We start from the raw sequence: 487,587 nt of genomic DNA on the forward strand, positions 1-487,587 counted from the left end.
AAAAATCAGCACTAATTACATAATGTCTCTCACTGTTACTTTATTATTTAGGTAATATATTTTAAGTGTTATCTAAAGCATTTTGGAGACATATTAATGAACAGCATGGTTGATGGAGATAGTAGAATATCTCTTAATGTGTCTCATCCTTACCAAATAATTTTCCTAATTTTAGCCTTTTCATTGTAAGTTGCATTTCTCTGAACTTTTCTTCATTCAATAAATTTAAAGCCATGGCTATGTGCCAAGCACTTTCTGATATAACATTGAAAAATGTTTAATCCCACCTTTGTGAAACTTACATTCTGGAGATGATGGTTTAGTTGCTAAATCACGTCAGACTCTTGTAACTGCATGGACTGCAGTCTGCCAAATTCCTCTGTTCATGGGATTCTCCAGGCCAAAACACTGGAGTGGGTTGCCATTCCCTCCTCCAGGGGATCTTTCCCACCCAGGGATGGATCCTGGGTCTCCTGTATCGCAGGTGGATTCTTTACTGAATGAGCTACAAGGGAAGATACATTCAAAAAGAGGAAGAGCTCAATAAACAAGGTAATTAAGTAAAAAGCAAGTACAGTAAACAATGAAAGGTGCTAGGAATCAAAATTAAGCAGAGAAGAGGGAGAAGTAGGGTCATGCTTACATTTTGGGTAAAGTAACCAAGGTAAGCCTCTCTGTGAATAGGATATTTAAGTAAAGACCAAGAAAAAAGTGAGTTCTGCAAAATGCAGAGTTCCAGGGACGAGCATTCCCAACAGAGAGAAAAGCAAGTGCAATGGACCTGGGAACGAATATACCTGGGGTATTATAGGAAACACAAGGAAGCCAAGGAAACTGGAGCTCGGGAAGTCAGGTTGCAGACAATGACTGTGTGGGTGTGCACGTGTGGGTGTGAGAGGAACAGAAAAGTGAAAGTGAAGTCACTCAGTCGTGTCCGACTCTTTGTGACCCCATGGACTATTGCCCACCAGGCTCCTCCATTCACCGGATTCTCCAGCAAAGAATACTGGAGTGGGTTGCCATTTCCTTCTGCAGGGGATCTTCCTGACCCAGGGATCGAACCTGGGTCTCCTACACTGCAGGCAGACGCTTTACGGTCTGAGCCAGAGGGGGAGGCAGATTGGATAATCTCTTGCAGATCGTGTGAGCACTATGGCTTCGTTGTGAGAGGTGGAAAGCTATTGAAAGACATCAGCAAGCAGTGAGTCTCATCATTATACTTAACAGGATAATTTGGGGTGCTGCATTGAGACTCGACTACGGAATGCTAACGGTAGAAGCAGGAACACCAGACCATATGGGGTAATCCAGGCGGAGGAGGGCGGCAGCTTGGGCTCGCTAGAGCAGCAGAGGAGGAAGTGATGAGTAGCAGGGAGATTCTGGATATTCCTGGAGAGTGAAGGCAGAAGTTCTTCCCCCCGATTGGATGGAGTAGATAATGAAGCAGATATATGATACCAGTTCCCCACTCCTTGGGCCTACAAAAACTTCCTCAAAGGTAAGCAACATTGTTGAATTTTTCCTAAACTTTTCACCCATTTCCACATCCAGGCAGCCAGAGAATTTCCAGTTCTAAAACCTGTTTGAATACCTTCCCCCTTTCCTTCCCACACCTACTGCTCTAGCCGCTGACCCACATTATTTCTTCCCTGAGGATTGTGATAACCTTTGAATGGGCCTTTTTGTTTCTAGTTTATTTCATCCCTAATCCGTCCTCTTCGAGGACACCATAATCACATTTCCTGAGTGTGGAGCCAAGCTTTGCTCCTCTGTGTCCAAATCCTCAGCAGAGCCACACGCCTCCACAACAGCTCACAAAGGCCATCCTCTTCCCAGCCTTACCCAGGAATCCAGCCGCACAGAACCTCTTGCCATTCCCTCCATCCTGTCCTGTCCTGTCCTGTGTATACGCCTTCCTTTTCTCTCAGCTTGAAATTCGCTTTGCTTTAATAACCAACTTCTCTCTGGCCCACCTGCACAGGCTGGAATAAGACTCCATCAACTCCAGCTTTGCTCTCGTTCGTGAGCACGCAGGACACCTGTGATTGCGTGATGGCTGGTGGCCTGACCGTCTCCCATGCTGCCTATTTCATCTAATGCTTCGTATACAAGGGCCTTCCCTGAGAGCTCAGCTGGTAAAGAATCCACCTGTAGGAGACCCCGGTTGGATTCCTGGGTCAAGAACGTCCGCTGGAGAAGGGATAGGCTACCCACTCCAGTGTTCTTGGAATTCCCTTGTGGCTCAACTGGTAGCCAATCCACCTGTAATGCAGGAGACCTGGGTTCAACTCCTGGGTCCGGAAGATTCCCTGGAGAAGGAAAAGGCTACCCACTCCAGTATTCTGGCCTGGAGAATCCCATGGACTGTTTAGTCCTTGGGGTGGGAAAGAGTTGGACATGACTGAGCGACTTTCACTTTCACTTTAGTATATAAAAGATGCTTAACAAATATCTGACAGATGTTGAAACATATGCTAAATCCAAAAATGCGTATCATGCCTTTCCACGTTTCCTTCCCCCTGAGCTTATACCCCTTTAAAATTACCTGATGGGAATATACACGCGTATAAAGCTACCACAGTCATTCAGAGGGCTGCCCCCAGGGGGAACCCTGAAAAAGTCACAGCGAACAGCCCTTTCTCAGCGCTTGTCCTTTTTCATTCCCTGAAACATTTGTCAGTGTTAAAACATTCCTTACTAAGCGCTCTCTCTGGCACAGCCTTGCTCTTCCCTTTGTCCGGGGCTTATTTTCCTGCCTTCTTTGCTGGCTCCTGTTTCTGTAGTAACAGTAGTGTCCTCATCCGCTTCCCATCCACCGCTCCCCTCGGTTTCTCTGCAGACGTTAATGACTTGTAGGTCTGCGGCTGCCGCCTGACTTCTTCCCTAGTATCCCATCCCGTATTTCCATTTCCTCTTATTACTCACGTGTCAGCGCTCACGGCACCTACTTCCTCATCATTATCTGCATTTCACCTCTCTCATCCAGTTATTCCTTTGTGTCTATTTCTAACTTCTAAAATATTGTTTATTGACTCTTTTAATTCATCCTGTACATCCAGTAAAAATAAACGTTCCTTCAGAATTCTCTGTTCTTTCTTGTTTCAGTTCTAGAATCAGTCAATACACTTTATCTGTGCAAGACCTGCCCACCTAATTCTGTTTACTCCGTCTTCCCCTCCCCATGCCTTCTGCCTGTGGCTGAAAGGCTAAACTTAGAGCAGTAATTTAGTAAATCCTAAATACATTCCGAAATCTCACTGACTTCATACACCCACACTCACTCATGAAGGAAATAATTAAGTGAATACATTTTTTCCTTATTACTACCAGTGACATCAGCTCAGTTAAGTTGCTCAGCTGTGTCTGGTGCTTTGTGACCCCATGGTCACAAAGCAAGGCCTCCCTGTCCATCGCCAACTCCCAGAGTCTACTCAAACTCATGTCCATTGAGTCCGTGATGCCATCCAACCATCTCATCTTCTGTTGTCCCCTTCTCCTCCCACCTTCAATCTACCCCAGCATCAGGATCTTTGCCAATGAGTGAGTTCTTCGCATCAGGTGGCCAAAGTATTGGCGTTTCAGCTTCAGCATCAGTCCTTCCAATGAATATTCAGACTGATTTCCTTTAGGAGGGACTGGTTGGATCTCCCTGCAAATGAAACTGCAAGCGTACCCAGTAAGGCCCTCTCCATTCAGGAATTCGAGATCATTCTCTCTCACCCCTCCACTCACATCTAGATCCTCCGAGTGCCTCCATTCCGCCGGAAGACAGAGAAGCCACACCACCTCTTCACCACTTTGATAGAAGAAGTGACAGGCATCACTTCCACCCAAATGTCATTGGCCAAAACTGTACCATGTAGCTTCACATAATGTAAGAAAGACAGGGGAATAAGTCTAGCTGCGTCCCTATGAAGAACAGAAGATGAATGCTGATCTCTGTACAGCAGTCTCTGATACATTTATCTTTCTGAAATAGAACTCAGAACCTTGCCCAGGGACAAAGTCTTCCCGGAAAGAGTGAAGCCCCAGTCCTCAGCCCAAGTGTCAAGGCTTTCATGATACGATACCACTCTTGTTTAGATAAAGGCTAAATTGCCTGAGCCCTAGCCCAGTTTCATCTGCAGGGAGATCCAAGCAGTCCCTCCTAAAGGAGATCAGTCCTGAGTGTTCTTTGGAAGGACTGATGCTGAAGCTGAAACTCCAATACTTTGGCCACCTGATGCAAAGAACCGACTCATTAGAAAAGACCCTGATGCTGGGAAGGATTGAAGGCGGGAGGAGAAGGGGACGACAGAGGATGAGATGATTGGATGGCGTCACCAACTGGACAGGCATGAGTCTGAGTAAACTCTGGGAATTGGTGATGGACAGGGAGGCCTGGCGTGCTGCGATTCATGGGGTCACAGAGAGTCGGACACGACTGAGCAACTGAACTGAACTGTAGCCTGGTTATGCCATAGAGATGCTCTTCTGCCTATTTTAAGATCTGACCCTGAAGAATAAGCCTTTCCAATTTTTAGGAGACAGTTGAACTATTCAAAGCCACTATATTACTGTGTGGGTCAGTGGCATTGTAGATGTTTTCATCTAACACCACAGGGCACTTCAGAACAAACTGCCTTGGTAAACGCCACTAGGTAAAACACCAGTCCATTGACTATGACCTGTGACAGGGTAACTGGACCACTTCGTTTCCAAGCTCATCACCGAGGCTGTCTTGACACAGCAGCATCGTATGAGAAAGCTGCAGCCAGATCAGCCACGCAGTCACGTCCACTCTAAGGAAGGTGACAGACATACTGAGGTTCACACAGCCATCATTTTATCATTTCCATTCAACTAAGTTTGTAAGAATGTTGTTGAGGAATTAGATCCAGATAAATCTTACCCTTACAAACTGCATGAATCTGCTTCTCTTTTTACAGAAGAACAAAAGCACAAATCCCAACTATCTGTCACTTTAAAAATAAAAGAATTATATCACTGTTGGTCAAGGATATAAACGTTGCAGCAGGAGACACACCCTGGCTTGCAGATGCTGCAAACTGTCAGTGTTCTCTGCTTTACACCAGCGTTTCTTTGCAACATCCACTCTGGAATGTAGTTGAAACAATGGAAGTTGAGAGGAGATATTCTGAAGGCCAAGTGACATTCAGCCACACAATGACTCAATTGAATGAACAGAATTACAGTTTTTGCAACTGGAAGGCTGTCGCTCAAAGTGACACCTGGCCTTTTGCTCATTGGACAGTCCATGCGTGTAATGTAATAGCCCCTCCAATTGTTGGCAAGAGGAGCGCAGGTGGTGGAGGCAGCTTTTGCCTGAATTCCAAAGAGCAGGAAAATTTCAGTGTCGGCTTCTGTGATTTGCATTACCAGTGGTGCCACAGGTGACAATGAAATCTCATAATCACTAAAGAGGAGATAAACAGATACATTCTTATGATTTTTAGCTCTGCAGAGGCAGTCTCTGTTATTTTTTGGTAGGAAGTGGGGAATAAGAACTAAGATGATTTCTCTAACTACACATCTAGAAGGAAATGTTATCCTAAATATTTAGACATTTATACCTCATTAGACATGACAGAGGCCAAGATCTGTGTGTGTGTGTGTGTGTGCACAAAATATTTGAAATCAGCCTTGCAAATAGATTTAAGTTCACTCTTAGCATGCAGTCACACCTGTTGACTACCACTAGCCTGGCAGGAAGGACATCAGAAACCAAGTAGAAAACTTTTAAAATGGAGAGTTATCAATATGTGCAATACTATTGATAGCTATTAGGGATGACAGCACTAGGTTGCTATAGTCAAATCTGGTCCGTCTAATTTGAGGTGTTCTGCAATTCAGTCTAAAACTGATATTAGCAATCAGGAAATAGAAGTGCTGGTAACAACAACAGTAATCCATTACGTTGCGTTCTTCCTATGTGCCGGAGATTCTAACAAGCATATTACAATCACGGTCATTTAATACTCTCAAAAACTCTATTAAATAAACATCACTTCTCCTCTTTTACAGAAAGTATCTTAATCCTCAGAGAGTTGTGATTTTCCTGAGGTCGCATAACTCTTAAAAGGAGGAACTGGGACACAAAACAGGATAACATCACATGCTGTACTTGTAACTCCTCTGCCAGGGATGCCACCCCACACTGAAGTCTTTATTATTCTGTTTCCAACTTTTAGAGCTTCAATAACTTTGAGAATGGACCTGTACGTAAAAGACCAGGAAAACCAGCAACTGCATGACCAGTGATAAATTTTCTTCAAAATTATACCAACTATTGCAACCTGAATGCAGCTGGTCATCCTCATGGACCTTTATACATAGTGCTGCCTTCAAAGATAGAAAATTCAATTCCAGAAATCTGGAGGAACGATAGAGATTTTAAAATGTAACATTTCTTAACACTGAAGTATGAGGGGGAGACTTCTCTGGCTATCTGGAGGTTAGGACTGTGCTTCCGATGCAGGAGACAAGGGTTCGTTCAGTCCCTGGCTGGAGGACTGGGATCCCACATGCCACAAAGTACAGGATATCAGGGATAGAATATACACAGCATTCAACAAAAGATGCTTTCTAAATATCTTATTTAATATGTTTCTTTCTCCTCAAATGTTGCTACTATTAATCAACTCTGACACTCTGCCCCTGCACCTGATGGATAAAAATTGTCCGCAGACAAAAGCAGGACAGCACAGTTTAAAAGCTCAAGCTGAGTTGCTGAATCTTACTATGGGATCTTAACCTCTCTGCGCCTCAGTTTCTTCCCCTGTGAAATGCAGTAGCAATAGTATTATTGTTGTATAGATTTGACAACTTAGTATGTGCAAAATTTATAACAATGTCTGACACACGGCAGCTGCAAAATGCAGTTAGCTAGTATGTATTGTTACAGCATCTCTCTGCTTATATTCTGGCCATAGAATTCCAATAAAATTAGTGTAATCTCTATGAGATCTCCATATAGGAGACTCTTCCTATTCACATTATGGAATCTCACACTTCGCTTCCTGTACTGAGATAACCGTGAGTCTTCATGAGCACCACAACCTTTCAACATACCTCCCAGAAAGTCTAGGAACGAAACTTGTCACCCTCCTGAGGTAATAGTGGTTTGTCACAGTCTTTGTCACTGGTTGGATCATCCAAAAAGTGAGAGAGTTCCAGAAAAACATCTACTTCTGCTTATTGACTACGCCAAAGCCTTTGACTGTGTGGATGACCACAAACTATGGAAAATTCTTAAAGAGATGGGAATACCAGACCATCTGACCTGTCTCTTGAGAAACCTGTATGCAGGTCAGGAAGCAACAGTTAGAACTGGACATGGAACAACAGACTGCTTCCAAATAGGAAAAGGAGTACGTCAAGGCTGTATATTGTCACCCTGCTTATTTAACTTATATGCAGAGTACATCATGAGAAACACTGGGCTGGATGAAGCACAAGCTGGAATCAAGATTGCCAGGAGAAATATCAATAACCTCAGATAACACCACCCTTATGGCAGAAAGTGAGGAAGAACTAAAGACCCTCTTGATGAAAGTGAAAGAGGAGAGTGAAAAAGTTGGCTTAAAGCTCAACATTCAGAAAACTAAGATCATGGCATTCACTCCCATCACTTCATGGAAAATAGATGGGGAAACTGTGGAAACAGTGGCTGACTTTATTTTGGGGGGCTCCAAAATCATTGCAGATGTTGACTGCAGCCATGAAATTAAAAGACACTTGCTCCTTGGAAGAAAAGCTATGACCAGCCTAGACAACATATTAAAAAGCAGAAACATTACTTTACCAACAAAGGTCCATCTAGTGAAGGCTATGGTTTTTCCAGTGGTCATGTATGGATGTGAGAGTTGGACTATAAAGAAAGCTGAATGCTGAAGAATTGATGCTTTTGAACTGTGTTGTGACAGAAGACTCCTGAAAGTCCTATGGACTGCAAGGAGATCCAACCAGTCCATCCTAAAGGAAATCAGTCTGAATATTCATTGGAAGGACTGATGCTGAAGCTGAAAGGCCAATACTTTGGCCACCTGGTGCGAAGAACTCACTCATTGGCAAAGATCCTGATGCTGGGAAAGATTGAAGGTGGGAGGAGAAGGGGACAACAGAGGATGAGATGGTTGGATGTCATCACGGACTCAATGGACATGAGTTTGAGTAGACTCTGGGAGTTGGCGATGGACAGGGAGGCCTTGCTTTGTGACCGTGGGGTCACAAAGAGTCAGACACAGCTGAGCAACTTAACTGAGCTGATGTCACTGGTAATAATAAGGAAAAAGATGTATTCACTTAATTATTTCCTTCATGGGGCTGACAGATACTGGAAGTTCTTGCTAAAGCAACAAGAGCAAAAATGAGGTCGTCTCTTTATTGTTCTTCAGTTGCTAAGTTGTGTCCAGCTGTTTGCAACCCCATGGACTGCAGCACACCAGGTTTCCCTGTCCTTCACTATCTCAAACTCATGTCCATTGAGTCGGTGATGCCATCCAACCATCTCATCCTCTATCACCCCCGTCTCCTCCTGCCCTCAATCTTTCCCAGCATCAGGGTCTTTTCAAATGAGTCAGCTCTTTGCATCAAGTGGCCAAAGTATTGGAGCTTCAGCTTCAGCATCAGTCCTTCCAACGAATATTCAGGGTTGATTTCCTTTAGGATTGACTGGTTTGATTTTCTGGCAGTCTGAGCTACTCTCAAGAATCTTCTCCAACACCACAGTTTGAAAGCATCACTTCTTCAGCACTCACCCTTATTTATGGTCCAACTCTCACATCTGTACATGACTACTGGAAAAACCATAGCTTTGACTATACAGACCTTTGTTGGTGAAGTGATATCTCTGCTTTTTAACACACTGTCTAGGTTTGTCATAGCTTTTTTCCAAAGAGTAAGGGTCTTTAAATTTCATGGCTGCAGTCACCATTTGCAATGATTTTGGAGCCCAAGAAAATAAAGTCTGTCATTGTTTCCATTGTTTCCCCATCTATTTGCCATGAAGTGATGGGACCAGATGCCATGACCTTTGTTTTCTGAAACTTGAGTGAAAAAAGTCAGTGTTTTCACTCCTCTTTCGTCTTCATCAATTGGCTCTTTCGTTCCTCTTCACTTTTTGTCATTAGGGTAGGATCATCTGAGTGTCGTAGGCTGCTGATACTTCTCCTGACAATCTTGATTCCAGCTTGTGCTTCATCCAGCCAGGCATTTCTCATGATGTACTATGCATATAGTGAAAAAAGCAGGGTGACAATATGTAGACTTGACATACTCCTTTCCCAGTTTGGAACCAGTCTGTTGTTCCATGACCAGTTCTAACTGTTGCTTCCTGACCTGCATACAGGTTTCTCAGGAGGCAGGTCAAGTGGTCTGGTATTCTCATCTCTTGAAGAATTTTCCACAGTTTATTGTGATCCACACAGTCAAAGGCTTTAACATAGTCAATGAAGCAGAAGTAGATGTTTTTCTGGATTTCTCTTCCTTTTCTATGATCCAACAGATGTTGGCAATTTGATCTCTGGTCCCTCTGCCTTTTCTAAATCCAGCTTGTACAATTGGAAGTTCTCAGTTCATGTACCGTTGAAGCCTAGTGTGAAGGATTTTGAGCATTACTTTGTTAGCATGTGAAATGAGCTCAACTGTATTGTTTTCCTCTATTTCTTTGCATTGTTCACTTAAAAAGAGTTTCTTATCTCTTCTTCCTATTCTTTTGAACTCTGCATTCAGATGGGTATATCTTTCCCTTTTCCTTTGCCTTTCACTTTTCATCTTTTCTGAGCTGTTTGTAATGCCTCCTCAGATAGCCATTTTGCCTTCTTGCATTTCATTTGCTTGGGGATGGTTTTGATCACTGTCTCCTGTACAATGTTACGAACTTCTCTCCATAGTTCTTCACGCACTCTATCAGATCTAATCCCTTGAATCTATTTGTCATTTCCACTGTATAATCATAAGAGATTTCATTTAGGTCATACATGAATGGCTAGTGGTTTTCCTTACTTTCTTCAACTTAAGCCTGAATTTTGCAATAAGGAGCTGATGATCTGAGCCACAGTCAGCTCTTGGTCTTGTTTCTGCTGACTGTATAGAATTCTCCATCTTCGGCTACAAAGAATATAATCAGTCTGATTTTGGTATTGACCGTCTGGTAATGTCCATGTGTAGAGTCTTCTCTTGTGTTCTTGAAAGAGGGTGTTTGTTATGACCAGTGCATTCTCTTGGCAAAACTCTATTAGCCTCTGACCTGCTTCATTCTGTACTCCAAGGCCAAACTTGCCTATTACTCCAGGTGTTTCTTGACTTTCTGCTTTTGCATTCCAGTCCCCTATGGTGAAAAGGACATCTTTTTTTGGTGTTAGTTCGAGAAGGTCTTGTATTTTCCATAGGACTGTTCAGCTTCAGCTTCTTCAACATTACTGGTTGGGGCATAGACTTGGATTACTGCGATATTGAACGGTTTGCCTTGAAAATTAACTGAGATCATTCCTTTGTTTTTGAGATTGCATCCAAGTACTGCATTTTGGATCTCTTTTGTTGACTGGGATGTCTTCTTCAGACTACTGCCAATAAACCAAATGCTTCCAAAGTTTTATTTCTGTCTCCCTCCCCTCCCCCTCCGCAAGAGTGTATTGCAACTACCTATTGAATTAATGCATCAAAGAAAAGTTAACATGCTTTCATATTTTGTTACCTTTAAGAGAAATGTTAACAATATATTTTATTTAAAAAAAAAAAATATATATATATACTACCTTAGGACATCTAACATTTTTCCTAAGAAAAAAATCTAGTCTCTCTAAAAAAATGAAACTGATTAACATAGCAAGTCTAAATTAAAATTAAGAAATTGGAATTAATTTAGTCCAGTCTGTTGCATGCTTTTTAATAGGACAAGTCATTTTATTGTCTATACACTTAATGATCACAATAGGAATATTGTTCTTACTTGCCAACTTCAAAGCAGTTCATAGAACCATTTGACTTCATTCTTTGGCATTGGTGATTGGGGCATAGACTTGGATTGCTGAGATCATTCTGTTTTTGAGGCTACACCCTAGTACTGCATTTCAGATTCTTTTGTTAACTATGATGGCTACTCCATTTCTTCTAAGGGATTCTTGCCCACAGTAGTAGATACAATGGTCACCTGAATTAAATTCACCCATTTTATGTAGTTCACTCATTCCTAGAATGTCAGTGTTCACTCTTGTCATCTCCTATTTAACCGCTTCCAATTTACCTTGATTCATGGACCTAACGTTTCTGGTTCCTGTGCAACTGTTCTTTACAGCACTGGACTTTCCTTTTACCACCAGACACGTCCACAACAGAATGTCATTTCTGCTTTAGCTCAACATCTTCATTGTTTCTGGAGCTACTTCTCTACCCTTCCCCGGTAGCATATCTCTTGCCTCCCCAAATTTCTGAGCAGTATTTGTGTGCTGAGGTCTGCAAAACTCTGAGAAATGAGTAGCTAGAGAACCAAAGCATCTCTTCCTATGATCACCATGGCACTCCTGAAACAGACACGGGGCAAGCCTCTAAACTAATCGTAAGCAGCTTCTTCAGGGCTTTGTTGTTGTTACTTTGCAATCTGCTCGTCCCTTGCCTGGAAGACCTTATTTTCTGGGAGCTTAGTCTCCGTGAAATCGGAGCATGACTATATCATTTGAGCTGCCCGGATCCTGCCAGCATCTCAGATCAAAACTTAGTTTTTTGGGTTCCTGGAGGTTTGCTAGAGTTGCTTCTTTTTCCTCCAGAAGGGATCGTAATGTCTCCTTGGTTTAGTTACAGACTCCAAAAGGTATTAAGTTGGCTTTAAATCCCAGCTTGGCTGTGCTTTGATTTACTGCCCCCTGGTGGATGGCCCCCAGTCCCAGTTGCTTCAGTCTCTCTTTTTTAATTTAATCACTAAGTCCTGTCCAGCTCTTTTGTGACCCCATAGACTATATAGCCCGCCAGGATTCTCTGTCCATGGAATTTCCCAAGTAAGAATACTGGAGTAGATTGCCATTTCCTCCTCCAGGAGATCTTCCCGACCCAGGGATTGAACTCTCACCTCTTGCTTTGGCAGGCGGATTCTTTACCACTGAGCCACCTGGGAAACCTCAACGCTGAGGTCTAAATATTTTCCTCTTGCTGATTCATAGCTGTCAGTTCAAAATGTGCAACTCAGCTCTTCTCTATGGCAGCTCCTGGTGAGTGTGAGTCTATGGATCACCTAAATGCCTGGAGACTCTCAGTTAGCTTCCCTGCTCTGAGCCTGTTCATCTTTGTTCCATTTCAGTGGCACTTCTAACCACATTTAGAGACCTTTACTCCAGTCCCTGGCACAGCACCTCCCATGAATTTCACAAGTTTCTAGGAGAGCTGGCTTCTACCCCTGGGCTCAAAGCTTGCTTAATCCCAGTCCCACAGTTGCAGCCAAGTCCTCAGAGATTTGTTCTTGTCCAGTGAGATAATGCAAACGCTTTGAATGAGCCCCAGCAGGCCGTCGCTGACATGGTCTCCCTTTCCAAGAATAACTCCAATTTCCTCATCAAGGGCGTCCATCAAGTCAAAGTTAAAAATTGATTTTGAAGCTGTTTTTTCACAAGGGAATTTGGGGGCACTTCCTTTGTTGATGCCCAACCATTAATCTCAAACCAGCCAACGTGAGGCTACAGAACAAAGACTGATAGCGCCAGATCCATGCCTTCCAGAAGACTGTATTATTATACATAATACAAGGAAACTGTGGTCTCCTGTACCCTCCTCTGTCTTACCTCCTGTTTCTCCCCCAGCAGCTCACCCCTCTGTGATCACTGCCTTCAGCTCTAGCTGCTGGCTACTGCTCCTTAGCTTCCTGTTCTCTTATTGATGTTTACTGTCATCTTTCTCATGACCTTCTCAAGACCTTCCAGAGGCTTTATGTTCTAGAAGATAAAAGACTGAGTCCTTTCAGTTAGCCCGTCTTCTCCTGATCCTCCTGGCTACTCCGCTAGCATACCTTTGAATCTAAGTTCTTCCAGGGCATTATGTGTGTTGAGACATGTCAGTTCTTGTTTTTGATCTAGTTCTATTACAACATCTCTCCCAAACCTCTGCGTTTATCTTTCCCTATGTTGGCTGTGTTCATAAGACAAATATATACACAATAGGAGCAGCAGCATTCCATATGTCTGTGTTTTGTGAAGTCGCGTTTCAATTGAAATAACCCTGCAATCCAAGTTTCTTAGGACTCATTTCCATGTATTTCCAAAACATGGATAGTCATAGTGGAAAGTGCACTTTTAACTTAAGTACAGGGTAATGATTTGGATGCAAAATCCCATATATAGTCCAAATATAGCCGACTCCCACTTGGATCAGTCTCTGTAGAGCTTTGTATTCAGTGAAACAACAATCTGGCCACAGTTTTGACCTGCAGTATTATGTAGATCTGGACTGTGAATTGCTTTAATGGGTAATGTGGACAATTTACACAAAATTTCTCAGAAATTCATCTTAATTATTATTTTTTGACATGTCTTTTTCTCCCCAATTCTCCCTTTCATGGAAATCGCCTCTTAACTATCTTCCCGTGCTCAGTTCCTGCCTGTATCTCTCCTTCCTACCCTGCCCACTGTGGCTTACCTATCTATAGCTCCCAACCTGTGAATCTCCAAACCATCTGCAATCCCCTTGGGACAGAATTTGTCTCTGCTCAGATTGCTTCTCTCATTAAAACAGCTCTCACAGGAATTACGTTGCACAAAAACACAAATTCTCCACCTTGTTAAACTTGCCATTTATGAACCGTAAAAATTCACCTAACCCCCAACCACTGAAATTATTCTACAAATAGAAATTATTTTCAATCACTTCCTCTGGATGACGCGTTCTTATTTTAAGCTACGAAATCAATTTAAGATGGCCCTAGATGAGGAAAATATCATAACAAACAGTTGGCAACAAGCCTACTCTATCTTTGGGGGAGAAAAAAAATGAATGAATGCAAAAGCTATACTTAGATGAATAGACAATTTTGGAGCATACAAATTACCTTACTTAGACTATGTATCTGGGGATATGTGTGTGTAGTTTACTAATACAGAGACTCTCTTGAAGTATTGATATCCACATTTCTTTTTTTTTTTTCTTGATATCCACATTTCTGTTTTTTCACTGACACATTTGGGAATACCTGTGCCTCGTGCTGTATTCTTGACTCTCCACAGCATTTCATGGCCCTAAGGACCAATTTTCAGAGACCCATGCATCTTGTCGGACTGGGTCTGAGGCTAGAATCTGAGAAGAATACTAAAGACTTTGATGGATTATCACTAAAATTGAACTGTGCTGAAAAGTTATAAATCTTCAACTTCTCTCAGGCTTAGATGGGACTGATTACCAGAAGGATCATCAAAGTCACCAAGCTGTCCTGAGTCCTAAAAAGTACATTAAAAAGGGCATCATCTACCAAAAATGTAAACAAGTATAATACACATTCCAGGCATATGAAGTTCAGGCACTAATCATCTTAGATAAATGATAAACAAATGATGAGTTACGTGTAAATCAACAGTGTTGTCAAAACATTGCCCTTTTAATCCTAGATAAATGATGAAGTTTATAAAAAGAGATTTTTGAGGGTTGTGGAAGATTGTTTAAACATACGTGGAAAGTGGTTTAAGTGCTAATCCATTGCCATTTATGTAAACTGCACATTTCTATCATCAGTCTTTGCTGCATAAAATTGCCTCATCATTTTGTAAATCCATAGACCTAGTTGAAACTAGTCCCTGCTGGAAACAGATTTTTCACATTAAGCTTGAACATTTTAAACTCCCCTCTGCATACACATAGTGACACAGTCTTGAAAACCTCGGCTCAAGACACGACAAACTTTAAAGCACTTCCCGATTTTTATAGGGTGTCACTCTCCATCCAACTCTAAAAGATCTAACGACACAGACATGCTTGCACACCAAGATGTTTCACAAGATACTTTATAAATGAATCTGGATTCCACTGAAGCCGTGACGCATCTGCTCTGTTTTACCAGTGAAGAACACAAACATCTTGATGGTTTCAGTCCAAACCCCTTTTTGCAAACAAGAAGGAAATGCAGAATGTTCAGCTAATTGCTAAGAGGAAATCCATATGTGTTATTTGCTTTCAATGAGAGGACAGGTCCTCTTGCTATTTAATTGATGAAATGTTGTACACAAAACTGACAGTGATTAATACCACTCTGAGATGCCATTTAAGAGCTGTAAGTGTAACGCTCTGGAATATGTTCTTTGACATTTACATTGCTATTTGCTAGGTATAAAATCTAGTTCTTGCCTTAAGCATTTATACTGGGGGAAAAAATGTTAAGTAATTTCAAATGGCAATGTCTTCCTGGGGAGCCAATCTTGAAACAGCCAGGAGCCAATCACTTTTCATCCCAGATTCCCTTGCTACAAACAAATAAGCAAACATTGTACTACGAATTATCTAAAAGTTATTATCCAGCACCCAGAAGAGAGTTTGTGTGATTTCCCTTTGATTTGCCTTTTCCCATAAAGAGGCCAGATGGGCATAAAAGGCCCCAAATCTAAGAGGCCTGGAGTAGAGTGACTGAATTCTTAGCAGGCTCTTCTGTCCGTAGGCCTGTCCCCACACAGGCACATGGAACCCAGTTGGGAAGTCTGAACTCCAGTGAGCCTCCAAACAATACTCAATGGCTCTGGTATTTCCTTATTTAGTGTCCGCTCGAAAGGAGGTAGGTAGGGCTAAAGCCTGGGTTTTCTTTTATAATCTCCAGCACCAAGAAGGATATGAAGGGCTTGATTTGTCTTCAAAGGATTCACAGTTCATTATACTTAAGCTTTCCACAGTCCTGTGACCTCTCAGAGTCCCCCTACCCCACACCTCACCCCTGTGCATTACTACCATCCTGAATCACTTATAACTAACAGACAGCAAAGTCTCTCTTCTGCCTCTGCTTTAGACGTTATTCCCCATCCCACAAGTATTCAGACCCCAGAATCTTACAAAAACAAACCGTACAAAATAAATCCAGCAGACCCTAGTGACTGAGAGTCTTGACGAGTGCCCAAGGGTCTTGATAAAGCCATTGTTTGCTGCTCTGTACTTCCCATGCCTCAGAGAGGGATGAAGGCAAGCGCCACCAAGGTAAATACTCTTAGGAGTCAAGCAGGTAAATACAATGAAGAAAGCAAGGTGACGTGAGCATAACATTAAAGGCTTCAGATGCTGCCTTTAAAAAGGCAGAAGTGCAAATAGGTTGAGTTGGCAATTAACACTGGTCTCAGTTACAGGGTCGGGCATGACTTGGCGACTGAACGACAGCTACAGGGAAGTCAGAGGGATTCACAGAGCCTGTGGCAAGCCTGTCCATCTGAAAGTGTCAGCAGTGATTAAGCTCTGACCAGTTGTTCTGTAAGCCAAAATAGAAGCCCAGTATTGCCAGGCCTTGCAGTTTCCCATTGAGCGGGAAATCAAGATTTTTATGTTAATTCGCCCAAGCTTTAAGTTTTTTGAAGTGATGACAACGAAGTCAACTGAAAGAGAGGAAAAAAAGTCACTTGGTGAATTTATAAATGTTCAGGCTAAAATCTCATTTGTGACCAAATCAGGTCCAAATACTGAGAGTTTTCACCCCTTGTCTTGGCAGTACTCAGACTTGAAAAAAAAAAAAAAATCTGATTTTAATTCAAGCACAAGATCCATTACTACTTAAACTAAGGTTTTGATCCTGAGAAACTTCCAAAAGTTGAATCTGGAGTTCTGCTATCCACGTCGGCCCCGACATCTCCTGTCAGAACCAGACTCTTTAAAAACCTAAAGGAAGTGAATTCTCAGGTTGCCTACCATTCATCTTGAGCTCTGGAGGGTGGACTCCATGATCTCCAAGATAAATACCCATAACCAATTTCTCTCTACTCATGTCTTCAGCTCTCCAGAAGTTCTTTAAGGCAGAGAGCAACAAATCACAAGGAAAGATGAAAGACAGTTGGGTTGTGCTGACAATAAAAATCAGAAATGGCAGGGATGGCCCCATAAGCATTTAGAAAACTGGAGAAACAGAAGGATTAGCTTAGCAGCAAGGAAAGCAGCGACACGGTGGGAATAGAAGCCCTTGAACAGCCACATAGCATTGACGGAATTCCAGTGCTTTCACGGGCCACCAACCAACTGAAACCTCCTCCTCCTCTTGATGCCTCCACATATAGGACTGTTTATAAACCACAGTGTACTTTTGTTTCCTACCCTAGCCTGCGGCATGCTGATACATGCACACACCCTCTCACCCCGACCACCTTCTGAGTTCAAGGACGGAGCAGTCCACCTTCCAAAAGCCGACAGAAGTCTTCCGGGCCAGTTTCAGCTCTGCTCTGAAGATGCTGACCAGGGGAAAAAGTGAAATGCTTCCTCCAAAACCTCCTTGCTACTGGGAGGGCCGTAGACGGCCAGTTGTCTTGTGCCAGCCCCTTTATGATCTGTCTTTGACAGGTCAGTATCAAACCAAATAGCTATAGGCCAACCAATTAAAAACAAAAACACAAAAACAGAGACCAAGACTCATGCCTGCTGGTGAAAACTTCAGCAGGCCTGTGGGTAATGTGAGTATGACAAGCTGGCAGCCCACAGTCTTTTTGAAGTGAAGAGCAAACAAGCTGAGGAATTTTATAATACGGACTTTGTCCAGTAATTCAACCAGGAGCTTCACCAGTGCAGCTGCTTCCAAAAGCTAAAACACATGGGACTGAAAGCATTGCAACTTAAAGCAAACAAGATTCGCAGCCAGGACCAGCCTTCCCAGCAGCTGAAGGGTAGACACGCTCTGCCACTAAAAATAAAGCAGTGGCTAGATTTTGAATGTCTACCAGACAGACCAGAGTAAATGATGATGGACAATTATAAACTGTAAAATGAACAGCTTCAAGAACTGATAATCAGTGTTGGAAATAATAGCTACAAAAAACTCTCTTGGGATGGAGTGGAAGGGTCAGGAGGGACATCTGGGAAAGAGGAATGTCAGATATGAAAATAATGCTTAAAGGAAAAAAACAATAAAGATGCCACAGTTTCTTTTCTTGTGAAATGAGTAGCTTCCTCTACTCTTCTTCTCAGGCTTCCCAGGTGGCGCTAGTGGTAAAGAACCTGCTAGCCAGCGCAGGAGGCATAAGAGACGCAGGTTCGATCCCTGGGTCGGGAAGATTCCCTGGAGGAGGGCCTAGCAACCCACTCCAGTATTCTCGCCTGGAGAACCCCACAGACAGAGGAGCCTGGAGGGCCACCGTCCATGGAGTTGCACAGAGTCAGACACGACTGAAACGCCTTAGCACAGCACTGCCCTTACTCAGAAAATATATATATCTCAAGTTCAGCAAAGGTAAATGGACTGGCATAGTGTAAAAATACACAGTTCTCAAGTCTGCATTCAAAGCAAAGGTTACCGTCTCCATTCTTTATACCGCTCCTCACAACTTTGTTTATCCCCACAACCCCTTTTCAAGGGTCCACATCCCCTAATGGCATATCAGCCTTCAGCCCAGTTGAATTTGAGCCTTCGGTGGAACAAGAGACCAAAGAGTCCCTATCCTTTCTGTTGAAGAGAAGTTGCTCCTGTCATAACAGGAGATCATAAATATCACAAATCAATCAATAAATCCCCAAATATGATGCTGTCATTGCCCAGAGGCCAAATACTAGGCTAAGAAAATGGGCTGAAGAAAATGCTTGAATGTCTCTTGCAAAATGGCTCAGGGATCTCTCTCATCAAAAGGAGAAACTCATAAGCTTTCAACATGCGGCCCCGAAAAGCTTTCAGCCTACTGGGCAACTCAGTGGGGTACACTAAAGAGTAGGTAGATTAGGAGGGCATCAAGGGCGATTTCGGCCAGAAGAGCGCTCTTCTGGGGGTGTCATTTCTGTTCGTACATCTATCTATACGATAGATTCCCCATTACAGTAATTATTATGAATTATAGATAAGCACTCTGTGTGTAATGTTCTGCTCTCCATTTCCTACAAATCAAATTACCCAGGGTTATATTGGATTGTGGACATATTTAGAAAATCCTTTTATGGTTGTTTGTTAAGCTTCCTTCTGCCTAGAGGCTCCAATCTTTCCTATGACCAGATGCCCCTAAAGAGCTGGCAGAGAGGGGCTGGTTGTATGGTGGGGTGGACAGGGCCACCTAGTCACCACCCAGGCCAGCATGGGGGCTCATAAGCCATCTTGCTAGGAAATAGCTGACCCTTCAATCTGGGCACATGGTGTGCATTCAAGGATTACTCGTCAAATGTCGTCATGGGTTACTTTTCACAAGGAGGCCGCCAAGAAAAATAGCTTCTACCGAAAAGGGTTTCAAAACTAGACTCCCCAGATGATGACAGCTCTTCTCCTCAGGTGCTTGACAAGAGGTCAGATGAGCCATACCTGCCATTGTGGTTCGGGGAGGGGAAGGTACCCACAAATTAGGTTATATCTGCACATGGTTCTTGCTATGAAAAATTAATCCCCAAGTATTTACACCCCTCGATCAACTTATCAAAGCTGGTTGAGGGTAACTTCTCAGCCTTTTAGATCTTAATGATGGGTTGTGTGTATGTGTGAAGCTCAGAAGTCTGCCAGTAACTTGTAAAATCTTTATAGTTTTAAGGAGTTGCAAGGTCTGGAGCTACAGAGTAGGAAAAACCCTAAGCTAAAGTACCTACTATTTCCTGCCCTTTCTATAAGTAGCTCCAGTTATAAGATGCTCTCATCAAAATTTATATCCCTTCCCCCAGGACTATTTTATAGCTGACGGCTGATTGTCACTTGGAATAAATCTTGCTATGGTGTTAATGACTGGCTGAGATATCCTATAATGAAAATAACTAACATTTATTCAGTGCTTACAGTGTGCTATGGACTGCACTTCATGCTGTATATGTGTGGTTTCACTTAATCTTCTCAACAACCTAATGAACTTAGTATTCAGTCAGTTCAGTTCAGTCATTCAGTCGTGTCCAACTCTGCAACCCCATGGACTGTAGCACGCCAGGCTTCCCTGTCCATCACCAACTCCTGGAGCTTGCTCAAACTCATGTCCAACGAGTCAGTTATGGATACAACCATCTCATCCTCTGTCGTCCCCTTCTCCTCCCACCTTCAATCTTTCCTAGCATCAGGATCTTTTCCAATGAGTCAGTTCTTCCCATCAGGTGGCCAAAATATTGGAGTTTCAGCTTCAGCATCAATCCTTCCAATGAATATTCAGGACTGATCTCCTTTAGGATGGACTGGTTGGATCTCCTTGCAGTCCAAGGGACTCTCAAGAGTCTTCTCCAACACCACAGTTCAAAAGCATCAATTCTTCAGTGCTCAGCTTTCTTTATAGTCCAATTCTCACATCCATACATGACTACTGGAAAAGCCAGCCTTGACTAGACGGACCTTTGTTGGCAAAGTAATGTCTCTGCTTTTTAATATGCTATCTAGGTTGGTCATAACTTTTCTTCCAAGGAGCAAGCATCTTTTCATTTCATGGCTGCAGTCACCATCTGCAGTGATTTTGGAGGTTAGTAGCAGTACCTATCATTCCCATGGGATAGGGAACTAAATACCACTTTCTTAAATTTGCTCTTAAGAAGTGAGCTGAAATCGAGACCGGTGGCTCTAGAATATTTCATCTTCTTTGTAACAGGTTACACTCCATAGTGATAAACTGGGCATCATCTACATAATTAAGTGTAAGTACAGTTATCTTGGGCCATTAATTGTGGTATCTTCCCTGTCCCTCATCTGTAAACCTGAGGAATTTAACCACCTCAGTGGTTTTCAAGATTGGTCAAGCTCCCTTTGGCCTGATTGGGCAGAAGTGGAGAATGAGGATAGGAGGATAGCAGGGTTCTCTAGTCCCTCACCCAGTTTCAACCTCAATACCTCTGCCTTTTTACATGCTAGATTTAGGCATAAAATTTATTTTGAAAGAAGGTTCTGAATGTTTAAACCTTTTGAAACTCATGAGTCTAGAACAGAGATCATAAACTGCTCACTTGTGACCTAAATGCAGCCTGTAGATTTTTTCTTTTGTCACTCCAAAGGCTGTTGTTTTCCTCTATCTTGATGTATTCTTGCCACCTCTTCTTAATCTCTTCTGCTTCTCTTATTTACCATTTCTGTCTTTTATTGTGCCCATCCTTACATGAAATGTTCCCTTGATGTCTCCAATTTTCTTAAAGTGATTTCTAGTCTTTTCCATTTCAGTGTTTCCTCTATTTCTTTACATTGTCCACTTGCTATTCTCTGGAACTCTGCATTCACTTGGGTATATATTTCCTTTCATCCCCTGCCTTCTGCTCCTCTTCTCTGATCTTTGTAAAGCCTCCTTAGACAACGCTTTCCTTTCTTGTATTTCTTCTTCTTGGGGATGGTTTTGGTCACTGCCTCCTGTACACTGTTGCAAACCTCTGTCCATAGTTCTTCAGGCCCTCTGCCTATCACATCTAATCCCTTGAATCTATTCATCACCTACACTGTATAATCACAAGGGATTTGATTTAGGTCATACCTGAATGGTCTAGTGGTTTTCCCTACTTTGTTTAATTTAAGCCTGATTTTTACAATTAGGAGCTAATGATCTGAGCCACAGTCAGCTCCCAGTCTGGTTTTTGCTGACTGTATAAAACTTCTCCCTTTTTGGCTATAAAGAATATCATCAGTATGATTTCAGTATTGACCATCTGGTGATGTCCATGTGTAGAACTGTCTCTTGTGTTGTTGGAAGAGAGTGTTTGCTATGACCAGTGCATTCTCTTGACAAAACTCTGTTAGCCTTTGCCCTGCTTCATTCTGTACTCCAAGGCCAAATTTGCCTGTTACTCCAGGTGTTTCTTGACTTTCTACTTTTGCATTCTAGTCCCCTATGATGACAAGGACATCTTTTTTGGGTGTTAGTTCTAGAAAGTCTTATAGATCTTCATAGAACTGTTCAACTTCAGCTTCTTCAGCATCAGAGGTTGGGGCATAGACTTAGATTGCTGTGATATTGAATGGTTTGCTTTGGAAATGAACTGAGATCATTCCTTTGCTTATGAGATTGCACCCAAGTACTGCATTTTGGACTCTCATTGACTATGATGGCTACTCCATTTCTTCCAAAGGATTCTTGCCCACAGTAGTAGATACAATGGTCATCTGAATTAATACAGCAACACTTAAAATTTGGATTTTTTTAAACATAAAAATCGAGCCTTTCTTGAAAAATTAGATGTGCAAGCATGAGACAGACCTGCCCAAAGACCACCCTGGATGGGATGCGCTTTCCACAGTGCCACACTGCTCCCACTCAGCCCGCTTCACTCACAATATCCTTAACCAAACCCTGTAGACATTTGCGTTTACAAACCTAGTCTAGATAATCTCCAAGTCCTTCCTAGTCCTAAATATATTTCTAACTGAATTGTAAGCTTCTAAACGAAAATACTTTTTCTTATGCATGCTCAGTATTCCTCACACTTCTTACCACCATTTCCTTCATCCCCACCTCCATCTCCGCACACACACACACACACACACACAAATGCGTGTGCGCACATACACATTCACAATGTTCAATATGTACCAGAGGTTCAATAATTGTTCTTTGTGTTGAAAAATAGCTTTCTATAGCATACCACTCCATAATATTTACATTTTCCTAAAGAATCATGAGCCCCCAGTTTCTTAGCTCAAAGAAATGCATTTCTAATGGTATATTCCATCATGCTGTGTGTCAGGCAAGCCTGCAAAGAAATTCTGAGGTTGAAGGATTCTGTTTGTAAAGCAATTTGTTTCCTATAAATAAAGACATATTCTGGTGCCTTAATTAATTGGAGCTTACTATAAGAGTATTCAACAACACAAAAGGGTTTTGTGAAACACCCTCAGAGTTGAGGATATTTAGGAATAAGAAAAATCCAACATGGCCACAGTGGCCACCAACCTTACCGGCCCTTTAATAGGAAGACCCGGTCTCTGGCCTCTATGGCGGTGACTCAGCTCCTTCCTGCCTGAATCTATTCCTCTCCCTGCTATTAATTAGCCACCTCACCCTCTTCTCTCTGTCATTTCTGTTTCAGTTTCTGCTTGCTCATAAATTCTGTTTACTTTTACCAGCGGTTTACTCATCTCTCTTGCTGCCACAAGGCCTCTTCTTGTGGTTCTTCTTAGCTTATACTCCCTCCCCAAACTGACTACTTGATTCCCTCCCCAGATGCCCCAGTTCAAATTCCTGAGCTAGAACATCTGACCCAACTCATCACCATTTTGCCTGTTCAGGCAGTTCTTCCTGCCAAACCATCTCATAGGATACTGGCCAGCTTGGGCACTGGTTGGGGATAGGACCACCCTGGTCCAATCAGATAGGTCTGTAGGAAGGGGCTGCATGCCCACCCGGGGCCACCCACAGCCCACTTGTGGGTGAGGCACGTTCCCTTAAAAGGAAACTCTTGATATAGCAGCAGTATAATGGACCTGTCTGGTAGGATCTTTAGATTTCAGTTCAAATCACACTAGTTTCTCCATCTTTGAGAACGAGTTCCCTCTGAAGCATAAACCAAAGCTCAGACTCTGTTTCCATCACATTCTTATTTTTTTGGACCTTTGCAGGAGTCGTCAGAGGATCTCTATGGCTCTTGCACGCTCTTTGATGACAACTTACTCTACTCAGTAAGGCACGGTCTCTCAAAGCAGGGACTTCAGTTGTTCTGTAGGCATCTGAACCAACTCTTTTACACGTTATCATCCAGGCTTAAACTCCAATGAATTCTACTGGCACCCCAAATTCTTTATCCAGTCTGCTCCCATGGCTTCAAATAAAAATCTATATGTTCAGGAATCCTAGTAGTATAAATCCAGCCCAGATCTCTCTCCTGAACTCCATGTCTACCTAACCCATCTCCACCTAAATACCCTAGAGTTATTTTATGTTTCTTTAGTGTTACTGAAATTCACCATGTCCAAATTCATTTTGCCTGCTTTTTCCCCAATTTACCTACTCTTCAACTATCCAATTGCCCAAATAATACATCAGGGTGTCACCCTTGATTTTCACCTTTCTGAAACCCATATTCAATCAATAATTACCATTTCTGTTCAATATCACTTCCTAAATACCTCTTAACTCTGTCTTTAAAGCTCTACTTCCCCTAAAATTAGTGTAGACTGATTTTAATTTTCAGAGTCTGATACTCTCTGTCTCCTCTGGTCTTTCGCATAACAAAGCTGTTCCCTCTGACTGGAACACTATCCTCCCATCCACTGTTATTTGTTGTTGTTTAATTACTAAGTAGCATTCTACTTTTCACCACTGTTTGTGACCCCATGGACTCTAGCCTGCCAGATCCCATGTCCCTGAGATTTCCCAGGCAAGAATACTGGAGTGGGTTGCCATTTCCTTTCCAAGGGATCTGCCCAATGCAGAGGTCAAACCTGGATCTCCTGCATTGGCAGGCAGATTCTTTAGCACTGAGCCACCAGGGAAGATCCATGAGACAAATTACTAAGCTTGAATTTCCTCATCTGTAAGATGGAGTGATGCTATTGATGTCTCTCATGTTTCTGTGAAGTGTCTTACATCAGAAACTGCAAACCAAGTTCCTTGTGCTTCAGAAGTCTGCAGAGATAGCCCGTGAACCCTTCCCCACCATGAGAAACTTATTTTCTCCCATAAGATTTTAAACCCCATGAGAACACAGAATGTGCACAAAAATCCTTTTGTAGCCTCAGTGTATCTTGAGTGGGGTGATACATTTAATACATCACCTACATTTCCAGATCATTCCCTCTAGTACTTAACCTTACACTTACACACTGCTGTTCACAGTCCTCCTTCACATACTGATTCTTGAAAAATCATGATAAGCCCTCTCTTTCTGTTTCCCCTTTCTTTCTCTCTTACTCTTTCTTGTTTTGTAGGTCTCTCCTGGAAAAAAAACCCCAGACCTATAAATAATCCATCAGCCCCATCCAAACACTAAACTCTTTTTGTCTAACTAATTCCTATGCATCCTTCAAGTATCAAGTTGGAGTTACTTCCTCCTGGAAGCCCTCCCCTTAGCACGCATGCTACTAAAATATTTGCTCACTGAGACAGAACCATATCTGCCTCATTTAAGTCTGTGTTTCTTGTGCCCAGTAGAGTAACTGACAGACAGCAGTGGTTTGATAAACATTTGTTAAAGGAATAAATGCTCTACTCTGCAAGACTTACATGCCTTTAACCTATTTTTCTTGAAAATGCATCCAGAGAATAAGTTGCGATTTTGATAAAAGTTTCAAAGGCATTTGGAAACAGCCAAAGACATGGACAATCTCAGACACAAAACAAAATGAGTAACATACAAATAAAAAAGATGTAAAAATCAAATGAAGATGCAAGTCACACAGAGTCATATAAATCACTAAGATAGGCAGAATACAAATTTGGTACCTAACTGTGTTTCCCAGCCCATATTTCTAAGGATGGTAGAGAATTCTCAAACCCCTGAGAATTACAGAATACCTTTTTTTCTTTTTCATTGTTCGTACACTAATTCATACTTCTGAAAGTCAGATATTCAGATAACAAATAACCAAGTGTTGGAAGGAAAGTTACAAATTATAGTCATATGTCACAGTCCAAGCAAATGGCAGCCAAATTTCCCTATATAAATTGCAGAACTCTCTTATGATTTCACAAGATGTATTGAAAAGAAAAACAGTAAAAAGGAAATTCATTTTTTACTCAGCTAATATAGTATATGGGTAAAGGGTTCATGTTTAAACTGTTACAGATGAGTGAGTTTTTTTTTCAGAAATGCAATTTTAACAAAGCATAATACCACTGAGATATTAAAGCTGAATTTAAAATTTTTAAAAATTAGGTTAACACCCTCAGAGCAAATCATGCTAATATCATATGCTTTAAATATTGTCACATTTTAAATGAATTCCTTAGCTAGCAACACAAAAACAGATTCATAAGAGGCATGGGGAAAACAGAGTCAGCCAAGGAATTTTTAGGAACAAAATGACTTTCAACTGATTACAATCTATAAACTAACAACAAAAGTTTCTATGTGGGTGACCCTTTTATATTTTTTATGATTTTTTACTGTGGTTATAGCTGTTAATTGTTAGTAAACCCAAAGTTACCACTTTGAGAGTAAGACAAATGTGATCAAGTCATATTTTTCAGGTTAAACATGCATGATTTATTGCTAAGAATGAGTACAGTATTCAAGGCAAAAATATTTGCTTTAAAAGCACCAGTTAATTATTGCTAGTTCTCATTATTCATCCAACATATTTACATGGCAGAACCCAGAATAAAATACTGGTGACAGATCACCTCAGAGACTTATGTGCAAAGTCAAAATCTGCAGCCTGACACCTCTCTGAAGATACGAGTGAACACAACAGTTTTGTGTTGGGCCTATTAAAGGGTCTTTAGTTGTCGGTGGGAGATGTTGAAGTCTTTCACCTCTGAAGGTCAAATATAGCCGCTGGCCCTGACAGAGCATGAGAACCCCAATTCTCACCCACTATAAGAACAAATCGTCCAGTAGCTTCCACTTAAATGTCCCGGGTATTCTGATCATTCAAGGATGTGGGTTTTGTTATTTGCATATGGTTTTGCCCTGATCTCCAGTTTAAAAAAGTAAAATATATTTTGCTGCCTTCTAATGTAGAATTTTGAAATGTTCCCAGGAGAAAAATAAAACTTGCTCTGGCAAAGCCACTTGGGTATTATTAGTTGGAATCTTTTGACTGTAGTAAGAAATAAGTGAGCATCCATTCGTAGCAATCCTTATAACATTATCTCTGTTTGCCTTTCTATTATGCTTATAAGTGCTTTTGGAATCCATGTTAGTCTTTAAAAAAAAGAAGATCTAAGACTTTTTTACTTTTTTTTTTCCCCCTAAGTCAAGGAAACCAAAGTTCCAAAAGTAACACATATTCGTAGAATATATGAGGGACATGAAAAAAAAAAAATCAAGTATAAGTCCTTGTGAAATGTATTTGTGATCACTGGAATTAGACCTCTTCCTAGGGTCACAGTGACTATCAAAACAGATGTGTGATATCTGTGTCTCTCAGGTGTCTCTTTAAAGCCTCCCATGGTTGACTTGTCCTTGTTCAGCTCAGAGTCATTTAAAAAAATACTTTGAGAGCTAGCCATGAGAATTACAAATCATTTTTCAAAGGTATGTACAGCTCTGCAAATTACAATGAGTTTACAGGTGCAGTCTTATTCTGTGTAACCTAGAGATGAAAGAGCTATCAAGGACACTGATGCTCATTGCTGCATCGATGAAACCCTCATGAATTCAAAAGTCGTGGCAATCATCTCTTTAATGGAAATAGAGTCTATGAAGTTGTCAAGCAGATGGCTTCTGATTTTCTCCTAAATGAAGAGGCCTTGGGAAATAGTGTGAGGGCTCCAACAGCAGCGGGCGGCAAGTTCAGAAACAGGCAATCGATGGTCCTCACTCCCTTGATGACCTGCCGGAACCTGGAGGGGCAGAATGGGGTAGCCAATCTGATGGTCAGTTTCCTGCACCTCGGTTCACTTCAGGTTCATGGCCACCTGACAGAATAGCCGTCTCTTCTCTAATTTAAAGTCGAGGACGCTTAAGTACAAAAAGGTGTAGTGACTTGTCTAAGATCACTGCACTAACAAATACCATATCCAGATTCTCACTCAAAACGGAACCGAGGGTATTACCTGGCCGTCCAGTGGTTAGGGCTCCAAGCTCCCACTGCAGGGAGCAGGGGTACCATCTCCGGTCAGGAAACTATTTTACTGCATGCCTCACAGCCAGAAAAAAAAGGAAGAAGCACTTCCCCTAATGCTTCAAACACACAGACACATACATTCACACACACAAATCCACGCATGCAAACGCCAGCTCATTCTTCCCATCTCTATGTACTTTCAGCTCCTATTCTGATACTGCCTTCTTCCTTTTACAGTTCAAGTCTTTCCTAAGTGTTGACGGCAGCACAGTTTTCTGTGTGTGTGTGTGTGTGTGTGTGTGTGTGTGTGTGTGTGTGTGTGTATGTTGGCTCAGTTGGGTCTGACTCCTGCGATTCCATAGTCTGTAACCCGTCAGGCTCCTCTGTCCATAGGATTCTCCAGGTGAGAACCCTGGACTGGGTAGCCATGCCCTTCTTCAGGGGATCTTCCCAACCCAGGGGTGGAACCCACGTCTCCCGAGTGTCCTGCATTGGCAGGTGGATTCTTTACCACTGCGCCAGCTGGGAAACCACACGATTTTCTCTGTAGGTATTCCCTGACACTGGCCCTGGCATTGACTACTAGGCCTGACTCTGTTTCCCATTCTCTCTGTCACCGCTTCTGTCCACTTTCCCTTCTTTGCAGGCACCACCATCCCTCCCTCTGCCCCACGCTGATGCAGATAAGCACTGGTGGTGAGAACCCATGAACCCAGCTGACCTGGTCTCATAAATCCGATGTTGTCACTTGGCTTGCCCACTGCAGAGCCACGTAACTACTCCACGTTGAGCACAGACAGCTCTCAGATCACTATCTCAGGTCTTGACCCCTAATCCTGCTTCTAATGACGTGTTTTGTGTTGTCTACAAAATAACTCTTCTTGGTGATCTGCCAAGATCTGAAACTAGTTATGACAAAGCTGAGCCCCACGTCCTCTGCCTCAAGCTCTTGCCCAATGAAGCTTGTCTCCTGTGGCCAGGGGGCACCATTACCCACCTGGGCACCCCGCAGTGTCAATGCGGGGTCTTCTTCAGCCGGTCTCCAAGGTTCTGCATGGATTTTATCAATTCAGTCTTCCTAAAATTTGGGGTTCATGTGTTCAAACCTCCGCCTCCTCGTTCCCACAACCACACTACAACTACCAGCTTTAGTCCTGAAAGCCAGCAAACGCACATCCCTGCTTCCAGATTCTCTAGACCCCTCTTCTCATCCCACAGAGCAGCTACTGTGTCCTCACACTGAAAGCCTCAACGTTGATCAGGGATCATGGATCTTCCAACCCCCTCCTGCTTCTCCAGCCTCCACTCTGGCACTAATTTTTTCATTCTGTATCCCCTCACTTAGCATCCTCTTTCTACTTCTGACACTTTGAACATTCTATCAATTTTCCTGGAATGTTCTTTACCCCACTCTAGCCAATAGCTACTCAGAAGATTCTTCCAGGCTCCATTCTAATTAGATTTTCTTATCACACCCTGTACTTTTCTTCCATTGCTCTTATCACAGCCTTTAATTATCTATTTCTGAGCAAATGGATCTTCCCAACTGCTTGTTGAAGTACAGCGAAGAGCATTCGCGAATTACCAGAGAAGAGAAAGATGGCGGCCCATTTGTGACACTGGAACAAATCCAGTTTCACTGGACATGACCTTAAATGAAGGTTGAAGAGGCAGATGAGCTGATACTGTAGAGCAAATGTCTAAGTTCCTGGTGAGAAGTTTGGTTACTAACCTACAAGTAATGGAAAAACAATGAACAGTTCTAAGCAGAGGAGTAGTATGATCAGACTTTTATCTGTAAATCACTCTAGATGAAAGGTAAAAAATGAACTGGAGGGGACAAGAGTGATGACCAGAGACAAATTTGGAGGTTCTTGCAAGTGGTTTGAACTGGGAACTTGTTGTGAGGGTGGAGAAGATAGATAGCTAATAGAAGTACTTCTGCATTAAAATGGATAAGCTTTATCAAGGCAGTTGGAGAAGGAAATGGCAACCCACTCCGGTCCTCTTGCCTGGAGCACCCCATGGACAGAGGAGCCTGGCTGGCTGCAGTCCTTGGGGTCCCAAAGAGTTGGACATGACTAAACATGCATACATCAAGGCAGTATGGAACAGTAGGGGTGGATGGGGGTGGGAGATGAATATTGATGAGTTTTGTTTAAATAGGTTGCATTAGGAATCTTCCAGAGAAGACAAGTAAATATACAGGTAGACAAATGGATCTACTCATGTGCACATGAAAACTTGAAAACATTCAACAAAAAAGAAATGTTTAAAGTTGTGATGTAGCCTAGAGATGTAGACTCGATGTAAATGCAAAATGAGAAGACGGGATTGCCTAGGACATTCTCATTGCCTGTGTTGCCCCAAAACAATCTTTCTGCCAAGCCTTATTCTTTCAAAACATTATAAACCTTATTCAAAACTCACATTTTCCATGAAGCCTTCCCAGATTCACATTGCCTTTATCCTATCATTCTAATAACACTCATTACCCTTGAAAAAGTTATCGTTGGCTGCATATATGTTTATGAGACTCTCCTCATGCCAATATTATGTTGCAAGCTCCCAGAGGACAGGCATCTTATTTCTTGTTTCATTAATTATATACATCACTCATTCAACTGCTATTTTTGACAAGCCAACTCTAAACCTGCAAGTAATATATACCTATTTAGATTTTATAAACTTTGACTTTCCTCTTGTTCCAGTTTCAGTCATTTATGTAAATATTTTTGTTTTGACCATTATTATGTGTGTAACTAAAGAAGATGTAATCATGTGATTTAGTCAAAATAGAGGGTTGGAATTATAGCTAGCCAACACATTGACCAGAAGAACATTAAGGCAAAAATTCTATCAGAGCATAAAGCCAGCCAATGTCTTCCATTGCCATTTCCAATTCCATCCCATTGGTGTGGTTAGGTGCTTTGAAGTGTCATTTATAGCCCCGTCTCTGATCCTACATAATTTGGCCTACACAGACAGTTCCCATCCACTTATCCTTCCCTAAGAACTGACGGCAGTCAAAAAGCATTACTGACAAAGTGATGTTGAGGACCCAGGTCAGCTGGTCCCTGCAGCCCACTGGTGGCTTGTCAGAGAGAAGGTTCTGAGACTGCGGGTGGCATTCCATTAAGTCAGTCTCTCACTGGAGCCACTGAGTTCATTTTCTCAGATTTTGCCTGAACTGGGTGGTTGATGATAGCAAAAGGAAAGATGACTACCTCTAAAAATTTTCAATCAGATTTTTGTATCACCTGACATCAAGTCAATTAGTGATCCTTTCTTTCTGACTGGAACATAGCAAGTTTTCAAAAAACACTGCCTGAATGATTCAAAGACTGAAATTAACATGGACTGAATACATAAATAGGTAATGCATTATGTGTTTGGGCCTTTTTTTTTTTTTTTTTTTCATTTGTTTTAACAACACCAGGATATTTGTTTCATCAGTATGCTAAAGATGAAACCAAAATGCAAAGAAGTTGGTTAATCTGCTCAAAGTTAGATGGCTAGTAAGTAACAGAGTGAGAATCTGAACACAAATCAAAAATTTTTCTCCAGGTAAGAGTCTCCATATTGGTAAGGTGAGGTTACTGGTCCAACCACTAGAAAAGCACAGTGATTAGAGAATGTCAGGGGCTGGAAAGGTAGAAGGCTCTCACATGCCTACCTTTGAGCTCTTCAGCCTTATCAGGGCAGACTCAGCATCATGTGAGGCTCTTTAGCAGCCCACATTGTATTACTGGCCCAATTTCTCTGAGCTCCACCCTCTGCACCGAACAGATGATGTTCTGAACAAATATATAAAGCTAATCAGTTGAATAAAACTGTAAAATGAGCCCAGACCACTAAATCGGATTCAAGTGTTCCTCTGTTTCAAGTGAGTCACATCCAAGTTCAGAGTCCACCGTATATGCATACACAGCAAGCAGTTTTATCTCCTAGGCTGGCTTTAATTCAAGAGAAAGGTCCTAAAATTTTTCTTCTATTGGAAATTCTGTAAGTGCTTTATGCTTAGGTATTCTTACAAAACAAAATATCTCCTATTACATTGTTTCTAGCCAGTTAAAAAGAATGGCTATCACTTCTGATTAGTTATATAAGGAACATAGCATACCCATCACCTAGTTTATTGTGTCTTGGTTAAGAATACAGAATAAATAGGCCTATATCCAAGTGACACCCTCTGTTGCCTACTAGTTCTGTGGATTTGCAAGTTACTTAATCTTCATTTTCTCACTTGTACAATTAGTAAAAATACTAACCTTACATTCTTATAAGTGTTAAATACTGATAATTATTGTTTCATTACAACTTATAGCTAAATATGTTTAAAATTCCCCTTATGCACAGTGAAAAGTGAAACCCATTTCATAATGATTTGTGGTGCATTTATTTTAAGGGGGAAAACCTGTAAAAGTATGAATCACTGATATAAAAAGATTTTTAAAATGCAAACATCCATTCATTTCAGCAAATACATTGTGAATTGTGTGTATGTGTGGTGATAACAATGAGTATTACAATGCAGTGGTATGTATTCTAGATTAGTAATGTCAGAATTTTACAGAGATCACACTTCTAATGGTTTTAATGATATGAACATTCTTATACTAAAAGATTGCTGAAAACTTCAAAATGCTAGTCTTCCAGAATGCAGAAACCTTTGAAGTCTTCAATACTAGACACTTCACTACTATATTCATTTCCTGGGGCTGTTGTAACAAATCACCACAAACTGTATGGCTTAAAACAGCTGAAATGTATTTTCTTACAGTTCTGCGGGCCAGTCCAGAATCAGGTGTCAGCAGGTCCACACCCTCTCTTGACACCCTGGGAGGCTTCCTTGACTTTTTCAGCTTCTGGTGGTTTTCAGCAATCTCTGTGGATGTATCGTTTCAATCTCTGCCTCCATTTTCACATAGACTTATCTCTGTGCCTAGGTTTTCTCTTCTGTCTCTTATAAAGACATTTGTCATTGGATTTGGGGCCTACCTCAGTAGCCCAAGATGATCTCATCTCTAGCCTCTTAACTTGATTACATTGCAAAGACCCTTTTCACAGAGTCTGGGAATTAGGACATGGACGTACCTCTTTAGGGCCACCCTTCAATCCACTTGTGTTGTTCAGTTGCTAAGTCATGTCTGACTCTTTGCAGCCCCACAGACTGCAGCATGCCAGGCTTCCCTGTCCTTCAGGATCTCTCAGAGTTTGCTCAAACTCCTGTCTATTGAGTCGGTGATGCCATCCAACCACCTCATCCTTTGTCATCCCCTTCTCCTCTTGCCCTCAATCTTTCCCAGCATCAGGGTCTTTTTCAGTGAGTTGGCTTTTTGCATCAGGAGGGCAAAGTGCTGGAGCTTCAGCTTCAGCATCAGTCCTTCCAATGAATATTTAGCATTGATTTCCTTTAGGATTGACTGGTTTGACCTGCTTGCAGTCCAAGAGTTTCCCAAGAGTCTTCTCCAGCCCCACAAATAGAAAGCATCAATTTTTCAGCACTCAGACTTCCTCCTGGTCCAACTCTCACATCCATACATGACTACTGGAAAAAACCATAGCCTTACTATATAGACGTTTTTTGGCAAAGTGGTATCTCTGCTTTTTAATAGACTGTCCAGGTTTGTCATAACTTTCCTTCCAAGGAGTAAGCACCTTTTAATTTCATGGTTTCAGTCACTGTCCGCAACCCACTTTAACTAATAAAAAAATTATTACAATCTTGTAATTTTAATCATAATAATTTATAAGAAGTAGCAGCTCTTACAAATTGAGTAAACTGTATTCATTCTTTCATCTATGTAATACTGACCAAATGCCTTCTTCATGCAGGCAGCATTTTAGACAATGGATGTTCCATGGTGTATTAAGTAACCATGGTCCATACTGCCTTCATGGAAGTTACAGAGTAGTCCAAGAGATGCCCAATTATTAATAACAACTAAATATATACTTACAATATATTGTGTCCACTCACATGGGGAAAGGAACAAGGTCCTATACAAAGAATAACTCTAGGGAGAGTATTCAGGGAAGACTGCTTCTATGGAAAATTTAAACTAAGAAGACTTTGGAATATGAAGGCCTCAGGCACACAAAGAATTAGGGAAGAAGGGAATTTGCAGAAGAAACAACTTATGCAAAGGTCACAAAGCCCAGGAACTAAACGCACAGCAGTGTTGGAGTGAGTAGACGGAAAAGCGCAGGGACTGTGTTCAGAGGGGCGGACAGGGACCCAGAGCAGACATCGCCTCTTAGGTCGGTAACGGTAAGGAGTCCAGTTGTATTCCTAGAGACACAGGAAATGTGTAAAGTAGAAATTTGGATTTTTAGACATGACTCTGCTTGCCAGGTTGAGAATAGACAGGGAAAAGAGTGGAAACAGTACAATGGCCCAGACTAGAGTCAGGGGTGGCTTGGACAAGGGGGAGTAGAGGGAGATAAGACAAGACGGTGGATCAGGGCAACATTTACAAAGTGGAATAAATCTGCAAAATAAAACATCATGATGGATTTATATGATGCTAAGAGAGAAGACTATCAATTGCAGGTATCTGGCTTATACAACTAGATAAATTGTGAAAGCATATAATGAGATAGGGAAAGCTGCAAAAAGCATCACATTATGCAGTGTTGTTTAGTCTCTAAGTTCTGTCCGACTCCTTTGCAACCCCATGGACTGCAACCCACCAGGCTCCTCTGTCCATGAGATTTCCCAGGCAAGAACGCTGGAGTGAGGTGCCATTTTTCTCCTCCAGGGGATCTTCCTGACCCTTTGATCCTTCCCAAGGATCAAACCTGCCTCTCATGCTTTGCAGGCGGACTCTTTACCACTGAGCTACCAGGGAAGCCCTGGAAGATTATTTAGTTCAGTTCAGTTCAGTTCAGTTGCTCAGTCGTGTCCAACTCTTTGCTTCTCCATGAACCACAGCACGCCAGGCCTCCCTGTCCATCACCAACTCCCAGAGTTTACCCAAACTCATGTCCATTGAGTCGATGATGCCATCCAGCCATCTCATCCTCTGTCGTCCCCTTCTCCTGCCCCCAATCCTTCCCAGCATCAGGGTCTTTTCAAATGAGTCAGCTCTTCACATTGGAGCTTCAGCTTCAGCATCAGTCCTTCCAATGAACACCCAGGACTGATCTCCTTCAGGATGGACTGGTTGGATCTCCTTGCAGTCCAAGGGACTCTCAAGAGTCTTCCCAACACCACAGTTCAAAAGCATCAATTCTTCAGTGCTCAGGTTTCTTTAGAGTCCAACTCTCACATCCATATATGACCACTGGAAAAACCATAGCCTTGACTCGACAGACCAGAAGATTATTTAAGGAGTCATTTAATATTTATTTAGTGAGACATTTTTAGTGAGACATTTAATTTTATATGTCAACTTGCCTAGGTCATAGTATCCAGATATTTGATCAACACTAGTTTAGATATTGCCTGGAAAGTATTTTTTTAGGTAAGAATAACGTTTAAATCAGTAGACTTTGGAAAAAGCAAATGGCTCTCCACAGTGTAAGTGAGCCTCATCCAATCAGCTGAAAGCCTTAAGAAAAAGAGACTGAGATCTCTGAGGAAGAGAGAATTCTGCCCTCAGATTCCTCCTGCAACATTAATGCTTCCCTGAGTCTCCAGTCTGCCAAAAGTGAAGTGAAATGAAGTCGCTCAGTCGTGTCCGACTCTTTGCGACCCTGTGGACTGTAGCCCGCCAGATCCTCTGTCCATGGGATTCTCCGGGCAAGAATACTGGAGTGGGTTGCCATTCTCTTCTCCAGGAGATCTTCCCAACCCAGGCATCGAACCCGAGTCTCCCACATTGCAGGCAGACGCTTTATCCTCTGAGCCACTCAAACTGCCCCTCAAATAGCGGACTAGCGAAGCCCCCACAATCAAATGGACCAACTTTTTAAAAAATCCCCTTTTCTCTTTTTCTCTAGATATAGACATATAGGTTTGTCTGTTTCTCTGGAGAACTTTGAAAAATACATATAATAATGATATAATTTTGTAAGACAAAATACATGTGCATGTAAACAAAACTTGCAGAAATTATACCAAATATTACCGTTTGAGGAGCTCTATGACTGGGGCGCCTGTGACACCTCTAAATGAAAATATCAAGTAAAGAGCTGAATATACAAGTCAGGAATATACATGTCAGAAAACAGGGCTATATTGTGACTTGTCAGCATCTGAATACCTATTAAAGCATGGAAATGGATGAGACATTTAACCACTGAGAAATTTCCAGAAGTTGTTCTGATTATTTTATATATCTCATTTCTCTTAAAGCTTACAACTTGCAACTTAAAACTTTAAGTTTAAATCTTAAAATTCTATAAGTTTACAGATGTGGAATTGAGACTCAGAAAATTTTTGCTCTAGAGTCACATAGGTAAAATTCAAACCTAGAATGACTAACCCCAAAGCTGATGCTCTTAATTATTATGATGCTATTTTCTTTTTCTTTTTTTAGTTTCAGTTTATTTTATTGGAGGTTTTAAACCCAGTTTTAACTTTGTAGATAAAAGACTGAACAAATAGTTTAGTAAAACAATAATATCTTTTGGAAACTAATTTCTAAACACATGTATTAATAGATAACTGAAGTTTTTTAATGCCATTTATCACAGTGACTCCACTTTCAAAATCTATCCTAAGGAAATAAACTAAGGGGAAGATAAAGATGCTTTCCACAGAAGTGGTCATTACAGATTACATAATCTTGGAGCTCTGGAATAACCTAGATACCCAAAAATATCTATCTTAAGGAAATAAACAGAGAAGATAAAGATACTTTGCATAGAAACGATCATTACAGATTACATAATCTTGGAGATCTGGAATAACCTAAATATCCAAAAAGATCCTAAATATCCAAAATAACCTAGTGTTTATTGTGTAATCACTGAAAAATAATTATTTTCAAAAATCTTTTAAAATATTAGAAAATGTTTTAAATGTAATATTAGCTGGAAAAAACATATACTTAGTAATAATCAAATACACTTGTGTATAAGCATGTAAAGATGTATAGAAAATATGTCAAATATTGCATGCTTACGTCTATACTGTAGGATTGTGACCAATTTTTATATTCTTCATATTTTTAACTATTTTCCAGACTTTTCTACAATGAGTATATATTACCTTGAAATCAGAAAAAAAAAAAAAAAAAAAAAAAACCTTTGTTTTACTTTTAATAAACACTGAATTTCAAAATCCAGGAGCAAAAGTTGTAAAGTGTCTATTCTCTAGCTAAGCAAGCCATTTAATATGTTAGCTTCAGCCATAGCATGCATTTATATTTTTATTAAAAATTTTAATGAGTTTAAAAATACTGATCTTCCAGAGTTTTAAGGATTAAAGTTTATATTGTGCTTGGGTTCATTGGATAAAAGGTGCTACATAAATACAATGTATTATTATTAAGTGTTATTAAAGTAAATTGAAGACAAAGCATGTAATAAAAATTTCCCTGTGGCAAAAAATCTGAGGTCCATATATGGTACCATAGTGTTTAAATCACATTTAATTGTGAACGTACCAACATTAACATCAAAATGTTTTTGCTGTGGTCTGGAATCAGCGATGAATATATACTATGTAGCATGCCGGTTTTAATTATATATCATATTTCATAGTAGATATTGAAATTGTAGACCACAAGATTTTATATCACGTACTAGGTGCCAAAATTACAAAAATGAAAATATTTTTTATGTCATGGAACTCGCACAGCTGAAGTTTCACTTGGTAACAATAATATTCAGAGCATATTGATTGAAATGGGATTTTAAAATCTGAAACCACCACCAGAGCTTCCAGGTGTGCAATCATATTTTCAGTCAGTTCCTAATTATTCCCATTAGAAGTGAGTAATAGAGAGCATCTGTCAATCCCGTTCTCAGAGCTTCTGACTTACAGTAATCAAGAGATTAGTGAGTGAGATACAAGTGAAGAGAAAAAGAAGGGCATGCACAGAGACAGTGTCTGTCTAAACAATAGGGAGAGAGAGGGGAAGGCTAGCTAGTTTGGAGATGGAATTTCCAGTTTATGGTATGGAATGTTCACCATCTCTTCAGGGTAACCAAAGGACTAGAGAATGTAGGAAGAATTGTTTTGAAACTTAATCAGAGGGTCCCTTTTATGTGATATGAAGGAGGTAGGTAGACATTGGAATCATTTTGAGGTTTTTCGTTTGCTCCTTTTTGTTCTTTGGGCTTTTTGTTCGTTTGTTTTGCTTGGTTTTGTTTGGGCTGCACCGTGCGGCGTGCGTGGCGTGCATGCCCTTCGTTCCCTGACCGGGGTCAAATCTGTGCTGCAGTGGAGACCCTGAGTCTCAACCACTGGACCGCTAGGGAAGTCCTCGGAAGTAATTTTTAATTATATTTGTTGGCTGTACACTTTTCTTTGAATATAATTCTCTGTGTAAATTGTGCTACCTGGGTCTCCCAGATTTATTTGGGTTACAAAGGAATGTAATTGACTAAAAACAGATGAGTTATAACCTTAATCACTGCAGTTAAATGTATACAGTAAAGATCCTTTCCCTTTTTATTATACAAGTCAAGGGAAAATAGTGCTACGTTTTTAAACCTTAATTCCACTATTAGTTTACAAAACCATATTTGCCAAATCGAACTATTAGAATTAATCAGCCTTGGGAAAAGGTTAGGCAGCCATTTTTCACATCATGTGAACTATCCTTCAGGATGTAAAGGAACCTTCAATAGTGTGTATTTTCTTTGGTGTTTTTCCATTAATGAATTTAACATTTTTAAAATTAATAAGACAATGTTAATTATATAAGCCAGAAGACAGTTTTTAAAAGCAGCTGATTGTCTTCAGACATCATAAGGTTAAGACAGGAGGTCTAAATTTTAGTATGTATTACAATCATCTGCACAATTTATTTCAAATGTAAAGCCTGGGATTCAGTACTGCTGTGAAGAGTGTGAGTCAGAAGGCCTGATATTGAACCTAGTAACATGATCAAGTGATCCTCAAACAGAAGACTAAAAAAAAAAAAAAAAAAAATTAAAGCTTAATTTTAAATATTTGGAGGAAGTTTGGGATGCCAAAGCCATATATTTTGCATAAATTTATGCATAAATAATATCCTACAGTATTATTAATTGCCAGTCAGTTTTGAATTCACATACACAATTTCAGAACCACAAAAATTTTCATGCAAACTTTGGTCAGCTCATTCTTAAACCTGGCTGTGCATTTTTTAACTTCAGAAGCCAATTTCCATGTGAACTGTTTTTATAGCACATTTTTATTATGGTAAATTATTGGCAAAGTGTTGAATAATAAAACAGGTTATGAAAAAAAGCAGTTATTTTACATTAGAAAAGTTGAAACTCATTTTCCTTTTCAACATTTTCTCATTGGTTTTGTCCATACGCATAAGGCAACTGGAATTCAAAAATTTAGATCTCAAAGGACTGGATAAACTTTTCTTTTTTTGGAAAAGTATTGCATAGGTTGCTATTTTACTAGTGGATCCAAATGTTTGGTCATGTTTCAACTGGAAAAACATGAATACCAAAGTCTGAGCACCTCCCAGTCTGGAATCTGGTCCTATTCACTGTTGTATCTCAGCACCTAGAATAATTTTGACAAGTGGAATGATCTCTAAATGTATTTGTAAGAAAGTAAACTATATTTCCTACAGTCCAGGGGTCGCAGAGTCAGACGCAGCTGAGTGACTGAGCACACACACACACAAACTATATTTATACAGTTTTGTAGATCAAGGTCAGAGGTTGTGTAGTTTGAGAGAGTCAGGTAGATTCACTCTCCTGTGTGCAAGCGAATGCCTATCAGTGGTTTGTGACCAGAAGACGTCAAACCATGTCAAAGGTTGTGTAATGTTTATAGTCACCAGAGTAGTTCAGTGTATGATTTTATTCACTTGCCTTTTTGTTTTCATTGCTCAGGTAAACTGGAGCAGGTTGATAATAATGTGAAGTCTTTGTCAAAAGCATCATAGTAAACTCTCAGCAATATAAAAGTCAAATCTATGAATGAATTTGCCCCTTTGTGGATTATTCACAGAGGATATATGAGCTCTCACTTCTGTTGAGTTAGTCTACATATAACTGCTGCAGGATTTTAGAACATTTCTTTCTCTCCCTCCTAGGGTCAGACATTGCATAAAACCATGGAAGGCAAAACACATCATTACCTGCCAATATGCTCCTTAAGGGAGATGTGAGTCAGTCCATGGATGAGCTTAGGAAGAGATAAGGTGAGCTCCAGATGTGAATCAGTCAGAACCATCCAGCATCTCTCTCGAGCATGGAATCAGTAATAGGAAAGACTTTGGCAAGGGATAAAACAAGATGGGGAGCTGGGGAATTTTCCAAATCAGATATTCAGAATGTGTTTTTATCATTTGAATGGAAATAGTGTAAACTCCCAGCACATCAAACACCTGGGTTAAATTAGAGTACAGAAATATAGGGCCAAAGAAAATATAAATTATTTGTAATTTGCCATTCTTGCATTACCTTGTCAATGCCTCCTCTATTAGCATAAATAATTTAAACTTTCAAAAATTATTTGTACCCAGTTAATCAGATTGTGAAATAACTGACTACATCATGCAATGTTTAAAAGCTGGGCTATGATTGAAAATTTTTACTTTGTATTACTATGTATTTAGACAAGCTGGATGTATATTTGAAAGAACATTGTTGGATTCCATTTAATTAACCTACCATATTTATTAGTAATCATGTTAGTTTGGTGAAATGTCTGATATAATTCTAATCACAGACTTGATCAAATGATCACATGTGTACTTCCTGTGAAGGTTTGATATTTACAAAAAATTTATTTTTCTCTTTAAAAAATATTTTTTGGAACTTCATTATAATTGTGCTATTAAATATACATTAATAACTCTCGGCTGCAATCCAAACATACGAAAATGATAAGATGTAACAAGAGAAAGATGAAAATTACGGCTATGCTCAAAACAAGGCAGTCATCTCTATGGAGAAGTCATCTCTATGGAGAAGTCATCTCTATGCACAGAGAAGTCAGTGGGGCAGAGACAGTTGTTCTGGGTTGTATGTCTAGAAACAGGTAGGAACAACCAGGAACTCGGTACCTGCAGGATAACGGGACTGAGTCTATATGTATGTGGGGACTAAAGCTTGTCTCTCTTCTTGAAAACAGAGCCAATGTAGGATTTTCATGCTGAAGAAAGGAAGCTAAAAAGAGCTGCAGTTGAATATTTTCTGAAGTTATTGCTTATATAAAATGCCCTGCCTATTATGTGCTAACATGTATTCTCCCAGAATTTATATGTTGATGACCTAACCCCCAGGACCTCAGAATATGTTTGGAGATAGAATTTTTTTAAGAGGTAATTAAAGTTAGAGATAATTGGTGACTGCCCTATCCAACATGATTGTTGTCTTTATAAGAAGAGATTAGGAGACAGACAATCACAGAGAGAAGAGAATCATGTGAAGACACTTGGAGATGATGACCATCTACAAGTCAAGAAGAGAGGTCTTCAGAAAACGAGTTCTGCTGACACCTTGGTCTTGCACTGTCGGCCTCCAAAACTCTAAGGACATGAAATTTCTGTTGTTTAAGTCACCTTGTTCTCTGTTCTGGCAGCCCTAGCAAGTTAATGGAATGCCAACACAGCTTCAGAGGCTCCAAGTCAAGCTGCCCATTAGTCAGCCACTGAGTGTGTCCTAGCCCCAGTACTATATCGCTGGGGGAAGTGGGTTCCTAGGAACCTGGTTGGATTCAATCACAAAATCACTATACAGGGATAGGTATAACCAGAGAGAAGTGGGGGAGATGAACCTCTCTTTCAAGATGAGCCTGAACACCAAAACTGCAAACACAGAGCAAAAAATAGTATCAAAAAAGTCAGCCAATCAAATCACCAGTTGGAAGATGGATTTACTCAATGCCAAATTAAAATAATAATCTGAAAATAATTTTAAATAGAGATATTTTGGGAATCCCAAAGAGATAAAGGAACATGCTCCATAAAAATTAAAAAAAAATTAAAAACCAAAAAATTATGAAAAAGAACAAAAGGACACAAAGAAAACAAAAACTCCTTGAAATAAATATTATAGTTATTAAAAGGATAAATTCAATAGATTTGTTGTAATCTAGACTAGAAAGCTAAAAAAAAAAAAAAAAAGTACTGAATTAGAAAATAATGGTGAGGAATTCACCCTAAATGTGACAAATTAAGAGAAAGGGTAGTCAATCTCTATGGAGCATAAATTGAGAACCTAAACAATCCTCTGATGGAAATTCCATAAGGGAGGTCATGGTAGAGAAGTAGCATTCAAAGATAGAATAACTGAACATTTTCTTTAATTAAATGGGAGTCCATTAAAAGCATTAGTTTTAAAAAGTAGAAATTATGAAATTTTCTTCCCAAGGACAAAATGCAAGATGTCATGCTCTATCACTGTGGACTTAATAAGGAAGTTAAAATCTGTGAAAAAATACAGAACTTGGGAAGGATGCGTGCGTCTCTGCTCAGTCGCTTCAGCTGTGTCCAACTCTTTGAGAGCCTATGAACCATAGTCCACAAGGCTTCCTCTGTCCATGCGATTCTCCAGGCAAGAATACTGGAGTGGGTTGCCATGCCCTCCTCCAGGAGATCTCCCCAACCCAGGGATCGAACCTGCATCTCCTGCAACGCAGGCAGATTCTTTACCTACTGAACCACCTGGAAACCCTTGCAAAGTATACCAACATCAAACAATTGTACCTCAGTAGGTGGGAGATTCCTTTTAAGAAAATGGATACAGTCACCCCGTCAGTCGTCATGAGTAATGGTAAATCCTAGGGCAGAAAATAAGGCAGGCCTCAGTGCTGGTGGAGAACTTCCTGTGTTAGGATCTAGATTCCGAGGAAAAGAGACTCCGTAGTACTAGTGATGGCCGCTGCAAGGAGCTGTTTTGTGAATTAAACCTTCATCTTCAACCTACATCTAAGTTTTAGCCCCACTGGTATCTTGAACACAAGTGGTTCTGTGTTCTCACGCTAAGAACCAACAGCACGTCAGGAACAGGCACAACAGATGTCTGATGCTAAAAGCTCTCGAGTGCCTTATAAAATTCATTTACCTGAACTGAAGTGGCTGGTTGGTAGAACTGTAACCCTCGAGTCCTGGCATTTTCTGCCTAAGAGGAGCACGGTACACATCTTTAATCCTGAAGGCACCATCTAAGTCTTAGTAAGTTGGTAAAGATGGGCCTTCATGACCATGGAGGCCCAGAAACACCGGATGCATTCATTTGCTAAGGCTACCATAACGAAGAACCACAGACAGGTGGCTTAAACAGCAGAAATCTATTTCCTCACTGTTCTTATAGTTAGAAGTCCAAGATCAACGTGTTAGCTGGTTTGGTTTCCCCTGAGGCCTCTCTCCTCGATTTTTAGATATCCATCTTCACCCTTTGTCTTCACGTGGGCTTCCGCTGTGTACATCTGTGTCTATGTCCCTTTCTTATGTGGATATAAGTCATGTTGGCTTAGAACCCACACGTATGACATCATTTTACCTTAATTACCTCTTCACTGGCCCTTTCTCCAAACACAAGCACTTTCTGAGCTGCTGGGGTTAGGGCTTCCGTGTATGGGTTTGGTGGGGGTTGGCACCCCGTCTGGCCCGCAACATGAGGTTTACATGCAAATGTCAGAAAAACCCAAGAACAGGTTCTTGCAATGTCGACAGAATTTTCTAGTAGTGACAGCAGCAAGGAGGTGAGAGGGGAAAGGGGCTGTCTAAAATGTAGCAGCTACAGATGCCGGGCCCGAGAGTACATCAGAGCTCCTTCGGAGGAGCCCTGGCTCGGAAGCTTGCTTAAGCTGCTCCTCAGAAAAATCTGGAAAGAGAGTTACTAAGGAACATTTGAATTTTTGATTTGAATAAATAGAGGCTCAAATTGAACACCAAAGAAAACTTGACTTTTTTTTTTAACCCCAGAGTGGGGCATTGAGGCATGCCAACCATAATCTCAGAATAAGACTGAAACTTTTATTGCTAAAGGCGAAGAAAGGTGGGAGGTAGAGAAGCTGAGAGGGTAGCTGAGAAGAATGGGTTTCCAGAGACGCAGCCTTCATACTTACTGAACAGGGCTTAGCAGACCTGCGCCGCAGACTCTGCTTGGGTCTGAGGGTAACCTACTGAATTAGGTATGTGAGAGGAATGTTAAAAACAAGTATGTGTTTCAGCACAATTCCTATATTGTATTTTCAAAATTCCATACAACTTTTAAGACTCTGAAAATAAACATAAGCAAAAGGAACACGGAAAAGTTCTATGTAGGGCCTTAATTCTTAGATAAACTTAACCACAAGGAGATTGCCTCTGCAGACAAAGCTGCTCCCCTGATAACTAATCAGTACCTTTAAGGCAAATGCACAGATGCAGCCAATGAAAAAGAGGCTCAAATATTTATTCATTTGTTCGGTCAGGAAATACCAATGAATACACACTAGCAAATGAGGGAGATAAGGGCCCTTCTCTCACTGTATTTCTATTTGTGCCAAATCAGAATAATGCAAGGAGGGTAAAACCCTTTGTAAACAGAGGACTCTCCACAAAATCACAGACAGAGTAAAAGAAACTATAAGCCACTGCCTAGGACCCTGGGTCCCATAACGCACGACTTTTACTATCATAAATTTAAAGAGAATTAGAATAGAACCAAGAAGGGAAGAGCCCTTCAGAGAAGGCCACCCTAAGAGAAGCTGTGACTTTTAGTCAAGGTGTGAAGTCAGCCCAAGGGAACAATCAGGGGACTAGAGGAATCAAAACTTCCATTCTGTCTCCCCTCTCCCTGGGTCTTCTGCAGGGGCACCCCATTGACCAGATCCAAGCCCCCAGCAGAAGATGAGGGGAGCAACCCAGGGATCCCAGGCAGCTCAGCCTCCAGGGCTGCAAATGGGGTGAAGTCAAGTGGAGACTTGATCTGGATGGGGTAATAGGAGGCGTCTGGTCTGGCGCCCCTATCTTTACATTCCATCTGCTTGAGGCCAGAGCACAGAGGGGCTCACTCCCTTTTATACACACCACTTTGGACCCCGCCTCAATAAACGGCCTTTCCAAATATTTGATGTTTTACAGTCATGGCAAGGAACACACTCAAGGAATTTGGACACTCGTAAATGAGATCAACACTTACAAATCGAAAAGCATTTGCTTAACACACTCCCAAAAGGTTGCTATGAAAGGCTGGGGGTTCTTTCTGGCAAGGCTTGGTGATAGTAACAGCTTCGTCAGAGGTCGCTGCCACAGCCTGTGCCTGGGGCAGAAGCCTTCGAAAACCTCGATACTGAGTTGAAATGTTAGGCTCCCACTAGAAAAGAAATCCTTTAGAAAATCTCGAGGCCAGGAAAATGAATCAACATATGTCCCGTGTCATTTCTGCAGACTTCTAAAGAAAGCATGCCAGGGTCAACATCCCCCTCACCACCACTTTTCTCTCTATTGTCCCAACACTATCTGTCCTTGTTTTGAACCTTTAACTGAACATTTTTAGAGTATCCATCCTTTCCGCCATATATTTTAAGTATATCGAATATCCTGTTATCCATGAGTCTCAAAGTATTTTACAGACATTAATTCTCTAACTAACTATGTGAAGTTAAAGCATAATTACCTCTTTCCTTCCGATTGTTTAAATACAGGAAACACAGAAACAATAAGAAACCACACCTCTAGTCTTGCAGCAAGTGTGTTGCAAAATGAGATGGAACTTGCCTCATCGATAGCAGTTTTACAGTTCTTATACCATTGGACAGAATATATTAGTCTGTCCTCTATTTTCCATTACCCTACCCCAATAATTGAGGTGTCTCCTAAGGAAACTAATGTTTGTAGGGCATGTGACACATTTCAGGTACTGTGCTTTAAAATCACTGATTCTTCAAATTTCACATTCAGGGCCCTTCACATTCATAGTTCATCTCAGTCGCTCAGTTGTGTCCGAGTCTTTGCGACCCCATGAACCACAGCATGCCAGGCCTCCCTGTCCATCACCAACTCCTGGAGTCCACCCAAACTCATGGCCATTGAGTCAGTGATGCCATCCAACCATCTCATCCTCTGTCGTCCCCTTCTCCTCCTGCCCTCAATCCCTCCCAGCATCAGGGTCTTTTCCAATGAGTCAACTCTTCGCATGAGGTGGCCAAAGTATTGGAGTTTCAACTTCAGCATCAGTCCTTCCAATGAACACCCAGGACTGATCTCCTTCAAGATGGACTGGTTGGACCTCCGTGCAGCCTAAGGGACTCTCAAGAGTCTTCTCCAACACCACAGTTCAAAACCATCAATTCATCGGCACTCAGCTTTCTTCACAGCCCAACTCTCACATCCATACATGACCACCGGGAAAACCATAGCTTTGACTAGATGGACATTTGTTGGCCAAGTAGTGCCTCTGCTTTTTAATATGCTGTCCAGGTTGGTCATAACTTTCCTTCCAAGAAGCAAGGGTCTTTTAATTTCATGACTGCATCTGGTCACATTCCTATGGGGGCTTTATAAACAACCCTGATTCCCAGGCTGTTGTTCCGTCGCTGAGCTGTGTCCCGCTCTTCGTGTCCTCATGGACTGCAGCACGCCAGGATCCCCTACCCTTCACCATCTCCCAGAGTTTGCTTACATTCCAGGTGTCCATTGAGTCGATGATGCCATCCAACCATCTCATCCTCTGTTGCTCTCTTCTCCTCCTACCCTCAGTCTTTCCCAGCATCAGGGTCTTCTCCAATAAGTTGGCTCTTTGCATCAGGTGGCTAAAGTATTGGAGCTTCACCTTGAGCATCAGTCCTTCTAATGAATGTTCAGGGTTATTTCCTTTAGGATGAACTGGTTGGATCTCCTTAACGGACTCTCCAGAGTATTCTCTAGCACTGCAATTTGAAAGCATCAATTCTTCAGCACTCAGACTTCTCTACGGTCCAGCTCTCACATTCATATGTGACTACTGGAAAAACCATAGCTTTGACTATACTGACCTTTGTACTGAATGCTACTTAAGTCAGGAACTTTGGGGCGGGGCCCAGATATCAGTATATTTTTTAACTTCCCAGGTGATTCCAATGGGCAGTCAAATTTAAGAACCAGTGCTTGAAAACCCTTACCACTTAAAATGGGTTATGCAGCCAACAGCTTCAACATTACCTGGGAGCTTCCCAGACATGCAGAATTTCACATGCTACCCCAGGCCTATGCAGTGTTCATTTTGGCAAGCTACCAAGTGGCTAACAGGCACACTGAAGTTGGGAAAAATTTCTGCTTTAAATAGCTATATAGTCTAATGATGTCAGTGTCACTGTCCTCATTTTATAAATGAAGAAACATATTCAGAAAAGTCAGAAAATATGCAGATTCTAACACAGGGCTGATTGACTTTTACCATTGATAATGTGTTTTTGGACCACTCCAGTTTAACCCTAGAGGAGAGTATTTTTTTCTTTTTTTTTTAGAAAAGCTGATGAAAGCTTTGAAATCTCACTCAAGAATAATGCCAAAGAAAAGAAACGATGTGCACTTTGAAAAGTTTATTGCCCTCTGTGCAAGCGTGCAGGTCCAGGGACCACAGGTTGTGAGTACTACCACCCCCTTCCATCCCCCACCATGCCATGATCTATATGATGTGAACATGTAATTTCTTTTCAATATAAAAGTTGATCTATAAAGAAAATAAACTTTATCTTCAATGAATACACATACACACCCCACCAAGCATTTCCCCTAAATAGCCCAAAGGCTCTGGGAATTTTACAACCAAAAGACCTCTCCGAAGGCACATTGACAACAGATAACATTGTACATGAGCACTTCTGCACACCTCTTAGCAGTTGAACCTGGTTGTTCAGCAGCTGATACTGATTTGGAATTCTTTCACTATATTTCACTATTCCTTTTCTGTGGTTTTTTTCTAGCTGGAGCTGCTGCTGTTGTTTACTAGGTATATGCTTTTAAAACTAAAAAGGACATACTTTGAGAGAACTCTGGAGAGAGACATAAAAGTTACTTCTTTATATATCGTTTTGCAGCTGAATTTATTTAAACTGATGGTGGTGATTATTAGGTGTGGAAAAATCTAAGATTAAAAAAAGATTTAACTTGTTGGCGGCTATCCTTGAGTTTCTTACGTCTCTTTCTAATCTTTAGGTATCTTGGCTAAATTCGTAAACATCTGATTTGCAGGTATTTGTGAATTAGAATGCCAAGGGATATTGTTGTAAGTGGAGAAAGATGCCTTTCCTGGGTCAGAAACCCTCTTAAAAAGAAGTACATGTGCACACAGTATTAGTTGATTTCATCATTGAAGCAAGATACCCTTGATGGAACATTTGATAGAATAACCCATTTTCAGAAAAAACATGAGGGAAATGTTAAGGCAAGAGATTTTAAATGTATAAAATAGCAAGAAAGTAATGGTTGCATACAGAAAAACCACCAACATATATATGAAATAATCACGTATCAAGTGAATCCTTGAGAGTGTTAATTTGCAAGTCTGCAAGTCCAATGTGGCTTTTCTTAAATGTGATCACACAGCATCAGGACCAGTGGCTACCTTTGAAACACAAACGCCATCTGATGTTGGGCTCTTAGGGGCAAAACACAGACAAAAGCTTTAGACAGTCATGAATTACATCATAAAAAATAAACATAGGGATCTTCCATTATATGCAAAATAATATAGAGAAAAGAAAAAGAAGCTGCCCAATAATTTTATCCCTGTAAAAAAATGCTATTCTTAAAAGCATGTCATTAATGAACTTGCTTCTTTAGTAAGCCTGGAAAATACAGTGCATCCTGGCTTGGCAAGTTTATATTAACTCTTTGAGGCCACAAAGAGCAACGGAACAAGTATGTGAAATTTACTCATGTTTATTTCATATACAACATCAATACCTGAATGTGGCACTGGAAATAAGTAAAAATCAGGCTTGTGTTCATCTTCATCTAAGTGAATTTTCATATTTAAGGACCACAGAGACCTAATAATGAGGCAATATTATCAAGCAGGACTTCCAAGGAGAACTATAAAGTAAGGCTTTCATAAAAATTATATATCTATAAAATTCAGTATATATATTTTATATATATATACAATTCTCTCTCTATATATATATATAGAGAGAGAGAGAGAAATGATAGGTTTTTTAACTCATCCAGTGGCAAAGTTCACTAAAATATTCAGTGCTATGGCCACATACTTTTATAACATGGATTCATATTTACTTCTACCTACCTAGAATTACCCTGGAGAAGGAAATGGCAACTCACTCCAGTATTCTTGCCTGGGAAATCCCATGGACAGAGGAGCCTGGTGGGCCACAGTCCACGGGGTCGCAAGAGTTGGACACGACTGAGAGACGAAACAGTGACGGTGACGACCTAGAGTTCTCTCTTCATACATCTACTGAGCCTTAATTCATCACACTGCTCTGATATATTTTTCCAGTTTCTCCATGCCCAAGCTGTTCTTCAGTGTCATTTTCTAATCTCATTTACTCTTTGCCAAATGCCAGTGCTTCTCTGAGCCCAGCAGATGGTCTTACAAGTCCTGCTCAGGTTGATGACAAAGAATGAGGGTCAGTGTCATTGAGAGTTGTTGGAAAATATTTTCACCATCTGTCCTAAAGTCTGTAGTTAGTACACATTTCTTCTTTAATAATGAGAGCAGATGTGTCATGAGAGGTCGTATGTGTAACTGAGACCACACCATTCACTCCATAGATGATAGTTTCCTTTTGTCATGGTGTCAACGAATGCATCGTGTTCTTTTGCACACATATTTAAAGCATACAGAGTCTGTGTTCAGTATAACAGACAATTTGCATCAATATTTGCAACCCCAAGTAAGATAGTTAGAATTGAATTAATTCGCATCACTATTGATAGAGTGGGGCTTAGATCTACCTATTAGTGTTCTTATAAATCTCATTAATGGTGTAATAGAGGTCGCTTTAGCCATGTGCCCTCACGTAATTCTGCCACCACTGCAAGTAGAAAGCAGTAACATGTCTTGAGACCATTTTCCCCTAAAATAGTGTCTCTGTGACTTACCAGATATTTATTACAACACTGTTTTATGTCTTTATCTTTCTTAATGCAGAATTGGCAGCGTTATTGACTTCAGAAGAGAATTATTATGTAGAAGGAATTCCTGAATGGTGAAGAAAGAACATATTTACTCGCTCTTATTAAGGTGAGTAGCATATTTGTAAAGACTTAACAGAATAAATACATGCTGACTTGAAGATTATGATATTCAGTAGAATTAGATAAACATTAACATCAAGCTTATAGTTACAGTTGTATTTTTGGATGACTCTCTGAGCTGTTGCTACTTTGGAGGAGCATATGTTTTGAAAGAATGAATGGAAACAGAAGGTTGAAGACATAAACTATAAATCTGAACCCATACTTAAATCCTAAGTTGTACCACACTGTCCTCTCAAATCAAATATTTGAGTGACGATAAACCTGATCTCAACACATAGGGAGCAAAGTGAAGTGGAAAAAGTCTGAGTAGGACTAGATTCTTGCCCTGCCTCTGCCACTGTCTGGCTGTATGACCTTTCCAGGAACCCTGGTGTTTGGGCAATTTCCTTTAGTGTAAAGCCACACTGAGGGGACAGCACAGTCTCTTCAGTCCCTCCAACTTTGTCCTTCAAACATTAGTTCAGTTCAGTTCAGTCGCTCAGTTGTGTCCGACTCTTTGCGACCCCATGAATCACAGCATGCCAGGCCTCCCTGTCCATCACCAACTCCTGGAGTTACTCAAACTCATGTCCATGGAGTCGGTGATGCCATCCAACCATCTCATCCTCTGTCGTCCCCTTCTCTTCCCGCCTTCAATCTTTCCCAGCATCAGGGTCTTTGCAAATGAGTCAGCTCTTCGCATCAGGTGGCCAAAGTATTGGAGCTTCACTTTCAACATCAGTCCTTCCAGTGAATATTCAGGACTGACCTCCGTTAGGATGGACTGGTTGGATCTTCTTGCAGTCCAAGGGACTCTCAAGAGTCTTCTCCAACACCACAGTTCAAAACCGTCAATTCTTCAGCACTCAGCTTTCTTTATAGTCCAAATATCACATCTATACATGACTACTGGAAAAACCATGGCCTTGACTAGACAGACCTTTGTTGGCAAAGTAATGTGTCTGCTTTTTAATATGCTGTCTAGGTTGGTCATAACTTTCCTTTCAAGAAGTAAGCGTCTTTTAACTTCATGGTTGCAATCACCATCTACCATGATTTTGGAGCCCCCAAAAATAAAGTCAGCCACTCTTTCCACTGTTTCCCCATCTACTTGCCATGAACTGATGGAACCAGATGCCATGATCTTTTTTGAGTGTTGAGCTTTAAACCAACTTTTTCACTCTCCTCTTTCACTTTCATCAAGAGGCTCTTTAATTTCTCTTCACTTTCTGCCATAAGGGTGGTGTCATCTGCCTATCTGAGGTTTATTGATATTTCTCCCAGAAGTCTTGATTCCAGCTTGTGCTTCATCCAGCCCAGCATTTTTCATGATGTACTCTGCATATAAGTTAAATAAGCATGGTGACAATATATAGTCTTGACATCAGCAGCTCTATAACAGAATAGAATCAGGCATCAGCCATTCTGTCACCCTTCTCATGTGGTTATTCATGTGTTATTTTAAAACTCACATGAGGCTAGATTTATGAGAATTTTTAGAAATGTAGAAAGTATTAAATCAAAACAGTGGGTGATGAAGGTAGAGGTGACATTCCATAGTTCATCATCTCTAACCCATCAGCTTTAAGTTTTTGTATCTTGTCCCTGCTAATCTGAGTCTTTTTTACTATTTATCCATCATTTTTTTGACTCATACTCAGAGTCACAACCTCAAACCAAAGGAGGGCACCTTTTAAATATTACAAAATTCCAAGGGAGAGCAAGGACTTTTGTAATTTCTCAACCTGTTGGTTGAGGAAATATACTTAATCAATATTTAACAAACATTCTTTAAGTACTCAGGGACTTAATGGAGTGTGAAAACAGACAGTAGAACCTACAGTCTAGTGGGAAGAGACATAAAATAATCACACACCCAAAAAGAAAATACATAATGGTAAAGGGATGCAGTGAATTTAGTAACTTTTAAGGGGATATATATTTTGTTAATCAGGACAGCACCTCCTCCATGCACTTTTAAAATAGTGGCATTTATGTGTACAAGCATATCATTTATTGAGACTATACTTGGCATAATATTACAGGCAGTTAAACTTCTGCCCCAGGTCAGAAATCTCCACCTTGTCTGAAGATTGTGTCCCTATATAGAATATGGTGGTTGAGGACAAAGATCTTGCTTATTAATTAAATGCTTTTGCCATATAAATACATTAAGAGAAGTAACTTCTTGCTGTTACCTCAGACAAGCCCCAAATTTATTTCCCACTTCTGTTATCATCACACTGCTGAATTTCGACCAGAGGAAGCATAGAATGGGGGTGGAAATTTGTTCTCCCAGAGACCAAGTTATCGGAATCTCCACTGTCTTGCAGCTGTACCCTCTGGGTCTTATATCCTCTGATGCTGCCAGGTTTAGGCACGCAGATTTGGAGGAAGTATTCCAGCTTTACCTCAGCCTGAAACTGTATCACCATGTGAGGTAATTTTTCCACGGCACCTGTCTTCCCAACAACACTGGCCTATATCTCTAGGGCCCAACATGATGCCCACTCAATACATTCTTATGGAATGAACCAGTGGAATGTGAAAAAGCATGTTCTTTGCAATTCAGCATGACAAAGGGATTTTCAGTCCTTTCTACCAGGACACAACAGACTCCATAGCACTGGCAAAAGAAAAAAAACAAAGGTATAGTTACCACCGAGACACATTGTAAACATGGCTTGGACACTTCCAGCAGTCATCTGTGAAGTGTCCCCAGGACTCCATGGGAATGGGAGCTGACTGGTGGCTGTCCATGGGTCCATCAGACTGAGCCTCTCTAATAAAATTCCCTCCTGTTCTTCATCCTCCGAAGGAGTGACAGAGGCCTGCTATTTCACACCAGCATTGAGTGAGCCTATCTCCTGCCAGTTCCAGAGGAAGAGCGACAGAAAGTTTACAAAGTGAAGTATGAACACAGACTCCAAACACACATGCAAAAGAAGGAGATATTAATTTTTGCCAAGTAAACACTTCTGTTACTGGTCAAAATCAGGAGTTTTAGAGTAAAACTGCCTTATGTTTCCAAAAGGTCGTTGGGCTTTCAGAGCACTTTTGTATTAGTGATCATTTGAGCCTCAGAACAACACTGTGTCTCAGAGGGGCAGGAGACCTTACCCATATTTGAGAGGTGAGGAGCGTATCCACAGGGATGGGCAGTTGCCCAAGGTCACACGGTGAAAAAGTGCTGGAATGAGGAAGAGCATCCAGAATCCTCAACATCTTGATTCTTATCTTCAAATGGATGCAGACCCTTTTGACCCTGGGCTGTGAGTCAGACAGTGGCTCCCACGTTTGCAAGTACTGTCACGCCTGGTCCTCCAAAGCCTGCTACTTAAAATGACCACAGACAGCTAAATCTGAAGGGAAGCAGTTAATAAAGAAGCTGCTAAAAAAAATGACCTCGGTTTTTCTATATGAAAATGAAGTCAAGTGCAATTTCAGATAGAGCTCAGCTATCCAATCCACTCCTTTCGAATTACGATACCAACCTACCTGTGAAATAAACAATCAACCAACCTGATCACAGTTTTCAGGGATGATTAACATTATAATAATTTCCTTCTAAATCTCAATATTCCCAAACTCTTATCAAACATGTAGCTGTTCTGAGAATGGCCTTAATTCCCAATATTTTTTTTCACAAACACTAAAAGTTAATGTCTTTTTGTACCAAAACATTTACATAAAATTTTAAAAATCCATAAATCAGCACAACGAATAGATGGCATTCTCCCTGTCCTTCCTAAAATGACACTCTGTACATTATGGAACTATAAACTACAGTGAGAACTACAAAAATTTTTACTTCTTCAGTTCTCAGGAAAAGGGCTTAAAATGTATAAGTGGTTAACAGAAATTAAAATCATATTTGGTTTGCATTTAAAGCAGGCTGTTTATGCCTATTAGCTATGCACCAGCATACTGCATGCTTATATAGGTGTTCAATAAATATTTGGTAAATGATTGATGGATGAGTGACCCAATGCCCTGTAGATATACACTTGTCTTTGTCCTGCTATATCACTTTCAGGAGAGAATGAAAGAGAATTATAAAGCATAGAGTAGAGAATTAGGCCTTTAAAGACAAAAATTTGAGTCATTAGTTCTAAATAATGAAATGACTTAGGCCTAACTTCTTGACTCACCAGGCCTTCAGATTTCTCAACAATAGATTAAAAACATGGATAAAATTTCAGGTCTTCTCTAAGGTTACTTCTAGTATTTTCTAACTCTAGATTGAAAAGCTATCAGCCAAAGAAATGTCTCACTCCCACCAGAAAATAAGTATGGAATGAAGGGTGATTGCAGACAGAGGTCTTAGCTTTCTAAGGTTAAATGTGCTTAGGGGATGGGAGGTGGGGGGATGACGAGCTGTAAAGACAATAAGGACTTCCCAAAGTCTATAGACATTGTTTTAAGCACATTATCATCTATTACAGAGCCCTATAAAAGAATTGTGGTGGAGACAGAAGTAGGCTCGAAGGGGCGAGAAAGGGTTTTGAGGATGTCTGAAGTTTCTTCTCCATTTTTTTTTTTTTTTCATTCTTTAAAAAAGTAGATGAAGGAAAGGGAAAATGCATTATGAACTCTTCTGAAGTCCCAGAACTTGGGGAATGATTAATGTAAGCCTGGAGGAGTACAAAAGAGACCTCTAGAAAAAAAATGGAATTCATAGAGACAGAACCCACATAGGGCTCCTAATTTCTGAAGAGCTGGCAGCTCAAAGAAGGGTTTCAGCCAGACCCCCAAAGAGCTAGAACTGGGATCCAAGTAAGAAAGGATTGTGCTCTGCTGAAGGCCACGAGAGAGCTGAAGAGGATACCTGGGTCCTGGAGGAGAGAATGGGAGCACTGTCACCAGACTGCTAACAGGAAGACCCCACTTCGAGGGGAGCACCTCCAAGTTCAGAGAATATCTAATAACTGCCTGGAAGGAACTGAACCTTTAACCCAGCGCCAGACAAGGGGACTTCATCTGCCTCAGCTACTATCCTGACCACCCAGAATTCTCTCCCACTGCTTTGTACAACACTTGAAAGAACCAGACAACCGTGTGCATGGGAGAATTCCATGAGTGGGCTTAGAAGGGAGAAAAGGAAGCCAGGAAGGATGTGACTCCAAAATAGGATCTTTAAAGGGTAAATTCTCTGCCTTTCTCCTCCCACAGCTCATCCCCTGTGTTTGTGGCCTCGGAATGGGCAGAGAAAATTTAGCTGGTATACAGAGGCACTCAGGCCAGCCAAAGAGCTTCTTGGTTCTGTCTCTGGGGTGGGCGTCACTCCCACACATAAAACTGCCCATGGAGAAACTGTAGATTCCACCCGAACATGCACGATGCACCTCTTAGATAGGTGTAAGGCTAGGTTTTTCAAAGGATGAAAATGTGAGCCAGACATTAGAATTACTTACAACAGAGTGGGAGACAAAACCGTGACTAACCCAAACAAAGTAGAGGAAGTGATAAGCCACATGTGAGGCTGAAACAGAGATCAAGGGTCCAGCTCGCTCCCAGGGTAACTGGGAGTTTGCTTCCCTCCATCCTCTGCTTTCACCCTCTTCTAAGCTACACTCTACTCCTGCCTGGACATCCTAGAGATGCTCTCATTTTCTTTTCCTACTGCCTCCTGTCAATTCTCTTCTCACTGGGTCAGAGTGACCTTTCCAGAATCAAGTCTCAATCCCCTCCACTGCTCCCAAGCTCTCTCGTTGTACTCAGCATGTAGTTCAGGGTCTTCGTTTCCGAGGCTTCACCAATCTGACCTGTCCCGCTGTAGCTTCATCTTGAATACCTCTTTTTGGTGTGGTCTCTCTCTCTCCACCTTGCTGGTCTGCATTCGTTTCTTCCCAAATACCTCGCTCCCATCTGCCTGGGGGCATTTACGTCTGCCATCTTCTCTACCTGAAATCCTCACCCCTCTCTTCCTTCTTGCTAGTTAACTCTGCACCATCTCCCTTGCCTCTCCTCGGAGTCCTCTCCTGGTATATCTCCTTTCTCTGATCCCACTGGGTCAATACCTCTTGTTGACAATGCCCGTGGCACTCTGCCCTCCCTTCATAGCACTAAATGTCTGTTGTGATTCATTCGTTGACAGCCGATACCCACACACCTAAGCTTCAGGAGGGCACAAACGATGTCTCTCTTCTCGCCACTGTCTCCACAGCACTTGTCTCAGGCATAAGGGAGGCACTCACTGGCTACTTCTTGAATGAATTTTAGCCATCAGAGAGCAATCATTCAACCCTTCTTCAGAAGAGGGAACCGAGGCTCAGAAAGGCAAACAGACTTGCTCAAAGTCCCAACTTGCTGAACCAGAAAAAGTCCTCTTGCCCGCAGGCTCGTAATCCATAGTTCTTCTCCAATTCTACCACATGACCCTGAAGCTTGTTCAAGGGCCAAATAACAGCCTCCGGTTTTCTTGCTGGGACAAAAGGTGATTGAGAAGAGAAACAAAAGGAATTGTTCACTGGGTCATGTGAGTGGCTGAGCATAAGTGAGGAACTGAGAAATGGAAGACTGAAACCTGAAAGAAAGACTGACGAGTGGGTGGTGTGGTTACTGTGTTCACACAGAAGAGAGACTGATCGGTGGAGGAGCCTCAGACGCTCACAGGTACGGGCGTGGGGCGTGAGGCTCCGTAAAGACACCACGTGGCCCCGGCCAGCATCTGATGAAGCGAATTTTCCAGGGAACAAAGGGGTGCACTGGAAAGTATAACAGAGTCAAAGTTTGTTCAACTTATTTTGAATCTTCTTGAGCGGTGGAGAGTGGCAGCGAAAGGATGAAGTTGCCAGGTGGAAGGCAGGCAATCTGTTGATGGTTTTATATTTGAGGAACTGTATTAAATAATGAGGATGCTGTTGCATTTGTATTTAAGCCTCTTTTAACAAAAAAAAAAAAATGGAAACATTGGAAGCGAAAGAAATAGCTTTGTCTGATGAAATGCCGGGGGCTGGACATGACAGAGGGGCTCCGGGCGCCACTCCCTCCTGTTCACCCAGATCGCATCTTTGCCATCATCCTCCCTTTCAACCGGTGCCAGCCCCCAGGCACAGGGGTGAATCCAGGCCAAGGCTGCAGCACACGGTGGATGAGCCACAAAGGGAGGGTCGCCTCGGCCGAGGCAGAGAGGGCGAGCGCTCTTTTCCCTTTCTGCTGAGAGAAGCACCATGTTTTAACTCAAAACCAGAGGGTTATTCATGTCCTTTATGACCAACCTAGACAGCATATTAAAAAGCAGACACATTACTTTGCCAACAGAGGTTTGTCTGGTCAAGGCTATGGTTTTTCCAGTGGTCATGTATGGATGTGAGAGTTGGACCATAAAGAAAGCAGAGTACTGAAGAATTGATGCTTTTGAACTGTGGTGTTGGAGAAGACTCTTGAGAGTCCCTTGGACTGCAAGGAGATCCAACCAGTCCATCCTAAAAGAGATCAGTCCTGGGTGTTAATTGGAAGAACTGATGCTGAAGCTGAAACTCCAGTACTTTGGCCACCTCATGGGAAGAGTTGACTCATTGGAAAAGACCCTGATGCTGGGAGGGATTGGGGGCAGGAGGAGAAGGGGATGACAGAGGATGAGATGGTTGGATGGCATCACCGACTCAATGGACATGGGTTTGAGTAAACTCCGGGAGTTGGTGATGGACAGGGAGGCCTGGCCTGCTGCAGTCCATGGGGTCGCAAAGAGTTGGACACAACTGGGCAACTGAACTGAACTGAACTGATTTGCTTCCTGAGCAAAAGAGAAAGAGTCTCAAATGTGGGCTCCCACATAGCAGGGCGGCTTTTGAATCCCTCATCCCTCAACCTCTGTAGCCTTTCCCCATCTTCAAACATTGCCAACTTCTGCTTGAGGACTGATGTCTGCAGGGACACGTGGGTGCAGGTATCAGTCCTTAACGCAGAAGGGCCACAGGACTCTGGGTGCCTGGTTCTGCACCTTCCCCCAGAGCACAGCTTCAGACTCAAGAATAGAGTGTGCAGGCTGTGCGTGCATTTAGCCTCTCTTGTGAAAATGTCTCCAGACTTACACACGTATAGTTAAATATCAAAACAACAACAACAGCAACAACCCAAAAGCACAAATTGGATTCAGGGTACTCTGGGTAATATTACTTTGAGATTTTAGTAGATTAATAGTATGTTTTTAAGTTAATGTTTAAACAGAGACGAATCAGGGTAGCATAGTGGAAAAAATACAGACCGGACCTCCACCTAGTTTGGAATCCTGGTTGCTAAACCTCTCTGAGGCTGTTTCCTACTTTTCCTATGTAAGAGAAGAATCACAACATTGGTCTTGGAGATTTGGGGGAGTATTGGACATAACATCTGAGAACACATATGTCAAGCCTGAAATGTAACAGGCATCTGTTCATTGAATGGCAGCCACCTTTACATGGAACTATGAAACGAAACAAAACAAAAGGCAACGTTTTTCTTTGTCAGTGGCTTTTAATACTTGCTAATTAGACTGAAAAACCTCAGTTTATAGAAATCATCTCACAACAGTCAAACGAGGTGAGTCACTGACCAGTCCTCCTTTATTCTGGTTCTAGATTCCAGTTATCAGCTATTTCCCTAATATCCCTTCATTCAGCAAGGACATTGAGGAGAGGTTCTACATGTTTAAAAATGTAGGAGCTAGTCTATGGTGTGATTTTTGTCACAGCAATCTTAAGGACTCCTTAAAGTTCTTACATCACCTACCTGGACTTTGCCTTGCTCACCTGCTTATACTGACAATTGCTTAAAGATCTATCATAGAAGGTGGTTGTATTTAGCTTTAGCCTATTTAAGTACCAACTCTTACATATTATTTGCTTTGGCTAACAGGAGTCCCCAAAACTACCTCTCCCCACTAAGTACCAGCCACCCAGCTTCAGTTTCTCAAAAGACTATTGTTCCAGCTCACGTTGTAGGTTTTTAATCTTGAGCAAATAGTGGAAAATTACATAGTACTTAGAAACGATATAGTTCCATGGACAGTCTACAAATTGCAGTGAGTTTTTAGTAAAGAGTTGCAGGCCCTCTGCTCTCATCAGAGATTTAACTCATTTTTCATGAACACAAGGTGGTCACCCCTCCTTATAACTCTCCCCACAATCCTCCAGTTTGAATTCCTTTTTCTCCCAGCTTTACTGAGATATAATTGACAAATAAAACTGCATATTTTAAGGGGTACAATATGATGATTTGACATACATATACATGGTAGAATGATTACCACAGTCAAATTAATTAACATACCCACCACCTCACATGCTTACCGTGTGTGGAAGAAGTGGTAAAAACACTTAAGACTGACTCCTTTTTAAGATCTACTCTGTTAGCAGATTTCAAGTATACAATGTAGTATTATTAACTGTAGTCACCATGATGTACAGGAGACCTCCAGAAATTCATTCATCTTCTCAGTGAAAGTTTAGAAAGCTTCTTCTTCTTTTTTTTTTTTTTAAAGATTCTCACTCCACATCAATCCCTAAGCCCAAACCAAGAGTGAGCTCAGCTATTACATCTGCCTCCAAGACCTTGCATCCACTCCAACCCTCAGTGACATCTGCTTCCTGTGGACGCATTCTAAAGCATCTCAGGCCCACAGCATCCACCATCTGCCACTCTTGTTTGACATTAAATCATCTACTGCTTTGGGGAACTTTTCCTCTCATTACTTAATTCCAGTCATCTAAATGGTCGTGGTATCTCTTATTTATTTGTTAGATGAAAAAGTGAAAGTCGTTCAGTCATGCCCAATTCTTTGTGACACCATGGACTATACAGTCTAGTCCCCGTAATTCCAGCATAGTTCAGAGTGATTAAAAAAAAAAAAAAAACCTATCTTTATTGATGTCTTGAAGAAGAGTCCGTAAACTTCCCACCAGATATTACTTTGGTAAATCATTGCTTACTCTTTTGTACAAACAAACTTTACACTTATGCAGTACGGTATTCACTAGGCAGGGTGAAAGACCCAGAATTAAGGTGCTTGGAGCCAAGTATTTAGCTTTGCCAATTCTCACTCCGACTACTCTGGCTAAAGCCAAAGCTGGCTCCATACCGTCCCATCCCCTCAGCCAGGTGAGGCTTACTTTTGTCAGAGATATGCCAAGTTCCTTTCACTTGAGATGTCTGCTCTCCCTTCTCAACCCTTGCAAATTCTTAAGTATTTTAAAGTTAAGTATATATGCCCTCCACTTATTATTCTGACTTAACAGAGGTTTTGTGTTAAAACTAGAGATATAATCTGAGACTGTACATATATATTTATACATGTATATGTATTTGTGAATACATAAATAAAATTTTAAAATTTGTAAATACACTAAATAAAATAATGTATAAGTAAGAGTGGAGTCTCTCCATGTAAAAGTAAAAGTCTCCCAGTCATGTCTGACCCTTTGCAATCCCATGCGCTATAGTCCACCAGGCTCCTCTATCCTTGGAATTCTCCAGGCAAGAACACTGGAGTAGGTTGCCATTCCCTTCTCTCCTTTTTATTCTCTCCATGTAGACAGAGTGAAACTTGCTTAACCGTGTCTGGAATGAACATAGACCTGCAAGCAAGGAGGTTTTGGTCTCACAAAGAGGAACAGAATCTGTGAAGGAGTCTCATAAAGAGATTTTCATGGTCCCAGGAACCAGAGCCTCCTCTTCTTGAAAAAAAAAAAAAAGAGTTTATGAAAAAGGGAGTTCTTTCTAGTCGTTCAAAACTCCATATCCATAAAGCATGTGAAGGAATGTCTCAACACTGTAGATAAAAGTTATTTGGAGAAAGAACACTCCCCTTAAACCAAGGAATGTATGCTGATTAGATGAGGAAGGTGAAAGGGAGAGGTACACCACCTATTATTAATTATCATAAAATGACTTTGGATTTCTCCAGCCCCTTTCATCTAGGAATTTCAATTTGCTTATATGAACTAATGAAACCTCACTTTTACTTTATCACACCTTGTAAGAGAATAAGACTGTAACACTGGAATGTCTACCATCTCCTGTAGTTTTCAGCACCTTGCAATCCTTCATTTGGTGTTCAAGGCTAAAACGTACTGAGTAAGCTAATGTAATTAATCATTTTTTACAGTTAGGGAAACTGAGACAAAAACATAATATCTTGCCAAGACCACACAGTGAGGCCGTTGCAGAGCCAGAATCAAAGCCAAGGAATATTTGAATCCAGGGCTTCTGGTGGAAAAACTAAATCAGTTTTCTCCATCTTCCTTCTATATAACTGTCTTCACACACAGGTAGTTTTAGAAGGAATTTCAGAAGTTTTAAAAATCAACTTGGAAATAGTAGAATAATGTTGAATTTTCCAAATATCTCAGTTCAGAACGACTCAACAAAGTCTAACTGATAACCCACAATAGGAAGATGATCAGGGTAGTGTTTATTATTTTTCCAAAGATTCACCCCTGAGTTTCGTAGTAGAGAATTGGAGAAGACAAACAGCAGTACCTAGCCTGTGTTTTGTGTATATGTTGATATTATTTGGTAAGTGTTCAAATTGCCTTTTCTCCCCACCCACATGTAGTCTGGGGAAGGGGATGGTAATACCCTAAATGTCTTGTTTCAGATCCTCCCTGAAGTCTCAAGGACAGAGCCAGTGACAATTCTTGCAGAGCACTGAGTATTTTTAGCCCTTTAGGACCTACTCATCTGAAGTTAGTGGATTTCTGAAGAATAATTGCTTTAAATATCATATTTTAAAATTCAAATATTATATGCAAAAAAAGCAAACACTTTATCAGGCATTTGTGGTCACTTGACCTTTTCCAAACCTAGAATGTTAGCCTTATTAAATCCACAGCTTTTCTGCCTCTCTCTATTGGGACAGGGAGGAGAGAAAGGCCTAACCCACAGATAAGTATTTTATTTAACTTTAGAGGCAACTGGAGTATTTTGTTTCCTTTGTTAACTTTCCAAGTACCTTCTGCCCCAGGCAACAAGCAAAGTGCAAATTTAAGAAGTGGTGAAACCAAAAGTGGCTTGGCTGCTCCTGTCAAAAAATAAAAACCAACATGTCTGACAGTTGAGATAAATACACTCCAAAACTTGCATCTTGTACATGAAGCGGGGTCAGATCAGGCCAGGCCAGGTCGTCATTCCCAGTGATAGTTATTGCTGGGCAAGAGTAATGTCACAGGCAAAGCACAGTGGAACAAGTAGGGTCCCCCTTGCCTCCATGTCCCCATATTCTGAAGCCAAATGGTGCACTCTGGCATAGTCTTAATGCTGTCTACAGAGGCACAAAAATAAATAAACCATCTCCTGATGACCAATCTCAGACTTCAGGCAATGTATGAATGGGCGGCCAGAAGCATACACTAAACTGCACATTCCTTGGCAGAAACTTCTGTTAATTTGACACATTAATAGATACAATAAGATTAAAAGAAAGGAGCCTCTGATCTTCCACGGAGTGGTGTATGTCCACCTTTCCGTTTTTTTTTTTTTTTCCCATTAGCCCACACTCTGCAAAACACCAACAATAAGACATTCTTCCCCAGATTTTTGATTTCTGCAAATATTGTCAACTTTGTCAATGAGAAAGCCATGATTTCCCCTTTTCAAGAAAGAAAGAAAAGCAGTACTTCCAGACAGCCTGGACAAGTTCATTACAAGAAAAGTCAGAGAGTTGTGGAAATAGAGAATTATTTTAATTAATTAGTAGTTAATTACCCTTGATTTAAAAACACACTCACATCCAAGTCAAAGGGTACATGAAAAGTTCTCTTAAGGAAATATAATTTGGCAAGTGACTGCCTGGTACAAATTTGCTCCACTGATAAAAGTTATTCATTGGACAAAGAATGGCTAAGTGACTAAATTCAGGGGAGAAACCAGCTCTTTAAATTTCAATAGAAGGTTAGAAGGCCATTGCCTATTTGGCTTAGCTTTAAATCTGCCAAACTTGCTCGGGAGGGTGGGCAGCTCATTTTTTTAAATACAACTCTGCATTCAAAAACAAAACTGGACCCAACTGTCCCTTGCAATTACATTTCAGTGGCTCCAGCTGGATGTTTGTGTTTTTTCTAGGTGATTAATAGCGCTCACATTTAAATGGTCACAGTCAGCCTCCACAGTCATTAACACCCCATTAAGATGGATGAGAAGAACTTCTCACCTTTTGTTTCAGTCCACTGGGCCATAGAGGCCAGGCACTGATTTAGTAAGGGAAGATTATCTGTACAACCAAACAAGCTAATACTTCCTTTAAAAACAAATTTTTTAAAGCCTTATTTTCAAAAATACTCCTTAGACATCCTTTTAAGAACACTTAACCCAGAGTTTCCCATATCTTATGCATGTACTTGGCATGGTTCTTCCATAATGTTTACAAAGTTCTGTGTTTCTCCCCTACTGTTTGCTCTAAGCCTATAATTATGACAGGGAGACTTCTTTTTCTAAGGGGAAGTGGTAGTAACATGAATATCGAGTTACCTTTGAGAAAAAAATACATTCGTAGAAGTTCATGCATGACAGTCTAAACACTGGCTCCATTTCTCCCAAATGGTAGTGGAAATGCCATGATTTGCAAAATTCAACGAGATAATTGTTCCTATTTAAAGGAACATGAAGAATCCAAAATTTGAGAGCAGGATGATACCTTAAAGTATTTAAGCATGGATGTGTCCAATGACACTGGTATTTTTAATCTCTCATCAAAAAGCCTTCCTTCAAGAGGCTTCTGTGTGATGACAGTGGTGAATTTTGTAGAAAAACTATTTTGTTTACAAACTTGCAAAACACTGTACTTCATCCTTTGAGCTGAAGTTCTCACAGGCAGAGCAAGGCACACTCTCCAGATAGAACCAGCCCATCCAACGCTGAATTGCCAGGGTGGTTCTTATGTGAATAGGACGGGGTCAGTCAACATATCACCATTTTTATCATTTGGCTTCGGAGTTAAGAAAGTGACTTTATTGAATCAAGTTATTTATTACTATCATCTTTTTTGTCATTATCTTCCAATGAAAATAGGTGCCTTTCAAATCATACAGCAAAATTTTTAAAATAATGACAACGTGCATATCTTAACTAAGTCATAGTGCAAAATCTACAGGCATCTCACACCACATTCACACACACACACACACACCAATATTCTTTATTATACTTTTGTATAACGTACAGAAAGTCTTTCCCTCGCAGCAACCACTTACAGCATTCCAACAAGGTATCTACACACAATTTTTATAAAGGATGATTTCTTCCTTTTAACTCTTTGAAGCTCCCAATCATTTTAAAAATTATTAGATCCTTACTCATCTCAGCTCTAAAATTGCAAAGTTAGCCATTTTCTTTCTTCACTCCTATTACATTGGAAGGACGGCCCTGTCGCTTTCAGGGAGCAATCCTTCTCCTAGTACAAAATCCAACCCCTTCGTCCTATCTAGGATTCGGTGCTCTTTCTACTCCACCGCCAGCTTCTTCTCCTGGACTGGCTCCTTCTCATCAACCTACAAGCATGCTCCAGTCTTGTTTATGCGTTGTTTTTTGCTTTTTGTTTTCCCTTAGTCTTCTTTGGTCCTATAGTGCCTTCCAACTGTCACTCCATTGCTTTGCTCCAAAGCATAGGAAAATTTTTCAGAAGAAGTTTTCACATTCTTAACTCCCATTCATTTAACCAGCCATTTGCCTTCTGTACCCACCACTGCACTGATATCGTTGTCACGACCACCTCCGACAAGCTCCACGTTGTCAATTCTGTGACCACTGGTTGACTTCATCTTCATCAGGTTCTCAGTAGCATTCACTATGGTTGTCTGCTTCCCTGGTCCTGAAACGTGCTTCCTGCTCTCTGCTCTGATGACTTGCCTCCTACCTCCATGGCCAGTCCTGCTCAGACTCCTTTCTTGGTTCCTTGGCATCCAGCTGATCTTGGTATTTGGAACACACAAGAGCTTGGTCCTGTGATTTATTATCTTCTGATGGGAGCAATAGATACTAATATATGAGGTAATCCAGGGAAGTCATCCAAGGGAAATGGTCCATTCTGCTAGTTCTCTTTCTCTTCTTTGCCTGAAGGGCCAGCCAAGGAGGTCAGGACTTGGCTTAGGGAGGCAAGAGGAAAACCTGTACCATGCGGTATTTAGAGAATGGAAGTGATCGGCAGTGCTAAATGGAGCCAAAAGTGAAGTGCCATGAGGAATAAAATATGTCCACTGGATTTTTTGACATGAAGGTTTGTAATGACCTTAGAACCAGTTCATTAGATATGGAGACAGAAGCCAGCCGAGCGTGCATTGAGCTGTGAGTAGTGAAAACGAAGAAATAGGAAGAAAGATGCCCATTGGACAACTAGATACTAATATACTTAAAAGTTTTTCAAAATAAGTAGTGTGATTTATGTGTGTCAGTTAGCTTTAATCAGACCCCAATGCGAGGTTAGTGAGCACTTGGAGAATTTAGCCAGGAATCTAGAGTACAGAGGGATCTAGGCAAGCATTTCAGATATTATATCTATCTATCCTAGATAGTTCACTAGCATAATGGATGTTAGAAATAAATTTTTATGTTTTCAATGAGTAGTGCTCATGATATTTGGGAAACAAGAGATTATGTGGGTTCTGCCACCCACACCACAAAGAAATGAAAGAATCCAGCCAACCTAATAAATAGCCTAATATCTTTTAACTAGAGCCTGGATCTATAACTCAATTTGCTCCTTTGCCCCCACCCCCATATGTATGGCACTCTAATGCCTAATCCAGCTAGAAGTTCTGCAGTTAATCTCAGTGTCTGCTTTAGGGTAAATCTTTGCCAAAGGACAGCAATTAAGGACTTAGTTGATTTTATGAGAACTGGTTCTATGAATTTTGTACCTAATTTCTAATAAATATTTGTTTAAGTAACAGATTTCAAACTAAGACTGCATTCATTGTATCTCACCACCTGGAAGGGGGGTTATAAAGAGGAGCCAAGAAGCCTTATTTATCTCTAAGGATCAGAGCTGACATGATTTGGTTTAGCCGCTAAGTTGTACTCAACTCTTCGCAACCCCAGGGACTGTAACCCTCCAGGCTCCTCTGTCCCTGGGATTTCCCAGGCAAGAATATTGGAGTGGGTTGCCATTTTCCTTCTCCAGGGGATCTTCCCAACTCAGGGATCAAACCTGGGTCTCCTGCATTGTAGGCAGATTTTTTTTTTTTTTTTTAACCAGTGAGCCAGTAGGGAAGCCTGCAAGGCATACAGGTGTCTACCAAACAACCTGACCATTGTTGAAATGCAGATTTGACTTGAGGTCACTGAGGAAGAACAACTTTCTAGAGAAGTGTAACTATGAAAGGAAGGAGAAAAGCAAGGACTGTGAACTATAATCAAGAAAAAATAATTTGTGTAATGTTTGTTTACTTATGTTTTGAGATATCAACATGTAAACACTGATGAAAGGATCCTGGACAAGGTGAAAGATTTAAGATAAGGAATAAAAAGAGAACAGTAGCCAAGAAGCAGAGGAAAAAGAGACCCTGCATAACTCAGTTGGTAAAGCGTCTGCCTGCAATGCAGGAGACCAGGGTTCGATTCTTGGGTTGGGAAGATCCCCGGGAGAAGGAAATGGCAACCCACTCCAGTATTCTTGCCTGGAGAATCCCATGGACAGAGGAGCCTGGCAAGCTATAGTCCATGGGGTCACAAACAGTCAGACACGACTGAGCAACTAAACCAATCAACCAAAACAAAGACAAGGGAAGCTTTAGAAATAACAGTCTCCTTATCCTCGTGATTCAGTAGTCAAGAGTCTGCCTGCCAATGCAGGAGACCTGAGAGATGGGGGTTGGATCCCTGGGTTTGGAGATCCCGTGGAAAAGGGAATGGAAACCCACTCCAGTATTCTTGCCTGAAGAATTCCAAGGGCAGAGGAGCCTGGCAGGTTACAGTCCATGGGGTCCCAAAAGTGTCAGACACAGCTTACCGACTAAAAAAAATATTCTGCACAGAGGGAAAGTGAGGGGTGGGCAGTATTGAATGGCTTTGTAGGTTTTGCAGCAAAGATTTGAAAGAGACCTTACATAGTTCCCCTAGAGATGAAATGCAAGGTGAAGTCATTCTTTGCAGATGAGTGGGGTGGTAGATAATTCACAGATTTTTAACTTGTCCAAAGGGAGAATTGATCAATGGGATCTCAGTTTAATGTTTAGAGTTTCTGATGTTGGCTATTCTGAAGATAACAGTCCTGTGCTTGTATAAGAAAATAAAGAGGGTACATCTGTGAATTCACAGTGAAAACTTGTTTTAGTTTTTCATAGTTTCCTTGTTTCCAGTGCTCAAAATAGAGACTGTCATTTAATCAGTTTATCTGGGAATTAGATCACTGCCTTGTAAAAGAGAGTGATGTCCATTACCTCATAAATGCATTAACAAAAGGGCAAAGTCACTCCTGCCACACCCTAACTTCCAGGGGGAGGGGTGGGAAAAAAGAAGGTGAATATGAAGAGTAGAAATTAGTTTATTTTTGTTTTTATTTTCCTATCTTACTTCTCAAGTAATTTGGGAACAGGGGCTTCCTTGCACTTTACCTGGCTTTGAATTTGTTTCAGTCTAGCTTTGGGGTTATGGTTTGTTTTGAAGCTGTCAGTCTAGCTTCTATTATATTCCATTTCAAAACCAACATTTTCAGTCATTATCTTTTAGATGTCAGTCATATGGCAAAGTATCTGCTATAAAATGCTGGAGAGCAAAACTTTTAGTTTCTATACCCACTGCTATTCTTTTCACACTAAATGGAAAGAGTGCCTCACTTCAGTTTTCTTCTTAATTTTTTATTACCCTATATGAAGCACCAGATAGGCAGTGTTTGACAGGGAGGTTACATGCAAAATGCAAAGGTTAGGGAGTACATGAATTATCCATACATATAGTCTGGGGTTTGGGTATCATGGAGACTTAGCAATCTGGAGTATTTCATCTTGATTATCAAGCCCTCTGGAATGCTGCGGGTGTCTCTCCACATGGTGGAAGAGATGGGAGAAAGCTGGCAGGAACTCTCCTTTCCCACCCAGTTTAACTGGTTGAGACGGGGCAATTTTGCTGGAAAAGTCTGCTGGCAAATCTGTAGGTCTCAGCTTGCTCCTCTCTGCCTTGCTGTGAGAGAGAGCTGTTGGAAGAGAATCAAGGCATGAAACTTTCGCCGCCCAAGTTTAAAGCTTGTGAAAGCAAATGATCTCCCGGGCACTAATCCTTTCACCTTGGTAAACATGCAACAAATCTCCACGAAAGGAGAGCCATGTGTTTCTCCTCCTGCAGCAATTCAGATACCTGGAGGCCCCAGACTGACTAATAGGTGTCTCCTGAGTCTCCATGGGAGGAAGAAACATCCTAAGAAAACAAAAAAGACCGAAGTTTGAGGGTAAAAAAAAATCATGCATTCCCATAAAGCCCAAAGTTACTCTGACAAGAAGTCCTGCGTTATTTCTCTGTCCTTACCGCACAGATAAAGATAGTTTGACAGAAATCAACACGCATTGCTAATAGTCATTTTGCTTTATTTTTAAACTCACAACAGGATGTCAGCTTTTGTGCGGTTTTACTTTTTAATCAACCCCATCCTTCCCTACTTACTGGCAGACTCCCTCAGTAACTTGCTGTGGCAGGGAGGGGCTGGGACAGGCAATATATTAAGCTCGAACTGAAGGATTTTTTTTCCCCTGTAGACCTGTTTACCACTTTTAATTATTGATTAAAAATTGTTTGCAATGAATACATTGCAATGAATACATGCTGAAGGGAGGGGATGAAAACACACACACCCAAACCTAAAGATATTTCCCCCCCACCCCGAGTCCCACATTTCTTTTAAAATATTGGTATGGATTGCCAGTGTATTTGAGGACATTTGGCAGTCTATACCAGTGCTTTCATCTCTGGAAACCTAATATCAGGTCAAACTAGTGGTTTTATCAAACCCTTATCAGCAAACAGGAGCATGAAAAATAGCATTTGATATGTAGTCCCTAGAGAACATGGTGAGGCAGCTTGGCACCAAGTTACAGGAAAGCTCCAATTATGGATGTTATACCAAGATAGTAATCAATAAAGCTGAGACTTTTCCCCACTAGGGACGCATCACTTGGTGAAATACCTGAGCTTGTTTTAAAAAACCAGACTTCTGGGCAGTACAGGAAGGGAAGGGGAGAGGAGGTGCGGGGGGTCACTCTCCATCTGATCCTAACATCTTTAAAGAGAATGAAAGAAATTCACGGCAGGAACCAAGCGAGGCAACCATCAGCATGCAAGAGCCTTCCCTGCGCAACAGAATGAAAAGCCCACCCCTCCCAGGGTGAAGGCTTCATCAAAGAGCAAAGCGAGTTTTATATTCTCCCTTTCACCCGCTTTCCTCCAGTGTCATGTTGAAAAATCCTTTGAAAACTTCCGCTGTCGCCCACTAAAAACCCTTAGCAGAGGTTTGGGAATGACCAGGGATTTTCCACCATCTACAAATGAGATAAACATGGCTGGAGAACTGATTTTTTTTTCCCCCCTGGGTCCGCCAGAGACACCCCGGGACACCGAGGACCCCAGATTAAGAAGTATCAAGACGTCCTGACAGGCGGTCACTTCAAAGTCTTGGAAATGAATCTCTGTATTACAGAAGGAAGGGAAGGGGGTAAGGACCCGAGGAGGACGCGATCGGAGAGCAGACCAATCCTCTCACATAAGGAGCAGGTCCTCTGAAGGCTGATGATGTGTCCCAGGGAAAGGAAATAAAGCACCTAGTTTTCCCGAGAGGCCTGAAGAGAGGTAAGACCACGTTGTGACCTGAGACGATCTCCTTGACAGGCTCGGGGCTGGCCGTCTCCTGCTGCAGTTATCCGCTCGGTCTTCCCCTCGTGTGGCCGTGCCATGAAGGATGAAGGAACCAGGGGGCAGAGGCACGTGTGGCCCGTCCACAACCAGGCTCTCTGGGCAAAGAGTCAGAGGGCCTCAAGCCACCGTGGGGCCTGATTCCAGGGAGGCAGTGTTGGCCGGAGGAAAGGGCAGTGACAGAGAAAGGCTCCTGGTGGAGGAGGCTGAGAAGCCTAAGGATAAAGCCACTGTCTTCCCACTCCAGGCAAAAATGTGACTCCTGACAGGCCAAGCGAGAGGTGGATGCTTGGCTTACCCACCCTGCACCTTCTCTAATCTGGTTACCTAAAAACCAGAGCTTTCTTTGCTTCAATGTTTAACAGAATCTTCCAGCTTACTCCGTTTCTAGCCGAGAGGTTTTCACAAACAGAGATCATCAACCAGTGGCAGAAGGACCACCAAGTAAAACCCGAAAGAAAGTCTAGAGTTGAAAAATACTTCCCCAGCCAAAACCTTGATATCCTTTTTCCACTTCCTCTCAACTCACTACACATCCGCTGCTCATTCATGTCACAGGTATTTGTTTATAGTGAGACTGGCATGCGGCAAGATAATGTTGGGGAATATTTGTGTTTTTCTTCTGAACTCGGTGACTTTCCCCCCAGTCAGCCAGAGGCAAGCACATAGCCTTGAGGAGAAGTCAATTTGGGGTATTTGTTTTTAATTTCTAAAACAGTCTCTGGAGACTCAAAAGAGCGGGCCTGAGGGAAGCAAATAATCAAGTTCCGGCCATAAAAATAGAACTTGTGATAGCAAAGTTTGAGGCAGGACAGGCCTAGAGGCTTCAGAAAAGCGGGGTCACAGTGCAGGGCAGAGAGCAGCTTTGCCCAGTGCCGGGGCTCGTGGAAAACTGCAAGCCACCTCTGAGGATTCCGGGAGCACCAGCCCAAAGGCTGGGGTGAAGACCCGCACAGGATATTCATGGCCGGGCAGCGGAGTGAGGACCGCAGTTCAAGGGCTGCTGGCGCATCTCCGTGAATCCACTGCAGAAGGACCCCTCAGCGTGCCTGGGACTCTCCAAGCTCGTCTGAGCTGACTTGCAAGAACTACTACCTTCCCCTTTTGCCCAAGCTCCAAACCAGCATACGTCTTCAAAACAGAAAACAAGGTCGGCTCCACCTGGACATCAGTGGTGGCTTTGAATTGTAGAGGGAAACCTCGGGGTGAGAAGACAGTAGCATAAGAGGTGCTGCAACTTGAGGGAGCCTCTGTGCCAGGCATTTTGCTAGCTGAGACCAAAAGGACATAGCACACAGTTGTGGCTCTCCAGCAGGTGTAAGAGGTTTAAAAGAAAAAAAGGTGGGAGAGCAAATAGAGAACCATAAATGTAGAAAGACTATTGCAGTTGCTGTCGGAACATAGACAGGAATCTCGACATCAGAATCGTTGCTTCAGCTGAGTCTTCAACAGTTAATAGACTTTAACCACAAGGGAGGTGTACTAGTTTCCTCTTCCATTCAGTATGGATCTTAAAAGCCATACTAGCTTTTCAGCTACTGCTGAAGTCTCTCCTGCTACTGAGTCAGTTTAACGTCTCTCTCTGCCCAACCCTACTTTCCACACCTCCTTGGAGGTCATCTATCACCATTCCACCAGTGTCTCCTTCTCATCTCACACCTATGACTGTGTGGGAGTGGGATGTCCTTTTATGCACAGCTGCTGGAGAAAGAAGTCATGGATGGTTTAACCTAGCATGCAGATGCAAACCAAAAATGGTCTGCCATTGCACTTTCAATAGGCTTCCCTTGTAGCTAAGTCAGTAAATCTGCCTGCAGTGCAGGAGACCTGGGTTCAATTCCTGGGTCAGGAAGGGCCCCTGGAGAAGGAAATGGTAACCCACTCCAGTATTCTTGCCTGGAGAATCCCATGGACAGAGGAGCCTGGCGGGCTACAGCCCATGGGGTCACAAGAGTCAGACACAACTTAGCAACTAAACCACCGTTGCACTTTCAAGGTAGACCTAAAAGACATCAGTGAGGAGAGTCTCCCACTGGAGCTTCAGGTGATGCTACTGGTCATCTATTTTGTGTGGAAAAGGAAGTGGCCTGGGGCAAGTAAATTACCCCAGAGTGGCAAATGATAGTTGGTCAGGAGCCTGGAAGGAGGAAGGTTGAAAAATCAGGGACAGTGAGGCAAAGAGGCATGTAGACAGCCTGTGTTGATGCCCACCAGAGATCAGGCACCCCAGAACAGGCTCTGGTCAACACAGTGACAAGACAACTTGGCCAGGGGACATTATACAGTCTATATCATCAGCCACCCCCATGCTGAAACAATATTTGTATGAACAGAGCAGCCGTATTCGCAGGAATAGAGGATATGATGGTCCAAGCAGCATAGACTTCCCACTCACTATGGGTTATCTAATTACTCTGCTCCTGAATGGACCATCCGCCAGCAACAAAGACTAAAACTGAGCCCCAACAGTGTTATCATCTCTTGGAGAATTAAAACATCATGTGGTGGCAATCGATGGCATTGGACCTCTTCCATTCTGCAACAGGTAGTAAAATAGAGTTGACTCCAGAATAGAAGAAAAGAAGTCCAGTATAATAGACTTGTCACCAAAGAGTGTTTCATCTCCTCAAGAGATAGTGCCATTCCAGGAATTCAGTGTTGATCTCTGTTGACGGCAACAATTCTTCTTGCCTGTCATTGATTAAGACAGAATGCTTTCATGAGAGGGAGAGAGAAAGAGTCTTACCATATTTTAAACTGCTTCTTAGTCACTTTGGGCTCCTTGAGCCAAGTGGCTAGCAGGTCAGGAAATGCTTTCCCCGAGGAGTCATTCATTTGAAAATCAGTGGGCCCGTACACCAGCTATGACCTGAGCAGGGCAGGGTGACCTTTCAGAGCTAACATGTGAGTCAAAGTTAAGGTCTGGGTAAACCACCTAGACAAACAGAGGGCAGGCTGAAGCTGAGGAATCCAGACGGCATAGTAGCGGAAGGAGGTGGTATCAGTTCCAGTCCTGAGACTACAGGCTCTGGTCGGGGGTATAGTTCATCTCGGAATCCTAAGGGAGTCATTCTCAGGTAGGGAATACAAGGCAGGCAGATCTGAGTAGCACACCGGCTGTACCCTAGCACCCCCTTTCAGGACCGAGACACACATTCCCCCGCTGCTGGTTGTATTATTCGCTGCTTGTGCCCACACAGCGTGCAGGATTTTAGTTCCCAAGCCAGGGTTTGAACCCGCGCCCACTGCAGTGGAGTCTTCACCACGGGACCACCAGGGAGGTCCCTGACGGCCCACAGATGAGTCCCTCCTCGGAGATTACCCTCAATTGCGGGAAGCTGCTTCCCACCCAGTCACCAGTCAGTAGGCAGTTACCAAAGCTCGGGCCCCTCACCTCAGTCCAAGACATCTCAAAACAGTCACCCCACCCGGGAGCTCCATGTGAGTGTGGCTGAGGGCTCTGTTGCAGCTGCATTGGCATTCAGCCTCTCTCTGCACAGTCCTGTATCCCCCGTCCCATTAGAAGTGTCTTTCCCAAGACCACTCCCAGTAGACCAACTGCACACAAATCTCCATTGCAGTTGGCTCCCCACGGAACCCAAATTATAACAATTGGCTTCTTGCATCTTTGGTTTTGGCACCATCGACCTCTTAGAAAGTCTCTGTACCTGCATCACACTATATAAATAAAAGCTCTGGTGTCCTCACTTGCTTAAGTTTGACTGCCTCATATTTTTGGTATTGTAAACAGGCCCATGTTACTGAGCCTTGTGGTTCATTATTCCTAAGTCAGTCTAAAGTTATTTATATATTAACAAAATATGATACACCTGTAAGAACTCCAAGGAATGTGGTATTTTCTGTCTGGATCATATTTTAGAAAGAACTTATTGTGCACCCTGCCATCTTGCAAACATTTACCAGAAAACAATCTGTTAAGTTTTGATCTCTCATTCTTTCACTATCTTGGATTTAGCGCTAGGAATACCCATTGGCCTATAGGTAGTAGCTCATATGCCATTATTACAGAAATAAATCTTTGATTACATGGGTTTATTTAATGCAATAAAGCTTTTTCTACTCCTGATATTAAAATGATGGCACATCGTATCACCAGTTTTATCTTAAAGTTGAGGGAATAATAGTAATAAGAGTTTATGTAATATTTCCTGGGGGCTTCCCAGGTGGTGCTATTGGTAATGAATCCACTTGCCAGAGCAGAAGACATAAGAGATCTGGGTTCGATCCCTGGGTCAGGAAGATCCCCTGGAAAAGGGAGTGGCAACTCACACCGGTATTCTTGCCTGTAAAATCCCATGGACAATGGAGCCTGTCTGGCTACAGTCCACGGAGTCTCAAAGAGTCGGACATGATTGAGTGACTAAGCTTGCACACACACATAGTATTTCCTACCGCTTGGCTCAGAAGATAAACAATCTTCCTCCAGTGTGGGTGACCTGGGTTTGATCCCTAGGTCAGGAAGATCTCATGGAGAAGGAAATGGCTACTCACTCCATTACTCTTGCCTGGAAAATTCCATGGACAGAGGAGCCTGGTGGGCTACAGTCCATGGGATCACAAAGAGTAGGAAATGACTGAGCAGCTAGCATTTTCATGTTATAAACATTTCTTAAAATGTATCTTTCAAATGTGTCTTACCACATAGTGCCCTATCAACAAATGATATTCCTTATCGAACTTTTATTAAAGACAAGAATTCAGGAATCAGAATGGTGGTTTTCCAAAATTAACTTTTTAAATAATTTTTCTTCTCAGTAACAATATCTCACGTTTTCAACAGCCAACATAAAACATTAAAATCTTCACGTTACCAGTTTGTTTTATGTGATTTCTAGACCCATTGTGATTTCTACTGAAATGTGTCATAGGTGTTCCTCAAAACTATCCTCAAAATGTGTCACAGGCTGATCAAAGTAGAAGTCATGACTTCTCCTCCCCTCCGCCAAAAAAGCCGTTCTTCTCCAATCTCAGAAAGTAGCAGCACCACCCACCTTGTTGCCAGGTCAAAATTCTGTTTGATTCCTCTTTCCCCACTCAGACAACAGTCCATCAGCAGGTTGTGTCCCCATAACGTGTCCTGAACCTGTCCCACCATCTCCACGCTCCCTGCGGCCAAGCCACCATCACCTCTGTCCTGTAGTATCGCCCAAACCGGGCTTTCCACCTCCATTCTTTCCCCCTTCAGGACACACAGAACTATCCAAAAAACACTTCTTTAGTGCAAAGCAAAATAGATCGTCATTCTGTTCTGCTCCCCAATTACTCCTCATTGATTATAGAATAAAACAAAGCCTCCTCGCCAGAGCCTTCAAGCCCCTCTGCCATTTGTCTCTTCCCTACCCTCCTGAGCTCAGGTCGCGTTAGCGCCTCACTCTCCGGCTCCAGACCCTTTGGCTTCCGTGGTTACTGTGGTTGTTTTCAGATATGAGTTTCCTTTCTGCCTGGCACATCTCACTCTGTTCCCTCTGCCTGGGACACGTGGCCCTGTGGCTTCCACTCGAGACGGTTCTTCATCAGGGTCTTAGCTCACCTCCTCAGAGGTTTCCCAGGCCAACTCCAAAGTGGATTGCTTGTCTTGTTAGGTGCTCATGAGCAGATTACCTTGTTTCTGTTTTGTAGACTCATCACTATCATATATTTTAATTTTATATTTACTGTTTCTCCCTCACCGGTACATGAAAAGGGGATATCTATATGAATAATAATATAAATATATGTATGGGTATTTATATTTATGCATTTATTTATAGAATATAGAATATGTATATTGAAAAATGCAGGGGGTTAGTAGTGCCAACCCTCCAGACAGTCAAAAATCCAATTATACAGCCCTCTATTACCCTCAATTCCTCCTTATCCCTGGTTCCAATCAACCGTTGATCATGAAGTACTGTAGTAGACATTTAGTGGGGAAAAAATACATATAATTGGACCCATGCTGTTCAAACCCATATTGTTCAAAGGGCAACTATATTTATATGCAACTATATGTTTATAAAGTGTATCACCTATAAATACAACATATTATATATTTAAAATAATATAAATATATAAATGAATGAATACTATCTCAGTATAGGGGGCAAGGAGTTTAGTCTCATATAAACAGTGAGCTTTAGATCTAATAAAATATGTATTAAATTAAAGGTGTCTCCATCAAAAGTACAAAGTATACACTTCTGTGTTATTTCCTCGTAATGATAAAGGGTTATGCTCCAAGCCATATTTTTCAAATTCCAAGACAAATATATTTTCTCACATTTTACGTTTCTATACATTGTAATCCATGGTTTTACTTAATGCAATAAGGTTTCTTTTACTCCAAATACTAAAGTGATGGTGCATCTTATCATCAGTAATGTCTGGAGTTGAGGGAATAACAAATTTAATAAATGCTGAGAGCAAGAAGGAAGCTTCTGCCTTATCAACACCTGACCGTGTGGCACAGGACACAGAACTACAGCAGGATCAGAGGTTGTGGGACAGCCTTCTCTGTGTTTCTCTGACTGACTCAGACGGAGGGAAGGGAACTGAACCCCTGACTGAGTTCATCAATGCCACGCTCCAGCCAACCAATGTAGATGATACCTGAGTCAGAAAGGAAAAAATAAGTGTGAATGCAGCTTCAGCAACACAAATAAAACCCTAATAAACTGTGAAGAAAATTAAGATTTTTTTAATAATAGTAGCTTTCTCCTATGACTGTTTTTGATAACCTTACTAGTATCTCAAATTTTCCATATTAACTTTTTTTTCTATTTTATTTTTTAAAAAGTGAGAGAAACCAGTAGTACTTAATTTTCATGTTGAGGCAGTGTTAACACTTAAGAAGGGCAGAGAGAATTCAGGCTTCCACCTCTCCTGCTGCTGTTAGTCAGGTGGAGAATGTTTAATTAAAGAAGTGAAATCTAATAATTTCCCATTGTCTTGTTATCTGTGATCTGAGCATAAACTACCACCACCTAAAAGATAAGACAAAACCCCATGGTGTCATGGGAAGAAATCAAAAATAGTGTTCCTTCTCTCCCCCTCACTTCTGAATGACCAGTAGAATGCAAGGACAGGTAAGTTTTTCAGACGACCGCAGAATAGCAACCAACTCCATGTATATCGGGCCTAGAACCAACGCATTCCCTAGACCTTAGCGTAGTAAAGGGGCTTTACCTGGCGTCACTATCCTGCAGTTCTGGTTTGAGAAGAATCTCTAAGCCAGACTTAGAAAGAAAGAGTATTATCAATTAACAAGTTGAAGCAATTTACGTAGACCATACTGTCCAGAACTGGGATATTCCAGGCATTAGTAAACCTGATATTTAACCAGGGTGTGACGTTCTTTATAATATGGGGAGGCGAGGGAATGATACAGGAAATTAGAAAAATTTACTCTCTGATCCTACAGCTAACAGAAATATAGTTTTAAAAAAGGATACTTTTGACAAAATGTTCTTAATATTAGCTTTTAAGTGCCAACAAGCCACATACTCTAGGGACTGAAGATTGGTCAGTAACCAAAACGATAACATCCTGCCCTCATGGAGTTTATATTCTAATGAAAAAAAAATTTTTAACGTCAAATAAGTATACAGTGCTCATCATGTGCCAGATTTTGTTCTAAATGAAATTTTAATGTATTAGCTCGCTTAATTTTTCACAAGACCCCTACAACATGGGTGCTGTTGCTTCGTAAAGTCACCCGGCAATATGGAGGTAGGAGTGAGTTTCTAACACAAGCTTTCTAGTTCCAGAGCCCGCGTATTAACCCCTGTTTTATATGGCTTCTCTGTTGCACCGCTTCTCATTCTTTTAGGTACTGGGCTGTGATGGTGAACAAGACAGAAAAAGTCCCTGCCCTCACAATAACTCACATTCTGGAGGAGGGAGGCAGACTATTTTATTCAAATTATCTCAAGTAGTGATTAGAGGTTGGGGTAAACCAAAGGAGAGTGATATCATAAAAAGCAATCAGGAAATGGTTCTCTAAGATTAGCACTCAATGATAGATGGGATCACACGGAAGAGTGGGAACAGGGGAAGCAACGAGGGAGAGGCTCTGAAACAAGGAGTCAGCTGAGCAGGTCTTGGGAAGGGGGTGTGTGAGACGCGGGGTGAGGAAGGGCAGGAACTTTGTGAGATCAGAGTGGAGAGAGGCCACAGCCAGACCGCAGAGAACTCTGCAGATCGTGAGGGACGAGAGTTTTGTTCCCAGAGCAATGAGAAGCCCCTGGAGGGTTTTAAACCCATAGGGATACAATATAATTTAGGTTTTTAAAAGGAAAGGAAAAGGGTAAAAAAGGAAATATAGAAGTCTCTGATACATGCTATTTGGCATTTGTCTTCACTTGCTCATTAATTAATTTTCATTTTCTGATGTTTGTATCTTCTAAAATAAGCTTAAAGGTGGGTGGGTTGTTATCATCCTACCCACACTTTTCCGGCATATGCTCATTAGCAGAAATGCTCTACCGTGGAACTTTGGAGCAATTGCTATAAGCCCCAAGAAGAATTATAAACAGAACCAATTCCAAAAGTGGAGGCAGGACTGTCCTTAGAGAGACGCAGGGACCTGAAGGCCCCCTGGTTCTTGTTTGGATTATGGTTGTCGTCCTGAGATTTGGGGGTGGGGTTTGGTCTTCGACTGATAACGCTGAAGTGGTATTTCACTAGCTCTTTGTCAGGGTGACATTCGACAGACTCCAAAACCAGAAGCACACGGGCTCTGGCCAATCTGGGCAGATGCCGCCGTTAGCCCTGGGACGCGGGGCCTCCGCTCCGACGGGAGTTACACCTCGAGTTGCTGAATCCTGGAGAGGCCTCAGGGGTCCAGGGTCTGAGGGAAGACGGCCAAGGGCTGTGGGTAAGGGAGTAGACTCAAGACAGTGGCTATTTACCAACTAGTTCAGACGTCATTGAGTGTTTTAACAACTCTTAACGGCCACACTGATAGCACTGTCTACGTTGCACCGTCTCCCAGAGCCTGGGCGATTTAACAAAGAACATTCCCAGCTGGGCGTGTCCAGCAGAAGCAGGCAGGAGCTGGTTTCTCATAAAGTTAGGTCAAGTCTTTGCTTCAAATACTTGGGCTGTTTACACAAGCACAATCAAATGTATTGGCTGGGAATTTCCCTCGCTATGAGCGAACAGACTGATTCCCATGGTATATTTTTGCTGGACTAGCTAGCTGTGTTTCAAACCAGCCCTGTTAGGAAAACACCACCCCGCTCAGTCCGGTCAGCCTTGAACCAGACTATTGTCCTCACGCAGACAGCGGGTCAGAGTACAATAGAGGGGAGTTTGCCAGTGAACATTCGCTCGGTAGCCAACACTTTGGTAATAAAGGCATTGTAGTAGACACACTCACAGTTATTATTCTCGAATGCCAAGCAACACAGCATCTACCTTGGACAGCTTGTCAGAATCTTTCCCTCAAAGGGTTTTTATAAATACCCACACCCCAATTTGAAATAATCAGTTACAAAATTTCTGATACAAGTGAAAGACGTCGCTCCATCTTTGTAATCCTTAAACCAGATGATTTTTCAAGTGTCTTTAGGTGATCATAATTTGTATAAATAAACATATCAAAATATAATGAAACATTCAGGTCCATGAGATACAAAGTAAATTGTTTTATTAATAGATAATTCTCATGGTGTTTTGGGACCTCTTTTTGCTGGCAGTGCACCATACATCAATACAATGTCTAATGCTGTAATTTCTTCAAAGACTTTTTTGCTTCTGGTGTATTGCTGGTATTTTTCTTTTGCAGGGAAGAACTGGGAAAACCATTTACATAAGCCTAATTTTAAGATCTTTGTAACATTTTTCTGGCTAGCTGATATTTTTACAATAAGGCTATTTTTTCTCTATAAAGAATAATAATATAATAAAATACTTTTTTTCTGGAATAGTGTGGAAAATTTGGCACCATATGTTCTTTCTTTTTACTCATGATATTTTATGTAAATGCCATTGTAGTCTCTTTTTAAAATGATAGTTTATTAAGTCCATAGTCATTAAAGTGAGTTTCTATAAAATTGTAGTCACAAAAGTACATGTCTACAGTTTTTGTTTTCATTTAAATCATAATTATTCCTTTTTAGCTGTCAAGCCCAGTTTTTATTCTGTTTCCTATTACATTAGCAGTATAACACAAATTTAAGAATGAAAGCATGTTAAAAGATCAAAGCCAATTTTAATGTCTAAATCACTTGAAAAATTGATTTTAAACATTTCAACCTATCACACTTAAATGAAAAGAACAATTAAAAGACATTAGTAGCTTTTTAGACAAGAAGCATTCATAGAGGTTCATCTAAATTAGCCTTTCAATTCTGTCACTAACTTGAATCCACATTTTGCAATGCAAAAAAATAAAGATGGGTCATATCCTCAATCATTACCTCATCCAAACAAACATAAGGAACTCACTAACCTAGATGCCTGAAATTAACAGAGTTATAATAACTCAAAGCACATCATCTCCTAGTACTTGCCCATAATAAAATCTGTGCTTCCATACTATTCAATTTTCTTGTAATTAGTTCAACACATTAATTATGTCAAGGGTATTTTAGGCAATTGCCCAAGGTGCATTGGCTTTTGATGGGTACTTGGTACTTGCTTTGCCCACATCCAGCCTCCCTTCTTCACCAGCCCTAACTTTCATTTTAGCCTGTGACCGTCCTTCAATCTCTGTCTCTAAACCACTTTAAGGCAGCCATCCACCCCTGGCCATAGGGGTTGGCTCAAGGATAGGATGTGACCAAATCAGTGAAATTCAGATCTGTTGTGGGAAATGCCTTTATACAGCTTATTTGTTTTCTGCTAAAAATGATGAAACCTCTGAAATCAGTGTAGCTTTTGGGCCACTGCTAGAACTGAGAAAATAGGGAGCAGAGGAGAGGCAGGGTTGGGGGTGGAGAGGAACTTTTGACGTTATTTGGGCACTGATGTCAGTCATTTCCCCTTGCTTAAGCTGGTTTCAGCTGGGTTGACTAATAGCCTGTGTCTCTGGAACCAATTTCATTATCTTCTAAAAGTGTATGTTCTAAACATTCACTAGGGAGACCTGGATGCCAGAGAGTATGGTAATGATCCTCCTCAGCTTACGTTTATTGGGTTTTTGCCATGTACCAGGCACTGTCCTAGTTGCTTCACATTTATTAACTTATACAATCCTCTTAACAACCTAGAAGGCGAATAGTGTTATCCTGACATTACAGATAACAAACAGAGGCACAGACATCAAGATCACACCTCTGTAGATGATGGAGTTGAGGTTCTATAATCAGTCCTATTCAGAACCAGTGCTCAAGAATGCTGTGACGTAGTGCCTCTTGAAGGCTACTTGGAGACATTGTCCAGAAATAAATTCTTAAATTTGTGTGTATAACTGTATAGCATATAAATGACTCTTATATTAAAATGCCCTGTTAAATTAATGGTTAAGCTCCTGTTATTCCTGTTTTATAAATGCTGAAAAAAATTCAAAGATTAATGAGTTTATTTACCCAAGGTCATTAAACTAATGAATGGTGAATTCACATCTCCTTCCATGCAAAGGAAATTTGGATCAGAAAATAGTTTCCCGTTGGCTCTTTTCTACAGAGATAAATGTTTGAAACTTGAATGAAAATAACTGGCTAAAATCACCCTCTGTAACTTAACAGTGTAAAAGATACCCTCTGGGCTATCTAAGAGACATCCACATTAATGATCACTTAAGATTATAATTTTATTTTATTTTCACTCTTCAAATTGATACCTAGCTCTCCTGAAATTATTTCCTTCTTCCTTAAACATACTTTAATTTTCAACATCATTATTCCTGAGTCTGACTCCAGAATTGGATGAATGAGAATATGTAGCAATTATAGCACAGTGAAGAAATCAGGATAGAAAGTATATCTCACCAAGTCTTCAAGTAACTTCCCCCTTCCCTTTTCACATCATAGGAAGTCAAGAAGTAATCCCTGTGTTGTCTGTTTACCTGGGAAAACAAAGGTATGGCTTTACAGATTCTTAATTCTAGAAGGATCGATAGGTCTTCCCTTGGCCAAAGAAACAAAGCAAAACATGCCCTTGTTTTGAGTCGACTTACGTCCCCCGAAAGACATATGGAAGTCCTAGCCAGCCGTATCTCAAATGTGGTTTTACCTGCCTACGGCTGTGCAATTAATTAGGACAAGGGGAGGTCATACTTATGTGGGGTCGGTCCTTAATCTAACATAACCCGTGTCTTTATAAGAAGCGGAGGAGACACATTGAAGGAAAATGACCCTGTGAAGACCAAAGCAGAGGTTGGAGGTTGGCTGCCACAAGCTGAGGAAGGCCTGGGGCTCCAAGAAGCTGGAAGACGCAAGGAAGGATATTCTGCTAGATATTTGTGAAGAATGTGGCCCTGCCAACACTTTGATTTCAGACGGTAGCCTCCAGAAATAAGAAAAGAATAAGTCTCTGTGGTTTAAAGACACTCATCTGTGGGATTTTATTATGGCACCCCTAGGAAACGAACACACTCCTCTTCCACTATCAAAAACTTGTCAGAATTTATAAATATATAGCAAATATATAAGATGTGTTATATACATACAAAAAATAAGGGATGCATTTTATAAAGCATATAAGATTTCAGTGAGAAGCTTTAAATTTTGAGCATAGGGAAAGCAATGAAGATATGGAGAAATGGTTATTTATCATTTGACTTTCGAGAGACAATTGATAGAAGCATACATCTCCATTTAAATTCACATGACTGTCTCCATATTTTAGGTAGTTGATGGAAGACAATAACAGTTTTCAAGACAAAGTACTAGTTAAACCACTTCAGTGACTTTAAAAGATTCCATTCGCCCCCCAGATTATTTCCAATCCATTCTTACCTCATCCTTATCTCAGGAAAATTACAGATCAAAGCCCTTCAGGAGAGGACTTTTACAAATGGATAGTCTTGGTGTTCCTAATTTCAACCGCCTGATCTGTTGGACGTGTCCTTTAAACTCTAAGCCACAAACTGATTTCTGGCACCATTATCCAACTTCCAGTGTATTAACCCTGCCTCCTCTTAGCTCATCCATCTTTCTTCAGTCCGTAGGACAAAAGCCCAAACTTGATATGACCATTAGGCTATGAGTATGTGAGTGGACACAGGGGCATTTTAGCAAGCACTTGTCTAATCTTGAATTGGTCTCTAAGAGTGCTGCATTCTAGCCTCACCGCTTCTATTTTTTCAAATACACGGTATTGTCGAGCTATTCCATGTATAAACCGCATTCCCTCTTGCGATAGCAAGCAAGATGCCAAACATCCTTCTTTATGTTGGTCAAACGGTTAAATTTTCTCTGACAGTAAAACAAACAAAGGCCTTAAGCAGTGGACTCATCAGTTTGTAAAAATCTAAAGGGGTCCCTCAGTCTCATTTCCATCAAAATTGGTAACATCTGGTAAGCATCCTCTAACATTTAACAAGACATTTTCAAATAATACCATTCCACAGATTTAGGTATGTTGTGTGTATTTTGCAGATTACTCTTCCTGGCAGGGTTATCAAAATATAGTTCTTCTTAGAAACTGGACTTTCTGCAAGTAGGATAAACATTTTTCTGGCTAATTCAAATCCATCATGCTCTATACTTACAACAGCTAGGCAAATAGGAAGAACTGGGAAACACTGGCTCAGTCTTCAAACTCTACAGTTGCCCATGACTGTGCTGAGGCTCAGAATGCCTTTTGAGTGGGTGAAATGCAGGTTGGGCTTTCATAATAGAACAATTGTACCTCACCCCTACCTATGAGTTTCTGGTTCAGTACTGTATCCTGAAATTGCCTGTGATCCAGGACTTACTATAGGCCTGCTTAAAGCATCTGAAATTTGAGACAGATCTCACAGGAGAGTGGAAGGTACTTTATTCTTCTGGATTCTGTCCTATATTAAACCAGCTCTTCCACAAGTGGAAAACTTATCCTTTACTATCTGAGCCTCCGGAGGAATGCCTTGACTGCATAATGGTTTAATATTTATCCTCAACCTTCAAAGAGCACTGATTCAAGAAGTGTCATCTTGAACAATATTTCTCTGTGATGAGGCTGGAGTCGAAGACATTGTTTACCATATTATTAAAAGTCCCTTGTACAAAGATACACATAAAAAACTCTTCTTGAATTTACATTCTGAAATAAGTTTTTCTCCACAGACTAATACGTATGCTTGCTTTGGGATTAGAGAAAGAAGGTTATATAGTCAACTTACTTTCCTCTTGCCTTGGATGCCAAAAATTTCAAATCATTTCAGTTCAATGATCAAGTAAATATTCATTCCTCTACTGGACCCAGTGACACAGTACTCCTGTTCCTTCCTACATGCATTTTATATAGCTGCTCACTTATATTTGTCTCATCACATGTTATGATTCCTTTTTACAAAAGACTTCAAAGCATTTCTGATGTTAAGTATGGTAATTAATCCTGAAAACTAGAATGCTTCTCTATAATTTTTCTTTATTTATTTTCTTAAAAAGGGATTTCTAAAGACCCTTCAGGGAACTAATAGGTATAGTCTTCCTAGGGAGTACAGCGACAATGGAAGAACAATGGTGTTACACTAGCAAGGTAGCAAAGATATAGCAGTCAGTATTCTGACTTACCATCTATGCTTCTGGACTTGGCGATCCCCGGAAGTATATAAAATTCAAAAAGAAACTGAAGATAAACTCATGATTTTTGCTCTCTTCCACAGAGCATCAATAGCTTTTAGAACTGAAATTGTTTTGTTAATTTGATTAGGTTGGAGGAAAATCCAAGGCTTTTATGAATAATTCAAGTTACTGTCAGATCCTAGAAAGCCTTATGGAAAGTAGTGTTATACCTCAGAAATGCCCCCACAAAAGACCATACATTTAATTTTCAATAACATTGATTTATAGTTTTATAAGGAAAATAATAAATATAATGAATTACCTCCATATTTCCTGATCTCAGTCACTATAAAATAACTGCTGTAGTTTTACATTTCCAGTGTGAAATATTAAATGCATAAATCAAAACAAAATTATTTTTCATCTTAGAGAGACTGGTTCCTGAGACTGACAAATTCATTTTATTTTAAAATTAATGTTTTAAGGAAAAAAAATCTCCATTGAATCTCTACCAACTTTAAAAAGAATAAAAGAGCTTTCATCTTACTATTTTGCCTATTGATGTCTTCCACAACAGGTAATGTGTGTGAAAAATTGTTATGGTTTCTACAATGCCAAACTTATCAGAAGCCAAATTACACTTCCTTCCATGAATCATTCTCCTTTCTCACTTCCTCTCTCATGGCATTTCCTTTTTCCACAATTGTTTTACCCTCAGTTGCCACCCAGAGATAAGCGTCACCCACAATATGTTTCTCGAATGCCACCAAATTGGCACTTTTGTAATTCAAATATTTCCTTACAGGTACAACTAAGTAACCACATAATGAGAAGAACATTATCAAATAAGAACAATTCAAGAGAAATTCAGATTTTCAAATAGGTAGAAACAGGTGCATTCACTTTTGCGTTTTCTAAACTTCATCCTCTAAATTTCATTGAGAACAAGAAACAGTGGTTTGCATCCTTGATTAAATAGAGTAAATCTAATTATAAGAATTCATTTTCACATTTAAATACCTATCAGCTTTTGTAAGTGTTCAACATTCAACCATAAGAAGCTTTCAGAAGGAGTAATGAAGGCTGAATACTAAAAAGTGCCAAATCCTTGAACAAATGGATAACTCTGAGCTAATAGGCCAAGAAGAAAAATTAAATCCACCTAAGGACCATGATATCAGAAGCTTGGAAATAAGCATAAGTGAAATACTGTCTTTAAGGCTCACTTTACATCCTAGAAACAGAAGAACTAAAATCAACTTTTTAAAAAAGTTTGTGTAAGTGTTTACAAGACTCCTTAAGCTATCATATGTTTTTGGTCAAATATGAATGCAGTTCACTCACTGATTATAAAACCAAATAAGCTTATAGGCAAATCTTCTAATTTAAAAATACCTGCTTGTCATGTGGCTAATTCCAATGTAAAGGAGTACAGACTAACTCCTACGTGAAGAAGGTTAATGTGAATAAGACAAGGACTCAATACTTTCATTTTAATCTTTACAATAACTCAGTTTTGTTTTAAGGTGGTGTGCTTTCTGGAGGAGTTTCATAAAGAATCTCTGGAGTCCTGAAATAACCGTCTGGCAAAGATCTGAACAAGCCTCTCTAAAAATAACAATGGGCTGTGGACTTCATAAACATTTTTAGAAATTAAATAGCTGCTAACTTGTTCCATATGGAAACAAATTCACAGAGTCCAACATGTTGTTCATTGAGATCACCAGAACACATACTCCAAAGGAAGAAGCGAAGTTGTCCACAGTCGTTCCAAAGAAGCCAGAGGAAACAGATGATCCCGAAACCTCTTCAAAAAATAGAAAAATGAAACGCAAACGGCTCTAAAAACCACATGAGACTCTTGACCTAAGACTTCTTAGACTTTCTTAGGCAGGCAAGCTTTGAAGCTCCCCAAATAGTAATTATTGCTCATTAAATAAGGGCAATAAAAACTGACTAAAATTTTGGACAGTAGTTATAAATGCTGAACCATAAACAAATTTAAATTTTAAAATTCAGACCGAAAGGATAGTGTCTCACAAATCTACTTCCCTAATATACGTAAGACATGAAGAAACAGAGAGAGTCAGAGATGTCAGCTAATTGATCCTATGCTTACAGAGACGTATCAGTTATTCAAAGTGCCCCATCTGTCCTTTCACTCAGAATTCTAAGTAGTCCCAAGTACTTCCCAAACCTTGTTTCTGTTTTTATTTGTTGTTGTTGTTGTTTTTTGTAATGTCCTTATGTAATAAAAGAAAATGAAAAGGCAGAAAACTCTCAGCACCCTCTCCCATCTGTTAGCCTGTTTACCAGTGTTTCAGCCATCAGCTCATGAACACCAAGGGTTTATTCATTCCAGTGTTATGTGAGTAAATTGGGAAAATTGGTTTCCTCTGGTAAAAAACACTTATACTTCAAAGTATTTTCCCCTGCATTCGTACTCTTGATTTTCCCTTTTTGATCTTTACATCTGTTGTTGTATAGATCCAAAAGCCCTGCGATCCCTACCTCCCCTCCAACCTTCCCAAACACATGGTTAGTATTTAACATCCAGAACTGCCTTTTCATTTTTTACTACTTATAATTTTGGGTGCAACTGTCACAAGACATGAAATTCAAAGAAAAGATAATATCAAAAAGACATTAAGACTAAATTTATTCAGGGTTTTATATTCAAATAAAATTGGTTTTTCTAAATAAAAGGTGGGGGGTAACATTTCTGGGGCTGTTGCCATAGAGAAAAGTAATAGGAAAAATCTATAGGAAAACATCTTCGAAGTCTGGTATGGCTGATTGCATTTGCACTGGCAGAACTGGCAGCCTGGGCTATGATACTGGTACCTATATGATCACTGTAGCATGTCTGTACTTGAATACCCACAGAAAGATAGGAAATATGTCTGCGGAGAAGGGATAAGATACATATGTAAGCCTTTGTTACAAAGATTAAAGTTGCTCAGAATTAAAATTTGCTCTGAGTTAATGAGATGGTTGGATGGCATCACCAGCTCAATGGACTGAGTTTGAGTAAACTCCAGGAGTTGGTGATGGACAGGGAGGCCTGGCATGCTGCAGTCCATGGGGTCCAAAGAGTTGGACACAACTGAGTGACTGAACTGAACTGAATGTTTAGGTGCTTATTTCAGCAACCAAGTGCTTAAATTAAGCTATGTTAATCTGAAGGTATGGGAATCAAACGGTTGGTAGGGTGCAGGGTCGATTGAAATAATTGCTCAGTGTTTATTCTCAATTTCAGGACCATTTTGCAATAGTTGAAATAGATGGTCAAAGCACTATGAAACTGTATAATTTGAGGAGCATGTTCCCTGTCTTAAAATATTTCCCCATCAGCTATTGGCACCTGAAATTTTGTCATTAAAGATTGATTTTATATAAAAGCCTAGTTAAAGTGTTTAGTTGTAGAGGGTAGAGTAGGTAATACAGAATGGGCACAAGTGTTTTGTGTGGTGTATTGTTTTATTTTGAACCACGTCAGTGTATTACTATTTGGTGGTGGTGGCTTAGTCACCACTTTGTGACTGACTCTTGTGACCCCATGGACTGTAGCCCACCAGACTCCTCTGTCCATGGGATTTTTCAGGCAAGAATACTGGAGTGAGTTGCCATTTCTTTTTCCAGCATTATCATAAATCACCTATTAAAAATTATTTTTAATTAAAAAAAAGATTATCTTAAAACCGTAGAAATCCTCTGGAAGTTCCAGTTGACATGTAAATGCTTCTGGAAAAAGAGGCATCTTTTTGCAGGAATTAGCTGATAGCCAGCTGGGATTGAGAGCAGCCCTTAACTCAGAGTGAGCATTCCCGATCTGCGAATTCTTTCCTTCCTGGCAGAGCTTCCCCAGCCACCCTGATTTGTCAGAGCCCCTCTGGCAATCTGTCCTTGGGACTGTGATATTATACAGGGCACAATACTGAATGTGAAACAAGAATAGTTTGGTAGTGGACAAAATAGAAGAAGTTGAAGGAGTCAGTGCAAGACGTAGGGAGGAGGCTCCTTGCTCTGCTGTACTAACCATGGCGGCCTCACCTCTGTCCTCCTCGTGTGTGTGGATTCAGGATGGACACACGCACACAGTCAAATACTAGTGCTGTAGTATCCAGTGGAGAACCAAGAGTAATTTCCAGGCCGAAATGTACAAACTACTTTTGGGATCTTCTGGTTTCTTTCTGAAGCACTCCCTCTCTTGCTAAATGTTCACTGATCCCATCATCACCTCACTTCCTTCTCCATCCTCAAAGCATGTTCGACGTATGCCAAAGGACATGAGAAGGATAAACGCACTAATATGTACGTCTCTAGGAGTCTTCTTGAGTTGTGCTTGCTGCTGTAACAAACAATCCCAACGTCTCAGTGGCTCAACGAAACGCAGCTTTATTTGTGGCTCACATCACAGTCCTTAAAGCTTGGGGAATGTCCCTGGGCATGTCTTCTTCAAGGAGTGGCTAAGGGATGAAAGTGCCTTCCGTTTTTATTATGCCACCATCTCCCACAGGTAGCCTAGATTTTTACCAAGGAAAGAGTTAAGACAGGGCATGGACAGTGATACAGGAGACTTTATGACCAGGGCTGCAAGTTGTAGACGTCATATTCGCCCACATGCCTTGGGGTCTAAATAACTTTGAAAGAATGCATTTGTCTTTTGTGCTCAGGAGACTAGAACAGGATTGACGAACACCTAATCAGTCTGTTACGCAAATCCCCTTCCTTTCTGGTCATCAAATATCTATTTCAATACTTCTCCCACAGTGTCTTCTGGTCATGTCATCTAGTGCAAAATCCTGTTTCTCTGGGCAAAGCGTAGTCCTCTCACGAAAGCTGGGTATAACTAATCTTGTTGCTACCACATATGAACAAAAAGACAAGTTATCATTTGCACAAAGTTATCTTCATTTGCACATTGCTAGACAGTGGGGGAAGAGAGGCAGGATAACTGCAAGAAAGACTTCTATTTAAAAACAAGAAGGAGAATTAGAGAGTAGTCTAGTAGTTCTGCTAGACTGGTGGGACCGTTCCTTAATTTGGCTTTGATTCTGTTCACTGGGAGAAACTCCTCGGTTAGCTGTTCTCCATTACCCCTTTGTCCATCTTCTGGGCAGCCTGTTCTTGCCCTTTGTCCTCCATGCTGACGTCTGATAGGCGTGTTTCAGAGGATGGCCTCTTTGGAGGCTGTAGAGCGTCTGAAGCCCTGCCTGCTCTTCATGGAAGCTTGAGACCAGTCCTAGTGGGCACTGCCTAAAAATGAGGCCCTTGACCAAGGATTTTGGTGCAAGCTCTTGCACTGGGAGGTGATCTCGAAAAGCACTGTGAGTAGTGGAGAGGAAGACATGGAAGGAAGGCAAGTCAGTAAAGGGAGCCCATCAGTAGATTCAGTTCAGCTCAGTTCAGTCGCTCAGTCGTGTCCAACTCTGTGACCCCATGAAACGCAACACGCCAGACCTCCCTGTCCATCACCAACTCCCGGAGTTTACTCAAACTCATGTCCATCGAGTCGGTGATGCCATCCACCCATCTCATCCTCTGTCGTCCCCTTCTCCTCCCACCTTCAATCTTTCCCAGCATCAGGGTCTTCTCAAATGAGTCAGCTCTTCGCATCAGGTGACCAAATTATTGGAGTTTCAGCTTCAACATCAGTCCCACAATGAACACCCAGGACTAATCTCCTCTAGGATGGACTGGCTGGATCTCCTTGCAGTCCAAAGGACTCTCAAGAGTCTTCTCCAACACCACAGTTTAAAAGCATCAATTCTTCGGCGCTCAGCTTGCTTTATAGTCCAACTCTCACATCTATACATGACCACTGGAAAAACCACAGCCTTGACTAGATGGACCTTTGTTGACAAAGTAATGTCTCTGCTTTTTAATATGCTATCTAGGTTGGTCATAACTTTCCCTCCAAAGAGTAAGCGTCTTTTAATTTCATGAGTAGGTTACCACGAGAGAGATTTTAGTAGTGAAGCTGGAGCTCAAAACCTCTGGGGATGCTCTGAAAGGCTATGTGGAATGCAGTTTCCAAGAGGGATATAGAAACTCCAGTCTCTCCTTGATGTAAGGTCACTCCTGGGGCGCAAATTCCAAGCAGTCCTGCAGGTGACTGAGTTCCCCAGGGCAGAGAGATACAGGCCTGTGATGTGTCAGCTGTGTCCCGAAACAGGCTGAGGAAATAATAATAGTGAAATGATAGCATTTGCTAAAGGGCTTGAGAGTTACTTAAAATTTAGTCAAGGAATTTTCTAGTCTGGATTCACTGTTTCTTTGGCATTACAATTCCCTCAAGAATTTAATAGGCTTCCAACACATTCGCCTGGAGCAGGAAACACTCCCAAGTTTCTGAGACACAATTTGTAAATGAGATTTGCTACTTCGCTTTCTCACCCTCAAGCCTGTCTCCCCCAGTTTAATGATGCTAACTTGAGGCTATCTGCAACCTGGAGGATGAGGTAATCTTCCTCATCAGTAAATCATAAGCAAGAATCAGTTGATAATCAGCTAAGGAAACACACGTCCGTAATCTGACCTTTGCCCTGAGTTACTTGATTCAACAATTTTTTAAACCTCACTTTTCCTATTGAGGATTTAGAAACAGCTTTTTCACCCACACATTTCTGGATTCCATCTAGTCCCCTCTCATTTATGTTTGTAAACCAGCCAATTCTTTCCTGAGCCCACCTTTTTTTGTGTAATACCTTAGAAAATACAGCCTGTAATTGCTGGTCGGTACTAAGAGTCTGACTCATGTCAGCCATTACCCCCAAAGCTGCAGGCTGAGCGGGACTTGTCCTGACCTCTGATTTACTGCAGGTGGCGGTTGTACTAAATATTTTGCCACCACATCACATGGACAGCTGTCTTTACACACTTCGATATCAATTTTCTCACTGCTTACTTCTCAACAGTTAAGTCAACGCTAATACTACAGATATTTAATGGAAGTGCTTCACTTCTGATGTAAACGTCTCTATTTGGATAAATAACCTTAGCTGCTGTAACAAGCAACCTCAAAAATTCCAAAGGCTTAACAATGTAAAGGTACATTTGTCGTTTGTACATAGACTGATGTGAGTGTAAAGCTCTCCTAGGAGACTTTCCTACAAATGAGGCTGCTTCCATTTTCAATGGCGCCATCTCCAATATAGCTTTCTCAATAACCAAGGTAGGAAAGAGATGTTGGAAAATTAAGCAGGGGATTTTAAGTCCAGAGCTAGAAATGCTAGACCTCCCTTCCACGGACATTCCTTTAGCCCAGACCTAACACAGACAACAAGTCTCCTGAGGGCAGGAACAAGAGAGGTTGGAGATGGCAGGCACATGTGACCGGAAAGAAGGAAGGGAGGCTTCTGCTGCTTGGTGCTGGCACCAGGACTGTCAAGTCTAACATGTTTCGACTCCAAAACGGGACTAACCTTGAAACAAAGGAAATTTATCTCTCACAATAAGATTCTGTATCATAGACCAGCTTTGGGGGTAAGGGATCCCCTGACATCCTCTCCGCCACACCACAAGCATTTGGTTTCTCATTCAATATTTAAGGCTGTCCCTGTATATATGATTTCTGTTTTCACTGGGAAGTAAACAAGCAAGAAGAATTGAGCAGAAATGCTCAGTTATTTGGTGGCTTGTCTTAAAGTGATGGCACATGTGGTTTCTTCCTGCTGATCTACTAAAGTGTAGAAGTCCTGCCAATCCCTCCTAGAAACAGACATGGATACATGGATGTCTGCTTTTACTTTCCTAGAGACACCTTTGTCACAGCTGATCTCCAATTGCCTATAATATTTAAAACGTTGGAGAACAAAGTATCCACATGTTAAATTACCTCTTATCAACTACTTTTCTTCTGAATAAGTACATTAGCCTTTAGGTATCAGAATGCATGAAAAGATATGCAGGCTAAGAAAACCTGGTAGAACACACAGCGCGTAGAGAATAGAAATCAGCCCAGGGCCCAACCACAGTTTTAAGAATCCCATAATAGGTGCATTTAACTTAAATGAATTCAAGTATCCATGCTCAAAATACAGTTTTAAATATTATAAATTTCTATAAAAGGCAATATTGCATTTGTACTATTTTTCATGTATTAGACATACACCATGTAGGGTTGTATGTACAAAACCATCTATGAATCATTCATGAAGTAAAAATCATTCTTGAAGTAAAAGGGATTTTTAAGGATAATTTTCTATGATTTTTACAAATGTGAGCTTTTGAATCATTTAATGCCCTGGTAAGAAGCAATTCCTGATGCTAGGAAAGATTAAAAGCAGAAGGAGAAGAAGGCAACGGAGGATGAGATGGTTGGATGGCATCACAGATTCCATGGACCTGAACTTGGGCAAACTCCAGGAGATGGCGAGGGACACGGAAGCCGGGCGTGCTGCCGTCCCTGGGGTCTCGAGGAGTCGGACGTGACTTGGCAGCTGAACAGCAGCCACAAGGTGCAATTCCACAGCAATCTCGTTTCTGCACGTCAGGCCTCCCGATTCAGCCTCACTGCACTCTGCCCTTATTTCCTCTTTGCTGGTTCGTCTTTTCTCCTGATCCTGGGCCAGTCTCCAGCTCAGTAATAAACATCACTTTATGGATAATCCCTTTGCTTAATGCCTGACATCACTTTGCCAACAAAGGTACGTGTAGTCAAAGCTATGGTTTTTCCAGTAGTCAGGTACAGATGTGAGAGTGGGATCATGAAGAAGACTGAGCACCGAAGAATCGATGCCTTTATACTGTGGTGCAGAAGAAGACTCTTGAGGGTCTCCTGGACAGCAAAGAGGTCAATCCAGTCCATCCTCAAGGAAACAAACCTGAGTGTTCATTGGAAGGACTGATGCTGAAGCTGAAACTCCAACACTTTGGCCAGCTGATGCTATGTGCCAACTCACTGGAAAAGACCTGATGCTGGGAAAGATTGAGGGCAGGAGGAGAAGGGGGTGACAGAGGATAAGATGATTGGATGGCATCACCGACTCAATGGACATGAGTCTGAGCAAATTCCGGGAGCTGATGAAAGACAGGGAAACCTGGCCTGCTGCGGTCTATGGGGTTGCAAAGTCAGACACAACTTATTGACTAAACAACAGCAACAAAACAAAATATTAGCAAAGACTTGAACTTTATCCCATGTTTCTAAGCCAGTCGTTTCCTACACAATGACAAGACCTTGTCTAAAGCAGGGATCTTGAAGGTGCTGTATGTATATCAGATGTAATCCAAGACTAAGAAGCAACTGGAGATCACGCAGGCCATTACTGACTGAAGAGAAGCAACTCCTCTGCTCTAGCTGTATACTCCTCATCCACCATTCAGCTTAGCCCATTTTGATCTCTGCCACAGTTTCCTGTGACCTCAAGATGCCGTATCATAAACCCTCCTTTGCTGGAAGCAGCCTTCATTTTCAGTAGCAAGAATGCACTTGACCAAAGTTTTTCAGCTCCTGGTTCCAGCTTCACCTAGGAATCTGACGGGCTAGTCCCTTTTAAATCATGAAATACTCAAAATATTAATTAAAAAAAAAAAAACAGCTACCATTTATTGAGTACTTAAGTTTCTCTGGTGGTTCAGATGGTAAAGAATCTGCCTACAATGCAAGAGACCTGGGCTCTATCCCTGGGTCAGGAAGATCCCCTGGAGAAGGGCATGGCAACCCACTCCAGTATTCTGGCCTGGAGAATCCCACGGACAGAGGAGCCTGGCGGGCCACAGTCCACGGGGTTGGAAAGAGTCGGACACGACTGAGCGACTAATACTTTCACTTTTCACTCACTATGTGCCAGACACTCTGCTGAGAACTTCATACATATTAAGTCATTTAATCATCACAACGAACATTTGCGATAAGTACTATTATTATCTTCATTTTACGAATAAAGACATCAAGGGAAAAGAAGTTCAGTCATTTGCCCAAGGACACAGTGCCTGCCATAGCAGAGCTACAATTTGAACTCAAACATTCCCACTCCAGGGTCTGGGCTGTAACACATTTCCAGCCCTAGAGAAGACTCTAGTTTCATCTGCCAACAAACAACGGCTTGTTTGTGGGAGCCCTAGGACTGCTGTCGGCAATGACAAAAATAGAAGGAAATTAGCATTTTACCTGAAAAAAACCTTCCTTTCAAGATTGATACCTTCTGGATTTTTAGACCTGAGTAAGTTCTAGGATGTTTTCACATTGATTAACTGAGGATGATCACTTAGTCCAGTGTTATTATTTCAGAAAGTACTTACAGCTATTTACCCTGGCAGAAAATCGGTAGGAGTTGTCATTATTTAAATCTTATTGCTGAGGCGCTACACTCATGGAGCTATTTCCTGAGTGGGTGCTCAATGAGAGAAGACAGATAGTCAATCACCTGGACCCCAGAAAACAGAAGTGAGAAATGCAAAGTTGTGTAAGACCAGGTCACAATAGATATGCAATTAGCTTTGGGCATCTATCCTTTGAATTGGGCTATGTCTATACAACGGCAGAAAAAAATCTTAATTGCTTATTCCTGTCAGTCAGAAATTCAGTCAAAAGCATCAAATTACAGGCAAATGATTTATTTAATAGCACATAAGTATCATAATATATGTATAGATGTGTGTGTGTGTGTGTATACATATGCACCCCAAAACTGTTTACTGCCAAGACTTGCTAACTATTTGGGCGTTTGATTAATGAAAGAAGCCTAGACTAACAGCAGCAGGAGCCTTCGTGGGTCACTGTTACATGGATGGGTGCTTTAATTCACATCATTTGGTGGTGGAGGGAAGCGCCTCACAGAGGAGGAATTTTATGTTTAAAACAAAAATTATGGAGAAAGTAAAATAAAAACAGCCCCAGGAGCGTGAACAGACTTTGAGCTCTTACTACTGGGGTGGCAATTACCTGCGCGTGCTCTGTTCAGGCTTCTGGGAGCTCTTCCTGCAGCCTGCCCTCGGGACGATACTTGAACTCCCGCAGGAGCGTTCAAAGCCCAGGACGGTAGGCGGTTGGCTGTGTGATAAAACCCAGAGGATATGACAGGTGTGTGTGCCCCCAAGACATCTGCCCTTCCTATCACCCACACCCTCCCCATCATGAAATTCACCCTTCTTGCCTTATTTTTTCTGCCAAAATCACACCTGAAGACGAACCCTGTTAAAACAAACACACTGCTTGTGAGACATTACATCTTGACTCGGCAATGGTCACTTATATAGTGACCCAGTATTTACTCAGCAGACCAGATAACATGCTTCCTGGCAGGGCTCAAGGTTCTGAGAAAATGTAACACTCAGCCAGATGGTTTAATAAGGCAAGCAGGAGGAAGGAAGTCACAGGACACATCCTGAATAGGCAAGGCTGACCTTGGCCATCCATGGCCAAGGGAGAGGGTGGTCGGAACTTAGAAAACGGCTCCTAAACGGTCGCTGGGAGGTGCCAAGAAACCCAGCGAGCTGGGGGTTGCAGGGAGGACCATTTTGTTCCTGTGTGCCAGGTAATAGAGGAAGAAAGCGGAAGGCATGAAAAAACACATGGTTTGTGAAACTCATTCAGAAGTTTCTTTCTTTGGGAAAGAGATCAGGATATGATGATTAAAACAGTTAAAATTCATTTTCTCCAGGTCATCCATGTTTTATCTTCTTGAATATAGTCATTTCTGCAAGCTGCTGTAGCCACAACCTAGAGGGCTTACAACAATAGAAATTTATTCTCTCACAGTTCTGGAGGCCAGAAGTCCAAAATCAAGAGGTTGGTAGGGGCGTGCTCTCTCTAGTGGAGAATCTGTGCCACGCCTTCCTCTCATCTTTTGGTGTTGCCCGAAACCCTTGGCGTTCCTTGGCTTGTAAACAGATCTCTCCAGTCTTCTGTCATCATGTGATGCTCTCCCTGTATGTCTGTCTCTATGTCTCTTGTCTTCGTCTAAGGACACCAGTCACTGGTTTAGGACCCACCCTCATGGAGCATGACTTCCTTTTAACCTAATTACATCTTCAAAGACCCCTGTTTACATATTAGGGTCACATTCCTGGGTACTCGGGGTTAGGACTTCGGCACATCTTTTAGGCGGGGAACACAATTCAACCCACAAACTGTGGTCTTTTTTTTCACAAAAGCATCAATACTTCAGTGTTGTCCATCATTCTTCCCAAAGCCTTCTCACAGTTCCAATGGGATCATTGACAGAGAAGCAGTGGCCGTTCCAGTAAAGGAAGCAATTGAGGAAAAGACTTGTCAGTGTCATTATGAAACTGAACAGCTCCTAGAAATGTAAGATCACATTCTTATTATGTTCTTCCATGGAGCTTTCCTGGCGTCAGCACTTCCATAAAGTTTTCAGTTTCACCCTTGGCAATCTTCCAATAGGTGAGCACAGCAAGGCGTTGGCACAAAGGCATAAAGGACCATTGTTAGGACAAGGAGTGGCGGCCCAGGAACAGGGAAGAAAGAGAGGAGCTAATCTCAGGGGCAAAGAAAATTGCCCACTAAATCAGTGCTATCCATAATGCCAAACAAAGGGAGGCTTAAGAGACAGGTTCTTATTTTAAAAGGGGGCGGGGTGGGGGGGGAGACGGGGAGAGATAGGAGAGACAGGTTTTGAACAGGATGAAAACTTGGAATAGCATCTGGATATAATTAGCCTACAAATGGAGTTTTGATTCTATAACTTTCCCCGTCTTTAGTTTTTACAACACACACACACCCAGATTCCAAGTAATGCCAAGAAACGAATTAATAGATCAGTCATTAAATAAATGAAACTCAGGTTATCCGTGGCATCCATTAATGGGCCAGCATTAATACACCTACACATCCACGGCAGCCACCGTCAGCTGAGACAAATCAGAGTCTGCTTGTGCCTCCGTGTTTAGGAAGCAAGTCATTAATATCAGTGGTTGAGGTTTCAGAATAACACTCTCAAGTGAAATGGAGGCTTTATAAAAATCGAGATCAGCCATTCACAAAGCAGTTTCCTCACACCCAAATTAAAAAACATGAAAAACTTAAAGAGACGTTAGATGTAAGAATGGTCTCTCAACTGTTTAAAATTGGATAGGAAATGACTTTAAGATGTGAATCTACACATCAAAAGATAATACTGTAAGAACTTTGACCCCCCCAACTTCCAATAAAGCTGGCCTTTATTTATGAATTCCACCTAAGCTAAGGCCATTAGGAATTAAGTCCTGTGCTACTTTCTCTGGCTTTATTGCCAAAACAAACAGCAGAAACTTATCGAATATCTACCATGTGCCACATACTGTTCTAGAAGCTGGTGATTCAAAAATAAACAAGGCAGAAAGGCCCTTCCTCCATGGAGATGACATATAGCAGGTGAGGCAGACCAGCATGGCCCTCCTCAGAAACACATGTCCAGCTGTCTCTTTTACAGTTGTTAAAGAGATTCAGGAGGGGTGGCTTTTTTCCTACTACATAAATATTTTAATATCAGCTACCTCTAGTAACTAGAAGTTCATTCTGGATTTTAATGTCCTTTTACAGACATTAAGGACATAAATGTAAAGATTTTATAGCATATTTCCTAAACTACAATATGTTAGAAAACCTGAAAAATAATCCCGGAAGGTCAAACATCTTGATATACTTCATTTATTTGGTACTAAGAAAAAAGCAGTTTGCAAAGTCACAAGTCATGAGCCAAGCAGACCTGTGTTCTTAGCCTAGACCTCTCACTCTCCCAGTTCCCTCACTGGGCTTTAATTTCATAATTTGTGATACTTGAGGGTTAAGTTGATTCATCATTTTTAAAGAATTGTTCAAGTACTTGGGATTCATCAGAGAAAGTTTACATCTTGCAAAATTTTGATTTAAATACTTAATTTTTCAGATAATTTAAAAACTATTTAAAAAATATAGTAAAGCAAATAGCACAAGTAGTGTTTTACATCAAATTTTAACCCATTGGATTGTAATATATGCATGTCGGTTGTTTGCACAGACCTCATAATGATCTCTGGGCATACATTTGAACTTCTTGAAATTGGATTATTGATAAAGTAGGTTGTAGCTCTGACCTGGCCTATCAGCAAAGTTGCTCTTTCCAGAAAATGATTCTAAGAAGTACCTACATCAGCCCAAACTCAGCCAGATTCACTGGGTGTATATTCCAGTGGCATGTAACAGCCAGCTCTGCAGTAACAAACATAACATTTGTCATACCTAATGTGAGAAGTTTTAACATTTTATTTTTTGTGTGTAAGTTTATTGCCCCCGTTTTAAGGTCACTGTAAAGGATGCAAATATGTTAGATATTGATAAAATCCAAATATTTAAAGGAAATTAACCATTGTTGAATTTTCTAGGTCAGTTTATTTAAAGAAAATCCTGAGATTTCAAGGTGAGCTATTAAAATTGCTTATCATTTGCATCTGTTTATTGGTGCAAATCAGAATTTTTTCAATATTGTGTAAGCATTACAAAATACAAAAGTAAAAAATACAAAAATAAAATTGAAGATTGAGACTGCATTTATCACCCATGACCTAGAGTTCACATTTTTGTGTTCACCGAAACTGTCATTTTTCTCATTAATTTGGTTTTAGAGTAGCAAATGTTACAAATGTGAGCTTTTAAAATAATTTTCAGCAATAGCACTGTTCTCATCTCTTTTATATGTAAAAGTTTTACATGATATTGAATTAGAAAAAAGTGATTCTTATGAAAAATATTTTATAACTATTCTAATCAGGGGTTTGTTTTCAAGAAACAGAAAACTACTGAAGCTAGCTCTAAGTAAATAGTCACAGTTACTGAACTGTAAGGTCCGTCTAGTCAAGGCTATGGTTTTTCCAGTGGTCATGTATGGATGTGAGAGTTGGACTATAAAGAAAGCTGAGCACTGAAGAATTGATGCCTTTGAACTGTGCTGTTGGAGAAGACTCTTGAGAGTCCCTTGGACTGCAAGGAGATCCAACCAGTCCATCCTAAAGGAGATCAGTCCTGAATATTCACTGGAAGGAGGGATGCTGAAGCTGAAATGCCAATACTTTGGCCACCTGACTCAAAGAACTGACTCATTGGAAAAGACCCTGATGCTGGGAAAGATTGAAGGTGGGAGGAGAAGGGGATAACAGAGGATGAGATGGTTTGATGGCATCACCAACTCGATGGACATGAGTTTCAGTAAACTCTGGGAGTTGGTGATGGACAGGGAGGCCTGATGTGCTGCAGTCCATGGGGTCACAAAGAATTGGACACGACTGAGTGACTGAAATAAACTGAACCAATTGAACTATTACTATTGGAAAACACAAGCAATTCCAACTCACCTGTTCAAAATGGCCTTCAAGGCTCTACAGATTCTCCCACTGCCCCACCTCTCTGATCTCAAGTTCTTCCAACCTCCTTCTGGCTTACATGGCCCAGCCACACTGACCTTCTTGCTGTTCCCCAGGACTGCCCTTGTTCCTATCTTGGCATATTCTGCTGTCTCCATGGAACCCTCCTTTTTCAACTATCAGAGTAACCTACTTTCTCAAAGCCTGCAATTATCAGTTGTCACCTTAGAGCTTCAAACCTTGGTCAACCCATAAAAATACTGTCACCCTTACATGCATTTCCGGACCACTCTCTGTCTTTTGACACTTCTACATTTTTCTTCAAAGCACTTCGGATTCTCTCTCTTTCTCTTCGTATATAGGTGGGGTTTCTTTCTTTCTTTCCTTACTTCTTCCCCTCCTCCTTTTCTCCCTCCTCCCCAGCCCAGCCCTGTCCCTTTCTCTTTCTTTCGGGTTTCTCTCCAAATTATAAGCTCCATGACAAAGGCAGGAGCTTTACCTGTCTAGTTTATTACTCTATCTGCAGAACCTAGATAGTACAACACAAAGCCCCAAAAGAAGAGACTCAATGTTATTTGTTAAGTGAATATAAACAAGTGAATGAATGAACAATCCACTCAGTTAGGTTACAGAAGGAGTGAAACCGGGAAGTCGGAAATGACTTAGATGATTCTGTCATCTATTGTACAACCCCGTGTCTTCTCACCTCTCTCTCTTATTATTATTATTATTTTTTTGCTTGTCAATTAAAGTCAACTGTTCCTTTTTTCAAATTTACTTTCTGCTTACTAGTCAATTTGTACAAACCTGAAAATTACGTCCAGACTCAACCCTACCTGTAATTCAAGTGCTCATCATTCTCTGGTTCTGATCTAGTCTTGTAGTATAAATACTCAAATGAGATAAAACGTTCAACTCAGTTTAACCTCTAGATGGACCCAATCTTTTTCAGGTCCCAAAGAGGTGGCAGGAGCTCAGTATCACATGGAACCAACATGTTCTAGGATCACCACCTCCGCAGGTACCGTCAGCTATATGGGTGCAACTTAAAAGGGGGGATTTTGCTAGACTCAAACAGTGTCTGTTAAGAAATGGCAATGCCAACAGCAAAAAATGCTGAGGAAGATGGCTTAGAATTGTCCCACTTAACTTTAACATCTTAATATCACAATAAGGAAGTTGAATATATTTTAAGAAGTGTTTTGCTTTGTTACTTTTTTCACTTCTTTTCACTTTTATATTTAGGATTCTTTCCATTGCAAATCATTGAAGCTGCATTTCAAAGTTGCTTAAGCACAGAGATAAACTCTGCTGGCTCTCATAATTGAACAAGACAAGATATTCTAGATTCAAGCAAGGAATGATCCAGAGCTTAGATGGTTTTATCTGTAATTTTTTGTTGTCGGATTTTTTTCTCATTGTTTCTTAATTTGATATCCTCAACGTTGGCTCCATTCCCATGGCTTCAAACAGACTGCCAGAAGCTCCCGTGGCTACATCCTCCTAAATTCAAGTGCTTCCCAAGTGTCCTAATAGACTGATTAGAACACTTTTGAATTAATCACAAGTGTTAAGGGGATGTGATATGTTAATTGGCTTGGGCTCATGCTCTATCCCTAGAATCGGGAATGAGCTAAGGTTGGGAGAGTGGAGGTTCTACCAACATATACCTGGATGCCCAGCAGCAAAACAACAAATTTTCATCACAGTTGACATAATACTTAACTAGTGATGCCTGAAGTAATTTTGTACAAAACAATAACATCTCATCTTCTAATTTTGCTCTGTTAACTTCACATGAACAGATATGGACTATAGAAACTTCTGGGGGCTTCCCTAGTGGCTCAGATGGTAAAGAATCTGCCTGCAATACAGGAGACCTGGATTCAGTCCCTGAGTCAGGAAGATCCCCTGGAGAAGGAAATGGCAACCCACTCCAGTATTCTTGCCTGCAGAATCCCATGGAGAGAGAAGCCTGGTGGGCTACGGTGACTAGGCACAGCGTACAGCTCAACCTCACATGAACAGATATCAACTATTAAGACTAAATCATTTTCCAGTGGTCTGTAGATAAAGCCTGGCACACTTCATATTCACATTTTACCCTTTGCTTTTGGCTGAATGACTAATTCTACTGATCTTCCCTCAGTAGAGTACCCACAAGAGTCTACTCTCTCGACATGTACATCGGGGGGTGAGGGGGAGTGAATGTTTCATTAATTAATATTTGCTGGCTAATGCTTTGACATTTACAAAGGCTGGGCCCATCTGCATGAAACTCTAAAATAAAATTAGGAAAGTGATCAAGAGTAAGACTTGAGGAAAAGAAGCCAACTGAACCCAAAGAGTATATGCATTTCTTAACCATTACGAGATTTCAAATGACACTTATTGTCGCCCCATTGTGTGAAAACGACTTGTCAGTTCATTCCCCTACCACCAGTCAAACAAACAGCTTCATTTCATGGACTCACAATCAAATGACTGGCGAACTATTTCTGTGTTCAATAAATTGCATAAGTATCTTATGAGTCTATGCCTGTGTTGGGCTGTGCTTAGTCATTCAGTTGTGCCCGACTCTTTGCAGCCCCATGGACTGCAACCCGCCAGGCTCCTCTGTCCATGGGGATTCTCCAGGCAAGAATACTGGAGTGAGTTGTCATGCCTCCTCTAGGGGATCTTCCCGACCCAGGGATCGAACCCTGCATTACAGGCGGATTCTTTACCATCTGAGCCACCAGGGAAGTAAACAGAAAATTCAAATCCAAGTTTATTTTGTGTTATAACTATTTGCAAAATAACAGCCAGCAATTTTTATGTAGAGAAGAAATATGCCATAGAGGTTTAAAGACTCTGCTCTGTGTCAGACTGCTCAGTTCAAGTCCTGAATCTACATTTACTCACTGTGATTTAATTTCCTCACCAGAAAAAATGTAAATAATAACAATAGCCATCTTCTGGGGTAGTTACAAGGATTGCATGAGTCAATCTATATGAAGTTTGTAGAAGCTCCTGGTATTGCCTAAGGAGTGTTACCTACAACCTCCTTTTCTTTCTTTTTCTCTTTCTCTATTCCACTCTCTCTCTGTCTCTCTCATCCCTCTCTCAATTTTCATTTTTCCTTCACATTAAGAAATGCTATCAATTGTTTTATGGACACCTCACTTCTGTAGGTGGCTCAGTGGGTAAAGAACCTCCCTCAGTGCAGGAGACGCCAGAGATATGGGTTCGATTCTCGGGTCAGGAAGATCCCCTGGAGGAGGGCATGGGAACCCACTCCAGTATTCTTGCCTGGAGAATCCCATGGACAGAGAAGCCTGGCAGGCTACAGTCCATGGGGTCACAAAGAGTCAGACACAAGTGCAGTGAGTGAGCGCGGCACAGCACTTCTATATAACTCATATTGCAAACTGGTCTGGCTGTGGTTGAGATATAATCACCAAAGAGATGCCTTTGACAAAGATGAAGTAGCTGACAAGTTGCTAAACACAATGTTAAATTGTTTGTTATTGTTGAGGAGTGGGAAGCTTCTCTTTTAAAAGACTCTCATGTTTAAAGCCAACATGATTAATATTCACTGCAGACAGACTAGTTTATACAGCCAGAGACACTGAGGTCAGCCTGGATAATGGAAGAGCATGCTCATTCCTGAACCTATGGTGTCACACACTTACATCTTTCCTGCGCCCAGGCACCTCAGGCTTGTCAAGAAGAGGTGTGTCCATCGGGCTGTAAAGATGTGAACCTTACAAGTGAGCATCATGTAGTCATAAGCATTGGGAATGAGTCATGGCCTATTTTATGAGTGTAGCTCGTCTTCAAAGAAAGATTGAACTGACCATAAACATCAGATCATGGAACATAAGCTTTTTGAAAGGCTCCTCATAAAAAATACAATAAAAATAAATACAGCTATTGCCTAAAATTCAAAGTCTCACGTAGATTTATTGTGAATCTGATGCATCATTGCTCATCTTCTCTTTTTGGGTGATATCTTTAGCACTGGACTGAGTTTCTAAATGTTGATGAAGCTATTTGCGTTAATGTACAGAATCAGTTATAGGAGATAACCTCAATAAAGCACAGGACATGAGAGAATTTGAAAACATTTGCATTTTCACTATATTTTCCAATTTTGTGTGACTATCAGAAATCTTGTTGACATACATCGCTTTTAGGCCTCTCAGTGTGGAATGTGATGTGACCTCAATAATCTCTATACTTGAAGTGGCCAAAATGCCAAATACTTCATGATAAAAACACAATCATATTTGTATAACCCTCTGAGGGTTCTCAGATATCATAGAATTGAGAAATTTCTATTTTTTCACCAAACTTTCCTTAGTCCCATACACTTGTCTCATTAGGTGTTGTCTTTAGCTTGCAGCAAAGAATTACAGGAACATGGGAAAAATAGCCAAATTTCAAACATACATATATATATATGTAATATACGTAACTCACCCTTAATTTTCTGAAACTAGACATGAAGATCATTTTTATGAAAATATAAGTGATGTTTTTGATAGCTCTGAGTAAATAGATAATCAATTAACACATACTGTTTTAGCACACCTATTACTTCCATCATACCAGCCAGGTTCTGTAGGAAATTTAGAATGACTGTTAGAGGCAATCTCTGCACCCTAGGAGCTTGTATTTCAGTGGGAAGGTTATACTATGTGCAAACAACATCAAACATCTTGAAGCAGACAATAATTTAGTGGGAGGAGTAGTATAAATTAACTTATTGTTTGGGTTTAGAGGAGAAAAAAGAAGAGCAAGGGCATAAGTTTGGTAAAATTCAGCAAAATTCCATGGAGAAAAACAAGTCTTGCACTGAATCCTAATAAATTCACAAAGTCCAGAGGAAAGATGAGCAACGAATGAAGTCTCTTGATCGGTTATTTACTAGATTAGCCAGGATAACAGTAATATCTCTAAAAGATGAGTAGAGAATTGAGTTGATTCTTGAAAAAAATCAAGTTTCCTTGATAAAACAGCGATAACTCAGGAGTTACTTCAGGATTTCAAATTTGGGTAACCTAGAGAAGAGCTTTATTAGAGACATGTTGAGTTAGAAAACAGTGCTCAAGAGCAAAAGAAGTTCCATTTGAAAGATATTACAGCTGAGGTGACAGCAGGTTATCTCACTGTTGATGTCTGGCACATGAAGGGAAGTGATACTGGGGAAGTGAGAATTTTTAAGAGAGATCTGTGAGTCAATAGAGTGAAAAATCATATCACTTACATTCTCTTTATGCAGCTTATTCATTAGCATTCAATATCTCCCCTCCCGCCCACTGTCCCAGGAACAATAGTGCAATATTAGAATGTTTTTTTTTTCCTTTTGTCATGAGCTAATCCTACCATTCTGTAATTCTTACTACCATTTTACCTCATCAAAAATTATTCAACTTTAATAGATCATAGCCAATTGAACCATATTGTCTAAATTTCCCTTCCTCCCTCCCAGTACTTGTGGAGTTTTTGATCAGTATCATACATTAGATAGACCAGATTTTATTTTTTCTATGAAGTCAGGCATGCTACGATAGGCTGACTTAATGTAATTCTGAAGCATTAATATTTTATATACACTATTATTCCATGTAAGTGTATTGAAGCATAAGAAATTTTCAATGTTTTTCATTTTTCTTATTCCCTTTGAGTCTTAGCAGTTTCGCTGAAGCAATTGTACAACAGCCTTATTTTTAAGATCTAGAATGTGTACCAACATAATGTACAGACAGTTATTTTAAACTATATTTTTTAATCCAGACCAAATTATTTGTGCTTTCATTAGATACGCAAAAGAATCAGAGATTGATGCCCTGGGTAGTTATAGGCAAGATTAGATTTAGTGGATGAGGGGCAAGGATTGAGAGGGGGAGAAGTTTATATACTTGAAATATAAGTAAAGCCTTTTGGCAAATCACGTTTCTCCACATGGAATCTTAGGTCTCTGGGTTGAAGGGTACTTTAGAGACCTTTTAGCATCACATTTCTTAGGGAGGATCAGGGCTGGGGCAAATGTAGAGGGGTTCTCTCAGAGGAATTTCCTCCTCATACTGTTCTCCTCCCACTTGGGGTATAAATTTAGGCTTTGTGTCTGAGTGCTTATAAAAGACAGCATTCAAAAGTTAGGCCTGGTGCACTGGGAAGACCCAGAGCAATCGGGTGGAGAGGGAGGTGGGAGGGGGCATCAGGATGGGGAATACATGTAAATCCATGGCTGATTCATGTCAATGTATGACAAAACCACTACAATATTGTAAAGTAATTAGCCTCCAACTAATAAAAATAAATGAAAAGAAAAGAAAAAAAAAGTTAGCACAAAACCCTTAGTAAAGCTTGAGCACTCTTTTCCCTAAAAAACGGTAAATGATTATTTTAAAAGTTCACAGAAATAACAGTAGAATCTCTAAAATAAGTGTTAATTACCTTTTATAAACTGGCACTCCTAGATGTCCTTTGAAGGCACTCCAGCTACAAATGGATATCTGACTTCTAGCTCCATCTATAATCAGCTACCTGCTTAACCTCACTAGACCTGAGTCTCCTCAGTTAAGCCAGATGCTCCTATGTTCATATCCAGCCACAACATTCTATCAGTATAGTCCCATGCATATTCTCAGAGAATCTCATGAAGCTTGTTGAAAGGGTTCATGAAGGCAGATTCCTGAGTTTACATCTGTGATTCCAATTTGGCAGTTTTAAGGGTGTGTAAATTACTGTTGATGTTTTTCGATGATGACACCTTAAACATAGAGAGGCCTGGTATCCAAAGCATTTATTTAACATTTGATTGATTCATGAGTGTAATGTAACAATCCATGAAAACAATGGGAATACTAATTTTTCAGAGTGAAAAAAAACAAACATAAGAAATTCAGTGTACCTATCAGCCCACAAATGACAATTTTGATCAATAGTCTAGTTCTGGATAGACCGACAGAAATTTATCGCCTTATATTTTAATTTCACCACAGGTGAGGCTATTTGCTTCGTATTTAAAACTAGGTCAGTAACTATTTTTCCCAGGTTTCCAGGCTATTTGTTTGCATCTGGGAAACAAAACAAAAATTGAGACATATATGCAAATACTCAATTTGTAGATTTTTTTTTTCAGAACCAGAAACATTTTGTAATTTTTAAATAAACCCCTTCCCTCACCCCATATCTACTTATATACTGTTGAAAAGTTAAAGAAATGGGGGTGGGGAAAGCCGGTGATCCTTGAGAGAGGTTTTGTTTGTTCATCTTGTGACCTAGAAAACCAGATTGCCAAATTAGACCACCGAAACATTTTTCCATGGGTCAGACCAAATTAACGTTTGAAAATGAAAGTGTATTTCCTTGCCCTCAATGGTCCCCACTGGCAAGGGACCACCTGTTTCCAGCTCGTGAACCTTTCTCACCTCGGAGGAACCTGCCGCGTGGCAGCGAAGCCCGTGGGGACGGCAGTGAGTCGGGAGAATACGGGAAGCCCCGGGTCAGCACGCGCGGAAAGCAGCAGCTGAAGCCCTGTTCGCACTGGTAGCAACAGGGTCTGTGCTGGGGAACGTTGAACCACGCCTTGGTACTTGGCTCTGCTCACTACAAGTCAGCATCTGCCTGCCCAAGGCACGCTGCGGCCGACTTGCAGTTTCTTTCTGGTGAGCGTCCCTGGGTTCTGGAATGTTCTGTGGCCCCTCTTCCCCAGGAGGGGTGGAAAGGCTGTAAGCATCATTCTTCCGCTTCCGTTCTGAGCTCGGGGAGCCTCTTTCCTCCTCAACACGCTTTCCACAATTTCCTGGCGGTTTCTTCTCTCTTCATGGAGTTTTGCAAAACCACTGCGACCCTTCATCCGTCTACACCTACCTAAGTCCAGGAGGGGCAGTTTAAACGCCCGATAGCTCTCTGACAAAATCATCATTCTGCAACACTGAACAAGCACCAATAGTGCAGCGAGCCCGTTCAGGCCCGGAACCACCCTCCGACCAGGACAAGCTTGCTGCAACTCAGCCCCGATGATGACAAACATGGGCTGCAGCGTTTCCGACTCTCGAACCTGGAAAACAACTGGGCTGAAATTTATATACAGCATGTAATGTGAAGCCTGGCTAAAAGGAAAGCTTGCCCTTGGAAAAAGATAGACGGTTTGAAACAAGGCGAATTTGAAACCCGGATGAAAGATAAATCAGCGCTCTGAACTTAGAGGGGCCTTCTCCCAGCACAGGTCCACACACACAGCCCACCAGCGGAGGGGTCTCCGCCCGTCCCCACCGAGAACAGAGTCCCCCGCAGCTGGGAGGATGCCTCTGCGAGCGCTCCCTGGATGTCCCGGGAAGGAGACTCTGGCCCTTGAAAAGGGCATTAATCACCTTTGGTTCCTTGTACCTGAGAAAAAATAGCTATCTCTGGGATCTGATTTTTGTGTGTGTTTCAGACTGGAGAAAGCTTTTATGATGTCTCTTGGTGAAATATAACCACTCTCTCACTCTAAGCAGCCTCTAAATTCTTAAATGTGTGTAAATGGAAAACATGCTGTGGGTCTTTATTCCACCGAGCAGCAAGAAATAAATCAGAACACCCCCCACCCCCAGTCTCTCCCCTGATACCTCACAGATGTGCAGCGTTAGAGGGAAGAGCAGAAATGCTTTATAAAATTAATATGTGGAAACTGCTTTATTTACCATAAATGCCTAGCCTGGGGCTTTCTCTACCATGCCCCATCAAGATATTAAGCTGAATTCTTGCCTTCTGCCTACCAAAAACATCTTCCTCCATTCCTGTCAGAGACCAGGGTCTCCATTTTCCACAGGGTGGTGACGTGGGTTCAAGCATCAAAGGTGAGCTGGCTGCAAGTCCGTGGTAAACAAGACAGGTCCTCTATGAAATGTGTAAATCATCTTAGGATCCTGCTGGCTTCCATGTCCTCAATAAATATCTGTCATTACTATAATTGACATTAAACCGAATGCGGGAGACCCCACAGACGCATGCAAATGGTGGAACTTGCCTCTGTGGTTCATTCACATCTAAAAATATGTAGAAGATATACCACCGAGCTTGTGAAAGGCATTTAACTGATTTTAATAGCAGTCATTACATTAGAAAATGAGACTTTCCCTTGTAACAGAGATGAACTGGGAAGAGACAGAGGAGGAGAGGTAACTAGTGCAGCGCCCCAGTGCCCCGCCAGAATTACGGCTCATCATTCTTGCTTTCAGCAGTCAGCCAGCTCCTTTTGTCAAAGACTACCACCATCTAATGAAACAATTAGGACTTGACAGTTTAAATATGCTATTTTGTTCTTTTCAAGCCTAAGTGCCAGCCACTAAGACAAACTATACCCACCACCTTCCTATCAGCAGAGCCATTGTTATCCCAGATAGAATGCCCTAAAAATAAAATCCATTTTGCATGTGAAGCTTCATCAAGTCAGGTCATGTCTGCTCCTCAGGGCAGACTGCAGTGTACTAATTTCATGATGCTATTTTTAAATGTGGCCTCCTTGGATCTTTCCGTATGTCCTACATAGCTCAACAGGCACTGACTTAATGTTCAGGGCGCTCATGCTAGTCACCTCTGCCCACGCTGCCCTCAACTCGAACCTCCGCAACCTCTCTAGGCCCGGGTGGCTTACACGATGTAGACCCACTAGTGATAGGTGTGTTCACGCCGTGATCAACAGCACTTGCTGGGCCTTGTCCAACACACGAGCTATTAGAAGATCAAGTTGGCATCCGTTTCTTGAATTCATTATTCAAGTTGTTGCAGTTTTAAAACAAATTCACAAAAAGAGAAAATGGCTTATCATCCTAAGCTAATTTTATGTCTCTGGGTATCTATTTTTGCCTCTTGTATAGAGATGTTTTTTATTTTTATTTTTTTTCAGTTATAAAATTAACATAGTCACAGGTATGTGAAAAGTATAGAAGAGTGTATCATTATTCATGACTCTTTTGATTTTGACCACTAGAAACCCAACTCAAACTTGATATGCAAATTATATTGTTCATATAATCAGAGATCAAAGTTGGCTTCTGTCACAACTGGATTCATTATGGCTCAATATAATGCCACGAGGACAAGGTTTCTGTCTCCCAGCTTCTCAGTTCTACCTTTCCTCATGTCAGCCTGATCTCCAGGAGGCCTTCTCCACTTGGTGGCCCATGACAGCCCCAGGCTTCCATCCTACCAGCTGAGCAACACAAATGAAATGGCATCTCTTTCTGCCCAGCTGCTCTGACTAGAGTCTCCAAATTGAGTTTCATTAGCATGACTTGGGTATGTGCCTGGCCCTGAACCATATGCCCTCCATAAAGCCAGGATTTTAGATCAACCTTACATTAAACCATATGGACTCAGAAGGAAGGAGGTATGGTCCCCGGAAAGAATATCAGGTGTATCATCATAAGAAGGAATAGATGTAGAGCCAACAACAGCAGATGTCTGTGACGAAGACCTCTGTCCTCACAGTCTGAAATAAGAGCCGAAGATGTATGCTTAATCCTGGAGGAGGTGGAAGCTCTAGGGCTATCTTTGCGACCTTTGATAAATTTGTACTAAGTGAAATAATGAAATACTTCCCACACAAGGATCCAGAAAGCATCCGGAGATAATGCAGGGAATAATGAGGAGCTCACACAGGATAGAGAGAAAAAGACAGGTGCAGAATGAGAAGTCCTTGTGGAATGATGTTCACACAATCCTGCCTCCCATTACACACTCCCATTTTGAGCATGCTTTCCCACTGCCTTGCAGCCTCCATTGTTTCTGCTGAGAAGTTCGTTATTAATCTTCTTGGAGTTCTCTTGTACATGGTGATTCATTTTTCTCTTGCTGCTTTCAAGATTTTCTCTTTGTCTTTGGCTTTTGACACTGTGATTATGATGTATCTAGGTATGGATCTCTCTGTGTTATCCTACTTGGAGTCTGAAAAAAAATAATGGCTGAAAACTTCCAAATTTGATGAAAACTACTACATGACCAGAAAGCTCAACAAATGCATTTTCTTCCCATTTCTCTCTCTCCTCTTCACTTAGATATTGCCTTTATGCATGTTAGTATGTTAATGATGTCTCACATTTCTCCAAGACTGTTAGGTTTTTTTTGTTGTTCTTTTTTCTCTCTGTTCTTCAGATTATGTACTCACTATTGATCTAACTTCAAGTTTACGGATTCTTTCTTCTGTCATTTCAAATCTACTTTTGAGCCCTTCCTAGTGAATTTTTCATTTTGGTTATAGTTTTTCTCCACTTCAGAATTTTCATTTGATTCTCTTTAAACTTTCAGTTGTTTCATTGATATTTTCTATTGGGTAGGACACTGTCACTATACTTTCCCGAAAGTTTTTAGACATGGCTTCCTTCAGTTCTTTGAACATATTTTTAATGCATGCTTTGAAGTCTGTGTCTGCTAAGTCCAATATCTTGGCCCCTCAAAGGCAGTTGCTATTACCTGCCATTTTTTTTCTGTGTGTGTGTCACAGCTTCCTGTTTTTGAATATGTAATTTTTAATTGAGAACTGGATATTTTTGATAATTTATTGTAGCAGTTGTGGATACTGATATCCCTTGAAGGACTGTCATTTGCTTCCTTTATTTATTTGTTCAATGACCTGGTTGAACAGGCTCTGTGAAATCTCTTTCCCCTGCAATATACAGTCTCTGATGTCACTGCTAAGATTACTTTTCCCTTGTTTTTATCTTTTGCCCTGCCTTCCCAGAGGTTGTCACTGAATCTACTTATGTATCAAAGGTTGTTTTAAGCCTCCACAGTCAGCTAGACTTGACTTTTTACCACTGATGTCTGTGTGACTTGGAGACGATCACAATTCAGAGGGTTTATATTTTTGCCCCACAGTCAACCAGGAGCTAGTAGGTCCTGAGAGGGTAGCGCTCGGGGCCAAACACAGTCTTCCAATTAGGGATGCACATAGCTTTATCTTTAAGCCTGGCTTCCTAGGAGGTGCCCCTCAGCCAGAGTAGGTTATTGTTCAGCCAGAGGTTATGCTTAAACCTCTTTTGCCAGTAAGGCTTCTACCCCGTGTCAAGGGATCTGTGTGCAGCTTTGGAAAGGATCTCAAACCAGCCTAGCTCCTGGAGTCCTTCCGAGTAGGTACCAAGTCTGAGTAGGTGGTAGTGGTGGTGGTTCAGTCACTCGGTTGTGTTCAATTCTTGCACCCTGTGGACTGTAGCCCACCAGGCTCCTCTGTCCATGGGATTCTCCAGGCAAGAACACTGGTCCACGGGCCCAGCCGTTTCCACCCACAGAGTAGACTGTGGTTCCAGGCGGATTATTCTTGGCTGCCTCTTCCTATGGTTCTCTCTGTTCAGCTCCTGGCTGGTATGCAGTTTCACTTGTTGCTACCAGTTCTATGCAGCTACCAAACCCTCTTAATTGCTCTCCACCAAGATCTCCATTGTTTAAAAAAAAAAAAAAAAAAAAACACCCTTAGGCCTGGAATTCTCCAAGCTCTGCTCCAAATAGAGTCAGTTCCTTCCAAAAGAGTTGTTTACAACTTTCCTCTCTCCTTGAGCAGAACCTGGAGGCTGCCTTACAGGAGCTGGGAGCAGGGACAGTGGGCTGCCTCTCCAGAGTGAACCCCTCCTCTACAAGTGGGTGCTGGGGTGGGGGCTGGTAGCCCCTCGTCTTCTCAGCTGGCCCTCCTCTCCCCAGGGGCGGCGTATCCACCCTTCTGGGATATAGGCAGTTGTTGCTGTTGTTTAGTCGCTCAGTTGTGTCTGACTCTTTGCAACCCCGCGGACTCTAACCCGCCAGGCTCCTCTCTCCATGGGATTCTCTAGGCAAGAATACTGGAGTGGGTTGCCATGCCCTTCTTGGGCCCAGTATTCTCAGACTGCCACACCTGGGGTAATATATGCTCCCTGAGGGACTGGTGGGGAATGGGGAGCCTCTGTCCTTTCAGTCACACTTGCACTAGAGTTTCTGCAACGTGAGTGGGGGAGGGAATTGATAAGCTCCATGCAGCCTGGCCCCTGCAGAGTGAGAACAGAGCCCAAAACTGGAGCTGGGGAAGGAACGAGGCCCCTTCCACACCCACCCCTCCTAGTCTTCTGGGCTGCATCGCCCAGAGTAGAATTCCCAGAAAAATCTTTTCCAAACATCCAGCAGACGGGGAGGAGGAGGGGCCAGGACTCAAACCGCAGGAGGTCTGACTGTTGCTGCTGGGTTGAGTCAATTTTCTTGAATGAATGTTCCTCCATTTGCTGTGTACCCTTAGGACAATTTCCAGAGTTATAACTATCTATCTATATACATATATGTATGGGCTTCTCTTGTAGCTCAGTCGGTAAAGAATCTGCCTGTAGTGCAGGAGTCTTTGGTTTAATTCCTGGGTCGGGAAGATCCCCTGGAGAAGGAAATGGCAACCCACTCTAATATCCTTGTCTGGAGAATCCCATGGACAGAGGAGCCTGGTGGGCTGCAGTCCATGGGGTCGCGAAGAGTTGGACACGACTGAGCGACTAACCCTTACTTACATATATATACACACACACACACACACATATATATATATATATAATTTTCATCAGACAAAATGTCTTGCTGGGAAGAGGGCCTGCCAGGCTTCTGACCCTGCCCCTGCCCGTCTGGAAGTCCCTCCATACTCACATTTAGCTGTTGCTGTTCATACAGATCCTTGTCATAGCCTTTCAAGAACTTAAAAAGTCATTCAGTCTGTTCCCTCTGCCTTTGAGCAAGATCATACCTTCGTCAGCCCAGACAGATGAGAATCTATACTGGTTTCGAAAACATCCAGAGGAAAAAAAATCGCACAGCCTTCCTTAATAACCTAAATCAGTGCTTAACAACGCTTAGCGCCAGGAATTCCTTTCTTGCGTATAAGTTAAAGCGCACATGCTACAGTTTAAAGGCGTTTGCTCGTCATCTGTCCTGGAGGAGATAAAGAACAGCTGGTCACCACACAAAACATTTCCCCTCCAGGAGGAACAATCTCTGGCCTTTTTTCTTAAAAAGTCTTTTTTTTGGCCCTGTCATCAGAATAAATGATCTTAATATTTCCTCATACTTTTCTTCAATTAATGAACAACCTTTGGGCTCTGTTCTGAAATCTCTTTCACTCTTGCCATTACCCTCTTAAGACTTGGAGATGTTTCTCAAAGTGAAGTCCAAGCGTGCTGCACATGGTTCTCTGGGAGCGCTTACTAACTACCCAGATTCCTGTGCTTCATCCGAGACGCTGTGAATCATGATCCCACCCATCCATCTGGGAATCAGCGTGCCTGAAAAAAATCCCCTGGGTGATGCTGACGCACTAAAATTTAAGATCCTTTAGGCCATATTGAAGCCTGCATTGTATCACAGATCGAAACGGAAGAATCACGTGGGAGCTTCTAAAATCCTAATGCCCAGGATGTACCCAGGTCCAATCAAATCAGAATCTCAAGGGGTGGCACCTGGGGACGTTTGACAGCTCCCCGGGTGAATTCTGAGTGCAGCCAATAGAGAGTCAGCTTCTTCAAAGCAAGGACGGGGTAACGTTTGTATTCCAGCACCTGCTGACACAAAGGCTAACACAGGAACGTTAGTTCTCAGCGTTGACTGAGTAAGTGAGACTTAAAATTTGTCCCTAGATTCATGCTCATCGTGTGTCCCAGTTTCTTTATCTCTGTCTCAGCCATTTAATTGTAAGCGTTACTTTGCTAACAAAGGTCCATCTAGTCAAGGCTATGGTTTTTCCGGTGGTCATATATGGATGTGAGAGTGGACCTTAAAGAAAGCTGAGCGCCGAAGAATTGATGCTTTTGAACTGTGGTGTTGGAGAAGACTCTTGAGAGTCCCTTGGACTGCAAGGAGATCCAACCAGTCCATCCTAAAGGAGATCAGTCCTGGGTGTTCATTGGAAGGACTGATGCTGAAGCTGAAACTCCAATACTTTGGCCACCTCATGCGAAGAGTTGACTCATTTGAAAAGACCCTGATGCTGGGAAAGATTGAGGGCAGGAGGAGAAGGGGACGATGGAGGACGAGATGGTTGGATGGCATCACCAACTTGATAGACATGAGTTTGAATAAACTCCAGAAGTTGGTGATGGACAGGGAGGCCTGGCGTGCTGCAATCCATGGGGTCGCAAAGAGTCGGACAGGACTAAGCGACTGAACTGAACTGAATTGTGAAGGTAAATCTTTTTCCAATTTGTTTTGGAAGGAGGGTTGACTTTGAAGAGGGAGAGCCAAGACTTCTGGCTTGGAAACCTACAAGATGAGAGATGCTGAGAGACGCTGGTGTGGAGATTCCTGCTAGCCACCATGAGGCCTGGAAACGTGGATGTTGAGTGTTGAAATCTTCACTTTGAATTATGTCAAGATTCCTTACATGCACTACCTCACTGACCTGTCCTGATTCCATTCCATCCTCCCACAGGGGGAAACTGAATGTTTCACCCGGCATGCATTGCCTTGCACGGACACCATAGTCCCTTCTCCTCCCTCCTGAGACTTCAGCGATTACACAGGCTTAAGGCAGAGCCCCCAGTAGATGTTCACATTTGGGCAACATCCAGTGTAAAAAAGTTAATACCCCAAGAAGCAAACCTTCAAACTCTGCCTAAGATCTGGTAGATAAATTTGTCCCCCTTTCTCTAACTTTCTAACCATAGAATATCCTGAAACGAAGGTTATAATGCTTGCAGAGGATGGGTCTGAGGGGTCATTTGCGCTTCGTGTTGGTGAACTCCGTAATTCTTCACGTTTCTCTGCCTCCTTCCCTGCCTGACTGCCCTGTCTCTCACCCCAACTCCAGGGATCACACTCCCTCATAAGAGTGACATACGAGGCCCTAACGCTGTATCTAAGGACCCCAAATGAAGTAGACAGTATACCATTCATTTCACATCCTTTCCCATCAGTGTCCAGCACAAATTAGGTGCCCAATGAATATAAACTGACTTGAACACAGACCAGAAAACTAGACAGAGGAAGGAACGCACACAAACTATCTGTGATGGGAGACAGTTTTGGTGAGAAAGTAATCCAACAGTTATAATTTTCCATTTATTAGCCATGGGGACAGGGGCAAATCAGCCACTTTGGGTATCAAATTATTCACTTTCTAAAATGGGATGCTGAGTTCTATCTGATTATCATGAGGTTCAATTGAGAAAATATATATTGCTGTGTTCTGTAAAATGTAAACCCAAAAAGTTAAGCTATTGCTTTGGTATCAGAGTCTTAACTAGATAGCTTTTTACCCCCTTCAGGTTTTGAGAGTATTTCCATATATTAGCGATTAACACACATCAAAAGGAGTACATCAAGGCTGTATATTGTCACCCTGATTATTTAACTTATATGCAGAGTACATCATGAGAAACACTGGGCTGGAAGAAGCACAAGCTGGAATCAAGATTGACGAGAGAAATATCAATAACCTCAGATATACAGACAACATCACCCTTATGGCAGAAAGTAAAGGGAAACTAAAAAGCCTCTTGATGAAAGTGAAGGAGGAGAGTGAAAAAATTGGCTTAAAGCTTAACATTCAGAAAACTAAGATCATGGCATCTGGTCCCTTCACTTTGTCACTCCAAATTTTTGTTGTGATGAGACAAAGAGCTGAAGAACATACACTTGCGTGACATCTACATGGGAAATAGATGGGGAAACAGTGAAAGCAGTGTTAGACTTTATTTTTTTTGGCTCCAAAAATCACTGCAGATGGTGATCTCAGCCATGAAATTAAAAGACGCTTACTCCTTGGAAGGAAAGTTATGACCAACCTAGCCAGTATACTAACAAGCAGAGACATTACTTTGCCAACAAAGGTCCGTCTAGTCAAGGCTATGGTTTTTCCAGTGGTCATGTATGGATGTGAGAGCTGGACTGTGAAGAAAGCTGAGCACTGAAGAATTGATGCTTTTGAACTGTGGTGTTGGAGAAGACTCTTGAGAGTCCCTTGGACTGCAAGGAGATCCAACCAGTCCATCCTAAAGGAGATCAGTCCTGGGTGTTCATTGGAAGGACTGATGCTGAAGCTGAAACTCCAATACTTTGGCCACCTCATGGGAAGAGCTGACTCATTGGAAAAGACCCTGATGCTGGGAGGGATTGGGGGCAGGAGGAGGAGGGGACGACAGAGGATGAGATGGCTGGGTGGCATCACCAACTCGATGGACATGGGTTTGAGTAAACTCCGGGAGTTGGCGATGGACAGGAAGCCCTGGCGTGCTGTGGTTCACGGGGTCGCCAAGAGTCGGACACGACTGAGCGACTGAACTGACTGAACACACGTCAGTAAGAATTTGGAAAAGCTGTGTGAGAGTGAGATTATACTAAGCTTTAATTAATTAATTCTATAAATAAGAATTGAGGTATTAGAGATAAACATTTTCATTTTTGCTTCATGCTGCATATCTTTTCTTCTCAAGTGTACACCTCAGCGTCACCCCGTGCTGTATGCTCCATCCCCAGGGCTTGTTTCACACCTGCTCTGCACTGTGCTTAGTCGTCAGTCATGCCCACTCTTTGTGACCCCCTGGGCTGTAGCCCACAGGCTCCTCTGTCCATAGGAATTCTCCAGGCAAGAACACTGGAGTGGGTTGCCATTTCCTTCTCCAGTTATTTTATACCTAGAAGTTTGAAAACACCTTTTGACTACCTTTATCCATTTCCCCACCTTTACCCCTTCCCACTCCACCTCTCAGTTCAGTTCCGTTCAGTCGCTCAGTCGTGTCCGACTCTTTGCAACCCCATGAACCGCAGCACGCCAGGCCTCCCTGTCCATCACCAACTCCCGGAGTTTACTCAAACTCATGCCCATCGAGTCGGCGATGCCATCCAACCATCTCATCCTCTGTCGTCCCCTTCTCCTCCTGCCCCCAACCCCTCCCAGCATCAGGGTCTTTTCCAGTGAGTCAGCTCTTCGCATCAGGTGGCCACCTCTAGCAATATAGCAAATCTATCCTCTGTATCTATGAGCTTGCTTTCTTTAGATTACATATCTAAGTGAGATAATACAGTGTTTATCTTTTTCTGTCTTATTTCACTAAGCAGAATGCCTTCAAGGTCCATCCATGTTATCACAAATGACAAGATTTTTCTTTTTTGTGGCTGAGTAGTATTCTGCTGTGTGTGTGTGTGTGTGTGTGTGTGTGTGTGTGTGTGTATACACACCATCTCTACTTTATTCTTCTTCCAGTTTTATTGAGATGTAATTGACCCACTGCACTGTATAGCACAGCATAATTCTTTTGACTTATGTAATGTTTGTAATGTTCATCACCATGAGCTTAGTGAATATCCATCCATATACATAAAAATTTTTTTAAATTAAAGGGAAATATTTTTCCTTGATGAGCTCTTAGGATTTACTCTTAACAGCTTGCATGTATAACATACAGCTGTGTTAATTATTATCATGTTGTAAATTATATCCCTAGTGCTTATTTATAATTAGAAGCTTATGCCTTTTACCTGCCTTCATCTAATTTTCCCCTAACCCTCACCTCTGTTCATCACAGATCTGATCTCTTTTTCTGGGAGATGGTTTGTTTTTGAAGTATAATTGACCTATAACACTATGTTAGTTCCAGTTACACAACATAGTGACCCTGTATTTCCATACATTTCAGACTGATCAGTAGGACAACTCAAGTTACAGGATGTCACCACACAGAGATTACACAGGTATTGACTATATTTCCTCCTTACATTTCTTAACCCTGACTCATTTATTTTGCGTCTGGAAGTCTGTATCTCTTAATGCTTCTCACATATTTTCTTCTTCCCTGCACCCCTCTCCCCTCATCTTTGGCACCCACCCGTTTATTCTCTTTATCTATAACCCTGTGTCTATTTTGCTATGGTTATTCATTTACTTTTTGGACTTCACACTTAAGTGAAATCGTGTTGTATCTGTCTTCCTCTGTCTAACTTATCTCAGTATAATATCCTCTGGATCCATCCATGCTGGCACTGATGGCAAGATTTCATTATTTTCATGACTAAGTAATACTCCACCACATGCACACCCATAGTTTGTTGATGGACACGTAAATTATTTCTATACTCCAGTTGTAGTAAATAATGCTGCTGTGAGCATTGGGGTACATTTAAGTTTTCAAATTAGTATTTTGTTTTCTTCAGATATACACCCAGAAATAGAAATACTGGATTATATGCTAGTTTTATTTTAGTTATTTAAGGGAACTCCATATAGTTTTCCACAGTGGCTGGACCAATTTACATTCCCATGATCAGTGTACAAGAATTTACTTTTGTTACATTCTCTTCGCCAAAATTTGTTATTTGTAGACTTCTTGATACTAGCCAAGCAGGAGGTGATAATCTAATTGAGATTTTGATTTGTGTTTCCCCGTTGATTAGTGATATTGAGCATCTTTTCATATGCATATTGGCCATCTATATGTCTTCTTTGGGAAAAGGTCATTCAAGTCTTCTGCCTATTTTTTTACCTGGGTTGTATTTTTTTATGTTGAGTTGTATAAGCTGTTTATACATTTTAGATATTAACCCCATATCAGTCTTATCATTTACAGATAATTCTCCCATCAATAGATATTCTTTTTGTTTTGTCATTTGTTTCCTTTGCTGTGCAAAAAAAAGGTTTTAAGTTAAAATTGGTCCCATTTGTTTATTGGAGAAGGCAAACCCACTCCAGTACTCTTGCCTGGAAAATCCCATGGACAGAGGAGCCTGGTAGCCTGCAGTCCATGGGGTCACTGAGTCAGACATGAATGAGCAATTTCACTTTCACTTTTCACTTTCATGCATTGGAGAAGGAAATGGAAACCCACTCCAGTGTTCTTGCCTGGAGAATCCCAAGGACAGGGGAGCCTGGTGGGCTGCCGTCTATGGGGTTGCACAGAGTCAGACACAACTGAAGCGACTCAGCAGCAGCAGCAGCATTTGTTTATTTTTGCTTTTATTTTCTTTGCTTTAAGAAATACATTCCCCCAAAAATGCTATGATTTATATCAAAGAGGGCTCTGTATATGTTTATTTCTGGAGTTTTATGGTTTTCAGTCTTATATTTAGGGATTTAATGCATTTTGAGTTTCTTTTTGTAAGTGATAAGAAAATTTTTTCTAATTTCATTCCTTTACATATAGCCTTGCAGTTTTCCCAGAGCTGTTTATTGAGATGTTTATTTCCCCATTGTATAAACTTACCTCTTTTGTCGTAGATTAATTTCCCATTTAAATGTGCATTCATTTCTGGGATTTTTTTATTTTGTTCCAATGATCTGTCTGTTTTTGTGCCATTATCATATGATTTGATGATTGTAGCTTTGTAATAAAACTTGAAATTAAGGAGCATGATATCCCAAATATGTTGTTCTCAAGATTGTTTTGGTTATTTGGAGTCTTTTGTGTTTCCACATGAATTATAGACATCTGTTTTCTTTCTGTAAAAAATGCCATTAATTTTTTTGATAGAGCTTGCATTGAATCTGTAGATCACCTTGGATAGCATGATCATTTTAACAACATTAATTCTTCCAATCCATGAACATGATTTATTTTTCCATCTGTTTTATTGGCCTCTATTTCTTTCAGCAGTATCTTAAAGTTTTCTGAGTATAATTCTTTTGCCCCCTTAGTTAGACTTATATCTAGGCATTTTATTCTTTTTATCAATGGTAAATGGAATTTACCATTTTCTTAATCCCTCTTTCTGATAGTCTGTTGTTAGTGTATAGAAATGCAAAATATTTCTGTATGTTAATTTTGGATTTTCCAACTTTACCAAATTTATTGATCTCTAGTAGTTTTTGGTGGTGTCTTTAGGATTTTCCGTGCATAGTATTAGGGTCATGAGCAAACAGTGAAAGTTATATGTCTCCCTTTCCAATATGGATGACTTTTATTTCTTTTTCTTGTCTGATTGCTGTGGCTAGGACTTCCAAAACTATGTTGAATAGAAGTGGCAAGAGTGGGCCTCCTTTCCTTATTTCTGATCTTGGAGGGAACACTTTCAGATCTGTGCCACAGAGTGTGGCGGTAGCTGTGGCTTGTCACGTGCTTGTGCTCAGTCATGTCTGACTCTCTGCAGCCCCATGGGCTGTAACTCACCAGGCTCCTCTGTCCATGGGATTTTCCAGTCAAGAATACTGGAGTGGGTTGCTGTTACCCACTCCAGAGGGGTTTGGCATACATGACTCTTATTATGTTGATGTATGTCCCCTCTGTACCCTTTCTCTGGAGAGTTTTTTAAAATTATAAATAGATGTTGAATTTTGTCACAAACTTTGTCTGCATCTGCTAATGTGACATATCATATTGATTTACAAATATTGATCCATCTTTGCATCCATGGGATAAATACCACTTGATTGTGGTGTATAATCCCTTTACTATATTGCTGAATTCAGCTTGCTAGTATTTTATTAAGGATTTTTGCATCTATGTTCATCAGTGATCCTGCCTGTAATTTTGCATGTGTATGTATGTGGCAATTTGTCTGATTTTGGTGTCAGGGTTTTGCTGGCCTTGTGGAGTGAGTTCAGAAGTGTTCCTTCCTCAAAATATAGATAGATAGATAGATAGATAGATAGATAGATAGATAGATAGATAGATATAGATATAGGTATATTCTATCCTTTGCAATTTTTTTGAATAATTTGAGAAGAATAGGTGTTATTTCTTCTCTGTTTGGTAGAATTCACATATGAAGCCATCTGGTCTTGGACTTTTGTTTTTAGGGAGTTTTCTTTAAATTTATGATTCAATTTAATTGCTGGTAATTGATCAGTTGATATTTGCTATTTATTCCTAGTTCAGGCATTGGAGATTGTATTTTCCCAGTAAATAGTTTATTTCTTCTACACTGTCCACTTTATTGGTATACAATTATTCAAAGTAATCTCTTATGATGCTTTATATTTCTATGGTGTTGGTTGTAAATTCTTTATTTTTGTTTCTGATTTTATTGATGGGCCTTCTCACTTTTTTTCCTGATGAGACTTACTAAGTTTTATTAATTTTGGTTATCTTCTTAAAATATCAGCTCATATTCATTGATCTTTTCTGTTACTTTTTTCAGTGTTTACTTCATTTATTTCTGCTCTTTTTTTTTTTTTATTCTACTAACTTTGAGGGTTTGTTGTTAGTTTTCTTATTCCTTTAGATGTGAGTTTAGGTTGTTTATTTGAGATTTGATTTTATTGTTTCCTAAGGTAGCTTTGTATCTCTATAAACTTCTCTCTAAGAACTACTTTTACTGCATCCCAAGACTTTTGATTATTGTGTTTTCACTTTCATTTGGCTCCAGGTATTTGATTGCTTCTTCAATTTCTTCAGTTTCCCATTGGCTCTTTAGTAACATATTGTTTAATGACTAAATATGTGTTTTGCAAATTTGTTTTCCTTACAGTTGTTTGCTAGGTTCTTAGCATTGTGGTCAGAAAAGAATGCTTGATAAAATTTCAGTTTTTAAAGTTACTCATACTTTTTGGTGGCCTAGCCTGTGATCCATTCTGGAGAATATACCATGGACACTGGAAAAAATAGTGTATTGTGCTGTTTTTGAATAGAATATATTTAAGATCAACTGGTCTGTGTGTCATTTAAGGCCAGTGTTTCATTATTGATTTTCTGCCTGTTTGATCTATCCCTTGACATAAGTGGGTCTTTAAGTCCCCCTGCTGTTACTGTGTCACTGTCAGCTTCTCCCTCTATGTCCGCTGGTGTATTCCAGGAGTGCACTCCCCTCTAGTCCCTAGAGCTGTACAGTCCAGGAGAGCCCTCTCTGTGTAGGTCCTCATATTCTACTGAGCTGATTAAGCATGGTGGCCAGGTAAGCACTGCTTACCAGAATGATAGTCTGGTTGACTGACAGGCCTTGCCTTGTGTGGAGGCTACCCCATGCTGCTGTTTCGAGATAGCTGGCTGCAGGACCCTGGGGGATCCTGAAGCTAGTGCTGGCCCCTGGTGGGAAGAGCAATGTCCTCAGCTGCCAGGTTTTCACTTCTACTGTGGGCCTACTTATGGGCAGGGCTTTTTCCTGGTATGGCTGGCTGCATGGTCTGGCATGTCCTGAAGCTGGTGTCAGCTTGCTGGGGGGTGAAGCCACATCCTCGGCCAGTTGACTGACAGGCCCAGGCTGAGTGGGTGGAGCTGGGTCTCTACATGGCAGGCTGCAGGGTCGCGGGGGCCCTGCATCTGGTGTCTGCCTACTACTAATCAAGGTCAGATCCCAGGGCTAGGACTGGCCCAGTGGAGGGCAAAGTTGGGTCCCAGAGTCTCCGACTGCAAGGCCGTGGGGGGATCCCAGAGCTGGTGATGACCCACTGGTAGGCAGGTCTGGGTCCTGGGTCCTGCTGTCGAGTGGGGCTGTGTCCCTGCCCAGCTAGCTTCTTGCCGTGAGCCATCCCAGAACTGCTCCTGACAAGCTGGTGGTGGTGGTAGACAGGACCAGGTCCTACAGGTAAGACGCAAGAGGGAGGATTCCAAAATGACCCTCACCAGCCCTAGTGGCTTCATTGTAGATGGACTCCAGAAAAAAAAAAAAAAACACGCTGCTTCCAGTGCCTATGTCCCCAGGATGAGCTCCACTTGCCCCCCGCCTCTTTGGGAGAATCTCTGAGATCAGCAGGCGGGTCTGGCCCAGGCTCCTTTCAAATTACTGTGCCTGTCTTCGCTCACGGAGTATGTGAGACTTTGTGTGCATCCTGCTAGCACAGAGCCTATCACAGACTGTCTGGGTCTCCTGAGAGAACGCCTTCCTGTCCTTCAAAGCCAAACATTCTGGGCTCTTCTTCCTGCTGCAGGAACTCCAGCACTGGAGAGTCTGATACGGGGCTTCGACCCTTCACTCCTTGGGGACAGATGCTAGTGCTGCGATTGTAGTTATTCTCCCTTTGGTTGGTAGTCCTCCTAGAGCTATGGATCTCTCCTCTGTTGCCTTTCTGCTCTTCCTACCCTACGACCACTTCACTCTGAATTCTTCGTTATATCTTAAGTTGTAGAAGATCTTTACCATTAGCAGGCCAGTCTTTATCATCAGTAGTTGTTCTGTAAATGGTTGTAATTTCCGCGTGCCCTGTGGGAGGAGGTGAGCTCAGGGTCTTCCTACTCCACTTTCTTGGCTATTTCTCCACACTATACCACATGTGCTATATCCATTCGTCCACTGGACGTTTAGTTGACTTCCATGTCTTGGCTATTGTAAATAACGTTGCAAGGAACATGGGATTGCAGATATCTTTTTGAGTGAGTGTTTTCATTTTCTTTAGCTAAGCACCCAGGACTGTAATTCCTGGGTCATATGGCAGTTCTATTTTGTATTTTTTGAGAACCTTCCATACGCTTCTCCATAGTGGCTGCACCAGTTTACATTCACACCAACAGTGCACAGTGTTGCATTTTCCCCCACATCTTCACCAACACTAGTGTTTCTTCTCATTTTGATAATAACCATTCTAACAGGAGGGCTTCCCTGCTAGCTCAGCAGATAAAGAATCCGCCTGCAATGTAGGAGACCACAGTCCAATCCCTGGGTTGGGCAGATCCACTGGAGGGATAGGCCACTCACTCCAGTATTCTTGGGCTTCCCTCATGGCTCAGCTGGTAAAGAATCCGCCTGCAATGTCAGAGACCTGGATTCAATCCCTGGGTTGGGAAGATCCCCTAGAGAAGAGAACGGCCACTCACTCCAGTATTCTGGACTGAATAATTCCATGGAGTGGATAGTCCATGGGGTCACAAAGAGTTGGACATGACTGAGCAACTTTCACTTTCATTCTAACAGGTGCAAAGTTATATTTCATCATAGTTTTTGATTTGTGTTTCCCTGATGATCAAATGATGCTGAGCAACTTTTTATGTATCCGTTGGCTATCTGTAGGAAAAATACCTACTTAGACCTTCTTCCCATTTCTTAATTGAATTGTTTAATCTTTTGTTAGAAAGTTGTACAAGTTCTTCATATAATTTGGATATTAACCCCTTATCAGGTAAAGGATTTGGAAACATTTTCTCCTATTTGGTAGGTTCCTTTCCATTTTACTGATGGTGTCCCTGCTATGCAGAATTTTAGTTTGATGTAGTCTACTTGTTTATTTTTGTTTTTATTGAAGAGACTGTCCTTTCCCTATTATATACCCTGAGCTACTTTGTCCATAAATTCATTGTCCGTGTATAGATGTGTTAATTTCTGAGCTCTCTATTTTGTTCCATTGATGCATGTGTCTGTTTTATGACATCATACTATTTTGATTACTATAGCTTTGTATTGAATTCAGAACTTGTGATGCTTCCAGATTTTTTCTCAGTATTGCTTTGGCCATTGAGGCTCTTCTGTAGTTCTATAAAATTTATGGGTTAGTCAAGTTCTGTGAAAAATGCCATTGGAATTTTGACAGTGATTGAACTGAATCTGTACTTCTTTGGGGTAGCATGGGCATTGTAACAATATTGTTGTAACACAAAATAATCTATTTATTTGTGTATCCTTCAATTTCTTTCATCAGTGTCACAGTTTTCACTATACACAGGTCTTTCTTTTACCTTCACAGTTAAATTTATTCCTAGATATTTTATTCTTTTTTATGCAATGGTACATGAGATTTTTTAATTTTATTTTTACAATTGATATATTAGTTTCAGATTTACACCATCGTGCTTCTTTATTTGTATATATTGCAGCATAGTTACCACAATAAGCCTAAGTAACATCCGCCACCTTATATATAGTTTACAATTTTAATTTTCTTGTAATGAGAGCTTTTATGATATACTCTCTTAGCAACTTTCAAAAATACAAGACAGTATTATTAACTGTAGTCAACATGCTATATGTTACATTTCCATGGCATTTATTTTTTCTCTGAGGTAACGTTGGTGTCTAACATTAGATTAGATTGTGTTTGTACATGATGCTTCCATTTCTGTGTGCGCTTCTGTAGCTCACCACCAAAAATATGGTTTCCATCTGTGACCATACAGTTGAGGCCCTTTTTAAGTTTCACCTCCCCCGAAACCCTTTCCCTTCTGATAATCACTATGCTGTTCTCTGCATCTACGTGTTTTTGTTTGTTTTGATTTGCTCATTTATTTTCTATTATTTGTTTTTAACTTTCCACATGTGAGTGAAATCATATGGTTATTGACATAACATTTATGTTGTAAAAGGAAGTTTACATCTTTTTAACCCGCAGTCACTGCGCATGTTAGCTTTCATTTATGTCTTCCTCATTCTCTTTCATCACTGTCAGTTTTCTGGGTGCAGTTTTCACCGTCTTGTTAAACTTTCCCTAAAGTGTTTTATTATTTTTGATACAACTGTAAATGGGATTATTTTCTTTCATTTCTCTTTCAAAAGTTCATTATTAGTAGATAGAAATGCAAGATATCTTCATATTTTTTAATCCTGCAACATTACTGAGTTCATTTTTTAGGTCTAGCAGCTTTAGTGTGGAGTCTCTAAGGTTTTCTATATAGAATATCTTGTCATTGGCAAATAGTGACAGTCTTTCCAATTTGGATGTCTTTAATCTCTTGTCTGATTGCTGTGCCTAGGACATCTGGTACTACATTGAATGAAAGTGATCATTGTGGGTATTGTTGTCTTTCTCCTGATCATTAAGGAAAAGCTTTCAGCTTTTCATAGCTTTTCATTGTGTGTGAGGTTGACTGTGGCCCTCATTGTGTTGAGGTATATCCCCTCTTTCCTCACTTTGTGGAAAGTTTTTATCATAAGAGGATGTTGAATTTTATCAAAGCTTTTTCTGCATCTACTGAAATAATTGTATAATGTTATGATTTATTTTGTTAATATGGTGTATCATATTGGTTAATTTGTGTATATTAAACCATCCCTGCATCCTTGGAATAAATCTCACTTGTCCATGATGTATGATTATTTTAATGTACTATTAGATTTGGTTTGCTAATATTTGTAGAGCATTTTTGCATCTTTGTTCATCAGGAATATTGGCTGTTTTTCTGTAATCTCTTAACTTGTTTTCATATCAAGGTTATATTTGCCTCACAAAATTAGTTAGGGAATATTCTTTACTCTTTAACTTTTGCAATAGTTTCAAAAAGAATTAATAACTCTTCTTGAATATTTGGTAGAATTCACCTGTGAAGCCATCTGGTCCTGGACTTTTGTTCACTGGTAACTTTTTCTTTATTGCTAATTCAGTTTCATTACTGGTGACTGATCTATTCAGATTCCCTATTTCTTTCTGATTCAGTCTTGAAAATAGTACGTCTCTATAAATTTGTGCATTTCTTTTAGGTTGTTCAATTTGTGGCATATAATTGTTCATAAAAATCTCTTGTGATTCTTTTTATTCTATGGTGTTTTAACTTTTTCCTCTTTCACTTCTGATTTTATTTATTTGCACACTCTGTCTTATCCTTTGCTGATGGGTCTGGCTAAAGACGTGTCAACTTCATCTTTTCCAAGAACCAGCTCTTGGTTTTAGTTGATCCTCTCTGTTGTTTCTTTTAGTCTCTGTTCCATTTATTTCCACTCTGTTTGTTATTGTTTCCATTCTCCTGACTTTGGGTTTTGTATGCTCTTCTTTCCCTAGTTCCTCTAGCTGTAAGCTTAGATTGTTGTATGTTTGTCTTGTTCCCTGAGGTAGGCCTTTATTGCTATAAACTTCCCTGCTACTACTTTGGCTCCATCTCATAGCTTTTTGGAACAATTTGTTTCCATTTTCGTTTTGTCTTATTGCATCATTTTTTAAAATTTTTTTCTCTTTGTGGACTCAGGTTGTTCGGTAGCATGTTGTCTACCTTCAAATGGTCTTGTTTGTTTTTTCCAGTTTTCTTGTAATTGATTTCTTGTTTCAATGTCATAGTTGGAATGGATGCTTGATATGATTTCAGTCTTCTTAAATTTTTTGAGCCTATTTTTGTAGCCTAACCATGTGATCTGTACTGGGACATGTTCCGAGTGCACTTGAACAGAATGTACATTCTGCTGTTTTGGTTTGCAGCATTCTGTATGCATATCTATTAAGTCCATCTGGACTAACCTGTCATTTAAGGCCACTGTTTCCTTATTCATTTACTGTCTGTATGACGTAGTCATTGAGGTAACTGTGGTGTTAAGTTCCTCACTATTATCACGATGTTGTTGTCAACATCTCCCTTTAAGTCTGTAAATACCCACTGTATTATTTAGGTGTTCTTATGTTGGATATATAAATAATTGTAAATGTTACATACTCTTGTTAGAGTGCTCCCTTTATCATTATGTAATGGGCATTATGTAATGCCCTTTTTTGTCTCTTGTTATTGTCTTTATTTTAATCTCCTCCATATGCTTGACTTTCACATTCACAGACTGAACCTGCTACGGAATTTGTAGTGCTGTAGTATGTATTTAGTCAAAGAAACTCATATATAATTGGAGCCATGCATTTTAAACCCACCTTGTTCAAGGGTCCACTATAGTTATTTATATATATAAAGGAAAACAATAGAATGGGAAAGAATAGAGATCTCTTCAAGAAAATTAGAGATACCAAGGGAACATTTCATGCAAAGATGAGCACAATAAAGAACAAAAATGGTATGGACCTAACAGAAGCAGAAGATATTAAGAAGAGGTGGCAAGAATACACAGAAGAACTATATAGAAAAGATCTTCACAACCCAGATAATCATGATGGTGTGATCACTCACCTAGAGCCAGATATCCTGGAATGTGAAGTCAAGTGGGCCTTAGGAAGCATCACTATGAAGAAAGCTAGTGGAGGTGATGGAATTCCAGTTGAGCTATTTCAAATCTTGAAAGATGATGCTGTGGAAGTGCTGCACTCAATATGCCAGCAAATCTGGAAAACTCAGCAGTGGCCACAGGACTGGAAAAGGTCAGTTCTTCTTCCAATCCCAAAGAAAGGCAGTACCAAAGAATGCTCAAACTACTACACAATTGCACTCATCTCACACGTTAGCAAAGTAATGCTCAAAATTCTCCAAACTAGGCTTCAACAGTATGTGAACTGTGAACTTCCAAATGTTCAAGCTGAATTTAGAAAAGGCAGAGGAACCAAATATCAAATCGCCAACATCTGGTGGATCATCAAAAAAGCAAGAGAGTTCTAGAAAAACATCTACTTCTGCTTCATTGACTATGCCAAAGCCTTTGACTGTGTGGATCACAACAAACTGTGGAAAATTCTTCAAGAGATACCAGACCACCTGACCTTCCTCCTGAGAAATCTGTATGCAGGTCAAGAAGCAACAGTTAGAACTGGACATGGAACAACAGACTGGTTCTAAGTCAGGAAAGGAGTATGTCAAGGCTGTGTACTGTCACCCTGCTTATTTAACTTATATGCAGAGCACATCATGTGAAATGCTGGGCTGGATGAGGCACAAGCTGGAATCAAGATTGCCAGGAGAATATCAATAACTCAGATATGCAGATGACACCACCCTTATGGCAGAAAGTGAAGAAGAACTAAAGAGTCTTTTGATGAAAGTGAAAGAGGTGAGTGAAAAAGTTGGCTTAAAACTCAACATTCAGAAAACTAAGATGACGGCATCTGGTCCCATCACTTCATGGCAAATAGATGGGGAAACAATAGGAACAGTGACAGACTTAATTTTTCAGGGCTCCAAAATCACCTAGATGGTGACTGCAGCCATGAAATTAAAAGACGCTTGCTCCTTGGAAGAAAAATTTTGACCAACCTAGAGAGTATATTAAAAAGTAGAGACATTACTTTACCAACAAAGATCTGTCTAGTCAAAGCCATGGTTTTTCCAGTAGTCATGTATAGGTGTGAGCGTTGGACTCTAAAGAAAGCTGAGCACCGAAGAACTGATGCTTTTTTTTTTTTTTACTTTACAGCATTTTATTCTTTTTGCCATACATTGACTTGAATCCACCATGGGTGTACATGTGTTCCCCTTCCTGAACCCCCCTTCCACCTCCCTCCCCATCCGATCCCTCTGGGTCATCCCAGTGCACCAGCCCCGAGCACCCTGTATCATTCATCAAACCTGGACTGGCGATTCATTTCACATATGATAATTTACATGTTTCAATGCCATTCTCCCAAATCATCCCGCCCTTGCCCTTTCCCAGAGTCCAAAACACTGTTCAATACATCTGTGTCTCTCATGCTGTCTTGCATGCAGGGTTATCATTACCATCTTTCTAAATTCCATATATATGTGTTAGTATACTGTATTGGTGTTTTTCTTTCTGGCTTACTTCGCTCTGTATAATAGGCTCCAGTTTCATCCACCTAACTAGAACTGATTCAAATGTATTCTTTTTAATGGCTGAGTAATATTCCATGGTGTGTATGTACCACAGCTTCCTTATCCATTCGCCTGCTGATGGGCATCTAGGTTGCTTCCATGTCCTGACTATTATAAACAGTGCTGTGATGAACATTGGGGTGCACGTGTTTCTTTCAGATCTGGTTTCCTCAGTGTGTATGCCCAGCAGCTCTATCACAGAACTGATGCTTTTGAACTGTGATGTTGGAGAAGACTCTTGAGAGTCCCTTGGACTGCAAGGAGATCCAACCAGTCCATCCTAAAGGAAGTCAGTCCTGTATACTCATTGGAAGGACTGATGTTGACACTAAAACTCCAATACTTTGGCCACCTGATGTGAAGAACCGACTCATTGGGAAAGACCGTGATGCTGGGAAAGATTGATGATGGGAGGAGAAGGGGATGGCAGAGGATGAGATGGTTGGATGGCATCAGCAACTCTATGGTCATGAGTTTGAGTAAGCTCCAGGAGTTGGTGATAGACCAGGATGCCTGACATGCTGCAGTCCATGGGGTTGCAAAGAAATGGACAAAACTGTGTGACTGAAATGAGCTGATAGTTATTTTAAATATAAATTATCTTACTACTTATGTCTTTAACATTCATAGCGACCATACAAGGTTAACACACTACCTTTGCTACAGGCATACTGCTCTGTGCTTAGTCACTCAGTCGTGTCTGACTCTTTGTGGCCCCATGGACTATAGATCACCAGGCTCCTCTGTCCATGGGGATTCTCTAGGCAAGAACACTGGAGTGGGTTGCCATGTCCTCCTCCAGGGGATCTTCTCAACCCAGGGATTGAACCCAGGACTCCCACATTGCAGGAGGATTCTTTATCATCTGAGCCACCAGGGAAGCCCCTGAATACTGGAGTGGGTAGCCTGCCCCTTCTCCATGGGATCTTCCCGACCCAGCAATTGAACTGGGGTCTCCTGTGTTGTAGGCAGATTCTTTACCAGCTGAGCTACCAGGGAAGCCCTATTGATGTACTTTAAAGATATCACAGATTTAGCTCCAGATCATGAAATACAGCAAATACAGCAATGAAATCAGTCACACAAATTTTTGATTTCATAGTGCATATAAGTTAAGTTTATATTCCATCATAGTCTGTTAAATGTGTCATAGAATTTTGTCTAAAAACTAATGTATATATCTTAATTTTAAAATACTTTATTTCTAATAAAATAACAATTATCTGAACCTTCTGTAAGTCACATCTTTTTGTTTATGGGGAGGGTATTACCTCAATATTGATGGCTGCTCACTGATTAGGTGGTAGTTCCTGAGGTTGGGGTGGTTGTGGCAATTTCTTAAAGGAAGACTAATAAAATTTGCTGCATCAACTGACCCTTCATTTCATAAACAATTTCCCTGTGGCATGCAGTACCATTGGACAGCATTCTACCCACACTAGAACTTATTTCAAAATTGAAGTCAGTCCTCTCAGACCTGCCTGGCTGTTGCTTTATCAACTTAGTTCATGTAAAATTATGTAATGTTCTAAATCCCTTGTCATTTTTACGATCTTCACAGCATCTCCACATGGAGTAGATTTTATCTCAAGAAACCGCTTTCTTTGCTCATCTGCAAGAAACAGCTCTTTATCCATTCCAGCTTTATCATGAGATTGCAGTAGTTCAATCACATTTTCAGGCTTCCATCCTAATTCTAGTTTTCTTTCTATTTCTACCACATCTGTAGGGATTTCCTGTATTGTAAATCTTGAACCCCTTGAACTATCCGTAAGGGTTGGAATAAACTTCTTTCAGATTTCTGTTAATGTTGATATTTTGACCTTTCCTCATGAATCATGAATGTTCTTACTGACACTGAAAACAGTAAATCCTTTTGAGAATGTTTTCAATCGACTTTGCCCTGATCCATCAAAGGAATCACTATATATGGCAGCTGTAATCTTGTGAAATATATTTCTTAATTCTTGAAAGTTGAAATTACTCCTTAATCCACATGTTACAAAATAGATGTTATGTTAACAGGCATGAAAACATGAATTTCATTGTACATTTCCATCAGAACTCTGGGTGACCAGGTGCATTGTCAATGAGAAGTAGTATTTTGAAAGAAACCTTTTTTCCTAGACAGTATGGCTCAACAGTGGGGCAAAAACATCCTGCAAACCATATTGTAAACAGTTGTGCTATCATCCAGGCTTTGTTGTTTCATTTATAGAACACAAGAAAAGTAGGTTTAGCATAATTCTTAAGGGGTTCTGCTCTGGAGTTTATGGAATGTTAAAATGAAAGTGAAGTCAAATCAGTCATGTCTGACTCTTTGTGACCCCATGGACCGTAGCCTACCAGATTCTTTCATTCATGGCATTTTCCAGGCAAGAATTCTGGAGTGGGTTGCCATTTCCTTCTCCAGGAAAGTGAACATGGGCTAAAACTTAAAGTCAACAGCTGCATTAGCCCTTGACAAGGCAGTCCTTTGAAGCTTGAAAGCCATACGTTGACTTCTCTCTAGCAATGAAAGTCCTAGATGGCACCTTCTTCCAATAGAAGTTTGTGTTTCTCTCCATTGAAAACCTGTTATTTCCTGTAGCCACTTTGTTAGTGATCTTAGCTAGATCTTCTGGGGTACTTGCTTCAGCCTCTACATCAACACTCTCTTCTTCACTTTGCACTTTGATGTTACGGAGATGGTTTCTTTGTTCACCTAGTGAATCAACCTTTTTTAGCTTAAGACTTCTGCAGCATCCTCACCTCTCTTGCCCATCATTAAATTAAAGAGAGTTATGCCCTTGCTCCAAGTTAGGCTTTGGCTTAAGGGAATGTTGTGGCTGGTTTGATATTCTGTCAGACCACTAACACTTTCTCCATATCAACAGTAAGGCTGTTTCACTTTCTTATCATGCATGTGTTCAGTGGAATAGCATTTTAAATTCCTTTCAAGAACTTTTCCCTTGCATTTACAGCTTTAACTGGAGCAAGATGCCCAGCTTCAGCCTCTCTTGACTTTTGACATGCTTTCCTCACCAAGCTTAATCATTTCTAATTTTTGATTTGAAGTGTGATGCGTGTACAGCCCTTCTTTTCAACTGAACTCTTAGAAGCCGTTGTAGGGCTATTAATTGGCCTGATTTCAGTTGTGTCTCAGGGAACTGGGAGGCCTGAGGTGAAAGGGAGAGAGATGAGGGGGTGGGTGGCTGGTGGAGCAGTCAGAACACACACAGCATTTGTCAGTTCAAGTTTCCTGTCTTCTGTGGGTGCACATCAAGGAGCCCCAAAGCAACTAGAATAGTACTCAAAGATGACTGATCACAGATCAGCATAACAAATAAGATAAGCATAAACATGTCTGACATATCGCCAGAACTACCAAAGTGTGGCCCAGAGACATGGAACAAGCAAATGCTGTTGGAAAAAATGGTGCCAGTGAACTTGCTTCATGCAAGGTTGCCACCAAACTTCCAAAGCTTAATAAAGTCAAGTCCCATAAAATGATGCATGCCTGTATATGTTTGCCAATGATGTTTTTTCCTTTCTTAATTTTCTGTTGTTTTCTGGTCTTTTCTTTCTCATTTAAAGAAACTTCTTACCGTTTCTTTTAAGACCAGATTAGTGGTATTGAATTCCTTTAGCTTTTGCTTGTAAGGAAGCTCTTTATCTCTCCTACAATTCTAAATTATAACCTTGGAGGGGAGAGCACCCTATGTTGTATGATTTTTCCCTTTCTTTTTTTTTTTTTTTTTTTATTTTTCCCTTTCAATACTGTAAATATATTGTGTCAATCCGTTTTGGCCTGTAACATTTCTGCTGAAAAATCAGCTGATAGTCTTATGGGAGTTTCCTTGTATATAACCAGTTGTTTTTTTCTCTTGCTTTACAAAATTCTCACTTTACAATTAAAATGGTGAAAATTAAAAATAATGTATCTTGGTGTAAGCCTCTTTGGGTTCATCTTTTTTGGGTCTCTCTGCTTCCCGGACTTTGATGTCTATTTTCCCAGGTTAGGGACATTCTCAGTTATTATTTCTTCAAATAGATTTTCTGCCCCTTTCTCTCTGTCTTCTTCTCAGACCCCTATAATGCACATGTTAGTAGGTTTGATATTGGGTCAGAGGTTCCTTAAATTATCATAGGTTTTTTTTTTTTTTTTTAATCTTGTGTAACAAATCTTTATCCATTCCTCTATCCATGATCATTTAAGTTGCTTCCCTGTCCTGGCTATTGTAAATAGCACTACAATGAACATTGGGGTCCATGTCTTGATCTCTTTGAATTATGATTTTCTCCAGGTATATGCCCAGGAGTGGGATTTCTGTATCAGATGATAGTTCCGGGGCCTCCCAGGTGGTGTTTAGTGGTTAAAAATCCACCTGCCAATGGAGGAGACACAAGAAATGCAGGTTCGATCCCTGAATCGGGAAGATCCCCTGGAGGAGGGCATGGCAACCAGCTCCAATATCCTTGCCTGGAGAATCCCACGGACAGAGGAAGCTGGCAAAGCTACAGGCCACAGGGTCACAAAGAGTTGGACATGACTAAAGTGACTTAACACGCATAATAGCTCTATTTTTACCTTTTTAAGGAGCTTCCATACTGTCCTCCATAGTGGCTGCTGCAATGTACATTCCCACCGACAGTATAAGAGGATTCTCTTTTCTCTACACCCTCTTGAGCATTTGTTGTTTGTGAATTTAAAAATACATATATTTTTTGGCTGCCCTGGGTCTCTGTTGCCACGTGGGCTTCGCTCCAGCTGTGGCGAGCAGGAGCCCCGCTCTAGTTGCAGTGTCCAGGCACTCACCGCCGTGGCTTCTCTCGCCGTGGAACACAGGCTCCAGGGCACGCTGGCTAGTGGTCACAGCACGCGGGCTTCAGTAGTCGTGGTTCCTGGGCTCTAGAGCACATGCTCAATGGTTATGGCACACGGGCATGGTTGCAGCGTGTGGGACCTTCCAAGATCAGGGACCAGACCTGTGTCTCCTGCAATGACAGAATTCTTTACCACTGAGGCACCAGGGAAGCTCTATAGATTTTTTTGATGCTGGCCATTCTTAACGCTGTGAGGTGATACTTCATTGTAGTTCTGATTTGCATTTCTCTAACAGTTTTGTTGGAGAAGGCAATGGCACCCCACTCCAGTACTCTTGCCTGGAAAATCCCATGGACGGAGGAGCCTGGTGGGCTGCAGTCTGTGGGGTCGCTAAGAGTCTGACACGACTGAATGACTTCACTTTCACTTTTCACTTTCATGCATTGGAGAAGGAAATGGCAACCCACTCCAGTGTTCTTGCCTGGAGAATCCCAGGGACGGGGGAGCCTGGTGGGCTGCCGTCTGTGGGGTCGCACAGAGTCGGACACGGCTGAAGCGACTTAGCAGCAGCAGCAGCAACAGTTTTGTTATGGCAGAAAGTAAAGAAGAACTAGAGTCTCTTGATGAAAGTGAAAGAGGAGTGAAAAAGTTGGCTTAAAGCTCAACATTCAGAAAACAAAGATCATAGCATCTGGTTCCATTGCTTCATGACAAATAGATGAAGACACAGTGGGAACAGTGGCATATTTAATTTTCTTGGGCTCCAAAATCACTGCAGATGGTGACTGCGGCCATGAAATAAAACGACGCTTACTCCTAGGAAGAAAAGTTATGACCAACCTAAACAGCATATTAAAAAGCAGACACGTTACTTTGCCAACAAAGGTCCATCTAGTCAAGGCTATGGTTTTTCCAGGAGTCGTATATGGATGCAAGAGTTGGACTATAAAGAAAGCTGAGCACTAAAGAATTGATGCTTTTGAACCGTGGTGTTGGAGAAGACTCTTGAGAGTCCCTTGGACTGCAAGGAGATCCCACCAGTCCATCCTAAAGGAGATCAGTCCTGGGTGTTCATTGGAAGGACTGATGCTGAAGCTGAAACTCCAATACTTTGGCCACCTCATGTGAAGAGCTGACTCATTGGAAAAGACCCTGGTGCTGGGAGGGATTGGGGTCAGGAGGAGAAGAGGACAACAGAGGATGAGATGGTTGAATGGCATCACCAACTCAATGGACAGGAGTCTGAGTAAACTCCGGGAGTTGGTGATGGACAGGGAGGCCTGGCGTGCTGCAGTCCATGGGGTTGCAAAGAGTCAGACACGACTGAGTGGCTGAACTGAACTGAACAGTTACGTTGAGCCTTTTCATGCTCTTTTTGGCCACCTCTCTGTCTTCTTTGAAGAAATGTCTGTTTAGGTCTTCTGCCCATTTCTTGTTCAAATGGTTTATATTTTTGTTATTGAGCCACATGATCTGTTTGTACATTGTGGAGATCAGTCCCTTGTCAGCTGCATCATTTGTAAATATATTCTCCCATTCTGTGGGTTGTGTCTTCATTTTCCTTGTGGTTTCCTTTGCTGTGCAAAAACATTGACGTTTAATTAGGATCCCATTTGTTTATTTTTACTTTTATTTTTATTACTCCAGGAGGTAGACCAAAAAACATCTTCCTTCAATTTATGTCAGAAAGAGTTCTACCTGTTTTCCTCTAAGTGTTTTATGGCATCTGGCCTTACATTTAGGTCTTTAACCTATTTTGTACTTCCTTTTGCACATGGTGTTAGAGAGTGCTCTAGTTTCACTCTTTCACTTGTAGCTGTTCCAATTTCCCCAGCACCACTTATTAGAGAGGCTGTCCTTCTAATGCGTATGCTTGCCTCATTTGTCTTATATTTTAGATGACCATAGATGCGTGGATTTATCTCTGGATTTTCTATCCTGTTCAACTGATCTACATCTCTCTTTTTGTGACAGTACCATAGTGTTTAAATTAATGTAGACGGGTAGCATAGTCTGAAATCAGGAAACCTAATTCCTCCAGATTTGTTTTTCTTTCTCATGATTACTTTAGCTATTTAGGGTATGTGTTTCCATAAAATTGTAAAAGGTTTTGTTCTAATTATGTGAAAAATGTCATTGGTAATTTTATAGGAATTGCATGGAAACTGTAGACTTCTTTGGGTAGTATAGTCATTTTGATGATATTTATTCTTCCAATCCAAGATGTCACCTTTAATCTCTTCCATCAATATCTTAGTTTTCTGAGTACAAGTATTTTACTTGCATAGGTAGCTTTATTGCTAGGTATTTTATTATTTTTGAAATGATGATAAATAGGATTTTTTTTTTATTTATATTTCTTTTGAGGGTTTATGCATCTGTGTTCACCAGTAATATGGGCCTGTTCTTTTCTTTTTTGTGTAGTATGTTTGTCTGGTTTTGGTATCAGGGTGATGATGGCCTCAGAGAATGAGCTTGTGAATATTCCTTCCTCTGCAAAATTTTGGGAGCTTTTCAGAAAAGTAGATGTTAACTCTTTTCTAAACATTTCATAGAATTCACCCATGAAACCATTTGGTCCTGGGCTTTTTTTCTTGGGAGTTTTAAAATCACAGTTTCAATTTCAGTACTCAGGACTGGTCTGTTCACATTTTTTATTTCTTCCTGGTTCACTCTTAGAAGACTACCTTTCTAAGAATTTGTCCACTTCTTCTAGGTTGTCCATTTTAATTGGCATATTGTTGCCTGTAGTAGTCTTGTGTAATCCCTTATATTTCTCTGGTGTTAGTTTCAACTTTTTTTTTCACTTCTAATTTACTGATTTGATCCCTCTCTCTTTCTTCCTTGATGTGTCTGACTAAAGGTTTATCAATTTTGTTTATTTTTTCAGGGAACCAGCTTTTATTTTCATTTACCTTTTCTATTGTTTTCTTTGTCTCTATTTCATTAACTTCCGCTCTGATCTTTATGATTTCTTTCTTTCGAGTAACTTTGGGTTTGTTCTTCTTCATCTAGTTGCTCTAAGGGGTAAGGCTAGGTTGTTTGAGATTTTTCTTGTTTCCTGAAGTGATTGCATTGCTGTCAACTTCTCTCTTATAGCTGCTTTTGGTTGCCCCCATAGGTTTTGGATCATTGTGCTTTCTTTCCCATTTGTCTCTAGGTATTTGTTTTAATTTCCTCTCTGATTTCTGCAGTGATCCATTGGCTGTTAGTAACATATTCTTTAGTCTCCTTGTGTTTGTTGTTGCTTTTGTTTTTTTCCTTGTAGGTGATTTCTAATCTCATAGCCATGTGATCAGAAAATACACTTGACATGATTTTTAATTTTCTTAAGTTGACCAGGGTTTTCTTTGTGGCCTAGAATGTGATCTGTCCTGGAAAATGTCCCATGTGCACTTGAGAAGAATGTGTATTCTGCTGTTTTCAGATGACATATTCTATAAACATAAATTAAATTCATCTGATTTAATGTGTCATTTAAGACCTGTATTTCCTTTTTGATTTTCTTTCCAAATGATCTGTTGACTAATGAATATGAGTGTTAACTTCCTCCACTATTTTTGTGTTACTGTCAATTTCTTCTTTTATTTCTGTTAACCTTTGCCTTATATATTGAGGTGCTCCTCTGTTGGGGTCATGTATATTTACAATAGCTTTATCTTCTACTTGGACTTATATTTTGATCATTACATAATATCCTTTTCAGTCTCTTAGAATTTATTTTAAAGTTTATTTTGTCTGATATAAGTGTTGCTACTCCAACTTTCTTTTGGTTTCTCTTTGCATGAAATACCTTTTTCCATCTCCCACTTTCAGTCAGTATGTGTCCCTAGATCTGAACTGGGTTTCTTGTAGGCAGCTCATATATGGATCCAGTTTCTGTATCCATTTAGTCAGTGTATGTGCTTTGGTTGGAGTATTTAATCCAGTTAGATTTAAGATCATTATTGATAGGTATGTTCTTATTGCCATTTTGGTAATTGCTTTGCAATTATTTTTGTAAGTCTTTTTTTCTTCCCTTCCTCTTTTGTTTTCTTCTCTTGTGATCTGATGACTATATTTTTCTGTTTGGATTCCTTTTTTAGTCTGAGTATTTTTGTAAATTTTTGGTTTGCTGTAACCATGAGGTTTTTGTTTTGTTTACAAAATTTTAATCTGTTTTATTTGCCACTGCTTAGAGCATTACCCATGATACAGTCAATTTTTAAAACAAAATATTAGTTGAAAGAATCCTACTAAATTCATAATGACCATCAAAATAGTAAATATAGAATGTATATAATCAATCCATAAGAAATATATAATTGAAATCAGGGAAATGAGAAACATAAAATAAATTGCAGTAGGTAGAAAATAAAATAAGTGGACACAAAGATAGTAATAAAATTAGTTTATAGTAAAACTCAGTAAACAATACAGGTAAAGCTTAACAATCAGAAAGCAGTGATTCTCAGATTATATACATATTTTTTAAAAAGCCAGCTATGTTGTCTAAAAGATACTCATTTTAAACACACATATACAGTAAGATGCAGAAAAATTTATTTCTCCCAATCATAGAAAATATCTTTGGAAAATTATCAACTAGAAATTTCATATCAGAAAAATAATAGAGGTTGAAGTTAGAACTATCATCAGAGAGGAACATTATATATATTTGAAAATAAAGGTAAAACAGGGAAATGTAATCATTAATATGCAACTGAGAATATAGCTTCAAAGTATGTAAGCAATAACTGATGTCATAGGGAGAGACATGGTAAACAAATACAGTTTTATAAAAATGTGGTACATGGTGAACAATAAAGGTCAAGATAATGTCAATACCATGAGGGTTGTTTTTGTTGTTGTTGTTTGCAAATTCTTCCCTTTTTTTTTTTCCAGGTTGTTGAAATATAGCTGACATATAATATTGTGTAACTTTAAGGTACACAACTTATTCATTTGGTATTTATATACTGCAACATGATTACCACCATATTAGCTAACATCACCACCATATCATATAATTACCATTTTCTTTGGCGAGAACATTTAAGATCTAATTCTTAGTGATTTTCAAGTATTCAGTGTGTAGTACAGTATTGTTCTCTGTAACTACAATATGTGCATTAAATTTTCAGAACTTATTCATCTTACAGTTAGAAGTTTGTACCCTTGATGGGCCACAGTCTATGGGGTAGCAAAACAGTAGGACGTGACTCCGCAACGAGATAACAAAAACAAAGTCTTTGAAGCTCTCCCCATTTTCCCCGAACCACAGCCCATAGTAACCACCATTCTACCATGTGTGTCTGAGTCTGGCTTTTTTGCATTTCTTGTGTTAGTGATATCATACAGTATCTGTACTTTTCTCTCTGACTTAATTTCATTTAGCATAATATCTGCAAGACCTATGCTTGTTCCAAATGGCAGAATTTCGTTCTTTCTCATAGCTGAATAATATTCTATCTTCTTTATCATATCTTGATCATATCTTCTTTATCCATTCATCTAATGATTGACACTTAGGTTGCTTCCATATCCTGACTATCATGAATAAAGCTGCAATAAACAGGGATGTGCAGATACCTCTTTGATAACATGTTTTCATTTCCTGTGGACATATACCAGAAGTGGAATTGCTGGATCATATGGTAGTTCTACTCTTAATTTTTCAACAAACCTTCACACTGTTTTCCATAGTACTAATTTAGATTCCCACCAATGGTGCATAAGGGTTCCTTTTTCTCCATATCCTCCCAAATAATTTTTATCTCTTGTGTTTTTGATGACAATCATTCTAACAGGTGTTAGGTAATTTCTCATCATGGTTTTGATTTACATTTTCCTGATGATTAGTAGTATTGAGCACCTTTTCATCTGTCTATTGAACATTTTTATGTCTTTGGGTTTTCCCAAAGATTGCCTTTGTGCCCATTAAAAATCAGATTTTTTTGTTTTACTGAATTGTATAAGTTCCTTATATATTTTGGATATTCAACCCTTATTTGATATATAGTTTGTAAATATCTTCTCCCATTCTTTAAGCTGCATTTTCATTTTGCTGATTGTTTCTTCTGCTGTGGAGAAACTTTTTAGTTAATGTCATCACACTTATTTATTGTCACCTTTGTTCCTTGTGATTCATATGCAAAATCTCATTGCCAAGACCTGTATCAAAGAGATCTTTTATTCTAAGAGTCTTACAGTTTCAGGCCTTACATTTAAATCTGTAATCCATTTCAAGTTAATTTTTATGAGTGATATAAAATAGGAGTCCAATTTCATTTTTCTGCCTGCAGTCACACACTTTTCCCAGTACTATTTATTGAAGAGATTATCCTTTCCCCATTGAGCATTCTTGGTTTTCTTGTCAATAATTAGTTGGCTGTAGAGGTGGAACTATTTCTGAACTCTTGATTATGTCCCATTGACATACATGTCTATTTTTATGCCTTTATAACACTGTTTTGATTACAATAGGTTTATAATATGATTTGAAATCAGGTAGTGAGATGCTTTTTTCTTTCTTTTCCAGGATTGCTTTAGCTATTCAGGGTCTTTCGTGGTTCCATACAAATTTTAGGGATTTGTGTGCCTGTGACAAATGTCATTGGAATTTTGATAGTGATTGCCTTGAATCTATAGATAGCTTTGAGTAATATGGGGATTCTAACAATATTCATTCTTCTGCTTCGTGAACATGGGATATCTATTGTTCATGTCTACAGTTTCTTTCATCAGAGCCTTAGAGTTTTCTATGTACAAATCTTTCATCTTGATTAAATGTATTCCTAACAATTTTATTGATTTTGTTGTTATTGCAAGTGTTATTATTTTCCTTATTTCATTTTTGATATTTCATTGCTAGTATATAAAAATGCAACTGATTTCTTTACTTTTTTTAATATCCTATAACTTTTCTAAATTCATTGGTCAGTTCTAACAGGTTTCTGATTGTCTTTAAATTTTTATCCATATAATACCATACTAAATCACCTCAGTCATGTCCAACTCTTTGCCACCCTATGGACTGTAGCCCGCCAGGCTCCTCTGCCCATAGGATTCTCCAGGCAAGAATACTGGAGTGGGTTGCCATGCCCTCCTCCAGATGTAATACTATATCATCTACAAATGAAGACTGAAGAAAATTTTACCTCTTCCTTTCCAATATGGATGTTTATTTCCCTTATCTGATTGCTCTAGCTGGGATATTTAGTACTGTGTTGAATAAGAGAGGTAGGAGTGAGAACTCTTGTCCCTGATAATGAAGGAAAAGCTTTCAACCTTTCACCATTGAGTGTGATGTTAGCAGTGGGCTTGTCACATATGACCTTCATTTTGTTAAGATGTATTCCATCTATACTCAATTTGTTGAGAGTTTTTATCATAAAAAGGTGTATTTTAGCAAATACTGCTTCTGCAGCTATTAAGATGATCATGTGATTTTTATCTTTCATTCTATTAATCTGGTTAATCATATTTTTTTATAGTCATATGTCGAACCATGCTTGCATCTCAAAGATAAATCCCAATTGATTGTATGTATGATCCTTTCAATGTGCTGCTGAATTTTGCTTGATAGTATTTTGAGAATTTTGCATCTGTATTTATCAGGGATATTGGTCTATAGTTTTCTTGTATCTTCCTGTTTTGTTTTTTTAACCTATTAAAGATTATTTTAATATATTGAACATTTTCCTTTTCTTTCTTTTGATATTTTATTTTATTTTTAATTGGAAGATAATTGCTTACAATGTTTTGTTGGTTTCACAATTGGGCACATTTAAGTCCGCTGCCTCTGCACTGTGCCTTAGGACAGGAATTTGGGGGGTAGCCAATTAAGAACTATTTTTTCTGTTTGTTACAAGTCTATTGAATCTGCAAAACTAAGTCCCACTGGCCAACAGATGCAGGCAATCAGGGGGAATATCCTAAGTGGTACTCACAAAAACTGATGCTAGATAGGTGCACAGTCTTCCTTCTGGGAGACATTGGTAATCTGGAACAGAATAGATAGAGATTAAAAAGGCAGTACCTGCTGGCCTCTGCGGTTTTAAGACAGTATTTCAGTAGGACCCTGTGTACTGATTAGACACCTGACCTAAAGTTGAACCTTTTACAATAAGCAAATAGACCTTTTTCATAAAAAGACTTGATTGATTTCAGTCAGCCCTGGGGTATTAGCCACAGTGAGTCCACGCTAGCTCTTTAGAAACTTTTCCTTGGTTTGCTGCAGCCGTGAAGGTCTCATGGATTCAAGCCCCACTGGCTTTCAAAGCTAGGTGTTTTGGTGACCATCTCACAGGTGCGGGTCTTAAAAGCTGGGGCTCCAGATAAGTGCTTCAAACCCTTCACTTCTTAGAAACTGGGATTTGTGAGTTCCCTTCCAATTTTGGGTCACCATGCTGGGGATGGTCTTTATGGAAGATATATCGGTTTTGATGTGGGGTTATTCCTCATCTGAGGTGCAGGAATTGCTCAGTAGTTTATTTCTTCAGAGGAGAGATTTGCTGTATATGTTGTTGTGTGTGCACGCATGCTAAGTCACTTCAGTCATGTCTGACTCTATGATCCCAGGGACTGTAGCTCTCCAGGCCCCTCTGTCCATGGGAACCTCCAGATAAGAATACTGGAGTGGGTTGCCATGCCCTCTTCCAGGGGATCTTTTTGACCCAGGGATTCAACCTGCAGCTCCTGCATTGCAGGCAGATTCTTACCCCTGCGCCAGCAAGGAAGCCTTGTATGTTACTATAGATTCAGTGTATCCATGGGAGGTGGTGAGTTTAGGATTCATCTACATTGCTGTCTTAAGCTGGAACTTTTTGTTTCCTGGAAGATGGAAGAAACGCCTAACAAAAATATCCAGAAATCAAGACATTTTTCTTTTTTTTCAAAATCACAGTTCTAAAATTTGGGGCAATCAATAGTCCTCTGTTGGGTTACGTTTGTAAATGACTGTTACTGAATTGTTGTAGTCACACCAGCGAGCACAATGTTTGCCTAATTTTGTACCTATTATTCTACTGAGTATATAATTAAATAGGTTGAGTAATTACACTATGATATTTGTTGGCTGTTCTCAAAAGCTATTCACGGTCAGGTCCCGTTTAAGTGACAAAGGAATGGAAATCATCGTGTTGAGTCAGAAATGTGCAGAAGGGCCTCCCAGTGATGGGGCAAACCTCTGTTTATTGGTCCCAAAGGTTTAGGACCCGCCCCCTCACTACCAGTAAAGATGAGTGACTCTAGGTGGTGACATTAAGGAACTTTAAATGTCACATGAAGAAACGTATTTCCCTTTCAAGAATCTTTCAAGCTTTTAGAAAAACTCAGGTGGTACTAAAATGGCTCTCCCAAACTTTCCAGTCTCTCTCTTTCCCCCTCCCTGCCTCTCTCTCTTGCTTAAACAAACAGCAAGGCTAGAACTCAGAGCACTTGACTGCGAAACGGCCCAGTGAAGTTTACTCTAACTGGTTTACTGTCTTTATTTTTACAGTTATCTCAAGTGGTATTGACTTCTTCCTTTTATATAAGTGGCATAAACTTTTCTTTTAAAAAAGTTGCATATAGGTTTTTTCCTTAAAGTAAGCCATTTAAGAAAAATATAAGTGAATAAAACAGGTGACATGCAGGTCTCTAAAATACCAAAGTTGTCCAGAAATGAAGTTTTAGAATCATTACTGGAGACTGCAGAGTATATGAGATCTCTTGTTCTCTGGCCTAGAAAATAAATGAATGAAGTCTTTTGTTTCATATGTTTGCTTCAAATTTTAATATGACTAGTATTTGTGTTTTGTTTTGTTTTTTGCATTCACTGATAAAGTTATATTTTCTCCTTAAATCGGCCCTACCGGGGTTTCAGCTAGAGCTTCATGGATTGTGGCTTTTAAGGGTAGCTCCTGATCAATACTCATCAGAGTTCAGAATAGGAATTCAACTGGCATTCTAGGCTTAATTGAAGAGGGACATCGGTCATAGTCTTTTACATAACAGATTGTGTTTATAATACATACACCTACATTCGTATTATTTTTGTTCTTTCTGTATAGTATGACTTAGTTGCACTCTGACGATTTTTGTATGGAGACCTAGAGAGGCTAATATAAAGTAATCTTCAAGGAAAAGTTTCACAAACTACAAAACTGATTACAGAAAAAAACATGTTAGAGAGGGGGGATTAATTCAAATAGCTTTTTCAGCCTACTAATGAAATAGCTATGTGCAAGACACATACATAAAAATTTATGCTCTTAACCATACATGCATTTTTTAAATTGCCTTATCCTTTTTTTTCTCTCCTGATTGAAAATGTACATTATTTCTTTTTTTGTGATGTGTGTTGTCTGGACATTTAAATACATTGTATGTCTTTAAATAGACCAGAATATATGGCAAAGCTATTCACATAGCAAGTAATTGCATAGATTTTTATAAACTACAAAATGTCTCAGAACCAAACTTTTTTTCTCATCAATCACTCTTCTAGATATCTGTGTGAATGAACAAGCAGTTTGGTCAATGTTATGAACTGCCTCAGAGATGGCAAGACTGAAAGACAGATAGGTTGATTATTTGAAAAACCAAAGTGAATAGTTGAAGTATTTATACAAGGTTTAGACTAAGAGAAATATAGGTCATTTAGAAGAAGATAGAAGTGGAATATAGGATGGGATTTTCACCTGAGTATTGTGATTCAGCATCCAAATGATCTAATTCACTAAGTAAATGTTGATATCGTTTGTCTTATACAGATATAATCACAAGTTCCAGTGAAACTGTGGGAAGACATAAATACCCATTCAACCTGGGCTGACTTGGATATTACTACAGGGATTGCTCTTTGTTACAATTATTGTGGGATTAGAATTTTGAGTTAAACAATTCCAGTTTATATCCCATTGGGGCTTTATTCAAAATTGTGAAATTGGGAGAAGGAGAGACCATAGAAAATAAGTCTTTTATTAGGCCAACCTACATTTATGCAACACGGAGAGTCAGACTAAGAGCTGCCATGAGCTCACAGAGCATCCTTGCACAAACCAGAAGAGTTGCTCCTTCTTTTGGGCTTACATAGCCCCACTTCAGCATAGCAGATGGAGGGTAGGCTGGATTTCAGCCCTCACTTTGTCCCTCCCTTAGGCAGTAACCTGCACAAGTAAGCTGTACAACTACATGGAGCAGCTCTGAACAGCATGAAGGATTTCTAAAACATCAAGAGTATATCTTTTTGCATCTCTTTTTGACAACTCATTAAAATGTTTAACAACCAGTCTCATCAAGAAAGTCTTTTTACTAGTTTACTATCTTGACAAACTAGGTCACTAAAGTCTATATACTAGTAATCCTTTAGATTTTTTTTTATGAGAAACCTACTGCTGTTCTCATTTGTGAAAAAGGAAGGCCTATGTTAGCCACATTGAAATTTCCCTCAAGGAAAGCATTGATTCAGGACTTGCAATGATTTCATCATTGACCCAGTGGCCCTGGGAACACAAAGCCTCAGATAAGAGCAGAGCTTACATGGCAATTCAATTTCTATCAGGTGGAATTACACTGAAATCCAAAAGACAATAATGATTAGAGCCATTAAATTAACATCTGTGACAATAAGTATAATAAAAACATTTTTTAACGTAATTTGCTCTGCCAGCCCAAGGTTTAAATGCAATTGATTTCAAACTTTAAAATATCTTAAAGTTAGATTTTGTGATTAAATTGTACAGTTCCTTGAAAGTAAAATTTAGGAAAATATACTTAAAATATTTGAAGCTCTTTTAGATGTCACTGAGTGTATAATGGGTATTTTTTTTAATTATTCCAGATCATTAGGAGTCTTGAAAGCTTTGTATTTTTCTCCCTGCTTAAGGAAAAAATCAGGAAAGGAGTGACCTTTAATTTAAGAAGGCTAGAATTATCATGTGAAATATTAAACTTGCAAAATGCAATGTCCTCATCTGACTTGCTTTGGGGAACCTAGTAATCTATAAATTCGCCATTATTTGTATAAAATACATTAAAACAAAAAAATGCAAGCTGAATTCTTATTAAATTTGTGCAAATGCAGTCACCAAATTATAACAGTAAAGCATTATTATGCAAATTGGAGCTAATTTTACAATATCCCTATCTAATTGTTTACAGTACAGTAGAATTATGGCGCTGTGAAGCAGGACAGGATATTGTATGGAAGAGTATGTTTTTAATTTGAACCATTTTTACTCTGCAGTTTTCTTTTAGCATGGAAAAGGGATTTAACATGGAGAAAACAAGGGCAGATGCCTCCTGCATTGTGTACCCAAGGACTTAGCTAATTAGTATTTTCCATGTGCTTTAGATACAGAGATGGAGATGGGCTCTCTTCAGAGACGCACAAGCTTCCTCTCCTGAGTTTTTATGAGATGTCAGATAGAACTGTCTACAAAAACTTGCTCCAAGGAATATTTTTAAGAGATTTGTTTTGAAATGAAGGGCTCCTTGAGTGTGAGGCATCCTAAGTGGTCCTCGGCCTCCAGCTGTGTTCCTTAGCAGAAGGGGTTAGACAAGGCTGCTCCGACATGACAGTACCCAATTACGTCTGAAACAGCACTTAAGGAAGGTTTGGGGAAGGAGACAAACCCACTCTCCATACAGTGGAGAAATCACACAGAATAAACAGTTTTAGCAGGAGGTCAGTGAACGCCGCTTCAAAGGAAAGTCCCTTCATCTTTTCAGATAAGCAAAAATCAGTGTCTGGAATTCGTTTGTGGGCATTCTGCTTCCTGTTCCCTGAAAATCCTTGTTTTATCCTTCCTATTACTCAGCAATTTCATATAAGCTAAACTGTCAGCATATGAGAAGCCTCTCTGCCAATGAGATGATTTTTTTTTTTTTTTTTTTTGGCCCAAAAGCCTTGCCAAGTTTATGAGCCAAGAAATAGCTGAATTATAATGACTGGAACTTCAAAGAGAAAGAAGAGCGAACGTTATTCAAATATTTCTGTAAAAATCCCTGACTCTTGATATCAGCAGGAGCGGATCGATCTGAGAATAACACAGTAAATTTTTACGGGTGGAACAAGGAGGGGCCTGAATGTCTGGTGACGGGGAAGTGCCCGCAGGTGGCCCCTCCTTGCCTAGTTAGTCTCCATCTCTGGGTGGGGGATGCAACTCTAAAATTCAGGGGAGAAACAGATGAACAGAACTGCACTGGTTTTTCTTTTGGCTTAGCACAAGTCATCCTACTGATGTGGTTCACTTATTTTTTCTTTGTTTTGGAATCTTCCAAAAATCTCAGTGCAAAGTATCTTGATCACTCCTCTATTTAGACTAAAGTGAAGTGATTTATTACCTTGATTTGCGTAACTGCTTTTTTTGTATGCCGTCCATGACAACGGCAAACACCTTTTTTTGTTCGCCCTAAAGCCTTCTATCCCTGCTTTCTCTGTCTTTGAAAAAAAACCTGCTGGGCAGAAGTGACCATAAATTCAATGAGGGGACCTCTTCCAGGGGACTTTGCATTTCTACAGAGATCAAAGCTTAAGACTAACAAGACCACTTGCCTTCTAAACTTAGACAGTGGTGACTATTTTACTCCATATACCTGTTAGGAATTATATCTGACTGCTACCGACAGAGACCAGAAATAACAATGACCTAAATATATAATAAGTGGGCTTCTCTCAGATAAAGTCCAGTGACAGGCAGTTCAGGAGTATCGGTATTCCATGGTCATCACGGATGCAGTTCCTTACAATTTCCTGAGTTTTTATTCTGAAAGCATAGTTTTCATCCTCAAGTTCACCTTGTTGTCTAAGATGGGTGCTGGAATTACGTCCACATCCGGCAGGAAAGAGAATAGGGGAGGGTTTGTGTTGGTCTGAATGTCCCCTTTTATGGTATTTCCTCAGAAGTTCTCCAAATAACTTTGACTTATATCTTCTTGACCATAACTTTTGCTTGGAAATGTCTTTGCCCAAAGTAAAATCAGTGAGCTTGATATTAAGAAAAAAGAATAATTACTGGATAGATGACTAGAAGTTTCTGTTGAACCTCTTAAAATGCAAACTCCCTGAGAGTTAGCTACCTGCTTCAGTTATATCCAAGCCCAGTCCTTACTTTTTAAAGGACCTAAATTGTAGTTAATATAAGGAAAGAAACATGGTCCCATAATCAAGAGAGTAGTTCATTTCTTATTCTCATCTTTACTGAGACTAGCCAATTGAGCATATTCATTCCCCATTAGTCTTTCATGATTAGGCAACCTGAATTTTTCACAGTAATGGGACTAGATTATCATGGATAACAACAAACAAAGAAACTGGTGAAATCCCCCAAATTAAATACCCATTTCCAGAGTTTAAGAAAGAGTCCCCACTTAGATTGTCAATAGAATTTCACACATATGAAAGCAAATGAAGAAACCAAGTACTTTTCTAAAGAATCTCAAATTCCGTGCCTAGTAGACAAAGCCACACACAGAAGAAAATTATAGTTTGCTTAAGTGAAAGAGACAGAAGGAATTCTTCTTGTTGTTTAAAGGAAGTTGTCAAGAGAAGTGTCTTAATATTTTAGTGTGTTGGTGTGAATTATATGTCATGTAGGGATAAACAGCTAAGGTAATACCTTTCTAGTTTCGCCCTTGCGCCTGTCGCTGTTTACCCTAACAGAGTGGGGTTAATGAGGAGTCAAACGGTAACAGTGAAGACATCCAGAGTCAGGGCTGCCAGAAAGAGTGCGGTTAACGCTACCTGAAGGAACAAGGGACATGACGGAACCCACAAAGGCTGTCATAACAGCCGTGAGACTCTTGGGCTGCTTAGACAACCCTGTGGCCTCTGCCCCTGTTCAGTTAAGATCTTGACGGAGGTCCGCTGATGGCGTTTACTGCATCCAACTTGAGTCACGGGGGCTTCTTGCTGAGTGCTGGACTTGTGTTCACACGAGACTGGTTTCAAGTCCTTGGTTCGCTCCTTAGGAGATACGAATCTTTGGCAAAGGACCCAGATTCTCTGCAACTCACTTTTTTTACCTGTGAAGTGTTATGAAGAGGAGAGAGAGAACGTGAGGAATAGACTGGTAAATAGAAGTGCTCGAACACTGCTTAGGTGCTGCAGGGACAAGGAGGACACAGAGCTCATTGGAGACTTTTAGACAAAATCAGGTGTTCTATTTTTTTTTAATTATCTTATATCATGGTATAGTTGATTAAAACTGCTGCATTAGTTTCAGTTATATAGCAAAGTGCTTTACTCATGCACATATCAACTCTATTTCAGATTCTTTTTCAATACAAGTTATTACAGAGTATCAAGTAGATGTTCCGGTGTTATACATTAGTCCCTTCCAAGTTATCTCCTTTATAAATAGTAATACATATATTTTCATACCAGCCTCCTAATTTATCCCTTACCACCATCATTCTCTTTGGTAATGTAAGTCTGTTTTCTGAGTCTGTGACTCTATTTCTGTTTTGTAAATAGGTTCATTTCTAACATATTTTAGATTCCACAGAGAAGTGATATCATATGACATTTGTCTTTGTCTGACCTACTTCACTTACTAAGATTATCTTTAGGTCCATTCAGGTTGCTGCACTTGAAATTATTTCATTCCTTTTTATAGTTGAGTAATGCTCTACTGTATGTATGTGTGTATGTTTGTGTCAGTTCAATTCAGTCGCTCATTCGAGTCCAACACTTTGCAACCCCATGAATCGAAGCACACCAGGCCTCCCTGTCCATCACCAGCTCCCGGAGTTTACTCAAACTCATGTCCATCAAGTCGGTGATGCCATCCAACCATCTCATCCTCTCTCGTCCCCTTCTCCTCCTGCCCCCAATCCCTCCCAGCATCAGGATCTTTTCCAATGAGTCAGCTCTTCGCATCAGGTGGCCAAAGTATTGGAGTTTCAGCTTCAACATCAGTCCTTCCAATGAACACCCAGGACTGATCTTCAGGATGGACTGGTTGGATCTCCTTGCAGTCCAAGGGACTCTCAAGAGTCTTCTCCAACACCATAGTTCAAAAGCATCAATTTTTCGGTGCTCAGCTTTCTTCACAGTCCAGCTCTCACATCCATACATGACCACTGGAAAAACCATAGCCTTGACTAGACGGACCTTTGTTGGCAAAATAATGTCTCTGCTTTTTAATATGCTGTCTAGGTTGTTCATAACTTTTCTTCCAAGGAGTAAGCATCTTTTAATTTTATGTCTGCAGTCACCATCTCCAGTGATTTGGGAGCCCAAAAAAATAGTCTAACACTGTTTCCACTGTTTCCGCATCTATTTCCCATGAAGTGATGGGACCAGATGCCATGATCTTAGTTTTCTGACTGTTGAGCTTTAAGCCAACTTTTTCACTCTCCTCTTTCACTTTCACCAAGAAGCTTCTTAGTTCCTCTTCACTTTCTGCCATGACGGTAGTGTCATCTGCATATCTGAGGTTATTGATATTTCTCCCTGCAATCTTGATTCCAGCTTGTGCTTCTTCCAGCCCAGCGTTTCTCATGATGTACTCTGCATATAAGTTAAATAAGCAGGGTGACAACATACAGCCTTGACGTACTCCTTTTCCTATTTGGAACCAGTCTGTTGTTCCGTGTCCAGTTCTCACTGCTGCTTCCTGACCTGCATACAGGTTTCTCAAGAGGTGGGTCAGGTTGTCTGGTATTCCCATCCCTTTCAGAATTTTCCACAGTTTATTGTGATCCACACAGTCAAAGGCTTTGGCGTAGTCAATAAAGCAGTAATAGATGTTTTCCTGGAACTCTCTTGCTTTTTTGATGATCCAGCAGATGTTGGCAATTTGATCTCTGGTTCCTCTGCCTTTTCTAAAACCAGCTTGAACATCTGGAAGTTCTCGGTTCACGTATTGCTGAAGCCTGGCTTGGATAACTTTGAGCATTACATTACTAGTGTGTGAGAAGAGTGCAATTTTGCATTAGTTTGAGCATTCTTTGGGATTGGAGTGAAAACTGACCTTTTCCAGTCCTGTGGCCACTGCTGAGTTTTCCAGATTTGCTGGCATATTGAGTGCAGCACTTTCACAGCATCATCTTTCAGGATTTGAAATAGCTCAACTGGAATTCCATCACCTCCACTAGCTTTGTTCATAGTGATGCTTTCTAAGGCCCACTTGACTTCACATTTCAGGATGTCTGGCTCTAGGTGAGTGATCACACCATCGTGATTATCTGGGTCATGAAGATCTTTTTTGTACAGTTCTTCTGTGTATTCTTGCCACCTCTTCTTAATATCTTCTGCTTCCGTTAGGTCCATACCATTTCGGTCCTTTATGGAGCCCATCTTTGCATGAAATGTTCCCTTGATATCTGTAATTTTCTTGAAGAGATCTCTAGTTTTTCCCATTCTGTTGTTTTCCTCTATTTCTCTGCATTGATCGCTGAGGAAGGCTTTCTTATCTCTCCTTGCTATTCTTTGGAACTCTTCATTCAAATGGGAATATCTGTCCTTTTCTCCTTTGCTTTTCACTTCTCTTCTTTTCACAGCTATTTATAAGGCCTCCTCAGACCGCCATTTTGCTTTTTTGCATTTCTTTTCCATGGGGATGGTCTTGATCCCTGTCTCCTGTACAATGTCACGAACCTCCGTCCATCCAGAGAAAACCATACTTTGAAAAGATACACGCACTCCATCGTTCATTGCAGTACTGTTTACAACAGCCATGACATGGAAGCAACCTAAATGTCCATCAACAAATGAATGGATAAAAACCACATCTTTTTTATCCATCTTTTCAAAGTATGGCTTTCTCTGGGTTTATGCCCAGATGTGGGATTGCTTGAGTATGGTAACCCTATTTTGAGTTTTTCTAAGGGACCTCCATTCTCCATAGGGCTGTACAAATTTACCTTCCCCCAAATAGTGTAGGATGGTTCATTTTCCTATACTCCCTCTCCAGCACTTACTGTTTGTAGATTTTTTATATTTTTATCTATATGTATTTACTCATTTATTTACTTTTGGCTGTGCTGGGCCTTTGTTGCTTTGCATGGGCTTTCTCCAGTTGCAGTGAGCAGGAGCTACTCTCCAACACAGTGCAGAGGCTTCTCGATATGGCGGGCTCTCTCTTTGTGGAGCACAGACTCTATGCACACAGGCTCTGCAGTTGTGGCTTTGGGGTCCTAGCGTGTGCAGGCTTCAGTAGCTGCAGCACACGAGCTCAGTAGTTGTGGCTTACAGGTCTGCAGTGTGCAGGCTCAGAGGTTGTGGCACACAGACTTACTTGCTCCATGGAACGTGGAATCTTCCCAGGCCAGGGATCAAACCCACGTCCTCTGCATTGGCAGGTGGATTCTTATCCACAGCACCACCAAGGAAGTCCTGTAGATATTTTGATGCTAACCATTCTGACTGGCGTGAGGTAATACCACGTTGTGGTTTTGATTTCCATTTCTCTGTTAATTAGCAGTGTGGAACATCTTTTCATGTGCTTTTTGGCCATCTGTATGATAAACCTTTAGCTAGACTAACCAAGGGGGGAATAAAGGAGACAGGGAATATGCTGATTATCCAGTGGCTAAGACCCATTGCTCCCAATGCAGGGGGACTGTATTCCATCCTTGGTCAGGGAACTAAATCACACATGTCACAATTGAAAAAAAGATCCAACATACCACGATGAACCTAGAACACCAAATAATTAAGTAAGTAATTTTTAAAAAGACAGAAAAAAAGGAGAGGACTCTTATCAATACAATTAGCAGTTAAAAAAAGAGACAGTATAACTGACACCATGGAAATATAAAACAATCAGAAGATGCTACTACAAGAAACTATATGCCAATAAAATGGACATTCTAGAAGAATTAGATGAATTCTTAGAAAAATACTATCTTGTAAGCAAAAATCAGGAAGAAATAGAAAATATGAACAAACTAGTCACAAGCACTGACATTTAAACTGATTTTAAAATTCTCAACAAACAAAAGTCAAGGACCAGATGTTTCCCAGGTGAATTCTATCAAATGTTTAAAGAGGTGTTAACACCTATTCTTTTGAAATTATTCCAAAAAACTGAAGAGGAAAAAAATATGTCCAAAGTCATTCTAAAAGGTCACCTTTACCCTCATTCAAAAAACAAAGATACCACAAAAAACAAAATAACAGGCACTTATCATTGATGATAAGTGCCTTATGGCAAAAAGCAAAGAGGAACTGAAGAGCCTTTTGATGAAATTGAAAGAGGAGAGTGAAAAGGTTGGCTTAAAACTCAACATTCAAAAAACAAAGATCATGGCATCCGGTGCCATCACTGCATGGGAAAGAGAAGAGAAAATAATGGAAACAGTAGCTGACTTTATTTTTCTGGGCTCCAAAACCACTGCACATGGTGACTGCAACCAGGAAATTATGAGATGCTTGTTCCTTGGAAGAAAAGCTATGACAAACCTAGACAGTATATTAAAAAACAGAGACATTACTTTGCCAATAAAGGTCCATCTTGTCAAAGCTGTGGTTTTTCCAGTGGTCATGTATGGATGTGAAAGTTGGACCATAATGAAGCTGAGAGCTGAAGAATTGATGCTTTTGAACTATGGTGTTGGAAAAGACTCTTGAGAATCCCTTGGACTGCAAGGAGATCCAACCAGTCCATCCTAAAGGAGATCAGTCCTGGGTGTTCATTGGAAGGACTGATGCTGAAGCTGAAGCTCCCATACTTTGGCCACCTGATGCGAAGAGCTGGCTCATTTGAAAAGACCCTGGGGAAGATTGAAGTCGGGAGGAGAAGGGGACGAGAGAGGACAAGATGGTTGGATGGCATCACTGACGTGATGGACATGAGTTTGAGCAAGTTCCGGGAGTTGATGATGAACAGGGAGGCCTAGCATGCTGCAGTCCACGGGGTCACAAAGAGTCAGACATGACTGAGTGACTGAACTGAACTATCACTGATGAACATAGACATGAAAATCCTCAATAAATTACTAGCAATCTAAATCAACAATACATTAAAAGGATCATGCACCACAATAAAGTGGTATTTATTCCAGGGATACAAAGATTTTTCAATAACTGCAAATCAATCAGTTTGATACACCACATCAACAAATTGAAGGGAAAAAAAATGAATCATATGATCATCTCAGTAGATGCAGAAAAAGCTCTTAACATGATTCAACACCCATTTGTGATAAAAACCTCTCTAGAAAGTAGGCACGCAGGGAACATAACTCAACATAATAAAGGCCATATATGACAGACCAACATCTAACATCATACACAACAGTGAAAAGCTAAGAGTTTCCTCTAAGATCAGGAACAAGACAAGGATATCATTCTTACCACTTCAAAAACTTCAGCATAGTTTTGAAAATCCTAGCAACAACAAGCAGAGAAGAAACAGAATTAAAAGCAATCCAAATTGGAAAAGAAGAGGTAAAACTGTCACTGTTTGCAGGTGGCAGATGACATGATACTATACATAGAAAATCCTAAAGATGCTACCAGAAACCTACTAGAGCTCATCAATAAATTCTCTTGCATTTTTGTACTCTTAAAATGAAAGGTCAGAAAGATAAATTAAAGAAATAATGCCATTTACCATCACATCAAAAATAAAACACTTGGAATAAACCTACCTAAGGAGGCAGAATACCTGTACTCCAAAAACTGTAAGATGCTGTTGAAAGAAATCAAAGATGACACAAACAGATGGAAAGAGACGCAATGTTCTTGGAGTGGCAGAACCAATAATGTCAAGTGACTATGCTACCCAAGACAATCTACAGATTCAATGCAGTACTTATCAAATGAACAACTGTATGTTTCATAGAACTAGAAGAAAAAAAAAAATCTGTATGGAGCCTCAAAGACTCTGTATAGCCAACAATCTTGATAAAGGAAAATAAAATTGCAGGAATCAGACTCCCTCACCACAGACTACACTACAGGGTTACAGTCATCAAAACAGTGTGGTACTGGCCCCAAAACAGGATTACAGATCAATGGAATGGGACAGAAAGCCCAGAAATAATCTCATGCGCCTGTGGTCAATTAATCTATGACAAAGCAGGCAAGACTATGCAATGGAGAAAAGACAGTTTCTTCAATTAGTGGTGCTGGGAAAACAGGACAGCTGCATGTAAAAGAACAAAATTAGACATTGTCTAATACAAACAGACAAAATAAACTTAAAATGGATTAAAAACCTAAATATAAGACCAGATACTATAAAACTCATAGAGAAAGATATAGGCAGAACACTCTTTGATATAAATTCCAGCATTACCTTTTTGGTTTCACCTCCCAGAGTAACAAAAATAAAAGCAAAAATATGCAAACAGGACCTGAATAACTTTAAAAGCTTTAGCACAGCAAAGGAAATGATTAATAAAATGAAAAGACAACCCAGATAATGGGAAAAATATTTGCAAATGTTGCAACCAACAGAGGATTAATCTCCAAAATATACAAACAGCTCATGGAGCTCAATATCAAAAAAGCAAACAACCCAATCAAAAGGTAGGCAGAAGATCTAAATAGACATCTTTCCAAAATTAGATATTCTTGTATATTTTTAATTGCCTGGTGGGATGTAATGGTTAATTGAACACATGCAAAGATTGAGATTTGTTCCACAAGCTGTACATAAATCATCAGCATAAATGATCAGTTTTGACATATCATTCCTTATTAGTGTATAGAAATACAACAGATATTTGAATGCTGATTTTTGTATCCTTCAACTTTTTAGATTCATTTATTCTAATATTTGTGGAATCTTGAAGGTTTCCTATGTATGATATCATGTCATCTGAAAATAGTGGCAGTTTTACTTCTTTTCAATTCGGATGATTTTTCTTGCTTTTTCTAGCTAATTGTTCTGATGAGACTCCCAATACTGTGTTGAACAAAAGTGGCAAAAGTTGGCATCATTGTCATATTCCTGATCTTAGAAGAAAAACTTTCAACTTTTCACCATTGAGTGTGACATTAGCTGTGGGACTTTCATATATGGCCTTTATTAGGTTGAGGAAGAATCCATATATATATACATATATATATAAACTTTCAACAAGATATATGCATATATATCTATATGTATAGATATAGATATTTGTGTGTGTGTGTCTGTTTGCACAATCAGTCGTGTCTGACTCTGACCCCACGGACTGTAGCCCACCAGGCTCCTCTGTCCATGGAATATTCTAGGCAAGAATACTGGAAGAGGTTGCCATTTCATTCTCCAGGGGATCTTCCTGACCCTGGGATTGAACCTGCATCTCTTGTGTCACCTATATATATATATATATATATATATATATATATACACACATACATGTATATATACACATGTAAGTATGCATATATACATGTGTGTATATGTGTGTACATATGTGTATATATATGTGTGTGTGTGTGTGTGTGTATAATCTTATTGAAAGCTTTTTGTTATAAATCATTGTTGAATTTTGTCAAGTATATTTTCTACATCTGTTGAGATGATAACATAATTTTTACACTTCATTTTGTTAATATGTGTTGATTTGTTTGAAAATATTGAACCATCCTTGCATCCCAGAAAGAAATCCCACTTAATCATGGTGTTGATACTTTTAATGTATTGAATTTAGTTTGTTCATGTTTTGTTGAGAATTTTTGCATCTAGTTCATCAGGGATAATGGTCTAATTTCTTTTTGGGGGATCAGTGTTGTTTGGTTTTAGTGTCAAAGTACTGGTGACCTTATGAAAGGAGATTAGAAGTGTTCCTTCTTATACTTTTTTGAAGAGTTTGAGAAGGATTGGTTTTAATTCTTCTTAAAACATTTAGTAGAATTTACCAGTGGCATCATCTGGTATCAGACTTTGCTTGGTGGGAGTTCAGCTTCTCAATATGATTTATTCATTTCATTTTATTTTTGGTTGTGTCGCATCTTCATTGCAGCACGCGGGCTCTCTCTAGTTGCAGAGAGTGGGGGCTCCTCTCCGTTGCGATGCAGGGGCTTCTCATTGCAGCGGCTTCTCTTGCTGACCACAGGCTCTGGGTGCACGGGCTTCAGCAGTTGCCGCGTGTGGGCTCAGTAATTGCGGCTTGCAGGCTTAGAGAGCATAGGCTTCAGCAGTTGGGGTGTGTGGGCTTGGCAGTGGCCCATGGGCTCTGGAGCATGGGCTCAGAGGTTGTGGCACACGGGCTTAGTTGACCTGCAGCGTGTGGTATCTTCCCAGACCAGGGATCAAACCCATGTCCCCTGCCTTGACTGACAGACTCCTATCCACTGTTCCACCAGGACAGTCCAGTTAATACATATTTGATTACCTATCTAGGCTCCATATTAGTAACTGGTCTATTCAGATGTTTTATTTCTTCATGATTCAGTCTTGTGTTTAGCCGCTCAGTCATGTCCGACTCTTTGCAACCCCATGGACTGCAGCCCACCAGGCTCCTCTGTCCGTGGGGATTCTCCAGGCAAGAACACTGGAGTGGGTTGCCATGCCCTCCTCCAGGGGATCTTCCCAACCCAGGGATCGAACCCAGGTCTCCTGCATTGTAGGCAGATTCTTTACTGTCTGAGCTAGGTTGTCCAATTTTTTTTTGCTGTGCAATTTTTCAAGATCTTTTGCAATAGTTTTGCAAAAGTCTTGCAATAGTCTCAAGATCTTTTGTATTTCTGTGATATCAGTTGCAATGTCTCCTATTCTTTTCTGTTCTTATTTACTTGGATCTTTCTTCTTTGTTTTTGGTGAAGGTAGCTAAATGTTTAATTTTCTATCAGTTTTCAAAAATCCTTCTCTTAGTTTAACATTTTCTTTTGTCTTTTTAGACTCTACTTCATTTTTTCTTATTTGATCTTTATTTCCTTTTATTTTTTTTAACCATAAACTGAAACTTCTTTAATTCTTATTTCCTCAAAGTTTAAAGTTAAGCTGTTTACTTGAAATCTTTTTTTTTTTTCTCTTGATGTAGGCATTTATGCCTATCAACTTCTGTCTTAGAATTGCTTTGGCAGCACCCTGTAAGTTTTGGTATATAGAATTTCCATTTTCATTTGTCTCAGGGTATGTTTTGATTTCTCTTTTGGTTTCTTTGACCCATTGGTTGTTCAGTAGTATGTTGTTTAATATCCACATACTTGTGAATTTTCCATTTTTCTTCTTGAAATTGAGTTCTAGTTTCATATCATGATTTCAGCCTTAAATTTATTAAGAGATGTTCTAGGGCCTAAAATATGATATATGCTGAAGAATGTTCCATGTGCTCTTGATAGAATATGTATTATGTTATTTTAATATGGACTGTTCTTTATATATATTTTAATTCTATCTAGTCTAACACATCATATAAAGCCTATTTTTCCTATTTGATTTTCTGTCTGGATGATCTATTCCTTGGTGTATTTCACCCATAAGTCTGTTAATATTTGCCTTATATATTGAAGTGCTTCTATGTCAAGTACATAATTATTTACATGTTATATCCTTTGATTGAACTGAACCATCTGTCATTATGTAATGACTTTGTCTCTAATTATAGTCTTTCTCTTAAAAGTCTATTTTGTCTAAGTATTGCTACTCAAATTTTCTTTTTTTGTTAAAAAAAATTCCTTTTTTCAAAAAGTTCTTTTTTTTTATATTGGAGTATTTTCAATCACAAATTGTGTTAATTTCAGGTGTACAACAAAGTGATTCCATTATATGCATACATATACCTATTATTTTTCAGATTTTTCCCATATATGTTATCACAGAATATAAAGTAGAGTTCACTTTGTTATACAGTAGGCACTGATTAGCTACATATTTTAAATATAGTAGTGTGTATGTCAGTCTCAAGCTACCAATTTATCATTCCCTCGACTTTTCCCATTTTGTAACCAGAAGTTTGTTTTCAAAGTTTATGAGTCTTTTCTGTTTTGTAAATAAGTTTATGTGTATCATTTTCTTTAGATTCTGCACATAAGTGATATCATATGATATTTGTCTTTCTCTTAGTTTGAATTACCAAATCCATCTAAGTTGCTGCAGATGGCATTCTTTCATTTTTCTTAATGATTGAGTAAAATTCCAATACATATACAGATATGACTTTAACTATAGCCTTTGTCTCAAAGTCTGTTTCGTCTGATATAAATATTGCTATTCTAATTTTTTTAATTTTCATTTGCATGGACTATTTCTTTTTATCCCTTTATTTACAGTGTGTGTCTGTCCTTATATCTGAAGTGTCTCTCTCTCTCTCTGGAAACCACATCTTCCTTGTCCATTCAGCTGTCAATGGATATTTAGGTTGCTTCCATGTTTTGGCTGTCGTAAACAGGTGTGCAATGAATATCGGGGTGAATGTATCCTTTCAGGAGTTTTCCTCTGGATAAATGCCCAGGAGTGGTATTGCTGGATTATATGGTAGCTCTATTTTTAGCTTTTTAAAGACCCTCCAGACTGTTCATTTTGGTGGCTGCACCAGGCTTCCCTGGTGGCTCAGATGGTAAAGAATCTGCCTGCAATGCCAGAGACCCAGATTCGATCCCTAGGTAGGGAAGATCCCCTGGATAAAGGGATGGCTACCCGCTCCAGGATTTTTACCTGGAGAATTCCATGGACAGAGGAGCGCATAGGGCTGCAAAGAGTCAGACGCTGCTCTCACTTTTTCATGATAGCTGTATTTTTAGTTTATACAGGAACTTCCAGATCGTTCTCTTTAGTGGCTATACCAATTTACATTTCCACCTACAATGTAGGTGGGATCCTCTCCAGCATTTATTACGTGTAGATTTTTTTGATGCTGACCATTCTGACTGTGGTGAGGTGATATCTCATTGCAGTTTTGATGTGCATTTCTGTAATAATTAGCGACACTGAGAATCTTTTCATGTACCCCTTCAGCATCTATATGTCTTCTTTAGAGAATACCTCTTTGAGTCTTCTGTCCATTTTTTGATTGGGTTGTTTTTTTGTTTGTTTTTGTTTTTTTTTTATATTGAGTTCTGTGAGCTGATCGTATATTTTGGAGATTAATCCTTTGTCAGTTGCATCATTTGCAAACATTTTCCCCATTCTGTGGTTTGTCTTTTGTTTCATGTATGGTTTCATTTGTTGTGGTAAAGCGTTTAAGTTTACTCAGGTCCCATTTGTTGATTTTTGTTTTTATTGTCATTTACTATGGGAGGTTAAACCAAAATGATACTGCTGGGATTTATAGCAAAGAGTATTCTGCCTATGTTTTCCTGAGTTTTATAGTATCTGGTCTTATATTCAGGTCTATATAATCCATTTTGAAATTATTTTTGTGTATTTGCATTAAAGAATGTCTAATTTTGTTCTTTTACATGTAGCTGTCCAGTTTTCCCAGTACCACTTATTGAAGAGACTGTATTTTCTCCATTGTATATTCTTGCCTCATTTGTCATAGATTAATTGACCATAGGTGCAAAAGATTACTTCTAGGCTTTTGGTCCTGTTTTTTTTTTTTTTTTATTATTATTAGTTGGAGGCTAATTACTTCACAACATTTCAGTGGGTTTTGTCATACATTGATATGAATCAGCCATGGATTTACACGTATTCCCCATCCCGATCCCCCCTCCCACCTCCCTCTCCACCCGATTCCTCTGGGTCTTCCCAGTGCACCAGGCCCGAGCACTTGTCTCATACATCCCACCTGGGCTGGTGATCTGTTTCACCATAGATAGTATACATGCTGTTCTTTTGAAACATCCCACCCTCACCTTCTCCCACAGAGTTCAAAAGTCTGTTCTGTATTTCTGTGTCTCTTTTTCTGTTTTGCATATAGGGTTATCGTTACCATCTTTCTAAATTCCATATATATGTGTTAGTATGCTGTAATGTTCTTTATCTTTCTGGCTTACTTCACTCTGTATAAGGGGCTCCAGTTTCATCCATCTCATTAGGACTGATTCAAATGAATTCTTTTTAATGGCTGAGTAATATTCCATGGTGTATATGTACCACAGCTTCCTTATCCATTCATCTGCTGATGGGCGTCTAGGTTGCTTCCATGTCCTGGCTATTATAAACAGTGCTGCGATGAACATTGGGGTGCACGTGTCTCTTTCAGATCTGGTTTCCTCAGTGTGTATGCCCAGAAGTGGGATTGCTGGGTCATATGGCAGTTCTATTTCCAGTTTTTTAAGAAATCTCCACACTGTTTTCCATAGCGGCTGTACTAGTTTGCATTCCCACCAACAGTGTAAGAGGGTTCCCTTTTCTCCACACCCTCTCCAGCATTTATTGCTTGTAGACTTTTGGATAGCAGCCATCCTGACTGGCGTGTAATGGTACCTCATTGTGGTTTTGATTTGCATTTCTCTGATAATGAGTGATGTTGAGCATCTTTTCATGTGTTTGTTAGCCATCTGTATGTCTTCTTTGGAGAAATGTCTGTTTAGTTCTTTGGCCCATTTTTTGATTGGGTCATTTATTTTTCTGGAATTGAGCTGCAGGAGTTGCTTGTATATTTTTGAGATTAATCCTTTGTCTGTTTCTTCATTTGCTATTATTTTCTCCCAATCTGAGGGCTGTCTTTTCACCTTACTTATAGTTTCCTTTGTAGTGCAAAAGCTTTTAAGTTTCATTAGGTCCCATTTGTTTAGTTTTGCTTTTATTTCCAATATTCTGGGAGGTGGGTCATAGAGGATCTTGCTGTGATTTATGTTCCATTGATCTGTATTCTTGTTTGGGGACCAGTACTATACTGTTTTGATGACTGTAGCTTTGTAATATAGCCTGAAGTTACAGAACCTGAGTCCTTCAATTTTATTTTCCTTTATCAAGACTGTTTTGGCTATCCATGTTCTTCGTGACTCCATACAAATTTAAATTTTTTTTTTTGTTGTCGTTCTTGCTCTGTGAAATAATGCCAATGTTAATTTGATAGCTATTGCATTGAATCTGTAGATTGTCTTGGATAGTATAGTAATTTGACAATACTTTTTTTTCTAATTCAAGAATGCTGTATATCTTTCCATCTGTGTCATCTTTGATTTCTTTCAACAGTTTTTGGAGTGGAGGTATTTTTCCTGTAGATTTATTCCCAGGTATTTTACTCTTTTAGATGAATTGTAAATAGGATTGTCTCTTTAATTCATCTTTCTGATATTCCATTGTTGGTGTATAGAAATGAAACAGATTTCTGCATGGTAATTTTGTATCCTGCAACTTTACCAAATTTATTGATGAGCTCTAGTAGTTTTCTGGTAGCATCTTTAGGATTTTCTATGTATAATATGTCATCTCTCATCTGCAAACATTGACAGTTTTACTTCTTCTTTTTCAAATTGAATTTCTTTCAATTCTTTTTCTTCTCTGATTGCCGGGACTAGGACTTCCAAAACTGCTAGAAAAAAGGGGGGTACAAGACAGGACATCCTTATATTGTTCTGGGTGTCAGAAATGTTTTCAGATTATTACTGATGAGTATGATGTTAACCGTAGATTTGTGGGTTTATGGCCCTTAGTATATGGACCCTGTGTGCCCACTTTTAGGAGAGTTTTATCATAAAGGATACTGAGTTTTGTAGAAAGCTTTTTCTGCATCTGTTGAGATGATCAAATGGTTTTTTATTCTTCAGTTTGTTAATGTGCGGTATCACACTGATTGATTTGCAGTTATTAAAAAGTTCTTGCATCCCTGGAATAAATACCATTTGATTATGGTGTATGATCCTTTTGAAGTATTGCTGGATTCAGATTGCTAGTAATTTGTTGAGGGTTTTTGTGTCTGTGTTCATCAATGATATGTGCCTGTAATTTTGTTGTTTTTGTTGTTATATCTTTGTCTGTTTTTCATATCAGAGTGATTGTGCTCCTATAGGAATGAGTTTAGGGGTGTTCCTTCCTCTGCAATTTTTTGCAATAATTTCAGAAGAGTAGGTGTTAACTCTCCTCTGCATGTTTGATAGGATTCACCAGTGAAGCCATCTGGTCCTAGACCTTTGTTTGTTAGTAGTTGTAAGTCAGTTTCAGTGCTTGTGATTGATCTGTTGATATTTTCTATTTCTTCCTGGTTCAGGCTTGAAAGAGTGTACCTTTCTAAAAATTTGTCCATTTCTTTGTTTGTCCATTTTATTGGCATATAGTTGCTTGTAGTACTCTCTTATGATCCTTTATATTTCTGTGGTGTCAGTCATAATTCATCTTTTTTCACTGCTTATTTTATTGTTTTGAGTCTTCTTTTTTTTCCTTGATGAATCTGGCCAAAAGTTTATCAATTTTGTTTAGCTTTTCAAATAATCAGCTTTTAGTTTTATTTATCTTTTCTATTGTTTTGTTTTTCTCTCTTTTGTTTCTGCTCTGGTTTTGATGATTTCTTTCCTTCTACTAACTTTGGATTTTGTTTTTCTTCTTTCTCTAGCTGCTTCAAGTGTAAGGTTGAGTTGTTTGTGGTTTTTCTAGTTTCCTGCTATAAGATTTTGTTGCTATATGCTTCCCTCTTACAACTGCTTTTGGTTCCTCTCATAGGTTTGGGTCATGCCTTCAGCTTAATTTGTCTCCAAGTATATTTTTATTATTTACTTTTTTATATCTCCAGGGATCATTGGTTGTTTAGTAGGATATTGTTTAGCCTCCATGAGTTAGCGTTTTATAAGTCTTTTATCTTGTAGTTTTTTCTATTCTCCTACTGCTGTGTTCAGAATAGATGCTTGATACATTTCCAGTTTTCTCAAATTTATTGAGGCTCCCTTTGTGGCCCAGCATATGATCAATCCTGGTCAGTGTTCCATGTACACTTGAAAAGAATGTGTCTCTTGCTACTTTTGGATGAAATGTTCTATAAATATCAATTAAGTCCATCTAGTCTAATGTGTTGTTTAAGGTCTGTGTTTCCTTACTGATTTTATGTCTCAATGATATGTCCTTGATGAAAGTGGGGTATTAAAGTCATTATTATAACTTTGTTACTGTATGTTTCTTTTTTATGGCTTTTTTTATGTTCCTTATAGATTGAGGTGCTTCTATGTAGGGTGCATATATACTTACAATTATTATATCTTCTTCTTATACTGACCCCTTGATCATTATGTAGTATCCTTTGTCTCTTGTTTTAAGTTATTTTTAAATCTATTTTGTCTGATATAAGCATTACCACTCCAGCTTTCTTTTGATTTTCCATCTTCATGGAATACCTTTTATGACCCCCTTACTTTCAGTCTGGATGTATGCCTACATTTAATGTGGGTCTCTTGAAAAAAGACAACCTCTTTAACAAGTGGTGCTGGGAAAGCTGGTCAACCACTTGTAAAAGAATGAAACTAGAACACTTTCTAACACCATACACAAAAATAAACTCAAAATGGATTAAAGATCTAAATGTAAGACCAGAAACTATAAAACTCCTAGAGGAGAACATAGGCAAAACACTCTCCGACATAAACCACAGCAAGATCCTCTATGACCCACCTCCCAGAATATTGGAAATAAAAGCAAAACTAAACAAATGGGACCTAATGAAACTTAAAAGCTTTTGCACTACAAAGGAAACTATAAGTAAGGTGAAAAGACAGCCCTCAGATTGGGAGAAAATAATAGCAAATGAAGCAACAGACAAAGGATTAATCTCAAAAATATACAAGCAACTCCTGCAGCTCAATTCCAGAAAAATAAATGACCCAATCAAAAAATGGGCCAAAGAACTAAACAGACATTTCTCCAAAGAAGACATACAGATGGCTAACAAACACATGAAAAGATGCTCAACATCACTCATTATCAGAGAAATGCAAACCAAAACCACAATGAGGTACCATTACACGCCAGTCAGGATGGCTGCTATCCAAAAGTCTACAAGCAATAAATGCTGGAGAGGGTGTGGAGAAAAGGGAACCCTCTTACACTGTTGGTGGGAATGCAAACTAGTACAGCTGCTATGGAAAACAGTGTGGAGATTTCTTAAAAAACTGGAAATAGAACTGCCATATGACCCAGCAATCCCACTTCTGGGCATACACACTGAGGAAACCAGATCTGAAAGAGACACGTGCACCCCAATGTTCATCGCAGCACTGTTTATAATAGCCAGGACATGGAAGCAACCTAGATGCCCATTAGCAGATGAATGGATAAGGAAGCTGTGGTACATATACACCACGGAATATTACTCAGCCGTTAAAAAGAATTCATTTGAATCAGTTCTAATGAGATGGATGAAGCTGGAGCCCCTTATACAGAGTGAAGTAAGCCAGAAAGATAAAGAACATTACAGCATACTAACACATGTATATGGAATTTAGAAAGATGGTAACGATAACCCTATATGCAAAACAGAAAAAGAGACACAGAAGTACAGAACAGACTTTTGAACTCTGTGGGAGAAGGTGAGGGTGGGATGTTTCAAAAGAACAGCATGTATACTATCTATGGTGAAACAGATCACCAGCCCAGGTGGGATGCATGAGACAAGTGCTCGGGCCTGGTGCACTGGGAAGACCCAGAGGAATCGGGTGGAGAGGGAGGTAGGAGGGGGGATCAGGATGGGGAATACGTGTAAATCCATGGCTGATTCATATCAATGTATGACAAAACCCACTGAAAAAATAAATAAATAAATAAAGGAAAAAATAAATAAATAAAGTGGGTCTCTTGTAAACAGCATGTTTATGGGTCTTGTTTTTTTTTAATCCATTCAGTCAATCTACGTCTTTTGGTTGGAACATTTTATCTGTTAATGTTTATAGTAGTTTTGTTGTTAAGTCACTAAGTGGTCACTTTTTGTGATCCCATGGACTGCCATACACTGGGATTCCCTGACATTCGTTATCTCCCGGAGTTTACTCAAACTCATGTCCATGGAGTTGGTGATGCCATCCAACAATCTCATCCTCTGCCGTCCCCTTCTCCTCCCGCCTTCAATCTTTCCCAGCATCAGGGTCTTTTCCAATGAGTCAGTTCTTCCCATCAGGTGGCCAAAGTATTGGAGTTTTAGCTTCAGCATCAGTCCTTCCAACGAATATTCAAGGCTGATTTCCTTTAGGATGGACTGGTTGGATCTCCTTGCAGTCCAAGGGACTCTCAAGAGTCTTCTCCAACACCACAGTTCAAAAGCATCAGTTCTTTGGAGCTTTGCCTTTTTATTGTCCAGCTCTCACATCCATACATGACTACTGGAAAAACCATAGCTTTGACTACACTTTGTTGGCTAAGTGATGTCTCTGCTTTTTAATATGCTGTCTAATCTTCTCATGGCTTTTTTTCCAAGGAGCTATTTAATTTCATGGCTTCAGTCACCATCAGCGGTGATTTTGGAGCCCAAGAAAATAAAGTCTGCCACTGTTTCCATTTTTCCCTCATCTAATTGCCGTGAGAGGATAGAATTGGATACCATAATCTTAGTTTTTTGGATGTTGAGTTTTAAACCAGGTTTTTCACACTGCTCTTTCACCTTCATCAAGAGGCTCTTTAGTTCCTCTTTATTTTCTGCATAAGGGTGTTGTCATCTTTCTCCCAGCAATCTTGATTCCAGCATGAGCTTAATCCAGCCCGCATTTCACATGATGTGCTCTGCATAGAAGTTAAATAAGCAGGGTGACAGTACACAGCCTTGATGTGCTCCTTTCCCAATTTGAATCTATCCATTGTTCCATTTCCGGTTCTAACTGTTGCTTCTTGACCTGCATATAGATTTCTCAGAAGGCAGGTCAGGTTGTCTGGTATTCCCATCTCTTTAAAAATTTTCCACAGTTTGTTGTGATCCACACAGTCTGAGGCCTTAGCATAGTCAATAAAGCAAAAGTAGATGTTTTTCTGGAATTCCCTAGCCTTTTCTATGATCCAACAGATGTTGGCAATTTGATCTCTGGTTCCTCTGCCTTTTCTAAATCCAGATTGTACATCGGGAAGTTCTCAGTTCACCCACTGTTGAAGGCTAACTTGAAGGACTTTGAGCATTACCTTGTTAGCATGTGAAATGAGTGAAATTATATTGTAGTTTGAACATTCTTTATTGATATGTATATTCTTATTGCCATTTTTTAAAAATTCTTTCAAATTTGTTTTTATAAGGTCTTTCTTCTCTTCCTCTTTTGTTCTCTTGTGATTTGATGACTAACTTTAGTATTGTGCTTGTATTCCTTTTTTAATTTGTATATCGAGTGCAGATTTTTGGTTGGCAATTACCATGTGATTTTGATATTGCAGTCTGTATACAGATTGTTTTCTGTTGCTGCTCTATTAATTTTGAGTGTGTTTCCAATAGCCTACATTTGTACTCTCCTCTTCTGAAGGTTGCTGGTTTGTCTTTAAGCTTTGTCACTTTAACTACCTTGTATTTCAGTGTATTCCTCATTTTGGGTTTATAGTGCCTAGGACTTTGTCCTCCCTGGATTTGGGTGACCATTTCTTTTTCTATATTAAGAAAGTTTCTAGCTATTTTCTCTTCAAATATTTTCTCAGATCTTTTCTTTCTATCCTCTCCTTCTTGAACCCCTATAATGTTAATATTGATGCATTTAATGTTGTCCCAGACGTCTCTTAGACTGTCCTCTTTTGTCTCATTCTCTTTCCTTTGTTCTGTCCCATGCAACTGATTTATACTTTCTTTATTCTGTTCCATAGAACTGATTTCTATTTTTCTGTCTTCCAACTCACTTCTTTGTTCTTCTGCCCCTTATATTTTGCTATTGATTCTTTCTAGCATATTTTTCATTTCAGTTTTTGTATTGTTCATCTCTGTGTGGTCTTTAGATCATCTAGCTCTTTGCTAAATATTTCTTGATTCTACTTGGTCTGTTCCTCCATTCTTTCTCTGAGATCTTGGGTTTTCTTTACTATCACTACTTTGATTTGTTTTTTGGATGCACTGTCTATCTCCACTTCACTTAATTGTCTGGGGTTTTGTCTTGTTCCTTCATCTTCCCAATATTTCTCTACCATCTCATTCTGTCTAGATTTCTCTAGAAATCTAGGTTCCTTTCCTTTAGGCTGCAGTGTTGTTCCTTTAGGCTGCAGTGTTGTAGTTCTTTTTCCTTTTGCTGTCTGCCCCCTGGTAGGTAAGTCTGGTCTAATGGACTTTTGCAAGCTTCCACGTGGGAGGGACTGGTTCCTGACTACTGGTGATGACACTGGATCTAATCCCTCTGGTGGACAGGACTGTGTTAAGGGGTCTATTTAAAGGTGGCTGTGTACTCAGGATGAGTGTAGGCAGGCTAACTGCTGATGACTGGGTCTGTGTTCCCACCCTCTTTGCTGTTTGGCCTGAAGTGTTTCAGCACTGGAGCCTACAGGCTGTTGGATTGGGCCAGATCTTGTTGAGAAAATATTGGCCTCCAGGTGGGTTCATGCCAATGGGTAATCCTCAGAACATCTACCACCAGTATCTTTGTCCCTACAGTGAACAACAACTGCCCCTGCCCCTGCAGGAGACCCTCCAGTACCAGCAGCTGGGTCTGGCCCAGGCTCCTATGAAGTTGTTACTTCTTCCCCTGGGTCCTGGTGTGCATGAGACATTGTGTGCTCCCTTGAAGAGTGGAATTTCTGTTTCCCCCAGTCCTGTAGAAATCCTGCAATCAAACCTCACCAGCCTTCAAAGCTAAATGCTCTGGGGGATTCTCCTTCTTTCACCAGACCCTTCCTGCTGAGGAACTGATGTGGAACTCAACTTTCACCCCTGTGGGGCAACCTCTGCCATATAATTATTGTCCATTTTATGCGTAGCCCACCTGGTGGGTATGAAATACGATTTTATTGTGGTTGAGTTCCTCCTGGCATCTCACTGTGGCTTTGTCTTTGAATGCAAGATATATTTGGGGGTAGATTCTGGTGTTTGTTTTTTTTAAATCAATGGTTGTTCAGCAGTTAGTTGTGATTTTTGTGTTTTCATGAGAGGAGGTAAATTCAAGTCCTTCTGCTCCACCATCTTGTCTCCAATTAGAGAAGCCTTAAGCAGAACAGGAGCCTGAAGTCTGTCTCTTATAAGCAGCATATAATTGGATCTTATTTTTTTAAAATCCATTCAGCCACTTTGTCTTTGAGATAAAATTAGGCCATTTACATCTAAATTATTAGATTTAAATGGACTTACTGCCTCGTTGTATACTTTCTGATTGATTGGAAGTTCCTCTGTTCCTCCTTCTCTTGCTCTCTTTCTTTGTGATTTAATAATTTTCTGTAATAGGATGCTAATTTTCTGTTTTCCTTATCTTTAGTGACTTATGAGGGTTACATAAAAAAACTTTTATTTATCTGTGTATTTATTGATGGCTTCCCTGGGTCTTTTTTTGTGCTCACAGGCTTTCTGTAGTTGTGGTGAGTAAGGGCTATTCTCTGTCGCGATGCTCAGGCTTCTCAGTGATGTGGCTTCTCTTCTTATGAAGCAAAGAAGGTGCGTCCAGGGTGCATAGACTCACTAGCTGCAGTACATGGGTGTGGTTGCAGTGCATGGGCTTAGTTGCCCTGCAGCATGTAGAATCTTCCCAGGCCAGCAATCAAACCCATGTCCCCTGCAATGGCAGAGGAATTTTTAACCACTGGACCACCAGGAAGGTCTGACATATTTATAACAGTCTTTTTAGGTTGACAACATGTTAAGTTTGCTCATATTCTAAAAGCGATTCATGTTTAGCACCCCTCATGTTTCATGCTTTTGATGTCAAAATTTACATTTTTTCTTGTGTGTTCCTTAACAAATTACTGTACTTATAGCTATTAATAATAGCTTTGCAAGTAAGTATTTTATCAACTTTGCAACATGAGATTATTCTGAGCTTTACTATTTACCTATCTTTACCTGTGAAACTATAATATGTTTTCCTACTATTAATTAGTGCCCCCTTTTGAGCCTAAAGAAGTCCGTTTTTCTTGTAAGGCTAGTTTAGTGGTGATGAACTCCGTTTACTTATCTGGAAAACTCTCTATTTCATCTTCAATTCTGAGGAATATTGCTAGGTAGCATATTCTTATTTGGCCGGTTTTTTTGTTTTGTTTTGTTTTGTTTCTTTCTGCACTTTGAATGCATTATCAGTCCCTTCTGGCCTGCAAAATTTCTGCTCAAAAATCTGCTGATTGGAGGTTGTCTTGTACCTAGTTGTTTTTCTCTTGCTGCTTTTAAGATTCTTTCCTTATATTTAACTGTTCACACTTTAATTGTAATGGGTCATCATGTAGGTCTCTTTGGATTTCCCTTGTTTGGGCTCTCTAGGTTTCTTGAATCTAGGTGTCTTTTTCCACAAGTTAGGAAGAATTTTAGCTCTAGTTTCTTCACTTAGCTTTCCCTGTCCTTTCTCTCTCTCCAGTCTCTTTCTCCACTCTTAAAATGTAAATGTGGGTTGCTTGCTGTCTATAAGTCCCTTAGCCTATCTTCAGTCTTATTTACTCTGCTTTCTCTTTGAAGCTCTGACTGAGTTTCACCACTGTGTCTTTGAGTTCACTTTTCCCTTTTTCTGCTTCACCTTGCCTGCTGTGGAACCCCTGTGTTGGGCTTTTCAGTTCAGGTATCGTGTCCCTCAGCTCAGGGACTTCTGTCTGGGCACTTTCTTATATTTTGTATGGCTTTGCTGAAATTTTCTTTGCGCATCTATTCTTCTGAGCACAATAAGCGTCTTCATGAGTATTACTTTGAACTTTTATCAGGTAAATCATGTATGCCCATTTCACTAACATCTTTTACTGAGGTTTTATCTTGTTCTTTTTTGGAACATATTCATCTTTTTCTTAATTTTACATGCGTCTCAGTTGTGTGTCTGTGCATTATATAAAAGAGCCAGTTCTCCCCATCTCAAAGGACCTACCCTGTCTCTTGATTGTCTCTCAAACCTTTATGACTTTCCAGTCAAGTTGTTTTAGTGACTTCCCTGTGGTTAAGGGTTTGCTAAGATCTGTCATTGTCCCATAGGGAAGGATCTCAGTCAACACCTAGATCCAGGTTGATTGGAAACCAGACTCATAGGCAATCACTTTTAAAGCCTGTAAGTGTACCTCTTACAGAGGAATTAGGGAGATGAGTTTTTTCATTTGCTCCTTCTGTGCTTAGCCATGGGGTGATTACCAGATGAGACTTGTTTATTTCTTTGCCACTCTCCCATTGAATTTATGAACACAAGCTCCACTGACCACCTCAGTCAGGTGATCAAAGACACCCCTCCATGGTAACCAAAAAACATTAGGCACCACACTCAAAATGTGGTGCCCAAGATGCAGGTACAGGAGTCTCTCTGGGAGTAACTGATGCTCAAGAGAGTAACAGAAGGATAGCGTGAAGATAACGTTCACCCTTAAGGGCTCTGGAGAAAACTGCAGCCAGCCCTTGGAGGTGTGTTTAGTTAGACGTGTGCCCCTCAGGCTTCCACTGTGAAGGAAAACTAGAAGGCTTCTTTCACTAAAAGATGGGGTGACACAGTCTGTTGCTTCCCTGCAATGCTCTAGGGGATGAGCTGGTAAGCATTCTGTCTGTTACAATTCTATGGGACTCACAAGGGTAAGCCTCGCCGGCCCACCAGGGCCAGGCAATCTAGAGGTGTCCTCTGGGCAGCAGAAGCAAAAATCGATGAAGGTGCAAGCTGCTTTCTCAGGGGCACTGATAAGCTGGAATGAGCTGAGAGAGAATGCAAAGACAGCCTCTGTCTTCAGAGAATAGAGCAGGAGGCCCCTAGATGTGTGTTAAGTTAGATGCCCGCCCCTCAGCGCTATACTTTAAGATAAGCAAATAAGTCTCGTTCACAGAACATCTGGGTGCCTTCTAGGTAGGTCCTGGGTAGGGGGGAAGTCCACATGTGAGCTCGTCAATACCTGCTTCTCAGTTTGTGATAGCATTGCGGGTTTTGTGGACACAAGCTCCTCTGGCTTTCAAAGCTAGATGTCTTGGAGGACTGTCTTTCAGGTACAGGTTTTAAAAGTTGGTGTGCTTGACATGAGCTTCAAAGCCTGTGCTGCTCAGAGAGAAGCTCGGGGTTTTGAATTCCCTCTTGATGTGGGATCACTTAGCTGGGAGTGGGGTTTATGGCAAGATCGTCTCAGTCTCTCCCGCCCACTTCATTGTGGGTTTTCTCTCATTTGCCTGGTGTATTGATGTCACTCAGCTACTTTTGGAATTTTTTTTTTTTTTTTGAAGGAAATTGTTCTGTATGTAACTGTAGATTCAGCATATCCATGTGTCTGGTTTGCCATCTTGATCTAGAACCTTAGACATCTTTTTTTCATGATTCATAAAGTATACTATCCTATACACACTGGGATGACCATGATTATAGGAGATTTTTATTTTACTACCAAAAAATACTAGCAAATAAGATGCCCAAGAATAGAAGTTTGCTGTCTTGAATGTTATCAACCAAACTTCACTTGCCTTACAAGTATTATTGACTAGTCTAGACCAAGATTTTTCCATTAGGCCACAGGTACTTTCACATAGCATATAAAATGCACATCTTGAACTGAAAAATAAGAAATCTGATCCACTCCATAGTAAACATTTATAATTGCTAAAATTTTTGCACATTTTTAATTACATGATATATTACAGGTGTGAGAAATATCACCATCTCTGAATCTATACAGTGATAACTAACTGTGACTGTGTATTTTAAGCAAACACAAAGGGAGTTATGTAGCAAAATTAGTTGTCCTTCAAAGGAATAACTTCAGAAACACATACTGATTCCAGAAATACTGACTTTATTCAAGATATCTTTGGTCTTTTCCCTCAGAAATACTTAAAATCCATGCAAGAACATTGCATCAATGATTTACGAATTAAATCTCATTTTGCTTAAAAACAGTACTACACAGATAGATCGCCGTCTGTACTTATCAGTTTTGCTTTCAAGATCTTTGGCTATTTCTCAAAATTAAATGTACTTTCAAACACATCAGTGTATCATCACTGAGAACACTGAAATATTTTAAAAACATTTACAGAATGGAAATGTTGAGAAAACTTTTTAAATAAAGGTAGCAACATTGGGAGTACATGTATGGACTCCAGAGGACTGTTCAGAAGCAAGGGATTCTCACTTGGCAGGATACATCCTGATGGGTTTCTTTTTATAAAGCTGTCATCTCAGGTGTACCATCTGCAGAACCTTCCTAACTCTGTCAGACAAGAACATTTTCATCATTTCCTCCATTCTTAGGGACTATAACAAGCAATAGTGATTAGGGCAGAAATTGGGAAAGCTACACATTTGCATCTCAGGTTAAGGGAAAAGAAAGGGAACAGAAAATAAGAGAAGATACGCACTAAAAACACAGCAGGAGGAGGCATTTACTATGTTCACATATTTCCTAGATACTGTTTTAAATGTTCTTGTTGGTGACAGTTATTCTTAAACATTTAGCATGAGCCAATCACTATGGTTGTTCTTTGACATATAATGTCTTACATAACCCTTTTAATAACTGCATCTAAGGGAGGTATCCTTATGAGTCATTTATGGGTGAAGATAGGGATTTTTTTTCCTGTAAGTAAATGGCCTAGACAATATTCAGACTCATGTTTCTCTGATTCCAAAACTAGTGACCTATTAAATTGTAGCAAGAAGCTAACGGAAACAGCATCTCACTCATCTTTAGTAAGACAGCAAGTTTAGATACAACTAAGTCTGTCACTGGACTTGTTTGTCGCTTTAAACCTGTCTCATGTGGTTTCTGTAGATTGCATCATGTACTTTTATGTTTTTCTTTTTTAAATTATGAAAGTATGATAGCATGTTTACAGGTGACTTGGAAAATACAGAACAAAGTTACATATAGTTCTCCTATATATTACACTTTAAGTAAATTAAGATTTTTATCCAGAGTTTCAATAACAAACTTTCAAAAATTAATAGAATGAATAGACAGAAAAGTAGAAGGAGATACGTGAGTGTGTGTTATCACTTAGTCACGTCCAACTCTGTGACCCCATGGACTGTAGCCCTCCAGACTCCTCTGTCCATGGAGTTCTCCAGGCAAGCATACTGGAGTGGGTTGTCTTTCTTCTCTCCAGGGGATCTTTCTGACCCAGGGATTGAACCCAGGTCTCCCTCCTTGCAGCCAGATTCTTTCTGACCCAGGGATTGAACCCAGGTCTCCCTCATTGCAGCCAGATTCTTCGCCATGTGAGACACCAGGGATATAGTAGACTTGAAACACGCTGTGAACCAATTCAACGTAATGAAGCATTTTCATACAACAGGATACAAATTCTGCTCAAGTTCCCATAGACTGTAGACCAGGAGACATCAGAATGTATCCAGGGATGGTAAACAAGGTGGAAAAGTTTAATCATCTAAAGGTATTGAAATCATACAGAGTCTGTTCTCTGATCCCTGTGGAATTATGTTCAAATCAATGTCAAAAGATACTTGAAAATAACCCACGTATTTTCAAGTGCAGTGTGACTTTTACCAAAAGAGATCTTTGACTTAGCCATTGTAAGTCTCAATAAAGTTAAAAGACCAAAAAAGTAGACAGTGATTGCATATAAGACATTTAAATGAGAAATTAATGTCAAAATGAGAAATTAACACCAAAATGAGAAATTAGTATCAAAGATATTTTTTAAAAACCCCATGAATTTAGAAATTAAATGTCTACTTTTAAATGATGGGTGTATCTAAGAAGCCATAACAAAGATAATTAGAAAATATTTGTAACAGAGTAAAAATGAAAAAGGAATTTATCAGAATATGTTATATGCAGCTGAAGCTGCTGAGTGCAACAAAATACACTGTGGAATAAGGTATGAAAACAAATAATGGACACCAGCATAAAATTTTGTGAAATTTGAACAAAATCTGTACTTTAGTTAATAATACTGTATCACATATCACATATTAATTTCCTTTTTTTTTGTTAACAGCATAGTATTTCTTTATATTTTTAGAATTGGATTCAAGTCTCAATCAGATTTTTAAAAAATCACTAACATAATCCTTCTAGACTTTTAACAGTAATAATAGATGCCAGAATAAATGAAACTTTATCAAAGTTTTTAGTGAATATAAATTAGAAATCTAGCATTCTATTTATACTTAGTCAAACAAGTGGAACCAAAATGTCATAAATTTTATAGCTAGGCAAAAATTCATAAGTTTTCTAGAATATATATATTCTATTATACATATTATATATATATATATATACATACACACACACACACACACACACAACAAAAGCTTTTCAATTGCACTTGATAAAGCCTTGAGAGAGACCAACAACAACAAAAAAAAGATGAAAAAGTGGAAAACAAACTGAAATGAGAGCACTGAATATGAAATAGAAAAAATGAAACAAACTGGGTAAAAGTAAAAGATCATTATATAGTCCAGTTGCTTTTAAACATGACTTTTTAAAATCACACCTGGAACTTTTGAGAAAAAGTAATACCTGAGCATTTGTATTTTATAAAAATTCTAAGATAATTCTAATGTGCATCTGGATTTTAAAAAGTGATTACATTTTTTCTATTAAATGGAGGCTTCAGTAATGTAGAATCATTTTGCTTTCTGTTGGCTAATCATGATACAATGGTATTAAAATGAATAATTGTTACATAATCACAGTAATAAAAGATGGTTATCAGTTTCCACAGCCAATAGCCAGACAAAAAATTAAAGATAATTACAATTGTAAACCATAATGGAGACATGATTAACTTAACAATATAAAATAATTATATACAATTTGGGAGGTTAAGTAGAAGGATGTGGTTAATGGAAATGCATTCATGTTTTCATCCACCCAGCCATTTGGTACTTTTAATCCATTTACATTTAAGGTAATTATCAATATGCATGATCCTATTACCATTTTCTTAACTGTTGTTCAGTCATGTCTGACTCTTTGTGACACCATGGACGGTAGCCCACTTGGCTCCTCTGTCCATGGAATTGTCCAGGCAAGAATATTGGAGTGGTTACCCATTGCCTTCTCCAGGGGATCTTCCTCATCCAGGGATCACACCCAGGTGTTCTGCATTGCAGACAGTTCTTTATCTGAGCCACCAGGGAATCCCTACCATTTTCTTAATTGCTCTGGGCTTATTTTGTGTCGGTCTTTTCCTTCTCTTGTGTTTCCTGCCTAGAGAAGTTCATTTAGCATTTGTTGTAAACCTTGTTTGGTGGTGCTGAATTCTCTTAACTTTTGCCTTTCTGTAAAACTTTTGATTTCGCCATCAAATCTGAGTGTCTTGCTGGGTAGAGTATTCTTGATTGAAGATTCTTCCCTTTCATCACTTTAAATATATTGTTCCATTCCCTTCTAGCTTGCAGAGCTTCTGTTGAAAAACCTGCTGATAACCTGATGAGAGTTCCCTTATGTGCTATTTGTCATTTTTCCCTTGCTGTTTTTAATATTTTACCTTTGTCTTTAATTTTTGTCGGTTGGATTACTATGTGTCTCGGTGTGTTCCTCCGAGGGTTTATCCTGCCTGGGACTCTCTGCACTTCCTGGACTTGGTTGACTATATCCTTTTCCATCGTAGGCAAGTTTTCAGCTATTATCTCTTCAAATATTTTCTCAGAACCTTTCTCTCTCTCTTCTCCTTCTAAGGACCCCTATAATATGATTGTTGGTACATTTAATGTTGTCCAATATGTCTCTTAGGCTGTCTTCACTTTTTTTCCCCCCGCTCTTTTCTATATTCTGTTTTGCAGCAGTGATTTCTACCATTCTGTCTTAGGTCACTTATCTGTTCTGCCTCAGTTATTCTACTAATTATTCCTTATAGTGCATTGTTTATCTATGTTTGTTCTTGTACTTCTTCTGGGTCTTTGGTAAGCATTTCTTCCATTTTCTCCATTCTTTTTCTGAGATCTTGGATCATCTTCACTATCATTATTCTGAATTCTTTTTCTGGAAGGTTGCCTAGCTCTACTTCATTTAGTTGTTTTTCTGGGGTTTTATCTTGTCCCTTCATCTCAGACATAATTCTCTGCCTTTTCATCTTGATTAACTTTCCATGATGTGGTTTTCATCCTGGCAGCTGTGAGGTTGTAGTTTTTCTTGCTCATTCTGTCTGCCCTCTGGTGGATGAGTCTAAGAGGCTTTCCTGGAAGGGACTGGCAGTGGGGAAAATGGTCTTGCTCTGACCCGGCCGTGCTCAGGTAAACTTTGATCTGACTGTCTGCGGATGGGTGGCGTTGTGCTCACCACCACCCCCACCCCCCTTTTAGTTGCTTGGTGACCCAGTCCTGGAGTCTACAGGCTCTATGGTAGGGTTAATGGCAACCACCAAGAGGGCTCAAGTCAAGGGCCACATCCCAGGACTGCTGCCGCCGTGCCCCTGTCCCCGTGTAGAGAGCCACTGCTGACCCACACTCCACAGGAGACCCTTCAGCGCCAGCAGGCAGGTCTGAGCCAGTCTCCTGTGGGGTCCCTGCTCCTTTCTTTTGGGTCCTGGGGCACACAGTATTTTGTTTGTGCCCTCAAGACCGTTTCCCTCAATCCTGTGGAAGTCTTGTAATCAAATCCTGCTGGCCTGCAAAGTCACATTCCCTGGGGATTCTTAGGTCCTTTGCCAGATCCCTAGGCTGGGAAGACTGACATGGGCCTCAGAACTTTCAGAACAGTGAGAGAACTTCTTTAGTAGTATTATTCTCCAGTTTGTGGGTTGCCCACCCGATGGGTATAGGATTAGATTTTATAGTGATTGCCCCCCTCCTGCTGTTTCATTGCAGCTTCTCCTTTGTCTTTGGACGTGGGGTGTCTTTTTTTTTTTTGGTGGGTTCCAGCATCCTCCTGATGATGGTTGTTCAACAGCTAGTTGTGATTTTGGTGTTCTCACAGAAGATGAGTGCACGTTCTTCTACTCTGCCGTCTTGAACCAGTCCCCGAAATGTACCTTTATTTTAGACTTGGCACATCGTTTCAGATGTTAAAGTATATGCTTGGAATCAAGGGAACCACAATTAGATTGAAATTAGTCAGTCATTATGGTGCCACTTAGTACTGTTTTATTTGATTGATCAACTTTCATTTTAAAACTGTAAGTTTTTCCACATAGGTTTCTGGACCATGTATGTTTTCTCCATGACCAATATTCAGTGCCATGAAAAGCAATCATTAAGGATTAATTACCTTAATTAATTAAATGCCTGTTTAATGGAAATAGTTGACACAAACTAGCACTGGTACAGATCATTATTGCTTTAGGTTTTCAAGTCTTTTTTTTTTTTTTTTGGTCTCATCCCACATATCCCTTCCCACTTATCCCTTGTAAATATATAAATGGAGCAAAACAGCAGAAAGCCTTCCTTTCACTGGCCTTCTGACCCCTGATACCACATGAACTATTTTAAATGGCCATTTTTCTACAATCTCTGTCATGGATGTTTTATCTATGGTTTAAGACATCAAATCCTTGATAGTAGGACTCATGTGCAACTAGGTGTTATACTAGATTTCCTATTGACCAAATGTGACCATCATGCACTAATCAGAAGCAAAAATCAGACCTGAAGTCCTGCTCTCTGTCTTAACATTATTGTGATGTTATAATCTTTTTTTTTTTTTAGCTCTCAGCTGTTATTTTACATGGTGTAGAAAGGAATCATTGGGCTCCTGGGTGGTGGAATTAGGTCCATTGGAATTCTGTATCTGTATCTGTATTGGAAATCTGAATTGGAATAATGTATCTACATAGATTTCAGCCTTTGGAGTGATTAAGACTTTTGTTTTCTATGATAAAATAAAAATTTTAAATGCCTGCTTATTTCTTCTAAGAGACCTTTGTTTTTTTTCCTGCCAGTCAGGTGGCAAGGGCAGAGACTTTTCTTTGTCTCTTTTCTATTAGGCCAGTAACAGGAATATTAGCCTAATACTTAGTCTCTTTTCTGTTAGGGATACTTAGTGTCGTGTCTATTGGGCTTTCTTCCTCATCCTTTCTTCTTCCTCCTTCCCTTTTAGCTTTCCCTGCTCCAGGGCTGTTTCTAATTCCCCGGAGAGGTCATCAGGGGTCTATCCTGTGCAAATCCAGTTTCCAGTTACTTTTTGCCGTATGAAACACCTGTCATCAGCTCCTCGGGTTTTCGTTCCTAGACATATGGAAGTGCCCCACTAAGGGACAAGGGCTGTGGGGCATGGTGTGCTGGATGTGGAGACTACTCTTCTATTCCGTAGACCACTGCTGGCGGTCAGTCTTGGTTGGCTGAGCAATTCCCATGTAGCTTTTGCTTAATGTCTGAGTAATTGGAGAGAGAAGGGCTTTGGTCTGTAATTTCTCCTTTTGTGATTTCTTCTTTCTGCACTTTATTTGAGATGACGAGTGAGTGTGATTTCAGATGAGAAACACTTAACGGTGAGTCAGGGAGATGAAATTTCACTGAGATGCAGGATACAGGAAGAGAACAAAGAGTGAAAAATCAAGTTGATGGGGTTTTCTTGGTAGCTAGTAAAGCAGAGAGAGGAAATTCCCACACAGCAGGCTTTAATAAAATTGGCAGGCAGGGACGTCGGACTGTATGAGATACTGGTGAGGAATACGGTGATGGAGAAGGAGTGAAGGAATCATGGGGGCCTATCAGACATTCTTTCTCTGCACCTCATTTGCTCTTTAAATGAGTTTCCAGATGAGAATTGTTTTCCCATAAATTTGTATCAATAGATTTAAGAGCATGGTTGTGCATTTCCCAACAAAAAGTAAAGTCGCTCGGTCACGTCTAACTCTTTGTGACCCCATGGACTGTAGCCTGCCAGGCTCCTCTGTCCATGGGATTTTCCAGGCAAGAGTACTGGAGTGGGTTGCCGTTTCCTTCTCCAGGAGATCTTCCTGACCCAGGGATTGAACCAGGGTTTCCCACATTGTAGGCAGACGCTTTACCATCTAAGCCACCAGGGAAGTCTAACACAAGGAAGTTCCCAACACAAGGGTTAACCAAATATTAGGCAGCATTATTGTTTGGTATTTGTTTTCCAATCCCAAGGGTAGTTTATGAAGAGTGGACCCTTATGTCTGTGTATCCCAGACTCAATATATGGAAATTCAGATTCCCAAAGGAGATAAAGCAGGACATAGGCATTTAAGGAAGGCATTCATCATGTATTAAAGAAACACGCAAAAAAATAAAAAAATAAAAAAAAAAAAAAGAAACACGCTTCTTAAGGGCTTGAAAAGTATTGTTTGCTTTTCATACAATTTTTTCCTAAAATTTTTATATTAGTGATACAAAGCAAGACTATTACCAAGATAAAATGGAAGTCCTGTTTCCTTGTTGCCTGAGTCTCTTTGTCAAGGATCCACCATTTACTTGGTTTGCTTATTTTTTTATATTCTTTTCCATCCACCAGTTTGTAAGATTCTTGAAACAAGGCCATTGTTGCTCTTCTTTCTTCCTTGATGTCTCACACATCCTTAGAACCTTCCATGGCATGAAGTAAGTGCTCAATCAATATTTCCTGCATGAATGACTTTGGGACATGGGGAATGTCTGCTTCATGTGAGTTAATCACCTAAGCCAGAGGTGGCAGCTAGCCCAGAGTTCCTTGACCTAATTCCCCATTATGTCAGAGGCTGTCCTTTGCATCACCACCAGGTCAGGCTTCAAGAGACCAGGAACTAGGGCAGAGAGCATGCCAGAGCGTGGTAGGGTCACAAAGGGAGCTCTTTGCCTCTCACACCTGAATGACTGGTGGGGGTAAGAACAGAAAGCTTTACCTCCTGAAGGCCCTTCCCAAATTGATGTTTGTGGCCTGTGAGAGAGTCCACAGCTTCCAGAGTGGGGGCCTTACAACTTTAGCCTTCACCAAGTGCTTTTTAACTCATAACTGGCTCAGAAGAGGCCAACCAGCAAACTCTCTATGCAACCCGCAATGCATGCTGTTAGAAGTGGAAGGCCCCTTGAAAACGACAGTATCTGCAACTCTGGGCTTCTGTTACCTCCAGAGGAGACCGCGAGCTTAGGCACAAAGAAGGGATAAAATGTCTTTTTTAGCTGAAGATATCTATTGAAAGAGTGGGGGAAATGGGCTAACCACTCCCCCCGCAAGTGCACCCACTTTGCACTGGTTCTGGTGAGAGAGGAGGAGAGGCCCTCCGTTCCTGCTGTTCTCAGTGGGGGCCCCTCCAAGGGCAGTTCTTGTATTAACCACTTCACTGTTTTGTCCCCATCTCGTTATCTGTTCTTGTTAGAATCTTTATTATTCATGGATGCAAAAAAAAAATCCCCATCATTAAACCATCATAAATATTCATCACACTTTACAATTGTGTGCATTTCATTTAACCACTTGGCAAAACTTCTCTGAAGCACCAAGAGTTTTAAGGAAATCTGGCTAATGAGACCAGAGCTCAGGAAATGCAGGGTGGCTTTCCTCCTCTCTGTTATTTGATTTTCACCTGAAAACAAAGGTAGAGCGTAAATAATAATTAAAAGAGATAAGCAGGGGAGACCCGGGCCTTGCAGGGAAGAGCCACGCATTCCTCGGCTTTGTCATGATTGTGCTTTTGTGTCGAGCAGAAGATAAGAGTAAACACTGAATTACAAGAGGGGGCTCACGAGGCTGCAATGCTAATGGGTTTATCCAGGAGCCTACAAAGGCCAGATAAAGCCCCCTGCTCTGGTTAACAGGGACCTCTCTTCTCATGTTCTATATAATTACTGACGTCAGGCTGGCGTCGAGATAAGCGTGGTTCCTCCCTTGGTCTTATTACAATAGACAGCCATCCCATTTTTAGCATCTGAGAAAGAATTATATCCATCTCTCTCTTCTAATCCAGTTTATCTTAAACTGCGCACTCTCCATCAGCATTGAAAGCTTTCCACAGGGTTCGAAGAGACCCCGGCACACTTTGGCAGCAGCCAAGCAGAACTGGAATAATGTGCTTCCCACCGGAGCATGCAGACTTAAACCAGTGGGGGCATCTTTTGTACCCAGAGTCATGCCTGGAGATGGTTTCTCTCCTGCCCTTTCAGCTTAAGGATATTTTTCCCCACTGAAAAGGAATTTTTAAGTGGTATGAGCTTGTAGGGAGAAAATATTTATACCAGTATGCTTCGTGGCCCCTGCCTGCACCAGCCGAAGCGTCCTCCAAGCCACTCTGACAGCATTTATGTTTGATGATGAGATTCCGGCCCTGCCTCAGGGCTCACGGGTGCTGGAAAATACTGGTCACCATCGAGACTGCTCAGAATTTCTCTGTTCCCCGAGGAGCTTGCGTCCAGTAGAAACCAGGATCCCACGTATGAGTCTGGCGGCTCCTGTGCATTTCGTTTGGGAAGGAGATACCACGTGGTCACAGGAGAGTGCTCCCAGTTCCCAGACAGAGGGCCAGTTAGACAAGGTTCTCCTTGGCCTGCGCCTGTGGACTCAGAGTGGCTCCTTTTTCCTGCTGCTGATCGCTGAGCTCACATGTGGGGGTGCTGGGCTTCCATCTCCTTCTTTGCTGGCCCATCTCAAACCCTCTCTGATTAGAGACTGGACTCTTGGATTCTTGTAACTCCTCCCTGTGCCAACTGATACAGGTTATCAGCAGACAGAAGAGGCTCTTTTCACTATTTTTTTTTTCCTATTTGGCCCCATCAAAAAAAAAAGTCCGAGTCTTCAAGAAAATCGAGTGTGTCACTTTATATAATTTGTTGTGTCAGTTTATATAGGGTGACCTTTGAAATACAGCAAATTTCCTCAGTGCTCTAACATTGATATTCAAAATCGGGTTTTGAAAATTCTAGCAGTGTTAATTACTCCCTCTGTGCTCCCTCTGCACTTTCTTCATAGCCCTCTTATTCTATCATATTTGTTTAATAGACTGTTTTGCTTGCAAGGAACTGTGATTCACTCAGGCTAGCTCAAATAATGAGGGCTTATTTTAAGGATGCCTATGCCGATGATAGAGTCAGAATCTCATGGAAATTTCAGAATAGAAGCCAGTTAATGACCAGGCATTACAGGGACTGGGGCTCAGAAGTGGTTCTGGGTTGAAGGAAGCAGTTCTATGGAACTGAGCAAGGTAAAAGCTAGGGCTTTGCTCAAAGAAATGTGGCCATGATGTTTTCTGTAGACCTACTCCCTTTTTTGTTTATCCCCTTCTATCCTGACTCATTCTATTTATATTCCCTCTCAAGAGGGCCCTACTAATTGTCCAGGGTAATTACTAAGTAGCAAGTAAGGACAGAGATGTTTTTCCTTGCCAGGAACATATAGGACACCGACTAGCGTTTGAACTGGCTGCCTCTGATTCAGGAGCCCCCTCCCGGTCCAATCAGTTGGGACCATGGACGCAAAGGTGTTAGGACCGCCTCCTTTCTTTTCCGTAGGAGAGACTGTGGATATGACAAGCTCCTGGGCGAAGCCACTCGGACGCCTCTTAAAAAACACACACACAGTGCTTAGCACAGGTCCTAGGTGTATAGTAGGTGTTCCATGAAGTGTAGCTAAGTGATTAAGTGAATCTTTGCCTTCTTTCCTGAGGGCTCATTTTAGGTGCAGTGAAATAAGCTGCAGTCTGCCTGTGACTCAGTATCACTTATTTGCCCGCAGCCGGGAAGTCTGCATTCTAAGGCAAGGGTTATCTTACTTTCCCTCTGTCCTTTCCAGTAGAGGTTTTTTCTTCGTCTATAAAAATTAAGCCACTGTGGCAGAGCCCACCATCTTACAGCATTCTGGGATGTGAAGTCTGTCTTAGTCCAGTTGGGCTGCTGTGACAAGTACTGTAGGCTGGGTCACTTAAACAATAGACACCTACTTCTCGCAGCTGGAGGCTGAGAAATCGGAGATGGAGGTGCCGCTCGGCCGCGTTCTGGTGAGGGCCTTCTGCTGTGGCTTCCCTGGTGGAGAGTGGAGAGAAGCCAGCTCTCTTCTGTCTCTTCTTCAGGTCAGTCAGTTCAGTCACTCAGTCGTGTCCAACTCTTTGCGACCCCATGGACCGCAGCATGCCAGGCCTCCCTGTCCATCACCGACTCCTGGAGTCCACCCAACCCATGTCCATGGAGTCGGTGATGCCATCCAACCATCTCATCCTCTGTCGTCCCCTTCTCTTCCCACCTGCAATCTTCTTCTTACAAAGTTTCTTCTTATAAAGACACTAATCTCATCATGAGGACTCCACCTTCATGACCTAATCACCGACTCCCCACCCCAACAGAGGACCTATGTCCAAACATCATCTCCTTGGGGACTAGGGTGTCAACGTATGGCTTTTGGAGAGACATAAACATGCAGTCCTTAAGGAGGCTAAATCTCATTTTAAGATGAGAAACTTGCTGGGATTCCAGCTATGCTCTCTGGTTCCCTGGAGTCACGTTTCATGGGAGACCAGAATAAACCCCACCAGCTTCCACAGGAGCCGATTGTTCTGAGGAGTATCAATCTGTATTCTGGTCCCAAGGAAGTCTGGGCCTCTTTCTTTAGAGGGAAACGTGAGCTCCTCACGTGAGCGCCCACCGCACGGCCGTGGAGAGATGCTGGGGTGGCAGTCGGCCTGGGAGGCCCCCTTGCCAGAAGGCAGGCACGCTGTGCTCCAGCCCTCCTGCAGATTTCACCGTGGGAGGGTCTTCAAACGACATTGGCACTCAGATTCCGGGACCACATCGGGCAGCGCAGACATACAGGACCAGGATTTTGCTGGACAAAGGCTTCTTCCTGTCTGGGTGTGGTCTCCCATCACGTAATTATCATCCCAGTTGCTCCTGCCTATATATCCATCAACTTGATCGGGGCAGAGAAGGGGCTTAGAAGCAGAGGAAATAATTGTGGTGAGTGGAAAATCAATCTTCCCTTTTGCAAATCACCCAGCAAAACAATGAGTGTCTGTTCCTTTGCGGTAGGTTCTCGAATCACTCCATATTGCTTGAGTGAGAAACGTCTCCTGGTACTTGGGGGCTGGGGGGCGGTGCAGGAAGGGGGCTGCTCCTGAAAGGCCGCCCCCCACTGCACACGGTAACTCGGCTTCCTGCTGACTCCTTTTCTGCTGTCTCTTGTGCTTCCCCAGGGCATTCTGGAGAGTTGGGGGCAGTTTCTGTAGAAATATACCACTTTCCCCTCCTTCTCTCGATGGAGCTGTTGAAGTGTGGGCCAGAGCAATGGGATGCGCGTGGCTGTTATGAACGACTTAGCAAAGGAGACTGGTGTCCTCAGTAGACAGAGTAGCTGATAAATCTGTGCGCAAGATCGATGATAAAAGGAAAAAGAAAAAAAAGCAGAACTAAGAGATGAGGACAGCCAAACAGATTCCAGCTGAAACTGATTCAGCTTGCTAATGAAGCCACAAGCTGGTACCAAATTCTTCTCACTTCTCAAATCAAGTTAAAAAATTGATTCCGTGCCAGTTACAAGGGGCAGAGCTGTCACTTACCAGGGAGATTAACTTGCTCTGTTGAATACTGACAGGGACCGGGGAAGGGCAGGACCCGCACGGAATGCAGGGCACTCTGATTCAGGGTAACTTCAACTGTGAAGTAGGAGCAAGATGAGGGTTGGTAATCTGCCCTGGTGAAGTCCAGGGTAAGGTGAACCTGCAGGAAGCGTTTAAGGACGTCCCAGCCCAATGTGAATTTCTGGCATCTCCGTGGATCCCTGTGCCCTGGCTAGCTAAGCCTTCAGAGTCCAGACCCAAATCCTCTAGTCCTCATGGTCCACATCCTCATTCCTAGCAAGCTAGACTGATCAAGGAGGCTGTGGGCCTGAAAATGGACGTCAGGATGGCTACAGAACTCGTGGAGTTCTGTGGGGGGGAAAGTCAGCTGAGTTGAGAAAAAGACACCGGGGATCCACAGTGCTGAGTGAGTCTGCCCGCCCGCGCAGGTCCTCTGCGAGGTACAGCTGGGCTCCGGGGGGAGATGCCTACACTGCGGTCAGATCTGTGAACACCCTGGGGCCTGGCCAGCCATCCCTTAGCAGGATTTCTTTTAACCACTATGTGTTTGCCCTGTGGCCTCAGATGTTATCAGACGGAAGTTTAAATATATCTCAAGTGACCCTCCTTGTCCTTACACTGCTGAGAGTAGATGATGTCAAGAAAAAAAGTGCTGTGAATACATAAAATTAGAGAAAAAAAAGTGTACAAGTGTGAGCATGCATCTACAGGGCAGGGGAAATTTAATGAAAGAAGAGACAATGCATGTTATTCCTCTCTTAAATTCTTCCTAATTTTTAGATCGGTTTGGCTACGCACAGAAACTGGGGCTATCTTGAGAACTCACAGAGTTAATGTGTTGTTTGTAAAGTCTGTGTTGGTAATAAAACAACTGGCTCACAGACAAGAGGGTTTGGGGAAGGTGCCTAGAGCCCCTCTCTCAACAGCACTGCGCTCGAAACTTCTGCAAGACGGGATAAGCATGTCATTTGTCTTCCTTCGGCTGGAGCTCTTAATCACGTTCCTAGGAATGAAGAGTAACAGACTGGGGGCCTCTGTCCAAATTTCGGATCAGCTTGACTCCAGTTCTTTCCCTGGGCGACCCGCCTTAAGGCGCTTTCTCCTCCCGTCTCCAGGGAAGAAGGATGACTGTCCTCCTTTCCAGTTAATTCTCTCCAAGCTTGTTGGAAAGAGCCATTAGTTTATGTTTTATTCTTCATGCCTGTAAGATCTTGGGATGAAATACTCTCAATACACCACCAAGCCTATTACTATTTTAAGTACCTGCATCTTCCAGGAGAAGGAACACGCTGACTCCCCACAGGAGAAATAAATGGAGTCAGCTTGCTGGCTGGCACACCGTCTTTAGGAAAGAATAAAAAGAGACACAGATCTTCTTGTTCTGTCTGCAGCAGAAAATGTGTCCAGATCTGGGGAAGCAGAGCACATATTTCAGAGGCGTTGTGTGTTCCACACGCAGTGCTACGCGAATCAGGGGTGTTGTTGTTGTTTGGCCCAACAGAATAAGCTCTGAACACACAAAAAAGGAGAGGATACTCAGATGCTGATAAAATGCACTTTCTAAGAAGTATGTAGGAAGAAGCAGGTTCCTTCTCTTATTTTAGTGACTTGTTCCATGGCTATGATGAAAGAAAATGACTCTGGCTACCTGCATCTCAGATGATATATGCAGACCGAGGGAACCCCTGGCACTTGTGAACAAAACAGCATGCAAAAATATTTCGTTCTGTTTTACCGCTGTAATCTCTTTGAGAGGTTTTTGTTTTTTCGTTTTTCTGCCGGGGGATGGGGGAGTCCTTCTCTTTGTGTTCTTGTCAAAATCCACAGGTGTCCATGTGTTACCGAGTGATGTGAAGTTCTTGCTTGAATAAGCAGGACTAAAACTCCAGGATATTTCAAAGCAGAGTACTGACTCAGAGATCCACCCACTAGATTGGACTTTTCTGAGTTAACCCTGGCTGACAGCGTCAGGGAGGTAGTGCTTTCCCCCCAGTTGTCAGGTCCTGCCACGTCCACACCGCAGCATCCTCGTCCCTGGGTGCTGTGGTAGGGGTTGTGTTACTAAAATGTTTTTTTTTTTTATTCCAGAAACCCTCACATTTAGGAATTAAACTGAGTCAAAAAGCAGAGAGCAGGAAGAGGAACTGAAAGCTCTTTTTATTTGACCTTCCTTCAGGGTGAGCCCTAACCACTGCCATCGCTGGGAGTAAGATGGCAGAATTCATGGGACACTTAGAATGCAACTATGGGTGAATTTTTTTTAATGAAAATTAATGGATTTGTGTTTTAATCTGAGCATGTGCTGAGGTTCTTAGGAAGGCAGTACGGTGATCTCTGATGGGAAATGTCAGAAGGGTCATTATGTTGGGATATACACTCGGCCTTTTAGTCCCCTGTCTTCTGCTGCCCCAGAAATCATATAGAAAGGGCTTAGAAGCTGCTTTCTGTTTGGAAAAGGGAAGGGAGGAGAGGGAACTTGCCTAGAGGCAGCATTTGCACACCAAGCTCAGTTTTTACTTAGGTACTATTTTTTTTTTTTAAGAGTGGTTTGGCTAATCACCTCCCCCAAAGCACCATGGCGCCCTTGACCAATTCCTTGGGCAATGCAATTTCTTGCCTTAAAAAAAAATACATCCATTCATCATCCATATTTAAAAAGTACACACAATTATTGCACATTTACTGGTAACAGGGACCATCAACACTTACAACTCCATCTTTAAAATAGGCACACATATGTATTTAACTACTGAACGACTTGACTAATATAGCAGCACGTATCAAACTAAAAACTGACAGAGAATATCGGCCTGATTAGTTATTTATAATCATTTTCAGAAGCGCTTGTTTTCCAGAGGGACTGCACAAAAATCATCATGCTTTTCACAGCATTTCTGCCAGCACTTTTCCTGAAGTATGCTTATGTTATCAGCAGAATATGAAACGAAGCTTTGCAAACAATCTCTAAGAAACCGTTTCGCCAACAGTTCCTAAGAAACTGTTGGAATGGTGAGTGAGCAGTTCATCAAATTATCTCGGTCTCTCTTTACGGCACCTAGGTTGTACACGTTCCTGTAACAAGAGATGAAAGATTCCGGTCATCACCCCCGGGATACGAGATTCCAGTACCCGTGAGTGCCTCATCCGCCACATTGTCTCCTTTGATCCTTTTTGTGTGGCGGCTCAGGCGACTGGAGCATCCCACACGCTTCTTTAACAAAGCGTGGTTCTTGCCACACCGCTCATGTCCCGTCTCTGATCCTGCCTGCTTCCCTCTTATGTCTGCAGCACTATCTTTCGGGAGCTGGCCTCTCTAATCAGGGACTCACAGTCACTTTCAAAGGAGCTTAGATCTCACTTTTGGATGTTCTATCTACTTTATCCCTTTGGCCTAATCTGAGAAAACTTAGGCATCGTCTTGGCTGAACTCCTGGGCAGCTCACAATTCAATGTAGATACAGTCTTGGCTCCTGGAACACACCTATGATTATTCCCTAAAGCAGAACCTGAAATTGTCTTCATAACTTTCCCTGCTTTCTTAAGTGCACCATGGTGATTCCTCTGGACCAGACTCCTCATGGTTTGCATCAGAGATACTTAGGTTTTCTCCTCTCCAGAGTCACCTTTGTAGCTGTGATAGTTTACTCCTTGCACAATAATACACTGTCCTTGTTAAGCCCACAACATTGTGTAACTCACCAAGTCTTTTCTACTACTGTAAGATGCTCTTAACCCCATCTTGATTATATGTATAGATAACTTCCTTTAAGCTTCCTAGTCTTATTTTTTTCTCCTCTCATTTTTATTTTATAAAAATATCTATCTCCCGTCTCATTCAGGCAGAATAAAAATGCTTGACTTTTTTATTTTCTCTGTAAATCATTACTATGTTATGTCGACACATAATGTCTGCCTTACACTGTCAACTTTACAAGTACAGGTTGTAAACATTTATGTCATTCGGCACAGCGCTGAGCACAATGTCATGATCACTTCAATGCTTTTGATGATGATGGCAATGATGATAATGACCACGTAATGCTGTTCTGGTTGGAAAATATCACATAGGTAGTCCAGCACATCTTTTTTTTTTAATGAGTTGTTCCTCATTCTATAATGCTGTCATTCTTCATTAGCAAAAAAGGTTACTGTAAGTTATAATTAGTGTGTAGTGCCCTGTCAAATAATTAAGTATAATAAAAAGCTTTCAATGAGTTTAATGTTAACATGGTATAATTAAAGCCAAGTCTTGAAATGCATTAGGTTGTCTATTATGTCAGACATCTGATGCTTTCTCCCTTCTACAGCTGAAATTCTCAAATTGTGCTTATAGCAATATCATCGTCAAAGACAGAAAACTCATTATCAGTCTGAGGCAGAATGGGCTTGGCAGTGTCCAGCAAGGGCAGTATTTTAAAAATTAAGCAGATCATTTCTATAAATCTACTATTTACTGATAAGGAGACAAAGATGTTGTGTGACTTGCCCAAGGTCATATGGTAGTAAATTACTTTTCCTTGGTGGTGAGAATTGTGGCTTAGGATTATACAGAGGTGATTATTGCTATTATTACTGCCACTCTCCCTTTTGGAAGGATCAGATATTTGCCATAAAATGATTATTTTTGTCTTTTTCTTGATGAGGTGAAAGAAACTGGTGCAAAGTAAAAGAACACAGTTTGTGTTTAGCTTTTGCATTGAACACTGATTTCAGGATGCAGGGCTTGTCAGAGTGCCTATTTTAAGGCTCAAATACTGAGACAAGGCTGAAGTCTCACCATTTTCTCACCAGAATAACTGGAATGTGCCTAGATACTTGGCCATTTTGAACCCTGCATTCTTTGACCTTCTCAGGCCTTCTCTTGTGCATGTCGTATTATCTTTTCTATCCACAAGGATTTTGAAAAAATTCAGCAGAGTGCAAGTAGCCCCTGAAATAAAGGCGTCATTCAAGGAACAAAGAAGTAGAAGGAGGGCTCCAATTAAAATGATGAAAATCTTTAATTTTTATTTAGGTATACTTGTACGGACACGTGTATATACAAATACAGATCTTATGGGTTTGTCTGCGTGTGTTTTGTATTGGTTTTTTTTTTTTTTTTCTTTTTTACATTTTCTTTTACGTTTATATAATGTCAGCATTTCAAAACAGCACTCGATGAGTAAGTGCGGAGGAGCTGCAGAGCGGGCAGTACAAGCGGGACCACACGGGGCTGACTTCACACCCAGACGCACACACAATGAGTGGCTTCAATGCGGTGTCACGAGCAAAGCATGGAGCTCGGATTCTGACTCATGGGGAACCTCCGTCATGCCAGCATCTCTTACACTGTACAGACAATGGGGGCACGCCCGTCGTAGGGAGATTTGTCTCACATCCGAGCAGCTCTGGGGCAGAAGCATGGGAAAAACTCAGTGATGCCAAACCAGAGACGGACCTGCCCATTCACGGTTCTGCGGGAAAGCAAAACGTGGGAGGAAGTCGAGAGACAAAACATAAAATAAAATAAAGAAAGAAAGGGGGGTGGTCGGCAAATGAGGGTTTTCGTGGAGGTGGTTTCCAAAAGAAAAAAAAAAAAAATCAGCGATCACAGCTCTGGGAGCAATGAATGGAGGGAAGAAAGTCTAAACTGCTTTTTGTTTTTAAAATTTGGGTAAACTAATAAAAATGGGTGCTGCCGTGGCTAAGGCACCAGAGAAAACCAAAGTCCCTGAAAATCCATAGGTTCGGTGCGGCTCTGCCTTTGCCAGTGACGCAGAGAGGAAGAGCCCTCGGCCAACCTTCTCAAGGGAACGGGTTTGCAATCTTTCCCACGCTTTGGCTGCCCGTGACAGTGACAAGCCTCTTCCCGGAGAAAAATGGAAACAGTCATCTATGAAAACCCTCTCACAAAGAGGAAACCAAAGAAAAATACAGAACCGTGACTGAATTCCCGAAACCTTTGCAGACCAACATGCTGGGGTGGGGGTGGGGGTGGGGGCCGGAAACACCATGGGCTCCAGCATCAGACCTTGAAAACATTGAGGACAAACTATCGATCAAAAAAAGTCATGTTGTTCCAGGTCCCAAGATGGTGGAGTCTTAAGATTGGGAAGGCGATGACCACACGTGAGTCCTGTATGGAGCAGTGTCTCAGCCGCTTGTGACTCTTCTTAGCCACGAATACACTGGATGTCTTAAAGCCTCAATGCATGTTTTTTATCCTGAAAGACTATTGTTCTCACTTACAAAAGACATAAGAATCAAATTAATACTTTATTATCAAACACTATATACAACAGAGGTTGCTAATAATACAGAATTTAAAGAACGCAGTTTTTTTTTTTTTTTTTTTTTTTCTTTTTTAACGTTTAACTTTTCTTTCTTCTGCCACCCAAGAAAGTACAGTACAAAACAATAGTCTAAACTAACACGGACTGTTACCTGGTCTAGTAAAGGATACACGGTATCCACTAAACAGACAGATCCTTATTTCCCTGCTTCACGCTGCAAAGCCCTTGGCAACCGGGGCAAAGGTCGCCGGGGGTTTGACTAACTGGGGCTGAGAGGCAGCAAAAGCTGCCCTTCAGAGTCTGAATTGGTTTTGAAATTAAAAGCTGCTACAAAGTTGCGTCGACATCCTCCTAAGCCCCTTGAGGGTTGTAACACGATCACAAAAGGCCACCAGCACTTTTTAGACAAAATGAAAACTGTCTGATACCAATCATCCTGAAAACTCCATGGCAAGTGCTACCTACAATGACGTCACTTATAGGTAGAGAAGCATGTTTTCTACTGGTGTGGGTAGTCTTGCTTTTTTTTTTTTCCTTTTACATTTAATTTGTCGTGGCACAATGGTGAAGTAAAGGGGTCTAATTTCACTGTGAAAAATGAAAGACAATGGCAGAGAGGGCCATGAGTAATTATTTCATCATCTGTTAGAGACAAACGCTAGAAAAACCACAGAAGTCACCATTTCTAAAATGAAATTAGCACTGCTAATGTAGTTATGACTAAACTGGAATCATTACAGGATCGTTTGATTTCCTTGCGGTTATAGAACATGCAGTATAATTTTGGTTCTGACTATTGATCCATTTTAGAAGGTGTCTTTTCCACCCCCCCTTACCCAAATCCCACTGGACCAACAAGCCTGTAACTATTAATAAGAAAAGAAATATTACTGAGTATTACTGAGTGTACTGAGAGCTCCGAGTATATAAATAGTTAATGCAAAAATAATAATAATAATCCAATGCTGTGAGCTTTTGTTTCAGTGAAATGGTGGCTGCCTTCTGTGATGAGACTCTGCCACTCCAGAGACGTTCCTGGTGTCTGGGGGAACAGGACTGATTGCGTCTGCGAGGCTGGCACCCGCACTCACACGGTTCCAAGTCCCACTCACACGGTTCCACGTGCGAGCAGACGTGTGGAGCCTGAACATCCGCTCCAGATGGATCGGGGAAACCCAGATTACATCCCAACGTGCGTACAATTCTCCAGGGTGCCGTGCCTTTACAGATGCCTTTCACTCACATATTTCTCTAATCGAGAACTGCTCACAGTTCTTTAGCAAATTCCCATTCATAAAATCTGTCCATAATATGACCCCTCTTTTTTTTTTAAACATGTACATTAAAAACAAAAAATTAAAAAAAAAAATCCTTATTGTGCTGGAATGCTTCCAATTTTTCACATCTTACACGATCCTTGCATTTTATTGGTTTTGTTTTTGAAAGGCATGGTTTCTATTGACGTGTCCTGCCATAGCAAAAACAAAAAAAAAAAAAAAAGGCTTGATTTCTTTTCCATAGGTCTGACACTTTTCCCTGTCTCGGTTTTTGGAGTTCAAAGTTCGTGACACCCTCTGCAGTAGAAACCCCCAAGGCTTGCATTTCCTGGTAACATCCCCGTTGGCCGATTTATTATCCTCTCGCCCCACCCCCACAATGAAACAAGATAACCCCCCCATATTTCTAAATGTATCAAGGGATACCACTTTTTTTTCTCACAAGTTTAAATAGGACAAGCATATATACTCACTCTCAGCATAAAGTATATCTAAATAATGTATTTTCTATTCTAGTGGATTTTTAAAAAAATATTTTGTTAAAGTCTTTGGGACTCCATCCTGTTTATCTCCCACAGATAAACACATGTTCCCCCTAGGCTTCAGGCTGTGTCAGAAAGGGAAAGGATATAAAATCAACTCTTGAATTTTCTCTTTCCACAGTTTGGAATCTTTATTCCAAATTTCCCTTTCGCCCTCCCAAGTAGTACAGGCTGACTCTCCCGGGAGCAGGGCTGCGTGTCGGAGCCCCTGGAGTCGTGGGGTGCGGAGCCGAGTGTGGGCACTGGGGTGGAAGCTGGGGAAAGGCCACACCACACCGGCGCTCCGGCAAAGCCAGATTTCGTCCCCTCTGGCCCCTGACATCCTTTCCTTGGTACACGTGGTCCCCCAGAGGAGTATCCAAAGCTATTCGGTAATACACTCATCGACCCTGGCTTCTCAGCCTCGGGGAAGGTCACTTTATTCATAAAAATGCCTCTTTCAGGTTCTTAAAAAAAAAGAAAAAAGAAAAAAAGTTGTAGCACCATGGTGATCTGTATTCAAAGGAAAAAAAAAACAAAATCATCTGGTGTGCATTGCCCAGTCACCAAAAAAATTAGAGGCACTCATCACACGTTACATGTCCCCCACCCATCCTAGTTTTCTGCTTTCACGCTGGCTCTGTGCTAGCATTCCGGCCCCCGACCCGCCTCCCAGACCAAAGGCTTCTTGTACGGAGCACAAGTTTTGCTGCCAAGGATGGTTTAAGACAGTCATCTGTAAAGGAAAACAAAACCAAACCAGGGTCTCAACCTTTGAGAAGCCCGTGCGTGTTTGCGCTCCTAGAGGAAACGGTGTAATCTGATCTCTTCCTTAATACCTCCCCTCTGGACCCGACAGGCTGACACGGGGCCCTGCGTCGCACAGTCCCGAAGGAGAAGGCATGAACCTTCCGGGCCAGGGGAACACCCCCGGGCCTCCCCACCCGCGGCGGCCTCTGCCGCGGTCCTGCGGGTCCGCGCGCCGCGGACAGCCGGCCGGCGGCGGGGAGCGCTCGCAGGAGGACGCACGGGAGCGGACGCCCACTGGGGTCCCTCCGACAGCCTGGCGTGTTCATCTGGAGTCCGTGTACTTCGGAAGGGGGTGAGGGAGGGCAGGGGCCGGGGCCGGGGTGGGGGTGAGGGAGGCAGGAACTACTTTAGCACACCACCACCACCCACCCACCCCAAGCCCCGAGTTGTTGCTTAGAATTCAGGCTGAAAGAAAGAAAAACAAACAAACAAACAAAAAAACCTCTGACATCTGCCAAGAAAAAAAACCCAATCACAAGTCCCTTCTTAGGATGAGCAGTTAGGTGGATCTCTGGCGTTCCAAGACCCTGATGTTCTCGGCGACAGGTGACGGGAGGAGACTGTGCTATAATGTCAAAAACATCGCCAGGAGGAACAGCAGGATCGCCAACAGGCGGCTGGGTATCCTCGGTGTCTGCGCGGCGTTCTCGCCGCGGGACGGCTCGGCGGACTCGTGGACGGTGTCATCTGTCCGAACAGAAAGCACACGTCCCAGTGAGATTTCACATCCTTAATAGTAACTCTCTCTCTCTTGCAGCAGCCTGCTGTTCGCAGACCTCGCCACCCTCTGCAAAGTAGGGTAATGAGCTTGTGCCACCACTGACTTTCATGTCTGCATCATCATTCATTATTTACAGCAGACAAAGGGACAGGCAGAGAAAATTGGACTTTCTCGGCAACGTGAGCGGTGTCCTCAAAAACTGAGGCGGAGAAACACGTGCAGGCGCGCTAACCTCTGGCCCGTGAGCTGCTCGGGTCCGCTGGCAGCCACAGACACCATGCGCAAACCTGCCGTCCGAACCGGCCTTCTAGACCCAAGAAGCCAGGCAGAAGCCAGTAACCGGGCGGGGCGGGCGTGGCGGGGGCGCAGTTAATGCTGGCATGTTAGTGGTTAACCAGAACCGGACGCCCCTTTCCCTCTTTTTAGCGGTTTCATAGGATTAGTGGTGAATGCCTGGCTGCTGGACGTCTAGATGCATTTTCAGAGGTGAAGAATTAAATGATAAAGGAGCATTTTAACTCAACGATACGTGATGCTCGCCGAGCCTAAATAAATCGGTGCCCGCTGGCTTGCCTACCATTAGGAATCAATTATGGTGCTATTTCTATTACAGACCCTGTATCTTCAGGATTAAATGACTTGAACTTGACTATTTTTATCAGGCTGAAGCTGGGCACATAAATCATCAACGTGGATGCAAATTTTCCCCTAAATAAAATGGATTAAGTGAAGTAAGCTTCTTTTATTTAGCCATCAAGTGTTCTGGGAGACTGCCTCTGACTCTGGACAGCCTTCCCGCGTGGCATGATTAACAGGCTTAACCAGGAGACAGGACCGCTGCAGCAATTAGCACCCAAAGGTGGCCCTCACTACGCTCTCCTGTTGCCCGCCTCCTTCCTTCCACCTGGCCTGCTTTTAAATCCGGTGATCCCTGACCTACACTGGGGCCACCAGCGGGGTTCTCTGGTAGATTTCATTTTAGCATCCCTGGGGCTTCCTGCGGGAGCTTAGGGATTGGCAGGGTGGGTTCACTCAGTGGTCGGTCAGAGGGATTCACAACAAGTAAGACTGCCCTGGTTGTTCCCAACTCTGCAGACCTCAAAGGATCATCCCTAAACCCCAGCTCCAACCCCTCGATGGATTCACTCTCTTAAATGCATCTCTGTTTTCACATCACATCACATGCCTCTTCTTTACCAGGTAGAGCACGCTCCCTTGTTATTTGTCCTAAAGCGACTGCCTTTTAGGCTCGGGCTGGCTTCTGCTTGAGCTGGGCACTCGTGGGCTGCTTCTGTTCATTACTTTCTCTCCCTCTATCAACTTAGAAACGTGTCTTCTCAGCGCTGAGGCTCCTGCTCTTATCATGTTAGCCTGTCCCCACATGCAGAAAGTGCTGCATCCTTGTGTCAAATTTGCTCTCCTCTCCTGGACCTGAGCAAACCTGTGTGGAATACCTAGTAGCCGAGGAGACTAGAAAAGGTTAGGAAGCAAGAATGGGAGTTAAATGGATGCAGAGGGGAAGAGAAAGCCCCCCGCATGATGTAGTCAAAGACTTGTAGACTCTCTGCCCTGCTCTTAGCCTTGCAGATGCACTAAATCTGGAGTTAGGAGGTAGATGTAAATGCCCTTGAATAGCCCTGAAAAGAAAATCCAAATCAGTGTCATAAGAGCACCAATCTGTTGTTATTCGGAATAATAGAGGACTTCGGGCTTAACTGTGAAAGAACCATAAACCCTGAGGATTCTCAGGGTTCATTTTGAAATACCACTTGTACTGTATTGATATGCCTGAAATTACATCAGCCACTGGGTTCCTCTCCGTCTTATTTTCACTAACCTATTACCCAATCCTCTTCCTTGAAAAGTTGGGTCGTGGACTGATGAAAGATACCCAAGAAACAGGTAGATGCTCAGTGAGCTTGAAGGGGGCCGCCGTCCCCACCGGGTCAGGGTGCCCAGCGAGGGCTGGCTGTGTTCTAGGCCCCCACGGCACAGACAGGGGAACGAGCCTTGCGGACCTTTGAGAGGAAAACTTTGGTTTCCCACATGAGAGAAACCACGAGGCCAAATGTGCCTTTCGAGCCTAGTCTTTTTCTCAGCCACCAACCAGTAAGTACCATCTTGGCCTCAAAGGAAAAAAAAAAAAAACTCAGTCCCCTTAGGGCATCAGGGCTCATCTCTTCTCACCGTAACACACTAGTCCTGGCTTGGGATTCTATGAGCAACCTGTGATTACACAGGGCCTCGGTGCTGGGCAATCCTGTGGCCTCCAGGGAGCAAGATGAAAGCCAGGCTGTCATCTGGGTTAAGTCTGAGCAAAGTTCAGAATTCTAAAGAGGAAGTCACAAGCAAAACCTAACCCAACAGAAATTACACCTAAACATGAGACAATTTCTACAACTGGTAACAGCGAGCGTGGCTTGGAGGAAGAAAACACTTCGCTTCGGAAGCCAAATCGAGTCTCGCCTCCTGGCTACAGCATTCCACGCCACGAGGGTTTCAGTGCTTCACTGAGAGAACGCTGGCGATGTTTCGGAGCATGTTCTGTGGTGTATTTCTGCCCTGAGATCATCCTGTATCCCTGATGACAGGAAACTGGCAGGCAGAGTGTGCAAGCAAACAAAAAGAGAAACACATTCCGAAGACAGGTGAATTAGTATGCATTGCTGAGAACATGCAGCGGGATCCTTTCAGCCTTGCTGGCTTCATAAAGTCTGGTCTACACTCAACCATCTGACACCATGGGTTAGAGCTGCAAGCCTGAATTTCCTAAGGAACTCGGGGAAGTAGCAAGGATGTTATTGTATTCATACAGCCAGGGATCACAGCTCAAGCTTGTCTTACTTTTTTAGTGAAGATGCTCACCAGAATGCCCTTAAATATGGTCCTCACTGCCTCAAGGCACTTTTCTTAAAGGTACACCTGCACGTCCATCCCCGACACACAGGGTCTGACCACACAGTCTGTCCAAGTTTTGCAAACTTGTATCAGCTATGAGTGCATAGATTTGGGGGCCATTATGGATTTAAATGCCCAATGAAAACACAGCCTGTTCCCCCAAAGACCGTGAAATATGTTCGCACATAAATGCATCTTAGGATCCTGCATTTTTATCATCAGTTGAATTCAAAGGTAATTTCCTAATGTTGAAATGGTCCCCTGTGTGCCTCTTTATTACCAAAAAAAAAAAAAACAAAAAAGACACGCTATCTGTTATATTTCTAAATAGTCTCTTGCTTCCTCAGTGGGCAATGGGATTTACCTGGAAAAAAGATTACTGGAAAGTTCTGCCTATAGTCTGCAACAGCGTGTGTCAAAAAAACTTAATTCAGGGTAAGTTATGTCTGTAACATGCCCAACACCGCCAGTCAGCTTCCAGGCGACTTGTGAACAAAGCTAAGACGATAAAGTTCTCTGCATGGACATCTCAGTCAAGCAATGGTAAGAGAGTCCTATGTTTATACTAACGTAGGAATGGGAGTTGAGAAATATATCACTCCTGGATCTGGGTATAACCAGCTCAGTTACCAAAGGAAGAGTGTCGACTCCCGGGTCCTTAAAAAGAGACCTCCGCTCATTCACAGGTCCTACCACGGCCCCCGGCCTCAAGCCTGGGAGGGGTCTGGTACCTTGAAAAGCCACAGGAATGCTTCCAGATTTCCAGGACACAATTAAAATGTCTCCCTGTCAGCACTCATTCCTTGCAACTTTTCTAAGGCAGCTAACGGATCCCTGGGGAGCCGCTAAGGCCTCTGAGAGCTTATTGTACATGCCTCTCCTTTGCACAAGAGGCCTGCCTTCAAGAAACAGGAATGCTTGGAGAGAAAGCCCGACTCTGCGTCAGTTACAACGCAGAAGCTCTTGTGTGTCCGGAGGCATCACGTCTACTCAGGGTACATTTCCCTAAGGCCCACCGACCGTGTGTCCCAGCAACAGTACTCAAAGGATAAAGCGGATGTCACAGCTTGTTTCATGTTCAAGGCCATCAGAAAGGTAAGTCCCACTGCAAATAGGTGGGCCAAAAAAAAAAAAAAACCAAAAAGTCTTTACATAAGAGGGGGCTTACACCTTTCTGAGAAGAGGAAATAATTTTGTCTTTAAGCCTTGAGGGCTTCCCTGGTAGCTCAGTTGGTAAAGAATCTGCCTGCAATGCAGGAGACCCTGGTTGGATTCCTGGGTCAGGAAGATCTGCTAGAGAAGGAAAAGGCTGCCCACTCCAGTATTCTGGCCTGGAGAATCCCATGGACTGTACAGTCCATGGTGTCACAAAGAGTCGGACATGACTGAGAGACTTTCACTTAAGCTTTGAGGCAGTCACAGGAGATGGGTAAGGACACGAGTGAAGATCTCGAGCAAGTCGGGTGAGGAAAGGCAGCGACAGGTAGGAGGGTGGACAGGGGCTTTGAGGCGATTCCTCAGTGAAGACAGGATAGAAGATTCCCTGCCCCCCGCCCCCAGCTCACAATCTAACTGCATTCAAGAGCCAGGTTGAATTCATAACTAAACAAATGGAGAGTTTACAGATTTACATTATCCACAGTAGGCTGCAGTGCAAATGCTTCAATGATTCCTTTAGTGGGTTTTATTTTTCTCCATAGTGATGGGAAAGTTTGGGTATGTGGAAGATAAAAGTAGTAGAAAAATTTATTTATCCTTAATATGTGTCTTGCCTTGGTAGTCAGGGATCACATTTGGCATGACAGACTACTGTGGATACATTCGTGGGAGTAGCAGGTGCGTGAATTTGTGGTGTTAGGAGGCAACATGATTATCCTTCTCCAGGCCTACTTCTATTGACAATGGCACAGATAATATGTGGAATAAAATGAAGTCCTTCAGAGCAGTTCAATGATGCCTGTGAATTTCTAGAGAAAACTAAAGAGGCTGAATTAGTTTCTATTTTGTGCAACAGTCTGATTACTTTTATCCGAAGATTGGGATCTAATATGAAATTTTTTATAAGCGCATACAGTAGAAATTTTCTTTGAATTATACGAAAACAGATCCATTAATAGTCACAGTGATTCACCAGCATGCTCAGAGGATATGGTAAAAAGAAGTGAGACTCTAGCATTCTGATGGGGCTTCTACACGAGGATGTTGCGTTATATCCAACCCACGGCGAGAGAAAAGCAAAGTCGTAATTTGTCTAACATGCATTAATTACACAGAGATACTGGAGGAATGAGGTAGAAATAAGGAACATTAGCATCGCTAGCAATGAGCAAAAGCCAGGCAACTACAACATGCAAACATGCAAGGGAGAAGGAAGGAAAAAAAGTCCGGAGGTACCAGAGAGAGATGCACTTGTTAAAAGAGATTCTCTAAGCATACTAACCTGCTGGTTCTAATGAATTTTCTACTTTGTCGTTAACATCGAAAACACGATCATGAACACCTATAGTTTTCATACAGCTATCTATAACAAAAATAGAGATAACAGCCAAATATGTTAGTGAAGACACCCTTCAACTCCCGTTTCTTTTTCTTTCTTTTTTTTTTTTTTTCTTTCTCTCTAATTTTTCCTTTTATTTACGGAGAGATTGGTTTACAATCAGCGGCATGTATCCAAATGCCAGAATTGTTCCCATTTGCTGTGCAGGTACAACAGTCTGAGAAACAACAAGTTAGCAACTGCTGTGTACTTAAAAGCATCATGACAAAAAAAAAAAAAAAAAACGATGAGAAAAAGTATGATGGAAACTAAAACATGGAGGTTGATATACAAAACAGATACCACACAGGATTTACAGTAAAAAAAACAGTTTTACCGCCGTGAACCAGACCACACACTAGAGCATGCGCAGTGAAGCCACCCTCAAAGACGGTCATTGGAGGGAACTTACTTGTTGGCCGCACGAAGACCTTGAGCTTTAGACAGGACCGCCTTCCGTTATCTGGGATCGCAGAGGCTGTGGGAGAGAGGGAAGAGAGAGCGAGGGAGAAAGAGAACACCGCCAGATTACTCCTCATTTTCAATGCAAAGCGTCTACAGTCAATTCTTTCCTGAACAAGGGGAACGTACTCTTAATTCTTCCCAGAAGGTGAAACAGAAACACTTCTCAGATGGACACTGACGGCTAGAGAAAAGGGCTGCTTTCCTATGCCTATCTTCTCCTTTCCATGAGGGGAAGAATCATGCAAGAACACTGGTAATCTGCAGGAAAATACTTCCGATTCTTATTTCAAAGGCTCTTCCCTTTATCTTGCTCTGCAATCAGTTTTCTCTAAACTAAGAAGATAAAGCTTGAGTCTCCGGTCTACCCTTTCCTCTACTGCAGGAAAAGGGCCCGCAGACCCCCCAGGCCCAAGGTCAAAGTGCTGGGGAAAACCAATAAGCGACAGCTACAAGGCCAACTTAAACATGACCCAGTTCTGCTGGGAAAGCGAAGCTTTGTCTGTCCTGAGAGCCTGTCTGTCAGTGTTTCGCAGGTAATTCAATTAGAGGTTTTACTCCGAACTTGGCTCCACATCCTATATGACTAAACCGAGCCCAGCAACTTCCATCAGGCCATTATAAGTACAATATGCTATTGAGAAAGCGCCGTGTTGCAATGGTACATTTATTTTTTAAAGACTTGCCACAGAGAAGGATGGAATTAATAAAGTGGGCTTACCAAAACATGACAACATGTTTCAAGTTATAAATCATTTGAGGAAGAAACTTTCTTCTCCTTTTCAAGATAATCAGACTGTAAACTTTCCTTGTGTTTGAAAGATTATCTCCCCTCCGTGCACCCAGCATAATGTCAAAGGGATTTGCTAGGCAGTAAGACCCTCAACAGTCACACATGTTTACAAACGCCTCCTAGAAACGACAGCGATTACAGCAATGGGTGCCGCACGCTGCCCTCCCGGTGTGTCTGCTTCAAGTGCTTCCTTTGTTCAGAGAACGCAGATGCTATCAATCGAAACACACAGGGCTCAGTTAGTTTGGTGATACCCTCTGTTCAGAGTGCCTTCTCTCACCCCTTTCTTACAGGGGGAGCCCAGAAAATTAACATGCCGATTTTGTAGGTGAGAGGATTCACGACTAATTTTCCAACCATTTCCTTGTGTGACTCCAGGCCCACAGCCTGGAGGAGAACCGATCAAGTCATCACCCAGAGGACATCAAGCTGGAAGGGACCCTGGTGTCGCTCTTTCGCACCTGTTGAAAACTCTCTTTAATTCTTAGGCCAAAGTAGATACAGGAGAGATGTTTTCAGCCCTCCCCGTCTTCCCGTTCGCTCCGACAGGCAGTTGAGAAGTGCTAACAGCTGGCTTTGCCGTAGGCGTTCATTAAATCAAAGTAGGAAAAACTCCCTCCACTGACATTTATAGTAACTAGTGTGTTATTTAGGGTATAATATTTGCACTCTGTGGTTTGATCCAGGAAATGGTGTCCTTCCTGGGGACCTCCAACGGCAAGTGAGCATGTCACAAGTATAGTGCACTTAGGTGATTCCAATTCATTATAAAAATTACGGGTTCTTGAGATGGTTTATATCTTATTCATGAGGGGTGGTGTGAAACGGTGACACATGGAAATTTACGCTGCTATTCTATTGGTTTCTGAGCTGGGGTGAACTTACTACAAGCCTCATGTACTTGATTTTGCCACATGCAAGAGCTGATTCTACCGATGACGCTGTTAAGATACAGCAAGCTCAAGGAAAGATTAAATGTTTGTTTTAGAGGGGGAACTTCTTAGAGTCTGTACAGGTTTTTCAGATATATATATATATATATATATATATGTTTATATGAGAAATCCTATTAGTCCAGGACATAGTAATCACTGGGGCCCATTGGAATAACTAAATACCGACACATGATAAGCTGTCCAGGCAAGAACTGAATTCTCTCACCAGTTTGCAGAGGAGCAATTAGCCTCAGCTACTGGATTAGCTCCATTGTTCTGCGGATTAAGAGCACACAATGCACTTATTTATCTAAAATAAAGACCTCCCTTCCCCACCAGACCTCTCCATTACTTCCTCACCTCTTCTCTATCACCAGACAAGCTCTACGACAGTGATACCGTGGCAGACCCCTTGCGGCGCGGTTGGACTATCGCAGTCTAACCCTCGGGCTGACGAGCCAAGACTAGAAGCACATCGTGTGTGCACACAGCTCGGGTTACGTTAGGTCAGTTCCCTCCGCAGCCTCTGCCCTGAATCTATGAAATAACCTCTTAACCCTTCATGCCAGCCTGAGAGGGTGTGCCTTGGGAAGTCAGGATTACTCGGGTTCCTTAGTTACCACACTGCAAAACAAAAATAACACCAGAATGTATAAAAACCTTTCCCGTATACCTGCATAACTCAATCTTTCATTCAAGGTTTAAAAACAGTGGGATTGTGGCTTTATTCCACATCATGTTCCAGGTTAAGAAGCCCCCACACCCCTTGGCTGACAAATAGAGGGTGCCTTTATATCACTTACAAATAGTGATTGTTAATTATTAGTAATATTTGAAGATATAAAGTAATATGAGATTACTGGTCACAAAAAAGTAGAGACAAGCACTAAAAACACAAAAAAACCATTAGAAATTTAAAAATGTAATAGTCACACAAGTAAATTTATAAGGAAAATTCTCTTGGGATCAATGATGAGCAAGATTGAAGATGGATATAAGTAAAAATTTAAAATGTGCCCAGCCTTTGTCAGGTGGTAGGTAGAGTTAATTTCTGTGATTCTAGAGAAATCACTTTATAATCAACCCTATTTTAGTTAAAATTTATATGTAAATTCTTATGTTGTTTCCCTTAGAAAATTAATAGTGAACATTTGAAAACTGAAAGTACTGCAACCATTTATTACATATCATTGCAGCTTTATCTTTCCACTTCATCTATCCACACCAGTTGCCCTGTTAGGTGCTATGGACACAAAGGTATGTAAGACACACTGATTCTGTCCTTGCGCCATGCCTGTCTCAGCTGGGGACACAGACAGGTAGCACAGTTTAGCGTTGCCCTCCTGGAGACCAGGAGGGAATCTGTATGGTAACGGAGCACGAGTTTCACCTGGGCGTGTGAAGGTGTTTGCCAGAGAGACTTTTACCCAGGCCTGACAGGTCCTCCAGAGGCCAACCACAGCAACTGGGAGGAAAAAATTAAAACACTTCATCCGCAAGTTCCCAGTTAGAATTTTAGCAACCAGAAAAGAGGTATTAACGGGCAACAGGCAAAGAAAACCCAGACCTGAACTCTTCCTATAAGGATATTTGGATTTCCTATTCTGGGGAGGGTGTGGAGGAAAGGGAACCCTCCCACCCTCTTGTTGGGAATGTAAATTGGCACAGCCACGATGCAAAACAGTATGTGTCTGCTTAGTCACTAAGTCGTGTACAACTCTCTGTGACCCCATGGTCTGTAGCCTGCCAGGCTCCTCTGTCCATGGGATTCTCCAGGCAAGAATACTGGAGTGGGTAGACATTCCCTTCTCCAGGAGATCTTCCCAACCCAAGCATTGAACCCAGGTCTCCTGCATTGCAGGTGGAGTATGGAGGTTCCTTAAAAAATGATTACCATATGATCCAGCAATCCCACTCCTGGGTAAACTGGGAGGAAACTGTAATTTGAAAGGATGCATGCACCCAATGTTCACAGCAGCGCTATCTGCAATAGCCAAGACATGGTCACAACCTAAATGTCCACAGACAGATGAGAGAATAAAGGAGATGTATGCACACACAATGGAATAGTACTCAGCCATAAAAAAGAATGAACCATTGCCATTTGCAGGAACATGGATGGACCTAGAGATTATTATACTAAGTGAAGTAAGTCAGAAAGATAAATATCACATGACGCTACATGTGGAATCTAAACTATGCAGATGAACTTCCTTACAAAGCAGGAACAGACTCACGGACATAGAAGAAAAACTTATGGTTCCCACAGGAGAAAGGAAGGGAGGGCTAAATTAGGAGTTTGGGGTTAGCAGATACGACCTACTGTATATAAAGTAGATGAACAACAAGGTCCTAGTGTGTAGCATAGGGAACTACAGTCCGTATCTTATAAAAAGACAAATGGCAAAGAATGAAATATATATATGTATATTTGTCAGGATGTAGGTAGAGTTAATTTCTGTGATTCCAGAGAAATCACTTTACAATCAACCCTATTTTAGTTAAAATTTATATGTAAATTCTTTTGTTGCTTTCCTTAGAAAATTAATAGTAAACATTTACATATATAAATAAGTAGATGATATATATCATTTATATAAATAAATGGACATATATATTTATTTATAAAACTGGATCACTTCACTATACACCAGAAACTAACACAACATTGTAAAATCAACTATGCTTCAGTTGAAAAAAAAAAGATACGGATTTTAAAAATAAAATTTGTCAGATTAAAATGAGAAATTCATCTCATGTCTTAAACATTTGTCACATAACCCAAATTCATACTCCTTTATTCCGTTTACTGCTGAAATTGTACATTTGGCTGGGAGTAGGGGTACCGGGACCATTAAAACAAGCACAAACACCCATTCCATGGTCAAGTAGAAACTTTTTAAATCAATCACCTCAATGATCTGCAAAGCACCAATCACAGCCTCACACCACATAATGAAGAATCTAGGGGCCTTCTGGTTCTCCCCGCTCCCTGGGTAGCTCAGCTGGCAAAGAATCCGCCTGCGATGCAGGAGATCCGGGTTCCACCCCTGGGTTGGGAAGATCCCCTGGTGAAGGGAAAGGCTACCCACTTCAGTCTTCTGGTCTGGAGAATTCCATGGACTGTACAGTCCCTGGGGTCACAGGGTCGGACTCGACTGAGCGACTCTCACTTTACAGCTCTCTGAGTTTAGAGCATCCTGCTGATAAAGGGGCTGCTCACCTTCGCTCTGTCCCGTGACCCCAGACAGGGGCCCCAACTTAAGCCATTGCTGAAAACATGTGCGCCTGCTCTCCTGGGGCTCAGCGCTCAGCAACCAGCTTGATACCTAAGGGGACCAGGTTCAGAGCCTCCAAACCAGTACTTCTGAAGGCTGACTCTAGCACTGCACACATGTGAAAAGTTCACGTCACAGTTCACTGCGGGCCCGTCGGCTGGGTGTGGCATCATCTTTGGGGCAGGCCACTTCTGCCAGGCTCCAAGGCTCACGGCCTGCTCCGCGTGTTCCCCTCCCCGCGAGAGTGGGCTGGACTGAGTTCCGTGCATCTACGGAGCTGAACACAGCCAAAGCGACGGCGGCTGCTTCTGCAGTTCCACTGGAAAAGGCTGCGCCCTCCTCCTTAGGACTCCTGCCCCCTCCCGAGGCGAGGTGCCACGCTGTGAGATTCTCACTGGAAAGGCCCCCCCGGAGACTTCCAGCCAGGAGCGTGCAAGGGACTGGCACCTCAGGGCTACAAGTGGGAGGAACAGAAGCCAGCTGACAACCGCGTGAGTGAGCTAGAAACTGCATCTGCCGCTGTGCCTTCCAGGGACCACCGCCTCGGGAGAGCCCCGGACCCAGAGGACCCCGCGAAGCTGCTCCTGCATTCCCGACCCCCAGAAGCTCTGAAGAATAATAGATGCAGCCTTAGCCCCAGCCTTGGGGGTGACGGGTTACTCACGAGCTAACTGACATAGGGCTTGTGCGGCTTCCGTGCCCACTAGGGGCCTGCGGACTCAAGCACCGGGGGGCAGAGGGCCCCCGGCTCCCCGACCCCCCGATGCTGCCGCCACGTCTGAACCCACCCGCCCCTTACGAGTTTCCTTTTCGAGCTCCTGTTAGGAGTCCACTTAAAACAGGCCCTTGAAGAGAGGTAATTATAAACCGCTGTTGAGCAAACGCTACAAGACGTATCTATCTGTTTTCACGCCAGCGTTCAGAAAACTTTTTCATCCCCTCCCCGCGCGCTGAGCTTTTTTTGCTCATACAGCCATCCCTGTGCTTTCTCCATAATTAGCAGGGTGCCTCAGGGGAGCTCCAAATTGCCGGGTGGACCTGGAGGAGCTTTGGTATTACAGGATGTCCGCCTAAATCACAGAATGCCTTTCCTCCAACACGAGAAATACAACATAAAGGGGAGCTTGAAAACACCGGAAACCAAAGGACGAATACTAGTAACATTTCTCTTCATATCAAAAAACTGTCAATTATGTTTACACAGGCTATCAGATTAAACATAAACATTATGAGGGGAGGGTTTAAGCAACTCAAAGCAATCGAGGTAACAAACGTTCGTCTTCAGGAAGAACTGATGCAAGTTTAGCAGGAGAGAGATGAGATGCTCATTCTTTCTTCACACCTTCAGGCCCAGCACTGCACTAACGCTTTATCATGCCTCAGCCTAACCTTTGTGTGTGTGTGTGTGTGAGTCGTGTCCAACTCTGCAATCCCATGGACTGTAGCCTCTGTCCATGGAATTCTCCAGGCCAGAATACTGGAGTGGGCAGCCTTTCCCTTCTCCAGGGGATCTTCCCAACCCAGGGATGGAGCCCAGGTCTCCCGCATTGCAGGCGGATTCTTTACCATCTGAGCCATCAGGGAAGCCTCTGGCCTAACCTTATTCATCTTCACATCTTAATTCCCAAAGCCAAATTCCCCCTTCAGTGTCCCATGTCAATCTAGGTACTTTGGGAAATTTTATTTTTAAAAATAATCAGCTGCTTTTTTTTTTCCATGGGGGGGGGCATTAAAAATGAAGTTTTCCATCATCCTGTTTGCCACATGAAGTAGTTTTTAATTTGTGCATGTGAAAAGAAAGGATAGGCTATTAGTTGTTAGCACAAGCTGTTTTTTCTCCGTAGGTTTTCCTGTGGTCTAACATACAACACAGATATCTGTAAATTAGACAGGTGACGGCAGAATTAAGCACTGATATTCTTTTCACAATAAATGCTGAAACAGTAAAGGCCATTTAAATAAATGGTACTCCTGAAAATGTCTTTTAGAAGTCCGTGAATCAGTGAAATCCATTCCGTGTATGTGGGTAGAGGGTGGGGAACAGAAGTTGTGGGAATAGGATCGAGATTAACCAAAGCCATATGGACTTCTTGGAAAATGATTACCAGATCCCCAGAAGAAGGCTTAAAAGTTAGACCTCTTGAAAGAAGACCCCAGCAACAACTTGCAGCCGGCTACCTTTTTTTAAAAGCAGCACGACACCTAATTTTCATATCAAAAACAAAATCACCAGCTGTGAGGCAATACATTTCACCAGTCTGTACCTTTTGAGATTTAAGAGTCACATGACTTAAAACCCTGCTCTCGGCTCTGGGTTTATCAAGGTTGCATCCTAAGTGCAACCTCGGCGGTTGACTCCTCCGCCCACCCAGTTCCTCTCCTTGCAGCCCTCAGCATCTCAAGATTTAAGTCACTGGTAGGTTAAAGGTCAAAGCCCCAGATGTCAAACTTGGAAACAGCATTACTAAGTAAAGGTGGAGAAAGTTAAAATATCATGTAAATATTAGATACATTGATATGGCTCTGGGGGTGTTTCTTAAAATATATATATATATATATATATATATATATATATATATATATATATATGTAAAAGGAAGATGGGGTATTTACAACAATAAAATAAGGGTAGAGCATACTCTGTAAGCTAAATCTTGGTTTCAACACCAGGGAACTGTAACAGGGATGGAAAGAAAAAAAACTAGAGCAGCGTTCAGGGTGAGAGAAGTAAAATAAGTTCCAGCTGTGCCGTCTCAGACAAAGAAGAGCAGAGGTGCCCAGCCTCACACCCACGATTCCCTGACCCATCTCTCTACCCACTTAGGCAAAGTTTCACTGCAAATGCTAACTTAAGTATTATTTAAATTCCACCAGCTAAGCTTCAGTAGTTCAATGACTTTTTCCTCGGCAACCTCAAATAAATGTCTGAGGACCAGTTCTTTCCACTGACTTCTAGGAATAAACAAATAAGGCATTATCATGTTTTTGTACACATTTGTTTCAAGTGTGGGCCAACTTTTACTTGCTTGTTCAACCTCAGGGACAACAAACTTGCTTCTACTATTTATTGAGGAAGGCCAATCCCATGTATTTGGATATCTGTGAAAGCAAGACCAAAAAAATAACCTGGATTTCAGAGAATGCTTTTAAAACACCCTCTATAAGAAGCGTTTCTATTTCTTTTTAGGAAAAATTGAAGTCAGCTTAAATCTCAGATTCTGAACCTTCAGACTTGATCTTCTTCTGTGATGTGACTGGCAAATTCTAGCCTGCCCAGGCACAAAATATGAGATAACACTCAGCTATCATTTGGACTGTTAACAAACCCTTAAACATGAGGAAATGTAGTTTCAGTTTCTAATTAGATATTTTACTTTTTTTTTTTTTTTAAATTCACTGAACATCTTTAAACAGTTAGGGAAAAAGAAGGTTTCCTAGTATAAACTAGTGTTGCAACTATTTGCTGAGACCTGGGCTTGCCCGAGGCCTTACTGTTGAAATGAGGGTCCTGGGTCCTTAAGGTCAGATCGTTCTCTATCTCTCGTTTGCAGTGATTTTGTTGAATTTCACCCACTCTACCAAATAGGTATAATCTGGCAAAAGGAGACAGGCAAAATGATTCACTGGCAAAATACAAAAAAACTCTTCCTCAGCTAGAAGCCACATAATAAAAGTAATAACCACAAAAATGAGAAGTCAGACAAGTGCAGAATTCCTAGGATCCCAGGAAGGAAGCAAGTATTCGTTATTACTTCGACACAGGCTCCTCGGTCACCTCTGCGATGTGCCATTGGGGTGACTATTAATCGGTAACCAGTGAAGGCCACAAACCCCGTTACTCATTTGTATAGTAATAACAGAAACCACGTCATTCTCATATAGCACTAATGGAGCATCACAGCAAATTACTAATAAACCATCAAGTTAATACAGTTCAAAGAAGCCCCGAGAAACAAGTTAGTGTTCCTCTGACCCTTTCCTAATGACCTTCGTCCTTATCATCCTTGGTGGAGGGCCTCGGGAAGGGCCTGTGTTAGTGGCCTGAGTGCACGTGTGAGGGTGGTCTGAGCTTCCTCCTGGTTCACTCACTCTGACTTCTTCTGTGCCCGACGGTCAGCTGGTCAACCCACACAGGCCTGGATTTCCCTGTGAGCCTCCTGCTCTGGAAAACAGCAGAGGGATGAGCAGCTTTAGAGGAGCTGGGAACTTCTGTATCACGCCTGGAAACTCAGGTGACACATCCCTATAGCTCCAGAGTTTCACTGCACTGTTCCACAGACAATTCGGTCAGCTCGGTCCACACCGCGCCCTCTCCCTAAAGCAAGCAGTCTCTGGTCCCAAGTGCAAATTTGGAGGAGGAGGAAGGGGTCAGCTCTGGATAGCGGTGATAAAAAATAACTTATGAGGCACAAGGGAAACCCGGGGGCCAAGCCCGACCCTTTATCTCCAGCCTAAATTAGAAAAACTGGATTCCACCATAGTTTTGTGGAGAAGGAAATGGCAACCCACTCCAGTACTCTTGCCTGGATCCCATGGATGGAGGAGCCCCCTGGGCTACGCTCCTTGGGGTCGCAAAGAGTTGGACACAACTGAGCAACTTCACTGCTACTACTACCGAAGTTTCGTGTGTGTGGAAGGCAAGGGTGGAGCGCGTGGTTTATATGAGGACGTGCACTGAGGCTGGGGTGAGAGTTTATCGAGAATTGCAAAAGGCATTGGAAGACCCCGTTCCTTGTGAAAAAGCACGTGCAGACTCTGTGAGTTCTTTTTTTTTTTCCAACCCATTTTAAGAGTGTGAGCATGCCGTCGTATTAGAGGGATACTGCCAAAGATGAGGAGGTCATTCCTGCCGAGAGGCAACCTGGCTGGGCATGGAGACTGCCTCTGCAGCTGCTCAGACTAACTGTGCTGCAGGGATGGCCCGAAACATCAATAAAGCCCGTCCAGGGGGGCGCAGATGCTGCCGCTCGCCCACAGCCATCCACGGACTCTGTGCTGCTGTCAGCGGCTCCTACCCCTGTCTTTAATATTCTTCTGCATCATATTTGGGTAGATACCTCTTCACAAAAAGCCCATTGGAAAAGACCTTGATGCTGGGAAAGATTGAAGGTGGGAGGAGAAGGGGACGACAGAGGATGAGATGGCTGGATGACATCACTGACTCCATGGACATGAGTTTGAGTAAACTCCGGGAGTTGGTGATGGACAGGGAGGCCTGGCGCGCTGCAGTCCATGGGGTCGCAAAGAGTCGGACACGACTGAGCGACTGAACTGAACAGACACAAAACCCAGTGTTTCTTTGGTGGTTGTTCTCAGTGAGTAGGTCCTGTTTCCCCGTCGTCTGCCCCGCCTGGTAGTAAGTCAGGCATCTAGGCAGAAGGAGCATTTGGTGGGTCAGTGGGCCCCGAATCCAACAGAGGCCTGAATGGAGGAATGTTCTTTCCGTGGAAAGCTGCCTTCTGCCAAAAGGGACTTGTTTAGACACCGAGACTGGACATTTTGTTTCATACAAGAAACACTTTCCTTGATGGAGAATTTGCATTGATCGAGTGAATAAAGTCACAGCTAACACCAGGGACCCCATCCTAGTGCCCTCTGCACACACAGCATCACCCCACCAAGTAGCAGCCAGAGTCTTTCACAATCTGCCCCGACCGTGATATCCTTCTCGATCTCTCCTAATTCCTTTTCCTCCTTTAATTCACATTACACATTGAGGGCAGGAGGAGAAGGGGGTGGCAGAGGACGAGATGGTAGGATGGCATCACTGACTCGATGGACATGAGTCTGAGTAAACTCCAGGAGACAGTGAAGGACGGAAGCCCGGCGTGCTGCAGTCCATGGGGTCGCAAAGAGTTGGACACGCCTGAGCGATGGAACAACAGCAATCCACGTTAACAGCCTAGGCCCAGCAGTTTTTCCTCCCAGAACCACGCTGTCTCCATTTTCTCGTGTGACCTTCCCTGTGCCTTCTAAACATCTTAGCTTCCCCGGCCATGTGAGATAGGTCTCCATTTTCCTAACACAAAATCCTTCTTCTGGGTTCTGACCCTGATCTGTTTCTATCCCTATGGTAGCACACACCCCAAATTCTGTGTTTTCTGAGCTGGGCTGTTACAGTGCAGAGTTATGAGTGCCTGTGGGCAAGAGCCTTGCTGGGTGTTCAGTTCTGGGGGTTTCACTGCTTTGCTCATAACGTGCTCAATAAAGATGTGAAGAATTAGTCTACAGGTATCAAAAATCTGGATAGCTGCAAAGTGATCTGCTGACCAAATACCAACAAACTCAGGATTAGAATAAAAAGGGACAATGAAGAGAGGTTAAGGAAAAAACAATAATAATAATTTTTTAAAATCCTTTTTTCTGGAAGGTGCCTCGGCCCTCGCTACTGGCTCCTTCCTAGGAATGATGTTGGAAACTGTGACCTGATAGCCAAAACCCAAAGGGGCATGCAAAATTCAAGCATGTGTTATTTTCTTTTTTTTTTTTTAAGCATGTGTTATTTTCATGTTTTTGAGTACATGGTCAAAGAGGTAAGAAGTAAATGAAGGGAACGTGGGCATTGTTAGAGCCAAAAGCACGCACAATCTCATCACATATCCAGCCTGGGCAGGGGTGGCAGGCCCCTCCAGGACACAGGAGGATAAAGGCAAGTGGTGCTAGAATCCAGGTGACCATAGGCTGCTTTCACTAAGGACAGGAAAGTCACGTTTGAGGAGATTTTGATCAAAGGTGAGCATGAAGCCGTCTGCTGAAACCCTCTAGTCATTAAGAAACCTGGCAAGTTAAGATACCTCCTAGGTTAAATGAGAATGTAATCCCAGAATTGTGTTAAGGGGACACTTCAGTTAGAGTTGCATGTGAATTTACACCTGATGTGAAGAGCTAACTCATTTGAAAAGACCCTGATGCTGGGAAAGATTGAGGGAGGGATGAGAAGGGGATGACAGAGGACTAGATGGTTGGATGGCATCACCGACTCAATGGACACGAGTTTGAGTAAACTCCGGGAGTTGGTGATGGACAGGGAGGCCTGGAGTGCTGCAGTCCATGGGATCGCAAAGAGTCGGACACGACTGAGTGACTGAACTGAACTTAGTTACAGCTGAGTTTAAAAACTAAGTAGAGACATTTTTAAAAGCATCAGAACCAGTGTGTTAGTCGCTCAGTCATGTCTGACTCTCTGCGACCCCATGGACTGTAGCATCTGTCCATGGAATTCTCCAGACAACAACACTGGAGTGAGTTGCCATTTCCTTCTGCAGGCATCAAGACCAAAGAACTAGTAACTTTTGTGTTAAAAAAGCATCAGAATGTGGAACTTTAATAACCTATAAAGTGTAGGAAAACTTTGGCCATTTAGAATAACAGGTCAGACATGCAACTCCAATGAAAGATGTAAAGAAACAATTGATTTAGACTTGTGATTAAGTGAAATTTTAGGTTCATACACAGTTTTAAACCATTTAAGAGAACTAAAACCTCATCATATTTTTAAGTTTAAATTATGATGATGTACTTAAGAGTTACTTAAGTACTTGGGAAGGTTTTATAGTCAATTTAAGTACTTAAGAAGGGAAGAAAATATATCAAATCTTTAATCATTAAAGGAGTTTAATTAACCAGGTTTGTAAATGGAGCCAAATATTCAAATTTATTCATATACAGAATAGTTAACACGCATAGACTAATATGAAGAGGCAAAATTTGAAATTTTAAAGAATTATTTTTTTTTAATTTCGTTACTTTTAATAAGTCAACTATTAAAATTTAAATCCAAACTAACTCTTTAAATAATCCTTCCTAAGACAAAAAAAAAAAAAACCTATCCTGAATGTTTCTGGCTTATTCAGTTTTTCTTTCATTCATTCATTTATTCTTTCAAAAACATTTTTATTTGCCTTTGTACCAAGCACTGTGTCAGATTTTGGGAGCTCTGTGGTGTATTAAAAAATGGTTCCTGCTTCTGGAGCTTACAGTTTAATTGGGATGGAGACAATAAACCTGGAAACAAACAAATCTCCAACTGCCAATTATACTCAGACCTATAAAAGGAGCATCCAGCTCATGGATAAGCCAGAAATATTCAGGTCCATATATTATAGAAAATAACCAAAGGGACCAAAGTGTTGAAGTCTAAAATCTTCACCAACTGATGGCCCATGTTTTTCACTCTCTGAATATTACTTTTATATATTCTCCTGCTAAAATGCAGAGAAATCTCATAGCTAGGTGAAAACTCTGAGCACATATTGCTGCAGCAAACTTTCTGAGACATTTGTTACTATTTGGTCTGCCAGAAAGCCCAGTTATCAAGCAGTTATTGCACAGATGACCCCACGATGGATAAGAAAAGGTTGATCTGTTACAATTATGACTTTAATATGAAGTATATTAAATAAATCAATGAGGTATTTTTAGCTTCTAGTATTTGAGAAGTCCACGGAATGGAGAAAGGGGTTACCATACTTCCAAATATGCTCCCCTGTCTTATGAAATTTGGGATGCTAACATATAAACACAAGCATTCTATCCACCAGCCATGATAGTAATTCTAGGAATCACTTACCTTTTGATACTGATTTTGTATGTCATATAAACAGGACTTTGTTTGTTATATGGTATTTGGGGCAAAATTTTTCATTTTATTTTTCTTCTGCTTAGTGAAAGAAAAAAGTTTATATTCTTGGGTCAACTTTTCGTTTTAATCTAGGAGGTCTCAGTTGAAATTGCCTTTGAAGTTTTGCTAATTACAAAACTCAACAGGGGGTTTTCCTTATTTGGTATAACTCATATTTCTATTCATTAACCCCAGTTTTAGAAAAGATTAAAAAGTCTGAATAGAAACAACTTAGAAGTTTGGCACTTAAACGCTCCGGGAGGTGGTGAAGGACAGGGAAGCCAAGCGTGCTGCAGTCCATGCGGTCCCAAAGAGCCAGACACAACTGAGCGACTGAACAACCACCACAAAAAAGTTTGAAGACCAGCCTCTCCCCTGTGATACCTTTTCGATGCTTCAAGTGCAAACTCCGCTCCCCCTCAATCCCATCCATCCTATCTAATTATCAATCTTGTGTGGTTTCGGGAAGGCGAGGTAAAACTTACACATTTTGAAGTTCCTAACTACACCATGCTGCAGGAAGATGAGAAAGCAGTTTTTGTGCAACCTCTATATTGGGAAAATTTATGTCAACCTGACTTACAAGGAAACTGGGGTTCTGAAGGGCCATCCTGCCAGCTGCCTTTCTCGGGGCCAAGCCACCGGTCCCGGGGCTTTCATGCTGGTGAAAGGACCATTCCCAGGCGGCCCTGGGGAAGCTGGCCCTCCTGTGAGTGCGCTCCTTTGTTATGAATATGGAACAGATGGAGCCAAATCTATCCGCTCCGTAGGAACAAAAACACTTACAACCCAGCTCTCTCTATTAAAAGGCTCTACTTAGCTCTTTATACCATCGGCGTTGTGTGCACTGCTGTGAGGTTCTGACTTTATAGAAAAAGGCACTTCATAAAAGCAACAGTTCTTACTCTTAAACCTAAGTGGCCTAAGAACTAAAGAAGATGAATACATGGTTTCACCCACAGGACTCCTTGGAGATATGCAGATATTCAATTTAGGGGCGCGCGCGTGCGTGCGTGTGTGTGTGTGTGTGTGTGTGTGTGTGTGTGTGTGTGAATTGACTGTATTCAATTCTGGTAAATGTCTGCATTAAAGCCACATGAAAACAGAGAGGAGAGCGATGAAGATGTCATGTTTCTCATTATGAGGATGGCATCTAATTGCTCTGGCATAATAAAATGCCAGGATTTAATTTCGTACGTATGTCTGTAAGGCTAGCGAGGCTTGTCTTGAACCAAAAAATATGACGAGGCGCAACAGAGTCATGCAAGTAAATACAGTTAGTAATTAGGACCGTATCACAAGACAAAGGCTATATGGTGCGTCCTCCCCATGAAAAATAATGATAATTACGTTCAGCACCATGCCAATTTGCTGTTGCAACTGGAGAGCCGGGAATGCCGCAGGTGAGACCAGCGCACTTGCTCATCACGCCGATGGGCCCAGGCACATCCAAGGGCCATCCTTACTGGCGCTGTTGCAGAGAGCTGGGTGAGCCTCCCGGGGGGGCGTGGGTGCCAACGGGAGATGCCCCTCCCTCCCCTTGATGGCAACAGGGGGGAAGGAGGGCCTGCCTTGCTTCACTGCATTTATTATACTGATGCATTTACAGTCCGGGCCGCCTCTTCAGAGATAATTGAAAAAAAGGAAATTCTGGGGCAGGAGGCTTTGATTCTGACTAAATCAAGTCTCCGGGCAAATTTCCTCCTGCCAGCGGAAGCACAGCTTGTCTGAAGTCGTAACCTTTGTTGGAGGAGAGGAACTGGCCTTGAAGCAGATCATGAAGCAGATGCTTTATGCCAAATCAGAGTCTGGGGAGACGTAGGCTACTGCAAATAAAACTCTTCTTCTGTCTGTTCCATCATTTCAATTCCCCGCAGTGTGAAATATGAACTTGCCAACAAATGGCCAGCGTGCTGTGCCTCGCAGCGGGGGCGCGGAAAGTGCCACAGCTGTGCCAGAGCTTGGAAAACTCGAGACGCGCCTGACATGTTCATTAGGCCTCTGTTCAGCCGGGCCCGAGCCAGGCCTCTCGCTGGAACCCACCACGCTGGGCAGGAGTGGGACTGCAGACCCCACCCGGGAGGCAGAAGACACGCTTTCCACCAGAACGCCACGCACGACCTGGCCTGATCCCTCAGATGACCCCACAAGGTTGCTCTTTATACCAAGAAATCATCTGGGTACCAATAGATTGGAAAAAAAAAATAACAAGAATGACTGAAGATGATCACAGCTTTTTTTTTCCTGACTTTATTAGCAGCCTGCTCTGTGAACAGTAAAAAAACTGAAAAGCTGACACGTACCTCCAGCCTCAGAGCATCTCTGAGAGATGGAAACAGCCCAGTGAAGAAGGCATCAGAAAGATGATCAGAAAGATGTCTTTATCAGAAACACGGGACGGTGGAAACTGTCCAGCTCACCTGTCACAGGCACGTGGAACACGAGTTCCCTCTGGCAGATTACACATAACAGTCGCCCAACAATAAAATGGTTACTTTAAGTAAAATTAGAGTTAACAAGTTTCAGTGTGAGGTCTTGTGCGGCATCCTGAGCGTGCCTATTCACACACACCCTTCTGCTGTTATCCTGGATTATAAATATCCCATATTCAGTTCCATTGTGAGATTTCTCAAAGGTTATTCACATGCTTTCTAGTGCCACATTCTTTCAAGTTTTAATCATGAGCTCCTTAAATAGAAGTCATTTGCATCTGTAAACATTTCCTTGCAGTAGTATTTAGCAGTATATTCTCTTTGTGCAGAGCTATTTTAAAAGGAAAATAAACCTTAATATGGAATAACAATCAAACATAGGCAAAGAAAGATAAATCAGAGGCTTGAGAAGCCTAACACCTTTATGCAATTTCTGGAAAAAAAAAAAAAGTTTGAAGTTTTCCAATCTTAAAATAGCCTAGAATCATATGGTTTATTTTGGATGACAGACTGTAGGAATACTACTCATATAATCCAAAGCATGACCTAAATTACAGGGACATTTTCAAGAAATGAAATGAGTTTGAAATAATTTATTATTTTGAAATGAGGCCAAATAAGTCCACACGGTTCAACCTCGAAATGATAGACCATTATCACAACTAATGGCCAAGTTCTCATTAGTTTAGCATTTCTAAATGAATGCTGTAGTCAATAAATCTGTCCCACAATGGTTACAAATGATTATTTTCAGGGATTAATAACAAGACCTATATTTTTATTTTAGGATTCTTTTGGTACCAATTATTCTAGGAAATTATTTCCCCATAATGTTTTTTTTTTCTCTATTTAACTTAACCAAATACAAATTGGAAACATAAAATCATTTCTTAATTGATATGGAAGTTGGTGGGAGGGAACTTCATTTCAGGATGCATAATAATATTATTATAATAGCTACCATTTATCTACTATTTCTATGTACCAGGCACTGTGCCAGGTTTATTAAATTTAACCTTTAGAACAGTTCTGCAAGGCAGGTATCATTATCCTCATTTTAGAGAGGAGGAAACTGAGGCTTAGAGGGATAAGCCGTCAGCTGACGACATACAGCAGGCTGGATATTCAAATCCAAGTCTTTCTGATGCCAAAACTATACGACCTCAGTTTACAGTACAAATCATACCTTCAAATATTCATTTCATAATTTCTCATAAATTTTTTAAAGTCCTTCCAAAAGAGTCTGGGGATGGGTTAAAACTTGGACTGCAGGGAGGTCAAACCAGTCCCTCCAAAAGGAAATCAACACTGAATATTCATTGGAAGGACTGATGCTGAAGCTCCAATCCTTTGGCCACCTGATGTGAAGAGCTGACGCATTGGAAAAGATCCCAATGCTAGGAAAGATTGAGGGCTAGAGGAGAAGGGGACGACAGAGGATGAGATGGTTGGATGGCATCACCGACTCAATGGACATGAGTTTGAAAAATCCGGGAGACAGTGAAGGACAGGGAAGCCTGGAGTGCTGCAGTCCATGGGGTCACAAAGAGTCAGACACAAGTGAGCGACTGAACAACAGCGGGCTAACCTTGGTGAAACTTGACCGAGTCATCTTAGGCATTTGCAGTGCATGTCAGTAAGAAAACCAAGTGAGAGTTTTGCTGCAGAGACATGCCCTGTGTGTTGGGTATTTCCTAATCATGCCTTTTAATATTGTATTACTGCACCTGAGGCACTCCTAAGTACCCATATGCACCACTGCAGGAGGAAATATGAAACAAAACATACTAAACCGATGTTCCGAAAAGGGAAACAGAAAGTTGGCGGCGTCCTTAGTACTCTCAGCCTGCGAGAGGAGTTCCTCAGCCTGGCCTGGCTGTCTCTGACCCACGGCACCCCCTGGGACCTGGACGCCCGCTGCCTGCTCCCAGCCCTCTGGGGCTGGGCCTTGGAGGAGAAGCAGGTTAACTGACAGTGTGGTGGCACCAGAACCAAATTTAACACGCAAAGCAGAGCCTTCCTCTCATGCAAAACCCAGCTGAGAGGCTTCCATCTGGGGGTCTGTTGAGCCCAAATGCCTGTACACATCAGACAGTCACTGGCTTTTCCTGATGCCAGAAAAACGGCAGATGCCGTAGATTCACTCATTTCTGCCTTAAATTCAGGAAGGATGTGGCTTCATTAATAAAGTGCTCCAAGGGTGACTCAGCTAGAGGGTGACCTTTTTTTTTTCTTTTTCACTTGCAGTGTAGGTATTTGATCCAGGAATGTCCTATTCAACAACACATGTCACTTTTTTTGTTTTTTTCTGCACCATCTATTTTCCAAAAATTCTTCCTGGTAATGGACTACATCCAAAGAATCCCAGCCAGCCAGAGAAAGAAAAGACCCTGCTCCAGTCTGGACAAACGCACAGGAGTCCAGAGTGGTCCTGGCAGAACCCACGTCAGATCATGTTACTGCTCTGCTCAAAACCCTGCAACGGCTCCTGGGATCCTTAGCACAGTCCACCGTGCCCCCACCCTCTAATCCATCACACACGAGCACACGTGTACAGAGCATGCACGCGCACACGCGCGCGCGCACACACACACACACACACACACACACACACAGACACAACGGTGTGGACACAGACAGGCAGCCCTCTCCTGGCCCGTCGTGTTTTCCTATTCCCGTTGCCCAGAAAGCCCTTTGGCCAGACAGACACATGGCTTCCTGCCTCACAAGAAGCATGGTTCCTAACATTATTAGGAACATGGTTCCTAATACTATTTAATAGCATTAACCACTAGCAAGGCCTTTTCTGAACATTCATTTTCTATTCATCACCTCTATATAATTATAGAGATACAAATTACATAATATAAAATTATATTGATCTCTGAATAAAGACAGATTACCCTATATATATTTTAATATATTTTATTATACTATATTATATATAATATAGCATATATATATTATATATTAAATATATATAAAACAGTGATTTTCCCTACCTTTATATTGTCTGTCCTTCTTACTGTTTTATATTGTCATCCTACCATTTACCAACTACTTGACATACTGCATATATATTTGCTTGTTTATTCCTCTCCCCACCCCCTGGCACCCTACTTTAGAGTGTAGGCTCCATTAAAGCAGGACTTTTGCCTATTTTTTTTTTTTCTCTACCGTCTTCACAGCATCTAAAATGTATCTGGTCAGCGTGTGCACTCAGTAAATATGTGTCGAATGAAGGAAGGAAAGGAATGATAAATGAGAGAAAGACAAAGTGCCCCCAAGGAGACGGTTGTTTGCTCACTGACCTAGTATAAAGGCCCACAAAATCACAAGCGCAGAGTAGAAAAGGTAAAACAGAAAAGCCAGGGACAGAGTAAGCAAGTGGGTTTCCTGCAGTGGAAGTAGGTCCTTAAGCCTGCTATAAATGTGAATAAGTGGCTTATTTTTCAAGGTAGAGTGGGTGTTTTTTCCCCACGTTCAATTAGTGCAATGATCTTTGCACTAAAACATATCTGTATAAAGCAAAATGATTTTAAAGTACCTTTGAAAAAGTTTCTGCTAATAACGTGATGCTTATTTTCAAGGCATTCCTGAGAAGGGTGAAGGCAGACGGTAACAAAATACCAGCAAAGTATCAAGTGCAAGGAGGTCAGGTTTTCATTGGGAGCCTTTACTTGGAGGGGCGCTGTGGGGACGTGCCCTGAAAATGCATTAGGGGTGACAGACCCGGAGGTGGATCTTATCTCCATCATCATCAACAGCGAAACAATGGGCCCCTTTGCCTCCTTACATTAACCTGCAGACCGAAATCACCCAGTCACTAACTCAAGGTCATGAACCTTAGGGACCATCTGCTTCAGTGTCCTCTCTTTACAAGCTGAAGAAGCTGAGCTTCAGAGTTTCAAGAAGGCCAAAGTCCATTGTACTTTGGAGAAGGGTACTGAACAGACTGGCCTGCCCCTGGGACATTGATCGAAAGCACTAAAAAAAAAAAAAAAAAACTGTTCACTCAAACCACCCAGGATAGAATTAAGGGCAAAGGAATCATCTACAAAGCTCCCCTTAAATACAAAGAGCCAAATTATCGGGGACTAAATATTTAATGAATTTATAGTATAGCTCGTTCTGCTCAAATCTCATGAAATCATCTAGCTGGACTTTTTATTTGCTGACCGTATTCTTTAGAGTACACGTAAAATCAATGTGTATAAGACGTTTATGTCCCCTTCATAGAAAAGAGTGTAATTTTTGCCATTTTAAATAATGGCGGAAGGTTATGGCTACGGCATCTTTGCCTCTGACACAGGGGCGCTCAGAGTTATGATTTATTTTTTCTCAAATATGCGGTCAGAGACACGGTCTCCATTAAGATATTAGTCCTGGAGGAAAAGGGGAGGCACTTTACAACTCTCTGCTTTATCGCTCTGTTTCCAGAAAGCACAGTGGTGAAAAGTGGGAGCTGTCTCTGACACTAATTTGAAAAACTAATGAAGTTACAGAACGGTTATTTCTCCTAAGCAGCCACCAGCCCTGATTCTCTGCACAGTGTAACAGTGGATGAACACACACAGGTTCAGCCACGGTGAAGCCACACACCACGTACGCCACCATCTCACTGAGGAAGACGCTTAGAAGACTGGACCTCGATTCTCGGGCATCTGGGATTCCAGCCCACTCCCAAAGAAAGGTTCTTCCCATCCCCGATAGCTATCTTTTCAAAATCTTCAACTACTTTTGCTCCTTGCAACCCATTTGATCCTGAAAAGTATATGTAAACTGGATTTGTAGAAACCAACTCCTTGAAAACTTGCTCGAAGGCTACTGAAAAGAACTCCATTTCTGTCAATGGAGTGATCACTCCCTGCAACTTATCTTTTGTAAAATCCTAATTTTCACATGCCACACTTGGGTAAAATGATACAGACCTGTTCAGATTCTCCTCAAGGGGATAAAGTCAACATTAACTATTTCCTTCTACCCCATTTCGGTTAAACTTCCTCTCAGAATAGAAAGGAGAATTTTAAAAAACTACATTGCAGGGTCTGTCTTAGATTCTTTAAATCTGCACCAATCAGCCATTCCGGAAAGCAGGAATCCTCGCTGTCAAAGCCACAGTGCATTGTGTCTGAAAGCCCTAAACTCTCACAGAGGTAGATTTTTATTCTTTATCTATCACTGCTTCTGTTCACTGTGCTACTATGTTTACAATAAAAAGAAGAGACACACAGTCCCTGCCTTCAGGCTGTTACATTTTACAGTGCGTGTACTAAGTCGCTTCAGTCGTGTCTGATTCTGTGCGACCCTACGGACTGTAGCCGGTCAGGCTCCTCTGTCCATGGGATGCCCAGGCAAGAATACTGGGGAGGGTTGCCATTTCCTTCTCCAGAGTATGATATAAAATTTGAAACCATCACCAGGTTTCTGAGGAAAGAAGCAAGGATTTGATAGATTTGATAGAGGCTCCATATGGGATGGAGTGGTTCCATCAGCTTTGAACCAAAGGACCTAATCAAACTTGGGCAGAAGGACATTAAAAGCCTTCAAGGGAACAGGTTAAGCTAGGGCCTTTTGGCCCTCCTGCCAATCTGAAGGGAGTACCAGAAGCAAGGTGGTTGAAAAGCTTTCAGTTCAGTTCAGTTCAGTCACTCAGTCGTGTCCAACTCTTTGTGACCCCATGGACTGCAGCACGCCAGGCCTCCCTGTCCATCACCAACTCCCGGAGACTACTCAGACACATGTCCATCAAGTCGCTGATGCCATCCAGCCATCTCATCCTCTGTCGTCCCCTTCCCGTCCCGCCTTCAATCTTTCCCAGCATCAGGGTCTTTTCCAATCAGTCAGCTCTTCGTATCAGGTGGCCAAAATATTGGAATTTCAGCTTGGGCATCAGTCCTTCCAATGAACACTCAGGACTTATCTCCTTTAGGATGGACTGGTTGGATTTCTTTGCAGTCCAAGGGGCTCTCAAGAGTCTTCTCCAACACCGCAGTTCAAAAGCATCAATTCTTTGACGCTCAGCTTTCTTCACAGTCCAACTCTCACATCCATACATGACTACTAGAAAAACCATAGCCTTGACCAGACAGACCTTTGTTGGCAAAGTAATATCTCTGCTTTTTAATATGCTGTCTAGGTTGGTCATAACTTTCCTTCCAAGGAATAAGTGTCTTTTAATTTCATGGCTGCAATCACCATCTGCAGTGATTTTGGAGCCCCCAAAATAAAGTCTCTCACTGTTTCCACTGTTTCCCCATCTATTTGCCATGAAGTGATGGGAACAGATGCCATGATCTCAGTTTTTTGAAAAGCTTCACTGAATACCTATCCCAAGCCCACCCAGGGCTGAATGCGTGCGGGTGGGGACCGCACCTCACCTTTCTTTTGGGATGGCTGCTGTAGGGAGTCCTCATAGGGCTACATCCCAGAACAGCTTCCAAAGACTCTCTTGGCCCAGTGAGCAGAGCCTCGTGATTCAAAAGCTCCGGGGATACTTTGCACGTGGTTTTGTGGGGAGCAGAAGGACTCATGAGTGGTAGGCGGGGACAATGCCTGGAGGGGCCACTTGGACAGCAGGAGGTGAAGACTATCACATGAAAAGACCTTCCAGAGACACAGATAAAGAGTCTATTACCTTGGACAGGAGACTGTGAAACTGGCTAGCTCTCCCTTGCAAAATTAGGATGATCGGTGTTCAGGACCAACTCTGAAGGCCTGTTAGTGAGTGCCTCCCCACTGCTTCTAATCCCCTGCCCAGTCCTTCATGAGGTTTCACTTCGTCTTTTCATCAGAGGGTGTGGGATGGATGGAGAAGGGGTTTACAAGCAGAGCTGCTTGCGTAAGGTAACTTGTCCTCAGAGACAACCAGTGACCTGGCCCGTCAAAGTGGGATGAGGCTCAGGTAACACAACACGGGACAGGAGCAGTGGCAGACTGCAGGCCCAGGTGCCTCTCAGGGAAGGCGACCCGCGCAGCGGACGACGCAGGTCTGCCTGTCGGATCGAATCACAGCGCTGCTGTCATGTTTAGGATGGACGTGTAAAATAAGACTCCAGAAAAGCGGCAACAGTTATTTGTAAAACTTAAAGCGGCTCTCATAGGAACAGTCAGAGGAGTTTAAGGGGCAAAATTCACTACAAACACCTGAATCCTTGAAGGAAGAAACGGCTAGCCTATAGTCGCTCATCTCCAGAGAGGACGAGATGCAAGCATGTAGACTCAACTACAGAGCAAGTCTGCAGAGACGGCTGGATGATAAATGTCATTAAAATGTATTTCACACTGTTCACGACTAGGAGGAGTATCCAGGCAGGTACCTAGTTGCTCAGTCGTGTCCGACTCTCTGCGACCCCGTGGACTGTAGCCCACCAGGCTCCTCTCTCCATGGGATTCTCCAGGCAAGAATACTGGAGTGGGTTGCATTGCCCTCCTCCAGGGGACCTTCCCTATCCAGGAATTGAACACAGGTCTCCCGCATTGCAGGCAGATTCTTTACCAGCTGAGGCACCAGGAAAGCTCAGGAGAAGTATATACTTAATATATTTTAAAGCTGAATGGGATTTTATAAATAATCTAGGTTTTTCCCATGCAAGCCAGGTCCCTCAAGATGTTCCAATAAAAAAGAATTCCTAAATCTAATAAGTTTGGTGAACAATATATATTGTATCACTCTCTTTGGAGAGTTACAACTCATGGCATAACATTTAAGGCCCCAAGAAGTCTTGCAGGGAAAATAAATTACCTTTCTTTAATCCAGAATCTCCAAAACTTAAGCTTGGTTGTCAGAAATTGTAACATCTTAATCATTTTCCTATTCCTTGCAACCATCTTGGGATCCTCAATCGAGCCCAACCCCCTTATTTTACATTTGAAGACACAGACTCAGTTGTCTGACTCAGCCTGACTAGAGCTGGATAGTTGCAGAAATGGGACTTAATTGATTCCACTGCATTTCTTGTATTCTGTTGATGTCAGTGAAATAAAGCTGAAAGTCAATAGGGTATTTTCCTTTTTTTTTTGTCTAGTCTTTGCTTCCTCATATTATCTCCATTAAAAGAAAGAAAAGCAATTAAATGTGAGAGAAATCCTAACTGAAAAACGTGAGTCACATTTTTTAGTTTGCCGGGAACACAGTAAAGCCTGCAAAAGTACCGGACAAAGATAAAATACCACTGTACGACCAACCAGACACACAGATGCTACATTGGTGCTCTGTCCCCACTGCACCCGAAGAGTTTACTACACGGATTTCCCTCTTCCTTTTGAACAATTCCACATGCTCCACACCACTGTTCGTCAATGAAATACAGCCTTGTTTTGGCCTGTGGTGGTCTCCACCTCCTCAGCGTTACTGCCTGTCTTCCTCAGGCTAAAAACCAAAGCAAAACAACAAAAGGTTTGAAGAACTCCTCTTTCCGTATTTCATGCAGTCTTGGTGGGGTTCCAGGCAAAGCGCCTGTCATTCTTTCCAAAGGAGAAGCATAAGACAGGGGACATCCGTATCCCTATGGCTGACTCATGTTGCTGTTTGGCAGAAACCAACACAGTTCTGTAAAGCAATTATCCTTCAATTAAAAAAAAATAAAGTCATTAAAAAAAATCATATGTGCCCATCAAATTCCTTCTTCCCAGAAATTGTGCATCCCGAGTCGAGTGACTCAAGGAATGGAGAAAGGTTAAGAGTTGAGAAAATCTAATGGTTGGGTCTTGATAAGATAATTCTAATTATGTACTTCTTGCCAAGTTCTAGATAATCAGCATTGCCTTGGTTTCTGTCCACCCTGAGGTCTTCAGTTGAAATAATCTCTTTAGTAGAGAAAGAGTATTTTTTTTTTTAAGTTAGGTAGAATTGATAAAAATTCTTTACAAGTGGAAAACCTTAATGAATTACTCATCTATGGGGTACGTTGCAAATGGATGAAGGACATTATTAAATATTTGCCATTATTATAATAGTCACCTAGTGAAGATGAATTATTCCAGAAAGAAAGTGGACATAATAATGAAATGTGATGGGTAAAAATATGGCTGCTCGTATACCAAGATTAGATTAGGCATTTTGCTTATCTATAAACAAGGCTTGCCAGAATTTAAAAAAATATGGGTCAGGTGATATAAACCTTGGACTCCTTACTGATCTGTTTCTGATGGTGGAATGGATTATACTATCTTGTGTCTTCATTGTACAATTTTATCAAGGAGCTGACAAGCCATGCTTTTCAGAAACGCCTTGGACTGAAGTGGAATGTACAGTGAAATACAGATTTCCTCAAATAAATTGCCAAAACCATTAATCTTTATCTAAGGACCCATAATAACAGTTTCTTCTCAGTAGCAGGTGGGGGAGGGAGGGAGAATGTCTTCCAGAAAGCACTTTGGCAGTCAATCTGGTTGATAATAAAACTTGATGAAACATCTGTGATTAATATTAATCCTAATTCTTCCTTTAATGGATAATTGTGAAAAAGATAATTTATCCCATTTCATTTAGACCACAGCTGAGTTTTTCAATTTAGGAAAAGAACATTTCTCCATATTTCTCAGGTATGAGACACTATGGAGGTTAAAAAAAAAAAAAAAAAATGCATAAAACCTGCTAATGGTAAAGCAATTTTCTAGTTAGCCCTGGAAAATATTTTGAACAAATTCAACTGACCCTGCAGACTTGGACGGGACTCAAAGAATGGTTCTCTAAATGACAGACTGGTATTTCTGCCTCTTCACCCCTGTAGGACAGTCTAAATGAACCCCAGTCAACTGATTTAATACATTTTTGTCATATTTGATTCTGCAAAGAGTGTGAGAAAAATGCCCTTGTGAGTAAATGAGAGTCAGCTATTTCTGATCACCAGTGTACTTCAAACTAGTGGATGAGAGGAACTATTTTTGACACATGTAAATGTATAATTTAAAGTACCCATAAAAACTTGTCATGGTAGCTACCATTAATTTTGACAGAAACTCAGAAAGTAACTAATTGCCTTTCAAATATCAATATTAAGAATACCATTTATTAAACTAGCACTTTAACTCATTTGTCTATAGAAAATTTGAGGGCAAGGCTTTGAAGCCTCCTGCCCAAATTAGCACACCTAATAAGCGATGGACTCAAGACCCACGGCTCCTCATTTTCATCTGCTTTTCTACACTTAATAATATTTTTTAAAGGAACCTATTAAATAATGGTCTTATTTTCTGAGAATCAGAATATATTATACAATTAAAATATGATTGCTGGGACTTCCCTGGCAGTCTGGTGGTTAAGACTCTTCACTTCCAATGCAGTGGACACAGGTTTCATCCCTGGTTGGGGAATTAAGACCCCACATGCTGCACACTGCAGCCAAAAAGTTTAAAAAATAATTGCTAACTCAATATATACGTAGTAAATAGTGATTAAATATACAGCACTGTTGACCTTTCATCAAAACCAAATCATGAGTCCATTTAGATATACTCCTTTTTCATCAGACTCTAAGTGAACATCAGGGAGAAGAAAGCATAAATTGACAAGCAGAAAAGGTCACAGACAATAGGCACCCACTTCTTCAATAGACCTTCCAAAAGCCTCGTGTTATATCAATAGAAAATTACAAAACTGCTCACTGTTCTTTCCTTCCTCTCCAGGCACACACTTTTCTTCTAAACTGTCGGTCCAAAGTGAATATTTCTTATCACTGGATATCATGCCTGTTTCCTCTCTATTTTTATATGACTTTATGATTCTTATTCTCACTTTACAAAGCTTACCACGTTGCAAACGGAACTCATTTTATAACAAAAATTTTTATAATTGTGTAAGAAATTCCAAAAAAATCCCCACAGGGTTACCTGGTTCTCGCTTGCATCAGCCTGGTTGAAACTGTATCTTGTTTATGGATGAAGCAAATGAGACAGTCTGCTTTGTCAGACAGAAGGAAAAATTTGTTATGACCCCAGTGAGTGAGCTTACTCCCAGAATCTTGGTTTGTCTTAGTCTTGACCTTAGACCAGGACTAGCGTGGTCTCTCTCTGAGTTCCCTGGTTTGAACAAACATTCATATAACAAAGACCGCCTTCTCTCCACACTGATGTTGCTGTCTCCTTCACTCAGATCCTCCAGTACCCCCTTCTTCTAGGTCTCGAGTTCAGACCGACCTGCTCTCACTTGAAGCCTGTGTTCCCTAAGCATGACACAGATATCACCTTCAGGGGAAATTTCTGGAGCACGTATTGCAAATGAAATCCCCTACTGCAACCTCGTAAACGTGAATGAGTCAGACTTTCCGGACGTGGGTTCCAAGAGTCTGCATTTGTACCCCTCACGCAGGTGGGTGACTCAAGCTAGGACAGTGTCTTAAGCTGTGAGACCTGAATTCCACCTTGTCAAAACTGCGCTTCACATCGTTACTGTCTTCCTTTTCACGAAGTCTTCTCTCTCTTTTTTTTTTATGGACAGTGTCAATCTCATGATTTTTTTTTTTTTTTTTGCTATCATTCTCATGGATATACTTCTCTCACGTTGGACTGTGAGCTCCTGGAAGGCAGAGATTTCCAGCACTGTCTATTGTCACTCCCTGGCGTCCGCTACGTCGGCCCGATGGGTAAGCACAGCTTGGTGAGTTCTGAAGGGTGGACTAATGAGAAAATAACACGTAACACTGAAACATCTCCTTCTGTAGCCCCTGTAGATGTTCTACACATTTAATGACGTACAAGGATCGATGGCTCAGGTAACAGTGTGACAAATGGGTTTGTATAGCATTTTTAATGTAAATATTTTAGCAAACAGCTACAATAAATCTTCTAAAGTGGACTTTACTAATAAACTAACACTTCATACCGGAAGGCCAGAAATTCAGCCATTTGATAAAATTAGTAATCCAGAAAATGTTACTGATTTACTGATTTCACTTAACAAAAACATCAAGAAAGCTTATGCAGGAATTCCTCGGTAGCTCAGTGGGTTAAGAATCTGCCTGCCGATAAAAGGAGACACGGGTTCAATTCCTGGTTTGGAGGGGCCCCCCATCTAGGGGGCAATGAAGCCCGTGCGCCTCAACTATCAACCTGTGTTTAGAGCCCACACACCGCAACCACCAGAACTCACGTCCCAGAGCCCCTGCTTGGCAGTCAGAGAAGCCACTGCAATGAGGAGCCCGGCGCCGCCACTGCAGAGCAGCCCCGCGCTCAGCAACTAGAGTGGGTTTAAAAAAAATTTTTTTTTTAATTTTAAATTTAAAATTTTTAAATTGAAAAAAAAATGTTTTAAAAGCCTATGTAAAGAAAAAAACACCTAAAGCCCTGCAGCTATAGCAAACAAGCTGAAGACCATACAGAAACAACAGAGATGGGAATCGTTTTTTCATAAGCACTGCTACTGTTGACGGAATAAGCTTCCAAACGTTACTCGCCACTCATGGAAAAGAGCTACGAGCGTGAACATTGGAGTTGGGGCGCTCAACTTTGGCCATCACTGCACCAGGACGGTGCGATTCTAGTCAAGTTATTTGACCTGTGGGTCTTTGGTTTCCTCGTCTGTAAAATGAGGATAATGCTAGCGCCTAGCACATAGTGGAGATAAGATATGGAGGAGACAACACACGTAAACACGTGGGATGGGTGAGTGTGCACTGCCTGCTAGCTGATACTAGATAACCAGCCTGCATGATGTGTTACTTCAGTGTGGTTATAAGATAAGGCCCAAGTGAGTTTTCCCTTCAGAACCAGGGAAAACGCACAGATTCTGAAAAGAAACACTGCCTGCTAGGTAAGTTCCAAATTCTTCAGACCAGACATAACAGCCCTCCATAATCTGGCTCAACCTATCCAGTTTTATTTTCCAAATATCTTCCATCCCCGTCGGACCCGTCTTGTCACTGATCCCAGAGTCTCCTTATCAGGAGCCGGAGGCAGGTCAGAGGGGAAATCCCACAGGCTGCAAGAAGCTTGTTGTCCGGAGGTCTGCGGGCTGCCCCTCCGGCTCTGATGACCACCGCCGAGAATCAAAGCCGGGGCACCTTCTGTGTAAAGTCTGGGGGCAGCCCACGCCTGCTGCAATTCCCGAACCTCCTGCTAAAGATTGCAAGTGCTGCAAGTCCTCCAAGTGGCGCTTCTTCTCGCAGAATCTCTACCCCTTTTTCTTGAATTTGCAAAGATGTGTAATAACCAAGTCTGCAAAAGGCTATTGTGTTTTAAATAACAGCGACAGCAACAGCAGACACAACTCACAAAATGGAAACAGTCGTTGCAGCCGCCGTGCAGCTTAGGGACAAGTGAAGGCAACAGGCGGCCCCCCGCGCCCCGCTGACAAGCTGCCCTGGGGAGGCAGTCAGCCACGACGCTCTGTATCACATCCCCCAAGCGCCGGCACTGTGCTATTGATTCTGTTAATCAAATTTCACTCTCTGAAAAAACGACCCAGGGTACCAAAGAGACATAGGCTTTCAACAGCCTTGCGAATCTTTCAGTGTCTTCATTCCAATGGAAGAAGGGCGACTGAGTGACATTTTATTACGTTGTCATATTCAGTAACGTTCTACCTTGTTTTACAAACCCGTAAACCTAGTATGTGACTCAGAGATCACATCCCTCTGTGCGTGACATTAGCCATTTTTAGAGCTGAGTCTGCCTCGAGTTCCAGGGTGCAGATGGAACGTACATGACGACTTGCCAAGGGTGCTTCAAACCTGCCTCCTTTTCGCTTCTTTTAAAGCATTTCTCATGACGCAAGTGAGTAACGAGCTTAGGCGTGGAGTCAAACTGCATGGGTCTGAATCCTGACCTCACTGCTGACTACGTGATCTCAGGCAAGTTACTTAACCACTCCCAGCCTCCGTTTCCTCATCTGTCAAATGGGGATAATAACAGTACCCACTTTATAGACGAGAATTCAATGAGTTAAGACAGGTATGGTGTTTGATACAGTGCCTGGTACAGAGCAAACTTGCAATAAATGCTAAGTCACTGTCACCGTGATTATCACAAGTGTTAGGGGAGCGGTTACCAGTCAACGCCTGAGTACGTCTTTAGCAAAAGGCTGCTTTTCTATGCCCCTATCCACCCCCCATGCCAGTGGGTCACTAAAGTTGGACAGTATCTCAGCCCTGAGACCTGAATTCCACCTGGCCTGTCAAATCAGCACTTCACATGCATCTTCCTCTTGACACAATCTTCTCTTTTTTTAATGAAAAAGAAAAAAATCTCTAAACTTTATTTAAATCATTACAATATTCATTACCTGGTCTCAAAATTGACTAAACTGCTACCGGTGTATATAGCAAGACCTTTAAGCAATCTATTTAAAATTTAAAAAAAAATCACCTAGTTATATATTTGTCCTCTATTTCACACTCCTTGTTTAGATTTGTTCCTTAAATATAAGTCTAAGTAGATAAGCCGTGTCTGACTCTTGCGACCCCATGGACTGTAGCCCGCCAGGGTCCTCTGTCCATGGGATTCTCCAGGCAAGAATACTGGAGAGGGTTGCCATTTCCTTCTCCAGGGGGTCTTCTCAACCCGGGGATCGAACCCGGGTCTCCTGTAACGCAGGCTTAATCTTTACCAGCAGAGCTACAAGGGAAGCCCTTAAACAAGGCCTACTGTAAAGCAAGACAGTCTGAATTGAAGATTGAGGACTCACTGAAACAGATCAGCAAGACATACAGGGGAAATGTCATCAGCTCAGACTTTAGAGCCTGTGATCATGTATTTAGGGAGAAAACAGGCTGGAAAAAAATGTGTTCAAAAGTGTGGGGAAAAAAAGAATTTCCCTTAGAAAGCAGATATTGGAGCTACTATAATCTGGGCAGATTTAAACTAAAAGCTTTATATATATTCTTTCTTAATGACTCAGAAATAATGTTTTTAAAGATCTGGGTGTAAAAGGGAGTGCTAACTATAAACTAAAATTTACCTAACCTTAATGTAGATAAAAACTGCAGTTGGAAATATGGCACGTCTCTGAAAATAGTACAATGAAAAGATACTGAAATTCCAATTCCTAACAATAATAGACTGGCTGGCTATTCTCCAATTCATGATATTTCACTTTTGGGACTCCAAATGAATTAATATTTTGTAAAGCTTTACATTTTAAAACTAAACCTGGATACAGCCCATATACTAAAGTTCTGTTCCTAACACGGATTTTCTACAACCTGCCTAAAAATATTTGATGGAAAAGAAGCCCGCTGCCAAAGTCCACATATCTCCCCCATTAAACAGAGGTAAGCCATATCCTCAAAAACCATATTTCAAGCCCACAGGATACTCATGAACTAAAATAATGAATGATAATGCCTCGTTCTCTGCATTAATATTAAAGAAAAGAGAAAATAGAAAACTTTATAGCCACCATCAGCTCTCTGGACCATAAATCTCAAGTTTTGAGAATTGCTTCCCAAAAGGGTAGAGAGCGGGGGATGAGTTGTGAGAGAGCTTTGGAGCCTAGAGATATTTTTCAGCAAGCCAGCAAAGCACTGACACAAATTTCTACATATCTCTGGCTGTGAAAAGTCTCATTTGTGGTGATTTATATTTCCTCATAAAGAACTCTGTAGATAATATAAGCCTGCTGTGAGGCTGTCTGACAACTTTGAAACCAAGAGTTACACGACCATTCTGTTAAAACAGAGCACGCACAGATGAGTGGGAAAATCTGTAGAAATAGTATTTCTTCCAAACGGAAGGCCAGAACACTGCTCTTCCAGCACGCCCCATGTTGAGAGTCACCTTTTACCCCATGCATGTCTCATGGAGAATATTTTGGGCATCTATAGGAGGAAATGCTATTTTTTTTTTTTTTCCTGAAGATTGACTATGCGTTTGGTGTGTGCATGCTTGTGTAATTTACAACGAATGACACTTAGATACCAGCACACTGGAGTTCAGCTGCCTTAATAAGTTACTCCGGGAAACACAGAGAATAGCATGCTGACAACCCAAAGTCAATGGGGGTATAAACACTGTTATTCCAAGTGTCGCCGGCGTGTTATTTCCATTTCTCCGGGCGTCTGCTCTATGTAACACGGCACACACGCACGATGCGGCAGCTCATTAAACTGTTTTCGGTTAACTCGGAAACCAAATTAGTACATTACATGTTTATAAGGCTGAGAATTAGCGCTTCCCTGTGAAATCACACAATTAATCAGGTGTGTTATTTCTCGGAGAGGCGGCCACTTCTGACATTTAGGGATTAGAAAGAATAATCCTTTCATCCACTTCCACATCAGCATTTAGTCTCAGTGGGGTAAAAGGAAGCAAAAGGTGACATAATTCCTTCCTCCCCTTTAGGAGGTCAGAACACGACATGTTCCCCTACCCCCCCATCCCATCTCGTAATGTAGCATTTCAAATTCTTAAAAGGAACACAAATTATTTTGTTTTTGAGCTTCTTATCTGAGTGTCCCAGTCTTTGAAAAATTCGAGCAATGAGAAGAATTCTTATGAGTCTCCTGCTTCTTATGGCTGATCCCGTGAATTGCCATCAAGCCCCAATTATTCAAGAGCTTTTAAGGCTCCCTCTGCGAACTTTAAGAACAGTCCCAGAGTCAAAATCTATTAAGCAGTGATGTCTGCCCCAGTTTCCTTTTTCACCAACCCAGCACCAATTTCTCCGATTCTCTTTAATAGTATCTCATCCTTCAGTCATTTAATAGGACATACGTTTCTTTTTTAAATTCTCCCCACTTGATCAAATGACACTGCCAAGAATTTTTAAAATAATAAAGTGCTGTTAAATATCCTTTGTTCCCATTAATTGCCTCTTGCACCCTGGATTTCACTCAGACCAGGTGAAACCAGCCAGGGGAAGGCTCCACGCTGCAGCCACTGGTGAGCGGACACCTAGCATTCTTGCTTGTTCAGAAGGTTAACCTGGCAACAAACTACCATTTTCATAAGAGAAACTTATAATTAAATCAGAGGAATATCCTGAAGTCCCTAAATATCCTCTTTTAGGTTCTTTATTTAACCTTCATTTAAGAGCCCTTGAAAGCCATTCAAGCTTTCTTAAAAGATGGCTAGGGACAACCTGAAACAGAAACAATTCTCTAAACTCATTCCTTAAATAAAAAGGTGCATTCTTGCAGGTTCACTGAAGACCTCTGGAAGTATACAAAGGGAATATAATGACTATCTTCAGACAGAAATCTGATATAATCCCAGACAAACTTCTAGTGTCTAAGTGGGGGAAAGCTGTTTCATTTGTACGTTAAAATTTTTTTAAAACCTAAGAAAAAATCCTAAGTTTTAGCAACTGAGATATACTCTATATCTATATCTGAGCAATTACTATTTGATGTCTGTGCTGTATTCGTTATTTTCCACTTTAGAAAATATTAAAATTTGCCAATTTCCTAACACTACCCTTAACTTCCTTCCCTGTTAAAATAAATACGCCTCATGAACGCCACGCTCCGAGTCTACAAAACTCAAAAAATTCAGGAGATGAATTAGTATTTGACCACAGTCCTGGAAATTTCTGTTATAAGCCCCCTGAATCTCAGCTGAAGTATGTGCTAGAACCTTTAATGCTAAAATAAGACCAGTAATCAAAAATATTTTTCAATAATAAAAGCAAAAATGCACACAGACACCCACTGACACTGAAGTAAACACTGAGTTGTTCATTCTAAGAAAGTCCATTGCACTTACAGGTCACCCCCCACTCAAGAGCAAAGGACTATAAAAGATGAAAAAGATTGCCTCCTGCTTTGATAAACGTGCCATTCTGACACCCTTCTGTTTCAATAAGAACAACTCGAAAAAAAAGCAGATTCATGTGAACTGTCAAGACCAAAATAATTCTTAATGTAGATTACTGAAGTAAGCTGCTGAAAAACCAGACATCTAAAGAGGGATGAAGACTTCCTTAGGCATATGTAATCCTGGCATAGTATTCCTTCCACAGTATAGTGCATGGACTTAAAATGTGAATTTTTACAAGGTATTTGTGAGGTTTTCTTTTATTAAATGAAAATGTCAAACAGGGCTATTCAACTTGCTGTAATTTTTCAAAGGGTACAAGATTTGTTGGACGTTGATTAAAGTCATCTTTTTGGTAGTCAACTGGTCTTTAAAAAAATTTGTTTTAATTGAACCTTGGAAGTAAGATTGATTCTGATAATAAACTATTATTATATACCCATTTTACAGATGAGGAAAGTGAGGCTTGGTGAGGTTAAGTTACCCAAAATTATATAGTAATTAAGAATACAGAAGAGGGATTTGAGCCCAAGGGTTCATTCACCAGAGTCTGTGCTATTTCTTTTTTTTAAGCCATGATCTTCCCTCTCCTTTGATGTAATATATCCCCCCCTCCTTTGATATAATCCCCAACATCTGAACAAAACAATTTACTAAGAAACCAGGGAACTACTGCAGCAGGTGTAGCAAAACCTACTGCTTCTAATTGATCTCCTTTTCTCAAACAATAGCATCTAAGACAAAAGTTAATTGCTTTTTTGTCCTGTTTGGTTTACTGTTGCAGTATTTATTCGTTAAACAATAATCAACACTTTAATGTGTTGCTTTCTACTATTTTTGACTTAAAATATACAGGTTTAAATCAAAATTATGGTTCAACAGATTTTCCACATTATGGAGAGCGTGCCTGATTTTAGAAACACTTGTGGAAGAAACGGCACTCTAAGTCCCAAACAGTTCACCTGTAAATAAGCTTCTGGAACATTTCCAGTTGGCAAGTGAAGCACTTTCTCTGTGCTAGTATTCTCTGGATGGCCTGAATATTGCTACACCTCGTAAAGGACAGTCTGTAACTATCTTGTACAATCAAATGATTTCTGAAACTGATCTTGATCATCTCAATAAGATATCTCTTCAGAATATAGGTTTCTTTCTTTTTTTTTTTTTGGTCAGTTTTAAAAAACTGTATAGTACATATTAAAATTACTTCACAGCTTAAGACTATAAACTTTTAATTAAAGAACATAAAGCAGAGAACTAGCAGTTAACCACATGCATTCAAGTATGGATTTAAGAATGATGCTCATAATAACATAAACGGTCCTCATGATTCTCTTTCTAATTAAAAAAAAAAAAATATATATATATATATATATATATATATATATATGTATATATACACCAAAAAGACCAGAGCAGACAGCTTCAGCTCCATAAAAGTTCTTTTCATTGATGAGATTTTCCAGCTCCATACTTTTATCACCGTATCAGTTATAAAGGAGTATAACTAAAGCATCATGTGTATTCAAGTTTACTTGCCAATAAGCTTAGGAAGAGTGCTGCCTAATAATGTCTCAGAAACTTCTGGTTCCCATCTGGGTGCTTTGACTATACACTGTCTTTCCTGCACGTATCTTCTTTTGAAGGAGATCAGCAACACCTTAGACATGGCAAATGCTAGAATTCTCTGCCTTTTTAGTATCATTTAAAAAAAATGATATCTATTTTCCTTATTGTAGGTCTCTCATTGACTTCCCTTGTAGCTCAGTTGGTAAGCTTCCCTCGTGGCTCAGGCAGACTTCTGCCTCCAATGCAGGAGACCCGGGTTTGATCACTGGGTCAGGAAGATCCCCTGGAGAAGGAAACGGCAACCCCCTCCAGGATTCTTGCCTGGGGAATCCCATGGACAGAGAGGAGCCTGGTGGGCTGCAGTCCATGGGGTCACAAGAGTCGGACACGGCTTAGCGACTGAACCACCAGGTCTCTCATTAAAAATCGCTCACTTCCTGAATCAGGAGTGCAATCATGATTCAGTCTGGATGCTGAATGTTGAGTGGATTTAAGAAGAACTTCTTTTAAAGTACAACTTTTCTGGCTTCTGAAGTTATTGTATTAAAAAGGTCAACCACTTAGGAAGGTACAGTTGAAATATCATTTGGAGATGGAAGAGTATGCTTTGGAGAGCTGAAAATGTAGAAATGTGTTTAAAATGCATCTTGTACTTCCCGATTTGGGGTTCCAATAGAATTTATAAAGGAAGATTCTCTAAATGCTAATGCTAATCATTTCTGATCTTTTAAAAATACAAAATAAAATACATTTTTCTCTTTAAGACCTTAAGCATATTAAGACCTAGGGCTTTATCTCTTCTCTTCGTTAGTTGTTTATTCACTTAATTTCTTCTCAGATCAGCTACTTCTCATTAGTATGAACTTTTTTCCAGTTATGTAACTTTTCTGTGCCTCAGTTTCTTCACGGGTAAAATGGCAAATAAGAACAGGACCTCACAGTGCTGTTCTGAGAAGTTTACAGTGTCTACAACATTGCCTGGAACAGGGAAATGCTATGTGAACATGAGTGAGCCTTGATTACTGATCACCTACTACATACCAAACAATATAACAGATGACATAGAGCAGAAACAGCCATGAACAAACCACCATAAATATATATTGTGATAAGTGCTTGAGGGAGAATACAGCAGAGTAAGAGTGGAGAGAATGATACAGATACTATCTTTATACAGAGAAGTCAGAATAGCCTCTCGGACACCTCTTTTGACCCGACCTAAAGCAAGTGAGGGGTTTCCCTGTGGCTCAGTGCTTAAGAATCCGCCTGTCAATGCAGGAGACATAGGTTCGATCCCTCGGTCAGGAAGATCCCCTGGAGAAGGAGATGGCAACCCACTCCAGTACTCTTGCCTGGAGAATCCCATGGACAGAGCAGCCTGGTGGGCTACAGTCTGTGGGCTGCAAAAGAGTCAGACACGAATGAGCGACTAAACAACAGCTACAACAGAGTAAGTGAGAGCAAGGGAGGTGGCTGCCTGGGCCAACGAGAGCCTCGGTCAGCAGAGGACAGAGGCCCTGGGCCCTGAGGTCAGGGGCGCCGGACAGGTCAGGGGAACCCGGGGGCAGGGCGGCCGGGACACAGGCAACAGGCAGAGCCGGCCGCAGGAGTCCCAGACTCTGCAGTGTGGAGGGCACTTGCCTCGGAGGACCTCGTTTGCCAGGTTAGAGACTTTGGATTCTGTCTTGGTCATATAGGAAGTCACTGGAGCACTGTGCAGTGATGTGGTGTGTGTGTGTGTGTGTATGTGTGTGTGTGTGGTGTAAACAGACAGGAGCCTGCCGCACTAGTCAAGACCACACACCACGGCAGCTCGGATTGGGTGGCTGAGGCAGAACTAGTTCAGTAATTCTAGTATGTGGTTGCACCCTTCTTTTCCCCTAAAAATATCCCTTTCACTGGCATTTACTGAACACCTACTAAGTAAGGCTTTGCGCTACGCCATTGTACCAATGTTAACTCCACCCTAGTGCACAGAACCTATGATATATTAACGCTCCAAAGAAGTTTTCATCAAGCCTCTTGATGAAAGTGAAAGAGGAGAGTGAAAAAGCTGACTTAAAACCTAACATTCAGAAGACTAAGATCATGGCATCCGGCCCCATCACTTCATAGCAAATAGATAGGGAAACAGTGGAAACAGTAGCTGACTTTATTTTGGGGGGGGGCTCCAAAATCACTGCAGATGGTGATTGCAGCCATGAAATTAAAAGACGCTTATTCCTTGGAATGAAATTTATGACCAACCTAGACAGCATATTAAAAAGCAGAGACATTACTTTGTCAACAAAGCTACATCTAGTCAAGGCTGTAGTTTCTCCAGTGGTCATGTATGGACGTGAGAGTTGGACTATAAAGAAAGCTGAGCGCCGAAGAATTGATGCTTTTGAACTGTGGTGTTGGAGGAGACTCTTGAGAGTCCCTTGGACTGCAAGGAGATCCAACCAGTCCATCCTCAAGGAAGTCAGTCCTGAATAGTCATTGGAAGGACTGATGATGAAGCTGAAGCTCCAATCCTTTGGCCACCTGATGCGAAGAGCTGACTCATTTGAAAAGACCCCGATGCTGTGAAAGATTGAAGGCGGGAGGAGAAGGGGACGACAGAGGGTGAGATGGTTGGATGGCATCACCCACTCGATGGACATGAGTTTGAGTAAGCTCCGGGAGTTGGTGATGGACAGGGAGGCCTAGCAAGCTGCAGTCCATGGGGTCGCAAAGAGTTGGACACAACTGAGCGACTGAACTGAACTGAAGGAAGTTTAAATCATGGATCACAGCCTCATTGTTTTATAGATGTGGAATTAAAAATCCAGAGAGATTAGATGATTTACCCAAGATCATATACCTAGTTAGGTCAAGACAAGGATTCAGTACTCAGTTATCCTTATTTTATCAAAGAGGACATTCAAAATCAGTGGTTCTACTGACTTATGAAAATAACCTACAGCGCCCTTATTTATTCCCCTTTGCTTGGTCTGATTTAAAAATAACCACACAAAACTTCTTTCAAACATGTCCTGATGGTTAATGCTTATGAGAATCATTTCTAAAGGGAGTGTTTTTGAAGTTTCTAAAATAACTCTTTGCCTTAGGAAGTCTATATAAAAGACTGTTGCCATCGTCCATTGACGAGCAGTTCTGCAAATCTATAGATAAACTGATAGAAAAAACACTGACTTTCTCTATTCTAGTGTGCCAAACTCTTACCAAAATACCTCCTGTAGACTGAAAACAGTATTTGTCCAGTTGAGAAGACAGGCTTGGTCTACCTGACCAATTATTGGCGATTCCAACAACTTAGTATAGACTGCCCGTTCCCACGGAGAGGAAGATGTGGTGTAGTCATTCTTGGGACAAATAAAAGATCTAGAATCATGAAGGGTAGCTTTATTTTTAACGTAAACAGGAAACTTGGTGAGATATTTCCAACTACAGTAGTTTCTTAATTTTGTATGACGTAGAGAAATTAAGAAGGAAATAGAGCAGAACTTGATAAGAACACTCTGATTTGTGCCCTGAATTGAAGTCATGTGGTGGATTTCCTGTTATGAAACACTCCTCTCCCCCTACCCCCGCCTCAGTCCAAACTTGATCTGAATCTCGGGCCTCTGCAGTTACCACTGAGCTTGAACCTTCCCCCAGCACCCTGCAGCAGGACTGCCAAAACACTGTGTAACTTGCATTTTTTTTCTTTTGGAAAACTCAGAAGGGATTTTAAGGCCTGGAGGAGCTGAAATATGCCCCCGGCCTAGTAAGGACATTTTATAAAAATGACAAGTGGGCAGTCACACTGGCTCCTGAGATCAGCAGTTAGAGCCCCTTGTAAGGTAATAAGTGTGAAAAGAACCGTTTCCCAATCATCGTGTTCATTCCACGCATATTAGGAGACAGGAAAATCCAACCGAGGGCCAATCCTCCCCTAAGAATCCTTTAGTTTAATTACAACCACAGTATATGAAACATTTGCAAGACATTCACTCTCAGCAGTGAAAGGAAGAGAGGAAACTCTTTGCTACTAAAAAGACAGGGAAGGAAGCACTTCAGGTTCTAAAACCTGGTTGAAAATCCAATTTAACTGACGACCAGGCCACTGCACCTCTTGTAAATGAACATCTTTTTTGCTGCTAATTTTGTGCTATTTTACCTTTCATTTAAAAAAAAGTAATTCAGGTTAAACTCAGCCGAATAGCAAAAAAAAAGCTCTTGATATTTTGAAGCATTTTGAACAATTACTTTGACAGGAGCCCTTGACAGTTAAATGACTCCGTTAAATGAATGTTATAGAAGACACATAATGATTTTTAGTGAAATATTGAATTTAACCACAAATGAGGAAAAACCAGTCATAAGCACCATGGGTGTATTTGAATAATAACATCTTGCTTATGAACCTCAGTGGATTCTGTAATTTCTAATAATCATGCAATCAACCATTTAGCTGTTGAGTATGTCTCCCATCTTAGCGTTCTCTGTTCATTTTTGCTTTTTGCTTTTGAAGTTGTTGGTGAATCTAAAAAACCGTATGAAAATTTTGAAACTGGCAATAGCTCCCTTTGGCATCAGCATGATATTTTAGAGTTGGGCGATTAATGAGTTGCTGTCCCACAACTGAAGTCTTCCTTTTTCCTTTTTCTCATTTGCTGAATGAGATTCTTTCACAAAGTAAAAAAATCGGCAAGAGCCTGCTGCCTGAGAACATGGGGATTCACTGCACACTAGCGTTTCCTCCATCTGCGGGACTCAATATTCCTTTTCTTATTTTATGGATTGAGTGTGAGATAACGATCGAGACTTTTACATGTTTTCTCATGACTAACGACTGAAGTATGTGCTGAAATAATAAAACTGGTACTGTTCAATTTCCTCTTTAAATTCAACTCCAATATAAGTGAGAGTGCCCTTGTGATGGGGAAATCCGGCTTATTAGAAAACTCTGTTCTCTGAAGAAGAAGAGGAGCTAGAAATCCTTGTAGACTTAAAACGTGTGGGTGAGGTGCTGGTTGCGGGGGAGGACCCTGGGGTTGAAGCAATGAGTCAGAAAACCAGGAACATTTTGTTCTTGATCTTGTGTGCAGTGAGGAGCAGCTCGGCGCGGGAGGCCCTGCCTGGCTCAGCGCTTCCTGATCCTTCCAAGCAGCTGAGGTCCCGCCTCCCCGGTTCCCAAGGCTCCCTGCACTCAGCGGCCTTCAGCTCTTGTCCCTTTCCACTTTCACTGCCGGCTTACACTAGTCGGTCGCTCTTTGAGGACAGGGAATGTCTTTTCATTTTGCAACACCCCCTCCACCACCAAATTTCTGAGGCATGATAAAACTGGTCCGCATACGTCCTTTAGACCAAAGTACCCTAAATATTTATTATCTTCAGCTGACGGAACGCTTGGGAAAGGCCAGATAGCTTAAATATCTGATCCGCCTGCAATGCGGGAGACCTGGGTTCAATCCCTGGGTTGGGAAGATCCCCTGGAGAAGGGAACAGCTACCCACTCCGGTATTCCAGTCTGGAGAATTCCATGGACTGTATGTATAGTCCACGGGGTCCCAAAGTGTTGGACACGACTGAGCGACTTGCACTAAATATCTGATCCTCGTTAAAGGCAAGTCCAGGTAGACAGCAAGATGCCTGACTTAGGTCTTCCTACAACCCTGCTCACTCAAGTGTGGTCCATAGACCAGCAGCCGTATCACCGGAAGCTTTCCAAACACCACATCACGGGTCCCACCAAAGAGCCCCTGAATCAGAATATGCCTGATAACAAGATCCCGAGGTGACCCGTGCACAGTGAAGCCTGACAAGCATTCATACGACCAGTATGTAGCCTGAGGATGCAATGGTATGTGGGATGGCGGACAATACGAGGCCATGGCCATGTGATTAATAGAGAGGTCTGCAGGGAAGGTTTTAGAGCTCTCTCAGGACAGAGTCTCTTAACGCTCACAGGTGGGAAACTCACTTACACCAGCTCCCTGGGAACCCTTTCTAGGTACTTCTTCACGCTCTTTCCTGTTTAAAGACACAGCTGCTCTTAATAATTGTCTTTTCTCCTTGGTGCAAAGAGAGTATTTATCGTCAGCATGCCGACATGTGCAGGAGCTTTGGTTTCCTCCCTCAACATGTGGATGATTGAAAGGATGTTGCTGACACCTGAATAAGAAATCCAATGACTTCAAGCTATGTAAATTTAATTATTTCCTTTAATTTTTCTTTCAGGAATCTTTTTCTCTTCCTGAGCTTTGGGGAAGTCCTAGCAATTTTCATTTAAAAGAAATACAAGTCAGCAGTGGTTTGCTGAACAGGCTGGCATGCAGTTACATGCAGGGAGAGGCGCTGTGTCTTTAATCTAATTTGTGCTCCCAATTTCCAGCTAATGTATCAAGGGATCCTGGTGTAGGCATTTACAAGGAGGCATCCTTAAGGCAGAGTCCAGCTCTCTGCAATTCTCTAACACATGGCTAACCAAAAAAAAAAATTAGTCTGGCTTCTCGTAGCTGCCCCCTAACATGAAAAACAAAAATGGCTGTGTACTCACAGATGTAGAAGTATTCCCGGCCTGGTCTGAATTCGAATCCTAGAGAAAAAGGTGTGAAGAGCTGGAACTTCTCAGAGAACTTGAGCGGTCCATTTGGAGAGTGAGGCCGGTTACACTCCCATCTCTTGAAGCCTTTGGACGTGTGGTCACAGGCACTGTAGCCGTCAAAGTTCACCATGTAGAGGACATAGCGCTCCGTCTTGTCTTCCGGGACGGAGTCCTCGTAGTGCGGACAGAAGACATCCAGGTAGTCGTTGATGCAGACGTCGATGTGGTAGTCGCCCCTCTGGAACCTGCAGGAAGAGGAAAGCAGCGCGGTGATTCACAGAGCAAAGGCTTCCTGCTTGGGATTGGCGGTTCAACCTTCATTCGTAATCAGGCTAGAAACATTTATTATAGCAAGTGTTTATCTGGGGCCACATGATTGGAGGATGAATTGATGCTTTTGAACTGTGGTGTTGGAGAAGATGCCTGAGAGTCCCTTGGACTGCAAGGAGATCCAACCAGGCCATCCTAAAGGAAATCAGTCCTGGGTGTTCATTGGAAGGACTGATGCTGAAGCTGAAACTCCAATCCTTTGGCCACCTGATGCGAAGAGCTGACTCATTGGAAAAGACCCTGATGCTGGGAAAGATTGAGGGCAGGAGAAGGGGACGACAGAGGATGAGATGGTTGGATGGCATCAGCGACTCGATGTACATGAGTTTGAGTAAACTCCGGGAGTTGGTGATGGACAGGGAGGCCTAGTGTGCTGCGGTCCACGGGGTCGCAAAGACTCAGACACGACCGAGCAACTGAACTGAACTGATGATTTGAGGCATGGTTTGACATGTTGCTGTTTCAAACCTTAAGTAACAGCAAGCCATTCTCTGGAGGAATTGTACTGTATTTGTTTACAAACGCCTTGCCAACAGAGCACCTCGCTTTCACTTTAAGCATGAAAGGTACTGACGGACTGTTTTCCTTTCACGGTTAAAATCATATATATATTGAAGCAAACTTTTCATATTTCTAAAGCAGTGTTTCCTTTAATAAATGTTTTTGAATATGTAATTTAAAGAATAAATGGCATTTGTTATAATTGAGAGCCTTCTTCATTTCCTATGCAAAATGTGGAAAATGAGAGTGATAAAATTGAGAGAATTAGAATCGTAAAGTTTAAAAGTTGAAAATTAAATTCCTAGAACACTTCCCCTTCAGAGGCGAATTAAACCCAAAGGCATAATGGTGAAGCAATGAGCCACTGAACTAGACCCAGAATGGAGACTCTGGATCCTAGCTGGTGTCTCTCTTAGAAAATCTGCTTTGTCACAAACTTGTTTTAGCCGCTCTCTGTTTGGATGCCCTGACCCTTTCCCTACCAAACTGAAGCCGCCTAAGTCAAATGACTTTTCCCCTTATTTCTTTCAGTTTCATAGGCTGTGTTCTAGGGCTGGACGGAGCAGCAGGAAAAGAAGCAAGTCAAATGGAAAGAGCAAAACCAAGGCCACCCCATCCTGAAAGAGCTAAAAGGTATGCGCTCACACACACCACTGCACACACCACAGCATCTGCTTCGATTATGATCTTAGAAAAGTTCTGTGTATTTGTTTTAACTAATGTGCCTTTCCCCATCAACTGAACAGTTTTTCCCAGGACCCAGCGGTGTGTGAAACAGGAATTGTTATGTACACAACTTTCTAAAATCAGGGTGGACAAGGCCACAAAAGCCCTGTGTTTCTAGCTGGTGAGGAAATTCTTCTGTGAGCCCTTAGGAGGGTCATGATAAAACCACATTAGTGCTGAAATACAGTGCCCATAAAGTCATATAATCTTCACGCCAGTCTCAGGGAGAACGCTTCCCGGTGACGGTAAGCTAGTCTCTTCCATTTTCAGACATTGCTAGATGTTAGCAAGTTTCTCCTTATATTGAGCATAAATCTACCTCTGTGTGATTTCCATCCAGTGATCCTACTTCTGCTGCCTGAAATTGTAAAGAGCAAATCTAATTCCTCTTCCACCAGGTAGTCCATAAACCATTCGGAGATGTCAACTGTGTCTCTGTACCCCCCTTTCTCCAGGCTTAAAAATCCTGATTCCTTTGTTTATTTCTGATAGAGTTTCCAGACTCCTCATCATTCTAGCATTTTGACCCTCTTCACATCTTCTAGTTCGCCAGTGTTCTCACAATGTAGCACCCAAACATATCGAGGACCACAGGTTGTTGTGAACGCTGGTCCCTTTGCTCTGGATGCTAAATATTCATCGACAAACCCGAGGTTCCCTTCTGAAACACACCATGCTAAGAGAGGTAAAGCTACTTATTTTGAGTGAGCAGAACAGGATTTAAGGACTTGATCTGCTGCTGACTGAACAGGAGAGTCATAAGCCATCCTGAGCCTCGGTTCCCTCGCGTGTTAAGAAGAATAATAATGACAATCCACCTTGCTGACCTCACATGGCTGCCTCGGACCTTGGGTGAGGAAATGTATGACAAGCACATGTGAATAAAAGGCATCATTACTATCAACAGGATAGATTAAAATGGGTAGATGACAAAATATTACTTTTTAAACAGTGGCAGTTAGTACATAACGGAGGAATAAAAATAATCCCCAGGTTTCCCTTTTTAAAAATCCTGGAAGAAAGGATGTCATGTAAAAATCCCAAATTCTGTCCTCAAATATCAAATGACCCTCAGAAACCCACTTGCTCGATGCTTTTGAAAAGCAGCATGGTGATGTATGCAAGAGAAATAAGGGAAGGTGGCCAGACCACTTTTCTGTAAGGGGGTCTCAAGGTACACACCCATTTGTAAAAACTAAAAAACCCTTGGAAGTATTTATTTCTTTATATTTACAGTGATCACGAAACCAGGTTTACTTTTTCTTCATTACCGACAGACAACGATTTGTCAAGATGCAAGGAAAGCCTGTGCTGCTTTTAAAAGGTTTTTGAACATCAAGGTAACATCACTGCCAAAGTACAAAGAAAAGACACTGCAACGTTCAGATAAAAGGGTGCTGCGCCGTGAATCACCAGCACTCAGAGCAGGCTGACAGTTCTGGCTCAGGGCCAGACAAGAACCGCAGCAGAAGGCAATGCCCAGATGCACTTTATATTATTATATTATTATTATAGATTTTAAAGACATTCAAGGGGGAAGTTTTTCCGTTCCCTAAGACATGTCACTCATCTTAGCTTCTACTAGCCCTGGACCCGGCTTAAAAGTGAAAATGAAAAGCACTCCACCACCCACACCCATTCTGTGATTGCTTTATTCTACAAATGGTCAGGTTTTTTTGTGCTTCAAATTTAGCTACCCTTTTCTAACTTTTATCTTTGTTAATTCTGCTATAATTTTGATAAACAAACCTTGAGGCTGAATACCCACGTTACACTGGGTTGACCAGTTATCCTTTTCTGGAGCCAATTTACTTTGTGTGGGGTGTTAAGTAAATTACTCTGGAGCTAATTTTATTTTTTCAAGATGTTTCTTTTTTTCCCCTTTTTTTTTGAAGTTTAAGTATTTTAGTTTTATGGCCACAGAGCATATGGGATCTTAGTTCTCCCACAAGGAATTGAATCTGCACCCCATTGTTGGAAGTGTGGAGTCTTAACCACTGGACCATCAGGGAAGTCCCTGGAGCTGGTTTTTAAATATTAGATTATCTCAGCAGTTAGTATGGATATCCTTCTATGCACACGACAAAGAAATGATTATGATTTACCATAGAATCAACCTACACTTCTGTTTCACATGTTCAATTTGCATAAATTAGTTTACTAATGTAAATTTCGAACAAGGGACATTGTGAACATAAAAGTAATGACAAACTGGAACTCATAAAAGGCATCTGTACAATGTAGCTAAGTACAAAACAAAGAAAGGTTTAGAGTTAGTCTAATATTATCCTAAATTATGCTCTTCAGCTACAAAGAAGCACTGAATCATTCTTTTCTGGCCTTACTGTGAAGAAGCACATGTGTATAACTAATATTATCGAGTGGCTACTATATTACATTCATTGTCTCAATTTAATCTCCATCATAATTGCACAGAATAGACAGTACACTGAGTTGGAGATGAGGAAACTGAGATTAAGAAGTCAAGCAACATGCCTAATGTCACAGGAACAAAAAGGGTGGAGGCTGAATTCAAACCCAAGCAGTCTGACCTCAGAATTGAGATTTCATTGCTAAAGTCAAGTTCTCAGGTCTTCTCTGAATGTTGCCAGAGGAATGATTCTCACTCTTCATGGGGTTTCAGTTCTCTCCTTCATTCACTGATACAACAAATATTTGTCATGTCCAGAATCTGCTATATTATGGCTTTACATATGTTGTCACGTGAAATCCTTATTGGGTAGTTACAATTAGTTTCATTACACCAATGAGAAAATGACATTCAGAGAAGCTGTTATCCACTTTGTTCAGTCGTTCAGTCGTGTCCAACTCTTTGTGACCCCATGGATCACAGCATGTCAGGCCTCCCTGTCCATCATCAACTCCCGGAGTTTACTCAAACTCATGTCCATCGAGTTGGTGATGCCATCCAACCATCTCATCCTCTGTCGTCCCCTTCTCCTCCTGCCCTCAATCTTTCCTAGAATCAGGGTCTTTTCCAATGAGTCAGTTCTTCGCATCAGGTGGCCAAAGGATTGGAGTTTCAGCTTCAGCATCAGTCCTTCCAATGAACACCCAGGACTGATTTCCTTGAGGATGGACTGGTTGGATCTCCTTGCAGTCCAAGGGGCTCTCAAGAGTCTTCTCCAACACCATAGTTCAAAAGCATCAATTCTTCAGCTCTCATTCTTCTTTATTCAATTTCTCCCCCACAGGAAACAAGTAGCCGAGTTAGAATTTCACCCCCAGCCCGATGGGCTCTGAAGCAGGTAACTTCTGTCCTACCCACAATGGCCTGAATTCCTGGCTATAATTCCCCTCATCCTGTTTACACTGATCTTCTCAGAGAGGCTGCTACAAGGGGCCCAAGCCCTGCTCTTTCTTTCAGTAGGCTGATCCCAGACTCCTGCAGGGAAAACTGAAGGGCGCATCAATGTCTGAATAAGTTCCAGATCACAAGGTTAGCTCCTGACTCACGAGCATCCTTCCAGTCTTTCACAGGGATGAAGTGCTGTTAGGCTCCATAGCCATTCACACAAAGAGAACGTTTTTCCATCAGGAAACTCCTTTCAGGAGCTTTAGTTCATGTTAAAGGAGCAGAGTCACCTCTGGGAATGATTCCACATGCCAATATTTACAAATTCCGTGGGAAGCCTGCCATTGCTTGAAGACACTTGTAAGTTTCTGGGAAATTTTCTTATAAATGTCTCCCCTTTAACTCCTAGTCTTTAATGCCATCCCTTGGACCTATGGTTCTCTACCTCTCTGAAACCATTGCATATTATGAATCGTAAAGAATTCCTGGCTGCATACAACAGGCCAGCAATAATGACAAAACGATCCCTACTGAATTATCACAGTGGTTTACAGTGTGAAAGCATGCATGGTTGCTACCCTTAGAAAAGTGACTGTGTTTGAGTGAAATGATTGCTGCTCTGGCTCTGATCTGACGACACAAATCCCAGGAGCCGGGAGGCATCTCATGGGCGTAGAGTTATGGCCCCCGTCCTCCACTGCGTTGCATGGGTACTCAGGTCAGTGCTCCATATAATATACAACGGTATGGATATTTTGTTAGGACAAGAACACACTGTATACATTTGTCAACATTTGGCAGTAGACTGGTTGAGAATGTCATATATATTGCAAAAGGATCATTTTAGTTAATGAAGAAGAATAAAATTCAGCATGGCAACTAATTCTTTGTAATCAATTCACCTACTAAAACGAATTATGCACTTCATGATTGTTTTGATGACCTAGAGGTTGCCTGGAGGGTTGGATTAAAAAAAATACAGTTTTGGGGCTACTGACAGCAAAAATAACAATGAAAGGTGGGCTTCGAGCTACAAAGTCTCTATGCAGATGAGCGTGTTTGTCTTATTTTTTCTTCAGTGCTCTCCTGATGGCATTTCACAGTTAAATACAGTTTTCGTGATACATTTAAACTATTGAAAATATCTATCTCTTTATTTAACCTGTCTGGAGAAAGGGAATCGCAGCTTGAGTCTTGGAATTCAAATGAAATCAAGACCACAAAGGTGAAGTTAAGAGTTGACAGGCTGTCTTTTCTCTTAGTTATCAACAATGTACCACCAGGTTTCTGCTGAGAAAAGGACCAAAACACTGTTTGATGACCACAGTTAACCTGATGTGTAGGACTCTGCTCCCAACTAAATACTTTATTTTCAAACATGGGTCACTCCGCGGGGGACAGCTGGTACCTGCCCACTCCAGTGCTTGACCTCGAGTGGACGCTCTCAGCTTCCTGTGACCTTGGTTCCTCTTGGCTCTGCCAAGGAGCCGTCACCCAGCTTCCTGTCTCAGTGGGGGGTTTTGCACATCCTTGCCCTTACTTCCTCCTCTACCACCATCTGTCGTGGGGCGGACACTGGGCTCCGGGAGGCTGCGTCCACAGGACGCACAAGGGGTGTCCTGGGTTCAGGCTGCAGGGAGGCAGCATCAGTGTCCTCCGAGGTCGTCTCTAGCCACTTGCCCCTGCAGTGTTCCTCCTCTCACGCCATCCTCCTTTGCTAAAGCCCAAACGCACTTCGTTTTTAGTAGCTGGAAAAGAAAGGATATGGGGCACATTTCAAATGTTCTAAATTGGCCTTTAGCATATGTTGCTGGTGCAGCAGAGAGCTTGCTTCCAGGGAAATATGTACCAAGGTATTTTATCAAGCAGTTCCTGAGTGAAGTTTCTTCACTCCATAAATAGAGAAACAGCATTACTGAAAGGAGACAGGGTGGCTATTAGAGGTTAGGAAGCTGTGAGGCACTTTCATCCCCCTCTCATGGAATGTTCTAAAGGACTCAGTGATGAAAATGTTATTTTTCATGAGCTGGATAGTTGATTATTACATTTTAAATGTATTTTAATCTGTCAAGGCGGTGATTGTTTTAATATTCCTATTTGAACTGAACTACAGTGTCACTTCTTTAATTACGGGGTAACTTAATATATTACGTTCTGAAATTGAAATGTAAAAGAAGGATATGATTTATGGTCAAAGATTAGGCAAATTTATCAGCTCAGGGTTCCTCCCAAATTTTAAACTAAATCTAGAGTGACTATGTCTTGACAGCACAGCCTTTCAATTCTATTATAGATTTAGTTTGAGAATAAGATGTCTCTTTTTAACCAGAAGAATTTCTCATCTGTCCTGAAGGGCCTAACAGGCTCAGCAACAGACATGGGGTTTGGTTTATAAATATGTTTCGGGAGGAGAATGGCAGGACGCGTTCTCTGTTGCATGACATGCCTCTTCCTGTTTCCTTCTGTTACTCCTTTCAGCACAGAATGCCAGCCTTATGGTTTTTGCAATCTAAAGCTGAGGACGTTCTTTTTTTGTTTTCCCGCAGAGGTTAAAGTGAGAAACATAAACAGCAAATCAGACTTGGGGGTAGATAAATCATGTTCGCATCCCTGGGAACTAAAGAAATTTGCTTTGCTGATTTTAAATGTTCCCTCTCTCACACAGGCTGAAACAAGCCAGTCTTTCAAATGTATGGGTCACTGACCTTCATTTTTAGTTCTGAGATATCAGAGTCATAAACAGTTGTACCGATACCAGGGCAGTTCTTAAGGCTGAATGAGATACAGTACCCGATGACCGAAATCCATCATTTCAGGCAGCCTAATCCCGCTCTTTCAGGCTCTAGAACATACCGAGAATGACGAAAATCCTCACAAAACTGAAGTTTTACAAGTGAAAAGAAGACCTACTCAAGGATGAATTTCAGATATGTCTTCCACATATTCCTGTGCGTTTGAAAGGCTGTAGGCTACAACACACACTCTCATTCAACCAAGCATACAATTCTGACAAGATATTTAGAACCCAGAGCCAACTCCTAGCTCTGCTTATCCATTAATGAAAATTCCAATGAAGTTCTTACACATGCAAGCTGGAAGAAAAGAAATAAATGTTTCAGTAATCACAAATTCTGCAGCATGAGCGCTCTGTCTTCAGTTCAGTAGCTGATAAGAATACGATGTAATGCACTTGGCCAGATATTTAGAATTTATTAATGGTTTAGTATACTGACCTGTCCCTTCTCTTCTGTGTGTGCTTTAAAAGCAAGTCATTTAAAAATCACTCAATTAACGCTAATTACTCATCTCAAATAGATGGACCGAAATCTCAAATACCTTGTGCTTGTTGCTTTTCTAGTACAAGTCACTTCTGGCTGAATGACTTTTTAAAATTGGTTATCTCCCAGATGGAGTACCTGTTTCAAATACAAGGCCCACAAATGTTCTGTCCTCCAGTGTTTTAACTTGTTTGGAGTTTGTTTTATTAGCCTGACTGAGGAGCTCCAAAGGAAACAAAGCATTAAATTGGCAGAGCCTAAACAAGACTTTCTTTCAGGAAGGGACCCGGAGCTTTGGGTGACAGTCTAATTGCTTCTAAGCCCCCAAAGAGGCCTTGGGCTTGAAGTAAGAATGTGTCGACGTCAACAGGCTAAATCAGCCAAAGAATTAGGCAGGCACAGTTCCACAGACCTGACACATCGCAGACCACTGCAAATGGTTTTCTAAAAGGGATAAAAATAAAATAAAGAATTATCGTCTGGCAATGGGTGTACGACCTCACGGAGGTCACTTCCACCATGAAAAACTGGCTCCTTCTCGGCTCCAACTGGTCAGGAGCTTCCTGACCAAGCCACCCTTCACGTCCGAAGTTATCCAGAGCCTATGGGGTGTCGAGCACGCGGAATGAAGCAGCTGCCCCACACACCCCGATCCAAAAACAGATGCAGGAAGTCCATTACCAGGTTGTCCAGCCCCGTCCTGGGAGAACAAGGACCCAGCAAACAGACTCTCTTCAGGGCATAAGCGGGGCGGAGAGTCAGTCAAGGCAATAAGCCTCCCGCCAAACAGCCCACACATACGAGGCCCTTTTGGTATCCTACAAGGGTGGAGTTACGCAGCCCAATTTCAGGGCCTTCCTAGTTTCAAAATCAAGAACGATAACCAAAGAGCCACAGTTAATGTCCTTCCTACTAACCAGCTCAAATAATGATTTCTTGGTCCTTACCTACCGCTGCACAAGCAGTAAAAGAAATATTTATATTATTCCTTACCTACTGCTGGATAAGCAGAAAAATAAATATTTGTATTATAGCTTGATGATAACCTATTGGAATCATTACCATCTAACTCTGAAATATGGCCTGAATTTTCAAAAACCTGCGGTGGGGTGTCTGAGATCTACATAGCGTGGAGCTAATCTCTATTAGTTTATTATTAAATGAGCAAACACAAGCTGGAAGAAAGAGAATAAATGTTCTGTGGCTTCTTTTTACGTTTGATCTTCATTGGACCAGGGTAGGCAAGGACCTTGCAACGCTAGGGCACAGCAGGGATACTAGTGTTTTAAACAAAGCTTTAGGATGCAAAGCAGAAATCGTTGCTGTTTCTGTGCAAATTGGCACAGGAGAAAGTCACTATTGTCACGTGGTGTGGTCAGGACCTTGCGAGCAGCTGGATACAAATCTGGAGCCAGGCACGAGAGGGAAGTGATCTGGAGTGGTTGGAAACTAGGTGGTGAGTAGTCATAGAAAACACTGAATTCATTCCAGGTAAATGCATAGATGTAGGGAGAAAAAAAAAAAAACCCAGTGCTGGGATAGCACTGAGCGCATTGCCGACTCAATGGACACGGGTTTGGGTGGACTCCGGGAGTTGGTGGTGGACAGGGAGGCCTGGCGTGCTGCGGTTCATGGGGTCGCAAAGAGTCGGACACGACTGAGTGATTGAACTGAACTGAGCACTGACGGCAGGTCACCACGACTATTATGACTCTAGTTCTTTCTACGGGGGCTTCCGTTCTTTACACAGAGCTCCTTGAAGGTGAGTCTGGAGTCTACTCATCTCTGTGTCCCCAACGCGCATCACGGTGTCTGCACATAGTGGTGACTTGAGGGACGTCCCAGACAGGAAATCGTAGCTGATGGATGCTGGAAGCAATGCTTAAAAGCAGACAAAACTTTGTAAAGTGCCCAATAACCTCCTTCTGTGTTCTGGACCCCAGTATCAAATGTTGATAAGAGCTAAATAATATGACAAATAAAGGTCAAGACCAGGAAACAAAATAACAGCCCAAGGCAGAAAGGAAAATGATAATCAGGCCTGTTGTTCAAGCAACGCTAGAGAATCACGCCCAGCCGGGTAGACAACTTAAGCACCTAAGGCAGAATGGAAGTTTCTCTCGTCATTAAGTCCTCTATTCAATTACCATTTATCGGGGTAATTAAACACTGGAAAGTGATGCCAGGCTAATTGTTAGATTATGATAATTACATGTCTTTGCTATGCTACAGCTGATCAAAATAAGATGTGGTCCCGTGCTCTTAGCTGGAGCTGCTCTGCGATCGTCAGACTTGCAGGGAGCACAAGGCCATTTATTACTAATTCATTACAAATCAGGCAGAGAAGCTTATTATTTGTAATGCTTCTTTCTTCCCCCCACACACAGTCTCCTGGAACAGGCCTCCCCAAAGGTTAGGCACAAACTGCCGCCTCTCATTGGCCCATTTCCATCCCAATTACACAGCTGAGCAGCATTGGGTGCCTGTATTTGAGAGGGTTCACCAGCCGGCTTCACAAAACCCTACGAGCGCCTATCACATTGGCAGGAACACCCAAGGCTCCCTTTCAGCCGCTGCCAACCCCCGTGCTGCTCTGAGCCGTGTCCCAGCAACCACAAGCTGGCGATCCTGAGAATCTCTTGGTTCGGAGGCTCCCTTCTGCTCAGGTCAGGCCTGGACCAGGCTGGGGTATGCCCAGGGTCTGCCCCAGTTCGCAGGAGTCACAGGGACCAGAATGTGCCTCTGCGGCCAGGACACCCAGCCTTTGTTCCCCAGGCCAGGGTCACGAAAGGAAAGCAACTTTCTCATCACCTCAGAGCTGCCAAAGCTTAGCTCGAATCTTTGTAGAAAATCACTAGAACCAATCCCTTGTCCTTGGGCACTCCTGGGTGTTAGAAATCTCCCCTCCCATCCCTCCTCTCTTGGAAGGAGGGAAGGCAGATTGGCACTTGGCTATTTCCTGGGATTTCTCAATTTTCCCCTGCGGCCATCATCAGCATGTGTTCACATGGGCCACTGCTGGGTGGAGGAAGCACCAAGTGTCAGGTCAAATTTAACTACAAAATTCTCACGTCATGATGTGGTTCTCTGAAGTTTTTTTTTTTTCCTCCTTTTATTTGGGCAGTATTAAGGATTGAATGTTTGGGTCACCCTCCAATTTACACGTTGAAGCCTCAACCAGCCTGTGATTGTGTCTGTAGATAAACATGGAGGTAATTAAGGTTAAATGAGGTCATAGGGGTGGGGCCCTAATCCAATAGGATTAGTGTTCTTCAAGAAGAGGCACCAAAAAATGCACCCCCCCTCACCCGTCTCCAATCTCTTGTGCCTCTGCAGTCCAGGAAGAGTGCTCTTATCAGAAACTGACTCTGCTGGACCTTCGTCCAGGACTTCTAGAATGATGAGAAAGTAAACGTCTATTCTTTAAGCCAACAAGTCCATGGTATTTTGTCATGGAAGCCTCAGGAGACTAACACAGGCCGTTTGAAAGTTAATTAACGGCAGAGTTGGGGCTGGGTGCTATGGAATTACATCACTGCCGGGGACTCCAGAGACACGGAGAATTACCAAATAACAAGAAGAGAACAGTGGCCAGGAAGAGAGGGGATGAGGGAGACCACAGAGGGGAGGGAAGCCCTGCCGGCAGCCCACACTGCCCTGCACACGGCAGACCCTTGACATCCACCTGCTGTTCTGAGCAAGTGGCTGGTCTGAGGGGAGACGCCACATTATATTCCTGCATCAGGATAGTTTCACCTCTGAAATTAACTCATGGCACCACGAAAATGACTGTATTATCACCCTACAACTGTGTTATCTCACTGTTTCAGCAAGGCTTTCACCCAAAGATAGAATGAAGGGTGTTAGAGAAAAGCCACATACTCCATCTTACCCTTCCTCAACCCTGGAAATTAAAACAGAATATGCTGCCGCCTTTCAATAAAAATCACATTAAGTGCATTGTGGGGACCAGATACACCGTGAGGTACCTTTGTTAACACCAGACCACATGAAGCTGTCATTCTACGCAGGCATTTACTGGTGGCCTGTGGCTCCGGACTGGGGAGCTGGGGAACAAAGGTACTTTGCTTCATCACATAAAAATGGTTTTATACTACTTAGTATTATTATTTCCTCCCCACACTCATTAAAAGCATATTCATTCATACAGCTGGATCCTCTCTATCCTTTTATAGCCTGGACCACAGAAAGATATATGCAAGAATAATGCAATCATAAAAAATAAGAAACTAATTGCTCTATCCCAAGGAAACATAAGGGGGAGAAAGAAATAAACAATTCACCATTTATTTCTCAGAAATAAATCTAAGCACTTCAGGGGATTCTCGAGTGCTATGATATCCCTGCCTATTTAAACGCGTGTCTGTCTCAGTGATGGAGAAGAGACTTGTGTTTCTCCCCTCCCCCTCCATTTTAGCAGGCTCCACTTTCCAAGTGTCTACCTTGGAAAAGAGCTGGAGTTCAAAGCAAATGCACATGACCCTCCTCTTGAACTTTCAGAATTTTTGGTCCTGCTACAAGCTCTGAACGAGCCACTTGTGGAGATTGTGGGATTTCAGAGGGATGGTTAATGCCAAGACACAGAGATGATGAAATAAGAGCGTGATAAGGGGCCTGCCAGGCTGGATGACAACTCAGCACCGAGGACCCTGAGAGGACGGGTCACAGCTGGCTTTCCTCAGCGGCCGACGGCACCAGCCCAGACCTCAAAGCTTCATCCACGAGCCCGTTAACGCTGTATTCCTGTTCAAGTTCAACAGGGAGAGAATGTGAGCTACGAGTGGGTCACCAACTCGATGCTGGTGAGCTGGGTCAAACAATGTCAAAGGTGTGAAGGAGACGTGTGGGAGCGACGACATGGGCCTGGAACGGAGCACAAAACCTGTATTTAGGGTAGAGACAAATGGGACTGCATCGCACTATTTACAAAACAGGGCAATTTCACTGGTGCTTTAATTCAACATCTGAGTACCTACTCCGTGTGTGACAATTATTTAAGATCACAAGGCATTTAGTGTTCTAAAAGAAATGTAGATTTTCTCCATCCTAAACATTAAATATATTGAAGAGACAAATGTAAAATATACCTCTCCCGCTATCTCTGGGAAGTGAAGGGGTAACCAAACAGGGAATTCACTTTAGCACCCTCTCAGACTCTGTGTCAGGCACCCTGGAGCTGAGAAAAGATTCACCGCAGCCAAAACCCACCCAGGGATGTTTTCAGGAAGCCAGCCCCTAACTGAAAACCCTGAGCCTTGGTCACTAAACGTGCTGGCAGCTATGGTCGTGTGAACACGACTAGAGAAAGGAACATAGGCCGTGCGCTGGCCGAGTGGGCAGCCTGGAAGCACAGGATATGGGGCCAGTGAGGAGGACCCCCGCTGTCTGCGCCCGAGAGGCCGCCCTGAGCCGGGCATGCACGTGGCAGGGAGGAGGAAGGTGGGTCCAGGAGGCAGAGTCGCCTCTCCTTTGGCTCCTGCGGGCCGTGATGTGAGCTCCCGTGTGTCTGCCACACGCCTGGGACACGGTCTGGAGCATACACATACCCCATCAGGGCTGTGAGTCCTAAGAGGCAACCAGCCATTCTAACCCACAGGAGGAACTGAGCTGAAAAGGTGGAACCAGGGGGCGGGGGGGCTTCTGGCTTTTGTTTTGGTTTAAATACAAGTTTCTGGCCATGAAAGCCGAAGGAAGCAACTCACAGACGCCCAGCAGAGTATGACGTTTAGTTTCGCTTATTTTTAAAATCGGGGTGGCTTCAAGATATAATTGATATCTCCAAAGATGGCAGAGATGTGTGGAAATGTCTGGAAACATGAAATACTGCTCTTCTCCGTTGGACCATTAGGACATTTAAAAATTCATATCGTGTGGGGAGATTGTGTTGGTTCCAATGACTAGGGAAATGTATAGGGCGACTCAAAAATAGACGTGTCACTCCTATTTTTCCCTAATGGTAAATTGCAACCCGGCCTCTCCAAGCACTCACTGAAGTAAAATATAATGGAATTCTCAGCATTATAGTTCCAGCCAAGTATTTGTGTGCCCTCCTCTCACATAAAACTTTCTACATGGTTGGGTTTGACTCTAGAACAACCACAAGGAAGTTACTACCGTCGAGAGCATTAAAATCCTAAGGCATCACTCCTTAAAAACACCCAACCTGCTTGCCTCTGCCGTCCTAGACATGACTCACGTTTACCAGTCTTAACCTCCAGCAATTATGAATTCTTCAGTGTGCAAAAGCATGCATAACATAGGCTTGTAAAGAGAGAGCCCCTGGTCTTCCCTTGGGACGTGATATTCGATAATAATTTCACAAGAACCCTACTTCTGCATCAAGACGAGAGAGACACGCACGAGAGGGAGGAACTTTGAGCACCGTCTCATCCAGCTGTTTCCTTTCAGGACTGTTAATTATCTAGTCTCTCAGAAAACAAGTCTCCAGGGAGAATTTGAGTCTTAAATAGGAGCTCTTCCCAGGACCTGTGGATGTCATTCAAAACCCAGGGCATACAGAAATTCTCTATTCAGGGGCAACCAGCTTTCCAGTGCTTTACTCCCGCCCGATGAGAGGATTTGAGAGAAAAATAGGGGAAATTTCACTTGTGTTTTTCTAGGAAAGTCGAGCTGATTGTGTTATCGACTGTCTACTGCATTAGCAATTTCCAGCTGAATTACAAACTGTTTCCCTGCATTATATTGCTATTGTTCAATACCATGTTCATTGCCCTAATGAAACAAAGCTACATAATTTAACCATAAAGCACTGATTACAGTTAAGAGCAATAATGGAAGAGGGCTAAGGAAAGACCTCTTTAAAAATATGCAAAGAAAAAGATATGAAATGCTGATACTTAGCAGACATTAAAGAAAAAAAAAAAAAAAAAAAAAAACCTCTTTCTGGCTGTCTGGGTTGAGAGCAAAACAACACTGACATGTTAATTCTTCTTTCTCTTCCAACAATACAAATGGTATTTCCCCTAAGAGAGAATTTCTAGATTTCCCCAAGAGCAAAAGTTCTCCAGGTGCTGTAAAACAATAATAAAAACAATGAGAGCAGTGTGAATTTCATACATACCTTATCTTAAAAAGCACCTACTTCAAACCAGAGTATTCCCTAATATCATGAAAGAGGATATTGAAATTTTCCCTGGGGTGCAGGTTTCTCCCTGTCTATAATTGAGCTCTTTGGAGAAATGCCATCAAGAAAGCACCAGGGTATTTCTTATTGGCCTGCATTAAATCAGCCAGCAACACAAGTGATCAGGTTGCTGGGCTGGACTGAAGCCTGCCCAAGTGAGATGGCGAAGCCATGGCTGAGGTTGTCTTTTAGCAAAGGCCCTGAAGGTTATTGTCAGCCTTTTTTAACACCCAGTTCCCTTCCCACAGACAGAAGCGATAAACAAAGAGGTGAAGAGCAGAGGAAGACGTGGTACAGAGCATCCTTGGGCGCTGCTAATTACATTAAGATGAGGAACTACAGGGCCAGACCCCCGCTATCCTCTGACATTCGTGCCAGAGCCACCGTTACTCCCCAAGGCAGAGCGCCATCGGAATAACGGGGAGCAGGCCACGCCGCTATCATTCCCTCGGAATTCCCTGAGTTGAGCCAGGGAGAGTTAGTGAAATAACCGCGTGCGGCTACGGTGGTAGACAATCCGTGACTACCCAGGTCCCAGACACCCGGACGTTCTTCATCTGACAAATCCTTCCTGCCATTTCTGGAGTGGACGTGGTGTAAACACAGAGTTCCCTGAAAAGACCCGAAGGTCGGGATCAGAGACTCGTTCCTCCAGGACAAACTCCGGTCTTGAAACAAGCCCTCCTCTGGAGAGCTTCGTTGAGGGCTGGTATTTCTGTGCGTAACACTGGACGGCATCAGCCGTGTGGACACAATGTGCTGAGTCCCCCATACTGGAGCTGAAACATCAGTCTGATCTCAGCGGTCCAGAGCAGTCACTTCAATGCTCAGTTTACTTGCATTTTCTCATTTTTGCACCCCTGAAAAAAGATTTTTTAAAAACTCAGGGTGGCATCTGTTAGACCTCTTTCAATAATGTATATGGCTTGAAAGATGAAAGGGAATGTGCATTTATCTTTTCCTATTAAGAGTGCTAATTTATGCAAGTTCATTTGCCTTTTGCGTCTATTGATTGGATTCTTGTTTTCTCATCCCCCGCACTCCATTAGGATCCTCGCTGACTTAACAATAATGCCAAGCCAGACGAAATGGGTACTACAGATTTTAGATGCTCTCGAATCTACAGCCTATTTAAAAGTTTGCATAGGCAAGATGGTGGTGTAAGTGGAAATTACGGGCGACGTGAAGAAGTATTTCACTTCATCACATCAGAAAGAAAATCTCAGAGAAGATGAGAAGACTTAATGGTTGAATTTCTCTTTTCAATTTGAAATAGTCATGTCTGAACATCTGATAAGAATCCTGTGCTTTAGGAATGCTGAAATTAAAATAGAAGCGCAATTTAGGATTACAGATTACAAAACCAGTAAGCACAGCTGCTATACACAGCGCAGGAATGGCTCTTCTTTTCCAAATCCATTTGTGTAAAAGTCAAACATGGAAGTAAAATAACCTTTACTGTAAAAATTAGTAAAAGGGCTAGACCCCAGGAGAATAATTTTCAGACATAGTTTGCTATTTATCTGCTCCCAGTCTGAAATAACGCTTCTGTTTAGCACTTCATTCTGGATGGAAAAAAAAAATGTTTATCTCATCACATATTTTTCAATATTTATTAGTCTGAATGCTTTCTGTTTATAAGTCTAAGTAGTCTAATTTTAGTCTCAGGACTAATGATAAAATGTCTTATTTAAGTGTGTGTGTGTCTGTGTGTGTTAGTCACTCAGTCATGTCCAACTCTCTGTGACCCCATAGACTGTAGCCCACCAGGCTCCTCTGTCCATGGGGATTCTCCAGCCAGGAACACTGGACTGGGTTGCCATTCCCTCCCCCAGAGGATCTTCCCAACCCAGGGATCAAACCCAAGCCTCCTAGATTGGTGGGCAGATTCTTTACCACTGTGCCACCTGGGAAGCCTTTTATTTAAGTATGAAGTGATGCCAAAGCTGTTAATCACAGGACAAAAGAATAGAAAATTGCCATTTCGAGACATAATTTTCAGGCCCCAAAGAGTATTCTAATCCACTCTGTACGGAGAACACATGTGCTTTACTGAGAGGTTTAAAACGCTTTCTCCTTGTGCCCACTTCACTAATTCACCTGTGTCCAAAAAGGCAGCAGGGAAATGTAAAAGCCGGGTGAGAAATCTGCTCTCTGGCAGCACGAATTTGACCATGGAGAAATCCCGAGTCGTTGAGCCTGTGGGTTGGGAGGCTCGGGAACTCTTCGAGCACTCCAGAGTTGCTCAGGCAGAGATGTGGACAGGGGCAGAGAAACCCCTGGCAAGCGTGGAGCTCAGTCACCCAGGGCTCCCCCAGGATGGCCGCAGATTGTACACAATGTCGCGGGACATGAACAGTGTCCACCAAGTCGCTTGGGAGGCGTCGCTAATAAAAAGGGGAAATCAGAGTGGAAAGAAAATTGCATTTCCAGTCCTCCTTGTGGCACCTGGCTTTTTCAGCACATATGGTTTGTAACGTTTGCTGATTGTCTGGTGGTTATCAAGGAAATCAGAGTTGATGAAAGAGTCCAACTTTCCCCTTCATTTCGCAGACTCCACGGACATCCACCTGATGACTGAGCAGGGACGACCTTCTCATCGATCGTGGCAGACAGCACTGGGAAGCGCTCACAGGGAAGGGACAGAAAGCCATCTGTCGAGCTTCGAATCTGGGCTCTCCCACTGCGGACTCTGTACCCTCGGCAGGTTACTCTAGCCTCTCTGCCTCGGTTTCCTCATCTGCAACACTGGAATAACTCTGCACCCCTAGGACGTCTGTGAGGATCAACGGAACGAATGAAACGAGCAAATCGGGACTGACTGTGAAGTGCTTAGATGGTGCTTGACAAATAGTAACAGGTAAGAGGCCCATGTACAATTCCATTATTTACATAACTAAAAAAGGCATTTTTTCAGCAAGAGTTGTACTGCTTTGAAAGATATCATGAGAACCTCAAGGATCTTTGGAAGTAGAAATTTTGATAGTCATCGTAACATCTCTTGAGCGAGCAGAGTGTAATTATAATAGATTTTTGTTTGTGAAAGAAGGAAGAGTGGTTTCAAAAAGAAGTTTATAAATGAGGGGAGGAGAAGTGCTTACTCTCTGGAGGAACTGTGCATACACAGGGAACTCAGCCTGGTGGAAGTGTGCTGGATATAAAAATACGCAGGCGCGGCGTCCGGGGCGGGGGGAGGATCAGGAGGGAGGGACAGATGTGGACCCACGGCTGACTCACCGTGGTGTATGGCACAAACCAACACGACACTGTAAAGACACTGTCCTCCAATAAAAAACAAATTTTTGAAAAAAGGTAAAAAATAAAAATATACGGAGGAAGGAAGGGCCGCTTCCCCATGCGGTGTGACTTATGGGACATAAAAGCCATCTTTAAACAAAAATAACTTCCCAAGAGGGAATTTCAGTTCTTACCTGGGTGAGTGTTATTTCGCCTAGGAGAGAAATCATACATGCCCGCTAACGAATTAATGTATTTTCATTTCTCTGACTCATTAATACCTGTCACCTGGCAAAGACCCCTGAAAGACTATGGGATGCAGTGGGTAACCTCTGAGAAACAGTGAGTGGTCTGCAGGGCTGGGGGAAAGGCCCCAGGAAAGAGACACTGGACAGAAAGACAGAGGTGCAGGGCCGGGAAGCAGAAAAACACTTGAGACTTCCCAAGTCTGCTGAGGCCAGCTCTGTAGCCTGTCATCGTACTTCATTAGAAGGAATCACATTCTCTTCAAGAAGGCCTATTTTAACTTTAACTTTAAAATTACAGTTTACTTGAACAATATGGTACTAGACTGACCTACTGCGCTGTGCTGGACTTAGTCGCTCTGTTGTGTCCGACTCTTTGTGACCCTGTGATCTGTAGCCCACCAGGCTCCTCTGTCTGTGGGGATTCTCCAGGCAAGAACACTGGAGTGGATTGCCATGCCCTCCTCCAGGAGATCTTTCCAACCCAGGGATTGAACCCAGGTCTCCCAGATTGCAGGCGGATTCTTTATTGACTGAGCCACTGAGGAAGCCCAGACTGACCTACTAACCTTTCTTAATTTGACGAACTTTTCACATGTTTATGACTGATCTTCGTTCATCCATTCACTCAAGTATATGTGGCTCAGGTATTGCTCCTGTGGGCAAACAAAAATGAACCACGACAGAGTCCTGCCCTAAAGAAATCTAGTGCGGGAGAGAGTCATACAAATAAATCTCTGCAAGGAAATATGATATATGTCATAGGAGAAAAAGACCTAGATTTAAATACTGTCTTTGTCTTAAATATAGTGTGAATTGGGCAAGTCATTTAATTTCTCTGTATCTCACCTTTAAAATAAATAAGTAAAAAAATAGATGACCTAAATGTCCTACAATGAGGTTTCAGTTCAGCGTAGAGATCATGCTCTACTGAGTCATCCCAGAAACTAAATGGTAAGACATTATAATGGAACACTAAGATTTTGCGCAATTCCATTCCTGGGTTTCCATTCCTTACATCCATTTCAGGGCAGTGAGGCGCAGCTGCAACCAGAAGCTCAAGGTGGCCTAGTGTCCCGGGCGCAGGGACACAGGGGGTCATGATGACTAGGTGTCTAGTATCTGTTATGTAAGGTTGGAAAGGCAAAATATGGCTACAATCACGAAAAGGACTCCACCCTTTCCCATGGAAAACGACAAAACTAAGGACTATTTAGGCAGTGGCAACTGGTAGGAACGTCATCACTGGTGAAAAGCTACGAGAAAAGCTGCAGTCACAGTTTATCACATCATCAAACTCCCCGTACACCTGCTCTCAACCCTACGGAGGGCTGAAACTGCCCAACAGGAAACGGCGAGCATTAATGATAAGAATCAGTGAGGTCATCATTCAGAAATGTCCCCCTCAAGTATCTTCTGAATTGTTTCATGGGGCATCTTAACATCTAAAGCCCTTGAGGGGCTCTCTCAGTTCCAACATCCCCGTTACAGGGATATAAATGCATAATGTGCACTTAATCAGAATTGTTCTACACCTGTTCTCTTTGCCTAAAAAACGATCGGGAAAAAACCCCACATCTGTATTACCCTCGCTGGACAGATAAAACTTCTTCTCATCCAAAGTCTTCTGGAAGGTAATTAGGTACCTTAAGTGCAGAAGTAATTTAAGATTTTTGTCTGTCTCCAAAACTGTTGACAACATGTTAAACAGATGGACGTCATTTCTTTTATTTCTCCAACTTTCCCTTCTGGCTCTCTGATGAAGGATATGCTGACATTAATGTTGTGTTGTTATGCATGGTAGATAGACCCGCAGGTCCCAAAGGGGAGGCAAATCATGTCCTTTCAAATGATCTGTTATTTTTGGCAATAAATTTGGGTTAACTATGACAGAGAGCCTTGAAATATTTTATATGCCTCAACTATAGCATTAAGAGGAAGGAGGGGGGTTACAAGAGAGGGAGCAGGCTGTGCCAAACAAAAATGTGTTTTGGTCGTTTTGATTCATTGAAACAGAATGGCTTTTTGAACACCCTGGGGCCTCTGTATGTTTGGGTTTAGGATTCCAGAGACAAAGTTCTCGGCTTCTCTGGTTGACAGCAAAATCTTCACTTCCTGGAAAGCTGGTGCTATCAGCCTGATTGGGACTTGCTTTAAATTAAGTCCCAGGCCTTGGAGTGTGGAATGCCTTCTGCCATTCTCTCTCTTCTAAACTAGTTTTGCTGACTAAATATTTTCTCCTCTTGATGTCTTTAAGTATGTTCAAAGCTATAATTCATATATAACATTCATGAGAGCCTACTGCCTGGAACTATTCCTCAGCAACTCAAATGTGTTTTTTTTTTTTCCCCTACTTTTGCTCCTTAAAATTTGCTCATAATTGATAAAAGCATGAAACACCAAGCAATTAGAGGGCGAAGGGTGAAAACCAGGGCACTGGATGTATGTGGTTCATCTACTAAATCCTCCAACAAAGTACTCATTATTTCACATGAACTGCACTCTGTTTTGTGAGACACTGGGGTGTTTAGAATTCTAAAATTATATAGTATACTTGAGGTCAACCGGAGACCACTCAAACCCATGAGGATATGAGAGTTCTGCCTCTATGTCGCAACTCATAAGCAAGATTTTAAAAGTCACAATGCTTTATCATTTGTCACGTTTCTTGAGAGAACAAAGGTAACGCTTCTGGAGGCTTCTCATTTTCTTTAGACAACCGCAGGAAATCGAGAGCTGCCTGGCCTTGGCTTTTGATCCCTTGGGGTTAATCCCCTGGGAAGTCAGAGAGCTTTCTTCTCAATGTATTGAGGACAACCCTCCTCTACTGCATAAAAGAAGCTGTAGATATCACCAAGATGGCAAATCTTAAATATAGAAAACCTTAAATATAGTTTACTAGACTGTTAAACGTTTCTAACATCACTTCTCTATTTTCTGGTATTCATCAATAAACCTCCATTGATCCCTTCAGGGACCTTAACATAGCCTCTTGCACAATAATACCTATGTGTTCAAGCTTCAAAGACCCATTTACTTCACATGTGTAATTTGCCCACTTATTCCTGCTGTGATAATACTCCTGGTTTAATTGTCCATAGAGCAACTAGATAAATCAGCGACATTGCTTTGTATTAGCTATCTAGGCATATGTGTAAAAGCAAAAAAAAAAAAAAAAAAAAAATGCAAGACTGTTCAAGGTATGAACTGCAAAAATTAAGATAAAAATATGATTCTCATGAACAAACAGACCCAACAAATGTTCCTAAATTTTGCAAAATAGAAAGGGAAGTCAAAATGGATTAAAGATCTAAATGTAAGACCAGAAACTATAAAACTCCTAGAGGAGAACATAGGCAAAACACTCTCCGACATAAACCACAGCAAGATCCTCTATGACCCACCTCCCAGAATATTGGAAATAAAAGCAAAACTAAACAAATGGGACCTAATGAAACTTAAAAGCTTTTGCACTACAAAGGAAACTATAAGGTGAAAAGACAGCCCTCAGATTGGGAGAAAATAATAGCAAATGAAGAAACAGACAAAGGATTAATCTCAAAAATATACAAGCAACTCCTGCAGCTCAATTCCAGAAAAATAAATGACCCAATCAAAAAATGGGCCAAAGAACTAAACAGATATTTCTCCAAAGAAGACATACAGATGGCTAACAAACACATGAAAAGATGCTCAACATCACTCATTATCAGAGAAATGCAAATCAAAACCACAATGAGGTACCATTACACGCCAGTCAGGATGGCTGCTATCCAAAAGTCTACAAGCAATAAATGCTGGAGAGGGTGTGGAGAAAAGGGAACCCTCTTATACTGTTGGTGGGAATGCAAACTAGTACAGCCGCTATGGAGAACAGTGTGGAGATTCCTTAAAAAACTGGAAATAGAACTGCCATATGACCCAGCAATCCCACTTCTGGGCATACACACTGAGGAAACCAGATCTGAAAGAGACACGTGCACCCCAATGTTCATCGCAGCACTGTTTATAATAGCCAGGACATGGAAGCAACCTAGATGCCCATTAGCAGATGAATGGATAAGGAAGCTGTGGTACATATACACCACAGAATATTACTCAGCCGTTAAAAAGAATTCATTTGAATCAGTTCTAATGAGATGGATGAAGCTGGAGCCCCTTATACAGAGTGAAGTAAGCCAGAAAGATAAAGAACATTACAGCATACTAACACATGTATATGGAATTTAGAAAGATGGTAACGATAACCCTATATGCAAAACAGAAAAAGAGACACAGAAATACAGAACAGACTTTTGAACTCTGTGGGAGAATGTGAGGGTGGGATATTTCAAAAGAACAGCATGTATACTATCTATGGTGAAACAGATCACCAGCCCAGGTGGGATGCATGAGACAAGTGCTCGGGCCTGGTGCACTGGGAAGACCCAGAGGAATCGGGTGGAGAGGGAGGTGGGAGGGGGGATCGGGATGGGGAATACATGTAACTCTATGGCTGATTCATGTCAATGTATGACAAAACCCACTGAAATGTTGTGAAGTAATTAGCCTCCAACTAGTAAAAAAAAAAAAAAAAGATAAAAAAACAGAAAAAAAAAAAAAAAGAAAGGGAAAAAAAACCTTTAAAATATATTCAATACTTGGAGATTATCAACTAGCTCACTGTTTAGGGAGGTAGAGAATAAATAATCTGAATATATGTTTATATATGTAAATTTATTTATATAAAGAGAGAATAGATTTTGATGAATGAATTGATGAATAAATGAATATAAGCTTGAGTGAGTGAATAAATAAATGCATAGAGAAATTATATAAATTACTGAAGCCCAGTCCCATTTAAGAAATGTCGACTTATGACATTTGCTTGGAGAAACTCAAATCTATTTTCATCAAATGATCAGAACTATGAAAGCAAAACTTCTTTATATAAAACGAATAATTATTTCTTATGTATTAAATTCTTAGAGAATCATTTTCAAATTGATCTTCCCTGCTAAGAGTCATTAGCTAAATATAAAAATTATAGTGCACACACACGAGAAAACTTAGGAATACACCAGTATGCACACACAAAGACCTAACTCAAAAACATAAAATTAGTATTTCAGTAAAACACCTAAAGCCTTCAAGAAACAAAAAAGGAATGCTTATCTGGTTTTTCTTTTCTCCTTTTTAAAATAAATTTCTATGAATGTTGCATCCTTATATAAGAATAGCAAGCCCCATACTCTTTTAAGTAGATCTCTCTTTATCCTTCTGGCATCATTCTAAAGATACTTTACGTTTAAATGGTAATATACAAGTTAAACTAGATATTAAACTATATATATTTTGACTACAAAACCCTAAAACTGAGTTACATTCTAGACTGAATTCTAAAACTGGCAGAATATTCAACTAGAAAGATGTGACACCTATTTAGACATATAAGATATTAAAAGGGTCGATAAAAAGCCTTGCTTTTTTTATTAGAATACTTTCAGTATCTGGAAAATCAGCCAATCACCAAATTATTATAATAAGTAAAGCTAACATTCAGAACAAAATTTATTTCATTTGAAAACTATGAAAATGTATTATTGTCAAATGGGTCTTATGTCAGATTTAAGTAAGGCTTAAAATATGCTAGGCGTATTATACGTGGGACTGTCTTAAGCAGTATATGTTGTATGCATTTTACATAGGAACTGAACTCTATAAATTGAATTTCATAAGTGCATAATAAGTACAGAAACAAAAAGAAACCTATTTATAGGTAATTGATTTCGTGATTTTTAGAGCTATTGACCGGGTAATTTTCAAATGGCACCAGCCACAGAGGTTGCCAAGTTTCCGCTTTAGAAAATTTCTGTACCTTGCGGTCTCAATTTAAATAAACAACTCACAAACTCAAGCAATTTCAGAGCTGAACAGCGGATCCCGACAGCAGCAGGTGGGGCAGAGGAGGTTTTATTGGAACACTGGTTGATATGATTCGAGAGTGCTCAAGGCCATCTGACGCCAAGGGCCACACGCAAAATCAGCAGAGCCCTAACCTGACTAATTGTCTCCCCTGATTGTGACAATTTTGATTAGAAGAATAATCAGCTCTCAGCAGCCTGTAGGCAAAAACGCCTGCGTGTGTGTGTGTGTGTGTGTGTACGTGCGTGTGCGCCTGTGTGTGTGATGGATGCACAGCTGTATGCATGCAGATCATCATTAACCCGCTCTTCAAACATTAAAGGGATTCCAACACGAACAAAGCCAATAATCCCCTTCATCATTACGGTGAACATTTTCCTTCTGTCACTCTGCAGTTGCTTTTATACAAACTAAAGCAAATGCTGATACTCAGGCTTTCTAAAAGTAAAAATGTATTCATATTTTGTCACCGAAATTTTGAAGACAGAAAATTAAAGCCATAAAATTCTATAACCCTCTTTTTAGAAGTTATTTTAAAATCATTTATGCTAAATGCAACGAGAAAGTGTTTTAAGATAAATGACTGTTTCTTTAACTGTTTCTACTTGTTTTTACCTAAATATTCATGAAAATAAATAAAAATATAGTTTAATTTTTAAAATAAAGATTCAGAATAAACATATAATCTTTCCAAATGCTACATTAAAATCAGTTCAATTCATCACCTTAAGTCGTACTTTGTGATCTGCCTCTTTCAATTTTAGATTTTAAATGACTTCAGTTGTCCATCAGCTTCATGCAGAGAATCTTTTACTTAGAATGGTAACCTACTTCAACTAATATTCTTAGGTTAGTGATTTTTAAACCTCAAGATTTATAATCAGAAAACTTCCAGAAGTTAAGCAGTTGAAAGTGAAAATTTAGGGGAATTTTATAATATGCAAATACTCACATTTTCAGTAGCCATGATAAATTTAAGGGCATTTTGTTAGTGTGAGAACGTAAAATGTCTACTAAGCTTTTACTTGTTCATACATTTATCATGTTTAGTATATTTAAAGAAGGGTAGGGATGGAATAAGGCAGAAAATATTTCAGGAAAAAATCATTCTATTACTGTTTTGTAATACAACTTTTACTTCTTAAACTTTCTTCCTGCCGTGGCTACAAAATCAGAGAGAAGGTGAGATAGAGAGAGAGAGAGGTATTTAGATCTAAAGAGCTAAACATAGGTTATTTTGAGCTCAATTCCAAGTACTGAGGACAGTTTACCTTCAGTTAAGTGGTTAAAGGCATGTGATAACATTAAATGTGATTTCCATCTACCTGACGGACTCTGACAAAATCTCAGGCCCTCCACCAGGGCACCTCCAAATGTAACTGTCAGTCAGCTGATGTCAAAACCTAATGTCTTTTCACGGCCTTACACAGCTGGCCCCGGTCAGTTGTCGACAGGATTTGCCGGCTGGGGTGTCGTGGCAGGCAAGATGATTTATACACACGGACCCAAGGATCTCAGAGCTCACTCAGAGGAGGCGTTTCATCCGAGTGAAATACTCGCCATCAACAAACGAGTGACTGAAATTAAACAAAACCTGATACGCTGAGACCTAAGCAGGCTCTGCTCCTCCCCTCACTCAGATCATTAATACATTCAGTTAGCCTGGGAATTCACAAAAGACCCATGTCAACAGTCTATTAGTGAGATAGAAAAAAAATGCGCGTTAAACACCTCCCTGCTTTAGCCTCTGACCTCCTTCAAGCTGGCACATTTTTAAAATTCTTTGTGGGATAAGGAATTACTGGCCAGCCACATTGGAAACCCTTGAATATGCGGTCTTCAAATCTGACCAGCATTTTTCTTGAAAAGCTTTAACTGAGGGAAGACCTGACATACTATATATATATCACAAGTGGGCACTGCTTTTATCAAATAAGTTATTTAAAATGCTGTATCAGATTAGGATAGAAAGTTTCTCACTCTCTGCCTCTAATCTTATCTTGATTCCATCTCCCTAGGACAACATATAGGCATGTAATATAACATACCACCCCAAAACGTCTCTTTTTTTTTTTTTTTTTTTGCTGTTAAAGCTCATTGCTGCAATATCTGCTAATGGATAATTCTCTCCATTTAACTCAGCGTTAATTATTCTTTTTCACAAGCATTGTAATGATCTGTAAAACTAACACTTTTTGGTCCGGTTAGCATTAGCATATGTTCAGAACAACTTTAATGCACAGTTGCCCTGATTGGGTGCAGCCAAACTTCTGAATTTGAGCACTTCCTGCAGGGAAAAGCCATTCCTTGACTGGAAATGCTCAATACCTTGCTGTGGCTTGATTAACACAGTTTTAGCTTCAATAGATACAGGACAAGTTAGGGCTATTAACTGTCCCTTTAACTTAAAACTTTTAGTTCCGAAAGAATTAGGAACCCAGTGGAAGGTTACAGGTCCATGTTCCACATGCAGCGGGCTAGTCAAGGGCTCTGGGGGTAGGGGGTGGGGTGGGGGTGGGGGGTGAGTGTATGGTTCAGCTCCTAAGATGTCTATATATATCTATCCAAAGTTAATCTAACCTAAGCTAGCTAGGGTGTGCCATATATTTTTATCCCAGGGCCATAGGCCATTTCCTACATTTCTCTTTTCTAACAGGCTGAAACTTGCTTAAGCATTGAAGGAAGACAAAAGTCAGTAATGACTGTTTAGGTAACATCACGCAGTGTGAGTCAGCTCCTGGGGAAGCCAGCTGTCGCCCAGTGTCACCTACGTAGGCAGGCGGGCTGGAACACGCGAAGCAGTGGTTTCCCGTGCCTTCCATCTAGGGCAAAGGTGTGCCGCAGCCCAGCAAACAGAAGCAAACCTTTTCAGCTCTGGTTAAGCCTCTTGGGAGCTGAAAACCAGTCTGTTTTAGGAAGAGATGACCTGAAACCAGGTGGTTGCTGCTGCCACCAGGCCAGTGGTCAGGGTATTTGTCTCTGTTAGTTGAACAGACCACGCTCATCCCAGCAAACCAATACAGCCCGGCTATGGCTTGGGAGGGGGACTGGCCCATCACCACTTCTGTCTCCTGTCCAAGCGAGCCCCTGGCTGTTGTCCAAGACGGCCCCGCAGGAACTTTCTTGGGGCTTTGAAAGTCCAGTTCCTTTAAGGACAAATGCTGTTTACACAGGCAGAGAGCTTCCCAAGAAGCTGCACGACCCTGAAGGTCCATTCTGACTTTGTGCTCAGTGGCTCAGCCTTCGTCCACGGCTTCCCTTCAGGCTCACCCTGCTTTCCAGCGGGGCACCCCTTTGGCAGGTCAGACCCTGTGCATTGACTCCCCTTTGCCCAGGTGTCAGCTGGGTTCACAGACCCTTCAGTCAACCTACCAGTGACCCACTCAACTCTGCTTGAAAATTCCTGCTGTTTTTTTTTTTTTTTTTTTTTTTTTAACGCAGTGTTACGTGTTGTTTTCAGTCACTCAGTCATGTCCAACTCCTTGCGCCCCCATGGACTGCAGCCCGCCAGGCTTCCCTGTCCTCCACTATCTCCCAGAGTTTGCTCAGACCCACGTGCATTGAGTCGGTGAAGCCATCCAACAGTGTGTGCATTCTAAATTCCAAACGCTATTGAAAGAAACATAACTGACATGATTTTTCCTGCTTTAACTTCATCACTGACTTGTTAAATCTCAAGCTATTTTCTCCCAAAGAAAGTTCACTTGTCACTTAATACTGTACACCATAGCAGTGCTAGAAAATGGCCAGGTAGTCTTTAAAGACAAAGGCACTTCACTTGGTCCCTGACCCTATCAATTATATGTTTACTGTGTGTGCGCATGCTCAGTCGTGTCCACCTCTTTGCAACGCCATGGACTGCAGCCCACCAGGCTCCGCTGTCCATCGGATTTCCCAGGCAAGAATACTAGAGTGGGTTGCCATTTTCTTCTCCAGGGGATCTTCCCAACCAAGGGATCAAAATCACATCTCTATATAATATAACAAGTTATCTAGTTAAAGGAAGGAAACATAGCAATTAACCGTTTTAAAAAGTAAAGTCTACCAATTAAAACAAAAAACAACCCATAGTAACCCTCTGAATTACCTCAGTCTTGAGCAGGAACTATATGCAATTCACACACATTAATTCATTCATTCTTTAGAATAACTCTATAAAGTAGGTGTTCTTTCCAGTTTGCTGATGAAATAAATGAGATGAAGAAACACCCTAGAACTTGTCCAAGGTCACTAGTGAATAATGAAGCCAATATTCAAATCCCCTTCTTTTTCCCTCCAAATCCTATGCTGCTCTTTCTACACCACGTTGCTTTCTAGTTTATTTTCGTCAAATTATATTTATTGTTGGACTTGGCTGCCAGGCAGCTTAGGGCTCAATCAGAGCAAGACATTACCTTTGATATATTTGTTTTCCTTCACGCCTTTACATTGTAACTATCATTATAACTATTTGAATGATTGCATGAGATATGCCTTCAGTCTGTCATTCAAAAGCCTTTACCTAAGTGAGCCCTATCTAAATGACAGGTATCAGGTCGGACATGGGTACTAGGATAAATAAGATACAATTCCGGCTCACAGAATACAGCCTAGACAGGGGGACAGATGCATAAATTTGCAATTATATTCTGAGATGGGATTCGGAACATACTCTTGGAGATAAAAGGCTTCCTAGAGTCAGAATGTGAACAGGAGTTATCTCAAGGTCACCCCATGGGCTGCAGCATGCCAGGCCTCCCTGTCCATCACCAACTCCCGGAGCTTGCTCAGACTCGTGTCCATCGCATCCAACCATCTCACCCTCTGTCATCCCCTTCTCCTCCCACCTTCAATCTTTCCCAGCATCAGTGTCTTTTCCAATGGGGTCACAAAGAGTCAGACATGACTGAGCAACTGAACTGGACTATCTCAAGTCAGCAAGGCCATCCAGGCAGGACAGACAGCAGGAGGGGAACAGAGGGTGCAGAGGAAAAGGCAGGGTGCACGGAACACCGGCTGCTTCAGCCCTTTGGAAGAACTGAGACAATAAACCAGGGTTATTAATAAATACTTTGCTATAGCAATTCTGCGATACAGAAACAGAGTGCTGGAAAATCTCAGTGTAGGTCAGCATCATGAATTATTTGCTGAAATCATAAGAGAAACTAAGTCCAAACTCCCCTCTTCCTCATAGCCCATTTAAATCATTTCAAGTTTCCGTATGGGAGAGTGAGCTTTTTAGGAAGTATTGTTTGTTACTTCTCTGCTATGTACAACAGAAACTCAGAAATTTTATCAGTCAAGGAACATCAGGGGAAAAAATAATTGCATTTTTTTTTGAAATTTCAGCATATTACTGATATTTTAATAGATGTAGTCTAGATCTTTTTGTTTTTAAGTTTGATTCTTTACAAAGGCTCTTTAGGGTTCAGTCTTAATTTTTACCTTGACATCGAAATAGACTTTTTTATAAATGCTTATCAGACAATCTTTTGTTTTTTGACCTAAGGAACATTTTTCTTTCCTTTAAATTTACTTTTTAAATTAAGTTTTTTTTTTTTTTTAAAGAACCTTAAATATCAACTTTTTTCTTAATGTCCAGGACACACAAAAAATGAAATGCCCCAAGGAACAATTAAAGTCCAGAGCTACAGACAAATGGAGGGTGAGAGTTTAGAGGACCCTGGGGGTCATTCATCCTATGCCTGCATTTTCCAGTTGAGTAACTGACACCCAGAGGGCCGGACTCACTTGCAAAGATAACCAAGCATGTTAATGACAGAGCTCGGAGGAGAATGAATTCCTGTTCCAGGTCAAGGTGACAGGAACCACGTCCTGGAGTTCTGTGAGCGCGGAAGCACCGAAGACCCTGTAAGGCTGACGCTCTCTTCCTGGGGAACATCACGAATGTGTACGTGGCCTGGTCAGAATGGGGGGGTCGCCAACGGCGCAGGCAGAAGCAAGCTCTGCGCCTGGAGGGTGACGGGTGGGTTTCACACCAGCACCTCGGAGCGGGGACGTCAGTGGCGACGGGCCCTGCGTGATGTTCATGGGGGCTGACGCTTTAAGGCCACAACTCCGCAGCTGCCAGCAGACGCAGGAGCCCGCTGGCCCAGGCGTCTACGGGTGGTCCACGGTCACTCCACAGTCACCCCTCTGCTGGGTTTTGGGCCCCGCAGCCCCTTGTCCTCAGGGACGTCCCCACTGCAAAGGGAACAACTCGGAGCGCGGTTCTGGCTTTTCTGGTTTCTTGCTGGTTTGGGAATCAGGAAAGGCTACGGTGCCACACACACGACTCCTACACCCAGGAAAGAACCACAGGCAGGAAAGGCCAGCTCCCTGTGTGGTCATCAGAGGGGACAGAGAGCCTTTCATCTGACAATCGCTGAACACCCTGTATCAGAATAAAAGCAGGATGATCTGTAAATGCTTGGGAAGTATCTGCCTTTTTATTTTGCTGACGCCATATTCATATTGATGAGAAAAGAATTTTTATTAACAAAAAAAAAGACCTAAGAATGAATTCTAAAAATGGACCCAGCCCCTTGGAGCAAGGGATTATGGGCCCCATCTACTTGTGCGCCGTGTCGTCTGTTATTGCCTGCTGACTATTTCTGCTCACGAGGGACCGTGAACTATCCATGAGTGCAAAATGGATACAGCACAAATTGATTCAGTAACATCACACAGACATGTATGAATAATGAGGTTCAGTTGCAGTCTGTCACACAGCAAGCATATCAGTGTAACTGATTTATCGAAAATTTGACTGGGTAAAGTCTCCTTCTTAAGAGAAGGTATCAGCTTTTTTTTTTTTTAACTTTTTTTGGCAAAAGAAATTTGAGCAAACTCAGACCTTGTAATTTAAAATGTGGAAAAAGCTGGAACTAGCATAGAGTTGACCAAGTTCCTCTCTTTTTACCAAAAAAAAAAAAAAGCCGAGGAAGAGGAGGAGGAAATGATACTAATAATACCATAAAGCTTGAAGGCTCATCAGAGAGGCTAATCAATTTCAAATTCCCTAAGGAAAGCTGTGTCTTCCTAGGGTGTCTACAACTGGTAAGCAGAATATGGCTAAGTCTTTAAAACAAGAGAAAGTGAGCTTCTCATTAACTCCTTCTTCAGATATATCCTAAGATATTCTGTGAGGAAAAACAAAAGGGCACCCTGCACTAATTCCACATGTCACACAACCAGGGTGGGTACAGGTGTCAAAACCAAAAAGGAACCGTAGCCCCTCGGGCCCAGTAGCCACTGTTTCTGAAACTTGTCCCGTCATTTCTTTGTGTTTTCTGAGTACGCAAGCTTCCAATTCTGACCACCTGTCCATTTAGATGAAAGAGGTAGGAATCACACTACATGACACTCAAGATTTCTTCCAATCCCAGGTTCTGGGAGACCTTGAAATTAAAAAAAAAAAAAAAGTAAAAGAGAGAACAAGGAAAGTTAAGGTTTTCTGAGAAGAGAGATTGCAAGTCAAAGCACGATTTAAAATACCCATAATTACAACATGTAGTCCTACGCAATTTTCTGATGAAGTGAGGACAAAGTACACAGATGAAGAAATTGAACTTGGCTAGGAGTAGCAGGAAAGCTAATCCATGGAATTCGTTCAGAGTATAAAGGTACCACTTAGTAAGTCACTGAGTTCAAGCCCCAAATAGCATCTTTGTGAATCCAGTCAAAACACCCCTAAAGAGAGGCCATGTGTGCCAGATATTAAATACAGAGAAAAAGACCCTTTCCACAGGTTGTGATCTAGGCAAGAGGGAACAGGAAAAGGTGAACCACCACTCAACCAAACAGCTTACAGAGAGGCAGCATTGCTTCCGTAGGTCAAAACTGTTTAATTTTATATGAAGATAACAGAGGATCCTGTTATTGCTTCTATAAACAAGGCATCATTTTAAAAAAAAACTGGGGAAAATTAAGAAAATCCAGCAATAACTTGATCAACCTATGTAGTCATGTTGGTTCATAAAAAATCAATTATTTAACATGGGCACTAAGCAAAAAAAAAAAAAAATTTTAAGCATCTGTAATGTATTCACTGGCCCTGGGGATATCTTTGGAATCAAAGACAGCTTAACTGAGTTCTGAAGTTCTCACCAAGTACTTGTACACGTTTTCAAAGGGCCATGACCGCAGCTGGGCACGTTCCGCTCCAGGCTACACATTAACTAAACTCCGATGTGCCCCGCGCAGACCAACCTCTTGATCAGTCATTTCCTGCAACTCTTCAGAATGTTCTTTCTGCGGGGTGTGCTATTAGGCCCTGGGATCTCTGGCGTGATCCTGAAAATGCCAGGACACACACATTCACACCCCGAAATTCATGGCCCTAACATGCACGCAGATGTCATCTTCACGGCAAAGAGGGAGGAGAGAATCCAGAAGAGGTCAGGAAGACAGTGTATGTGGGCGGGGATTTGAGACAGAAAGCATCAGAGAGGGAGAAGGCAGAGATGGGGAAAAAGAGACACAGAGAGGCAGCCTGGGTTTACCGCTTCTTAGCCGCTTCGGTCGTGTCTAATTCTGTGCGACCCCGTGGACCGCAGCCCGCCAGGCTCCTCTGTCCATGGGGATTCTCCAGGCAAGAATACTGGAGTGGGTTGCCATGCCCTCCTCCAGGGGATCTTCCGGATCCAGGGGTCTGGTCTGCATAGCAAGCAGATTCTTTTACCGCTGAGCCATCAGGGAAGCCCCATCTTTGGTCGATATCAACAGCTTCCAGGTTGAACTCTTTCCATTGAAAAATCAAGCAAACAAATGGGACAAATGCTGTACTGAAAAATGGATATCACCCTTTCAAACAGCAGCTGTGCCCCATAATAAACACTCACAAGGCAGAAAGCGCATTGTAGATGGCCTCAAGTTCAGGCTGTGAGCATAGACCTAAAGCTTCCTGCACAGTTAACACATTCTTGAGTCCCAGAATTTACACCATTTGTTCAGCAGAAACCATCCCCACTTATCTTTGTGATGATCAAAGACTAAGAGATTCAAGAGCACCTGGCAAAGTCCAAGGCTGTGTCCCGCGCCGTGAGGGGCAGTCACCCAGGAGGACACTCCCAGGCTGAGAAGCATCACCATCTGCCCAGGGAGCAACTCTGCAGCCTGGCTCTGCTGGGCTGGGTCCCCTCTTCCTCTCTGCACCCCCAAATCCCTAGTGTGGATGGTTCGTGCCTTTTTTTGGTGCCAGGATTCATAGGATATAAAAGGTCCATGAACCTGAAGCTCACTCACATGAGGACAGAAATATACCACTCAAAGATTTGTCCTGGAGAGAAAACCCGGCTGGCATGAGCAGGAGTCTGGGGTCCTGTCCCCATCCTGCCACCGACTCCAGTGATCGCAAGTCCAGTATCCTTATCGATGAAGGGATGGTACAGAAAAGAGATGGGGGAAGGGGCTCTAGTTCTGCATGCCTTTTTTTTTTCTTTTATAAAGCTCTACATTCTTTAATCCTCAGGTGGCACCCTTTTTATTTTGCTCCAAAATATAACCACAATCATTTGCCAAAGGCTTTGAGAAAGTTCAGTTTGGTCATTTCTCTAGTAAAATAAATATCACATCACTAAATGAAAAAGCAGATTATAATGCAGAAAATAATCTCCATCATGTTAAAACACTTACACACGCAAATATCTGTCTTAAACTACATATAAAATCAATACTCTGAACAGTAGTATTATGAAAAAAGCATATTATTATCAGTGCACTGTAAAAATATACATTTCTAATTTTCTTCAATGATAATGTATTTCTTTTAAAATCCGAAAAATAATACTGGAACGAAAAAGCTAAGCTACTATGCCTAGCTATTTTCGGGACTAACTTCTAAGATTTCTCCAACAAACATGTGTAACAAACATACATACACATGTGTGTGTGGGTATATATACAGTTTACAAAGTACTGAGATTCAGTAACAGAAACTGTGATATTTAGCAAAAACAACTGACCTAAACATTTTAGAAAACAAAAAATTAAAATCTGTTAGGGGGTCTTAGAAGAACACTGATAATAAAGTGATAAACTCAGGATACAAAAATAAACAAATAATAAATAAACCTATTGAAGTAAGTTGGGGACACTCTAGCTATAAGAATTTTCTTAAAACCAAGTAAAATTTTTTTAGGCTTGAGCTTTCCAGTATTCATTTATATGCTTCCACATCCTTTCCTTCATTAACAGTCACCCACACTGCTTCCTGGTGGGGAAGATGTGAAGTCACTAATGTGGACGTCAAGGGTATCAAGTCACACCTCCCCTGCTGTATCTATGCACCTGATTGTGGGAACATCGCAGTCAGCGCCCTCACATCAGACTAAAGTTTACTCCGTGTGATAACAGCAAGAGAGCATTGAGAAAACACTTTTAAAGCTTAGGAGAGTTTTTAGGGAATTGTCATACTCAATCTCTGTGAAAAGCAGAGACATTACTTTGCCAACAAAGGTCCATCTAGTCAAGGCTATGGTTTTTCCAGTGGTCATGTATGGATGTGAGAGTTGGACTGTAAAGAAAGCTGAGCGCCAAAGAATTGATGCTTTTGAACTATGGTGTTGGAGAAGACTCTTGAGGGTCCCTTGGACTGCAAGGAGATCCAACCAGTCCATCCTAAAGGAAATCAGTCTTTACTATTCATTGTAAGAACTGATGCTGAATCTGAAACTCCAATGCTTTGGCCACCTGATGTGAAGAGCTGACTCATTGGAAAAGACCCTGATGCTGGGAAAGACTGAAGGCGGGAGAAGGGGACGACAGAGGATGAGATGGTTGGATGGCATCACCAACTCAATGGTCATGAGTTTGAGTAAACTCTGGTAGTTGGTGATGGACAGGGAGGCCTGGCGTGCTGCGGTTCATGGAGTAGCAAAGAGTCGGACGCGACTGAGCGACTGAACTGAAATGAACTGAATACTCAATCTCCGACCAGAAGCAATGAGTACAGAAAGGAGACAATAGTTACTTTATGAGGCTGAAACAGCAGAAGTTAGGCACCACACTTGTCCTCAGGCCAACGGTGGAGGCTGGCTGACTTTCGTGCAGCCTCAGGGCCAGCACATCGGCAGTCTGTAGAGCCAAGAGGAAGTTGGGTCCACTCTCCCGTCCTCCGGGGCCACGCCTCTCAGCCCGTCCCTAAGCCTTCTTCACCCTTGTCACAACTCGGGAACCAGGAGGCCTTCTGATCAGATGATGATATCTGAATCTCCCCTGCCCAGGACAGACTTGAGCAAGGCAGTGCTCTAGCAAAGCCGGGGGCGGGGGAGGGGGGGCAAAATATGGCGGTGATGCTGCTTCCAAGGGCTTCCCAGGTGGTTCCATGGTAAAGAATCCGCCTGCCAATGCAGGAGACGCAGGTTCAATCCCTGATTCAGGAAGTTCCCCTGGAAAAGCAAATGGCAACCCACTCCAGTATTCTTGCCTGGAGAATCCCAGGGACAGAGGGGGTTACAGTCCACGGGGTGGCAAAGAGTCAGACACAGCCAAGCACGCACGCTGCTTCAGAGTCTACCGTCTCTGTCCTCAGGGGACAAGGGCAGAAGCTCCGCACAGCATTTTCCAGGGAAACAAAGTGTCACGGAGGATTCCAGGCCCAGACGTCCCCTTCCCTGCCACAAGTCCTTTCTCGGGGGTGGTGAACGGTTTCATTTCCACCTGAGCGTTCTATCAGGACCTCTAATAACTCAGCCCTGCACCATCCTGACAGTTTAGTTAAACCCACAGAGCAAAACGTTACAAATAGAATCCCAGGCAAGAGGGGAGTTGCCCATGGGCTCAAATTAACTACCAGTCCCCAAGTAGCGAACCTTCACTTATCACACAGAAGAACTCGGAAGCAAAAGCAAAGCCAGGAGCGAAATTCATCACCAGGACAGAGGGGAGGGGAAATAACAGCTCAGGTCCACGGCTACTGTTTGCAACTCTTCCTCCTGACGCCGGGTCCTGCCAGAGACTGTTCACAGACGTCCCTCCGCCTGGAGAGGTAAGTCTGTTTTTAATGCAAAGCTCCTTTTTTTCCCCCTCTCTCTCTTTTTTGTCCTTGAGACCAGCACTCAGCTCACTGAGGAAGCAGGGCCTAAGGGTTTACACCTGTGACCCAAACTTTCCATTCTCTGTGAGATTTTTTTTTTTTTATTAAAGAAAAACAATTCAAGGGAAGTTTCTGAACCACTGCTTTTCCTGAGGCCAATGATTACCAGCAGCGACAGAAAAGCTCTTTATTTTCAAATTATGGCTTATCCCAGACTTCACCTTCACTTCTTTCCAAGTCCCTCCCAAGGCCATCTTTTCTTCTGTACCTGGAGAGAGGGAACATCAATACGTAAGCCTCTGCTTGATGGTTAACTAAGATGACAACCCAACATGCATCTCTCTGTTTCCTAGATCTTGTTCTATCACGGGTTATGTGGGCCACTAGAGGAAGTAACATGACCAGTGAAAGTGAAGTCGCTCAGTCGTGTCTGACTCTTTGCAACCCCATGGACTTCAGCCCACCAGCCTCCTCTGTCCATGGCATTTTCCAGGCAAGGGTACTGGGGTGCGTTGCCATTTCCTTCTCCGGGGGATCTTCCCGACCCAGGGATTGAACCCAGGTCTTCCGCCTTGCAGGCAGATGCTTTACCCTCTGGGCCACCAGGGAAGCTTACATGGCCACGTGACTCCTAAAAACGAGGCTGCTCTTATGGGGCAGAGAGTTAAGGGTCTATTGCCTTCCTCCAAGGACGCCACGTGACACATGGCTTTGCCTAATAGAGTTGGAGCCAGTGTGACAGCGATGTTCATGAATGTCACTGCAGTCAGCGTGCGAGAACGCCAGTCCAGCACAACTGAAAATCAAATAAATAGGTCGCTAAGTAAGTATCAGGGGCTTCATTCCCAAGCAGACCCATCAGAGCAGCGGAAGACATGCAATGAACACTAATGTTGACACTTCTCCTCGACTCTAATTTCAGTTTACTTGCAGAAATGTTCCCTCATGTTAAATATACTGTCATCATGTCTTAGTACATTGGAAAACAAAACAAAAATATATGGGGGGGTTGCATTCCCAGAGATACGCACAATCAAAGCAAGAAGGGCCCTCAACCCTCACTGGAAACCAAGGCAACGGGCAACGAAGCATTTCCAGGACTCCTGGTGTCGCTTGCCCCACACCTCCCTGCCTGCCCCAGCACGCCCAGCAAGGAAGGCTCCTGGTCTCATCATTGCCAGCTCACATGAGAACATCTGGGGCACTAGGAGGCTGACCCGTTCACTTCCGGTCACCCTGCTTTCTAAGTGCAGGGCTGGGAGTTGATCCCGAGTGTTTCTGACCCCCAAGCAAGCTTCATGATGCCAAAGACGATGCCTGAGTTATTCAGACCTGCATCCCTCTGCTCAAACAGCCTGGGCTTGCACTGTTAGCGCTTTGCCATGATCCCAAAGCCCCACGGTGGATTAGAGACGGTGGACAGCTCATAAACTGTGTTAAGCCAGAGTCTGTGTCAAAGGTGCAGGTATTAAGTGCTGAGTCACTGCTACGGTTTGCAGAGGTGATACTTTATCCTCCTCGTCCGCGTACTCTAACCAGTCAGCTAGGCTTGGAGAAAGATGACTCAGGCGGAGCTGGCACCACAGCTGAAACACCCGAAACGGTTTCTCCGTCCCCAACTCCCTTCCCTTCTCCCACACCTTAGCGTCTGCCTGGCTTAATGATCCGGACGCACGGAAACATGGCTGACGACACGGGGCCAAACCTGGGTGAACGGAATGCTGCTCTGTGTGCGGAGCACCCTTGCGAAATCAGCCTCGAGAAACTCGCTTCTCCCGCATCCTCTCAGTCCCTGAAGGCAGATCTCCGGTGGACACACCGCTGGCCTGGTGTCGACTAGAGGGGCAGAGACGAGCTCACGCTAGTCTAGTAAGTCTAGTGGGGCGAGCCAGCGTGGGGAGCTCTGAAACGAGAGGCACAGAGCCTCCACCATCTGGGTGGGCCATCGGGGAAGGCACAGAGATGGAGGCATCCGGGCCCCATCTGCAGATGGTGTGACCAGCCAGAGTCTGGGGGGCAGGGGAGACGGAGATGCCTAAGAGGAAACTCCCCCCCAGGTTCATGGCAAAGAGTGTCTTTTGGCCTGAGCACGTCTCTCATTCTTTCCCAGCCCGCAGCTCTAGCTGTGTCCCTCTTCAGTGGAACCTTCGTCTCAATGAGGAAAACCAATCTTTAGAAGACTACTAGGAGGTTACAGAGCAATTTACATTTAAATTGGTAATTACTGAACAAAATCGAAACGTAAATCTAAAGGAAGGGTTGTTAACGGTGGTGGAATCGGAGACAACGGGACAAGCGAGGGGCCCCGTTAGCGTCTCTCCGATCTCATCACCGAAGGCAGTATTTTCAGAGCGAGTGATCCGGACCCCTAGCGGTATCCTAAGACCCATGGGTGACATGCAGGTTTCACATTACCAAACAATGAATCACATGATGAGAAAACTGGTCCTTTAAGAACCCTCTTTCAAGGAGTCAAGGGGAAAATCTCAGTGTGATGTTTGGAGGTCTACCACCTCCCTAACGCCAGCTAATCTCTACTTTTAATAGTGGGTTTCAAGAACATAGCCTTGTTTGCTTACCTGTGGCAAGTGGCAAGTACCATTCAGGGCAAATGGATATTTAGTAGAAGGATATGAAGTTTCCTTGAAAGGAAAGTTATGACCAACCTAGACAACATATTAAAAAGCAGAGACACTACTTTGCCAACAAAGGTCCGTCTAGTCAAGGCTATGGTTTTTCCAGTGGTCATGTATGGATGTGAGAGTTGGACTGCGAAGAAAGCTGAGTGCTGAAGAATTGATGCTTTTGAACTGTGGTGTTGGAGAAGACTCTTGAGAGTCCCTTGGACTGCAAGGAGATCCAACCAGTCCATCCTAAAGGAGATCAGTCCTGGGTGTTCATTGGAAGGACTGATGCTGAAGCTAAAACTCCAGTACTTTGGCCACCTGATGTGAAGAGCTGACTCATTGGAAAAGACCCCAATGCTGGGAAAGATTGAAGGTGGGAGAAGGGGAAGACAGAGGATGAGATGGTTGGATGGCATCACCGACTCAGTGGACATGAGTTTGGGTAAACTCCAGGAGTTGGTGATGGACAGGGAGGCCTGGCGTGCTGTGGTCCATGGGGTCACAGAGTTGGACACGACTGAGTGAACTGAATTGAACTGATGAACTTTCCATGAAAAATTATTAGTGATGTTAATAAAAATATGAAAAGGATAAAGGTAAATAAAATGATAAAAAAAATAGACGAAAAGGATAAAAATACTCTCATGAAATATATTACGATCTTTTAAAAAATATATTTACTAAACTCTGACACAGGTGACACATGCAGATAGCAAAAATTTTGAAAGTGGCACTTAGGTGATCAAACTTGTAGAAACCCTGTCTCCTAGCCTGTCCGTAAGGCAGCTTCACCTCTTGGCTTATCTGACCCAGAAGTGAAATCAGAGAGTGAACGTCAGCAAGGAGGCCAGCTCAGAGCACTACAGGCCACACACCCCGAGGCAGGGCTCCGAAACCCGCCATGCTGGCTTTTCCCAGGAAAGAGAGCAGTGACCCACGGCCAAGGTCCGTTCCTTTGCACAGCAGGTCACAAATAATCAGGAAAGGTAACAAAAGCATGTGTGCATACATGCTGACATCAAAACCAAGCTTCAGGGTTTTTTTTTTTTCTTTACAGTCAATTCAGAATCATGTTATATTAGAGGAATGAGGACTTTAAATCCCAATTTTCCAATGCAACACAGCATTTTGTTCTCTTTTCATGACCTATTTATGCTTCATTTGATGCTCAACACCACTGACATCCTTGTAGAACTGATAACACACAAAGCCATATAACTTTCCTTTTTAAGAGCAGAGTTATGTAAAATATGCTTTAAAATGTGCAAAGAAATGCCAAATCACAATTTTTTTTCAAAAAGGGAAGAAATCTTGGCTGTCCTCTGTTTTGTCAGAAAGAAAGTTTTATCACCCAATAAAAAGGAAATTATACTTACAGCTTTAAATGGGCAAGACTCACATTGTCAAAGTGCACATGTTTTGTTGAAAATAGTCTCCCTCGGGCAGGAAAAGCAAAATTGCTTTTAATGACAGAACTTTTTAGATTGTAGTTGGGAAGGAAGCGTGTTTATGAAAAATAAAGCTAATGAGTCACAGAACAAAATACAATGAATGAAGCCGTTTCTCACTTGTCAGTATAAAACTTGATAAGAAACCAAACCTTGCCAGGAGGAACCATTAAAGTCCATTCTGCACTGACCCAGTGCCCAGTGACCTTCCTTGGAAGGGGCCTTTGAAAGCTTCCAGGTCTAAACAATCACACCCTTAGAAATTCAGGAATGTGCCCCAGGGTATGTGGGTGTTAAAACCTCACCATTTTTGATAGTCCACCAGCTTTAAAAACTTTTTTGGTTGGAACAGACAATAAATTGATGACACTAAGCTCATTAATTACTTCAAATTTCAGCACGAATCCACAGGCTACATTGGATGTAGAAACATCCACTTGAAAAGTAAAAAGAGAAAAAAAAAAAAAATTAGGTCAAACAGGTTATTTGGCATCCCGTAAACATCAAGGAAATACAGCTGCTTGACTTAATGACATTTTTAAAAAGGAACAAGCCTGCAATGTTGTCAAACCAGTTTGCGTGTCGATAAAGAGCGCAGAATTGAATTCCTCATGGGTGGTGGAGGAGAACGTGGCTTCTAGCACGCTTGGTGAAATTTAAACTGCAGTCTGCCCCAACCACCAGGGAGTGCTTAGGAGAACTGGCCTGTCCTTTGCAGGGACCAGTGCAAAATGAGAATGTGGGAACTGTTGTTCAAACATGACTAAAAACTGCCCGACAGCAGTGATATAACGTTATACCAAGGGCCGGGTCCTGCGTGGACGAATGCCCGATGGGCCACCCACGGAATCTGCCACTCCTGTTCCTGGCCCTGAAGCAAGCACCTAGGATGTGTGTCACAGAGACGCCCACCCAGCTTTCGGATGAACATTTTTGGTGCAGACCGTATGGGGCCTTGGAGGATCCATGCCCCAGAAAATATCCCCCTAACAGATTCAAAGCTTGACAAACTTCTGGTATTTCCTCTCTCTCTTTTTTCTTTTCTTGCCAGCCTGAATAAAGACTACTCAAAATATTTCCATTTCCTGTTGCAGGGCGAAGCCAAGGAGTCGCTTGGTGGTGAACAGGCAGTTCGGTTGCTGAAGAGGAAGGAGCCGGCCATCGTCTGAGAGGCAGGGCCCGTGGCCCGCCGCCGGCCGGCTGAGCTTGCCACCCTGGCTACACTCAAGCAGGATGTCGGCTCCGAACGTAAAGTTTCTGCCCTTTTCCTGCTACGAACCCCAGAGTCATTCCCATGCCTCGCAGGAACCCCTGTTCCTTTCCAGCGATAGCCTGTCTGTCCACTGTGGCTTCACCCCAAACTGCAGCAGCCCTGCAGCCCCTTGAAAGGAAACGCACGCACACACACCCAGAAAGGGCCGTCATCCCACAGACTCTGCCCCTCAACCCCAGCATCTTTTCTCTGTTCTCCATTTGGAAGCTTCCGACGGTCCTCGTTGAGTTTAACAACTCTTTTCTGGCAATGAAATGTGAAGGGGTGATGATTTCCTCCAAATTTAGGAGGACATTAGCAATTAAGTGTTAATGCGAACACCGTTAACAGTAATGCAATTATAACTGTATCCCACAAAGGGCAATAGGAAATAATTACTCTGATTCTCAAGTGATAGTTCCAGAAGAATGAGAATCTCAATCTCAAATTCATTAGGAGGGGCTCAAAAACTCTGAAGCACACCTACAGCAGGAGATGCCTCTTCCCACTCCCCCGGAAGAATGACCCGGTTGGTGCCAACACCGGCGCTCTCTGGCCGTCTGCTTTTGCTCCTGAAAAATGGCCCCAGTGGGGGCCCTGGGACCAGTAACTTGCAGCTGCTGGGGCTGCCATCCAGTCCTGAAAAAGGCTTATCTGAAGAGCCAGAGATGCTCCTGTAAGCCTGTAAACTGGACCAAAAGCAAATGATACCCAGTCATCACAGGATGGTTTCTAAGGATGATGAACTACATCCCTGTAAATGACTAATCTCCAATCACCACATGCATGTCAGCGCGGAGACTGGGCCAAAGAGAGGGGTGTAATAGCGGATCAACCATTAATGCCTGTCTCGGTCTTATTTGATTAACATTGGAGGACTAAACAGAGAAGCTGATAGAGTCGATCAGCGGCCAACGCTTTCTCCTAATGATGCACACACGGCAGTTTAAAGCGTGTCTCTAAATTCCATGTCAACCTTCGGAGTTAGCAGTCCTTCAATAATCCATAAATCCTTCTCCCCTTTCATTCATCAAAGCGTCACATTACTAGCCATGAATAACCTGAGCATTTTGAAATTTCACCCCTCTATTCCCTACTTGCTGATAGACGTGGACAAGAACGATGGAATGAAATCGGGAGAAAGCTCTTTTCTTTTTGGTCTCTCTTCTTCTACGCAAGCTCCTCTGTTAAACTCCGATGATTTCTTTTGCCACGGTCCTGCTCAAGAGTTATCATGGGTGACTCTAACCCTGTGTGGGTTAGCATCGTCACCTTCTCGCTGACTCATTCCTTTCCATCCTCCATTCCCAGTTTATCAGGCCGTCCCTGTGAAGAACCCAACTCTGACTCACGCTTGTCCCTTCACGCCCGCCCTGCTCTGGCACCGTGGAACCTTTCCAGCTCAAGTTCCGGGACCCTCTGCCAACCTGGCCTTCTCGCCTGCCCACCGAGCCCCCACCATGGGCCCCGGCTCATGCTCCCTCTGTCTCCAATTCCTTCACCCCTCTCCTGGGCTTTTGCAGCGGTTGAGCTCCTCTATAAAGCTCTCACCGCCCTCACAGCCCACAGAACTCTTCCTTTTCTGAAATCCAACAGAACTGAGAATGCACAGGAAGCATCTGTTTATAGAGATGATCTTTTCTGAATCTGGTACACGATCCCAACTGCAGTCTATATTCTCTGGCCTTGGTAAGACCACCATCTTCCCTATAGCCTTCATTTTGGAGTACATGGTCTGCAAAGTCACGCTGGTCAGGTGAGGATAGAAATAGCGATCCTCCAATTGAGTAATGCAGCTTGGATGTCTGATACCAAACTACTCTGATGGACAGGTGAGGCCACTGGCAGGTCATAGAGAAGGCAAGGCCATGTTGCTTAGTGATGCTAAACCACGAATTGTGGTAAAAGCCAGTCCCCCTAAAATCTAGGTCCTCTGCCGAGTTTATGATTAACTTCTCTACCCAAAACTTTATTCCCTTTCTTGCCCTGCCCCTGGTCTTCTCGGGGTTGATGAGTATCAGAGAAAAGTGGGCACTGAATCCAAGCAGGACCCCGCGGGGCCTTCGTGGGTACAAGCCCCTCAAGGTCCCCTGCTTCTTGTTTGGCCTTCCCTGAGTTCTAAAGAGCAGACTCAAGCTGTTAACGATCAGGACAACAGAACTGTAGGGCTCCTAGTTCCTGCTGAGGGGACACACGTAACAATCTGACCCAGTGTCTCTGAGTTGTTTAGAAACTTAAGACACTCCCACACCACCACCTCCCATTACACGCTGACCGCAAGCACGTAGACCCCAGACTGGTGAGAACCACAGAGCTGAGGACTGAGATTCCTGAAGCATCACCCTGTTACCTCACCACCAACCAATCAGAAAAATGTTCATTCCCGGAGCCGATCACTCACCCTGCCACCCAGACCCCTAAAGTTGCCTTCAAAGACTCTTGCCTGAAAGTCACTAGGGAGCTTGGGTCTTTTAAATGTGTGCTCAATCATGTCTGACTCGACGCAACCCCATGGACTGTAGCCCGCCAGGCTCCTCTGTCCATGGGATTCTCCAGGCAAGAATACTGCAGTGGGTTGCCACGCCCTCCTCCAGGGGATCTTCCCAATCCAGGGATCAAACCCCCATCTTTTACGTCTCCTGCATTGGCTCTTTACCAGTAGCGCCACCTGGGAAGCCCATCTTGTAGATACTGGTTGCCTGGTCTCCTTGTTTGGTGCCCTGCAATAAAATGCTGTATTTTCTGTCACCACAATCTGGTGTCAATACAGATTGGCTTTACTGCACGTTAGGGGAACAGACTCAAGTTCACTTCAGTAATAGTAATAATCAACAGTACCCCTTATACCAAAAGATGCCAAAGGGATGTATTTGATGATCAGTTCAGGTGTAAATGGTAACCAAGGCCCTAGAGGCATGGTGGGTGGGAGGCAACACAGGTACACTTTTGGCTGACTCACACTATTGTATGGCAGAAACCACCACAACATTGTAAAGCAATTATCCGCCAATTAAAATAAAAATCAAAGAATTTACGATTTCCCTTCACAACTTGGCATTATATTTATAAGGAATAATGAAGTCATTAATATTACATATGCAGTAGTTCCTATACATAGTTGAAGATTTCTCTATCATTTCAACATTTAGTAAGTGAGGTCTGTGTCAGAATATTTCAGAAATAACTGTTGTAAGATATTCTTGCAGAAAGTCAGAATAAATAGCCCTAAGTCTGAACTGATACATAAAATCCTGGAAACTGTAGGAAAACCTATAGCTCTTCATAGAACACACATGCACAAAACCACATATACAAAATATAAAATGCACCTGAATAATTTATTACGCCAGAAAAAAGTGAGAATAAATGTAGATGTTGAGGGAATAAAAAAAGAACTCTAATCTTCACAGTGCTTGAGGCTGGTTTCACCTATACTAACCGGATAGCTTGCAGGTCTCAGAGCTAGTCAAACCAGTCCATCCCAACACTTGTTTTATCACTTATTGCACCACAGAGTCATGTAAGGGTCTATGCTTGCAATGAGCTGAGACCGGGTTTCTTTTACCTACGACAAACAATGATGTTGGCAGTACTGGTAATGAGAAAAACCGTAACATTTTGGAGGCTAACAGGCTAGAAGAAGTTAGTTGAGGTCCCTTGAGATTTTTTTTTTCTCAGACCCCAAAGAACACACGATACCATTTGCTCATGAGCAGCCATCACCCCACAGCTTTCATATTAAAAGCATGAGCCCTCAAAGACTTGACTCCTTAATAAGCGTTGCTCAAAGGACACTGGCCAGAGCATGCATCAGATGACAGTAGGATGCCTCCCAGGACCTGGGGACTTGTCAGACTGGGCATCAGGACCCCAGGAACCTCTCTCAATCAAGTTAATTAGAGGCATCTGTGGCACAGGACGCACACCAGGCCAGCCCAGGCAGCTTATTTTGCACCAAAAAAAGGTACAACTCCTGTGGGAGTAGAAGGCTAGAATGGCAAACAGATAGCAATCAGTAATCCGAGCCTCTGTCATCTGAGCACACTCTCCGCTGAAATAAAGCTGGGAGGACCGGGGAGGCAAAGTGAGCTGATGAAAAGGCTGGAGGATATTCGAATAAACCTTTGATATTCTCAGCCCCTGCAGGAGTCTCAACACGATAAATGCGGGTCCCCAGCCCAACCCAGCACCTGCTTGAACTCTTCACTCACTGATACCATGCCTTCCGGGGGACTGCTCCCACTCATTCCAGGGACCCTGCCCGCTGTTCATCTGTAAACAGCCCTGCCCTCTTCCAAGATGCAGTTTTGATTGGAGATCTGCCCAGAGATACGCTGTGTCTGAAGTTGTAGCCTTTGTACGGCCGGCACTTTGAAGCTCCACTTCTGGAACTTCCCCTCCGTACGAGTCAACTCTTGGCCCGAGGAAGCCAGCTCCTTCCCCAGCTCTGCGTCCCAGGCCTTGGGTGTTGCAGCCTGGCTCTGCTGCCGTCAGGGCAGTGTGAGTCTTGCAAGTCTTTATTTTACTCATCTTTGCTTTTATTCTTCTTAAATTCCCCAAAATGAGAGCAGCCAGCTTGTCATGGTTCCCCTGACTGTGCTGTGTATACGTACGCTGAGAAGAGCTGTGTCTTCACCAATGACAAACAGGCTGTTTTCTCTAAATTTCTACTAGGGAGACTGCCTGGTGTTGACAGAAGCTACAGCTCACTGGAGAGGCTGTCAGAACCATGCGCCAGGTCAAGAATTGTGGCTGGGATAGACCCAATGGCAGAAAGGCAAGGGGAACTAAAGAGGCTCTTGATGAAGGTGAAAGAGGACAGTGAAAAAGCTGGCTTAAGACTCAACATTCAAAAACCCGGATTCATAGCATCCAATCCCATCACTTCGTGGCAAATAGACGGGAAAAACAATGGAAACAGTGACAGACTTTATTTTCTTGGGCTCCAAAATTGCTGGGGACAGTGACTGCAGCCATGAAATTAAAAGACGCTTGCTCCTTGTAAGGAAAGTTATGACAAACCTAGACAGCATATCAAGAAGCAGACAGATCACTGTGCCAACAAAGGTCCATACAAAGTTATGGTTCTTCCAGGAGTCATGTATGGATGTGAGAGTTGGACTATAAAGAAGGATGAGAGCCAAAGAACTGATGTTTTTGAACTGTGGTGTTACAGAAGACCCTCAAGAGTCCCTTGGACTGCGAGGAGATCCAACTAGTCCATCCTAAAGCAAATCAGTCCTGGGTGTTCATTGGAAGGACTGGTGCTGAAGCTGAAACTCCAATACTTTGGTCACCTGATGCGAAGAGCCGACTCCCTGGAAAAGACCCTGATGCTGGGAAAGATTGAGGGCAGGAGGAGAAGGGGATGACAGAGGATGAGATGGTTGGATGGCATCACCGACTCAATGGACATGGGTTTGAGCAAACTCCAGGAGATAGTAGAGGACAGGGAGGCCTGGTGTGCTGCAGTCCGTGGGGTCTCAGAGTCAGACACGACTGAGCGACTAAACGATAACACATAGACCCAATTCTCAAAGCTCAGTGAACATGAAAACACAATTAGCTTAGGAGTAGCGATGTTAGTCGCTCCGTCGTGTCCATCTCTCTGCGACCACACAGACTGTAGCCCGCCCGGCCCTTCTGTCCATGCGATTCTCCAGGCAGGAATACTGGAGTGGGTTGCTATTCCCATCTCCAGAGGATCTTCCCAACCCAGGGATTGAACCCTGGTCCCCTGTACTGCAGGCAGATTCTTCACCATTTGAGACACAGTTTAGCCAACTATAATTTGATGTAGGGTGGCGAGCATACCACAACACACTCTTCAGCTCCAGAACATGTTTTGACTCAGTGTTCTAATTTATTAATAATTATATTTTCCTTTGACTTTAATGTATGTAATGCACCGCTTTCACAGAAGCCAGACTGTAAGGTGGCAGACTGTGAACCTATTTCAGTGCCATATGTGTAAGTGTTGGCCAATACAGTGTTTCAGACTGATCTGAACCAATGTTTAGAAATCCAGATATGGATTAAATTTCATATCAAGTACACGTTCTGCCTTCTAGTGAAAAATTTGAAGATCTGGCCTCACTGGTTCCATATTCTTCTTCCAGAGAAATATTCTGCTAGAACGGGTGAGCAGCCGTTCCTTTCCACCAGGCCCTTACTCCCCGAGTTTGTACATCAGCCTGATTTTCTCATTGAGGTGTCTGCCTGGCTGCAGAAGCCACGGAAGTCCACATTCCCTGCCAAAGAACCTCTGTCTCTGTCACTTCTTCGAGTCTGCCATGTAATCAATAATATCTTACAGATTGTCTTCTACTTTACAAAATATTCATCAGCAGAGAGCAGCCAGAATAGAGTTTTCAAGGACTTCAGACAGCCTGAATTCCAGTTTTGAATGTAAAAATTTCCCAGAGGATCAGAATCCCTCGCTGAGTTTTCTCCAAGCATGACTAACACGATCCAAGGAGGGGGCAGCAGGCAACCACGCATCTTTGAGACGGCAATGAGGAATAGCTCAATTGCAATCCTCGACCCAGAGTGCCCTGCAACAGCGTTAAGAGGCTGGAAAGGCTACCTCTAGATCCATGACTTTGTCAAGAGACGCCAGGCCTGACGGTGTCAAATGCTGAGGAATATAGGAACACCAGTTCCAGGTGTTACCTCTCTTTGGGGATGAAACCTACTGATTCCAGGCCACCATGTTTCAGCCAAGAGTCACTCATTCTAGAGACAGAGGGAAAACCAGCCACTGCTGTAGGATTGATGCTGGCTGATGTCAGGAAGGAGAAGCCCTGAAATCAACAGGATGTCGACGGGACGCGTGACTCTCCAGGGCCATTATGAGTGAAACGACAAAGTGCAGGAACTCACAACTGGCCAGGCCGCAACCATTCAATGCGCTTACATTTCCACCAGAATCACTCTCTGTTAGAAGAATTCCACCCCACTGCTAAGACAGCAACTGTGCAATTTGCGGTTACGTCCTGCCTCGACACTAGGACTGCCCCTTCCTAGAGAAACTTCTGGGTCAAGATGTTTACTTGACTGGGACAGGACTACTCACAAGCTCTTCAAGGACACAGCCTCCAGTGACTACCAGAGGTACTTGTAACACGTTCCCTATTGAACGATCTCTTCCCCCGCTCCCTGTAAGGTATACAGTACTGAGTGTTAATAATTAATTTGGCATTGTGAATGAACACACACTCTCTTTCCAAATGGGTCCCGCTGCCACCCCACCCCACTCCTGTGAGGAGGCTCACCATTTCACACACTTCACACCTACCTGGCTATCAGTATCACTGACCTCAAGTAGCTGAGTATGGAATGGCAGACGGCCTGTCATGCTCAGTGATGTCCCTATGAAAATTCAGCACAGTTAACTGCAAGGGTGCTTTATGCAAACTTTCCAAGGAACTCAACAGAAACCAAACGCCACTCCTGTCCACGTCACAGCATTTGCGGAGGCTTCTGGGAGAAAACTGTCAGGGGATTTTAAGACTTTCAGTAGTACGGTACTTTCAGAGTGCCTCAGAAGTTACTTTAACCTGCTGCATTGCCTAAACGGGGAACTGAGCCGGAAAAGGCAGTGTAGTTTTGAGGGCTGCTCAAGGACTCTGTTAGCAATGTCACCTTGCCCAGGACTCCTACGTCAGAAGGTAGATTTTTCTAGAATATCCCCAACCTTGGATACACATTCCTCCTGAGGTCATTCCACCTGGACCACCCCGAAGTGAGAAAGCCCCTTGGATTGTTGTCCTGAAGACTAAAACACTCCAGGGTCTCAAATACCCAGGCCGAACTGTTTCTGGGGCAATGGGATGTTGTTAATTGATATCAACACTTCTCAGATCCTTTTCAAATGTCTAAGTATTTTACAAGAGTGAATTCCAAAGTGTGTTCATGTTTTTCACAGCATGGCACCCGTATGAAATGGTATAGTTTGAAAAATCGGTGAAACAGGAGATGGAAGTTACCAGGGCGACTTGAGAGTTTTAAAAGAACTACACTCTTGAGAGCAAAACAGAGTACATAATACTTCAAACAGAAATACGTAAACCTTTCCAAGTTTATATTTTCATGTCTCCCTCCTGAAGCAGGGATCTGCGGCCGTTGTACTGATAAACAAAGCCATCAACTGACTTGTTCAGAGTTTCAAAATAGACCCTGCTACTCCCACTGCTTCTCCCCTCTGGTTCAATTAACTACAAAATCAATGAAAATGACCAGCTCAATGAGGATATCTGAGCAGAACTGGGGGAGGAATACTTCCCTACCCCTCCACCAACTCCAATAACTAGAATTTTATGTGTCAGGATTTTCTAACTCCTTAAAGAAATACTTTATTCTCAGTCCATTTAGCTGCCTTTAAAACATGTATTTTCTCTCTCTCTGAGAGAGGGAATCACACACCGAGAATAACAACCAAACGGTATTGTTATCATCCACAACAGGGCACATTCCTTTCATATTTATTATCACACCCTGGCTCCTTCATGAAATAATTGAATGGCGTTCACGAGGAAGAATCAGAACTAATGACATGACTTAGATCTTAGATAGCTTAAAAGCAAACAACCAAAGCCAAATATAGAGAGAATGGGAAGTCCACTTTAACGTAAAAACCTCAGGCCACACATCTGCTGATTGAGCATACATTTCCTGATCGCGTACTGATATGAGTGAGCACTGCCAGTGGCCACGGGGCAGTGAACAGGAGATGGTGTGCGGCGAGTGAACAAAAACCTAGCTGAGCTTCCTGGTGGCCAAAACAAAAAAGGAAACACGGCCTCATACAGTTTCAAAGGGGGAGGTTATCGGTTAAGAGTCTGAGGAAAAATTTCATGGACAGGTCAACACATGTAAAGGAGATATTAGAATAGTAAGGGAACTAAAATAGAGTTATCTGTATATACTGGACCTATCTTAGGGCTTCTTCTTCTCCTAAAACAGATTAAATAATCTGCAATCTTTCGAAGTAAAAAAGAAATCAATAGAGTAACATGTGGGGAAACCCATATCTTCCTGGTCCGTTTGCAGGCCAGATGTAAATCTAGACCTAAAATTGCCTATGAAAAGGCAGAAAAGGCATGCCGGAAAAGGACTTTCTTTATGTGAAGTAACTGCTACTCTAGAACAAAAGATTTCTCTATTGCATTTGGAAAGAACTTCTGGCAATTATGTTTATTACATTTCTTGGTTTTTCAGGTGCCTTGCTGAGGCACATCCTACGTACTTCAGGGTGGACCTGATAACAGTAACTAAGCCATCAGGGGAAAGGTTCTCTATCGGGTTCTCTTGACTAAATTCCAGCTGTATTGGTTCCTTTTTATAGGATGGTTCTTTTGTGGCTAATCCAGGCTGCAATATATGATTTTTTTTTTTAAGTTAGGTAAGAGTAAATGTCTGTAGATCTTTAATTATATAGTACTTTATTTGCTCGATTATGCAAATCAATACCCCCTAAATCAAATACCTACTCTAAAGAGAGTTCCCCTTGGTTCTGAAACTCACTTTAACAGGCTATCAATCAGAGGCTGATATTTAGAGGTGGCATAACTCATGGGTAGTATGGGATTTCTGGCCATTTTTAAGGATAACTACTGCAATATAGGAACACTTTTTCAAGCCAGAGGAAGAGAAAAGCCTGAAAAAAACCCACTAGTGGATATATAACATCGTGATAGAAATACTATTCATCATGTCATACCTAATAATCCACCTGTACCTTATCACCCAGATGTTTGTTTACAGCGTGATGCCAAAGAAAGCGACTCCTTTCTCTTCCTCATCCACCGATTAACATGCACATCAAGCCAGTGGCCGGACATCTACAGAGAAACTGGGGCAGGCAGGGGGTCCACAGGCATGAACACCTCGCGAGGAACACTCCCAGCATTATTCAGGAATATTTAGTTGCTGGCTCAAATTCATCATTAACAAAGGGCCTATTTCCCACAGGTTTGCTCTGTGTAATTAGCAGCAACAAACACTGCCCCGGCTCAGGTCAGCCGATGGGATTAGTTACAAAGGTTTTGTAAATTTCAGAAGCTATCTACACAGATGTCTGAGAAAAAAAAACACACAAACACACACAGCATAATGGATGCAGCCACAGCCATTAAGGAGTTTAGGATTTGTGAGACTCAGACAACCCATACATTTTATGGGGGAAGTCATAAAAGTCAGACAGGAAAAAATCTACAGCGTGAAAGTTGCAAACTTCTAGACAGCATGTAAAAAAGTGCCAAAAAGTGGCGGGGGCAAAGGAAGAAACACACTAACCAGAGCTCATCGGTCTCAATAAATAAGACAGGGTTCACCTGAGTTTACTTCTGGAACCAACAGATGCCCCTGCATATTTAATTATTTTTGTGAGAGGACTGAATTCTTTTCATACTCTCATTTACTGTTGTCATTAGATTTGCTCAAACGTCATTAGTCTGCTCTCTAAAAAGAAACCCTCATTTTATTTATGGAACTTGTTATACTTCTCTCACGCTGCCCCCAAACATATAATAAAGCAATGCTAACCTTTCAGTCAGGAAGGTATACTGCACTAAAAGAGATGCAAATAAATGATGACAATTCGTAAAAAGCCTCAAATGAACTCATCACATAGTACACTTCAAATATCTTATGATTTTATTAGTCAGTTATACCTCAGAAAAGCTGGAAAAAACTGACCTCAAATTCAAAACATAATTTTAATTTGTATTAAAAAAAAAAAATCTGTTAGTGACGGGGTCTGGAATAGTGGGAATAAAAATGCAGGCTGACCTCATGTGAACAATGAATTAATGAAGAGATTTGTTCCTGTTTAGTAAATAGCACTGCTCATTTTTTTATGATGGTTGTTGCTGTTTAAACAGGTTGACAACTTTGAATTCAGAAGTCAAAACTACTGTCCTGGTTGCCAACAAAAATAATTAATAAAACATCTCTAACCCCAGGGTAAATATGTAAGCAAGTGCAAGGTAATGGATAATAAAAATAGCACTTCCTTCTACATCTGGGGCTAATTAAAATCTGATCGGAGTAATAATTGAGCAGTGCCCAGACTACCCTTGATTTTTCTTGTCAGGTTTCAATTGTTCGACACAAATGCACTGACCTCAATAAATGAAAACATATTTTTTTAAAAAAGCTAAATTATAGCCACCCTTTTCCAGGACAAAAAAAAAGTGATTTACTGGTGCCACAGGGCTTTAAGGCTACAGGAGACACAAGTCTTCTGGGGAGTCATTCGCGTCCACTGCTGTTCAGGAATTAGAAAGAACCAGGGGGTCCCTGAGAGTTTTCTTCCCAGTTTCCCCCAACAAACATGCAACCCCCGCCCTACACAAATCACAGTTAAAAGAATGATATTACCTGACCATGCACTGAGTGAGCGCGTGCCAAGCACTCTAAGAGCTTAAGGGTGCAATCTCCAATCTTCACCATGTTCTCATGACTAGCCCCATCTTACAGATAAGAAAGCTGACTCTCTGAGCTTCTGACTCCAGAGCCCTCATGCTTAATTTGCTATACTATCTAAAAGCAATTAAAAGAAAAAAGAAATACAGAGCTTATCAGTTTATTTTGAAAACAAGTAAAAATAGTGTTTCCAGGGTATTATACACTCTGAAAATATCTCTTTAAAAAAAAAAAAAAAAAAAGGTAAAATACCAAAATTCAGTTGAACAGTACTGATTTAATTCTTACAAGGTGATATCTAAAGCCTCCAAGTGCCTGCTTGTATCAATTTTTTAAAAGTCAGTAGAAAACACACAGAATAATACATTTCCACTTCCCTGGTGGCTCAGATGGTAAAGCGTCTGCCTACTATGTGGGAGACCCAGGTTCAATCCCTGGGTTGGGAAGATCTCCTGGAGAAGGAAATGACAACCTACTCCAGTACTCTGGCCTGGAAAATCCCATGGATGGAGAAGCCTGGTAGGCTACAGTCCATGGGGTCGCAGAGTCGGATACGACTGAGCGACTTCACTTCACCATGTCCAAAGTGCCCTGCAGACATGCTTCATATACACAGGCTTTGTGGAGATTGGAAAAGCCAACATATTACTACTTTTGATATGATTACTTAATGAAATATATACTAATGCTCAAATTGAAGAATTCTGTTTCCATAAATCAACATATTGTAGCACTGTCTGCATTCTTATCCAGTCAATATTCACTCTTTTTATTCAAGACTAAATTCAACCACATTCTGTATAAACCTACTTCTTGCCCTTCTTGACTTACAAAAGGATCCAAAGACACAGGAAAGATGGTCTCTGCTCCTCAGGAGTTTAGTGTCAGGAACCAAGAAAGGCCAAGGATCCAACATCAACTATAATATGTGGTAGAACATAATAAAGGCTAGAATTTAATTTTTTTTTTTAATGTAACACACCAGGTTACATGTTAAGCACCGTCCTAGGTATTAGATGGGTATCGAGGCCAATGACAGAGACCACCCACTAATGCTTTCTATTTGGAGGGGGCAGTGTTCAATAATAGCGGACGGGTTTCAAATTGGGAAAGGGGTACATCAAGGCTGTATATTGTCTCCCTGCTTATTTAACTTATGTGCAGAACACATCATGAGAAACGCTGGGCTGGAGGAAGTACAAGCTGGAATAAAGACTGCAGGGGGGAAATATCAGTAACTTCATATATGCAGATGACACCACCCTTATGACAGAAAGTGAAGAGGAGCCAAAGAGCCTCTTGATGAAAGTGAAAGAGGAGAGTGAAAAAGTTGGCTTAAAGCTCAACATTCAGAAAACTAAGATCATGGCATCCGGTCCCATCACTTCATGGCAAATAGATGGGGAAACAGTGGAAAGGGTGGTTGACTTTATGTTTTGGGGCTCCAAAGTCACTGCAGATGGTGACTGCAGCCATGAAATTAAAAGACACTTACTCCTTGGAAGGAAAGTTATGACCAACCTAGATAGCATATTAAAAAGCAGAGACATTACTTTGCCAACAAAGGTCTGTCTGGTCAAGGCTATGGTTTTTCCAGTGGTCATGTATGGATGTGAGAGTTGGACTATAAAGAAAGCTGAGCGTCAAAGAAGTGATGCTTTTGAACTGTGGTGTTGGAGAAGACTCTTGAGAGTCCCTTGGACTGCAAGGAGATCCAACCAGTCCATCCTAAAGCAAATCAGTCCTGGGTGTTCATTGGAAGGAATGATGTTGAAGCTGAAGCTCCAAGGCTTTGGCCACCTGATGCGAAGAGCTGACTCACTGGAAAAGACCCTGATGCTGGGAAAGGTTGAGGGCAGGAGGAGAAGGGGAGGACAGAGGATGAGATGGTTGGATGGCATCACCGACTCAATGGACATGGGTTTGAGCAAGCTCCTGGAGTTGGTGATGGACAGGTAGGCCTGGCATGCTGCAGTCCATGAGGTCACAAAGAGTCAGACACAACTGAGCGACTGAACTGAACTGGAGTTCGCTAAACCAGTTATTTGAACACGTAGTTCCATGTGGTAAGTGCATAAAAGGCAAACGACCTTAAAGGAGGGCTTCACAGGGGCCTTCTCAGAAGAAGCCAGAATTGAAACAGAACCACGCTGCTGCTTCCTTGGTGGCCCAGTGGTGAAGAGCCCGCCTGCCAATGCAGGCTTCCATCCGTGGGCCTGGAAGATCCTTCAGAGAGGGAAATGGCAGCCCACTCCAGTATCCCTGCCTGGGAAATCCCATGGACAGAGGAGCCTGGTGGGCCACAGTCCGTGGGGTCGCACAGAGTCAGACATGGCTTAGTGAGTGAAAAACAGAAGCTGCTGGGATGTGGGGAGGCTGGGCTTGAGTGGGAGGACACAGAGACAGTGGAGAGTGAAGTGAGACAATAATGCCCAGTGGAGAGGCGTTTTGCATGCTGTTTATCCTGAATCATCTTGACACTTCCAGGGAACGATCTTACGTTTTTCAGAATGTTCAGCAGTGTGATGGGCAAAGTCATCCTGAGAGTGGAGAGGGGGTGGGCGGCGAACCTTGGGGAAGGCAGGTCCAAGCGTCCTGTAAGCTGCCCAGGGAACACTAGCGCCGGCTTGCACAAGGGCCTGGTAAGGGGAGTGGGGATGAGTGGGAGGACTGAGAGACGGGGGGAAGCTGAGCCCACAGGATGGGCGACTGCTTAGCTTTGAGCAGAGGGGAGAACTTGATAAGGACTGAAGTCTGAATCCAGGGAAGGAGGAGAGCTTGCCCTTAAATGGTGAACAGATAAGGAGGAGTAGGGTTGGCAGCGGCTTCCCCGGTAGCTCAGCTGGTAAAGAACCCGCCTGCAATGCAGGAGACCCCGGTTCAATTCCTGGGTCTGGAAGTTCCCCTGGAGAAGGGAAAGGCTACCCACTCCAGTATTCTCGGGCTTTCCTAGTGGCTCAGACAGTAAAGAATCCGCCTGCAGTGCAGGAGACCTGGGTTCGACCCCTGGGTTGGGAAGATCCCCTGGAGGAGGGCATGGCAACCCACTCCAGTATCCTTTCCTGGAGAATCCCTATGGTCAGAGGAGCCCGGCGGGCTACAGTCCGTGGGGTCGGAAAGAGTCAGACAGAACTGAGTGACTAAGCACCACACAGGCTCGGCCAACAAGAGAAATAGGCATGGCCCTGACTTCCTGGCTTTGAGGAGCTGACATCCTAGGGAGAATCTTGTGTTTAATCCATTCAGCATGTGTTTATTGAGCTCCTACCACGCGGCAGGCCCTGTTCTAGAATCTGGGGATACAGCAGTGAACAAAACAGACATCAGACGTGCAGCCGTCAACACACGCTGAGCATCTCCTGCAGAGGCAAGAGCCGGAAGGAAGGCTTGGGAAGTGAGGGAACCCCAAGGTTCTCCCGGATTTGGGGGGTGGGGGTTCAGAAAGGAGGCTGGGCCACCGTGCTCCATGATGGAGTCGGTGGGCACGACCGAGATCCACGGATCTGACGAGAAGGGGGAGGTCCACTTGTGATGCTGAGACAGCAGTCTCCCCAGGGCTGGGCCAGGGGCCTCGGAGGAGGCCACGGGAGCAGGGGCGCCTGTAAGAAGTCTGCTGGGAAAACAGAAGGGAAGAGGATGGGATTTTCATGCACACTTTCATCCCTAGTTCTCCAAGAATGCTAAGGGCTTCCCTGGTGGCTCAGAGCTAAAGCCTCTGCCTGCAACACGGGAGACCCGGGTTTGATCCCTGGGTCAGAAAGATCCCCTGGAGAAGGAAATGGCAAGCTGGACATGACTGAGCAACTTCACTTTCACTTTTCACTTTTCCTTTCTCTAAGAATGCAGAGAAGGTAGTGATCTGTTCTGAGCGGGAGACCTGGGGAAGCCTATGGGAGGAAGCAAGGATGTCTCCTGTTTTTGCACAACACACGCTGGAAGAGAAGCAGAAAAGAGATGACGGAGAGGCAGGGTGACCACAGGGTTCATCGCTGGTCCTAGTAATACATCTCTGAGAGGGATTTCTGAACCAGAAAATGTGCTACATTAAAAAAAAAAAAAAAAAAAAACTCACTCTTCTAGGTCTAATTAAGTAAATACCCTTATGTGTTGTGCAGGGAATAAAATCATAGCCTTGGCTGGGTCCTCCACCTAGAAACGATGCGATTTTAGAACAGAGAAAGAAAGGTGGTTTGGTTGAACCAGGCCACGAGACGTGGAGGGGGGCATGACCCCCCCCCCCCCCCCCCACCGCCTGCTCCGAGGGAAGACCCATCTCTGGGAGACAAGGATGCAGCCTCCGAGCCTGGCCTGGCTGCGCCGGGAGCCATCAGCGTGCTCTGAGAACTGCAGGGATTCCTCCGGGCCTCGTCGTGACGTCACGTGCCCAACGCGGCCTGCGACGGCATGAAACGACGCTGGTATTTACACAGGGCATCGGAAGGGTACCCACCCGCGCCAGACTGGAGATGGCAACATGTCAGCCTCCGTCATCTGCCAGGCTTCGGTCTCCCTCTCTAACCCCTTTCTTTCTGGCTGCTCTTTTTTTATATACATATGACACTAACAGAAAAATAAATTGAAAAGAGCACTGAGGCAGAGTGTATTTCACGCACTGGTGCCAATGTTTCATATCTCATGAACCTCGGGAAAACAATTCGTAGAACTAATTAGTTTACAGTGTTTAAGCAGCTTGTTCCTCGTCTTTAATCTTCTTTATGTAATACTGCGAACAAAGCCATATTATCTTCTGATTTTTTTTTCCTCCAGTTTAACAAATATAATCTCTCTTTTCTTTCTAGAGATTACTTCATTTAGACATCAAGCTATGGTGGTGGTGGTGGTGTTTCCCCACCCCCCACCTGGGGGAGAAGGGGGATAAATAAATTGACATCTATTCGCAGAGGTCTCAATGGTCTACCAGATCCACCCAGGCCCTAATCCTCTTTGTTGTCATGGAATCCACCTGGCTTAATTATATTTACAGTTCCCAGCTATACCTCATGGCAGGCAGGTTTCTTCCTCCAAAACTCTGCACATCTTCCCGAGTCCTGGCTAGAAGTCCCATCTAGGCTGCTGTCTCTTTCTTAGATTCTGGATGATGACAAGGCCACCTTGCCTTGCCTGAAACTTACCATCAGGTTCTTAAAGAATGTGCGTGCTAAGTCACTTCAGTTGTGTCCAACTCTTTGTGACCCTATGGACTGCAGCCCACCGGGCTCCTCTGTCCATGGGATTCTCCAGGCAGGAATACTGGAGTGGGTTGCCATTCCTTTCTCCAGGGGATCTTCCCGACCCAGAGATCGAACCTGAGTCTACTGAGTCTTGTGCATTGCAGGCAGATTCTTTACCACTGAGCCACCGGGGAAGCCCCCTTAAAGAACAGAACCCTAATAAATCTGCCCTTGGGATTTTGTTCTTGTTGTATACTTGCTAAGTCGTGTCCGACTTTGTGACCCCATGGACTGTAGCCCACCAGGCTCCTCTGTCCACGGAATTTTCCAGGCAAGAATCCTGGAGTGGGTTGCCATTTCCTTCTCCAGGGGATCTTCCTGCCCTAGGGATCAAACCTGCATCTCTTACACTGGCAGGTGGGTTCTTTACCACTGAGCCCCCACAGAAGCCTCTTGGCCAGCTTCACAGCCCACCAAAAGAACATGATTTAAGGGCCCTCATGACCTTTTTGGGGAGCAAATTCCGGGAGATAGTGAAGAACAGGGAAGCCTGGTGTGTTGCAGTCCATGGGGTCACAAAGAATCAGACACAACTTACCTGACTAAACGACAACAACAAAATGACCTAGCGACCTCATGAGCCAAATGAATGGAAATAGAAATATGGATGCACAAATTAGATGGAGGAAAATAAGCAAGGAAGAATCAAAATTTTAAGCTGGCAACGTTTCATCTGTGAAATGTGACTCATCAAGTATTATTTTTAAGAGAATTGGGACGTTGTTGTGCCTTCCTGTTGTAGCTTTGCTATTTAATCACTAGGCTGTTCCATCTGTGATACATTAGTCCAAAACTGGGCACCTGACATCCTAGGACCGGTTAAGGCTGGTGTTGAAACATCTGGTAGGTGGTGTAGCATACACATAACTACTTGCACTGCTGAGGCTCTTAAGCTGCCTTATTCCCTGAGAGAAACCCCTTCCAAGTGGCAGGAAACATACTTCAGACTTATTTATACGATCGAATCCACATTATTAAAGAAATTTTATAGTCTCGGTAAAACACGGTACTTGGTGCAAATTTTCATCTTGCGTGCCTGAGACCTGTTTGCCGTCCCATGGGACCCATTTGCCTTAAAGTTCACTCTGTCCTAAATTGTCAAGCAGATTCATGGTAACTCCCAATTAGTGCAAAGCAGGTAACACAGCTGCGTCTTTGCGAGCGCCGAACACCTTTAGCATCTCTATCACGCTGAGCTCAGAAGCTCTCTCTGCTTCCCTGCCAAGGTGAATGGTTCCCAGTCTTCGGAGAGTTATGGAGGGGGTGCCCAGAGTGCCAGGCAATGCCCGGTTCTCCCAGCTGCTGCTCCCACCCCTGATGGAGCCGGCAGATGCGGTTGCCAGTTTCCAGTGACGGTAGCACGGGAGAAATGCCTCTCTCGCCACACAGCCTCCGAATCCCACGGACGATCTGATTCGGAACGCACACAGAAGATGGACCCGCTACCACAGACGCTGTGCATGGAGGCCACTGGAACCGAAGCCAGGACTCCAGAGCAGCGATGGTACCAGATGGCCTCCTGGGAGTTCTTCTGGGTTTAAGACACAGGAGTCAGTGACGCGAACTAGGCACAATTTCACTCTAAGGGCACGACCGAGAGTGAGACTCCTAGGAAACCAGGCCCTTCCCCTTTGCTGCTGGAAGACCACGAGCAAGTTAATTAAACAAGACGGATGGTGAAGGATCGCAGAGTGCCCAGGGCAGTGAGGCAGGACGAGGAGTTGCTGCTGCTGTGACCGTCGTGATTCCTGGGCATTTGCATCACAATCCGAGACAGCAGAGTCTGCAAGCACCTGCCCATGAGGTGTGCCTGGAGAAGGACATCTACCTGAATAATAAACGTGCCTGGGAGAACCAAGCCGTAAAGAGGGCGGAAGATGGGAGAGAAAGGCAACAAGGGAATTTCAACAGAAACAGCATGACAATGCCACAAAAGGAGCAGAAGGAAATAAACCTCTAAGGGCAGGATCTGAGCTCCTAATCCTGGTCTTTTTTTCCTTGAACGTCCATTCAAACCCCTTTGCTGCCTCCCAACTCCGCCTACATGATCCAGCCCCAGAGTGAGCCCAGCTTCCACCTGCAGCAGTCCCGAGGAAGCCTCGGACTAGAGAAAAGAAAGTTCCTTCTTAAGCGATGAAGAATGAAAAACGTTAAAATGCAAATTCAGTGTTAAAAAAAAAGAAAGAAAGCAGAACTCCACACAGGCTTCAGAGCAGCCAATTCTCAGGCAGCAATGGAAGCCGGAAAGTAACCCCCTGAGGTGTGGACTAGAATGTCAGTGTTTCAGGTTTGTCGGATGACAGATAAACAGCTCGCCCTGTTACTACTGAATGAATCGCTCTCTTTTTTTTTTTTTTTCGGGGCAGAAAATGTTTGTGGTAGAATTGGTCCTTGAAAAAGAGTGAATTGATCTGTTAGTTTTCTGTGTACGGGCCAAAAATAATTATAGCCATACCTACTTCCTATGGATTATGTTCAAAAGCTACACATACTCACTTATTCTGTCTTTGTTCCAGGGGGAACTGATCGGAACTGGGGTTTGCTTCAGCGACTCTCACTTATTTTAAAAGTCAGGCTGGGGAGGGAAGAAAAAGTCAAAGAGATTGACCAAGGAAGGATGAAATGTGCAGTGTGGGTAAGCAAACACTGTTTCAGATAAAGTGCTCCATGGGTCTCTACGTCACCTTCTCCAGCTATGAATTCATTTCACAATATTCCTTTTTCAAGCAAGATCTCCGTGTGCTTATTTTCAACGGGGGATGGCAACTGATTTATTTTCTATTGAACCTCGCCAACTGGATGCTGAAGAGAGGATGGCATATTAAGATGCCCTTAAACTTTCAGATTCACCTTTAAAACGTGCCAAGGCAAAGTCACGTTCAGGGTAAATGTGCAATTTTTTGCTAGGAATGCGGGTCTACACAAGCAAAGTAACATTAAAGCCTTTACAGGGAAACAGGGTCAACCTACATTGATTCGTTTTAGTTCCAATCAAACTCCAATCATCGGATGGCTGTGAAATCCCCAACAAAAAGAAAAACAAATCAGATGATTCCTAACTGTAAAAGAACAGTCTGGATCCGGACAGGGAAAAAAAGCCGAACCTGACCGGTTCCGTCCAACGTGTTTTCCCAGGAACCCACTTGGCTTACTGGCTTGTCCTGCGGTGTCAGGATGTGTGGGGGGATATATAAGTGAGAGGATGTGGAAAACACAAACCCACCCTTGAGGACATACCAGTTTCAGGCAGTTCAAGAAGCAAGGCACACGAAGTAATAAGATGATAATTTTAATGAAATGCGTGAGGAAACAGTAAAGAGTGTGTCAGATAATATACAGAAATCCCGAGGAAACAGAAAAAAAAAAGACAACAGATGATGGAGTGGTAGGGGTTTCCAGGGTTCACGCAGGTCCGCTTTCTCCTCCTTTGGAGAAGGGGACAGCATTATACCCTTCCCACCATCTCGGAGTTAAACAGCTATAAGCAGAAGGATGTTTAGTCGCTTGGGGGTTGAAGTAAGACCCTCTGTGTCCCCTTCCATAGAAGCTTGTGCTGAAATGACAAAGCCACGGCACAAAAGCTGCCTCTCGGAGGCTATATTGAGTCACTGTCTGGAGAATAGTTACCTGCGGCAAGAAATAAAACTTTGTTATGGTCCTGAGATCCCGGGGCTGTTTGTTACTGCAGCGCCAACTAGCCTGTCATAAAAGTTATATGTATACCAAGGCAGAGAAGACCAAGGGGCTGCAGGTTGGAAAATGATGTCAGCATCTCCTCGTTGACTTTTTTCCCCCCAATGCTCGGGACTATTCCGACCCTCCGGCCTGCCTGCCGCCTGCATCTCTCACTGGAACAGCCACATTTGTTTGCACCCGCTTTTGCGGCTCCAGGTGGATCTTCCTAAGCAGAAGGCTGAGAACAAACTCCCTGGCCTAGGAGGCAAAGCCCCTGATCACCCGGCTTCCAGAGTCGGCCGCTGTTCTTTCCACCTGCTCAGTCCCGCGCTGTGTTTCTGCCGCCAGCATCCTGATTGAGCCACGCTCGGCTCTGCCTCCAGGAACTGCTTCTCTCTGCTTCTAGCCTGGGATGCTCTCCCTTCCATCTTCCTGGCGAGCACATCGACCGCTGAGAAGATTCCCTTCCTCAGTGACGCCTCCACGTCCCGCGTCCTTGCTCAGTACTTCACGTGTTCTAACACGCTGCTCCTTAAGAACCTTGTCTTCCTGGTCTTTCTCTTCCCATGAGACGGTGAGTCGCTCAAGGCAGGGACTGGCTCATTTTTGTTTCCCCCAAAGTCCCGAGCACGGTATTCAACAAGCAGTGGCATTTGCAGAAAGAGCGAACAAGTGAAGGAAGGAAGGGACGTGTGGCTGGGTGTATTCAGGACAGTGTTAGACAGAACGCACGGAGAAAACGCTGAAAGTGAAAAGTGAAGTCGCTCAGTCGTGTCTGACTCTCTGTGACCCCTTGGACTGTAGCCCGCCAGGCTCCTCTGTCCATGGGATTCTCCAGGCAAGAACACTGGAGTGGGTTGCCATTTCTAGGAAAACATAAATGTAAGCAGCTAGGATGGGTATCAAATGATGCAGACTGGGAAATTTTTCACGTGATTCAGAAGGTGACAGGGAGTCATTCTAACTTCTTGGGCAGGGAAATGATGAGAACTTGGCTCAGCCTCATAGCACCCTGTGCCGTGAATGACAGCTCTCATTTGCCCTTTGACTGTAAAAGTTCCCCGAAAACAGGAGCTGGACCTTAATCATATTTGCATCCCCTATAGCGACAAGCACGGTGTTTGTATAACAGGTGCCAACAAATATTTGCTGAATTTAGTTCTAGAAAAATTACTCCCTATGCTGCAAGGTTGGAGATCCAAGTTAGCCAGCTCTTGGAATGTATATAGCACTGGATGAAAATGAATTTTACATGGGGGGTTATGCCTCTGGAAATATGGAAGTAGATATCCAAGAGTCTAACAGTCCAATCTCCAGGCTTCAGGGTCTTTAAGGTAAATTAGTGTTTTGAGCCCAGGGTCCTACAAAAATGGTGGTATGTTTAAAATACGAACCTTAGGAGGAGGATTTGTTTTTCGAATGGGGGAGATGAGTTCTGTGCTGAAGCTGTGGCTTCTAGAATGGCAACGGGACAAACAAAAGGACACACACTGAAGCCATGAGCAGCGAGAACTACTAACTGTGGTATGCCAACATGATCCCACATCTTGGGACGTGGCTAAACTTGTATTGATTCACTAACTCATTCACTCATTTGTTCATACATTCATTTAATATTTACAAATCACTCACATTAGGCAAGGCAATGTTCCCTCCAAAAAGTCAACTTGGATTTATTGTGTGCGTCACGTTGACCTTTTTCACTGACTCCCCAGAGGCAGAGATGATGCCTGAGCTAGAGGAATGATGTGCCTATTTCTCCTGTTGTGTTTGGTCTCCAAATATCCCCGGTCATTCACCCTCAGGAAGGGCTTGCAGGGGCCTCCTCTTGTTGAAGCGCCATTTTGAAAGCCAGAGCTGCCAACAAGCGGCCCTACAGGCATCTAATTATTTTCTGAATTCCATCCAGAAGCCATACCTGGTTTTATTTTGAGCCTCTTCTTCTTAAGAAGACCTCTCCTCTCTCCGTCTCTTTCTCTGTCTCCCTTCTCTCTCTCACACACAGACACACAATGACCTAATGAAATTACATCCTTAAAGAAACATTAAGAGCAAAACCAAAATATCTCTCTTAAGAGATAACCCAATCCCCAAACCCAAGGAACTTGGCCTTAAATCCTCCAAGACAGGGTACAGATTTGAAACAGAATTCAAGGTATACACACTCTCAATAACTTAAACATTCTCACTGCTACTAACACATTCAATAGGTCATTTAAGGTACAGCAAACTCCTATATTGAGCTAAACGAAATTTAAAGAAAAGTTCAGATTTAAATCTGCCTCAGGTTAACTTTAAAAGAATACCTGAAAAAATAAAGAATATCTGAGAAAGCATCACTCCAGGGTAAACTAAGAAGATATCTCGAACGTTCCTTCATTGACCCTGAAGCTTCTGACATTTCTTGGTTGACCTGACTCACACCTACAACCCAGAAGGTCAAACATCAAAGTTTCGTTCCTAGAAGCGGACTTGAGCAGTTTTTCAAATCATTTATCTGTTACGAATGGAGGAAAAGCAGACTCCCGTGGCGAGGCCCATGTCTTCCCCGTGGGCTCACATTTAACCACCCCATTCATATTTTAGGCCTCCCTGCTGGCTCAGTCAGTAAAGAGTCTGCCTGCAAGGTGGGGGACCTGAGTTTGATCCCTGGGATGGGACGATCCCCTGGAGAAGGAAATAGCAACCCTCTCCAGTGTTCTTACCTGGAGAATGCCCATGGACAAAGGAGCCTGGTGGGCTACAGTCCATGGGGTCACAAAGAGTCGGACGTGACTCAGGGACTAACTTTCACTTTTCACTTTCACTTTCTTCATCCTTTGAACTAAGTAATTATTCTTTCTCTAGGAATTGCTTTACACTTGCCAAAAAACAGAAAAAAAAACCAATCAGCATATCAGTCATTTCAGAGGAAGTCAGGCATTTCTCACTGCCTCAGCTGCAGCACTGAGATACCATGAGAAGGTACAAACGTCACCTCACTTGGGGGCCAGCCATCGCCTGTGCTCCAAAGTGCTAGACAAGGACGTTCCCGGGGAGCCACTAACTGTTGACTTGTGTCCATCACTACTCAGAGGAAGGTGTCTGATGCAGGTATAAAAGGCCACACGTGCACGCCCATGGTCGACACATCACAGGAGATGCTTCAGTTCACCTTTACCTGCTGGGCCACTTTGACTGAGGACAAGAAACTTAGTATCAATCCCAGGTAAACAACCTCCAACTTGACACTCTCTTAACCATTCCCAAAGTATAAGAGTACCTTTCAGAGACGCTACTCATCGGACATTTGCAAACAGGATGGCATGTCATTAACCCTTTCACTCAATGGTCTTTGAAACCCACCTCCAAGACAGCAAACTGGACTTCACGCCTGCCTCAGACTTAAGAACACATTTTACATGTATCCTCATTCAAGCCACATCTTGACATGATTTATGAATTAGGGAGCACAACTGCTATCAGAATTCAGTTCTAAAATGTGCAGGGCCCCCTCGGCTTTGTTACCATCAGGAACAGGACACGTGCTGGGGTTTTCCACGGCCCAGAGAAACTGCCTCCAGCTAGTGTTTAGAGGACAAGGTGCTTCCTCTGGGCATATTAAAAATTATGAGATGAGATGTGCTCCAAGCAGCGGGACTCTTAATTGTAACATTTTCTCCGTGGCGATACAAAAGGCCCCCACTATGTTTTTTTCCCTCCCTGCCTTGGGGACTGGAATAAGGGAAGTCTGCATTTTTTATGGTTTTCTTTCTGCACCCACAAAACCTGGGAACAAATGTTTTCCACTTGATGGGGGAACTGGACAACTGAGAGCAGGAGTGGGAAGAGACGCTTTTCACTGCATAAGCCTTTCCTGGGGCTTCCCTCGAGGCTCAGAGGTACGAGCCCTCCAGTGCACGAGATGTGGGTTCGAGCCCTGGGTCAGGAAGATCCCCTGAAGAAGGAAACGGCTACCCACTCCAGTATTCTTGCCTGGGAAAGCCCATGGGCAGAGGAGCCTGGCGGGCTACAGACCACGGGGTCACAAAAGAGTCAGACACAACCTAGCAACCAAACAACCATGACAAATCTTTGCTAGCTTTTGAATTTTTTGTACCATGCGCGTGGGTTCCACACTCAAAATTTTAAAAAGACTTAATTTTGGAAGAAAATAAAAGCCTCCCCCCAAAAAATTCAAATTGTCCTAAACTATGCTTAAAGGGAAGCAACCATTCTTATAAAGTTACCAAAACTTAAAAAGACTTAGTAAAAAGCAAGCCAATATTCACAACCAATTTTATGAAAATGCTTCAAAGACTTTATATCTAAAACACTGCACTTAGGCAGACACTATTAAGAATCATATGTCATCCTTTTATTATGATTACTATTCAGCCAGAAAGATCATTACTTACTTCAATATTATAAAGTTTAGAGATTTTTAAAAGTAGATAACGTGTTTTTAAAGCAAAGCATGTTATTTTTCCCGCTAACATATTATTGACAAATATTCAGCACTTCAAGCAAATCCATATTATTTTCTTCACTTATGGTGAGCATCTGATCCTCTTCAACATGACCCACATCAATTCATTCTCACATACTGGAATCCCATTAGAGAAAGAAGCTATCTGTTGACTGTCCTCATAGAAGAAAATTATGCTGAGACTAAGTCTGGTCCCTCAATTTCACCTGGGGAGGAAAATTAGCCTTAAGGCCTACTCTCGTGTTTGATTTTCAAATGGAGAAAAGTGCTAAAAAATAATGAAGTCGAGATTTGAAGCCACCAGCTAGAGAAAAGTAAGTATATTCTATTCGTTACTAATGCCCCTCTACAATAATTATTTTATTTGTTCACTTTCTGGTGCAGACACAATAGTTTTGTCTTTATCTTTTACAACCAAACACCTTTTAGTAAGCAGGAGATAAAAGACCAATAAAACCTTTGTACTTGCTCCCTGTGGCCGCCCCCTAAGGCCTATTTTATCTGCAGAGTTGTTATCTGAAGTGAATTACTGATAAGAAAAATTAAAGGACTCAGAAGCTGAAGGTAAGGTAATTTGCAGAGTGGTTCCCACCTTGTCTCTGTTCAGCCAGGCCCCACCAAGAGTCCTCCTATTACCACCAGCCAGCTTTGCAGGCCTTGAAAGCAAGTTGCCTGAGTAGAATGGTTTCCCAGCCCCAAACTCATTTTCCAAAAAGTAAAAAACAAGTAAATAACGAGACTCTGAAAAGTCAAAGTCGTACATTTACACTGTTCTTATTTATATTTGCAAACTGCGAAATGGCAGGAGAGTATTAACTTTACTTGTAAAGGATCTTCATGTGCAAAGAGAGTAACTTTAATACCCACCTGCACATACTTGACGATGAGCTATCAGTTCTATTTTGTGACTCCCGTGGCCGTAAGTGGTGCACTCTGCCTTGCGCGTAGTATCGATAGTATTTATTGGACGTAGGCACATTTCTCAGCACTTAACATGCATTAGCTCATTTATTATTCAGTTCATACAATTATCACCCTCATCTCATAGAAGAGGAAAACGGAGGGACAGACACTTATTGTTTTGATTATGTCACAGACTCTGCACGCATCCATGGATTCCTGATCTATCAATGTGATGCATTCTCAGTGAACAACCCCAGTAATGTGCAAAGTCTGCTATCAGATGCTGGAGAGGAATGTGAACAGGGATGACTAACACAGGCTCTCAAGCAATCTGAAACTTCCTGACTCTTCCTCTCCCTCAAAGAGAAAAAAATTTAAGAAGTTTTAAAAAGCAACATTTCCAAACATCCCTGGAAGCCAGGCTCACCTGATACCCACTTTCTTCAGTATAAAATGGCTCCTGCCTGGCGTTGACTGGTTGCTGGGTCCATGGTGGGCGGAAGTCAGTCAGTTCTGGGACAGGCGTCAGGGCAGAGTCAGTCTGGTCAGTCACTCAGTCGTGTCTGACTCTTTGCAGCCCCATGGACTGCAGCATGCCAGGCCTCCCTGTCCATCACCAACTCCCGGAGTTTACTCAAACTCATGTCCATTGAGTCGGTGATGCCATCCAACCATCTCATCCTCTGTCATCCCCTTCTCCTCCCACCTTCAATCTTTCCCAGCATCAGGGTCTCATCCTCTGTCAGGGCACAGGTGGTCTCTGCAGTCAAAGGCAGGAGGAAAGCCTTGGGGGTGCCCGGTCCCCGCCTTCCAGGAGACTGAGAAGTCGCCCCCCTGACGGCCTGTCCACGCCTTTGGTCTCATCTTTCCACCAGCTTCCCCACAATCCCCTCGATATTAATTTTAACAAGGAAACAGGAAGACTCCTGTCTGCAGCTCTCCGCCACAGACCGGATGAGGGGTTCTGGTTGCCATCAAGAGTCTGGGGTGATGTCCTGGTGAGTTACTAAGCTGCGTACATCTCAACAGTGGACGATCATTTGGCCTAAGCGTGGGGGGCGCTGTGAAATCCTCATGACGACCCTCTCCTACCCTCTGGCCCCCACAGAGGAGAGATCTGTCACGGAAGAAACAAACGTGACTCTCTTCTGGGGAAATGCTGCCAACTCCGGCTCAAGACGACAACCGAGACAGTGCATCTGGGGCTTGCTAAGTGATCAAGTGGACATGCTTAAAGGACAACTGCAACTTGCTTAAGTGCCTGACTGATTCCTAGGCAGGAATACGCTGGGAAAGAGATCTGGGTCAGCAAACCTAGGACAAAAACCATACAGGGGTAGGGCTTTTTGCTTTCCCTCCTCACCCTGGGCCATAATCTCTCCTGCTGAGAAAAAGTGGTTTGGGGACAGAACCAAGATGCCACTTGGCAGGGATGGCTCCTAGGAGCCAGTCATCTTGGCTTTCTGCTAACCTCTGGGAAACGAGGTCCCTGGGGACCCTCGGGGTAGCTCACTGCCTGCCTTCCCCTGACCTGCTCTCCCCCTGGCTCCAAGGAGAGATCTCTGGCTTTATAACCACCTCCCTGAGACTGCCTCCACTGAGTAACGGTTCAGACACAGAAGTTGGTTGGCAAGTCAGCATGGGTGAGAGTGGTACGTGGGTTTCCATATGTCATGAGCCAAGTGGTCGCCAGGTCCTGTCTGCGGTAGCAGGCACACGTTTATCAGAACGGTGGATGTTCACGAGGGCAAGTAGATCAACACACCCGTATCTCCTAACTCATTTGCAGGAACGAGAACACATTCTGCTGAAAAAAGAAAAGGTGGGAAACAGTAAAGAAGCAGAGGCTGGGCAGGTGGGGAGTACTTAATAACATGCCTACGCTGGTACAGAATTCTTTTTGCTAACCACGTCTTGAAGATAAAAACACCCTCACACATCATTGGAGAAGATCACAGTCTTGAACAGATAGGTTGCCTAGACAGGAAATCTGCCAAAGTTTTCCTCTGAAGAGGTAGAAACTTTGAAATGTGGTGGGATCTGGTTAAATGAGAACCGTTGCCTCAGAAAGGCCCTAACGGTGGCAGAGGTGTGTATCTGTTTTATATCTACCTCTCACAGGCTATCTGGGGAGCATCTGATCTTAGCACCCTCTTCAGTCAGACCCAGTTCATCTGAGACTACAGACCACTGAGTAGGACCCACTCCATAATTTCCAGGGCGTGGTATGAAATGCAGGGCCTCATGTTCAAAAAGCAGGGAACACTGTGCCATTAAGGGCACTAAAATATAGAGCTTTTTCCTTTCTTCCATGGTCTCTCCCAATTTCTCATGATGTCCTTTATTTGCTATTTTATGTTGTTATACATAGAGAAGAACTATAATATTTAATCATTAGCATGAATTTTACCATTTATCTTGATGTGGTTAAATGATAGCTCTCAATGCAAATAGAATGGCATTTAATTTGTATGTGGAATCACCAAACAATACCACTTGCACATTGCAGTTCATGCATATGTATTTGGTTCTTACTAGGAGAGGGGAAACACTTCCGTGAGGCTAATCCAATTGAAACTAATTCAACTTTTAAAATCTTACTTCTTGATACATGCATATTCTACCACCACTCTATGGAAATGGGCAGCTGCCTTACTATGCTGACCTTGTATCAACCTGGACTCCCTGCGGCTCCACAGTTCACAGTCTGGGCTCACTGGACCTTGTGGACACTTCCTGCAAACTGTGCCCCGACAGGCAAACCCGCGTCTTACGTCTTACATGACATTTCTGCTGACGTGCGTGCTCTGCTTACAAAACGCGGGTCAAAGAGAAGACAGAATTCTGGGACGGTGACAGCAGAGCCTTAAACGGAGCACGGGGCCTTCTGCGAGGGGACCCCTGGCCACGGGACCCCTGGCCGTGGGGGTGAGAGGGAGGATTCCTGATCACCCACAGCAGGGCTTTCCAAGGGCGGAGGTCTGATGGCAGCGGAATGCACAGTGATAAGGCCCGGTGGGCTGACTGCATCCGGCGATCACCCTGTAAATTACCGGTTCACACACTTCCTCAGGGGGGTGTGGTCGGGCCTAGAGTTCTATGGGGCTGTCCTTCTGCAGGAGCTGTCCGTGTGGCCCAGCTGCTAGCCCAGGAAACCACCCAGATAATTACTTATAGCCGCCAAAAGGGACGTGTGACTTCTCTTCCTTGGAGTGCCGCTTTGCTGTGGAATCAAACACATATCTCACTCCCTTCTCTTGGTTTTCAGCATGCCACCACCCACCAGCAACCACACAGATTTTCGGTTAGTCTTTCTAAGTCAAAAAGGACACGAAAAATATGCAGGGAAGCTGTCAAAATAACAGAAGGGAAAGAAAGTTAAGTAACAGAAGAGATCAGGAGAAATTAAAACATGCCCAAGATACTAGATTTAAATCCCCCACAACTGACAACAAGAAAGCCACGCCTGATGTGGGCATTGTCCCGGGCACACTTCCCTCCCTCCGGGTCTCGGAACGGCAGCGGGTTTCAACCAGTTTGAATTAGGGAGCCAGGCCGCATCTGCAGCCAACAGCTGGAATTCAGCAACTGTTGTTAATCCACCTTAATTGCTTATTATTCTATCAGTTCTTGCTTGTGCTTTTGTTATTCAAAGTAATTTTTCCTACACACACAACCAAGCGTGGTTTTTGCAAGCCGCAGCCAAAGAATTCTTGCTTCCCTCCTAGGGCTGTTATTGTTTTGTTGTGAAATGAAAACACACTGACACTGGATTAAAAAAATAAAAATAATAAAGTTAGCAGCCATGCCCGCAGATGGACTCACACTGGCCCTATATGCACACAGAGATGCAGACGTTAGCCACCTCTAAATGAGAACAAGGCTTCTTTTGCGGTTTTAATTAGAGTGGCAGTTAGCGTGGTTGCTGTTTTCTCTAAACAGTTCTTCCCCTCCTTACTTTAAGGCGGGGTTTTCACTCCAGCACGTTTATGGCACTAGTGAATAAATGAGGTCCCAGGGCTCCAGGGAGACAAAAAAAAAAATGACCAATATAATGCATCAGGTGCAAATTACCAAGGTAAATAGGCCCATGGAGACAGTAACGCTGGCAACGCCAACTGGAATATGTGAAGGGGGGTGCAGCAAGAGAAAGCCCACGGGTCACGGTCCCAGTTTTGCAGTGCATGGGTCAAGTTCAGCCCAGACCATCCTTTCTGCAGGAAGGGCAGCCACAACGCAAGGCAGTTATGACTTGGGCTTGATGATACTCTTAGTGGAGCTCTCAGCTGTGACTTTTCTCTCTCCCACTCTCTCTAATTCCCCCAAAATGTCACTGATGGGTAGCCTCTCTCCAACCAGATTCCCCATCCAGGGGGAACACTACAATACAATTTCCCTCTATAAATGGATTCCCTAGTAATCTGTTTGCGAGGTTTTGCTTGTAATCTACAAGAAGCCAAAACTAGTGCAAATCCATCATTAGTAAGTGCAATCCATAGGGCGTGAAGACTTACCTTCCATCGCTTCTCTACAACATGTGTATGTAGGCTATGTGTGTGTATACGTGAGTGTGTGTATCTGTAAATATGTGTGTATATATATATATCCCCTAAGGAATGTATTTGCGACTTTTCATGGGGCTTCCCTCATAGCTCAGTTGGTAAAGAATCTGCCTTCAGTGAGGAGACCCTGGTTCGATTCCTGGGTCAGGAAGATCCCCTGGAGAAGGGCATGGCAACCCACTCCAGTAATCTTGCCTGGAGAATCTCATGGAGAGAGGAGCCTGACAGGCTACAGTCCATGGGGTCTCAAGAGTCGGACACGACTGAGCGTCTAAACCACACAGTCTTCTCACCGTAACATTTACTGCAAGATCTTTCTTATTCCCTACTGATTTGACCAGCAGAAGCCTAGTCTCCTGGAAGCTTGGTACAGAGCAGAGCCCCTTCATACACTTGTCTCTTCCGCATGCCTCACTGTTTACTGAGCTGAATTCAATTACCTCTAGATCAGAAGAGACAAGGTTCTGCATTAGCCTGGCCTGATGTCCACCCTGCACCGTCCTCATCAGATGGGGCTGTCTTCCTTCTTCCTGTTTTCCAGGGCTATCCTGAAGGCATACTTGTTAGTCTTCCTTATTTCCCTCTTCATGTCATTGGATCAAGTCCCTTGGAGATTACCCTGCTCTGCCATGACTGGGATCTGAGACACTGCAGGCCACTGAGCATATGTGCAAACATAAGCTATATTATGATGAAGATCTTTAAGGGATGTTTGCCTTGCTCTTAAATCACTCTGACTCTGCTTCTTCTCAGAAAGAGCTGATTTTTTTTTTTTTTTAAGTGTTTCCTGGGAATGTTTCGGCCAGGATCATTCATCCTGGAGCCTGCAGGAAGAAACCTGTGAACCAGTGGGCAGAATTCACTATGAAGGAGCTTTTGTTTCAAACTCTTACTATTTATTCATACCTGGTGTGGTCTTAGTTTTAAGCCTCCTGTTTTAAGGTATGCACCGAGTTAGGTAAGCAAGTATTGTACATATGATATAAATTAGCATGAGGACAATTTCTGCAAGGTTTCTTTAGGCACTTCCATCAAGTGTCATTTCCTAAAGACCACAGACCTTTGAACCATTTACTAGTTTGGGTTAAGCCTCATTCACAGAAAGTGAATCAATTATATGATTTTTAAATATCATTTTTTAAATATTCTTTTCCTCATTTAGGATATTTCTCATTGTCCTCATTCTACCAACTATATAATCAGCAAACATAGCCTTTATCTGTAAATTAAGCCTCTTATTCAATTTGTATAACAATTGCTATGTGGTTTGATGATGATCTGCAGTAGTTTTAAATACATTATATCCTGTTTTATTACAGATGACATGTAACTGCAAATATTATAGCTTATTAAATCAGCCTCGCATTCATCAGTTCAGTAGCAATGAATCAAATTGCCCTGATTAGCAAAGAAACTCCCAGAAACTATTTTTTCTCCTTCAAGATTGTTAACTTTAATTCTTTTTAAAAAATAATTCAGTACTTTATTGAGCACAGTCATTCACTAATTTTTTTTAACTGTAATAACATTTTAATACGGTCATTATTAACTGAAAATTTAAGACAGATACCATAGACTACATTTCTGCTACATTTCACCGAACCTGAGATGATCTTCATAACCAAAATTAAAGAACGCTGAGTTTGTATGTGAAAGATAGAATGGAGGAAACCCACCCCACTTTAATTCACCGCATCAAAATTAAGAAAAGAACACAGCACCCAAATGAGAGGTGACAACTAGGCGAACAAAACAGCAGATGTAGAATCCTGTGAGTTTGTTTTTCATCCAATTTAAACTGCTTCTTATTTTAAAGACTAGATGTGCAGCGGGGACACCCCTCCCCACCCCAATCCTTAGAACCCGACCTCAAGGAGGAATCGCCCATCTGATGGGTTTCTAAGATGACCCTGGGCTCTTCCTACGAAGCCAGTCTTGGCCTAGCCATGAGCTAAGGGTACCATCGTCGTTCAGAAAGACCCCTCCTCAGAGCATTGTGGGCATCAGAACTATTCCTCTACCTGCCAGATGCATCCAGCACACCATCCCCATCTGATGCAAAGGAACCCGCAATGATTTTAGAGGAGGAAGTGCGCGCCTGACTCCAAGGAGGCTGCCGTGGTCCATCGCAGAGCACAGCTGCACCCCGAAGTCGCGTCTGGGTGGGCTTTGGACAGCGCAGGCCTGGAGCTGCTGAAAAGAATGCACGCGGGGTTGGTACACACACCCGGGCACACACGCTCCGGGCGTGTGGAGGAGAAGGCGGGCGCGCTGACAGTGTATCAGACTCGGACCTCCAAATCCCCTTCCGTCCAACGCCAGCACCAGCACTCCATCAACAGCCCCTGGGAGGGCGCTTCTCACGGCCTGCCTCGGGATGGAGTGACTCCATCAGTGCAGAGAGCGGCCGCGCAGATGGAGCGGGGAAGGACCAGCCCGGACCCGGTGCGTCTGCTAACGAAGAGCAGCCCCCAGCCCGCTTCCCATTCATGGCCTGCAGAAACCACTCCTGGAGAGGCGCGCCGGCCAACAGATGGTCTCTGGCTAAGGCGTAATCACCAGCAGCTTGCTGCATTTACCCAGGACAAATAGAATTACAGGCGTTTGCCCGAGTCTGAAATTGAATTGAGAACTCGGGTGGTGGATAATGGAAACGAAAAAATGGAGAAGCTCAAAACGGATCACAGTGCCATGGGGAGAGGGCCTGCGTGGGACAAAGTCTCTGCCGTGGACTTCACTGTCACCACCCACCCGGGCAGCTATTTCCAATAATCCTGTCTACCGTGCGGGAGGGTGTGTGCCCGCACCATCGAGGTTTCCAGAAGGGGTACCATCATCACCAGCTAATGAAGACATCTGCCTTGATCAGATGGCCAGTCAACAGAATACTACCTGGCATGTTGAATATGTTTTTGCCCGGTTACAATGGCCTCATTTGAGGATGACTGTAAACTGCCAACAGTTTTAACCATTCTTGCCTTTAGTGGGTAAGAGTCATTAAGGGCTCTGAATAATCTTGATTTTCTGAGGCTGGGTGTTCTTGAGTCTATCCCCAGAAATCCTCACTATTTTGAATCATGCATTGCTTAGAATAATGACAACTTAAAGCCTTAGAAATTGTCTGGGGGGCGGTGGCGGCGGGGGAGGCAGCATAAAATTAAGAGTACATCATTTACCCTATGCCTGGGTTTCACTACCTACTAGGAAGAACGGGGCGATCCACGTAAATCACTGTATAAGGATGCCATAAAAGTAAATGAGGCAAAATATGTAAAGACACTAAGTTCTAAAGAGATAAGGTCTTAAAAGGTAAGGCCATTTTTAACCCAAACTATCAGCAGTCACCTTAAATTATCCTCATCATTAAATGATATTTATCACCAGTGAAACTTCTTTACCCATTAAAAAAAAAAAAAAACTAAAAATCTCAGTGACAGCATGCGTGAAACTACCTTTAAACGAACAATCAGACAATTCTCCTCAATCTTCCCGGTAAAAACACATTATGGACAATGTTATTTTCATGTATCCATCAGGCTAACGTTTTCAAACACATGAGCAGTCTTCCGGTCTCTTCGGGCAGTTTTGTTGTAAGGAACTCTGCCATGCAGGAAAGCAATCCCAAAAGAAAGGTGTTTCTCATGGCAGGATTAAAGTATTTGGGGAGAGAGGAGTTTTGTTTTGTTTTTTGGTTTTTTTTTTTTTACATTATCTAAATAAGAGCTTCATTCTTCAGGCTCACACTACAGACTGATAAGAGGTGAAGTATCTTTTAACATAATTGCTTTAAAAGGTGGCCAATTTGAAGTGAAAGGAAGTTTGTTGTTGAAAGTATGCCATTAGTGAATCTGACTAAATGTGTTCCTACTCTCAAGGAGGACACATTTTTTGAACCATGTTATAAAAAAGAACTAGATGCTACCTATCTTACTATAGCATATGTACCCTCTCTATAGGTAACTTTACCTGCTGTCCTTTCTTATTTTCTTACGTAGAAATAGAAGATGAAATACAGAAATCAACTATACTGAATAAAATAAAAATATGAGTTACAGAAGTACACACAATTTGTAGGCTTATAGGAATAAACATTTTGAGCAGTGTAATCTAATAAAAAGAGCACAGATACAAATGCTAATTACTACATAACCCTGGGCAAACCATTTAACTGCTCCGTGATTCAGTTTCAGTTCAGTTTACCCATCTGTAAAATCAGTAGGATGGGCTCCCTACCTATCCCCAGGGTGTTTGGTGAGAGCCCAGGAAAAGTGCTGACGAAGCCTACTTAGACACCATGTCTGGCACACGTTTGTGGAAACACAGCTATAATGATTTTCATTGCTATATTAGTAGACTCTGAATTTTAATTGCAAGGAAAAATTCTTGCTATTTTATTTTAAAATGCTTCAAAAATATAGCTACATAAAGGAAAAACCTAATTATTAGTAAAAGTATGGCTCTATAATATCACAGTTATTCAATTATTGCTTCCATAAGTTACTATATATATTTTTAAAGTAGCCCTTATTATCTGTATTTTTTAAATTCAATTTGTTCTGAAAAACTACTGACATTAATTAAAAAAAAAAAAAAGTCAAGTCCTATAAAAAGAAAGCACTCAATAAAGACTTGGCTATAATCTCAGTGTAAGACAAAAATGCTATGAATTTTAACACGAGGGACCTGTTACATACTAAGGAAATATTCATAGTTTATAATTTGTGAAGGAGTAGACATTGTATAGCTCTGAGAAAAAAATACATGTTCATTATATAAGAGGCAATTTTCGATAATATCAAACAAGTTACAGTGGCTCAGGAGAGCCTCATGGCGTCCCCATGTTATCGATTTCACATACATTTCAGTAGAGGAGACCGAATCCCGCACGAAGGACGTGGAACTACACGGGGGACCAGGTACTGACCCTCCCTGCAACAAATCCGCAAACACTGCCCACGGCGTGCTGTATCAGAAATTCAGGCAGCTGGAAATCACAGCAGACAAGCGTTTCAGGTCATTGATCTTAGAATTGGAAAATTTCCCGGAGTGAGCCAAAATGAACCTAGAGCAGAGCATCAACACTCACCCACCCCCTCCCACCCCCGCAGACAAGTGGCAAATCACTGGGAAAGATGTGCAGTGATTAGAAAATGCAGCCTTCTATAATAGGAAAGGCATGAATACATAACTGATTGATTGGTGGCAACGTTCAGTCATGCAGTAAATGTTGATGGAACACATTCTATATGTGGTACCCTGAGAATCAGTAGTAAGAGATACAAACATAACTAATTATTAAGCATTTTCCAGTCTAAATTCTTTAACTCATCAAACCTCCCCCTTCCTGTCTCTCTTCCTCTCTTGCTCTACCTTTCCCCACATTATCATCCCCATATTCCATTTGAGAAAACCGTACGACAAAATGACTGAATAACTTTCCAAATTGATAAAGCTAGGAAGAGGCAGAGCCCAGATTTGAACCCAGGTCTTCCGATCCCAGTCTGCACACCCCATCACTAGGCCATGCCGCTCTGAAGAACCACAAAGGCAGCACAGGCAACACCCTCAGCTCTGTGGCATTTGCACTTAACCGTGCAGTCCCCATGGGCTGCAAGACTCACTGTGCCGTGAGCCCTCCGCAGAGCTCCCTCAGAAACACGTCCACTCCCCACTCTATCAACGTGCCTTGCACATATTCCAATGGTTGCACTTATCAGATCTATAATTGTAACTACTTGCCATTTCGTGTGGGGGGCCTGACCTAGAATCCAGTGTCCAGCGGGGGCAGTGATTAAAAGACGATCCTGTCTTTAGAACCCTGCAGCTTAGTAGGAGAAACAGTCCCAAACCCACTGATGTAAATGCCTGCACTGGTTAAAGACGGTCCGTGAAGAGGATGAACAGGTTTCACGGGCCGACAGGCTTGCCAAGTTATGGATTGGGGTGAAGACGGGGCTGGAAAGCAGACCCTTAAAGAACAGGAGTGAGTCTGATAACTGGGGGAGAGAGGGACAGCCTGGGGGGCAGAGGAGATGGGGCCAGGGCGCAGAGAAAGGATTGCCTGGGGCACGCCGAGAAGATCGGGCAGACGCCCCTGCAAACAGAAGGGGAAAAGTGAGGAAGGCAGGCTGACAGCCGGGATGAGTGGCCAGTCCCCTTAATGCCAAGGGAAAAGCCTCAGATGTGTTCTTCGGGAGCACCAAAGAGTTTTGAGCTTGGGAGTAACATGAGCAGAAGAACAAGATAGGAAAAACCCAGTTTGGGCTGTAGGAAAGACAAAAGTGAATGAGAAGAAAAAATATGAAAAATCCAGTTTTAAAGGGTGCAATCTATTCAGAATTTCTTCAGTAGAAAAAAAGGCAGCTGTTACATTCACTACTTGCTGAAAAATCCCAACTTTCTCAACCAAGCAAACTACTATAATCAGGAGGTTTTTGTTAGTTTTTATTTTTTTATTGGGGTTTTACAATGTTGTGTTAGTAACCAGTAGTTTGGTTTTTTTTTTTTTTTTTAATGTAAGTAAAAATTCATCTAACATCCATTGCTGCTTTTTTTATCTTATGTGCTAAGGATACAGAAATGATACCATCATCTTTAGCGATAAGAATCTCAAACAGAATATGGAATAAAGAAGAAATTCATAAAAATGATAACAGATTTGTTTGCAAAGGTCAGCAAAGGAAAACTATTCTTCTTCTATAATACAGTCAAAAGAAAAATACATTTCTTCAACAAATTATACAGTCAGAGAATAGGAAAGGACAGTAGAAGAAATTTAATTCCACAGCATTTTATGGATGATTAAATTGAGAGGACCAGAGAAGTTAAGCAGTCAGCCCCAGGTCACACAGAAAGTTGCTGGTATTATATGGAATACAAATCTAGTCTCCAAACTCTGCTTTGCTCTGGTGTCTTTTATAGATATAAACGGGAAGTATGCTATAGATATAATTTCTAATATATTTTGGTGCAAAACAATTTCTAACTCTTTAATAATGATATTGGTGTGAACTTTAAAAGATTAAAACAAAAACAGGGCTAATGAAAATGGAATATGCATTCATTCATTCAGCAGGCTATATAAGAGAGGACCTAGGCAGGCAACGTGAGTGTGGAAGAAGGTTCAGATATAAATAAGGAAAGGCGCCAAGCCCTATTCTCTGGATGTCCACAGTCTCTACGATGTGTCATAAGTCTAAAACACACACCAGATTTTGAAGACCGTATAAAAAATGTAAAACATCTTCTTAATATTTTATATTGGTTAGGTGGTGAAATAATTTTGGATATGCTGACTTAAACAAAAAATAATTTCACCTCTCCTTTTTTTGTACTTTAAAAAAAGTTGCTATTAGAAAACTTAAAATCACATATGTAATTCACACTGTATTTCTACTGGACGATGTTGCTGTAGAGAAAGAACAAGGAGATTAACCGGTTGTGGGGTCCGGCCTGGCCAGAAGTCCAGGAAGTAAGACTAACCATTAGGGAGATAAGGATCTTAGGAGAGAGGGAAAAAAAAAGACTAGTCTTCAAGGCGTTCTGTTATCTCATAAGAAAAAATTCGGGGAGTTACCCATGGGAAAGGAATCTCTCTCAGCATCTGTGGAACTTCACAACACAATGCCTTTGGGCAAATCAGATCTCCTCCCATCGAACTAAACTTGTAGTTTATCTTTCTGTTTGCTCTCTGTGGAACCGAGAGTCAAGTGAAGTGCATATGAATGGCTTCTTAGAACCGGAAGCATGCATCCACCTTCAGTGACTGCAGTTATGATGGAAACATCCTAGGTCCTCATGCATGAGGTCACCAGATTACAGAAGCAGCTTTCTTGATAATTAAGTAGCACACACACACACACACACACACACACACACACACACACACACAGGAATAGGAAATGGCAACCCACTCCAGGATTCTTGCCTGGAAACACATACACACACACCACACAAATGTGCGCGCACACACACACACACACACAGGAATAGGAAATGGCAACCCACTCCAGGATTCTTGCCTGGAAACACATACACACACACCACACAAATGTGCGCACACACACACACAGGAACAGGAAATGGCAACCCACTCCAGTATTCTTGCCTGGAAAATTCCTTGGACAGAGGAGCCTGGTGGGCACAGTCCACAGGGTTGCAAAGAGTTGGACACAACCGAGCAACTGAGCACGCATGAACACGAACACCACACACACAAAACAGATATCATCACAGAGGTGTCAGGTAAATCAAAAGAGACATACGCCCCAAATGGAATTACTTACACCAAAAAAGCCCACCCCACCAAACCAAGACTTAATACCTCACCTAATCACATTTTCAGCGTCCCCCAGGAATGCAACCTTATCTAGTCAGTCTGGAATTTCCTAGTCAGCACTAGTGAGGTCATCTACCTAATAGACCCCTTTTGTCCCCTGAGGGAACATAGGTAGCTTTGCCTGTAACAACCCCTGTAACAGCTTTCCTTGTCCCTCCCCAGTTTCTCCCTGTAAAAATCTTCCACAGTGCCTCAGAGCATCTTTCTATTTGCTAGATGGGATGCCTCCCAATTTATGAATCGCTGAAGAAAGCCAATTAGGTCTTTAAATCTACTCAGCTGAAGTTTTAACTGTATAAACAGACACTATTTCCATTCACATCTTAAGCTGCACAGTTTCTTCAACATCATAACATGCCTTTTAAATAGGAATGTGGGCTTCACCTAGAGTATGCCTGTCTTAAACACACGAACGGTAGACACACTTTCAGAATGGCTTTATGTTGTCAAACTGATAAGAGTTCAAATATCAAGATCAATTTTGCCATTTTCTAATCACCTTTGGTCACTAAGATACAGTAATAACAAGTATATTCCCCTCAAAACTAAACGTGAATAAATCAAGCCAGAACCAACATTATTTTCAACAGAAAATAGAAAACAAAAAGCTGGTGATACATGTATGAACAACACAGAATAAATCCAGTTTTCATGTTGAAAAAAGTTTTAGAAGTTAATTTCAAGTTGTGTCAATATTTAATTTCAATAATTTGTTTCCTCATACCCAGTATCGTTAAGGAGTTGGGTTTTTCTACTACTTGAAACATTTCATTTAATCACTCACACATTAATTTTTTTCAGTATTTCTGTATCGTATGCAATATTATTCTGATATCTCAATTAAATGGATATTTCAGGTATCGTAGTCTAAATTATCTAGAAGCAAAATTCAACTTTTAAAATTGTATTTGGACAAAGCACTATCTTATAAATTTACTTATGGAATGCCTTTGCTCTGCAGTTGATCAAAATCTGTGTCACAGAATAGTGTTGATGAGCATGACATTTTAGCCTTTATTGCAATTTGGCCTGAAACTTTCTTATATTCCTTTAAAACATTAGCCTAGATGTCTTTAGATAGCCCTTTCAGATTCTTTGATATGACTAGTTCTCTTCATCTAAAAGAACTAACACAAAAGAATAAACATGATGCCAACTTGTCACATTAATTAAAAACAAAATCATATTTGTCACATTGGTTTTCAAATGATTTTAGTGTGTCTGAGGAACACTGGACTGTGTCTTCACCAGGGCAGAAATTGTTGCCTGTTATATACATTGCTATAATCCCTAGAAGCCAGAAGAGCTTTTGACACACAGTAGATGCTCAGTAAATATGTGTGTATTCAATGATATGTAATAGGCACTCAAAATATAAATGGTTAATGACTGAATAATTAATGGGAATGGTGAGACCATTAGTTATTAACAATATGCTACATGATCACCATTTCACTGAACGTGAACATTTTAAATGGTAGCTGTCAGAAATTATTAAATGTTAATGACAAGTAAGTGCCTAATAAGTTTTCTTGAATAAATGGATGGATAAATAAACTGCAAAGATTGAATCAGGGTTTAGAAAAATGAGTCACTGAGACATCATGATTTCAAAACTACATGTATATTTTGAAAAGGTGCTGAAAACCAGTAGAATTGTGCAATCTTTTCTTTAAAACCTCCTGGAATGCAAGTTCTAACATGATGTCAAAAAAATGTTGCCATCAGGGTCTCCAAAATTACATAGAAAGACTAGGATGCCAAGGATCCATCCACTCAGGAATTTGTCAGGATCACAAACTTCTTCTTGATTTAGAATATTCTGAGATACCAAACTAAATGGTAAATTCAACCACGTGGGCTAGGTGGTCATCACAATGATTACATAATTAGTTCAACATAATTGCATGCCTGGACTTAATCTTCCCACGCTGTTTAAAAAGATGATGTTGAGATCAAGGACATTGTGAACACTTCTTTTTTAAAAGTAGATGGTGTTTCCACCCTGCAAAATACATTTGCTTTGGATGCATACTGTATTTTGCCATAGTGATTTCCAATGCCCATCCATTAATAAAACGCTATATGTGATGTTGCAGGATGTCTGCCAATGCTATATGCCAACCTCAGACAAAAAAGTACAATATGCCTTTAAATTTAAATCTGTAAGTTACCTTTAGTTTGACAGCACAGCTCTAAATCCATCCTGACCGCAAACTTTCTATTTAAATAAAAACTGTCCCTTTAAAAAACTCACCAATACAGTTATTGTCCACCCATGCAAACACATTTACTTTAATCTTAAAAAAACAAACAAAAACTGACTAGCACTGTGGTTTATGAACATGTTATGTGCAGATGTGGTTTGTTCAAAGAGCAAAGAAGCAATTATAGCCCCAACCACTCAAATTCGTTCCCCTAAATTTTCATTAGCTTACATCATAGGGGGAGGAGGCCTTACGAAATTTTCATTTGAAAAGACCTACGTTCCTTAAGATCTTGAGCACAAAACACCCAAAAGATGCTTTTCAGGGGAAGGAAGGGAATTGCCATGATGCTATCTATGGCTGCTGCAACACTTGTTTTACTTCCTTTTGTAATAAATAGAAAGTCAAAGGAGATTTCAAATGGCGGGCCGAGGTAAATGGCATCTGGCTGAAAAGACAGAAAGCGGCATTCAGCAGCGACGTCCCACCCCACTGAGTCTGTATAAGCGCGCTCTCCGTCTCTGTGGTAGCGGAGACAGGGGCTGTCAGTCAGGCCACGCTCGGTGGGTAAAGAGCCCGCCGGGCTCCTCGGGAGGGTGTAAGCTGCTCCAACCGTCAAGGTACAAGCAACTGATTGGCAAGCTGAAGGCGGGAAAAGACCGGTTTCTCCCTCAGATCCTCTGAAGTCAACCCCCTGGCCTGTTTTCTGTCTTCTCCAGGAGCTCGAGGCTCTCCGGAGACCATTCTGACAGACCCCCGAGGGCGCAACGCGGAGCCGGCTCCTCAGGCTAAGACGCTGAGGCCGCGGTGCTCCTCGTCAGTGCTGACCGCCATGGAGGAGAGCGCTGAGGTAAACGTCTCACCAGGGCCGCCCCAACGCTGTGGTGTGCTCCCCGGAGCACACGCAGGGCCCCGACTCTGGGTGTGGAGGCCGGGCGGCTCCGGCTGCCAGTGATCGCCAGGACGCGGTTCGGAATTCAAAGGTAACCTTGCCAAGCACTCTTTTCTGAGTAAACCACCTAACCTCGTTGGCGCCTCAGGTTGTTCCTTCTGAACGACCTCCACGTGGGTTGCTTTCCAAGAGAAAGTAATAAAAATAATTGTGAAGCTCTCTGAAGGCCTAAAATGACTGTGGAAAACACCACCACCACCCGTGAATTTAAATCTGTGCCCTTGGATGAAGAAGTTGCTGAGTGAGTCTGATTATGGCTCTCCTTTTGGACCGTTCCGCCTTGAGGGGCTCTGACCCCTGGCCACGGAGAAGGCAATGGCGACCCACTGCAGTGTTCTTGCCTGGAAAATCCCGTGGACGGAGGAGCCTGGTGGGCTGCCATCTATGGGGTCCCACAGAGTCGGACACAACTGAAGCGACTTAGCAGCAGCAGACCCCTGGCTAAGGGGGGTGTTTGTGTGCCCATTGCAGCCTGGAGCCCAACCAGGACCCCAAGCGAGGGCTGGAGGCAGGCTGGGGGCACCCACCTGCCCTGAGGGACGTGTGCCCCCCACCCAGCCCTGCCTCGGGACCCTGAGTCTGCAGTTCCAGGGCCTCCACCGTGAGGGCCAGCTGCTATGAGGAAGCCCGAACGAAGTCAGAAATTTTACACTGGACAAAGAACGGAGGCTTTTCCTGGAGAGGCAGCCTCAGCATCATCCTGAGCCACGAGGAGAGAGAGAGTGTTAAGCTTGATGAAAGCAAAATGCCTGTTGAGATTTACATGGAAACATGTACTAGGAAGCTGATGAATAATAAAATATGACAAGCACGCTGATCCTGTGAGTTTTATTTTCAGGATGCTTTCATATCACTTGCTAACCCACTCCCCCATAGAGTATTCCAGAAGCAAGATACTGTCCCATTGTAAAGATGGATAAATTTGCCAAAGCGTCTCTTGCCTGGCAAGTGGGAGCCAGATGTCAGAAGCCGTCTGCTGGGCAGATGTTAAGAGTTTTCAAATGAACTACCTGAATAGCCCTGGATGAAAACATGGTATTCTAAAAATAGGACACGGACACCCTACTGAAATCAACTGTTCATTTATTTATTCCACACGAAGGGTACCATGCGGTGCCAGCTTCTTGCAAAGCCTGCAAAACTGCACTTGTGGATTTATAAGATGCTTCTGAACAGAGAGGCGGTGGTACCTGTCGGTGAAAAACAGACTCACCGCTGAGATGAGGCTGGGCTCCATATTGTTTTTCCAAAAAGTCAGATGGCGGGACAGAAACGCTGGGCGAATCACTATGGGTGGACGGGCAGAGGGGACAGGGCATGTGTGTCACATGTAAGCGGATCTGTGAGCTACAGTAAGAGAGGAGGGTGTTGCAAGGCAAGCCTGGGTCAGCGTCCACAGGTGCTGACGCTGAAATGCGTTTCCTGAACATCTGTGCTGAACACAAAGACAGCCAGGACTGCGGGGGACAAATAACGAGCCCCACATGGCCTTAACAAAAACACCAAAATAAAGCATCCCCTTTTTGTTCTTCTAGCTGTGTCTGTCACGCTAAACGATACCCTTGTCCCCAAATCTCGCTGTATGTCTTGCCACTTCATAAAACCTGACCAACCTCCCTCCTCTCCCAGAACCAGCTTTTGCACACTCCTCATCTCCCCGAGCTAAAGCAAACAGCACTGAGCCCCAGCTCCCCCGTGAGGGGCAGGTTTTCCTCTTTGCTCAGAATTTGAGACTAAATACAGATTGGAGTATCCACCCGGGGAATTCAACAGAGATCCATCTTAAAGAAAGTTCCAAATACACAATGGGAAGGAAAGCATTTGCGGTGCTTTTCCACCCCTCCAAAAATGTGGAGAGAAAGAAGAGGTGACTGTTTCCTATAAAGCCATTTCCCCGTTCACATCAGCCCACCTGGAAAGGGAGTCACTTGTGAGAGGCTTTTTTAATCCAGACTTCTCCACAACCTGAAGAGAGACCCAAAGAAGCAGACATAAAAACAGCGGGTTTATCTTGCCACAAGAAGGGAACTGGCGATGCAGCAGCCAGCGGTAACCCTAAAAATAGGAAAGTGCCAACATTTTTACTGTCGAGCAAAATAAAGCCCAAACCCGTTATTCTTCAGAGGGGGAGAACCCTCCCGTGGATTCCTGCCTGGCTCCCACGAAGAGCCCAGGGTCCTCCAGTGGTCTTCCCAGGCCCTCTTTCCTCCTCGGAAAATCTACTTCTCCCGACCGCCCCCTCCAGCCACACGGGAACCCACCAGGCCCGCCACCATCTCCCCCAGGAACCAGGCTGGCCGACTTCCGCCCACACTCCCCAGGCGTCTCCTCGCATTTCAGCTCTGCAGAGGGGCTGTCCTGACCCTGACAGCCTCCACAGCACTCACTGCCCTGCTCGCCCTGCTCTGCGGCACTTAAACTAGCCCCCCGGGTGCCCCCCACCACTGAGGACGGGGCCTGGCTCACCACAGATGTTCAGTAAGGAGCTCCTTCTGAATGGAAACGCACTATTCCTTAACCAGGGCATCTCCCCAAATGACACGCGACGTAAACCGTGATTCCACTTCCCACGTGAGAGCAAGGTACAGGCGGTGCCTCTCAAAGCGCTCTGTTTGATCGCTGCCAGGCCTGGACGCCACAGGTCAAATCAGCGCATTACAGTACAGAACCTCGGGCGCTTCTTAATCTCGTAACCTCTTCCCACTCACGCTCATGCCCCAAAGGCATCTCTCTATCTATGAGACATCTGCATACAGGGGAAGCCAGGTCCGGGCCACTGAAAATCACAGCAGAGTTGTTAGGAACAAAGCTGGTTCCACCACACAGCGTGTTCTGTCATCCATTTGTTCCTTACATTGTGTCACTTAATCCTTGGAATTCAAATGACCTGCAGTCCTGATGCAAACAGCCGACTCATTAAAAAAAGACCCTGATGGGAAAGATTGAGGGCAGGAGGAGAAGGGGACGACAGAGGATGAGAATGGTTGGATGGCATCACCAACTTAATGGACATGAGCTTGAGTCAACTCCGGGAGTTGGTGATGGACAGGGAGGCCTGGCATGCTATAGTCCACGGGGTCACAAAGAGTCAGACATGAACAACATCCCTGAATACTGTAGCTTTGGTTTTTCTAGGCAAAACACTCAAAAGTCAAATAGAAAACCCTCTAGGAAGAGAATAATTCGATCTGTGTCCACATTATGCCTTTCCCAAAACCTGTTGGTCTACTAACCTGTTCATTAAGGAACTGTTTTAGCTTTCAACATAAGAAATAACCAGTTTAATCTCTTTCTTTCATGGTATTGACAGCTTTCATTCCTCTCAAACTGCCTGTTTGACCCAGGACATCTTTAGCTGAGAAACAGATGCTTGAAATAGCAATGAAGCCCACATCTACAGCCTCCGTTAATTAGCTGGGACGGTCACGATGATGATGATGTTTGTTCTCAATGGTAAAGGCTTCAGGACTCCAGCAGGACCACCTACACCTGGTGTGACAGCTACAGACCACAGCACTGGGTCAGTAAAACACTCTTTCACTTTCATGGAGGCAGGTTTAAAAGACATTTGAAAGAGGTCTGCAAATAATGAAAACATTTTATGCGGAAGTCCAGTATCCAGAACGACAAAATCATCACGCTCAGTTAAAGAAGTCAGTGTAAAAGAATGCATGTTATATGGATCCGCTAATATAAAATGTCTACGAAGGGCAATGTCTAGAGACAGAAAGTAGACGAGAGGTTGGCCTGGGGTTGTGGTGGGAAAAGGGAGTGACTGTTAATAGACAGAAGACTCCGCAATAGGATGATGGACTATCATAGAATTAGATTGTGGTGATGAGACCGGATGACTCGAAATATACTAAAATTCACATTTAAACCCCTTGAGTTTTATGGTATGCAAATCACATTGCAATAAAGCTGACACAAGAAAAGAGTGGGAGAAGAAAAGAAAAAGTCCAGTATCTATAAAAGTTTATGTGATGATGGTGGGGGAGGGTTAGAAGAAAATGGCGCATTTTCGGTGTTCATCATGCAAACGATGGCTTCTGTGCTCTTCCCCGTTCTGTGCACTTAGGACGAGCCGTGAGAGGTTTGCCAGGGCGAGCACAGTGCAGGCGAAAGCATGAACTAACTCCAGGTCAGGCTGCCTGGGTTCAGTGGGAGAGGCCACCTCGCTGGCTCTGTGATTTCTCAGCAAGTCACCTGAAGGCTCTCCCGAGCTTCGGTGTCCCTCATCCATAAACAGGAGTGATAGTACCTACCTCATAGGGTTGCTGTAAATACGACATTCAGTATGTGAGAAACATTTAAAGTGTCTGACTCTTCCTAAGTGTTTGCTATGATTGTTATTCCTTTAGCTTCTCCCTGTTTGCAGGATGAACATTCCAGTTTTCTGCAAAAGGCAAGATATAAGAAAAGCTGGAGAGCATGCCTTACACGTGAATCAAAACTGCATCCTGTCCCAATCGTTTTCTATAAGTTGCAGTATGAGTGGCCCTATTATATTATTAAAATCTGTGAGATAATGTCTGTGGGGAAAAAAGTGAAGTGGGCTACATAAGAAGATTTTTTTCCAAAGTAAGAAGTTGGAGGTCACTTAGAGACACATTCCTAAGGATATACTGAATTCATATTTTCATTATAATCTAGCAAGTAAGAACACTATAAAAGTACTTTGTCTACTCAATTGTCAGGGTCAGAGTAGAAATGGGTGGAGTTTAGTGGTGTGTCTTTCAAACATACTGTATTTTGCTCGTGCGATGAAGTGTACCCAGCAGGGATCCCAAGTATATATGCAGCCACAAAACACGATTAAGAGCTTTTTAATAAAGGCACTGTAAACAGCATTTTCCTTCTGCTTTAGAATATTTCAAATACAAAATTACCAAGCCCCAGAGACTGGAATTTCTGCTACAGGAGAGATGAAAGGTTAACTACCTAAAAAGGAAAGAATATGTTTGACATATTCTATTTGGGAAATAAAAGAGGTTCCTAATAAAAGCAGAGTCCCACTTGATGCGCCTAATGCTTCTTCAGTGTTTGCATACACAGGCGGGTAATTAGAAAGCCCCACTCCAAAAAAAAAAAGTGAATAAAAGCTATCACAGACATGGGTCCCTTGTTTACCAGGCTTGCTAGAGGCCCCCAGAGGTCACTGTGATTGACAGGATTTTGGTGTTGGTAGGAAGGTTGATAATGCGCACACATCTCTTGAGGGGCGAGTCCTGATCAAGCTTAATAGAAGGGCAGCTACTATGGAGGACAATGGAACAGGCAAAGCGGGGGCGGTGGGGTACTGGTGGCAGGAAGGATGTTCAAGGATTGCAAATGACATTCCCGGTCAATTAGTACCCACTGGGGAGCCAAGGTACACCATGCCAAAGAAAGAAGACTAAAAATTCCCAGGGCAAGCATCTTCCTTTGCCAAAGGCACGGCGCCCTGCAGCCACTCCCATTAGGTACACTTCAGTAAGCCCAGATCCCAAAAGCATTATTCTCGGCTGCCGAAGCTCTAGCTATTTTGCAAAAGCCACGCTGGTTTCTGTGACGTATGGCAGTGTTCTTTCCATGAGGCATGTCTGGAAGGCAAAAGAACACAGCTTGAAGTCACGAAGCCAGCTTCACTCCATCTCCCTGTCATACTTGAACTCCTAGAAACTCAGTGAAAACTACTTTGTATATTTCCAGTCATTGAGAGGAACCATATTTATGACTTCCAAGGTTCTTATACTTGAAGATCCCTGTGACCCAAGTTTCACAAGAACATCCAGCCTGTTTCATTTGATGTAATGCTGTTTGGGATATGGGGCTCCAGACAATAAATTTATTTCCATGATATGTTATTAAATTAGCTTAATGAACAGGACTTGGGCCAAGGAAGATGTCACTCCTTGCAGTACACAAAGACAGTTGCTGTGAGAACTTGGGTTTTCCTGTCACTGTGCTGGATTCCCACTTATTAATGACACCACCTATCAGCTGCTGCCCACTCAAATTACTAGCCATCACAAACCTCTCATTCTAAAAGTTAAAGCCTGGTGGGCAGAACCATGGTCCAGTTGCAGATTCTGCTTCATAGAAGACCAATTAAAATGACAGGAGCATATATGCTGAAATGGAGAACTTTACCAAACTGGAAATTCACCTTTTCATGACTCCTTTCACCCGAAAATGCGAGCCATTGTTGGAGGCACAGGAATAAAAATAATCTTGTCTTGACAAGGTCACACCAGGGTTTTCCTAGCCTAATCCTTTTGGAAAACTTCTTCTCACTTAATCCACTTCATCCTGTAGAAAGCCCTGTTCAGAGTTTCATATAATATTGAAACAATAAACAGACATGTATGGTGTCAAAGCTCTAAGGGAAAAATATATGGAGGTCTTTAAAAGAGTGTTTGGTCTTCCAAAAGTAAAAAATGAGTGTTCTTTGGGGTAAGGAAAGACATGCTCCCCTTAAAAAACACACACAGCAGAAAAAAACGATAAAATCAGACATCTAACCAAACACCATAAGTAAACCACAGAGCAGGTATTTAAAGACAACTCAGGTTAAAAAAAGAAATGCAACGTGGCTTAAGTCAATGTCTTTGAATATTTCTGCTTGAAAAATAAAGTCATTTTTTAAAAAAGAGGGTTGTCAAAGCATTTTCACTCTGAGACCGTCAAAACTGAAACTCGGCCTTTGCAGAACCGCTTCCGTGCCCTTCTGAACCATGAGCACTGTCCTGGCCGTGTGAGGTGTGACAGAGTGCGCAAAGCAGTGACAAAGCAAGCGACTCACTTCCCTCTCCTCTCCCAACTTCTCAGTCATGACTTGGTCTCCCTTCTTAGAAACGGAGGGGGAGGCCCTCCGTTCACGCGCCACAAGGTCCAGAGAACCACTGCAGGGCTTTCGGGCACTGTGTCACCAGGACAACTGAAATAAACACGAGAGACACATGTGAAGGCCGGGGTTCTTCAAAGGCAAGAGGGTCTGACACTCCATAAATCACCGTGTCAGTCTGGGATAACAAAAGCGGCTCTCACGTACTGTACTCAGCTTCCTCCTGCTCTCTTTGCTGGCGGAGTCTGTTTGCATACCACATCTGGCTCCTTACTGAAAGCTTTATAAACGTAACAAATCAAGGAGGGTGAGAAAAGGGCAAGGGCTTCGGTCTCAAAACAAGAAAGCCATCTTCATGGAGAATCCAAGGAAACAATTACTAAAAAAAAACCCAAACCAAGAAACAAATAAAAAATAAAAAACCCAAATCAAAACCCCCACATTGTCTCAGGCATGACACTGAAATACCTTAAATTTGAACGTATATAAAGAAGCATGCATACATGGTAAGCTTTATGGTTTCAGTTGTATGACCCCTGGTGTGGTACTCAAGATGACGGACTTCTCAAGATGATAGATGTAAAATACCGAGCATCTATTGTTGTGGGTGTGTGTGTGGGTGTGTGTGTTGTAGGGGGATGCTCAGTTGTATCCAATACCTTGCAATCCCATGCACTATAGCCTGCCAGGATCCTCTGTCCATGGAATTTTCCAGGCAAGAATACTGGAGTGGCATGCCATTTCCTTCTCCAGGGGATCTTCCCAACTCAGGGACAGAACCCGTGTCTCTTGTGTCTCCTGCACTGGCAGGCAGATTCCTGACCACTGTGCTACCTGGGAAGCCACGCATCTACTGTTACCTGTGTTCAAATCAACTATTCTTTTACCTGGTAAGCAGATCAAAATTCCTATTGAGGTTTTTTGTTTGTTTTTGTTTTTTAAAAACTCAATGTTTGTTATATGGAACTGAGTAATTCTGCCATCTTAAAATTTTCCTCTAAACAGGTAGAGTATAAGAAGACCTAGCCTTCAAACCAGCATTAGTAAGTTTTCAGGAATGTGTGAGATCATTTTTCTGTCTGGTAGGTACCACACAGGTCTGCTTAACACAGAGTGAATCAATAGTAATGACTACAGATCAAGATGTTTTTGCTGTTTCTTTTAAGATATTATCTTTACAGTGATAGTTCTGGGTAGTTTGTAATTATTCACTTCCTGGTCATTTAGTCATACATAATATTTAAATTAATCATATTGAATGAAACACCCTTTTTGTCTGTTTCCCAAGCTTCCAGCCTCTTGCATTTAGTCCATAAATATTAATTATCAGATAAATGTAATATGATTTCAATCTAAGTGGAAAATGAATGCATGCCATTTTATCATGAGACCTATAGTTTTGCTCTCTTATTCTGACAGAAGAGTTCATGCAGCAGAAATGCAATTATCAATAATTATTATATAGCTATGGATCCCAGTCTTTTCAAGATGAAAACACTTACATTAAAGTAGCTGTATTTCTTTTATTTGAACTCTAAAAAATGCAAAGTGACAAGAAATACTGAAGGGAAACAATATTTTTGTATGAATTTATATTTTACTAATATCTGTTCAAAATTGGGAAAGGAGTACATCAAGGCTGCATATTGTCACTTTGTTTATTTAGCTTTTATGCAGAGTACATCATGCAAAATGCCAGGCTAGATGAATCACAAGCTGGAATCAAGATTCCCGGGAGAAATATCAATAACCTCAGATATGCAGATGACACCATCCTAATGGCAGAAAGTGAAGAGGAACCAAAAAGCCTCTTGATGAAAGTGAAAGAGGAGAGTGAAAAAGCTGGCTTAAAACTCAACATTCAAAAAACTAAGATCAAGGCATCCAGTCCCATCACTTCATGGCAAATGACAGGGAAAAAGTGCAAACAATGGCAGACTTTATTTTTGGGTCTCCAAAATCACTGCAGACAGTGACTGCGGCCAGGAAATTAAAATATATTTGCTTCTTAGAAGAAAAGCAATGACTAACCTAGACAATGTGTTAAAACGCAGAGACATTACTTTGCCAACAAAGGTCCATCTAGTCAAAGCTATGTTTTCTCCAGTAGTCATGTATGGGTGTGAGAGTTGGACTATAATGAAAGCTGAGTGCTGAAGAATTGATGCTTTTGAACTGTGGTGTTGGAGAAGACTCTTGAGAGTCCCTTGGACTGCAAGGAGATCCAACCAGTCCATCCTAAAGGAGATCAGTCCTGGGTGTTCATTGGAAGGACTGATGCTGAGGCTGAAAGTTCATTACTTTGGCCACCTGATGTGAAGAACTGACTCATTTGAAAAGACCCTGTTGCTGGGAAAGATTGAAGGTGGGAGGAAAAGGAGACGACAGAGGATGAGATGGTTGGATGAATCATCGACTCAGTGGACATGAGTTTGAGCAAAACTCAAGGAGACAGTGAAAGATGGGGAAGCCTGGTTTGCTGCAGTCCATGGGGTCGCACAGAGTCAGCCAGGACTGAGTGGCTGAACAACAATACTTATTTAAAAAAGAAAGGTATGTACAGTCCTAGATACACATGCACTTCACGGTCCACTATCGAACACAAGCGGATGTGCAGACCCCTTGGAAACATCCACAGATCACCCAGGACTGTGCCCCCTGAAGTCACGGATACCTGGGCCCCCTGGCTCTCTCTTGTTCTTCCGGTCTCAGTTCAAGTCCCACCACCTCAGAGCCATCATCTCCAGTGACCGCCCAAGCCAGGTTAGCAGTGTTCCTCCACCTCTTCTCTATCACGGCAGTCGTTTTCACTCATTTTCATTCACAATCATGATCTCTAGTTCTCTTGCTTATTCATTTATTTGAGGATTGCCTGTTTCCCCCACTCAGAATGAAGCAAGGACCCTGACTTGTTAACAAACAGAAGGGTATTCCCAAAACCTAAAACTCACCCCATTTAAAGACCATTTAATTTCCACTGATCCAGAATCCACAAGACAAATGAATAAAAGAGACAAAATGGCTTAATTTACCAAGTTAATGTTACTAAGCTCCATTACTACTGTTTAAAAGAAAATCAACAATGGCAAGTCTTTACAAAGCCGGTAAAATGTGGCCCTCTTTCTGGTTTGTTCTTAGTTTTTCAAATATTTTATATATGCCAGACCCCTCTGGAAGGACAGCTATCTTAGCATTACCTAGAGGTGGGAAATGAACATGCTATCAATCAGCTATGAAAACTGGAAATGTGTGCTTCATTTTTAAAATAAAAGGAAGACATTAAAGTTCTCTTCCATTTTGTTTAAATAAAAAACAATTTAAGAGGTGTACAGGGCAGGCCCACTGCTCTGCAGCAGGCATACCGCTCACAAATGCGCCCGGACTTTGTGGCAATACCCAAAAGGCTACATCACTCAAAAACTCTGGTCCCCAAGAGGGTCAGCGGGTGGCAAGGAGCAAAAGGATCAGCCATGAGTTTGTGTTCCCTGTCTGCTAAAGGAGCAACAAAGTGCCAAAAAGACAATTATGGTTCCAGGTACATTAGTCTGACCCAGAGGCTCTGTCATTAACAGAGAATACAGAGATCATCTTTGATACCCAAGGTCTCCAAGCTTGCCATGATGCTCAGAAGGTTTAAAAGTGCATTTATCTGACATCCCTGCACATTATTTCTTTATTGAAATCAATCCCTTCATAATAACAAATGAGAGTTTCCTTTTCCTTATGCAGATGAGCGATGCGGGGGTGTTTTCACACTTGGTTGGTAGAAAAGAATGTCGGGTGGAAGAGGTGGACTGTGGATTGCCATTTATAATTAACAACAGCAGACATATCTCCTTTCTTCCAATTCCTTTCATTCTCCTAATACAGAATAATTAAATCATGTGGCAGTTTAAAGTAACAGGTTAGCTTCTGAATATTTTTAAGGCCGTGAGAGATAGCAATTAAAAGGATTTTTTTTTTTTTAACACCAGTAGTTTGGATCTTGCAAGTCAATCTACTGGATTCTTCTGTTTTGTAATTCAGGCAATTAATCAAGCAAAATAATACTATTTTACCTCTTTCTGTCCAGCCAGTCTCTACTGTAGATAAAGTCACTGAACCATGCACACTCAAACTTAAAATTACCATGAATGACTAATCAACTTGAGGTTACTCACCTGTGTTCCTGGCAAACCAGCAGTGTGAGCACAAAATTCAGTGGAGGGAACATAAAGGCCATACTTGGCACCAGCTGTCCCAGAAGGAACAATGACTCAACAGGCAAGAAGGGATTAAATAATGGCAAAACACTGCTGCTTGCCTGATCACAGAAAAAAGGCCCAGGACAGGGTTTAAATGAGTCACAGCAGAGCAGAAAGGGCTTCAAAATAGGCTAGTATCTGAGAACATTAAAAATGCAACAACAGCTTAAGGTAGGTGAAAAACAAAGGTGTTTACACACCATCTACTGTTCACCACACATCAACTATTATTCCCTTTAATACAAACTTAACTAAATGCAGCCCTAATGACACTGACAATATACTGAAGACAGAAAACTCTGAAATTATTTGCTTTACTAAAAGTCCAACTGGGTTTTTAGACATTCGATATGGTTGGACCTTGTAATTAAACCCAAACAGAGGTAGCTTTAAGGGCTTCCCAGGTGGCTCAGCAGTAAAGAATCTGCCTACAGATGCCAGAGATGCAGCACACGCAGGTTCAGTCCCTGAGTCGGGAAGATAACCTGGAGAAGGCAATGGCAGCCCACTCCAGGATTCTTGCCTGGGAAATCCCATGGATGGAGGAGGCCGGTGGGCTACAGTCCACGGGGTCACAAAGAGTAAGGCTTGAAGTAGCAACTAAACAACAAGAGCAAGCAAACAACAACAAGAAGGTGATTACTCGGCATCCTTGCAGGCCTGTGGTGAGCCAGCAGGAAACCTGGAGGTGTAAAAGGGATACATGGTTTTATCTCTACCCATCGGTCTTTGCCTGTAAACACATACTTTAAACATTTCATACGTTTTTGGACAGTTTCTCCATATTCCTAACAGTCAACCTAGCAATTTCAATCATAAACAAATTTATAAAAAATATCAGCATGTCAGCTCACGGCTTTTAAATTCATACTGTTAATGCAGATGAGGCATATATGTGTGATACACAAAGAGCACTTCTGAATTACATTTTATTAATCTTAGAGCTATCCAGTCAACAAAAACAAGACTGGGAGCTGACTGTAGCTCAGATCATGGACTCCTTATTGCCAAATTCAGACTTTAATTGAAGGAAGTAGGGAAAACAACTACCATTCAGTTCAGTCCAGTACAGTAATCAGTCATGTCCAAGTCGTTGCGACCCCATGAACCACAGCATGCCAGGCCTCCCTGTCCATCACTAACTTCCAGAGTCCATCCAAACCCATGTCCATTGAGTCAGTGATGCCATCCAACCATCTCATCCTCTGTCACCCCCTTCTCCTCCTGCCCTCAATCTTTCCCAGCATCAGGGTCTTTTCAAATGATTCAGCTCTTTGCATCAGGCCAAAGTACTGGAGTTTCAGCTTCAACATCAGTCCTTCCAATGAATATTCAGGACTGATCTCCTTTAGGATGGACTGGTTGGATCTCCTTGCAGTCCAAGGGACTCTCAAGAGTCTTCTCCAACACCTCAGTACAAAAGCATCAATGCTTCTGTGCTCAGCTTTCTTTATAGTGTGAGTCTCACATCCACACATGACCACTGGAAAAAACATAGCCTTGACTAGATGGACCTTTGTTGGCAAAGAAATGTCTCTGCTTTTTAATATGCTATCTAGGTTGGTCATAACTTTCCTTCCAAGGAGTAAGCGTCTTTTAACTTCATGGCTGCAATCACCATCTGCAGTGATTTTGGAGCCCAGAAAAATAAAGTCAGCCACTGTTTCCACTGTTTCCCCATCTATTTGTCATGAAGTGATGGGACTGGATGCCATGATCTTAGTTTTCTGAATGCTGAGCTTTAAGCCAACTTTTCCACTCTCCTTTCATCAAGAGGCTCTTTAGTTCTTCTTCACTTTCTGCCATAATGGTGGTGTCATCTGCATGTCTGAGGTTACTGATATTTCTCCCAGCAATCTTGACCTAAATCAAATCCCTTATGATTATTCAGTGGAAGTGAGAAGTAGACTCAAGGGATTAGATCTGATAAAGTGCATGATGAACTATGGACTGAGGTTCCTGACATTGTACAGGAGGCAGGGATTAAGACCATCCCCAAGAAAAACAAATACAAAAAGGCAAAATGGTTGTCTGAAGAGGGCTTACAAATAGCTGTGAAAAGAAGAGACGTGAAAGACAGAGAAGAAAAGAAAAGATATATCCATTGGAATGCAGAGTTCCAAAGAACAGCAAAGAGAGATAAGAAAGTCTTCCTCAGTGATCAGTGCAAAGAAACAGAGGAAAACAACAGAATGGCAAAGACTAGAGATCTCTTCAAGAAAATGAGAGATACCAAGGGAACATTTCATGCAAAGATGGGTACAATAAAGGACAGAAGTGGTATGGACCTAACAGAAGCAAAAGATATTAAGAAGAGGTGGCAAGAATACACAGAGGAACTATACAAAGAAGATCTTCAGAACCCAGATAACCACGATAATGTGATCACTCATCTAGAGCCAGACATCCTGGAATGCGAAGTCAAGTGGGCCTTAGAAAGCATCATTATGAACAAAGTTAGTGGAGGTGATGGAATTCCAGGTGAGCTATTCCAATCCTAAAAGATGATGCTGTGAAAGTGCTGCACTCAATATGCCAGCAAATCTGGAAAACTCAGCAGTCGCCACAGGACTGGAAAAGGTCAGTTTTCATTCCAATCCGTAAGAAAGGCAATCCCAAAGAATGCTCAAACTACCACACAATTGTATTCATCTCACACGCTAGCAAAGTAATGCTCAAAATTCTCCAAGCCAGGCTTCAGCAATACGTGAACTGTGAACTTCCAGATGTTCAACCTGGTTTTAGAAAAGGCAGAAGAACCAGAGATCAAATTGCCAACATCAGTTGGATCATCGAAAAAGCAAGAGAGTTCCAGAAAAACATCTATTTCTGCTTTACTGACTATGCCAAAGCCTTTGTGTGGATCACAATAAACTGTGGAAAATTCTGAAAGAGATGAGAATACCAGGCCACCTGACCTGCCTCTTGAGAAACCTGTATGCAGGTCAGGAAGCAACAGTTAGAACTGGACATGGAACAACAGACTGCTTCCAAATAGGAAAAGGAGTACGTCAAGGCTGTATATTGTCACCCTGCTTACTTAACTTATATGTAGAGTACTTCATGAGGAACGCTGGGCTGGAAGAAGCACAAGCTGGAATCAAGATTTCCAGGAGAAATATCAATAACCTCAGATATGCAGATGACACCACCCATATGGCAGAAAGGGAAGAAGAACTAAAGAGCCTCTTAATGAAAGTGAAAAATGAGAGTGAAAAAGTTGGCTTAAAGTCAATGTTCAGAAAACTAAGATCATGGCATCCAGTCCCATCACTTCATGACAAATAGATGGGGAAACAGTGGAAACAGTGGCTGACTTTATTTTTTTGGGCTCCAAAATCACTGCAGATGGTGATTACAGCCATGAAATTAAAAGATGCTTACTCCTTGGAAGAAAAGCTATGACCAACCTAGACAGCATATTAAGAAGCAGAGACATTACTTTGTCAACAATGGTCTGTCTAGTCAAGGCTATGTTTTTTCCAGTGGTCATGTATGGATGTGAGAGTTGGACTATAAAGAAAGCTGAGCACAGAAGAATTGATGTTTTTGAACTGTGGTGTTGGAGAAGACTCTTGAGAGTCCCTTGGACTGCAAGGAGGTCCAACCAGTCCATCCTAAAGGAAATCAGTCATGAGTGTTCATTGGAAGGACTGATGTTGAAGCTGAAACTCCAGTACTTTGGCCACCTGATGCAAAGAGCTGAATCATTTGAAAAGACCCTGATGCTGGGAAAGATTGAGGGCAGGAGGAGAAGGGGGTGACAGAGGATGAGATGGTTGGATGGCATCACTGACTCAATGGACTTGGGTTTGGATGGACTCTGGGAGCTGGTGATGGACAGGGAGGCCTGGTGTGCTGTGGTTCATGGGGTCACAATGAGTCGGACACGACTGAGCAACTGAACTATACTGAGCTGAACTCAAGATTTGTTGCTTTCTTATCTCTTTTTTCCTAATTCATATGTTACTGTGGATATTTCAATTTCAAGGTTTTTTTGAACAATGAGCACCTCAGATTTGAGACAACAGTAAGTACTTATTTTCTAAAATCTGTTTCTAAATTGTGTTTCAAAGCTTTTAGTTAGCAATTAAATTTAGATTGCTCTATAGAAGATGTTTATGAAGACAAGCAGAAGGATCAAACACTGCTCCAAAAAGTCAGTCAAAAGAAGACATGATACCATTTTGTGTATAACCATAAGTACAGAATCATAGAAAACAGAAATGTATTAGCTCATCCAGAAAGTTAAAAGGACAAACACGTTATATCATTCTAGAATAATCCTAAATCCAGATTGTAGACTTCAGAAAGAGAAAACTTCTTTTTGTAATAACAGTAGATTTCAACTGTAAGACTCAAAGCTTCAGAAATGAAGACTGATTCTGGTTCCAGTTCCGTGAGTCTATAGCCAGAATTGCATTTTTTCTGGAGCAATTCTTTCTAACATGAGGTTTACATGGAAACATTCTTCCCAAAACCAAGACTGGGTTTTACATGGGACTTCTGCTCTCTCTGCCAGGAGAAAGCAAATAGTCCCAACTTGACTGCATCTGAACACGGATACCCTCTGCCATGGTTATGCTGTTGTATTCCACAAGCAAAAGCTATGTGAGTTCCACCTTTCTAGAAATCATCCTCATATGTGCTTTTATATTCAGTTATGGATTATAAATAGATTCTCTGATTTAATAGTTTCCCAAGTGAAAAGTATGGAGAGAAAAATAGAACAGAATTTACTTCTGAATGTAAAAGTGCATATTTTATGCTAACAACTAAATCAGTGGAGTAGCAAGTCATCCCAAGGAGATCAGGGAAGCAAATTCCTAAATAATAAGGTGTTATGGTAAAAAAGAGTATGACGATAAACTCTTAAGTACAATGTGAAATTGTACTTAATTGTATTGTATCAAATGTAGTGATACAGTAGTAGGTGAGAGTGCCAGAAAAAGACCATCAAGCCATCAGGAAAGCTGCAAGTTATCAAAAGGTGGTTTAAAGTGAAAAGAAGGAGACTCTGCTTATGCTGGTCTTTTAATATAATGAGTACAGGTACCATCATAGAATAGCCAACTATATTAATTATAAAATATCAGATTTCTACTTTATTATCTACTGCATAAATCAGGAGAAAACATTTTAGTGCTGGGAAAAATTAAGTCATTTGGGCTTTTTAAATTTTCTGAGCTTCTGACTAAAAATAAGGCCTTACATTTTGCCTAAGAACCAGAAAACCCACGTCTCATGTTTTTGTTTTGTTTGCAAATTGGTTATTCAAATAAACTTTCTTTTACAATGACAATTTAAAATCCTTTTAGACTGGGGTGCATGGGGGTGTGTGTGTGTGTGTGTGAATGTGTGAGTGTGTGTATGTGAGTGTGTGTGTGAATGTGTGAGTGTGTATGTATGTTGGGAGAATGGGATGAGAGAAAATAACGACCCTAACATGATTATATCAGTAAAATTAATTTACCTATTCTCAAACACATGCACAAGCAACTTACATGGCAGGCAGGAAAGGTTCAAAATAACCTCATGCAACAGATGTGAAAAATGTGAAAAGATACAAAGAAGATCCGATAATAATGAACAGTGTTCATTGGAAGGACTGACCTTGAAGCTGAAACTCTAATCCTTTGGTCACCTGATGCGAAGAGCTGACTCACTGAAAAGACCCTGATGCTGGGAAAGATTGAGGGCAGGAGAAGAAGGGGACGACGGACGATGAGATGGTTGGATGGCATCACCAATTCAATGGACATGGGTTTGGGTAGACTCCGGGAGTTGGTGATGGACTGGGAGGCCTGGCGTGCTGCAGTCCATGGGGTCACAGAGTCGGACACGACTGAGCGACGGAACTGACTGGCTGAGTGACCGTGTCGGGCAACCAGGTTCCATTCCTGCACCCGACGCCCTCTGACCATGGAAAACCCACCGCTTTCTCCCCGAGAAGTCGATGTTGTCCAGAATGGCTCCACAGACGTTATTTCAAGAACCAAGACATAAAATGGTTGTCAGGAAGCAAAGCCGGGAGGATAAGTGGACCCGAGGAAATAAGAGTCGGCACCACCAACACAGAAATCGGATCTCTAAACTGACAGAGGGCTGGTGACTCCAGAGAAAGCCCCTCAGCAGCTTTCCATCGGGAACCGGAAACGGCAGCAGCCTCCCCGCTGACGTCACAGGGGGCTGTGCGCGCCGACGGCGAGGGCTCCCGGCTGGGCCTGAGGCGGAAGCGGGGCCTCCGGGCCTTCCTCCGGGACGTGGCTCAGTTTGAGCCAAGTAACCACGGCTTTTACTAAGTACCTTATTCATGACTGGGAAGCTTTCTTTGTCATCACAATCAACATCAATTTAATTTACTCAGAGCATATCTGAAGTACCCTTAAAACTCCATAATGTTTAAAAAAAAAAAAAAAAAGGTGAAATTCCAAGTTTAATGAAAAGGGAATGATGAAACTTGCTTGACCCCTCGGTTAAGCTGTGGCAATTTTATGTATGTGAGATGAGTCTAAAGTCACAGGAAACCCTCCAGCTAACTTTCATACACTTCTATTCTTGGTTATATTAAATAGTTCATTAATTTTCTCTCTCCATCTTCTCACAGCTGGAAGGTTCTTTCCAAATACAACAATAAAAGCCATTTGGAAATTAAATGTGTAGTACCTCTCTCGGTGATACCATTTTGTTCAAATGTGCTGCAAATTAAATTTAATAGTTTAGCTTTATCATATACATAGATGTAGGTATAAAGAGTTACTTTGTCATATATAATATGATAGGAAGATGGATGAGATATGTTCTAGGGTTTTCAAATTGGATCATGACCCATTAATCGGTAGTAGTAGCTTTTTGTTAACTGAATAGAACATATCACAGTTACTTCCCTGTAGTGAGGGAAGTATTCTGTAACATTTTTGCTTTCATTTTGTGTGTATTTGTGTACATGTGTTTTCTCAAACACTTAGAAAACAAATTTCTTACCATGGGTTACTATTTAAAAAATGAATGCTTAAGAAACACTATCTAGGGTAAAATTTGTGTGTTTTCTTTTAAGATTGTTCAGGTTCAAGTTGCTCTGTTAAATTTAATCAGCTGATGAATTATTCTGACACTGGTAGACAAATAGTTGGTACAATTGGAAAAAACTAGGCTAAAATATCGCAAAAGAGTTACCAGAATGTTTCAAATCATCTAACCCACTGTTCTCTGTTCACAGGCTGAGGAAATAAGCCTATGAACTATGTAGTATGTTCTATAGCCTATGGACTATATATAGCCTATGTACTCTGTTCATGGGCCTGGTGAAGGCCCCAAACTCAAGCTTTGTTCATGTCAGCATTAGACTCAGTTCATGCCCCAGGCCAGAGAATCTCAGACTGCCAGCAAGTGCACCACACTCCAAGAAAATCACCTGGCCAGAAGAGGTAGCTACGTGCCATCCTGTCCAGACGGTGCCCTCCAAGGCTCAGGCTTCCCCTGATGCCACCTGGGCGGGTGCAGGCAGCCGGACTGGAAATGCATGGGATCCGGACAAGTGAGAGACAGGAAAAGGCAAAGAGCCGGGAGGCGAACTGCTTGCCTTTCCTCTCTGTGAGGAATTGGTCCAAGGCAGAGTGGCCGTGGGGTCCCTGATGGCTCAGTTGGTGAAGAAACCGCCTGCAATGCAGGAGACCCCAGTTCTATCCCTGGGCTGGGAAGACCCCCTGGAGAAGGGACAGGCTACTCACTCCAGTATTCTGGCCTGGAGAATTCCATGGACTGTATAGTCCATGGGGTCACAAAGTGTCGGACATGACTGAGTGACTCACTTTCAGAGTTGTTGTGAAATACACCTGTCCCGCTGCCCCTCCAAGGACCGAGTGACCACTTCTGCGTGTGCTGAAGCCGTGACGACCCAATGACACACCCCCTGTACTGCTTTCCCCCCTTTCGGGCCTGATTCATTTCTCCCACACATTCTTGTTGCCCTGAAATTACATGGTCCACCAGCCTCCTCCCCCAGCAAAGTGTTAGCACATCAGTTACGGATTCATGCTCTGCCTCCTAGAAAGCCCAGGCTAAGATAATTTCTTATGAACAAATGCTGATTCCACTGTGCATTGGTAACAAGGGGGGAAAAAAAAGAGGTTTTAGATATCACCTACACATAGAGTTTGTCTTTTATGTTTTCATATCAAGAAATCTTTCCAGGTAAATGCAGATTTTCTACCTTTCAACTTTAAACAGAGTCAGGATTCATTGTAAGCATCTCAATCACATTCCAGCTTTGGCCATCTAGTTGTAACAGTCAGAACAAGTTAGATTATGAAGCAGTAACATCCAGCTCCCAAATTTCAGGAACCAAAAACAATAAGGATTTATTGTTTGCTTGTAGCACGTGCCCACTGTAGGTCAGTAAGGGGGATCGGCTCATGGGAGTCACTCAGAGACCAGGCTGACAGTCTGCATGTTCGTGGTCATGCAGAGATGGAAAATAGTACAGCGACTCGGGCAAAGTACATGCTGCTCCTGCCTAGAACTAGCATGGATCGTCTCCACTGACATCTGGTTGACCAAGGCTAGTCACAAAGTCACACCAGATTTCAAGAGGGAGGAGATGTGCCCTTCTACCACAGGTCCAGAAGGTAAGAGAGCCAAACCTCTGTAGAAGTCTGAATGACTAACACAGACAAGTTATCTCCACTATAGGAACATTTTATGCTTGGTCTCTATTCCAGTGACTTGCTGTGGTTTCTAATGGGCTATGTAAAGTATATGTAATGGGCTAAGTAAAGAGCTGACTCATTTGAAAAGACCCTGATGCTGGGAAAGATTGAAGGCAGGAAGAGAAGGGGACAACAGGATGATATGGTTGGATGGCATCACCGACTCAGTGGACATGCGTTTGAGTAAACTCTGGGAGTTGGTGATGGACAGGGAGGCCTGGTGTGCTGCAGTTCATTGGGGTCGCAAAGAGTCCGACACGACTGAGGGACTGAACTAGCTGACTGATGCAAAGTATTGGGACATTTGGGAACTTATCTTAGAAGTCAAATTCATATACACGGTTCACCATACACATCCTGGTAGAGTGCAAAGACAGAGGGAGAAATCTGGGCTGAAATTCTGGTTATGCCACTTACTGTCTTGGCCTTAAGAAAACCCTTTAATGTATCCCAGTCTGGGTCCCACATCTGTAAAAGGGGAAACAATATCCACCTTGTAGGTCTGGTGTAGGGATGAGTGATAAAGGGCTTCCTGTCCCACACTGGGCCTAGACAGGACACACTGAAATAAGGCCACTGGCGCTGACGGTGTTTTCCAGGAGCTGTGCTTTGACTCTTCTGTCGAGAGGAATCCAGCTGTGTTATTATTCCCTTTTGCCATATTTATATACTTTATTATTAACATAGGTGTATCACTTTATAAAGAGAATTTTTAAAATCAAATTTGCCAATGAATTAAAATTGCAAAAAGATTTAGAATTTGACAGGATGCCCTTTAACAGAGATTTTTTTTAAAGCCCACTACTCAGGTTCAGAAAAGTCAGCTACAGCGATCCAAAAGGAAGGCAAATCTCTAACTGAAGTTCATGCGAATTAGTGAGGGATCTTGGTTAACTGCAAACTCACCATGAACCAGTGAGACAGGGCTGTCCCTCAAATCTAAGTAATCCTAGCCTTTAATTAAAACCTAGCGTCCAGATCAAGAGATGTAACCTTTGACTTACACGGTATATAGACAATAGACTATTGCAGTGCTTAGGGTGTCCTCTTGTGAAATTCTCCTGACAAATGAAGGGGGCACACAGGATGGTGGGTGTGCAGAAAGCATGACAGATGAGGAATGGCTGGGGGGTGGGGGGGAAAAAACTGGAGATGTTTAGGCTGGAAGAGAGATGGTCTTAGGAAACATGATACCTGCCCTCCAATACCTGAAGGGTTGTCGGGCAGAATAGATCTTTCTCTGCACTACTCTAGGGAACAGGAGGGGGACAAAGCCGTAGGGATCACCCCTTGACTGATGGTGCGATCATGGCCAAGCGGAGGCCAACTGCTGACCCACTGGGGGGACGCCAGCAATTCCAGATGGGCCAGAGCCAGAGCTTAGCATCACAAATGTGCTTTCTCTCCAACCCCAAGCATCTATCTGCCTCTGGATCTGCTGTACTTGTTCTAAATAGGCATCTCCCCCTTTTCTTTTTAATAAAGACATTATAACAATGCTAATGTAATGTGCAGGAATTCATTTACCCTGCTCATGCTACAGAAACTTTGATTTAGTGGATCTCCCTTCAGGTTACCAGTGTCTGCTGCTGGCTGCAAATATAATAAAGATGCTGGCAGTTGTGAATTACTGGAGTTCTACAAATGATCAACTCCAGCGGTAAACAGGAGAGAAATAAAAGGTAAAGTTCGGTGGCCAGGTCAACGGGGGGGTGATACCGGCCTTTTCTACATAATTGAAGGCCTCCTGAACAGGCTGGCGAATAGGTGCCTCTTGGCAGAGGAGGAAGAGAACGTCCAGATGGCTCCGAGTTGCAGGACACGGAGGTTAATGGAAAAGTGGGAACGGCTGTGTTTTATGGGCCCCGAGGAAGATGGATGGCGGGAGATGGGCAGGAGGAATTATTTCTTATCTGGGAGAGGCTGAGGTGAAGAGACGGAGCAACAGTGAGGAGGGGAGAGCCCCCACGAAAGGGCGCGGCTGCAGGGGGGCCTGGGGGACATTGAGAGGCCAGGTCAGCCTTGCCCGGGGTCCCTGACCTCATCCGTAGTTAAGCATCGGGCCCTGAAAGCGAACGACCCACACCTTCCCACCCAGCAGAACGCCCACCCGCTCTCCTGGACCGCTGGCTGTCGGGACCGGACGTGCGGACCCAAGGGCCCTCCGCGTGTCCGAGGACGCCTGGGCGCCACAGGACCTCCTCCCCGTCCACCTGCTGTATGGCCATCTTGCAAGAGCGATCCGTCAAGCCTCCCGGTTGCCAGACTTGTGGGCTGGAAACTGCTAGGTGGAAGGGAGATCACTTTTAAAGAGCAGTTTTAACAACCTCCTAATCTTCCATCGGAAGCCTTGTCTCCTGGCTCTGCACACAAGATGACCTAAGGTGTTCACGCCACCATTAACGTCTGAGCAGACAAAGACCGTGTCCCCCCATCCACCCACCCAGCCCCAGTCTCCAGGTTGTCTTTCTGCTGCGTGCAGAGATTTTTGAAAAGAGAGTACAATAAATTCCATGCACGACGGCTTACTGCTGGCCAAAGAGTGAGCTCTTGAAATGCACCTTTTATTTATTGGGGTTGGGGAAGGGAGCTGGTAATGTTTCCTGTATTGGATGCCTTATACTTTGCAGACCTTTGGGGACTCATCTCTGCTGAATTCTTTAACAGCTGAGATGACAAGGATGTCCATTACCCAAATGGACAGCACTCTCTATTGATCAGGCCTCCACTTAGCAATCTCATTTGTCATCCTATTGTCTCTCATCTTCCCTGGTCTCTGTGTGAAGGGGGAAATCTCTTTTTTTTCAGGTGTTAGAAAGTTAATCTACATTCCAGGCACAGCTGAGCAATTAAAACATATAATGAGCAGAACACTTTAGCGGCTGCACCTACAGAGAAGCCTGAATTGGGCTTCTCCCTATCTCCCCCACACAGGCCAGAGGAAGTTAAAGAGGTAATCCACTCCCGGAAAAGCCCAGAAGAATAACTATAATACTCCTCAAATCTTAGCTGTGTCAAGTGCTTGCTTTGCCTCCATTTCTGCTTTCAGAAACTCATTTTAAAAGATAAAAAGGAATATTACAGGAAGAAAGCCCAAATCCCAACAAAACAAAGGAAGGTCTACCTAATCTTGCCAGTTAATCATTTGGGGAAAAGACACGCTCTGCATCTAATTAGATCTATGCAGTTAAACATCCATCAAGAATTTTCCTAGAAAGAGTATAGTTTATGGAGTTCTCATATGAGGGATTAAATTGGGCATGTGGAAAGCAACCTTGATCCATTTAATGGACTCCCCCCAAATATACATCAGCGCCCATGTCACGGAGCTAGATGGCTTCTTTATCCTCTCCCCAAAATGCAATAACAGAAAATAATTAAACATCTCTCAGACTCAAACGGCACAGTCATTAGGCAACGGTCAATGACTGGAACTGCCGTGAGAGCCTGAACCACACTTTACCCTGACTTTTCTGGCCATTTCAATTCAGAAAGCTTTCCATATCCGGATCTCCCCGGAGAACCATTTTATGATGCTATAAAGACTGTCAACCAGAGGGGAGCTCCCCAACACCTGAGCCACACACAGAACTATCAAATGACATTTAATTGCGAGCTGACACTGTATGTCTGGGCCTGCATTCTGATCTCCAAATATTATCCACGCCGCTGTCTGCAGAGATAAGACTGTTATGATAACAGCAGATCAAACCAATTAGACCCGGGAGCAGCAAATACATCAAGATCTTGACTCTCACCAGAGAGTTTGAGGGTATATAAACTAAAAGAGGCCCAATGTTATCTCCCTTAGGAAAGAAACAGGACTGGAGGCCTCTTTCCTTTTGTGTTTGTGGGTGAGTGTTTTCATGTAAACACATGGGCTGTGAGCAAGCAACACATGCAAGGTGCATGAGCTACTGATTCCTTTTACATCTAGTGTTGACGCAAAGATGATAAAGACTGTAAGCCTAGGTCATTTTTTTTTAATACTTAATACTGATGGTGGTTTCACTGATAAATTCAAGCAGGCTGTCCGAAGTGTACTCAGGACAATTTTCTCTCTTTCACAATTCAGTGTCTTTTCTGCTTTTTAGCAGACAAGATTCTCCTAATGTCTCTAGCTGTCCGTACCCATATTACATCTGATTCGTGGTATGTTTGCAGCACCAGAGCCAAAACACCAGGTGGAAGTGCCAAGCCTTAACCCCAAGTTACTTCTGGTGGACCACAGATAAGGAACCAGCGCTGAACTGGGGTGAAACAAACAGTATACATGAGATTCCCCAGAAACCTTATCAAAATCTGACAGCTAAACAGGATACTAGGAAATTTGTCAACCACATGATGTTCTAAAAGAAAACAAACTTGACAGATAAGGGGAGTGGTATACCTTCAAAGGGAGCCTGATTCTATACAGCATGAATTTTCTTTTCATGAAAAATACAGTGTAATAGAAGTTTGTCACTAAAGAAAATATTCCATTTTCTTTGTAAAAATGCCTTTCTATACTTTTTGTGAAAAAAAAAATATGATATACTCTCCAACATGTACACTTTTCTGGTAAGAAGGGGGAAAAATTAGGACCTATTTCATTTAGCTCTGTCTCATACCTGGGGCATAAATAGAGGATAATAACCTGTATTGTCCAAAAGAGGAGGGAAATAGCAAAGTAGCATTCAATAGTGGTGGGTGGGCAGGTAGATAGAGGACTTCAGACTTAGAAAGAAAAACAAATATCACATGTAACAGGTGAACAATGATTATCTGTAGAGAGGAAAAAAGACTGGAAGCCTAATGGTTCCCACATAAAAAACAACACAGTGTACAGTTTACAAAGAAAGCAATTTACCAGTAGCATCAGATAAATAATAGTGAAAAACTTCAACGTAATTGTTCTATGGATCTGACTGCACTCTTTCTAAGACTATGATGAGGTAAAATACAGAACAAATAGAGCCAAGAATAAAGACTAGAAAATAAAATAGAAAGTTTGAAAAGCATAATACCAATCTTCATTACATAAGAATATTTTACAGAGAACAGAGACTAGGCATTCTTCAGTTCAAGATAATCAGGGTTCTGTCAGAGTAGCACAAACAAACAAAAAAAATTTTTGTTTTTTTACCAGCAATAAAAATCAATTTCCAGATTTGGAAAAGTCATATGCAAAGAAAGTAGCCTGGTCTATTTTCTTACTTGGTGACAGTTGTTATCTTGAGGCTCTTTTGGACTAAAGAGATAGCAATTAATTTTAGTCGTCATTATTATTCTCGCAGTTAACACTGCTGGAACAGCCGCTGCGCCAAGGTCTGGAGGAAATGCTAATATCCCTCGTTTTGCAAATAGCCAGCAGTCCTTAGTCAGAGTCCAGTCTACACTTCCTGTCTATCTGCTGCTGCCAAGTCCCTTCAGTCGTGTCCGCCTCTGTGCGACCCCATAGATGGCAGCCCACCAGGCTCCCCCGTCCCTGGGATTCTCCAGGCAAGAACACTGGAGTGGGTTGCCATTTCCTTCTCCAATGCATGGAAGTGAAAAATGAAAGTAAAGTTGCTCAGTCGTGTCTGACTCTTAGCGACCCCATGGACTGCAGCCCACCAGGCTCCTCCATCCATGGGGTTTTCCAGGCAAGAGCACTGGAGTGGGGTGCCCTTGCCTTCTCTGGGAAGCTCCTGCTTCATCCTCTTGAGCCTGTCCCAGCCCTTTCAGGGCACCCTGTCTTCTCCTTTGACCCCACAGCATCCTCTACATTCCTTTTCCCACTAGCCAAGCCCTCTTCCACGGCAGGGAGCCCTGCTGGAGCAGGTCTGCACACTCAGCACAGTGGACTTCACACCACACACCGGAGGCAGTCACAAAACTCCTAGGGAGACTCGGATGATGCCATAGAACTATCCCCCTCTCCCTGTTTATTCTCTGCAACATCCCTGCTGCAGAGAAGCCGCTGGTTAAAGAAGACACGAAATGATGACATCTGGAAGCCTTCAGAAACCGATTTCCTGTTGTACTATTCACCTGTAGCAATGATGGACAGACTCCCTACACAAAAAATGAGATCCTGATTTAATGGGGGCAAAGCCCCAGTATCTGAATTATGGGGGGCAACTCAGGAGATTCTAATATGTAACCAGAGTAGAAGATTACTGGCAAAGAATTATAACTTCTTTATCAAATTCTTTCCTTCATTTCCTACCACAGGCCATTCAACTGCATCTTTATGTTGCTTGTGGCCAAGTATATTGTTAATAAAAATTAATCAATATTTAAAAAATCTATTCCAGGCACACTTAGGACACTGCTTGTAATCTATTATTTTTAATGGATGGTCACCACACCAACCTTGAAATGAAGATAGACAACATGCCCAAATCCTCAAGTCAGAAAATATTTCTTATTAGAAATACATATATAATATATTAAAATATGTAAAATAGATGCTCAAAAGCCTTCCAATCAGTGTAGTAATATATATATATGTATAAATATATATATATATAAATATATATATATATTTCCCCCACCCCCCTCAGCACTGACTCTGAGTCAGGTATGACTCTCAACTTGGAGATACAGAGAATATAGAGATTTCCCTCAAGGAACTTAAACTCAGTGAAATTTTAAAAAATTTTTGTTTAGTTAACAATACTATTTTTCATTAGTACATTGGTAATTTTAATTGTAACACCTGCCCACACATACTCTTACACAACACTCATGATAATTCTATGAGAGATCATGATCATTTCACCAGTGATGAAATACACATTCAGAGAGGTAGTGTGGTTAGCTCAGCTCACACAGTTATTAGGTAACAGAGCCATGCAAACCCAAGTTTCTAAGTGCTTTCCCCTAAATCCAGGGACAAACATCATGTTAATTACTGTGCTGTATGCAAAGAGATTAAACTCTGGTCCTAAGACCTCAAAGGAGGCTACAATCTAGTTAGGGGAGGAAGCCAGATACACACAAATGATTAGCATATAATACACTGTGGTGTTTGCAAACACTGAGTAAATGATAGAGGAAAGTCAGCTGGCCTACAGGGTTGCAAAGAAGGAGCGGACTGAGATTGGAAAAGTGGGCGAGGCTTTTTGCAGCGTGGACCCTGGGTTGAGCCTTAAGAGGATGGGTAAACCTGGGTAAACAGGAAGAGGAGACAAGAAGCTCTGTGGATGAGCTGTCTCACCATAGTCAACTTGGAAAGTTCTGGCTAAAAATAAATCCACAAAGTATGCATCACCAGTTTTCATTTCGTATATAATTTGGGACCCAGAATATTTCACTCACTATAGCCAAGTTAACTCATTATAGAGGAAAACCTGGGTTCTGCTCTCAAACTTATCCACTCATGTACATTTTCTTAAGGAAAACATTAAATCTATCAAGGTATGGACTGAGGCTCGACTATGGGCAAAGCCCTAGGCGTGCCACTCTGAGAAGTACCATGCGCTGCTCTACTTTGCAATAGTTTAGGATCTCACGGAGCACAGACACAAACGTGTGGGTGCTCTAATGAAATATCACACGACTAGGAAACATATGCGGGGTCTGCACAGCAAATGCAGTGAACGTACGGAGGAAAAGTGAGATTTCGACGAGCGGGTTGCTGGGACAGTGGTCCCGGCCAGTAGGGCACAAGCAAAGGTAACGGGGAAGGGAGGAGTGAAAAATGCATTCAATAAACTCATCCGACAGACTGTGCAGGGTCTCCTTGGTAAAGCCCTGGAGAGAACACATTTCACCAAGGGTCCCGTAGCAGGAAGAGAAGGTTCAAAAAGCGATGACATAGTTAATCCCTGTTATGTTCCTAGTGTCATAATTCCATCCACAACGGCCCTACTCGGCTTCAGTGGCCTAGGAGAAGGGGTCTGGGGAGAAGACGCACCCCAGAGCACTTCGTGCTCTGGATCCTTTGAGGCACTCGGCTTTTTCTCTTTGGTGAAGGCGCCCTTGCTTTGATACGGTTTCCGGCTTATAAAATTAACCTCGGCACACAGAAGCCCCATCACAACATTGCCAGCTTGCAAGGTCTCATGCGCAGAAAGGAACATTAAATGTACATTAAAGGTACATTAATGACAAGGTAGGCTTTAGAATCCCGTTCGCGCCCAGAGAAGTCCTGGAGCACCCACACGTCCTTGGGAGGAGCCTGGGAGGCAGCGGGTGCTGAGGCTGGAGCCCTGATCCCGTCTCTCGGGAGGTGATCCTGCTTCCTGTGCCTGGACTGGTTAAGGCCACGCATGCTAACTGAATCTACGGCGCTAAGAAGCGCTGCAGTTTGCAAGGGGAGTGGCATGCTAAGGCTACTCCCAGCTCTGTATCCAAGAGGGATTCCGCTGCTCCCCTGAACAGGAGGGCACACAGCAGTGGAAAAGACTAACCTCGGCCTGAATGCTGGTTATGCGCTTCATCCACGACCACCGGAGCTACGGGGAATGTGCTTGGAAGGGAAGTGAGCTTTCGGGGGGTGGGGAGGGGGCCTCGCTTGACTTTGAAAGCTCTTATAAAAAGTTCAAACCATTCTGCATACCATTGGAGGCAAACTCTGCTTAAAAGGAAAAGGAGGGCGGGCGGGGGGGGGGGGGGGGTGTCACTAAAAAAAGCATTCATTCCAGAGCCAGAGGTCAGGACAGGCTTTGGGAGGTGGCTTTCAGCAGCACACCTTCACCGATGAATTCTGGCCTGGGAGGACACACGGGGTAGTTCAGGTGATCAGGCTGCCTTTCACGCAGAAATGCTCATCGTGACTCTCTCTTCTGGGTGATGCTGAGGGGAGTGAGGGAATGCTAACCGCTTAGACAGATGACCTGACAGATGGACTCCAGGGAGGCAAGGCTTCATCCTGGGGGTGAGTGGGGGAGGGAAGAAGAGTCAAGAAGCAGATAAGAAAAACACAAAGGGCATGCCACTCCTTAAGCTTGACAAACACACACAATTGTGCCCGTAACTAGGATACATAGTCAAGACCAGTGAAGCATTAAGTCATATTCTAACAGATGATCTAAAACCAGATCGCAAATGCATGACAGAACCTGTTTAGGAAACAGTTTGCTACTATTTTTAAAATGCTTTCTATACTTCCACTTATTTAAAAAAGGAAGAATGTCTTATTAAAATGAAAAGGATGTCACTAAAAAAGTTGACTCTCTTCAACTTTTTTACCCTAACTTCATGAAAACATCATTGCAAAGAAACGGAGCAGATTCAAGGAATAATGCAAATGTGTAACATGCATGAAAATACCCATTGATGAGGTAGTTAAAGATGGCGAAAGTTAGTCACTTCTGCTATAAATTATGAAAGCTAATAAAAAGATCACCCACTATTACCAGATGCTTTAGGACTATAAATTTGTAAGAGCTTTATTAAAAGAAATTAGGCAATCAATATACATTCAGAATCAAATGTTCATAGATTTTGACCAAGAAAGTCTGATTCTAGGAAGCTACCCTAAGGAAATCATCAAAATATGGATAAAGATTTCTGTTTAAAAGCTTTAATCAAGAAAATAACGTTATAAAGATTTTAATGATATGTATAAATAATTATACTATTAACTGAGAAAAATTAGGCTGCAGAATTACACTCACAGTATGATCACAACTACCTAGAAAGAAGAAACCACAAATCAATGCTTTCATACGTATACAGGAAAAAAGACTGAAAGCTAATGCACCAAAACACTACCGACAATTATCTATGGATTCTCCTTTTACTTTTAATTCATTCGAACTTTACAAATGTTACAAATGATAAATATTATAGTCAGAAAAACACAAAGTCTACAACTCCAAAAACAGCACTAAAAAATTACCACAAAGCTACTCCATGAATTATTTATGAAGGAATAAAAGATTAGATTAGAGCAGATATGGTCAATTTTCTCTAACACAACATGATATTTACCCGAAACTTTTATTAGTTATAGATTAAATAGGAAGGCCAGGTGGTAACGTCTCACCATTTGTCTGTACACACATGCCCAGATTAAAGCGGGCATACCTCAGCTTTAAGCCCAAACTGTAAGAAAGAAAAAAGAAAAGAATGTTCTAAGTTGCCAGAAGCCAACTATATAGATTTTGTACTTGATAAGAGGATAGGGACAAATGAAGAGCTATCTTTGGAAAACTTGATTCCATTTGGGGAATTTTCATGGCTGACCTGTAGAAAAAGGCTGATCAACATTTTAATTATTCTCTCTGTTCTACTGGTAACCTCAGATACTTAAACTATTTTTATAGTGTATCTACAAACTATATATGTTTGTAGATACACTATAGTTTTACCTTTTTAGACATCTGATGTTATAGAGTGACCATCCTTCAAACTCACATGTTTCCAAGCAAGTGATACACTAAAAAAAACACTGAAAATTCTTCATGAAAGATTAATTTTCCAAAAAAAAAAAAAATACTGTTAAAATCTGATTATACCCAACGCTTCTATTTCCTATATATTCAAAGAGCTGAACACATATCAGGGGCCACATTTTCAGGTTGGGAAAAAAAAAATTCTCACAGCATGTCTTTTCAAATTTCATCTAATTTATAGCTTTTGATATCCTAAGACGGCTTACCAAAAGTTAAAGTCTTGAAGAGCAAGAAACGAGAAGCCCTTGCCCCCAAAACTGTACAGAAAGGAAACTGCCAGAGAGGACATACAGTAAACCCTGATGAAGTGAAGTGAAGTCGCTCAGTCGTGTCCGACCCCATGTGACCCCCTGGACTGTAGCCCACCAGGCTCCTCCGTCCATGGGATTCTCCAGGCAAGAGTACTGGAGTGGATTGCCATTTCCTCCTCCAAAACCCTGATAAGAGCCCCATTTTCTCTAGTCTTCCAGGCAGAGGGAGAATTTCCCACAGAAAGGACAAGTACAAACGGTGTCAAATTAGTAAGAGATGGTGAAGAGAGGACAGTTACTCAGGATCTGAAGTGTGATAATAAAGATGATGGTGTTTCATCTTCCAGTCCCGTAGGTAGAGTCTGAGGCTTCATCACAGACGGCTCACAAGCTGCCTGCTTACCGGGGTACAAGAGCGGGGGGAAGGTGGGGTGGGAGACACTCAGGGTCATGCCTTCCCCGTGGGCACACACGACCACTGTGGACCCCGGAAGGAGGAGGAAGGCACACAGCTGCTTACCAGCAGGCCTGACTCACACCTCTCGGCATTTACACCACGCACCCAGAAAGTCCAGTGGGTGTTTACAGAGATGTCTCATCAGCTGCTTTCACAACGTCTGGGCAACGAGCATGCTTTTCCTCTCGCTTGTAGGAAATACTAGCTGAGTTGCTGGAAGCTGTTTTTAACCACCTAAGAGGAAGTCAACGGGCTTGTCTCACCACCTAATAGGGAGCTACGGCGAGTGCTCTCCTGATTTCCAGGCTCAAAGGCTCAGCGAGCAGATGGACTATCATAAAGGAAAACAAAAGCAGGGGCCTAATGCCAGGCCTTCCCTGGGGGCTCAGACGGTAAACTATCTGCCGGCAACACGGGAGAGCCAGGTTTGATCCCTGGGATGGGAAGATCCCCTGGAAAAGGAAATGGCAACCCACTCCAGTATTCCTGCCTGGCATATCCCATGGACAGGGGAGCCTGGTGGGCTACAGTCCATGGGGTCGCAAAGAGTCAGACATGACTTCATGACTTCACCTTAATACCAGGCCTGTTTACACCCCTTCCAGGCTGGTTCTACACAGTCTCACAGCCCCGAGAAGTCTCACAGCCCCGAGAGCCGGCGCTCCCAAGCGCAGGAGACTTCCCGGGTCTGCTCCAAGCCCTTCCTGGGCGGAGCTGACAGTGTGGGGGTCCACCCCCGGAGCCCGCCCTCTGGAGCCAAACTCACCCATCAGCCTGCAAGAACAAAAAGGGCAAGGGAAGAGAAGCGGAAGACACCAGGTTAAAAACAAAAAGAAAAAAAATTTTTTCTTTTTCAAAGCAACGTCTTCAAAGGCCTTTTTGTATTTCTTTTAAGGAAACATCTGAATTTAAGTGACACTGTCAATCATTGCCTTTCTCAAATATGACAGGGCTCGTCTACCCCTAACTTGCTCATGGCTTGATGGAAATGAGGGGAAGCCATTTCCCTCATCCAGAAATTTAAACAAAGAGTGCCTTGGCAAGGGCAAGCAATTCAGATGTTTTCCTCTTGGTGTTCCCTTTAATTTGGCTGTTTCACATTTGCTTATGATTAAATACACTTTCTGTAGAGAGAGAGTACAAAATTTTCTGAGGATCTCCTTTGGGAATACAGGAGACAAAAAGACATGAAGAATGTGGATTGCATAGGGGGTAACAAAGTGATGGATACACCAAAATACAATTAAAAATTTCTTTCTTCTGATTTCCAACTTTTCAGAAGCCATTAAGCCACAGTGTAAATGACAACTATAACTTTGATATCCTACACATTATCCTTGGTAAGACTATCACTTACAGATGTCAACATGCAATAGGTTTTTAAAAATGGGATTAAAAATGCCTCCCACTTAAGCACTCCGTTGCTTCCACAGATTCTGAAACTCAAAGCAAAACCCGAAAGGTAGAGAGTCAGGTCCGGCTCCCAAATCCCAGAAGGGGGCAGGGACCCAGCAAACAGTCCAAGAAACTGTGGTTCGGGGCAGTGCAGGTATTTGAGAGGGAATCGCATTATTATATCTGTGGGGGTCCTGACATTTGGGGTAATCTAAACCTTGTTACCATGCGAATCACCCCTGGTGGGAGGGAGATTTAGAATGGATGCCTCTTTACCCAAGCAATTAAGATCATTTAGGGAACAGAGAAAATGGGCAATAAGGATCTCCCTCCTAGAGGGCTCTCGAGAGTGTTCAGTCAGACCGCTCCTCTGACAGCTCGTGGTGGAGATGCAGCATCGGCTGAGGAAAACCCCCGACTCAGGGCCGGGGCTCAGCGTTTCAACCTCCTGGCCACTTTGAACACCTCTCGGAGTGTCCTGCATGGGCCATCGGACAGCTGTGTCCCCGGGCACCTGAGAACCAGGCAGCGGGGGGAGGTATTCTTCTGGGGACTTGCTCGAAAACCAGGAACGACCTGGTCCGCCAGAGAGGTTGTGTTCTGTGAATGAATATGAAGCTCTGAACTTTCAATTACACAAAAGCACTTGGAAAAAGCAAAGAAGGCACCCTTCTGAGCGCTAAACATTGTCTTCAGGGCCTACTTAAAGAATCTGAAGGGGTAACAGCAGTTCAGGGGCTGGGCCCACGGAATAAGCTACTCCCCGCCCAACGCTTTGGGAACATTCTTCAGTGAGAGCACCCACGACTGAGGGCTGTGATTATTTCTGTACCTGTCACTCTCCTGAGTACCCTGAGAACAGAGTCCACCTCTTGATGCCGATGGTCAGCCTAAGGAGTAGCTGCCTTAGTTATTCAGTCGTGTCCATGTGTTTGCAACCCTGTGGACTGCAGCCTGCCAGGCTCCTCCATCCATGGGATTCCCCATCAAGAATACTGGAGTGGGTTGCCATTTCCTTCTCCAGGGGATCTTCCCGACCCAGGAAACGAACCCATGTTGCGGGTCTCCTGCATTGCAGGCAGATTCTTTCCCCACCGAGCCACTGGGGAAGTGCTAGTTAGCATAATCTCCGGCAGACTTTAATTTAAGTAAATATACAATGAGGAAAGACCTCAAGAACTTTATCAGGTACGTGCTAAAGAAACCCTGAAAGACCACCATCGTCTCTGGAAGCTCACCTCAGAGCCCAGGTCTGCACATCATTTTAGTTATTTTGGTCCAGCTCTCCTCTCTCCATCCTTGAAACTGTCTATGCAGGCATGTGACTCATAAAGAAAAATCACTGATGACAAGCGTAACAGACAACGTCTAAAAGGTGAATGACAGGCGAAGACACATGCTCCTCTCCACCTGCTAAAGCCCTGCCCAGGTCTCAGTGAACTGAGAAAACACAAGTCACACGTTGAAACTTCTACTTTCCTTAATTCATCAAAGCCGCCATCTCTTACACACATCACCTGCCTGTCACAGTATCAGGGCTTGGCCGGACGCCTTAGTGTGGGTTCAGGATTATCGGCGTAAGCCAGGTACGTCTGGGGCGATAGGCCACATTTTAAACACATTCGGTATCTGTGATGGTCTTCTATGTTGGGTGGGCTTCTATGTTGGGGTGGCTCAGACAGTGAAGCGTCTGCAATGTGGGAGACCTGGGTTCAATCCCTGGGTCGGGAAGATCCCCTGGAGGGGGAAATGGCAACCCACTCCAGTACTCTTACCTGGAAAATTCCATGGATGGAGGAGCCTGGTGGGCTACAGTCCGTGGGGTCCACAAAGAGTCAGACACGACTGAGCAACTTCACTCCCCATGTTGGGTACATTGAATATGAAATTGTTTTTCAAAAATCTCGTGAAAGAGAAGTCACCCAAAGGAAAATATTCATGAAGGGACCGCAGAAGCAAAGGAGAGGCCACAGAAGTGCATTAAAAAACACGTCAGCCCCACCTGGGTGTTAGCGCTTCAGTCCCGACCCTGTTTCCTGAAGGCGGCCCGCTGGGCTTGAGGACGAGGAGGCCTCTTCCCCTCAGACGCCCTTCGAGGACTCTGCGGCTCAGAGACGGTTAATCCCTTCAGGCCGGGGTCAAGACGCTGCGGTCGGAAAGCCACACGCAGGCCCTCGGCAGCGTGTGCTCAGCCCTGCCCTTCCCGGCCGCCAACAGCAATTCTCGACGGCACAGGAGCGCCAAGGCGCTCTGCTGGCCAGAAGGGCCGTTTATGGCTCTGCAGTCATCTCAGCCCCAACACGCCTCTTGCACAGCCTGAAAGGAAGCCCAGCTTCTGGAAAGCCATGCGTTTTCTCCAAGTAAAACAGCTATCTTTCGCCTCCTAATGCGGTCCCTGTGGAAATGACTTCAGTGAACTACCAGAAAATTTTGTCAGTAGCATGTGTGAAAGCCGAGCAAGCGGCGCTTCCACCATCCTGACAGCAGCGTTTTGTGTTTCATTGAAACTCAACATCAAATAACGTGTTTGTGATGAGGAAGGAGGGAGTGGACCTCTGGAAAAATGGATTTTCCGTAGATTTTACTATACAGACATATTGAGGCTGTTTTCCATTTCCATTAAGCTATCCCAAAGTGGCTAAGTGCAGAAGTGAACAAAGTAGAAAAAGACAGCCTCCCTCTTGTTCCGCAGCATCAAGAAGAGCTAGTAGACAACAGGCCCGAAAGATAACATGGTTTTCCAGGGCTGCCCTCTAGCACGGTGCTGCCGCTCGGCCCAGCCTCACGGATCAATCTGGTCCTCCCAGCACGTCTGCTGGCGGATTGACACATGACGGACTCCATCCCTGAATCCAGAAGCAGAAAGAAGCCTGCTGATTAACAGCTATGAGTGGAAATGTATGCACCTTTCATAAGTAAGACAAATCACTCATTCTCACCAAATGCTTCCAACAGGAACGCTAATTTTGTATTTATTTGCACGGCATATGTACCGCGTCCGAAGCAGTGCATTAAAAAAGATCTCAGGCAGCCAATTGCTTTGATTACATTTATTCATCACAGGATTACAAGGGCTCAAAGGCACAGCGATGAAATAGGAAGCTAGTGAAGACAGAAAACACCTCATCAGTGGCTTCTCAGGATTGGAGATTTTTCTGGTGCATAGACATCCAGACACACACACATCCCCCTAATGTAGGAATGATTTTTTTTTTTTTTTTAACAAAACACTGTGGCCATGCATCTTAAATCTGCTATATGCTTTTCCTGTCAATCAGCAGTCATTTTTATTAATAACTCCAAGAACATATTGTGGGAGTCTTTTTGTTTTCAGATCCGGTCATGTGGCTCCTTTAGCACCAGGGAACACTGGGTAAATTGTCATGTTCTAACGGGCCAGTGAATGGTCTCTTTTAAAGCCAAGTTGATGATGAATTGATATTTGCTAAGGCCTAAGCAATCACAGGGCACCGCATATACGCGTCCTTCTGTGCTCTCCGCGATGACAGATGGAAGTGAGCCGCAGAGAAGAAGTCACAGAGACACACTCAAGCTGATAACCAAGCAACGACAAGTGGACGGTTTTAATCAAGCCGCAGAAGAAACAGCTTTTTGTGTTACTTACTGTGGGCCCATTCTCCTAGCGTACATATAGATCATGGATATACTGTACCACACTGGCCTGGCTGAAAGCTGAAATGCAGTAGAAAAAGCAGAGAAGCTTTTTCCAGGCCCTGAAAGGAAGGTCGTTTAAGCCAGGCGTTTTCCCAGAGGTACCAGCACTGGAAATCCACGCTCCATCTTCTGGAGAGCTCTGACTTTCTAGACAAGGAGCAGGATGGGTCTGCTGTTCTCCTGTAATAACCCTGATTCCTCCCCACAGCAGAAACTTCTGGAACCTCGACACAGGTGTGAACGTTTCACCAAGTCTTCTAAAGACCAAGCTCTCTGAAGCAAGGGTTTTCAGCTTACACTTTGCAAAGTTAGGGCAAGATACTGATGTTATTCAAAGAAACATAAGCCTAACTCATGAAACCAAGGCATGCTGTGCAAATAAATATAGAATTAACGTTTACCCTTGGCAGGACATTTTTGGTTGAGTTGGCTGCAGAACATTAAAAAAGACATTAAGTGGATTATATATTCATATGAAGTCTCCTGTGATTTTTAGCCATTAAAAAAGCCCACTATTTTTCTTTTTGATGCTATATACTAATTGTGAATGATTACAAGAGGCGACTGTGTAATTGTTTTCTACTCCCTCCCCTGCAAGAAATTTCATGGTGATATAACTTTGGTAAAATAGTTTAAAATAAGCACTTAGATGGAATCACCATGTTTTGAACAAACAAAAATCATACCCTAAAATAACATTCCATTCCAGAGAAAATGGCTCATTCTTTATGTAGTTGGCTCCAAGTTCCTAAAAAGGTCTCTGTAAAATTCTGTGATGGTTGTCGAAGCTAAAAGCCACAAAAATCAAGTGGGCTGAACTTTGAAGAATATGAGAAAATAAGGTGCAAACTAACCCACCCCAAGGAAATATAGCTAGCACAGCTGAAATCAGACTCAAAGTTAAACCTCAGAATGTGAATCATTATTTTGGTTGGGGCAGAGCAGAGTGAACTGGCTATTTGTTCTCTTCTTTTAATTCTTTGAAGTTTAGAACCAGCATAAACTTGATGAAACAAAGGACTTCTGAAACAATCTCTTTTCCCACACTTGAACTGCGTGGGAAAACTGAATACCACATACACAACACTACCCTTAATGATCAAAATAGTACTCCCTACAATTTTGCCTCACACTTAACATGAGATGACTACTATTTTTATAAGGGCAACAACGCAGAGGAATGTTGCAGACACAGCCTCAGACCATTTTTTTTTTTTTTTTTTTTTTTGGTAGGGAGTATAAGTTTTTGAAACAATCAACAGACAAAGCTTGAAAGCTGAGAAACACTTGCTTTGATTCCTGTTACAAAATGGACTACAAGACACCATCACATAAATAACCCAGTGCTGAGACACACAGCTGATATGAGATGTGAGCAGGAGAAATGTCCAGCAGAAGTCTGAAGATCAATGCTGGGTATCTGTTGAATCAGCCCCTTGTTTAGGACCAGATGTACAAAATGTGAGACCACCTGCTGATTTGCTATCTGGAGGAAGCAGTCTTTCAAAAGACTTGGCTTTAGTGAATTTGGGTGTTACAACTAGGACTCCACCAAGTTCAACAATGAAAAGTGGAATTTGGCAGCGATCTCTAGCCAAAAAAAATCTGAATTTTATCCAGACAAGATAAAGATCCCTAAGCTCTTCAGTGTCTGAATTAAGTAAAATGACATGATTCACACTCTGAGCAGGAAAGCACATACATACACTTGCACATATACACTTTGCACACTGGATATTTCTTTTCCGTAAAACTCAAGGGGAGTAAAAAATTCAAAGTTTGCCAAGAACCTTGTTTCCTAAACTAGTGATCCTGATACATTTTAGAGTTAAATTAAGCCCAAACTCTAATTGGTTTACATGATGGTTTCAGGAATGCTTTCTTTTTGATTAACAATTAACACGTGGTCAAAAGTACTGAGGCTTTCAAATATATAGGTACCTCACCAATCTCAATCTGCCTGCTAATTAATCATGAAAAAAATATATGCCATAATCCATCTACTTAAACATCAGTTCAGTTCAGTTGCTCAGTCGTGTCCGACCCTTTGTGACCCTATGGACTGCAGCACGCCAGGCCTCCCTGTCCATCACCAACTCCCAGAGCTTGCTCAGACTCATGTCCATTGAGTCGGACAGCCATCATTTCATTTGATCCTCAACAAGGTCTTTAAAACAGGCAGGGCAAGAAGTATCTTCATTTATAGGTGAGAAAATAGATGCTCATAATTTACTACAGAGCTAAGAAGTGGCAGCTTTCCAGCTCTTCAAGCAGATGGAAAGTGAGAGATGAGTATCTGGTCCCTAAAAGTAGACCGAGGCCTCTGTGAACAGATGCGCCTGGGATGATCATATTCCGTGCTCCACCGCGGGGAGCACCTGCATCTCCCGGCATCTCGTGCTAGCCTGAACCTTTTCAGACACCGGCTGAAACGGGACAGGTCTCCGATGAGGATACGAGGGGAGCCCTGCAGAGGCTCAGGTCTGGCCGCAGGCTATGGTGCCGCCACCTGGAGCCCCTCTCGCCCGCCCCCAGGACCAGGCGGCCTCCCCCCTGCCCCTGTCTATCCTCTGCAGAGTCTCACCGCCCCTGGGGGGTGGCCCGACTCAGGCAGAAACAGCGCTGCAGACAGGCCCGGCTTGTTCCCTCCCGCTCTCTGGAAGCCGGAATCAGCCCTTGTAAGTGTCTACCTTGCAGCTTTCAGACTTGGGCCTCTTACACACACACAGGATGGGAATCTGCGCTCAGACAGGGGGCTGCTTGTGGCCGGGTCTTCTGAGAGCAGAACAGACGTTGGCAGAGAACACTCTCAAACGGCCCTCTTCACAGGCCAAGTGCTCTCACACCATCCCACTAGATGCAAAGATGCTTTCAGATGCACTCTGACTTCTAATGGGCCACCCAACTGTTGGCCCTCATGCATAAGCAGTACATCTGCTCAGTACTATTCTCAGAGATGCTAAATACCTATTTAACAGGAATACTGTACATCTCAGTCTAGAATATTTCTTTTAATATGGTTGGATTAGACGGTACTGATACTACATTACCACTCATCTGTCAATTTCCTCATGTGTCCATGGATGAGAGGCAGTGTTCATGGACTTGAGCACAGAAGACTGGAGTTTATACCCCTTCAGTAGTGCTGCAGAAGAGAATGACTATGCACTTCCCATTTTAGGCAAATTGGCTCATCTTTCTGAGCTTCAGTTTCTCCCCCCATTGCTCAGATAGGGAGAAAAAACACATACCATGCAGTGCTGGTGTGAGGATTAAATAATAAAATGTATATGATGTACCTTAATTATAAGGCCAGTGTTCTCATGTTCCAGGTAAAATACTGTGATATTCTAGGCAATAGTCCTGCTAGATACAATGAAACTTAGTTCCCATAACTGTCAATTAAGCAATTTTAAAAAGCTTTGGTATGTAAATATCAAATGTTACACAATCAGAATCCTTAAAAGAAAAAAAAACATAAAACTGTCCTTTAATCCAGAGGTACCCCACACCAGCAAGGTGCTTTAATCATGTAAATCTTATATAGAACTTAATAAGTGCCAACTGGAATGCTAAGAGCTTCTCACATGTATAATTACGTGTATTAACTCATTTCCACTGTCTTGGGCAATACATGGCATTGGTGCTGTCATCTTCTTCATTTTCCCGATAAGGAGACTAAGATATAGAGAGGTTAATTCACCAGCCCAAGTGCTCCACAGGAGGCAGACCTGGGTTCAAACTCAGGCTAGTGGCATCAGAGTCCACGGTCTAACCCAGGGCTCCACCAGCTTTCTTATGAAGGTCCAGAGAGTAAACATTTCAGGCTTTATGGACCACATGGCCTCTGCTACAGACAATCCCTAACGTGTAGTTTGCCAACTCCTGTTCAGAACCGTTACACGCTTCTGATTCTCAGAAGCTTTGTAATTTTCAAATGAGTGGGACGTGTAACCCATTTGATTCTCACTACAATCTTCCGCAGTACGGTGTGTATCTCCTTTAAAGCAGCCGCAGAGACTAGGGCAGACCTACGTGCCCCGACTCTCGGGTCGGGGGGGGGGGGGTCCAGAGACAGGCTCCTCCTGACCTGCTCCAACAACTCCCTACAAATCTCCATGCTCTTCCCCACCGAACAGGACACTCACCAAACGAGATTATCAAAGAGGTAGTGAGGACATTGCCTCTCTGCAGTATCGATTCATTCCATCTCGCTCCCATGCCATCAGAAGAGCTGATGTCTCTGAACATTTATTTTAAAATCTCCCCTAAGACATGATAATTCTTTTAACTCTGAGAAGGAACTATAAGCAAAATATGTAAGCTTTTAAAAAAAAAAGCCTGCTAGACTTTACAAAGCTACAAGAATCCCTGTTACTCTTTCCCATGACCAACGCACTCAGCTAAAAGTATACTTTATGGCAATCTCTTTTATCTTGCTTTTTTTTTTTTTCTATCATCATCCAAACTTTTTTCAAAATTGCCAGATACAAATACTATAAAAAATGACTTAAAAAAAAAAAAAAAATCTCTGGCTTTGGCCGAAGTATGAGATCCTGGGCTCTCACTGTGGTCCAAACAGTGCAGGACAAGCCCAGAGTTCTCCTGGTCTCTGCTAACTTCTGCTGGGGAAAGAGAAAGGAGGCCTAAGAGCCCACCACATACTAGGTTTTACGGTCATGGCAAAAACAGAAGTGAGGGGAAAGGATTACAACAATAACGCCACTGAGACAATATTAATAACTGCGGATACTAACTGCAGGCTGATTGTGAGCTAGACATGGTTCTAGGCACGTATGAAATTGTTTGATCCTCAAGCAACCCACAAGGAAGGTACTATTATCATCTCCATTTTACAGGTGAGGAAACTGCGGCAGAGAAAGATTAAGTAACTCATGAGAGAGAAGGAAGCGGGGATGTGATAGACTTTGATTACGGCTGTGACTGCTGGCTCCAAAGTCTGTGTGAACCTCTCTCGGTGTTCCATTAATGAAACAATATCCGTGTCTACTTAGAGTGACGCATTATCGAAAATGTCAAAACTCAAATTCAGTTCATTTCCGTTCAGTTCAGTTGCTCAGTCGTGTCCGACTCTTTGCGACCCCATGAATCACAGCACACCAGGCCTCCCTGTCCATCACAAACTCCCGGAGTTTACTCAAACTCATGCCCATCAAGTCGGTGATGCCATCCAGCCATCTCATCCTCTGTCGCCCGCTTCTCCTCCTGCCCCCAATCCCTCCCAGCATCAGGGTCTTTTCCAATGAGTCAACTCTTCGCATGAGGTGGCCAAAGTATTGGAGTTTCAGCTTCAGCATTACATCGTTCTAAAAACCATTTACACAAATGGGCATCACCTCATCACATAACTCTATCTATATTCATGCAGTTCTCTATTTTACAAAGATCAAGGGGATACAGATTTATACAAATCTAGAAAAGGGTATGTTTTAATGTTGTCCATGTGCACCATGCATTTCAGACAGCTGTCAAGAGACGAAGTGGAAAAGCCTGCCCACGTCATGGAAACAGATTTCTGGGTCCAGTCCCTGACTCTGCCACTCTGAACAACACTTTCTGCAACAAAGGGACGATAGTAATTTACCTCTATTGGCTTGAGACTCTGTGTGTGAGGACACTTTGTAAACTGCAAAGAGATAAACAAGGCTGTCACTCTATCATTTCTTAGCACTATTTTTGAAGTGGGACAGACAATAAAAGTTCATTTACTAAGGCTTTTTTTTTTTTTTGCTATAAAAATGTGTCAAGGTTATTTTATTATTATATCTATCCTCTAAAGAATTAGGTTTTACATATAAATTTCCCTCCAGAGAAGAAATTCTGACCACGAGGCAACATAAACGTACCAATAAAGAGTGATGAAGAAAGGAAAAACATTGCCACTGATTCAATTCAGCCAAATTCCCCGGAACCTCAGGTGTTTACTGGACTTCCCCGGGGACCCTATTCAGTTGTTAGCTGGCGGGGCCGCAAAGATTGGGTAAGCACTAAGTGACCTCTCTACTGTCGCTGGAAGCCCTGCTATAGCCTTAGAAAGAAGAGTCTGTGACATACGGAGGGGAAAGGTAGGATCCTGGAACTGTCTTGTCCCCACTCCACCCATCCCCTGCTTAGAAAACCTGGAGAGAGTCTTCTATTCAAAGGTCAAGGCCAAGGTAACCCCAGGGAAGGCACCCCACCCATTAGATGTATATCCCTGAGGGGCAGAAGCCACCTCCAGGCCACACCTCCCTGAGGTACAGTCGGTTAACATTCAGGGAGACCTTGACCGTGAACAGAACCTCTTGTTGGCCTAAACACAGACTGCCTTCTCCCAGAGACAGCAATCATCTGGCGGGATACTACACGCTGTGGCCATTGCCACTGACATTAATGTGCCGTCATCAACATCCAATGGGAATTCTATAGATTTCACTAAATAGAGGAATAGAGATAAGAAGTTGATTTCCTTTATGATTTTCCCTCTACTAAATGAAGACTGTTGATTATGGAAAGGTTCCCCCCCCCACCCCCCGCAAATGATACATATGTTAAATCATTCTGTGGGATTAATTCTTTATAAAATCAGTGAAAAGGTATTTAAATACTTTTTTTATTAAAAAAAAAAACTACACGTAGTAGGGTCTTCCTCACATCATTTTCTATCTTTGCAGTTGTTTTGTGATTACTATTTTATCTGGGGTGTAAAAATGTCTTTTTATGGTACTTTAGGAAAGGAAATTAATACTTTAAAGAGCTCAGGAGTAATTCCTTTAAAAGAAGAATATTTTATGATAAATTCTGTAGGCATAATAAAGAGTTATTTCAAAGAAAAGGCAAGCTGCAATTGAAGTCCAGAAAGCTGGCTGATCACCCTATAATTTCCTAGCGCTGTTTTTGAAACTGTACTGACAGTAACAGTTCATTTACCGAGGCATTTTATTTTTTTCTCCTATAAAATATTTCAAGGCTAACAAATTACAAAAGGGAGAAATTAATTACTCTAGAATATAAACAAATGTATATTAAAAAGTATGCACCTCATTTGTATTAGAAAGAAAAATAATTAAAGCTTTGAGTACCTTTTTAAGAATCCTCCCATTTTGATGTCCCAGTTGAATCTTGTACCCAAAATAAAGGAAGCAGTACTGATTTTTCTATGTCACTGACATGGGAACAATGAATATTTGCATAATACATGTAAGATCCTAATAAAACAAAAACATACTAATGGTAAGTAATTGTGAGCTTTCTCTATTTATCCTCATAGAAACATGAAGTGAAAGGGAGGGAAACAATTATAATCATTTTCCGAAAAAAGGGTGGTGGGAAGCAATGAACTTGACAGGCGAAGAAAAAAATATCATTGATGAGCAAAGAGTCCTCGATTTAATCCTTCGATCCTACTCACTGATTATCGTGTCAACCACTGGGAGAGGCATTTTAATGCCAACAACCTTATGAACTTGGCACACTCCGCAAGCGGGAACGCTGAGTCTCAGAAGGCTCTGCCCCGTGAGCAGGATCAGTGGGCTGCCGTGTGTCAGGGGCCAGGTCCACACACGCTCTGCACACCTTTAGAGGCACACTCGCTGCCAGATTCCACAGCAGCAGCTCCTGGCCGCCGGGAGGCCTCGGGGTCACCATGCTGTCTGCCGAGCAGCTGCCTTATTTCTGAACAACTGAGAGACTTCGGCTCAGCCTGGAGCTGCGGCCGGGTCATCCTCCGGAGCCTGGGTCCTCCCTGGCTTCCCCACCTCCCGCTTGGCTCAGGATCCTGGGTCTCACGCCCCCGGCAGGGTCAGATGTAGAGAGTAAGGCGGCTTAGACCATGACAAGTCTTGGCAAAACTCTTGGCTTATGAGCCCACACACCAGTTCACAGATGACTGGAATTCGCAAAGCAGGTTACCGGACGGGCAGCTTTCTTATCTTGCGCTGGAGCACCTTCGGAAACTCGAGCTAGCCAGAGACACATCGCCCATTAATCTGTTTGGTCAGTCAGTGTGCAGCTTTTAATCCTATCTGTGCAGTTGCCCAGGCTCAAGGTTTTCCTCTTGCTTTGGTGTCCGTTGTTATGTTTATTTTGCGTATAGAAGGGGAAAGGGAGATGTTCTTGTGCTTTTTTGACATATTTAGATTCAGCATTGTTTTATTCTACAGTTGAGACTTAAGAGTCATTGATTTGAACTCCCACCCCTTTATGTCTCATCTAGTGTCTGAAACTGAATGCTTAAGATTCTGCCATAAAAAGTAAATGCTGACCACAACATGAGTTTAATTAACCTGGGACAGAAGAAAGGAATGCCAAGAATGGCTAAGAGCTTCAAGTTAGATGTAAGATACACACATTCTTCCATAATGGGAGGGTACCCAGCTCATCTGATTTGACTAGAGCGTGTCATTCAATCTCAAGCTAAACATGATGGGAAGGAATTTCTTTAAAGGATACCAACTAGTGCAAAGCTCCATTCCGAGGATATCGAGTACAAATAACATTCTAGAACTTTCTCATCTTCCATCCAGGAGGCTGAGGAGGATAGGTCCCTTTGGCGTACCGGCTGAAACACCTGGCCCCTCTGAAGGGTCACTATTCAGCTCACCAGTGGATCCTCCCCTGTGAGAACCGGGCCTTCCAGGAAACTGGACAACTTAGTCTATGCTGCTGGACACACCTATGCTTTCCCTTCCCCTTGCCTTGAAGCCCCTCTAGAATATCCCCCTGCTGAACCCCTACACCACTTACCACCTACTTTTGGTAAGTCAATCCAACAGTCCCCCTTTGCCTCAGGTATATCATAAACTTCCCTTTTTGTGGCTAAACACCAGGTTTCTATCAAAATCATTCACACTCTTCACAATGTCTAATCCACCTTGGTTCCTCCCATACCAGCTGGTAACAAGGAGAACTGAGTTCAGTCGGTAATTCCTATATGCTGGCAACTGTGTGAACTATCATATGTACACCTTCTTTCTTAATCATCACGAGAGTGCTGTTCAGTTCAGTCGCTCAGTCGTGTCCGACTCTTTGCGACCTCATGAATCACAGCACACCAGGCCTCCCTGTCCATCACAAACTCCCGGAGTTTACTCAAACTCATGCCCATCAAGTCGGTGATGCCATCCAGCCATCTCATCCTCTGTCGTCCCCTTCTCCTCCTGCCCCCAATCCCTCCCAGCATCAGGGTCTTTTCCAATGAGTCAACTCTTCGCATGAGGTGGCCAAAGTATTGGAGTTTCAGCTTCAGCATCAGTCCTTCCAATGAACACCCAGGACTGATCTCCTTTAGGATGGACTGGTTGGATCTCCTTGCAGTCCAAGGGACTCTCAAGAGTCTTCTCCAAGAATGCTGTTAGATTTTACCAAAAAAAAATAACCCAAGTTGTTCGGTGACCGAGTGCAAGTAAAAAAATCCCATTTTTCATCCTTCAACCTGGAACGCTGTTCCCTGGCCCACAATAGTTTTCTTAAATAAATGTCTCAAATCCCATTGGTCTGCAGCAAGAAGTTACCTGAACCAAGGTCCTCATAAAGCCAATTCATCACTCCACTTCACACTGCACTAAAGAAAAGTCACAGAAGACATTTTTGATCAAAATGTTGATCTTATTCAGATCCCTTCAGCACATTTCATCTGTCCTAAAGTATCTGCTATGTGGGAGACTCTTCATATCAAGGTTGGAACACTTTGGAAGAAATTAAATGAACTGCTTGAGCCCAAACCCCAAGGCTCCTGTCCCCAATCCCTCTCCTGCAGCTGCCTACATGTCTCCTTTATTACTTTCAGCATACCTGGGATTTTATGTCCCTTCAGATGAGTATTTCTTTAATGTCCACCTGCTCACTGAGTTGTAAGTTACATCAGGAGAGTAGCCTGTCTGTTCCCCGTCACACTGTGCCTTAGTCTCTAGCACAGTGCCTGTACGTGGTGTGTGCTGTCATATCCAACTCTTGCAACCCCGTGGACTGCAGCCCACCAGGCTCCTCTGCCCATGGGCTTCTCCAGGCAAGAACACTGGAGTGGGTTGCCATGCCCTCCTCCAGGGGATCTTCCTGACCCAGGGATCGAACCCAGGTCTCCCGCATTGGCAGGTGGGTTTTTTACCACTAGTGCCGCCAGGGAAGCCCTCTGCATGTGGTAGGTACCCCGTAAAAAAATATTTGTCAGATAAGAAGGGGTGAGAGAGGGAAGGATCGAGGTCAGGTGGAAGGCATCTGAGCATGAACGTGGACAAAGCGCTACCTCAGGAATTAGGCAGCTGGCTGAGAGCTGACAGGAATCCAGCCTCTGTGATGCCGGGAGCTGTGTGGTAGAGGTTATTTTTGCTTCCTCATTTCTGAATGACGATATTTGCCAACTGACACACCCAGGAGTAAATGCAGCCCAGGTGAGCGGCGGGGTTCTCCTCCAGTCTCCCGTGACTCCTCTGGAGGCGCTGTGGCTCTCCCCTGGACAATGGGAAGCTTTAAAAAAGCCTCTTTGTATTACCGAGAAGAAATATTTTGCTAATTAAGTAAAATAATAAGTGACCTTTCTCAGAGTTCCTTTAAAGACAAAGGAGTTTTTATATTCAGTTTGGGTACTATTGTATATGTTGAGAAATACCTTCACTTTTTGCGTAACTGAAATATTTGGCCTCGTATAAAAGTGATGTAAATAACAAGGCAGTCCAGCGCAGTGGTTCACAGGCATAGATTCATAATCCAAGAGACCTGGGCTCAAGGAACTTAATTGAAATGTTGGGTAAGATAAAGCAAGAACTAAATTGCAATCTGATGATAGTACCCACTCTACAGTGTTAGTCAAAGGATTGAGTGATCAAACATGAAAAGTTTAGAACAGTGCCTGGTGCGTGGTAAATATAAATGCTTGCAATTATTATTTTGCAACAGCACAAAAGTCAGATCCCCAAAGATATTAAATGAGTCGTGCAAGTTTATACTGCAGGATCCAAAGATAAAGCTATAACTCACGTCTCATTTCCCACCTTGATTCCATCATGACACATGTGTTATGTTGTTTAAAAAAAAAATGTAGCTTGCTTTTTTTCTTTTTCCTTTTTCTTTGAATTTTCCACTGACTGAGCATAAAATTTCCTGGCTTTCAGAAAAGAGTAACTTTTAAATGCTTACTACCTGATTATATTCATTAAAGATTTCCAAATAGTCCCAAGTCTAGCGAAGTAGAAATCATACCATGATTATATTATTACAGAGTTGAGGGAAGAGAATCTATTTCTCCTCCAACACTTCTATGAGAGTCAATATAATTCTCATTGTACTTTCCCTATTTTATCATCTGCATCTTTATTAGAGGTTCAGATGTGAAGCTGCTCTAAGGACAGGAATGGAAAGAGATTTAAATTGCTCTTTGTCCATATTCCGTCCAAAGCTTCAGCAGATAAGGGCAAAGGAAGGTTAAGTTACAATAGTCCAAGGCTCTGACCTAGTTATGTCTTTGCTTATTTCCTTGTCCCTTCATTAATGAGAATTAGCCAATTTAGACTCAGTTATCATGCAACCATGAAAGCCATATTTGTTTAAAGGTATAGCTTTTCCTTGATGTAATTACTATTTAAATGGGAAATATTTATGGAGCCGAAGAATCAGGGTGGACTCAAACAAAAGGGAACAAAAGGAAGTTAGTGTATGTGAGGGTTTGTTTGTTTTTTTTTTTACTTTAATATTTAAGCAAAAAACTGGAAGTAGACAGGAAGAGAATTCTATAGCTAGGTGGGTGCTAAAATGACAGAATGGCAAGAAGAGATGTTAGACATAATCTGACATTTGAAGGAACTGGCACAGAAAGAGGGTCAGTAAATCACCGGGAGAGTGAATCGGCCACAGCGGGGCTGGAAGCACGTCTCCCAGAGCAGCTCTCCCCGCTCCGCAGAGGCCTCCCACAACACTCATCACCTTTGTGGCCATGCTCAATCCCACCCCCTGCAAAGCCCTTCTTCCCAGGCACTTCTGCTCTCTGGCAATTTACTTTCTGATCATTCACTGTGACTCTTCTTCTGAAGCCATCATTTAACTCTCTTCCCTATGGCTACTACACCAAAAAGAAAGGAAAAAAAAATACATATACATTCTTGAGGATGTCTCGTTTACTTGCAACCCTCCTGACACACAATACAGCGGTAGGTCCATATTTATTGACAGAAGAACCTGACCGAATGCGTGAACTCTTCTCGGCAATAATGACGTTTGCATAGAGCACTCTCTAAAGAACCCCTCAATTTGTCGCCCCCACAATTATAATTCATGACAGGATGCTAACTTTAAACTTAACAAAGACACAATTACACATGCTTAAGCTCACTTTGCTACACAGAGAAAGTATTAAGTAATCTGCACAACCCAAAGAATATTTATACTCTCTGTGAAGGAAAATACGGCCTCAAATAGAGCTGTTTAAAGGCCATTCATTACATCTCTGGGAGGAGTCCTCCTGCAGGCATCCTGGTGCTAGAAGTGAAATTACTAACAGAAAATAGAATTGTATCGCATTGCAAAGATAAATATTGAAATATATATTGATGTCTCTAGAAGAGCAATTACCCTTTAGGTAGTTTATTTGCTTTAAAAAACACTTCTTTCTGCATGCTTTTTGCCCCCAAATCTGAGAACATGAATATACTTTGAAACAAGGACTGTGCAAATATATTGCTTTGCTTAGTATGTATTCTGAAATCGACTAAAGAAACAGACTTGCTCTGAGGATAATATATTCACATCGGATCCTATCTCAAACTTGTTACTGTAAAAACATGTTGGTATTCTCAGAGTATTAGAGTAGTTATATAAAATGAGATAACTCTATTTTCTCAGACGCTCCAATACTGAAGATGCAAGCATGTTAGGCTGAAAGTTTATTTTTAAAAGATGACTTTTACATTAAAAACCTACAGAATGAATTACTTTCAACGTCAAATTTCACATAACGCTTATCAGCCAGTATATGAAGATTTTCAATTTTTGCTTAAAATATAGTCATGGGCTATGTTATCAAAAACAAAGTTTTTCAAATAATGTAAAGTAGAGAGGAACAGGGAGAAGAAATGGTTATCTGACTCCTTAAGCAAGGTAAGTTAGTTAAGTGGTGGAATTTCTTCTTCTGTTTAGGTAATGTGTAGTACAACATTGTATTTGTAAGAAAAATATGCATTTGGTCATTCAGATGCCCAAAGTATATTTCTTATATATATATATTTGGTCTTCTCCATAGCATCTGGCTCATACCTCTCCAAACCCATGGATTTTACTGGGTGCCCAGAGTGATAAAAGACGTCTTTTGTTATGTGAATGAGGTAGTTTTTGAACACCCCTGAGGATGGGCTTCCTGGTGGCACTAGTGGAAAAGAACCCGCCCGCCAGTGCAGGAGACATAAGAGACCTGGGTTCGATCCCTGGGTCAGGAAGACCCCCTGGAGGAGGAAATGGCAACCCACTCCAGTGTTCTTGCCGTGGGGAGGATCCCCATGGACAGAGGAGCCTGGAGGGCTACAGTCCCTGGGGTCACAAAGAGTCAGGCAGAACTGAAGCATCTTGGCACCCAGGCCCACGCTGAGGACGGGGGCTGGCTGCCAGTGTAGACAAGCTGTGATTGCAAGGTAGGAGCTCTCAGACCCACCCGCTGACTTCAGGGGAGGGGCTGAAGTTTGAGCCCCACCAGAAGCTGAAGAGTTAATCAATTCTGCCTGTGCAATGAAGCCTCCACAAAACCCTGAAAGATGGGGCTCAGAGAGCCTCTGGGGGTGAACGGAGATCCGGAGGACGGCACACTTGGGGACGCGTGGAAGGCCACACCCGCTCCCTGTACCTGCCTGTGCATCGCTCCCATCTGGCTGTTCCTGAGCTCCACCTTCTTACCACAAAGCAGTGATCCGGTGAGTGAAACGTTGCTCTGAGCTCTGTGACCTGCTCCAGCAAACTGATCAAACCCGAGCAAGGGGTCAAAAGGACCTCTGACTTACAGCCAGGTGGTCAGAAGTCCAGGCAACAACCCAGACGTGTAACTGGAGGCCGGGGGGAGGGGGACTGATGTCAGTCTAGTGGAACGAAGCCCTTTACCTGTAGGATCTGGGGCTTCCACCAGATTCTCTGGGTAGCGTCAGACATGGAGCTGAACTGTAGGACGCCCAGATGGTCTCTGAGGCCTGATTCTTGGTTTGGGAAACCAAGCCCCTCCACATGTGAGAAGTGAGTCTAGGAACCTCCCAGAGAGAGAAGGTCAACTTGGCTCTTCATGTAAAACAAAGACAGGAAAATACCCTGGTCGAACATTCAGTCCTTTAACAGCACCCACCTGTCCCTCCTTCCACTCAGCCACCTGAGCCACTTTCCACCTGCTGTTTTGAAGGGGGCTCACCTCTTGGCCGCAAATGTAAGTTGAGCTCTTGATTTTTATACATTCTAGTTAGACACGTGTTGCTGCCTAGACGGGTGGCATGGCTGTCAGGCTTAATGCTCTTTAATATCAGATTTCTCCTCTGGCAGTGGGGGGTTGGCTTAGAATTGGGCTGGTCTCTTTGCCCCAGTCCCGACCACCCCCAAGTAACATGGCAAGGACAGGCCTCATCCCCTATAATGGCTGTTGCTTAGGGCCCAGCGTGAGACGCCCTGAGGTCAGAATCCTGCAGATGAGGGGCTAAAAGTGTCCCTGCACATAGTACGAAAGCCTGTTCTTTACATCTGTGTCTCTTTGCACATAGGATCTGCCTTGCATATAGGATCGTTGTTACCATCTTCCTAAATTCCATACGTATGTGTTAATATACTGTATTGGTGTTTCTTTCTGACTTACTTCACTCTGTATAATAAGCTCCAGTTTCATCCACCTCATCAGAACTGACTCAAATGTGTTCTTTTTTATGGCTGAGTAATATTCCATTGTGTCTATGTACCACAACTTCCTTATCCATTTGTCTGCCGATGGATACCTAGGTTGCTTCCACATCCTAGGTATTGTAAACAGTGCGTCAGTGAGCATTGGGGTTCATGTGTCTCTTTCGATTCTGGTTTCCTCGGTGTGTATGCCCAGTGGTGGGATTGCTGGGTCGTACGGCAGTTCTATTTCCAGTTTTTTAAGGAATCTGCACCCTGTTCTCCATAGTGGCTGCACCGGTTTGCATTCCCACCAACAGTGTAAGAGGGTTCCCTTTTCTCCACACCCGTGTGCACCCGTGGCTGATTCATGCTGATGTATGGCAAAAACCACCAAAATGCTGTAAAGTAATTATCCTCCAATTAAAATTAATTAATTAATTAAAAAATAAAATAAAATTAGAGTGTCCCTGCAGGTCAGGCTCTAGGGATCCTGGTGGGATTTTAGTTCTGTCTGGGAGAGCTACCTCTACATCAGGTTTCTAAAGGCTGAGCTTTTTTTTTTTCAACCAACAGGGAATAACTGCTTTAAACACCAATGAGGATTTAGCTGTCAATTAACTACTCCTGTGACATACAGGTAAAGCATTAGACAGACATGCGGTATCAGGGATACAATTCCTGTTCATGTCTTGGAGTTCCCCAGACCACGTTTCCAGGCCAGATAGCCAGACTGAGCACACCTGGGCCACCAACACATCCTAGAAATCTGCAACCTGCCTTACCTTTCCTGCTGAAATGCCTTCTCTAAGTTACTATTCAAAGGCATGAACGTGATCTTTAGAGGGCCATTCATAAGAAATAGCCATAAAATGCAACTTACAAAACTCAGTGGAAACTCTGCTATCCTACTTGGTCCCACTTATATTGAGCCACATGACAAACATCTTTGGGCATGAGAAAACGACTACACAAACACTCAGGCCTCTCTTTTCTTGTAGCCACAAAGACACTGAAAGCCACATTTAATGCTGACATAGATATTCTGGAATCTTCCACTAAATTCCCCCTAAAATATTCTCACCAAAATTTCTGCTCTCTTTTATAACCTTTATTTCAATTGACTTGGTTTACAAAGATGTATCTCTTTCATCTATGGCTTCAAACTATACTTGGAAGTGAGTGACGATCTTTATATTCTAAGAACTCAGCCAATCCTCTCTCCAGGATGAAGGCCTCTATGACCTGAGAGCCAGAGTGATGGCAGAACAGCCCAAGGACCAAGGCCACCTTGACCACGAAGCCTCCTCCCCGCCCAGGTCGGGGCGTCCCACTACCCGCGGCGGCTGTGGCCTGGCCCCTGGTGAGAGAAGGTTTCCCTACATCAGAAACAGCCGTGTGAATTCACCGCAGAATTTCCTTAACCACACGGGCACTTCAGGCCCCCCTCTACACAGCGAGGAGTTCTCTGAGAGCTCAGCAATGTCGTGTCTTGATCCCTTGACAAAATTAATGATGTAGCAATTCATTACTGACAGGGCAAAAAATTTCGTCACAATGTTTACAAGCTCTAATAAATTATGGATAATTTACCAAATTACTACCAGTGAAACGAAGCCTGCCTTTTTAGATTTTCGTTTATCACTCTCTCTCCTCCCACCCCTTCTGTCTCTCTCACTTCTTCTCTCCCCATCCCTGCTTCTCTCTCTCTCTCTCTCTCACACACACATATTCCCGCACTAGAGTTTGTCTTGAAATAAAAACTGGAATACAGTATAATTGGCATCAGAGAAGGAAATGGCAACCCACTCCAGTGTTCTTGCCTGGAGAATCCCATGGACAGAGGAGCCTGGCGGGCTGCAGTCCATTGGGTCACAAAGAGTCGGACTCGACTGAGTGACTTAGCGTGCATACATAATTGGAATATTCTACACAGCCTGATGGCTTGTAAAACACTGGAATGAGACTTAATGAAATGAATGGATTCTGTAGGAAGTAAATGAGCATGAATATATTAAAAAAACTATTAACATTTCCACATCCATAGTAGACTCACCTGACCGCAGTAACAACCTTTGTTGAGTACGCACTGTGTGGAAGACTGACTCCTCTATCAAGAAATTTTAAATTTAGTATAAGAAATTTTCCTTAAAAAGTGAGCTTCCCTTTATTTTTTATGTTTCAGTTTGGAAAGAATATACTGGTATATGGCCTTATAAAGCCGAATTATTCTTAGCATCTAGATAAATTTCTTGCGGTAATAATGGGAAATTATACTCATAATGTAATATTTATATTGGAAGAACCAGCATTAAATTACTGGGCTGACTGTTTGTGTTGTAAAATGTGAGGGGAAAGGCCTCATTTTCAGTGGATTCACAAACCAACATGAAAGTCAGTGGGATGTGAAACTAATCCCCCTCTGGCTCTACAACCTTCCAATGATGTCATGAGATGGATGCAAATGTTTTCTTAAAGATGAACCCAACTCTGTGAAAAAAACAGATTCCAACTTCTTTGGAAAAAATGGGGCTTAATGAATAGTTCCTCCTCTTTGATGATAAAATCTTGCAAAGATGGATGGACCAGTCTTATTTTTCTGTTTTTGAAGAGTTCCACAGTAACACCTCACCCCCAGCTCCCTATCTTAAGTCAAGTCCGATTTTTTCCAAACACCTCCCTCCCCTGTTCAGTCTTAGAAGGTGGACGTCACCATCTGCTCCTTCTGCTTCCCTCCAATGGCCAGATGCCTTCTCCTCCCAGTCATGGGACACCTGCTCACTTTTCCTTGCCCACAGTCTACTTGTGTCCAAACCCACACCCTCTTCCTTGCACCACTGCGGCAGCCTCCTAAGCTTGTTATGTCCAATCTCTCCCAACAAGATGACTCTTCCCTAAAGCAGCATTCTCAAAACATCACAAGACCGCTCGCCAGTCACCAGAGCTCCCAACTACATTCCTGGCACGAACGATGGCTTGGGTTGCTGTTGGAGGACTTCCTCGATGGGCTGCTGGGGACATCCACCATGCCCCAGCCAGGGTCTCCCAACTACAGTGCTCCAGAGGAGAGGGGGTGACAGGGGGTAAGGGACTGGGAGGCCCATCCTGGGTAGGAGAGAGATACTTTGCAGGACATGCTTCTTCCTAGCCTTGAGCAGCTGGGTTTATTTACCCAAGGGGCCTGTATAAATTATTTTCTGGAAGATGCTCCAGGCAAAGTGGCCTGACAATGACTCTTAAAGGCAGACCTTCTAGTCTCTGTCTTGGCTCCTAACCTCCCCCTCTCCTCAACTCTGCATTTCAAAGACTTTATACCAACCTCTGCTCACAAATTCTTCTTGACCTCCCCCATCACATAAGACTTCTTTCCCTTTAAAAAAAAAAAACAACAACAAAAACCAAAACCTAATACCATGTGCTATTTACTTGATGGTTTTAGTTACATCAGTTCTGCTATTAATGAGGGATGATCTACTTGCCCCTTTCCCATTATTAGGACATCAACTGCGTTGTTACCCCCAAAGCACTTAACTCATCCTGTAGCTACCCAGTGAGTGTTTGTCAAATGTCACCCTATTGAAGACAAGATGGTTACAATCACAGCTGGATCCTCTCCCTTGCTTTGATTACTTTTCTAATCGGATACCTTTCATCAGGCAACAGTTCAACGAAAGCTTCCTGAAAGTTCCAGTAAGCAATGACCCCAGCACGGGGGGGCCTTTCATGGTGATCCTTATTCCCCTTCTGGTTTTCTCCAGGGTTCTCTCTCAGGTTTAGGGTTATTAATGTGCTAAGGATACGTGATAATAAGTGTCTAGCGTTAATTTACTGTCACTCACTGATTTATGAAGCTTTCGGCTGGAAGGGTGCTTTAAGTGTTGGTCACAAGGACAGAACATGGAAAGCTCCACATCTCCCCCTCTTAGTCATCTTCCCGAGAAACCACACAGCCCTCAGCATGTGTGCTTGGCCGGTAGTTAAATGGTATGTGACCTTTCCAGGGATTTGGTGCCAGAAGATGGAACACTGGAACCCTTCTGGCAAACGCGAAGACCAATAATACGCTACCCTTCCAACAGAAAGCCGCAGAGAAAGTCCACGCTGCAGCTAATTGGCACCAACCAGGAAGTGTGATACAATACTCTCCATTCCACTGCAAACCTTCTGTGGTTTCAGGGTGAGGACGAAGAGAATGAAGAAAAATAAACACAATATGAAACTGAAACCACACCGGGAACAAAAAATATGAACCGAAAGACCACAAAGTAGTATTTTTATGGGTAACTTTCAATTTTATCAAGATAGAGTCAGGAAAGGAGCATGCATCACTATGTTATGTGACTTAAAGGCCAAGTTTTCATTTTGTTTTTACATTAATATTTGGACTTCTCAAATTTCACCTCTGTTTATGTTTACATAAATTACATTTATATCAAATCCAGATTTGGAGCCACTCAGAATAAATACTGGGGTAATTCTTATTAATATTTTCACAGGAGTTCAACTTTTAATTTTTAATGTTTTTCTGGAAAATAATACCTGCATGTATGAATTTAACTCAATCACATTACTAAATTGCTACAGTATGTTCTATCATTTTCATAAGAAAACTTGCTGCATCTAATACATAATTTGTATCCATTTAGAAACATATTTTTTTCAACTTATGGATGCCGAATAATACTAGCTATATTCAACACAGAAAACCTCAAGGGAACTTTTCCTCTATCACATTCTTTCCTAAGTGTGAAAGGGGGGATAAATTTTCTTATAATTTAGTGGCTAAATGATTAAAGTTCCGTATATCACAAAATAAGGGGATGACATCAAAAAGAAGTAAGAGCAGAATCAATCAACGTTCAACTCTAAGCAAGAAGAGGGAGGCGAAAAGGTTAATTTTACATGAGGCTGCATAATTTTCATTTAATGCGGTTTCATTCAGTGTCTGAAAACACCGTTTGGGAATATCCTTTTGTCATATGTACAGAAAGGCTTTGCCATTGTTCCTCAGGAAGGCTGGCAGCTGGCCTTGCACTTTGACCTCTGACCCTGCCTCTGCAGGGGGCTCATTGATATTCCCAGAAACTTCTCTCAATGGAAGAAGACGATTTAAAAAAAGAAAACCCCACCTCGAGGGCTGGTGGTCCTTCCACTCCCACCCTCTCTGCCTGCCCCCCTAAGTGGTGGCATGCAGGTCCGGTCAAGCCCAACAATCCCCGGGCCTTCATAAACTCACTATTTTTCATGTATATTTGATGGGTCCTCTCCCTCTCATTCAAAGCGGCTTTCACAGTCATGTTAGTGGGTGAGAGCCTTCTATTCTGGACTTACATTTGATTAATTTGTGGTATTCATGTGTCTAATTCTCTACACACAAAGGGAATGAACTAGCTTGGACTCTATCGACAAGCCATTTCTGCCAGGAAAGTTCAAACGTAAGGGAAAGGCTGTGTCAGTGGAGATGGCTTCCAGCTTGCTAAAAGCAGCTTGGAATACCGCACCACACAACAGTCCAGCTTAAAAAACAAAACACAGCTATCATCTCCAACGCTTTTGTTAATGATATTTTGAAACACGTAAGCAAATTCCTAAATGCTGCATTCCTTGTCACGCATACGTAGATCTTTACAAGAGGGAGCGCCTGAAATCACTGCAGCTTTACAGACATCACACACATACAAAAAAAGAAAGACTCCTGGCTTCCTTTCAAATCCCATCAGTCAACTTTTATCAACCGTAGGGGAAGCAGAAGATGATAAACACTGCCTGCAATATCATTTGAGTTTTAAGCTTTGGATCTTTTCCAGTTATGTTTACAAAACTGTGAATACGTTTTAGGAAAAGAACATTGATCAAATTCTGCGTTTTTACTATACAATGAATACCTCCAAATATGTTCCTAAATGCACTCCTTTATAAGCCCCTTAATTATCTTTGCTAATCCTTAAAGAATAAGGATGGTCCAAAATTTTCTGTCCTCAATAACCTTCTTACTAAGCTTCATACTACAATTTCCCTTTTTAAGTTTACATTTGAATTTGATATGTTAATATTTACTTTAAAACATCCACAAAATTCCATTCAATGACTACCTGAACTTTTACAAACTGTTCAAAGAATTTAAAGCTAGATATGAATTCTCTGAAGTCAATGGAGTAAGAAAGAGTTGTCGTATGTGTAGCACAATCTTCCCTGTGTCCTTTAATAAGAAGCAGGACTCTGGTCATCCATGATGTCACTGATATTCTGTACAAAAAAAGTCCCCACAGACCAAATTCCACTTCCTTTCTGTATTACCAAAGATGAAATAAATCTTCAAAATGCAGGGGAGAAAAAAAAATGTATATGAGTTCTTCAAGAATACATGACGGAACCTGCAGGGAATAATATTTAAAAAAAAAACCACCCTGGTTTCCACTTTTGCTGATTTACTCCCATGACCTCCCGCTAGAAGCAGAAAGACGCGTGCACATGTGTGTGATATCCTCGTGCCCTGGTACCTCGCCCAGTCATCTGTCTACCCTGGAAAGGGAAGAGAATCCCATGTCAGGCACCTGGAGTTGGAGACAATGCTGTCTCCCCGAACCTGCCCTGGGCGGGGCTGCCTGAAAGGACACACAGGCTCCCAGCGTAGGACAAAGGGCAGGCATTCCCCCACAGCCGGAACAGCCTTCTCTGATCTCTCGAGGCTAAGAGGACCAGCGATTTTCAAACACCAACAACCGAGTTCTCTGAAAACATGGAAAGGGAAAACCTAGGTGGGGGTCCACGCGGCATCTCCAGGCTGCACTAGGTCAAGGTGTGAGCACTGGGCTGTGAGTCCCGGGCACAGCGACCTGCGGCTTGGAGTGAAGAGTGTGTCTAGTATTTACACTCGAGCTCTACACCAACATCCATGTACCCCATGGCCCGGACACATACATACCTGTGGATCTCACTATATACATTCACCTTCCTAAGGGCAAGGGGCAGCGAAAGGGGAGACCAGAAAAAAGGAGAAAGACAAAGATCACGGGCGAGAAGGACCATGGAGAGCCGGCAAAGAGAGCGGGACTGGGGGAGCCTGCCAGGTGGCGCCCAAGGGGCACGCTGAAGCAGGTGGGTCAAAGAAAGAACCGGTTAAATAACGCCCCCCAAGCAGCGCTGTGGTGACAGGACAAGCCAAGGACGAAAGCCGAGGACAGGAGGCAACCTCCGAGCACCCAGCAGCTGCGCTCCCTGACCGCCCCTTAGGGTGCAGCCATGCTGCGTCCAGCGGGCGCCCTCGGACCCGGGGCCAGAGTGCGCCGGAGCCCCGGGCAGAGGGCCTCCTGGACGCAGGGCTCACACGCCAGGCAGCTGACAGAACCAGAAGGGCCACCACAGAGAAAGCTCAAGACTCTCTCAGCTGTGTGAGCTCTGTGGTGAAGCCAGCTATTTGAAAAACGAGGTCTTTATACACTTGGTAATAGAGAGTATATCTCATGTGTAAAATAAAAAAACCTCAGCGCTATAGAATTATTCCAAGCTCTCCATTTTTTTTCACAAATCCATCTCAGTTTCCAGATTCAGCAGCAGATCTACGATGGGAACCGGTTCTGAAAGACCTTAGAAAGGACAACGTCAGGACAACCCAAAACACAACTTTTTATAAAAATCACTAATTTCTCCTACCCTGATTCTTTTCAGTTAGAGACCAAACCTTTTTCCTGAGCTTAGAAGTAAACACATGCAGATACACATACAAAGTAAGCAGCACAGATGTGTGGGCATGTATGCATATATATAAAGTTTAAATATCTATGTATATATACTTGTATGTGTGTGCATCTATGTACATATATAATTCCATCTATACTTAGCATACCAACTCCAAGATGGGTGTAAAGACACATGATGCTGCTCATACTAGTCAGAACAGAAGTCAGCTCTGGAGAACTTAAGCAGAAGTGGTGTTTCCTAAAAGAGAATCATGTATGGATGTGAGAGTTGGACTGTGAAGAAAGCTGAGCACCAAAAAATTGATGCTTTTGAACTATGGTGTTGGAGAAGACTCTGGAGAGTCCCTTGGACTGCAAGGAGTTCCAACCAGTCCATCCTAAAGCAAATCAGTCCTGGGTGTTCATTGGAAGGACTGATGCTGAAGCTGAAACTCCAATACTTTAGTCACCTGATGTGAAGAGCTGACTCATTGGAAAATACCCTGATGCTGGGAAAGATTGAGGACAGGAGGAGAAGGGGGCGACAGAGGATGAGATGGTTGGATGGCATCACCGACTCGATGGACATGAGTTTGAGTAAACTCCAAGAGTTGGTGAAGGACAGGGAGGCCTGGCGTGCTGTGATTCATGGGGTCACAAAGAGTTGGGTATGACTGAGTGACTGAACTGAACTGAAAAGAGAATCAAGCGTGTCACAAGATCTCCTGCAAGATTATAAGGAAATGGACTCAAACTTAAGAACACAGTCCCTGGAGCTACCAGCCCTGGTCACACCTGGTCACTCTCCCCTGGGCTGCTGGCCTCAAGACTCCCCTGCCACACGACCCCCAAACAGCAGACACTGGAGCCCACTGCCAATGGCAGGAGCTCTAGGGCAGGGGTCCCCAACTTCCAAAATCTAATGCCTGATGATCTGAGGTGGAGCCAATGTAATGAATAAAGGAAATAAAGTGCACAATAAATGTAAAGCACTTGAATTCTCTGGAAACTATCCCTCCTTTACCCCCAACATCCATGGAAAAAATTAGCTTCCTCCAAAAAACCCACCTCTGGTGCCAAAAAGGTTGAGGGCCCCTGCTATAAAGGATCCACGGTTCTCTGTGTCCATCCCTCTGGATTCCAAGTTGAGGGCAGAGACATTAGACTGGTGAGTTCAGGCCACATGCCTGTGCCCAAGCTGATAAGAGTCCCAGGGAACAAGAATCTGGCTTTGGGGGCTTTCTTACTGAAGGTGAACCCTCGCATCTCACGGTGGAAGGTGGTCCAGCCTGCCGGGAAGGGCCGTCAGCATGCTAGCCACATCCACAAAAGTGACGGCTGCACTTGCACCCTTACACACTGGGAAGCAATGACACGCTCCTCTTTTTCCAAGTAAAAAGGACAGTACTAAATTTATTCACAGAGAGCCTTACAGACTACCTTTAGAAAAAGAAAAAAAAAAGTACCAGAGAAAATGGTCTCCTAGAAAAGAATAGTGAACCATTCAATTCCTCTCCCTGGGCCAAGCATCTACTAATTTTTAAAATATATACTAAGTTTGAACTCAAACATCAGAAAGCCCTCTGACAGAAGAAAACTAGGACAGAATGATCTGGATTTCGGCCCTAACCCCAGGGACTTGACATAGAGTAATCAAGGCCTCCTTAAAAGCGAGCTGTGTCTGTCCAACACCAAACTCTGAGCAGAGGGCTACCTCCTAATGGTGAAAGAAACTGTTTCCACATTTGGAGAGGCAAGACCCATAAAGGAAGGGCTTTTAATTTCTAGTAATTACCCTGGTACCTTAAAGTCGGTAATGACGTAGAGAACCATGCCCTGAGCCGGCCTTCAGTTTGTTCCAAACCCAGTGCATGTAATTAGCCTTGATTAATATCCCACATTTCACATCAACAGAAACAGTGAATCCAAATGGTTCCCCACATTCTGCTGCCTCAGGAAACCTCGCTGTTCGAAGTCTGTGTTTTTATCAAGGGAACATGCTGAACAAATGGGATCAAATGAAGCCTTGGCACCCACCTTGGTCTAACTATTCAGAGGGAAGCAGCAATGCCTTTCGTGTAACCATCTTAATCCCTTGTATCAACTAATTAATACACAGAGAAAGCTTTTACTTGCATGTGAGCAATTATAGCAAGTTCCTGGTCGGTGTCCAAATGGATTCACAATATAATTCATGGACAATGAGGCTCTGGGAAGGACAGCGTCTAAAGATTACTTTTTAAAAGCAGGCGGGGGGAGGGGGCAGAAATGAAACAATTTTGTTAATAGCAGGACGACAGGACAAATAATAAACTTCCGTTTCTCCAGAAGTCTTTTTAATTTCAGAACTCTATTTTGCACGTGCCTTGCTTAAACAGGTCCATTTATGTGAACAAAGACAGACCCAACAGACAGCAGAGCGCTTTGGTTCTGTGTCCTTACACAGCTGAAAAGTCGCAGCATTTCTTTACAAGGCGCTTGAAAACAACGAAAACCGAGGCTTTTAACTAACTAGCATCTGCTAAAAATAAACCCAACTATAGACTTAGTGAACTCTGACTTCTGAAGGCCCACGAAGGTGTGAGTTCGGTGACTTCCCATTCCTCCCTGGGGGGCAGGTACCTGTTGCACAGGCCCCCTTTTTCCCCGCTTCTTCAATATAGGAGACCGCAGCTGCAGCTGCCTGAGAACAGACCCAAGCACTGGGAGCACGGGGCGGCAGTGTTTGGGGAGCTGGGGGGGAATTCGGGGAGACACTCCACAAAGGAGACCGCACGTGGCAGCACCTGCTCTGGGGCGTCTGCTCTCAACACGTGATCCGACGTGACCAACGTGATTGACATGACCCACGTGTCCGACGTGCCCCCACGTGATCAGACGTGTTCTACGTGACCCACGTAATCAACCTAGCGGCTGAGGCATTCAAAGGCAGGCTCTGAGTCGCGAAGCAGCGAGTTGTGGGCACGCGCCCCGGGTGCGCCCGCGAACTCTCCCCATGCAGGTGGCTCGCTGTCCGGAGGCAGGCTTACGCAGCACGGACCGGCCACCCGACAAGCATACTGAATCCAGGTTTCAAGAGACAAAACGCCTCCTCACAGCACCCCCACCCACCCGACGGCGCTGAAGCTGCTTCAGAAGTGCCCAGAGCCGTCGTCTTTTTTTTTTTTTTCTTTCCTTTAAAAAAACACAGTGCTGGTCAGCCGGGCGTGGGTTCCGTGAATTAAACCCCGTCCAGAGGGCCAGCCTGGGAAGCAGACAGCATCCTCCCGGCTAAGAGGCTAAAGACCGGGCGGGAACCAGCCCGTGGCGTTTTCGTGCCTCAGTCTCCCCACCGTCCCGCCGCACACGCAGCGGCAGGGACCGAAGGGCGGTCTCCCTGGTGAGAGAAAACAACGCTGGGCCCCGCGTTGCGACACAGGTTTCCCCTTTGCCGCAGACACTGCTTTACGGCCGGGCCGTGTGAAACCGCAGAGCGCTCGGGGAGCGCACACGGTCCTCCCGGCAGGAAACGGTACCCTGCGACCCGACCTGAGGTACCCGCCACAGGAGCGGAAACCAGCCTCCCGTCTCCACAGGGAGAGGGGGCCGGACGGCGGCTGTGGAGAAACAGAGCCAACAGGAAAAAGAAACAGAGGACAGCCGTGTGGACAGCACGCCGTCCAGGTGTGAGCCAGGGCCTCCGAGGGGTCGGCTCCGGAGCCGAAACGGACTGCAACGGGCAGACGAGAGCCGGCTCGGGGCGGCGCGGGCCCGGGGAGACCGGCTCCTACCTGGCAAGCGCGCCCCCTGCGGGCCGCGGCGCCGAACTGCGCCCCTCGGTTCGGCCCCGCGCAGCCCGCGGGCCCCGGGGGCGATGTGCGCCGACAGGCCGGTCCGGGCCCGGGACAGGCGCCCAGAGCCACTCCACGGCTCTCGGAGCGCGGTAACCGCCCAGCGCCGCCGTCCCCCTCCAGCCACGGCTCTCTGCGGCCAGATACACTCCAAGCTGGCGGAAAAGGATGGATTCCACCCTGATGGCTGTCCTGCCTGTGAGAAGTTAAGAAAAATCGGGGAGGAGACAGAGGGACACAAAAGGGGGTCCCGCTATAGAAAGATCCTTCAGTCACTTACACATACAAGGGCTTGATCCTTGGAGGAAACCCTGACTGCCCTTTTAAAGGCGGGAGTTTATGATGACATTCTTAATAGTAATTATAATCCTGAGCACAGAACACTGCAGCACTGGATTAAGACACAAACATTAAGAGCAGAATTTAGTGCCAAGAAAACGCACACTAAAGTCAGCTTTTGCATGCCCATTGTTTCTCTCTTACATGCTGCTGCTCTACACAGATATAGTCAGGCCCTTCTTCCCAGTTTTCATATCCTTTTCACCTAGTTTTTTTTTTCCATTTCTTTCCCTGTTGGGCTCTTACAAAACCACCCTGATGTTTTGTAATATCAGCCCAGTGTCCGTTCCAATGATTCCCTTCGGCATCGCAGAGTTCAGTGTCTTTGGCAGAAAATCCTGTGTAACGCTGGCTTGCGTGTCAACGCACACGCCCACCGTCATCAACTGGGAACGCTTAAGGAAAACTGCCAAGGCGTTCAGCTAGGCTCCATCCGCTTCGACAACCAAAGAGAAACCTGTCTGTGAAGGCCGGGCGGGTCTCTCCCCTACTGGCGCAAATGTCATACTCGTGTTATCTTCAGTTCGCCTCATCTGCCCGGAGGCCCAGGGAGTTCACCAGTTCAGGCTGAACTTGCCTTCTCCCTGGGACCTCAATCTCGTGTCTGTTCCCAGCTCTCCACTTCAAACACGGAGGGGAGAGAAGGCAAGGCGTCTAGGCGTGAGCAGAGAAATACAATGGGCAAAGCAAACGTGCTTCATCTCCTTTGGGTCATCTGGTCTGGTGTTCATTTTCTGGTTTACATATGAAATCAGGGGGTAAGAAGTGCCAATGGAATACAGGCCCCAAGGACAAATGCTCTCATCTGAGAATTTAAGAATTTCTAAAAGCTGGAAATCTCCATGCTTGTTCTTTATTTAATCATCTCTGCTGAAAATTTAGGGTTCATTTCTTCAGCAAGCAAAAGACTCTACAGGTAAAAGGAGGGTTTGAAGGTACTCTTTTATTTATTCGTTCAATGAACATTTATTGAATGTTAGGCCCTTCTTTTTGCCAAAAGATCCTACGTGGCCAATCCATGATATAACAGTGGCTTTTATTCACTTCTTTTAGCTTGTACTACACACGTCTATCCCTGGGAATAACATGATTATTTGGGCTTCCATGCTGTGGTTTAGAGAGTTCAACCTTTACCTATCAAAAGGTCTGAAATTGAGTGTGTGGGTCTATTTTTATTTATGAGAGAGGAGAGCACGACAATTTTAGAATGAGCAAAATCAATTGGTATCAGTTTGGGGAATAAGCTTCTGCTTTGAATAGAGTTGTCAAGACATTCACAATCTGTTTGGCCTTGTGTCCATAGGAGGCTAAAGGTTTTCATAATCAAAAAGTAAGGGATTTTTATTCTTTGCCACTCCAATAGCAGGCACCACATAAGACTTGAGGTGATTTTTAGCTGTTCTATTATATCCTAAAGCACAAAAATGCACATCTATATGTATAGTCACATGCACATGTGCACAAAATAGTCCATAAGAAAAACAGAATCTCAGGCTCACTGTTGCTTTATTTCAAGTATGGCGTAAGCATGATAGCTATCAACTGCAATTCTTATTGAATTTAAGACACAAAGCAACTGTTCTTCAATAGTTCAGGTGGGAAAGAGTTGCTGGAAAGAACTGAGGATTTTTACATATGGTTAGATGGTAAGCAACATGTAAGTATGAGGAAAAGTCCTTCAGGAACCAAAACCTCTTTTTTTTTTTTTTTGACAATAAGTGTCTTTCTCTCATGGCAACAACACGATGGCCTCTCCCTTGCAGGGGAAAAAAAATCAATAAATAAGCTCTGCCTGATACCAAACCCCTTTAGATTAAGCTCAATATGCCATTAATATGAAAAGAATTTGACAGTTTACATAAGGGATGTGACCTGGTGCCAACAACCTCTGGCTTCTCCATTCTCCAGATGGTAGCAGATTAGTAGGCAGCCTTTATTCTTATAAGAAGATTTTTTTCCCCCCATGGAAAAACTATAAAGGCCAATTCTGTTCCAAACTTCAAGTCTCCTTCACAAATGTCTACTCAATTCTGGGCCTTAACTAATGCCTATTAAAAGAAGCCCTTGGGCTTGGAGCTGTGGAAGGGGGAAAAAAAAAAAAAGACTAAGGCAAACTTAACTCTAATGCCTGCCTTTAAAAGATCTATTGACAGAAGCAGTGGGGAGAGTTTGAACTAATGTTAACTTAAAGAAAAAGGCTGGTGAGATTCAATTGTGGATGTGAATGCTTGCTTGAGTTTGATCTTGACGGGCTTAAGATAAGGGAGATAAAAACCTAAGCCTACTTACATATTAAAAAATGCAGTTGTGCTAAATTCACTACATACCACTGTTCTCGATGTGATTTATGCCCATCATCACCAAAGACGTTGAAGGACATCCCTGACTAATACGGTAAAAAGCCACAGCAGAGGGCACTAGCTCTGCTTGGCTAATGCTAACAAGAAAAATCATTTCCTGACAACACACAATGTTCTTTCACATCAATTCTTCAAATTTAACAAAGTAAAAATGCAGTTTTTTATTTGGTCTTGTTCTGGAGGTATAAATATAACAAGTGGTTAATCAAAAAGATCCTAGAGGTTAAAAAAAAGCCCTTAATCTGTAAGAAATTCTTCCCTCAGTGGACAGGAAGTGTTCTTTGAATGATCAGGAAAAGTATATTTTAGCAGACTGACTATAGTAAAATTTTTAAGGCCATTCAGTTGCACTTACAATTCAGAAAGCTAACTGGACACCTCCCAAAATATCTGGCTTGTTTGGTGGTCACCTGGACGCATACTATTTTTTTTTTTAAGGGAAAAACTTTTCTCTAGGACTCTTAACACAGAAAGACTTCTTTTTATGCCTGTTGGTTCATATAATGTTGGAGTTTTTTAATGTAATTTTAAATATTTCTATTAATATTTTTACAAATTGGTAAAAATACAATCAGTTTTTCTTGGATGTTTTTTAAAGCAAGTTTGTCATGATCTCTCAGATCCTGACCACTCTAAAAAAAAAAAAATCTGTGGTAGACATACTATGCACAGTGAAGATAAGTTGTACAGCTTACAGTCCCTACTCTCAAGGACTTTATAGCTCACTAGGAAAACTAGACCAAAGAATGAAAAGCATTAACAAAAGTTCAAGATAATAGGAAAGAAGAGATCAACAGAAAAAAGACACAGGGTTTAGGATTCCACCTGGTTAGCATGACCTACTTTCATCAGTTTCCAAAATCATTTATTTAAGAAGAACATCAGCATTTGCTCATACCAAATATACTTAGCATTCCCCAGAAATAAGTTTTCATGGAAATCTCGAAGACAATAAAAACAGAAAGGCAGGATTAATTTAAATTCTTTTCTGTGAAATGCCTATTTCCTTAAAGAGGAAATACTAGGCAAAGAATAATTAAAAAAAAAAAAAAGTGTGCTACACACTCACCCAAGGATATCTGCTCAAAATGATGACAGCCCAGAACCAGGCACTGGCCTGATAGAACAGGCAAGTTGTTTTTTCAGTGGATGTTTTCTAGTCCTCTATCCTTACCACAGTGTTCTAACAATGTCCGTTTCCATGGTCAGTATCATAATCGTCTGTACTGAGAAAAGTTACATCCAGCAAAAGAACTATCCCCCAATCCAATAACTGGGACCATCCCAGCAATCAGATAACAAGTTTAGGAAACGGCTTAAGGAAATGAGCTAATAAGTTGACTGCACACAAGCAGATTATCTCTGATTGCCGCAAAGAATGCTATTAGGAGGGACTATGTTTTCAAGTGATCATTTTTCCAGGCTGTTACAGAAAGGTTAATCTGCAGCCTTATTCATAAAATCAATTTTGAATCATGCCAAATACAAAGAATTACATTAAACATGCATCTTCAGCAACTATGCTGACATTTTGTTTGGGAAAATATATGAATCAGTCTCATCTAAGACAACCAATCACACATTTACCCCTGAAAATAAAGGGGGATATATGACTTTATCACTTACTCAGTTTATCTAGCAAGTTGGAGTAGACTCAGGTGAGAGGAAAACACCACAATGGTTGTTTCTAAAGGCTCTCATAAATCTGTTAGCCTCAAAATTCTTCAGTTCATGAAGATGAGGGAACATGATCAGAGAAGCTTGCTTTACTGTTTAGTTATAGACATCTTCAAGCTCCTTCCTTTAGAAATCTCACCAGAACTGTTTAGACTGTACCAGGCTAAAATGTGATGAAACCCTTTCTCTAATCCACAAGTTGATAGTCAAATCCTTGCCCACACAAAGTCCCCTCACCCCGCAGGTTAACATTCCAGGGTTATCTCCCATCCAAGACATAGAAATCTGCTTCAACCTGCCTGCCTATGTAAGCTTCAGTCAGAGAATTTCACCTGAATAGTAAGCATATATATTTACCTGGTTCAAAAAGACCTAGTGGCCAATTGCACCGTGTTTTCACTCTTGGCTGGCAGCAGACTGGACTGTGAAATGTAAATCAGAATACCTTTCACCTGCAAAATGACTAACATAAATGCCAATACAGATTTTCTCAGGCCCTGGGGGAGTCTGCAGAGGCCCTCTGGCCACCTGGCCACTCTGAAACAGGTCAATTGCAAATGGAAAACTCCAACCTTGCTTGAGAAAGGAGCCTGGGAAATGGGAAAGCTGCCATTTCCAGATGAAGCCGGTTTTTTTTTCTGCTGGGCTGTTGGGTCTACGAACAGCATTTCGTGGTTCCTATGAAATCTAAATATCGGATATTACTGCAGGCCAAAAGAAGACGAGCTACGTGCCCTTGTCAGATACAGAAAACCCGGGGAAGGTTTAGAGATAAGGGTGGGACCCAAAGGGCACCCCGAAACGGGGAGATTTTAGGGTGCCCCACTCCAGCAGGATTACCTCCAACACCCACTTATCTGAGATGGAATTAGACCAAATGTCAGGAGGAAAGAATGGACCGGCTTACCCCTTCGTGTATGGGGAAGAGCTAGTCTTAGTATTTTGCTGACATTTTAAGTATAAAAGGGTCTTATTGTAAACTCCAGACCCCCAGAAGGGCTGCTTCTAGTGAACTCTGAAAGGAGAGATTAGTTGAGGGAGCCTCAGCATCGGATTCCACCCTTCAATCACGTTAGACACAGAGCTTTAGCCACTTTCTTGCTTAAAGTCATGCATGTGGTCAAAAGTTTAATTATATCACCGGCTGCATCAGCAAGCATATTGTCTGCCATCCACAGGAGGGATGAAACCTTTCTGGAGCACTGGGGTTCAGACATCGCCGTGGACAGCTTCCTGGAATCTTGGGTTATGCCTGACACTTGGTATTTTTTCCCTTAACTGATCAAAGAACATCGCCTGGATTCTGATCAGATTATACAAGGTTTTTCTCAAATTTTAAAACTTCCGAGAGGGTGTAAGGACCTCACCAAAATGGCTGAGTTTTTAATGGATTGGGGTCTAAACATAATCATGTTGGCACCTCTGACATAACCCGCTGGTTCTTTGCCAGCCACTCATTTATTATTCAATCAATAAGAATTTATTAAATGCTGAGGTGTTGAGACGATGCAAGTAGGGCTTTCCTGGAGAAGTTTGTGATCCAAGCCAGCCCAGCACCAAGTCATTAAACTAGTAATGAGTCAATCAAACTGGTTAGGCGTGTGGCCTGGGCCCAAATCCATGAAGTCTGAAGTAACCCATGAGTTTCGTTCTGAAAGTCGAGAAATGCCGGCTGTAGTCAGTTGTGGATTTGAGGAGTACGAGGCAAGGAGAAGCTGTCCTGAAAACCAGCTTCCAACCCGGAGAGGACTGGGGTAGGGGGACCACATGGGGCCAAAACCAGCTGCCAGTTCTAATCGGCAGAGAAAACAACAGTAAGAAACTCTTCTAGGCCTTACTACAAATAGCTTTTGATATGAAGAGGAGTGCTTTAAAGTTGTAAGATATGTCAAATATGTAAGAAAACATAAATGATAAACAGTGTAAACTAATCAGTCAAGAGTCATCCTCTGTGAGTACCCATTGTTGAGAATATCTGTCCAGCTAATACCAATGATGACAGATTCCTGTTCTCCCCAAAAATACACCCTCACACCCATAAATGCCTGCTGAGCAGAATTTGTTATTTCAGTGACAGGCCATAACAGGAACATGATTCACAAAAGGAAAAAAACAGGGCTCTGAAGCTGATGGTCAGCCTGTGATGACACAGGTTGACTTCTATAACTGGGCACTGTACGCCCAATGCCTAGGGCCTACACAGTGTTCACATTTATTATAGTAAAAGAAAACAGTAATAAAACCCACCCTTAATTATATCTGCTTTTATACCAGCACAGTGTTAGGATAGAACTTTCAATATTTTTCTTAAGGAGGAAAGAGTCAATGAAGACAAAAATGCCAGGGGTTACGCAAATCACTGTGGCTCTGATCAAAACCTCCTGGATTTCTGTGGGCCTCCCAGACATCATGAACTCAACATAACCTCTCTCTCCTTCCCAGCATCTCTAGGAGTATTAATATGTCTCCGTCTTATATATGTAGATATTATAGGGCACAGAACTTAAGGAATCTTGATACAGAAAAGAGATCAGGAATTTAGGTGGCAATCACATCTCAGTGGGAATTCTGGTTTCTCCATTAACCAGCTATGTGATACTGAACAAGGTACAGCTCTCTCCAGGGCTAAGAGAGCTAGTTAAGATGTACACAAAGAGCCAGGCACAGAATAAGTAATAAACAGTGGCTATTAGTTTAATCATTATTATTGCCCAAGGTTAAACAGCTAATGGCTAAACCCAAATTCCAACCCAGGTCTGCAGCTGAAGGCTTTCCTTTTTGCAACCACGTTCCTCTTTAGATCTGTACAACAGACAAGAAGTTCCAAGAATTCTGGAGCTGCATGATTCAGTCCTTAAAAGAAAAAAAGAGGCCATCCTTCAATAAAATCAATCTATGCAAAATAGAAAAAAAATTGTAAAGCCACAGTTAATAGTGCCATAGTCCTCTTTTTGCCTCTTACTACCAGGATCAGCAATGTGACCTGGTAATTTCAGCTCAGGAAAATGCAGGATGAGCTAATTGTTCACTAAAAATGCTTCCATCCACTAAATAGGCTGCACTCCTTGATTTACTTCCAGCAGAACTTTCACGGGCCCCACCTTTACACAACGAGCTATACTTCTGACCCGTGTCATTTGGCCATTTCACTATTAATCAATCTAACTCTCCGTGGTTGTTTACAATATTTTGATTATATGACAAAGAGGTAGGATGTTTAATCAACCTCAACTCAGAATATTTATAATACAAGTCTCTATCCATAAATCTCTTTAACAATTTACAGTCACCCATAGCATTTCCTGGACTTCCAAGGCTGACTTTGTATGCCTTCGATGAGAACTTTAACAATGATTCAGCCCCTCTGAAAGTACATCAGAGGATCACAGAATCACACTTCTGAAGGTACTTGACAAGTCTATATAGCTATACAAATTACAATTTAAAGAGCTCTTTTCAGCTCCTGACTGCCATTGCAATTGAAGACACTTAATTCTAAAAGTTAAATCTCTGACAAGACCTCAAGAACAATGTGGGGGATATTCCATTTAGAGACAATTCTAATAATATGCCAAATTCTGCATTTGAATTTAAAAATCAAGGACATCTGCATGAGAACAGACTCTATACCTTAATAAACTCATTTTCTTCTCTACTTATTTTCCCCTTGCAGGGATCTTCCTCTCTTCAGGATTATCTGAAATGATGATAAATTGGGGTGAACAACTGCAAAGCAAAAGGATACACAATTCCCACACTACTTCACAGGAAAAAAAAACAAAATGAGAGGGAGACAGAGAAAAAACAACCACCAAATGCAAGCCCGCGCACACACTGTGTTGTACCACTCCATTAGCTGTGTTCACACAAGAGCTTGGCTGTTTTGGGCAATTTGTTGTCTTTCAAACACTAGGAATCTCTGATCCTAAAATCAGCATGTTTAAAAAAAAAAAAAATGAGCTTAGGGAATTTCCTGATCTCAGCACTGAGCCAGTATATTGAGAATAATTTTTACTATAAATTTGTGCTTTGAGGTGAAACTGGAAAATGACTTGGAATGAGAAGTTTTTAAGATGTGTGTGTGTACAAAGCATAACAGCAAATGTAGCAAGATCTAGTTAAAGTTGAGCAATGCAGGCTGTGGACAACATCAGCCACCCCACACCCATGGAACTCAGATCCAACTCAGTTCTCCCCACAGCATTCTCCTCAGCCAAAATTCCATTAATCGTTTCCAGTAACATACTATTTTTCACCTTGGAACACACTAATACAGGGTAAACGGCTTCATCCACAGTCCTGAAAGGGGCTTTAGAAACAATTTCGTCTACCTCATTCCCCACTTGCTAAAGTTTCATTCCCCCTGTGATGGGATCCTGAGAGATTATTCATTATCATGGTCCTTTACTCCTGAGATGTAAGAAGGAATAACAAAGAGCAAAGAGACCCACTGTGTCTTTAGGGACGGTAACAGCCAGAAACAGTAGAAAATTCCACTAGTGGAGAGCACATCAAATATCTGATTAAGCTGCAGGCCAGAATTATACTTCAGTTCCGATGAAAAGTGTTTAAAATCAGTTTCAGAGTCGTCTGCACTGGTGACCCGGGGCTGCTGGAGCCTGCATGGCCAGGTCCAAGGCTGAGATTGAATTTCCCCAGACAGTTCGCTACTGCAGACAATAACAGTTGCCACATTCAAGTTTCATATGTTATAACACCCTGTGGTTTAGACTCAAGTTCCACTTGTGCAGCTGCCTGCCTCCGTGTGTAAATGGGAACAGAAAGTAGAGTTGAGGTCTCCAGTGCAGGGAAAACAGATCCTTTTATGTCTTAAGAGACAAACATGTCCCACGACCTCCTGAGAACCAAGACTCCTGTATCACGTTAGGCAGCCAAAACATCTTCTACGCAGTATTTAGAAAGGGTGAGTTAGCGGCCTGTGTGGGTACTCCTCAGATCACCTCCGCTGAGGTCAGTGCAAACAGAAGGGAATCAGAGACAGCAAGCACCTCAGCCCCACCCCATCAAAGAAAAGGAGAGCAAGAGCTGCTCTCTGCATGGACCTGGACAAACCCCAGCGCCCAAGTCTCATTCTAAGTAGACTGTTTAAGTTAACAAGTGGAAGATGAGTGCGTAAAAGATAGATTGAAGACCTGTACAAAACAGTTGCTCTAATAGAATGATTCATTTACAAGTCTGTTACCACTATTTAATGACATGCTTTTGATATGCTAACATACTCACCTCACCTAGTACCCAGCCTGGCATATAGCAGTTATTCAATAAATGTTGGTAGACTGAACAGACATTTTAAAACTACTTGTATTATAAATCCTTCAACATATCCACATAAGAGTGAAGTTCATTTGAGACTGAGATTATGTCTGGTTCACTTGAGCGTATATAAACAGTATCACAAATAATAAATGACTTAATAAGTGCTTGGAGACAGACTAGGCCCTTCTAAAGACTCTACTTCTCAGAGTATAATATTTGGGAACATCATCATTGTCCAGATGATATTCCTTGCAGCTCACTTTTAAATATTTTTTTTAAATTCCCATCCCATCCAAAATAATGAATGACTTAGAATGAAACCAAGCATACTTTCTAAAGAATTTATGATGATCTTGTACAGAAAAGTAAAAGTAAAAACAAATGTGCTCATGCTCTCTCCTTCTGTTCCTCTTCTACTCTCTGGCCAGATCGATGTCAATAAATTCCACATTCCATCTCAAACAACAGATGAATAGAAGATTAGCTTTTCAAGGAAACAGCTGTAAATAACTATAATCTAGTTGGTAGGATTCCCTTATGGCTCAAAAGGTTATAACAACAGGAGCCCTAAGTCTCCCGGATCAGAAACTTTAATTCCCTCCTATAGGGAAACAACGGGACATCTTCTAAAGTTCAAAAACAAGGTCACATGTATAACATTTATATATATATATGAACTAGTAATAGAGAACTAGGATAAAGAATCTTAATCCTATCAAATTGAGGTAAGCAAAGATCCAAAGTTCTCATAACCAAATATTCCCTGAGGAAAAAGTGAGAAGGTAGCTTAATATGAATTAGCAGCCTTTGTCCTCAGAGTGGCCCTCCCCCTCCTCCTGAACCATAGCAGCCCAGAGAAGGTCCAAATAAATTGGTTACATTTAGAACAACTAAAAATGAAGCAGGGCTCATTTGTTTGGCCAAAAAATCTGGTTCAGACTGACGTACCTAAAAAAGGAAAATATAAAAATATCAGGGGTTACTGGCACAATAATAATTTGGCTATAAAAATATTAATTATGCACTACCATGTACCAGCCATTGGCAGGACAATGAGAATATCAGGTGTATAATTTCCTCACTCTTGAGAGTCCTTTGGACTGGAAGGAGATCCAACCAGTCCATCCTAAAGGAGATCAGTCCTGGGTGTTCATTGGAAGGACTGATGCTGAAGCTGAAACTCCAATACTTTGGCCACCTCATGGGAAGAGTTGACTCATTGGAAAAGACCCTGATGCTGAGAGGGATTGGGGGCAGGAGGAGAAGGGGACCACAGAGGATGAGATGGTTGGATGGCATCACCGACTCGATGGACATGAGTTTGGGTAAATTCCGGGAGTTGGTGATGGACACGGAGGCCTGGCGTGCTGCGGTTCACGGGGTTGTAAAGAGTTGGACACGACTGAGTGACTGAACTGAACTCAATTTCCTCACTCAGGAAATGTGTACTTGCTTCTTCAGACACCTTTCCAGTGAATGAGAGTGTCGCTGGAAGAGCCTGTTGCTTGATAAGAACAAAGAGGGCCCTCTAGGATCGGACTCACCCCTTAAGCACCTGCTCTCTGAAGGAAGGGTGGCTCAGCGGTATAGAATCCACCTGCAATTCAGGAGACCCGGGTTCAATCCCTGGGTCGGAAAGATCACCTGGAGGAGGAAATGGCAACCCATTCCAGTATTCCCGCCTGCAAAATTCCATGCACAGAGGAGCCTGGTGGGCTACAGTCCATGGGGTCGTAAAGAGTCAGACACGACTGGGCAATAGAGCACACAGTCTGAAGGCCAGCATGGGTCGTGCCATGGCTGGGGAGCCAAGGCAGGTGGGTACAAGGGGGAAGGGGTCCCTATAACAGGATGTCAGCATTGCCCTGGAAAGCCAGTCTGCATCTTCAAATACGGACATGCTGATGTGCTATTTCCAATGAGTACTTTATTTGGAAGAAGACAGCTCTTATCCAATTACAACAGAAGATGCCTTTTATTTGATAAATTGAGTATTTTCATCCCTTTAACCACCAACTCTGGGAGACACCCACAGCAAACCAGATATGACGGACGCAGGTCAAATACAGGTAGATTATCTGGTGACCTGTACGCTTCACCTACACAGAGCAGAGATGAAGACCCTCTTCCTAGTCACAGGTCCAGAAGAGGATCCATTGTGGATCCCCTCGGTGCCTATGGGGAACTGCTCATCCCTAGAGAAAGACCACATGCAAATACTCCCCAAGGTTCCAATTAGCTCCCGGGGAATAATAAGGAGACCCAGGCTGCTCTGGGAATACCAGGATGTTCTCCACAGAATCAATCAGAACCCCCTTAGGAAGGTCTACAAAACAGAACTCTGTTCTTTAGAGACCAATGAAGTGGGCAGAAAGTCAACAAAACAGCTTGAGTTATCCTCTGAAACAACCTTGAACTTTCAAGGTGACCAGAATTCAGTAGTCACCAGATTCACCTAAACTAATAGCCTCTAAACACCAAGGAGTTGGGCTCACCAACGTTTAACTTCTTCATCGGTATCTTTCCAGCAAAACTGGCTGCCCAGAATTCAATCCTTTTAGAAAAAGAAGCACAGTCAAGGCACAGGCCAGGTGGCTGGCTGCAGGATCTTCCCCGAGACTGATATATTTCCTAAGTTTATTATTTAAGCTTTAGTAACCTTTAAATGCAGTAAATGAACATTTTTATATCAGATATTTGAGTCTTTCATCACCTTATGGATATTGTCAGTCTCTTAGTACAAAACTCAACCATTAAGACAGTCAGTGGGAGCAGTTAATGTCTGATTGGTTTAACTTCCCAGCTGACAGCATTTACTAATAGTTACTGCTGATGAGCAACTTGCTCTCCATTTTCATAGTTGCTCTTGCTATGGTATCTTGTGTGAAGTTCCTCATAGGCCGTAAGTACTCGATACATCTTTGTGGAATAAATAAATGAACTGAGTTGCCGTAGGATACTCTGAGGGTCCACATGAATAGTGTAAGAAGGGGTCTAATGCCCTGTGGGTACTCAGCTATCCTGAGGCATGAGCAGAAGCGGTGGTCAGAGCAATCATCATAGTGGTACATCTTCTGGTTATTCTACTGCAGGGAAAAAGGCCGATTGGACGGGAGAGGATCCCCTGGTCAGGAGGAAAAGTCATCCTCCAGTGGATGTGGGCAAAACAGACCAACGAGTTGGGCAGGGTACGATTTGAAGAACAGCTTCATGCAACATGAAATATGGACTCCCTGGTGGCTCAGACCGTAAAGAGTCTGCTTGCAATTCGGGAGACCCTGGTTCGACTCCTGGGTCAGAAAGAGCCCCTGGAGAAGGAAATGGCAACCCACTCCAGTACTCTCGTCTGGAGAATCCCATGGATGAAGGAGCCTGGCAGGCCATGGTCCATGGGGTTGCAAAAAGTCGGACACTGAGTAACTTCACTTTCTTCCTTTCTTTTCTTTCATGCAGTATCCATGGTAATAGGCAGTGAGTTCATTTTTCCCCCCCTGCTTCTCATTTATAATAAGAACAACTGAATGGAAATTCTAAGTTAACATCTGTAAAATACAAAAGCCAAGGACGCGCTCACCAGCACCCAAGTCACTAGTCCATTCTTATCATATCACATAGCAGGCAAAATGGGGTACCTCCATTTCTTGTCATTTCTAGCAGCAAACACTTCAAAGCAAGGAGGGAAGCAGGTGTGGGATCTGGACAGATAAATGAGTCCGAAAGAGAGAATGGTGACTCAGTCACCAAGTTAGGGTTCTGATAAATTCTAAATAACATTAGGCTATATGTATAGACAGGAAAATCTGTGAATAGCATCCTTTTGTACCGTAAAATTGCAAATAAGGAAACAGAATTTTTATAATGAACTAGGGATGAATCAAACAATGGGACACCAGATCAGATATTACATCTACTACCCAAGACAAGTGAAGTAACAAAGTACAAAAAAAAGTAGGGAGAAGATTTTATTGAGTTAGTCAATCCTTAAAATTAAATCCTCAAATATGGAAAAGATAATTCTCTTTCCATGCGAGACGTTGAAACAGTGCCACAGCAGAAATTATCCCTAAATGTTTCAGAACTGTGGTTAGAAGTTAAGTTACATAAGAACATCTGGATGGTGATAAATTAGTGGAAGATATTATATGGTATAAAATGAAATTACATTTTGGGGACAGTTTAGTTCACTGGTATGTTTAATGCTTTGGATAGCACGGTAAGTAAAACTGCTGAAATGAAGACTACTATCTAAAGCAGACCACTCAAAGGGAAAAATCAAACTGACACCAAAACCCCCATCAAACTAATGCTGGAGCGGGTGTAGGTTTTCAAATGTGACTTCTCATACCACCGAACTGAAAAACATTATGTTTACAACATTTTCCTTTGTTTCTGGATTCTTTCATTGACTAACGGGATTGCTCAAATTCAGGTATTTTTGTTTTTATTCAATCATGCTCAATTAAGAATCAAGCCTGCCTAAATAAAACGCACTACATAAAGATCTGCAATTACAAAAATAATTGCTCACAGTGATGGTTTTTAAAGGCAGTTCATACCTAGAAATCAGGAAAAGTAAGCTAGCCTTTCCTACATGGAATAAAACGAAAGACAGTAAACAAATACATCTCCACCCCCAATTAGGGTTATTGAGTAGACAACTGAAAGAGCAGACCTCATAAACCCATCTTTAGAAAGAACAGCTAAAAGCAGGAGATTGAGGAAAGACTTAGGACCATGAATAAACAGAACTAAAAGTGTAGGACACACAGCTCCACCCACGCGTCCAGACTCAGGAGAAGGTACCTTGGTGCTACTGTATTTTAGTTATCCCTGGGGTATTTTTACTTGATGACTTTTTTTTACTACCTCTCTCCCCAAAATAATTATTATCCATTAACATATACATTTTAAGTGCAGGGAATGGTTTAAATGTGGTTTTCAGTTTTATGATAAAGTCAATGGGAAAATTGCTCCAATGGCCTAGTATTTCTAGAATTGCACCCATCTTAAAGGGCTTCCCTGGTAGCTCAGGGAAGAATCTGCCTGCAAAGCGGGAGACCTGGGTTTGATTCCTGGGTTGGTAAGATCCCCTGGAGAAGGGATAGGCTACCCACTCCAGTGTTCTTGCCTGGAGGATCCCATGGACAGAGGAGCCTGGTGGACCACTGTCCATGGGGTCGCCAGAATCGGACACAACTTAGAGACTAAACCACCCCCACCACCACCCATCTTAAAGGAACAGCCTCCTCTATAAAGCAAAGCCTCAGTTCAGAAGGGAAACCAGGAGCACTCCTTCAAACATTAGTTATTTTAAGTAAAGAATTCAGGTTAAAAACTAGAGACAACTTGGTCTCCAGAGGTTTTTTAGCTTTTAAGTATATCAATGCATTACCAAAGAACACCACAGAGTCTCTATTCTTGGAGTAAAGAAATGCTTTTCAGATATGTCTAGGTGTCATCTTACATGGATATAGAGGAACCAGCCAGAGTCTTTCTTATGGAATCTCCCCAGACCTGTATGTCAATGTAGGCTGAATGGATACACCAAATCTCTTAGAGATTCCATTTATTTTCACCTGTATCTTAGCAAAATGTAGAGGGCAAGGGAAAATAAGGGGATGTAGGGTTAGAATTCTAAGTAAATCCTAATGGCAGTCAAGAGCCACTTAAATAAGTAATATGTATGAAACAGAAAAATGCTTGATTCACAGACTTAACCAAATGAGGAATTTTTCTTCTCTGCCTGTCCCCATCTTCTCTTCCTTTTGATGGAAAATTAGGGAAGTAGTGAAAGTGGAAGCCTCTTGGCCTCCAAAGAAACCTGCAAGTTATTTCAGGACTCTCCGAAGACTTCTTGACCTACTTGTATGCTAGGGAAAAAAGGATGGGCAGGAAAAGTGGCAGAAATAATGTGTCGGGTTTTTAGAGGTACGGAAATCAGGCATTTACACGTGAAACTCTACGTGTAACTGTGATTATGCTCTGTGCCGCTAAGACAATGTCATCACTTCTCTTTGTCACCTTCAATTTTAAGATACGACGAAGGCTCCTCTCCTCTGTGGTAGCCACTCCTTAAAAAGCAGGAAAACAGTCCAGGCAGCAGAGAGGCTAAGAGACCTGCACAGCCTCCGTGTGCTACACCAACAATCGCAGCACCAGGATGCTCGGCGTCAGGCTGCAAACCAACTTGCACAAGAGAAAAAGTGATGGAAGCCAGACAAACTGGGGGGGCCACATGACTCGCCACGTGCAAGGAGGAAACTACAACCTCGCAGTGACCTTCTTTGGCTCTAGCAAAAACTCCTTTAAAAATATGAGTTGGCAAGAAGTTAGACAAGCCAAACCCCAGTTTGGGAAGACTATTCACATTCTCCTTGCTGCTTACGTGGTCGGAATGAGTCTTCAAAACAACCAGATTTTATTTTTATTAAAAACCAACAAGACAACAGCAGCAGCCACTAGGCCTCTTGGCACGTGGCTGCACGGTTAGAACACAGAAACTGGGGGGCCCATTCTGGTCCCCCCCCACTGTATCCTCACTCCCTGGGAGAGGATGTGCTGAGATTTTCCTTTTCTTCAAGTGATGTTCGTTGCCTGTTTATCTCTGCACTGCCACTAATCTGCCTTGAAATTGGCTGATTCCACCCAAGCCAAGGGAAGCGAGCTTCATCAGGCCATCCTTGTTCATAGACCAGTTTATGCTCTATAGCCGAGAGATTATTAAAAACTATATATGACATGCATACACTTTAAAATGACTCAACTTGGGGACGATAACTGTGTCGTATCTGCATTTCATTGCTTGTGTTGTAGGAAGGGGCAAGCTAGCATTACAAACCTGAATGAAAATTTTTCCTAAATATATTATCTCCATAAGAAACATTTAGCACCTGTTAGTGCCCAGGAGACAAAGGCTAAGAGGAAAAGAAATGTGCTCAATAGAATGTAGAGAGGGATGGGGAGAGAGAGAGGAAAAAGCCTCATTTAAATGATCAAGCTGAGCATTAACCACAAGGAGAGAAAAACAAATGTTCTATGTTTTGCACAAACATCAATTACGTCTAGTAATTTAGCTGATTCCTCTCACTGAACAGGTGCTCTGGCTGCAGTGCATAGTGAAGAGCGTGCACACCACTCCAGCTCCTATGCAAGGTACCAAAGGTCCTCCGCTCGCTCGAAAAAAGACTTCCAACATTCCAGCGCTGTTGACAGTCTTCCCCAAACCCCCACCAGGCATGTGGCATCATGAGAGTGAAACTTAGTCTGGGGACAGCCAACAGATTGGCCACTTCAAGAGGCTGCAAATTTGGGGCAAAGAGAATAAACTCAAAGAGAAATTATGCAGATGGTCATGGATGTAGGTAGGCACGTGAAGCCAACTGAATTATGCCCGACAAGGAGGAGCAGGACGAATGAATTAAGTCTACAGAGAGCCACAAACTAAATATAAGCAACAGATTTAACTTTCTCATAGACTAAGTCCCACACGGCTTAAAGGACCAGAATCAATCCTTTGAGTTTAATTCCCAGATCTCCTTTTATTCAGATTGCAAAAAGCAAAGTGACTGGAATACCTAAAATAAGGAAGGAGGGAAAAGATATAATCAAGGGCTCTGCTAATATCCAATTGAGTTAAGGAGGCGCCAAAGAATGAAAACTAATTATAAACATAGACACACACACACAGACATCAGTAAAGAGAATGAGTGCTCTTTTCCATAGTAAATATTTAAAAACTGTGGAATGAAGCTGAACTTGATGAGGTTTCCTCTGCAAAGAAGTTTATCTCCCAAATGGGACTTGAAAAGGAGGTAATTTGCCTCTTCGTTATTTTGTCACCATTGTTTGTTTTGTTATTTTTTTTAAAGTCCAGAAGACATCCTGTTTTAACCCTTTTTGTTTACTTTCTCCCCTGGTTACTGACGTTGATCCCTGAAGAGGAGACGGGTCTCTGTGGAAGCAATCATCTCAGGCACTGAAGCGTCTGTTTGCTTGAGTGTTCCCCCTTGCTAAGGCAACTTCAATGACTTGGGTTGGTCTCTCTGCTTACACTTCCAATTTCCTACATTTACCCCCCTACAAACCTTGCAAGGAAAAGAATTCCTCCATGCTCCTGCCTTCTCTTGACAATGGATTGCTACATGACCTTGTCTTATGTAAATATATGGCCGCATTTATGCAGGACTGGAGAACACAGCGACCCATCTTCCACGCCCTGGCTCCATGAGCGCCCCTGCATACAGCCTGTTACCCACCTCACGCTCCAGCGGGGGAAGAGGCAGCCTCAGAGGTGGCCCCAAAACGCAGGAATGCGTGCTAACTTTGGCCCTTATTAGAGATAGCCATCTTGGATAGACAAACCAGGCTTCTTTACCTTGGTGGTTTCCTGACCTGTACACCAAGAATGCTGGCTACCAAAGCGATTAAGAGGATGAATGTAAATGACTAAGGAAGACAGTCCAGAGTTCGACAAAAATTGCTAAAGAAACAGGCGTAACTCAGGTCTCCTTCGGTGGTAGTTCCTTCCTATATTCTAACCTCTACCCTCCAAACCACAATCCTAGGAGGAATAACATTCTTGAAATACTTCCAAACGAGTTCCATCCAGAGGGAGCAGAATTTATAGCTCTGTGTCAAATGTCAGTGATCTGGGATCTCCAGTCACCGGCATGAATTTATCTTAAAAGTAAATGGCATGCATCACGCATAAGGCAAGATTCTCACATGCTCCAGAGCCATAAGCCCAGACCAAGCTCACTGCAACCACAACTGCTTTCAGAAATTGTGCTGAGAAATAATGTGACCAGAACTCATTTAGACAGTCACTCAGATAGTTTATGTGCCCATATTTATGAGCATTTTTCACACCAATAATCATAGATGCTTGTAACCGGTTTGGGTCTTCATGTAAAAATTTTAACAGTTGTGTGGGTGGGTCAAGAGGGGAGTATATGTGTGAAATGAATCTATCATTGTACATATTTTATTACCATCTGCTGTTTCAATGATTTTTAATTACTTAACATGCAATTCTCAGTGCTGAGAATATATTTAAAAGTAGGCTACCCCACTCAAGTACTTTCCACATATTTGGGGCTGGGTAGGGAGCAGGGAACAGAGCCACAAAACACCAGAGGTCACAAAAATTCTCAGCCTGCATACCAGCTTTACTTGGCCAGCACAGAATATTTTTTTTTTTTTAATAAGACTTAAAGTCAGTGTTGAATTGACCTAAAAATCGAGATTATTAGTTTGTCATAAAAATATGTTAACATCTGGCAACACCATCATATTAATATTCACGTCCAGCCACAGAGCTAAAGCAGAGCCTGTGCTCTCCGGATGACCAGTCACACTTCTTTCCCCAGCACACCATCTTCCTCACTAACTTGTATAACCCTCTTGGCCTCTATTGGCAACTGAGTTTTCAGACACCTGGTGGAGCTCAAAGAGCTTAACACCTGCAAAGATCTCCTGAATGCATCAATGAAGGATCAAACTTTACCAAAAAGCCAGAGTAGACAGACAAGCCCGACATATATCCCAGCCTATTTCTCAAAGCAGTTACTTTCACTACTGTTAATGTCAAAGAGTAAATGCTGGCTTCCAACATTTAAAAAATCATTCGCGTAGAGAGACCTTCAATTATACAAACGTTCGATCTTCACCACTAAGTCACAGTACACATTCGGTACACAAGTCTGACCAAGAAGTCAATCAATGAATGTAAACCCAGCCCTTGTTTTTGAACAAAGCTAAGCCAAATAATACATGGTTATTTGTAACACAGATTTTAAAGACTCTGTGAATTCTCTCATTTCTTTTTTTAAAGCTGGAAAATCTGACCACACACAAAGAATTATTTAAAATGGACCTTGAGTACAGGAAATGAGGCAAACCAACGATATGACTTCTTTTAGATGGCCTTAAACTCTAAACTCCTTGGAGGTCAGGGGACCCCCACTCAGAATACGCCTACCAAAAAGCTGTAGAGACAGAGCCCCTGTAGAAGGGAAGGACCTCAGAGAGGAGACAAGGCCTTCTCAGTGCAGACGCATCAGCATAGGCCAGCAGTAGGTGCTGAGAAGCAGTCTACAGCTAGGGAGGTGACGTGACATCTCTGGCTGTGATGAAACCATCACGCTTTCTAATGCCTCCACCAAAACAAGCCGGGGAGCCCTCCGCCGTTTTTTTCTGTGAATGAGTTCAGCCTATAAGCCACAGTGCAGACGGGAATAAACAGAGCTTCTTTGACTCATTTTTCTGAGTAGCCACAAGAAAAAGAATCAATGAAGCAAAATCCATCAAATTTAACATTTCAGGAAACCAGCAGTGAAAAACAATACAAGGGAAGTGAGAAACTGACCCCCAGAAGACACAGCACGTGACCTCTGTTCACGCCCCTTACTAGCAGTTTCAGTGCAAATTCCTTGCTGTCCAAGGATGTACATTGGCACCAGGTTTGAAAGAGCTCTGAGAGCGGCTGAGGGACCCTGACTGGGGCAAGAGACTCATCAGATACTGCCCGCTGTCAATCATCCATCCAGGACTGTCAAAGCAGGGCCAGACTGTTCTAGAAGTCTGTGCCTCTTCCTAGCAGAGAACCGGACTCCAGCATTGAGCCGTTCGGTGGCTGTGCCTCAGGAGAACACATCTGTTCCCTCTGGAAGCAGAGATTCCCAGCCAGTTTCTAGCCTGCTCGAGAAGGGGTCGAGAAGGCTGAGACTTCAGCGGGAAAACTGCTCAGCTTCTGGCTCAAAACCCCCCTTACCCTGCAGTTCTGAGGCGCACCCACTTAGTGAGACAGCTGGTCAACCTTTGCGGCCCAGGCGCTCCTGTTCGGGCTGCACATTAGAATCCCCTGGAGAGACAGTAAACCCACCACCACCCCGGCCTCACCTGACGCCAGTCACATCGGACTCTCCAACGGTGGGGTCCCAGCACGCCCCCCCCCAGCCCCAAGGGGATTCTAAACCCGCAGCCGGTGTTGAGAACCACAGATCTAGGAGACGTAAATGGGAAAAAAAACAGAACCAGGAAGACGATGCTGAGTGAAAGGCAGGCTGCTGCTGGAAAAGGATCCCCTCCTCATCAAGTAATTACAAACTTACCCTAGGTCTCCCAGGACAGCTCACAGCTAATCCTTCTCCAGACCCAGCCAGCACCCTCTTTCCACCTGAATATCCTTTAGTTATTTATAATCCAGTGGTGTTATTGTTAAGTCACTAAACTAGAATTATATTTTGCCTAGTAGAGAGCCCTTGTTTCTTAAAAAAAAAAAAAATATTTGTTTTAGTAAAAAAGCATCAGGCAGAACAAGGTACGTGCTTGTGCTCTCGCTGCTTTTCATTCCTGGCCCTTGGAAAAATTAAACTTGAACGGGAAAAGGGCGTCTTGTTTCAAATCATGCTGGCAGCCTGGGTGTATCTGCCTTGTTGCTACCACCTGCTTCACCTGTGCTCAAAATGGTGAGAGTGTCCAAGATCCTGAGGCTCTTTTCATCAAAGACCAACTGGGAAGGTCAGGTGGATTGTTAAAGATGATGCCTACTGACACTTATTTGTCATTACCTTCTAAACCATGAGACTGGATGAGTCAGCAGCGCCACCCCAGGCTGACAATGAGGGGTGGGCCTGAAAAAGCAGGGGACCCAGAAAGGCAAGGGAAGCGGGAAGGTGGGTGGGGGCAGGAGGGGAGAAGGGGAGAGGAGCAGAAAGGAAAAAATGAGCTCGGTGACTGCAGGGTGTGACGGCGCAGGGCTGGGATAACCGAGCCAGCGGCCGTGATCACCACCATCCCCGGGCCAAACCCTTCCACAGAGGCTCAGAGATGGAACTTTTTTCAAAAGCTAATTTTTTTAACAGCAAAACCCCAGTTAATAAAATGTTCCAGTAATCCCCTATCATCAAATTTTACTCCATTTGTGGTATGGAACTTCATTTATTCATATTTTTAGCTACGCAGTCAGGGCCTGCTCGCTTCCAGCCGGCCCCCTCGCCCGGCACCCCCCGGCCGGGCCCTGCTGGGGGCCGCGGGCAGCGGGACCCCCGGGCTCCGCTGCAGATGCCGAAGCGCCCCGCCTGAAGGGAGGAGAACACAAAGGAACCGGCCACGAATCGGGTTCCCACACGCAGACGCCGCTGGGGGCTCTCCTGGCTCCTTTTCGTGACCTGGATACCAAAGGAGACCCGGGCGGACGGCGGCTGCGTGGGTGCGCCCTTGCTTTCAGTACTGGATCTCGTATCATATAGTTTAATTTGTGTCATCTGTGGTGGGTGGATGGATGACAAGCAGCAGCAAAGCGGAATCCAAGAAAACACGGAAAAAGAAGGAAGTGGAGTTACCCGTCCCCACTTTAGTAGCCAAAGAAGTACATTATAAAAACCAAGATTGAACCTTTGGTTTTTAAAAAAAAAAAATTTTTTTTTAACTTTGATTACACAGTTGGATTGGTTTGTGAATATGGTAATAAGTATAACCTTTAGAGTGGAAGGCCGGATGAGCAGATGGAACCTCATTAATAGTGAAAAACTATTAATCTTCCTAAGAGGAAGAAAAGTCGGTCCTTCTTTACAAAGGAATTTCTCTGTACAGTGTAATAAAAGGCAGAACGCCGCACTACACAACTGGGGGCTCATTATGAAATGGATATGCCTGATCAAAGCCTGGACCAGACCCTAATAATCACAGTCACCTCACTCTATCGTAAGAAGCTTAACTATACCATTAACACGAAGATCAGCTGTTACGTATCTCCATGTACCCTTTTAAACTCATCATTCAATAAACACCCTGTACAGAAAAAGAAGCGGTAACTCATTCTGGGAAAGACGCAGAGAAAATAAAATTACTATGTGCTCCACTCTCTCAAAAACTGTAAAACTTATTCAGAGAAGGGCTCACTTCTGAGCACCCTAGCCCCTGCAGGGCCACAAGTCACCACGCCCCTCAGCATGGACAGGACAGCACCAGGATCAAAAGCAGAAGATTCTGGATGAGACAGACTGAAATGTGAGTCCCAGCTTTGCCCCTGCTAGCTGTGTATGTATCATGTGCAAGATAATTATGCCTTCCAATCCTCAATTCCCTAATCTCTAAAATGAGGATACATTATACCCCATAAACGTTACCTACCAAAAGAAAAGGGTACATCAACCTTAAAAAGTAAAAGTGGAGGAAAGGGCAGTCACATTTCCAGGTGGAAATAAGCAAAAAGACGAGCACTGCTGGGAGGTGATCATCACAAGACGCCAAATATTTATTTTTCTTAAGTTGCCTAGGCAAAAATATTTCCTGCTTTCTACTTCTGCTTGTCAAATCAAGACTGAAAAATAAAATTCAAGGGTAAGAAGTAAAGCTACGATTTTATTAATACTTAAAAACTATTTTGTTAGAAGAAAACACGATTTTCCTAGTATAAAGTGATAACAGATGTCTTTCCTTCTTTTTATTAACTTATCAATAATAGTTTTGATCATTTGGAAGAGAGCCCAATCTCTGGCCTCAAAGCGTTCAGAAAGTTATCAACTTGTAAAACTGAAATGTCTCTAAGTGCCAGCAATAGGATATATGTAACTAGCAGGTTACGTCCACACCACACCACCCTCCCCTGTCTGGAGTGGACAAGAGAAAATACTGAGGACTGTTGTTGTCACCACTGAGATTTTGTATTCTGAGGAAACCAGCACAAAGTAAGTCTTAAAGTGAAATCTCACCGGCACTTCACTAAGACAGATCAATCAAAAATTGGATCAGTGACAGCAAGACGCCAAGACCCAAAAATCTAGCTCTGCCACTTATTAATTCAATGGCCTTGAGTAAGTTATTTAACTTCTCCGAGCTTATTTTGTCACCTGTAAATTAAGATTGATAACACTTCTTAAACTGGTGCAGTGACTAAATGAAATACAGTTAAACAGCCAGACACATTAAAAAAAAAAAAAAAACTGTTTTAGAAGATAGCTCATTATTATAAAATTTGATTTAATATATTTTTTTAAACACCCACCAAAAAAGTTTATATAGTAACGGGAATGAATGCTATTTTAATCCCTTTAAAGCCTAACATTAACTGTCAAAGTGAAATCATACCCTGTATAATACATACACACACACACAGTATAAGGTATTCAGGAGGAGACAAAGACAGATAGCGTACACACACAGCCTTGTCTTGGTCAAATTTGGTTTTCTATCAGACAACCTAACAAATTCCAATGTAAGCTTCAACCCAGCCAACATTACTTGGAAATGGATTCATCTTCTGCAAAATTATTTCCTTCCACTGGCACTGACCCATCACCACAAACATCATTTAGTTTTTTTTCCGAGTGCTGAATTAGTAGCTGGATGCAAGAGCTGAGGAACATCTTGAAACCCAGCCATATTGTATCACACAGAATATAGCTTGGAAAAATATGACTTTTCACAAACAAAAAACTTGGCTAGAGAAGAGGGGAAGGGAAGATTAAAACAAAATATCTCCAAGTAAAAAGTGTAGAAAAGGAATTGAAAGAAAAACACTGAGAATTAAGTGTACTCAAGTCTTCTGCATTGTTGCTGCTTCCAGGAGATGCATTTTGAATATAACAAGATGAATTTCAACAGACCATGAACCGGAGATTTTCAACATGATAAAGGGGAAGCGATATATATTCAATTTTTACAAGCACTGAGTGAGCAGAAAACTGAAAATTCTTCAGCTGCTGATAATGTGTTGATAGAAGTGCATCCCCCAACAGAATTCCTAATGAACTGCCAGGAAAAAAAAAAAAAAGAGAGAGAGAGAGAGAGAAGTATTTAACAAACTAGAGAGAACAAACGATCACACGACGGTAATGTGGATCCCTAACAATTTCCAGAGTCATTTTCCTATTTTTGAATAAGAAAATCTTTAAAGACCATTTAAATGATTTTTTTTAACCATTTCTAATAATGCCTGAGAGTCTTCAAAGACAAGAGAAGCTCATAAAGTAAAACGTGTAGGAGATACTATAGAACATCTCCCATTTCTGCTACCGAATGAGCTTCTCGCAAACCCCATGGCGGTGTTTCCCAGGCCTTACACTCTGCCTCTCTCGGTAACAGAGGGAAGATGCAGGGCTTTTACTCACTCACATTGTACAGATGAGATTCCTCTGTGAATTACTTAGCTCAGAGGAGGGGAGTAACTTCCCTTACCCGAGTCTTGCCCTGGTCTCTGCCTTATTTTTAACATCTTATCCATAGTGACTGGCTCTGACACCAAACTGAGCGGGATACTAAATACTCCAAAAGGACAGATGGTAAGCAGTAAACTGAATTTATCCATGAATAGAGGAAATTACATTCTGGGAAAACTAGTTATGCTTAAATATAGAAATAGCAAGATTCATAATGGCCCACAGACTCTCTGTATGATGAGGAATACAAGGAAAATGAAAAACCGGAGAATAAAACAGAATTATTCACTTGAGAAGTTTACAGCCTTTCCTTTGGGAGGCTATGGATTATAAATGCACCCACAAAGCAGCTTCTGAACCCTTGAATACCTAGAGAGCAACATATAAAAGGTCTATAAAAGTGAGAATTCAGAATCAGAGTTATGAACCCTCCCTGACCGGTCTATTATAACACTAATTTGTTGCTCATCCAGTTACATTTAAATTCTCAGTTCTTAAACTGTAATCGAACACTTTTCATTCCTTTTCTCTAAAGTAGCCAATAATCTAATTAAAATTTTAATATTTCATTGCATGGCAAAATACCACAAAGTTTAACTCTTTAACTCATATGAATGTAGAATGCTTATATTCACTGTCTTTTAGCTCAATCCTCTGACTTAAAGATGCCCAAAGAATTAGGCATAGATTAGGTTCAAATGAAACACCAGGACTCTGAATTGGGGGCATCCTGAAGCTCAAGACATTGTCTTCCTATTTAGTAAGTATTGCGGATATATTAAACCAGATTTAAAAAATCATGTTTACTCAAGTTTTACAGTGGCTTATAAGGTCTACAAGGAAATGGGCAAGGAAACAGGATAAAGTTCTGTAGGCACATATTTGAAATATGTGCACAAGGTTATAATATAACAGCACAGCTTATATAGAAAATTACTGCCAACAACCCAAGGGTCCACCACTGGGGACCGCCTAAATAAATTATAGCACATCCACACAATACAATAAAGTTGTAAAGAATAATGAGCAAGCTTTCTGTGTACTGATATGGAATTTTCATATTTAAATCTCCAATTTAAAAAGCAAGGTACAGAACAGAGGATATAATAAGCTCTGAGTATAATATGCTTTGGGTAAGAAAGAAGGGATTATAAAAATATATATTTGGATGTGCATGTATTTGTACAAAAATGGAACACTCGAAACTCTAATAAAAGAGGTTCTCTCTACAGAGGATAGTGGGGAGCAGGGGGAAAGAGGCAAGGGTGGAAGGCAAACAATATATTTCTTTTAATATTGGGTTGATTTTTAACCTCATGAATGCATTAACTCAAAATGTAAAATGTAAAATCAGGTAGAAGTTCTACAGACAACAGAAATTGATAGAGAATTTTTAATCATACAGTAATTATAAGGACTTCCCTGGTGGCTCAGATGGTAAAGAATCTGCCTGCAATGCAGGAGACCTGGTTGTTTGATCTCTGGGTCCGTAAAATACCCTGGAGATAGGAATGGCTACCCGCTCCAGTATTCTCACCTGGAGAATTCTGTGGACAGAGGAGCCTGGCAGGCTAACAGTCCTAAGTATCACCGCAGTCTAGGAGGACTTACCATCAAGTACTGAATGCAACGTAGCTACATATAGAGCATATGACAAAACATTGGAGATATGCTGAGGCAAGAAGAGTAATCGCCAGTGTATGTTTCAGGAAAATCTTCCTGTAGGGAGCTTGCTGTAAAGCCTCCAGTGAGAGCTCTTGTTTTCAAAATGCATCTCCCAGGGCGTGGCTTACAGACACGCAGTAGCAGCGGCCTCGAGGAACATGCCTGGAAAATCCTGAGTGTCCGCTAGAGCCCAAAGCAGCAGCTTCCCCTGAGGACTCTCCCCAGCCGCCTGAATAGAGTCCAAACTTGCAAAAGGAAATATGAAGTCATCAGCCGATGATGACTGCAACACCCCCCAGCACGGCAGAAGAGGCTGGGTACTGATGCCCCTCGTGATGTCGGCTGGGTGATGAGTCGGAGCCGTCAGTGTTGGTCGGGGCTCCTCGCAGGCTACTTCCCAAAAGAAGTGAACCTGCACCAAAGCTGCCCAAAGGGAACTGGAGGCCAAGCCGACAAGACACGGATTGCAGGAGATTCCCCCGGGCTGTGGGAACAGACAGAACAGTGGCAGAGCGCCGAAACGTGGGCAACTGGAAGACCGGGTGGTTAAGGGGAATGAATATAAACTACATTTGCAGGATGATCAACGGGCTAGGGGTGTCAGAACCCAGGAAGGGACTTCCAGCCTCTGAGGGAGACTGCAACCTACTACTCTGCTGGAGCCCAAAGGCCAACCATCAGCGGAAGGTAATCAGCTCAGTTACTGGAAGTGTTCCCCTCTTGATGCCCAAACCTGAAGTATGCTTATACCTAGTATTCCATCTTAAATTTGGACCCTCCCACTCAAAGAGCTGCAGACAGTCAAGAGAAGAGAAATGACAGTGATCCAGATAGGCAGAGACCCAGAAGACTTAAAAAGATTAGAATCCCTTTGTCTACAGGAGTGAGAGCTGAAAAATGTGATGTTCAAGTTCTTATTACCCTCAAACATGGGATATGAGACACTAAAGCAACCAGTCTTCATGAAGTATGTGGCGAAATTATAGAACTCATTAACCCACCAATGGTTCATGCTGAATCTAAAAGTGACTTCCAAAAAGAAGTTTAGATTGTTTTGTGGGAAATACATTCACAGTGCGTTCTTTCTAGAAATAAGCACCATTGGTATTACATGCCAAGGAAGGAAACTGTGTCCACAATCTTTTGGACCTGTTGGCAAGCAAAGAAACTCATAATACAGTCCTACCTCTATCTCAGCTCTTAGGTCCACTGACAAGACCAACAATGGGGAAATCTCAAAGGAAAAGAATGTAAACCTCAAAGCATAACCCAAGAGATGCAGCAGGTAATTCACCAGCAGTCTCTGCTCACCATGCACTGGGTGGGCTGCACCATCTTCTCAGGACTGTAAGTAAACGCCATTCTGAAAAATCACCCTAAACAGATCAAGGCTACAGATGTAAACAAGGGTAAGAAATCTGTGTAATTCAACCTCAGGAAGACTGCAGAATGATAGGAAAAACTTCGCAGCTGATTAAGAGGATAAGGCAATGACCTCCTCTCTTTGAAGAAGAGTTCATACATTTGAAACACAGGAAGGACTGACGCTGACATTAAGGACGTTTCCTACAGGGGAGAGTGTGAACTGAGCCTGCACTGGTCACTAGACACTGCCAGGCGCTCTAAGTTCTTTAAGCCATGTTCTCACATTTTCTCCTTTTACTTCTGACTAACACATTTACCGAAACAAAAAGCGGGAAAAATACTAGACTAACTTGTGGGGGTAACCTGGAGCCCTGACAATGTGACTGCGTGCTGATGACTCATCGAGACAACAAACTCTACATGCCAAAATACTCCTTAAACACATGAGATGTTTTCTCAGAAAGCTTTGTTTTTGGATAGAGGTAATTCACAGCTTTCCAGGAACTAATTATTTTTTCCCTTTCTAGCCTTAATGCATGTATTTAAATTTTCCTTAATTTACTGAATACTTACAATAAGCATTACTCTGAATCTAACACTCCAGTTACTCTAGGGAAAGAGACGTGAGAGCTCATCAGAAGCAAGGAAGGAATGGGAATTTATGATCACTGGGGAACCATGCGCTTTATTAATGGAATTCTAAGTAAAGACACATTCAGTATGAGTAGCCCTTTCACAGTCTCCATTTAACACAGGAGTTAAATTGGGGAAATTGACAGGCACTCGTCCCTTGACTCTCGAAAATCCAGCCTTTTATAAAACGCATGTAAGTCCTAATACTGTGAAGGGGCCAGGGGGCAGGGTTGGGCCTTCCTTACATCTAAACAGGCCTGTTAATGTATGTGGATGTGTAGTCCCAACAAATAACCATTCCAAGAAGAAAAAAAAAAAAAAGGCAAAGAGACTATTGGGTAAAGACAGAAATCAGAGCCTGTTAACTGCTTTTAGAAGGGAAAGTGGAATTGCTTCTTGTTTGGGGGTGAAAATTCATCAGCAAACACAGAACATCAGGAACAAAACAAGAGAGCATTCCAGCAAAATGAACATGGTAAGTACAAAGCCCACGTGCTTTATGGAACAGGAAGGTGGGGGGGCAGACCCGCCCGGGCCCACCTCACGTCCCACAGGCTGGAGAAAATGAGTAATAACCTGAGTTAATTACAAGGAAATTCTTATCTGGATTCACCCTGAAATCCTTACACCACCCCTGGGTTATAAAGGGAGGAAGGAAAGAAAAACCAATTTGGGATTCTGGAAGTCAGAGCAAGTTCTTGGTGGTTTAAAAGTGGCAGAGAAGAGAAACTATGAACAGGGAGCAAAAAAGAAAAGAAAATACTAATTAGAGGAGCACAGAGGCTGTGGGCTTTGGGATAAAAAGCCCTAGACATGGGCAAGAGGCAGGAGAACCGGCCATCTGGGAAATATCATAAAAAGTCAGGCTAAACCTACAAGACCTCAAAGGCTCCGGAGCACATTCCAGTATTACCAAAGAGTTCAATAACTGGTGTTCTTAATGAGGGTCCTGGTTCATTGAGAAAACTCACCATCCTCTACCGGCCGGACTCGTAATGACTGTGACATTTTAGAACCATTTGCAATGAGAGCAGTTATAACTGTTTCATTGTTTAAAGGATTAAGCAGATTTAGGCCGAACTCCTCCTTTCTGAACACCCTAGACGGATTAGTTAGTGGAGGAAGGTTGTAGTTTAAGATGTATCGACGTGGAACATTATTCCTTCTAGTGGAACTGAACCAACACCCCCCCCCCCCTGCCCCCAACTCACGCTATTCCATTTTTAGCTTAGAAAGGAAAGAATACACAGAGTTAATTATGATTCTTCCAGCAAATATCATGGCAATGTTTATCCCTTCCCTTCACATAAATTCACAGGCTTTTCTAAGTGACAGGCTAAATCACCGTCTCTGTTACATGAGGATTTACACATAGCAGAGATTCGCAGGCCGCATCTTGGGAGAAGAACGGGCCCATTCTGCATGATACGTACAAACCAATGGGAGAGGTGCCATTTCAGTCACTTTCTTCCATAAAATGCAATTGAGTCACTTCAATTACTGCTGTGACTCACTTCCTAACCACTGGCCTCCAACAACCTCCAAAATATTCAATCACCAAATCTGCCGTCAGTGTGTCTGTGCAGGCGTCCCAGGCTTGGGAATCTGGGCTTGCTAAGAGGGGAAACTTTAAAAGCACACTAGAGACGCCATCCTTGGTGTCCCGCTACTCTACCCATGAGGAGCTGCGACTTACATTAGCAAGTGAAAACTGGTAGGCATGAAATCTCTTTTACAAGAGCAAGCCAAAAGTGATAGCAGAAATTTACTTGGTATGTACAGTTTTCCAGAGCAATGGTTCCTGCTCATGGAACCAAGTGAGCTAATCTACTTTGCGGGAGACAATGACCTTTTAAAGCAAGCGGTGATGGGTTTATTCCTTCCTTTAGGAAAAGACTATCAGCTCTTTAGCAGCATCACCAGGACAAGGTGATTTTATAAGGACTAATTCAGGTACTCCTTTTTCAAGGTAAAGCACGCATGTTTCTCACGGTGTAGAGGACACAAACCAGCAGAATTTTGCATATATGCAATAAAATTCAGATGACCAATAAATCTTGAATAAGACATTATTGGAGAGCTAAGTATCTATGAGAGAACCGCTGTTCCCTGTCACTAACACTAATCTTAATTTTCTTTTTTTTTTAAACTGGACCAATTTCCCTTTTGAAAAGTCACCAGACAAAGACATTGGCTGTGTGGATTTCATGCTGTACTATCTCGGCAGCAATATGAAATACACAGGAGCTGAAAAGGAGAAACAGAACACGAGTCTCCATGAAGGAAATAACTTAATTCAGTATTCTTCCTGCCCTAGAAGCATCTGTCCTCAGCCTTACTATATTAAGGAGAAAAAAAAAAAAGAAACATGGAGGAGGGAATAGAGACATGAATGAAACACACAAGAAAGAAATAATCTAGAAATTTTAAAAAATGAATATAATTAGTGCAAGTTGCAATCCGCCGGAACACAAATCTGTTTAAGTCTACCCACCTCACTCCCAGGCTTATTAAAACTCAGGAAGAATATCACGGGAAGGAGTTGGGCATGCCTGTGAATTTTTTAAACACCTTAGATGATTCCGATTGGTCATCCTAGGTCAAAGCCACATATCTATTCAAATCACAGTAGTCCACTCACTGGTTCACTGGCTCCTTTATTTGGTCAACTAATTTCATGGAGTGCTTCGTTGAGAGGTATTTCGATAGGCCCACTGGCCCCGAAATGGGTTCAGACTTTGCTCTAAATCTCTCACCATCTACAAATGGGTGTCTCCTTCTTGTTCATAGGCACCTGCCAACCAGCGACCTAATGATAGTGATCTAAACTCGCAGAACTAGTTAATTCTTCATGACTGCTTGCTTTCGCTCAGAGAGCCACAGGGCGAAGGGACAGCGTTTCCAATGGGAGGAAAGCCATGTGGGACAAATTAGGTGCCGCTCTAAGATTTAAAAGCTGGGGGGGAAACAGAGCTAACTGGAGGCAGCTGTTAGGATGTGGTTTCTGTGTTTATATTCTTCTCCTTCCCCCCTCAAGCCTCTTATGGGTATTAGGCAGGAAAGCATGCATATGACCCTTTGGGGAGAGTGGGCGCTCTTGACTGTATGTGGGGCCGGAGACCATAACTCAGCATGTCTGAGACCCAAGTTACCTGCCAGGAGAAGGCAAACTCTGGGAAACCTTTAGTTGACCATTTTTGAAAAAAAAAAAAAAAAATCTTCTTCTAACTAAATACAGCCATATAGTAGAAAATTGCACTGCTGGAAGATAGCAGTCATGATAAGGAGGAGACACTCTGCAGGAACAATAAATCGGAGCGAACTGGAGATTTAAGACTGACCTACCAGTCTGCAAACGGCACTTCCTGTTGCCGCTGTGACCTCTGCCCTCCTCTCCCCCAATTCCACCTTCAAACTCTCAACCCAGGATTTCAGCATGGCTCGCTGCCAGCACCTTCCTCCTTTCTTGGGTGCAAAAGTGGTTCTGTTGATCCATACATATTTCAAGAGGCTTTGACTTTCAGCTTCAACTGAGAAGTAATGTCACATACTATTTAAAATAACACAGAGAATGTATTGTTCCTCCAAGCACCTCCCTTTCGCCTGCCTGCCCTGACCTCCCTTCCCTTCAATATTGTCCTCAATAAGGGGCTTTCTTTCCTCCGTGTATGGCCAATATGGGGAACCCAGAGGAAGCGGGGGGGAAGGGAAGGATTTCTGTTTCTCTTGGCACTGAATGAAATGGTTTTCCAGGGGAAAGCGTATCGCTCCTAGTTTAATAAAACTCCTGCTTCCTATATAATATCACTCAGGTCACTTCAAGGTGGGAAGGCGATCAAACACAGAGACACGAGCAGGAGGCTACACTTGTGAACAGTAAACAACACAGCCCACACGCTTCAGGTCCACACAGAGCAAGCCAGCCCTCTATCCAACGCTCCGGCCACTCAACTACCGCAAACCTAGCGCAGCTGTGTGTCCAAAAACAGCTGTTGCAACAACTTAAGGCAATGAAGTCACATTTTACTTTAAAAAAAATCCTTTTACTTTTCCAAGCTCTAGTATTATCACCTGTGTCGTAATGAACATCCATCGGAGCGGACTTTTCCTGGCTCCCAGGACTGGTTTACACCTGAGCTTTACTGCAGCCAAAAGACCAGCCTAGAACAGTGTTGGTCTTAATGCTTAAAATAGCTTTGATCATCCCACTGGGGGGTGAATGAGCAAATGAATCCCTTTGATTCACAAAGGTAAACTTTTATTCCTCCCTCCCTCCCTGCCAGCCAGCCATCTATCCATCTTCCAGTTTTCTTTTTAATTGCTCTGGATACTTCAGCCCCTGCTACACTGGCCCGGTCAGAGACACACCCCCGTGCAAGGACAGCATGTTCACACGTGGCCAGCAACGTGATGTGGCAGAAGTTTTACCTGAACCACGGACTGGCTATATGAGATTGGCCAGTTACATAGTGTCTTCAAAACTTCAGTCTTCCCCTTCTATAAAAGCAAGATGATAATTCCTTGCTCAGAGGGCTAGCAAGTCATGGCCTGGCACAGCAAGAGTAGGTACTTTATAAATATTAGTCTCCACCTCTTCCCCTCTCCCCAAGCACAGTGCACTAATATTCTTTAAATATCAACTTTACAGATCAATGAATAGGAAAAGGTATCTTCTGGGGGTTCCTGATACTGGGGGAAAGTCTCCAACTTTTTCTCAAGTGCCAGTTTTTCTTATTTAAGCACTTTTTTACCTTTTCTTTCATAGATATATTCTCATATCTTTAGTAGACTGATATTTGCTTTGCTTTTCTAATCTTGCATAAAGGTTACAAGAGCCAATATACTGTAACCACATTAAAAATAGATGCCAATTTTAAACAAAACTATAAATACAGTTATCCTGTCATTAGCCTTGACTTTTAAAGCTATGTCTGAAATGTTAAAAAAACTTCCTACAGCAGTGAAAAGCCGACACAAAAGTTTACGTCCTAAAAGAGATTGTCCACAAGTTCGAATAAAAACATCTCTGAACTAGACTGCCAGGACTAATAACATATTTCAACACATTAGGAGGAGAAATGGAGGAGGCTTGTGATCTTCCCTGGCCCCCAGGAGGGACGTATACTCGCACACACTTAAATAAAACAGTGAGCAGGCTAACTGGCTCTCTTCTGGGGATGCCACTGCACTCATTTCTTCTCCGTCTCCAAACATTTGCAGTCGAGTTGGAGCCCAGCTAATCGATATCTTAAAAAAACTGTTTTAAGACAAAACTGTCTATTTTACTTTCTGGTCATTTAATGTACAAACTTTTAAAACTAATGATCCCCCCCCCGGGGGGGGGGGCGGGATTTCAGGTTTTACTAACCTATATTAAAAAATAATAAAAAAAATAATCTGTTGTGACATTTAAAATCAATACTCATCATGACAGAGACTGTGATACCTGGAAGCTGAACTTGCATCTTTTCAGCTGAAAATTCAAAACTTTGCCTTCTTTTTCTTCTTCACATCTCAACAAAGTTTGTGCGGAGGAGAGTCGGGGTGGGAACACAGGAGGGCAGACAGTAAATATAAATGAACCTTCGGTGTCAAAGAGGGGCCTCGCCAGGCCTAGCAGGAATGGCCCTTATCTAAGAACAGACCTAGAGCAGACAAGCCCATTCATCCCTGGAAGCCCCGGCTCCCTAACAATTCCTCCATCACGGTCTCTCAAAGCCGCCACCTTCACACTCAGATGCAGATAAGCTGTCAGAGCCTGCAAGTCCAAGCCATCTACGATCCACCCACTCACAAATGTCCCCGAGTTTTTTTTTGTTTTGTTTTGTTTTTAATTCAGCACCGTAAGAGGAAAATGGCATTCAGCAAAGCCAAGGGGAACACAGACCCAGCTCTTGCCTGAAGAGGGCTGGCAGCGTGCACCTGCCGCAGCGATTCATTCTGGGGCAAGGCTTGCACTTGTGACAGAGGACTTCACTTGCACCGAAGCAAAGGCTTCAGAAGCGAAGCATCTCATGCTGGCTTCCAGGTGCCTTCTCTGCGGCCCAGTCCTCAGACGGCTGGGCACCCCGCCCCGGGGCCTGTGACTCCCCCTGCCCCCTCTTGAGCAGCTGCGATGAGGAGACTCCATCGAGTCCACGATGCCACACAACCAGGGCGGACCCCCATCCCACGGCCTCCTCGGCGATGTCAGCGTCAGGCCGCGTGCACGGCAGGAAGGCCCCTCGGACCGCAGGCTGCCCTCGCCTCCCGCAGACCTGCGTCCCGGCGCTCTTCCGGCCTGGCTGTGCCCGCCGGCCGTGCCCTCCGCAAAGCCGCCTCCTTGTCCCCCGCCTGCCCTCTGCCCGGCGGCCGTGAGCAGGGGTCCTGAGCGGGGGCTCCGGGCCCAGCCTGGCCGGAGGAGCGGGAAAGGCGGCCCCGCCTCGGGGGGCCCCGGCCAGGCTCCCACAGGGCACCCCACCCTCGGAGGGCAGCGGGGCCCGCCGTGGCACAGCAGGCCCCTGTCTGCAGGGCCGCGGGCCCCCCGCGCCGGGCTCGGCTGATTCCAGAGGCTCGGCCAAGACTTCAGCCTGCCAGTGTTCACGCATCCAGCCAACAGATAACTTCTCTGGAGTCTGGAAAGCTCCAGGCTTCTTAAGTTAACCCCGCACGGAACCTTCTATCCGGGCCGAGGCTGGCTAACTGGGTACCCAAAGCCTCCCGGCTTCCTCACACCGGGAGCCCTGGGTGTGCCAGGCCTCCTCTGGGCACGCGTTCAGTGCCCACCTCTATGCAGCTACGATAACTCACACAAGAAAGTCAAATAATCCAGGGGCTGTTTTAAGTAAGCAGGAAACTAGGAGGACCAACTAAAAGTATGCAGTCTGATTAAAAGGGTGTCCTCTCTAAATGTCTAACAAAAGGTGCTTGGATGTTACCATTCGGACGACAGTGTCCTTTTTTAATGCCAGCCTTTGGTATCCCGCAAGGAAGGGAAAACAATGTACATTTACTATCGATAATTTGCATTCCTGTGATCAACAGGCGAAATCCGTCATCACGAAAATTACCCATAAAAGTGGTCATTAAAAGTGTCTGCCATGCCAGCCAGCCTGCCCCCCTCCCGGCTTCCCTGGCCTCCTTTCCTCTCTCTGCCCCGGTTATTAACATGAGTGGCAGGAGTAGTGCATCCACGTCCAAATGACAGAAAATAATTCCTAAGCCGACAGAGGGCTTGAAACCCGGCAAGCGCCCAGACGCTGAGCCACGCCACGCGGGGGAAGCCCCATCACCCCAGCCCGCCGGGGCCCCCAGGCTGTGTGGCTGCAGACGCCTCACCTCCTGCCACGGCGCCATCAAGAGTGCTCAGCAGAGAGAAGGGGTCCCTGCGGGAAGCAGCTCCCCCTGAATCGCCCTGCTTCCCAGAGCCACGCGCCTCCAAAGAGACGGCGGTCCGCCTTCCACCCCAGCATCCCTCCAGCCACCCGGGTCCCTGCCGGCCGGTGATTAACACCGGACGCCGGAGCCGTGCCTCTTGAAAGGTCGCGATAACAAATCCAATTTACGATTCTCAAAGGGAAGAGACCCAAAAGGTGGGAGAGTCTGCATAAGTGGGGGGGAAAAAATGTATTATCGTTTTAATTTTAGCCATCAACAAGATCACCTCTCATTTAAGAAGCCAGCCTAGATAGCAGAGTTCAACAGACTAGGGGGTGGAATTGCAAGGGGGTGGGGGGCCCGGGGGGAGGGGATGCCACCGGCCCTTCAGAGTCGAACCCCGAGTTTGATTCTCTTCTATTATTTGCATCCTTAAAATAGTCAGATAGCAAGACGGTCAAAGCAACACAAAGCAGCGGAATAGAGCCGCCCTCTTTCAAAGGGCCGGAGCAGCGATTCCAAGAGGTATTCAGGTCACAGGGAAATCACACTTCGCTATGCATCTCCAAAGAACGCAGAGTCTCCATTCTTATTAGCATTATTATAACATTGAAGGTTTTCAGGCATATCACGAGAGGAGCATTCACAGAGCAATGCTGCACCAGACCCACCGCCTCCCGTCCTGAGCTTCCAAAGCCCGGCAGACATTTTGAAAAGCCTAATAAACACGTTCATTTAGAGACACACACAGAGCCCAACACTTCGTGGGAAGAAGCAAATGACCAGTTATTTTTGCTACCTACTAAGACCCAACACCGATACTTTGTCTTTATGAAGGCAAAATTCTTTAGGGCCAACCCTGCATTTATACAACTGTCATATTATCACGGAATTGTCACAAAAGCCTCTTTTTTTTTTTTAATCCCTTCTTAAATTTTGCTCTTGAAAAACGAGAATTTCTTTTGATTTTTTTTTTTTTTAATGCATGTGATGTCAAAGTCCCATGTTTCCGATATAAATTCCATGAATGCTGGGAAAAAATGAATAGGATCGTGTCACCAACTGCGCTTTTTATTCACATGTCTCCTGCCCCTCCGCCTGGCACTCTTTGGGACCGCCCTGATCTTCCCGTAGAGGCACTGAGGCCTTAGGCGCAGATTCAAAGGCGGGAGACCAAAAAGGTCATAGAGCAAGCCGAGAATATTCCAGCAACGCAGGTTTCGATCTTTGCTATTTCAGTGTTATTCCCGCTGAGCCTCGCGTGCCAAGAATACCGCTGGTGCTGTTCAGAGACACTCGTGATGACTCAATGGAGAATCAGGAGACCTGGGCACTTAGCTATGCGCCTATTCCCAATGATATTCTGTCTCAACTCATCTCCACCCTCATAGAAACATGAAAGTGGGGCAATGACAGATATGAAGCCCAGCATGAGCTGCCTGGCAGAACTCTGCCTAGCAACACAGCTTCATCACGCCACCACGCATGTGAGGCCAGAGTCCACGGGCAAGAATAATGACATGGAAACCGAGCCGGAGACGCCATGGTTTGAGGAGAAGGCTGCAAAAATCACATCGCGGAAGACAATGTTTGAAGCAGTCTTATCCTCAATCCGAAGTACAAATGCAACGTTAGTAGACATCTTAACCCACAATGAACCAAGTACTGAGTCAGTGGATGCCTTTGTTGCTATGCAAAATCACACGCTACCTGCAAAAATCTAAGGTTGTAATCATTTCACAGAAGACAACATAAAATGATTTGCTCACGTCTTGACTTAAGCTTGGCCCTGAGTGCAGAAAAAGGGGGCTGAGCATTCAAATTTTGTAAACAAGTACACTGTATTTCCTTTATTCTGTTTCCTTAATAGGCATGTGTGTTCAGAAGATTTAGTTTTTCTCTTAGTTTTTTTTTTTTTTTCTTTAAGAATTCTAGGCTCTAATTGCAGATATATGAATAGGAAAGACACAGAGCGTGAGCTTACTTTTTCTTTTCAGAGAGAATATGGGTTTGTGCTGCCGTAGTCACACTGAGTTTGCATTAGTTCCAAAGATAAATATTGGTGAGTGAGCAAGATGGGCATTTCTTAGCCTTGGAGAGGAATTAAACTAGTTAGTTTAATGCAGCCTAAACCCACATCCTTGACCTAAATTAGTAACAAAAAGCACTGTGGTAGCAGCCAAGGAGTGAATAAATGTGCAAGGAGCAGTTATCTCAAATCATTTTCTCTGCCAGAATTCATTTAAAGAAACTGAATGGGCAACTGCTTCGGAACCCAGTGATGCAACAATTCTGACAACATTTCAACCTGACATTATTAGCATAGGACAGGAAGTGAGGAGTTAGGGATGATTAACAGATAGATAGACATCCTTCAGATGTTTCTCTTCTTCTCAGAAATTAACAAAGAATTTTAACATAAAATTTACACATATCAAATATCATCACCCAGTAGAGAACCTCAAGCTATTTTTTGCTATGGCATATGTTCTATATAAACACCTACATGAAAATTATTTCAGGTTCCTAGACTAGAACTGTTTCACTTATTCATTTCTGTATTTCTGAGTAAGTAAATTGCACTAATAAACATAAAACCTGACTAATCATAACTTCCATGATATGTATAATGAGTTATAGCAATGTAATGAAATTGCACAGAATCAGGAAAATGCAGGAATCACTGGGGAGGGCCTAACAAGGCCATCTTCACTATGACACTCTGGGCTCTTACAACCAGGAAAGCCCCTGTGTTTTAGAACACGGAATCATCAACAGCCCAAGCAAGCAGAAAATCGGCCCAGAAAGTGAAAGGTGTCCCTTCAAAATAGAATTTGAAATAACTGTTTTAAAAAATAAAAGCTCATTCAAAATCTTTACCTTGATTGGCCCCTCAACCTAACCAGTAACCGTCAAGGTCCACATGGAATGAGTACTAAGAGGTCAGCAAGGAAAGCGTGCTCTGTGTTTAATCAGGATACGGATGCAAGAGGGCTCACTGCAATGCCAGCGAAGATCTGGAGCAAAGCTGTGAGCAGCTCTCCAACATAAAGGCCTCAGTTGTGATATTCCCGTCAGCCACTTTATTAATACAGGGGAAGCCTCCTTAATGAACTGCTGAGGACGGGAGAGAGCCACTCTGAGAATACATTTTGTGTTTACCAGACTGTAAAATCTGCAGGAAGATCCCAGAATCCTCTTAGATGAATAAAAGTTAAAGGAAATAACCTTCTAGATATACAAACCCAGTAGCAAAACGGGGAATAAAACAAATTGTTTCCAAATAAAATTTCTGAAAGACTCATTGCTTCCGCAAAAGCCACAGAATTTGCTTCCTCATCTAGAAACAGTTATAAAGTAACGCAAACAACTAAAGATAATTTCCTAAAAGACTTGAAACCCTATAACTTTAACCATTTTCTTTTGCAATAAAAAAAAATAAGAAAGATGAAGGTAAACCTTGGGAAAGGCTGCGATTTTGTTTCTTTCATTAACTCAGCAATATAAACTTGAATTATATCGCTAAGTTTATTTGCTAGTTACTCATTTCTAAGTGTCTTATACTAATAAAAATAAAATCTCAAGTGTTTTATAAAAGTAACGGGCCTGGAAAAATTGCTGAGGGTATCTTTTTTAATATCATGTAAGTTTCTTTTTATTTTCATGCCTTTGGGGATGAAGAAATGACATTCAAGTTATTAACTATAATGTGACCAGTGTAATTACTACCACAAAATTAAAATAAACATAATCTTCAAGATGGTTCAAGTTTCCTAAAAAGGAAGAAAGCACTGAAAATTCGCTATAAATTGGTGATTGGATGGCATAGTATGACCCTTGCTGCATGAACTTTTGTTCTCTATTTCTTCCTAACAGATCGCACTTCTACAGTGAAATAAATTAAAAACAATTTTCAACTGATTGATAGCTTTTTAAACACAGTGTACCTTGAAGGAAATCATTTACATAAAGTATTTCAAGAGTTACATTGCTAAGTTAAAAATCAAAGTAATGACCCCAAGAAGAGATTCCTGAATCACTAAGTAATTTCAAATAAATGAAAAGAGAATGAAAGGCATTTTTCTCACTGGATGATAGACTCCTGATTAAATCTTCTTCTGACACTAAAGTAGGCCTTGTCATTCTAACAACTCTTCACTTCAGCTAAGGTCATCATGAAAAGAATGATTATCAAATAAACCCAATCAGAAAAGACCTCAGAAACTTTCAGGGCCTCCAATTCCTTAAGATTGCTAGGCATCCTGACTGACAGTCTTGTAAAACATAAGGGTAATTAAACTGACATGAAAATCATTACCCTGTATAAATCCTAAGCGCAGTTTATCTAACCTTTTGATCCTCAGAGAACGCATAGTTGTCCCAGCACCTGTTCCTAGACACCATCCTATGACCTTCATAAAAAGATTAACACCCAACTCTCACACCCTGAATAGTTTGCACACATAATCCACGACCCCGCAGTATCGCGGCTGCACTAATTACACAGATAATGCTTCCCGCTGGAGCTGGTCACGGCAACGTCAGTCTCCTCCCTAGGCATGATGTAGAACGGGTGGGACTTCCAGAAGGAAGCTTTGCTATGGTGAAATGAAACAGAACTGTATTTTTAAGCTATGAAACACTGAATAGTTAGCATATTCACTTGGTGTTGACAGTATTCAAATTTCAAGTGGTTTCATAAAATCAGGCAGTGTTTTAAAGACTCTTAAATCATATACAAATTATTATCTAATGTAAAATCTGTAATTATTTTTAAATTGCCACTGAAATGTACTTGTGAAAATAAATAAGCTAGTCATACATGAAAACACTTCGCTTTCCCTGGCTTCCTCCCAGGCCAAAAAGTGCACAGACCATTTATCATGTGACCATTTATAATTCTGCCTTATTTTGAAGGCAACACACATACAATCTTCAAGCACCTGCACTTGATTCTAGATAAGGCTCTTTTCTCCAGTGAAGACCAGATACACTCACATGAATTTCCTGTGAGGTTCCAATTGGACAACTATACTCTCTCAAAAATCCAATAGCAAAAAACCTGTTGAGTATTTGTATGCCATTAAATCAGGAAAGGCAAAAATCCCAGGGGTATGATCAACAAGCCTTATCCGGAAGTTATAACATTATGAACAGTATATTTAAATGTTTAAACAACTCTTTAACTTTTTAAAATGAGTGATACAAACAAAAGCTCTATGTGGAGAGACAGCTCAGATTTTATTGCTGTTTTCTTTTTCTACACAGGATTTCACTTCATCTTGTTCTACTTTGAATGAAAACAAATTATTCAGGAGCCACAGTGTTTTGATGTTAGAAAATACCTATGTCCACCGTTAAAAAAAAAAAAAAAAAAAAAAGGAATCTATTAGATTTTCATGCAAAATGCATAGAGAAAAATGGCCAAGTCCTGCTTTCTAAAAAATATTGCCACCAACCTCTCTTTCTTCCACATAAAAAAATAAAATAAAATCTTTAAAATGACAAGGTAATCTCAAATTTTAAGGGGCACCTGACTGACGTGTCAGGCTAAAGTGGCATATTAACTACACTCATTGAGGTACCATTGGAGCCTCAGTTTTTATCATTTTGATATCCCCTCCGGGGTTTCAATCTTCTCTCTTGGAGCTCAATCATGCTCCGTTCGTACATGAGGACGCAAGAGGATTTCTATTTAAAAATACTTTGTGGGGGGGGGGGGTGTCAGGCACTACTGATTGAGAAGGCATTCTGTGATGATCCCTATTTTCAGTTAAAATGCGCACTTATGGTTTTGGATTTAACACCCCTGCCTTTGCAGTCAGACAGTCATTTAGCTGGAGTCAATCAAGCGTGTGATTAGAAATAATAACTCACAAGCAATGAATTCAAAAAGATTAGATCTTTGCCGAAATGCACAAGTACGCATCCCATTATGCATCCTTCCCACTCTGGTTTCTAGAGAGCAGACCAAAAAAAAAAAATTTTTTTAGCACTCTAAAAGTTGGCTTCTCTTAGAATCTGACTAATAACTTTTCTATCCCATGATCAGAAACCTCAATCACTTGGAGATATAACCAGCACAGGTCAGGGTGTCTCTTCCATCTTTTCTTTTCCCCAGTTATGCCAAGAGTCATACACTGAATGGGTCAGAAACTAGACACACTTGTGTCTTATTTATGGAGAATAAGAGAGAGAGCGCATGGTGAAAACCCAAGGATGGTTAAATTCCAAAACAAAAGAAAATCACTTTTAAAATTAGTCTTCAAATTACATATCACTTCCGATTCTAATATTTTATTTAAGTAAGGGGTTAAAGAGGTAATCAGAGAAACTGTGTTTAGATTTAATAAGCATGATATTGAAACCAACAACCCAAGTTCAATCAAGTCTTCCCATGTCAAACCTTTGATCAAGTCAAAAGGATTTCATTTCACTGAGAAAGTTTGGAGAATTAAAGTGAATTATAAGATTTTATATTATGTGGTGCTTTGTCTTTAATCAGAGCACATATAACTCATAGTCAACAACCTTAATAGTGGGGATAATGATTTCAAACGGCCAGAGATTGACAAAAATGATGAATATTTTGCTTAGAATATAATATAGAGTGGATGGGTTGATGTGCCTCCCCAGCTACGCTTGGAGTAGGCTGTTCCACCACAGCACACACTCATGACACTAACATAATTCATACAAATGAGGAGAGCAGAGAACAGCCTGGGATTTGACAAATTTCTGCAGATAATTCCCAAGGCTGAATAAACCACATGTGGGTAACTGAGAGCTAATGCAGTGTGGGGGATATATATGTCCACAAGCACACTCTTAAAAAAATAAAAAAGTCAAAAAGTTCCTCTGTTTCTATATGTTAAAAAAAAAAAAAAAAAAAAAAGAACAAGAAGCCTTGTTTCAGTTGCTAATAGAAAGTATTGCACCAGTGAAGAAATACCTTAACATGTTGAGCAGTTATTTGCACCAATGCAAGCCCCTTGCCATCAAGATTCACTATATTCATCTCAAGTCATGGTCTTTAGAAAGTGCCACTAAGAAACTTACAGGAGCCAATGCTTTTTATTCAACAAGCACGCTTTTAGATATTTTTTTTAATCCAATTATTCATATGGATGACTTTGGATACTTTTGATTACATTTGAGAATAGCCACTTCCATTCTCTTTCAGGAGACAATTAGGGGATCAATTCCTACCCCTCTGCCTGTCTTCACGTCCAAGTGGTCTTGTGTGTGAAACTCTGACCTACCATTACTGCATTTTCAGGAGCCAAATCGAAAGGCTTTTGCATCTCTCCAGCTTTAACCCAGGGAAAACTAACCCTGACTCAGCTGATGTGGCCGCTTCCTACCTTACCTTACCATTATATCTCAGGCCACAAGAAAGTGACCATCTCTCTCACATTCACATACCTACACACAATCTCCAAAGATATGAGAAAATGGAGCCAGAGCAGCTCAAGGTTCCATTCAAGACACATTCGTCTACTACGAACCAGATGCTGATACTGTGCCAGAAAGTGGGACAGAGGTTAAAATCACTAACATAGGTTTTTGCTCTAGGAGGTTTACCTCTTAATGTGAGAAGCAGGCTGAATCACCTCCAGCAACATCACCACCACACTATACTCACAACCTCCCCAGCTACTGTCTGCCACTTTAGATCTTACACGGCTGCCCTGGTAGCTCAGCTGGTAAAGAATCTGCCTGCGATGCAGGAGACCCCGGTTCGATTCCTGGGTCGGGAAGATCCCCAGGAGAAGGGAGAGGCTACCCACTCCAGTATTCTTGGGCTTCCCTGGTGGCTCAGTGGTAAAGAATCCGCCTGCAATGCAGGAGACGCATTCCCTGAGTCGGGAAGAGCCCCTGGAGAGGAAACAGCACCCCACTCCAGTACTCTTGCCTGGGAAACCCCATGGACAGAGGAGCCTGGCAGGCTACAGTCCATGGGGTCACAGACATTTGGACACGACGGAGCAACTAAACCACCAGCGCCCCCATTAAGGTAAGGACCATTCTTCTTTCCTACCTTCTACAGTAGAACAGCGAGATTTTTAAGGCGGGAATGAGGAGAAATTCGAATAGAAGTGAAACAAGCCACAGCTTAATTTTTCTTTTTCCAAAAAGAAAGATACCCACTTAAAATAAGAGAATATGTTAAATATTTAGATTAAGATGCATGCATTTCAGGACGAAAAAAGTGTATCCCTAGCACACCATCTACAATCCTCCATTCACTCACCACACAGATATTTACTAAGCTCTGGTCATTGCCAAGACCATTCTGGGCACAGTGTTCTTATGTGAATAATATAGACACAATTCAAAGATTTCCTAAATTAGTCCTTCCAGCAATGCTCCTCTGCCTCTTTTGAACAGGCAAGGCCACAGACGAAAAATGTGAAGCTTTCGGTGCTAATTCGTTGATAAAATCTTGATGCATTTCAGTTACTCTCCGTCGGTACAGAAGTGTGTGAGCGTGAAATTCATTTTCAACAAAATTCATTATATGAACTTGTGACATTTTTTCCCCCTCCATTTCCAAACATTAATTGACAGCCCTTGAGAACAGTGATTCAGCTCCCGCGTGTCACGTGATTCCCAGGCACTGTAGCCATATTCCTCAGGCCAGCCGGCTGACAAATCAAAAGACAAGAAGTACCTCTCAGCTTGAATCAACTGAAATGTGTCAGAAAATACATTTGGCATGATCTTCAGAAATGTCAGGTTTGGCGATGACAGGATAGTCAGAGTTTTCCCGACAGTTTCAGCACACCAAAGTTTCAGAGTGTACGTTAGGAGGAGGAAGGAAAAAAAAAACACTTTGGTCTGCTATTTGGGAGAAAACGACCACAGACAACAAGAGGAAATGCCTGACAGGCCACTTCAGTCTCTGACAAAGATGTTCTAAAATGCCTGACTGCCTAATTAACGAAACATACAACTCATGGCCACTAAGATGAGAGTGATTAAGGTATCTTTCAGCATTTCTGTTTATGAGAACCATCCTAGCCGGTCCTCAAGGGAAATGCCCAACCTCATTTCTCTTCATTGTCCCACCAAGTCTCACACCAACTGGGTGCATGTATGAGTGTGTGTGTCAAATGTTTCATGAGTCAATGGCACCAACTAAAAATGTTGCCAAACCAAGACTTAGCTGAACATATTACACGGCATGCCTCTACTGGGACTTGCGTATCATCTTACCTTGCTAAGCCTTTGCCTTGACAAATTAAAAAAAAGAAAAAATTTAACAGGCACGTTGGCAAATTCTAATCTACATCAGGCTCCTTTCTGATTTCTCCGTGAGCTGGAATTTCCTCTATTTTTCATCACCCACCATCTATGCTCCAGATGCACACACGCAATCATATTCTACAAAAAGAAGGAACAGCTTAATCAGTTCTCCAAAAGGCACTACCCAGAGCCAAGACCCATTTTTCGACCTCTGGCTACAGAATTCTGACTTCTCCAATTTCCCATTTGTAAATAGATCTCCAAAAGAAATCAGCCCGAGGGCACTAAACAGTGTAGACGTCTGCAGGAGCACCGCGCTCTGACAATCGCAAACCCCGGTGAGCACCTCGGGGAGGAGGTGCAGGCTGCCTCATTTAGACACACTCCCTCCATGTAATCTAGCAACTCCAGCACTGTCAACCTTCATCTGATTTTCATTTATAAATGAAGTTGCACAAATCTGCAACAATAAAGAATACTGACACAATCATTGTTAACACTTGGCATCTCTCATTTTCTAAAAAACAAAAACAAGATCCCTATATTGGGGCAACTTCTAAATGTGCTGGCCACATTTCATTTACCCTCACCACCAATTCAGCAACAATCTGTCAATATTTGTACCTAAATTACCAAACACTCTGAGTTACTTATTTTAAACTGATTTATATGTGAAATGCATGAATATTAAAAGTTAAAAATCATTGCTTTATTGCCTAAATCTATATATACTGTCTCCCAAATTAGATGTATTAGTCAATTAAAGGAAATACTTAAAAAATACATAATCTGACTTAATATGGGTCCTGTATTTTCAGCATGGCTTTGTCATATTTTTCCTTTTCCAAGGAGCATAGTCAAATGTATTTTTTTTCACTATATTGGGCAAATGTAACATACTGTACTTTAAGATACTGCTGCAAAAGTCTTTTATTTCATCATATTCCAATAATCAGTCATTTTAGGATATGTATTCTTCAGTAAATATGTATGAAGCATGAACTATGTACCCACTACCATACTTAATCTTAATGGAAGGAACCAGAGCTCAGGAGGAAAATTCCCACTATTAACATATACAAGCAAAAAAAAAATGAAAGGGAAGAAGGAAAGAGAAAGGCAAATAATTACAATAGTACACTAATAGTTTTGTGTGCAAAACTCTGGGTACATAGAAGCAAGAATAATTAATGTGGCCTGAGAACTGAAGAGTGAACATGAACAAGCGAGGGAGAAAAGAGAGGTAAGAACGTCTCAGATGTGGATCACCAAATCTGTGCAAAGGAGTAAGAAAGCGTGGAACTGGAAAGTTAGAGTGTGACAGTGAAAGTCGCTCAGGCGTGTCCAACTCTTTGCGACCCCATGGACTGTCCATGGAATTCCCCAGGCCAGAATACTGGAGTGGGGAGACTTCCCCTTCTCCAGGGGATCTTCCCAACCCAGGGATCAAACCCAAGTCTACAGCATTGCAGGCGATTCTTCACCCGCTGAGCTACAATGGAACTTGAAGGGAAGACAGCTCCCTAGGACTAGAAGACAGTGCATGATGGGAGGGCAGTGGTAAAGATTAATATGAGAAAGGGGACGGAGATAAAGAGCCATCCTCTGGGAAATGTGGACCAATCAAAGGTCTTCAGGCAAAAGAAAGGCGTGGCCCTCCTTGCTCCTAGCAGCAGTATTAACAGCCAAGATAAGGAAACTGACTGTGTGTCTATCTAAGGATGAATGAAAAAGGAAAACGTGAAATGTTTATGTATATATGTGTATCTACTTGTCTATCTCTCTCTCTCTCTCTCTACAATGGGATATTATTCAGTCATAAAAAAGGAGGAAATCTTGCCATTTGCCACAACATGGATGGACCTTGAGGACATTAGGCTAAGTGAAATAAATCAGACAGAGGAAGACAAGGACCATACAATCTCACTTATATGTGGGATTAAAAAAAGAAAGGGAAAAAAAAGAAAAATGAGCTCACGAGACTTAGTGCTTGCCAGAGGCAAAAGGTAAGTGGTAAGCAAAATGGGTGAAGGTGATCAAAAGGAATAAGCTTCCAGTAATAAGATAAGAAAGTCCAGGGGATGTAACGTACAGCACAATGATTGCAGTCAACAGTACCGTATTATATATTTGAAAGTTGCTACGAGAGTAAATTTTAAAAGTTCTTATCACAAGAAAAAAAATTTGTCATTACGTATGGTGACAAATGTTACATAGACTTACTTCGGGGATCACTTTGCAATATATATAAAATCAAATCATTATGTTATACACCCGAAACTGATATAATGTTTTATGCCAATATCTCAATAAAACCCACAGGAAAAACAATTACAAAAAAGAAACCCAAAACAGAAACAAAAAGATATGATCACATTTGTGGTTTTTCAACGTAACCAGACAAGTTAGCCAGATAGGCTTGGCAGAAGATACCTTCAGCAGAAAAATCTAGCAGCAAATGGATTGGGGGCAGAGTAAGGACAGAGAGACATCAAGAAGCTACCAAGAGGGTCCCAGGTCGGGAGACGAGGTTCAGTGCTTCCGCTTCCGCCTCTGGGCCGCTGACCAGGGTCCGTGTCCCAGGAAGCAGGGTTGGCCGCTCGTTACCATGAGGAGACCACTCATCACCCGAGGGATGGGTGCCATGTTCAAGATCAAAAGAAACATCAGTGCCAAGACTTCCTGTTTTAATCTTCTCAACCAAAAGAATCCAACTACATGTGGCCTGGTTCAGGACAAGTCAACAGAATTGGAAAATGGATCATACGCGTGAAGCCAAGGAGCACAAAGGTCTAGGCAAGTGTTTTGGGGTTGGCAGGACCAGACGCCTCCCGGATGCACACCTCGGAGCTGCCTGGCAGTGAGGGACTCTCGCTTTTCCCTGTTTCCTCATCTGTCAAACTGGAGTGATACCTAGTTCATTGGTTTGTTATGAGAATGAAATGAGGACTAAGTTAAAAATTATCATCATCATTATTAAATGAGGAAGAAGGAAGAAGAGGAGGTCACAGGAGCAATTCTGGTAGACTTGGGTTGATATTCATAGAGAAGGAAGAACAAGTTCATGTGAATTTGGTTTTAGATGAGCTATTTTCAGATTGAAGCGAGTTTGGTGCTGGAGATAAGAGGCATTTAGATAGGAGATGATACCCTCCTCCTATACTTGATACCCTTTGATTTGAGACTCAGTTTCCAAAACTTCTCATCAACCCCTGTATCTCTCAATTTTTAACTGAGTGCATGACCTTCTGGAAAAAGAAGAAGAAAAGAAGACACTTCATTTTATAGGTCCCTTGCAGCTAAGTAAGTGATGACAATTGTGACACAGCATAAGTGTACGTTGGAAAAGGAAATGGTAACCCACTCCAGTATTCCTGCCTGGAGAATCCCAGGGACAGAGGAGCCTGGGGGGCTGCCGTCTATGGGGTCACGCAGAGTCGGACACGACTGACGCGACTTAGCAACAACAACAACAAAGAAGTGTACGTACAGGACTCCTTAGAGGGTAACATGCTCCTCCTCATTCTTTTTTTGGCCTGGTGCCTAGGAAGTAAATCTGATGGCTGGAGCTTTAGCAACCACTGTGAACCATGAGGACACAGGCCACAACCTAAGCAATGGCCAGGGTTCTTAACAACTTGGCTGCACAGAATCCCTTCGGTAGTTTTGTGGGTTTTGTTTTTCTTCCTTCCTTTCTTTTCTTTTTTTTTTTTCAAATAGCCATGCCTCACCCTCAAATATCTTGATTTTAATTAACTGAGTTGAGATCAACACATGGTATTTGGATAGGGGTATTAAAAGATCCCCAGGTGATTAAACATGTGAAGCAAGAGTTAAAAAACCAGTGATTTAACCACACTGCCTCATTACCTTACACAGTATCATAGTCCATCAAGACTTCTGCGAAAATGGTATAAGTTGATTAAGAACACAGACTACTATGTATAAAATAACTCAGCTACAAGGATATATTGTACAGCACAGGGAAACGCAGTCATTATTTTATTATAACTTTAAATGGAGCATAAGCTACAAAAATATTAAATCACTATGTTGTACACCTTAACTAATATCATAAATCAACTTTACCTAATTTTTTTAAATAGCATAACTACCATAAAACAGTAACAACCGCTACCACTTCTTGAGTATTCCATTATATCATCACGTAGTTTCCTTGGAAATCATTTCATATGCCTTTTATAACTTAATCCCCATAACAACATTCTGAGGTTAACAGTATCACTTCATGTTTATTTTTTGGAAACTGAGGCGTATGGAGTTTGAGTAACTGACGTAAGAGTCCCATAGGTTAGTACATGAGCCCGGAACCGACTAAGTCCAGGGCCATTCTTCTAACCACCACAAGGTACTGCCTCTCTCCAGATGGGTTTTACTAGCTTCCACATCTTCGAGGGGTGCCAGTGAAGGTGCTCATGAGCACTGAGATGGTGGTCAGGAAGGCGGAATAGGATGGTGGGAATATTCAGGATCCATCACCTCTGAATAACCAGGAGTTAACCTAACTTCTCCAGCCCTATGATGTGTTCAACAATGGACCTAATGGGAAGTCACTTGCCTTTAACCACTACACAGATGTACTCAACAAAGGTTTACATTTGCTTCCAGGTAAACCTCTCTCTGATCTAGGCCCAGAAATGTACCAACTTCTGATGAAATCCCAACACATAAACAGAAGCACCAAATCTTCACCTCTTTTCAGCTTCTTGGTTTAGAAGTTTAAATAAATCATGTGAAATGCATAGAAAAACCCTTCCCTTTCTCTCCTAATGTTTAATGATAATTTACAGCCAGAGAACATTTGTAAATTTAACAGCCCATCAAAGTGTCTCAGAGCACACCAGTTCAGAGGACTCATCACATGACATTAAACATAACTTTCCACAAAGGACTGTTCAGCATGAATGGGTGGGCGAGCTGGTGAACACCCACCACTGCAGTAATTTATCGTTTGTAATTCTGCCTTATTACTTGCAAAAATATTTGTTAAAGGGAGGGGGTGACAGTCACTTACACAAAAAAGGACTTCACTACTTTGCCAATGCCATAAGTTTCAAAGGCAGAGAAATCCTTTATGATCCTAAGGATGTGCTAATTCCTTTTCCAGCCACCCCGACATGACAAGGAAGAAGTTTCTGGTAAAGTTTCAGGATATTAAAAGTTCACTTCTTTGAATAGGGTGGTATTGTTTCCAACTTACCTCCTTCCCAAATTCCAAAGAACATCAGTAAAAGGAAAATAAAAAAGGTAGTTTTTTTTCCCCAACAGGCAAGCAAGAGAGGCCTCTACTTTATCCAAATCATGTCTTTAGAATGGTGTTTCTTTTGCCCCAGAAATATCTGAGGAAAAAGGTCTGAAACAGGCCTCTATCCTGTGTAACTGGATTTTACACTACCACAAACAGCTATCCTAATTTTGTCAAGGCCTTTGTCCTAAATAGGCAAAATCAGGACAACAATTATTGCTATCACAAAAGGGAATTTTAACTTTACAGTGACCACAAACCAAATTATAACCAAAGCCATGGTCAGAGTTTAGCATTCCCACCTGCATAAGAAACGCCCTTCACATATTTTCCTTAAAACAACCCTTCCAGAGACATCAGGACACATTCATGGTGTTCAGCCCTTCACCATGTACTGTGACTGCAGAGCTGATAAAATTCCAAAGCGTTAACTATCAGCGCATTGAGTATAATATAACACTTTTGCTGATGGCATAATTTTTACCCCTCAAAGTAGGTCACTTATTTAGTTTAAGTTTAGTTTAAAAGACTGCTTTCTTCTCCTCCTTCTAGACCTGTGGTCCCAAAGTCCCAGCACAAGTATCTTTATTTCTTTGCCAAATTCCACATATCACTTCTGCTAACTTTGTTGACTGAAAATACCCTCTCCATAAACTTTAGCAGCTTGATGGTGGTGAATTTCTGCAGCAGAAATAGTTTTCTCAAATGAAAATAAGGTCATGGGATTCACTTTACCCCGAAAGAGTAGTCATTTTGAAAATGACCCACCAAAGTCACAGGTAACCTTAGCTAACTCACTTTATCCTCATGCATACAGAACAACGTGTATGATAGTCTCAGCAAAATCAGTGAGGGATTTTCTGCCTACCTTTAAAACTTCCTCTCAGGGGCAACATTATTTTAGGGGAAAAAAAATACAGCTTTCATGGAGATTATACTTTAACATAAACATTCATTTGCTAACTACTTAATACAGTCCAAACAGCTCAGAAGTAATTTCATTGATTTTTATCAGATTAATTTTAATGGTTCCATAAACTTCCTTTGCGTCTATCTAAATGCACAGGATTGACCCAAATGCAAACCTCTAAATATGGCTGAGAGATTTATCAATTGAGAGAAGAAAAACTCTCACCAAAACTTCTAAACTTAGGCTGCAACAATTAATTTTTAAGATTCTACTCAGAGCTAATAAACAAGCCAGGACGGTCTCCCTCCCCTCGCCCTTGAATAATCAATTGTTTGACTCAATCTAGTGAATTCAGTTGGCTCTTTTGACTTTAGGCGGCTTGGACGGTATATGTTCTAATTTGACAGCTGAAGTGTTTTGAAACTCACTCGTGTACATTTCTGCATTTAGCAACCACCAATAAGTCAGCACGATTATTAAATTCACAATTAGCCAAAGTCTTACAACAAACAGGTAGGAAGCAGAACCAACACTAGTGAAAAATTATCATCAGACCACATTGAGCCTTTTCCTGTCACTAATGCCAATTTATATAAACTACATAATATGTGATAATGTGAAGAACTGTGTTCACATCCAAAATTATAATTCTAATTCATTATTAATTGGTGTTAAGTAAGAATTACCAGATTATTCCAAAGCTAATATTCCATAATAGCAAGCAGGCCCAGGTTGAGCAGTCATCTAAAATTAGCTTATTCACTGTACAATAAAGATTGAATGTTAAGGTATAAAATTATTCTAAATCCCCAAACACACCAGAACCAATTGTGAAATTAAATGTGACACTTTCCATAATTCAAACTACAGTACTTGCTTTTTGTCTTTCTCCTCAGCTACCCCTAAATTAAATTAGCCTTATTGATTATAACTCAGAAATCCCTGTCCTGTTACCATGATTTTCAAATTTTACTGAAATGTACAATTCGGTTGTACACAGTTAAGTTGGTTTTCTTAAATTACAGTATAGAGATTGAGTGTAGGCTCAATGAATATCTCAATACTATAGTTTACAGACATAGCGAAAGCCAATTTCTTTGCTAGCTTAAAACCACTGGTAAATTCAAGTGTCACAAATCTGTTTTCAGTCTACCATGATGGGTGATCACTCATTACTGAAGTAAGATCTTATGAATTGATTAGCAATGTTATTTAACTAATAGGCACTGGCTGCACACGGTCCTGGAATGAAACAGAAGCCCTAGTCCAATTAAAATGTGTTACTGTGTATAAATGATGGTTAATAGCTTTTGTAAAAGCAGAACCACTAAACTGAAATTCACAAGTCATTATTCTAGAAAACAGAAGAGTACACAGTATATTTGCTATAAATTCGCTAATGAGACACCTATGGACAACTGGACCACAGGTCCCCATTATGTGCTTAGCCCTGAAAAACATCGTTCTGGTGTTGCAAACATTATAAACAACCTCGAAGAACACATTTGTGAGCCTCAGATTGTTTTAGCATTACTTTCAGTGTCCCGGGATTTGGATTTGGTTTTGATTTTTTTAACTTAAGTGAAAAATACTTCTTAACAACATTTCCTTGACGATCCCAGAGCCCTGAGCCCTGTTCTTTATTCAGGACAGAAGGATTTGTGACCCCCAGCCTCATCTCCAGACCATTTCCCCAGCAGCCGCAGCCCAAAGCTGCCTTATTTGTAAACAGTGATGAGACGCCTTTCTTCACGGCTAATGTTAGATTTTACACAGCATCATCAAATCTGCTATGATGATTCCTGTTACTTCATTAACCGTTGCTTTTTTCTAGTGAAGAAATGATGGGTATCCCCTCTCCCTTTTCAGTCTTAATAACACTTAAGTGATTTATTTCCATTTATTTCTGTTTGTTAACTTTGCTAAAATCAACATAAAAATATTACTGGAGAGGGATATTACAGTCCCTGGGTGAACTGATTTCAGTTCTCATCTCACTTTCTCTCAACAAATGGGGATGAAACATTCATTTTCTCCACACAGATATAATAATAAATGTTATTAGCCACTTTACCACCTGAGGAATTGCCACCAAAGGAGTGTTTAGCATGCAAATGCCTGTACCAGAGCTACCTTCCTCCTCACAAGAATGCAAGCCAAGGTTTTATTAAATAGTGCCCGGTCTTACAACACACACCAAAAATAACTGAGCATGCTACTTAAGATAAGAACGCATTAGCATGAAGAGCATTAAGCCACTGTTTCTGCGTCACAAGGCAGTAATTCTCAACCGTAAATAAATTGATATATATTTAGGTATAATGTTTCATTTATTGAATCATGTATTTTATATTATGATGGATTTCAATTCCAATTACCAAAATGATGTTTACACAAGCTGCGGTTATTTTTTTTTTACTAGAGAAGAATAAGTCCTATTCATTAGCACTGCTCGCTGTCAATTATAAAATACATTTATTTTCACCATCAGAGCTATACAATACTTAATTTCAAAATATATATCATCCCTCAATGAGGATAAATTAGAGCATCAAGATTAACTAGGCTAGATCCAGAGTAATCTATCACTCAAATAATAAAAGTTAATGCTTATTAATTTCTTATGATGTGCCATACGTGGAACCAAGCACTTGATGTATATTAACTCGATGTCATCCATAAAATCACACTGTGAAGTAGGTGCTGTTATCACCCCTACTTTACAAATAGGAAGCAAGGATGAGCCAAGAAGTTAGACAATTTGCCTATGACTGACCGGCAGAGAATTAGTTACAGAGGTTATGCTCTAAAACCCAGAAGAAGTCAGTATGCCATGATGCCTCTTCACAAGTCTTACATGAATCAAATGCTGTGTGTGATCAGCACCAAGAGGACTCTAATTTTTAAAATAAAGTAACAGGTTTATTAAGTTATTCACATTGTAGCACTTGAGAAGGTTCGTGTCAGACAGTCTCAAAAATGTATATAAAATCAAACTCAAAGCCCAAAGTAACCAGAATAAACACTTGTGTAAATGGAGTACCCCACCTCCTCCTCCTCTTTTCCAAAGTGACTCATTATGAAAATCTGTTACTAGGTATATAGAACATTCAAAGTGTTTCTTTTGTCTTCTACTTACACTACAAGATATTCACGGCTTGGAAAAGCAGCTAATCTATACATTATTGAAAATGCCACACCATACTGTACCCAGAGAACCCTTGATAAATACTAAACATTACATTGACAATGAGTAATGGCAACTGAAAACGAAATTACAGTGTAACTCAAGGATGAAATATGAAGCTGAAATAAAATGGATGTGAGCCCTATTCAATCTGTCCCTCAGTCTTTCGAGGTCTTTGAAAAGAGAAGTCCTTATTTAGGACAAAGGAAGGTAGTGTTTTTGAGGTCTGGGGAAGATAATGACATCAATGCTGATTAATATTGGAATACTAAAAATGAACTGTGTAAGAAAGTCATGAGAGAGTGAGGATGGACAAGTCTTTACACACAGTTACTTTATTTTCTGCATATACAGAAAATAAATATAAAACCACTAGCATGTTATCTCAAATGTGGTTTTCAGGTATCGTAAATTATTTTCTTAAAGTCTCACATACTGGCCTCTAGTGAAAAGGAAAAAGGGAGGAAAGAAGGAGACGTTTTCCTTCTGTACCTTTAAACTGCTTTTGTACTGTTTGAAAGTTACTATGTGCATGAATAACTATTATTTTAATAAAAATAAAATCTTAAGTGTCAGTCTACACTCAATCAAAAATAGCAATATTGAGCAAATTCAACTCAGTTATTTTAAACAATTAATAAATGATTAGTAAATAATTCTGAAGAATTGACACCTAAGACAATAGGCTAGAGGAAAAAATATAAGCCTATATTAAATACAGAAGTTCTATACTTGTATATACAGTATATATACAGATATACGTGTGTATGTATATATATATATGTATACACACAAATATATACGGCCATGGTGAAACTAAAAGAGTATAATTGTAAACATTCACAGAGCAAACAGCTTTCCTGGACACCAAAAAAATTACTAGTTTATGTGGAAACACAAGAACAGTTCTTCCTATAGAACACAGATGGATGTGAAATAATTGCCATCCCATGTTTACTCTATACCTACTTTTTAACGCAAATGAAGTATAATTTGGAGATGCAGAGATGTATATTTTCCTAATGGGGGAGAAAAATTTATTTACATTCTCTTAAATTATCTCTAATGTATCAGAGATATTTTAACCATCACATGAAATATTTCACCCATCATCAGTGTAAAAAGATTTAACACACACTATTAATTTTTCCCTAGGGAAAAATAAAAAAAGGGAACCTAAAGCTGTCAGAGAAGCTTGGAGTTCTGGGGTCAAATCTCCCCAAGTGATACACAGCCTGTGGAGGTTTGGCATCTGTTCAAAGTCTCTTAGGTACCACTCCGCACGATTTCCTTCCCCACCAGGGATGGGCGCCCGTTTCCACCGGGGGCGAGGCCGCAGCCGCTTGCAGGGAAGGCCCTGCGCTGGGCCCTCCGGGAGGCGGTGGAGAGGACCCGGCGGACCCAAGGGAGAGCAGGCGGGGTGATGCAGGCTCTCCCAGTCCACCCTCCTCCTGCGACCCGCTCTCCTTATTTCTCGTCCCCTCTCTCCGTCCCCTTCTCTCTTCTCGCGCGCACCCTTCTCGCTGGACTCCCGCCTTCTCGCCTTGGCTTTGCGCCTCTCCTCGCCTCTCTTCCCCGGGTCCCTCTCTCTCGCCTCTAACCTAGATCGGGCGGTGGTGAGCGGTGCCCTTCCACGGGAGTCCTGGTGCCTTCCAGACGACCCCAAGGGTTAACAGCGGGGAAGCAAAGACCCCGCAGGGAGGGCGACCACAGGTCCCGGCCGTTCCCGCTCCTGTCAGCGGTGCACCCTTCCCTCCGTCTGAGCACACTGCCTCCGCCTTCCTAGTCACCCTTGTCTCCCGCGTCCTCCCCCCACTCCTTGGCTCCTCTTTATGTCTTTATAACCCCAGTCGAGTTGTGCGAGTTACACTCTCAGAATGAACCAAGATGTACGCGTTACGCAGTTAAACTAACCAGATGCTCCAGAACCTTCCTCTTCAAATACACATAAAATCTCACCAAACGTTATCCAGAGAGCAATGCTTTCTCCCATCCTTCCCCCTCTGGTCTGCAAGGCTAAAGCAGAAAGTTGGGAGGAGGTCTCTCAGACACTCTCCTTGGGTGAAAATAATACTGCATATTCAACTTTTTAATCCGCCATAAGAGAGCTCCAACATGGCTGTTAATGATATTCTTTGAAAATATCTTCCTAATCTATGCACAGGCCTCAAAAATCTTTATTTAAACTAAGTTTAAACATTGCCCTTTCAAAATAATTTGGCCAAGATTACATTCTAGAATTCACCTCAAAGTTCAGCATTTTATGTGGCCTTCATAGGCACTGGATCCGTGCTAAACTCATCCTCCTTACAAGCACACTTTTTCTGCAGAATGTGGAATTGGTTTGTGTTTTTTTTTTTCCATTTCTTACTTTCCAATAACTGCAGACAAAGGTATAACAAGAAGGGGAAAATCCTTCAACAGTCTAAACTGAATTTATTTTTTCATGTTCTGTCTACTTTTTAAAAACTTCTACCTACTTTCATTATCTGTGAGTAATTTGTGAAGGTGAATCCCAATCAGGCCAAACTCAGTATCCTTTTCTGCCGTGAACTCATCGTCGAAAAAAACATGTTTTTCGGATGAATTACATCTAAACCAGCCAGCCAGCTCTACTCAAGAGCCAGTCTCAGACGTGCTACCAGGCTGCAAAAATCTGATGCCCACGTTCCACCTCCCCTGTTCCTTTCCGCCTGGGAGAAAAGCAAGCAGGGACATATTTCCGGGGACCAGCGGCCACAGGAGCCCCAGAACTGGCCAGCCTCCCCGCGCTGCCGCGGCGCATTAATTCTGCTTTTCTAACCTTTCCACTGGTGAGCACCATCAATTATGCACTAGAATAACAGGGGCCTGGCGCGGCAGTGTAACAGAAAGGCCGATTATGGCGATGAATAATTCAAACCCCTGCGCGCCGTGTTCCTTCTACCACTGACAGGAGGCCGGGGGACGGGGATCCACGTTGCAGACTGCGCCACAAGGACTGGTTCGGGGCAAACCCTCCGCACGCAGGCCAGGGAACCACCCGCTCACTGTCCGCTGGGAGCAAGGGCAGGAAAGAAACGAACTGCTGGCAGAAGTAGAGCACACTTGCAGAGACTGATTAAAGAATGGCAGAGGCCACACGAATGCTAACACCTGAGGCTTACCGTTGGCCCTAGATGCAGGCAAGGACGGGCAGGGAACAACATTTCAGAGGCTGTTAGCATCTTATACCTTCCAGAAAAAGGTCAACGACTACATATACAAAGGTCTTCAGGAAAAGACACCCTGTTTCCATGTAGAGTTGCTCAAACTTCAATGAAAAGTAATTCAAACTTGCAGCCTCTCTCAGAGGCTTATACCTTCACTTGATGATAAACTATGACCTGGGAGCCCGCAGGGAGACACGGAGGTATAGACTGCTGGTCTGTCTCTCTTAAACTCCCTCCTCTCTCAACTGAGATTCAGAAATTCTTTATTAGCATGCTATGTTTTAAATCATGATTTGAAAATTCACAGTGGGAAGGAATTTTATGTCCAAAACCTGCAAGAAAAACTCAAGTATCCTCCTTCCAATGCCCTGGGAAGTTCAAAACTCAGCAACACTGACAGAGTCTGAATGCCAAGAGGATGCGGCTCCTTACCCACACAGGCAAACTAAATTTTAAACCGAGTCTTTAGAGGTGTACAGCCAAACTAAAAATGAAGATTTCCAACTGAAAAAGTTCCGATAACCGCCTCGAGCCTATTCATCTCCGTCATGGAGATAACTCCTAAAATATAGTGCCACACTTCTAATGCTCAGAAGAGGAAGAACAATCCCAGAGTTCCACACCAGAGTCAGAACAGGAGAGAATAAAACTAGGTACCAGTAAGGATGTTTATAAATCAAACGCTGACCTTAAAATATAGGAAATTCAGGAGAAGAGCAGTTAATTTTTGTCAAATGATACATGGCTTCATTTCTGGAACGAGGCTCCCATTATCTAGAACTATTCCAAAATTAATCCTTAGTCTACATGAGAGCTAATATTACATTTCTAAATGCAAATTGACGAAAACTCTTGGGGAAAAAAACATTTTGAACTGTGGTTTCCAGAAGGCTTCAGGTTTAGTCATGTCAAATTAAAGGGGGGAGCAGAGCTTCTTAAAATAACATTCTTCTTAAATCACATCCATATGATTTAGCAAATTGATATGGCCAAAGTCAATAAATCATGATGCAGAGTTTTTATTTTACTGTATGACTGCTTCTATTTTATTTTTTTGCTTTAAGCCAACTCCTTATCATTTTTAGCCCAAAGCTGGGTGGATGTTCTTGTCGAGGCAAAACAAGTTCTTTCTTATGTAATGGGCGTCAACCCACCACCAGGGAAAGAAATGTCCCCACGAGTTCTGCAGGGCACAGAGCTAGCCACCTCTGTGGCTGCACCAGCAGGCATCCCATGGACAGCCTTCAGTCGGCAGTATCTGAATTTGCAGCTTTTTCACCACTTTTCAGCGTGTGAGTGCTTCTTTTTTTCTTAACCCCAGGGATTTCACTTTGTGCTGACCCATACTCAAGAGCAATCTCCACGAAGCTATCCTTTTAAGGCAAGCATTGTGTGCACTCCTTAATGATGGGTGTTTAAGAGAAACGGCAATTATGATAGATTTTGAGCCTTAGGTAACAGACAGCCTCACAGTGAGAGGGTTCACTACATTTAAGACCAAACTCCTCATTAAGAAATGGGGATATATCCATTCGGATCCTTGCAGAAACACCGACAGTGAAGTTCAGATTAGTAAAAGCACTCATCCTTATGATGGACGGTTTCCTGAGAGAGCCAACATTCCACAAGGCTGGGCTAGCCTGGCCGAGCACACGAAATGTCTTGGGAACAATTAAACTAAGGGACCCTGGTTAAAAATATCAATAAAGGCATCAGTGCTTTAAACGCCATTCTCTTCTTTCTTATTCTTATGACTTTAAAGCTTTTTTTGTTTGTTTGTTTAAAAATGTCATTTAAGCTACCAGATTAGATTCGCTGCATACTGCAACTCTGATTGTGAAATCATAGTTTCAGACAAAAGCAGTCTACATGCTCATAATGAAACTACATGAAAACATATTATATCTGTGTTTATGTGAATGTGTATGTTTTGTATATATATTTGTGACTCATATGCATCTCTCAAGACACATTCCAGTCAAACGTTACTGTTAAATGAGGAAAAAGAAAGAAAACAAATCCTTGAACCAAAATGCCATGACCCCAATGCTTTCCTCACCCATGTGTGAGAAGTTTTCCTGCCCAGCTTGCCTGAAAAGATGGTGAACACAATTTAATATTTCATGGAGCGAAAGCACAAAACATGTTCAAATTCAATACAAGGACATGCTTTATCTCAACTTTTATAGATTAAGAACTCAAAAACTGTGAGAAACTTCAGGAAGTCATGACAAGTTCTAACCAAGTGACACGTCCATTTTGTCAGGGCACTCTCCAACTATTGATGAAGGGGAAAATATGAAATAAAGGATTTATCAGTTTACTCTAAGATACTTATTTCCAGAAGAGTTGCTATATCAAATCGTGTGATTTGTTAGAGCTAAAATAATTTGGAATATCATATCTAATTTTTTCTCAAGAAGATATGATTATGTCCTCAAATATGGATGGCATTAGCCATGTATCTTGCATAGCAACACTTCTTTTCTTTTTTTTTTTTTTTTATTATTTTTTTTATTTTATTTTTTTTGCAACACTTCTATTAGAAAATGTAAAAGTGAAACTCAATGAAGACTGTCTAAAAGGGGAAGAGTGGGACATGGGCAAACACAGCCCCGTAACAGCCAGCTGTGAGGGTCACAAGGATCTGACAGAGGAGTGGGCCTGATGACGCTGATAGGGGCAATAATCTGCAAGGCATCAGAAATGAGCATGAAAAGTATTTAGCATTTTATAAATATTTGAGAACCAAGCAAGCATTTCTGGCTTAAATGAACCATATTTTAAACTTTCTGGTTTTATAAGAACATCCTACTATAAATCTTTCTAAAATTTGCCTGCTTTTTGTTTATTTTATTTTACTTAGGCCAGTAATGACCACTACAAATATCCAAATGCTGAACTAAGCAAAGATACTATCTCTAAATTTTAATGTGAAAGGCTTAAATTTCTTCTACAAAGCCAACAAGAGTAAATAAGCTTAGCATTGGTCACTTTCTTTTTTTTACAACCATAACTGAAAAATAAAATCATCCCAGAATCTTAAGGGGAATCAACAGTCTGGAAAAAAAACAAAGCTATTGCCATATCCTCTCCAGTTCTTATTCCACTGCCCCCAAAAGATTTTTGGTTAAAATAAGTCCTTTCAATCTATAATATTTAGAATGACAAGAGAAGTCCTGTGACTCCATCCTGCTTCCAGCATCTGTCAAGAAAATCACAAACCTAACTCTCAATTCATGGCAGAATGCTAACAGGAGATGAATAATGCTTCAGAGGGAGAAAGCGTATTATTAGAAAGGTCCAAGACCAAATATTCACAGAGAGTTGCAAAGTCTCCCCCTCGCTATTTTGTTGTTTTTTTTTGTTTGTTTGTTTTGCTTTCAAGTATGAGTTATTGAATTTAAAATACAAAGAACAAGTTATTTTTAACAAAAACCCTCAAAATAGGAGAAAAATGTAATGCTGTATATATATATATCTACGAAGCAATGTAAAATCTTCTAAAGAGTAAAATAACTAAGCTAATGGCTTACTTTTTAAGGTAATTTCTGCATTTCAATTACTTTTGCTTTTTAATTTTTATTTGATATTGGAGTACAGTTGATTAACAATGTTGTGTTAATTGCAAATATACAGCACAGTGATTTATTTATATGTATGTATGTATCTATTCCTTTTCAAATTCTTTTCTCATTTAGGTTATTCTAGAGTATTGAGCAGAGTACCCTGTACCATACAGAAGGTACATGTTGGTTATCTGTTTTAAATGTATCAGTTACACATTTTGTATAATGTATAACACCAGTTATTCATTAAATATATTTAATCAAAAAATAGCCTTCAAGGATGCCTACCACCCAATCTATACAACACATATTATCAAAGATACTCAAATAAGCTAAGTTGTAGACTACTACAGAAGCATATCGTCTGCACTGCAGGCAGTAAAACTTCAGCCCTCAGTTATGAAGGTATTTCTTTTAAAACACGGTCTTATTTTGTACATTTAATATTCTCTGACTTTTCTCCATCCTCTATCCTCACATGCAGGAAAAACAACATGCATAAATTGAGATTTTTTAAATATGAGATATAATTCACACTTTCTAGATGTCACTACTCTGAAAATGGCAGGGGACCCACAGGTTAGGGACACAGCTATATTCGTTTGGTAAGCTTAAGAATACCACATGTACTTTCATAATAATAGCGGTAACTGAGGTAGCACGGAGTTCAGAGCAGTGTCTGGAACCAAAGGCCTGGCTTTATAATCTTGCTACACTGTAACTTGCATCACTGAACTTCATCTCTGTCTTAGTTTCCTCATCTGCAAGGTGAGGATGGCAACGAAAAGCTACTGTCACAGAATCATTACACCAATTATGTGGCTTAACATATATGCACTGCTTGAAAAGAAACGCTACCCAGTAAGAGGTGTGTAAGCACTTTCTTATATTAAAGCTGTGGAAGACTATGAATTCAGTAAGGGCTCAGTGCGGCGCCCAATTCAGCACAGCGGTAGTCAGGAGTAGTATTTTTATTCTAAAGGCACAGGTTAATAAGGGCAAGCTTTATCAATTATTAGTTCCTTTATAAGCAGTGAACAAATAAACAAGCATCTCATCTCACTTATTATCAAAGAAATATATATTAAAACAACAGCTCTTTCTTGGTAGTTAAATGAACTCCTTAAAAAAAAAAAAAAAAGTACCCAGGTCTGGTAAAAGTGTAACGAAACTATAAAGCAATCTGACAGTATTACCAACAATTAATACAATGTTAGGGCTTCCCAGGTGGTGCTAATGGTGAAGAACCTGCCTGCCAGCGCAGGAGGCATTAAGAGACACAGGTTCGGTCCCAGGGTCATGAAGATTCCCTGGAGGAGAGCAGGGCACCCCACTCCAGATTTCTTGCCTGGAGAATCTCATGGACAGAGGGGGCCTGGTGGACTACAGTTCACAGGTCACATCGAGTCGGACATGACTGAAGTGACTTAGCAAGCATGACACAATGTTAATACCATTTGACCCAATAATCCTACTATCTACCCTGGAGAAAACTCCAAAACATAAGGAAAGCTTTAAGAAAGAAAAAAAAAAAGTTATAAGTGTCATCTGTATTATGGAAAACTATATTTAAACATTATATGTCTAACAATAAGGAATAATAATTCAGTATTTCTAAATAGTAAGTTTGGGATTCGTGCATACACGCTCCATCATGGGCCTAGGCTCCACTGTGGCTTCTCAGAGATTATTTACGTGTCAGAGGCACCAAAAGGCTCAGACGTAATGTCATTTCTTTAATCCAGCTTTTCCCAAACAGACTGGTGACAGAAACTCTGGGGGGAGAGGGTAGTTAATAAGGTGGAAAAGTATTGGCTATGTAAGTAATGGCTGATCGTCATGATGAAAACGTGCGCAGTCATTGACAAGGATAATTTTTTTGTATTACACCAGCTGCTTCCAGCAATATGAGAAAATATTTATTATGTAATATTAAGGGGGGAACGGGCTGGATGCAATCAGCTAATAAACAGCCAAGCATATAAGAAAAACTCAAATGGAAATATCCCACCGTGAGCTATAGAACTGTGGGTAAATGTTTCTCTACTGTTTCTGGGCTTCTCTAATGAAAGCAAATCCATGATAAGAAAACCAGTTTGAGTCGGTGGTATCGAGTCCCACCATCGCTCTTCCTGCCTTGGAAGTACAGTTTGTTTGTTTACCTGGTTGTTACTTTAATAAGGCCTGAGGGGAGCCGCCCGACTGAAAGTGGCCTGTAACAAGAACGCAGAAACAGAGTGATCACTCAGCTCCACCAGAGGAATCCGGGGAAGCAGCCAGCCCTGTCAATTGGAGAGAGGCTAATGAAACATTATCTGCAGGTGAGCGGACTGTCTCGCAGCATTACAACTCTGAGCTACAAATGATTTCCTAACCGCAGAGGTAACCACTCTACAGATACTTTGAAAGACAAATGAGGATGCTGGCACGTGCAAGGTCAATCGCAAACCTCCCGGACAACCTTGGAGCTTCTCCTCCGCCAGGAGAGGCTGGTCGAGGTGGGGGTACGGGGGTAGGGGGGTGGGGGGAGTGTCCTGCTGGGCACACGGAGGCCAGCCATGCCACGGTCACTTCTCTTGCATTTCTGAATTTGAATTTTAGCAGCCTGGTATACATCCTATCCATGTCCAAATAAATAAAATGTATGGAGACATAAGCTAAAGCTCACACACATAATTTGAAGGCTGTGATTTTCGTTACGTTGAAGAAAACGAATAAACATGGTCTTCCAATCCCGGTATTGTTAGATTATGATTAGAATGGGTTCATGAAATCATTATAGAGGAACATAGTAGACCATCAACTATGGCGGGGGGTACCATTAATGGACAGTTCACTTTTATCTAAGAACTTTATTAATAAATCAACTCCCTGGGCTTACTGGGACCACAGTTTTATTTGAGGCAGTACATTCTAATCAGGGATTTTTTTTTTTTAATTTTCCTTTTATGACCTAATGATGCATTTAATTTTTAATTAAATTTCATTTTAAAGTATAGAGTATGTATAAAAGCCAAAGCAAGTATGCAGCATCTGTTCATTGCATCTGCACTCACGACCACAAAAATTAACCTTAATCTAAAGAGGCACAAATGGGTTTTTAAGCCACCAGGAGGCCCGAGTGTTTAGAAATCAATGACTGTCCACCCAGGCAAAGAACAGCTGTTTCCTAATATTCCAGTTCCACACTGAGCCTAGCCTCAACCCCCAAAGACGAGCCTCAAAGTGCCCACACACTCACTTCCCAGTTGAAAGTGTCAGAGAAGGGCTCTATCTAGAAGCCATGAAGTGGGTTAAGTGGAGACCAGATGGAGCGGACCTGGCCCAAGCAGATGGCATGTTTGGAGGCAGCTTCTCTCACCATCACTTACTGCTTTCCTAAAATCATCACCAACCTTACTTCCTGGTCCCAGAAATCGACCTAATGAAAAAGTCTACCCACTGTGTTATAAGGCCAACGAATGCTCAGCGTGGACTGATTCCCAAGACTCTAGAACAGGAAGCCCCCCTCCCTGGAACTGGTAAAGAACACTGCATAGTTGGGCAGTGATAACATCACACATCCCTAAGGCACGTGCTTTTGCCTTCCTGAGTGACATGACGTCACGACCTGATAGAGAGAGAAAGCAAGCGTGTGCAAAGCCAAGGAAGAAAGCAGATACGGGGGTTGGCTATGGTTTTCCGTGGCACACTGGGATTTTCTAGTTCTTCTGGGGATCACTTTAAACACATAACTCCACAGGGGAGGGCAAAGAGGCAAAAAATCTCAGAAATCACAGAGGAAAACTCAGACCTGGGCACTGTGTGACATCTAGAATGTTCTCTTGCCTCCCAATTTTCCCACCTACAAAGACAAAATCAGACAACATCATCACACGAACCTGAAGAACCCACACGGCACCACCTCTATAAAGGTTTCGTGAGTCACCTTAAGAACTAAATTTTAAAAGCCACGGATTGGGATAAATCACTAGGTGACGTAAAAAAGCCTTTAGGTGGCCTTCACAACTGAGTGGCAGCAAGATACGTCTCTCCCATCACCGAGGCTCTCGGACTCTCCTGTCCTCCTGTAGGCCCAGCCTTTAAACAACACCCCAGCAGATCTGCCAAATGAGGCCAGCATCTTGCCCCAGGGCCTCCATGATTGGGGGGCGTCCCCCCATGGGGGCTGATAAGCCCGGGACCACAGGACTTGAGTGGTGCCAGCTCTGGCTGGTCAGAGTTAAATCCAACAATTCAAGGGAGCGTGCAGTCAGGCAGGCTGAGAAACCATGGGGAGCACCCCCTCGTGACTGCAGAGACCCACCCCTCTCCTGACTGCTCCCGAGCCTGCCCTTCGGGGGGACTCCCTGCCACGGGGACCTGCTGGGCCCCGCGGACCCCAGGGTCCCACCTGGATCCAGCCATCTGGGCCCTGAAAGGTTCCACGGTCCCCAGCCTGAATGGAGACTGTCTCCAGAAGTGTCTTGACTGTGTTTCAAGCATCAGGGCTTATTAAAACCCCGAAGGGAAGTAATCCCTGAATGCCACTAAAAGGTCTCCAGCTGCTACCGTTTATGAAGGAGGCTTGACAAGACATTGGGGGGGGGGGGGGCGGGGGGAGCAGGAAGGACGGGGAGAGAGAAGAATTTAGACAAGGCCAAGTTATCCAAACAGAGCCCCCATCAAAAAGAGAGTCATGTTTTATCAGCTTAAGCTTTCCTGCCTCCCTTCCCAAAGGTATTTCCCCCCCTCAACTCTCATTAACTCTTCTTTAGAGCTGTCTGCTTTCTTTAAAAAACAATAATAAAGGCAGCACATGGCTAGAGAAAGTCCCTAAATGTGGGAAAATTAGAAAGAAGAGCCAGATGAATTACCTGGAAACAGGGCTGAATATGCCTTCCCTAAAAAATCTGGAAGGAAAATGGTTTTTCATGGAAAAGAATTAGAGTGGTTCTCAGTATCTGTCTCTGCCTTCTTCATTCTTTTGAAAAGGTCTTTTCATCTCATTAAGTTAAGCTGATTAATAAAAATTCAGCAGTTTGCCCATGGATCCTTTAGAAGTGGTGATACAAGCTGAAAGATGCAGGCGGAAGGTTTTTGTGCTGCAGACAATAAGGGGATGACTTCTTAAATCCGTCGTTGTCATCCTCCATTAGAGAGAAGTAGTCACCTTGGCTCAGATTCACCAAACATTATATTGCTACTTGTTAGCTCCTAGTAACCTTCCCAAAAAGGTTAGTGCTTACTTATAAATAAAAAGAGACAAAAAGAAACATTTAGAAGGAAAGTACAAGAACATTTTGCTTCATTTCAAAAATTATTAATACAAATTAATGAAGAAAACGTGGCCTGTAGGAGAAGGTTCATTCAAGGGAAAAAGCAATATTCTCTAAACAAAGTTCTTATGTAAACACAAACTTGTGCTTTTTGCTATAAAGCAAAACAAGTGGATAAGTTCAGTTTTTTATTCAACAGTAACTGCTAATTTTTATCCAAAAATAACTTAATTACCTAGATAGTACCTAACACACAATAAATGCTCAAGAGTTAAAAATTAATTTCCTCAACAATTTTTTTTAAAACTGTGATTTACTTTTAGAAATGAAAAAAAGTCAGGTTATATAACGTCATGACTTGCAAATGTTTTCAACTGTTCCAGTGTGAGTTAAATTCGTCCAGGAAAAAAAAAAAAAAACACTATAAAATGTCTATTAACTGACAAGATTCAAACAAGGGAACAGAAAAATGAGCAAATCTTGCTTTATAGAAGTTGAAGCATTTTCTCAGCCACTTTTAACTTACATAAACACCAAATTGTTCACCTGTACTTTATCCAGAGATGACTAAATTAAATTTATACCACCATTTATGATATTTTAGTCCCCCTAAAAGGTACACACTATTCATATGTTAAACATCATTACCAAATTTATTTCTATCAAACCTCTGTCTGTATATCACACTGTTTTTAGTGCCATCTTAAATAATCTGCCCACAATATATTGGATCAAGTTTTACAGTTAGTCTAGTTCTATCATTAAATTTATCCTAAAATACCAGAGCAAATAAATGTTTTTGTCTGAATCTTACTTCAAAAGGATTTGGGGACGGGGGAATGTTATTTTTACTTTGCTCGTATCTTGCGGACATTGCATAGATTTAAAGTCATCAAGTCAGTACAGAGAGCAAATACTTAAAGTGTTTGGCATTTTTAAGATGCAGGTTTTGATTTGAAGATTGTTAAATTAAAAAAAAAAAAAGAGCCAAAAAAGCACTGTTAAACGTCCATCCTAAGCCATGATAAAGGAGGCATCTAGCTCCTTCTGTTCTCTCCAGGTAAATACGGAAGATCCAGTTATATAAAGAAAGGCAAACTCACTTGCCCACACATTCCCTGTGGCCCGAAGCCTGTCACCTGCTCTGCTATCATCAATCCATCTCTTCAAATACCTAAGAGGCTGAGGCCAAACAATGTGGCTGAGAAAAACAATGAGTAAGGATCTGTTTACATTCCCACTGTGAAGAGTAATCATGGGGTAGCGGTGACTGATAATTATCAAGTTCAATACCTGTTGACACGTGGCTCCTTCTCCGTGAAATGAAAGATGAGCAGGACTCTAAGCAGGTGCTGTGCGCTTAACGGCGTTATCATTCTCACATTTTAAACATTCCACAAAGCACCTACTATGTGCCAAGCACTACGCCAACGACAGTAAACACCAAGACTAAACAAGATGTGACTCTGACGCCAAGGCGGTTACAGTGAATCTGGTGTAACTAATGTCTTCAGTGAGGTTAGCCAGTCACTACCCAGGGACACGCAAGGGCAAGGGGGGGAAGGCGCTAGTTAAGCGTGGGGGTGCAGTTGCTCCTGTCACAAATCCACTTGAGTCCCTGGGTCTCCCCGAAAACGAGGAGACAGAATAGTTACATTTACTCCTGCTGTGTGTGTCATGTTTGAAAGACGGAGCTGTGAAAACCAAGAGAAAGTTAAAAAGACTGCTTCTGAAAAAATAGAGTATTTTCCCCGGGGGGTGTGGGGGTGGGTCTAGGGACCCTGTTTTCACCAGCGGTGCTGCCACTGAATGCAGTTCTTACGATGGAACAGGCTTGATTCCACAGAAATGGGAAAAGATCTTATTGAAAAATCTTTATCGTGTAGGATTTTTTTGTGTGTAAAGTACACACATTCAAGATCAGTTCCCCAAGTTCCTTCAAACAAAATAATTTTACTATGGAATCGGGACTTTTGAATATTATCATCAATGCATGGTAGATTGCTAATGAGCTGGTTTAAGTAAAATATCATATAAGTGATACCTATGCCCTGCAGTACAAATTCATGACTTTTTTTTAAAGACTAGCATCTGTGTCATGATGTCACTTTGATAACAATATAAAACAAATGGCCAATGCCACAATCGATGGAACAATTTGCAGATAAAATGAAGTTTATGTGTGGATTTAAATAAAATTGTTTGTTGTGCATATTAACTAGAATCAATGTATTTCTATCTTATGCAATTCTGGAAACTTATGAGCCACTCAAACCACTCAGTCTAAATATACAGCTACTATATCTACACTTTATTCAGCCTCTCACAATTTCATCATGGGTACAGATGTCTGTAAGAGATTAATAATTACTCAATATTTGTAAAAATCATAATTTAAAATCATAGTTTCATAATCAGCATTGTTATTATAATGAGTTATTATTTTAAGAAGGTCTTTTAAACAACACAACTATATTGTTAACTAGAAACAAAAATCAGCAAAATAAACTAACTTTAACACTCATTCTGATAACCAACAATGAAAGGTTACAAAATTACAAGCTAAGGGGGAAAAAAGAAAAAAACCAAACAGATTCTAAAAGTTAAACTTGGATTTTCAGACTGCTTTTATTAGATAGCAAGGAAATGAACAATGTTAAGTTCATGTCCACCAAATCACTAAAGGCAGAAACACACTGGCAAATACATATCCACTGAGGGTAACGGCTGGTGCTCACAATCAACCTCCTTGAAGGAAAAAGGCCTGACCTTTATGAGGACACACCTTCGTGCTCCATGACTGTGACCAGTCCCCTGAAAACCACCCCACCCCAGGAAGTGGGGTGAAGCCAGTCCAGTCTACCCATGGAACTGATGAGGAATGATTTGACTTGCCACTAGAGGCAAGACCCTGAGGTTTTATCTGGCCCACCCGATGGATGAGACGATGTCTCCTCTGCAAGCAGGTCTAATACAAGACATAAAACAGGTAAGTTAGGTCATAATCACTCCTTATAGTTGATATACCTATCTATACATTTACCATCATCTTGATGCAAATGCATAACTCACTTAAAATTTTAGCTTTTTATCTGGTTGAATCATTCTTCCTTGTATAGTAAACTGGCATCTTGGAATTTATTTTAAAGATCCAGGGTGTCTTGTCCACTTCAGTTTTCGCTGATTACTAAAGTAATGTTTGAGATATTCTCTTCATTTTATAAAGTCTACCATGACCTTAATTATATTTTACTAATAATGTAAAAATAAGTATGCAAAATTAGATGTGATACAGCAAAAAAACAGCTCAGAAGACTATGGAGCCAAATAAACACTGTAGAGTCATATTTATATAGCTTATGATACAGATTTAAATAGACAATCACATGCTCTGTTCCGATATTTACACATTTATCCAATTTTCTGAAGTCTCCCCTCTTCTACTCCATATCTCCTCCCAACAGATAGCAAAAGAAAACCAAACAGTTCAGTAAATCAACTTGTGATTTAGATCTTACAGATGTGAACTGAAGAATATATATTTTTTTAATTCCAGGCACCTCTTTTTCTTTTGAAACACTTCTTAAAAACTCTTCTTATTTTTTAGAGCCAAACTAAATTCAGAATTTAATCTGATACATTTCTGCCAAAATCTCCCTGTGTCAAATCTCAGGCTTGGATTCATTATTTTGGATGAGGGTGGCTTGGCTTGTTTTGGTATAAAACATGTACCCAAATCTCTGAAATTGTACATTATTTTTCTTACCAATTAACTATAATTTCAGGATAGTTTTCCAGATAAATCCTTCAAATCATGTTTAGAAGTCACACAGAAAAAAAATTTTTTTAAGTTTGAAAGTTAAAAAAAAAAAAATCTGTGTGTTTTCTTCAAAAGTTTAGACATGTTGTAGAAACATACATATTAGTTCCTCTGCACTGTCAAGGTACAAGGGTGGGGAGGAGTACAGTATACATTTTAACCAAGGAAGTTAAAGAGACGGAAAGATTCATGAAGTTGACAACGGCCTCCCAGAGGACAACAATCCTCTCCTTTCACAGAGGAGGAAACTGGACTTGCCCAAGGTTAAGTGACTTGCCCAAGGTCAAAGTCAAGTAGTGACAAAGCACTGACTCTCTCGGATCTTCTGAGTCAGATGCTCTAGCACGGGCGATCAACGTGTTCAATCACCTCATGATCAGGATGAAAGCATCCTGGAACATTTGGTGATTTGCTGACGGTCAAACATGTGGTTGGGAGAAAAGAAAAGTGACATCCCCATCACCAGACTCCAGGCCTTATTTCTTTTTTCAGACATTTTATCTTTCAAACTGACAAAATTAGAAAGGAGAATTTCCACACAATTAACACATGAGTTCAGTTAGGTTACCAAAACATTTGGCAATAGGCAGACAAGAAAATGAAATGAAGACAGAAACTGTGGGCAGACCATTCATCTCATAGGTTAATACTCACGTGAGTAATTCTCTAAATTAATAATAATAATAACCAGATTTCACAGAGGGGATACTTTGCAGCAGGTATTTTACATGCATTTACTTTCTCTCTTAATCATCACAAATTATACATACTCTCTATTTTACACACATGAAACTGAGAGTTAAAGAATCAGCATTTGAACCCAGATCACCCTAACCTCAAAGACAGTCAATGCTGTCTCCTTAATATATCTCTGTACCATCGTAAGATTTTTTTTTTTTTTTGGTACATAATAATGAAAATAGAGGAATGCAAAAGTATTTATTAGTAGCTAGCATTTACGAATCACATACTCTGTGCCAGGCATTGTTCTAATGCAACATGTCATTTAATCATCACAATAAGTCTTATCAGATAAATAGATTTATTATTCTCATTTACAGCTGAGGTAGGTGAAGCAGGGAAAAGTTAAGCAACTTGCCCAGACCCACAGGACCTAGTAAGTTGAGAAGCTGAGAATTATACCCAGGAAGTGCCTCAGATTTTTAACCATCCCAGGCCAGTTCTTTTTTTTTTTTTTCTCTCTTTTTTTTTTTTCAGGCCAGTTCTTGTATGTAGCGTTTCCGCACATAAACCACAATCCCTGATGTCAAGCGTCTTATCACCCAGGGAAGAGAACACAAACAAAGATGTAGATAGTATACACAAACTCAGGATTATCCACATATCAATATCATTCATACACACTACAGTAGAAGAAGAAGTAAGGACTTGCACTGCAGAGGCACAAAGGTTCTGCCTGGGCAATGAATCACCCCGTGTGTCCAGGCACATGTTTCAGCTGACAGACCTGGGTTAGCCTGCAAAGCAGATGTCCACAATGGATAAGGTGCGAAAACTCTTTCTTCCGTCCCATGCTGTCTCTCCAGAGAGTAGCAGGGAACCTGAGCCACCCACATCCTATCAGGGGACTTTTGTCTTTGAAACTAATCAGGAATAATTTACTGGCTGTTAAGCCATCGGACAAAAAACTCCCCTGATGAAAGGAAGCAAGGAAAAGGGGACAGAGGTGGGAATGTGGAGTGGGGTTTGGGACGCAGAGGAACTTAGAGTCAATTCAAGCATTCATACGCTGTCCCCGATAACTTTAAAAACACGTGCTTCTTGATCAGAACGTATTAACTGTCAAGGAGGAAGAAGCTGTTTTTTTTTTAATTTTTAAGTGAATTCATAGTTATTATATGAACCAAAGCTGACTGAAAGTACAGGGATTTAGATGAAATGTAGGCGAACTTTTCCCGACAATATGATTATTAAACTCAAGCTTTTATTCTAGGAGTTCTACAAATGTTCCTGAAATTCTTTTAAAAATATTACTATATTTGGCCAGGCCTTAGGAGTCAAGCTTACCCAAATGCACAGGAGAGCAGCTAGCTGGCCTGTGAATTCCCTACTAGTCCCAGTATTCTCTGTAAACAACACACACTTTGTGTGTGTGTATACACACACGGCCTCACAATTAGCTCCAAAGAAAGAGCCCATGAAACGTTGAGCCTCCAGGGGTACTAATTATCTGCCGTAGGTAACCAGGTGCAGTTTGCAACCTCCCAGTGCGTTAAACGCTCAACGAGGGGGAACACAGGTGTGCAATTTTAACCCTCCTTCCAGATCACCATACATCTCTATGTTCTTATCCCCTTCGCCTCCTGGAATATTCTGTCTCAAGGTCACCTTTCGATACTTCACTCAGTTCTCTTAGACACAGTGTCCCCCACACAGCCCAGCTAGTAAGCAGTTAAGGGCCACTTAACTGGCCCAGGTCAAAGCATACAAAGCTCAGTTTTCTCATCTGTAAAACAGGGTCATTCTAATGCCTTCTTCTTAAAAGCTGTTGTCCAGATTAAATACTTGATAATGATTGCAGAGTCCGTAAAGCACCGTGCTCAGTATACAGTAAGTGGTCGATAAATGGGAACCATGGGAGAAATACCTCCATCTCCAGAGGGCCAAGGGGCCCCTCCTGTGCCTGGAAAGGCAGAAGCGAATCATCCTGCACTACTCTAAGTAATCGCCCAGGTTGTACTTGGGGTTTTGAAAAGGGACTCATAGAGCCAGCCCGGGGTCTCTGCACAGCCTCTCTGGACCTTAAGAGGGGGGCGCCCTAGCAGCCAATCTCTCCTAAATGCAGCCTGATGTTTGAAAGATGGCATCTGCTTTTTTTTTTTCTTTTTTATGTATTAGTTTTCTGCTAATGATCTTTGCAAATAATGTTGGTTTTTTTTTTGGGGGGGGGGGGCTGAAAAATCAGTTTGAAAACAACTGCTCAATCTAGAAATCGGAGAAGTGATTTATATGTGATAGAGCACCGTTTGATGCCATCTGGAAATACTAAAACTGCCCGTTTTTGCCTTCCCACCACCTAACCACTTATGAACCAGACCTAATTCAAGAACTTCAAATTTTTCCAGTATCCGGTTATATTTGCAAAGCAATTAAAACAGCGGCTGAGATACACAATGGTGCAGAACAACGATAATACATACGAGGACTCTGCTAATTCACCCATTATAAAGAATAATCCATCATAATGACCCTCCCCTCGATATGAGAAGCCTCTCCGTGACACCCCGCAACATGGCTAATTCCCTGCAGCCCAAGCTTCCAATCTTGCACCGGATCTCATTGACTCAGAATTTACTTTCTGTATGGCCCCCAAATCCACCTCCAAAGCTGCAGCCGGCAAGTCTTCACTCCTCTTGCTGGGACTTCCTGGAAAGGTCTTCTCCCGCTTGTCTCCATCTCTGTGAAGATCATATCCATCGTTGAAGGCCTACACTACTTTATTCCTCTTCCAGGAAGCAGTTCCTGATACCTGAACAGATGCACTTTCTCTCTGTTCATAGCCTTCCAAGGCTTTATCGTGACATTATTTGTTGCTCCTTATTAGCCTGAATGAAGCAGAACATTCTGATCACTGCCTTGACAATTAATGAATTTTCTAATTGTGCTGGTATTTGCCTACATGTGGTCTTTAGCCCTAGTGTGTTCACATCAAATGTCACAGAAGGACAGGCATTTAAAACGTAGGGACGTTTACAGTATCAGTCAAAGTGAACGGCAGTCCAAACACGCTATTGGTTTCACTGTGTCTTTATTAAAAATCACTTAGCAGTCAGGACGCATGAGAATTTCATTTTAAGGATGTTTACTTTTCCAGTTACTAAATGTACCAGGATGGTTTTTACTAAAACATAAGTCAGCCAGCTGTTTGTTTGGGTTCTTGAATTGAATGGTAAAATAAAAAAAATAAATAAATAAATAAATAGTTTTCACTCAAAGTACTCCACTTTTTAAACAAGGGAATCTGTTCCACATTTCAACGATTTAATTTTCTTTCAAAAAAAAAAAAGTTGAAATGTTTCGTATAATAAGGACATCGCCTCTTCAGAACTTCAGATGGCATATGGTTGTCCCCGGCCCATCCGATCCCCGGGGGAAGCTGAAGCACTTAGGAGACCCGAGAGAGTGTGAATCTGACATGACAGCTGAAGCTGCCAGAGGCTTCGGGACAGGTATCTGCGAGGGAGGAGGATCAGCCTGGAATCCAGGCTTCCCCTCCGTCTCTGCTCCTCTGCAGCAAAAGGCCACCTTTCCGGTGCCCGGTGCCCGTGAGACCACAGCATCACCGGCCCGAAGGACCGGACCGCCGGGACCCAGAGCCCCGCCACGTGCCCGCCCCTCTGCGGGTCTCCCCGGCCCTCTGGAGCCCACCATCGGCTCCTGCTGGCTCTGGAGGCCGCCTGCCTCTCCCCACACGGGCGCCTGTCCGAGCCCAGCTCCGGGCCTGGCGGTGCCCCCGCGGCCCTTCTCTCCTCCTAACACGCGCGGACCGAGCCGGCTCTGGGTGCCGCGCAAGCCGGACAGCAGGCGGCTGCGAGCGGCCCGGCCAGCCGCGGGCCCGGTCAGCATGGACCGCGGTTTGCAGCCGCTGTCGTGAAGTTCCTTCCAAGCAGAACCCAACACTGGGCAGTCCCCCGAGGTTTCTAGATTTTAACAGGCGGGAAGAGGGCTGTCGAGCTAGATTAAATAGATTACTGTCCAAACCACTTTCTCAGAGAGAGGAAGGGAGGCCGTTCAACCACACAGGTTAGACTTTCGATCCGAATTAGCAGTTTGTAACAAGGAGAGCCAATCGTCTTCGGACACTGATGACTGCCGTCTTCACACTCCACCTTGGCCGTGATGCAAACCCACTTGGTGTGACCCGCTGCGCCTCTTGCCAGCAGGGCCCTGATGGGATCAGCCACCCTCAGCTTGCCAATGGTTGCCTTCTCTGCCCGCAAAGGCAACGCCGGGGCCCTAGGGGAGGTTCGTCCAAACTCCTTGGCTGACTTCCGAAGCGGATGTCAGGCATACCACCAATTCGAGTGTTTCCTAAAAGGAAATTCGGATCGCCAAATACCCAGAATTCAGAGTTGCTATGGTGAAGACTACTACGCCTGTCTGCTGGCTTGGCAGTGTTCAGAAGGCAAGTCTTTGGCTTTGAAGAGAGGAACTGGGGAAAGAAAAGCCACAAACACTCTCTTTCCGCCAGTGACAGTCCCACACTAAGGGTCGGCAGGTGGGATGGGGAGGGAGGCGGTTCTAATACTATATTGGGGTCAATGGAGTCTTCCCATAAGTTTCTGTAGCCTTTCTGTTGGTGTAAATATAGAGCCACTCTCTTTATTAAAAAATAAAATGAACTAACTGTAAATATTTTTATTAATGAACTAACTGTAAATATTTTTATATTTGCCCAGTTGGTTTATTTTTTTTTTTCAAGGAGTCAACTTTCAGAAAACTAACCTGAAGTTACAGTTGGGAAGTTTTTACTAAAATGATTACAGCCGTAAAAAATTACCTGAGATTTCAGTTAGATGTCTGAGGCAAGAAACTCATAGTTGTTGGCTGTAACCAATTACGATGCTCATCATCCCATTCAAATGAATAAGGAGACTTCACTGTGCTTAAAGACTTAACTATACATGCCATTCACATTTTATAATATTTCTATAAGGACAGTCAAATGATCTGAAAAGTTCAACAGGAGAGAAACTGAAGACAATTTGCAACTGTCCAAACGTTAAAATTCGAGTTTATGGCAACCTGGTAATAAAAGGCAGTTCACCATTGTCTATATTTTAGACATGTCAAATACACTGACATAATTTGGCATTTCGCAAAGAGAATGAAGAGAATTCAAAATACTCCTCCTCAAAATATATGAGGTAATAAAGGTTAGATATATCAGGATAGGCTTGTTCCATCATGTTTGTTTAAATTCATCAAATGCACTGAAATATGTTCAGCTCTAATCTTTACTACATTACTTACCATATTAATAAAAGCTAAATAATTAAAATGCAACTCAATCCAATCATTTCAACATCTTAAGGAATTACTGGAATGCTATACACTCAATTTGATCAATCAACATGCTCTCATGGAAGGAAAATACTGACTCAGCCTAGCTGAAATGAAGCCTCTAGCTGATATGTTTAAACTGATACATGAGTTGTAAGGAATTATTTTTCTTAATAATACAGGGTGTCAATAAGTAAGTCATCAAAATTTAAACTTCCTGACTACTCTATCACCAAGAAAGGACGCCTAGAACACGGGAGAGATTGGAACCATTAATCATTCATCAGACACCCAGTCCAGGTAACCGAAAATTACAAATTTTAAAACTTGAAATAAACTCATAGCAAGCTCGTTCCCTTGACAAATCTTAACTTCCAATTTAGCAGGACCAAAGAAACCCACTTCTGAATGACACAATACAAATGTAACAAAAATCAGACTGATATTCTGGTGAGCATAGCAATTCCAAATATTGAAACACTGAACTTGGAAGGGAAATCAGTTATGCGGAGTCATCAGGGCTCTCTCAAATAATTTTGCTATTGCTAATATTAACGTCACTATTTTATTGCTACCGGCCAAGCACTGCCCTTGGCTGTCACGAAATCTCTGGGTACAGCACATGAGGATCATCGACAAATTCCCTTATGAATTACACTGCGGGGAGGAGCTTAAGTGAGGTTTATATCATCAGGAGAAAACTGTCATAAAATAATCATATATGATTGCTATTCTAAAACAAGTAACAGGAACACTTGCTATTCTCCTGACTAACTATAAACATATGAAGTAAAACCTGCTTTGAGTCACCACCAGACAATTCTAGAGGAGAGTGGCCCTTTGACAGTAATGTGTTAGAGAAACTCAGGTTTCAGGGCATTACAATATGTGTGCCTTGACAAATTCTGTTTCCTTTCCTAGCTAGATGTTGTTATGATCTATTTATGCTCCTAACATCAATGTGTGTATAATTAGCATGCACTAAGTTTAAAAGCAGTCGATAACAAGAGATTTTTAAGCACAGAGGCGTCAAGAGGCTCATTCCTGTTCTTCTGGCAGTAGCAGGCAGAAGAATCCAAGGATCCCAGAGACAGCCACGCTGCCCGTAAGGAACAGCCCCAGACAGGAATTGATTTGTTTCAACAAGCTCCTCATTGGAAATACAAGCATTCTCCAAAAGGGTGTCGGTATTCATTAAATTCTCCTTTGAGATGGAGATACCTCATTATACCTGTGAAGTCCAAAGCAGAATATTAGGGTTTCAGAAGTCAAAGAGGAAACAATATAGCAGAGATACGCTGGGAGCACCAACTTTACAAAGGAGATCCAAAATTCCTTTCTGGAAGAAGGCCCCAGCCAACTGGCCTCTCAAGTGTCACTCTTCACACTTTATTACTCTCGGAGAAATTACAAGATAAACCTAAAATGTGAATTCCTTTAAGGGGAAATCTGATGTAAATGAGGGATGATACATATTACAAAATAACACGACTTGATTTTTTTAAAAGGTCAAATCTTCCATGATGATTTGACAACAAATTATTTGTTAGAATATATTTCTATGCAACTTAAAAGAACATATGGAGTTACAGAGTTGCATCAATGCAAACAGAGTTTACCCCCTCAATCTCTCTTCTAATTTTTATAGCCCTTTTTAAAGTCCTACTGTATTTTCCTTCAAATTTTCACAGATCTGGGGGAGACAATTTTCTCATGCCCATTTATTTGTTAGGGTGAAGAAACTGAGGTTCAAATTCATCACTATGAAAGGAATGGCGTATTTAGACTCAGGGCTGAAATTTAACTTGATCTGAGATGTAACTAAAATGTTAACAGAGACAATTAAAAATCTAAATGGTTATAGGATTTTTAACATCTTCCTCTCTGAGCCTTGCCTAGTCAACACGTAAAGCCACCTGAAGTTTTATACAAAACAGCTGCTATTATAAAACTCAAAACAAAAAGGTACATGAATTCAATGCTTTTACTTTATACCATCAAGGCAGTCTGTAAATGTACAAATATCAATGTGTCAAAGAATTTGGTTACAACCTATTAATCTGAGAAGTCACTGTTAATAGTCTGGAGCTAAATAAACACTGTTTGGTGAATGAGGACAAATCACCGTTAACAGCCAAGAGTTAAATAAAAGCTATTCAATGCATTTATTTTCCCTTTTTTAAAAAATGGAGGGGCAAAGCCATAATGAGGACCATAAAGCATCTTTTGCTTTATCTAAACATGGCAATGGCCACAAATCTTAGGTCTATCAACTCCATTTTGAACAAAGCCATTCCTTTAGAGATATGCAAATAACTGCATTAATCAATGAAGATATCCTATTTCTAAATTTAATAATCTTCTAAGCATATGTCTCTTTTAGGACACCCTTAAGTTCACACAAAGTCACGGAAGATTCTCAAATTTCTGTATCTATGAGAATCTTAAGACTGGGAACACTTAAGTGGGTGTCACCTTAAAGTCATTGTATCAGATGTTTATTTACACCCCAATGAGCATAAACATTAATCTACAAAAAACCAAGCAAAAGAGACACGTCTTGATTTACTATTCTTAATAATATTCATGGTTCTTACAAAAGTTACACAAATAATTAAGTCCATTTTTGCCAAGGATTCGCAAATGAAAAGATTTCCTTCTGCTTGATAATTAACTATAAAAAGGCATCAGCAAAATTTTTATTAAAAAACAAAAGTATGCTTGAATTAAGAGTGCTCACCATCCTTCTCTTCTTTTGGCTTATTTTCATACAAATACAGCTGATCTAAAGACAAACAGTTTCATCTTTCTTTTAATAATCATTGCATAGAGGTGTATCAGTTAAGTCAGTCTACTTATGCTTTCAAAGTCTTTCAAGTTCACTTAGGAGAATGGGAATATTGTATTTATACACCCAAAGAGGGAGTGACAATAAATAAGCAGGCAGGGTAATCTGAATTTAATTAGTTTCACCCTTTATTTGTGAAAACAAGCATCACACAATTGTTTTGCAAAAGCAAATGATATACAGGCTGTGAAAAAAAATACAAGCGCATTTATACCACTGAGACTCTATAGAAACAAAGATTTCCCACTAAGGACACTAAAATTATGGCATTTTAGAGCAGATAGGTATTTTCCCCAAATCTCCATAGAAGTGTAGGCTCCTAACGTCACCCACAAGAAACCCTGTCAGAGGAAGCACAAAAGTTGTTAGTCATCTTCTGGGCTGAATATAAAATGAACATTTGGGGTTCATTTAACCATATGGATTTCACTTGGAAAGTCTTAAAAATCTGTTTCTGAGGTGTAATTCTGGCACTGCCACAGAAACTATCTCTGAGGAGGGTTTGCAAATATATCGAGACATTTATGACAGGATCCTCCTTAAACTTTTTGGACCAAGACAATTTTTTCACTCCAGAAGATTTGTCTATAGAGAGCAAGACTTCCATCAAAATCCCTGGCCTGTTACTTTTGTTAGCGGTGCATTTTAACGATGCATAAACCTCAGTGTAAAAATCTATTTTGTTTGTTTGAGATGTGGGGGTAAAGTTGCAAGAAATAAAGACTACCACCAGGTCTTAAGACAAATAACTTGCACTCTTGCAAATACTAAGCCACTTAAGAAATTGTAGAGCCACACAGAAAGTTCAGGGCAAGACCAACCAGGAGCCCTTGATGAGGAACCAGAAGTAATCTCTCTCCCTGCTGATTTATCTAGAAGCTGGCTGCTCAGACTGTGGTTCCTGGGTCAGCAGAATCAGTATCACCAAAGAGGTCACTACAGATGCAGACAGGCCCCACCCCAGATCTACTGAATTAAACTCTGTATTTCAAGAAAATTCTCAGAGGATTTGCGTGCACATCAGAGTGTGAAAAGCAGTGATCTAGAAATTGGAAGCTGACTGAGGCTGGCACGGATGCTGCTTCTGTATTGCTTACTGCACTATCTCCAGCACCAAGAGCTACACCGGCCCACAACGGACACCCAATAAATGCTGAATAAACCCAGCGCTGAAGATCACACATGTGAAGACAGCAGCATCTTCCACTCTGCACTGGGATCATGGGTATACAGTTCTTAAATGCACACAAAACTGCAAGTTCCCTAGGGCACAGATGCTGCCTTCCCCACCTCTGAATTCACTCTGCGCCTCCCACTGTCTGCAGGTACCACTCCACGTTTCACCAATTGTAACCTTTAGATATTCAATACAGAAATATATTGCTACCGTTAGACATTGATCTTTATAATGTTCCTTTAATGTGAAAAACTTCAGAAAACTCAGTTTAAATCAACATATAATTCCTGAATTTACCCATTTGGCTCTGGTTTTAAATACAGTAAGGAGAACTCACCCAAGAAATCAAAGCAGTAATGGAAAATATTATTTAGGGCCAAGTCCTGATTCTATGTGGTACCACAAAACAAGAATGGCATGGATGATTGAAATTCAAAACTGATTCCAAACCTCAAGTTATTCAATAGCCTCAAAGTCTCTTCTTACCAAATCTTACACCAGAGCTCCTCTACATCTCAGAAACATCTTTTTTTTTTTTCTTTCCCAAATCCACCTACTGAACAGTGAAATGGCCAAAGCCATCAAACGAGAAATACAGGAACAGAGAGATATACATAACAAACAAAGCGATCAGTCTTCAAACAACCAGATACCAACACCAAACTCTAGAGCTAAGAAATAACATTGTGTGAAAGAGACAGTCACATAGTAAATAATGAGCACAGATGTGTGGAAAACAGGCCCATTCCAAAATGATCCTCAAAATAAGGAGATATTCAGAGCGATAGGTATTGCTGACTCTCCTAGCTCAGATTTTAAAGGACAAATAGTAAAGTGGGAGCCTGCTTCTCAGTAAAGAATTACTTTGTTTCTATTTAATTAACTGAATTAGACTGTCTTTATATATATATATATATATATATATTTTTTTTTTTTTTTTTTTTTTTTTGCTTCAGGGATCCAGTTTTAAGTTAAGCCATCAGGTATGTCTGACCCCATGTGTATATACTCATATAGAATATCCTGTAGACACACACACACACTCTCTAGCGTGTTGTTGTTTTCCCCAGAGTATAGTTGACAATGGTGATAGCAGAGTGTGTAATTAGTTTCCATTGTTCCCCTGACAGCTAGAGTTCCACACAAGACCCTTTTCTTTCTAGGTTGTAAATGCTATGGAAAAAAATACACTAGTAACAGGCATTTAATTATGGGTCCAGCGACCATAGTGGGAACACTGGTAGAAGAGGCTAGGAACTCTGAGACAGCAAACACATAGATTTCCAGGGGAGGGGAGAATTTGGTTCTCCAATTACAGTAATGCTTAAAATATTGATGACAGGCATATGATTAAAAAAAGAAATTTTTAATTTTTCCCCCCGAGTCTCTATCGAGGATAAAGTATGTATACAATGCTACATCAATACTAAAACCAAGAATACTATTATATCCATACTAAAATATTTAAGAGAATAAAGACATTGCTTATTAATAAGCAAACTGCATGAAGAGGAGCTTCCTGTCTTGATACTGTCAGTGAGGATGTACAATGATTCAGTTTCAATTTTGGTTTTCACATGCACATAACAAAATGAACACTTGTGATATCAAGTCTCTGGGTGCTGCGTCCCCTGAGGCTTCCTTCAATTTGCTTTATACAGTGTTTAAAACCAGGCGTCCCTCTCGTTGCTGTCGTGGCAGACACCAGCTCCATCACTGAGGTCCTTTCTCGCCTGATTAATTAGTAATTGGGAGACACATTTTGGCAGCTTTCACTTCCCTATTATTTTCTCTGGTTTGACACAAAACCCCGTCAGGAGCCCCACTATCTGAACTGTACCCCTCTTACTGCCGGGTCACTAGATTTTAATAAACAGAGCCCCTGCCAGAAAACTACTGAAATAGGCATGAAAGTTTCCTGAAGCAGTAACAGTAAACAAATATCTGAAGAAAATTCTGAATGCCACAGTATCTGAAACATTAATGGTCTGTCTGAACCCAGGGGTTAGGGACGAGATTGCAGAGCAGAGGCTACTAGAAGAGGCCTGCAACAAAATCACTGCTTTCACCTGTCTTAGAAAAAATTTAAAAAATACACACTAGCTAAATAAAGCAGACAAACACTTGGTGCGGCAGAACCGTCCACCCGAGCCTCCTCCGTTATCCCAACCCGATGCATCAATGTATCGGGAGGAAAAGACTGGTGGGGACTCGGGGACACAGGGCCCTCCGGAAGTCACAGAAGCGCTGTCTGAGCCACACAAAGAAACGCGGTTCACAGAAGGTGAGGTGAGGAAGTTAAAACTGAAGCTAGCAGGCCGAGATCTGGGAGAGCTGCAAATAGCTACAGAATCACTTTCAGGTTCTCCATCACAAGTGTCAGTCACTTCAAAGGAGGGCGGCTGGGCGGTGGGACGCTGGCTGGGGACACTTGTGCGCCGGGGCAGTGGTCGTGCTGTGGGGGTCAGAGGTCACCGCGTCCGCATGCCGACATCTGTCTGTATTTTCCGGCCCCGAAACAACAGCAGGGGAACCAGGCTCATTTGCCCCCACTTTGTTTAACCTAATTGTTGAACACAAAAGATACCTTCCCCACATCTAGAATTATTTTTCCTTTCCTCCCTAACCCCCATTTGACTCCCGAAAATGGAATACTATTAAAGAAAACCTCACCGAAAGGTCAAGTCCCCTATCTGTTATTAAAGTTGGGCGAATGTGACAAAGCCATATTTTCCGCTGGCACCTGGGTACCACAGAACTTCATATCACGCCCACCACCATCAACATCTAGACAGCGATCAGCACTGCAATTATCCCACCAAAATAAGCCCCAACTGCCTCAAAACCGCAAAATGGCATTTTTAATAGAAGATACTTCCATTTACTTTTATAACATGTGCTTCCATAGTTCAGAGGCAAGAGCTAATTGTTAATTACAGTTTCTACATACATAAATAAATCACAAATAAAACCAGAATGGACATTCTGACACCTTAGAGGCAGGAAGGAAAAACAAAAGTAATTTGCTAGTTCATTTCAAACAAAAAGGCCCCTTTGAACAACTTGGCTATTTTAGCCTTCTCCATGAGCCAAAGAACAACAGATGATGGACAATGGAGGAGAAGGAACAAAAGCTGTTAACTCATACCTGGACTTTAACGAGAAGTCCATGAGATGTAGGTCTTATCCCAAAACGTGTATTTTATGTGTCGCCCTCACACTGCCTCTGCAACCACCAAAAATCCTACTTCGAATGAACTAAAACAATCTGTGACATCAGCAGTATTCAATCTGTGCCCAGTTTAATCAGACTGACTGAGGAGGCAGGTTACTTTGAAATTATTCTTAAGAATTTCTGTTTTTGCTGCAGTACATGGGACTCATGTTCCCAGACATCATCAAACAGATGCAGTAGCAAGAAGCGTAGTATAAATTTTTGGTAAAGTTTACTAGGCCACATGTTCCTCCAAATGCAGCCAGAAATTTAAAACATGGTGGAAATACAACAGTCTCAATTAGTACTCACATTTTTTTTAATAACAAATAAGAATTTACTTCCAAAATAATTGTCTGTAAGAACCCACAGGAACGGTTTAATAATGAGACTATGAAAGCCTATATTGCAGGGAGCAGAAAGGCTCTGGTTTCGTATAATGCTTCTTAAAGCACCCCAAATGCTTCTTTTTGGAGGTACCTACATTTTTTATCAGTACCACTTACTACAGAAAGATTCTTAGGACCGCTGAGCAATTTGGAGAAAAAATATATATATCAACCAACAAATTTAAAAGACTACCTTAGTACAGTAAGAAAAAGGACATCAGGATTTGGTGGGGGGGGGGGGGGGGGCGGGATAATAGGAGATATTAATATATGACCGAGAAATTATAAGTTTCAAGAGAAAAATACATACACAAAGATGGTACAGCCCATACTTAACATGAAAATACAATATGCCTGGGTTTAAGATATATCACTACTAAGTTAAAATATCCATTTTTGACAACTAAATTCGAGAAGATAGCATTTTTAGTGAGCTCAGAGATAAGACAGAGCTTTCAATGGAGGTCCCTGCTCAGGATGACTATAAAGTGGTTTAGCCCTTTTCTATCGTCCATATTCATTTCCGGACCATTTTCATGAAAGAAATAAAATCAGTCTTAAAACAAGATGGCTGCTTCTGGGGGAAAGAAAAGAAACGCTGATTCAACTGAAAGCCCAGCTTTTCTAAATCGAGAACCAAGAACTTCGGTATATGTTTTTTCTCATCTCCAAGCATATATTCATGCACTTCCACGTGGAAACTTATGGATTAGGCTGGGCAGTGACTGAAAAGTATTAATAGCAAAGCCATTTTTTTTTTAAAAAGGTCTGCAGTTAGTGTGCTAATAGCCTGATGGTCCAATGCATACACACAGAGCTACGGCAAAACCCAAATTCCCACCCATCCTTTACACCAGAACTGCGGTCACCAGTTCTGAGAAGCAGGTCACTTGACAAGTGGTAACAGGAATAATATCGGTCTCTTACATCTTTTACAGAACTCCATCAGAAAATGCCTGGTGATACCCTGTCGCAAACAAATCAGCTGAATTTGGCTTTTTCAAGTTAATACCCTAGGAGCTAAGCTGTGAGATAACCTCTCCGGGAACTGCACTTTGATGACCTTCCCTGAAGCAAATGGCAGATTAATTCTATGACATATATGTAAAAGCTGAAAACATTTCCCCTCCATTTTGAAATAATTTTAAATAGATTTTTTTTTGGAAAAAAATCACTCAAAACTATTTTTATTTCTCACTTGAGGGGAAAATAAGGCCTGACAGTAACATTTTATTCAACCTGTCAACTGTCAATTGCATGAAGGATGTTTCTCAAGATGACAAAGGTTTATTTTTCCTTATTGAAAATGATAGAATTCTACCTGAATGAAAGCTGAGCTAACCTTCACTGTGGCACACTACAGTCTCTCACAACTGGCTAACTCAAGGAGAAGTCTTTACTGTTTTAAAATAATGGTTTTATTGAAATCTGTGACTCCCTGTTTGAATACCATATTCAAAAACCTCAAAATCAGGTTTCCATCTACATGGATTTCAGACTAGAAAATAGTATAGAGATTCCAGTAGTTCACAATAAATCCCTCCGAGTACAATCAGGAGTATAGATTATCAAGAACAGTAAAATAGAAGGAGCTTTTTTATTTATGCTGAAAACTGGGCATAATAGTTGTGATACAGAAAACCCCGCAGCATTACTTCTTAATTTTGAACTGAGTGCTTCTATGTCATTATGCTGCCTTGTTTATTCCTGACAGCTTTGCAAACATGAACGCAGGCAAATTTCAGGGGAACCGATCTCCCGGTAGTGAGTAATATTCCACTCAGAAACACTGGAGCTTCAAATTAATCACAGGAAACTTTTCTACCAAACAGCTCGGGGTCTAGGCTGAGAAGCAGATGAAAATATAAATTTAATAATATAAATCAGGCCCTTAAAAGAGACAGCAATTTATTGATGTTTAGCTGTCTAAGACCACCATCATAAGACAGATTACTGAAGTGAATATTAATGTCTCATTTCTCATACTCCTCTTTGAGGTTTTACACCTGAATATGAAGGTGTTATCCGTCACAAATGATCAGAAGGCAATTTTTTCTCGGTCTGGAAGACTAGACCTGACTGAGCAGCCTGCTAGGAGGCCAGGCCTTCCTCACGGCACTGATGACACACACGTTTCCTCTTCAACACGGACATTCTAATCAGAGCTGCCATTTTAACAGTTTGCATACTGTTTCTGAAAAGAAAATGGATTATATGGCCTCAGTGAACATAAGAGGGATTCATTATCTAAAATAAAACATCACAGCTTTTTAAGTTCTCATTACTGCCTGAAATTATTCAAAACCAACACACACAAAGAAAATGAAGAGGGCTAAGGCGCATCTTTTTAAAAAAATTATTAATCAAATTATTTATTTTGGACAAAAAAAAAAAAACATTAAACAATGAACCAAATGCTCACATGAAATTCTCTTCTTAACATCTTCCTATGTTTTGTTCATTTTCCATTTTAATGTTTTCTCTTTCTCAAAGGTACACTCTTTGGGCATGTACTTCTAAGCTTGCAAAGGCCAGGACTCCTGAAGGACTAATTGTATTCATTCATTTTCTTGGCCCAGCATGAAGCTGGTAGCTTGCTTGGTTCACAGCAACAGGGGAGAGAAAGGAGACGCTCATCTTTATCTGTCCCATCCCACAGGAAATCAGGCCAGTGGACAGAGGGCATCTCACAAGATTAAATGGCAAGAAACCCACAAGGTTAATTTGCCCCCAGATAACTAAACGTTTCCTCCAAATGTGATCCTCAGCCTTCAAATGGGGAGGCCTCTACAACTCTTGATTATCAGCCAGAACACACATGGCAACGAGATGCTTTGGTGAGCCAATGGCTTAGCTCGCACCGCTGAAATCAACTAACAGGGAGTAATGACTTACTGAAGACTCTCTCTGATTCTCTTCATCATGGAGTTTATTGACCTCGGTCTCACACTGGAAATGCCAAGCTAGACTGTACATCAGGTGTGCCTCAAACAGCACTGATGTTCCAGTCTCTTAAGGGAAAGACAGTTGACTGTTTCTGATGGTTCACTATGAATACAGAACATAATGCATAAAATCAGTGGACCCTAACATCCCACTGGCTTATTTTGCTTTCAAAATTCTCTGGAACACTGGCCCAAAATAAGCAGCATGCTTTTCTTCGACAAAATTCTAGATAAAGAAAGGGTAAGAGGGGGAAAAGTCACTTCACGTTTCCTACAAATGGATAAGGGTGAAAATACAGCATATAAATTTCCATCACACAGGCTTTATTTTTAAAGCAGATGGCTATAAGACTCTGATATAAACACCAAAATAACAAAGTTACCCCCACTGTATCTAATAAAATGTCACACTGAGGTTCAGAGTTAATAAAGTTAAAAGACTCTTAAGTAATGTCTTTTACTTGAAGAACTTTTGTTTCTAATATATGAAATACTAGTTAAAAGATTTAAAATTCTAAAACTAAAGTTATTGAGGTTGGCGATGGGCTCTTTCAAAGCCAAGATCAACTTTCCATATTTCCTCAAAACAGATTCTTAGATTTAGACCATTCTGATATTTGTTTGTCAGTGGAAAAGGCACAGTATTGATATAATGGTATATATATATGACACTGACAGCTTGGACTTTTTAAAATGAAACAAGTGAATTCTGAAAGAGAAAATAATATGCAAGGGCTGTGATTAGGGAAACATGTTACTACATCCCTCAGCTTAGTCACAAACATACTGCCTAAAAGATTCTGGAGTGTTGATCTAGAATTCCTATCACTTTCACAACTCAAGATTACATGTTAGCAAAACTAAACGGTGTCAATTACCTGCTACTCTAACATGAAATGTTTAATTTACAAGTCCAAAGAAAACATGCGATTAGGCTGAAATTTATAAAATCCCAGATGAACTATAGAGATATCCTTTCTCATAAGAGAATAACATTTTAAATTGGTGATTCTCAAACCTTAACAGAAGCAAAGAACTAAGTGAAGAAAATCAGTACTTTTGAAGTATGGCTATATTTCACATTGTATTATTTTACCATTCCATCCATTAATGCAAACCAGTAGGAGATAGGTTTAATCATCCCAGCATCATTTTGGTAAATGGTCAAATGAATCCAAGAATTTTTCAGTAGACACAGTTTGAATATTTTCTTTGAAAGCATCAAACTGTTTATAGCATGTTTCAGATTAAGAGGCATATTCTTAATACTGAGCCATCTCTACTGTTAGCGTAGCTACTTAGGGAGAATGTCAAGAAAGTTCTATTGTTCAAAGTCTTTTTAAAAGTTACTTAAAAGCATTTTATATGATTAAATTAAGGACAAATAGCTATATTCTCCTTGACTTGGTTCTTAATTACTCAAAGTCAGTAACAGGCCATTTCACAATAGAGCATAATGTTAAATGGATCTTAATATCACTCTCACTATTTAAGTGAAACTCATACAACTTTGCAAATGTTTAAAATATAAAAGATGCACTTACAAAAATCTCATCATGTATTTCTATACAGATTGATAGGTCCCAGTTGCTATTTTAGAGATTTGTAGCAAGTCAACACATAAAATCAGTGTTGCCCACCACCCAATAAACACTAGAAATTAAAAAGTTATTAGCATTTAAAAAGTGAACCTGTATTTCCCTAGGAAGACAGATCCTAAGAGCAAAACTATCTGACAGCAAATAAATTGTCCATTTTTTTTTTCCTCTGTGAACTTAGATCTATGGATCTACTTGTTATCAAAGTTCTCAATAATGAAACCCAACATAGCACATAAACTCCTATGACTGCACAAGTTACAAATAAGATATTTAAACCTAGTGACCAAGATACAATCCTTAACTTTAATTTCATTCTAAACTTAATTTCAAACTGAAGTACACAGGTATAAGCTAAAATACTTCATTTACTTCATTTTGCCATAATATCCAGTTGTTATCATCTTAATGTGCCCACTGAACTTTTCTTCCAGGAGAAAAATCTCTTAAGTCTGTTTAAGTTGCAATTAAAGTTCTCTACTTTTTTCCACAAGACTGAAGTCTTCTGATAATATTATTAATTTAGCAAAATCTTAAAAGACAGGATTTATGTAAAATCAAAAGGCAAGGCTAGCTTACCTTACATAAAAACAATAGATAAAAAGAAAATGTAAAACATTAAAAATTTTAAATTAGTAGACCTCTTCAAATTTTCTATTTTTTCACTCTTTTGTGATAAGCTGTTTATTTCTAAATTACTTATTTTGCATTTGACTCCTTTTAAATTACATCCAAGCTGACTTTTCTTCATTCATCAAAAAAGCACCAACATTTCTAAGATAAACCTGCCTACCGGTACCCAGCTTTAAATTATTACTTTTTTAAGTTTTACTACGGTAACACATAAAGACAGTCACAAATCCCTAAGAATACTAAAGTTACAGCTGAATTTCTTGGGCGGGGGTACATCATTCTTCCTTTTAAACATTATCAAATTGATAAGGATCAAATAAACAGTATTTCCGCAAACTTCAAATTAGAACACGGACTCGAGAATACTCTTGGTATTTTAAAATTCTACAGATTAACTTTGGGCAGCTTCAAAGACACCATGGCTTCCTGAACAGGAGAGTTTTCTGCAGGCAGGGCAGATCTATTAAAAAACATGACCTGTGACAAAAATCAATGTGCTAATCTCAAACCAAACAACAGTATCAAAAGCATAAAACAGAGATAACCTAAGATAAAATGTCCTCAAACTAACTCAGACTAGCTTGACAGGTTAAGAAGGAGGGGTAGACTGGGGACGTTGCTGATGCTTCCAGGACGACTGGAACTCCCCAGTATTCAAATAAATGAATACCATGAGAAAAAAAGATTACCCTGTGAAGTCTGGGGTGGGGAAAAGAAAAGACAAGCAAAAGCAAAATGTCCCAAATTCAACGAACCAATTTCACTGCTGTTTTATTTAATAAGGCACTAAAGTTTAAAATATAAATTCCTCTCTTTCGAATATGCTGTCTAATAAAGCCCAAAGGGGAATAAAACCAACCAACATAATGAGACTTGCTTTTAACACCATCACAACTGGAAAGCTCGCCCTATTTGTCTTGTCAGCTTTAATAAAAGGCATCTCCTCTGGCAGGATGGTTCTCTTGTCTTTTTTCCTAATAGTGGTAAGTGGCATGTCAGAGAAGAAATGAGTTTCCCATCCCATCACCCACCTCCAGGAGATGGTTTTTTTTTTTAAGCCAAACTTTGAGGGATGTCTCCACTTGGGCCAGGCGCTGCAATCAGGTCTGGGGCTACCTGGGTGTGACTGTCTTTCCTGGGACAACAGGGTGGGAGGGGGGCGCCTCTCTCCCTGGTTGGCAGCCGGTGGGCCGCTAGTAGGGAGATCTCCCTGTCTGCAGCGGAAAGGACCTTCCTCCAGGCGGGGGAAGCCCTCCGGTGCCAAAGTAACAAAGGCCGGCGGAGAGGGCCACGGGGAGCGAGGAAAAACTAAGGCGCCGGCCAGCGCCTCTCCCCACGCGCGCGGCGACGGCCAACTCTTTCCTTGGCCTCCCAACTTCCACTCCAGCCCAGGGGAGGGGGGAAAAAAACAACAAAGCTGGGATTTTCGGTATAATCGAGCCTGTTTCCCTCCTCCAAGGAGGGCGCGGAGAACAGCCCACCGCTGGAAGCTGGCCTCGGTCCCGGAGACGCAGAGCAAAGTGGGCCCCGCGGGGCCGACCGCTGCCCGGGAGAAAGGAGAGCTGCGACCTGCCCTGGATCCGCAGGGGGCCTCCCGGCCCTGCGGACAAGGCCCCCCAGCGCCCCGCGTCCCGGGGCTGTGAGCCAGGACCGTCCCCGGGCGGCCGGGGGCCGGCGCGAGCGCTCGGGCGGCCCGGGGCGCGCGTCTCCGCCTTCGCCGCGTCCCCTGCGGGCTCGGGCAGCGCCCGAGAACCGGCTCCAGGTGACCGCGCGCGTGCCTCCGGCGGCGCCGCCAGCCTCCAGACCCAGGGCTCCCACCTCCGGGGGCGGGTTACTCGGGCAGCTAGCTCGGCAAGCCTGCCGTGACCCGGCCTTCCATCAAACTTTCTGGCCCCCTGCGCCCACCGGGAGGCGGAGGAGGGGGGAGCGTCCTCCCTACAGCCAAGAGCGCCGGGACCAGACGGACTGGGGGGCCGCCTGCTCTCCTTGCGGTTAAAAGAGGAAAATAAAAACCTCCAGCTTCCCCCTCCCAGGCCCCCTCCCTGCCCCCAGCCAGTGCGCCTTCCGAGCGCATCGGGGGAAAAGGGAAGCAAAAATTCACTCACACACACACACACACACACACACACACACACACACACTTTGGGGATCTTTGGCGGGTTCTCCCCCGCAATCCTTGCGCAGCCAGGCTCCAGCAGGGAGCTCCTGGCGGCGCTGCGCCCGAGGCTCTCCGCGCCCAAGCCCCGCGCCTGTATCGGGATGCCGGCCAGTCGGCCCGGGTGCCAGAGCGAAGTCTCGACTCCCGAGCTCCAGCTTTTTCCGAGCGTTTCCCCGGCGCTGCGCAGAAGCCGCGGGTCCAGGCAGCCCCGGGGACGCCCAGGGGGCACCCAGGCTCCCCCGCCGCACCCCAACAAAAGGGGGCCCGCGAGAGGCGCTTTTCCCACGAGCGCCTGCCAGGCGATCCGCGCCCGAGCCCGAGCCCACGCAGACTCAGCGCGCGCGCCGCGGCCGGCCGGGGCGCGCGGGTCCCCGGCGGGCGCCGCCGCTCCGTCCGCAGGGCCCCGAGGCCCGGGGAGCCCCGGTTCTCCGATCCAGCCCCCCACCCCCCGCCACCCTACCTGGGGTTGCTGCTGTTCCAGTAGACGGCGTAGCGGTCGGCGACGGCCTTGGAGCCCGGGTCCTGGCTGAACACACACATCCACAGCACGAGAAACAGCAGCGTCAACATCTCCACGTGCAGCATCACGCCTGGCCAGCGGCGGAGCCCCCGACGCGCCACTCCGGGGAGAGAGCAGGGATCCGGACGCAGGGAGGGGAGGGGGGGAGAGCGAGCGAGCGGGGGCCAAATAAATATGAATAAATAGAAACGCAGAGGGGCGAGAGGAGAGAGGCGCGCACCGAGCTGAGAGCGGGGGGAGGCGAGCGAGAAGAAAAGAAGGCGGCGGAGTAGGGGGGAGGTGATCAAGGCAAACTCGCAACCCCGCTGGAGGGATCGGGAGGAAAAAAGGGAATCGCAAGATGGAGAAAAGCGTGCGTGTGTGTGTGCGGTGGCGGCGGGGGCGGGGGAATGGGTGCCAAGCTGGGTCTCCGGCGGCGGCGGCGGGCCGGTCACCCGGGCAGAGGGCGGTGCGCGCCCGGCCGGGCGGCGGCACACTGCGCAGTCACCGCGAGGGGCGCGCCGCGGCCGCGGGGAGACATACACCGGCCCGCCGGGCCCGGCTCAGCGGCGGCGGCGCGGGCTGCGCACGGCTCCGCCGCTGCCGGGGGCCCTGGGCACCGCGCCCCGCTTCGCTCCAAGTTACTTTGGCGGCCTTTGGGGGGGCGGGGGGCGGCAACTGCAGGAGGGGAGCTCCGTGCGGATGGCGCGGGGGCGGCGGGGGGGGCTTCGCGCCTGCGGTCCCGGGGAGTCGAAGGACCCCCCGTTTCTCCCGCCTCCTCGGTGCTTTCGAGCCGGGTGAGCCCTGGAAATCTCGGAGGAGTCCCAGGCGCGGAGGGCGCGGGGCGGTACGCCGAGAAGGGCGGGGATCTGGAGTCAAGGAGCGGCCAGCCCTGCCGGCGTCCTGGAGCTGGGGGAGCGGCCGCGGAGCTCTGGAGGAGCCGTCTTGCCTCGCAAACCTCCAAGAAAAGTTTGGCTCCCCGCGTCTTCGGGCGGGTCCCCCAACCCCCCTCCGGCGGAGTCCGTCTGCGACAGCGGCGGGAGGCGACACCCAGCCGCGGGCTGAGTCCCGGGGACCCCCTCGCGCGTGCCTTCCTCGGCCGGGAGCGGGTGCACCAGGGCGCGCGGAGAGCGGAGGTTACGCACCAGCCAGCCGGGCGGAGCTGGGATGCCGAGAGCCGCGGGGCGATGCCAACCCAGCTGTGAGGCTCGGGGGCCGGAGGGCAAACGACCCCTCGCAGATGAACCCCTCCAACTCCCGAACGGGCCGATGTCAAGTCTCCGATCGCCTTCCGGGAGCCAGACCGAGCCCCCCAGCTGCGGGGCCGAGAGCACTGGGAGGAGCTCTCAGAAGTGTCCCTGCGACTCCGACTGATTCCACCCCAAGCCCGGCAACTTGTAGAGATGCATCAATCAGTTGGAAACGCCAAAGGAGGAGGGAAAAAAAAAAGAAAGAAAAGAGAGAGAGCGCACGAGCGCGTGGCACCTCCCCGATGACTACATCAGAAAAACCTTCCAGTTCCTCCAGCAGCGGCTCTCCTTTCCCTCCTCGGGCGCAGCAGCAGCGAGGGTGTGAAAACCACCGAGAGAATCCCCAGACCTTCGCCAGGCGGGAAAATAAACTTCAGTGCAGCCGCGGCGGCACGAGCAGCCCGGGAGGGATTGCAACGACTGGCGAGGAGTGGGAAGGGGTAAAAGTCAGTTTTGCAAAAGGGAGAGGGGAGAAAAAAAAGAGAGAGAATGCTTTATGGGAAAAAAAAAAAATCTCCTCGGGCACGCCCCCTCGTTAATGACCTGCGTGTAAAGCCAACAGCCGCCGCCGCCGCCGCCGCCGCCGCGCGGGAGCTCGGGGCCGCGCGCGTGGACGTGGACGGGGGCGCGGGGGCCGGGGAGCGGGGTGGGCGTGCGGCGCGGAGCCCGGCCCGACAGTGGGAGGTGCCTGCAGCCTGCGCCGCCGCCGCCCGGGTCATGTGGGCTGATTTTTTTTTTTTCTTCGCCCCCTCCACCCCCCACCCCCACCCCTTGCAGTTTACTTGGGAAGGGGTGGGGAGCGGCTGGAGCAGCCAGTCTGGCCCCGGCCTGCCGTTTGCTTACCGATCGGGTTTTTTTTTTTTTCCCCCTCTATCCAACCCGATTGGTCTGCTCCACGAGAAAAGAGGCGTTTTCCTAATCTCCTCCCTTCCCCACGCCTCCTAACCCCACTCCCTCCCCATCCCGGGCCCCACCTTCTAGAAACCTGACTAATTGAATTACTGGGAGTGCTCGGGCGCCCTCTCCTCCGCGCGAACCTAGCTGTGCCGCGCGTAACCCTTTGGATGCTGACATTTTTTCCCCCCGGTCTGGGCTGCGGAATGGTCCTGACGTCTCTTTACCTGAGACGAGGGGGTTCTTCAATGACAAAGGAACGGGTTATCCCACCCTGCAGCCGGAAAGCCGAAATCCGTCTCCGGGGCCCCTCGAGTGATAATAACAAAGTCCCAGCAGCCGGCGGGCAGGGGGACCACAGTGGCCACGTGTTCTCGTAAATCTCCGCCCGGGTCTTAGCAACGCGCGCTGCGCGGTTATCTGGCTACCCGAGCATCTCTCAGGTGCCTTTGAATTCCCCTCTTCCTATCAGGGATTTCAAGGTTCGTGGGCAGCAAGGGCGACTTTTCTTTAAAGTGATGCTTTGAAAACACTTTTTTTTTTAAGTCGAGAAAATCAGTGTGTTAAGTCGAGAAAATCAGTGTGTTAAGTCGAGAAAAATCAGTGTACAGTGATTACAATTCAGTGCGAACCCTTGGCGAGGAGGACATTGACTGCGGCAGGGGAGCCCCCCACCCGCAACACCTTTCCTAGTTCAGCTCCGAGGTCGGTTCAGTGCGCACTGCCCAGAGGAGAAAGGGTCTGCACGAGCCCGGTGCAGGAAAAGAAATAGAGGGCAGGGAAGGAGTTCTCTTATTACCAGAACGCGCCTTGTGTCCCCGGGCTCCCAGAGTAAGGCTGCAGAACCTCGCCCCCCCCCCCCCCCCCCCCGCCCCACTGCCCCCTTGGGATGCGCGGCCGCCCCAGAGCCGAGCGGGCCTAGCGCCCCGGGACTCGGGCAGTGCCGGGGAGGCGCGCGGCGCTGCGGCGCCTGGAGACTCGGCCTCGCGGGGCCGGGGGGGCCGCTGGGGTCCGGTCTCCTTGACGCTCCAGGGGATTCGCTGCCTTAGTGGGAAGGGCTGATCCCAGGAAAGCAGCCAGGTTCGGCTCCCGAACCTGCCGGCTCTCCCCGGTACTTAGTAGCCCAAGGAAAGGAAAGATCGCGTCTTTCCTCCGGCGCGCTCCGGTCCCCGCGCTCTGGATTTGCAGGCGCTTCCGAGCTCTTTTGAAGCGTCCACGCGCCCTCCAGTGGCGGGCCTGCGGTCTGCACCCAGTGGGGCTACTGCCCGAGGCCCGGCCGGGTTGAGGGGGACACTGAGACTCCGGGAGTACCAAGCATACAGGCTGGAGAGGAAAGGGATAGCTCCCCTCGACATGGGGTTACGTGGATGTCCCCGGCTCTTACCAAAAAGCTGGGTCGTTTCTCAGTTACAGAATTTTTTCCTATCTGGAGATACCCTGAAATTGTCCTGGAAAAGTAACTCATCCCCTTGTGACTAGACACGAAATGCAACCTGTAATTGCAGATTGCGCTGCAGACCACCCTAACAAACCAAGCGCCTTCCCACATTAAGAAATGTGTATTCAAAACCATCAACAGAAATTCTTGTCGACCATCTGTATGTTTCACAGATTTCCAGCAGTGAGAAGTTAGAAAACTTAAGCTAGGGAACAGAAGGATAAGCTTTAATATTTTTTAATCAAATTTTCATTTAAAACGTTTTCTCCCCCCCCCCCCCCCCCCACTATTCCCCCCTCCCAGTTCTGCTGATGTTCAAGTTCTTGGCCTATTTTACCATGAGCTTGTTTCTTTTTTTTTCTTGTTGCAAGAAGGATGCATTTTACCCTGTCTTTCAGATAAGAGCTCTAATAGGTGTTCCTATGACTGAGGCAGTTTGGCAGGAAATATTCCGGACCCTTTTAAGGGACATGTGTATCTTTAGGAAGATGAGAATTCACGACTCCTATCTTGGGGAAAATGCTGAATCTCATCAGAGAGACTTTTTAGTCAGGGAAATATCAGGTATCAGGAGTTAGCAAGCTGGCTTCCTGCGGCAGCAAAGCCAAAAGGAGTAAAGAAAAGGGAATTCTCTCCACTTATTTCCTATTTGAAACACACATTGTAAGCAAATGTGAAAAATCAGCGTATCAAACGAATATGGATGTCCTGATATTTTAAATATTTCCAATTTGTTTAAGTCTGTATAGTCAGAAAAAGAAGTCCTACATTATGGTTTTCCTTAAAATGATTCAAGGAGTAGGAACAAAAGCCATCAGAATTTGCAGCTGTTCAGAACACAATTCAAAAGTCCATGAGAAATAATTCATAGGCTTAAATGCCTCCTTCTGGGATTATATACCTGAGTAATCACTGATATCGAACTAAGTAAGTAGTAATATGATGGATACATATGTAGATGAAGTTTGAAGAGAGGTATTGTGAAGTATACTTATCATTGGGTAATGTGGCTTTGTCTCCTCGGGGAAATATTCAAGTGATTTGAATTTATACAAATCATCATTACATAAAATAATTATGATTAGCTCAGTGTCACAGAGGCAATGGCTCCAAAAGTTGGCCTTTACAACATAAGTCACATTTGCCACGTATGGAAGAAGGTGCTAGAGTGTCAGAGACAACAGGAAGAACCTACAGAATAAAAGTGCAGAGAGTGTTTGAATGCTTTGAGTTCTACAAGATTGAAATAGGGTTGTAGGGAGCTGAGTCCTGAAAAGTTGGCTCAGAATGGACTGTAGAAGTTTAGCTATATTCTAAATATATTTGGATTTAAAGCTACAGGTAAACAAGCGCACTGGTGTTTTTAAAACAAATGGCACTGAAGCAGTTCCTCAAATTAAAGTACAAACAGGGATTAATCTATCTGTTCATTTATTCATTACTTTTTGGCCAGGAAGTATCTAGATGGGTGTTCTAACCTTGGCTACAAATTAGAATTACCTTGGGAGTTTTTGTTTTTGTTTTTTTAAAGAACCGTGTCAAGACCCAACTCCCTGTTTTTAGTTGGTTGCTGCTGCTAAGTCGCTTCAGTCGTGTCTGACTCTGTGCGACCCCATAGACGGCAGCCCACCAGGCTCCCCCGTCCCTGGGATTCTCCAGGCAAGAACACTGGAGTGGGTTGCCATTTCCTTCTCCAACGCATGAAAGTGAAAAGTGAAAGTGAAGTCGCTCAGTCGTGTCCGACTCTTCACCCCATGGACCACAGCCCACCAGAATCCATGGGATCCTCTAGGCAAGAGTACTGGAGTAGGGTGCCATTGCCTTCTCCGGTTTCAGTTGGCTGGGGGTGGGGATGTGGTTTCTATAATTTTTAAAAGCTCCCCAGGGAGTTCTAATCAGCATAGAAAATTGAGAATCACTGATCTAGGTAATTTATTTTTACCTTAATTCTTTCAATATTTCAGAAAAAAAAAAAAAAAACAAGCTCCGTACTTAGAAGAAATGTCCCAGCTAACCATCAAGGCAAGAACATTGATACTTCCAAGAACTGAATTTCATGACACTATCAAAATGAAGTGATACTTTAAAAATAATTTTCACATGGCACCAAACAGAACACCAATCCTAGATGTGACTGCAGAGCAAACTTATTTTGAAATATGGACTAGTCTTCATTTTTAGACTAGTTTGGATTTCCTTTCTGTGTTAGCTGCTGCTAGATAGAAGTGGAAATCTACCGAGTCAAATGTCCGGACAAATAAATGAAACAAGCTGGTGAATCAAGCCTCACAGTTCACAGACGAAGCAACTCTTGTTGAAGATAGCTGTTAAATTAGAACTAATACCCCCGAAGAAATAATAAGGGAAATAAACTCAAGAACAAAGATTAAGAAAGTAGTAACTAGACAAAAAACTTTCGAGCAGGTGAGTCACATAATGTGATTTATGCTAAGCCTGCCGTCCTCCTAGAGCTTCAGAACTCATTCCAGAGACACACAGGTTCCACCACCAGACTGCCACCCTGCTATCCTGCACCCAGACTGTTTCAAGTTACTTCATGAAGCCTTCCCCCTTCTTTACCCCCTTTTATAACAGCTTCCTCAGAATCTTTAGAAAGAACTCTTCACTAGCTTTGCTTTCCTTTCAGACCTCAGGAAATGCTCCTAAGCACAATGCTTATGATGCAGTTGCCTTTCCTGGTGTAGTCTCAAAGAGGAAGGAGAAACAGTCTCTACTAAATAAGTACCGACTCTCTACCTTCAACTTGTGACCTTCAACTTCCATCTGGAATTTCCTGGGATCCCTTCTCTTGAAGCCTGTGGATAAGTAGAAGCAATTTTACAAGTTACTGAAATATTCTTAAGCAGACA

The 487,587-nt window shown here is 42.3% G+C and overlaps 1 protein-coding gene, 1 long non-coding RNA gene and 1 other non-coding gene across 4 annotated transcripts; 1 reads left to right on the forward strand and 2 right to left on the reverse strand.

The window, feature by feature from the left end:
• Positions 1 to 190,893: 190,893 nt before the first annotated feature.
• On the reverse strand, positions 190,894 to 481,535 carry EFNA5 (ephrin A5). 2 transcript variants are annotated; one of them, XM_061152118.1, is made up of 5 exons: positions 481,097 to 481,535; positions 243,254 to 243,546; positions 201,360 to 201,425; positions 200,852 to 200,932; positions 190,894 to 195,479 (listed from the first exon to the last, which is right to left on the reverse strand). In XM_061152118.1, exons 1-5 carry the CDS (start codon positions 481,219 to 481,221, stop codon positions 195,358 to 195,360), a joined length of 687 nt encoding a protein of 228 aa, XP_061008101.1. In that variant the 5' UTR covers positions 481,222 to 481,535; the 3' UTR covers positions 190,894 to 195,357. The 2 variants fall into 2 exon arrangements, with proteins under 2 accessions (XP_061008101.1, XP_061008102.1); XM_061152119.1 differs by lacking the exon at positions 200,852 to 200,932.
• TRNAS-ACU (transfer RNA serine (anticodon ACU)) lies at positions 297,148 to 297,219 on the forward strand. Its single transcript has one exon. It is a non-coding gene; the product is annotated as a tRNA-Ser (tRNA).
• LOC133061510 (uncharacterized) lies at positions 395,129 to 409,198 on the reverse strand. The gene is made up of 3 exons (XR_009694006.1): positions 409,000 to 409,198; positions 397,374 to 397,440; positions 395,129 to 396,596 (listed from the first exon to the last, which is right to left on the reverse strand). It is a non-coding gene; the product is annotated as an uncharacterized LOC133061510 (long non-coding RNA).
• Positions 481,536 to 487,587: the final 6,052 nt, after the last annotated feature.

The sequence above is a fragment of the Dama dama genome, chromosome 9, assembly GCF_033118175.1.
Source record: "Dama dama isolate Ldn47 chromosome 9, ASM3311817v1, whole genome shotgun sequence".
Classification (NCBI taxonomy): domain Eukaryota; kingdom Metazoa; phylum Chordata; class Mammalia; order Artiodactyla; family Cervidae; genus Dama; species Dama dama.

What these genes read in the sequence shown, in the direction of transcription:
- EFNA5 (XM_061152118.1), bottom strand. Translation starts at nt 481,221, where the DNA reads ATGCTGCACGTGGAGATGTTGACGCTGCTGTTTCTCGTGCTGTGGATG. An exon ending in CCGGGAATACTTCTACATCT is followed by an intron (nt 201,426 to 243,253) that starts GTGAGTACACAG and finishes TCTCTCCCACAG; the next exon opens with CCTCTGCGATCCCAGATAAC. An exon ending in AAATTCATTAGAACCAGCAG is followed by an intron (nt 195,480 to 200,851) that starts GTTAGTATGCTT and finishes CTGTTCGGACAG; the next exon opens with ATGACACCGTCCACGAGTCC.